At 36.4% G+C, this 534,761-nt stretch overlaps 2 protein-coding genes and 1 long non-coding RNA gene across 8 annotated transcripts; 2 read left to right on the top strand and 1 right to left on the bottom strand.

The window, feature by feature from the left end:
- Positions 1 to 26,353: 26,353 nt before the first annotated feature.
- LOC105475622 (sclerostin domain containing 1) lies at positions 26,354 to 31,902 on the top strand. Its single transcript, XM_011731046.3, has 2 exons — positions 26,354 to 26,991; positions 29,526 to 31,902. Exons 1-2 carry the CDS (start codon positions 26,787 to 26,789, stop codon positions 29,939 to 29,941), a joined length of 621 nt encoding a protein of 206 aa, XP_011729348.1. The 5' UTR covers positions 26,354 to 26,786; the 3' UTR covers positions 29,942 to 31,902.
- A 41,517-nt stretch (positions 31,903 to 73,419) lies between these two features.
- On the top strand, positions 73,420 to 407,272 carry CRPPA (CDP-L-ribitol pyrophosphorylase A). Of its 6 annotated transcripts, none has more exons than XM_071094909.1 (11): positions 73,420 to 73,676; positions 88,537 to 88,813; positions 112,328 to 112,477; positions 182,110 to 182,214; positions 188,849 to 188,894; positions 211,226 to 211,323; positions 229,379 to 229,471; positions 229,915 to 230,007; positions 276,271 to 276,402; positions 361,180 to 361,229; positions 405,126 to 407,272. In XM_071094909.1, exons 1-11 carry the CDS (start codon positions 73,420 to 73,422, stop codon positions 405,151 to 405,153), a joined length of 1,329 nt encoding a protein of 442 aa, XP_070951010.1. In that variant the 3' UTR covers positions 405,154 to 407,272. The 6 variants fall into 6 exon arrangements, with proteins under 6 accessions (XP_070951010.1, XP_024646640.2, XP_011729344.2 ...); XM_024790872.2 differs by lacking the exons at positions 361,180 to 361,229; positions 405,126 to 407,272 and adding exons at positions 354,387 to 354,455; positions 355,373 to 355,816; XM_011731042.3 differs by lacking the exon at positions 361,180 to 361,229.
- On the bottom strand, positions 178,992 to 224,530 carry LOC105475618 (uncharacterized). The gene is made up of 4 exons (XR_011622198.1): positions 224,455 to 224,530; positions 223,086 to 223,177; positions 196,039 to 196,095; positions 178,992 to 179,081 (listed from the first exon to the last, which is right to left on the bottom strand). It is a non-coding gene; the product is annotated as an uncharacterized lncRNA (long non-coding RNA).
- Positions 407,273 to 534,761: the final 127,489 nt, after the last annotated feature.

The following is a 534,761-nucleotide window of genomic DNA, read 5'->3' as shown; positions in this document are numbered from 1 at the left end:
TTTGCCTTTTCTATTTTTCTACAATAAATCAATTTTGTTTTGGGATTTAAATAATTTGGGCTATAAAAAAGACTACCAAGCAAAATGTCAGTGTGATCACATATGTTGTACCTCTATATTCTCCATTCCTAATGATTTAACCAATAGGATACATCATTGGGAATGCTCTGCAATTCCTCATGCCTAGAAATTCTGAGAATTTCCTACTAAATACAAAGTGTGTTTAAAGAGACAGAAACAAATTTGGCGAAAGCAAACTTACAGCCTCTTTTATTTGGTTCAGTATTTATTTTCGCCAACTCAGTGAGCAATATATTATTTTTATAATTAAAATACTGAAAGTAGGTTTTTTAGTTAAGAAAAGTTACAAAGTTTCACTATTGTTAAAGACTACATACAATCCAAATATCCATTAGGGTACTAATTAAATAAACGATAGCACAGATACATTGTGAGATACAATAAAGAACTTAAAGAGAATGAAGTTGACTTTCTTTATGGGTTCTATAAAAATTATTCATAGTTGCTGCCCCTGGAGAAGGAAAAGTATTTGGAAGGGAGTAAGGTGAAGGTGGAATTTATCTTTTGAGTCCATAAGCTTCTTTTTGTTTGAATGGTATACAAAGAATATGCAGTCAGAAATTACATGTGAGATCTGTGTGTGTGTGTGTGTCTGTGCGGGTGTGTCATATATGTGACAAAAGTGAAAGAGAACTTGGGAAAGGTCAGTTTGGTTATGTTGCCTGTGAAAAGTGTCTTTAGATTTTTTTCCCCTAGGTTTGACTCCTGGTTCAATAACTTGCTAGCTGTTGATAATGGGTAAGGTGCACACATTCTTTGAAAAGTGTCGTTTATAACGCAACCTTGCAGGATGGCTGCTAGGATTATAGATAATATTACCAGAGCATTTATGTGCTGTCGCCTGGTACATTAGAGGTACTCAATAAATTGTTGCTATTATTACTGAAATTGCTATCAGAATGTAGAAAGCCGGAATGAAATCTCTTTGATGTATGAGGTTTGTAATTTCATTATGTCAGGTAAAAGTTATAATAGAGAAAAAGAGAAAGTCTGATAAAAAAATATAAACAATATTTTAAATAAGTGTGTTTTGTAAGTGAATTCACTGAAGTTACTGTTAAAGTATGTTTTATTACATAACATTATGGATCACATAGATGACATGATGATAGAGTTCTATTTATAATGGAGAAACCAATAACAACCAATATAAGAAAACCAGGAAAACTCTTTTAAAAATCTGTAAACCAGCCAGGCATGGTGGCTCATGTCTCTAATCCCAGTACTTTTTCTTTTTTTTTTTTTTTTTTTTTTGAGACAGAGTCTCGCTCTGTCGCTCAGGCTGGAGTGCAGTGGCGCGATCTCGGTTCACTGCAAGAAGCTCCGCCTCCCGAGTTCACGCCATTCTCCTGCCTCAGCCTCCCGAGTAACTGGGACAGCAAGCGCCCGCCATCACGCCTGGCTGATTTTTTTGTTTTGTTTTGTTTTGTTTTTTGTACGTTTTAGTAGAGACGGGGTTTCACTGTGTTAGCCAGGATGGTCTCGATCTCCTGACCTTGTGATCCGCCCGCCTCAGCCTCCCAAAGTGCTGGGATTACAGGCGTGAGCCACTGCGCCCAGCCAATCCCAGCACTTTGGGAGGCCGAGGTGGGCGGATCACTTGAGGCTAGGAGTTCTAGACCAGCCTGGTCAACAGGGTGAAACCTCATCTCTAACCAAAGAAAAAAAAAAATTGGCCGGACCTGATGGCAGGCGCCTGTAATCTCAGCTACTCCGGAGGCTGAGGCACCAGAATCACTTGAACCTGGGAGGCAGAGAATGCAGAGAGCCAAGATTATGCCACTGCACTACAGCCTGGGTGACAGAGCAAGACTGTTTCAAAAACAAATAAACAAACAAATCTGTAAAACTTATATAAAGCAAAGTTTGCTAAGAAATGTGTAAGAAGATGAATAAATTTAGAGACATTGTATTTCTTTTTTTTTTTTTCCTTTTTTAATTATACTTTAAGTTCTAGGGTACATGTGTGTAATGTACAGTTTTGATACATAGGTATTCATGTGCCTTGTTGGTTTGCTGCACCCATTAACTCATCATTTGCATTAGATATTTCTCCTAATGCTATCCCTCACCCAGCCCCCCACCTCCCAACAGGCCCAGAAGTGTGTGATGTTCCCTGCTCTGTGTCCAAGTGATCTCACTGTTCAGTTCCCACCTATGACAATGTGCAGTGTTTGATTTTCTGTCCTTGTGATACTTTGCTGAGAATGATGGTTTCCAGCTTCATCCATGTCCCTGCAAAGGACATGAACTCATCCTTTTTATGGCTGCATAGTATTCCATGGTGTATATGTGCCACATTTTCTTTATCCAGTCTATCATTGATGGACATTTGGGTTGGTTCCAAGTCTTTGCTATTGTGAATAGTGCCGCAATAAACATACGTGTGCATGTGTCTTTATAGTAGCATGATTTATAATCCTTTGGGTATATACCCAGTAATGGGATTGCTGGGTCAAATGGTAATTCTAGTTCTAGGTCCTTGAGGAATTGCCACACTGTCTTCCACAATGGTTGAAGAAATTTACACTCCCACCAACAGTGTAAAAGCATTCCTATTTCTCCACATCCTGTCCAGCATTTGTTGTTTCCTGACTTTTTAATGACTGTCATTCTAACTGGCGGAGATGGTATCTCATTGTGGTTTTGATTTGCATTTCTCTGATGATCTGATGATCAGTGATGATGGGCATTTTTTCATGTGTCTGTTGGCTGCATAGATGTCTTCTTTTGAGAAGTCTCTGTTCATATCCTTTGCCCACTTTCTGATGGGGTTGTTTGTTTTTTTCTTGTAAATTTGTTTGAGTTCTTTGTAGGTTCTGGATATTAGCCCTTTGTCAGACGGATAGATTGCAAGACTTTTCTCCCATTCTGTAGGTTGCCTGTTCACTCTGATGGTAGTTTCTTTTGCCATGCGGAAGCTCTTTAGTTTAATTAGATTCCGTTTGTCTATTTTGGTTTTTGTTTCCATTGCTTTTGATGTTTTAGTCATGAGTCCTTGCCCATGTCTATGTCCTGAATGGTATTGCCTAGGTTTTCTTCTGGGTTTTTATGGTTCTAGGTCTAACATTAAAGTCTTTAATACATCTTGAATTAATTTTTGTGTAAGGTGTAAGAAAGGGATCCAGTTTCAGCTTTCTACATATGATTAGCCAGTTTTCCCAGCACCATTTGTTAAATAGGGAATGCTTTCCACATTTCTTGTTTTTGTCAGATTTGTCAAAGATCAGATGGTTGTAGATGTCTGGTATTATTTCTGAGGCCTCTGTTCTGTTCCATTGGACTATATATCTGTTTTGGTACCAGTACCATGCTGTTTTGGTTACTGTAGCCTTGTAGTATAGTTTGAAGTCAGGTAGTGTGATGCCTCCAGCTTTGTTCTTTTTGCTTAGGATTGTCTTGGCAATGCGGTCTCTTTTTTGGTTCCATATGAACTTTAAAGTAGTTTTTTACAATTCTGTGAAGGAAGTCATCAGTAGCTTGATAGGGATAGCATTGAATCTATAAATTACTTTGGGCAGTACAGCCATTTTCACAATATTGATTCTTCCTATCCATGAGCATTGAATATTATTGCATTTGTTTGTGTCCTCTTTTATTTCATTGAGCAGTGGTTTATCGTTCCCCTTGAAGAGTTCCTTCACATCCCCTGCAAGTTGGATTCCTAGGTATTTTATTCTCTTTGTAGCAATTGTGAATGGAAGTTCACTCACAATTTGGCTCTCTGTCTGTTAATGGTATATAGGAATGCTCATGATTTTTGCACATTGATAGTGTATCCTGAGACTTTGCTGAAGTTGCTTATCAGCTGAAGGAGATTTTGGGCTGAGATGATTGGGTTTTCTAAATATACAATCATGTCATCTGCAAACAGGGACAATTTGACTTCTTCTTTTCCTAACTGAATACCCTTTATTTCTTCCTCTTGCCTGATTGCCCTGGCCAGAACTGCCAACACTATGTTGAATAGGAGTGGTGAGAGAGGGCATCTTTGTCTTGTGCTGGTTTTCAAAGGGAGTGTTTCCAGTTTTTGCCCATTCAGTATGATATGGGCTGTGGGTTTGTCATAAATAGCTCTTATTATTTTGAGATACATTCCATCAATACCTAGTTTATTGAGAGTTTTTAGCATGAAGGGCTGTTGAATTTTGTCAAAGGCCTTTTCTGCATCTATTGAGATAATAATGTGGTTTTTGTCATTGGTTCTGTTTATGTGATGGATTACATTTATTGATTAGCGTATGTTGAACCAGCCTTGCATCCCAGGGATGAAGCCAACTTGATCATGGTGGATAAGCTTTTTGATGTGCTGCTGGATTCGGTTTGCCAGTATTTTACTGAGGATTTTTGCATTGATGTTCATGAGGGAGACTGGTCTAAAATTCTCCCTTTTTTTTGTTGTTGTTGTTGTTATTGTTGTTGTGTCTCTGCCAGGCTTTGGTATCAGGGTGATGTTGGCCTCGTAAAATGAATTAGGGAGGATTCCCTCTTTTTCTATTGATTGGAATAGTTTCAGAAGGAATGGTACCCGCTCCTCCTTGTACCTCTGGTAGAATTCAGCGTGAATCCGTCTGGTCCTGGACTTTTTTTGGTTGGCAGGCTATTAATTATTGCCTCAATGTCAGAGCCTGTTATTGGTCTATTCAGAGATTCAGCTTTTTCCTGGTTTAGTCATGGGAGGGTGTATGTGTCCAGGAATTTATCCATTTCTTCTAGATTTTCTAGTTTATTTGCATAGAGGTGTTTATAGTATTCTCTGATGGTAGTTTGTATTTCTGTCAGATCCGTGGTAATATCCCCTTTATCGTTTTTTATTGTGTCTATTTGATTCTTTTCTCTTTTCTTCTTTATTAGTCTTGCTTGTGATCTATCAATTTTGTTGATCTTTTCAAAAAACCAGCTCCTGGATTCATTGATTTTTTAAGCATTTTTTGTGTCTCTATCTCCTTCAGTCCTGCTCTGATCTTAGTTATTTCTTGCCTTCTGCTAGCTTTTGAATGTGTTTGCTCTTGCTTCTGTAGTTCTTTTAATTGTGATGCTAGGGTGTCAGTGTTAGATCTTTCCTGCTTTTTCTTGTGGGCATTTAATGCTATAAATTTCCCTCTACACACTGCTTTAAATGTGTCTCAGAGATTCTGGTACATTGTAGAGACACTATATTTCTAAATGGAATAACTAAGTATTAAAAGAAAGTAAATTTTTAAATAGGTAGGTTTGGCACTATTTTAATTAAATTTGTCACGGTTTGAATTCTTCAAAGAAAGAGGTTGAGATGGAATTTAGGATATAAGACATTGATTCGAGATTGACATCTGAGAAAAGAAGGGGAAAGTCATAGGATTGAGGGGAATGAGAAGTGAAGATGAGATGCAGACTCAACAAAGCCTTGGCCAAACCAGCAAGGAGCTCACGAGCGCGCGTTTCCCACCAGAGTTACCCCGGGTCTGCTGAAATGACTGATTCTCTTTATCACCACGTTGCCCAGTTACCTGAGGGAAGTGACATCGGAAGTGCATGACCTTGAAGGAGTCAACAGCTGGAAGTTGTCCATGTGCTCCCAGCAGCTGGGCAACAAGCCCTTCCTTGATGTGGCATCTGGGGGTGCATCTCTTTGTCTACCACCTTTTGGGGTAAACCTGACAATGTCATTTTAAAGTTCAACAAGAATGATCAGTAAACAAAAAGAGACAACACATTTTTGAAAAAGGAAAATACTGAGAAGGGATTTGTTCTGTCCAGTGTTTTTTGTTTGTTTTTCTTTTTTCCTTTTTTTTTTTTTTTTTTAAATTTTACTTTTTAAGTTCTGGGGTACATGTGCAGAACATGCAGGTTTGTTACATAGGTATACATGTGCCATGGTGGTTTGCTGCACCCATCAACCTGCCATCTAGGTTTTGTTTTGTTTTGTTTTATTTTTGTTTGAGGCAGAGTCTCGTCCTGTCTCTCAGTCTGGAGTGCAGTGGCACAATCTTGGCTCACTGCAACCTCTGCCTCCCGGATTCAAGCGATTATTCTGCCTCATCCTCCCCAATAGCTGCGATTATAGGTACGCACCCCCACGCCCAGCTAATTTTGTATTTTTCATAGAGATAGGTTTTTACCATGTTGGCCAGGCTGGTCTCGAACTCTTGACCTCAGGTGATCTGCCTTCCTTGGCCTCCCAAAGTCCTGGGATTACAGGCGTGAGCCACTGCGCCCAGCCCCATCATCTAGTTTTTAAGGCCCGCATGCACTAGTTGTTTGTCCTAATGCTCTCCTTCCCCTTGCCCCCCACCGCCTAACAGGCCCTGGTGGGTGATGTTCCCCTCACTGTGTCCATGTGTTCTCATTGTTCAACTCCCACTTACAAGTGAGAATATGCGCTGTTTGGTTTTCTGTTCTTGTGTTAGTTGGCTGAGAATAATGTTTTCCAGCTTCATCCATGTCCCTGTAAAGGACATGAACTCATTCTTTTCTATGGCTGCATAGTATTCCACGGTGTATATGTGCCACATTTTCTTTATCCAGTCTATCATTGATGGGTATTTGGGTTGGTTCCAAATCTCTGCTGTTGTAAATAATGCAGCAATAAACATACGTGTGCATGTGTCTTTATTGTAGAATGATTTAATATCCTTTGGGTATATTCCCAGTAATGGGATTGCTGGCTCAAAAGGTATTTCTGGTTCCAGATCTTTGAGGAATCACCACACTGTCTTCCAAATGATTGAACTAATTTACACTCTTACCAACAGTGTAAAAGCGTTCCTATTTCTCCACATCCTCTCCGGCATCTCTTGTTTCCTGACTTTTTAATGATCGCCATTCTAACTGGTGTGAGGTAGCATCGCATTGTGGTTTTGATTCGCATTTCTCTAATGTGTTCTGTTCAGTGTTAAAACATGTTTTAAAAGCCTCAGTAATCTCTGGTAGTACCATCACAGGAGTGGGTTGACAGTTCAGTGACACAGATGTGAAGGCCAGAAACAGCCATCTGTACACGTAAATATTTAGTGCAGGATTGTGGGGCAACAGGTTTATTTATTCATTTATTGAGATGTTGGGAAGATTAAGGCAGTGACACCAATCATGCACACTAGTGTACTGTCTGTTTTCTATACCCCATCCTCATGTGGCTGTCACCTTGCTGATAAGTAAGTTGGCTTAATTTTTTCTAAATTAAAAAAAAAAACTAGATCATTTTGTGTCCCCTAAAAATACCCATAATTAGAAGCAATTACATTGTTGATGCCAGTTATCCTGGAATTAGGATATAAGCCCAACTATTTAAGATTTATGGCAATGCCAGTGTTTGGCTATTACTCTGCTGTGACAGGCCTCTATATGGAGTGTCACCAGTCTCTGTTAAGTCCAGTTAGTAAACCAAGAAAAAGCATCTGCTCCTCTACTGTGGATCTTTACATTTATATATATTTGGCTAATTAAATCATAATCATAACACGTGTGAAGAAGAGCAGGAAAAAGATTAGTCTCTTGTAAATCTGTAATTCTCCTGAAACTGAAATGTTAACTGATAAAAATCAGTGAGAAAAGGCTAGATGTTCAGTAGGCTTTATTTTAAAGTTTGCTTAATCATTTGGGAAATATAACAAAACAGATCATGACCTTGTACTTTATACCAAAAGAATTAAAATGGACATACATATTTATCTGAACCTGGTGACAGAGAAAGCCTTATACCCATGAAACTATAGTCAGAAACCATAAAATGCATGATTTAGATATGTGATCATACATACCCATGCCCACACAGAGACATAGACAAACCTTATATGTAAAAAGCATACACAACTAAGCCTCAAAGCAAAGTCTAAGACAAAGGTTTATGTGTTAGTAGTTTATTTAGAAATATGATCCCAGACAGCAGGAATGGGTCATGGAAGGAGGGAGATAGGTTAGCAGAAAAAGTTAACAAAAGGATGCATTGTTCAGTTGGCCACCCTCTATGCGTCAGGTTACGCTAGCCCTAAGGATGTTCTGAGAAGACTCAGAAGGTCCACTTGAAGAAATAAAGAAGAAGCTCCATTGTTCCCAGGCCTTAATAGTCAATGATGGCAGCAACCAAAGGATAATGAGTCCTCCATATTTTCAGGTTGCACCAATGAGTACAAGTGAGTTTTGGGAGATATCCTACTGTGGGGTGAGAGAAACCCCAGAGCAGAAAGCAGGAGGCTTGGGATAAGGGGCTTAAGCAGATGCACTCAGACTGCACCCAACTGAAATTAGGCAAAGCCGGAAGGAAGCTGAATATTACAGCAGTGGCTGGAATAAGAGATGACACTGGACTGGAGGACTAGGGGTGGGCACCAGCATGCTCAATATAACAAACCAACAAAAAATTTTATAAGCATAATTAAGCAGCAAATCCAACTGAAAAATTATTTTCTATTTATGATAAAACCAACACTAAACATCCACAGAAAGAATAAAGTAAATATGATTTAAAGATAAAGAGGCAAATAAAGAAAGAAAAAAACTCATGATAAACATGAAAAATGATCCCATTCATTAACAATCTCTGAGACGAAAATTAAATATTTAACATATGTACTCTTCACCTATTCAACTGGCAAGTCAGTTAAAAAATATTATTCTCAGTTTTGGGGTGGTTGAAAGAAATGAGCACTTTCACATGTGGCTGAAGACTGTCTATTTTGATATTTCTGAAAACAGCTTGGCATAATTCGCAAACGTGCTAAAATGAGCTCATACAATAATCAAGAAGCAATTCTCTATTAAGCTTTTAGAACTCACAGAGAAATCAAACTGTGAAATTAAAAAAATAGTGAATTGGCAAAGGAAATGCAAATAGATAATCAGTAAGTGAAAAACTAACCAAATACAATAACGAGAAAATAAATGAAAATTTAAACATATGACATTTCTTATCTATTAATTAATTAATTATTTATTTTGAGACAATTCTCACTCTGTTACTCAGGCAGGAGTGCAGTGGAGTGATCATGGCTCACTGCAGCCTCAACCTCCCAGGCTCAATCGATCCTCCCATGTCAGCCTCCTGTTTAGCTGTGACTACAGGCATGCGCCACTATGTCCAGCTAATTTCTCTATGTTTTTGTAGAAATATGGTGTCACTATGTTGCCCAGGCTGGTTTTGAAGTCCAAGGCTCAAGCAATCCTCCCTCCTCCTCCTCCAAAAGTGCTGAGATTACAGGCCTGAGCCACCTCACCAAGCCCCCAAATTTTTATCAACTAAAATTCTGGGATGTTTTCACATTGGCAATGCTAAATGCTGATAAGAGTGGGACTCACACACTGCAGGTATATGTGTACAGCAAGCACTGAAAACAGTTTGGCACCATGTATCAAGCATCATTGCATCCATTTTAAAGAAAATAAGAAATACAAATATTTATACACAAAGATCTTTGCTTAGGTGTAATTTAAATTATCAAGGGAAGAGAGATAATTAAAAAGTGTCTATTTGAAACACAACTATGACATCAAAGTTTAAATGAAATACTAGAATCATTCCAAGTTAAGTCAGGAACAATGTAAGATAACCCATCATTACTGCCATGTTTTAACATTGGTGGAAAACTTTAACCAAAGGGATAAATAACAATATATGAGGGAAACAAAAATATAAATATTGAAAAGGAAGGAACAAAGTTATTATTATTGACACATAATGGGATTACCAAAAAACATTGAGAAAACTGAAAAAGTATTAAAAAGTATTATTACTGTGGTCAGTACAAAATCAATTATTGAATTCAAAAGCAGTTCAACAAACATTTGGAATATGTAATGTAAGAACATCTGATTTCAGCAGAAGGCTAAAACATAAAATAGCCATGATTAAACTTAAGATGTATAGACATAAAGGAAACTATGAAATTTGATTCAAGGGTAAAAATAAATGGAATAGGCTGGGTATGGTGGCTCACGCCTGTAATCCTAGCACTTCGGGAGGTCGAGGCAGGCAGATCACCTGAGATCATGAGTTCGAGACCAGCCTGACCAACATGGTGAAACCCCGTCTCCACAAAAATACAAAAATTAGCTGGGCATCATGGTGGTTGCCTGTAATCCCAGCTACTTGGGAGGCTGAGGCAGGGGAATCACTTGAACCCGGGAGGTGGAGATTGCAGTGAGCTGAGATCACACCATTGCACTCCAGCCTGGGCAACAGAGCAAGACTCTGTCTCAAAAAAAAAAAAACAAAAAACCACATATAAATAAATAAATAAATGGAATATATGAATAAAAATAATGGATAGAGTAAATATTGCGAAGATTTTATTTAAACACTCTTCCTAATGAATCTATCAATTCAATATTATGTCAACAAAATTATCAATGATGCACCTACATAGCAGTTGTTATCTCTCAGCATACAAGGATGATCTTTAAATTTACTTTGTCCTTAAGCATTTCTGAATTGTCCCATCTCAAAGATGTTATTTCCTTTGAAAAGTTACCATTTTCATGGGAATAGAACTTTGGCTCATTCCAGATGATTTGAAAATCCTAAAAACATTTTAAGTTCTGGTTCAGTTTACTAACCTTTAGCCTAAAACCACTGCTGAATAACTGCCATTTTCATTTCCATACTAAAGATGTTTACCCTCTAGGATTCAGGCAATGTTTGAATTTCTGTTTGCAAAGTGAAGGGATTGAGCTCTCTGTGATAACCTTTGTAAATAATAACGGTTACTTAGGAACATCAAGCAAAAAAGAAGTGCTGTTCAGGGGACAATTCCATTCATCCATTTGCTTATCAATTTAGTCAAAAAATATTGAGCACCAACTTTGTCCCAGATAAATTCTTTGTCATGTGGGAACCAACACTAAACAAACTAAAGTCCCTCCTTTAGGAGTTTACATCTGGTAGAGGGTGTGGAGTGAGAAGAGACAAAAACAAAGGGAACAAATAAAAATGTGAATGGTGAGGTGTGCTATTTTAATTTAAGATGGCTTCATGAAAACCGTCCAGATATAGTGACATTTGGACAACAGTTATCCAAGGGAGGGATGTTTTGAGCAGAGTGATGCTGCTAGCGCAGAAGCCCTGGAATAACTATTTTTTGTTTGTTTGTTTGTTTGTTTTTTGAGACGGTCTTGCTCTGTTGCCCAGGCTGGAGTGCAATGGTGCAATCTAGGCTCACTGCAACCTCCACCTCCTGGGTTCAAGTGATTCTCATGCCTCAGCCTCCTGAGCAGCTGGGATTACAGGTGCCTGCAATGACACCTGACTAATTGTTGTATTTTTAGTAGAGACGGGGTTTCACCATGTTGGTCAGGCTGGTCTCGAACTCCTGACTTCAAGTGATCTGCCCACCTTGGCCTCCCAAAGTGCTGGAATTACAGGCATGAGTCACTGCGCCCAGCCCCTGGGATAACTGTACATCTGAGACAAAAGGAAGCCCAGCGTAGCTGGATAAGAGTGAGAAGAGGGGACAGGAGGAGGAGATGGGGACAAATAGGTAGCAAGGGATAAGGTCACTCACAGTGTGTAGATTAAGATGATGGAAAGCCACTGGAGGATGATGAACAAAGGAGTGATGCCTACAGGGTGGAAGCAGGTAAGAGTCAGGAAGTTTTGAAATTGTCCAGGTAAAAGATGATGGTGTCTTGGACCAAGGTAGTAATGAAGATGGTGAGAAATGTTTGGACCCTGGATATAATTTGAGGGGAGAGCTGATAATAGTTGTTGGTAGATTTAAGATATGTGTGACAGAAAGAGAGCCATCAGGGGGTTTTTGATAAATCAATTTGATATGGTATTCAATCATAATCATGGAAGGTATGAAGACATTTCTCAAATATCATTGTATTATTTTGAGAACAGGCTAGATGAGAATGAATAACTGTTGCAACATTGTTGGGATATTAAGGTGAATAAAAGAATGATTTGTTTCTTTTTTGGAGAAATAGAATGTCATGTGAATATCTTATGTCCACCCTGACCCTCTTTCATCTCCGATTGGAGACCTATGATGTACACAAGCTTTACTTCTAATCACCTCCACAGTTTTTTTCCCTCTTTTTCTCTTCTCTCTCTGGCTCTCCATTCCCCCTATTTTTCTTTCTTTCCTTCCCTTTATCCTTCTCCTTAGTTTTTCTTTCTTTATGATAGTCCTGATCGACAGAAGTAATGGAACAACCTCTGAGCTTTTTGTCCAGCACTGTTTTCAGTGCCAGATAGCTTCTCAGTGCTCCATAATGTGAATTGAAATGTGGTCATTCTATGCTAAATATTTTGTCTTTAACTTTCTTCTAGAGTTTCTCAGAGTTATCTATTTAAGACCCCAAACTGGTCATGTCACATCTTTGCTCAAAATTCTTCTAAGGGACCGCACTGACTTTAGAATAAAATTCAAACTTCTTTGGAGGGCAAACACGGTGATTTAAAATCTTGGTGTACTTATCCATTCCTCCTCTTTTCTAGCTACTCCATGGAGGTCTTTCAAGACAAGCAAAGCATTTTTAATTTTCTCTAAAACTGGTCACGTTTCCTCTCACTGCCAGATCTGGGTGCACCTACTATTTCTTCTGTCTCTCGAACACCCAACTTACTTGCTTTTGTCATCTGCCTGCTGCTATTATCCTCAATGTTCTGCTCAGCATTCACCTCTACTTGGAATCTTTTTGGCCCTCACCAAAAGGCTTTGGGTCCTACCTCTGTTTTCCTTCGACCCTGCTCTTACTTAAAGCACTACAAAGCAATTATCTGCTTAACTGACTGTCTGTGCCTTATGCAGTTTAGGGGAGGTAGTTTAGCTCCATAACTGCAGGGCAGGTCACAGTCTCTAGTACATAAGAAGCACTCAATGTAAGTTAGTTCAAATGATGAGTAAATGAAGAGAAAAAAAGAAAGCATATTATGAATCCCACAGGGAAAAACTTTATTTCTTTGTCACTGATAAGGAAAACTCTGTTTTTAGATCGAACACGGGGGGGTTAGCGACGAAGATGAGGATTTAAGATGTAAATTCTTGAAAGGCTGTAGGCCTTGTTTTGAATCATACGATGATTTCACTGGATCAAAGGGTGTTTGGCAAGCAGGAACCCTGAAACTGTGCCAACATTTCTGAGCTGATCTGCTCAAGAGCGAATAAATTTTAAGGAACTGTAATTATCATGTGCATTAGCCACCTTTATAATTGGAAAGGCAAAATAGCACTGAAACGGTGCTGTAAATGACAATATTTATGTGCTTAAGGGTTGTCTTTAAAGACTCAATCTTACAAAGATTTCATCTGCCGGGATACAAGCCTTTCAAGTGCTTCAGCCATTGACGTGTATGATATTTGGAGACACGGGTGTGGCTGTGCGCAGTTGTATTTTGTTTTGCTTAACTTCTGAAGCCAGCCAGATTCCTGGGACTACCAAGTATGGCAACAAAACTAGCAGAACAGTTAGATGGTCACTAAACAGCTTGCATAGTCCTGGCAGGAGTGGACTTTCTACAGTCTGTTTCAAGTTCTTTGGCTGTTTGTCAGAGAAGCCTGGCTTCCCCAGCACTGGCGGACCGACAGCCCCCAAGTGCTATATAAACATGCTGGAGGTTCGAAAGACAATATGAAGTGTGAGTTGACATCATAAAGTTCTAGGCTATAAGACATTTTAAGGATCCTCTTTGTCTTTCCTTGTTGAAAACAATTTTAATCAATGCCACTAAATTAGAGAATAATGGTTAAATTGTTTCCATGAGATTTGTAATTGAGTTAATCTTTTGCCAACTTTAAACAAGGTTAAATCCCTCAATAAAGATTGTAAAAGTATCAATTAAAAGTAAAAGCAAGGACAAACAAAAAAGTAAGAGTCTTAATGCAGGCATTACTTCTTCATAAAGCATTTTTTACTCTTCATAATAAATTATTAAATCTTGTCTCTTCATATGTGTTTCAGACATTGCTTGATGTCAGTGTGAAAACAAAGTGATCAAAGTGATATAATAAATCTGACAAGCCTGGCGCAGTGGCTCACGCCTGTAATCCCCCCCGCACTCTGGGAGGCCAAGGTGGGAAGATCACTTGACTTCAGGACTTCGAAACCAGCCTGGCCAACATGGGAAATCCCGTCTCTACTAAAAATACAAAAATTAGCTGGGTGTGGTAGTGTAAGCCTGGAATCCCAACTACTAGGAGGCTGAGGCATGAGAATCGCTTGAATCTAGGAGGCAGAGGTTGCAGTGAACCAAGACTGTGCCACTGCATTCCAGTCTGGGTAACAGAATGAGACCCTGTCTCAAACAAACAAACAAACAACAACAACAAAAAAACTAACAACTTGAGAGTCTAGTAAAGGTATGGTTTATTTTTGTTGAAATTCTTTTTTAAATAAAAGAATGGATACCCAAAAATTCCACAGGTAACTGTGTCAAGATAAAAGAACGCCATTTCAAATGGGCATTTTCTCTTTCTCTCTGTCTTTCTTTCTTTTTTTGATGGAGTCTCACTCTGTCGCCCAGGCTGGAGTGCAGTGGCGTGATCTTGGCTCATTGCAGTCTCAGCCTCCTAGGTTCAAGTGATTCTCGTGTCTTAGCCTACCGAGTAGCTGGGTTCATAGGCACACGCCACCATGCCTTGCTAATTTTTGTATTTTTAGTAGAGATGGGGTTTCACTATGTTGGCCAGGCTAGTCTCAAACTCCTGACCTCAAGTAATCCACCCCCTCTTGGCCTCCCAAAGTGCTGGGATTACAGATGTGAGCCACTGCGCCCGGCCCACATTTTCTCTTTAATCAATGTAAAAGATTTAGGCTCTTATGGATAAAATGTCTCCAAAATTAAAGTTTGACTTTTAAGTATAAAGATATATTAACTATCTTGGTACCTTGAAAATTGCAAATGTTTATGAAGATGGTATGAATTCCAGTCAAGAAGCTTAGATGTGCAAAATGAATCAACAAAAAAAACCAAATACTTGAATTGCATTTCTTTATATTTTAAAATCAATTTCATTTAGGACCCTGACCCTTATTTTCCCCTTTCTCCTTTCCTAGCCACTCTCCAAGAACTTCACAAATTTTCGTGCAGTAGGACCAAGGCACTGGGGAGGTCCCTACAGACAGTGATCATGAGCAATCGTTCCCCATTGGTTACAGTCAAGGTGTCCATGCCCAGTCTGCACAATCCCTTCAGGTCCAGAGGCTCTGGAACTACATATCCTTCTGGGTCCTTGGAATCGTCAAGGAATGTATGTGCTTACCATGCCTTCTGAAGCCTAGTCTTCTGTCTGGACACTGTCAGTAAGTAGACTTGGCTTCTGGTCTTTCATGAAGTGCCCATGCTCACTCTACTCTTCCACTCCTGCTCTTTATCTCTCCCCACCTACTTGGATAAAGGAATGGAAAAAACAGGGGGATAAAAACCTAATAGTTCAAAACTATTAGATTTTGAAAATATCCCACCACATTTATAAAGAAAAAAATCTGAAAACACTCTAAATATTCATCAACAGAGAACTGGATAAATAGGCTATGGTACATCCACACGATCCGTTCAATGAAGGGGTTAAGAAGAATGGGGTAAATCTGTATATTCTGATATGGGAAAATATCCAATATAGATTATTAAGTGCAAAATGTAGTTTCAGAAGTTATATGTATAGCATGATTCAGTTTCTATAAAAATGTAAAATATATATGTATGTATACATTTATAAGCATGTATAAGTATGTGCACATTTATAAGTATGTTTAGGTATAAATGTATGTGTACCTAAACCTGCTTATAAATGCAGAAAATATTGGAAAACATCACAAGAAACTCTTAAATGTGATTATCTCTGAAGAATGGCATTGGAAGAAGGATGAGAAGAGGTGGATTTTATCCTTCTACTAAGTAAACTATTTACATTTTTTACAACATGTACATGTTATTTTCCAAAATTGTATAACCTCAGTTTTAAAAAAGGTAGAAATCTGTACAAGTCTTTTTCATAACATAATCATTTTTGCATGTATTCAATACATTTTAAAATAAGTTTAAGTATTATTAAGTAATCTTTTTAATTTTCTCGTTATTGCTGTGGGAGCATGAAGAAGACTATTTGTTCAGAAAATTTGAAAATTTAAAGCAGTATTCTCTTTCAAACCTCATAAATTAAATATTCTATGTTAAAAATCTGCATTTTCCCCATTATCTTAAAGTTTCATTTTATTATTTTTTAAATTATTTTACTAATCATAAATATGTTTTGCAGTATGTTAGGGTTGGAAAAGTAAATCACACAATTGAATTGAGACTAAAACAAATGTCCTCACATTATTTTAAATTACGGTACCTAATTCTCATAGATCCATACTCCACATGTTCAGAAAAGCTTCCTTTTGCTCCAGTTGCCCTTGTCTCTCTTTCTCATTGCTTGATTAATTAAGTCTATACATTTAAAAACACTTCAAGGAGCAGAATTTTGAATTATGGCAACAACATTTACAGGAAGGAATGGTGTTCTAGGCAGGAGGAACAATATATGCAGAGGCATGAAAGCATTAAATAGAGTCATGAGTATGAGAAACTACTACTGAAGCACAAAATATAAATAAGGGAGTGGCAAGAAATCAGAGTAGCTGGCTCATGAAGGTATTTGTTTATTATGCAAGTAAAGGCAACAAACAATTTTTGAATGAGATGTTCACATATGCATTTTTCAAAGATCATTCTGGATCTCATTGCAGAGAGTTCATTTTAGGGTGATGAGACTGGAAGGCAAGAGATGAGCTAAGAAATTAGGATGGCAGTTCAGGCAAATGTTGAAAATTTGAACTAAGCCAGTAGGTAAATGGGCAATATAAAAGGAGATCTGAGAAACGTGTATTATTTATGGTTTCATGTAAAACAGAGGGTATACATTTTATAAGCCTGTACGAATACGTCTACACAATATTTCATCCTACTTGAGAATTACTGAACATAGGGAGTGAAATTTTAAAATCTAGGAGCATGATTAGGTGACTGTAGATATATAAAGGAAAGTCTTAAACCAGTATAATAGGTTTCTAAACCAAGGTCTATCATAATAATGTTGTAGAAAAACATCCTCATGAAATTGCTTCAGTAGCTGGACAGATTCTTTTCTTTACATTCTGGGGTACCTGTGCAAGATGTGCAGGTTTGTTACATAGGTAAACGTGTGCCATGGTGGTCTGCTGCACCTACCGACCCAGCATCCGTTAGGTCTTTTCCCTAATGCTCTCCCCACCCTGGACAAATTCTTGAGCTCTGTTTTGACATGGTGCGACTGTGCCCCACCCACATCTCATCTTGAATTCCCACATGTTGTAGGAGGTACCCAGTGGGAGGTAATTGAATTACGGGGCAAGTCTTTCCTGTGCTGTTCTTGTGATAGTGAATAAATCTTGCGAGATCTGATGTTTTTAAAAAGAGGAATTCCCCTGCACAAGCTCTCTCTCTTTGCCTGCTGCCATCCAAGTAAGAGGTGGCTTGCTCTTCCTTGCTTTCCACCATGATTGTGAGGCTTCCCCAGCCACGTGTAAATCCAATTAAACCTCTTTCTTTTGTAAATTGCCCAGTCTCGGGTATATCTTTATCAGCAGCATGAAAACAGGCTAATACAATTTCTAGTTGTCTCTTAGACATCTTCCCTTAGATTCCCATCAGCAAACTAACCTCATCTTAACTCAGCCCACACTCATTATTGTCCCAGACACCTTTCTCCTGACACTAGTCTCCCATTCACTCAGGTTTAAAACATCATTTTCACTTAGGACTCCCTCTCCAATTATCTACCAACCTAAACTCCACAGTATCTCTAATCTCTGTCCTAGCCTTTCCTCTCTCCTTCAAGTTCAAGATTATATTCTTTTTCACCTGGGCTCTCACAATAATGTTTCCCCTCCCTGTGTTCTAATATAACCACACCTAAACCATCTTACACGTTGCAGCTGGATTCAGCATCCCAAAACATAGTGTTGATATTGTCCCTGTTTCAAATCTGTCAAGGCTAGAGGAAATTCCAATTATTAAAATAACTTTGGAAAACTCTTTGGCATTATCTCCTAAAGTTGAACACACACACACCCTATATTGCATCCATTTCACAGTTAGATATATATCAAACAAAAATGTATGACCATATACATAAAAGAAAGGTACAGGAGCGTTTATAGGAGCATTATTCATAATGGCCTCAATTGGCATCAATACAATCTAGTAGACTGGATGAATAAATTGTGGGGTATTCATGCAATGCAATACTACACAACAGTGAAAAAAAGTCAGCTTTTTTATATCAATTTCTAAAACAGTCAAAAGTAATAACTGGTGTCAGAAATCAGGAGAGTGGTTTATTTTAGGGAGAAGATAGGAAGTAGTTACTAGAATGGAACAGGAGAGGAACTTCTAGATATTGGAAATTTTCTTTTCTTTTTTTTTTTTCGAAATGGAGTCTCGCTCTGTCTCCCCAGGCTGGAGTGCAGTGATGTGATCTTGGCTCACTGCAACCTCCGCCTCCTGGGTTCAAGCAATTCTCCTGCCTTAGCCTCTTGAGTAGCTGTGATTACAGGCATGTACCACCAAGCCTGGCTAATTTTGTATTTTAGTAGAGACAGGATTTCATCACGTTGGCCAGGCTGGTCTCGAACTCCTAACCTCAGGTGATCCGCCTGCCACAGCCTCCCAAAGTGCTGGGATTACAGGTGTGAGCCACTGTGCTCAGCTGATATTGGAAATTTTCTATCACTTGACCTGGGTGGAGGCTACACTCTGCTTTCCCTTCGGGAGAAGAAAAATAAACACACACATCTACACATATACATCCTTCAATAGCTCTCCATTGTCTAAAAAAGAATGTCCAAACTTCTCAAATGCAAAGCAAATTGTAGTCAATAATCTGTTCCAACCTAACTTTCCAATCGATGGAGTCAAATTTCCTTCCTTCCCAATGCTGACCCCCTCACTCCAGCTATGCTGTTGCTGTGAAACCCCGTACGCCAGCAGTCCCCAACCTTTTTGGCACCATGGCCCTATTTTGGAAGATGATTTTTCCATGGATGGGGCCGGGGATGGGGATGGTTTCAAGATGAAACTCTTCCACCTCAGATCATCAAGCCTTCCTTAGAGTCTCATAAGGAACATGCAACCTAGATCTCCCGCACGTGCAGTTCACACTATATAGGGTTCGCGCTCCTATGAGAATCTAATGCGCCGCTGATGTGACACGAGGAGGTGCTCAGGTGGTCATGCTCACTCCCCGGCTGCTCACCTCCTGCTGTGTGGTGCAGTTCCTAACAGGCCATGGATCAATACTGGTCTGTAGCCCAAGGGTTGGTGACCCCTGCCCTACACCACAGATTCCACGTGTATATAACTTGGAAGCAAATTATTTTATTAAAAAAAAAATTGAAATTGGAAACTTCTGCAAGGACTGTTTTTTTTCCAGGAAAGACTTGGTATTGTTGGGCCAAATCCTACTAAATTCTTGGGTTCTCCAACATCCTGACACACCAGGGAACTTCACACTGTAAAGTCTCTAAGCCCAAGTCTCTACCGGTGATGTAAGAACATAACTGACTTAGGCCTTGCCATGAAGCCTGCTGGTACTTAAATAAGGGACCCCTCAGGGAAGAGTGAAGCAACACTGTATGTGGCCAGGGCTAGGAGCCCAGTTTGACTGTGGGATGTCATTAAGTCTGGTGGACAATAATCAAAATCACAATGATCCAAGTATTTTACCTAAATCTGGGTCAATGCTGATCTCTGAACAAATCAGAAGTGGCTTCCAGAATTTCTAATGAGTGACAGTACTACTGTAGGTAGTAATTTTTATGGTTCTCTGTGTCCGTTTCTGTGAAACAGCATTAATCAGCACTGAGGGACACTGAGAGTATCCAGTCCCTAGGGAGAAATAAATATAGCAGAAGCAAACAGGTTAGGGTTTGGGCCTTGAGGGCGGAGCTTCAGGGCAGGGCTTCCATTTGATTCTGCAAACTGGAAGTATTTGGAGCACAGGCCCAGTTAAATAGACTAGGCAATCCTCATGGAGATCATGAGTCTAGGCCACACTTATGAGGGCATGTGTATATCCTATAACAGTTTACTTCAAACTTTAGCATGCTTAAGAACCAATTGTAAGCTTGTTAAAATAGTTTCCTGGGCTCCAGCCCAAGGGATTCTGACTCATGTCTGAGGTCAGGCCCAGAATTTGCATATCTAACAGGCTCTCAGGAGAAACATTGTTTTAGACCAACTATTAGGCTGGTGGAACGAAACTAATTCCAATCTGCATTCACCACTGGGGGCAGGATATTTAATATGCTGCCAGCCTTTGTCAGATTTAGTTCAGGGACCGTTGGACTGAACACACAGAATGAGGGCATTGATTCCTATTGCGTAATGTAATAAATTGAAGTAAAAAGGACAACTTCCTACTGGCGCTAGTTTGTGCAATCGGATGGAAGCCCTGTCCCTCCTGTCCTCACCTACTCCCTAGAGCTTGCTTGTGAAGTTTCTGGGTTGGGGAGGTGCTGTTGGCATCTAGTGAGTACAGCCCAGGGATGCTGCTAAACATCCCCCACAACAGAACCTTCTAGCCCAGAGGTCAATAATGTGGAGACTGGAGGAACCCTATCTAGATCTCCATCTATTGGATTTGAGATTCACTTGGGTTTTATATCAGGTTACACAGGGCATTGTAAGCTGGGTTCTCTAAATTAATGTTATTCATGGTGAGGCGGTTTATAATAAAAGAAACATTATATTCAACAAATAAGACTAGCAAGCATTCAAACAAAATACAAATAAAGAGACAACTAATGAAGGTGATGAGGGAGAAAGAAAGAAAATTGTACAGGAAGAGTAGGTTAAGGGGAGTGCCTTTAGTAAAATTCTAACCAGGAACTTTCTGGAACAGGAAGAGAGGGTAGGCTTCATGTCTCATTCAGCTTTGCCTGGATGACACCATCTTTAAAAAGACTGGGCACAATATACACTAATATGAAATGAATGAAAGTGATTAGTCCATTCTCGTTTTAAGGATTTTTATGAATAAAGATTCTATGGTAGTTTTTGCGTTTTTTCTAAACTTATAATAGCTAATCACTTTTCCATTTAACAGGTGCTATTCTCTTAAGGGGAACTCTCAGAATAGTTTTAAGCCAGAGAGGAGCAGTAATAGTTTATTCTTGTATTCAGTAAATGCTTTTTGTTTATATATATGGAAATCCCCTTTATCGGTGATTTTGCTTTCCTTGGTTTCACTACAGGGAAAATTCCAGAAATAAACAATTGATAAGTTTGAAACTCCACACCATTCTGAGTAGTGCTATTAGTCACTTACTGACCATCTAGGTTATCAGATCGCCTGTTGTGCATCCAAGTGCTGTGTGCTCAATGAACTCTTATTTTACTTCATAGTTGCCCCAAAGCGCAAGAGTAGTGATGCTGGCAATTCGGGTTTGCCAAAGAGAAGTCGTAAAGTGTTTCCTGTAAGTGAAAAGGTGAAAGTTTTTGACTTAATAGAGAAAGAAAAAAAAATTGTATGCTGAGTTTGCTAAGATCTATGGTAAGAAAGAACCTTCAATCCATGAAAGAAGAAAAAAATTCCTGCTAGTTTTGCTGTGGCCCTTCAAACCACACAAGTGACAGCCACAGTACATGATAAACGCTTAGTTAAGATGGAAAAGGCATTAAATTTCTGGATGGGAGAGATGAACAGAAATGTGTTCCAAATGATGCCAGTCAGGTTCAGAACTGGTTTCAGGCTTTCACTGGAGGTGTTGGAACGCATGCCCTGGAGATAAAGGGTGCTGTTGTATTCTGATGCATCCCGTGTTAAAAATTAGAAACAATTAGACTAATTTTTTTAAGCCTAATGACATTTATCTATTATCTCTTACTTTTTGGCGTAAACAAATCTCCCTTCTCTCAGCTTTTTGTTCTTTACCTTAAATAAGGTAATCATATTTTTGTTCAGACTTCTCTAGTCTTTCCAAACTCATGTTTATAATTTGAAGGCTATAATGTAAAACCGTGCTCCTAGATTCATATTAAATGGCTATTTTTTCCACATTTCTTCTGTGCCAGGTTTTGTGTTAGACATTTTCATATATTTTTGTTCCTCTGTGAGGTAGGTAAGCATGGTCATGTTTTGTAGATGAAGAAACTGACAAAGAGAGTTTCAGAAAGTATAACCGACTTGAACAACACAGAAGTTAGGGAGCTGACCCCTGGACAGTTGAGAATTCACATATAACTTCTCACTCCCCCGAAACTTAACTACTAATAGTGTACTGTCAACTGGAAGCCTTACCAATAACATAAACAGTTGATTAACACATATTTTATAAGTTATATATATATAATATACTCTATTCTTAAAGTAAGCTAGAGAAAAGAAAACATTATTAAGAAAATTGTAAGAAAGAGAAAATACATTTATTCTTCATTAAGTGGAAATGGATCATCATAAGACATGTCTTCATCTCCACTGTCTTCACAGTGAGTAGGCTGAGAAGTAGGAATAAGAGGAAGGGTTGGTCTTGCTGTCTCAGGGTTGGCAGAAGTGGAAGAAAATCCAGGTATAAGTGGATCCTCACAGTTCAAACCTGTGTTGTTCAAGGATCAACTGTATATCCAAGTTCATACATATCGTAAATGGTAGAACTAAGATTCAATTTCAGATCCAAATTCAGATTTTCAAATTCAATTTCCAAGTCATATGATAAATGATACTATTTAGAAAATCATAATTGGTTTCCGGCTTTTACAAATCAAACTGCTAGTAGTAATTCTAATACCATTATTTGATTGTTAATAATGCCACCACAGTGATAGCTCAGCTGAGGTCTATAAAATAAATCTTTAACAAAATTTTCTATTTTTATTTTATTTTTCTTGCAATGATGCACAGCTGAGAACAGAAAATAAGTCTTAACACTCTCCCAAAGAGTGCAAGATGCCCAGTCACCGTGTCTAATGATTCCACATCTGATGCTCTCAAGGCCCTAGCATTATTCACAAAATGACGTAATTACAAATAACATTGTACTGATTATGTTATGTAACAAATTATCCCAAAACTTAGTTAAAACAACAAACATTTATTATCTCATAGTTCTTGTGGTTGCCTCTGGTTTGATGTCTCTCCTAAAGTTTGCATTCAGGTTGTAGACCAGGGCTGCAGCCTCACCTGCCTGTGAGAGGATTTGCTTCTAAGCTCACCCATGTCATTGTTGATGGAATTCTCAATTTTTTGGCTGAGGGCCTCATTCAGTCCCTTGTCGGTCACAGGCATCAGTTCCTTGTTACATGGACCTTCCTATGGGGAAGTACACATTATGGTAGCTGGCTTCCACCAAAGCAAGCAAGAGAGTGAGAGGAGCCAGAAAGACAGAAGTCACAGTTTTTTGAAAACCTAATCATAGAAGTCACATCTCATCACGTTAGTATGTTATACTAATTAGAAGTTAATCACTAAGTTCTTTCCACACTGAAGAAAAGGGGATTGCTACAAGGATGTGAATATCATGAGAAGGGGATTATTAGGAGCCATCTTAGCGACTGCCTACCACAAATACTAGCCAATCTCTTTTTAATGAAAGAATATTTTTTCTATCTTTCTTAAATACTTAATTTAACCACTTATTCCACAACACCCATAAGATAGAAATGGTTCTTCTTTCATAGGTCTTGCCAAGTCATCAGGTAACTAGCTGCTCTGACACATGTATGCTGGATTGAGACGAGCAGATAGAGGGAAGAGAGGCCAAGGCGAGTTTTCTCAGTGCTAGTGCCGTCTAAACTGAGACTGGAAGGAAAAGTAGGTGATTAGTCAAGGAAGAGGGTGAGGGAAGAGTGTTATAAGCAAAGGGAATAACAGGTGCATACTAATGCCTGAAGATGAGAAAGAATCAATTTCAATATTAAATATCTATGTTCATTCTTCTCGGGTTATTATAGTTTGTGGTTATCCTTCACTAGATCTTAGCCAAAAGGCCGAGAAGCAATAGTTTGTGGTTATTTTTAATGGAGCTCTTTTAAACTGATCAGAATAACTGTTAAGTATTAAACTTATGATTATTTCTGTTTTAGCAAAGTAGTTTTCTTTCTTTTTATTTATTGATTTATTTTGAGACAGGGTCTCACTCTTGCCCAGGCTAGAGTGTTGCAGTGCTATTACAGCTCACTGTAGCCTCAACACCCCAGGCTCAAGTGTTTCTCTTGCCTCAGCCTCCTGAGTAGCTGGGACTACAGGCATGAATCACCATGCTCAGCTAGTTTTTGTTTTATTTTTGCAGAGACAAGGTCTTACTATGTTGTCTAGGCTGGTCTCGAATTCCTGTGCTCAAGCGATCCTCCTGTCTTGGCTTCTTAGAGTGCGCAATTACAGGCAGAAGCCACTGCACCCAGCCTCAAAGTAGTTCTCTAGAGGTCTGTCAGGTAAATTGGGCCCAAGAACTCTGAGTTTGTCCTGTCCACATGCACAACGACATTGCCTTCTCTTCTAATTTTGCTTCTGCCTGAGGTGATATCCTAAGGTTCAGCCTACAAAATACTAGGTGCAGCAGATTTAATAACTGTGCATGAGTTTGGTCAACCTCATTAGCCCAACCTGATAATTAAATTCCAATTAAAATACCCCCTGCTCGTGACACACAAAAAAGAAAAAGCAGTGAGGAACAGATTAGATTATTTTGACCTTTTAATTTCCTTTAGGCATTGGGTCTGTAGGTCAATGATTAATATTAACATGCTTTGTGTAATTAACATCAAGTCCCTTGGTAAGTAGGACAGAAATTCTTCATAGTTAGTGTTTTAGAAGGATGCCTGTAATCTCCATTTGCACAAAATAAACTGACATATGATTTTCCAGGAAGGATGTTAGAATAAATGACTATTTATCCAATCTAGGATAGAGATATATTGTTAGTAGGGAGTATATGTCCATTAAATTGATTGTCTGAGTCTGGTTTTTAAACTTTTTATTATGTACAATTTGGAACATACACAAGAATAAACAGAATATAATACTTTACCATCCTGCTCTAACAACCATCAACTTGTAATTAATCTTTTGCCACTCACACCTCTAACCTCCTCATATTGTTTTTGAAGCTTATTCTAGCTTATTCCATATAATGTAAAAGAGTATATAAAATCATTTCATCTAAGGATATTCCAGTATATACCTCTGATAGAGAAGCAGTAATTGTTTTAAAACAAAACTACAGTACAATTTCTGTCCTAAAAAAGAACAATAATTTATTGGTATTATAATACTTTTCCTTTATTCTTATTTTTACTTTCTTTTGTAGTGAGATAGATGATAGATAATTAGTGGTTAAATTGGGGGTGATTTTACCCCATAGGGGTCATCTGGTAATGTTTGGAGATATTTTTGTTACCAACTAGGGGGTGCTACTGGCGTCTAGTTGGTAGAAGCCAGGGAAGATGATAAACACACAGGACAGTTCCCCAATAATAAAGAACTGTCTCTTGCAAAATGTCAGTCGTGCTTCTATGGAGAAATTCAGGTAGGCAGACAGATAGATAGACAGACAGATAGGTGAATAGCAGTTACAATGGACAAAAGCTTATACAGAAAAGAGATACAAAATTAGGTGACTTAGGTAGCCACACAAAGGACAAAAATGGATTTATAATTGAAAAGGTGATTCAGAATAGTTATTCCAATTGAGATGTCCCATCATGAAATAGAATTTTATGACTGTTTTAAAGGGATTATCAGTGGCCTATAATTAATTAATGGAACACGTGTTCTGGGTGTAGATAGAGTAATTCAGAAAAATAGGTTTCTTACTTGGGCAGCAGAGTCAAAGAAAGTAATGAGCAAAATATTTAGTAAATATGAGTCGATTCTGTGTTCTGAAAAAATCTAGAAAAAATTATTTTGGATTCACTAAGCAGTCTGTCACAAATGGCTTTGTTTTATGTAAAACAGCGCTATGGATATTAATGCTTGTGACACATTTTTAAGATGAAAATGAGTATTACTTACTTTAATGTAGACAGAACTATGCTCATTATTCTCCACACAGAACCCCTGGCAATAATTTACCTAGCAGCACAGTAGTTCATGCAGATCAAAGCTGCATTATTTAAGCATGTGCAGGGGGCAGGTTTTAGTTCTGTGGAAAAAAAAAAATATTGGTTTGCTTTAAGGAAAAAAAAATATTGGTTTGCTTCTTGAGAGAAAGCAATGTTTCGCTAACTAGGTGCTTCATGCAAGTCCTACAATATTTAAACTCACACGACTTCCTCCTGTTACCTGGGAAGAACTCCCTTCCTGACGCAAATACTCTAAAATCTGAGGGAAGTATAGAACTGTGGGAAAGCCAGTCTCTTCAAATGAACAGCGATGTATTTTCGTTTAAATTAAACCCGAATGTTAACTAGACTCAGGAAAGGAAATGGCAGAGGAGAGTCTGTCGTTGATATAGAATGTGCCTGCCTGCGTCGGCTCACAGACAAGTGATGAAGTCCAACTCTGAAATTTCAGGCAATTTGTATACCAAGCTCCTCCTTTTCTGCAGTCTTCTTTTCCATTGGTAAAATTCTTTTGCAGGGTCATGTAGGGATCCCACCCCTTCTCTGTGTTTTCACTCTGAAGCTCTACACAACTTTACACCTGAATGAACGCCAAACCTCTGTGGATATATAAAGGGAAGCTTGAGGAGGAATTTCACAGATACAGTGCAGAAGCAGAGGCAAAGGAATTAACCAGCTCTTCAGCCAAGCAAATCCTCTACTCACCATGCTTCCTCCTGCCATTCATTTCTATCTCCTTCCCCTTGCATGCATCCTAATGAAAAGCTGTTTGGCTTTTAAAAATGATGCCACAGAAATCCTTTATTCACATGTGGTTAAACCTGTTCCAGCACACCCCAGCAGCAACAGCACGATGAATCAAGCCAGAAATGGAGGCAGGCATTTCAGTAACACTGGACTGGATCGGAACAGTAAGTGTGTTTTACTTGTACAGGTTTGTTTGTTTTTTTTCTTTTCTGGTAGCATTAGCTCACATTGCTGTAGAATTGTTTTATTGGTAACTAACCTGAACCATATATATTTTGTGAAACAATTTGGGAGTAATCTGCCGCATGCGTAGGCTGGCATTCTTCCCTGTGTAGTGATTTTAAAGTTAACCTAACTAAAAGAGTGGTTTAATAATGCAAGCACAGACTGAAGTTTTATCAAACATCCACAAACAAAACATTTCCAGGAATTAAACTATGGTTCTGTCAAAATCATGCAAAATGAGAGTTTTAAAAAGTATTGTTTTAGATAGCTCAAGTTCTGGTTGTTTTGTCAATTTATTTCAGGGCGTATGCAATTTTGGTAAAGTGTATAAAGGTAGCTAACATGTATTATTAGTTACCATCCACAAATACATATAGGGAATCACAAAGGAAAAAAGGAAGCTTCCAGGAGAAAAAATTTGTTTACATTGGATTTCTAAAATATGCCTAGTGAGATAGTCAAAAGTTTTGATGAAGCTCAATATAAAAGAGGGATAAACTAAAAATTTTGGAGAATCATATTTTTCTAAACTAATTCCTTGTTGTCCCAGTCAAAATTTAGATAATTGTATATTTCTGTGACAGACTGGGGACTTTTTTGTAACTTAAGAGATTTAAAACAACAGCTTAGTTGACACACTAATTGACCACTGGTTAGGGGGATTCAAATTTCCCCTAACTTTTATTTCCATCTTTTCCTTTAGAAGAGGCCACATGCTAATAATCAGGTTTTAAGAGAGAGAGAGAGAGAGAGAGAGAGAGAGAGAGAGGGAGAAAGAGAAACAGTGAACAGGAAATCTTACACAAATCTTTTGCCTCTCCTTCTTCACTCCATTCAACTATGAAAAGTAGTTTTGACCTTTGAAAAGTCAAACCAAATATGACTGTTAATGTCTAAGAAAGCTAAGATGTTTTAACTTTCATGAAGATGGTTGCTTTTAAGTACACAGGACATATCTGATTATTATTAGATTACTGAGCAATGCGGTGGGTATTCGTTGTCAATGAACTGTCACTGCAAAAATGCCAAATCTGTATATACACAGGAACAGAAAGCTTGACAAGTCAAAATTATTTCTGGCTATTTCCAGGTGCATTCCTGAGGCAGCTGCAGGAAGGTGAGCTGGAGGCAAATCAGGCACGCTGAGCACACTGTCCAACCAAACAATTTACGCTTTACATTTTAATCCCACAATTCTAGATTTCTATGCATGCATGTGTATATAAGTAAGTTTTTACGCAAATGTCACGTTCCCCTTAAGCTATATCTCTTACCTCAGAAGTACTAGGATACATAGATGAAGTGAAACTCCTGATTCAGTTCTACTTTGACTTAGCTTTCAGTACTCTTTGTAGAACCACTTCAGTGTCCCTTATCATTTCTATTTGTAAAATGTCAGCAGCCTGCACTTTTAAACATCCTTTTTTTTTTCCTGGTTGGCAAGCCTTGATTTCTTTTCAAGCGTGTTATAAGCAATTCTCCTCAAGTTTAGATAACAAAGCAAGGGTAAGGAAAACTTAAAATATTTAAAGATTAATTTTTGCTTTAATTACATAAGGCATGTAACAAGACACAGCCAATTAGAGAACATACCTATCAAATCCAAATAACTAAAACAAAAAGTTTGCCATGACCAATATTCAGGAAATGAACACCGTGGTTCCTTTTGCAGTTGCAAATCAGACATGTTAGGCATTTTTCTGCCATAAAATTCATGGAAATGTAGCCAAGTTGTTATGGCAACCATACGTTCCTGATTTAGGGGCTTTTATATTCTTCGAATCTTGAGTTGTAGTGGCATTTTGCATTTCAAACATCTTACTGTTTGTATTTTTTAAAATATAGTTTGGGAATTTATGTTTAAAACATAGTTATTAAGTTTGATATGCAAAATGTCAGATGTTGTACACATATGCATGTATGAGTCTCTGCAGCGAAAGTCTAAAATTGAAATAAAATATTACTGAGAGCATATGCATTATACACAATATTTCAATGGCCCTACCACATTCTTTTCAACAGATTTTTTAAAAGCCTAATTGAAAGCACTTGCAGACATTAACCAATATGACCCTTGAGAAAGAGAATATTAAAGTATACTCTTTTAACTCATTGAATAACGAATATTTACACGCAAATGGAAGAGCTGCTAACCCCTTATTGGAGAGTGAGACTAAGAAAATTGGATTTTCAAACACTCTAATAAGCAATCAGCTAATGATATATATAAAAAAAATCGGGCCTACATTTTTTTTCCCAAAAAAGTTATAGCCATGTAAACTGATGATTTTCATGAAAGTGTCTCTATCCTATCCAGGCAGATTGTTTTCATTGTGAAAATAAAGTAGGTGCTCACTTTCTATTTGGCAATTTTCTATCATTTGGCTATTATTTTTGTCATTGCGGAGCACTTTTTAAAAGGTCTTCGTTTGCATTTTTGTCTCTGATGCATATTCTTTTTTGTTTCCTGCAGCTCGGGTTCAAGTGGGTTGCCGGGAACTGCGTTCCACCAAATACATCTCTGATGGCCAGTGCACCAGCATCAGCCCTCTGAAGGAGCTGGTGTGTGCTGGTGAGTGCTTGCCCCTGCCAGTGCTCCCTAACTGGATTGGAGGAGGCTATGGAACAAAGTACTGGAGCAGGAGGAGCTCCCAGGAGTGGCGGTGTGTCAATGACAAAACCCGTACCCAGAGAATCCAGCTGCAGTGCCAAGATGGCAGCACACGCACCTACAAAATCACAGTAGTCACTGCCTGCAAGTGCAAGAGGTACACCCGGCAGCACAACGAGTCCAGTCACAACTTTGAGAGCATGTCACCTGCCAAGCCCGTCCAGCATCACAGAGAGCGGAAAAGAGCCAGCAAATCCAGCAAGCACAGCATGAGTTAGAACTCAGACTCCCATAACCAGACTTACTAGTAACCATCTGCTTTACAGATTTGATTGCTTGGAAAACTCAAGCCTGCCATTGCTATTTTCTCACTTGAAAGTATATGCTTTCTGCTTTGATCAAACCCAGCAAGCTGTCTTAAGTATCAGGACCTTCTTTGGGAATAGTTTTTCCTTTTCAAGTTTTTCAAGATGTAGGTATATCCATGAATACAATTTGCATTTAAATTCCACGTATCCTGTAGTTTTAATTCCTCATTGTTCTTAAAAGACTGTTGATACTATATACATCAGTGAATCATTATATTTTAAAACAGAAAAGGGCTTCTCAGATACCCTCCATCTACTGGCCCATCCCATATCCTAAACAAAACCCCTTCAAAACAGAAAGGTTAAAAAAAAATTGTTGTCATGAATCTTCGCAGCAACATTTCAGAAAGGTGCTTTTTTGGTACTCTTCATGGGAACAGTTTAGCAGCCATGAGTGATCTTCCTTTGAAAGAGAATGAAAGACCTTGTGACATTTCACTTCAAAAATAAGCCCTGTAGCTCTTTACAGTTGCATAGTATGAAATTATACCCTGCATGCTGACCCTCGCTTGGAATGGAATGCCAGAAATGCATGGCAGTGGCTAATAAGTAAAGCTGATTAACTATTTATTTGTCAATGTTATTATTTAATGAGCTTTCACATGTGATTTTTTTTCAAAATGTTAATTTTTTAATGTTTTGGAACTTTTTCATGGACCTAAATATTTTCCTATATGACTTGTGGTTGACCTTGAAATATGAAAATACATGTTGTAGATATGTAAAATGATTATTTTACTCTCCTTATTACATATATGTTCATGGTGAACTTTATCAATAGTATGGATCTTTTTAAATCAATAAGATGCTTTGTAAAGTTGAAATACGTAATACTTTCTTGTTTAATCTGTGCAATCAGAAGGTGTTTTGACCTTCAATTCAACTGGTTTCTTTTAACAAAAATAAACACTGCTAAAAGTTATTGTCGTTGCCTTTAACATGTATAAAGGGTGCAAAAACTGTAGAATAAATGTGTAAGGGTAATTGCTTTTTTGTTTTCTAAGTCACATTCAAGCTTTGACAGAAGTATCTATTCTAAGAGAGGAGAGAGAGGGAGACATGGAGTCCACCTCTTCAGTAAATGGGAGGTTGCAAAACTTGGGTGTCAATCCAGCAATGAGTAGTCATGAGAATATCAAATTTACATACACCAGTGGATGCCAAGTCTGCTGCTCATTATAATCACCTGGGGGAGATATTATGAGACCCAGTGCCCAGGTTTTCATCCACATTACATCAGAATTTCTTGGGGTAGTGCTCAAATATCAGTAGGTTTTAAAGTTTTCCAGATGATCTCAATGTACAGCTAAATTTGAGAAAGGAAGGAATTGTGAAGAAATCAATATCTTATGTTGGAGAACATTGAATACTATTGCATGGCCCACAAACCAAAAACATGAAATAAAAAAAGGAAACAAAAGCTAATTTTTCAGTGTTTTCAATGTTGGCATGTTGTTATATTAAGCAACATAGTTTCTTGAAGCAGATTATACAGTTGAAGGACGGTTGTGTCAATTCAATCAAATGATTGACTTCATCACTCCAAATGAAGAAAACCAAAGAGGCTCATGATGTATTGGTAATATTTCCTGGGTTTTGCCTTTTGGGATGCTGAGCATGAAAGACTCCTTAGCACTTTTTTTGTAGTAGATTGTTCTTTTTGTAATTACAAGTCTGAAAATCACATGTAAATTACATATAGCATACTAAGCTAAACAAGAACATTAATATTGTTGCTTCCCTGTGAGAAGTAGAAGCATCTAAAAAGAACCTCTAGATTTTATAATAATGCTAACTGTTATACCACCAAATAAAGAAACAAATAATAGCCTACTACTGATTTCTCTTTCAGTCTTAATAAGCATCTTAAATTATTTCATATTATATCATCATATTACTACATGAAAAATTCATAATAAATATAGGTTGAATATACCAAATATGTCTTGTTTCATATGTCTAATTTACCTGTCCATCCTCTATGTGGGATATGTAATATAACACAGAAAACTTCAGATACAGACACTTTGGCCATTTCTTCCTTCTCAATAAGACAGCACCTTTTACAGAAGACCTTAGAGATGGTCTCAAGAATTAGTGTGCCTTAAGATCTGAGGCATAAAAACGACTTGATCTGACAACAGCTTTTCACAATCAAGAAGACTATGTTGTTGTGTTTTACTAAAACAAAGGTTTTGGTGATAATAAAATGCTAAAATCTTCAGTGATTTGATTCCTAATAGTGTATTAGCAAATGGACCATAAATATATGAAGAAAAAAGAAATGTAATAAAAGAAGCTTATAAATAAGACTTCTGTAGTCTCTGCTAAGTTTAAAATTGGATCTATTTCTAATGATCACATTCAATTACTGATCTGTTTCAGGCCATGTTACATTGATGATGCATTCATTGTATCATCTTTAACATCAAATGACAGGAAAAGGTCAGCAGTCAATAAGAAAGGCCTAGAATAAAATCAGTGTCTCAGTGAAGTAAAAATTAAAAGCCAAAAGAAAGAATAACTTTCTAGTTATTATTTTAAAATACTAAAAATCATATGTGTCTCAACTGCTAAATATCTTTTGTGTTTTACTTTCATGTGTTCCAATCTGATAAACTGCATAATTTTACTATCACCTTAGTAACTATCATCTCAAAATGGTAGATTATGATAATTTTAGCATATTCTTACCTCTAGTTTACATTCATAAAATCTATCCATGAAATGATAGAAATTTAGAGGTGTTCTTAATTAAATTTAATAAGCATATTAAATTTAATGAATTATTAATTTATTAAATTTACTTTGGCCACTATACATCAAAGATATCTTCAAATGGTTTCACAGACACATAGACAAATGAATAGACATAAATATATTGATGTTTATAGATAAGTGTACATTGACATATATATCAATAATAAGAATGAAAGAAAAATTAATAGCATATACACAAATGACTAATATATAGTATGCTAGACTGAAGCCAAACACGGACATATAACCTTTAAAAATATCTATTTGCAGGCTGAGCACTGTGGTGCACACCTGTAATCCCAGCACTTTGGAAGGCTGAGGCAGGCGGATCACTTGAGGCCAGGATTTCGAGACCAGCCTGACCAACATGGTGAAACCCCGTCTCTACAAAAATACAAAAATTAGTTGGGCATGGTGGCACATGCCTGTAATCCCAGCTACTCGGGAGGCTGAGGCACGAGAGTCGCTTGAACCCGGGAGGTGGAAGTTGCAGTGAGCCAAGATCACCACTGCACTCCAGCCTGGGCAACAGAGCGAGACTCATCTCAAAAAAAAAAAAAAAAAAAATATATATATATATATATATATATACACACACACACACACACACACACACACACACACATATACACACACACACATATATATATATTTGCAAAAAAGTTAATATTTTAACTACAGATCATTTATATTTATTAATTTGTGTTAGTTACAACCAACCAATAACTGGCAACACGCTGCTGGCCATGTTTATTTTACTATATATTTTTTGAAAAGCAACCAAAATTAGAATGTGTGTGTTAAATAAAAGACACTGAGCCTTAATTCATTTCTGCTCTATTATCAAATGAGTAAGGTTTTGCCAGGAGATCTTGCAGTATCATCCATCCTATAAATCACTATTGAATATCTACTATACTGTTAAAATGTGTTTTTTACTATGTAACATAATCTGTTTACTGAGCACGATGTTTTTAATAGATGCTCAGTGGAATAGTTATATTAAGAAGTCATGAGTAGAGAGAATAATATTTAGCAGCAGCCAAATCAGAAAACTTCCAAATTTCTGAATAAAATTAAAACTTTTCAAAGCTTAAATTTAGTATTTTGCAAATTTCTCAATTTGCAGTCACCATGAAATTTTAGATATCAAAATATAATTCATTATATTTGGAATTAAAACATGATTTAGATTTAACTCTGAAAAGTACTTTTTAATCTTAAAATGAAAATTCACTCCATTCCCTAAATTCAGCATTTATATGCTTTATATGATCATATCATACTAATAAAAACTGAAATGTATGGCAAGGTTTTGATGGAATCCTTGAATATACTGAGAAGTAGTTCAGCGGGGAGATGACTTAGGATGCTCAGTGTGAGAAAGCAGCATTCTCTTGTTAGAATGTTTCCTTCCCTCAAAGGCAGATGGAGATGACTCTCATCTTGGTTTCATTGGAACCTACTAAAATATAGCTCTGTGTTGAATGGAAATGAGTCTAGATTTCTGAACTAGGTAGACATTTGGTCACCAGAATCTCTGTTGCATCCGCAAAGAGACTCACTGAAATAGATATCCCAAAAGACACTGTGTTTGTCAGTGTCATTTTGAGTTCCACTGGTGCATCATTCTTAATGTAATAGCTAATTTCACATTTGGTGCATTTTCCTGCATATTTCGCAAATTGTCTTGAAGAGCTATAGGGTAACAACTACTGAGGAATTTTGAAATCTCAAAGGGAAAATGTTTTGGTTTTCAGGTTCAAGAATTGATTAAAATGAATTAATACCAAACTGAATGCATAATTATTTCCAGAGCAAACTAAACTGAGTTTATCATCTGCATTTGGGTCACTTGCTGAAGGATTTATTTTTTGTTAATTAGCAAAACAGTTTGGGAGATTTCCTGTGAAAAAACTTAAAATATTTACCTCTAACTTAAGTAACTGCAAACCAAGGGTCACTTTGTATTACTGATTTCATCTTTAGGAATGGGATTAGGTACTTACATCTGAGACAGATGTCTAAATTGAATGGCATTATCAGTGGCACAGACATATCAAACCAAAGTTTATTGTCATTAAAACTGATCAAGAGTTTGATATGCGTGTTACCTGACTTCAAACTATACTGCAAAGCTACAGTAACTGAAACAGCGTGGTACTGGTACAAAAACAGGCACATAGACCAATAGAACACAATAGAGAGCCCAGAAATAAGGTCACACATCCACGACCATCTGATCTTTGATAAAGCTGACAAAAACAAGCAATGGGGAAAAGACTCCCTATTCAGTAAATGGTGCTGGGATAACTGTTTAGCCATATGCAGAAGAGTGAAGAATGGGCCCCTTCCTCATACCATACACAAAAATCAACTTAAGATGGATTAAAGCCTTAAATGTAAAACCCAAAACTATAAAAACCCTGGCAGACAACCTAGACAATACCATCCTGGACACAGCAATGGGCAAATATTTCATGATAAACACACTAAAAGCAATCACAAAAAAGCAAAAATTGACAAGTGAGATCTAATTAAACTTAACAGCATCTGCACAGCAAAAGAAACTTTCAACAGAGTAACCAGACAAACTATAGAATGGGAGAAAATATTTGCAAACTACTCATCTGACAAAGGTCTAATATCCAGCATCTATAAGGAACATTAACAAATTTACAAGAGAAAAGCAAACAGCCCCATTGAAATAAATGAAGAGACATTTCTCATAGGAAGATATCCATGCAGCCAACAAGCATATAAAAAAAGCTCGATATCACTGATCATTAGAGAAATGCAAATGAAAACCACAATGAGATAACATCTCACACCAATCAGAATGGCTATTATTAAAAAGTTAAAAAATAACCGATTGCTATTTTTGAGGTTGTGGAGAAAAGGGAACACTTATACACTGTTGGTGGGAGTGTAAATTAGTTCAACCATTGTGGAAAGCACTATGATGATTCCACATAGAGCTAAAAGCTGAACTACCACTAGACCCAGCAATGCCATTACTGGGTATATACCCAGAGGAATATAAATCTTTCTACCATAAAGATACATGCACGCAAACATTCATTGCAGCACTATTCACAATAGCAAAAACATGGAATCAATCTAAATGCCCATCAATGACAGATTGGATAAAGAAAATGTGGTACATATATACCATGGAACACTATGCAGCCATAAAAAAGAACAAAATCATGTCTTTTGCAGGAACATGGATGGAGCTGTAGGATATTATCCTCAGCAAACTAATGCAGGAACAGAAACCCAAATACTGCGTATTCTCACCTATATGTGGGAGTTAAATGATAGGAACTTATGAACACAAAGAAAGAAACAACAGACACTGGGGTCTGCTTGAGTAGGGAGGGTGGGAGAAGGGAGAGGAGTAGAAAAGATAACTATTGGGTACTTGGCTTAATACCTGGGTGATGAAATAATCTGTACAACAAACCCCTATGACATATGTTTATCTATGTAACAAATCTTCACATATACTTCCAAACCTAAAATAAATGTCAAAAACCCCCCCCAAAACAAAAAACAAACGGGCAAAAAAAGACCTTGATATGGCTTAAACATAAGTTACTATAAAAATATAGGCATCATGATTTTCAGAAGAAATAAATTTCTTTTTAAAGATTTGTCTTTAAATTCATAGAAATTAAAAAAATTTTTTATCTTACAACATCGGCAAATTTGTCACAAAACAATCATTCAATTCCTTTTATTCATTGAGATGTTAACCCAAATTTGGCATTCAATGACAGGCTAAAACACTGAACCCAGGCATCCACTAACCAGCACTTTTAAACAATCCTTTACAATCTTTAATCAACGCTATATTTTATGTTAGTTTACCACTTTTACTGACCTGAACTTCCTGTATTATTGTTTGCTTTACTTCCTCCCTCACTTTTCAAATATGTTTTATAAGTTATAACATAATTTCTTTGCTTTTCTTGGTTTACTTTCTAAAGCTCAAGGGCTTTATAAAACTTTTTTGCTTCAAATTTATTTATTGTAAACCTAAGACAAAAAAATTGCAAAATGCATTTAATAATCTAGTGAAGGATTGCTACTTTGCCTGTTCATTGACACTATCTTTCCTAAGGTTGATTAATTTGCCTACTTTTGTTTTTTTTGAGATGGAGTTTTGCTCTTGTTGCCCAGGCTGGAGTGCAATGGCGCAATCTTGGCTCACCGCAACCTCCACCTCCCGAGTTCAAGTGATTCTCCTGCCTCAGCCTCCAGAGTAGCTGGGATTACAGGCATGCACCACCATGCCTGGCTAATTTTGTATTTTTAGTAGAGACAGGGTTTCTCCATGTTGGTCAAGCTGGTCTCGAACTCCTGACCTCAAATGATCCACCCACCTTAGCCTCCCAAAGTGCTGGGATTACAGGCGTGAGCCACTGAGCCCGCCCTTTGTCTACTTTTTATACTAATAACAGTTTACATTTAATCTTTGACTGAGTTTGACATTTAAAAAATAATAAAGTTTTCAGTTGGAATCATCTGCAATTTTGTAATGTAGTAACTTTATACAAGAGACTTTCAAGACATGTGAACTTGGAAACAGAAGATGTGGGATCTGGATTAGACTCTGCGGCTCCTAATTTGTTGGGTAAATTTACACTTGTTTATTCAGCTTCGTAAAGCTTCACTTACTTCATTTGTAAATTAAGAGAGTTGAACTAGATAATGTCTAAAGTATCTTCCCTCTGAAATATTCACATTCTATTGTCTTAAACAATATGGTCATATTTACAGTCACAGTGACATACACAAAGGCAGATGTGATTTATGCTACTCTCTACTTTTGATTCTGTCCCCAGCTCACTCAAATGTGAACTTTTGCAATAACATTTTGGTCAAACTTGTTATGGAAGTTGACATGGGCTATCATAACCAATAAGACAGGCAGTATAGAATGAAAGTGGAGACCCAGCTTCAGGAGGGCTAAGACTGTAGCTTGTTATCAGGCATTTCCTACTCTTAGTCCAAACTTGATCCAACACCAGGAAAATGTTAAGGATCTGGGAGAAGGTGAGGAAACTCTGTACAAAACAGATTAGGATTTTTCTCTGTTAAAAAACTCTATTACTACTCTATTACCTCTTCCCTTCTAGAGAAAATAACAAAAGGTGGCTGGAACATATAATGAGAATTGGGTTTTATTTTAAAATAATGATGTTATATTTTGTTGAAAGTTTTTATTTTAAAAATTATATTACATATTATAGGTGAGATAGTGATACTTCTAGTCCATATATTTTATAATATCTGAAATTCATTCATTAATCTACTTCTTTATTTAGTAATTGTTAAAAATCTAGTCTGTGTCTTTTAGATTCTAAGAACACATTGGTGTACAAAAGGCAATCCAATTAGGGAACAAATGTTCTGTTGCAAAATGTAAAGACAAATACATATAATCCCATTATTGAGCAAAATTCATATGTGTCATTGCTATGATCCATCACCTAAATTGTACTATCTGGACTTAAAACAAGAAGAGTATATTTCAGAAGGTATTGCTAATATCCCCACAAATATTTGAGATAAACCACAGGAAATAATAATAAGCAAAGTGGGAAAAAACTTTATTTTTAAAATTAATTTAATTTAATTTAATTTTAGATTCATGGGGTACACGTACATGTTTGTTACATGTATGTGTATATTGCATACTGCTGGGGATTGGGCTTCTAGGATACCCATTATCCAGATAGTGAACATTGTACTTGGTAGGTAGATATCTTACTTTATGATTGTAAAGCCTGTCAAATAGAGCTGCACCTTTATTTGTAAGCAGACAAAATCTTAGCACTAACTTCTTGAAAAGGACCTATCTTCTTGTTTCAAATTGTTAGAAATTTTATAGAGATCCTTCCCTTTGATTATTAATTATTCATGTGTTCATAAGTTGCTTTTTTGCAGTCCATCTTCTTCTAAATATTCATATTAAAGATAAAAATTCCTGTTTCATGTTAGTTTCCATGTATGAGGTGAAGCCATTTCATTGCTAAAGATAGCATAAGTTTAAAGGCAATAGTTGTAGAAAAATTAAACTATCAAAATATGTAAAGATGGGTCCATCTGGGCCACTAAATATTGCTTGTATCCATTATTTAAAAAGATATTTTAAATTAATTATACACTTCCCGAATAATGGTATTGTAATCAATTTGCTCTGCAGGGGGGCCTGTGATGATAGAATGATCTGCCTGGCTGCATATGGTAAGGTCCCAGGAAAGCAATCTCCAATAATATGGAAAATTTTATGGATTACATTGGATGATTGCAATGCTATCATGTAAGCCATGCTGTTATTTTACAAGTTACACTGGTTCTCAGCTATTAACATATGTTTGAGGGCCATAATTTTTTTAAAGACTTGAATTGCATTTGTGTAAATATATATTATATCCCCATTCCTCAATCCATATAATGGGGGGAAAATCCAAGAAAATGCCTCCAGCAGATGTTGGAGCTGGAATAAGGCTCTTTTTTGATCATTGTGTTCTTTTAGAGTTAAGACATTTATGATTCAGTAATATTATTAAACCAAGACAGGTGTGGTTACCGGACATTCCAGGTTAAGACTTTTTCTGTTGTGTTTTACTCTCTCTTTCATTATCAGTAGTAATGACAGGCATGTTCAATGGGAAGATGACCATGATACCAAGCAGCTATATGTTAAGCTGAAGTGAAGAGCTGGGAAATGCTGATAACAGGAAAAAAAGACTTTTAAGGATGCACAATCAACACGATAGAATAGCCCTGGAATGAGTGCTGAAAAGCCACAGTCCGTGAGGACTGCTGCCCAGAGTAGGAGCCTTCAAATCCTGTAATTTCAAGGTTATCCAAAGACCTGCTGCTCTCTTTTCCTGGCTAAGAAACAAAACAAAACACCCCTTTGCAGCTCTTCCATAACTACAGATACCTAATTTCTACCATTAAAATATTATTTTTATTATTTGAAATTTTTGATTCCTCTCACATACAAACATCTCTAGAAGAGAAAACACATTAAGACAAGGTTTGCAAACTCAGTACCTACTCAGACCAATAGGCTGGGAGTAAGGCAAGGCAAAATGGTGGAGACTGTAGAAAAGCTGTATAAACAGCTCCAAATCTACTCCTAGACACAGCCAAATACCCTCATAGATCCAAATCTTTTATATAAATTTTACCAATTTTTAAATGTTAGTCGCAAATTTTAAAAATATCCTATACCTGCCAAACTCTACATACCTTCCGATTTGCTGGGTTAGTTGAAGCTGTCCTATGGGCTGTATGGGGCTACTTAAATCATCTCTCAGAAGTTAGGAGAGCAGCATGCTAATCTCAAGTCTGCTCTCCTGAAGGGCCTTGGAAGATTCAGCTAAAATGTAAGCTTCCTGAAATCTGAGTTGACATCTCTATTTTAGTTAGTATTCCAAAATGAAACAGAAGGCACACTCAGAATAAGTTAGGGAGGGCTTATTTACAAGGAAACTAATCATAAAATTCTGGATGGGGAAAGCGCAGGGCAGAGCACAGAAGCCCAGGGCCAGCAACAGCAAAGCTGTCACCACTCCAAGCCCTACAAAAATGAGGGAGGAGTTGAGGTGATACCTGGAAGGTGAGAGCACACAGGGAGAGAAGCAGTGGGCTGTGGTCAGTCTTAGTCAGTCAGAGGAACCTACAAAGCGAGGGGGCCAGGGGAGTAATAACTTTGTCACTTTCCTTCCTTCTTCCAGTTGACCTCCTGCCAGAGCTCCCCCTTGGCTGGGAACTGGTGAATGTAACCCCTACAGATCAGCCTTGGGCTTACCTTTCTTTGCAACATCTGAAAGAGTGTATTGCATTTAGTTGGCATTGAATTATTATAGAATCTCTTGTTTTATTTTGTTTTTCATTTGAAAAGGTAGATATTAAAATGCCCTCCAAGGACCCTTTCAACATCAGTCTTCCCAATTCATTACTTTATACTTGAGATGAGGATCTGAAAGAAAGAAAATTTGGGAGAAATTCTGAGAGCTTTGAATGTCTTACTCTTGAGGTCAGTTATCATGTACTTCAAGAAACAAATAAACCTAAATTAAAGCCAAAAAAGACATGAAAACTGAGGACTTTTTTTTTTTTTTTTTTTTGCACAGTATCGTCAGGTAGCCTATGAAAAACAGGAGAATGTTAAGCATAGAGCCCTATATACTCTGAGGATTTTTCACATGTTTACATTCTGGAGTCAGGATAGGGTTTGGCTGTTTGGAGAGGGTATTTTTATTTCTGTTTTAGGGATAGGTGTCTTGCTATGTTGTCCAAGCTGGTCTCAAACTCCTAGGCTCAAGTGATCTTCCTGCTTTAGCCTCTCCAGTAGCTGAGACTACAGGTATGAGCCACCACATCTGGCGGCTGTTTGTTTTTCTTATTAATGTTGTTAGATGTTTTAATAACAACCATGTCATTAGAATATGCAGTGATTCATGAATGATTAAATGCACAATTTCTATTTGAGGGTTTATTTCAAAATGGTCACTTAAGCTTTGGAACAAGACATTAATTGAATAGAAACAATATACTTTATAAACCATGAAAAATTAACTGAGAACAATGACCCATCAACTATGTTAATGCTCACCAAAAGGCATTATCTAGAACACAAATAAATACTATGCTAGGCTTTTTCCTCATCCTTAGAAAAGAAAAAGAAAGCATTTGAATTTTGCAGCTTTGAAGTTTGGCTACCATTGTAGTCGATGGTGAGAGTAAAAAGCCAGAACTAAAACTTTAGGGTGGAAGGTTTATGACTTAGAGGTAGGGTAGCTGCTTGACTCCTACATGATTTCAAAACATGTAACTGTAACCCATTCACTTTGTAGCCCCCAGCAGTCATCAGCATGACCCATGTACCACACAAAGTTGTAGAAGGACATCACTAGGGTTCCACATGCAGCTGGTCTCCTCCTGTGGGACACTGATGATCATATCAGTTTCAGAGTGGGACAGATCCAGGGAATGATGACAGCAGTGTGCCAAGCCACTTTAGATACACATCAAAGCCAATCTTGAAACTTGGCATAGGTGTAGAATGATGGGAAATGAAGCACGCGGCTTTCAGCATTTCAAAGACTCACTCTAAGGGGAAAGTACTGCATAGATAAAAGACGATGAGACAGAATGAACAGCTGTGCCAGGCTTTGCTTCGTGGTTACACTGCCGAGCAGTCTTTAGATGTACAAAGGATAAAAAGCACTGCCAACTTTGCAATTTCTTCTTCACCTACATCTGATTGCGTAGAAATAACAACTTTGTAACTGGAATAGTTCCCTTTTCCTCTTATTCCACTCCCTTAACTTGAAAGGCCATATGTTAAGCTTAATCCATTTATGGTAATATTACTTGTTCCAAATAAAGGCTCTAGAATGCTGGAATGTTAGGAATGGGAACACACACACAAAGTTTAGATGAGAAATTCATGGAAACGTTACTTGTATTTTATTTGGCATATTACTAGATAGTAGTGCATAGTTGTGAAGAGTATAGGTACTGAAGCCAGATACCTGGATTTGAATCCTGACCTTGCCACTTAATAGTTGATTACTTTGAGCAATATATGCCTGAATTTCCTCATCCATAAAAGGGATAATTATGTCTACCTTAGAAGAGTTAACATTTGTAAGAGCTCATATCATTAGCTTTTACTGCTATTATTATTATGTGTCTTAAGTTGAGATTAGCTATTTGAGCGAGGGAAAATGTCCACTTGAATAGGGAGTTTATCTTCTCCAAGTCCTGGCTGCAGAAAGTAGGCTCAGAGCAGGATAGTGAGAAGCAGAGGAAAGAAGGAAGAGTTCAAAAGAGAGGAAGATTTGAGGTGAAATCCTGAAGTATCTTTTGGAGGACATTTTGGACTGATCTTTTTAATTTTAAATAAAGATAAAAAGCTTTGGCCTTGTGTTAGTTTTCAAAGAGGGAGTTTTTCTTTTACTGTAACCATACCTTTATTTATTCTTTTTTTGAATCATCTTAAGCTTGCTTTTCTTGGCTATGTTGTCATTTCCCATTTATTTCATGTATTTGTGTAACACAAACATTGATATAAGAAACATTTTTACACATTTATTCTTTTACTGTACTTGCTTACTTTACCAGTGTATCACTTCAGGGCTCACCCTCTTGTCTGTTTCTTCTACAAAAGAAACAAATGCAGCTTCATTCCTGTTTTTTTTATAATGCCAACAAAATATATTAATCCAATCCTAAATGTTCATATTATTGCTTTATTCTGTTTTTTCTTTTCCTTTTATTATTCATGTTAACTGATGGGTTGTTACTCCCTAAGGTCAGTGTTTAATTATTTTAAACAAGCTCTTCCCAAGAAAAAAGGAATTTTGAGCACCTCTCCCCATGTATCTTTTATTCATTTATTTATAATTACATAACCATATTAATTTATGTACATTATGAAATACACATTTAAAAACAGATATTGAATAAGACAAAATTGAATACAAATTTTCTCCCTACATTTCAATAATTTATTAAAGCTTAAAAAATAACAGTGATACTGATGTGGTCTAAATGTCTGTGTCCCCCCAAAATTCATACATTAAAATTGAATCCCCAATGTGACAGTAGTAGGAAATAGGGCCTATGGGAGGTGATTAGGTTAGGAGGGCTCTAACCTCATGAATGGGATTACTGAACTTATAAAACAGACTCCAGAGAGCTAGCTATTCCCTTCAGTCATGTGAGGACAACTAGAGGTTCCATCCGTGGGGAACAGGCCTTCACCAGACATCAAATTTGCTAGTGCAGATTTTATCTTAGACTTCCCAGCCTCCAGAACTGTGAGAAATAAATGTTTATTGTTTATAAGTCACCCAGTTTATGGCATTTTGTTATAGCAGCCTGAATAGATTAAGGCAAATATAAAGGAAGAAGAATATGAACAAGTAAACTTGGCTATATTATTTGAAAATAATAAACCACATATAATTTTGGAAAATGCATAAGATTTTATAGTGTCTATCTGAACTATAATTCTAAGCATTTCTGGCACATTTCTCAATTCACTGTTACTACTCCCCTTAAGTGATCTGTGCCGTCAGCACTTGAACAGTACAAATTATAGTTTCCTATAATCACAACCTGATTAATCCTTCCCTTATTTACTAGTTTCTTTGACATATATTTTTCTTCTACAGGCCAAGATGGTTTTATGGAGTAAAATCCAAAAGACAATATGAATGAAAACAAAATATTTAATATCATTCCAAAAGGCGATGGCAAAATTCCAGGGAAATGTTTCCTGCTATATGTGGAAATATATTTTATTCTTAGTGTCACAAGAGGATATTTGGAAGAAGTATAAATAGAGGCTTTGTTGCTAAAGATTCTTTCAGCACAGTTTCCTGGTATAAAGGTGATAAACCATTTTTATACCAGTATACTCTTTATATGCTTGGCAAATTTGCTTGATAGTCTTTAGAAACTTTGTATCCTCAATCAACGGCTACATTTAATATGAATATTAATCTTTCACTAGTGTCTTTTTTATATTAGAAAAGGAAGAAGGCACACTGGGAACATTAGAAGCTTTGTGTCTATAGATGAAAAAACTTTGTTTCTTTTTTCTTTTCTATACGAGAAATAAGTGTAATTCACAATTTTGAAATCGTATCTAGATTTTTCTTTCCTGTTTTGTGTTTGTTTTCCATAGGAAAACCCATTCTTATGTAAAGATTAAACCAGCTTTGATTAGTATAAACCTTAGAGTAGCAATCAGACTCTACTAGAATAGAAATGGAAATATTATTATTATTACTGGATGCCCATATCATCTATTGCCTACATAACATCAGTCACATAATTGAGCTCTTAATTGCACTAGGCTTTAGGTGCAACAATTTTTTCTTTAATTAGATTGGAATTTCTTGGAGGGGTAGACCATGTTTTGCATCATCTCTGCAGCTCTTTAATAATAGGTTGATACCCTCTTAACAAGGAAGAATTTTATTCTTGTTTTTCCAAAGCACAGAATCCTCAAGTAGGTGAGGAAGTTGGGGCTGTTGCTTTTGAGACCCTCAGATAGCAAGATGACCAGAAGTGTCATGTCTTATTCTTTCCACCATGGGAAATCTTCCACAAGCCATGGCAAGGAGGCCTGGCTGCAGCTCCACCTTCCTGTTGATGCTGGGCCATGCAGTTAACTCCCGAGTCCTGGTTGGCTGGGATCCCTTTGTAACAGGTGACTGCTAAATAGGCAGTTGTGAATTAATCAATAGGAGGGTTAGGTGTTGGTAAGGTTTGCTAGAAGAGGGAACACAGCATGTGTCAGGGATATCTGAAAAGTCTTTTTCATGTGGATGATATTTTCCCTTATTTTCTTAACATGCTTTCCCAACTTTTTTTCAGGATTATTATCTCAACTTAGTGTGGCATTCCCAATCCTCTACTGTACTTCTTGATTCTGTAATTCAGTCGTTTAGAGAGGTGAAATCAGCATTCCAGGCAGGGTTTTGAAACTCAGACAGACGACTAGTTACAGTGCATACACACTGTCTTTTACACAAAGAATCATTGTTTAATAAAACAGAAAAATCTCAACAATGTGGATAAAACAAAGTAGGTTTTTGTGAACGTCTCATTGATTCATCTTCTCTTTGATATGGTTCTCATACGTCAAAATAGGGTTTTAGGGCTAGTTGAGTCAGGCAGTTATATTACGATTGTTTTACTCCTTTTTTCTTGTTCCTAAGCTTCTTTCAATAATGCTCGTAAATTATTTTGCAAGCCACAGCCAAAAAAGGCATCAATATTGACATATTCTTTTAACTTAATGAACCTTGAGAGAGCTTAGACAAGGTCTTTACTTTAGCTTTGATATAATAATTTAATTTGTTTTTTCTTGAATAAATTGTCTTTTTCCACTCCAAATGGGACCTGAGATTTAATGACCCTTGGCAATGACCTATGGTGAGTAAATAGTTGACTCTTAAACAAAATCTAGCTTAATTCTAGAGAGACAGAACATGGCACATAAAATGTGTGAGCAATAAGATCAGAGAAGCAGAAACTGTTCTCAAATTCTATTCCTAACCCCATGTCTGAGCCACAAGTACTTGATAAAAGTCATTGTTCCACTTCCATTTCTTCATTTTGGTTAAACTGTGTTATTTGTGGAGAAGAATCATGCATATTATTTATTACAATAGGTGATATGACATAGCTGTTATGTGACAGGGACTGTCATATTGGCTGTGGTTAAATTGATTCTGTGTAGTATCAACTGAAATAAATAAAAACAAAGGTAAAATATATCAATTGAAATAGAAATATATTCTAAATTTTTCTATTTCAATTGAAAATAGAAATAGAATGAAATGGAAGAGAAACATACTCTATTTCAACTGCATTATATTTTGACTTTGGTTTTATTTATCAAGACTAAGAATCCTAAACCTAATACTGAAGGGGGAGGCATAATCTGCAAGAAGAAAAACTTGGTTAAAACCACAGAAAACGATATAGAGATAGCCTGCAATGTGCTTATATGAAGTCTGAGTTCTTAAAATCTTTTCTGAGGAAGGACATTGCCCATAGACAAGGGACCAGGATTGAAAAGAATGCATACCCTATTACTTAGGGCAGTGGTCCTCAAACTGTGCTTTCCAAACCAGAAGCCTCAGTCTCAAGTAAGAACTTGTTTAAAACTCAAATTCTGTGGTTCCTCTCCAGACATACTGAATCAGAAAGTGATTCTGAAAACAATGTGCTTTAACAGCACCTTCAAGTGATTCTGATGACACTTCAAGGTGAGGCCCACTGGCTTAGTGTAAGGCTGGCTAGATACCACGAGCAGGCACCAAATAAGCCATTCACTGGAGGTCCAATATGGCATTGCTCTATCATTAAGGAATGTAGACAACCTGCTTAGCCCTGGGTTTTTGTTTGTTTGCATTTAAAAAAATTAATGAACTTTATTTTTTTAAAGAGAAATTTTAGATTCACAGCAAAATCACGGGGAAAGTACACATAGTTCCCTTATACTCTCTTTCCCCTACACACATACAAAACAAAACAAAACAAAACAAAACACCCAAAAAACAAAAAAAAACTCCCCCAGGATCAACATCCTGCACCAAAGTGGTACATTTGTTACAATAAATGAAACTACTGAACCTATATTGACACACTACCCTAGGGTTCACTCTTGGTATTATACATTCTATCCCTTTTAGCAAATGTATAATGACATGTGTCCAAAATTTTAGTATCATATGGAATAGTTTCACTTACCTAAAAATCCTCTGTTCACTGCCTATTCAGCCCTCTGTCCCACCTAACTCCTAGCAACTAGTGATCTTTTTACTGTATTCATGCTTTTGTCTTTTCAGCATATAATTGGAAACATAAAGTATGTAGCATTTTTTTTAATTGGCTTCTTTCACTGAGTAATATACATTTGTCTCCTCTACATATTTTCATAGCTTCGTACTTCATTTCTTTTCAGCACTAAGTACTGAAGTACTTTTATTGTGCCAGCTTATTTATTCACTTGCCTACTGAGGACCCCTTGGTTGCTTCCAAGTTTTGGTAATTATGATTAAAGCTACTATAAATATCCATGTGCAGCTCTTTGCGTTAACAAAGTTTTCAGTTCATTTGGGTAAATACTAAGGAGTGAGATTAATGGATTTTATGGTAAAAGTATGTTTACTTTTGTAAGAAACTGCCAAACTCTTTTCCAAAGTGGTTGTACTATTTTTGCAATCCCACCAGCAATGAATGAGAGTCTCTGTGGTTCTACATCCTTGTCAGCATTTGGTGTTGTCAGTGTTCTGGATTTTGGCCATTCTAATAATGTGTAGTGGTATCTCAGTATTGTTTTAATTTGCAGTTCCCAAATGATATATGATGTGAAATATTTTTTCATATGCTAATTTGGCATTTGTATATCTTTTTTGGTGAGGTATCTATTCAGATATCTAATTTTCACATTTAAAAAATAGTCGTTGGCTGGGCATGGCGGCTTTTGACTCTAATCCCAGCACTTTGTGAGATGAAGGCAGGTGGATTGCTTGAGCTCATTAGTTTGAGACCAGCCTGGGCAACATGGCAAAACCTTGTCTCTACAAAAAATACAAAAATTAGCCAGGCATGATGGTGTGTGCCTGTAGTCCCAGCTACTTGGGAGGCTGAGGTGGGAGGCTGGCCTGAGTCCATGAGGTGGAGGTGGCAGTGAGCTGATATTGTGCCACTGCACTCCAGCCTGGGTGACAGAGCAAGACTCCGTCTCAAAAAAAAAAAAAAAAAAAGAAACTCTAGTTTATCAGTTATTTCTTTATGGATAGTACCCTTAATGTTGCATCTGAAAAGTCATTACCATATCCTGTGTCTCCTAGGTTTTCTCCTATGTTATTATTTTCCAGCAGTTTTACACTTTTTCGTTTTGTATTTAGGTTTGTGGTTCCTTTTTGAATTAATTTGTATGAAGGGTGTAAGGTTTGTGTCTAGATTCATTTTTGTCCATGTGCATGTCCAGTTGTTCCAGCATCATTTTTTGAAAACACTATCTTTGCTTCATTTTATTGCCTTTCTTCTTTTGTTAAGGATTAGTCAACTGTATTTATGTAGGTCTATTTCTGGGATCTCTATTTTGTTCCATTGATCTATTTGTCCATTTTTTTTCACCAAATATAGTCTTGATTACTGTAGCTTTATAATAAATCTGAAGTAAGCTAGTGTTACTCCTCCAATTTTGCTCTTTTCCTTCAATATCTTGTTGGTTATTCTAGGTCTTTTGCCTTTCCATATAAGCCTTAGAATGAGTCTGCCAATATTCACAAAATAACTTGTTGGGATTTTTCCTTTTTTTATGAGAGGGAGTTTCAGGTTTTGCCCTTGTTGCCCAGGCTGAAGTGCCATGGTGCTATCTTGGCTCACTGCAGCCTCCACCTCCCAGGTTCAAGTGATTCTCCTGCCTAAGCCTCCTGCTGCAGATTACAGCTGGGATTGTAGCTGGGATTACAGGTGCCTGCCACCATGGCTGGCTAATTTTTTGTATTTTTAGTAGAGACAAGTTTTCATCATGTTGGCCAGAGAAGTTTTCACCATGTTGGCCATGGAACTCCTGACCTCAGGTGATCCATGTACCTCGGCCTCCCAAAGTGTTGGGATTACAGGCATTAGCCACTGCACCTGGCCTCAGGCAAGTGTTTTTTTACATTTTTTCAGTTTTCCTACGTAGATGACAATGTTATCTGTGAATAAAGACAGTTTTATTTCTTCCACTCCAATCTGTATACTTTTTGTTTCTTTTTCTTGTCTTATTGCATTAGCTAGTATTTTCAGTATGATGCTGAAAGAAGTGGTGAGAAGGGGCATCCTTGTTTTGTTCCTGGTTTTGGTGGGAAGGCTGAGTTTCTCACCATTAAATATTATGCTAGCTGGAGGTGTTCTGTAGATATTCTTAATCAAGTTGGGGAAGCTCACCTCTCCTCCTAGTTTACTGAGAGTTTTATCATAAATAAATGTTGCATTTTGTCAAATGCTTTTTCTGCGTCTATTGATATGATCATGTGTTTTTTTCAGCTTGTTGATGTGATAAGTCATATTAATTGATTTTCAAATGTTAGTGAGCCTTGGATACATGTGATAAATCCCATTGGGTTGTGTTATATAATTTTTTATACATTGTTGAATTCAACTTGCTATTTTTTTGAGATTTTTTTGCATATATGTTCATGACAGTATTTGGTCTGTAGTTTTCTCATAATATGTTTGTCTGGTTTTGATATTATGTTCATGCTAGCCTCATAGAATGAGTTGGGAATTATTTTCTCTGCCTCTATATTCTTGAAGAGATTGTACAGAACTGTTAAAATATCTTCTTTAAATAGCAGCTTTTGGTTGTGTAGATTTTCTCTATCGATTTTCTGTTTTCAATTTCATTGATTTCTGTCCTCACTTTTAGGAGTTTCGGATCAAACTCCTAAAAATCAAATATAAAGAAAGGATCCTACAAGCAGCAAGACAGAAGAAACAACATACAATAGAGGTCCAATATATCTGACAGCAGACTTTTCAATGTTGTCTTGTAGCCCATTATTTTTAATTGGTGACAACTTAATACTGATTCCATATACAAACAAACATGGAAAAACAAAACTGATAAAAACTCTACACTTTAACGTCTTCCCTTTGCTTTTTCACTTTTTGTTGTTTCTCTTTATGTCTTATTATACTGTCTATGTCTTGTAAAACTATTTTAGTTTATTATTTTTGATTGGTTCATCATTTGGTCTTTCTACTGAAGTTTAGTAGTTTATACACCACAGCTACAGTGTTATAATATTCTGTATTTTTCTGTGGGCTGACTATTACCAGTGAGTTTTGCACCTTCAGGAGAGAGTGGCATGACATATTTAAAGTGCTGAAGGAAAAAAAATGGAAACTAGAATAGTGTATCCAGTGAAAACATTCTTTAAGCACTAAGGAGAAATAAAGACCTTCTCAGACAAACAAAACCTGAGATATTTCATCAATACCTGAACTATCCTACAAGAAATGCTGAAGAGAGTTCTTCAGTCTGAAAGAAAAATAAGTTAATAAGTAAGAAGATACAGAGGGAAAAATACATGAGGCAAAACTGATAAACTGCAACAAGATATAAACGAGATATGCTATTATCATTGGATATTTTAACACACTTTTATCAGAAAAAAATCCACTAGGTAGAAAATCAGTAAGGACATAGATGAACTTAATCAATTTATTGGACTCCTTTATCCAACAGCAACAGCTTATACATTTTTCTCAAGCTAACATGAAAGATTCACCAATATAGACCAGATGGGGGCCATAAAATACACATTAACACATTTAAAAAAAAATAGAAACCATAAAATTCTGCTCTCAGACCACAATGCAATTAAATTAGAAATGAATAACAGAAAGATAGCTGAAAAATCCCAAAATGTTGGAGATTAAACAATATACTTCTAACACGAGTTATAGAAGAAATCTCAAGAGAACTTTAAAAATATTTCAAATTAAATGAAAATAAAAATATAACTTATCAAAATATGTGGGATGGAGTGAAAGCAGTGCTTAGAAGGAAATTTATAGCACTGAATACATATTTTAGGGAAGACAAATTAACTAAAATGAATAATCTAACTTTCTATCTAGAAAACTAGAAAATGAAGAGGAAATTAAATCCAAAGTAAGCAGGAAAAAAGAAATATTAGAAGTGAAGGCAGAAATCAATGAAATTGAAAACAGAAAATCGATAGAGAAAATCTACACAACCAAAAGCTTCTATTTAAAGAAGATATTTTAACAGTTCTGTACAATCTCTTCAAGAATATAGAGGCAGAGAAAATAGTTCCCAACTCATTCTATGAGGCTAGCATGAACATAATATCAAAACCAGACAAACATATTATGAGAAAACTACAGACCAAATACTGTCATGAACATATATGCAAAAAAATCTCAAAAAAATAGCAAGTTGAATTCAACAATGTATAAAAAATTATATAACACAACCCAATGGGATTTATCACATGTATCCAAGGCTCACTAACATTTGAAAATCAATTAATATGACTTATCACATCAACAAGCTGAAAAAAACACGTGATCATATCAATAGATGCAGAAAAAGCATTTGACAAAATGCAACATTCATTTATGATAAAACTCTCAGTAAACTAGGAGGAGAGGTGAGCTTCCCCAACTTGATTAAGAATATCTACAGAACACCTCCAGCTAGCATAATATTTAATGGTGAGAACACAGAAAAATACGGAATAGTCAGCACACAGAAAAATACAGAATATTATAACACTGTAGCTGTGGTGTGTAAACTACTAAATTTCAGTAGAAAGACTAAATGATGAACCAATCAAAAATAATAAACTAAAATAGCTTTCCGAGACATAGACAGTATAATAAGACATAAAGAGAAACAACAAAAAGTGAAAAAGCAAAGGGAAGACGTTAAAGTGTAGAGTTTTTATCAGTTTTATTTTTCCATGTTTGTTTGTATATGGAATCAGTATTAAGTTGTCACCAATTAAAAATAATGGGCTACAAGACAGCATTGAAAAGTCTGCTGTCAGATATATTGGACCTCTATTGTATGTTGTTTCTTCTCTCTTGTTGCTTTCTTTATATTTGACTTTTAGGAGTTTGATCATTAGAGGCCTTGAGGTAGCCTTCTATGGGTTAAATCTGCCTGGTGTTAAATCTGCTGTTCTGACACTGCTATAAAGAACTACCTGAGACTTAGGCTTAACAGGAAGCATGACTGGGAGGCCTCAGGAAACTTACTATCATGGCAGAAGGCTAAGGGGAAGCAAGTACCTTCTTTACATGGCAGTAGGAGAGAGAGAGGGAGAGAGAGAGCGAGTGAGCCGGGGGGAAGTGCTACACACTTTTAAACCATCAGATCTTGTGAGAACTCACTCACTATCACGAGAACAGCATGAGGTTCAAGCAATTCTTCTGCCTCAGTCTCCTGGGTAGCTGGGACTACAGGTGCTCACCACCATGCCCAGCTAGTTTTTATATTTTTAGTAGAGACAGCGTTTCACCATGTTGGCCAGGCTGGTCGTGAACTCCTGACCTCAAATGGTCCACCCACCTCGGCCTCCCAAAGTGCTAGGATTACAGGCGTGAGCCACTGTGCCTTGCCCTCTGTATCCTCAGCTGTATAATGAGGAGGTAGGAGATTTGAGGTTAAAATGCCTTACTGTGCTAATATATCTATGTTCTATTATGTTATCAAATGAATACTGCTTATTCCTTTAAGAGTCAGCCATTTGAGTAGAAAAAAGCATTCAGTGAGGAGGTCTTTTCTCAAGGGACTAATTATCTAGGGAAAGATTCTGGCAAAATTGTAAAGTGGACTATAAAGTTGTTTTGGCTTCTTACAAGCTTGAAAAGATCAATGAAATGACAATAGTCATTTAGCCACTGTTGACATATCAATTGAGTCGATTCATCTAAGACTTCTTGAGTGCCTACCATGTACTAAGCACTATGACAAGTACAGAAGATACAATTGTGAAGAAAATAGATATAATCCTTCACATATACACTGACGGCAAGGTGGAAATTGGTTTTCCCACTTTGGAAAATGGTTTGGCATATCTACTGAAAGCGAACATATGCATACTCTATGACTCAACAATTCCACTGCTAATACACACCACAGAGATGTACATTATTATGTTCACCAAAAACATATACTTTTAATGAACATATATTTATAGCATTATGTGGAATAATTCTAACTGGAAATAACCCAATAGAATGGATAAGTAAATGGGGGTATATTTATACACAGTAATATCATAGAGCATAAGAATGAATGATTTATGACTACCCCAATAATGAGAGTCTCATAAACATTACATTGAACAAAAGAAGTCAGACACAAAATAGTACATACTGTATGGTTTCATTTATATTAATTCTAAGAACAGGTAAAAATAGTCTTAGCTGTTAAAAATCAGATAATGCTTATTTTTGGAATATAGCAACTTACGAGATAGTACCAGGAGACTTCTGGGGTGCTGTTTGTTTTCTATTCCTTAATGTAGACTGTACTTGTATAGATGTGTTCAATTTGTAAAAATTCACTGAGTTCTACACTAGTGATATGTATACTTTCCTGTAAGAACATTATAATTCCATAAAAACGTATCTCCCTCCCCAAGAAAAATGACAATCTTACTTAGAATAGGAGACAAATAAGTAAATAAGAACAGAAATAAATGGCAATAAGTGCAATGAAGGAAACAAAGAGAGTGTAGCAATATTAATCAAGTATTTACAATTGGGAAAATACAAATTAGGAAATAATTCCTTGTTTGACAATCAAAGTCAATACATGTAGAACCCTTGGTGATTCAAAACTGATATTTGTCTTCTGTTTACTGAGAGTATTTGTCCAAAAGCAGGTGCCCTATCTACAGTGGAGGATGTTGTAGACTGGTCAGTTGATCAGTATGATTTTCCAGTAATGGACAGTTATGCAGTGCTCCTTGTATATACTTGCTTTAAGAAGTGTAATTATTCGGTCTACCATGCCTATGGTTGCACCACCTGACTCTGCTAGCATCTGTTCTCCCTTTTCATCCGCTCTGTCCCAAAGGAGGTACTAATGGTATTTGAAGATTTATAATGGAGATAAGTGACATTAAGAACATCTGGAAATCTGGTACTTTGGCTTCATTCAATTTATTTTATTAATTAAGTTTTGGTAGCTGAGATTCAAATATTGCATGAATCTTTTTTTATTTTTATTTTTATTTTTTTAGAACATTGAAAGTGTTTTTTTGGTGTGTGTGTGTGACTATACTCTTAGGCCTCTGGGGAATATTATGCATATATTTAATGATGACAGTAGAATGTGCCACTTTAAAAAAAAAGATTCCCACTGCATTGTTGTAGTAAGTGAATATTTACAGAGTGAACTCTAAATTAAGTTCTATGTCAACCCAAGTTAGCTGTCCATCCGAAAAGAGGTTGAACTACATCAATCTGCCTGTGAAATATCCCGGAAGTCTTAAGAGATGTAATGAATCAATAGCTAAGCCTTAATCATTACTTTTTCCTGTAATTAATTCGTGACCAAAAAAATTTGTTTCTATAATTACAATTTTATAAAGCACAAAATGTGTTTAAAACATGCTGTTAATGTGCAACAGACTAAGAAACCTCTGAAAAATATCCCAATTGATTAGAAAAAGATTCATCTCTACTTAGTCTGTGCTTCCAAATGTCTTGGCTTGGTCATCAGACCCCTACATGTTGCTAGCTGTCAGGTTACATCAACTGCATGTGACTCAACAGATCTTGACCAATTGAACTCTCCAGTCTGGCAAGGAGACAATAATGTGAAGTTCTTTGTGAAAAGAGCTTTTCTTATATCAACTCTTGACTATTGGGGATCTAATTTCCTAGTTTTCTTTAGTTAGGTCTTTGTCTCTCCCCGTGTCTTACTCCTTGCCTTTTGGACAACTGACCCCTCATTAATTGAACCCCAGGAGATAGGCAGGGTGAGAAAAGCAAAAGGAACTTATTTGGTCAGTTGAGAACTGGATATAACTTTGGCATCTCAGTATTCTTACTCTATAAGGCTTGTGGAGATAATAATCCTCAATTGCTTCAGAAAAGTGCTATTTAGGAGAATGAGAAAAAAATGCATATAAAATTTGAGTCTTAGGGAAAGCAAATTTAAGTAGTGCATGAAATGTGATTATTTTCAAATCTTCAAATTCACAATTTCTGAAAGTAAATATAATGATATCTTGAAGTTAAATTTAAAAATTCATTCTATAACCTCTCTCGTTTGTTTGTAAAACACTTTCTTGGGTTATATATTTGGGAGAAAAAGCCTAATTAGTCCAAAGAAAGGCACATCTTTGAGAATGTATGTATTTATGCCCAAACACACATTATTTTTTATTTTCCTCAAACTAAAATTATAGTCCTCAGAAAAATAGGAACATAAATAGGACTGAGCTTTAATCAAAAGGATGTCTATTATTTATATATATTTAAAACAAATGTGCATACATGCAGACACAGGAGAGAAATTGCAATGTAATCTAAATAAGGAAGGAGCTGAAAACACTGGAAAATAATTCAACACAAACTCTAGTTTTTTTACTCTTTTTCCAGAAAAAGAAGGAAATTGGGGAAAACTTTTACTGAATTAAATTAAAAGAATGGTTGGGTAAATCTCTCAAGTTTTTGAATGAGTACACACATCCTTAATTTTCATGGGTTAATTCCTGCATTCACTAAGCATTTGGTGGGCACTCTTCTGTCACTGAAGATGCTGTAGAGTATGGACAAAGTTCCACAGAGCTTTTATTATGGGACAAAATGACTAAGGAGCACCATTATGGAACAAACAAAGGATCAACAGTAAAGAATAAAGCACAAAAATTGTCTTGCTGATTAACTGCCAAATTTCTAACACTTCTGTGGGTGGCAGGTTGATTGCCTAGACAGGTATAAATGAAGCATCCTCTCTAGTTCATGCTTCGCCTTTTTATTGATAAAAAGTGCTTGGGGCTACACAAGTTGATACTTGTTGGAACCCCTCAAACACTACCATCTTTTGCTGAAAAGGAAGGGCAGCTTTGAAAACAGAAGCCCACCATTCCTTAATACGCTTTTTTTTTTTTTTTTTTTTTTTTTTTTTAAGATCTCATTCTATATAAAACTCAATTAGACACTGAGGGGAACGTAATAAAAACTCAAGGTAGTGAGGGACCCTCCCTTCTAATCAAGTGCAATTCAGCAGGAGATGATATAACAATAAGAAATAATAACCAATGTCAGCATTAAGTTTTCTTTAGAGGTCATGACAGGTTTTCACATACATTTTATTCTGAAAGTAACCCTGTGGGGTAGGTAGGACATTAAAATGATATTATGATGCTCAATTTAAGAAACTGAGCTTGGCAAAAATGAATGACGTTTTTCAAAAATCACAGCCCAGGGATGAAACAAGACTTACGTTGTTCTACTTATTATCATTTATGTTTGTAACCACATCCTGCTCTTTCCCATAAGAATGTTAATGATAGACCCTCATTCATTCCTCTGTTCATATATTTATTAAACATCTATTTGGTAGCTACTGTGAAAGTGCTGGGGATGCAAAACTCAGTTATTTTCTGCTCTCAAGGTGTCCACATGTATTTGAGTAACACTTTATCTCTTACAAAACTCTTCTTAGAAGAATGATAAATCATCATTACATCTTATATAATGTATCTAATGAGGAAACAAAAGCTCAAAGGGATCTCTTCACTAACCTAATACCATAAAGATAGTCCAAGTTCAGGATGATTCAGTCATTACTTAAGAGCTAAAATGAGCACAAAACTTTAGGATATTAGCTATAAACTTTGTTGGACATGCATCTCTATTACTGAAAATTTTGACCCTGTACTAGCAGTATATATTTTAAAAAGTTTAAGTAGTGTACATGTGCTACTGTGTGTGCTACATGTATTTAACACTAATGGTAAATACATAACAAAACTCAAAAAATTTAAAAGTTTAAAATGGATGAAATGCAAAGCACATATAAATAGAAGCTTTACTCCTTACTTCCTGTAGCCTAATGGATTATCTTGCTTATACTTGAAAGCATACATATCTTTCTTTGGAGATCACTGTTATAATGAGCAATAAATTTTAAACAAGTATTTAAAGGAGGACCGTCGATATGAGTAGGTATACTTGCAATGAGTTCTGGGTGTCTGTTAAGCTTTGGGTGGATAATCAGCAATCTAGAAAAATCTGATCTTCAGATTCCAATTATGAATGTCTCTATTAAACACTAGTGAGGTGCAAGTTTTCACACTCACTCCTACCAGTCTGTTTCTGGGTTACACTTTTCAGCTTTTTGGACAACCCGACCATCGAAAACCTTTAATGCCAATGATAAAAATGAGAAAATTAATTTTCGTATAAGGAGTAAGGAAAGGATCCAGTTTCAGCTTTCTACTTATGGCTAGCCAATTTTCCCAGCACCATTTATTAAATAGGGAATCCTTTCCCCATTTCTTGTTTCTCTCAGGTTTGTCAAAGATCAGATGGCTGTAGATGTGTGGTATTATTTCTGAGGACTCTGTTCTGTTCCATTGGTCTATATCTCTGTTTTGGTACCAGTACCATGCTGTTTTGGTGACTGTAGCCTTGTAGTATAGTTTGAAGTCAGGTAGCGTGATGCCTCCAGCTTTGTTCTTTTGACTTAGGATTGTCTTGGAGATGCGGGCTCTTTTTATTAGAGACTTAAATGTTAGACCTAATACCATAAAAATCCTAGAGGAAAACCTAGGTAGTACCATTCAGGACATAGGCATGGGCAAAGACTTCATGTCTAAAACACCAAAAGCAACGGCAACAAAAGCCAAAATTGACAAATGGGATCTCATTAAACTAAAGAGCTTCTGCACAGCAAAAGAAACTACCATCAGAGTGAACAGGCAACCTACAGAATGGGAGAAAATGTTTGCAATCTACTCGTCTGACAAAGGGCTAATATCCAGAACCTACAAAGAACTCAAACAAATTTACAAGAAAAAAGCAAACAACCCCATCAAAAAGTGGGCAAAGGATATGAACAGACATTTCTCAAAAGAAGGCATTCATACAGCCAACAGACACATGAAAAAATGCTCATCATCACTGGCCATCAGAGAAATGCAAATCAAAACCACAATGAGATACCATCTCACACCAGTTAGAATGGCGATCATTAAAAAGTCAGGAAACAACACGTGCTGGAGAGGATGTGGAGAAATAGGAACACTTTTACACTGTTGGTGGGATTGTAAACTAGTTCAACCATTATGGAAAACAGTATGGCGATTCCTCAAGGATCTAGAACTAGATGTACCATATGACCCAGCCATCCCATTACTGGGTATATACCCAAAGGATTATAAATTATGCTGCTATAAAGACACATGCACACGTATGTTTATTGCAGCACTATTCACAATAGCAAAGACTTGGAATCAACCCAAATGTCCATCAGTGACAGATTCGATTAAGAAAATGTGGCACATATACACCTATGCAGCCATAAAAAAGGATGAGTTTGTGTCCTTTGTAGGGACATGGATGCAGCTGGAAACTATCATTCTTAGCAAACTATCACAAGAACAGAAAACCAAACACCGCATGTTCTCACTCATAGGTGGGAACTGAACAATGAGATCACTTGGACTCAGGAAGGGGAACATCACACACCGGGGCCTATCATGGGGAGGGGGGAGGGGGGAGGGATTGCATTGGGAGTTATACCTGATGTAAATGATGAGTTGATGGGTGCAGCACACCAACATGGCACAAGTATACATATGTAACAAACCTGCACGTTATGCACATGTACCCTACAACTTAAAGTATAATAATAATAAATAAATTAAAAAAAAAAAGAACCACCCTAAACAAAAAAAAAAAAAAAAAAAAAGAATAATCTACTCACCAGATTCATTATCTTATAATGACTCACTCTCATTTTAAACACAATTTGAGATGCTTTGTTAAAACACCTTTCTATATAGGAGAGCTGCGTATTTCATCCACAATTTTGTGTAAAGAATGTATTAAATAATTTGTAACCTAACAAAAGGGAGTTTCTTACTACCTTTAAAAAAACCGATTCCTAATACAATACACTGTAATCTTTTAAATACATTATAATAAATGAATTGATCAATTTCAAAAAAAATGAGAAAATTTTGAATAAATGAATGTCTGCTCCACCAGAAAAGATGAGAAACATTTAGATTTTATTTCATTCATGTGACAATCACACAAAACTCAATTAAATGGGGTGGGCCTTTATAACTTAGAAACATTTTACTTGAATTCTCTATTAGCTATTAATATAATTTGCACTGTCGCAATAATGGCACCACTCTATAAAAACATTTAATTTCCATTCAGGAAGAAGAGATCACGTTTCCCTCCACAACAAACTCTTTAGTTGAGCACAATTTTAATTACTTATTTGTACTTTGCCCAAACTCCTACTTCACAAGGAAACATTTTGCACTTCAAATTTATGATAATATTGAAATTCAATTTTTTAGCTGTTAGCTCAATGAGTAGTTTTTACCAGAGAGCAAGAACAAATTTTAATCCTTTCTTTGAAGGATCTAAAGCATGGACACCCCCACCTTCAGTCTTCTAAAATTAGTTAACAAGAAGCAACAAAATAATAAATCAAAGTTTCCATTTGTACCATTATATGACCCAACTTCTGGAACCATAATTTACAGTATATCTTCTGGACATGGTAACTACCGGAATTTTGCAACACAGGGTCCTTGACCCCCAAGTCTGCCAGGGCAAATTACTAGGAAAATAAAAATACAGTTTTTGTAAGAGTAACGATGTTTTTGTGCTATACTCGGGCTCTTTGAAAAACTAATTGAACTTTAAGACTTTTAAAAAGTTTTTCTAAAATTCAATAACAAATTTGATTAAAAATTGAGTTCCTATGCAATTTTGGGGAATATTTTTACAATGAAGAGAAAACTTGATTTCAATTTATTTATATTACACTTCAACTGAGGAAAATTTGTGGTGGTTTATGTTGGAAAATTTTTGAGACAATTTTTGAAATAAACATTTTGTAATAATGGAAAATGTTGAAGTAAGGTAATGAAATGAAGAAACAAGTATTTTCAGAAAAAAAGTATTTTAAACTTTAGGATGATGTAAGAGCCATTATTCAAGATGAGAAGAAATCTTAATTTCTAAGGAATATTATAGTTTTCAATGCCTTCTTCAGTTGCCTCATCTCATTTCATCCAAGAAAATCTGCTCAAGGAGACATTGGTCACTGTTCATTGGAGAAGAGTTTATTGTAATATTTTGCTAAAAGAGGCATTAAAGAGGCTGAATCTCACTATGGAGAGAACAGAAACACTGTCCTATCCTTTGCAGACAAGTATAGGTTAGACAGACCTGGGATCATAGCCATCATTTCCTTTGGCAAATCACTAATTTCAGGTTTCACATCTGTAAAAAAGGAGCAAGAATAATCTTTGTATCACAAAGCATTGTGAACTGAAAGAATTATTGATATACACACATAATACTGTGCCTGACATGTGATACATGTAATAAGCTAAAATTATTCAATAACTCTGTTCACAGAGTAAAATTAGACCTATTCTCTGATTCAGTACTCAGTTCATTATATCACACTCTGTTCACCTTCATCAATTACAAATTGTTAAATCAGACCAGGTTTTCCACCTTTGTAGATAATCTAGTATGGTGACTATCAACAAAGATCTTCATTGGAATAAGCACTTTCACTTCCCTGTCTTGGATTCTGATTTAGCATCTGTAGCTATAAAAACCCCACAGATTATTCTGATGTGTAGCCTAGCTGAGAACTACTAATTTAGTTTATGTGCCAGCCTTTTACTTTCAAAATGTCTAGCTTATCAGTGTAAAACTACTGTTGCCTTAGTTGCTGTTATTACTACATGAGCTTTCTTTGCTTCCATTTGCAGTGGAATCAGAAGCTGGAATATAGCAGGCAATGGCAAAAGTCAAAGTGACACCATGACTCTATCTGATTTCCCCCCATTTGTTGATGGTTTCTTCCATTATTTCTGGCCGGCACATTTACTTATGCTCTTCAGAGGATGTGTAAGTAGGGAGAAGTCTCCTAAAATACAGGACTCTTAATCCAGTTCCAGTCCCAAGATATAAAAAAGCAATTGACAATTCAAATACGGCACCCATGATTTCAAATGAGAGGTTTAACTCAGATAAACAAGTTCATTGAAGTGGGACCCCATGTCCACATGATAGAACATTAGGCCAAATACATTGTTTTTCTCCTATTGTTACTGCCAGTGGGTTATTTATCAAAAACTGATAAGTAGGTGGCTTCTGTTAAAGAAAGTTTGTACATCTCTAGTAGATATTGAGCTTTTTGGCTCCCTTTCCAACATAGTGTAGTTTTAATGTTCAGAAATTCCTGGTTTTCTGAGTATACAACTGTAGGTAGAGGAAAAAAAGCTCATATCATTTTGTAGACATTTCTCTCTCTTAAAGTAGATGGCCACAAAAAATTATAATACTCAGAGTTGTAACTTTCAGCTTTGAGGTAATAAAAGCCACCTTCTAAATTGTTCACTGGGGCTGGATGTGGTGGCTCACACATGTAATCCCAGCACTTTGGGAGGCTGAGGTGGGTGGATCATGAGGTCAAGAGATTGAGCCCATCCTGGCTAACACGGTGAAACCCCATCTCTACTAAAAATGCAAAAAATTAGCCAGACATAGTGCTGCGTGCCTGTAGTCCCAGCTACTTGGGAAGCTGAGGCAGGAGAATTGCTTGAACCTGGGAGGTGGAGGTTGCAGTGAGCCGAGATTGCGCCACTGCACTCCAGCCTGGGTAACAGAGTGAGAGTCCATCTCCAAAAAAGAAAAAAAAAATTGTTCATTGACTTTCAAATAAATTAATTGCTTTTAATCTCTGTTATTGCAAATATTCCTTCATATTTGTAGTTTTGTTGACTTGTAAATTAAGATCATCATGTGAAATGGTTTTAACTCTGATTAAAGTTACATTTAATATGCATGGTTGAAATTTTAAAAAATTACAAATATGAAGAAATTCTCACTGCTACCATTTCTCCTTCTAATAATAAAGTGTTAGTCCATACAGTATGGTCCTAAGGAGAGCTTCACTTATAAGTGAGACCTAAATGTTGTCACATCTTGAAAATCAGTTCTTTGTGTATCACTTGGGATATATAACAACAGGGTCATCAGTATCAGAAACAATTTCTTAAACATATACTCTCTTTGCTAATATTTCAACCCTAGTTTGGGATTTTATGATGGCAAAGAAGAGGGATTTTGACAGCTATTGATACCTTAAAAGCAAACAGCCTGTAGAAATAAATGATTCCAAAGATCAGATAGGGCCATACAGATCACTCTGAATTTCTTTGACACCTCCCTCCTGGGAGGAAGGCCAAAGAATACCTATTGACTCTTCTGCCCTCCTGTGGCCAGAAATCAATGGAGTCTGTATCTCTTGAGTAGATATTGCTGTGATCTGAAGACAAGTGGATTATTAAAATGGGTGTTTGGTGCCTATGCTAGTTAGGGTTCTCTAGAGAAACAGCACCAAGAAGAAGATACATATTTATTATAAAGTATTGGCTCAGGCGATGATGGAGGCTGAAAAGTTCCAGGGTAGGTTGATTGCAAACTGGAGACCCAGGAAAGCTGGTCATGTAGTCTGAAGGTTGGATAGCCCGAGAGCCAATGCTGTAGATTCCAGTCTGTGTCTGAAGGCCTAAGAATCAGGAGGTCCTATGTTAGAAGAAGATTAATGTAAAACTTAAGCTGTCAAACAGAGAGGCAATTCAACCTTCTTCCACTTTTTTGTTCTATCCAGGCCCTCCACACATTAGATGATGCCCATGACATTGGGAAGGAATATCTGCTTTACTCAGCTTATAAATTCAAATGCTAATCTCTTCTGGAAACACCCTCACAGACACACCCAGAAATAATGCTTACCCAGCTATTTGAGCATCCTGTGCTTAGTCAAGTTCACACACAAAATTAACCATCTCAGTGCCCGTCGAAGATTCTCTGCAAAGATGGCCATTAATAATTCCTTCATTTTCTGTAAAAATTCCTTTCATCATGATGTGCAGCTACTTTCTCTCTTTTTGATTTCTGTCTGGGCTTGTGAATTCCTTTGACCAAAAGAATGAGACAGATTTGACACTGTGCTAGTTTGGGGCATGACATTTAAGAGGGGTTGGCAGAATCTGTTTGTTTGTTTTTTAAAGAAATCATTCACTATAAAGAAAATCAGGCTATCCTGCTGGAGAAAAATACCATGTGGAAGAGAACTGAGATGCCCCAGGCAACATCCAACACCAAGGACCCCAACCTATAAAGGAGTCTATCTTGGATCCTCCTTTGCTTCAGTTGAACTACCTTAGCCAACCCCATGTGAAAGAGAGATGAGCTGTTTCCTTTAGTGCTGCTTAAAATCTGGATCCACAAAACTGTGAGCAATGAGATGGTGTTGTTTTAAGCTGCTAAGTTTTGGAATGGTTTTTTATACAGTAATAGACAATTGAAAAAAGTTGTAAATGTTATAGTTTTTATTCTCCACAACTTAATCTGATTTATCAGTTACAGAGCATATTTACCCTTGATCATCCCCTCAAATATAAAGAATGAATCATTTTTAAGATGAGTCTTTCACTGGCTCATGTGTAAGGTATATTTATTGACTTCTTGCCATTATTCCCAGGCCTTGGAAATTTCCAGGGTTAGAATACCAAGCCTTTAGATTATTGTCTTAGTGTATTTCTACTGTTAGAATAGAATAGTACAGGCTTGGTAATTTATAAAGAATAGAAGTTTATGTGGCTCACAGTTCTGGAGGCTGGGAAATCCAAGAACATGTTAATAGCATCTGGTTGATTGTTACTGCACAGCAGAAAGGCAAAAGGCAGAAGTAAGCATGTAAGACAGAAAAGGAATGGGGACCAAATTTCATTATTTTTTCAGGAGCCCACTCCCATGATGATGGCATTAATCCATTCATGAGGGCAAAGCCTTCATTACCTAATGAACTTTTAAAGGCCTAACCTCTTAATACCACTGCAATGGCAATTAAGTTTTCAACATATCAACTTTAAGGAACATATTCAAATCATAGCAATTACGGTTCTGATATTTACTAAAGTGGAGATGTCTCAAACAACTATAACTACTTATTCTTGAAGATAAATGAAAAGATTAGATTTTTCTTGAGAGCCAGATTAAGTAGGGACAGGAGGGCCTTAGTGTCACAACATGAGCAATCTCAGATGTTAGCAGCACTGGCTGGTGAGGATGGGAAGTAAGCCAAGGCCAGCCTGTAGAGTATCCCAGGGAGACCTAGGCATCAGAAGTCACAAGAATAACAATTAAAGCCAGTCAAGGGGTGATATCCTGTTTGTATGTGATTAATCCTTCCATAGCAGTTCTTCAGCCAATTAATCAGAAGTCAACCCTCTGATGACTCAAGCCTAGTCAGTCAAACTGGGGTTGTGTCTTACTTCATGCAAGAGACATGTGAAATTGCAAGAAGGAGCCAGTTATAAGACCTGGGTCAATGAGGTTAAGTTTGGGAAAAAGGTTGCAAATGGCGGGTACACCCCATGAATAGTAAGACATGTCTCTAGGCAATGAGACAAATGCAAGATTCGCCCTATTCACAAAGTGAAGCTGTCTGTCCTGGTCAGGACTAGCAGGATTAAGTTCATAGATGAAGACACAAGTGAATTCCGGTTCAGCAGAGCTGATAGTGACATACCCAATTCAGGAGGTAGTGAGGAAAAATAAAAAGACTATAGAAAGGCGAGAGGCCAGGAGAACCAAGACAAGCATAATGAAATTTGATAACTTTGCCCCCAAGACCAGTGTTGGTTACTTTCATGTATATTTTTGTTATTGTACTATAGCAGTTAATAATCATATATTTTTATGAAGTTAAGAGAGAATAATTACTAAGGAATATTTGACAAAGGGGGAAGTTTCTGGTTTGCATTTTAATCACTTGTCAAGATCTTGAATTCTTTCAAGGATAAGTGGTAGGAGAGGTGAAAAGACGTAAGAAGTTGGGGTGAGAAGAGTCTGTACAAACTTAAAAACAAAACAAACTTTTTATTTTGTGAATAGTTTCAAGCACTCTAATTTTTCTGAAGAGTACATATAAATTGTTCTTTATTGATTTATGTTTATATTCAATGGTAAGTTTAACATTCTTTCAATTATTCATCTATTCTTTCATTTATGTATTAAGCCAATTAGTGGTAGCAATGGTCACAAAAGAGAGTACTTAATTTCTATTTAATTTATTTCTATGCACGTACAGTAGAGACAACACAGTGACCTCATTTATTCCTCTTAGCAATCTGCTGCAAGTTACTTCCACATAAAATATTGTCCTTTTGTCACCACTAAGTCTTCATTGTCCAAAACGGTGTAGTTTATTGCTCTCCTAAGTAGATTATACAGCATCTTCCCAGACTCTGTATATTCTTTTTTTCTTCTTCTTTTCCTTGGGGAAGGAGAGAGGGTCTTTCCCAGTGAGTATTCCATGCTAGAGAGCAATGAAACATTCTTTTTTGTAAAAATCAAAACTTGTTTATATCTTTTGGACATCACTGAAGAGACTATATTATTATATGAAAAGACTGTCGCAGTCTTCTCTCTCTCCCTTCTCCATGTTACCCCTTGTGCTTCTACCCTACCATAGTCCCTTTCAATCTGCTTAAGATAAAGATGTGGTGCCCTTATGGGTAAGGCACTATAAAGCAATGATGTCTGAAATTCAGACTCTATTGGACAGCTCACTTCCTGTATTTACTCTGTGCTTGGCAAGTTGATGAGGGCGGTGGCTGTGGTCACAATGCACAACGTCTGCATTCTTTTTTTCTTATCGCTCAGATAAAAGATATGACTTTGAATTCCTTTGGACCATTTGCATCTTAAAGCCTATTTTTTTTTCTTCTTTAAATCTTATTTTAGCAATGAGTCAAGGTTAAAATGCATATAAACAGCTGTTGTCAATATACTTCTTGCAGAAATGAAAAATCTACCTTTTGTAGCTGTTGCTTTTCTTTAATGATTCCATATGTTCCTCCGTTCCACAGATTATTAAGGCTGGCCACCACCATTTCCAGATTAGTGATTTGTTTCCTAAACAAAACTTTCAAAGATATTATCTCTGTCACATTGTCCCTTGTGCAAGGGGTCATTACCCTCTTTTGGTTTCTGGAGTAATGTGGCATCCTCAGTTGAATTGCATGCATTAGTTCTGTGCTCAGAGCAGTTTCAGGCAACAATTTCTATTCTATTTAAGCTGTGGTCAAGGATACTGCCTTTGATGGTTCTCAGAGGATGCTGTGTTTTTAAATGACAGCTTTTACAAGGCAAAATGAATTCTAAGTGCGCGCACACACACACACAAAATGACATGTTTGTAGAAATACCAGGGGATGATCTGGTTTTCTGTTTCTCTTCCATCATTCTTTTCTGGTATTTAAATATTTTTCCCTTGTGTTTCCCTTCTTACAAATTAACAAGGAAATGAAACAGTTTAATGAATTACTTACACAATTTTAAAATAAATTTCTTATGCATTTTTTATATGGTATTTTAATATATTACATGCATTTTGCTTTGGGTACTGAAATTAAATGTATTGAATATAAAGTGAGTTGGGGTATAATTCTTTTAAATTCACTGTTTATTTCAGTCTGGCTCACAACTACATTGGAATCACCTATGGAGGTGTATCAAAAATCAGATTCCTGGGCCTACTCTGGAGGCATTTAATCGAAATTTCTGTCAGTAGATGCCAGGAATATATTTTCTAAGATTATTATATAATACATACTATGTAAATTATATTGTATAAAATACATAAAAAAACTACATAGAAACCATTGTTCCAGGTGCTTCTTATGAAAAGTTAAACTTTAGTATTATTAATTCAGTCCTAAGGCTAAATATTCACCATTGCTTCCTTTTTAGTTATACAGGAAAAGCACAGTGGATGGTAGAGACAATTGACAATAACTTTGCAAGAAATATTATGAAAATGAAAGGTAATAATGATGTTGTCATGTGGTATTGTTTAGTCTGCATTATCTGCAGAGAGACTTCAATTCTGAGTGTCACCGTTCTTATGTATAAAAATGAGTTAAAGGTCAGAGGTTAATAGACTGTACCATTTACATAAGATACACAATAGCAAATCAGAAATTAGAATTCATAGGCTGCCAGAAATGATGGGGATGCCCCATGGTAGAATGTTAATTTACTTCTTCTCGCTCTGATTTCAATAGAGTTAAAGGATGAACCACTAAGCTGTTCATTAGCACTGATGAGAAACACCCCAACTAATCTCTAGAAAGGGTACTAAAACAATAATGTAGCTGGGGAGGAGGGGTATGACTGGTAGTGCTAATTACATTTGCGTTAATACTAAAAAAAATTTACCCACTGGAAACTAAAATTTTCTAATAAAAGAAATCTCCAAGACAAGTACTCCAGAGAGGTATGCTAACATGTAAAGACACACAAACAAAAAAGTAAGTTTTAGGTATTTCAGATATAAAGATGAGAGCCACTTTCATTTAATGTACACTTCTGTGCATATTAAAAAGACAATGTCAGGAACTAATAAGTGATTATAGCAGTGCTGTAGGATCCAAGGTTAATACAAAAAAGTCAATCATTTTCTATATACCAGTCATGAACAAGTGGAATTTGAAATTAAAAACACAATATTATTTACATTAACCCCCCAATGAAATCCTTAGGTATAAATTTAAGACAATATGTACAAGATCCATAGAAGAAAAAATACAAACCTGATGAAAGACATCACAAAAGAACTAAGTAAAGATGTTCCATGTTTGTGAGTAGGAAGACTCAATATTGTCAAGATGTCAGTTCTTCCAAAATTCATCTATAAATTCAATGCAATCCCAATCAAAATACCAGCAAGTTATTTTGTGGATATTGATAAACTGATTTTAAAGTTTATATGGAAAGGCAAGAGACCCAGAATAGCCAACACGATACTGAAGAAGAACAAAGTTGGAAGACAGACACTACTGGACCTCAAGACATATAAAAAGCTACAGTAATCAGGACAGTGTGGTATTGACGAAAGGATGTACAAATGAATCAATGGAACATTATAAAGAAACCAGAATTAGACTCAAATAAATATAGTCAACTGATCTTTGACAAAGAAGCAAAGGCAGTAAAATGAAGCAAAGATAGTCTTTTCAACAAATGTTGCTGCAACAACTGCATATCTATGTGGAAAAACAACAAAGAATCTAGACAAACCTTATACCCTTTACAAAATTAACTCAAAACTCACAGACCTAAATGAATCACTGACCTAAAAAAACCACAAAACTATAAAACTCCTAAGAGATAGCATAGGAGAAAAATCTAGGTGATGATTTTTTTAAAAGCACCACCAAAGACATGACCTGTGAAAAACAATTGATAAGCTGGACTTCATTATCATTAAACATTTCTGCTCTGCAAAAGACACTGTTGAGAATAAAAAGACAAGCCACAGACTGGGAGAAAATATTTGCCAAAGAAATATCAGAGAAAAAACTGTTCTTCAAAATAAACAAAGAACTCTCAAAAATGAACAATAAAAACACAAATGACCCAACTAAAAAGTGGGCCAAAGACTCTGACACCTCACCAAATACGATACACATGGCAAATACACAAATGAACAATGCTCAACATCATATGTCATCAAATAAATAAAAATTATATCAACACTGAGATACCACTGCACACCTGTTAGAATGGCCAACAGCCAGAACACTGACACACCAAATGCTGGTGAGGATGTGAAGCAACAGAAACTCTGATTCATTGTTGGTGGGAATGCAAAATGGTATAGCTACTTTGCAGGACAGTTTGGCCGTTTCTTACAAAACTAACCATACTTTTGCCCATACAATTCAGCAATCTTTCTCCTTGGTATTTATCCAAAGAAATTGAAAATTTTAGTACACATAAAAATCTGCACAGAGGAACAGAAAACCAAACACTGCGTGTTCTTACTTACAAGTGGGAGCTGAATAATGAGAACACGGGAGCGGAACCACACCGGGACCTGTAGGGAGGTGGGGAGTGGGGAGGGAGAGCATTAGGAAAAATAGCTAATGCATGCTGGGTTTAATACCTAGGTGAAAGGTTGATAGGTACAGCAAACCACCATGGCACACGTTTACCTTTGCAACAAACCTGCACATCCTGCACATGTACCCCAGAACTTAAAATAAAACTTTAAAAAACCCTGCACGGAGATGTTTATTACAGCTTAGTTATAATTGCCAAACCTTGGAGCAACCAAGATGTCTTTCAGTAGGTGAATGAATAAATACATCATGGTACATCCAGCAAAAAAAATAAAATAAAATAAATCAGTGCTAAAGAGACAGAAGCTGTCAAGCCATGAAAAGATATGGAGAAAAGTTAAATGCATATTACTAAATGAAAGAAGCCAGTCTGAAAAGAATACTGTATGGTTCCAACTATATGATGTTCTGAGAAAGGCAAAAGCATGGAGGCAGTAAAAAGATAAGTGGATGCCAGGGATTGGGCAGGGATTAGGGGAGAGGAAGGCATGAATAGGCAGAGGATAGATGACTTTCGGGCAGTGAAATTACTCTGCATGATACTGTAATGGTGGATACACATCATTGTAAATTTATCAATCCTATAGAATGAATGTACAACACCAAGTGTGAACTCTAATGTAAACTAGGGACTGTGGGTTATAATGATGTGTCACTGTAGGTTCATCAGTTGTAACCAATGTACCACTCTGGTGGGAGATGTTAACAATGTGGGAAGCTATGCATGTGTGGGGCAGGGAGTTATGGGAAGTTTTTGTACCTTTCTCTCAATTTTGCTGTGAACCTAAAACTACTCTTAGAAAGAGACTACTTTAAAAAATTAAAGGCATGCCAAAGCCAGCTTATGAAATTGTGGTATACATTTAACAAAGTTATACTTTAAACATTTAGAATACATTTTTAAATTCATAAGACAAAGGATTTATTTTAAAAGTCAATACTGGGGGTCTAGTAATGGGACATAAAGTTGAATGAACAGTGCCTTATTTTTTCAATCATATTACTGCATTTCTAACTACGTATAACTTCATTTGGAGATTATAGTCCAAATGAGAATCTTCCTCAGTGTGAAGCCTGTTATTAGTTTCCTCTCGCTGCTATAACAAATTACCACAGATTCAGCAGCTTAAAACAACTCAAGTATATTATCTGACAGTTCTGTACATCAGAAATCTGAAAATGGGGTGGCAGGGCTATATTCTTCTGCAGGCTCTAAGAGAAAAACCTGTTTCTTTGCCTCTTCCAGCTTCTAGAAGTTGCCTACATTCCCACCTCTGTCTGCACTCTGATAGCTGCTTCCATCCTCATACTTCCTTCTCTAACTCTGACTTCTCTCTTATAAGGATGCCAGAGATTACATAGGGCCCACCTGGATAATCCAGGCTACTCCCCTCCATCTTGAGATCTTTCACTTAATCACATCTGCAATGTCTCTTTAGCAGTGTAAGGTAACTTATTCATATGTTCTGGAGATAAGAATATGGGCATCTTTGGAGAGTCATTATTTTGCCTACCTGGAAGCTCAAAACAGAAACGACTCCAAGAACTTCCAACTCTGCATGCTCTGCTTCATGATTCAGTTGGGGTTTATGTTTTCTAAACTCTTCAAGTGATATCTTAGAATGGTTATTACCAGTGGATCCCAGAGGATTTCACTTTTCAGGATACGTACTTTCACTTACCTGATGCAGAGAAGATATTCTCATAATGTGGCTGCTATAACTTGGTATTAAGTAACAAGGAAGCTACGTCTGTTACCCCAAAGTATGCATAACATGGAATTAATTATATTTATATAAAAAGGACACAGAGAAAAATGTTGCTTCATACTGTATATATGAATGAATACTATAATCTGCCCTTTTTTCCCTACAAGTTGGTCTGCTAGACATTGTTTATAGTATGTAAGATATAAGGATCTAAGGATTCATGTAAGATCTAAATTGATATATCTGCTCTAAGAACAAAACTAAATAAGATTCTAGTCAAAATTTGTCAATGTTTAATTATATAAAATTATTCTATAGCAATTAGTATAACAAGAGCTTTATTACTCTACTTTTCTTTGCTCAAGGTTAAGTAAAGGAAGAATACCTTTATAACAACTCCACCTTTAGATTAAAAAGGGAGGTTTAAAGATCAATATTAATAGAAATACTAACTTGATTTGCCTTCCTGCTCTCATAGACTCATTCATTCATCCACCCAGTTAGTCAACAAACATTTAAATGCTTGATACAGGTGTGGTAGTGGTGCTACGAAGTAATGTGCCAAACTTGTTTCATATAGTTGCTGCCTGGGCATTCATTTTTAGGTCTGATATAAGCTGTTTGAAACCCAGTTGTATCACGTCACCTGTGGCTTACTTAAAACGTCCCCTCCCTGTGATACAGAACACTTGTTCCTCATTCCATGACCAAAAACCCAACACATCCCGCAGCTGCTAACCATGATAAAACCCAATGGTGGACACCACAGTCAAGTTCCCCCTTTGCTGGTGTTTTCTTTAGTCAATCCACAACCCCCTCTGGAAAGCCTAAGGGATAAAGCCTTTTGGACCTTAACATAGCCCCACAGGTCCTCTCTCTTGCTCCCCACCTGCTGGTTGGGTGTCCTGTTATCTCCAGACTTCCCATCAGGCTTATTCTCTGGTGAATCTGTAAGTGATAAAATGCACCTGTTACTTTACATGTTTTGTGTGCTGCCTCCTCTGGCATCTGACCTGCACAACAGAAACTAGCTTTCTTCTCTGGGCCAGAGCTCTCCTGAAGAGTGACTGTTCTGGCTTATGGCCACTCTTAAGAGAGAGACCTCGAGATCAAGTTAGAAAGGAACAATAGCAATAAAAATTACAAGGAAGTATATTATGGCAACCACTTTTCAGTTAAGAGTTATTAGCCTAACAAACCTCAACTAGCACAGGACCTAAATGCTAATTATAATAAAAGTAACAAAAGTGAAAGAATGGCTTCAAAAGACTAAACAAAAAGCAAAAAACATCATTTTGTATGCTCTCAACTGAGAAAATAGGTAAAAATAAAAATTGTAATAAATACTGTAATTGGATAACATTTCCAGTGTTTAAAAAGATTATTTCTAATGAATCATAAACCACTGGATTAAGACTGAATTACTGATGATTATACACTTTAATGATCATTAATCTATTTAATCAGCAATTCATTCAATAAATATTAAGCTTCTGTTACATTCCAGGAGCTGGGAACACACACACAACCCAAGCCAAAAGAAAAATGTTGCTGCTTTCATGGAGTTTACATTCCAGGGACTAATGCAATAGTACTCTCCTCCAAATTCTTCACTATACTTTCATGGTAAACCTCACCAGCAACAAGAGTACTAAATAAGGTAAGATATGCTTTAGGCCTGGAATTCTTCAACTTTGGCCTACTTCTATACGAGGGCCTTAAGGCTGCTCTGCCATTAATTGTGCAATCTTACATAAATTAACCATTTTAACTTCTTTTCCCCTTTGTAAAAAGGGAAATGACAAAAGTTGAGTTCTCCTAGGGACTAAATGACATAAGGTGTATCAATTGTTCAGCAATTAGTATCGCTTTGGCCCTATGGTTCCAAAACGTGCCTGCGCATCAGAATCACCCGAGGATCTTTAAAAACATTCCAAAGCCCGGTGCACACTAGACCAATTAAATCCCAATCTCTGAGCGTGTCAGGACACGCTCCCCAGGTGGTTCCAACTTGCAGACAAGTTTGAGAGCCACCACAGTTTGAATTATTGATGTGCCACAATAACAGTTGCTAATCCATCTGTCTTTACCCCAGGTGGAACCAGGAAGCCTCCGGAGCTTAATGAAATTCAGATAATCGAGGTGCATACGCACCCTACGTCCCATCCCGTGATTTGAATCTCAATCTCTTCCAAAATTTTAAAGCAGGGAGGAATGGGACAGAGGCTTGACCTCTCCTGCATACTCATGGCACTTAAGTATCTGCGATCTTTAGATATGTAGGGCATGCTGACACTTCCACTTGGGGCGACAGCTGGGCCTGCCCGGGGGAAGCGCAGAGCGGGCAAGTCAGCCCTCCCAGAGGCGCTGGGCCCGGGTGCGGAGGCCGCAGCCGCGCCGCGAGGGCAGATCGGTAGCCTCAGCTGCTGCCGCGGCTGTCGGGATCGTCCCCTGCGGGGCAGCAACAGCGAGGCTCCGGCGGCTCACGGGGGCGCCTTCTGCTTGCGCGCTCCGCGTCCCTCTCCGTGGTCTGCCCTTCACCCCGCGACCCCGGCCGAGGGTGGGAGCAGCGCGGGGTCGCATCGGCCCGGGGCTAGCGTGGTTTGCCGCTCCGCCCGCAGCCATGGAGCCCGGGCCGCCTGGCAGTTCCGGGCCCGTGGAGCCGGGTCCTTGCCTGAGTGGTCAGCGCGGCGCGGACCACGCGGCTTCCGCCTCCCTGCAGAGCGCGGCCGGGACAGAGCCCGGGCGCCACTCGCTCGCCGTGGCAGCCGTGTTGCCTGCCGGGGGGTGCGGGGAGAGGATGGGTGTCCCCACCCCGAAGCAATTCTGCCCCATCCTGGAGAGACCGCTCATCAGCTACACCCTACAGGCCCTGGAAAGGTAATACGTAGCTGGGCTAGCCCCGCGGTTCCTTGGGGCCCGGCCTCCCGCTCCCCGCCCTGCCGCTGCTCTAGCGCTGGCACTTTCACCTCGGGAACTGCCGGGCCGGGCTCAGTTATTCAGGCTAGAGCTCTGTTCCCTCCCGCGTTCCAGAGATGGGAAGCTCTGGAGACAGATGGGCACAAAAGCTGCAGCTGCCCCACAGAACCCTTTACGTTCCCAAGCAGATGAGGTGGTGGGGAAGGCCCGGCGTGTGGCCCCGGATTAGAGAGTGCATGGGTTGAGACTAGGCAATTTGGAGTTCTGGCTGTGGGGCCTAAAGAGAAGCTGTGCGGATAGTCTCGCGGTCCTGGGGCTCTGCCTCCGCGCATGCGTGGATTGAGTTGTACGTGCACACCTGTTTCCAGGGTGTGTGTTGGGTTTTTTCATTCATTTACCAAGCACCCTCTGTGAGACAGACTGCGCTAATTACTAGGTGCTGCAGGAGGGGAGAGGAGCAGAATTTAATAACCTTTCAATGGTGGAAAGGGCTTTAATCCTGAATCCTAAGATAAAGGTCATACCCCCTTTATCTTAGAAAAGGCACTGAAGTTAACTAGCTGAGGAAATGAAGGAGACAGAGGGAATGGGATAGGGAGGACTAGGGGAACAGTAGTGAGGAGCTGAGGAAGTGAAATGGAGGGGTATGTTATAATATTAACTTACTTTGTTTTTAGCCCTGAGTAATGAGGTGGAGCTTGGAGCGGGGGAGCAGGGGTGGGAAGCAGCGGCATTACAAATATCCACATAGTTCTGAACTTTTCTGAAGCCAGTGGGGAGCTGTGGTAGTTTGTGAAGCCTTGAACTGATGCGAACCGTTTGCATTTCAAGATAGATGTCATCCTTTAGCATACACAGCCTTTGCAGGAGGTTTTGAAAACCGAGCTAGTGAGGTTCTAGTCCAAGGGAAGTGGCACGTTCTCCAGTAAGGAGCCCCACGCAAACCCTCACATATGCTTCAAAAGCCAAAAAGTTCAAGTTGTTTTGTAACCACCCCACGGGTTCGCCTTGCCCCTGCCTAAACAGACCCGATTTATCAAGACGGGAATTGCAATGAGAAAGAGTAATTCACGCAGTGTCGGCTGTGCGGGAGATTGGAGTTTTATTATTACTCAAATCAGTCTCAAATTATTACTCAAAAAATTATTACTCAAAATTATTATCAAATCGAACATTTCGGGATCGGAGTTTTTAAAGATAATTTGGTTGTTAGAGACTCGGGAAGTGGGGAGTGCTAATTGGTCAGCTTGGAGATGGGGGTCCAAGTGAGGTCTTCTTGGTGTCTTCTGTTCCTGGGTGGGATGGCAGAACTGGTTGAGACACATTACTGGTCTGGGTGGTGTCAGCTGATTCATGGAGAGAGAAGGGTCTGTAAAATATCTCAAGCACTGACCTTAGGTTTTACAATAGTGATGTTATCCCCAGGAGCAATTTGGAGAGTTTCAGACTCTTGTAGCCAGAGGCTGCATGACCCCTAAACTGTAATTTCTAATCTTGTAGCTAATTTGTTAGTCCAATGAAGGCAGACTGGTCCCCAGGCAAGAAGGGGGTCTTTTCGGGAAAGGGCTATTATCAATTTTGTTCGAGTCAAACCATAAACTAAATTCCTTCCCAAGGATAGTTCGGCCTACGCCAAGGTATGAACAAGGACAGCTTAATGGTTAGAAGCAAGATGGAGTCAGTTAGGACTGATCTTTCACTGTCCTTATTTCCTCAGTTATAATTTTCACAAAGTCGGTTTCAGGTTCTCATATGACTATTTTACTTTTTGAATATTGGAGTTTGAAAAATGGAAGTGTAAAGAGCCATAGTCACCGATTTATGTAATCTTCCCAAAGATTACATCTGAAACTCAAATTTTGAAATGATTCCAGTTGCAATATTCCATTTCTCTGGGTAATGGGGGGAGGGGTCCCTGAAACCATTTCATGAACCATTTACCTATAATATTCCAGTGGCCGTGAACATCGTGACAACATAGCTCATATATGCAGGCATTTCTATGGGACACAATGGTTCTTGGCCAGCAGGATCTTTATCTGCCTGGTAATTAGCTATAGGGGATTATAGTCACTTTTACACTAAACTTTTCTCCCATGGAGAAAACTTTTGCATTAACTTGAATTTTTTGTCGTCTTTTGAGGCAGCCTAAGATAGGTGGACACTAAAAATCTCACTGATATTGTTTGGCTGTGTCCCCACCCAAAAATCTCATCTTGAATTTTAATCCCCGTAATCCTGCGTGTTAAGGAAGAAATCAGGTGGAGGTAATTGAATCACGGGGCAGAGATCAGGTGGAGGTAATTGAATCATGGGACTGGTTTCCCCCATGCTGATCTCTTGATAGTGAGTTCTCATGAGATCTGGTAGTTTTATAAGTGTTTGGTAGTTCCTCCTGTGTTCATTCTCCTTCCTGCCGCCTTGTGAAGAAGACACCTTCTTTTCCCTTCACCTTCTACCATGCTTGTAAGTTTCCTACGGCTTCCCCAGCCATGCTGAACTGTGCATCGATTAAACCTCTTTCCTTTATAAATAACTCAATCTTGGGCAGTTCTTTGTAGCAGTGTGAAAACAGACTAATACTCACTTTTAAGGGAAAAGAACGTTTGGAAAGGCCTTGTTTATGGAAAATAAAATGCTTGTCTTCCACTTTTACTTAATTGATAACAGCAGTCACAAAATCCTAATAGCAATAGCAACTCATCAAAATTTTCATTCTGAAATATTTCATGGCTCGTTTTTATCACTATTATGTCTGAAGAACTTATAGAACATGATTATATTTTGGGTATATCCTAGGAAGTCCTTGGAAAGATTGCTTTATAGCAGTGTGTGGGTGCTGCTTGGCCGTTTGCCAAGTGAAAGCCCCTATCTCCTTCTGTAAAAGATCACCCCTACAGACTGTTGATAGTTTTCTTAGGGTATGGTGCCAAAAGTCTTCAGTCACTTCATTAAAAAAGATAATTTATACAAATTCAAATAAGGAAAAGGACATGGAAGTATAAAATGCCTTATAAGACTACTTTTTTGCTCTGTTGAGAAATTATGCATGCTTTTTACTTATTAAAGGGAAACTACAGTTCTCATTGTCCCAAATAAGAAAAACAATGGGTGTCACCACTGTCAGTCATCTAGGTTATTCTGAGAGAATGTCATTTCTTGTTTTTCAAGAGCTGTATGTGATGCCCCAAATTTGATTTTTTTTTTATAACTTCTATTTTAGATTCAGAGGGTGTGTGTGTTTATTTATTACCTGGATATATTGTGTGATGCTGAAATTTAGGGTATGGCTGATCCCATCACCCATGTAATGAGTGTAGTACTGAATAGTTTTTCACCTTTGCCCCCTCCCTCCTCCCTCGAATAACCCCCAGTGTCTATTGTTGACATCTTTTTTTTTTTTTCATACTTTAAGTTCTAGGGTACATGTGCCCAACGTGCAGTTTTGTTACATATGTATACATGTGCCATGTTGGTGTGCTGCACCCATCAACTCGTCAGCACCCATCAACTCGTCATTTACATCAGGTATAACTCCCAATGCCATCCCTCCCTGCTTCCCACTCCCCACCATAGGCCCTGGTGTGTGATGTTGACATCTTTATGTCCATGAGTACCCATTGTACCCTTGTGAGAACTTGTGGTATTTGGTTTTCTGTTCCTCTGTTAATTTGCTTAGAATAATGACCCCCAGCTGCAATCATGTTGCTGCAAAGAACTTGATTTTGTTCTTTTTATGGCTACATAGTATTCCATAGTGTATACATACCATATTGTCTTTATCCAATCCACCATTGATGGGCACCTAGGTTGATTCCCTGTGTTTGCTATTGTGAATAGCACTGTGATGACCATGGTGCATGCATCTTTTTGGTAGAAGTATTTGTTCTCTTTTGGATATATACCCACTAATGAGATTGCTGGGTTGAATGGTAGTTCTGTTTTCAGTTCTTTGAGAAATCTCCAAACTTCTTTCCACAGTGGCTGAACTAATTGACTTTCCCAGTAACACTGTATACATGTTCCCCTTTTCTCTGCATCCTTGCCAGCATCTGTTTTTTTGACTTTTTCTTAATAGTCATCCTGACTGGTGTGAGATGGTATCTCATTGTGGTTTTGATTTGCATTTCTGACTAGTGATGTGGAACATTGTTTTATTTGTTGGATACTTGTATGTTGTCTTCTGAGAAGTGTTTGTTCGTGTCATTTGTGCATTTTTAATGTGTGTATTTGTTTTTTGCTGGTTCAATTGTTTAAAGTTCCTTATAGATTCTGGATATTAGTTTTTGCACTCTCAAGCAAAGGCCTGTTGACTCTGATAGTTTCTTTTGCTATGCAGAAGCTCTTTTGTTTTTTTGGAGATAGGGTCTCACTGTGCTACCCAGGCTGGAGTGCAGTGGCAGGATTTCAGCTCACTGCAGCCTCAACCTCCTGGGCTCAAGCAGTCCTCCCACTTCAGGCCCTCAAGTAACTGGGACTACAGTCATGTGCCACCATGCCCAGATAATTTTTTTTGTATGTTTTGTAGTAATGAGGTTTCGCCATGTTGGCCAGGCTGGTCAGGCTGGTCTTGTGCTCCTGAGCTCAGGTGACCCACCTGCTTCGGCCTCCCAGAGTGCTGGGATTACAAGTGTGAGTCACCGCACCTGGCTGCTGTGCAGAAGCTGTTTAGTTTAATTTGCTTTCAGTTGTCAATTTTAGTTTTTGTTGCAGTTGCTTTTGAGGACTTAGAAATTCTTTCCCAAGGCTGATCCCCAGAATGGTGTTTCCAAGGTTTTCTTCTAGGATTCTTATAGTTTGAGGTCTTCCATTTAAATCTTTAATCTATCTCGAGTTAATTTTTGTGTATGGTGAGAGCTGTAGGGGTCCAGTTTTATTCCTCTGGATATGGTTAGCCAGCTATCCTACCAACATTTATGGAATAGGGAGGCCTTTTCCCCAAAATTACCTATTTTGTCAACTTTATTTCTGAGTTCTCTGTTCTGTTCCATTGGGCTGTGTCTATTGTGAACCAGTACTGTGCTGTTTGGGTTACTGTAGCCTTATAGTATAGTTTGAAATTGATGCCCTGAATTTGACTTCAAAATTCTTTTTATTTGCCCCTCATAAGTAAGGATTTTCTTTGCCCAAACTTTTGCTATCTCACTAATAGAGGGTTGAGAAATTGTGAGTACTTTTTTAATATCTCACCTAAGAAATTCAAACTACCGTCGAAAATAACTTATGGGTTGATTTGTCTTTTGGAATTTTGAACAAAATCTAATCGGGGACTACAAAAGAAAAGGGAGAAACTTCTGAACTTTGGCCCCAAATTCCTAAATTGGGATAGGGAATTGTGAAGAAGCATGACCAGTCTTGCCTCTAGTTAAAGACTGCCACTTACACATACATTTGTTTCCACTACTTCCTTGACCCACCTAAAGGAGCTAAAAATGTATACCTACAGAAGCGAGAAAGAATGAGAGGAAGTGCAGCAGATAAGAAGTACTAATAAACTCAGCACGGTGGTAACCTAATCAGATTTAATGAACCCAGGAAAGCTAAAACATAAGCCTTCAGGTAGAACTTCAGTTCAGGTAGAACTTCTCAGGAAGTAAGATGATTAAAGTTATACGACCTTGAAAAAGTATAGGCATCAGAGGCACAGGGTATCTCTGAAGGTGGAGTAGAACACTGAAAAGGGGACACCTGATTGAATCCTTGAAAAGGAAGAGTAAAACTCCCAGATCTTTAACAGATACTGAGGCTTATTCTCTGGCTGAGAATTAGCACAGCTAATGACGTGAGTTAGGTGCTCTATGGCAGTGGGGGAATTAAGAGAGACTACATTTTGATACAATGAGATCCTTAGTGCCTAAGGTAGATAAGGAAGTTTTCAACATTTCAGATATGCCATATATTAAAGTAGTTATTCTTCTAAAATCAAGGAGTTGGAGGAGTCATTGAAAGAAATCCATTTTGTGAATTGACTGGAACTTCAGATTGCTTGTCCATTTTCCTTTTGACAAAATCAGAAAAGTTTTTTTAGTTTAGTCAAGTTCTACTTTGTGCCATTGAAACTGCTTAGAAAACTACTTATCAGATTAAATGAGATTAAAAAGTACCTCTGAACCCACCAGTATCTGAGGCCTGTTGGCTAAAGGCTCTGAGAAAATGGAGATTTACAACTAAGTATTTAATATATCAAGATTATGTTGTTTGTGGATATATTTGTGTATTATGATTAACCATCATGTACATGTATAGACATACGAATTAGTATATATGAATGTGTGTATAGGTTAATATACTCCAATCTTAAAGAATGGTAGTCCAGAATTGTGCATATGGATATTACTAGGAAGGATCACATAACAACTCATTTCTACTTTATGCTGGGAACTAGACCCTTTCAGAAGTTGATTAAAAATGTTTCTAGGATTTCAAAAGTTGTTTTGGCTTTTTAACTGAACTGAAATATAATTATTGAACCTCAGGTTATAAACTAAAGGGAATCTTAGTTTTCACCTTTTACTAACAAGAAACTGAGATTAGGGGTACTAATCCCTTAGATAACTATTGCTTTGTGACCTGAGTTTCTATCAGGATATATTGCTCCAAGAAATCAGATGACAGTGGTGGTGTTGGCAGGGGCATAAACCCTCTGACAATTAAACCGTAACATTCACTCACAATTTATAAATTCATGTATCTAGATTTTGCTGTTTTAGAAAATGTATTCCCTGGATCTGTTGTAGGAGGCAAAAATTCCTGCCAGTAATCTAATTTCTGGTTTAAATATACAAGGAAAGCGTCATGGTGTGTGTGTGTGTGTGTGTGTGTGTGTGTTGGGGTTGGGGGTGGTCAACCTGAAATAGCTGAAAAATAGACTAAGATGACAACTACAACGAAAGGGAGTAAGAAAGGCAAACTTCGGCCATGCTTATTCAGACTTGGTGATGAGTTGGGTAGGGGGTGGGAATTCCTGACAGTGGATTTGAACAAGGTCTGGCAGGGCTTTCCTCATAGTTCATGAGGTTTTCGAACTCTTAGATAGAGGACAATGCTTAAGATAACTTTTTCGTTTAGATGGTTTCATGCTTTCAAAGTTTGTTATGACTTGGCCTCCCCTATAAATCTATAGGAAAATGTGCTGTTGCACTGATTAGAAAGTATTCTAGACCTTATGATAGTCGTGTGTATCATTGTGTGTTAATCTATCGGCACTGATTCATGTTTCAGAATCTTTTCAGTTTGGCTAGAGTGAATTAGTCTCCTCGAGTCAGACAACTCCAGGTAAATTTTGGGGAGAAAAATGTTTTGTAGATCTGTATGTGTTTATATTATGGAAACTAAATCTTCAGGTTGAGATTGGGTTTGTAAATCAATGAAAGTCTATGTTTCATTATTGTTTAAGATTCCATAGTGTGTGTTTCAGTATATTAGCTTAGTTTTTCAAAAAAACTTTTCTTCATTTATTCAATTTGTTTTCTTGTGTACTTTTGCATATTCTGTCCTAGATTTTGGAAAACCACAGCAAATTCTGTTGAACAAGATATACAAGTAAAGATATAAATGTTAGTCCAGATGAACAATGTTGATCACTTGAATTAGGCTGAGATAACAGGAATGGAGTAGAGAAGACAGAAATATTTAGGTGCTAGTGTTGATAGCTCTTAGTGATTAACTGTATTAGAGGTTCAGAATGAGAAAGGAATGCTTTTAGTTGCGTGGTTAGATGAATTTGACTTAAAATTTTGTCTCAAGGCTTCCTTAATAAAACGGTCAAGTCTGAGTCATGGGACTTGTGTTTTGTATAGATCAGATGATTAGAGGTCAATTTCACATTTCCAAAAGACCCCATGGAACACCTTAAAAATAAGTGATAAGACTAAGGCAGGTAGGCTGAGGCCTGACAACTGGCAGCCTTCATGGGCCATAGTAGGAAGGCTTGACATTGCAAAGGTAATCCAAGAGCCAGCCCCATCATGCCAATTCAATATTTTGCTGCTAAAACGTCAGGGTCGGTATGGAGACATAGAGATCTATGAATTATGTCCACAGTACAGTCCAGAGGCCAAGTTTCCGTGAAGGCTGCCATGGAAATGAGCAGCAGCTGCCACTGTCCCCTTGCAGCCAAACTCTGCAGACTGGATGAGAGGGCTTTCAGAGGTGTTAACAGGGACTGATCTTTCCCATCTGTTTCATAAAGCATTTGTTAAAATGTTCTGTTCCCAACTGATCTGTTAAAAACTGTCTGGGCCGAGTATTCCTGTAAGCAATATTTGTTATTCCAAGAGAAAATAACTTTTGAGTTATTATGTTTCTTCCTCAATGTCTGTAGGTGTAATAAAGCTTAAGGCTAGGTTCCTATTTGCCTATGGAATGTGCTAGAAAGGAAATATTCAGGAGAACTTGACAGAATTAGGCTGCTGAGGGTTTGGTGTGGACTTGTCCTCAGTTAAGAGGTAAACTAGATCTCTTTATTCAGCAAATATTTGATCGGTAGGCACTGTGTGAGGTACTTAAGGTCTTTTTCAGTCCCATGATTTTACATTATTAAATTTTAATACTGTAAAAGACTTTTAATTCTATAACTAGAAAAGAATGTGAATAAATCCTTAGAAATACAAACAGTACTTAAAAAGACTTGCAAGTACTAGGTGTATGCTTGGTTGCTGACCAAAATAGCTTTATAAGCCTGCTATCTCTGAAGAGTGTTCTAAAACAGTGTTTTCCAAACTTTTTTTGTGACCTGTTACAAGAATTACATTTTTGCCTCATGGCTCAGTGACAAACACATATTTACTTATACACTCACACATATTTGAAAGAAAATTCTTGAAAACAACCTATCTCTGTGCTATGCATTTTAATTTTTCTGTTCTATTTCCATTTCATTTACCCAACAATGTTGGTCTAAAACTTACTATAAACTGATTTTATGACACTCTAATGGGACCCGAAATCGGCAGTTTGAGAAATATTGGTTTAAAATGCCATTTTCTGTTTGGAGTCTCATACAATTGTTTGAAATAGTGTAAGGCCATAAGAGTCTGTTTGTAATTATTTACATCTACTTTGGCTGTTTTCTCTCTGATGGAACAGAGAATTTGAGTTTTAAGGCAATCTAGTAAAATTGGGAGTTAATTCATTGAATAGATATTTGAATGATTACTTTATGTCAAGTATTATCCTATCTTCCTCTTAATTCTTCATCATATTTTAACATTTTAAGTCAATGTAAATTTTCTTTAAAAAGCAGCAACCTGATTTCTTTAAAAGTTTAACCATTTTTTTTCTGGTAGAATATACTATGAAAAGTAACAGGCGAATAGAGGACAAGTTGTAATCTTTCCTTTAAAAATACTACTGATTTAGTTGAATACGTACTTATAATTCCTATATTAAAAAGGGAACATGTCACACAAATAAACAGCTGAAGTATGTATGAAATGCTTTTAGTAGCTTTCTGTAAATCTAAGAGCAGTTTTTATGCCTAATTATTCAAGCATTCTCCTATTTATTTAACAGATACTTACTGACACGTGGTTGAGAAGTTAGGAATTCTGTCAGTCTTTGTTCATTACTGATTCACCAGTATCTAGTATAGTGCCTGGCAAATGTTTGATAGTTAATTGATGTTTGTTGAATGACTAAATGAACACAAGAAAGAATGCCTACTTCTGCTTGAGTTACAAGAAATTTTAAGAAACTTGAACGCTTTTGATTATAAAAGCAGGAATGTTATGTGTTTCAACCTTAATATAAATGAAGTGCTGTAGACACAATGATCCAAAATGATTTTTTCTCTCCTGGATTTTCCACCTTCCTCTCAGAGACAGTGTTGATGCATTATTTACAGAGGCTAAAGTTATAGGCTCCAAAGTCAGACTGGAGGTCACAGCTTGGTCCCTTAGTCTCTGAGCTGTGTGATTATTGGGCAGGTTACTGCCTGTGTCCTCATGTGTAAAGCTGAGATGATGATAATGTGCTTTATAGAGCTGATATGGATATTGAGATATTGCAGGCGAAATAGTCTACATATTGATTGCCTGGTACCTAGCAAACATTCCATATGTTTTAGGTGTTATTTCTACTATGTTACTGAAAGTTGAGTATGTGGTAAGTTCTGGGACATAGTTTTTGCTTTCTATGAGTTGGCAGCCTAGTGAGGAAGATAAAGTTATAAACAGAGTGCAGTATAGTCCTTAAGACTCTATGTGTATAAGCAGTCTGCAAACTGAGAAGCGGGGATGTTGTATGCAGAATGGCAGTCAGGGAAAGCTTCCTGGAGGGAGCCATCCCTGAACTGAGAACTGATGAGTAAGTAGGACTCGGGCAGGGCCGGCAGGGAGGTGGGGCAGTTAGGGAAGAGAGAGGGATGGGGACAGTGTTGAGAGGCCAGGTAAGCAGTGCATGCAAATACCTGAGTGTGAGAGATTGCCTTCCCTTCAGGGAGCACTGGGTGTGACAGTAAGAGGGCAGGGAAGAGACCAAGTGATGTGCATGAAGTAGGCTGAGGTCAGGTCTTGAAGAGTCTTGCCCAAGAGCCAGCAGGGGATGACCTCAGATTTGTGCTTGAGAAAGATCATCTAGAAGTGGTGAGAATGGATTGTATTGGGATAAGAAGCGTAAGAGGGAACAACTAAGGGGCTAGTGCAGTAAATTATGGTAGAGATGACCGTCTGGGTCACAGCTGTAGCAGTGGAGCCAGAACCTTGGGAAATCTCACGTTGAAGAGGGATTGAAGAACTGTTGCTCACCACTTGCTAGTAACTTTAATTTGAAACTGTGAGTGCAGTGTAAGTTCTGCAATTGCTAAATTTGCAATGAAAGGCCTAGGAAATGGACTACAAAACAAAGAACAACCCATGTTTAGTCTTATTCCAGAATCACTTCCATTGCCTGTATAGATTACTACAGATTGTTCTTTGGAGTTCTGAATTGAATTATTTTTGATTGTGATTAAAATCCTCCCAAGGTGTGTGAAACATGAAAGTAATCTCAGCTCTCGAGGGGCCTTAGGACCTAGAAATAGGAGCAGAGAGTCAAATACCTAGAAACAAAACAATCAACAAAATCACAGTGCATAGGGAATGCTGTTTTCATTCTTAGATTTATTTATATATTTGTAGCTAGTCGGGGTAATGAGAGCCTCCTTTGTTTTCATAATCCTTGAGACTATGCTGTGTTGTAAGATGTTATACTGCCCCCGGTAGATGAGACAGACTAGAGTCATTTTCAACAAATAATGTACTGAGCACCCACTAGGAGCTAGGTGTAAGGCAATGGACAAATCAGACATTGTCTCTATGATGGAGCCTAATTCTAGAAGAGGAAATAAAATGAAATGATGTATTATTTTGAAAAATGGTAAAAATTTCTTACTGCTTCATTTTTTTTTAGAATAAGATGGTAGTATAGAAAAAAGTAATGCCTTTGTATATTCTGATCTTTTTGTCTCTTGTATGAGAGATTGTGTAGAGGTATTGTAAAGATTACAAGCGTTAAAATATAAAAAATGTTTAAGACATAGTGCTTAATTTATATTGCCTATTATTATGTGATACTTGTCTTATTTTGCTACTTTTTCTTCCTGACTCACGTAGATGGTTACCTCTAGAATAGACTATCTCTAAAACGCCATATACCAGCTCCACCTGGTACCCAAGTGACCATCATTGCATTGCCCAGATTACAGCAGCCACCTCCTAACTGGTCTCTCTGCATCCTTTCTCTCTTTGCTGAATCCTTTCTCCTCCCTGCAGTCAGAGTAAACTTTATGCTCTTGTGATTCCTATTGCTGCTATAAAAATTACCACAAACTGAACGGCTTAAAACCACATTCTCTTAAAATTTTGGAGGTCAGAAGTCTCAATTTAGTTTCACTGTGCTGTGTCAAGGTGTTGGCAAAACTGCATTCCTTCTGGAAGATTTGGGGTAGTATCCATTTCCTTGCCTTTCTCTAAATTCTAGAGGCTGGCCATGGATGGGGCTCACTCCTATAATCCCAGCACTTTGGGAGGTTGAGGTGGGTGGATCACCTGAGGTCAGGAGTTAGAGACCAACCTGGCCAGTATGGTGAAACCTCATCTCGACTGAAAATACAAAACTTAGCCAGGTGTGGTGGCAGGTGCCTGTAATCCCAGTTACTTGGGAGGCTGAGGCAGGAGAATTCGTTGAACCTGGGAGTCAGAGGTTGCAGTGAGCCAAGATTGTGCCACTGCACTCCAGCCTGGGTGACAGAGACTCTGTTTCAAAAAACAAAATTCTAGAAGCCACTCATGCTCTTTGGGTTGGGGCCCTGCAATAGTCTAACATCTGTTTCTGTCATCACATCTTCTCCAGTGACTCTCCTGTGACCTCCTTTCCTTTATAAGGACTCTTGTGATTACATTAGATCCACCTAGATAATTCAGGACCATCTCCCTGTTTCAAAATCCTTTATCACCTCTGCTAAGTCCTGTTTGCCATTTAAGGTAACGTAGTCACAGGTTTCATGAGTAAGGAAGTGCACATCTTTCTGGGTTCATTATTCTGTTTACCAAAAACTGCTATTAGAATGTGATGAGTGAGTATTGGTTTTCGGCCTGAGTGTACTCACCTGCTTAAAGCTTTTCTATGGCTGCCTATCCTCTTTTTAGGATTAAAGTTTTTAAAACCCCTAGGATTCTGCCCACCTCCTGCCTGGGTCTCCAGGCTCTGCATGGGGCCTTCTCCTTGTTCGGGGAACTCCAGCTCCGCTTCCTCTCAGCCCATGAGGACCTTGCCGTGGCCTTTACTTGGACCAGTCCTCTCTCCCTCTCTCCTAGCCCCTTTGCCTGCTTACCTGCCACCCATCCCTTGTGTCTCAATGCAAACTCCCTTTCCTTGTAGAACACCCCCAAAGCCTCCTCCAGACTGTTTAGCTACTCAGCCTACTTGTTGTCCTGAATGTGGACTTCTTCATTGTGATGATCATGGCTTGCAATTGTTGATTGGTGTTCTTGTTTCGTGTCTGTAAGTTCTGAGGGTTTATTTCTATTGTATCCTTGATAAGTTTTTTTTTTTTTTTTTTTTTTTTTTTTTTTTTTTTTTAAGACAGAGTCCTGCTCTGTTGCCCAGGCTAGAGTACAGTGGCACGATCTTGGCTCATTTCAACTTCCACCTCCTGGGTTCAAGTGATTCCCCTGTCTCAGCCTCTCGAGTAGCTGGGATCACAGTTGTGTGCCACCACACCCAGGTAATTTTTTGTTTTTTTGGTAGAGACGGGTTTCACCATGTTGGCCAGGCTGGTCTCAAACTCCTGATCTCAAGTGATCCACCTGCCTCAGCCTCCCAAAGTGCTGGGATTACAGGCATGAGCCACCGTGCCCAGCTGATGCTGATAATGTATTGGTGCTCAATAAAATTTATTAAAGAAATGGGCTTCAAATGAAAAGGCAGTGTCACCTCTAAAGTAGCTCTTGGTTTTGTTCAAGGTAGTCTTGTTTTAGCTACAGGCAGAATGGGGTTTTGGGTTGTGGAAAGGGTCTGTTCAATAACAAGAGGTAGGAGACGTTACTGAGTGAAGCAGCCAATGTTCACTTTCATTTCTCAGTAAAGGTCATCTTTCTGCAGTAATATTCAGGCCCTTCCATGTCTTTAAAAAGATTCTAAAGACTTAACTGTTTTAGCATGAAAGGTATAGGATCTCATAGGCTAAGAATTAAAAATTAATCCTTTATTCAGAATTGATATCATGGGTCAGAGATAGTTGTCTTGGTCTGGGCTTTTGGGCTGTGGTATGTTGAGTCTACAGTGACACTTGCCTCCATTTGCACTGGTGTTCCAGACAAGTCTACCAGACTCGAATGCAGCAGCAACTCAGTAATGTGGACTACTTGCAGTCTAGTATGTCAGTAGGTCCTTCTTTAAGAAAATGTTTTACAGACTGGGCCCAGTGACTCACACCTGTAATCCCAACACTTTGGGAGGCCAAGGTGGGTGGGTCACCTGAGGTCAGGAGTTCAAGGCTAGCCTGGGCAACATTGTGAAACCCTGTCTCTACTAAAAAAAAATACAAACATTAGCTGGGCATGGTGGCAGGTGCCTGTAATCCCAGCTACTTGGGAGGTGGGGCACGAGCATCGTTTGAACCCAGGAGGCGGAGGTTGCAGTGAACTGAGATGGTGCCGCTGTACTCCAGCATGGGGCACAGAGTGAGACTCTGTCTTGAGCATGTTTTAGAAGAGAAACATGGCTTTATGTTTTACATATGACTCAATAGAACAATCATATTTTATGAATTGTAAGCTTTTCCATTTTACTTAAACCTTATTGCTACAATATTAATTATGATGGTCCCATTTAAGGTACATATTTAGCAAGGCTTGTGTTAGCTAAGTTTTCCAGCTTTGTTGGTATTCAAGTGGTTGGCTGCCATCTCGGTGGAATTCTTGAAAGAGACAGTCAACTTTTGGATCTCAAAAGTGCTTTGAATTGTTTCATTGAAGGGAAAAGTATTTGGAAAAATTTAAAAGCATATTCCTACTATAGGCTATTTTTCATACAATCTGATATTCTAATTATTCAAATTAAAAAAATGACATCTGATAGTACTATATACTATATACATATACTGTGTCATATAGGATATTCTACATAATATGAAACACTGTCTAGAGCTATAGTGTTAAACACTCACTGATTCTTTTTCATCAACCTCTTTACTGGACCTAATAAAAATACATAAAACTGATTTATTCACTTGCAGCTTTTAATCTCCCTATGTAAATATACCAATATTAGTGATTCAATTTTCTGTTACGTTAGTTGTCTAAGAATTAACTTATGAATTATACACATACTTTCCTTTTAGAGTATGTTGGATAAAGGACATTGTTGTGGCAGTAACTGGAGAGAACATGGAAGTCATGAAAAGTATTATTCAGAAGTATCAGCATAAACGCATCTCACTGGTCGAAGCTGGAGTGACCCGCCACAGGTCAATTTTCAGTGGACTGAAAGCACTGGCAGAAGATCAGCTCAACTCTAAACTCTCTAAGCCAGAAGTAGTGATTATCCATGATGCAGTGAGACCATTTGTTGAGGAAGATGTCCTCCTTAAAGTTGTCACAGCTGCTAAGGAACACGGGGTAAGTCTTTTTACTTGAGACTAGATAGAAGGGACAAACACTGTAGTGTGGTTCATTTGCTGAATTTTGATTCAATTCTGTTTAAATGTCAAATTATTTAAAATGTGCATGATGACCTAAAGATGTTATGGTGATTGGTTGTAGGAACTTTATAGATTGAGACTGTTCTGGAACATATCTTTTGCTATAGTTATCTACCATAATGTGATATGAAGTATTTGGAGAAGAATGTATTAAAGTTATTACAGTTATAGATATGAATGAAACTTTAATGAAAATTAAAAGACAGTTATATTAAAAATACCTGAGAAATCTCTCAGAAGTATAGGATATGTATAATGTGGTCCATTGTACTCAATTTTGTGTTAAAGTTTCAGAAGTGGTTTGTTTTCTAGTATATACTATATAAGATTTTCATAGCCCTTAGAGTAAATCATCTTGAGATGACAATTGTTTCCATTTGTTTCACCAAAATAAACACAGGATAGCAAAAGACCTATTGTAACCTTTGGAGCATGTTTATTTTTTCCCTTCTATTACCAAGTAAAACTACGTAAATATGATAATAGATACCAAACTTGTTTGCAGTCTGAATTGGAGACTTAGTGAAATTTATTGCCAAACCATGGTATTGTATAATAGAAATAGGCTATGAAGTTGGACAGACCTAGGCCCAAATCTGTCTTTTTATTTACTAGTGATATCGTGTTTTTAACTTTCTGAGTCCATTTTCCCGACCTGTGAAAATATAGAAACTAATACTTGTAAGATTATTTTAGGATTGGAAATTATGTTAACTATTAGAATACTAAGTGCTTTTATTAATACTAAGTGCTTAAAGGGTATTATTTTAAGATGAATTATAACATCTATGTAATAGTTTCCTTTAAGATTATAGACCAACAGGAGGCAAGCCTTCCTAGTTATCTGGGTGCCCAGAAGTTTTTTTTTTTTTTTTTCTCCTCTTTAAAACCTATTTAGGAAACACAGTCTGTAACTTCAATAACACATGTGTATTTGAATTGCCATAGGAAATTTTCCCTAACTTCATCTCTTCCTTCTGCAACATGAATTTCACTTTAAATTTAAAACTGTATAAGAATTTCATAGACCAAATGAAATATTTTGATTTGCCTTTAAACAAAAGGATAAATGGTATTTAAGGTAGTGAAACTTGTGTTCCAGGAACCATTAATGACCACAAAACTTTCCCCTGGCTCTTGTGCCTTCCCCCTTGACTCCTTCCTCTTCTCCAGACAGCTCAATTATGGTAGAGGCAAGGTAATCAGTTGCAAGGGTGGTGAGAAGGCATAAAGAAGCAAAGCATTTTCAACTTAAGAATTTGAGTAAATTTTGCGCATTTGGAAAAGTTCTTAGGGATGACAATACAATTTGGTAGACCAACATTCATTCCAATGCATATTATACAATTTTTTTTTTTTTTTGCCTGGGTTACCTTCTGGAAAATTCACTTAAACTCACTATAATAATTGCACACATTTGTGATTTTTTTTTGTTGTTGTTGAATAATAAGCAGAAAGTTTTTCTGAGATATTGTCCATAAAGTGATTCTTCTGGTAGTATGTCTTAAAAGACAAAAGAAGCCTTTTATCTTGTTCCAATTAATATTCTAAGGATATCATTGTCTTACATGTGATTTAATAGAACATATTAAAATACATAGAAGTTACTTTTTGCAGATTCGAGGGAGTATCTATTAGATTGTTTCTTGGAATATAATTTGTAAGGTTTACTCACATAATGCATCTTAAATGAAACAAATTATATTTCAATGAAATCTGTAATTTTCTGGTTAGATTAAGAAGCTAGTTCAGAACAAAACGTTACAACTTGTTTAAGTAAACCTCATATACGGTTTCTTTTAGAAATATTGCCTTGTTTTTGTTGGTGTTAAAACATAAAGGGTAAAATCATGAGTTTTATATACATCCATGTTTAATAATTTTTTCAAGTTTATTAATGAGAGAACCAGACAGATGTTACAACTGGTTTGAAGTTGAATCCGGAAAAACACTTATACAAAGTAAAAAGGTATGTTGAAGTGAATTAAAATGGAAAACTGACTTTTTCATGGGAGAGTCAATTGAAACTCCAGTAGACATAATTTATTTGCATGTTTATAGGTAAGAATTGTTTTGCATTGCTATTGGTTATCTACAACTTTGAAAGTTGTAAAAGAGCCCAAGGCTAGATTCAGCTAATCTGGAAGAGTCTGCTATTAGTCATGTGGTTGTCCATTGCAGACATCCTGTAACCTCTTTGGTTTATTTTAAATTTTCTTAAAACAATTAGGATAGTGTCCCAGTATTCTCAGTTAACTACAGGCACTATGTCCTGCCAGTTCTCTCACACTGTACTGACTTACAATCATAACAACATAAACACAGTCACACAGTGTTCAGACTGTTTTCCACGCCTCCTTTTAACTCATTGCCTTTTGTTATCTTAGTTTTCTACAGACTCCTTAACTGATGATTTTTCTTCACAGGTATTAATTTTCAGGTTCTACCTAAAGGTCCCTTTCAGACACATTTTCTGAACAAGCTACACTGTGATTATCTTTAGGGAGGGGTGGGTTATGTATGCTAACAATAACTGTTTTAACTTATGTTCCATTTTGCTTAATTAAAGAAACTTAAACTGGTAAAGAGACTGCCTCAAGAGACTCAGATGTCCGCGATTAAGACTGGCAATTAAGGTTGTAGAGCTCAAAAGTGTCACAAGGACCCAGTTTTACTTTTTGCCTATATTACATTGTCAGGCCCTACCGGGAGGCAAGATGGCTTCCATAGGTCGGGACCAAATTCCATCAGGATTATATCTGTCTTACATTAATGATGATAGTTTTTCTGGGTATAAAATTCTAAGTCTACAATTCTTTCCCCCACCCTCACTATTTTGAAATTAGGTTGTGTCACTGACTCCTGGCTTTTATGCTGCTTTTGGGAAGTCTAACCAACCTAATTGTATTCCTTTGAAAGTAATTTGCCTTTTCTCTCTGAATGCTTTTGAGATAATTTATTTTTCCTATGTGTTTAGTCTCTCTGATGTGTCTATATAGACTTTTTCCCTTGCTTTGGATCTATTGTCCTTTATGAAAGTTAATTCATATTTTTACTCTAGAAAAATCTGAATAATTATCTAATTTGCATATTGATTCTGTCTCATTTCTGGTCCTGACAACTCTTTTCCCCTCACCTTATGTATACTGTACGTATGATACACTCTTATCCAGTCTTCATGTGTCCTAAGTTCTCTTTCATATTGCTGTTTTTGTATGCTGCATTCTAGGTAACTTGTTTCCAATTTCTCATTTTTTTTTAGCTCTGTCTAATATCCTGTTTAAGGACTTTTAAAACCAACATTTTGAAATTATTTGGAGTCCCATTTTTGTAACTTATAATGTATGATTAACCTCCTTTCTGTTTTTTATCTTCTTTTGCCTTTTAAGCTCTGAACATAATACTTTATACACTATAGCCAATAGTACTTCTTGGTAGCTTAATTCACTAACTCTTCATTTCTGTTTACTTTTGTTCATAATTTGTTTCCTCCTTTGTTTTATAATTTGGATTGTAAGCCCATGTTTGGCAAGAGTTTATCATCAGGAGTTCTGTGAACATGGGATAAGGGTGTGTTTCTGAGGCATGGATTTTTATTCCTTCTGCCAGGGATCCCAAGGGCTTTACTAACTTGGAACAACTTTACATTAATTCTTGGCTTGAAGTTTTATAGATTCTGTGGTAATGTTAAATGAAACTCTAAACTCACATGAAGCCAAGTTTTATTGTTATAACTTCTCAGGGAAAACTGTCCCTGCCCTTTGAGATCCCAAGCAAAGATAATTTTGCTTGCTGTTTTCCTTCACTTGTCTCTCCTCCCTTGCCCCAACTACCTAAATGAGGGACTTTCCCTTTTATGGGTCTTAGTGTGGAAATTACAGTTATAACCAAGTAGCACACCCTCAAGGTCTTAGTCCTCATTCTTCTCATCTGTTAAAACTAAAGCCTCTTTTTAACTGAAAGCATCTTTGCCATCTTATTTCTCTGATTTCTAGCTATCAGGTTGTTTTACTCTTAGGTGATTGGTTGAGTCCAGACATACTCTTAAAAGGCTGTTTGTAAAATTCTCTCCTATACTATTTTTTTTTTTTTAGTGAAAGAGGTGTTTCAAGATACCTGGTCTATCATATTACCAAAATTAGAGGTCCATAATCTTTTCTAAATCAGAATGACTTGTATATTTCTGCATAATTAAGTCAGATAAAGAGGTGGCAATGAAGACTTTGTTATAAGGGAAATGTTGGAAAGAGTAAAATAAATTGGAATGTGGGGAAATCAAAGGTAAGTGAGAATAATTTTAAGAAGGACCAACAGGTTAAATATTACATTGACTCTAAGAACACTAATGATAGGATAACTCAAATGAGACCATATCAGCAAAGGAACCTCCTAAGTATTGCTCCTGGTGGGAGAAGGCATTTTCTAAGTTACTTGTACATCCTTCTTACCTCAGCTTTGTACTCCAGCACCTCTAGTCATTTTATGCTCTTGTTGGTGATCGACTTCTTACACATTTCTCACCTTCCATACCCCTAATCTATGTTATAAATCGTAGCAGTCTGGCTACTTTTTCCTCTGACCATTCTTTCCAAAGTCACCTGTGACTACCTCATTCCCATATTAAATGTGCATTTCAGTCTGTTGAATAATAAAGAATTTGCCCTTTATTCCAGGTTCCTGGGAGGAAGACTCTAAATCTTTGGGATTCTTGAAGTAACAGGAGAGTCTGTTGTTTATGAGTTCCTTGGATTATACCTGAGCTTATGCTAATGAGAAGACATGATTTAGGAAGTGGGCTGGTCACTAGAAAGATGAAATAATGTGATTAGAGGCTTTGAACCAGTTCAGCCTCTGGGGACAGGAAGGGAGTTGAAGATTGAGTTCAACCAGGTGGCCAGTGATTGAATTAGTCATGCCTCTAGCATGAAACCTCAAACTCTGGACCCTGGTCCAGGAGAGTACCTGGTTATTGAACACAGGGCTGTGCTGGAAGGGTGGTGTACAGGGAGACAAGGCATAAAAGGTTTAGGATTCCCACAGACCTCACCCTGTGTGTCTTCATTTGGCAGTTGTATCCTTTGTAATTAAAACTGCAATTACAAATATATAACTTTTACAAATGTCACACATGTGTCAGGCATGGGTCAGAAATGTGTTGAGCATGTGTCCACGTCTTCCATCACACATATTGGACATGTGCTATGTCACACGTGTTGGTCACGTGTCACAAATGTGTAATGTGTCACGAGTTGGTTTTCTCACATGTCAGTCACGTGTCAATCATGACATGATCGTGTGATCCTGTCTGTCACATGCCAATCATGTCAGTCATGTGTCACAAATGTCACGTGTCAATTGTGTCAACATGTCAGTCACGTCAATCACGTCAGTCATGTGTTGGGTGTCATACATGTTGGTCATGTGTCAGGCATTGGTCACGTGTCATACATGTTGATCACATGACGATCACGAGTTGATCACGTGTCAGTAACCAGTTTGTCACATGCCAATCCTGTCCATCGGGTCAGTCACGTGACACAAACATGTTAGTCACATGCCAATTGTCAATTATGTGTCAGTCACGTGTTGGTTAAGTGTCAATCATGCTCCATGTCATGTCGATTCACATGTCACACAGGTGTTCATGTGACAGTCACGTGTTGATTGTGTGAATCTCGTGTCACGTGTTGGAGATGTATCATGTTCTAATCATGTCAGTGACATGTCACAAATATGTCAGTCACATCAATCATGTGCAATCATGTGGCAATCATGGGTCACGTGTCAGCCATGCTCCAGTCAAGTATCACACATGTGTTGATCACGTGATCATGTGTGCCATCTATTGGACACGTGCAATCACATGTCAATTACATCAGTCACATGTTGGACACATGCCAATAACATCAATCACGTGTCATGTATTCATTGCTTTCCAATTTTGTCATTTGTGAGTCAATCATGTGTCAAACACATCAGTCATGTGTCGATTGTCAATCACATCAACCATGTCACTCACATTACGTGTTGGCCACAACACTCCCATTATACACGTGTTGATCACATAGTGATCATGTGTCAACCATGTGTCAATCATGTCAGTCACATGTTTGTCACATGTCAATCAGGTGTCATGCATCACATGTTGATCACGTGATGATCACGTATCAGTCGTACAATCGTGTCAATTGCTTGTCAGTCACTTGTGACAAGCATGTCAGTTATATGTCATGTGTCAAGTGTCATGTTGGTCACATGTCAATTTCTGGTAACGCATTGGCCATGTATCATGATCACGTGTTGGGATCATGTGTTGATTCCATCTCGTGTTGGGCGTGTGCTAATCTTGTAAGTCGTTTCTTACATGTCACAAATGTGTTGGTCACATGCCAATCATTTCAGTCATGTCAGTTGTGTCACAAATATCAATCATGTGTCACTCTCATGTCATGTCAGTCAATGTCAACTATCAATGCTCTGGTCACGTGGTCATGTCACATGTTGATCACATGTCTATTATGTTGATCTCGTGTCAGTAGCATGTTGACCACATGCCAGTCTTGTCAATTGCATCAGTCTTGTGTCACATGTCAATCGTGTGAATCACATGTGATGTCATGTGTCAATCAGACATCGGTTACATGTTACATATCACAATCACATGATCACGTCAGTCACATTTTGGTCATGTGCCAATAGTGAATTGCCTGTCACCTGTAACAAACGTGTTGGTCCCATGTCAATCGTGTCAATCACGTGTCAGTCATGTGTTGGTCACATGTCAGTCATGTCCTTGTCATGGGTCAGTCACATGTCACATGTGCTGCTCACTTGATCACGTGTCAGTTATGACTCAATCATGTATCAGTCATGTGTTGGACGCATTTCAATCATATAAATTGTGACAGTCATGTCAAATATGTTGGTCACATGTCAGTCTTGTCAGGTCAATCATGTGTCAGTCTTGTCAGTCACGTGTCACACATGTTGGTCACATGTCAGTCATTGGTTAAGCATCGGTCACGTTTCACCCATGTGTTGATTACATGCCACTGGTGTCAATCGTGTCACTTCACCAAACTGTTGGTCATGTTTCAGTCATGTTTCAATCACATGTCAGTTGTGTTGGTGACATGTCAATCATGCTATTGCATCATGTTGGTCACGTCTGTGTCAATCACGTGATTGGGTGATCATATGTCGATCACGTGTGAGTCATGTTGGACACGTGCCAATCACGTGTGATGGTCACGTGCCAATCGTGTCAGTCGCGTGTCAATCATATGTCAATGAAGCACTGGTCTTGCCTCAGACACGTGTCAAACACGATCATGTGTTGATTGTGCCAATCATGTGAATCACCTGTCACATGTTGGTCGTGTCAATGTGTCAGTCATGTGTCATACTTGATCACGTGACGATCACTTGTAGATAGTCTTGATCACTCAAGTGTTGGTCATGTGTGGATCATGTGTCAGTTGCGTCATTCATGTGTCACAATGTGTCGTGCCAGTCAATCACGTGTCATATCAGTAGTGTGTCATTTGGTCACGTGTCAATCATGCCCTGGTCACACAGTCACGTGTCATACGTGTTGATTACATGATCGTGTCAATCACATGTCAGTCACGTGTTGGTCAGGTGGTAGTTTCAGTCACGTGTCACATGTCAAACGTGTCAGTCATGTGTGAATTACCTGCCAGTTGTATTGGTCACGTGTCAGGCACGCTTTAATCAAGCTTTGGTCATATGTCACGTGTTGATAATTTGTGATCAATGTGATCATGTGTTGATAGTTTGTGTATTACATATCAGTCTCATGTTAAGCACATGCCAATTATGTGCCGATCACATCAGTGATGTTAGTCACGTGCCAATCATGTCAATTGCATCAGTCACGTGTCTCAAACGTGTTGGCCATATGTTGATCATGTATCACGTGTCAGTTATGTTAGTCACTTGTTTCACTGTTGGTCATGTCTTACAGTAACATGTCAGGTACATGTAAGGTATTTTTACACACTTGTCACGTGTTACACACGTGTCATGTGTCAGACACTTCACCTGTCACATGTGTCTCACTTGTCAGTCACATTGGTCACGTGTTAGTCACATTTCGATTGTCAGTCATGTTGATTGTGTTCATGTCACATGTTCACGTGTTGTCAGTCATGTCTTTTACATGTCAGCCATGAGTCACATGTCACGTGTCTGTCGTGTCACACGTGCCATTCATGTCACTGTCACATGTGTTATGTGTTGGTCATGTCACACGTGTCTTTCACGTGTTAGTTACATGTCATGTGTCATGCTTGTCTCCATGTCTCCTGTTGGTCCTATTTCGTGCACATGTCAGTTACATGTTTTTATCACATGTCAGTTGTGTCACACGTCCATCACATTTTGATAACGTGTCAGTCATGTGTTGGTTATGTGTCGGTAATGTGTCTGACATGTTTCTGACATGTCAGTTACGTGTCTACGTATTTCACACATGTCTTCCACATCACGTGTTTTTTACATGTGTCCCATGTGTTGCACATTTCTTATAGCACTCGTTTTGCATGTGTTCCAGTTCAGTAATGTGTCACATGTGTCACCAGTGTCACACATGTCTTTCGTGTCATGTCATTTAATTACACATCACATTTGTCTTTTTTCACGTGTCATACACGTTTTTGTCACATCACACATGCTTTTAATCTCATCTCATGTCTTCTGTTACATTTGTCACATATAGCATGTATTCCCTCACATGTGCCACATGTCTTCAGTTACAGGCATGTTACACATGTCTTCCTTCATATGTATGTCACATGTTTTGTCACGTGTGTGTCATACATATGTATTCCATCATACATCACAGTTTTCTGTATGCACTCATTGACTGGTGGGTATCTGGGCTGGTTCCATATTTTTGCAGTTGTAAGTTGTGCTGCTACGTATGTGCATGTGCAAGTATCGTTTTCATATAATGACTTCTTTTTCTCAGACTAGATACCCAGTAGTGGGATAGCTGGATCGAATGTTAGTTTGACTTTGTTTTTTAAGGAATCTCCTCACCACACCGTTTTCCGTAGTGGTTATGCTACTTGACTTTCTCATTGGCAGTGTAGAAGCATTCTGTTTTTACCACATCCACACCAACATCTGTTTTTTTTGAGGTTTTGGGTTTGGTCATTCTTACAGGAGTAAGGTGTTATCACATTGTGGTTTTGATTTTCATTTCCCTGATCAGTTGGTAGATTTTTGAACTCTGTGTTTGGAAATGTGATATTAAGTAGGATTCACCATGGGTAACAATGACTTGTACTTGTCTATTGTGATCAATATACTTCTGGTCAGAGTTTATTCATGTGTGAGGGTAAGATAATGGTTTTTCCTGGTTTCTGCATGGGAATCACACAGTGTTTTTTTCCTGGCTTATTGGATACCGTAGCATTGTCTCCTAGAGAAACTTTGATACTGGTTTAAATTCTAGATCTAAAGAAGTTTTACTTGTGAGAAAGCAGTGAGTTCTGATTCGTGAAGAAATCCAGGTTTATTTCGACAAAGGGTAAATTGCCTGGAGCAAGGACTGACTTATTCTCTGGAGTGCTATGGGAATGAGGTGAAACTTGATCTATTTTTGATGCTAAAGAACTACTATGTGAAAAAGCTTTGCTTTGCTTTAATGATTTCAAATTACCCACTTCTGTGTTTATGCTCTACGAATTACCTTCAAAGGAAGTTGGGGAAAGGGTAGGTCAAAGACAGATGAGTGTATCTATGGTTTAACATTAAATAATGTTTAACATGCTAGTATATTCCCAATCATGTCATAATTAGGGTAAATGGTACTATTGAAATCTTAGGAATTTATAGGTAGCATGTAAAACAAAGGCCTCTCTATTCTTTTTTGCTGCATATCCACTTTTAGTGGTGTATTACAGTAATATGAATAGAGATTTTTCTAAGATACCTCTATTTCTATATTGGGCAAATTGTATCAGTTCAATTTGTTTGTCAGAAGGAGATTGGAAGTATTTTATGATTAAAAATGTTAAATATTCAATCTTATAATTCCCAACGATTAGCTTTGGAGATGCCGTTCTGCAAACACTGATTAAACCTTTCAATTAAGACAACTTGCCTAACTAAAATCAAAATTACATGGTTGGAGGATTTCTGTTGTACATTGTTGTAATTAGCTAGAATGTAGTTGCCTGAGGAGAAATGCATGTTAGTGCCTGCTGTATGGATGCATCATAGTATTATACAATAAAGCATACAGTAGAGGTGGGGTTTATTATTCCACATTTTATGATTTGTATCAATGATTTCCATGCAGTGACATGTGGAAATATGGTGATAGATTAGCTTGAGAGACAAGTAATCACTGAGGTTGGTGCTGAACTGTTAAGCTTCCATTCAGGGCCTATTACTAATATTTGAGGAGACATTTGTACTTGATAACTCGGGAATGATGCCTCCTACAACAAGCTTCCCAGGTAGCTGTGCCTTGCAGGCCACTAACCAGCTTGTTTATACTTGTCATAATTTTGATACTTTCAATTTCAGAAAACATCACAAAATTGAGGATTCATTGCATGTTCGTTTGTGAACAGAGGTCTCTTACATGAAGACAGCTGTGGAATATATGCCTTTTAACATTAGCATTTTCTGTATCTGTTTATAGCAGATGGCAAGGCAAGTGATGGAGTCAGCCAAGAAGTTATTTTCACTTGTGATCTGTTTTCATGGGCCTTTAGTTTAAGATGTCTGAAACTTTTTGTCACCTTGTGCTTTGATCTCTCTTCTTGTTGTATTACTTTCCCATCTGATATTCTGGCTTTCACAGACAAGAACCTAGTAATTTGTGGAATTTACCAATCCTGCCATAATTTTATCTGAAATATGGATGGTTTCTGCTCTTGAAGCTAGTTTTTGGTAATCAAGATGGGAACCCATGAATACACATGTTGAATTTTAAAAAACTACTGAAGAACTTTGGACACCTCTGTGTCTACTACTGGTATAATTAGATCATCACCAGTCACGTTGAAACTATCTGCTCCCAAGTCTTATCTAGTCCCCCCAATGAATAAACATTACCTAAACTTTGTTTTTCTCGTTTTCTTGCTTTTCTCTTTAGTTGTGTAACATCTTTTCCCAAAGAATGTTTTGGCGATGTTTATATGATTTTTAAACAGGCTTGGCATATATTTTGACAGCATAGTTACTTTGCACAGTATATTTGGGGAAATGTATTCATATAAGTCTATGCAGCTACAGTTTGTTCATAATCACTACTGTATATGCCATAATTCATTTTACAGATGATGGGCATTTGTTTTCTCATGTTTTTGCTGATGTAAACATTACTAGTATGGACATTATTATATATCTTGTGCCCATGTGCAGGATTTCTGTACAGTTCTGACATATGTTGGTTATCAGTTTTACTAGATGATGCCAAATTATTTTCCAAACTTGTCTTGAATTATACTCATCAGTAATGTATAACAAGTTCAAGTTGCCCTAGTCCTCACCACTACTTGATATAAGACTTTCCTCCAATCTATTTACTGGAAAATGCTTTCTCTTTGTGGTTTAAATTTAGCGTTTTGTTAATAGGTTGGGCATCTTGTTATATTTATGGGCTTTAAATATTATTGATATGCCCGTGTAAGAATTTACCCTATTTTTATTTTTAAGCTTTTGACTTCTAGGCGTTACATATTCTGGACGCTAATACTTTGGCCAGTGTATGCTGTATTTTATAACTATTTTCTTCCATCTGGAATAATTAAAGTCATAAGATGTTATAAATAAGCATTTTTTATCTTAATATACTTAAAATCACTAATGTCTTCATTAATGGTTTTTGTTTTTGCCTGGTTTAAGAATTTTTTTCTTCCACTGAAGTCATGAAGATATTCACCATTTAAAAAAAATGTGTTATAGTTTTGAATTTTACATTGCCGTCTCTTTCTGGAGTTTACAGATGGAGTAAGGATTGATTTCACTTTTGTCTTTTGCTACAAAGGTAACTCTTTGCCTAGCACCATTTGTTGAATAATTATCCCCTTCTCCACTGACCTGCACTGCCACTTCTGTCATATATTGAATTTCTATGTAAGCATGGGTCTGTTGGGACTCTCTTCCATGCTGTCGGTCTGTTTTTGTACCCTGTCTTAGTCACTATTGAGACAGCTCTCTAATAACTTTTCATACTGCTAGATCAAGTCCCTTTCCCTATTGTTCTTAAGTATGCTTCTTAAACCACTTCTGTTGTTTAATTTTCTTATATTAATATTGCTGTGTATATATGCATTCTAAACTATTAGGTAATTTTTAATGTTTCCTAGGAAGTAGTTTGTTCAATCACTTATCTATCCAGCAAGTATTTGAGAACCACTTCAGGAAGTCAGAGGCTCCCACCTTGATCTGGAACTCAGGACTCTCCACCCCCAATATTTTGCATTACTGTGTCTTATAGTTGTTGCTTTGCTAATCTGTCGTGTTCATGAGACTTTAAGATCCTTGACAAGAGCAATTCTATCTTATTTGTTGAAATCCTTAAAACAGGATTCTTTCTTTATACATAGTACAAAAAAAGTGGTCAAGAAATGTTTAAAAGAAGTACAAGAATACTTTTTAGAGAAAAGATGGAGTAATTAAGAGATTCTTACTTGGAGTATCCAGGTGGAAAGAGAATATTGTGAGCCTGTCTGCTTTTCACTGTTTTTTGGGTAGGGGAGGAGGCTGGGTATATGAGAGGGTGTTCAAGTTTTTATTTAAACTACATAATTCTTTAAAAGTTATAAAAATGAGTGAATATAGTATTGAGAAACTATTAGGAAGTTTTCATACTAGGAACTGAGATTAAAATATCAAAAACAATTTTTTTTTTTTTTTTTTTTGAGACGGAGTCTCGCTCTGTCACCCAGGCTGGAGTGCAGTGGCGCGATCTCGGCTCACTGCAAGCTCCGCCTCCCGGGTTCACGCCATTCTCCTGCCTCAGCCTCCCGAGTAGCTGGGACTACAGGCGCCCGCCACCACGCCCGGCTAATTTTTTGTATTTTTAGTAGAGACGGGGTTTCACCGTGGTCTCGATCTCCTGACCTTGTGATCCGCCCGCCTCGGCCTCCCAAAGTGCTGGGATTACAGGCGTGAGCCACCGCGCCCGGCCTAAAAACAATTTATTAATGGCTTATGTTCATCAAGTGACTGAAATGAGGGAAATGAGTTCATAGTGTATTTGTAGCACTTTAGCATCTAATAACTGGTCTCTGGAAGGACTGCATCTACCCTCTCCCTCTCACCGAAACTGAACCCTTTCAGAGCAAGGATTGCATTTTGCGCATTACTCATTATGCGGAGCATAGTGCTTAGAATATAGTTGTCAAGCTCTTTCAGATAATGTAAATCTATCATATGAACTAGATAACTGTGTGAAAGTAGGGCAAAAATATGAAGAATCTAAGGCTACTGTTTGCCCATGCGCTCTACTGAGATGGATGTTTTCTGCATGGGTGATGATATATTGTGGATTTTTCTGGATGATTTCACAATATTCTGCCATTTTGTCAGGCTGACATTTCTATTTTGGTTTTGGAAACCGCCACCACATAACTATTACTCTGTAGGGGTATGACTATTGAGACAACTTAGTGTGAATTGTTGGATTGGAAGTTTTGACATGTGGAGGCTTTCCTCATAAAATATTATAGTACTACAGCTGGAGGGGCCTGAAATAAAATACCTGGTCAAAATTTTTCATTTCATAGAAAAGAATATTAATTAAGCAGAGATGAACTTGTTCCAAATAACACAGCTATTAAGTGGCATGAATGAGACTTGCATTATTGTTCATACACTACAAATACAGGGTGCTTCTATCAAGCAAGATAGGTGTCTTAGTGAGGGAATGGAATTTGGTTTGACCTCATCTTGAAACTTCTTCAGATGCTGCTGCTGTGTAAAATATCGTGAAGACATATGTGTATTACCAAGTGACACTTTGACTTCTTTGTGTGACCTGATCAGTATCTCTAAGACCTACAACACTGATTCACTGTTTACTGAGTGCATGCTATGTATGAGGCACTTTTCTAGGTGCTGGAGAGACAGCAGCCATGGAGTACACATTCTAGGGCACTGCCGTCCAGTAAAACATTCTGCAATGATGGAAATAGTCTAACTCCACTATCTAGTACTTAAGCTACTAGTCACATGTGGCTATTGAGTACTTAAAATGCTCCTAGTGGAAATGAGGAACTGAATTTTTTAACATTATTTACGTTGAATTAAATAGAAGGAACTTGACTAGTTATTTGAGATGGAAAGCTCTTGGAAGATTTTGAACAGAAGAGAGACATGATATAACTCGTCATGAACAGGTTTGTTCTATTGCTTTGTGAAGAATAGGCTGTGGAAGGACAAGAGTGAAGGAGATACCAATTGGGAGGCTCTTGGAGTAATCTCAGAGGGAGGATGGGTGGCTTAGACACGGATAGTGGAGACAGTGAGAAGTGGCAGATCTGGAATACTTTTAAGCTGACAGGGACTGGATTACTGATGGACTGAATTATGAGAGTCGGGGAGAAATCAAGGACAGCATTCAAGATTTTGGGCAAGAATAACTAGAAGAATAGAGTTAATGTTTGCATAGATGACCGTCTATAGGAGCAGGTTTGGAGGCTGTGGAGTGGGTAAAACTAAAACTTTGAGTTCAATTTGTTGCAGTTGAGGTATGCATTTTGAACTAAGTGGAAATGTTAAACAGACATTTGGAAGTGCAAATCCAGAATTCAAAAGAACTCTGGGCTGGATTATAGGTTTGGAAGTTTTCATGTAGATGGTGTTTAAAGTCATGGGACTTCATGTGGTCATTAATAGAATGAGTGTAGATAGTGTTACATAAAATTTATAGGAGGCCATTGACTTGCACTAGGCTCCTGGACTAAGCCTAACAGACCAAACCAATAGAGAGTTTAACTACAATAGTTGAGCATTAGTTAATTGCAGGAGGACCTGCAACCAATTAAGCTGTAACCTATTAAGTCATCTTTACACAGCACTTCCATTTCCTGTAAATGCTGTCAGATTATGTTATTGGAGTTCTCCAAAACTGCTCCAGTTTGGAGGGCTGTGCGATTCACAAGTCATTTTTGTTTTGCTGGTTTTGTTTGCTCAAGCTCGATTGAGCAAACTTGTCTAAGTTTTTTTACCATTTAACAATAGAGAAGTGTGAGGATGCAGCTCTGGAATATTTTACCATTTACAGTCTGAGAAAGTAAGGACCTAGGAGTTAGTGTGGGCAGATGAGAGGGTGTGGTTGAGAATGATTTCTGAAAACTAAGTGAACAAACACTCAAGAAGACTAAGAACTATTAATTGGATTTGGCAATGTGGGGGTCATTGGTGACATTCGTTAAATGTATTTTTGTGGTGGTATGGCGATAACGACCTGATTGACATAGATTCTAGAAAGCACAGGAAGACAGAAATTGGAGATGTGCTCTTATACAGATAATTCAGAGTTGGGCTTTATACCTGTGTGAAGAAACTTGTTATTAGCTGGAAGAAGATATATATTAAAAGAATTGATTTAATGATGGCAGAAGTTATGGCATACTTGTATATTAATAAGCATAATTAAATGGAAGACTGGAAATTGAGGAGGCAGGACAGAAAGAATACTAAATGTGGAGAAGTATTTGAGAGGGAATGGGTAAAAATAGCTAAGTAGAGACATTGGCCATTAGAAGCCAATTTTTTTTTGGAGTTTTTGTAGTAACTTTTGAACGTCTTCATTAAATTTACTCTTAAGTGGTCTTCTCAATGCTTTTGTGAGTGAATTTTTTTAAATTTCATTTTTGGGTTGTTGTATTTCTGTATACTAGCAATAAACTGATTTTTTTTTTTTTTTTTGGTATACTAAGCTTGTTCTCTGTATCCTTGCTGACAACTTGCTTCTTCTAATAGTTAGAAGACACTTCATTGGTATCTTGTATATAAGGATCATGCTATCTGCAAATAGAGATAGCTTTACTTCTTTTGGATAACTTATTACATTTTCTTGCCTAATTATCCTAGCTAGGACTCCCATTACAATGTTTACTGGATATGGCAAAGGTGGATTTCCTTGCTTACTCTTGATCATAAAGGGAAAACACTCAATATTTTACCAGTAAGCATGATCTTAACTGTGGATTTTTCACAGACACTCTTTTTCAGGTTGAACAAGATCTCTTCTATTTATAATTTTTGTGCTTTTCTCACAAAGGGGTGCTAGATTTTGTCAGATGAGTACTATGCACCTGTTGACATATTCATGTGTTTGTCCTTTATTCTATTAACATGGTGTATTACATTGACTATATATTTTTTTGATACGTTGAACCAACCTGGTATCCTGGGATAAATCCCACTTGGTCATGGTGTATAATGCTTTTTTATATGTTGCTGAATTGGGTTTGTAAGTATCTTGTTGAGAATTTCTGCATCTGTTTTTGCATTGTTTACAAACCAATATCCCTAATTGGCTTTCTTTTCTTGTGCTGTCTTTGTTTTTGGTATTAGGATAACACTGGTCTTACAGAATGAGTTGGGAAGCATTCTCTATTTTTTTGGAAAAGTTTGAAGAATTAGTATTAACTGTTCTTTAAATTTTTGGCACAACCAGTGGAGCCTTCCGGATCTTGGCTTTTCTTTGTGAAAAGTTTCTAAATTACTAATTCAATTTCCTTTTTATAGGTCTATTCAGACTTTCTATTATCAAGTTAATTTTGGCTAATTGTCTTTCTAGGAATTTGTTAATTTTATCACTTTTCTAATTTGTTGGAATATAGTTTGTGGTTTGTATTCCTTTTTATTTCTCTGAGGTTGATAGAAATGTCACTACTTTCCGATTTTACTAATTTGCATTTTTTTCGTTCAAAGGTTGTGAACTGTTTTTGTTGGTTTGAGATGGAGTCTTGCTCTGTTGTCCAGGCTGGAGTGCAGTGGCGCCATCTCGGCTCACTGCATCCGCTGCCTCTTGGGTTCTAGTGCTTCCCTTGCCTCACCCTCCTGTGTAACTGGGATTACAACCATGCACCACCATGCCTGCCTAATTTTTTGTATTTTTTAATAGAGATAGGATTTTACCATATTGGCTAGGCTGGTCTCAAACTCCTGACCTCAAGTTACCCACCTTCCTTGGCCTTCCAAAGTGCTGGGATTACAGGCATGAGCCACCGTGCCCAGCCGCAACTGTTATTTTATAAAAGAACCATATTTGGCCTTTATTCTTTTTCTTTTCTCTAATTTATTTCTTTGTTTACTCTTTGTCTGTTCTAATTTTATTTCTTTTTCCCCCGTTGTCTTAAGGTGAAAAATTACACTTGTCTAGAATCTTTTTATATAGGCATTCACAGTTACACTTTTTCTCAAAGGGCTACTTTAACTGTATCCCATAAATTTTCATATTGTTTGTGTTTTCATTGAAAAGTATTTTCAAGTTTGCTACTGGTTTCTTTGATTAATTAATTTTTTTTTTTTTTTAGTATCGTTCATTTTCCACATACTTTAAATTCCCAACTTTGACTAGGCATGGTTGCTCATGCCAGCAGTTGGGTACCTCAAGGCAGGCAGATTGCTTGAACCCAGAAGTTTGAGACCAGCCTGAGCAACATGGTGAAACCCTGTCTCTATCAAATATTAGCTAGGTGGGGTGGCACATGCCTGTAATCCCCGCTACATGGGAGGCTGAGACTGGCAGGTTGCTTGAGCCCAGGAAGCTGAAGCAGTAGTGAGCGGTGATTGTGCCACTGTACTCCAGCCTAGGGGGACAGAGTAAGACCCTGCCTCCCCCACCGCCAAAGAAAGAAAAGAATAAATAAGTTTCCAACTTTGTGTCTAATTTTATTCTTTTCTAAGAGACTATACTTGGTATGATTTTGATCCTCTTAAAACTTGTTTTATGATGCAGCATATGGTCTGTTCTAGAGAATGCTCCATGTGCACTTGAAATAGGTATTCTGCTGTTGTTGGGTGGTATGTTCAATAGATGTCTGTTAGGCTTATTTGGTTTATAGTATTTTTCAAGTCTTTTGTTTCCATATTGATCTGCCTAGTTCCAGCCGCGATCGAAAGTAGAATATTGATGTTTGTAACTATTGTTGGATTGTTTATGTCTTCAGCTTTGTTCGCTTTTGCTTGTATTTTGGACATCTTTTAAATGCAACCTATTTGTGTCTTTGAATCATAGTTGTCTCTTGTAGACAGTTTGACAATTGTTGCCTTTTGATCCATTCATTTTAATATATAATTAGATTTGTCTGCTAGCTTTTTTCATATGTCTCTTATTGCTTTCTTTTGTAGTAAGTGAATATTTTTACTGTAATACTTTAATTCCTTTATATTCTCTAATTTTTTTAAGTTAGTGGTTGCTCTGGGGCCTACAGTATAAATGCAAACATTTATTTGCTTCAGAATGTACTACCTTAATTCCAGTGAGATATTTAAAAATTACATGGCTCTACTATTTTCCTTTTTTATACTGTTATTATGCATATTATATCTATGTAAGAAACCCAACAATCCATTTTATTTTTTGCCATTGAAAGTAATGGTAAAAACTCCAATTACTTTTGCACCAACCTAATAATTATTAGTTTATATTTTGCTGTCTATAGAAGATGAAAGGTGAGCAAGTATGTGTGTGTGTGTGTGTGTGTGTGTATATGTGTGTGTGTGTATGTACTTTTTAAAATTTTAAATTAAAACAAATTTTTTGAGACAGTCTGTATTGACCAGGCTGGAGTGCAGTGGCATGATCTCAGCTCACTGTAACCTCTGCTTCCTGGGTTCAAGTGATTCTCCTGCCTCACCCTTCCAAGTAGCTGGGACTACAGGCATTCACCACCACACCCTGCTAATTTTTGTATTTTTAGTAGAGTCAGGGATTCCCCACGTTGGCCAGACTAGTCTCAAACTCCTTACTTGAAGTGATTTGCCCGCCTCTCCCTCCCAGAGTGCTGGGATTACAGGTGTGAGCCACTGTACCCCGCTGCAAGTATGTATTTATAGAGTTTGTTGTATTAACTTCCTTGCCTGTCATTTTTAATTAATTTGTTACTGTGGGTACAAGTTGCCATTTGGTATCATTTCCTTAATCCAGTACACCTTTATTCCTATCCACCTCCTTTTTGCTGTTTTCATCAAATATACACCGTTCAATATGTTATAGATTAATCAGTTAACTATGTATCTATTGTTTAATATAATTTATACAGACAGGAGGCAAGGAAATATTGGGTAGAAGAAGGCTGTTCCCTGGCAAAGGCCCCATCCTCAAGCCTGGAAACTCATGGTCCTAAATGGGAATAGACTTTCCTGTTTTCACACCCAAATGTTGCCTTTTGCCCTGCCACACCCTCCCTATCCTGTACCCACATAAGCCCAAAACCCCAGGCTCCATGAGAAGAAGAGCAGACAGACAGAAGAGCAGCAGAATGGCAGAATGGTGCAGCAGAGAAGGAGAGAAGAGAAAGAGCATCTGAACTTTGAGAGGAGTTCAGCTGGGGATGGCGGGAGAGAAGATTGACTGCTGGATGGCCAAACTCCAGGGGAAGATCATCTTCCCACCCCATCCCCCTTTTAGCTTCCCATCCATCCTACTGAGAGCCACCTCCACCACTCAATAAAACCCCCACGCGCACCATCCTTCAAGTTCATGTTTGATCTAATTCTTCCTGGACGCTGGACAAGTACCTGGATACCAGGAGGGCACCGAGCTGGTTAACACTTAAGCTGTCTGTGGACAACAGAGCTAAAGGAGCATTGTAACATGAATGCCCACTGGGGCTTTGGGAGTCATGGGTACCCACCCCTAGATGCTACTGTGGGGCTGAAGCCCAAAAGCACTTGCTTTGGCTATTGCACCTGCCCATCTGGGTGCTCCACATCCCATAAGGGGTTTGAGTGTGTGGCAGCCAAACAGATGAGCCACACCCCTGTTTCAGGTCCTGTGAGGGGGTCAGGGAACTCTCACGTTCCATAATTGCTTTTAAAACCAGTATATAAAGAAAAATCTTTTATACTTTTATATAATGTCTTTTATACTTACATTATCTTTACTGGTACACTTTGTTTTTTAATGTGAATTAGAATTGCTGTCTCGGGTTGATTTCCTTCAGGCTGAATATTTGTTGCTATTTTTTTCTAAGATGAATCTGTTAGCAAAGAATTCTGTGTTTCTGTGGAAGTGTTTTCATTTTGCTTTCATGTGTGAAATACTGGTTTTGCTGGATATGAGATATTTTTACTTCTAGTGGCTATTACCCCACTGCCTTCTAACTTTATTGTTTCTGATAAGTCGCTTGTTAATATTGATGTTCTCTTACTAATCATTTTTCTCGAGTGACTTTCAAGATTTTTTCCTTGACTTTGGTTTTCAGCACTTTCACTATGATGTGTCTAGATGTAGATTTTTTTCTGATTTTTCTACTTTGGAGTTCATTGAGCTTCTTGACGAGGAATTTTTCCTTTATTTTGGGAGGTTACCAGTCACTTCCTTGCATTTTTTTTTTTTTCTGCTTCTTTCTCGTCTTTCCTTTTGGTACTCCCAATACAAAATTGTTGTGTACTTAATGGTGTCCTTTATTCTGAGGCTCTGTTCATTTATCTTCATCCTTTTTTCTCTGTTGTTTGGATTGTATTACCTCTATTGATCTAAGTGTAAGTTCATTGATTCCTCTCCAGTCCAAGCTTGTCACTGAGCTCCTTTATAAATGTTCATTATAGTTATACTTTTCAATTCCAGAATTTCTGTATTTTTAAACTGCTTAACATTAGTGATATTATCATACCTTGCCTTACTACTTTTGAGTGTAATTTCCTCTAGTTCTTTGAACATATTTATAGTAGCTGACTCTGATTTGAGGTCTTTATCTGCTAAGTTTGATATATGGGCAGGGCCTTCTCAGGCAGTTCCTCTTGCCTGCCCTTCCCCTCCCACCCTATCTTTGGAGGCTATCACTTTCCTATTTGGATGCATGACTTGTTTGCCTATTTGTTTATGACTTGGCTGGCCTATTTTAGTGATGTCTTTTACTTGCACAGGGAAAAGCTTCTGATGTTGCTTTTTCAGAGGGTGGACACTTGAGTATTATATAGTCATCCTGGAATGATAGTGGTTTCAGTGGGGGCTCTCTTTGACTGTCTCCTTCCCTGATCTCTATTATATTGTCTGCCTTTGATATCTCACCTAGCTGTTAAGCTTCACTCATTGTGTGCTAATGCTCACCCTTATTTTTGATAATGCCTTGGGCATATATCCCTTGTAGTTTCAGTTAAATTCTAGCCCCTTTGCAGGGGTAGTTTTTGAGGCCAGTATTGGAGGTTTGTTCCTAATCCCAGGAGAGCTTTTGTTAGCTGTGTTTTCCCCTGGCTTTCACTGGTAAACTGGCTGTCCGACAGTTTAGCTTTTTGCGTTCATGTATCTCCAGCATTCTTTTAATTGCTTACCATGATGATCTCTTTTGAGAGTACACTTAGGTTTGAATTTCCAAATAAAGCGAGTTCCCTTTGGGAGTGCTTCATAGCTCTCTACTCTCACATCCTTTGTCTTCTACTTGTGAAAAATCACCACATCACTGCTTTGAAACCGTGGCTGGGCACAGTGCACTCATTTTTTGGGAGTAAAATCGCTACTCTGACCTACACGGGGGCAGTACAAGACTCTAGTCTTTTATTTCCCCTGGTATGAAAATTACCATATGTGTGAACTGGAAGAAGACTGATCAGGGCCCCAATATTCTGGGGGCATGGGTGGGAACTATGTGAAAGAGGTGGGCCTCAACCTTGTGGGCCACACTTGCATAGATTTTAGCCTCTGTGCCATAGTGTTGAGGGGCATAGGAAATGCTGGCAGTCTGCCCTTCATACTGGGAACTTGGGGTGAGGAGGCCCTATCTTTTTAGCCATTACACTGAGCTGGCTGGGGGAAAGAAGAAGAAATTGGTCATGGCTCGAATACCACAGTCTGTTCTTACCAAAATTTAGTAGATTTTCTCGAATAAATGTTTCTTCATTTGCTGAATGTCCTTAGGACAATTTTCAGAGGCTTTTAATGGTTCTTAAAATAATTTTTGCTAGTTTCAACGATGAGAGAGTCTGCAGAGCCCCTTGCATTGGCATTTTGGATGTCTCATGTTCTCTTAAGCATTTTTTAACTTCATGCCCTGGTATAGAATTCCAAAAATATACAGTTTCAGCAGAATCTTTTCTCTTAAAGCAGCATACATGTTTGTGTGTACACGCATTTCCTTTTTGTCTTATCTTCTAGCCCTACTGATAGGTGTTGAGCTTGACCAGTTGACCTACCCTTCACCTACTTGGATACCGCTTTCTCTTTGTCACCCTGTGTCCTCATTTTTGCTTTTATGGTTAGGTTCCAAATTTCTACTTGAGGCACTGGAAGGGGTGACACATTTTATAAACTGTCTATTTGGCTCATACATTCACTTTGATTTTCAGCCAATTCCTTGGCTTTTGCAAACCAGTGTGTGGACTATCTATCTTATTCAGATGTTGGTCTCATCAAGAAGACACTTGTTTTATTTGTGCACTAATTTCATATGCTGCAATCCCCATGTAGCAATTGTGTGGAAGAAAGGATGTTTTGGAGATCATATAAGGTTTGGTTAACTGCCCACCATTGAACTGTGTTTTAAAGCAGTTTCACTAAGGCAGTTGTTTTGGTAATGGCCTTCAAAACTGTATTACAATGAGACTCCATTAAAGATAAAGGGAAAAATTGTCAGACATGAAATGTCTCTTCTAAAGTTCAGATGCAACTATTAATAAGACAGCTTTCATCATAGCAATTGAAGTCAGTGGGTATTGCCTGAGGAAGCATTGCATGGAGACTGTGTTTGAAAGGAACTGTTTTTCCTCATGAATTAAAGCAAGACACAAATTAGAGCAACCCACATTGTTTGGATTGTTGAGTCTCATCTAGGGGATCTTGAAGAACTTGTTTATTTCCTTACGTATCTAATATGTAAATCTCCTGAGGGTATATTAATATTCATTTGCAATCCATATCAATTATTTCATGATAGTCTTTCTCTGCCTCCTTCATCTTCAGAGAATACCCAGTTGGATCTTAGCATCTTTTTTTTAAGTGTTGACCTCAATGGCCTGTGATCAGAAGGATTTTGAACCTATAATGAAGAAAAATTTCACCTTAATGTATGCAACTGTAATACTATAAAATTGATTTTTTTTAATCTGAAATAACCATTTGTGAACCAATCACACTTATTCAGATGTTTTCTTAGGGTAACTTGTTGAAGGTATGAATAAGATCTATCAAAAGTGAGATACTGAATTCAGAACTTCACTTTAAAATAGCTTGTAGGTGAAATAATATATTCTTTGCCTGTTTGTTCTTTAGGCAGCAGGAGCCATTCGACCTCTTGTATCTACTGTCATCAGTCCATCTGCTGATGGTTGCTTAGACCACTCGCTAGAACGTGCCAGACACAGAGCAAGTGAAATGCCCCAAGCTTTTCTATTTGATGTGATTTATGAAGCATATCAGCAGGTAAGAATTCGGGCTTTTTGAATAAGCTGCTGTTATGTTGGGTTCCCCAAACAACCTCCATATTTGGAAAATTTCCAGAACTTATGGGACTGAGCGTATAGTTATACTCAAGGCTAAGACTTATTACAATGAAGTATTAAGGTTATACAGCTGGATCAGAAGAGAGACACACAGGCAGAATCTTTAGGAATCCATTTGCAGGCTTCTAGATGCTCTCTTCCCTCCCTCTCCTGAAGGATCATGCAAAGCACACTTTCTTTCCAGCAATGAAAATGCAGCAAATTGACATTTATGCTCTCCTGTTGGAGACACAGTGCCCAGGGTGTTGGATTGGTCATGTGGATATCCTCTGCTTGGCACATACAAAAATTCCAGATTTCGAGAAGGAAAGTTGGTGTTCAGCATAAATCATATTGTTGATACCTACAGTCTAGGCAGGCACAGTGGCTTGCCCTTATCAGTTAATTCTCAGATGCTGGCTGAGGGCCTGTCTTATAAGCCAGTCTTTTTAAGAACAGCAGTTTCAGATGTACTATGGTAAGTTATCTATACAGCTCCTTAGACATTTTGTTAATTAAAATTTTAGTTAAAAGTAAGTAACTTAAAAATCAAGTATTTTCATTAATATTACTGGATTGCTTCTGGTTTTCGTGTTTTGGAAATACTGCTGTACTTACATAATTTTACTGTCATTTGTTTGATTTGAGTAAATAGTTATTGAATATCAGATATTGAGCTTGTCAGAAACTTTGCAATGAGATAAGTTTGAGTAACTAATCTAGTGCTTTAGTCAACTTGCTATAGGAGGTGAGGAAGAATTAGGTAAGAGGATAGAAGAGTGGCCATAAGGATTAGAGGGTAGTATCCCAGAAACTTAATGAAGAGAGTACTTTCTGATTGTGCTGAATCAGATGCAAGCTGATCCATGGTCATCGCAGAATGTGGCAAAATAAAAGGAGGTGTGCAGTTTTAGGTTATAGCTAACTCTTCCTCTTCAAATGGTGCTGGAAGGTCACAGATGTCTATACTGTTAAATGTTGCCTAGGATTTCTAAAAAGTGAGACTGAGAACTGTACATAAACATTTGCAATGTGAGATTACCAGTGTTTGATGGGCGTGGTGGATATGAAAATCTTGTTGGAATTGATCTAAGAATAGAAGGGCTGATTTTTGGAGGAACTTTTATACATATTGAGTAGAGAAATGGGAGGAGGTAGCTGAATAGTTATAGATTAAGACTGACTTTTTTTTTCAGATGGATGATAAAATAGCACGTTGTTATGCTGATGAGGGTGATTCCGCAGTGAGAAGACAGTAGTAAAGTGAGAGTAGATGGGACCTACTACATTAGTGGTATTGAAGTTGACCTTGGCTGGGAATATGGGTAGTTTATCCATAGGGACAGGAGGAAAGAGTAGGTGAAGACAGATGCAGATAGACTGGTAGATGTGATGAGAGGACTTGGAATTTGTCCCTTTTGAGGAATGAATGCAGAAAATACGTAATAGTGTTGACCATTTGGGAACTGAGCAGTGCATTAGGGTTCTCCAGAGGAACAGAACTAACAGGATATACGTATATATGGAAAAGAATTTATTAGGGAGAATTGGCTCACATAGTTACAAGGTGAGGTCCCACAATAGGCCATCTGCAAGCTGGGGAAGAAAGAAGCTAGTAGTGGTTCAATTAGAGTCCAAAAGCTTCAAAAGTAGAGATGCTGAGAGTGCAGCCTTCAAAGGCTGAAAAGCCTGTTGTCTGATGTCCAAGGGCAGAAGGAACAGGAGTAAGCATCCAGCACAGGAGAAAGATGATGGCCAGAAGACTCAGCAGGCCAGCTTATCCCACCTTCTTTTGCCTGCTTTGTTCTAGCTGTGCTGGCAACCAATTGAATGGCCCCACCCACATTGAGGGTAGGTTTTCCTCTCCCAGTCCACTGACTCAAATGTAACTCCCTTCTGGTAACACCCTCACAAAGACACCCAAAAACAATACCAGCTATCCAGGCATCCTTTAATCAAGTTAATACCTAATATTAACCATCACAAACAGATATCTGGCAATTGTAACCAAGGTGTCATATGAAGTTGAGTCAGTTAGAAGATACCCATTTCAAGCTGGTCCGTGGTCACTGTAGAATGTGGTAAAATAAAAGGTGTGCAGTTTTAGGTTATAGATACTTCTTCCTCTTCAAATGGTGCTAGAAGGTCACGGGTGTCTAATTGCCATTCTATATGCTGACTGGCTGGATTGCTTCTTCTCCCTGTTTCTTCTGGCTTATCTCATTTGTCCCCTTATATATGCTCTAGCCATGTTCACTTTAGTTCTTCAAATACAAGATTCCCACTATCTGGAAGTTTACATCCCACCTTGCTACTTATTATTTAGTTATCCTATAATTATCATTTATTCAAGGAATTCTTTCCTGTCTGGCCACACCAGGTTGGGCTGACCCATTCTGTGTTCTTCTAGTGCCTGTTTTTCTTCTCTCCCCAGCATCAGACTGACAATTGAATAATTGCTTGAAGTCATTTGTGAAATGTCAGACTCCTCTGCTAGGCTGTGAGCCCTATGAAGGCAGGGATGGTACCTGTCTTGTTCTTAGCAATCTGCCTGGTATATTACTAATACCAAGTATATATATTCGTTCAAAGGAATGATCATAAAAGGCTGTGCATATATTTTTAAAATGGTCCACATACTTGCTCTTCCTCTGCCTAGACCACTCTTTACAGATCTAAAACTGCTTATTTCCATTCTGTTTTTTTTTTTTTTGAGATGGAGTTTCACTCTTGTTGCCCAGGCTAGACTGCAATGGCACAGTCTCGGCTCACTGCAACCTCTGCCTTCTGGGTTCAAGTAATTCTCCTGCCTCAGCCTCCCAGATAGCTGGGATTACAGGTGCCCGCCAACATGCCTAGCTAATTTTTTGTATTTTTAATAGAGATGAGTTTCACCATGATGGCCAGGCTGGTCTCAAACTCCTGACCTCAGGTGATCCACCTGCCTTGGCCTCCCAAAGTGTTGGGAGTACAGGCGTGAGTCACCACACTTGGCCTATTTCCACTCTTTATTGAGGTCTGTAGCAAACATCACCTTCTCAAAGAAGTCTTACCTGATAATCTTATAATCTTAAAGTAGCAGCATCTATCATGTATCCCTTTTTCTAGTATAAGAATCACTACTCCTGCCCACTTTTGTTTTCCATTTGGTTTGCATGCAATATGTTTTTCCACCTCTTCACCTTAAGTTTATTTCGGTAAGGCTCTTGAAGACAGCAGATACTTGGTTGGTTTTATCCATTCTGCCATTCTGTATCTTTTAATGGAGGATTTAGGCCATTTGTATTCAATGTTACTACTGAGATGTGAGGTACTGTTCTATTCATCATGTTAGCTCTTACCTAGGTACTTTTTTTCATTGTGTTGTTGTTTTATAGACCCTGTGAGGTTTATGTGGAGGAGGTTCCATTTTGATATATCAAGCTTTTGTTTCAAGATTTAGAACTCATTTAGCATTTCTTGTAGTGCTGGTTTGGTAGTAGCAAATTTTCTCAGCATTTGTTTGTCTGAAAAAGATTTTATCTTTCCTTCATTTATGAAGCTTAGTTTGGCTGAATAGAAAATTCTTGGCTGACAATTATTTTGTTTCAGGAGGCTAAAGATAGGACCCCAATCCCTCTGGCATGTAAGGTTTCTGCTGAGAAATCTGCTGTTACTCTGATAGGTTATTCTGCTGAGGTGCTGTAACGGCCTGTGTTGCTTGGCTACCAGCCAGGAGGTGGTGCTTCCAAGAGAGCAGCAGCTGTGGTATTAGCAGTGGGATTTGAGCTTGCCCTGAGTTGCCATGGGGAAGTATTCTGGCTTCTCAGGAGATGAGTGGGGCCATAAAGTTCCCAAAAGTTTGTTCTTTGTGTTAAGCTACCAAGGTGGGTGGAGAAATACCACCAGGTAGGGGCAGGGTTAGGTGGGTCTTAGCTCAGACTCTCCTTGGGTGGAGGCTGCCATGGCCACTGTAGGGAACAGGTGGTTCTCCAGCCACTGTGGTAGTGTTTCAGGGAGGAGTATAACTGCCTCTGTTGTGCAGAAGAGTTCACAAAGTGAGTAGGAAGTAGCAGGCAGCAGTAAGCCTTACCCAGCTCCCACATAATTGGTGAGGCCTGTGTTACTCCCATAGTGCCCTGCTAACAGCACCACATGTAGATCTGGGCAGCCTGCACACAGGACTCAAATCTGCCCCAGGCCATTAGATTCCCTGCAGAAATAGCAACCATGGCTTTCAGACCATGTCCCTCCCCATCTGCCCACAAGGCTGGGCACCCAGATCCTGCACTCCTATCTGTGGCACACTTCCAACTTACCCTTGGGTTCTGTTCAAGGGCGTTTATCCCCACTTGAGATTATATCACAGAATTCAGTTGGGAGCTTCTTTCACCCTGCAACCCCTCCCTGAGTTCATTGGCTAACTTCCCTGAGGGATGCTCTGAAATATAGTCAGAAATGGCTTCCCTTGGCTAGTGCTGGAGACTGGGAATGCCTGCAAGGGACTTCCTGCTATTGCTTCTACTTTTATATTTCACACCACTCCCTAAATCCAGTCCAGCTCCGGGTAGGGTTAAGGCCTTCTCCTGTGGTCTGGATTTTCACATTCCCCCATGGGGATGTATGATTGGAGGCAGGCTCTCCCCCTCTTACATCCTGGATGCTTAGAGTTTTTCACCTGTCTTCACAGAGTAGGCTGCAGCCTGCCACTTCTTTCAAAGGGTCTGTGGTTCTTTTGGTTTTTCCTGTTAAGTTCCTATTGTGGTTCTTGGGGAAAGAAAATCACAGTATAAATCTCTACTCCCTATTCTGTCCTTCCAGGTGGGCTAGTCACGCTAACACTGCCTGCTATCTGCCACCTTGGGGGCAAAAAAAAGATCATACTTTGTTCTGCTTTAGTTTGCTTCTTAGATATCACTACCTGATATATCTTTTTTGGTGTGTATCTTTCCTATTAAAACCTCAGTTCTGTGAGGACAGGGACTTTATCTTGTTTAGTCTCATCTCTAGCACCTAGAAGAGTTTATGGCATGGATTAGGTTCTTAAATATTGTTGGATGACTTTCATGTGTATACATATATGTAGACACATATTTTATATGTTAACACTAATGCCAGTTATATAAACAGATTTGGTGTGGATAATATATGTGCATATATTAAGTACATACACATTAATGAAGTCCCCTTAAAAAATCTTTAAGAAATTCATCTGAAAAATTTTTGGAAGTATGGGCAAAGATCTGTGTGTAAGGTTGGTGATTTGCAGCATTTTTATAAGTGTCATCATTTTTACTGAGTCTTTATTTCTAGAGATCAAGAAAATTGTGACATTTACTAATAGAAGCTTTAAAGGGTCATTAAACATTATTTTTGCAGAATTTGAGTATGACATTGTTCATGTTAGAATGTTACTGAGAAACTAATACATAAAGTTGTAATAACAACTATATAAAATGTGTATATTCCTGTTTGTAAGTGTAAGTGCACACACAAAATCAGAAAGGTTGATTGCACTTGTGAATACCAAAATGCTGCTAGTGCCAATGACTGATAATTTAAAAGTCAAAATCTATTGTATTTTACTTAAGATACATAAATTCGTATGTGTTTGTTTTTAAAGAATCTCGGACTTTTCCATGTAACTAGGTATTTGTCCAGTTTTCTTTTATTAATATTGGAGAAAACTATTTCATCCTTGAGAATTTTTAATAACACATTAGGAGTTTGCTAAAGGAGAATATTTCTAAAGAAAATAACAAAAGAATAATACAAATTCAATAGTGGAAACTATGCGATCTCCAGGAACATGAAGAAAAGCCCACGGATTGGTCCAGTGGATTCTTATTGAATCTTCAAATGTGAAATTCTTTTCTGTGCAGTTTGAGGAAAAATAATAAATTATTATACAAAGAAGCTTTTTAAAATCCATTTCCTGAGAAAATTGTTGTTGTGCGCACAGATGGTATTCTGAATTTTGTTGTTCAGAGACCTGGCCTTGATTCTAACACAAGTTTTTGGTACATAGAGAATTTTAGAAGGTAATTTGTTAATTAGGTTTGAATGAAAATTCATGAAAGATACAGCAGGATTCAGCCAGTGACAGAATGAGTCTCTGGGGTGTTAATTATGTACCTTTTGCTTTGATATCCTAGACTTGACTGTGGAGATATGTAATATGTAAGTGTTAATCTCATAAGGGAGATTGAGAAGCTGTATTTTTTAAATGCCTGTTTAACTTAATTGAAACAACCCCTCTCCCCATTTTTAAAGATTCCTGTTGCTTATCTGTGGGGAGCTGAATATAATAGCTGTAAAATTAAAGAAATATGACAGGAATTCCAATTCATAATTCATAGCCTGCCTGTACCCCACATGCGTTAGAATAAATAAGACTTGTACTGTCAACAAGTTTGGGCTTTAAGTACTGAGTTAACAGGGATAAGTGAAGAAGATGAAATTTTATGAAGTGTCTTTTCTTTATATCCACAAAGCATTACAACTCTCAGAAGTTTTATTTCCATTTTTACAGTGTAGTTCCCCATTTCTTCTCCTTTCCTGCCTTCCTCCCTGGCTGTTTTTGCTAGTTGTTTGGTTGCACCTGGATTGGATTTGCAGATAAGGAAGAACCTCAGGGGAAACCTCATGTCACACTGGGTTTTTGGATAAGGGGCACAGTGGGCACAGGGAGCAAGAGGTACAGTAGAAAGATAAGAGGGCATAAGTTTTTTTTTTGTTTTTTGTTTTTTTAAATGGAGATTTGAGGAAAGGGGCAAGGAATGAAAAGCTCTCAGGAGGGTGAGTGAAAGAACATACGAAGAAAAATGATTTATAAAGCGAGATGAATAGGGATTTAAAGATGAAGCTTTGAGTCAGAAAGAGCTGACTTGTTACTTTAGTGAAAGTATTTGCAAACCATCGTTTCTTATACAAGTCAGTTGCAAACCACAGTAGCAAAGTGGCACATCTCAGTTATTAATGAAAACAAGATCTATATATTTATGGTATTTCATCAGAGAAAGTAAATTGACAATCTTGATGATGGATTTGGAAAGCATTTAACTCTTCAAGGTCACGCGTCTTCCTACTTGTCATATTTCCCATGTTTTTTTTTTTTTTTCCTCCCTCTTGCCTTTTATTTTTACTTCTGTCAATTATTCTACTAGGTAGGTTCATATAGTCATGTCATTTTCTTTGGTTCCATTTTGGAAAAATTATGTAGAAAAAAATGATCCTGTGACTTGGCTGGGATCTTCTTTGAGTATATTTGTTACCCCCAGAAATTTCATTCTCAACCGTTAGCCTAAAAACATAAATTAGCCTAAAAGCATAAATTACTTTTATCTGTTGTTCAGTTCATATGTATGGCAGTTTATAAGTGTTTCTAGTTCTGTAAGTTTCTGTGAGTTTCTTTAAGACTAATGAGTATAGTTATACAAGGTTAGCAGTGGTTATAGTTTCAGCCACATTTTCTGTAGCTTTTAATGTTCTTTAGTTTTCTAGCTTTTGTCAATCTGATGGTTGTATATTTATTTGTGTTTTAATTAGAGCTACATTGCTAGTAAGGATGCAGCTTTGTATGTTTGTTTATGTTTGTGTTACTTATTGCTGTGGTCTGAACGTCTGTGTTTCCCCTAAAATTCCTGTTGAAACCTCACCACCAAGGTGATGGTATTGAGAGGTGGCACCTTTGGGAGGCGATTAGATCATGAGGGTTCTGCCTTTATGAATGGGATTAGTACCCTTAGAAAAGAGGCCTGAGGGAGCTTGTTTGCCCCTTCTACCATGTGATGATGCAACAAGAAGGTGCTATCTAGCAGGAATGGGTCCTCATCAAAAACCGGATCTGAAGCCTTGATCTTGGACTTCCCAGCCTCTCATATTGTGAGCAATAAATTCTTTTTATAAACTATGCAGTCTGAGGTATTTTGTTACAGCAGCCTAAGTGGAGTAAGGCACTTACTAACATTTTAATATGCTTTAATGTATTTTGTCCACTGTCTTCTGGGTGTCTTATCTTTTTCTTGTTGATGTGGTAGGGTTTTTTATACATCCTAGATACTATTTTTGTCTTGGTCTTACAGGTTACAAATATATTTGAATCTGTTTGTCAGTGTTGTCTTAAATACATTCATATATTACTTTGTTGCCAAATCTTGAGTCGAAGGTCTTGTTTAAGTTGTTGTCCGTATCATTGTATCATCGTTGTATTTTATTCTATTTTTCCATTTCACACTTAGGCCTTAAGTTTGTTTGGAGGTCATTTAAAAATATTCTGTGATACAGGGCACCTGCCTTTTTCATCTTTATAAAGAGAGATTTTTCAACATCATTTATAAAATCATCCATTTTTTTGACTAATTTGTGCCTCTATTATGTTGCCAACTTTTTATATATATGTAGATTTATTTCTGGGTTCATTATTCACTGTCTCCTGTGATACCACCATATTGTTTTATTTTCTGTTAATTACTGTCAAGATTATCTGTTTTAGCACAGGTTCCCTAGCAAATAGAGCCTTAGGCAAGGCTTAAATACTGATGTAAGATGATGATTACAAATCTGGCCATTATTTCACAAACACAGCTGGTCATTTCATCACATGGGGACATATTCAGACAGGCTTATCCAAAACTGTTGTATTGTTACCTCCAATGTACTGTTCTAAGACTCAGAGTTCATCTGGCATCTCCCCCTGTGTTAGCATTTCTCCCAGAGGCAGTGAACTCCTGGCTCCTTCAGTCACAGGGAGAAGCCAGATCCCATGACCTGTATCATGATTCTCTGTCTCCAGAGGAAGCTATGAGTAGAAACCAGAGACTCTGGCTGCTGTCCTCAGTTAAAGGACTATGAGGTCCCACATGCAATTAGTCACTCTGGTAAAGGGGTCCTCGGAGACAGATGAGACCAAGGGAAACTGAGGCAGGGAACAAGATGTGACTGATACACTTGGTATCGACCTTTATATCTTTTCTATACATTTGAAATCTTATGTTAAGTTCCCTCCAGTTGGAAGATTTTATTGGAATTCTTTAAGATTTTAAATTGATGTGTCTCTCACAGTCTGGGAGACACATCAACAACAGGTTGTTGTTCAACATTTGTTATGTGAGCTGGGTGATGGTTAATAAAAATCAAGCCATGACAAAAATTACTCCTTGATTTGCTTGAGGGGCAGATTTTAATTTACTAAAATTTTCAGGAAATAAGCAATCTCGAAACCCAAGAGAATTCATGCTTTAAATCCAGATGTTTTGTGGTGCTTAGGCCACACTGCACATTGATTATATGGCAGATAATGTTGAGCATTAGTTCATCATTGAACATTACCTGTGACATCTGCATCATGCCAATTTCACCGAGCAACCTGCAAGTCTCCTGCTTCTACACAACATTTTACACACTGAAAACATTAGTTGAAATAAAGAAAAGCATGCAACGCACTGCTGTGGGATTTCCTTACCAATCGAGACTCATAGAAAATAAAATTGAGTTCTTCAGATGCCTCCATTCCTTATCTATCTGGACAAAAGGTAACATACACACACCAACTGCCAGGGCAAACCTTGGGTTTGGACGCTACGATGTTTTGATGTTTAAGAATTCATTCATCAATTGATCAAACTTATTTTAGATTTGAAATTATTTTTTAAGATGTTTGTCTTTTGTGGCCAGTGCTTTTAGGATGGACACTATTATTATGACCTTTGGGGTATAAGTACCTGAGGCTCAGATGCTCACATTTTATGCCTTAATATAAAAAGACACAACTTTAACTTTCAGGCACATTCAGTGTAAAGGCTGTATTCCAATAATTATTTCCTGCCCTCAGTAAATTTTATAACTGAAAAAGATCTATGGATTAAGTTGATGTCTTTACATTTTCTTATTTATGAAGATAGTACAGTTCATTCAGATCTCTTACATTCTTTGAAGGATTTTTTACTTTATATTAGTAATTTCTTAGATTAGTTTTTATCTGTTCTAATATGTTATTTTCTATCACATTTTCTAACTGACATTTGCTCTTACAGCATTTTTCTGTCAGGTATATTGAACTTATAGCAGGCAAATTTATTGAACTCTGGTGTTGTTTCTATTTGAATTCTAAGTTTTCTACTCCCATGATTGTATTGTCTGCAATAATGACAAATTTGTACTTTTTTCCCACTGGTCCTTATTTATTTATCTTTGTTGCTTTGGCCAGGACCTCCAGTATCGTGTTGCAGTAATGGGGTATGTTTTTCTAGATTCCATCACTAAAGAGACTGTTTCATTTTTTAAGTATAATGCTTGATGCAGGGTTTTTTTGATAAAGACTTTATCAAATTTAATCTACCTTTAATTTTCACTTTTCTAAAAAGGCTTATTTCTCTAAAAAAAAATCAAATAGCTATTGTGCTTTTTGAAATCTCATCCTTTTTCTACATGTAGCTCTCATGTTACTTTTTTCTTTTTGTCTAATGTGAATTAGCATTATAGACTTACTGATTTCAAACTGCCTTTGTGATTCTGGGGTGAATACTGCTAGCTGCAGTGTTTCAGACTACTGGATTTAGCTACCTGATATTTTATTTGGGATATTTTCCCTCTGATATTATCCCTCTGTTGGGATATTTTCCCTCTTCTTTTCATAATTTGCTGTCCTTGACTTTCAGTGCAAGACTGTGCCAATCTTAGAAAATGAGTTGGGTCATTTTTTGTTTGCTGTTTTTGGGAAACACTTTTAAGATAGAGTCATACCTCATTATTGAAATTCCAATAGAGCTCCTCAGTAAGACTTTCTAAACTTGGAGCTTCTTTAGGGGTTGGTGGGGCAGGGCGGAGGAGCAGCCTTTTGATGGTGTTGATAATTAACATTTCAATTTCCATAATGGTTATTGAATATCTAGACTTTCTCTTTTTTTCTGCCGATTTTGACGCTTTGTATATTTTTCTAAAACTTCTGTTCTTTTATATTCTCAAGTTTATAGGCATGGTATTTTTTTTAATTAAGACGTATCTGTAGGGGACGGGGAAGGGGAGATGAAGCTGGTGTTGGAGGAAGAGAAATGATTATCAAAAGCAGAAAAACTGAGACAAACCTCTGACAAGCATTATCAAGCCAAAAAAAGGAAGAGTAAAACAAATACATCTTGAGTTAAATACATAGATCATTCTTTAAATCTTTCTTAGATTTTAGTAAATATATTCTAAGCCGCTAATTTCTTATACTTAATACAATCAGAATTTCTCTAACATGACAAATTGAGATACAGTGCTTTCATTATCTTGTAGCCTGTATTTAATAACTTTCTCTCATACCTCAGGTGTCCAGGCAAATAATTCTCTCCTTTGTTTTATAAAGTTAAATATACATATTTTCAAAGCGTAGATAATTTCTTATCTGACACACTGCTATGGTTTGTATGTGTCCCTCTAAAATTCACATGTTGAGCTTAAACTCCAAAGTGATGACATTACGAGTAGGACTCTTTTAGAGGTGATTAGGCCACAAGGGTTCTGTCTTCAATGAGATTAATGTCCCAGGCATCAGAGCTGCCCAGCCCTTCTACCTCTTCTGCCATGTGAAGGCACAGTGTGTGTTCCTTTTTGCCCCTCCACCTTTTCTGCCATGTGAAGACACCATGAGAAGATGCTTTCCCCAGACACCAAATCTGCTGGCACAGTAATCTTGGACTTTCCAGCCTCCATACTATGAGAATAAGTTTCTATTGTTGATAAACTACCCAGTCTGTGGTATTTTGTTGTAGTGGTCTGAATAGACTGAGACATGCACTCTTTTAAAAAGTTACTTTGTAAACTTGTGATGAAATATATAACTAAATCTACAGTTTTAATTATTAAGTGTGTGGTTCAGTGGCATTAAGTACATTCACACTTTTCTGCAACCATCATCTTCAGAATATATCTTTCAAAACTGAAACTTTGTGCTTATTAAATGGTAACTCCTCTTCCCCTCTCTCCCAGCTCCTGGCAATCCCCATTTTACTTTGACTCTGAGTTTGACTGTTCTAGGTGTACCTCATGTAATCATTGTATGTGACTGCTTATTTCACTTAGCATCATGTCTTTAAGGTTCATCTATGTTGGAACTTGTGTCAGAATTTCCATTTTTGGGCTGGCTGAGTAACATTCCATTGTGTATACATACCACATTTTGTTTATCCACTCATCTGTTAATGGACCCTTGGGTTACTTCCACCTCTTGGCTATGGGGGATAATGCTGCTAATGCATATGGGTATATAAATCTGTTGGAGTCTCAGCTTTCAATTCTTTTAAGTATATTCCTAGAAGTGGAAATACTGGAAAGTATGATAATTCTACTTTGAATTGTTTGAGGATTTGCCATACTTTTTTCATAGTGGCTGTACCATTTTTATTTCTATCAGTAGTTCACAAGGGTTTCCAATCAGTTTCTACACATCCTTGTCAACAGTTACTTAAAAAAAACAAAGTAATTGTCCTAATGGGGATGAAATGGTATCTGATCGTAGTTTTGATTTGCATTTCTCTAATGATTAGTGATGTTGAACATCTTTTAATCTACTAATTGGCCATTTTTATATATCTTCTTGGGAGAAATGTCTATTCAATTCCTCTGCCCATTTAAAATTGGGTGGTTATTTTTTTTTCTTTTTCTTTTATTTTATTATTATTATTTTTTTATTATACCTTAAGTTCTAGGGTACATATGCACAACGTGCAGGTTTGTTACATATGTATACATGTGCCATGTTAGTGTGCTGCACCCATTAACTCATCATTTACATTAAGTATATCTCCTAATGCTATCCCTCTCCCTTGCCCCCTCCCCACAATAGGACCCGTTGTGTGATGTTCCCCTTCCTGTGTCCAAGTGATCTCATTGTTCAGTTCCCTGGGTGGTTATTTTTTGTTGAGTTTAGGAGTTCTTTATGTATTCTAGGTATTAACCCTTTTCAGGTATGATTTATAAATATTTTCTTCTATTCCAGAGATTGCTTTTTTCACTGATATATCTTTTGGTGCACAGAATTCTTAAATTTAGATATGGTTCAATTTATTTTCTGTTGTTGCCTATGCTTTTGCTGTTGTATCCAAGAAATCACTGCCAAGGTTAGTCATGAAGATTTTGCCCCTATGTTGTCTTCTAAGATTTCTATAATTCTTGCTTTAACTTATATTTAGGTCTTTGGTCCAGTTCGAGTTAACTTTTATATACGTCATGATGTAAGAGTTCAAATTCATTCATGTGTATATGGATATTCAGTTTTCCCAGCACCATTTGTTGAAGAGTGTTTCTCGTCCATTAAATGGTCTTGGCACCCTTGTCAAAATTATTTGAACGTATATGTGGGGGTTTATTTCTGTACTCTATTAGTCTATAGGTCTCTCTGTACTACTACTACTTCAACTACTACTACTTCTCCTCCTCCTCCTCCTCCTCTTCTGTTGTGATTAGTGTGATTTTATGGTACCATGTGAAATGAGGAAGTATGAGACCTCCAACTTTGTTCTTTTTCAAGACTGCTTTGGTTATTTGGAGTGATAAAGTACTCCTTAATGTAATTGACTCTTACCATATTTTCTTTCTTCCTTTTGTCTTATTATCTAGTGTAGTGTCCCAAATCTAATGGATGTTTAATGAATGTTACTATGAGACTTGATGACTTTTTAATAGTATAAAATACCGCATGCTTTTAAAACAATTTATTTTCCTCACGTACTACAGAATAGAAAACTGAACTTATTGTAGAATCCTTAGGTATCAATACTACTTTCTAAAAAATACTTTTTATCCTAGTTCACACTTGTTCTGTAGGAATCGTGTCTTTTTTTTTTTTTTTTTTTGAGACGGAGTCTCGCTCTGTCGCCCAGGCTGGAGTGCAGTGGCCAGATCTCAGCTCACTGCAAGCTCCGCCTCCCAGGTTTATGCCATTCTCCTGCCTCAGCCTCCCGAGTAGTTGGGACTACAGGCGCCCGCCACCTCGCCCGGCTAGTTTTTTGTATTTTTTAGTAGAGACGGGGTTTCACCGTGCTAGCCAGGATGGTCTCGATCTCCTGACCTCGTGATCCGCCCGTCTCGGCCTCCCAAAGTGCTGGGATTACAGGCTTGAGCCACCGCGCCCGGCCAGGAATCGTGTCTTAACAAGACATGAACATCTGTCTTTAGGCTAGACAATTTCCAAAAATGCAGTGTGGATGAAGTCCAATTGTAAACATCTAAAGAACAACAGAAGACAAAAAATAAAATGGAGGACATAGAAGCAGAGGCTAGAGTGGGGACACCAACAATAATAGAGTTGTTACTTCCTTCCTATGGCTTGTCCTGAGTTCATGGTATTGTATTGGAAAAGTAGGATTCTGGGGTAAAAAGACTTTAGTCTGAGAGATTACTGGAAATCTCAAAGGCACAAGATTGCTGTTTATGCCTTTCTGGTAAGAAAGTTAAAATGGAGAATAAAAGAGAAGAGGCATATAACACTTACTCTCTCATAAGCAATAGGTAAAAGGTTCTCTTGGCACTGTCAAAGGATTTTTGTTTTATCTACTAAAATCCTGTTTTTTGTTACAGACTTTGGCAAGGGAGGCTCCTTCTCCTGAGTAAATAAAAATTAACTGAGATATATATCTTCTCTTGATTATTTACTGCAAGAATCTGCATCTTAAATTAGGTTCTCGCTTCTGGAGGATGGTTAGGAGGGGACAAAAGTTAGAAGGAAGTTGAGAAGGGACACAGATGGACACTAAAGAATTAGACATAACTGACAGTTAAAACTGCTGGCTTTGCACACCAGCATCCAAGCAATGCTCTGACATTCTTCCAATGATGACAATGTTGACTACCAAGCAATTCAATGACGACAGTACTTGTGATCACACTGTGAATTACTTGTGTACTAGTAACGATGCCATTATTTTGGGGGACAAATGAAGTTTAAAATGAAAAACTTGCATTAACTGGGTGTGGTGGTGCTCCCAGCTACTCAAGAAGGAGACTGAGGTGGAGGATCACTTTGAGCCCAGGAGTTCTAGGTTACAGTGAGCTCTGACTGCACCACTGCACTCCACCTTGGGTGACAGAGCGAGACTCTGTCTCAAAAAAACACAAACCAAAAACCCAACATAAAGATTATTAACTGCTAATATTAAAGCATTTTCATGAAGTACTTTTGTAGAAATTAATCAAGTCTGAAATAGTTTTGTAGGATTCATACCCTACAAAATTACATGCCCTTCAACAAGAACTTAGACATTATGGATTTAAAAAATAAAAAATCTATTTTTTTCTTTACATTATTTCAAAGTCATCGTTTTACTGACATTCTTTGTGGGCCTTAATATCTTGAAAAAACTTGTTGTTTCAGGCTGGGAGCTAAATATGTAGTTTTGCATTATATGGACAATTTAGAAGACTCATTTTGAATGCTTTTGACATTAATCAATTTCTTACTTTTTTAGAATTAGTAGAAAGCAATTTTTTCAGAATATTTTGGACAAGTGGAATTTATACTATTGAATGCCAAGATACCGGTACATTTGCCTCAAGTAGATACTCTGAACCATGAAATAGTGGGAGTTTTCTGCTTATAGTATTCTTCAGATTCTGTGTCAAGTCATTACCCAAGGTTTTTGATTCCTAGTAATGACAGAATAGCATGCCCAGCCCTTTGGATACAAATTATAAACTGTGATATATATTTTATGGATGGGTGAATGGGGGTGGCAGGATAGGTTTGACCTATTTGTATAAAGGCAGTGAAGAGTGAAAGTAGGCAAAAATCAGAAGGGATTTAGCTCGTGAAAGGTAATTTTACTGGGTGAGAGCTACCTTTATATGTTGTACCACTTAATCGCTTCCCAGCTCCAAATCCACCCATCATTGCCTGCTGGACATCTCTTTTGCTTAAGACGTCTTAAGCTTCATCACTGGAGGGTGCCAAAGGGACGCTGCGGGAGGAGGGGGCTTCTTTTCCTGATTCTGGCATGTTTCCATCCCTGCTGGCTCCACAGCTGCCATGGCCATGTGTGTGGCACTTGGTGGTGGTTACTTTCTAGCAGGTTTTCCCTGCCAATCTGGCCTGCTGTTCTCTGCCTGCCAGCTTCTGCCTGTGTACACCGTTGTGGAGATTTTCCTGCTTGCCAGTCCTGGCCTGTGGCTCTGTGCCTGCCAGCCTCATTTTGCTAGTACCCCAGCAGTAGACTTCCAGCTTGTCAGGCCAGTCTGTCATTCTGTGTTCGGCCTCAGGCTCCTTGGCCATCCAGTCGGGGGCTCCCAGGTTGCCAGGCATTTGCGGTTTCTGACACAGCCTTGGCCTGCCGTCCACGCACCAACTCTGGCCCACCTCAAGCCATGAAACTTCCCTGCCATCCGGTGGGCTGCAGCTCAGACATGGAGAGGGTATGCTCCTTCATCAGGTACTCCCCCTCAGACTTTGGATATCTCTGAGTCCTGTCTTATTCCTTCTCAGCAATAAAACTACCATAGTTAACACTTTATATGGAATCTTTCCTGTTGAGATTATTGTGGCATTTATGACTCTTGACTGAATGCTGAATGATAGCTTTTCTCCTGAGGTCATTTCACAGTTCCTGTAGTGACAAGGCAGACAGCTACTATCTTTTTGTCCTGTGAAGTAGGAGCTTGCAGCTGCCAAGGTAGCTGGAAATTGAGGGGGATATCCTAGAATAGTGGAGCTACAGAGGAGGGAGGCTGCACACGTCTATAAAATCCCCTAAAGGTGACCCAGGGTGGTGGCTCATGCCTGTAATACCAGCACTTTAGGAGACCAAGAAGGGCAGATCACTTGAGGTCAGGAGTTCGAGACCAGATTGGCCAACATGATAAAATCCTGTATCCACTAAAACTACAAAAATTAGCTGAGTATGGTGGTATGCACCTGTAATTCCAGCTACTTGGGAGGCTGAGGCATGAGAATCTCCTAAACCCGAGAGTTGGCGGTTGCAGTGAGCAGAGATTGTGCCACTGCACTCCAGCCTGGGTGGTAGAGCGAGACTCTGTCTCAAAAATAAATAAATATCCCCTAAAGGCTTTGCTGACTCCTGAACTGTGTACACAGGGGGCAATATTCTAAGGGACTCATGGGAAAGCATCCACCTTCCCATGGGAAGGTGGAAAGAGAAAAGCAGATACTTCAGCAGCTGCTGAGGCGGAGGAGAAACAGTTTGGAGTTCAAATCCTGCTATATTAATGGGAGTTTGATAAACATCTTTGGCTTTTCATTGATATCCCAGAGAACCACATTTTAGGAGTGAAGACCACTTCCCAGGACACACTCAACATCCTTCAGAGAAAGTTAACAGAATCTCTAAATGTAAAACATCATTTACAGTGCTCAGTGTGTAGTTAAAACTTATTAAATATTGTGACTCGTGCTAAGAAAATAGGTCAATAGAAAAGGACCCAAATGTTGGAAATGGCAGAGTAGTTTAAAACAACTACGATGAATCTACAGGAAAAGGTTGATATCGTGTATGAGAGATGAGGAAATTTAAGACAGATGTGGAAAGGGTAAAAAATGGCAATCCCAGAACTGAAAAATGTCCTGAATGTGAAATGTAGTGGATCTATTGGCTGTGATTAACAGCAGGTTGAAGAATGAATTGGGGAACTTTATGCAGGGTTCCAAGAGAACAAAGTAGAAGCTGCCTGTCTCCTTATAGCCTGAGCCAGACCTCAAGCAGCATCACTGCTGTTGTACCACATAGAGCAGAGCAGTCAGAGGCCAGCCTGTGTTTAAAAAGAGGAAAACCAGATACTCCCCCACCTCCAAAAGCATTTGCGGCTATCTTTAATCCACCACAATCATAAGAGCAGGAAATGTGGAATCAGACAGCTTTGAGTTTATTTATTGTTGTTGATGTGCTATATTTCTGAGTTGTGGTGTTTTACCCAAGAAAGAAGGTAGTACCTTCCTTGCTGGGTTGTTAAGGAAGTATGTAGAAAGAGAAAAATGAATACAACTTACATGTTAATAATTTTATTGTTTGGCTTAACTTGTTCAGTGCCTAGTAAAGTATTTATATGTAGATAGTTTTAGATAAGTTTATAAACATTAATTTTTTTCTTTCATGATTTTGGGATAAACTTGGAAGCAATCTAGAATTTTTCTCTGTAAAATTTTTTTTTCAGTTCCAATTACCCTTTGTTACTTAGCTTAGCTATGGCATGTAAGTTGTCAAACCAGTAAGAAGGTATTGCCACCACTATCACTGATCAAATCATCTGATCTTTTAGAATTACTTGGAGTAGTGAAGAGCTTGCAGTGATAGGAGGTAATCAGTGAACACAGATCTTTATACTGTAATAATGAATGAGAACCATCAGCAGATGCCTACTCAAGCCACTGTTCTGGTGGGTGGCCCCTTTGCTGGGTTAACTTGCCCTGCCACCCTGCTATCTCAACACCCAAACCTCTCTACTTCAAGCCTGTTCTACCAGTCAGTGGTGGTAGATGCCAGAAGAAATGAGGATGTTGGAAGTCCAAGATGGCTACCTTTTGTTTCTAGCTAAGTGGTCTTAAGCAATAATGGTCCCAGACTTTAATTTCTTTGGGACTACTTCCACATCTGTAACTGAGGAGTTTAGACTAAAACACTTTCTAACTCTGACTTTGACTGAGAAACAAGTAAAGTGCTGGGTAAAGTAATGATTATCCAAAAAGCATCGAGTAGAGACTAAAAAGACATACAATGGTCATTTGGTTACATGAGCACAATAGGCATGAGATATGAACAACCAGAACAGACTGTACTGATGGAATGATGCAGTTAAAGTACATGATGAGTTGTAGCGGTGAAGACATTGGCTGGGTCAATCACTGTAAGGATGTCTTAAATTATGATGGAGAAGAAACAGTTGCTTTTAAAGAGATATTCTTGATTTATGTGAAGGGAAAGGGAAACTAGTTCATTGACTACCCACTCAGTAGAAGCCATAGTGATTGGTAAGTGATATTCCCATTTTTAGTTAAGAAGTCAAGGTAGTACATGAGGTTAATATATATTAAATGGCAAAAACAAGATAAGTTAGTCTGATTACAATACCTGTTATGTTTCTTGAAGCTGATTCTTACAACATTGGCATGATTTATTTTGATACATTTTGATACTTGTCTATAAAAGGTACAATTACTCATGTAAATATCTTTTTGATTAGGTTTGGTAACCTAATATGAAAAGGCTAAGGAATATTTTCTTGCTGGTTAGTTGGGAGTATATTTGGCTGTACATTTTTATAACATATTGTCTACCTTTATTTGTGTGGTTTTCATCTTTCTGGTTTAACTTCGCTGTTTAGTTTTAATGTTGAATGTTTTCTTATATGCAAGCCTTAGGGAAATAAATGTATTTGAAATATATATTAAAAAAGATGACTAACTCCATTATTTTCTGATGGCTGCATTTCAGTGAGGAGGTTCAGGAAACCTCCCATTAAGTATATGTGTTTAATGACACTAAATTCCTTTCTTGGAAACACACCCTTTTCTTAGCCACAGTTGTCTTTGGGGTAATAATAATAATAAAAACTGCAAGGAAAAAATTTATATCCACCATTGCTCAGAAGAGCTAAAATGAACTCTTCTATTTTTCTCTTCTAAAATAATCTCAAGTTTCTTTGTAAGTTAAAATTTTTTTTTTTAATGTCCAAAGCCTCATTAGGCTGATAAAGATAGGTTACATCATTTTGTGCAGTCTGTGTGTTCCCTACCACAAAATATTAAATGGAATTAAGAGTTTTAGGAAGTCAGACTTTTCTTTTATTGGAAGTAGGCTAGTCTACTTACTGCATACCTGATTCTGTTTGTGGAATGCATAAATGCCCTTTGTTTTCAACCATATTACAAATCATGTTATATCATGTCCTAGTGCTAATACAAAGCAGAATAATGTGATAAAAGTAAGCTATATATTGAATGTTGCATTTTAAATAAACTTCAGTTTTTATTATGGCTTTATTAATACATATAAAATAATTAAATTATTTTTGATAAAAGGAACATTCTTGCCATCATTTGTTTCCAAGAGAATATTGTCACAATCAAATTGTGTACTTACAATGTGACCTGACAATATTATTTTCAGTAGGACATTTTAAAAACTGAACTCAATTTTTTTTCCGTCAGGTTTAAATGATAAATAGTAAAACAATTTTTTTATGGTATAGCTGCTTGATTCCTTTTATAAGTTTGGTTATATTTTTTTGATAATTGTATATATGTATGTGGTACAATGTAGTGTTCTGATGTGTGTATTCATTGTGGAATGATGAAATCAGGCTAATTAATATACCCACCACCTGAATTATTGGTAGCAAGGACAAATTAATTTTTTTGAGACAGAGTCTCGCTCTGTCACCCAGGCTGGAGTGCAGTGGTGTGATCTCGGCTCACTGCAACCTCTGCCTCCTGGGTTCAAGTGATTCTCCTGCCTCAGCCTCCTGAGTAGCTGGGATTACAGGCATGCTTCACCATGCCTGGTTAATTTTTGCATTTTTAGTAGAAACAGTGTTTTGCCGTATTGGCCAGGCTGGTCTCTAACTCCTGACTTCAGGTGATCCACCTGCCTTGGCCTCCCAAAGTGCTGGGATTACAGGTGTGAGCCACTGCACCCAGCTGACAAATTAAAATTTAAACTGTTTGTTAATATTCAATGTATTATTAACCATAGTCATCATGCTATGCAATAGGTCACCAGAAGTTCTTCCTCTTATCTAGCAAACTTTATACCCTTTGACTAACATCTCACCCTTCCAGCCTCTGGTAACCACCATTCTATTCTTTGCTTCCATGAATTTGACTTTTCTTTTTTTATCTTTACTTAATGTTTAGAGACAGGGCTTTGCTCTGCCACCCAGGCTGGAGTACGGTGGCTCAGTCATAGCTCGCTGCACCCTCTACTCCTTGGCTCAAGTGATTTTCTCACCTCAGCCTCCCGAGTCACTGGAACCACAGGCAGTGCCACCATGCCTGGCTTATTTTATTTTCTAGTTTAAACAGAGTCTCTCTATATTGTCCAGACTGGTCTTGAACTCCTGGGCTCAAGCAGTTCTCTCTGCTTGGACTTCCAAAGTGCCAGGATTACAGGTGTGAGCCACCGCGCCTGGCCAACTGTTTAAGATTACAAGTATAAGTGAGATCATACAGCATTTGTCTCTGTCCCTGGCTTATTTTACTTAGCATAATATCTTCTAGGTTCATCCGTATTCTTGCTAATGACAATTTCCTGCCTTTTGCAGGCTGAAATAGTACTCCATTGTGTGTGTGTGTGTGTGTGTGTGTGTGTGTATGTGTGACCTTACTTAAATCCTTGTGACCTTTGATTGCTTAAGTTGTTTCCATATCTTGGCTAATGTGACATCCTGCAGTGAATATGGGAGTGCAAACATCTCTGACATATTTATTGATTTCAATTTCTTTGGATTTATACCCAGAAGTGGGATTGCTGGATCATATAATAATTCTATTTTTTTAGGAACCTTCATACTGTTTTCCAAAGTGGCTGTACTGACTTACAATATTACCAGCAATGTACAAGGGTTCCCTTTTTGCCACATCTTCACCAATGCTTCTTAGATTTGCTATTATCAAAGATGAAATGTAACAGTTGTGAGATGATACCTCATTATGGTTTGAATTTGCATTTCTGTATTTAAAGATGTTGAGCATTTTTCTTTTCATATATATCTGGCCCTTTGTCCTTGAAAAATGTCTATTCAGGTCCTTTGCCCATTTATTTGTTTTTAATTATTTTTTGTTTTATTTATTTTTAAGTTCTGGGATCATATTCAGAATGTGCAGGTTTGTTACATAGGTATATACATGCCATGGTGGTTTGCTGCACCTATCAACCTGCCATCTAGGTTTTAAGCCCTGCATGCATTAGGTATTTGCCCTAATGCTCTCCCTTACCTTGCTCCCCACCCCCTGACAGGCCATGGTGTGTGATGTTCCCCTTCCTGTGTCCATGTGTTGTCATTGTTCAACTCCCACTTATGAGTGAGAACGTGCGATGTTTGCTTTTCTATTCCTGTGTTAGTTTGCTGAGAATGATGATTTCCAGTTTTATCCATGTCCCTGCAAAGGACATGAATTCATCCTTTTTTATGGCTTCGTAGTATTCCGTGGTGTATATGTGCCACATGTTCTTTATCCAGTCTATCATTGATGGGCATTTGGGTTGGTTCCAAGTCTCTGCTGTTATAAATAGTGCTGCAGTTAACATATGTGTACACATGTCTTTATTGTAGAATGATTTATAATCCTTTGAGTATATATCCAATAATGGGATTGTTGGGTCAAATGGTATTTCTGGTTCTAGATTCTTGAGGAATTGCCACACTGTCTTCCACAATGGTTGAACTAATTTACACTTCCTCCAATAGTGTAAAAGTGTTCCTGTTTCTCCACATTCTCTCCAGCATCTGTTGTTTCCCGACTTTTTAATGATCGCCATTCTAACTGGCATGAGATGGTATCTCGTTGTGGTTTTGATTTGTATTTCTCTAATGACCAGTGATGATGAGCTTTTTTTCATATGTTTGGCCACATAAATGTCGTCTTTGGAGAAGTGTCTGTTCATATCCTTTGCCTACTTTTTGATGTGGTTGTTTGTTTTTTTTCATGTAAATTTGCTTAAGTTCCTTGTAGATTCTGGATATTTGACCTTTGACAGATGGATAGATTGCAAATATTTTCTCCCATTCTGTAGGTTGCCTGTTCACTCTGATGATAGTTTCTTTTACTGTGCAGAAATTCTTTAGTTTAATTAGATCCCATTTGTCAATTTTGGCTTTTGTTGCCATTGCTTTTGGTGTTTTAGTCATGAAGTCTTTGCCCATGCCTATGTCCTGAATGGTATTACCTAGGTTTTCTTCTAGAGTTTTTATGGTTTTAGGTTTTACGCTTAAGTCTTTAATTCATCTTGAGTTAATTTTTGTGTAAGATTTAAGGAAGGAGTCCAGTTTCAGTTTTTCTGCGTATGACTAGCCAGTTTTCCCAGTACCATTTATTAAATACCAGATTTCTGGTATTGAAATCTGTTACTGTGTTGCAGTTCATTTCCTTTCGTATCTCTTAGTGTTTGCTTTATACATTTAGGCATTTAGGTGCTCTGATATTGGGTGCCTATATATTTAAAATTGTTATATTGTTTTTGATGAATTGTCCCCTTTATCACTATATAATGGTTGTCTTTGTCTCTTTTTACAGTTTTTGGCCTAATGTCTGTTTTCTGAAAATAGTGCTGCTCTTCTTGTTCTCTTTTGGTTTCCATTTGCATGGAATGTATTTTTTCATCCCTTCACTTTCAGAGTGTTCTTTAAGATGAAATGAGTCTCTCACAGAGATCATATAGTTGGACCTTTTATCCGTTAAGCCACACTCTATGCCTTGTCATTAGATAATTCAGTGCATTTAGCTTCAAAGTAATTACTGACAGGTAGGACTTACTAGTGACATTTTGTCAATTGGTTTTTGGTTGTTTTACAGGTCCTTGGTTCCTTTCTTGCTTGCTTCACTTGTGGTTTGATGGTTTTCTGTAGTAGTATGCTTTGGATCACCTTTAAAAAAATCATTTGTGTGTCTATGATAGGCTTTTGTTGTTACCTGAGGCTTACATAAAGCATTTTATAACAGGCTATTTTAAATTGATAACTTAATTTCAATTGCATATACAAACTACACTTTTAGTTCCCTTTTATGTTTTATGTTTTTGATGTCAAAATTTACATTTTTAAATAATTTGTACTCCTTAAGAAATTATTCCAGCTTTAGGTGATTTGAATAGTTTTGTTTTTTAACATTTACACTACAGATATAATTGACTTACTGCCATTACCGTATTAGTGTTTTGAATTTGACAATGTACTTCTACCAGTGAGTTTTATGTACTCATATGTTTCATGTTACCAATTAGTGTCATCTTCCCTAAGCTGAGGAAATCTCTTTAGCATTTTTTATAAGGTAGGTCTACTGGTGATCAACTCTCTCAGCTTTTATATGAGAATGTCTTTATTACCTCTTCATTTTTGAAAGATAGGATTCCTGTGTATACTATTCTTGGTTGACATTTTTTTTTCAAGTTCTTGAAAATATCATTTCACTCCCTCCTGCCCTGAAAAGTTTCTGCAGAAAAAAATCCACTGATCATTTTATGGGGGCTCACATGTCTCTAACAACTTGCTTTTCCCTTGCTGCTTTCAAGATTCTGTCTTTAACTTTTGGCCATTTGATTCTGATATTTCTTGATATGGTCTCTTTGGATTCATCTTATTTGGTATCTTTTGGATTTCCTAGATCTGGATTTCTCTCTCCTTTTTCAACCTTGGGAAGTTTGTTATTATTTTTCTTGAATCAGTTTTCTGTTTCTTCTGTTTTCTCTTCTGGCATGCGGATAATGTATGTGTTCTTCCACTTGATGGTGTCCCATAAATCTCACAAGTAATCTGTACTCTTTTTCATTCTCTTTTTCCTTTTGCTCCATAGGTTGGGTGATTTCTGGTGATCTTTGAGTTCACTTTGAGTTTCTTCTGCTCGATCTAGTCTGCTGCTGATTCCATCTATTGACGTTTTCAGTTATTTTCTTCAGCTTTAATTTCTGTTTGACCTGTTTTTGTACTTTGTCTTTTGTTACTGAAATTATCAGTTTTTGTATTGCTTTTCTCACCTTGGTGAGCATCTTTATCACCATTGTTTTAAATTCCCTGTCAGGTAAATCACATATCTTCACTTCACTCAGGTCATTTCTTAGACATTTATCTTGTTCTGTTGTTTGTAACATATCTTTCTGCTTTTTCATTTTCTTTGACGCTGTTGTTTTCTGCATATTAGGTAAAACATCTGCCTCTCTGTCTTGTCAGACTAATTTCATGTAGTGAGAGGATTTGTAATTCATCTGGCCAGGGATTTTAAGGTACCTCTTGATCTCATGTTTATCCAGACTGCCTTGTGTTTTTTTGTGGACCTCCGGGAGGTTAGGATGTGCCACATCCTGGCAGTACTCTGATACCTGTAAGGTAGAAGCCAAGACCTTCTAGATGTAGCTGAAAAGGTTTAGGTGTTGGATGGTGTTCTACTTTCTTCTGTTTTCATGATGAAGCTAAGCATGCGTATTTATCTCCCATTCTCTGCATCAAACCAGGGAGAGGATATGTTACAAATATTGTACTTACATTCAAGCTGCACCCTCTGATCCTAGGGAGATAGCGCTGGTCCTGTTGTATGTCCACCTCTTTGTCCTCTGTGGTCTAGGGCTGTTCAGGAACACAAAGCCCCATTGACTTCCAGAGGTAGGTTGTTAAGGAGACAGTCCCTTGGGTGGGAGCTAGCTCTAGAAGTGTGGCACTTGGTGCATGGATAAACTCTTAAGAAGAGTGGGTAGACCTGAAGTAATCACTGGGGTGAACCAGAGGAAAGGTTTTAGGAAATGTGCAGTGCCCTGGCTCAGGTTGCTGAGAGGTTACTGTTTGTCTGCTTTGTTAGCTCCCAGATGCAAGCTGACTAGAAGCCAGACCACTAATTAACCACTGAAAGAGTGTGCAACAACCACCTTCCAGAGAAAATGAGAGTTCTTTTCTGCAGTGTTCTCAAAGGGCATAGCCCTTGTATTTTCATGTCTAAGACTACCTCTTGGTTTGGTGCTCTTGGGGAGACGCTCATATATCTAGTCCCTTCTGCTTCCAGAGCTAGGAGATTTATAGGATGCGTTACCTCGGGGTGGCAGCTGTGAAAAATTAGGCACAGAATATGTACGTAAACCTCCTTCAGGGTGAAATAGGGAGCAGCAGTTTTTGAGCCCTTTCTCTACTCTCAGGGGATTAAGCCCCTGGACATGCTTGTTTGCGCATATAAAATTGCTGCTTTTTTCTGCAGTCTAGAGAGACTTACTTATTGTGCTCTCCTCTTGAAGAGTTAAGAAGTTTAGGATGTAGTTTCTGAAGTGGAAGCAGTAAAACTTGAGCATTCAGTGGATGGACAAATTCTTTTCAGGAGAAATTAATAGACCTGGAGTTAATAGCTGGAGTGAGCTGAGGAAAAAGGCTTAGGAAGTGCTGATCTGCTGCTCAGGCTGCCAGCAAGCTATTATCTAGCTGACCCTTTTTCTCCTTGATACAAGCTAGTTGGAAGCTGGGCTGTGCCAAGGAGCCACTGGAAGAATATGTTATAAAGCTCCTTCCAGGGAGAAACAGGGAGCTGTTTATAGTCCCTTCTCTGCACTGCTTTCAGAGACTGAGGCCCCCGGAAGTGCTTTTGTGCCTGTAGAAAACCACCTTTTTTTTTTTTTTTTTTTTTTTTTCCTGTGGTCTGGAGAGTCTTTAATCCTCTTCACTCCCTGCATTGGTGAATTAAGAGCCAAGCCATAAGGAAACTTAGGTTAGGGTGCTATATGTGGTTCCAACCCTCTTTTCCACAGGGAGAAGCTGGGTGCTGGGGATTCTTCCAATTTTGTGATACAGCACTTGTGGCAGAATCTGTGCCTGAGTGTGCCTCAGCTTTTTCTACCCATTCAATGTGGATGTTTTCTCAGTTGCCTTATTGGGTAGGAGACTCAACTAATGTCTGACTTTATATAAGGGAATTCATCTGTGAATAGATGTCCATTCACTGTGTCCCTGGGTGAAGGGGGAATCTGGAGCCTCCTGTTCTGCCATATTGCTAATTTTACTATCCCTGACTGCTTCTTCACTATGTTTTCTGAACTTTAAAATAGTGGCATTATTTAAAGTGGCATCAAAACATGGTAGAACTCTATTCAGTTTGCACCTAGGTAAAGTGGATCTTGACTGAGGCAAGAACAACTGATAACAGAAGTCCTTGGTTAATTTTTTGTTCACTCTGTAAGTGGTAGACTTGAAATAGGACAAAGATATACTTATTGATACTAATGTTTTGATAATGCAATAAGACTCTAGCCACTTAGGAAAAGGGTGAATATCACAGTAATAGAGTCATAGAATTTTGAAACTAGACTGGTTGGGCTTTTTGGTTTTCCTACTTGTTATATAACTGTTAGCAGGTTATTTTATGTGTCAATCTTACTTTCCTTGTCTGATAAATAGGGCTGAAAGTCATATCTCCTTCATGAGATTGGTGGAAAGTTTGGACGAGCTAACACGTTTAAAACATCTAGTATTATGCCTGATATTGGAAGTATTTATTAGTTATTATGGACAAATATTCTCAAAACTCCATGGCATAAAACAACCATTCTTAATCACTTGTCTGTGGATTGACTTGGTGTTTGTTGACCTAGAGTGGGCTTGACTGGGTGGTTGTTTTTTTTTTTTTTTGAGATGGAGTCTCCCTCTGTCACCCAGGCTGGAGTGCAGTGGCGCCATCTCAACTCACTGCAAGCTCCGCCTCCCGGGTTCCCGCCATTCTCCTGCCTCAGCCTCCTGAGTAGCTGGGACTACAGGCGCCCGCCACCGCGCCCGGCTAATATTTTGTATTTTTAGTAGAGACGGGGTTTCACTGTGGTCTCCATCTCCTGACCTCGTGATCGGCCCGCCTCGGCCTCCCAAAGTGCTGGGATTACAGGCGTGAGCCACCACGCCCGGCTGACTGGGTGGTTTTGCTTATAGCTGCCGATCTGCCTGTGCTTGGCTTTTTACTGAGGGTTGTACACAGGACTGTTTCTCCTGGAGCCCATGCTGAAAGGGGGAGGTAGCTACCTTGGTGAGGTTTTTATAGTAGTGGAGGTGCAAGAGATTAATTGGACAGATGTGGTTTTTCATGAGGACTAAGCATGGAATGTGCACACTGCCAGTTCCATTCACATTCCTTTGGACAAAGCAAGCCTTGTGACAAAGCCAACATCAGTACAGTAAGCTGGTGTACCTCACATCTATGAGACAGGGCAAGGGTATGAGTACATTATTCTACCACAGAGAAATAAAACCATTGTGAGAAATAATTCAGCCTACTGCAGTAGTCAACAAACACTAGCTATTGCCTCTACTGATTATCTTAATTTTTCTTTTCTTTTTTTTTTTTTCTCTTGCATGAACACAATGGGTGCTGAACCTGTAACATTCTTGTGGTTTTAACACATTACAAGCCTGACTGACCGCATCTTTTTCTCAACTGACTCAGCTCTTTTCCTTATCCTGCGGCTTAATTTCCACCCTTTAGATCACAGCTTAAATAGAAACTTCTTAGGAAGCCTTTGTTGTTATTCCTCTTATTTAGTTTTTAATATTCTTTTACTTCCTTCATAGTACTTATTTCCATTTGTAATTATCTAGTTTGTTTTTACTTGTCTGTTACCTTTATCCTTTTTAAATATGCAGTCCATGAAGGCAGGGACTTTATCTTGTTCACTGTGTCATCCTCAGGGCTGAGCAATGGTGCCTGGCACTGAATAGCCACTCAGTAATTATTTTGTTCCTATAAGAAGGAAACATTTGGAGAAATTATGAAAACAGCTTTATATTTGAGATAAAATTATCTTTTCCAGTGTGTCTCATTTTGGTGTATCAGTTTATTACAGGCATTTACTAAATAACACTTTAAAACACTTACATATACAATGAGACTTTGAGAAATGTTTTTATAAGTGAATTCGGCAATGGGTAAACAAAAGTTTTTATAACTTAATGAGGCAAAGAATTAAAGGAAATCGTTTGGACTCTGGAGGATAAAACCTGAATAAATGTTCTAGTTGTAGCTGCAGAGTTCTATACTTTTATAGAGTCAATTTCCATGTATAAAAAGATAATTCTACCTCTTCAAAACTCTAAAGGATTGAGAGTGACATTATAGCAGAGTTGCCAAACTAACAGCTTGAGGGTCAAGTATAGCCTCCAGTATGTCTGTATATCTACATATTTTTTAGCTGAAAATTTTTAGCATAGGAATTCATTTTTTCATTAAACAATGTAGATTCAGCAATACTGGATTCTCTTTCCTGTGTGCTGTATTGTCACATAAATTCCATATTTATATACTGTATACCTTTTAATATTTGTATGATTACTCTTTATAGTTGTCATATAAATCAGGACAATAAAAGGGCTCAACTGAAAGTACATTTATATAATCATTTATATTTACTTATTTGTTTATGTGCTTACTTTTGCTGGTCCTCTTTATGTAGGTTCAGGTTACTGTCTCATGTCCTTTCATTTTAGCCTCAAGTACTCCCTTTGGTATTTCTTGTAGCACAGGTTGACTAGCAACAGATTCTATCAACTTTTGCTTGCCTGGGAATGTCTTAATTTCTACTTCAATTTTGAAGGATTATTTTGCTGGAATAGAATACTTGGTTCACAGTCTTTTATCTTTTAGCTCTTTGAACATCATCCCCCATTGCCTTCTGACTGCCATGATTTCTGATGAGAAGTAAGCTGTTAATCTTACTGGTGAATGTTGTGCATGACGAGTAGCTCTTACTACTTTCAAGATTCCCTTTTTTATTCCTTTGGCTTTTGAGAGTTTGATTTTCATGCATTTATATGTGGACCTGACTGTATTTATCCTGCTTATAGTTTGAGCTTCTTGGGTATGTAGATTAATACTTTTTCATCAAAATTGGGCAGTTTTTAATTATTACTACCAAAAATTATTTCTGCCTCCTTCTGTGTCCTGTCCTTCTGGGTGGTTCTCCCATTATGGATATTTTGGCATGCTTGATGATTATCCACAGCTCTCTGAGATTGTTGTTGTCATTGTTGTTTTTTGGTCCTTCTATTCCTCAGTTTGTACAATCTCAGTTAGCGTATCTTCAAGTGTGCCAATTCTTTCTTTTGACTGCTCAAGTGTGCTGTTGTGCCCATCTAGTGGACTAGTCATTTGTATTGTACTTTGACTCCAGAACTTACACCTTGCTCTTCTTTTCCAAATAATTTATACCTTTTTATTAACATCTTCTAGTTGATAAGGCAACTTTCTTATGCTTTTAAGTCCTTAAATTGACTGAACATATTAGAAAAAGACTATAAATAGGCTCATTCTTTTTTTTTAAATAGACAAGGTCTCATTCTGTTGCTCAGGTTGGTATGATCATAATTCATTGTAGCCTTGAACTTCTGGGCTCAAGTGATCCACTCAAGTAGCCAGGACTAGGCACATGCCACCATACATAGCTAATTTTTTTTTTCTTTTGGTAGATATAGGTTCTTGCTATGTTGTCCAGGCTGGTCTGGAACTCCTGGCCTCAAGTGATCCCACCTGCCTTGGCCTCCCAAAGCCCTGGGATTACAGGTATGAGCCATCATACCTGGCCGAAGTTATTTTAAATAAGTCAAAATTCTAGGTTTCTGCTGGACAGTTTCTCTTGACTGCTTTTCCATCCTCTATATTGGCAATATGTTTCTGCTGCTTTACCTACCTCCTGGGTTTTTGTTAAAAACTGAACATTTTCATTAACATAATATGATAACTGTAAAAATCAGATCTTCTCTCCCTAGGATTTAGTGTTAATTTTTTATTGCTCTTTAACAAATTTCCTGAACTAATTCCATAAAGTCTGTTTTCTTTGTTACATATGGTTACTGAAATCTCTTCTAGATTAGCTTGATGGTCAGCCATGGTTAGACAGATTTCCTTTAGTAACTGGAACTAATAACTGTCCCATATTTTGCCTAGGGGCTCTATGCATGTGTAGGGTCACACCCTTAAATCTCAGAGAGGCTACTGACAACTCTTCTTTAGTCCTCACTTTGTATATGTGCAGAGACACGTGGTCATCCAGAGGGGAGAGCATATGGCTTTCTGAGGTCTTTCCTGGGCATGTGCACAGCCCAATGCATGTATGTGGCATTTTCTAGGAATTTTCTAGGAATAGGTTCGAGCTTTTCAAAGTCTCCAATGAACATCTCATTCCACAGAGTTTCCTTTTAAGTGTTTTGGTAAGCTTGTTGTGCGCCTCAACTGTGATCACCATCTAATGCAACTGTGATGTTAAACAATTACTGCTGACTGTTTTTGCAAATGCCTCCAAGAAAATGCTGCAATGGGAAACAGAGTCAGGTCAAGTAAAACATATCTTGGGAAATAGATTTTGCAGGGAACTTCCAGACAGGTCGAATATGGCACTTATCTGGGAACTGGGACATGGAGCAAATCCAACCTTATTTTGCTTTCTTCATTGGCTACTAGGCTTCTGGTTTTACTGTGATCGTACAATGTTAGTTTTCAAGGCTCCCTTCAGATTCAGAAGAGTTGGGAAGTGGAGAGGAAGTGGTTTTGTTGTAAGGTTAATTAAACTGCTACAACTTCAACTATTACCAGGATTCAGTGTTTTATACCTGAATAAACATCCCCTAGATATTGCATGCTTTTGGTTAATTTCAGATTTCTGGAAAAAAATGATTTTGATCATTTTTCCAAAGTTCTCATGACTTTTATGAATGAATTTTTGGAACTGCTTACTAAGCCATTTCTGCTGATTCAGTCCCCATAAAATGTAATTTATTATTTGATTTTCACATGTTTGGCTTTGTGCATGTTATTTATGTATCTATTTATTTATTTTTTAAGACAGGATTTCACTTTGTCATTCAGGCTGGAGTGAGTGGCACCATCTTGGCTTACTGCAGCTTCTACCTCCCAGGCTCAAGTAATTGTCATACCTCAGCCCCTTAAGTAGCCGGGACTACAGGCAGATACTACCACCTCCAGCTAATTTTGTATTTCTGTATTTTTTTTTTTTTTTTTTTTGAGACAGCGTTCATCCTGTTGCCCAGGCTGCTCTTGAACTCTTGGGCTCAAGTGATCTGTCCACCTCAGCCTCCCAAAATGCTGGGATTACTGGTGTGATCCACTGTGCCCAGCCTTGTGCATGTTTTTAAGTCTCACTTATTCCTGAGGTGAGGATTATTAACATGAAATAAGAGCCAAATACGCAAAGCTTTGTTATTGACTTTTACATGCCACATCCATTGTTGCTTATTTGAAATTATATTTCAGTACTAAATACAAATATTTTAAATATTTCTTTCCTTTAGTTGGGAATGTCTTTTCCTAAAATATAAATTTGTGCCTGTTTTGACCTTTTAATTACCATTAGAATAATGATTTACCTGATCTTTTAACTTAGCATATTTTCTCCCATGTCATTTTCTCAAATTAAATGTATTATTTTTACATTAGAGAGAATTAGTGGGTTTTTTTTTTTTATTTCTTAGGTGATGTTTAAGCTCTTATTCACAAGATTTCTGGAAACAGTAACATTAATGTTGAAATAAATTAAAGCATACACCTTCATTTATGGAACAGAAAATAAAATTTTAGGACACAGAATCAGAGGGTCACTTGTGAAGTATGGGTTGGTTATTAATACCTAGATGTTATGGTTCTCACGAAACCCATGATTAGAGTTTTATAAGGTGTGTGGGTGCCTGTGTGTGTGGAGGGGGTACAGAAATCAGTATGTGCAACAGAGACCAATACGCACAGAGTGAGAAACCAATAAATAGAAAGGTAGCCAGAAATAAATATTGTGACACACTCCACAGTGGGGAGCAAAGAGGGAAGGAGGGAAGAAATGACTAGAGAAAGAAATAGAAGACAGACAAGGAAAGGGAGGGAAGTCAGACAGCAGATTCTACAGAAATAGTGGAAAAGCTACTTTTCCTAGTTGCTCTTAGAAAGGAAGGTTAAACCATCGCTTCCCAGACTCTGTTACATGGAACATTATTCTCTAAGATATTCATTGTGGAGATAAATCTTATTGTAAAATATATTTGAGAAGTGGTAGACATAATATCCCACATTTGAGTATTCAGGATACATGTTATTAATTAAAGGCCCTAAAATAAACTTGAAACTTGTTTAAGCTAGCATTTCCCCACCTTATATGTATACACAGTCCTTTCTCTGGATGGCAGTTGGTAACACACTGAGAAAATAGGGCAGCTTTGCACAACAAACAGAAGGACTTGTAGGTAATTTTATTCACTTATTTTAATTTTTCATGTCAATTAAATATGAAAGGAAAATATGGATAGGCAAGAAGTAGTGGCAATTAAAAGTCAATATTGTTTATTTTTTAAAAGCTTTGTTTTAGAGCAATTTTACAGCAAGATGGAGGAGGTACAGAGAGATCTTTTATAGCCCCTTTCCCTCTAGGTGTGCATAGCCTTTCCCATGATCAATATCCCCTGCCAGAGTGGTACCTGTTTTGTTTTGTTTTTTTTTTAAAAGCATTGAACTTACATTGATACGTTATTATCATTATCACCTAGTGTTTATAGTTTAGGGTTCACTCTTGGTGTTCTATGTTTCAAGGCTTTGAACTAATGTATAATGACATGTATCTACCATTATACTATTACATAGAATATTTCACTGCCTTAAAAATTTTCTGTGCTGTATTTACCTTCCCTCTCCCCCAACATCTAACAACCTCTGATGATTTTACTCTCTCCATAGCTTGCCTTTACAGAATGTTATAGTTGGAATCACACAGTATATAACCTTTTCAGATTGGATGCTTTCACTCAGTAATATGCATTTAAGGTTTCTCCATGTTTTTGCATGGCTCCATAGTTTCTTTTTAGAAGTAAATGATATTCCATTGTCTGGATGTACCACTGTTTCTATATTCATTCACCTACTGAAGAACGTTTGGTTGCTTCCAAGCTTTAGAAATTATAAATAAAACTGCTGTAAATATCTGTGCAGGTTGTTGAGTTTTCAACTCTTGGGTAAACATTAAGGAGTAAGATTGCTGGATCGTATTGTAAGAGTTTATCAAGTTTCCCAAGGAATTGCAAAACTGTCTTCCAAAGTGAATGTACTATTCTGGATTCTTGCCAACGAGAGGTTTTTTTTTTTTTTTTTTTCCCCCCTCCACATTATTGCCAGCATTTGGTAGTTAACGTTGTGGATTTTGGCCATTTGTATTATGTAAACTATTATCTTACTGTTTTACTTGGATTTCCTGAATGACCTATGAGCATCATTTTTATATCCTTATTTAACATTTGTACTTCCTCTTTGGTGAGGTGTCTTTTAAGGTCTTGGGCTCATTATTTTATTTGGGCTGTTTTCTTATCGACGAGTTTTCAGAGTTCTTTGTGTTTTTGTGATAAGTATTTTACCACATATCTTTTGTGCTTAGGATCTCCCAGTCTGTGGCTTGTCTTTTCATATTTTCTGTGGTGTCTTCTACAGAGCAGAAACTTAATCTTTATTTAGTACAGTGTACCTATTGTTCCTTTGGGGTTTTACCTAAAGTTATAGCCATCCCTAAGGTCATCTTGGTTTTTCTCCTTTGTTACCTTCTATGAGTTTTATAGTTTTGTATTTTACATTTAGGTCTGTGATCAGTTTTGAGTTAATGTGGGTAAAAGATGTAAAGTCTTTCTGGACTTTTTTTTTTTTTTGCATCTGGATGTCCAGTCTTTCAGCACAATTTGCTGAAAAGATTTTCTTTGCTTTATTGTATTGTTTTTGTTCCTTTGCCAAAGTTGACTGTATTAATGTGGGTCTATTTCTGGGCTCTCTGTTCCTTTCCTTTGACCATTTTTTTTTTTTTTTTTTTTTTTTACCAATACCACACTATCTTGATTTCATTATTTTTGCAACTTTATAGTAACTGTTGAAGTCTGGTACTGTCAGTCCCTTGACGTAATAGCTTACTCCAGTTCTTTTTGTTGATGCGTTTACATTTTCTGCATAGACAATGATGTCACCTGTGAAAATGAGTGCAAATGAGTTTTATTTCTTTCCAATCAGAATACTTATTTCTTTTTCCTATCTTATTTCATTAGCTAAGAATTCCAGTATGATGTTGGAAAGGAATGGTGAAAGGGGAAATCCTTGCCCTGTTCCTGGTCTTAGCAGGACTGCTTTGAGTTCTCACCATTAAGAATGATGACAGCTGTAGATTTCTTCCAGATGTTCTTTACAAAATTGAAAAAGTTTCCTTTATTCCTACTTTGCGGACTTGTTATCCTAAGTGGGTGTTGGATTTTTATCAAATATGTTTTCTCTATCTAATGATATGATCGTGTGATTTTTTTTCCGCCTTCAGCCTATTGATACTATGGGTTACACTGATGGATTTTTGAATGCTGAATGAGCCTTAAACACCTGAGATAGATCCCCCTTGGTCATGGTGTATAGTTCTTCTTATACAGTAGGTTTAATTTACTATTATTCTGTTGAGGATTTTTGAATATATATTCATGAGCTATTGGTCTGTAGTTATTTTTTTTCTTATAATGTCTTTTTATGTTTTTGGAATTAGGGGAAAGCTGGCCTCATGGAATGAGTTAGGAAGTATTCTCTTTGCTTTGATATTCTGAAAAAGATTGTAGAGAATTGGTATAATTTCTTCCTTAAAAGTTTGCTAGAATTCATGAGTGAACCCATTGGGGGCTGGTGCTTTCTGCTTTGAAAGATAATTGATTTAATTTCCTTAATAGACATTATATCTATTCAGATTTTCTATTCTTGTGAATTTTAGATTATGCCTCTCCAGGAATTGGTACACTTCATATAGGATATAGGTTATCAAATTTGTGGGCCTAGAGTTGTTTATAATACTCCTTTATTATCTTAATGTCAATGAAATCTGCAGTTATGCCCTTTCTTCCATTTTGGTATTAGTAATTTTTACCCTCTTTTTTTTCTTAGCCAGGTTATTTTTTCTTAGCCAGGTTAATCTATGTTGAAAAAAAGCAATGAGAGTGGATATTCTTGTCTCATTCCTAGTCTTAGAGGAAACACTTTCAACTCTTTGTCATTGAGAATGATTGTTAGCCATTGGCTTGTAATATATAGCCTTTATTGTGTTGAGATATATTCCCTATATACCTAAACCATTGAGTTTTTAATCATGAAAGTGTATTTTGTTAAATATTTTTTCTTCATCTATCAATATCATATGACTTTTATCCTTCATTTTGTTAATGTAGTATATTACATTTATTGTTTTGCCTATGTTGAACTATCCTTGCATCCCAGGGATAAATCTCACTTGGTCATTGTGAATGCTTTTTAAAAAATGTGTTTTGAATTTGGTTTAGTAATATTTTTTTCTTTGGCACTCTTACTATCATTTCCAATTGGTTTGCTAATATTTTGATAATTTTTGCATCTATGTTCATTAGGAATATTAGCCTATAACTTTGTTTTCTTGTAGTGTCCTTGTCTGGCTTTGGTATCAGGGTAATCCTAGCTTTGTAAAATGATTTGGATGGGCGGAGTGAGTTTGAGAAGAATTGGTATTAGTTTTCCTCTAAATGTATGGTGAAGTTCAACAGTGAAGATATCTGGTTCTGGGCTTTTTTGGGGAAACTTATCACTGATTGCAGTGGCCTTAATTGTTATTGGTTTATTTAAATTCAGTTTGGTAGGTTGTCTGTGTTTGGGAATGTATGCTTTTTTCCTAGGTTATCTGATTTGTTGGAGTATAATTGTTTTTAGTAATCTTTTATGATCCTTTGTATTTTGGTCGTATCAGTTATAATGTCCCCTTGTTAATTTCTGATCTTATTTGAGTAGTCTTTGTTTTTCCTAGTCTAGCTAAGGAATTTTCTAATTTGCAAAAAAACAGTTGTCAATTTTTTTTCCTATAGTTTTTCTAGACTCTATTTCAGTTACTTGTGCCTGGATGTTCCTTACTTTTTCTAAATTTTGGTTATGATCTACCTTGATATAGATGTTTAATGCTATAAATTTGCGACTTAGGACTCTGCTGCATCCTATAAGTTTTGGTATGTTGTGTTCCCATTTTCATTAGTCTTAAGGTATTTCTTGATTTTGTTTTCTTGATTTTCTTCTGTTACCTGTTGGTTCAGAACATGTTTCTTAATTTCCACATGCATCTAGATTTTCCATGATTTCAACTGTTACTGACTTTTAGTTTTATGGTATTGTGATCTGAAAAAATACTTAAGAAGATTTCAAGCCTCTTAAACTTAAGATTTGTGGCCTAACATGTAATCTATGCTGGAGAATTGTTCTTGCGCACTTGAGAGAAATGTATTCTGCTGTTGGACTGAATGTTCTGTACATGTCTGTTATGTCCATTTGATCTGAAGTATAATTAAAGTCCAATGTTTCTTTTTTCTTTCTCAATGGTCTGTCCATATTTCAAAGTGGGATATAGAGCTCTCCTACTATTACAGTATTGCAGTCTCTCTCTTCATTCAGATTTTTACATAATTGCTGTATGTATTTAGGTGCTCCAAGGTTGAATGCATATATATAAATTTTTTGTGGTCTTGCTATTTTAACCTCTATATTAATATAGAATGACCTTCTTTGTCTCTTTGTAGGTCTTGACTTTATCTATTTTATAAGTATAGCTACCCCACTACCCCGCTTTTTTGGTTTTTATTCCTGTGGAATGTCTTTTTTCCATCCTTTTATTTTCAGTCTGTGTTCTTAACAGTAAAGTGAATCTCATTTAGGCAGCATATGGTTGGATCCTGTTTAGTTTTTACTCCAACCACTTTTGCCTTTTAGTTGGAGAACTTACTGTATTTATATTCAAGCTAATTATTGTCAGATAGGGATTTGCCACTGCCAGTTTGTAACTTGTTTTCTGATTGTTCTGTAGGTTCCTTCTTTCTTTTTTCTTGCTCTTTTCCTTTGTGGTTTCATGAGTTTTTTTTTGTGGTGGTATGCTTCGATACTTTCTTTTTATATTTTATACTGCTATAATATAGGTTTTACTTTGTAGTTATGAGGCTTACATAAAATATTTTTATATTAGGCCTACTTTAAGGTGACAACTTGCCTTTAATCACATACAAAAACTCCTTGTGTTCACTCTCCCTTTCTATTATTTTGATGTCAAAATTTACACTTAAAAATAATTCGTATCTCTTAACAACTTACTGCAGCTACAGTTGCGTTTAATAGTTTTGTCTTTTAACTCTTTTAAAGGGGATTAATTTGATTTATATATCACCCTTACAATATTAGAGAATTCTAAGGCAATTATGTATTATCTACACCATTGAGATTTTTAATTCATGATTTTTGTTATTAGTAGCCTTTTTCCAACTTAAACTTCCTTTATCAATTTCTGTGAAACAGGCCTTTTAGCAACAAACTCTCTGAGCTTTTATTTTTGTGGGTGAAGTTTTAATTATGTTTCAGTTCAGAAGGAGAACTTTGCCATGCAAAGTATTCTTGTTTGACAGTATTTTTTCTTCAGCACTTTGAATATATTATCCTACTGTATCCTGGCCTGAGGGGTTTCTGTTAAAAAATCTGCTGAAAGCCATCTTGGGGCTTCTTTGAATAACATTTCTTACCTGCGCACTGCTTTGAATATTGTTTCTTTTGGTTTTTGATAATTTGATGAAGATGTGTCTTGGTGAATCCCTCTTTGGGTTCGATTGGTAATCTCTGAGCTTCCTGTATATGGTTATTGTCTTTCCCCAGATTTGGGAATTTTCAACTATTGTTTCTTTAAATATGCTTTCCAGACCTTTTTCTTTCCTCTTTCAGGAACTCCTATTATGCAAAGATTGGTTTGCTTGATGCTGTCCTATAATTCTCCTAGCCTACCTTTATTCTTTTCTTTCTTTGTTGTTATTGTTTTGCTCAATTTCAAATGTCCTCTCTGTGAGTTCACTGTTCTTTTGCTTGATCATGTCTGCTGTTGAAGCTTTCTAACAAATTTTTCAGTTCAGTTATTGTAGTCTTTATCTCGGATTTTGTTTGTTTCTATTTCTTGGTCAGACTTCTCATTTTGTTCTGAATTGTTTCCCACACTTTAGTAAATTTTCTATCTGTATTTCTTGTAGTTCCCTGAACTCTGTCTGCAGAGGGTGGAGGAAGGAGTTTCACTTTGTCACTCAGGCTTGAATGCAGTGGCACAAATACAGCTCACTGCAGCCTCGACCTCCCAGGGTCAAGTGATCCTCCTGCCTCAGCCTCCTGAGTAGCTGGGACCATAATGCATACCACTACGCCTGACTCATTTTTTTTTCTTTTTCCCTATTTTTTTTTTTTTTTTGTAGAGATGGGTCTCGTTATGTTGCCAGACTGGTCTTGAACCCCTGCACTCAAGCAGTTCTCCTGCCTCAGCCTCCCAGATTGCTGGGGTTACATGTGTGAGCCACTTCACTTGGCTTGAACTTCTTTAAGAGGATTATTCTGAGTTCTTTTTGAGTCATTTCATACATCTCTATTTCTCTGGGGTCCATTACTGAAGCTTTATTAGTGTATTTTGATGGTGTGATATTTCCCTGATTTTTCATAATTCTCATGCCTTTACATTGATGCCTGTGTTTGAGGAGATAGCCATTTATTTCAAATGTCCTTTTGTAATAGACCTTTAGTATTTAGTCTAGGAATTTGGATGGGACCACTGATGACAACACCAGAGAGACTGAGCTTGGTGTCAGCTTCTCTAATTGGGCTTGGTTGCTTCCTGTGTTCTGATGTTGAGTAGTATTGCTGTGCTCTGGTAAAATCACTGGCTCAACTTTGTCATCAGTTGATGCTGTCAGCTGGGCTCTGCAATCATCTGTGATTTGGCAGAGTTGTGCATATTGTCGTCTTTTTCTGAGCAGTACTGTTCAGAATCCGTAGTTAGGCAGGGTTGTGTGAAGGACTTCAAGGCTGAGTGAGGTCTTACGAGATTGCCACATAGGATGGGCAGGACCAGAGACTATGCTTCATAGATATGTGTGAAGTTTGGCTTGCTTTCTAGGTTAAGATTAAGCAGAGCACTGAAGTTTGGAGTAACAGCTCTGCAGCTAGGGTTAGGTGGGAGCAGATGCTCCCTCCGTGGGTATTCCCTAACCTGCTGGTACCTCCTACCTTGGAAGATATAACAAGAACACCAGGGCTTAGTTTGATTACTTCTCTACTACTAGGATTAGGTGGGCCCAAGTGCTCCCTGTGCATGTGATCACTGACCTGTAGTTGCTTCTTGACCTGAATGAGGACACTTGGGCTATGCAGGAAACTGCCTAAGGATTCCAGATGGGAAGACCCATGGACTGCACTTCAGTTGGCTAGTTTATCTGGTGTGCTGCCACTGTCGGCCAGAATGTAGAGCAACCACCAAGATCCATGAGTTGGTGGCCCTCACCCTGATTTTTTTTGTTTCTAACTGACTTCAAGTGGTCTAGCCACATTGGTACTCCCAATGTTTCTTTTTAGACGAGACAGTAGTGAGCCCTGTGAAGAGTACTAGAATAATAAGGAAGGTGGATGTCCGCCTCTAACTCACTTTTCCAAACGTCATAGAAACCATTGTGCCCGGGGAATTCTGGCTTGGGGCAGTGGTAGTATAGTCAAAGACAGCAGTTTGATTGTGGCTTCTCATTTCTGTGGTCCAAGGGAATGTCTCAACCTTACTGCCAAGTTCTGGGATATTCAGGATGGTAATTTTTTGTCTGCAGATAATTGCTATGTGGATTTCTGTTTGTGAAATTGGGGGAGAAGCTAAAGAAATTCTAATCAGCCATCTTGCTGATGTCACAGATCCATTACATCCATTTTTTGCTCTAATTTTATTGATTTCTTCTACTTATATTTGAATTAATTGACCCTTTTTGGTTTCCCATGGTGGAAGCTTAGATAATTTATTCTTTTCTAATACATGCATTTAATTTTATAAACTTCCTACCAAGCACTGCTTTTGCTGCATTCAGAAACTTTGCTAAGTTCTGTTTTAATTTTCATGAATTTCAAAAATTCATTTCTTTTACACATGTATTATTTAGAGGTGTTTAATGTCCACGTGTTTTAGGAATGTTAAGCTATCTTTCTGTTATTGAGTTGTTCTTTTAAACTTGTTAACAGGTTTTTAATGGCCTCAGAAGTGGTTTTCCTTGGTGAATGCTTCATGTGAGTCTGAGAAGCACATGTGTGCTGATGTTATTGGATGAAGTAGTCAATAGGTATCAATTCTATTCTGTTGAATGGTGCTGTTGAGGTCAACTATGTCTTTATTGCTTTTGTTTTGTGTGTATTTGCACTGAGTATGTCCATTTCTGATAGAAAGGTTTTGAGGTCTCCAATTACAGTGTATTCATCTAGTTCTTTTTGCAGGTCTATCAGTTTTAGCCTGTTTTCACCCTCTCTTGTTAGGTCCAGACACATTCAAGATTATTAGCCTTCTTAAGAGTATTGACCCCTTTGTGATCTTATAATCTTTATCCCTGATAATTCTTATCGTGCTGAATTTGGCTATGTGTGAAATTAGCTACACCCACTGTCATTTGATTAGTGTTAGCGTGTTTTTTTTTTCCATTCATTTACTTTCATCTATGTGTCTTTATATTTAAAGTGAGTTTTTTGTAGATAAGAGGTTTTGTACTTTGGTCTGACAATTTTTCTCTTAATTGGTATATTTAGATCATTGAAATTTAATGTGATTATTGATATAGTTGGGTTAATATTGACTACATTTTTAAACTATTTTGTATATGTTGTCCTTGCTATTTTTGTTTTCCAGTGTTTTTCTGCCTTGTTTTTTAGTTTAATTGAACATTTTGTGACTTGTGTTTTCTTCTTTCTCTCTCAGTAATAGCTTTTTCCCCATTAAATTCTTTTCATTTTTGCCATAGTTTCTAGTACACATTTACAACTAATTCTGTTTTCAAATAACACTATAGTAATGTGAGTACTTTATAACAAAATAGTCTTTATCATTCCCTGCATCCCTTGTAACATTGCTGTCGTTAATTTCACTTATACATAAGCATAGATAAGCATGTATATGTACACATTTAAGAAGAAATACATTTTGCTGTTATTTTGAACAAACTTTCTTATACCAATTAAGAATAATAAAAATGAATTTTTACCTTTTTTTTCTCTGAAGCTCTTCTTTATGTAGATCTGAGTCTCTGACCTGTATCATTCCCCTCTAAATAGCTCCTTTTAACATTGCTAGCAAAGCAGGTTTATTGGCAACAATTTTCCACAATTTTTGTCTGAGAAGATGTTTATTCCTCCTTTCCTTTTGAAGTGTAGTTTCAGAGGATAGAATTCCTGGTGGGTCTTTGTCCCCTCCCACCAAAAAAATATTACTCAACAATCCTTCTTTTGCATGGTTTGTGAGAAGACAGATGTAATTATCTTTGCCCTTCTATAGCTAAGGTGTTCATTCCTCTGGCTTCTTTCTGAATTGTTTTCTTTATTTTTGATTTTCTGTAGTTTGAGTATAATATGCCTAGGTAGAGTTGTTTGGCACTTACCTTGCTTGTTGTTCACTGAGCTGGGATCTGTGGTTTGCTATCTTACATTAATTTGGAGAAATTATCAGTCATTGTTGTCTCAAATATTTCTTCTGTTAATTTTTTTCTTTTTCAGGTATTCCCATTATACTTGTATGTTACACCTTTTATAGCTCTTAATTATTATATTCTGTTTTTTTTAGTCTTCATTATCTTTACTTTTCACTTTCAGCAGTTTCTATTAAGATATCGTCAAGCTCAGAGATTCTTCCTCAGCCATTTTCAGTCTACTAATGAGCCTATCAAAGGCATTCTTCATTTCTCTTAGTGTTTTTGATCTCCAGCATTTCTTTTCAATTCCTTCTTAAGATTTCCACCTACCTACTTAAATTTCCCATCTCCTTGCATACATCTAACTACTGGAATCCTTGTATGTAGTTGTAGTTGATCATAGTTTTAAATGTTCTATTAATATTTGTATGTAGTTGATCATAGTTTTAAATGTTCTATTAATATTTGATAATTTCTACATTCTTGCTGTGTGATTCTGATCTTCTTCCTTCTATTTAAGCTGGTTTCTGTGTTTTTTGGCCTTTTACTATGCCTTGTAATTTTTTATTAACAGACAGATATAATGTATTGCATAGAAGGATCTGCGGTACATATACCCTTAGTAATGTGACAAGGTGTGGGGGTGGGAAAGCATTCCATAGTCCTGTGATTAGATCACAGTCTATTAGTGATCCTATACCTTGTAAAACACATGTTTCTTAATTTTTCCTTCAACCTTAAGTGGGACAGGGTAGCTAGAGTGTGCTGGAGTTGGGTATGTGAGTATGTCCCTTCTCCCACATGGAGGACTGGGTGGTTGGAGTTGGGTATTTTCTTTCCCAAAGGTTCATTATGCTCTGATAAAACCTTTGGCACTTTAGGCTGTGGCTCACTAGCGTCTCCTCAGGGTAGACCTTGCTAAGAAGAGCAGCCTCTGGAGTATTTAAAAAAAAAATTTGTTTTTCCTTCTCCCTGCTTGGAAGCAGGAGGAAATTTTTCTCCCATATTAGTAGTATGAGAATCTGATCAAGCTCCTGGAGGTAAAACTCACAGAAGCATGGGAGCCCTCCTCTGTGACTGGGTTTTCCTGGAGTTTTTAACTTTCAGACTTGTCCACAGTGGGTCTCTAGGAATTCATCAATTACATTTGAGCTTTCCCTATGCAGACACTTGTTCCTCCAGTGGTTTCTGCTTCCATATGTTGTGATTGTCTGAATCTGCCTGTTTTTGTCTATGATTCTGGGGACAGCAGCTTGACCTATGACCTCACTTCTCTTATGGATATAAAAGGGAGTGGTTCATATTTCAGCAGTTCAGCATGTTAGGATGAAGTTGCGAGACTTCCAACCTCCTTATGTATAGAAACAAAAACTGTATGTATTGACAATCTTATTTTAAATACTCCTCTGGAGAATGGAATCCACTCATTTCTGCTAAGCTGTGTCATACAGTTTGGATAATAATGAAGTATTCATAAGCTTATAAAATGTAAATTCTGTATGTGTCTTAGAACTTTAAGAATACAATGAATTGGTTCTAATTGTTTTGCACAGTCTCTAACACATGGTAGTTCTTAACGTGTGTGCTATGTAATGAATGAATAGATTTCATTGTGATCTTCAAAGTTAGTTCCAGAGAATTTATCACTTACAAGAAAGCAAGCTAGATGGAAATGATATACTATAATTTTCAGCTCCCGATTCTCAGTTACTTAGATTTATCTTTTGAGATAAATTCAGGAAAGATTATTGAAAATGTCTGTAACAATCAATATTATGTGGCCTAATTGGATCTGAAAATCACACAGGCTTCAGGTAGTATTCTTTTTAGTTGTAACCAACATCATGATTCCTCTATACTTTTCCTTTTTACGTCTTTTGTGATTGTAGCCAAAAGAGAACTACATTTTATTTGGGCCTTTTGTTATTAATCAAAGATTTCTTATATATAATTTAAGGCCTACTCTGACCACGGAATCCTCAGCTTTTTGTGTATGTGTGTGGAGGATTGTTTACATGTTTGTATTATAACTGCAATTTACTGATGAGAGGCAAAGATTAGGCGGGGTCTGATACAATACTTGTAAAGAGTCTATTTTTCATATGTGTAGTTTAAAACCATCAGATTGACTTAAATATGTCTCCTAATTGTGTTTTTTAGTCAAATATTTAGTGAGTATGCACACTCTTTGGATAACCAAAGGCCTGATTGTATTCTGAAAGCCAGTTTCAGATGAAAAATTCCTGCAGATAATACATTACCAGATAATCTAGAGGGGAATATATTTTGTAGCTTCCAGGGCCTGCCCAGGGCTTTACATGAAATTTTAGTAAGAATCTATTTTGATATTTCTGGAATGTAACTTGAATGTGCTGTTTCTTCAAGGGGCAACCTTTCATTTGTAACTTCCATTTGTCAGGCACAGGTAGAAATGCTAGCAATGAAGTCATCTGTAAAGGAAAAAACTCATTATCTTAGTAGCTCCTATTGCCACCACCAAATTAATTTAAGTGTGGGGTCTTGAACGAGCCCGACTTGCCTCTTAGATATAATCAGTAACTAAAATTGCCTATGGAAAAATCCCCAAGTTTTATTTCATTTTAATGCTGTACCTTAAGGACTTTTGTGAATAATAAGGTTTCTGGTAAGATTTCTAATTTTATGAATTTTGCCATTGTGGAGTTGTAGTGTTACTTGTCTTAATGATTTAAGTCCAGGTGTTATGTACAGTCAAGAAAGCAATTTTCAAAGGGTCCATGTTTCCTCCTGTGGCCCAACTGTGTGCTGTTATTTGATAGTTGGCAGGCTATCATGTTAAAAAAAAACCCAAATTGCCATATATTCTCTCTCACAGTGCAGTAGTAAGTATTCCATTATGAAAACTGGAGGCCGGGTGGGGTGGCTCACGCTTAATCCCAGCACTTTGGGAGGCTGAGGCGGGTGGATCACTTGAGGTCAGGAGTTCTAGACCGGCCTGGCCAACATGGTGAAACCCCGTCTCTACTAAAAATGCAAAAATTAACCGAACGTGGTGGCATGTGCCTGTAATCCCAGCTACTCGGGAGGCTGAGGCAGGAGAATCGCTTGCACCTGGGAGGTGGAGGTTGCAGTGAGCTGAGATCACACTACTGCACTCCAGCCTGGGTGACAGAGTGAGACTCTGTCTCAGAAAAACAAAACAAAACAAAACAAAACAAAATCCCCCCAAAACCTGGAGCTAGAGTGCTATTTATCTGTGGTTATTTTAAAGAAAGCAACCACTTATTTTTTTCTAACAATATTATGATTTAATATAATTTTAGTGCTTATATAGTGCTTTTCACATACAGAAAATTGAAAGCAAGACTGGTAGTTTTTGAATGTAGTTAACTACTTAGATTATGTGCTTAGTTATTAGCATTTTTGCATAATGAAACATCCAGGTATATAAATCATTTGGGCATGAAGGCAAGATTCTCGACTTTCTCAGAAGACTGAATAAAATAAAAAAATAAAACAACAAACTACAGGAGGAGAAACCATGAAAATAAAAAGACTTTAGTATCCTGGACAAATCAGAAGATGTTATCTCCCTAAAGATTACATAATAAATGGACATGTGGTTCATTAATGTCACCTAGTATAAAGTGAAATACATATGTAGATTTTAAAAACATTAAATATGATGAAAGGAGAAACAAAAACAGGAAATCTCAACTGCATTTCATGGAGAAGTGAGGAAGTAAAATTATGGAGGGTTTGTCTTAGCCTTGGGCAAAGACAATATGTGGTGGTGACTGTGATCTAGCTTTTTGTAGCAAGTTGGTGTTGAGGACACACCTAGATCAGATGTGCATTTCCACCATCATGCAAAGCAAGCAGAAGGAGTATGTGTTGCATGCTGCCCCTTTATTACTAAACCAAGGAGCTCCTTCCCCCTTCACTGCCTATATTGATAGGTTTTCTTAATAAGCATCAATTTTAAGATAAAAGCCACAGTTAACTTGAACATTTTAAATAAATTGAACGTATGAATGTAGGACTATCTTTCCCTGGGAAGAGCATGTGTATCTCCTTGACAGTTGTGGTCTTGGAGTTACTCTTTACCTGTCTGCACAGGATGCATCTTGAACAAAGGGTGAGGGCCAGCCATGTTCCTTAGCTTTTTTTAAGGTTGAATTCTACTTGAAGATAATCAGTTTTACCTGGAGTGAGTTGAAGATATCTCCATTCTTAAGAAAAGGGAAAGCAAAAGAACTGCTGTTTGTTTGAGGTAGGTGATGGTAAAGATCCTATGAAATATTTTTACTCTCCTGGGGAAAAATAGAACAAAAAATTAAATTGTGGCAAAAATGAGCTAGAACGTCTTACTCCAGGCATGAATTTTCACTGTTCTAACATGAAAGATGGTAAGACCCAATCTTCTACTTTTTTTCTTATACATTGCACCAGGATAGCCAGAAGAGGAGTACTGGCTAGTGAAAATATAAAGCAGCATTTTTGTGATTCGGTAGTAGTTAGGCTCTTGACAAAATTGCTCCCAAATTGGTCCAATTTGGAATTATATCAGAAAGGAGGTTTGTTATACCTTTTTGGTATACATTTGAATGATGAAGAGAGAACATTTAGTCTCTAGTGTAATCATCCTGAGATCTTTTTTTCACAAGCATTATACTTATTGGCAAAAAAGAGAATCACACAACTACTTAACAAATGCGATAGGATTTGGCAAGAACTAGTAGGTAGGTACTGAATCTCTTTAACTTCAGAATATAATATACACAGAATTTTAAAAAAGTTTTTAACATCTACTTAATCACTTTTTTCCATGAACATTGCTTCAGTTTTTGTTGTGGTCCCAGTGCCTAAAAATTAAGATAATTTTAGCTCGCAATGAACTTGATGGTTATTAAATCCTCTCCTCACAGGAGGATTCTGTAGAGGAACAGAACTCTTTGATTGACTTTGTAGGAAAGATGATCTATCTTATTCCATGACATTTACTTTAAGAGGGATTTCCTCCTTCAATATCTACATATGTTTCCTAACCTTGATATCATCACAGTGAAAGCTAATCAGCAAGCTGGGTTTTATTTTTTCCCATGTCTTTGTACTTGATCTAGGCTAGTGTCTGTTAGATGGTCTGTTTAATATCATGATAATCCTTTGGGAGAGACTATGCTTTTGCTTACATTAAATACCAAGGAATAAATGTCAACACTGAGGAAATATTTATTACCTAGGGAGGGTATACAGCTTTCAGAGGACTTGGAGTTGGAGGTAGATAGGAGTTCAATGTTTCAGCCTTAGTACTGTCACTGAGCTTTTTTTTTTTTTTTTTTTTTTTTTAGATTTTCTTACTTAAAGCATATTTTCTTATGTTAAAACATTCTAATCTTTTTTTATAAAGAGTATTACTAGACCATGATTTGTATGCATGATGGTTGTTTTTAACAGTAGTTCTTGGATAGATTATCTTTATTGTGTTGCCAATTTTACTACATGTAACCAAGATACTATTCTAAAATGAATGAATATCATTCTTGTTGATGTTAGCTGTATGGTAGTTGGATTCCATTGTATTGGTGCACTTTAATGTTAAAAATCAAATCCTTTGTTTCATAGGGTATCTTAAGACCATTATGCATATCAGAATATTCCATCACTGTTCAAACAGATGAGCTATTATGGTGATTTCAAATGTTCGGTGAATGGAATACCTAAATAGTATACTCACAAATTTCATTCTAATAATTCCTTGTTTTGCCTTGGAAAAGGTTTTTTGGTACTTTGGCACATTTACAAATGGTTGTCAGTGATGCTGTCAAAGTTATATAGTCATCACTCTTTCAGGAGTGTTTTGAGATGATTGCCTCTGATAGTTCTTATTGTCCCTGAAACAGTCCAATATCCATGGAATCCTCCTGACTAGCTCTTGTGTTTGCGAGGAAAAGAGACTCCATTTTCAAGAAAGACATGTTATTGGAAAAATATAATTGGCAACTGGCAAGTTGCTGAGACCTGAGTTATTTCTAGGCTTTTTCCTTCCTTGTGATAAATGTATTGTTAATTTTCCCATCTGCTTAATCTACCTAATCTACAATTTGTTTCCTTGTAATTTCTGCTTTAGTTTCCATCCTTCTCCAGCTCAAAGAAGGGGTACATAGCATTTAAGGTTTGACTTCCTTTCTCAACTTGTGAATTCTTCATGTTGTAGTTCAAATTTCTTGCAGATGGAACATGATTTACTCATCTTTGTCAACCAATTCTTCCAGATTATAAGTCACTGATTATCTGATGGGTCAGTGCTTGGTTTGAAATGTGTTTATGAATTCAGCAAAAGCAAAAAGTTTGCTGCTTTCAGAATAGGTCTACATTAGTAGATGAATTAGTAGAAGTGGAGGTGAGTGGGAGGCAGGGAATGACAAGAAATAAGGCTGCACCATCCTTAGCAGGAATTGTGGTCTAGACATTTCCTTAAAAAAGGATGAGGACAGGGCGAGTACTCAATATCTGTAGTATAGTCAACTGTAAAACATCACAAGTACATTATCTCATTTGATGTTCCAAGTATGGGAGCAAAAGTGGATAAATTTAGTCAAAGATGGCAAACTCCATGTTTTGGGTACTGTCACTATTGAGATAATTCTGATTTCATCTCATTATTATCAGTGCCTTTTATAGTTATGTTGTTTTGTCATGAGCAGATAATGAAGTTAGTGATGTAAAGAGTGTAGTTCTAGGCCTTGTTGATAGTAATGCACAATTTATTTCCCTCCATCTGTGCTAGAGGTGCCTTCAAGGTGGCAAGAGCCAAGGTAGTTATTTGAATGCAGTGTCTTGTTGCCGAGGTCTAACTGCATCAAAGACCAGTGCCCAAAGTCAGGTGTGAGGGACCAGAGGAGTTGGTGTTTGCCAATAGCCTTCTCAGCTGGCCTATGTTAGAATTAACAGAATGTTTAGAGAAACAGGAAACTGGTCTATTAGGCTATGTGTTTACCCATTTTTTGTAGCTGTTGAAAACAAATGATCTCAACTTCTTGATGCTGAGGAGGTTTGTTTTCTAGTGTCATCAGACAATCCCGACCTATAACCTTTAAATAATGGCTCACCAGTCTGCAGCTGTCTGTGATATGGAGTACATTTTGAATAGGGGACCACATCTTAGCTCTCTGCCAGTGAAGGAGGGACATGAAGGCCTTAGTCCATTCCCCCTCAGGAAGGCTTTTGTGTGTATGTGTGCGATAACACATTTTTTAGTATGTATCCTATCCGCTTGGTCAACTGATCTAAAGACAAATAAGAGGTGTTTCACTTTGTGGTCATGATCCAGCTCACAAGATAGAACATTGCCAGTGCATGGACATCTTCTCTGCTTCCTCCTATTTGCATCCATGTTACTGATTGTGTTCCCTTCCTTCCTATTTGCTGTCCTTAATTTTCTGTTAATTTCCTTGCTTTCCTCTACAGTTTTACCACATGTGTAGGTGTTTTCAAAGCTGCCTAGTTTTGAATGTATTTATGAATAGAATAATGCTGGTAATATATTTGTGTGATGTGCTTTTTTTTTGCACAATGTTTGATATTCATTTCTATTGTATTTATTCTGTAGCTTTTTACTTTTGTTGATTGCATTAATGTACTATGAATTGTTCATTTTATTTTCTCATTTTTGGCTAATCTGAAACAACTTCTTAAGCAACTATAGCAGTTTGCTCTTGTTACACAAATGGTATGTAATAAAATACACAAAAAGATAGGAGCTGACTGACAAATTATGTTCATGCCTCTGTGGATTAACTGAGGTTCTGCTGATTTGGAGTGAACTTGATGAATGGACTTGGCAGGATGCCTCTGCTATGGTTTGTTTTCATCCTTCTTTGACCAGCAGATTATCCAACCATGTTCTTCTCATGTAGATGGCAGAGGTACAAGAGTAGAAACATACAAGGCCTCTTAGAGCCTAGATTTGCAACTGGTATACTGTCACTTCTGCCTCATTCTATTGACTAAGGCCAATCATATGACCAAACTTAAAATCAAGGGGTGGGGAAATATATTTTACCCCTTAGTAGGGAAAAATGTAAAATTACATGGCAAAGGGCATAGATATGGGCAAGTGTTTAGAGTTAGGTCATATCCTTTTGACATTAAATATGCTGAATAATATCCCAGGACCTCTTAAATTCTCATCTAGTCCCACCATCATGCTCAGCGGCTCTTTATCTGGAGACTTGTGAATTAAAAATGAAGTTTTCTGTTTCATATGGTTTGGCTGTGTCCCCACCCAAAAAGCTCATCTTGAGTTGTAATCTCCGTAATCTCCATGTGTCAAGGTTGGTACCAGGTGGAAGTAATCAGATCACAGGGTCAGTTCCCCCGTGCTGTTCTCATGATAGTGAGTGAGTCTCATGAGATATGATGGTTTTATAAGCGTCTGGCATTTCCCCAGCTTGCTCTCATTTTCTCTCCTGCCACTCTGTGAAGAGGTGCCTTCTGCCATAATTGTAAGTTTCCTGAGGCCTCCCCAGCGATGTGGAACTGTGAGTCAATTAAATGTCTTTTCTTTGTAAATTACCAAGTCTCGGGTATTTCTTCATAGCAGCATGGGAACGGACTGATACATTGTTCACTGTATACCTAATATATAGTTGTGGAACTTATATGGAATAATCACATTAATTACTCCCCCTCACATTCACTAAATACTCCCTTACCTCCCTGGGATAAGAAGAGGAAGCAAATACCAATCACTAGTCTGTAGACATTTTGAAATCCTGCTCAACAAGTGCTGTCAGGTTTCCTTACCCTGAGAGTAGTGACTATTCCTTAGTTAAGTCGCAATTCTCTGCTTCCTAGAATTGGCCTCCAGGGCCCTGGATTTCATCTACACCCTCAGGATTTTCTTCTTTTGAGAATTGTTTTTGGGGGAGATGGGAGATTAGAGTTCTGTTTTTCTAGGCTGTCACGTTCTGGGCTCAAATTCCTTTTAAATTTGTTTACGAACTAGCCAGTTCTTAGGCCTTCTCATTTGTGTGGTACCTTAACATATTCACCTTAAAGATGCCAGTTGATGCTTTCAGCCTTCTTTCTGAAAGCTATCTTGCCCAAGTTAGTACATTGATTAAATTATCTTCTAAGTCACAGGCCACTACATAACAAGGGTTTCCCTCCCACTTTTGTTTCTTTGCCCCTGGTGCCAACTTCCAAAGCCAATATCTCATATACTAGGTTTTGGTATTTTGTGTTCATTTTTCAGGGGTAATATATTAGTTTCCTAGGGCTATTGTAAAAATATTTCATAATTGAGTGACTTAAAATCAGGAATGTATTATCTCACTTTTTGGAGGCTAAAAGTCCAAAATTGAGGTGTCATCGGGGCACTAGGCTCTTTCTGGCTCCAGAGCAGAATGTTTTTGTCTCTTTTAGTTTCTTCCATTGGCCAGCAATGCTTTGTTTTTTCTTTTACAGTGTCTTTTATTTCATTTGCTTGTATGGTTTTTCCTAAGCTTCACCATCTTTCTCAAGACTTAGTATATTGCCTGGCAAATTTTCCATAAATATTTGCTTTGGAAAAGGATAGATGTTCCTCAGTTTTCCAATTAGTCTTTTTCATGTTTCTCCAATACATACTAGGCATATATTTTTAACTGCCTATGAATACTTTTTGTGGTTATCCTATGGGTAACTTAAATCTGATTGATTCCTCCAACTCACCAACAGACTTACTCTTTCTGCTGCATCATCCAACTTCAGTAATGATGTAGCCAGTCCTGTTGCTAATAAAACAATTTCTGGATCTGGGCCCTCCCTTCCCTATATTTCTTGGACTTATTTCAGATTCTTATAACCTGTTAGTAAGATTATGGCCAACAGCGTTGTAACAGTTCTCCTTGCATGAATATAAACCACACCTTTCCTTTGGGGTTGAATCGTGATAATTTTAATTTTTTTTCCTAAGTTATTTACATTGGGGTTAGGTACATTACATGTGATATATCTATTCAATGTTGTCATATAAGGTTAATAATTTGTGTGTTAGGGAAGTATTTTAATTTCTCCTTTTATTGTCTAACTCTTGATGAGTTTATCAAAAGTTATAATTATAGACTAAAACATTTTAGGAGATTCTTAGTTTTTAATAGTTTGATATGAAGGTCAATAGAAATGTCTAAAAAGGCAGTTATAGAGTTACTGATAAAATTGTTTCCTGTGTTACTTATTTCCACCAATTATTTGTACTCTGAAAAAAAATTAGGCAGTATTTGATAGATATGGGTGGTGTTGCCTCTAAGTTTGTAATGGATTTTTGGTTAGGTGGGGCTAGAAAATTTTGAATAAACTGATAAGCTTATTGTTTTCCCCATTGATAGGCATTTGAAAACTTCTCATGAATATAATTCATTTAACTAATTTTACTCAAAGAAGAAATCTTATCCTTGGCCAGATCATTCATACTGGAACAGTAATGGTTGTAGTTATATTATGAGCCTCATATGGACTTAGTCTGAAGTTGTTTATTTACTCATAAAATGACTGATATAAGAACAAAGCTGCTTGGATAACTGTCTCTCATGAAATCCCAAAATACATTGCATAATTCAAACAATGTAAATATATGCAAAATGCTTAAGTTTGAGTTTTAGGTGATAAATTGAATGCAGGTGTTCATTGTTTACCTAATTGTAAGATTGTCTATTTTGTTTCTACTTGAAACATTGTGAGCATGGAGCTATAACTGCAGAGTGAGAAACCTGTGCATGCATGCCTTTGATTTAGTTTTACTCTAATGTATATATTGTTCTTGGTTGGGCAAACTTCCCGGGCTGCCTAGCAGAAATAATACTGTGAATGATGTTAAGGCTGGGAGGATATGTAATCAGATTATGCGTAGCCATGGACCATTATGTGGTTACCATAAAACAATGGTTTCTAACTTTTTTTTGTTATAAAACCTCTGAAAGTTGTAGAATCCCTTCTCAGAAAAATAATCACATTATATATACAATATTTTTTCAGAAGTTTTCCAGTTCCTCTGAGTCATATACATTTACCTCATGTTAATAACCCTGCCATATTCTCATACATTGTTTATGGAAATATAAATTGAAACCACTTTTATAGAAGACAATTTGGAATATTTATCTAATTAGAATGCATGTTATCTTGTTTCTCTCCTGTTCCTGGGTAAAGATAGCAAACTGAGCAGTTACCTAATTTGGCTCATGACTCAAACCTCATTAAAGCTATGAAGTTGAATCCCCGAATAGACCAATAGCAGGCTCTGAAATTGAGGCAATAATTAATAGCCTACCAACCAAAAAAAGTCCACGACCAGACAAATTCACAGCGAATTCTACCAGAGGTACAAGGAGGAGTTGGTACCTTTCCTTCTGATACTATTCCAATCAATAGAAAAAGAGGGAATCCTCCCTAACTCATTTTACGAGGCCAACATCATCCTGATACCAAAGCCTGACAGAGATACAACAAAAAATGAGAATTTTAGACCAATGTCCCTGATGAACATCGATGCAAAAATCTTCAATAAAATGCTGGCAAACCGAATCCAGCAGCACATCAAAAAGCTTATCCACCGTGATCAAGTGGGCTTCATCCCTGGGATGCAAGGCTAGTTCAACATACGCAAATCAATAAACGTAATCCAGCATATAAACAGAACCAAAGACAAAAACCACATGATTGTCTCAATAGATACAGAAAAGGCCTTTGACAAAATTCAACAGCCCTTCATGCTAAAAACTCAATAAATTTGGTATTGATGGAATGTATCTCAAAATAATAAGAGCTATTTATGACAAACCCACAGCCAATATCATACTGAATGGGCAAAAACTGGAAAAATTCCCTTTGAAAACTGGCACAAGATGGGGATGCCCTGTCTCACCACTCCTATTCAACATAGTGTTGGAAGTTCTGGCTATGGCAATCAGGCAAGAGAAAGAAATACAGGGTATTCAGTTAGGAAAAGAAGTCAAATTGTCCCTGTTTCCGGATGACATGATTGTATATTTAGAAAACCTCATCGTCTCAGCCCAAAATCTCCTTAAGCTGATAGGCGACTTCAGCAAAGTCTCAGGATACAAAATCAATGTGCAAAAATCACAAACATTCTTATACACCAGTAACAGACAAACAGAGAGCCAAATCATGAATGAACTCCCATTCACAATAGCTTCAAAGAGAATAAAATACCTAGGAATCCAACTTGCAAGGGATGTAAAGGACCTCTTTGAGGAGAACTACAAACCACTGCTCAGTGAAATCAAAGAGGACACAAACAAATGGAAGAACATACCATGCTCATGGATAGGAATAATCAATATCATGAAAATGGCCATACTGCCCAAGGTAATTTATAGATTCAATGCCATCCCGATTAAGCTACCAATGACTTTCTTCACAGAGTTGGAAAAAACTGCTTTAAAGTTCATATGGAACCAAAAAAGAGCCCGCATTGCCAAGACAATCCTAAGCCAAAAGAACAAAGCTAGAGGCATCACGAACCTTACTTCAAACTATACTGCAAGGCTACAGTAACCAAAACAGCATGGTACTGGTACCAAAACAGAGATATAGACCAATGGAACAGAACAGAGCCCTCAGAAATAATACCACACATCTACAGCCATCTGATCTTTGACAAACCTGACAAAAACAAGAAATGGGGAAAGGATTCCCTATTTAATAAATAGTGCTGGGAAAATTGGCTAGCCATAACTAGAAAGCTGAAACTAGATCCTTTCCTTACTCCTTATACAAAAATTAATTCAAGATGGATTAGAGACTTAAATGTTAGACCTAATACCATAAAAACCCTAGAAGAAAACCTAGGTAATACCATTTAGGACATAGGCATGGGCAAGGACTTCATGTCTAAAACACCAAAAGTAATGACAACAAAAGCCAAAATAGACAAATGGGATCCAATTAAACTAAAGAGCTTCTGCACAGCAAAATAAACTATCATCAGAGTGAACAGGCAACCTACAGAACGGGGGAAAGTTTTTGCAATCTACTCATCTGACAAAGGGCTAATATCCAGAACCTGTAAAGAACTCAATCAAATTTACAAGAAAAAAGCAAACAACCCCATCAAAAAGTGGGCAAAGGATATGAACAGACATTTCTCAAAAGAAGACATTCATACAGCCAACAGACACATGAAAAAATGCTCATCATCACTGGCCATCAGAGAAATGCAAATCAAAACCACAATGAGATACCGTCTCACACCAGTTGGAATGGCAATCATTAAAAAATCAGGAAACAACAAGTGCTGGAGAGGATGTGGAGAAATAGGAATACTTTTGCACCATTGGTGGGACTGTAAAGTGGTTCAACCATTGTGGAAAACAGTGTGGTGATTCGTCAAGTATCTAGAACTAGAGATACCATTTGACCCAGCCATCCCATTACTGGGGATATACCCAAAACATTATAAGTCATGCTGCTATAAAGACACAAGCACACATATGTTTATTGCAGCACTATTCACAATAGCAAAGACTTGGAATCAACCCAAATGTCCAGCAGTGACAGACTGGATTAAGAAAATGTGGCACATATATACCATGGAATACTATGCAGCCATAAAAAAGGATGAGTTTGTGTCCTTTGTAGGGACATGGATGCAGCTGGAAACCATCATTCTCAGCAAACTATCATAAAACACAAAACCAAATACCACATGTTCTCACTGACAGGTGGGAATTGAACCATGAGATCAGTTGGACACAGAAAGGGGAGCATCACACACTGGGGCCTATTGTGGGGAGGGGGTAGGGGGGAGGGATAGCATTAGGAGATATACCTAATGTAAATGATGAGTTAATGGGTGCAGCACACCAACATGGCACATCTATACATATGTAACAAACCTGTACGTTGTGCACATGTACCCTAGAACTTAAAGTATAATAATAATTTTAAAAAGCTACTAGAAAGCGATTAAAAATTACAAATTCTCAAAAGAATAGGAGAGGTGACAATGACACATGGAGAATAGCTGGAAAACAAGTGAATTAGTACTAACAGATTCAGCTTGGAGAAGGCCAAATTACAAGCAAATGGTTGGGGGAAGCTAGGAATTAAAACTGTCTGCTGTAGAATTCTCAAAGTCCAGGACCTAGCAGCACCAGGTACCTCTAGAATGGAATGAGGGGGACAAAATAAGGAGGGTTGGCTGAAAGCTGTTTAAGCAGTCTGATCTCTAAATCTCCTTTCCACCCTAGCAGAGACAGGTGGTGATGAAGTGCTCTGTCTATACTGGGAGAACATAGGATGCTGTAGAAGGACTGAGTGTGTTGCCAGAAACAGTGACTAACAACCATATGCTTACTGACTGCCAAATAGGAAAGTCCATGGCTGCTTCTCCCACTCAGCCAGCTGTTATCTTGGTGGCTTGGCTTTTTTTTTCCAGGCTGGAGACTGGAAGAATTTTCTTTGGGCAGTCTGTCCAGTGCAGGAAGAGAGACCTAAAAATACTAACCTCAGAGGTACCCATAAACACCTTAACCCAATCACTCTACAGAAAGGTATTGGAGGATTTCTTCCAACCCTCCAAAATGAGAGTTCCAAAATGAGTCAATCAAGGAAGCAGATTGCATGGGATACAGAAGCTGGGGGATCCATGATGGGAGAGAGATGAAGACTCTTTCCAAGACGACGATGTAGGGAGTTCTTAGGATGATGGCTGAATGACTGGCAGAGAAGACAAGAAGTCTGTTGGATAAGGTCAGAGGACGTTAGGGTGACCTTTTCAGGAATATAAAATTGGTGCAGTGCCTTGTGTCTGAGCATCTTGAGAGTAGATTTCAATGAATAGCTAAGTGTTTGGCATTGAATGAGTCATAAGCATACATAAAACCACATAAAACAAAAGATAAGCTATAATTCCAGGTAAACAGAGTTGTATAGGAAATGAATTTTAATAATATGTGACTCAGCTATGAGTAGTGTTTACATAGCCACTGATTTAAACACTCAATACTGATTTAACCAAAATTATGATATTTAAAGGAGGGGGAATGGGAAGTGTTAGTGTATATTGAGGTGAAGTTTGGAAGAAGGACAAAATTCTTCTGTAGATCATAGCCAAGACAGAAAAGTCGAGAGACATCATCATAAGAATGTAATTTAGAGATATGGAATGAAAGGTAAATTATAGTCTCAATTGTTCAGTCTTCAGCAATAGTATTCTACTTTTGTGTCCTTGCAATGGCCTCCTGGTGAATTAAGTTTGTTTTCCTTCTCCTTGATTTGGTTGCCTGACTTGCTTTCGAAATGAGATTTTTACCAGATGTGATTGATATAGGTGGAGGGCCAAAATTGTGATTGTGCTGTTGGACTTGCCCTGTTTTGCTACTTTTATTGCCTTAAGGAAGGCATACTGTGGTTGGTTGCTGCCCCTCCGGTCTGAGCTGCAGAGTAAACACAAGGAGCAGAGCTGTCACAGCCCTGCAGCTTGGAACAGTTACCTCAGCCATATCACAACTATGTGAGTGAGAAGTGAAAGTTTATTGCTGCATGCCACTGAGTTTTTTTTTTGTGCATATTTGTTACTCAGCAAAAATTGACTGTTACATATGGAGAAACATATTAGAATAGTTAAATGAACAATGATTGTCCCAGGACAAAATGGAGTGAAGGGAGTGGGGTGGACTTTTTTTCATAACTGACCTTGTAGAGATATTTGGGTCTTAAACCATGTGCCTGTGTGACTGATAAAAGCATAAGCCAAAGGTTAAGATAATAAAACAGATTACATGATATTGTGGTTAGGGTTTGTAAAGAAGATCTAACGGATGGACAAGGAAGTTGGGGTGCTACTAATAAAATTATTCATGCCATTAACCATAGTCTCCTTGTTGATAAGAGTAGTCTAAGAAAATAGGTTTTCTAACCAAGAGCAATTGAAGGTTTCATGGGGTTGGACACCTCAGTGAGGTAGAAGGCCTCAGTTAGGAGTAAGGAAGAGAGATGATGGATGGAACTTCCAGTTAGAGACTGTGTTGACAATGAAAATTCCAGAGGAGCCATGAGAGAAGTAAAGCCAATTTTCCAGGTTGATTACAGAAACCAGTTGGTCAAGTGAAGATAAGGGTGAAATCACAGTGTTAGAATGATTATTATCAAAAAGACTAGAGAAAGAACAAGTGTTGGTTAGGATGTGGACAAAAGAGGACTTTGAGTCTCTGTTGATGGGGATATAAATTAGTATAGCCATTAAAGCAAGCAATGAGGAGGTTCCTCAAACAATTGAAAATAGAACTAGCATATAATCTAGCAATTTCACTTATGGATATGTCCCAAGGAAATGAAATAAGCGCCTCACTCCCATATTCATTGAAACGTCACTGATGCATTGTTCACAGTAGTCGAGATATGGAAAAAAACCGTGTCCATTGATGAATAGATAGAATGTGATCACATGTGCACCCACTGGAATGGTACTTAGCCTCAAAAGAAGGAAATCCCACTATTTTTAACAACATGAATGAATCTGCCCTTTTCCTAAATGGACATTAGGTATAAGAAAAAGCAGAAGGAGAAGATGGTGCGTATTGTCAGAGCAACCCTCAATCTCCCTGCAGAGAAAGTAGAACGCCTCTACACAACCATTAGATGTTGTTGATTAGCATCTGGGAACTTTTAAACCTCAATTTTTAGGGTTAACCATTTACATCTATAACCAGTAATTATTTAGATTTTATGAAGAACTTGTCATAAACTAGATACTATGCCAGGTACATCAGATGTGCTGTTAGGTTTGTTTTTTATAATAACTTTTATCTTCCATTCCCCAATGTGGAAGAAGCTGAGAGACAGATTGAATAGCTTGTCCAGAGTCTGACAACTTGTTACATGGCAACACCATGGTTGGAACCCAAGTCTTATTTGACTTATGTGTCTATGCTCTTAATCAATTGGTAATGGTGCCTCATATTCATGAGAACGCATGTACACTTTTATTAAGCAAATCCTATTTAAGGACATGTTATGAGTTGTAATGTACAGTTTGTACATTCGTTTAAATTACTATTAGAAAAAACTAAGCTGATTGGCTTGTGAGAAAACGAATACCCTGTGTTTATCATGATGGTAGCCAGATCTAAAATTTTATAATATAGCAATAATACATAGGTATTATTTTTACAATGGGTGTTTAGATTTTTAAATAACTTAATATTTTTCTATTAGAGATGGTGTCTCACTCTGCATTGCCCAGGTTGGAGTGCAGAGGTGTGATTGTGGTTCACTGCAGCCTCGGACTCCTGGGCTCAAGCAGTTCACCTGGCTCAGCCTTCTGAGTAGCTTGGACTATAGGCACACACCCCAACACATGACTAATATTTTACCTTTTTTGTAGAAAGTCACTTTGTTTCCCAGGCTAGTCTTGAACTCCTGGCCTCAAGTGCTGATCCCACCTTAGCCTCTCAAAGTGCTGGGATTACAGACATGAAACACCACATCTGGCCAGTTGTGTAAATTTTAAATGATCTGTAACTTAAATATCACCAGAACATGAGACTGATTTGTTGGAAATATTAAATATATATGTTCAGAAACAAAACAACAACTCTTATTTATAAGCATGTTTTTCAGGAATATAACATGTTTTACTACACAGGACATATAACTTAAACATTACATAACAGGACAATAACTTTTGGGCAAGAACTAATAAAAGAATAGTATATACATGACAAAGGGTACAAAAATAAAGTCTTCATGCCAACCCTATCCTCTTCTGTCTCCCAGAGATAACCCATTTCTTCTGAGAGCTTTTGTTCATTCTTAACTTTTTCTACCTGGTTTCTCATTCTGCCGCCTGCACAGCAATCATCTTGAGGTTTTTCTTCACCACTGTCCTAGCAATTCCCTTTGTTGCTCTTCTATATAGGATATCTGTATCCCATATCATTTTCTCATTTTTTTCTCTCCCAGTTTTATAGAGGACTATATCCTACTATAGTTTCCTGAAAAAGAGTGCATGGGGAACTTCTGGTTTCTTGCCTGGTATGTAGGGAACTTAGGAGTTGTTATTCCATCTTACAAGTAAAATATTGAACAACCAAAAAATAAACTTTTCATATCTTTCAGAGGGGTGAGGTCACAGGGCAAATTGCTGTCCCCGAAACTGGAGAGACAGGTGACTACAGAGAATCACAATTTACCAGAACAGTAATCTCCTTGGGGAATAGTGACAAGGTAGGAAAACCTAAATTACAATTGAAGAATTGCTAGAGACTCAGTATAGACAAGTGTGAGTTAGCTTCAGGAGGACCCAGTCAAAGGGGAGCCCCCACAGTCTTATGAGTTTTACTTCCAGGAGCTTGACCAGGTTCTTAAAATGGGTACTGGAGAAGAATCTTATTGTGCTTCCTATGGAGGAAGGGAAACAACCATTGTGAAAAATGCTAGAGCATTCTGTTATTAACGAGGAGGCCCACCCTCAAAAATTGTTTTATAAGGGTCTAAACTATTACCTCTACCTAACTCCAGCCTTCCCACTCAACTCCATCCCACTCTAGTCATCCTCTGGGGAGAGGGGGAGAACTGAGAAAGTGAAAGCACAGGTCCGATTTACCTTAGTTTCTTTTACCCAGTAATCATGTCCAGCTATCAAGGAAAATTTATGAAGTGTAACAAATAGTGAGCATAAGAACCAGACCCAGATATGGCAACATTGAAATTACCAAACTGGGAATTTAAAACAACTATGATTAATACGCTAAGGGCTCTAATGATTAAAGTAGATAGCAACAAGAACAGATGTAGGCAGTGTAAGCAGAGAGATGGAAATGGAAAGAACCAAAAAGAAATGCTGGAGATCAGAAACACTATCATAAAAATGAAGAATGCCTTTGATGCCTTATCAGTAGACTAGACACGAATGAGGAAAGACTATCTAAACTTGAGTGTATATCTTCACAGAAATTTGCAAAACTGAAAAGCAAATAGAAAAAGATGGAAAAAAATAACAGAATATCCAAGAATCATGGGCAACTATAAAATACATAACACACATATAATGAGCACACCAGAAGAAGGAAGGAATGGAAGCAATATTTGAAGTAACAATGACTGGAAATTTCTCCAAATCAATGTTAGAAACCAAACCAAAGATCCAGAAACCTTCAGGAATACCACACTGTATAAATTCCAAGTAAACTACACTTAGGCATATTATAGTCAAACTACACAAAAGCAAAAAATAAGAAAAATATACTGAAAAGATAAACACCTTACCCATAGAATTACATCTGACTTCTCTTCAGTAGCCATGCAGGCAAGAAGAAAATAAAATATTTTTAAAATGTTTGCATGAGGAAACCTACCACCCTAGAATTCTGTTCCCTGCAAAATTATTTTTTCAAAAGTAAAGAAGGAATGGACTTTCACAGACAAACAAAAATGGAATTTTTTTGGCCAGTAGACCTGCCTTGTAAAACATGTTCAAAATCTTCAGAAATTTATGTAGGTCAGAAACATGGATATACATAAAGGAAAAACTTCAGTTGAGGAGGCAGTGAAGGTAAAATTTATTTTCCTGTGTCTAACAGGTAAGTTTGTTCAAAACAATAATAGCAACAATGTATCCGATTGTGTGCTTACATAGTGAAATGAATGACAATGACATAAGGGATGGGAGGAAGTAATTAGGATTATTTTGTAAGACACTTGCCCCATTCACCAAGTGGCACACCATTATTGGAAAGCGGTCACAGATTAGTTGTAAAAGTATATTGCAAAATCTAGGACATTTACTAAAGGGGCATTACATAATGATAGAAGGGTCACTCTTCCAACGACATAAAACAATGCTTAATGTGTACTCATCTAACAACAGACCATCCTTATATGTGAGGCAAAAACTAATAGAATTGCAAGAAGAGAAAGGTAAATGGACAGATCCACAGGTAGAATCTTGGTTAAAGACATACTTGACCCCAATGACACTATCAATCAACTAAGTAATATTACTTCATTCACAAACAGCAGATTACACATTATTCTCATGCTCATGTGGAACATTCAACAAGATAGACCACTTTTTGGGCCATAAAACACACCTTAACAAAGTTAAAAGAACAGGAATAACACAAGCCCTATTCTCAGACTTCAGTGAAATTAAACTAGAAATCAATAACAAAGGTACCTGGAAAATCCAAAAATACTCGGAGACTAAACAACACACTCTTAAATAACACATGTGAAAAAGAAATCTTAGAACAATATTTCAAACTAAATAAAATGGAATGCACCAAAATTTTGGAATGCAGCAAGAACAGTGCTTAAAGGAAAAATGATAGCATTGAATGCATATGTTAAAAAAGAAAGACCTAAAATCAATCATGTAGGCTTCTATTTTAGGAAACTAGAATGAAGAAGAGCAGATTAAGCAGAAGAAAGCAAATAAAAATTGGAGCAGAAATAGATGAAATTGATAATAGGAAGTCAGTAGAGAAAAATCTACCAGACCAAAATCTGGTTCTTTGACAAGATAAAATAGATCAGCCAAGCTAAGAAAGAATACACAAATTAACATCAGAAATGAAAGTATGGACATTACTACAGATCCCATGAACTTTAAAAGGATAATAAAGGAATATAATGAACAACTCTGTGCCTAAAAACTTAGTAACTTAGGTGAAATGGACCAGTTCATTGAAGGACACAGTAGCCCAAAATCATATAGGAAGAATTAGGAAATCTTAAGGCAGCATCTGTTAAATAAATAGAGTCAATAATTAACAACCTAATATATAAAGTACTAGACTTAGGTGGGTTCACTGGTAATTTCTACCAAACTTTTAAGAAAGAAATTATACCAACTCTCTACAGTTTCTCCAGAAGATAGAAGCAAAGGGAATACTTCCTTAACTCATTCTGTGATACCAGAGTTACCCTAATTCAATAAACCGTACAAAAAAGATGTTACAAGGAAACTATGGTCAATCTCTCTCATCAATGTAGAGATGTCATGGTCCTCATCAAAATATCACCAAGCTGAATTCAACAATGTACAAAAGCAAAACCCCACAACTGACTGGGATTCATCTTGGATACACACAAGACTGGTTCAAAATTCAAAATCTAATGTATTTCTTCACATCAACATGCAGAAAGAGAAAAATCACATGATCATATTAATGGATACAGAAAAAGCATTCGACATAATACAACACTCGTTTATGATACATTTCCGAAAATGAGAAATAGAGATCTTTCTTGATTTAAAAAAAATACCCACAGAACACCTGCAGCTAACATTATTAATGGTGAGAAAATCAAGAGCTTTCCTGGTAATATCAAGAACAAGGCAAGCATGTGCCTTCTCAGTGCTCTTTTTCAACACTGTCCTGGAATTTCTATTTAATAAAAGAAGGAAATGAACTAAGTATTGTGATTGGGAAGGAAGAAATCATTTTTCACAGATGACATGATTGTCTGTGTGGGAAATCTGAAAGCATTGACAGAAGTTATGGAATTAGTGGACAGTAATAGAAAAGTTGCAGGCTATGAGGCTAATAGAAGCCCAAAAGTTGCAGGCTATGAGGCTAATAAAAGCCCATTGCTTTTGTTTGTACCAACATGAACATGTGTAGTTTGAAAATAGACATAGATTACTCTTTACATTAGCAACCCCCAAAATGATACTTGGGCATAAATCTAACAAAATGTTCAAAACCTTTTTGAGGAAAACTGCAAAACTCTGAAAGACTTCAAAGAACTACTTAAATGGAGATGTGTCCCATGTTTGTGAATAGGAAGACTCAAAGTTATCAAGATATAAATTCTCCCCATTGTGATCTACAAATTTGATGCAATCCCAATCAAAATGTCAGCAAGTTATTTTGGAGTATTGACAAACTTATTCTAAAGTTTATCTGAAGAGGAACAAGACCTAACATAGCTAACACAATATTGAAAGCAAAGAATAAAGTTGGAGGACTTACATTACCTGACTTTAAGAGTTACTATAAAGCTGCAGAAACTGGCTGTGTGGTGTTGGCTTAAAGAATAGATAAATGATTCAATGGAATGAAATAAAGACACTAGAAATAGAATCACATAAATGTAATCAATTGGTCTTTGGCAGAAAAACAAAGGCAATACAATATAACAAAGATTTGCTGCCTTTTCAACCAAATGTTGTTGGAACAACTAGACAACCACATGCCAAAAATAAATCTAGGGACACACTTTCAACCTGCCGCAACCATTAATTCAAAATGGATCAGACCTAAATGTAAAACTTAAAATGCAAATGTGAAGTGACAGTCACTTTAAAAGACAGTTTGGCAGCATCTTACAAAACATACTCTTTACCATAAGACCCAAATGAGTTATGTCCACATTAAAACCCTGCACGTGAATGTTTATAGCAACTTTAGTCATAATTGCCAAAACTGGAACCAACATAAATAGCTTAGGTGAGGGGATAAACAAAGTATGGTACATCAAGATGATGAAATATTATTCACTCCTAAAAAGAAATTAGCTATAAAATCACCAAAAGGGAATTTAAATGCATATTTTGGTGTGAAAGAATCCAATGTAAAACAGCTAAATATTCTATGATTGCAACTATGTATTTCTGGAAAAGACAAACTATGGAGGCATTAAAAGGATGAGTGGTTGCACGGGGTTGGGGGCAGGAGTTATGTATAGATGGTACACAGAGAAATTTCACTATAGTGAAACTCCTCTATGATAACTACAGTGATGGATGTATATCATTGTACACTTGTGAAAACTCATAGAATTTATAATACCATGCATGGGTCATAATGTAAATTATGGGCTTTGAATGATAATGAGTGTCAATGTAGTTTTTATTGATGCTGATACACATACCACTGTGTTTACAAGGTTTCAATAGTGGGAGAGGTCATGTGTATGTGGGGGCTTGAGGGTATATGGAAATCTTTACCTTTTGCTCCATTTTGCTATGAATCTAATATTTAAAGTCTTAAAAAGTGTAGGAAAGAAAACGATGCATGGGTAATAAAATTCCTTTGATACTTTGAATGTGAGGAAAAGTTCATATTCTGCCCTCAAACTTGATAACTCTCCTGGGAGTAGAATTCTGTGTTTAAAATCATTACCCCAAGAATTGTGAATAATTTGCCTCTTTGTTCTAAGTTTTATTGTTTCTATGAAGTCCCAACACATCTGTATTACAGCTTGTTTGTAAGATAATTTTTCGTTAAGTGGGTTTGGCATACTTTCACCTCACCCGTTAGCTTCCACACTCTATAATTTCTCTTAATCTGGAAATTCAATGTTTTTAATCTTTGGAATATCTTGAATTATTTAGTTGTTTTTGTCTTTTTCTGTTTTTCCTGAAATTTTAATATTTTTATTTAGATATTTGACTTTGTCGATGAGTCATACGACTCTTTCCTTTTCCACCTTTTTAAATGTTACTCTGTCACTTGATTTCAAATTCTTTATCTTCCTAGATCTATTAATAGTTTTTTAAAAATTGCAGTTTTGAAATTCTCGGGTGCTTTATTTTTGCCATTTTGGTCTTTCATGTTACAGTCTTTCCTTGGATGACAGTTTAATACGGGTTTTCTGCTCATGTTTAACTGGGGACTGGTTAGACTTGGTGAGTTTTCTACTTGGGGTGTGTTGGCTGTGCATTTCTCTGTAACATAACTTGATTGGACTTGCTTTTTGGGGGATCTCTGATAAGTGTCCTTAGGGCTTTTGCCTTGGCAGAAGGCTGTTAGACACTATTTTGGGGGGGGCAAGTTTGGGGAGGCAGATGGTTTTCAGTGTATGTTTGCGTGTGTGTTTCTCATGTGATCAATGATATCATTATAACTATAATCCTCCCCATAGTGAATCACAAATGTCAAAACATTTTGTGCAATACCCTCTCTCATTCATTAACTTTCTTGTCTAAAATAATCTTGCTAGTTGCTTTGTATTTGTTCCACCTGTTCTTTTTCTCACTTTTCTGTTGGCCTTTGGATTAATTTACTGTGTTTTATGATTTCATTTTACCAACACTAATGATTTTTTTAAACTGAAATTTTATTTAGCAATTGACTTGAGATTAGAATATACATCTGATGACAGTCTCCTTCAAATAATAATAGTTATGGGCACCCAATAGGAGATCACAAGAGAGGAGCCTGCATGTGTTTGTGAACTCCTTTTGTGACTGTGGGTCCCAGAGGTTTTATATTCTTTCAGTAGCTTCCGTTTGCTCTTTACCAATTTTTGAAGTTTTTAGCTTTCTTCTTCTTACCTGACTGCATGGCACCCAATGTCTCTTCCTCTTGTGCTCTGACTTACGTGCGCTGGTAATCGCATCTTCTCTCCCTTCAGGGTGGGGAGACATGTCTTTCTTAGGTTTAAGGCTCCTAGGTTGTCCTGTGACTTCAGCTCTGAAGGGTTGAAGAAAAGATTATACTTTTATAGTTTATTTGCATTTTCTTTTGTTCAGATATGAGCACTACTTTTTGCAATTTTCTGTATCCTAGACAAAAGTAGAAACCCAGGCTGGGTGCAGTGGCTCACTCCTGTAATCCCAGCACTTTGGGAGGCCTAGGCAGGAGGAGTGTTTGAACCCAGGAATTTGAGACCAACCTGTGTAACATAATAAGATCTTCTATCTAGAAAAAATAAAAAATTATTAGCCAGGCATGGTAACATGAACTTGTGTACTCAGCTTCTTGGGAGGCTGAAGTAGGAGGATTGCTTGAGGCCAGGAGATAAAGGCTGCAGTGAGCTGTGTTCATACCACTCCACTCTAGCCTGGGTGACAGAGTGAGACCCTGTCTCAAAAAAAAAGTCATCAATATTCTTGATTAAAATGTTTAGACTTTAATTTTTTACTAAGTATACTTTTTTCTTTTTTTTGAGAAGGAATTTTGCTCTTGTCACCCAGGAGTGCAATGGTGCGATCTCTGCTCAGTGCAACCTCTGCCTCCTCTATTCAGGCAATTATTCTGCCTCAGCCTCCCGAGTAACTTGAATTGCCTGCATCTGCCGCCACACCCGGCTAATTTTTGTAGTTTTAGTAGAGACGGGGTTTCACCATGTTGGCCAGCCTGGTCTCGAACTCCTGACTTTAGGTGATCCACCTGCCTCGGTCTCCCAAAGTGCTGGGATTACAGGCGTGAGCCATCGTGCCCGGCCAAGCATACATTTTTTGAACTGACTGCTAAGAAAGGTTTTCTTGCAAAAAATATGAAAATCTCATTTGTAATATTAGCCTATTTAATAACAAATTCAGACTAGTCTAAGATTGTCCAGCCTCCATTTTCTGTATATATTTCAAATGTACTTAACCTATAATTGTCCATGTTTCCCTTTGACACTGGTGACTGGAATCCTAAAGGCTTCATGCAATTTGCAGGCTTTTACACTCTTGGCTAGGACAGTGCCTGGTGGCACTGTGGGTGGGAACACAGCATCAAGTATGTTTCATACCACTACCTGAGATAGGAAGTACCTGTTTCTATGGACTCCTCTCAATATGGCACGTGTGAGTAGTTTTGAGGCAATCCAGGGATGTGTTTGATATTTTGCCCCTCTGGAGTGACTCAGAAAGAGTCAAGGTTTTTTTTGTTTGTTTGTTTGTTTTTGTTTTTGTTTTTGTTTTTTTTTTTTTTTTGAGACGGAGTCTCGCTGTTGCCCAGGCTGGAGTGCAGTGGCCGGATCTCAGCTCACTGCAAGCTCCGCCTCCCGGGTTTACGCCATTCTCCTGCCTCAGCCTCCCAAGTAGCTGGGACTACAGGCGCCCGCCACCACACCCGGCTAGTTTTTTTTTGTATTTTTTTAAGTAGAGATGGGGTTTCACCGGGTTAGCCAGGATGGTCTCGATCTCCTGACCTCGTGATCCGCCTGTCTCGGCCTCCCAAAGTGCTGGGATTACAGGCTTGAGCCACCGCGCCCGGCCATGTCAAGGTTATTTTTAAGATTTAACCATATGTTAAAGAGGACTTCGTTTATTGTACATACATTTCAATCACAAACAACTACATGTGGTACCGACGTTGGAAGTACAAAACAAAGGTTTACCAACACTCATCACAACTTATTTGAATGTAACTACTGTTCATAGTAGTCTTTTAAGAATACCTACATATATGTTGTTTTATGTAGTATATAAAAATAGAAGGTATAAACTGGGACTCTTGTGGTCAAATTAACACTCTATGCATATCTGGTTATATTTTGTTCACTAATTTTACAAATCACTACAGTTGGAATTTTGTAACCTTCAGTGTAATAAAACAGCTTTGGCAAGGGGTGCTTGATGCCATATTCATATTTGTTGCCTTCCTGCAATCCTTACATGGATATGCTTTCTAAAATAAGTCTTGGCTGGGCATGGTGGATCCAGTCTGTGCGACAGAGCAAGACTCTGTCTCAAAAAAAAAAAAAAAAAAAAAAAAAAAAATTAGTCTACTAAATGTCTCAAACCTCCATAACGTTGCATGGCACCTTTTGATTTAAACATAATCCCCCTTGTTCAATTTTATTATACTGTTGGAGATCAAGCCATTTCCTCTGATAGGCCTTCCTGATGCCCTCACATAGAATTAAGTATTTTATCCACTGAGAATGGATAAAATATCTACCTCTAGACATTCTTCTAGTGCTGCATCTATCAGGTTCTGTTACAAACTGCTTGTTAGATGCCAGCCTCCCCTTCTAGACCTGAGTTCCTTGAGGGCATAATACATGTGTCATTTACCTTTATATATCTGGTACTTAAAATAGAACTTGGAGACAGGATAGGTACCCTGAGTATTGTTCAGCTGAATTGGATTATTACTTGGTTATTTTAATGGCTCTGCTTAAAATGCTAAAAATTGTTTTCTTTATTTTTACTAAATGTATATGTTTACACTTTTTCTCACAATGAAAGACTAAATGTTCCATGTTTATAAACGAAATGTAAATAATTAAAAGATATTTATATTTTAATTATTAAAACAAGAGAACTGTGACCTGCAAATGACCTGATATAAATACAAGATATGAGATTAAGATTAAGATAAATAAGATTAGATATATATTTATCAATAGTTATGATAATCCTCAGCTATACCTTCAGGCATTTTATAAACATGTTTGGAAAGGTAACTTATAAGCACAGGAAACCAAGTATTACATTTATTTTACACCTAGAACTACTGAGGAATCTCAAAACTCATATGATTGCACTATTCCTATTCACTATTTGTTTTGCTTCATATGATGATTGCAGTATTCCTATTCACTGTTTTGCTTTTAGCTAATGGGGATGTTATAGCTCAATCAGTAGCTGATTAAATAGTTTGAGCCCTCTAGGCTCTTCCTTTGTTTGCAATTGATTATGAAATAAAAGCCTTAGTTTTACTTAAAATAGTGTTTTAGCTTAATTTTTTGTTGTTGTTGTTGTTGTTGTTGTTTCTACACCAGTGTACTGACTATGACTTGGAATTTGGAACTGAGTGTTTGCAATTGGCCCTAAAATACTGTCGCACTAAAGCCAAACTTGTAGAAGGATCACCAGACCTCTGGAAGGTAAGAGGGATGATACCTTGCTTGGGTTCTTTTCTGTGTTTGTGTGGGTGTACATTGAAAACCAGTAGTGCATTGAGTGGGAGTTAAGGGAATCTCACGGGTTTACTGAATCATCAGTGTGTAGTATCCCTTCTATTGCTTGGCTTCAAGAAAATTCACTTGGAGATAATTTACTCAGACACATCTCATTTTAACCTGTGATTGGTTTATTCACTTTTTTCTTTTTCTTCCTCTCTGTAGATAGTTTTATTAGTCTGTTCTCACATTGATATAAAGAAATACCTGAGATTGAGTAATTTATAAAGGAAAGAGGTTTAATTGGCTCATGGTTCTGCAAGCAGTACAGGAAGCATAGCAGCTTCTGCTTCTGGGGAGGCCTCAGGAGGCTTCCCATCATGGCAGAAGGCAAAGGAGGAGTAAGACACTTTGAGGCCTCACTCACTTGCAGAACAGCTCCAAGGTGGAAATCTGCCCCCATGATCCAATCTCCCCCATCAGGTCTTACCTGCATTGTTAGAGATGAGATTTGGGCAGGGACACAGATGCAAACCATATCAATAGTCTCTTTTTTTTTTCTTCACTCAGTTGGATTAAAGCTACACCTTTGCCTGCAGTATCAACATTTCCTTTCAGGCCCTGGGTGGTTGTTCCTACTTAACTGGGTTAAAAGGATATCTGCAACAGTTCTGACCTAGTGGGGGTAGTGGCTGGATCCACTCTCTGTCCCACTGTGAGGAATTAGACTGTTTCCTGTGGCAGGGCCCAGCTCCTTTAATGGCTAAATTACCTTTTTTTTTTTTTTTTTTTTTTTTAACGGAGTTTCACTCTTCTTGCCCAGACTGGAGGGCAATGGTGCTATCTCACTTCACTGCAACCTCCACCTCCTGATTTCAAGCGATTCTCCTGTCTCAGCCTCCCAAGTAGGTGGGATTATAGGTGCCTACCACCACACCTGGCTAATTTTTGTATTTTTAGTAGAGATGGGGTTTCACCATGTTGGCCAGCCTAGTCTTGAACTCCTGACCTCAGGCTATCTGCCCACTTCGGCCTCCCAAAGTACTGTGATTACAAGTGTGAGCCACCACGCCTGGCCTAACCTCTTTTGGAGGGAATAGAGTACTTATTGCAAACAAGATAATGGCACTATCATATTGCAGCTTCTTATCAAGGCCAGGGATGGTTTAGAGTGTGATTCTTTGTTTCATTAGTTGAATTGAACAGGACATTTGGAAATAAGAGTCTGGAAATAAGAAATAAGTACATTTGGAAATAAGATTATTTCATAATCTTGAAATACATACTGCTGCTTTTGAAATATTGCTTGTAGTCTTTGGAAATCTTTATGAAACATCCATCAAAATCTGATTAGTAAAGATTCATTCTAATTGAGTCTATAAGCATATTTCCTTACTGATTTTTAAATCAGAAAGCCCTATAAGTTGATCAGTTATTTTGCACAACAACGTGATCAGCCTTACTGCATGCTAAGATTGTCTCAGGATAATCTTAAATATTTAAAATGTTGAATTCTAAGACTCCAAAATATTGACATGTTTGAATTATTGCCTGGTAGAGAAATTTTATGCAGTAGAGAAAATTCATGCAGTATTACTCTTCATTTAAGGACAACCTAAAATGCCTGCCTGCTGGGTTGTCATCAACCCAGCAGGCAAACGTTTTATTCATCCTTTTCTATATATGGCTCAGTGATATTAATTATGAGGATTTTTGGCAATTACCAATTAGATGCTTCATTAAAGATCCTGACCCACATTTCTTTGGAACTCCTTTGGCTGTCTGGCAGGCCCAATTTGAAGACGAAGAAAAAATGTGGAAACTCTAAGGCGTTTTATTGCTACTGACATGTCAATAATCCCTCGTCTCACTTTTGACATCTTTGGGGCTATGATTATTTACCTCTGTGCATGTTCAGAGCCTTCATCACGTTTGTAAAGCACTATTGAGATCTATGGATGAAAAGGAAGCAGCACATTGCTCTCTGACTGTTACATTCCGTCTTCAGTGTTTTCTTTTTGGTGAGGTGTTCATATTTCTCTGTTCTCTCCAGCAAGAGTGTTAGTCCTCAGGTATGTCTTGATGCTCTGCTCCCCTTTTATGTGCAACAAATATTAGTGCAGGCTAACCTGATTGGCCTTTCCACACAGTGCTTCTCTTGGTTCCACTGGTGAGTCCCTTTTTAGGGATGTTGTTATGGGTTCAACTCTCCCCTAAAAAGGTATGTTCAAGTCCTAATCTGTGGCACCTGTGAATGTGACCTTATTTTGAAATAGTGTCTTTGCAGATATAATCAAGTTAAGATGAGGTCCTGCTGGAGTAGTGTAGCTCCTAAAGCCAACATGACTAATATCTGTATAAGAATAGAAGAGACACAGATATAGGGAGAAGGCCATGTGATAATGGAGGTGGATATTGGAGTAATGCATCTGCAAGCCAGGGGTTGCCAGCCATCACTGGAAGCTAGGAAGAGGCTGGAAAGGATTCTTCCCAAAAGCCTTCAGGGGTCCTACTTGTATCTTGATTTGAGATGTCTAATCTCCAGACCGTGAGAGAATATAAATATTTCTGTTTTTTGTTTGTTTGTTTGTTTGTTTGTTTTTAGACTGAGTCTTGCTCTGTAACCAGGCTGGAGTGCAGTGGCACAATCTTGGCTCACTGCAACCTCCGACTCTTTGGTTCAAGTGATTCCCTTGCCTCAGCCTCCCAAGTAGCTGGGACTACAGGTGCGCACCACCATGCCTAGCTAATTTTTGTATTTTTAGTAGAGACGGGGTTTCACCATGTTGGCCAGGATGGTCTTGATCTCCTGACCTTGTGATCCACCCATCTCGGCCTCCCAAAGTGCTGGGGTTACAGGCATGAGCCACCGCGCCCAGCCAAATTTCTGTTGTTTGAAGCCTGCCAATTTGTAGTAATTCACTGTAGCAGGCCTGGGAAACACATGCCGAAAGGGCGAGGTCCCCTAGAAATCAGCATCATAGCATCACTTTCGACATGGAACGGAAGTAGAGAACTTTACTCTTATGAATGAGATTGGAATAATGCCGTGCTTCAAAGGGAACTTGGACCCTAAAAGGCCTGTCATGCTCTGGATTGGGGAAAATGTCTTACAGATAGACGTTATGAGGGTTTTTGGTTTGTTTGTTTTTTAGTATCACATTTTTTTTTCCTGTTAAGTGAGGTGATACTAGAATGCAAATATTGCAGGTTTTTTTCAGGGTCCCTATTTTCTCTTTCTGCCTCTTGTCTCATCTTTGATTTCTCTTTTTGGTATTTTCATAGCTAATTATTTAACCCCTTTTGATAACACTGTAAGATTTGTCATTAAGCTTTTACTTTAATTTTGTAATCTTATTTTGTATGACGAGAGTATTTGTTTTACACAACAGTGGAGTTTATGCTTTGAAATTAGTGTCCTAATTCTACACTATTTCCAAAGATGCTGGACTCAGATGGCATGGCCATGTACTTGAAACATGATTCAAAATCTGACAGTAAAATACACATTTGGACATGGTGGAGGCATTTTATTACCATGGAACAGCGTAAGGCAAAGGAGGATTCTGAAACACAGAGCAATATACCTTCCCTTTCCCCTCAAAAGTCAGGGAGTTCACTTTGTACTGGTTTAGAGAGTGACTTGAAATTTCTGAGGAATGCATGTGGTACTAGAATTTCAGTAGTAGAATTTCAGTTGCCACCAGAAGTCCCAGGAGGATTATTTTGTATTTTATTTTATTTAATTAATTTATGTTTTTGAGATGGAGTCTTGCTCTGTCACCCAGGCTGGAGTGCAGTGGCAAGATCTCGGCTCACTGCAACCTCTGCCTCCTGGGTTCAAGTGATTCTTCTGCCTCAGCCTCCCGAATAGCTAGGACTATAGGTGCATGCCACCATGCATGGCTGATTTTTGTGTTTTTAGTAGAGACGGGGTCTCACTGTGTTGGCCAAGCTGGTCTGTATTTTGTATTTTATAAATATGTTTTGGTAAAAGTAAAAAGTAAACATTCTGGCTTGATGTCACCTTCCTGTGCTAGCTCTTCTGGGGTCTGGAGATAATATCAGTATTCTTTTCTTTCAAATACCATGCAGGGTAGAAATGACCACAGTACCCCACTCCCCCGCAGGGTGACGGGCACTGAGGAGTACAGAACTGGTTCTGGGAGTAGGGATCAGCTGTCATGCTTCCCTGGAGTAATCTTGCTTCGACAGGCCCAAGTAAACACTCTTATTTTGATGAGATTTCATCTAGTCTACGTAACAACTTGAGTCCCTTTAATTTAGAGTTGTACCATATTTTTGACCCCGTATACTTTTAATTAGCTTGGTCTCTTACTACACTGTACAGGCTTAGTTGAACAGAAGTCTTGTTTCTAAATGTCAAAACTGTCTTTAAGCCATACAAGGTTGATAACCAGTTACTGAAGAAATTTAACCACTGTGTTCCATTGTCTGAATGTGTTTTTTTAGGAGTTTCTGAAGTTTTTGTATAATCACAATATTATTGGAATGAATGACTTTTGAGGATTCGTTTTGTTGGGGAATACACTTTTTTTTTTTTTTAGGTCCAAGTATTTCAGCATCTGTTTAAAAACAAAAGAAACAAAATAGTCTCTATTTGGTTTTTGTAACTTCAAAGACACAATATGGTGAAATTGTTTCTCTTCAGATATTTTTATATAGTTTTCTAGCATTTTATATAGGTGTCCAGAAAAGAATATTTTCTACACATATATGATTGGTAAGGAAATAAGTTCTGAAAAATCTATACCTAATAAACATTCTGTTATCTTTGAAATGTAGGTTTTGCCTATTTATTGTGAAGGGAGAGATGGGAGAACATTATGTGTCATCTTAAGTTATTGAAGATAGTGGCCAACTGGCTGTGTCTGAAAGATTTTTTTTTAAAACTATTTTATGTCTCAACACAGAAAGAACAACATGTAGATGTGATAGGAATGAGAAATTCCCACCATATTATTACCTTACCGTGTCTATGAGATTGGAGTGTTTATCCTCCAGATTAGCTAACTACTAGATTTGTACAGAAACTTTGTTTAGTGAAGTGGGCTACTGCACTTCTATCCAAAATAGATTCCTCTGCTATTCCTTTATCCTAGCAGGTAAATCCTGGACCAAAACTATACCTTACCATCCAGAAATAAAGTAGCAGCCCACTTGGTAACACAGATAAAAAGTTGTTCAAGCAATTCAACCAATCTATTAAAATGTGAAATGCTATATAGTATCTTTTAAACAACACATGCCAACCCAAACCAGTGACTTTTGATGTACTTTTAGCCTTATTTTTTTCTACATAACTAACATACTTCAAAAGCAGTATGACTGGAAAATGTAATTCTCAATTGATGGGTTATTCATTTTTTCCCTCTAACTTTTACAACAATATGGTTTGTCCTTATTTTAATTTAAAAAACCAACAGCCTGATAATGAGTATTGAAGTTCCTTTTATCCTGTTAGCATAATCAGTAGTCTTCCTTTGACCTTGCACAATACTCTATAATGAAAAATTACTTAAAAAAATCAGTCCTGTAGTGATGAGAAACAACTTCAATCCTCTAATTTGCTGGTTTTCAGACTGTGCTCACTAGAGCCTCAGGGGCCACCTGAAGAAGAGGAAAGGTTCTGTACCTTTCACCTGTACAGGTGAAATTCCAACCCAACACCTGGCACTCACCTAGTTCAGCTCAGTTTTTCTCTATTTTGTTTGATTCTGCTTCTGTGTGCTATTTCAGCTGAGTTTAGGCATGGTGAGGTAATAATATGGTGGGAATTTCTCAAAATGGGTTTTTAGAACACTTGCATCATAAATACCTAGGTACTTGAGTGCAGTTTCTAGGACCTTATAAAAGCTTATTAATACTGTGTCTTTATTTACTGTGTATTTCAGCTCTGTGATATAGAATTCTGCAACACAGTGCACTTACATGTTCTGTACCTGAGCTCACTGGATGGGGGTCTGTGAAGTATCTGCCATAGGACAGACACATACATTACAAGGAACAGATTACAATTAGGAGGAGGCTGCATATTTTTAAGGAAAGATCATCATTGTTCTTGGGCACATAGTGGTACCCTATAGGCTCTTTTTATTTTATTGACATTTAAATAAAAATCTTACTAGGTATATACAGATATATGTAATTCTGAAGAAAGTCCCTCTTAACATAAATTGACCTTTCAGAATTTTTTCAGCTAATAATGCAACTTGGTGACTTTTTTTGTTATATGGAGACTTCTGCCCTACCTTTTTTTTTTTCCTAGTATAAAGCCTAATTTTTATGCAGTCATGTTAACACTGTTGTTTAAATGCTGCCACATTTTCTTTAAGTATAATAGTCGAGTTACATTAAGATTTCAGTAACCACTGCCACATGATATCTTAATTTATTCAAAGATTTAAAAACAAATCAGCCATTTGTAGAAATAGAATATATTTTATGTGAATTTGCTGATGCTTTTCTAATCGAGAAAATGTCAGTATTACATGTTTATAGCTTCTGAAAAATCAAGAATTTCCCTGGGGGCATTATTTTATTGCCTGCACATTCCTTCCTGCTCTGTTAAGTCTAATGAAGTTTATCTGTCCTTTAGGTGACCTACAAACGAGATCTGTATGCGGCTGAATCGATTATTAAGGGTATGTTTGGCCTTATGACTGTCAGTTCCTGTGTTTCAAAAATGTAAGCCAGTTCGGAATTTCTCATGACAGTTTAAATCCAGCAATCTTGAAAGCAGAAAAGCCTGTAGGCCACTAAGGTCTCTGATATGTTTTTTGAAAATAATTACATTTTATGTTGTTTCATGCTAGTGAAATAGCAGTTATTATGATACCACATTGATTTTAATTTTTATAAAGGAAATACTTTATTAACTTGAGGGAAGTATGGGACATTGATACTATTAGAAGGAAAATAGCAAAACCTGATTTTAATAATTTTGTAAAGATCTCACTTCATTTTAACTACGAAGAGGGCTGCCCTCTCCCGTTAACAATGTCGTATCAGTACATTAGACAGCATCTTCTATGTGAGAAACATTATTTTTCCTAAATGGAGAAATTAGGCTGGACAGGATGATTTTTAAAGTTTCTTTTGGGTTCTGACAATGACTGCAATTTTGTAATTGTAGATATCTTAGGTGTGGTAACTCTTTTTTAGTTCTTTTTCATCTCTGACTCAAAGATCCCAGCTAAATAGAGGTAGTTGATTTAATAAGCAGCAAGTATTTGTTATTTTGCTTAACACTGTGCAAGGAATGTAGTTAAGATGCACTAGGGACAGTCTTTCTGTATTTTTGTAGCCTGTTATTTAAGTCAGCTTTCTCAGTCTTGGCACTATCTTGGCATTTTAGCCTGGAAAATTCTAAGCTGTGTGGACTATTCTGTGCATTACAAGTGGTTTAGCAGCATGCCTGGCCTCTGCTCACAAGCTGCCAGAGACCCATCCCTCACTCCCCTTCCCCTGGTTTTGACAGTCAAAGATGTTTCCTGGTATTGCCAAATGTTCCCTAGGGGGGGAAAAAATTTCCACTTGATAGAGAACCACTGTTTTAAAATATGGACTCCTAGCAAAATCAGAAATGTTCACCCCAATCCTGAAATACATGTGATGCTTTGCAGTGTGTTAGTAACTGATTTCTTTGAAAACAGATTATGGCTAGAACTACATGCTCAGATTTTCATTGAGAGGTGAACTTCTAAATTTAAACTTTTTTGAAATTAAAAAATGTACTGAATCTGCATTCTGAGTGCATCAATTTATTAAACAATTTTTGGAAACCCTATTTAACCATCTAAGGACTTCACATTCAGAAAATGAAAATCTTTTCTCTGATCATGACAATGTATTTGTGATTTGCCCTGAAGTTCTTTGTCCTTCAAGGATATTTTGTTTTAAACTATTAATGTACTATAACTTATGAATCTGTTTGTGTGTATGTAAACAGATCATTTATAGCTATAAATCAAAATGTTGACATATATTTACATATCAACCAAGCAGTGCGTAAACATTACTCTGGAAAAGTCAGCTGAACCATGATGTGGTTTTCATGTCCTCAGTACAAGGAAATATAAAACTCAGTTTGGTTTCTTCACAGAGCTTTGCATGTACTACATAGGAAAGATAGAAATGATTTTTTTTGTTGTTAACAATTAGTAGTTCAACTGAGAAATATAATTGTAATAATTGGCCTACATATTATCAGAGGCTTCTTAAAATGCAAAAACCTATACTGCAAGTGTTATTGCAGGAGCTATGACTTTGGAAATTGTTTGCAGAAATGGCTTTTATTTATGTAATAGGTTCTGGTCTGCTACTTTCATTTTTAAAGTATTTAAAGTATTTCATTTTTAAAGTATTTAAAGTATTTAAAACATGTTCTACTTTTATTCTTAGGGAAGGTATTTACACAACTCATTTAGGTCAACAAAATTTTAGTTTCTTTATATTTTAGGGTTTGTGTATCTAATAACTTCCCAGGAGATTCTGATGCTTCTGGTACACTTCTAGGATCACTGCTCTGGGGCCTTTCTACTCTGTGAATGCCCTAGACCAGTAGCATTGTGATTACCTGAGAACTAGAATCTCAGCCCCCACCTTATTCAATCAGAATCTACATTTTAACAGGAGCTCTGGTTGATTAGTTTGTACATTAAATTCCAGACATCTTCCTCTAGCTTGCTCCTCAGTCTTTTATAGGTTATTTATTTCTAAATAATATCTATATTGCAATAAGAGCTTTAAGTCTTACGATGCTCTCCCAGCTACAAATGCTTGTTTGCTCACCTGAGGTTACCCCTTCCATTTATGACTTGTACTTAAGACTATCTCTGATAGTAGAAATGCCTCTCTGGGCATAGGAAAGAGAAAACTCCAAAATTCCAAAATATAATGTAGCATATAGCATACTATGAGAGCTGTATATTTACCTGTAGGCATTTTCCTAATGTATTAATCAGGGTTATTTAGAGAAGCAGAACCAGTAGGATATAGAGCTATAGATAAGATGTATACGTAGATTTATTATGAGGGATTGGCTCATGTGATGATGGAGGCTAAGTCTCACGATCTGCCAGCTGTAAGCTGGAGGCCCAGGAAAGCCAGTGGTAGAGTTCCAGTACAAACCCAAAGGTGGGATTTTGGATTCCACCACAAGGTGAAACTTAAGATGCATAAATGTTTATGCTCAAAGCAGTAATAAAGGCTATAAAGCTTCTAAGCCAGTTCAAGTTCAGGACTGATTTTGCCACAAATTTATATAAAAACAATTGTTTATTATGGTTTTAAGAAAATTTTAGATTTCAGCATTGCCTGCAACGCTGTATGAACCTGTTTTAGATTGTGATTCAGTGAAGGTGGAAAGAATGTCTAATTTTTATGTTGCATCCCCTAACATTTAGTTGAGTTGAATTGCATAATAGGCTAACAGATGCAGCTGCAGTTTTTCCCTAGAATCTAAGGGAATTTATGGCCCTTCTTTCCTGCCTTACCACTCTGCCTGCTCCTGACACATGCTTATAGGGAACCAGAATATCTATCACTATATCATTTTTTTCCCTTTTAAACATAGAAATGGTATAGTATTTTTTTTTGATCATTCTTTGTCAAGATTTAAAACCAAGAGTTGGAGAACATTGAACTTATGCTAGGTGCCTTATGTTATCTCACTTATTGTTTACAATAATGCTGTAAGATATACACTATTGCTCTCATTTTGCAGGTGGGAAAACTGACCTAGGTTACTTTCTTCTGGGTCACACAGTTAGTAAGAGCAAGATCCATTATTTAAGCTCAGGTCTCCATTGTCCTTAAGTTTGACTCTACTCTAGGACATGTCCATTTTGTACCTCTGATTCACATAGCTACTCCTGCTGCCTGCTAAAGCAGATGCTGGATTCAAGAGCTCTCTCTTGGGTGAGTACATCAGTGGCTTATAAAGTTCAGCTTGCCTATTTCTGATTCCTCTGAGTTGAAAACTCTACCTTCAGCTGGTGATTAAGAATGATCCTATAAGTAAGACAGAAAATTTTCTATCCCAGTGTTTTCCTAAGCACATAGTACAGTCTTCTAGAAAGTGTTTGTTACTGGCATCAAAGATGTGTGAAAAGCATATAATGTTGTAATGACAGATTTCTAGACATGCTCAGAAAAAATAATAAAATTCCAAATCAAAATAATTGTTTTAAAATGATTTGAGGTACTGTTTATTTATTTATTTATTTATTTTTCTGTTGTTGTTAATTCAGGTAGTTGATGTTCATTATCTAGACAACAGATTTCCTTTCCAGGATGGAACTATTTTTGTTCTGTGATGAGTGCTTCATGTTTTTTTTTTTTTTTTTTTTTTTAGTGTCATTCCTGAGCTGTTTTTTTCTCTCAAATAACAATTATTGCTGGTCAACAAATTGTATTCTATTAAAGTAACTATTTCGTTGTTTACTTAGTTTGTTTTCAGGTGCTAGAAAACATTTCTAGGATAAATATCATGTCTCATGGTTTGCAAGAACATTTTGTACTCCAAAATTTACTTGTCACCAAAGTAGCTTGTGTGTTTTGGTCCATCTTAATTTATGTTCAAGTCAACATCTTTGGTTTAGTATGGGAATTCTGATGTTGGGAGAAAAATGAATCTTCTTTCATTGGTATTTGGTGTAGGTTTGCTAACTTCAAGGCATGTTTTGACTAAAATCTCCAAATTGTAGTAGATAGAAAGTCTCCAAATCTGATTTTTATCTTATGTTTTTGGATAATTTTAAAGCTTAATTTATGTTAGCATCAATATGTTTATATGGATTTCCATTTACAGTAAACTGTTTGAAAAAACATGTATAGAAAGTAATAGTTTCATTTGTCTTTCAGAGTCTATTAAAATATAATTAAAAATTTGTTAAAACTATGTAAAACAAAGGATTCATAATAATCCCTTTTCTTAGGTAGAGGGTTGGATTTGGTTGTTCTTTAATGTTTGACTCATTCAGGCTTCTACTGTGAGTGAAATTGAAAACAATTTTCTAGGGAGTAGTATGATTAATTGGTACAACAAGACACTGTACTGACTGAGAAGTTTGTAAATATCCACTTAACAAAGAGGTATTGTAGTTTTGTCGCCCAAGCTGGTTGAGCCCACCCAAGTCTGCTCTGCATGCTCAGATGAACCCAAATGATTAAAGTGGTAACAGATGCCAGTGGTAACATACTTTATATAGATTTACATAAGCCATACAAACAGTTCCAACCCACACTTGATTTAGTATGCTGACCATATCCTGGCACATGAAGGTCAATATTCTAAGAGTTTCTAAGAAAAGCCCCTGTGGAATTTCTAAATAAAATATTGCATTTATTTTCTACCTCCATTCTTCAGCTACTTAATATATTTAATTCTGTGGCTAAAGAGTACTTTTAAAGTTTTATTTTATTCTTTCTTGGTTATGTTTGTACAAACCCAAGTAAGCTTGTGCTACAAAATTGCCTCATGGTGCCTCTTTTCATATATGGTGGTGTGTATTGAAAAAGAGGAAAATTAGGTAAAATTGGAAATCCATTTCATCCCTTTTGGTTTTAACTGGCTTTAGTTAATCTTTTTTCCAGTCATTATGTAATGTTTTCCATTTGTTAGGTATTGTAAGGAAATTGATTTCTCTGAAATATAGCATCTTATTGGTTCAGAAACCTACATCCTATTCAGATAAGTGATACCGGTAGATTTCTTTCAATAAGTACTTAGCAACTGTCAATTTATCCTCATGCCATATTTTGTTTATTTGTTTTTGAAAAACTATACTGATAGAAGAGCAATTAAATTCTTTTATGTTTATACATTGAAAGTAGCTAAATATACTTTGGCATTGACTGCAAGGAATAAAATGACATGAGAATACCTTTGGTTCAGAATTGCTGAGAACTAGGAAGACTCTGTGGGAGTGTGTTTTATGCATATGCAGAAACTAGTCCCTTGATTTCTTAGTGATCCTTTAACTTTTTTACTTAAAATCATGACATTTGAAGTGTAAGATTGTTTGTTTTTGAATCCTTTGGATCAAGCTGGAAAGATGAGGAACTTTAAATCAGGTTTTCCACATCTGTGACCAGACAACATTCCGCATCTGCGATATGTTCTCATCAGGCTTTTTCTTGTTAAATACCCAGGGATAACACCATTTATGTGATTAGTCATGTGTTTTGGACAGTGCAGAGTGACAGCTAAGATTATTTATATAGTAACCCCAATATTTGATGTTTCTGGCTTTGAGTATGACACTTCATTTTCCAAATTTTCACAATACCACCATAACTTCTTTATACATAATATTTTTTTGTTCTTCACTCTCAAAGAATACTGTGACTGTATTTTTTTGTGAATCTGTAAGAACATTTGCATCAAGCTTTAATTAGTAAAAGCAGGAAGACTGCAACAGGATTTAAGAGCAGTTTGTTCCCCTTGAAATCTTACTGTAAAAAAAAAAAAAAAGTAAATTGGAAAGTTCAACATTTAGGTCAGGATTAGGAAAAGTAGAGTTCACTTGTTTTAGTTTTACCATTTCCTTAATTTGTTGTCAGCGAAATAGTAATTTAAGCAAACACAAGTAAATCTGTCACTTTTGAAGGTCACATTGAGGTATTAAGCAACTAGCTAAATAAGACTTGATAACAGACAAAAGCCAGCCACTGACACTTCACTCTGATGTAGGTAGTTAAAAAAAACCCCAAAAAACCCAAATGATGATATTTATGCTCAAAGCAAATAGTACATTTGGTAAATATCCTCATGAGTCACTAACCTTGGAACTTTGCTTTCCTTCTAACTTTTCTCTCACTTAAGTTAGAGAATATATACTTTGAAAAGAAAAAAAAAATATGGTATTGATATAGCCTCGGTGAGTGGAGAACACCAGGTTTTTCATTTTGAGTTGAATTAGAAAAAACATGGACACACGTGGAGTAGTTTTAAGGAGCAGGGAGTTTAATAGACAAGAAAGAAGGGGGAAGAAAGCTATCATTTAGTTAGAAATCAGTCATATGCTTGACTGTACTGCTTACATTTAAAAACACGTGCAGGAGACAAGATGTCACATGCCTGGTCCTTACTTTTAGTTCTAAGTTAGGAAACTTCATCTTATATTCAGTGACTCACTTAAAAATGTGGTTAAGATCTGATAATATTAAATGTCTTTAAAAAATCTGCCTATGTGCCATTTGTCCTCCAGTTGAAACATGCTCATTTAGCTTCTACACTAGCTTTTCAGAAGATCACTTTGACCTTTCAGTGTGGGCATGTATGGTTTATTTGCAAGTCTTTATTTGTTTTCTTTGTCCATTTGTAATGCAGTAATGCCTTGTTGGCTGTTCTTCCTTTCTTTACTGCCTGCCTGCCTTTTTCCTGTTCTAATATCTTCCTATTGCAAGGTGTTCAGATAAACCTTGAGTATCCTTTACTGATGAAACTTAGAGACATCAGGACTCAATAGTGATGATTCTCTTTAATATCACTTTAAAATTCTTTCATGTGAGGCAGAAAACAGACTCTAAGATTGGCTTTTGATTCAAGGAATGCAATAGGATAATGGAAACCACTGCTCTCACTTTGAATGGATTACAACTTGAAACATATTTTGGAAATGGCTACTTTTGGATTTGATATATTTGTTTCTTATTTCTTGAGGCACATCTAACTTTGACTCAAGAGGTCAGTACAGTGGACCATGAGGCTCGATGGAAGAATTGCATGGTGTTGAATGTTTCCAAGAAAATTGGAGACAGATTTCTGGATATTTTGCCCACCTGCTTAAGGATCTACCGCAGTGTTTGTTTGCCTTTCCTCCATTGTTACTGAGTTTCCTGTAAAATACAAACAGCATTTTTACTAGAGTGATTAATTGATACAGGCATATGCATATTCCTTGCTTCTTAATGTGTCATGGGTCTGTCATATGGTAAAGCAGAAGCTGTGTGTATAAGAAACTTTACATATTACTGTTTTGTAAAATTAAATGAAAAGACCCCCAATTACATCCATTTTCTGTCTATAGAGGACAATATACTTTCTGTATACCAAGAGAAACGATGTTCAAGGAAAGTAAGAAGAAGTTTTAAAAGATATGTGTGTTACTGATTAGGTTTTGCCCTCTTTTATAAACTTTGAGATTTATACATTATAAATCCTTTTGCTTATGAGAGATTTTAGTTAGAATAATACTGGAATAAATTAATGTTCAATTTATGAAACCACATTATATACAACTACATTTTGTTAAATCATGTACTTGAACGAAAAGTGGCTATATTTTAGATTGCAAATAACATTAAATCAGGGAGTTGACCCCTGAAGAAATTCTGTTGCACTTACAACTAGATTGAAATTTGAGAAAATTTAAAAGGAGTCTGGCAGATGGATGGATATAGTCAAAACTCTGACATTCATAATGTCAAGCTAGGCATTTCTTAACGTACCCTTCAGGGGAGATGGCTTGAATTCTAATTCTTTCTGCCTCTGTGCTACCATCAATTCCTTGAAAGAAGTACAGGAAGAGGAACATATTTTGTTTGGAAGAGCCTCCATGTCTTCTCTTACTTCCTCTACTTGGACCTAATAGTACACAGCTATAGCACTGAAGAGTCCTGCACAAAAGGACAATTGACCTCCTGAGAAGTTCTTGATTCATATTGTATGTGCTTCAATAAATACTAATTGTCTTTGGTATTTGAGGATATTGTCTTCTCTAGTACATTGTGGACCAGTGAAGCAGCCAAAACTTTTAAGTTCTATATCCATAACCATCAGATTTGGAGTACTATTGGAGAGTATTGTTAACTCATAATTGATTAATATAACTATGCAAATGAAGGACAGTATGACTTTGATTTTAGTACAAGATGGCTAATGTTCTGTTAGATAAGCAGCTGTCAATGAGAATTATATTGTGTGATTAGGGAGGCGTGTAACAAGTACATTTCCACCATGCTTCATCTACCATAAGGTGCATAATTGAATATTTTCTACTTCCAGATGGAAATAAGTAAATGTATGTGTATCTATATTCTCAAATGGAAGTAAGGAGAAAATAATGCATGTGCCTATTGCATTAAAGTTCAGGAAAATCTGATTTTTAAAAATTGGTATGTATTTATACATATTTATGGGTGCATTGATATTTTGATACAACGTATTATGATCAAATCAGGGTATTGAGAATATCTGTCATCTCAAACATTTATTTTTTTATTTTGAGGACATTTTACATCTTCTCTTTTAGCTATTGTAAATTATGCAATATATTGTTAACTACTGATAGTCACCGTATTGTGCTATCGAGCCTTAAAACTTATTTCTTCTATCTGACTGTATGTTCTACCCACCTACCTCCCTTTATTTCTTTCTCCACTACCCTTCCTAGCTTCTGGTAGTCATCATTCTCTTCTTTATCTTTAATAAATCAACTTTCTTTATCTTTCATTATGTGAGTGACAACATGCAATATTTGTCTTTCTGGGCCTGGCCTATATAGCTTAAAATAATGACTTCCAGTTCTATCCATGTTACTGCAAATGACAGAATTTCACTCATTTTGATGACTGAGTAGTATTCCATTGTGTGTAGTATGCCACATTTTCTTTGTTCATCCATTAGTAGATGCTGAGGTTGATTTTGTTTATTGGCTATCATGAAGAGTGCTGCAATAAACATTGGGGTACAGATATCCCTTTGATATACTGAGTAGCATAGTAGTTATATTTTTAGTTTTTTAAGAAATCTCCATACTGTTTTCCCTAGAGGCGTTATAGTAATTTAAATTTCCACCAGCGCTATATAGGAGTTCCCTTTCTTCTGCATCCTCTGCAGCATTTGTTATTTTTTGTCTTTTTGATAATAGCCCTGTAACTGGGTTGAGTTGGTAACTCATGTGGTTTTGATTTACATTTTCCTGAGGATTAGTGACGTTGAACAATTTTTTTATGTACCTGTTGGCCATTCGTGTGTCATCTTTTAAGAAATGCCTATTTGTGTCCTTTGCCTACTTATTAATGGGATTACTTATTTTTTTGCTATTGAGTTCCTTGTATATGCTAAATATTAGTCCCTTGTTGGATGAAAGTTTGCAAAGATCTTCTCCCATTGAATAGATTGTCTCCTTACTCTGTTGATTTTCTTTGCTGTGCAGAAACTTTTTCCTTTAGTAAGTACCATTTCTCTATTTTTGTTCTTGTTTGTGCTTTTGGAATCTTAGCCATAAAATCTTTTTTGACACCAATGTCCTGAGCATTTCCTCTTCTTTCTTCCAGTTATTTTTATAGTTTTGCATCTTACATTTATGTCTTTAACCTATTTTGAGTTTATTTTTGTATACGATGAGAGATAGGAGTCTAGTTTCTTTCTTCTGCATGTGGATGTCCAGTTTTCCCAGCACCATTTGTCAAAAGTATGTCCTTTTCCCCATGCATATCCATTAGTAGATGCTTAGGTTGATTTTGTGATTCCTGGCACCTTTGTTGAAAATCAGTTGACTGTAAATATGTGGATTTATTTCTACTTTCTCTATTTCATTGTATTGTCTTCTGTGTCTGTTTTTAAACTAATGCTGTATTGTTTTGGTGACTATAGCTTTGGTGTATTTTGAAGTCAGGTAGTATGATGCGTCTAACTTTGTTCTTTTTTTTCAGGATTGCTTTGGCTATTTGGTATCTATTGTGGTTCCATACACATTTCAGGATTGGTTTTTTTTCTATTTCTGTGAAGAATATCATTTGTATTTTCATAGGGATTGCGTTGAATCTGTAGATTGCTTTGGATATAGTATGGTCATTTTAGCAATATTATTTTGATTCATGAGCATGGATGTCCTTCCATTTTTTAATGTCCTCTTCAATTTCTTTCATTAGTGTTTTGTAGTTTTTGTTGTAGAGGTCTTTGTCTCCTGGGTATTTTATTTTACTTTTTGTAGCTATTGTAAAAGGGATTGGTTTCCTGATTTCTTTTTCAGCTGGTTATTTGTATATGAAAATATGACTGATTTTTGTATGTTGAATTTTGTTTCCTGCAACCTTACTAAATATCAGTTCTAAGAGTTTTTTGTTAGAGTCATAGGTTTTTCTAAATATAAGATCATGTCATCTATGATAGAACAACAATTTAATTTCTTTGACAATTTGGATGACTTTTATTTCTTTCTCTTGTCTGATTGTTCTGGCTAGGACTTTCAGTACTGTGGTGAATAGGAGTAGAGAAAGTGGGCATCCACTTCTTGTCCTCTGTTTCTTAGAGGAAAGACTTTCAGCTTTTCTCCATTCAGTATAACGTTAGCTGTGGGTTTATCGCATATAGCTTTTATTGTGTTGAAGTATGTCTCTCTACCTAATTTGTTGAGAGCTTTCGTGAAAAAGGAATGCTGAATTTTATCAAATGCTTTTTCTATGTCTATTAAGAGGATCATATGGTTTTTGGCCTTTATTCTGTTGATAGTGATATATCACATTTATGGATTTGTGTATGTTGAACCATCTTGCGTCCCTGGGATAAATCCCATTGACTGTGGTGTATTATGTTTTGATATGCTGCTAGATTTGGTTTGCTAATATTTTCTTCAGCGGTTTTCTGTGACTCAGCGTGGTGGCTCACACCCGTAATAACAGCACTTTGGGTGGCTGAGGCGGGCAGATCACGAGGTCAGGAGATGGAGACCATTCTGGCTAACAAGGTGAAACTCCATCTCTACTAAAATTACAAAAAATAGCCAGGAGTGGTGGTGGGTGCCTGTAGTCCCAGCTACTCGGGAGGCTGAGGCAGGAGAATGGTGTGAACCCAGGAGGCGGAGGTTGCAGTGAGCCAAGATTCTGCCATTGTACTCCCGCCTGGGCAACAGAGCGAGACTCTGTCTCAAAACAAACAAACAAACAAAACAAACAAACAAAAAAAAACTTATCAGGGATATTGGCCTGTAGTTTTATTTTTATGTTGTATTCTTGTCTGGTTTTGGTATCAGGGTGATGCTTGCCTCCAAGAATGAGGTAGGAAGAATTTCCTCCTCTTCAATTTCTTGGAATAGTTTGAGGAGGATTAGTATCAGTTCTTCTTGATATGTTTGGTAGAGCTCAGCAGTGAATCTATCTGGTCTTGCGTTTTTTGTTCTTGAGAGACTTTTCATTACGGATTCAATCTCATTAATAATTATTGGTCTGTTAAGTTTTCCTATTTCCTCCTCTTTCAATCTTGGTAGGTTGTATGTGTCCTGGAATTTATCAACTTCCTCTAAGTGTTCCAATTTATCAGCGTATTGTTGTTTATAATAATTTCTCATGATCCTCTGTATTTCTGTAGTGTCAGTTATAATGTCTCTTTGTTTATTTTATTTAGTGGTTCTTTTTTTGTGTAGTGGTTTATTGAAGATGATTATTATTTTTGGGTGGTTTACAATCAAACTTCTTTTGTTGATCTTTGTATTTTTTTTTGTTTTTGTTTTTCGTTTTGGGGGATTTTTTTTTTTTTTAAGGAAGAGTCTCACTCTGTTGTCCAGACTGGAGTGCAGTGGTGTGATATCAGCACACTGTAACCTCTGCCTCCCAGGTTGAAGCAATTTTCCTGTCTCAGCCTCCTGAGTAGCTGGGATTACAGGCATGTACCACCACACCTGGCTAATTTTTATAATTTTAGCAGCGATGGGGGTCTCACCATGTTGGCCAAGCTGGCCTCAAACTCCTGACTTCAGGTGATCCACCCACCTTGGCCTCCCAAAATGCTGGGATTACAGGCGTGAGCCACTGCGCCCAGCCTATAATGTGTTTTTAGTCTTTATTTTGTTTAGTTCTGATATTTCTTTCCTTCTACAAATTTTGAGTTTTTGTTTTTGTAGTTCCTTGGGGTGCATCATCAGCTTGTTATGTTACATCCTAATAAAGTTGGAATTACACTATGTTAAAGGTATTTTTTAAGGCTTATTTTATTTTATTTTTTTAGAATATATATATTTAAATATTTTAGCTTGACTTATTGATGGTTGTTAGTGGCTTGAAAGAAAAATGGTTGTATTTTTTATTTCTCTAAAATAAGAATCCACTGATAATTTCTTGATCTCTACCTCTCTCTTCCTTTTTAAACAGTCTTTAACATCAATTTTTATTCAAATTGATGTAAGGAAATGTGTATGTTAGTTTACGTGTGCTGCCGTAACAAAGTACCTAGTCTGGGTGGCTTAAACAACCAAAATTTATTTTTTCACAACTTTGTGTGCTAGAAGTCTGAGATCAAGGTTTTGGTAGTTTTCATCTCTTCTAAAGCCTCTCTCCTTGCCTTGCAGGTGGTTTCTTCATCATTTGTCTATACATAGTCTTCTCTCTGTAGATGTGTGTGTATGTATTTCTTTTCTTTTCTTCTTCTTTTTTTTTTTTGCCACCCAGGCTGGAGTACAGTGGTACAATCTTGGCTCACTGAAACCTCTGTTTTCCAGGTTCAAGAGATTCTCATGCCTCAGTCTCTCAAGTAGCTGGAATTAATGGTGCACACCCACACGCTCAGCTAATTTCTATATATTTAGTAGAGACAGGGTTTTGCCATGTTGACCAGGCTGGTCTTGAACTTCTGACCTCAAGCAATCCACTTGCTTTGGCCTTCCAAAGTGCTGGGATTACAGGTGTGAGCCACTACGTGCCACCGTGCCCAGCCAATATTTCTTTTTCCTATAAGGGCCCACCCTAATGACCTCATCTTAGTTTAATCATCTCCCTAAAGATCACATCTCCAAATAAAGTCACATTCTGAGGTATACTGGTGGGTAGGAATCCAACGTGCTAATTTTGGGAGAAACACAGTTCAACCCGTAGCAATGTGTGTTAGTCATGATCCTAGCACAGAGCCTGGAAAATAAGTCTTGAATATCTTCTTGTTGGAACTGTGTTCCAAAGCTTGGGATGATACTGAGAAATCATAAGCTGGAGTTCAGGAGTTTGTGATCTTGTGGAAGAGAAAGACAAAAAATGTACTGTAATGTAGAAACTATAATCAAAGTAAAATCAAAACATAAAACAGTGTTAGAGGAAGTAAATCTTTCAGGATACTAACTTCACATAGATTTCTGCTGGAAATCTTAAAGTTGACAATTTTATGCCTGTGAACTTGGGCAATTTTCTTGCTTTATAGACACCTTTTATTGATCTATAAAATGGGGAAAATAATTCATACTGCTTTATTGTAATCATTAGGTAAAATATATAAAAGTATCTACCACAATAAAAAGCAAAGGCAGTATTAAAAATATATAGTATGACATGAGCACTAAATAATCATAATGCGTCTGCTGACTATTGAAATGATTATTGGCTATAAGGAACTGGCATGGCTCTCTTGGTGCCTAATGTATGGGTATCAGCTCTGAATAAACTTATAAGGGTCGTATGACATATAGATTTCTTTCTTTCTTTTTTTTTCTGAAACCCTATACTGAAAAGCGTTTCCTCAGGAATACTCAGATTCAATAATGCACTGATTTCTACCTGAGTAGAAGGAGAATGCTGGGTGTGTGTTGATATATGTTTGAGAGAGATACTTTTATGTATTAGAAATAGGAATTTTTGTAGTTTTGAAAGTCTCCTTGGTGATTGTCACCTGTGCATTCCTTCTCCTAACCAACCAACACACAAACCAAAATACATCTAAAACACAGGCTATAGTTATTAAAACAGATGGTACTCGAGGTGGACCTTGTTGGAGAATTAGATCATACTACAGGCAGGGGAACATGTATTTTATTTTTTAGATACATTCGGGAAATTGGTAGGAAGTGTTGGTTGATTGATGAATCCTATGATGAGGACCTGGGAATTATGAGTTATCTGGTGAAGAATGCTTAGAATGCTAGTGTAAGTTCTATGGAGAAACACCAAAGAGGAGATATAGATATGGATACAGATAAACATTTGGCTCACCAGCTTATGGAGGCTGGTAAGTCCAAAATCTGAAGAGTGAATGTCTCAGGCTTTCATTTGATTGGATGAGGCTTACTTATACTGTGAAGGGCCATCTGCTTTATTCATTCTACCTAGATAAATATTAATCTCGTTCCAAAACACCTTCTCAGAAACACTTAATATTTGACCAAATATCTGGGCACCCTGTGGTCCAGTCAAGTTGATACACAAATTAACCATCAGAGCCAGGAAAATTAAGTTGTAGATTGTTTCTTTTTGGCGCATATATATATATATATATATAAATTTTTTTTTTTGAGATGAAGTTTCACCCTTATTGCCTAAGCTGGAGTGCAGTGGTGCAATCTTGGCTCACTGCAATCTGTGCCTCCCAGGTTCAAGCGATTCTCTTGCTTAGCCACCCAAGTAGATGGGATTATAGGCATGGGCCACCATGCCCAGCTAATTTTTTGTATTTTTAGTAGAAACAGGGTTTCACCTTAGCCAGGCTGGTCTTGAACTCCTGACCTCAGGTGATCCACCCACTTCAGCTTCCCAAAGTGCTGGGATTACAGTCATGAGCTACTGTGCCTAGTCAACATAATTTTAATTGGCAATTATATACATATCTTTACCATTTAGAGGTTCTCAGATATGGGCTGAGGTATTTACTGAAAAATTTGGGCTCCTTAGCTAATGCTTACGGTTTTCACTATAAGTCTAAAGACTTTATCATATTCTGGTGTGAATTTTCTCTCTCTCAAATCACACCAAGCTATGTGACCTTTAAATGCTATAGACCAAAAAAGAGTTATTCAGTGTAAATCAGAGTACATGTTGAAATTATTTTGGGGGAACCTTACTTGTTATGTCATCAATATTTTGCCATCTGCCACTGGCCTTTTAGGAATTTTTTAGAAACTACTTAAAAAATAGGATAATGTAAAAACTAAAACTCAGAGGCTCGTATCAGTCAAGTTGACAGGTCATGTATTATTTAATGTTAAATCTGAATATTTCATAATTTATTCCCAGTCTATTTTCAGGGAGAGAACAAAGACTGGATTTTTGTGTTAAAGTTTGTATAATTCTGGGATGTAAAATGATTTTGTGGTTCCCCTCAATATTTTTACTTCAACCTCTGAAATTTTCTAGGAAGTGCTTTATTAATATAACAGAAGATTAAGAATTCTAAAGACTTCTATTTTTGTTTTGATTTCATTAAACTCAAGGTAATCATTATGTACTTTGTTTTCTTTGAGAAAATTATCAGTATTAATCTTTGGAAAGAATTTTGTGCTTCATGAAAAAATGAATTATAAATATTTTGTGTGCCTTTTCTCTTCTCCTTTAGTTTGGGGATCCTATAATAACTCTGGGATTGAGGAGGTTCAATTAACTCATTGGAGCCCTGCTCCTATAGTTATATTTTTTTCTATTCTGAACTTCCAAACACATGGTACAAGTACAGTCATTACTGGGTTTTTTTTGAGACAATCTTAATTGCCATTCACAATTAAGACTGTCAGTGCAGCATGCTTTTGAAATTATCGGTAGCAATTGCATAAAATGCTTCAGCCTAGATCCTAGTGGACAAACTAAGATATAAATAATGAGAATGAGTTGGCATCTGTTTTAAAGCAAATCAGAGATGCAAACATAGATGTATTACTCAAAATGTATATTCCATTGTCACATATGATTATGGCATGTTTAGTGAAATTTGAAACAAAGGCTTAGTGGGATGCAGTTGATATGGATTGTTTGCCAAACCCTGAAATATTAAGACTATAAAGAAGAGATTAATTTGAAGTCAGAAATTGATCGTATTTTTAGTGGACAAAGTTATTTCAATTTATGTTCTTATTGAATGTATGTGTCCATAAGAGCAATAACTCTGTCATCTATTAGGTGTTTTCTTGTACCAGGCACTAGAAATAATTTTACACATTATCTAATCCTTATTAAAATCTCAAAGTGTAGTCTTTTACGGATATCTCCTGCTTTCATCTTACATAGGTCTATTTTTTAAATGGCAATATTTTATTATACTGAGGGATGAATCTTCAAATCATTGTAATAGTTGGAAAATTCACTAATAGCAGAGGTCACTTCTTACTCAATTTTGAGTGGACAATGCCTAACACACTGAAGGCATCAATAAATGAAAAGACTTTTCAAGTCCATCTCCTTGCACTTGATTTGTCCTTTTACAGATGTGTGCTTCCTAGTACTCTTTTAAAAAATAAAATAAAAGAAAATTTGACTCTGCATAGAAATCGTTCTTTTGTCTCTTTGCATTTCATACATGCAAAGTGCTGCCAAAGTATCAATATGCTACTTTCAGCATCTGTTCCAATACAGAATTGAAATTGTATAAAATTTTAAAAATTGTCTTTCCCTCAATTTAACAAATATTATTGAATGCCTATCAAGTCTCCTATATCTGTAGTTATTAAATATGTTACCTTATTTAATATCAACTTTATAAAGGTTAGAGATTTCTTAATTGTAAAACCCAGTGAGACATGCACATAAGAGTAGTGTTTGTGTGGGTTTGAGTTTTTTAAATAGTTTTATGTCAGAAATGTCAAAGTCTCTGTGCAATGGGCAACGAACACAGCTCTGTCTCACTAAACTCACCATCTTCCAATTGCCACACAGAAGATTAAAGAAAACTGAGAAATTACCCCCAAAGTTATTCCATATTAGGTAATAAGCTATAGTAGAATATGTATATTTCCTACTATATATAAACACACACACATATATAGTATATCTATATATATATACACACACACACAGATAGTATCATTTATATATATATAAATCTATCTATACCCATAGATACAGTATCATCTATGTAGTGTCATATATATATCATATATGATATATTAGTGAATCTGGGTAGATAAAGGGAAAGCTATTTGTGTTCTTGTATCTTTTAAGTTTGAAAGTTATTAAATAACTTTCATATAAAACTCATATATATGATACAATATAGATATGAATAGGTAGATCTCTATAGATAGTATCATTTATATATATATATATATATATATATATATGGTAGATCAGTAGATCCTGTCTATACATATATAAAATATAAATGTGGTATCATATATGAAACCATATTTATAAAGGTTCTATATGATAAACCCTTTCATAATTCCCACATCATAAAAAGTCAGTGCAATAGCTAAGCAGAGGTTTTTAATCTGGCTGTACATCAGAATCACTTTTGGACAAAAATATAGGCTAGTATCTTGTTTGTGCACTAGGCATATGTATTTGAAAATATGAAAGGAAAACAAGATATTTATGTTGATTCTGATGTGCAACCAGTTGATAACCATCACATTAGAAATTGATGATGATTTTGTATATGGTCTAATCTTTGAATGTAGACAGAGTGAGAATTTATCAATAGTAGTAAAGGACATATTGATTGGGTCCATAGACACTGTAAGAAATTGGCCTATCAGATGCAGACCCTGTGGAATGCAAATAGCTGAGATTAGCTGACAATATAGAAACCAATACAATAACAAATCCACCATGTTTCTTATGATGTTACTTTGCCTAGAATCTACATCCTTATGTTTTGCTCACTTATCTTAAGAGAAGTGAACTTTAAAGTCTCCTACTATTAATATAGCTTCATATATTTTTTCTTAATTTTTGTTTTCAGGAGAGGGTGCTTTTTTATTTTAATAACTTTCAAACCTAAAAGATACAGGAATAACACAAATAGCTTCCCTATCTTTTACCTACCTTGTTGTTTACATTTTGCCTCACTTACTTTATCATTTCTGTGCATGTACTCCCCTCTCACCTTTTCCATATCACCCTTTCTTCTCCTCCTCCTCCTCCATCTCTTGACCTGTAGCATTGTGAACTACTTAGTGGGATGGTGTTTAAACCACCAAATTTATAGTAATTTGTTACATACCATTCTAATAAAAACAATAAAATTCTACGTAATCCATAGGTGAAATAAGAAACCACAATAGAAATTAGATGCTTCTAATAATGTGATTCTAAATGAAAGATGTGAAAAGCAATGAAATATTTTAAACTAAATGTGAAGTCATTTAAATTGAGTGAATATATCACAATGTTTGAGGTACAGCTAAAATTGTTATTAGAGGAAAATTTAGAGCCTTAAATATAAGTAGTAGAAAAAAGGAAGAGAGTCAGCAACTTAAACATTTTTAAAAAGAGAAGCAGCAAACAAAACTCAAAGATAGTGGAAGGAAGAAAATACTGAAGAAAATGACAAGAACCCATAAACTAGAAAACAAACATACAAGACAGAATCAATCATGATTTCCTTGGATGACAGTAATAAAATTGTTAAGACCTTGGCAAGAGTGATCATGAAAAATATTGAAAGCTCAAGTAATCAGTATCAGAAATGAGAAAGAATCAATACAACTCTACAGACATTAAGACGTTATGAACAACATTATACTACTGTTAATGAGAATTTAGATGAAATGAACACATTCTTAGGGAAATACACCATACTATCCTGAGACAGAAAATAGAGAATGTGAATAGTCATTCATCCATTTAAGATACTGAATTTTTATTAAAAGCTCTCCCACAAAGAAGCAGTTGACTTTTACCAGTGAATTCTACAAAACCATTCAAAAGAAGACATGACACCAATCTTGCACACTTCTAGAGAGTAGAAAAAAACACAACTCATTATGTGAGGATAGTATAATTGTTTAATGACAATATGACAGGACCTTGTAAGTAAGTAGAATTTCAGGCTAATTTTTTTTCATGAGCATAGAGCCAATATTTAAAAATTTTCATTATGAGATAAAATTATAGATTGGAAAGAAATAAAACTTTATCATTCATCAGCATGTTTGTATATACCGAGAATTTAATATCTATAAAACATCAGTTTATAAGTAAATTTAGCAAGGTTACTGACTATACAAGGTCTGTATCAAAATGTATTTTTGTACATAACAACAAATAGGAAATTAAAAATCAATTTATAGCGTTATCAACAAACAAGAATAAATCTAACAAAAGATGAAAGGGATCTGCACTGGAAGCAGTATTGAAACTTAAAGATTTCTGGACATGGGGGACAAATCACGTTAATTGGAAGGCTTGTTATTTTAAAGATGTCATTTCTATACCAAACTCAACAGATGTTTTTGTGGAAATGATGGTAAAAATTTATGTGACAATGAAAGATTGCTAAACAACAAATGTTTTTTATTTAGGGTAACTGAAACATGGCATAGGATAAATGCCAAATAGATTTTTTTTCCCTTGAAACAGAGTCTCGCTCTGTTGCTCAGGCTGGAGTGTAGTGGCATGATCTTGGCTCACTGCAACCTCCGCCTCCCGAGTTCAAGCGATTCTCCTTCCTCAGCCTCCTGAGTAGCTGGGACTACAGGAGTGCACCATCCATGCCCAGCTAATTTTTATGTTTTTAGTAGAGATGGGGTTTCACCATGTTGCCCAGGTTGGTCTTGAGCTCCTGACCTCAAGTGATCTGCCACCTTGGCCTCCCAAAGTGCTGGGAATACAGATGTGAGCCACTGTGCCTGGCCAACAAATAGATTTTGAATTCATTTTTTAAAAATATTTCATTTTTGTAAGTTGGTAGTAATATACCAGTTTTATTACTGTACACTTGCTGGGTAGAGCTTAGAATTTTATAAAGAAGGATATATGATGAAACAAAGCAAGGAAAACCTACATATGCTGTTTTGTATTAAATTATCTAAATGTTATACATTATTTTACAAATTTATGTAAATGTTTGTGGCACCATCACATTAATTGTTGCATTTGCAGATTACTTTGTATTTGTACATTTTTTTTTTTTTTTTTTTAGTTTTCCTAATGTTTTCATGAGGAGCTTTCAGAAATAGAACTGTTGGGGCTTTAGCCTAAGACATTTCAAAGCCCAGATTTCTCTAAACATGTAATTTCATGATATATAAGTTTGGGTTAACTTTGTTTTCAAAAGCCACTGTTTTTATGAGTTAACTTCTAAATGAAAGCCCTAGGACACTCTAGTGTCCAAGACAGCAAAGGACCCCTTTGATTTGATCTCACTAACTATCCCACTTTAGAACTCACTACTAAATCATTTTATGGCTTTTGATATGGTTTGGCTGTGTCCCCACCCAAATCTCATCTGAATTCTCATGTGTTGTGGGAGGTAATTGAATCATTAGGGGCAGGTCTTTCCCATGCTGTTCTCATGACAGTGAATAAGTCTCATGAGATCTGATGGTTTTAAAAAGGGGAGTTTCCCTGCACAAGCTCTCTTCTCTTGTCTGCTGTGATGTGAGATGTGCCTTTTGCCTTCTGCCATGATTGTGAGGCCTCTCCAGCCACATGCAACTGTAAGTCCAATAAACTTCTTTCTTTTGTAAATTGCCCAGTCTCTGAGATATCTTTATCAGGAGTGTGAAAACAAATTAATATAGCTTTCAAGTAATTCTCTTGGTTGTTGGTCACATTATGTTTATGTGACTACCTACCTCAAACACATTAAAATCTTGTTTCTTTCTTATCATTTCTGATTATTTGTAAAGCTCCTTTCTCCCACTCCTAAGCAAAACCTATTCCCCTTTCAAGAGTGAGCTCCTAGCTCATTGTATTTTAGAGTTATCTGATCTTGTCTCCAGTTTCTCTCTCCACAATGATGTTCTATAGCATTTACTGTCTAAAACATTCATTTGTGTTTTTAATTATGTTGAATTTTATTAGCATCATGTAACTCAGAAATACAGATTTATTTATTTATTTTTGGATTTGAATCTTTTTTCTACTACTCATGTCCCTGTGGCCTTGGCCAAGTTACTTCTCTGAATTCAAGCTTCCTGAATCTGTTACATAGATTCAGAATGATACTGATCTTGTATGGTCATCATGAGGATTCGTATTCATATATAGCATATAGCTCCTGGAATACATAATATTCTTGTTAAGTAGGAGATAGTAATAGCAGTGCTATTAACTGGTGATATTATTTTCAGTAACCTGTTCTCCCTGGCTTTGCTTGAAAGAATTATTAGCTATTGCTACATCAGTGATTTATATGGATCGTATTTTAGAGTTGCTCAGGTAGGAAGCAGTTGGGTCAAAAGCTAAACATACTTTTGATTCAGGAATGCTTTCTTAAAATTAGACTTTGTTTTCTTAATCCATGATATAATACTGTGTAATGGCTCTTTAACTGGCAGCTATATAGGCAATTTCTCTATAGGATGCCTGAGACTTAGAAGAATTGGTGTTAATTATAAGACAGAAAGATGTGGATTAAGAAAAATTCTACTCAGACTTCAGCTCATGGTTGAACTTGGTATCATGATAACAAGAGGTCAAGTTACCTTGAATTAGGGTGCCTTCTGATTTGCCTGCTGTAGAGGAGGACTTCATATCTTTTGGAAGAATGCATGCAGGGTTTTCAGAGGTGACATGACTATCACTGTGTCACGTAGTTTATAAATGTTAAACCAGACCATCTCAAGTCTTTCAGATGTGAAGAAAATCCTTTCAGTTGCTTTTTCCAATAGTCAAAACAGGAAATTAATTGTATTGAATTGAAAATCTAGAGGAATGTCAAGGAACACGATGTACTTAACCAGCGCACTGGATGGCACAATGAATCTGTGCCCAGGAGATAACCTATGGCCTAAAGAATGAATCTGTTTGAGAAGTAGAAATCTGTTAGGTTCTGGGAGACTCCTTATAAACATGGAAGGATTGAATTGCTGAACTTCAAATGGTTGTCACCTCTAGTTACTCCCTTCTGAATGCATCCTAAAATATCTTATTTCTGTTAGTTGCACAATGGCTGGTTCTTCACCCACAGAGTGTTTAATGGATAGATTTATGGACTTGGGTAATAAACTGAATCAGGGCCATCTCATTGTGTACACAGATTACTCCACTTGGCCTGAAATCAAAACCTCCCTATTCTTAGTCAACAGCTAAGAACATCAGGTAAGTTTATGTTTCAGCATCCTAGGGCCTTGTTACATGTTTTGTTTGAAACTTAAAACTTTTTTTTTTTTCATTTCAGAGATAATTTCCCAAGAGATTTGTGTAGTTATGGATTCAAAAGAAGATAACAAACATGTAGGTCATCTTCTTGAAGAAGTGCTAAAAAGTGAATTAAATGTAAGTATTCAAAGACTGATTCTGATAAATTCTGATTGCCAAAAACTTTTATAGCATAAAGATATCTTTCTTGGAAAAAAACATAAAAATCCTTTAATCGTAATGTTCTTATTATTTTGCCTCGATGAGATCCTTTGGTCTGCCAGCAGTTAGGGTCTGAAACATACTCCGTCACCCTTTTCATTCCTTTTGCGGATTTTCTTCCAGTCTCCATGTGTGATGTCCTTTAGGAAGCCCTGCCTGATGCCTGCACTCCCCAGAATAAGGCTGAGACTTGTCTTAAGAGGCATGGTGGCCAGTACATGCTAGATGCTTAGTAAAGTTTGTAGACTCTATGAAGATTAGAGAGATTAAGAAGAGGGAGGGGGAAAATAAGAGGCATGATGACAAAAGGTGAAATAATCATGATTTTGGAAAAGCGAGTGAATGTGAAGTGACCAACTTCGTAGTTAAACTCATATCTAATATTAGGGCTAGGAAAATAGAAGATGCAATAAGTGTGAGGGTGTCTATAGGAACTTTTTATAATTTTACCACCAAGCACTGCCATTAATCATTTTTATGACAACTTTCAAGCATTTTGTTGCCAAACTTATTTTTGTATATTTTAATTAATTACCCTGTTTTCATTAAAATATATAACTTCTAATCAGAGTTTATGTTAAACATGGGATGACCTTTTAACATCGTACATAATTCTCATCAAAAGCAGAGGGTAAAAGTTCATTTTAGCTTTGTAATTTTTTTTTTTTTTTTTTTTTGAGATGGAGTCTCACTCTGTCACGAGGCTGGAGTGCAGTGGTGCGATCTCAGCTCACTGCAACCTCCATCTTCTGGGTTCATGTGATTCTCCTGCCTCAGCCTCCACCACACCCATTAGCTGTGTAATTTTATCATGATAGTGCAGTTGGAAAGAGAACAGGCTCTGATATCAGACTGCTTGTATTTTGGATGTCAGCTCTATTTCCTAATTTCCTTGTCTGTACATTGAAAATGTTAATCACATCTACGTTCTACAGTTGCTGGGTGAGTTGAATAAAATGAATATATTTAAAGTGCTTAGAGAAGCATCTGGCATGCAGTACGTTTTCAATGAATTTGAACTATAATTAAACTTTCAATGATAAGTTGACAGAGTGGTGTGACAGTATTAGATAGTACAGACTGTTAGTTCTCATACTTTAGTGCTATATAGATACATGAGTTGTTAAAATTAACAAATTAACCAGTGTCTTCTACCTCCTCCTTTCTGAAGAATCTAATTTGAATTAGTATGCTTTAACTTAAAGTTTATAGCTGAAAGATGACAGTGAACTTTCTACTGTATATATTCTTACATTCATGTCATTACCTACTATACTTTCTCCCTCAAACCATTATTCTTAGTCATATAAGTAAATATATATGTAATAGTCACTACAAATCCTTATGTTGATATCTTAAAAATCATTTCGGTTTTCTGGAACTAATCCTGCAATAGATGTTCTAGTGAGGGCTCATGGGCACAGTATTCCCAAGTTCTTCCATGTGAATAAAATTATTCTTTTGCTCAAAATCTTCAAGGTGGTTTTGGCTAGATTAAAAACAATCTTGATTCAGTAATTTTTTGTTGAGTATCTTCGATATGCCAATCTATTTTCTTTTGTCATAAAGTATTTTGGTCAAGTGTGATGAAAATCTGACTTTCTTTGTTTTATAAGTGATTTAGTCTGTTTGCCTGGATGCTCAAATAATTCTTTTCCTTTAAAGTCCATTTGTTTTACTACAGGTTTCTTAATTATGGTCATTTTGGCTGATATTGCTAGGTACATAGTAGATTCTTCTGTGTAGTTTCAAATATTTTTGTATGACATTATTTCTTCAGTATTTTCTGTTTGGTTACTTCAGTTTTCTTCAGAGATTCCTGTTGCCTGAAGCTTACATGTTCTTTGGCCATCTACAGCTATTACCTTCTCTTGAGTTTTTCTAATCTCTTAATTTCTTCTTAATTTTCTTACTTTCCATCTTTTATTTCTGTTCAGTCATTACCTTTTGTGTTTTTTTCTAATTTAGTCTTCATTTCTGAAATATTTTTTAAATTTTTTCTCTTCTCATCACCTTGTTTCTAAGTTATTCCAAGTCTGACTTTTATAGTTGTCATTTTCTTAATTTCTTTTAGCTTATTAAATATTGGGTTACAGTATTTATTTACTTTATGACTGGGTGTTTCTGATGTGCATGTGTTTCCTGTAGGGATATTATTTTGCTTTTTAGTCTTTTCTTTTTCTTTCTGTCATTAATATATCAAATAATATATATATTTTTGAGACAGGGTCTTGCTCTGTCACCCAGGGTGCAGTGCACTGCTACTATCATGGCTCACTGTAGCCTTGGCCTTGGCCTCCTGGGCTCAAGCGATCCTCCCACCTCATCTTCCAGAGTAGCTGGGACCACAGGCACACACTGCAATGCCCAGCTAATTTTTTTTTTTTTTCCTTTTTGTAGAGAGAGGAGTCTCCATATCTTGCCCAGGCTGGTCTGAAACTCCTGGCCTCAAGTGATCCTCTCACGTTGGCCTCCCAAAGGGCAGAAATACAGGCATGGCTGCTGCACCTAGCCCTATTGTTCCTTTTTAAGTAAAAGAGCTTTCTCTAGTTTTAGGAGGAAGGGATAAGTCAAAATAACACCTCTGTGTCCGTGCTTTGCCTGTACTTTGTCTTTCCTTTGTTCCTAGTGCACCTCTTTTGGTCCATCTAGACTTCTCAGGTTGGTGCTTTAACATACTAGGGTGCTTCTGTTTATTGGTTTTGAATGTGCTTTGGACCCATACCCCCAGATATCCCTAGCAGAGAACCTTCATGTGGCTTCTTTGTTTTCAACTTTGAATTAAAGCCTACAAAGGATTTATCCCTTGGGAAAGGGATTTATCTATCTACAAAGGATTTATCCCTTGGGAAAGGGAAAAATCCTCCCTTGGGAAAGGATTTATCTAGTTTTATATACTTTTTGTCTTCTCTTATAAAGGTAAATTTATCTCATGACATTTTTCAGCTAGTTTTTGTTGCTATTCCCAGAATGGAATGGCCTGCTAAGGTATCCAGAAAGTATCTGATGATGATTTTGTTGCTTTCTGTCTTTTTTGGTTTACTCCCATTTTTTCCTACAGTTTCTTAAACTGTGTGTGTCTTTATATGTGCTACCAATTTATCCCTACCCACTAATATTATTTTTTTTAGACACCGTTTCACTCGGTTGCCCAGGCTGGAGTGCAGTGGCATGATCTCAGCTCATCACAACGTACGCCTCCCAGGTTCAAATGATTCTCGTGCCTCAGCCTCCCAAATATTGGTTTTATAGTAGATAATGTCTGTAGGTTTTTGGTTTTGATATCCTCCTTGCCTTTTCTGTTTTTATGAAGGGTCTGCAGAGATTCAAAGACTAAAATGATATTTCTAGGGTTCCAGAATCTTTTTCCCCTTTATTCTTTGTGTGCTCTCCTGGCCATTTATAATTTTTAAAGAGCACTTACATTTCTCTTTTAATTTCAAGTATTGAATTCGTCTATAAATATAGATAGACATAGCAAATTTGGAATTTTTAAAAAATTAGGTTTGACTTGAAGTTAGGGATTTCCTTCATATAATAAAACTAAGAAGTATTCATATATTCAAAAGTGAGAAAATCACCGTTCCTCAAAAATTTCTTAATTGTAATATCTTCCTTTTTGGAGATAAATTAGACTTTTTATTTATTTTTAATGAATAGCTAATGTAGAACTTCTAAAACTGAACTTTGGATGTCCTGTTATTTTACTCAGAGAATCTTGGTTCACCTTGAAAGGAGATATCATTCCTGCTAAGCCTTCCCTGGCTTCTAATTTGGTTAAAAAGAATTAAAAGTTTAAAAACCTGTTATACCACACAGACTTAAGAGAATGCTTTCTCTTAGAAACAGCCACAACAGGCTGGGTGCGGTGGCTCATGCCTGTAATCCCAGCACTTTGGGAGGCCGAGGCGGGCAGATCACGAGGGGAGGAGATTGAGACCATCCTGGCTTAACACGGTGAAACCCCGTCTCTATTAAGAATATAAAAAATTAGCCGGGCGTGGTGGTGGGCGCCTGTAGTCCCAGCTACTTGGGAGGCTGAGGCAGGAGAACGGCATGAACCCTGGAGGCAGAGCTTGCAGTGAGCTGAGATCACACCACTGCACTCCAGCCTGGGTGACAGAGAGAGACTCCGTCTCAAAAAATTAAATTAAATTAAATTAAATTAAATTAAAATTTTTTTAAAAAGAAAAAGAAACAGTCACAACACTGATTATGCAGTGTCAGGAGTAGTACTGAAATGGGTAGTTTCCCTGACACCTTCATAGGACTGGCTAAGGGGTTGGCTCATTAACCTCTTAACCTCTCATGGGACGGGGGAAGCATGCAGGTGAGCGGGTAGAGGGGCCAGGACAAGTGCTTCTGGGCACGCTGGCAGGAATAGAACTTCATGTGGCTCCATGACAGCATCTAGTGGGGTATCCATGACCCCTGAAGCCCCAGAAGACATGTGTTACATTGTGCTCTTTTACCTTTGCTCTCTACAAACAGCTTAAATGTTTAACAGCTCAGTGGAGGGTCAGGATGACAGCCTTTTGCACCAGCCCTCTTGGTACCAGAGTTCTTGTTCGGCATCTGGGAGGAATCAGGCCGCATCAGTTAATCGAAGGGTGGTGAATGTGGAGGATTTTATTGAGGAGTGGAAGTGGCTTTCAGTGGGATGGGGTGCTGGAAAGGGGATGGAGTGGAAAGGTGGTCTTCCCCTGGAGTTTGGCTGTCCCCTGCTGAACTCTTCTCTGAGGTCCTACTGTCAAGCTGTCCTTCTGAAATCTCACCTTCAAGCTGTCCCTCTGAAGTCAAACTGCTTCTTTTTGACAGCTACTGCTTCTCTTCTAGCCTCTTCTGTTCCACTCTGCTGCCCCTCTGACACCACTCTGCTAGTGGAGCCTGGGGTTTTTTATGGGTACAGGATGGGAGGCAGGGCAGTCCAAAAAGCAGCATTTGTGTGGGAAAACAGGAATGCATGTTCTCACTTTGGGTCACAGTACCCAGGCTTAAGGGTGTGGCCCTCACCAGGGACTGCCCTCTTCTACTCAGTATTTCCCTGCCTCCTGTCTGTATCAGTACTATGCAGTTCTTTTCTCTTTAAAATAATCCTATGATTTCCCCCTTTTATTTTACAAATAGAAATACGGAAACTTGCAGTTTGATTTGCCTAATATCATGTAACTAGTGAATATAGATGCTAGTTGATTCAAAATGGTCTCTACTAATTAATATTCTTCTAAGGAAAGGTGAGATAAAAGACTGAGATTTTTAAGTTTGGCAAAGGGCTAATACCTAATGTCTGAAAGACATCCCCTTGGGAAAGGATTTATCTAGTTTTATATACTTTTTCTCTTCCTTTATGAAGGTAAATTTATCTCATGACATTTTTCAGCTTAATAACTTACAAACACAAAATGCAATGTATTCTAACATTTTCACCTCTCAAAGCTTTCATCCTACTTTGAAAGAATGTGTAAAAAGGATGATGTCACCACTATTGAAATCCTGGCATCTGTAGGGCAGATCAGTGTGGGTGTGGAGCTTCTCAACACATAATGGGAGGATTGTTTTGTTAACATGAAAAGAAAAAATGTTTTCCTTTGAAATTAAGGGAAAAGATTGGATATGTTTATTGTAATTATCTATACTAGAATTTTGCAACATACCTTACAGGTGAACCAAACATCTAACTTTAATGATGAACACCAAATACCTGGAAGAGGTTGTTAAAAAGTTAAGTAAAGAGCTAACTTGGGGAGAGGCACCTTTCCTTTTTCCCCCATTCACAGGCACTTTTCACTGATTCTTAAAGGACAGGGCTTTGCTGTCAGTCTTGCTATTTTCCTCTTCCATTTTCCTCAGCAGTTTGAAGTATTTCACAGACCTTACCAGCTTTGGAGATAGAGCTCTCCAGAGATAGATCAGGGTGGTAGTAGACAGTTGTAAAGGGACCTCTCTCACTTCTTCCCAATTTTCAGTAAATATCCAAAATAGTTTATACTACATACTGAACTGAAGGTAGTAAGGAATTTATAAGTAGGAAGATGTGATTAGTCTTTTATTCCTAAATTCTCTAGTTTATTTACCAAATAATAAATGCCTATCATGATATACTCACTAGATATGGGAAGTTGAACTGAACAAGTATGATTTCCTATTTCCAAGGAGCATATTGTCCAGTTGGGGATAAAAAAGTAAACGAATGCAAATTAAAATGTCAAATTGTGATGAATATTCTAAGGAAAACCTAACTGTGCTTATATAAAAGAGCCAGAGAAAGTGACTTAGATTGGGAGTGGAAGGCAGTAAGTGAAATCTCTTGGCAGACGTGGTATTTAACTTAAGCCTTTAAGGATAATAATTATCGATTTAAAGAACAAACCAGAAGTAACAGTATGTGAAAGGCACATAAAGAGCTTCGTTGGGGCACAGAAAGAAAGCGTCTGTGGTTGGAGATGGAAATGGAGTGGAAGTGGGAGTAGAAGGAGACAAGAAAAGAGCTGGGGACAGACCCAGAGACAGCCTTGTAGGCTTTTTATGTTGAGTTCACCACTTCTACTGTTACCATTGCTACTATTATCATTTATATATTGTTTTAAGGGGAAAATGAAGTGAGAGAAGACTTTATTTGAAAATGACATGATCCACTTTATCTTTACAAGAAGATTATTTTGGCTGCTCCCTCTTAAAAATACAGTTCTACAGAGGAAACCTCTGCAGTATTTGTTTTCATACATCATGTCACCTTAAATGCATATAAGTGGGTTCAACCCAATATTCACTCCTGTAATAAAAGAATGGAACTCCTAAAGAATGCTGATCTATACTTTTAACAAACAGGGACTGTAGGGGCTTTTCACATATTTTGGTTATCCACTCCTTCCTGTTTCCTGGAGCACATAATTTAATTATTGTTTTGAGTAATCACAAATGACAAGCAGGGTGTAACTGAAAATCATGTGTAAAGCATGCTTTGATTTTGTTGAGGCTGTTCTATGGTACTTAGTTTTTTTTTTTTTTTTTCTTTTGCCCTCAAGGTTGTGTCCAGTGTATGGATCTATGCCTTTTATTATAGACCTCAGTAAATTCACTGTATGACATATTAGTCAAACAAAACATCAAAAATAGCACATGCAATAAAGAAAAGCAGAGAGAAGATAAACAAAGCAAATTAAGCCACAGCAGTATCCTAAGACCTATCCAAAACAGTTATTTTATGCTTATTTTGATACATATTATATTTAGTCTGAATATACAGGCTTTTCATTTGTTTGCACCTGAATACTGTATAGTCAACAATGAAATAACACTGGAAAGCTCCTTTTTTTCTCTTGCACCTCTCACTCTGAATGGTACCACATTTATGTGGTGCATGCATGTGTATACAAGAATACAGAAACTAGCCAAAAACCATCTTATTGAATTCATTTGGTTTATTTGGTATGTTAGCCAGATTTCCTGAACAATTCTCCAGAGGTGGAAAGAAACTCCAAAATGATAGACCACCTAGTTGCAGAAGGTGGTATGAATTACATTCATGTTGTATTAAATAAAATTAAGTTTATATTAATGACTGATTGTCATGGTTTTAAAATATTAATTGAGGGAGCTAGGATGATTTGCTTTAAATGCTATTTTCTCTATTTTTTTCTTTGTATATTTCACGTATCTTCATCTTTTTAATTGTTTATATTCTTGAAATACAGGAACCTGTTGAAATATTACTCTTCCTAAAGGAACCAGATGGTTAATCTGTAAAAACGGTCTTTTGCATCTTGTCTGCTTAGAAATGAGGTCATTGCTTACAAGTTCTGGACAACCATTATACTAAGCTTATGAAATAAAAACAGAAACCAACCACCATCAATTTTTGGGCATGTATTGATAAAGTCAAGTCTTAGCCTTTAATTCAGGAATTTTTTTTTTGATTTTACACAGAAAGTAAATATGTTCAGAGGAAAATTGATATAAAAAGTTGCCAAAGTTGTTTTTGTATGTAGATTATAGTTAACCGTCAGCAATTGATTTTGAAGAATGTTATATACTAAATTGCTTATGCTATTTAAATTGAGATGTAGTTTCAGAACTCAGTGATTTCACTTCATTTCATTAATTTTTTTTTCTCCAGTTATAGGATACATGATGTCTGCAAAGCATCTTTTTATGCTTATGTTATCCCTAATAATTGAGTTTGGAAATGTGTTTTATGTCAAGTGTTTGTGTGTAGTATAATTTTACTTTATAATGCCACAAAATAGATTATTTTGTTGTTCTGGTAGCTTTAGCTTAACAATGGTTCCAAGGTTTTGGTGGTTCTGGGACAACTGAATCAAATATACCACTTTGAGCTTATAACCACAGTAAATTATTCGTTATCTTGTTACCAGAGACCTTCTTTCCAAGGCCTACAACTTGTGTTAAAAAAAAAATCTTTATCTTTCTCTCTTACGTTGGCATTATATACCTTAAATGACTATTCAGCATATGAGGGTTAAAAAAAAGTCTATACAGCTTGATCCGTCATTTAAGATCTTCTGCTCTCTACACTGAACTTTTTGTCACAATGCTATTGCTGTTGTGGCTCAACATGTTTTGAAGCGATTAGTCTTCTAACTCTTGCACTCTATTCTACTGGATTGCATGCCTTCTCTATTTGTCAATTTTATGTTTTAAGGCTTAGTTGATTACTCTTTCCATGAAGTTGTCCCGAATCATTTTTTTTTAGTTATTAGATCTCCTAAATTACTCATCAATAGTTGTGTCATTCTGCATATCCTGCTTATTATTTATCCGTTTGCACATCTCTTTCACCATCTCTTATCACTGATCCCTCACATAGTGCTGTGGAGATGGAAGGAGCCAGATAAATAGTTGTGATTAAAGATGAGAGCATGATGAACCGGCAAGCTCCTGGAGTACCTCTCTACCTGGCCAACAGCCAAATATGTTGCTGGAGATAAAGAGGTAGCCTCTGGCCATCATCCATCAATCATGGGACCGGTTGAGAAGAGTTTAAAACACAAAGCATACCCAAGAAGGTCGAACTGATTTTCTAACCAGAAGAAAAAACTATGTTCACAAAAGGAGGGAAGAGAAGGTGTTGGTAGCAGATGTTGCAGAGATTAGATGAGCTGGAGTTAGCAACAGTGATGAAATTGGTGGTGAGCAGCCTTCTGTCAGGAAAGAAAGACAGTGATGGAGAAATGAGCACTGCAGAGGGGACCTTCTTAGTGAAGTGAAGAAGATAAGCCATAAGTAATATTTTTAAAATGTATTCTGTAGAATTTGCAGTAAGATTCTATGTTGATATTTGAATCTATTTTTTATATTGTCTAGAAATATACTGTTTAAAAAATATTCTGTGGTATATACATAGTTCTGAAACAAGTCACAACAAATTCAAAATGTAATTTATCCTTAGTATTTTTTAAATATTTTTAACCTCTAAGCTAAACAATGTATATTCAACAGGCTACTAATAAGTCATAATGGGAAAGTTGTATGAGAGGGAAATTTTATGTATAAATATTGCAAGTATACTTCTCATACAAGAGGAATATACCTTAATGAAAAATAGTTTGCTTATTACATAGGGTTTGATGGCAGTTTTCAGGTTGAACAAATATTGGGATGATGTTTGAATATTACTTGAAAGACTCTTGCGTGATTTTCTTGGGAATTACATGTGAAAGGACTCTTTGGTAAGCTATTCATACATATTATAGCTGATTTTAATTTTCTTTATTTTCTATCATTTTGTAAAAATGAGGTGGAAAATGGAGGTTGTTGAGAACCTTTTTAATATTTCTTATCTAGACATTTTGAGAGCAATTGTAACATTTGCAGCACAGTGTCAATCAATCATGTCATTTAAGTGATTGTCATTTTATCATCACATCATTTTAATATGGAAACAGGCTGCAATTGTACTTCTATATACAGTTGTCCCTCAATTTAGAGGGGGGTTCCAGGACTTACCTTTCTGCTCTACAAATGCCACAATTTATGGGTGCTCTAATCCCTTACCTAAAATGAAATAGTATTTACATATAACCTATATACATCCTCCTGTATACGTTAAATCATCTTCAGATTACATACAGTCTCTAATACAATATAAATGCTGTATAGTTACACTGTATTTTTATAAATTTGTATTTTTATTATTTATTTTTGTTTTTCAAATGTTTTTGACCCATGCTCGAATCCTTAGCTGTGGAACCAACCGATTCTGAAGGCAGACTACATTTAGGCAGTGTCTTTATTAGGAAAAATGAAAACTTTATGCATTTAAATTAAATTATGTTGTAAACTTAGCAAGAATTTGAAGGAAAAAAGTTGAATTAATGAATTGTTTAATGTTAGTCATTTATGTTTGCCATACCAATAGATGTAATAAAGATAAAGGCAATGGCTTTAGTTCAGTAAGGTTGCAATTGTCTTTCATTTGCTAGAATAGGACACACTCCTCAGTAAATATCTACTCCAAATGAGAGAGGGCTTTTAGATTAATGTGGATTCAAATGATAGAACCTTGTTCTGGCTCAGAGTGTGATCCAGGCAACAGTTATATCAGTATCAACTGGAAGCTTCTTAGAAATGTTTATTCTTAGCTTTACCCCAAATCTAAAAGAATTAAAATCTGCATTTCTAACAGGATTCTCATGAATTCCCATGGACATTGAAATTCGAGAAACACACATCTAAAATTTATTTCTTTTTCCCATTAGGCTACAAACTTCTTGAGGGAAGAAACCTGTCTAGTCATTGACATGGTCTCAGTATACAATTTAGTGTCTGGCTTGTAGCTATCAATAAATATTGGTCAAATGAATGAAATTATATTAATCTATCAATGGCTAAGATACTCTGTTCTTTGTGATTTTGTTTTATTTTTAATTAAGACAGATAGGATTTGTTCATTTTAACTTGCCAATTCTCAGCTTGCAAATGTTTTATGCATTACTAATACATATAAAAGGATTATATTACTGTTTGTATCTTTTTCACATATCATTAGTGATTTCTGCTAATAGGACAGAACATGCCTGCCAAACATGATTTATGAGTTAATGCCAGTCATTTCCCATCTACTACACATTGTCTTTTAGTTATAGTATAATCTGTCATGAAAGCTCAACAGAAAAAGGAGCAGGGTGGTATTTTGCAGCTTTACACTTTGTGTTGATACTATATAACTTTGGATGTATAATAAAACGGGGCTGGGTGTGGTGGCTCCTGCCTGTAATCCCAGCACTTTGGGAGGTTGAGGCAGGTGGATCACCTGAGGTCAGAGATTCGAGACCAGCCTGGCCAACATGGTGAAAGCCCCATTTTACTAAAAATACAAAAATTAGCCAGGCATGGTGGTGGGCACCTGTAATCCCAGCTACTTGGGAGGCTGAGGCAGGAGAATCACTTGAACCCAAGAGGTGGAGGTTGCAGTGAGCCAAGATGACACCACTGCATTCCAGCATGGGTGACAGAGCAAAACCCTGTCTCAAAAAATAAAAAATAAAAAAAAAAATAAAACAGGAGCTTTAAATTATTTGTGTTAGGTGCTCAAGGTTTGTTAGCATTAGAGCTTGTCATTTTCCATTCCGTGGTCCTTGTAATGTTGCATCAGAACAATAGTTGGTTTTCAACATGAGTTTTAACAGTGAGAGAGGGATGCACAAAGGAAGACTTACCACAATAATGTCTTCTACCACCAACGGCTCAGCACACGTTTAATGCAGTGGGTGAGAAGCACTTGATATTACTTCGACATCAAATCTGAAGACTGAATTGGAGGACACTTCTTAAGTACTTTCTACCCTATCCAGGACCCAGAAACATCACTGTTAAGGGAATGTGTACACTGGCAATTAAGATTGTTAGTACTTAACTGACTTTCTCCAGAATACATGTTCCTCCCCCGCACCCCTTCCCCCTGGAGTTAACTTTGGGACATGTAGAATCACTCCTCTCTGGGTAAGGGTCTTGTGATGTCTGTGACAAGGTAATAGTACCTAGAGTAACACTGATGTCCAGTGTGCTTTGGAGGTTGTGTATGTGGACCTGGGAGTTTCAACAGGCCTGAGTCTGAGTGCTAGCCCCTTACTGGCTGTGTAATCTTTGATTAAACTTTTGTGCCTGTGCGGCTTTATAACATGAGGATGATAATACCTGCCTGTGCATAGGTGTACTATGCAGTTTTAACAAGATAATTGTTGAAAGTATTTAGCACAGATTCTGGAAAGTTATAAAGCCTCAATAAATACAATATATTAAATGTAAAGGGATAATGGAGATATGATTTAAAGGGTCCTCTAAAAGTGGAAGTTAAGAAGTGAGTAGAGTTATAACAGCAAGCATTTAATAAAGCACTGTGCATTAGGTGACCAAAACATGAATGTTATTGGGTCTTTACATATATTCAAAGATGAATGACTTGACAGCATACACGTTAGACTTTAGACTTTCTGGAACAGCAGTTGCTGGGAAAAGTCCTTGGACTCAGACAGAGGCAGTGTCCACTGCATTATGTAGCACTGCAAATGGATCTTCTGGGCTGAATGTTAGACTCCAGTCTTTGTGCTGGGACTTTTAAGTTGCATAGTGAGGGAAGCACCACTCTCTTGTGTGATAAGAGATTGGGATCCAATAGCAGTGCAATGTCTCAGAACCTTGGTTATAGTACTATTCTGCCTACCCAGTGTCTGGGATTAGGAGAGTATCAAACCTGCTTTAGTATGACCAGCTAGCTAGGGTTTAAGTCCTATGGTGGCAGGTCATGAAGTGGAGGGCCACTGGTATGATCCACCAGCTTATGATTCACGGTTAGCAGGCTATAGCTTCTACAACGTAGCTGACTGGTAACCCAATTTATTTATTAGCTCACAACTCTACCAGGATTGACTTCTTTAAAGCCTTCTACGAGGACAAGCTATAGAGAAGACATCTTGGAAAAGTTAACCCTTACCCTTCACATACTAACTTAGCCAATCCTCATATCAATTCTATGATGTACTCATTTTACTGAGGAGTAAACCAAGCCACAGGGCTTATGTAGCTTACCCAAAGTCACACAGCAACGATGTTCCAGAGATAGATTTAAACCCAGTGATCTTGGTACCAAAGTCCATGCTCTTTACTACACACATACACACACATACAAAAAGAAAAACTTAAAAGCTTATTCTAAGAAATAGTAAATGCTGAATGCTAGATAGACAAAAAGGGATGTTAATTGTTGTCATGTTCACAGAGTGGAAAGAAAATACATGTCTCTACAAGTCACTTGTTTATACCTATATTAGTGCCATTGTTTGAATGGTAGAAAGGCTAGAAGTTGGCAGATTCAGACTCAAGAGATGACCCAGCCAACTTTTTCTGTAAAAAGATGATTGACTTTTCAGAAACACATAGAGGTTGAACCTCTGACTCATGGGAATTGAACCAAAACCTTTCAGCCTTAGTTAGGCCTTAATGCTTTTTGAAATGAAAACTTTTTTGACAATCCATCTTTATTCCTAATATCAATGCTTTGTATAGTATTAATATTGTGAATACACAGATGTTTGCATTTAGTTTATGGTAAATCTTTCCTAAACTCTTATTTGTTATGATGTAAGGAAAGTTTGATTTTTTGTTGTTGTACTTTAATTTACTGAACACATTGGAAGGTTGTTTTAAATTTTGTTTAAATGTCCTTTGAACCAAAATATTTACAGAAGAAGTTCTAGCCAGCAGATTGTTCCATTTGTTGTATTTGAGTGTGGAAACATCAGGAATGACAGCATATCATGATGCCATAGGAATTTTTTTTTTTATATATAAACAACCTAATAGCATTGTCTAATGTGGTCTTTGTTGATTAAAAGTGTCACAGATACCTTTGCTATATTTAGGTAAAATCTAAGTTTCTTTACTGAAGCATGGAAAATGTTGATTGTTTTCTGGTTGGGAGGAAAGCAGTATGACTAAAAGAACTACACTGAACTGGGATCAATTATTAAGAGTCTCAATTTCAAGAAGGAAAAAATACAGTTTGGTTTTTCAAGAGTACAAAAATACTAATATTTGATAACTTTTATGTAAATATTGTGTATGCATTTCTGTCTTAGTCTATGGGCAATTAGCGAAGACTGACTTTAAGTGCAGTTTTAAATGTATCATGTAAGTGAACAAATATATTTTAATTACAATTACAAGAACACTATGTGGCTGGGCATTGTGCTTTCCATATATCTATATTGTACATTCTTTTTTTTTTTTTTTTTGAGATGGAGTTTCACTCTGTTGCCCAGGCTGGAGTGCAGTCCCGTGACTCAGCTCACTGCAACCTCTGCCTCCCAGGTTCAAGCAATTCTCTGCCTCAGCCTCCTGAGTAGCTGGGATTACAGGCATCCACCACCACACCCGGCTAATATTTGTATTTTTAGTAGAGATAGGGTTTCACCATCTTGGCCAGGCTGGTCTTGAACTCCTGACCTCAGGTGAGCCATCCACCTTGGCCTCCCAAAGTGCTGGGATGACAGGCATGAGCCACCGCGCTTGGCCTACATTATATATTCTAAGAGTGTACATCTTATTAACTGTTAGTTTAAGAAATACATAACAGCTTTGAAGAAGCAAGTAGATATTGAAGTCAATATGGGCTGAAGTTGTCGTAGGTATGAATGAGCCCAGTATTTGTGACAATAGAGAAAAATTTCTTCAGAGTTTAAGAATATTTGTGTTGAAGAGTGGAATGGGTGCCTAGGATTTGAAGAGGTAGAATATAAGTAGACTATGAAGGGCTTTAATGTCAAAGTCACTATTTTAGATTTAATCTAATGGGAATGACACACATATACATGTAATATATATATATATAATTGCATGTTCTTAATGAGAAAAATGAAGCTCTTCTAGGAATACTTAAAATACTCTTAATAGTTAGGGAATACTTTCCTTTTGTCTAAAGATGTACATATAAAAATGAAATAATTCCTTAAAGTGCTTAAAAATAATAGTGACAGCCAGGTGAATATGATAAAGATTATTCACAAAAATCTTCCTTCTCCATTGCTTTAAAAACAATAGAAAACAAGCAAAATTAACAGTAATCAAACAAACATGAGGGGCCCACTTAATGCAGACGTTTTTAAAAGTAACAGTCAAGAAAGTAAGTGCAGATGATAATCAGGCTGATGTCTTCTAAACCCTTCCCGTGGATCTCCCAGACCTTGTAATGGGGGCAAAAATTATTTCATTAAGATAACTCAAGGAACCTAAAACTTTTACCGTTTTTGTTAAAAAAAAAAATTGCTCCAAAACAACCCACTACTTGTACATATTCATCTAATGATGTGAATTAAATGAAAAATTTAGAATTGGGGGAAATTTTAAGTCACTTTCCTTGAAGCTAGATAATGTCTAATGTTAATTATGGCCACAAAATAGAATAAGAATCTAATAAACATTTTAGATTTAAAACAACATGATTGACCAGACCTAGGCTATGGGTAGAACTTAAAATGTGCTCTCTCCTTCTCTCACAGAAGGAAGTCAGTGAATACTGACTTATAAAAAGAAGTGAGTTATTAAGAGTATAGTGTCTTTATCCTGCCCATAGCATCTCTTCTTAACCTTTAGAAATTATACTTCTTGGAAATGAATTATCTGAAGTTTAGCAATACTTTTGGTTTTACTGCATTTGGTTTGCATTCACTAAAATTACATAATTTAAAATGACATGCATATTATTCCATTTTAATAAAACATTCATGCTTTTAGTCCTTCATTTGTCTTTCCTGGTGACTACATATATTATTCATAGAGAATTGTTGGAATGATACTTACCTTTCAGAGTAATTATTTCTATGTAGTATTTTTTGATGAGTTTTATTTTTAAAGAACTTTTCCACATTGTTCGTTCTAAAAACATATACTATTTTCTTGACACAAGATATTTTTCTTTAAAAAACTGGTGGCAAAGTTTTGTTTGTTGTTAACATTATTAAGCATTTGCTAGTGGTAAAAACATGAATGTTTCTGTCCTCAAAGATCCCAAACTCTGTCCTGAAGAAATTTATTTTAATACTTCAACAACAACAACAAAAAAAACTGAATCAGAATCTCCCTCATGTTCTCATTCTCTGCATGAAGAAGGAAACTTTAAGATTTTTTTTTTGTGTGTGTGAATTCTGAATTCACTTGTGCATCTTTGCTGAAGTTAAGATCTGGTGATATGGTTGCCTTATTTCATATCTGTGAAGTCAGAAACTTGGCAGGATGTGAAACTATATCTTACTTGCATGCAAATAAGTCAACCTGACACAGTATCATAGATACTGGTGGAAGATCTGAGACTACAGGGTCAGAGAAAAGACCATTTATTACAACCATAGCAGTAGCAAGAACAAAAATGTAGCACTTGGTTTTTTCTGAATTCCAATTTCCATGGAGAGATGCAATTAGGGTTAGTTGTTGCTAGGCAGTAGGGTTCTTTAAAAAGAACCTTGATAGTAGGAAACCCTGGCCTTATACAGGCAAATCAGCCCATCTGCTCCTCAAGAGATAACTCTGGAATGCCAAGTAAGCCTAATCCAGGGAGAGAGATGTCCCTATTTTACTGGAAAATAAATCTGCTCTAGGAAGAAATATCTCTGTTTCTGCAATTTGTACAAACATACTTGCAAAGAAAGTATGGAACAAGTTAGCTGTTAATGCCTTTGAAAATGTTTGAATACGTGAGAGACTTTTGAAAAATTGTCTCCCTGTAATATCTAGATGTTACCACTTTATCAAACTTACTATTGCAGAATGGATACTGGTTTCTTTTTTATTGTAGTGTTAATATATTGTTGATGACTATGGACTTTTTGGCTTTTTTCTTAATCTTTGAGCTTTAAGCTCAAAACAAATTTTAAACTGAACTGAAATTTTTAAAATTTAATAGCCTACTTATTTCTAGAGCAAAGCTAAGGCCTTGCAAACTTTCTTTTCTCATTCTCCAGTATTTTGTCAAAATTATAGCAAATTAAGCTATTAAACACATAATGTAGAGTTACAGAGTTTGATGTTTTACTAAGGAACAGCATTTTATTATTTTTAGAACTATGAAATGTAAAGCATTCTAAATGTAATACCAGTAAGAATCACTGAAATGTGATTTCCTGTGGAATTATTATAGCAAAGATATCACAGATCCCATGTCTAGTAATTCTTAAGTTTTTGTTCATATTGTTAGAAAAATCTTAAAAGAAGCTAATTAGAATATTATCTTAATTAGAATATTAAGCTTAATTAGAATATTAAGCTATATGGAATATATTAAGCTATATGGAATATTAAGCTATATGGAATATATTAAGCTATATGGAATATTAAGCTATATGGAATAAAAATATCTTACTAGGAAAGTTTGCATAATATGTGTGTTCTTTTCTAAATCTAATCTAATCTGGGACTACTTATAGCAGTAGAAGTAAGTTCCCCAACAGTTTTAGGAATAATCTGTATAGTTTAAGTCTTATTTCTCTCTCACTTATATTGTTGTGATGATTTCTTACTGCTTTTCCCATTTCTAGTTATTTCCAGTTTAGTGAAGTCTATTCCCTGTATTAAAACTGTGTTATTTAATGTGCTTCCAGATGCCTGCAATCATCTCTGCAACCTTTCTCTTTTAGTCCTTCAACATGCTCTTCAATATTTATTTGTATAAGATAAACCAGACTACTAGCCTGTTCCAGAATATATTCTGTGTATGTCTACATTTTTTTCCTATGTGAAACAATTTTCTATATCGTTGTTTGCTAAAATATGCATTATTCATAGCATAGTTCAAATGACGTTTTCTTGATAGCCTGATGAACTTCAGCATGTATTAATTTTTTAAAAAAATACATGGTTCTTGACTTTATGTGCCTCTCTTCTAGCAATTATGTGTTCCTTTGTAACAAAGATGTTTATGTTTGGTCTAATTTGTGAATTCATTTCTGTTTTTTCCTACTAGCATGTAAAAGTCACATCTGAGGCTCTCTGTCATGCTGGCAGACATCTTCAGCAAATCATCTTAGATCAATGCTACAATTTTGTTTGCGTGAATGTAAGTCAATTCAAATGATTGAAAGCACTTAAGGATATGAGCAAATGTAATGTGAAAGAGAACTAATTTGATTCTTAAATATTTATATATGAGATTATGATGAGTTCTTTTACATGTTTTTGGAGATTTTATCTTTGAAAGAGAAATAATACTTTTAACAAGCTGATTCTCATAATGAGAAGAGTGGTATTTTGGACAATATTTTCAATTTTCTATTTGTACCTGGTCCAAAGTAGATAATAAGAGACAGGTTTGACTCAATTAGTAGATCAAAATTTGACATGCATAACTTTATGGATATCCTTTAAAATTGTTTCTAAATTAAAAACTAAGCTTGATAAATATTTTGTATGTTATGCAGAATCTCTCCATTTATTTCTTGAATTAACTTTTAAGTCATTTAAAAAGTCTTCTCGTATCGTTTTATTTTTCTCGTCTTTTAGGTTATGACCTCTGATTTTCAAGAAACCCAGAAGTTACTGAGCATGCTTGAAGAGAGTAATCTTTCCATTTTATATCCTGTTGTTGTTGTTTCAGTAAGTGAAATTAATGCAGATTTTTCTCACTTATGCTTCCTTCTTTGTAACTCAATGTACATACTTTTAAAAACTCATCCAGTTGAGAGCACTGACCCAAACTCAAAAGAAACTCTTCTTTGTGGATTCTTCTGCTTACTGCCTAGCTATGACTTCTATGACTGAATGCCTTTATTATTGCAATCATTTGGTTGCACTCACAGGTTTGGAAATCTTTTTCAACCCAGCAACCAATTTCATTTTTTTTTTCCTTCACTAAAATGGCAAAGTATTCAGCTTAAGTCAACTGGTTGTTTTGATAATGTAAAACAGCTTTATTTAAAATATTATCAGAATAGGCTGGGCGGGGTGGCTCACGCTTGTAGTCCCAGCACTTTGGGAGGCTGAGGTGGGCGGATCACGAGGTCAGGAGATGGAGACCATCCTGGCTAACACGGCGAAACCCCGTCTCTACTAAAAATGCAAAAAATTAGCCAGGCATGGTGGCGGGCGCCTGTAGTCCCAGCTACTTGGGAGGCTGAGACAGGAGAATGGTGTGAACCCTGGAGGCGGAGCTGGGAGTGAGCCGAAATCGCGCTACTGCACTCCAGCCTGGGAGACAGCACGAGACTCCATCGCAAAAAAAAAAATAAATAAAAAATAAAAAATAAAAAATATATATATGTATATATATATATGTATATATACACACACACACACACACACACATATATTAGGGAAGCATTCCAGATGTTAATGTGAGGAAAAAACCTAGTGGAAGAAAAGTGATTCTTGGGTTGTTTCATTTTCTCTGTTCCACCGAAAGCGAAAGTAGAATGACCAACAAATTAAAGAGAATTCCTAGAAGAATGGCCTAGGAAAATTTTGGAGAGATTTTTCCATGAAAATCTAAAAGTATGCGTTTAGTTCAGAATTTATTTGATTAGCCCATTAAACTATATAGCAGAGGGGACTATCAGTAAAGTCAGGAAGGAACAAAATCAGAGCCCAAGCCCTCTAAATTGGCTGAGGAGCGGAATCTATAGTTGGTAGTATTTTGCTGTGTGAAGGAGTTCCAGACATTAAACTCTCAGAAGTGCCTAGCAACTTCCCAGTTCCTAAAGCTCAGGCCCATCCCATACTGTGGGAATTTAATTCTTGTCAGGTAAGATTAGCAATAAAGAATAAAGATAATTTGCAATATAAATAATTCTTGACTAAGTAATGCAGTAGTAACAAATGAGCAACTATGGGAGATTTAATTAATTCAGTGGCCTCTTTATTTCGTCATATACCATAAAGATAACTTTCATGGTTGCATCTGGTTTTGAAACCCAAGCTTCTTCTGTAACTGATCTTCATAGAACACAGAAGCTTTCACTGAGCTTTTTAGGAACAATATGGAATATATCCAATGTTGGAAGCCTCTGAGGCTCTGTAGGATAGAGGTAAGTTCAAAGCTCTATGTTTGGCCTTTTATTCCTCTCTCCACATTTCCTTGCGTAGAAATTTCATTTTCCCATGTTCCCAGATATGCTGATGAGACTGTCCAATGTAGTGAAAATAACAGAGGCTTTGAACTCAGAACACTTGTTTCTTGGTCTAGTTACTTAATTGTTCTGAGGTTTGGTTTCTTCGATGTAGAAACAAGGCTAGTAACTCCACTTCTTAAGTTGTTATAAGGATGAAAGTGAGTGGATGCAAAATGTAGTTTCTATCACAACGTTAGGCCCTGAGCAGGCATGTGAGGTTAGTTCTGTTTAATAGTCTGGTCCTTTTTTTTTGGCTCTGGATGAGATGACTCCAAATTAACTTCCACAGCTCTAATCTGATTCCTAAGTTTCAGCCAAGTATTTCCCAACATTTTTTTTTTTTAAATTATACCTTAAATTATAACTCTAAGTTCTGAGGTACATGTGCACAACGTGCAGATTTATTACATAGGTATACATGTGCCATGTTGGTTTGCTACACCCGTCAACCTCTCATTTACATTCAGTATTTCTCCTAATGCTATTCCTCCCCGAGTCCCCCACCCCCTGACAGGCCCCAGTGTGTGATGTTCCCCTCCCTATGTCCATGTGTTCTTATTGCTCAACTCCCATTTATGAGGGAGAACATGTGGTGTTTGGTTTTCTGTTTTTGTGTTAGTTTGCTGAGAATGATGGTTTCCAGTTTCATGTATGTCCCTGCAAGGGATATGAACGCATCCTTTTTTATGTCTGCATAGTATTCCATGGTGTATATGTGCCACATTTTCTTTATCCAGTCTATCATTGATGGGCATTTGGGTTGGTTCCAAGACTTTGCTATTGTGAACAGTGCTGCAATAAACATATGTGTACATGTATCTTTATTGTAGAATGATTTATAATCCTTTGGGTATATACTCAGTAATGGGATTGCTGAGTCTAATGCTATGTCTGGTTCTAGATTCTTGAGGAATCACCACACTGTCTTCCACAATGGTACCAGCAGTGTAAAAGCGTTCCAATTTCTCCACATCTTCTCCAGCATCTGTTGTTTCCTCACTTTTTAATGATTGCCATTCTAACTGGTGTGAGATGGTATCTCATTTTGCTTTTGATTTGTATTTCTCTAATGACCAGTGATGATGAGCATTTTTTCATATGTTTCTTGGCTGCATGAATGTCTTCTTTTGAGAATTGTCTGTTCATATCCTTTGCCCATTTTTTGATGGGGTTATTTGTTTTTTTCTTCTAAATTTGTTTATGTCCCTTGTAGATTCTGGATATTTGACCTTTGTCAGATGGATAAATTGCAAACATTTTCTCCCATACTGTAGGTTGCCTATTCACTCTGATGATAGTTTTTTTTTTTTTTTTTTTTTTTTTTTTTTTTTTTTTTTTTTTTTTGCTGTGCAGAAGCTCTTTCGTTTAATTAGATCCCATTTGTCAATTTTGGCTTTTGTTGCCATTGCTTTTGGTGTTTTAATCGTGAAGACTTTGGCTATCCCTATGTCCTGAATGGTATTGCCTAGGTTTTCTTCTAGGGTTTTTATGGTTTTAGGTTTAACATTTAAGTCTTTAATCCATTTTGAGTTAATTTTTGTATAAGGTGTAAGGAAGGGATCCAGTTTTAGCTTTCTGCATATGGTTAGCCAGTTTTCCCAGCACCATTTATTAAATAGGGAATCCTTTCCTCATTGCTTGTTTTTGTCAGGTTTGTCAAAGATGAGATGGTTGTAAATGTGGGGTGTTATTTCTGAGACCTCTGTTCTGTTCCACTGGTCTATATATCTCTGTTTTGGTACCAGTACCATACTGTTTTGGTTACTGTAGCCTTGTAGTATAGTTTGAAGTCAGGTAGTGTGATGCCTCCAGCTTTGTTCTTTTTGCTTAGGATTGTCTTGGCAATGCAGGCTCGTTTTTGGTTCCATATGAACTTTGAAGTAGTTTTTTCCAATTCTGTGAAGAAAGTCAGCGGTAGCTTGATGGGGATACCATTGAATCTATAAATTACTTTGGGCAGTATGACCATTTTCACGATAGTGATTCTTCCTATCCATGAGCGTGGAATGTTCTTCCAATTGTTTGTGTCCTCTTTTATTTCTTTGAGCAGTGGTTTGTAGTTCTTTTTGAAGAGGTCTTTCACATGCCTTGTAAGTTGGATTCCTAGGTATTTTATTCTCTGTAGCAATTGTGAATGGGAGTTAACTCATGATTTGGCTCTCCATTTGTCTGTTATTGGTTTATAGGAATGCTTTGTGATTTTTGCACATTGATTTTGTATCCTGAGACTTTGTTGAAGTTGCTTATCACTGAAGGAGATTTTGGGCTGAGACAATGGGATTTTCTAAATATACAATCATGTCATCTGCAAACAGGGACAATTTGACTTCCTCTTTTCCTAACTGAATACCCTTTATTTCTTTCTTTTGCCTGATTGCCCTGGCCAGAACTTCCAATACTATGTTGAATAGGAGTGATAAGAGGGGGCATCCTTGTCTTGTGCCAGTTTTTTTTTCCTTCCCTCCCTCCCTCCCTTCCTCTCTCCCTCCCTCCCTTCCTCTCTCCCTCCCTCCCTCCCTTCCTCTCTCCCTCCCTTCCTTCCTTCCTCTCTCCTTCCCTCCCTCTCTTCCTCCCTCTCTTCTTCCCTCTCTTCCTCCCTCTCTCCGTCCCTCTCTTCCTTTCTTCCTCTCTTCCTCTCTTTCTTATACTTTAAGTTCTAGGGTACATGTGCACAACATGCAGGTTTGTTACATATGTATACATGTGCCATATTGGTGTGCTGTACCCATTAACTCATCGTTTACATTAGGTATTTCTCCTAATGCTATCCCTCCCCCCTCCCCCCTTCCTTCTCCCCCCACTGCACTACAGGCCCCAGTGTATGATGTTCCCCACCCTTGTTCAAGTGTTCTCATTGTTCAATTCTCACCTATGAGTGAGAACATGCGGTGTTTGGTTTTCTGTCCTTGCAGTAGTTTGCTCAGAATAATGGTTTCCAGCTTCATCCATGTCCCTACAAAGGACAAGAACTCATCTTTTTTATGGCTGCATAGTATTCCACAGTGTGTATGTGCCACATTTTCTTTATCCAGTCTATCATTGATGGACATTTGGGTTGGTTCCAAGTCTTTGCTATTGTGAATAGTGCCACAATAAACATATGTGTGCATGTTCTTTATAGTAGCATGATTTATAAACCTTTGGGTATATACCCAGTAATGGGATCGCTGGGTTAAATGGTATTTCTAGTTCTAGATCCTTGAGGAATCTAGTTTACACTCCCACTAACAGTGTAAAAGTGTTCCTATTTCTCCACATCCTCTCCAGCACCTGTTGTTTCCTGACTTTTTAATGATCACCATTCTAACTGGTGTGAGATGGTATCTCATTGTGGTTTTGATTTGCATTTCTCTGATGGTGAGTGATGATGAGCATTTTTTCATTTGTCTGTTGGCTGTATCAATGTCTTCCTTTAAGAAGTGTCTGTTCATATCCTTTGCCCACTTTTCGATGGGGTTGTTTGATTTTTTCTTGTAAATTTGTTTAAGTTCTTGGTAGATTCCGGATATTAGCTCTTTGTCAGATGAGTAGATTGCAAAAATTTTCTCCCATTCAGTAGGTTGCCTGTTCACTCTGATGGTAGTTTCTTTTGCTGTGCAGAAGCTCTTTAGTTTAATTAGATCCCATTTGTCTATTTTGACTTTTGTTGCCATTGCTTTTGGTGTTTTAGTCATGAAGTCCTTGCCCATGCCTATGTCCTGAATGGTATCGCCTAACTGAAACACAGCTCTGCAACAAGTGGAACTAATAGACATCTACAGAACTTTCCACCCCAAATCAACAGAATATACTTCTCAGCACCACATTACACTTACTCCAAAACTGACCACATAGTTGCAAGTAAAGCACTCCTCAGCAAATGTAAAAGAACAGAAATCATAACAAACTGTCTCTCAGTACACAGTGTAATCAAATTAGAACTCAGGATTAAGAAACTCACTCAATACTGTACAACTACGTGGAAACTGTTCAACCTGCTTCTGAGTGATTACTGGGTAAATAACGAAATGAAGGCAGAAATTAAGATGTTCTTTGAAACCAATGAGAACAAAGATACTACATGCCAGAATCTCTGGTACATTTTTAAAGCAGCGTGTAGAGGGAAATTTATACTACTAAATGCCCCACAAGAGAAAGCAGGAAAGATCTAAAATCGACACCCCAACATCACAATTAAAAGAACTAGAGAAGCAAGAGCAAACACATTGAAAAACTAGCAGAAGGCAAGAAATAACTAAGATCAGAGCAGAACTGAAGAAGATAGTGATACAAAAAACCCTTCAAAAACTCAATGAATCCAGGAGCTGGTTTTTTGAAAAGGTCAACAAAATTGATAGACCACTAGCAAGACTAATAAAGAAGAAAAGAGAGAAGAATCAATAGACGCAATAAAAGATGATAAAGGGGATATCACCATCGATCCCACAGAAATACAGACTACCATCAGGGAATACTATAAACACCTCTACACAAATAAATTAGAAAATCTAGATGAAATGGATAAATTCCTGGACACATACACCCTCCCAAGACTAAACCAGGAAGAAGTTGAATCCCTGAATAGACCAATAACAGGCTCTGAAATAGAGGCAATAATTAATAGCCTACTACCCAAAAGAAGTCCAGGACCAGACAAATTAACAGTTGAATTCTACCAGAGGCACAAAGGGGACCTGGTACTGTTCCTTCTGAAACTATTCCAATCAATAGAAAATGAGGAAATCCTCCCTAACTCATTTTTTGAGGCCAGCATCATCCTGATACCAAAGCCCGGCAGAGACAAAACAAAAAAAGATAAATTTAGACCAATATCCCTGATCAACATCGATGCAAAAATCCTCAATAAAATAAAACTGAGTCTTGTGCCAGTTTTCAAAGGGAATGCTTCCAGTTTTTGCCCATTTAGTATGATATTGGCAGTGGGTTTGTCATAAATAGCTCTTATTATTTTGAGATATATTCCATCAATTACTTTGTTTGTTGAGAGTTTTTAGCATGAAGCACTGTTGAATATTGTCAAAGGCCTTTTCTACATCTATTGAGATAATCATGTGGTTTTTGTTGTTGATTCTGTTTATGGGATGGGTTACATTTATTGATTTGCATATGTTCAACCAGCCTTGCATCCCAGGGGTGAAGCAGACTTGATTGTGGTGGATAGACTTTTTGATGTGCTGCTGGATTTGGTTTGCCAGTATTTTATTGAGGATTTTCGCATCGTTGTTCAAAAGGGACATTGGATCAAAATTTTCTTTTTTTGTTGAGTCTCTGTCAGGTTTTGGTATCAGGATGATGCTGGCCTCATAAAATGAGTTAAGGAGGATTCCCTCTTTTTCTATTGATTGGAATAGTTTCAGAAGGAATAGTACCAGCTCTTCTTTGTACCTCTGGTAAAATACAGCTGTGAATCCATCTGGTCCTGGACTTTTTTTGGTTGGTAGGCTATTAATTACTTCTTCAATTTCAGAACCCGTTACTGGTCTATTTAGAGATTTGACTTCTTCTTGGTTTAATATTCGGAGGGTGTATGTGTCCAGGAATTTATCCATTTCTTGTAGGTATTCTAGTTTATTTGCATAGAGGTGTTTATAGTATTCTCTGACGGTAGTTTGTATTTCTGTGGGATCAGTGATGATATGCCCTTTATCATTTTTATTGCATCTATTTGATTCTTCTCTCTTTTTTTTCTTTATTAGTCTTGCTAGTGGTCTATCTATTTTGTCAATCTTCTCAAAAAACCATCTCCTGGACTCATGGATTTTTTTGAAGGGTTTCTTTGTCTCTATCTCCTTCAGTTCTGCTCTGATCTTAGTTATTTCTTGCCTTTTGGTAACTTTTGAATTTGTTTACTCTTGCTTCTCTAGTTCTTTTAATTGTGATGTTAGAGTATCAGTTTTAGATCTTTCCTGCTTTCTCTTGTAGGCATTTAGTGCTATAAATTTCCCTCTACACACTGCTTTAAATATGTCCCAGAGATTCTGGTACATTGTGTCTTTGTTCTCATTGGTTTCAAAGAATATCTTTATTTCTGTCTTCATTTCGTTACTTACCCAGTAGTCATTCAGGAGCATGTTGTTCAGTTTCCCTGTAGTTGTACAGTATTGAGTGAGTTTCTTAATCCTGAGTTCTAATTTGATTGCTTTGTTGTCTGAGAGACAGTTTGTTATGATCTCCATTCTTTTACATTTGCTAAGGAATGTTTTACCTCCAATTATGTGGTCAATTTTAGAATAAGTGTAATGTGGTACTGAGAAGAAGGTATATTCTGTTGATTGGGATGGAGAGTTCCGTAGATTTCTATTAGGTCCATTTGGTCCAGAGCTGAATTCAAGTCCTGATTATCCTTGTTAATTTTCTGTCTCGTTGAACTGTCTAATACTTACAGTGGGGTGTTAAAGTCTTCCACTATTATTGTATGGGAGTCTAATTCTCTTTGTAGGTCTCTAAGAACTTGGTTTATTAATCTGGGTGCTCCTTTATTGGGTGCATATATATTTAGGATAGTTAGCTCTTCTCATTGCATTGATCCCTTTACCATAGGTGATGCCCTTCTTTGTCTTTTTTGATCTTTGTTGGTTTAAAGTCTGTTTTATCAGAGACTAGGACTGCAACCCCTGCTTTTTTTTTTTGCTTTCCATTTGCTTGGTAAATCTTCATCTTCCTTTTATTTTGAGCCTGTGTGTGTCTTTGCATGTGAGCTGGGTCTCCTGAATATAGCACACCGATGGATCTTGACTCTTTATCCAGTTTGCCAGTCTGTGTCTTTTAATGAGGGTATTTATTCCATTTACATTTAAGGCTAATATTGTTATATGTGAATTTGATCCTATCATTATGATTCTAGCTGGTTATTTTGCCTGTTAGTTGATGCAGTTTCTTTATATCATCAGTGGTCTTTACAGTTTGGCATGTTTTTGCAATGGCTGGTACTGGTTGTTCCTTTCCATGTTTAGTGCTTCCTTCAGAAGCTCTTGTAAGGCAGGCCTGGTGTTGATAAACTGTGTCAGCATTTGCTTGTCTGTAAAGGATTTTATTTCTCCTTCACTTATGAAGCTTAGTGTGACTGGATATGAAATTCTGGGTTGAAAATTCTTTTTTTTAAGAATGTTGAATATTGGCCCCCACTCTCTTCTGGCTTGTAGAGTGTCTGCTGAGAGATATGCTGTTAGTCTGATGGGCTTCCCTTTGTGGGTAACCCGACCTTTCTCTCTACCTGTCCTTAACATTTTTTCCTTCATTTCAACCTTCATCAATCTGAGGATTCTGTGTCTTGGGGTTGTTCTTTTTGAGGAATATGTTTGTGGTGGTCTCTGTGTTTCCTGAATTTGAATGTTGGCCTGCCTTGCTAGGTTGTGAAAGTTCTCCTGGATAATATCCTGAAGAGTGTTTTCCAACTTCGTTCCATTCTTCCCGTCACTTTCATGTACACCAATCAAACATAGATTTGGTTTTTTCACATAGTCCCGTATTTCTTGGAGGCTTTGTTTGTTCCTTTTCACTGTTTTCTCTAATGTTGTCTTCTCACTTTATTTCATTAATCACTGATATCCTTTCTTCTGCTTGATCGATTCAGCTATTGAAACTTGTGTATGCTTCATGAAGTTCTTGTGCTGCGTTTTCCAGCTCTACCAGGTCTTTTGTATTCTGCTCTACACTGGTTATTTAGTTAGCTATTCCTTTTTTTTTTTTTTTTTTTTTGAGATGGAGTCTCGCTGTGTCGCCCAGACTGGCGTGCAGTGGTGTGATATCAGCTCACTGCAAGCTCAGCCTCCCGGGTTCTCGCCATTCTCCTGCCTCTGCCTCCCAAGTTGCTGGGACTACAGGCACCCGCCACCACACCCGGCTAATTTTTTTGTATTTTTAGTAGAGATGTTTCACTGTGTTAACCAGGATGGGCTTGATCTCCTGACCTCGTGATCCTCCTGCCTTGGCCTCCCAAAGTGCTGGAATTACAGGCATGAGCCACTGCGCCCGTCCCGTCTCATCCTACCTTTTTTAAAGGTTCTTAGTATCCTTGTGTTGGGTTAGAACATACTTCCTTAGCTTGGAGGAGTTTGTTATTACCCACCTTCTGAAGCCTACTTCTGTCAGTTTGTCAAACTCATTCTCCGTCCAGTTTTGTTCCCTTGCTTGCGAGGAGCTGTGATCCTTTGGAGGAGAAGAGGCATTCTGGTTTTTGGACTTTTCAGTCTTTCTGTGCTGGTTTCTCTCCATCTTTGTGGTTTTATCTACCTCTGGTCTTGATGTTGGTGACCTCCGGATGGGATTTTTGTGTGGATATCCTTTTTGTTAATGTTGATGCTATCTTTTCTGTTGGTTAGTTTTCCTTCTGACAGGCCCCTCAGCTTCAGGTCTGTTGGAGTTTGCTGGAGGTCCACTCCCGACCCTGTTTGCCTGGGTATGATCAGCAGAGGCTGCAGGACAGCAACTATTGCTGTTTGATCCATCCTCTGGAAGCTTTGTACCAGAGGGGCACCCATCAGATGCCAGCCAGAGCTCTCCTGTATGAGGTGTCTCCCAGTCAGGCTAAACAGGGGTCAAGGACCCAATTGAGGAGGCAGTCTGTCCATTATCAGAGCTTGAATGCTGTGCTGGGAGAACCACTGCTCTCTTCAGAGCCATCAGGCAGGGACGTTTAAGTCTGCTGAAGCTGTGCCCACAGCTGCCCCTTCCCCTAGGTGCTGTGTCCCAGGGAGATGGGGGTTTTATTTATAAGTTCCTGACTGGGGCTGCTGCCTTTGTTCAGAGATGCCCTGCCCACAGAGGTGGAATCTAGAGAGGCAGTCCGCCTTGCTGAGCTCTGGTGGGTTCCACCCAGTTCGAACTGCCTGGTAGCTTTGTTTATACTGTAAGCATAAAACTGCCTGCTTAAGCCTCAGCAATGGCGGACACCCCTCCCCACACCAAGGTCGAACATCCCAAGTGGATCTCAGACTGCTGCACTGGCAGCAAGAATTTCAAGCCAATAGATCTTAGCTTGCTGGAATCTGTGGGTGTGGGTCCTACTGAGCCAGTCATTGGAGGGAATCTCTGGGTCTGCCAGATGCAAAGACCTTGGGAAAAGCACAGTATCTGGGCAGGAGGGTTCTGTTCCTCCCAGTACAGTCTGTCATGGCTTCCCTTGGCTAGGAAAGGGAAATCTCCCGACCCCTTGCGCTTCCCGAGTGAGGCAACGCCCCACCCTGCTTTGGATCGCCCTCTGTGGGCTGCCCCCACTGTCTAACCAGTCCCAGTGAGATGAACCAGGTACCTCAGTTGGAAATGCAGAAATCACCTGCCTTCTCCGTGGATCTCGCTGGGAGCTGGAGACGGGAGCTGTTCCTATTCAGCCATCTTGAGTTGTCTCACTATTTCCCAACATTTTATTAGATATTTCCATTGGAGTTCTCCCCTCTCAAGTTTAGCCTATCAGATCTATCACAGAAGCACATTCTCTGTAAGTTGACTTCTTTTCTTAATGGTAGTACAGCTGTGGCTATACAGGCACCCAAATTGGAATCTGCCACCTATGAGTTTTCCTTTTATGTTTCTCTCTTTGTCTCCCTCCACCAAATGCACACAGACAGGCCCCTAGGCTCTCTTATAATTATTTTTTGAGTTAGAGCCTCACTGTTTTGCCCAGGCTGGATTGCAGTGGCATGATTATGGCTCACTGCAGACTCAACCTTTTGTGCTCAAGTGATCCCTCCAGCTCATCCTGTTGAGTAGCTGAGGCTACAGGTGTATGCCGCCACATTTGGCTAATTTTTTTTTTCTGTTTATTGTAGAGATGGGTCTCACTTTGTTGCTCAGGCTAGTCATGAACTCCTGGCCTCAAGCAATGCTCCTGCCCCCCAAAGTGCTGGGATTATGGTCACGAGCCACTGTGCTTAGCCCTAAGTTTTTAACTGTTAGTTCTTCTGTTCATTGCTATTGTATCTCAATCTGAGGCCTTTCTATTGCCTCTGTAAATATTTGAATTTAGTTTTCTCTTGACTTCTATTGAGTTCCATGTCATGTGTCCCAGTGAATGCCAGAATTGTCTGGCTATCTGTTGTTCGTGTACCAAGCTAAGAGAAAAGATAAACAACCCTTTAGTTAGGGTGTACATGTCTCTCACAACTAGTTTGAAAATAGAATTAAAAGCCTATGTGCTAAAATATTGTAAAATGTTTACTAAGATGGCCAGCTTAACTGATAAATGCTGTGTGTGTTCTGATTGCTCTTTTGACTGTTTCCTCATCTCTCTCTTTCTCTTTGAGACTCCCTATTCCCTGAAACAAAACAATATTGAAATCAGGCCAATTAATAACCCTACAATGACCCCTATGTGTTCAAGTGAAAGGAAGAGTCCTGTGTCTGTCAGTTTCAATCAAAAGCTACCAAACCTAATTTAGAGCAAGGCCCTAATTCCCTTCAATTCTGTGAAGGCTGCAGAAAGTGAAGAAGTTACAGAAGAAGAGTGTGAAGCTAGTAGAAGTTTATTCATGTGGTTTAAAAAGAAAGCATTGTCTTCCTAACAGAGAAGTGCAAAGTGAAGCAGCACGTGCTGATGTTGAGGCCGCACTGAGTTATCCAGAAGATCTAGCTGAGGTAATTGATGAGCATAGCAATGCTAAATGACAGATTTTTCAGTGTAGATGAGACAGCCTTCTACTGGAAGAACATGCCAGTTAGGGCTTTTATGGACAGAGAGGAGAAGTCAATGCCTGGCTTTAAATGATAAACTGACACTTGTTAGGAGCTAATGCAGCTAGTGACTTTCAGTTGGAGGCAGTGCTCACTTACCATTCCTAAAATCCTAGGACCCTTAGGAATTACACTAAATCTACTCTCTCTCTGTGCTCTGTAAATGGAAGAACAAAACCTGAATGACAGCACGTCTGTTTACAGCATGGTTTACTGAATATTTTAAGCCCACTTTTGAAAGAAAGAAAACGAAAGATTCCTTTCAAAATGTTACTGCTTATTGACAATATAACTGGTTACCCAAGATCTTTGATGGAGTATAAGAAAATTAATGTTACTTTATATCTGCTAATACAACATTTATTCATCATCTTATAAATCAAGGAGTCATATAGATTTTCATGTCTTATGTTTGAAGAAATACCTTGTGTAAGGCTATCACTGTCCTAGATAGATTCCTCTGATGGATCTGAGCAAAGTAAATTGAAAACCTTCTGGAAAGGATTCACCCTGTTAGTTGCCATTAGGAGCATTCATGATTCATGAGGGGTCATAATCCAACCCTCATGGAAGACTTGGAGGGATGTGACTTCAACGGGGGAAGTAACTGCTGATGTGGTGGCAATAGCAAGAGAATAGAAGTAGAGTCTGAACATATGACTGAATTGCTGCAATTTCATAAAACTTCGATGGATGAGGAGTTGCTTCTTATGGATTAGCAAAGAGAAAGTAGTTTCTTGAGATGGAATCTACTTCTGGTGAAGATACTGTGAACTTTGTTGATATGACAATAAAGGATTTACAATATTATATAAACGTAGTTGATAAAGCAGTGGCAGGGTTTGAAAAGATTAAGTCCAACTTTGAAAGAAATTCTGCTGTGGGTCAAATGCTATCAAACAGCATCCCATGCTACAGAGAATTTTTTTTTTTGTGAAAAGAAGGATCACTCTAGGCAGCAAACTATGTTGTTGTCTTATTTTAAGAAATTGCCACATCCACCCAACCTTCAGTAACCACCACTGTGAACAGTCAGCAGCCATTACACCAGCAAAAAGATTAGGACTCACTGAAGGCTCAGATGGTCATTAGGATTTTTAGTAATACACAGTTTTAATTTAAGATATGTACATTATTTTTTAGTCATAATGCTATTGTGCACTTAATGGATGATAGTATATAAATATGACTTTTACATGCCATGGGAAATAAAAAATTTCATGTGACTAATTTTATTATGATATTTGCTTTATTGGCTCCAGGAGTCTGGAGTGAAACTCCTGATATTTTTGAGGCAGGCCTGTTACTTTCCCATTGCATAGGCAGACTTAGTGTGGTGATATTATGAGCATTATTAACTTAATAGAAAAATGTGTCACTAGATTATATCTAGTATCTGTAGGATGGAACCAATCACTAGAAAGGGTACAGTAAGTAATGCTGGCTTCTTGGATGGAGAGGCAAGTGAACAGTAAGTAATGCTGGCTTCTTGGATGGAGAGGCAAGTGAATAGTGTTTGGACGTTTGAGTTGTCCTGTCAGTGACTGTGAATATGACTGATTAGGCTTCATCCTTTTTCCTTCACCAAAAATGGCCAGAAAGTAATTTCAGTTTTCCTATTAATGAAAATTTGGCAGAACATTTCAAATGTGCACCAAATTAATAGATATATGGAAAATATGACAATTATAAAATACAGTAAAATGAAAGTCTTAAATCTAGATATATCACAGTTTGCTCATTAGTAAGAGGAAAAACTATTAATGCACATACATACATAGAGTGTTGCATGTGCAAATTCATATGCAAACATGGATACATATGTTTGTAATTGGAAAATTGCAGACTAGGCACTTCAGAGGCTATAGTGTTCTCTTTCATTCTGTCTCAATTAACTTTTCTGGAAGATTAAACCAAGAAAGAGGCCCTACCACAAGCTTTTTTTTATTTTTATTTTTTTAAATATAAGACTTTTGTTAAACAACTTTAAAATTTGAAAAGAATATTCAAAAGAAGTATGATCACTTTCCTCTCTAAACAAGTAGGTTTTATTCATCAGAAAATATATTACAAAGTGATATCAAAGTTATAGAAAAATATGTCCATTTTTATTTTTGAGTTATGTGATTCCATAGATATTGAATGAATTTATTGTAAATATTTAAAGGCCTATTTTGTCTTGGCTGAGATTTACAATAGTTTATGATTGTTCTTTTTCTTATGCAAGGGTCGTCAAGTTCCAATTTCAGTCCATCTGAAGAGTGGAAGGCTTAGCAGGAACGAGTCACATGCTAAGTAATATTGTGGCTATTAGGCATTTATGAGGTTTTTCAATAGAGATACTAGTTAAGGTTGTCATTTGCCATGTCATCACTTTTTACTCTACAAGAACAGATATTTAAAGAAAAATGAAGCTGAATGTCAACTTAGGTGGGCATTTGGCAAAAACAACATTGGGTTAGGTTTAAGCGGTAGCCATTTGTTTCAGTCTACAATACTGATGAAACCTCCATTGTCTCTTACATTCTCAAGTATATACAAATACTTTGAAATTCCCTGGTATCTGTTATTCAATAGGGACATGTAACTTTGAACCTCATCTATATTATTTCTCCTGGAAGAAGTTAAGCAGTGAGTGGATAGTTAATGGTGCTTGTTGGTACATTGGTATCTAGCATAACTGGATTTTATTTAAGTTCTGCAGAGGTCTTGACTACATGAAGATCAACTTTTTGTCTCTAATGAAAGGTGAAATGGGCTAGAAATTGTTTAACGTGGGAAATTTTTGTTAGCTAAGGTAAACTGGCACAAGTAAGAGGCTACTATTCTAAGATCCACTTACAGAAGGGAGCAAATTTTCACCATGAAGAGCAGAAAAAAAAAATTCGAGACTTTTTTTTAAAAGAATGAAGATACTTATTAAAATAGTTTTATCTTCTTAAAAATCCTTTAGGTTATGTTTGCAAAATTAAACTTTTTGTATAATCTTGTGGACATTATATAATAGTATGTTATGATATGCTTCATTTCAAGTGGTTATTGATTGATTGATTGACTGACACAGGATCTCACTCTGTTGCCTAGGCTGGAGTATAGTGTGATCATAGCTCAATGAAGCCTCCATCTCCCAAGTGATCATCTTGTCTCAGCCTCCTGAGTAGCTGCAAGTACAGGTGCACGCCACCATGCCTGGCTAGCTTTTTAAATTTTTGGTAGAGATGAGGTGTTGCTGTGCTGCCCAGGCTGGTCTTGAACTGCTGAGCTCGAGCAATCTTTCCACCTTGGCCTCCCAAAGTGTTGGGATTACAGATGTAGCCACTGCACCCAGCCTTCAGGTGGTTATTTTTGCAAAAATATTTTTAGGGTACTTCTAGATCTCTAAAAATGTTCATGATTAATCCTTTGATATTAGAAATATTTTTGGGCCATCTCTTTGGTCATCATTCTCCTTTATTTTTATATGTTTTATGTAGTCTTCTTTTGGGAAGTTCTCATTCCTATAGTATTTAGCATGATTTAAGGCATCTGCTAATATTACTTTGACCAACTTAATAAAATACTTATGTTTTGCTAGATGTAACTTTATTTTATTGTAATTATATTGAATTCTCAGAATTCTACAGATTTTTACCATCATCTACTCTATTAGTCTGTTTTCACACTGCTATAAAGATACTACCCTAGATAGGGCAACCTGTAAACAAAGGAGGTTTAATTCTCACAGTTCTGCATGGCTGGAGAGGCTTCAAGAAACTTACAATCACGGTGGAAGGAGAAGCGGGCACCTTCTTCAAAAGGTGACAAGTGAGAGAAGAATGAAGGAGGAACTCCCAAACACTTACGAAACCATCAGATCTCATGAGAACTCACTATCACGAGAACAGCATGGGAGAAACCACCCCCATGATTCAATCACCTCCCTCCCTTGACACATGAGAATTATAGGTCCCGCCTTTGACATGTGGGAATTTACAATTTGAGATGAGATTTGGGTGGGGACACAGAGCCAAACCATATTATTTAGAGACTGGTAATATTGTTTACTTGAAGTAAAATAGATTTCAGCGTCAAGTGGCCTGAAATTGTTGGGTGGGTCGTATTATAAATGTTCTGTTTTTTTTTTTTTTTTTTGAGACAGAGTCTCGCTCTGTCGTCCAGGCTGGAGTGCAGTGGCTGCATCTTAGCTCACTGCAAGCTCCGCCTCCCGGGTCTACGCCATTGCCATTCTCCTGCCTCAGCCTCCCGAGTAGCTGGGACTACAGGCGCCCGCCACCTCACCCGGCTAGTTTTTTTGTATTTTTTAGTAGAGACGGGGTTTCACCGTATTAGCCAGGCTGGTCTCGATCTCTTGACCTTGTGATCCGCCCGTCTCGGCCTCCCAAAGTGCTGGGATTACAGGCTTGAGCCACCGCGCCCGGCCCTAAATGTTCTGTTCTTAATGAATCTGTGTATGTTAGCATGATATTATGATTCTATGCAGTCTTTTAACTGTGAGCTTTTAGAAACAATTGCCTGATAAGAAGCACACCTTATACTAAGAGAATATCCCTACTTAAGTGAAAATATATATTTTTTTTTATTAGAGACTGGTCAGCATAATGGAATTTTATAAGTTTAGATCCCTTATGTCTTAACAAGAAAAATCTAATGCTATAAACCAGCACTTTCTTTTGTAAAAATAAAATTGTGTCAGAATTATATTTGAAACTGTTTTTTTCATATATGATTTCTCTAAGTGCTTAGTCTGCACTTTGTTATTGAGGTGCTCAATTTTTGCCCTGATTTGACTGAAGTTGTTGTTAGCCTTCTGTTCATTGCATTTACAGGGGTGTGTAGTATTGCTATCACCTCTGTCAGATTGCATCTTTCAAAAACGATTTTCTAAAAGTTTTTTGGGTGGTGACCTGTCACAAAAAATATGGTATGAACATGGGACATACCCAGTTCTCTGTTTTCTACTTTTATGTGTTTTTGTTCATTAAGTAATGATGAAAAAATTCTTAGAAAAATGAAGTAATATAGTAAATGTGTTGCAGTACTACTAAAAGGTAAATTCATAAAATTTCTCATGTAAAAATCACTTTAAACAGATTAGATTTCGCTGGGCACAGTGGCTCAAGCCTGTAATTTCAACACTTTGGGAGGCCGAGGTGGGCAAATCACGATGTCAGGAGATTGAGATAATCTTAGCTAACATGGTAAAACCCTGTCTCTACTAAAAATACAAAAAATTAGCGGGGTGTGGTGGCATGTGCCTGTAGTACCAGTTACTACGGAGGCAGAGGCAGGAGAATTGCTTGAATCCGGGAGGCAGAGGTTGCAGTGAACTGAGATCGCACCACTGTACTCCAGCCTGGGCGACAGAGCCAGACTCTGTCTCACAAACAACAACAAAAAAAATTTACCTACATTAAAGAAGATTTATTAGGTGGTAAGAATCTGAACTGTAGGCTGAGTTCCTTGCTTACAACTTAGTGATCAGAGAGCTATTTTTTACCCAGTGATGGAGAAAGGAGATTTCAGGAGAAAAAGCTAACTGTGTGTGTTTTTTAGCAGTATTATGTAAAACCGATTGTAAAACCACAAAAAATACCTTCCCACATCCAAAAAGTAAAATAGAGCTCCTTATGTATTTGGTTCTGGCAATGTTTTCACAAAATATCCTTTGCTACTATCAGGTAAAATAGTGGACTATATTTTGTTATTTAAAGCTTTTTTTAAAGAAACACAGCAAGTTCACATAATAGGTACCAAATAAGTGTTTAATTGTTAAAAGTGGGAAGAAATTGGCAACAAATCTAAGTTCAAAATATAAAGCAAACTCTTAAATTTTGCTTGATGAAATAGTTAATCACATTTTCCATAGCAAAAGTTTTACTGTAATTATCTAATTATATGAGAGCTTTGCTTTACTCTGCTTGTATATGCAATGATTTTATTGGTGTTTTATGAGAGTTAAAAATCTCATGAATTTACTTTAGCTGAAAGCATAATTTACCAAGGGGAATTTTAATACTGTGAGGAACATAACCTTCAAAAGTATTGAATTGAGTTCTAGTTATTAGGAAGTAGTTTATTGACATTACAATAAATTATCTCTAAAATACTTGAAAATATTTAGCATTTGAACATGTCAGCAAATTAAAAAAAGAAAAGAAAGTCACCATCCATTTACACTCGATATTTTCACATCTGGAGAAACTGTCACAGATGTAAATTGTTTCCAGAATGTTCCAAAGCTCACCAGTGGCAGAGCCAGGAGCTGAATCAATCTAGTGTATTTCTATGTATCATATATACTTGTTACTTTTATGTTCTTATGAATGTGCTAAGTAATAACATGGGAAAAGTAAAAATATATACACATATATGTGTTTAATATTCCTTCTTAATAAAAAATGACAATTTAAAAAACAGTGATTCCTTCTATGTGCTAATGGCTTCTTTAGTTTCATAGAGAGTATTGAGCCTTACTGAATTTGTTATAAAAATCGATGATGCTGTTAAATTTAATACCAGATCCCAGACATATCTTTGTCATCTTTTATTTAACTACTTGTTCTTTTGTTAACTCTGTTATTACTAGACTAAGAAAATGTGTTTTCAAGGCACAAGTTCATATCAAACAAAAGAGCTGGCTATTTTCATTCTCACTGCATCCATATTGGGTTTACTTTTTATAATCTGTTTCAGGTCCCTGATAGTTTGCATTTTTTTTTTTTCTTTTTTTTTCTTTTTGAGACGGAGTCTCGCTCTGTCGCCCAGGCTGGAGTGCAGTGGCCGGATCTCAGCTCACTGCAAGCTCTGCCTCCTGGGTTCATGCCATTCTCCTGCCTCAGCCTCCCAAGTAGCTGGGACTACAGGCGCCTGCCACCTCGCCCGGCTAATTTTTTGTATTTTTTAGTAGAGACGGGGTTTCACCGTGTTAGCCAGCATGGTCTCGATCTCCTGACCTCGTGATCCGCCCATCTCAGCCTCCCAAAGTGCTGGGATTACAGGCTTGAGCCACCGCGCCCGGCCGATAGTTTGCATTTTTAAATGAATAGTGTGTGTGTGAATATATATATATATATATATATGTGTGTGTGTGTGTGTAATAACCAATGATTGACTTTAAGAGCAAACCAGTCCAAATCCCTCTTCCATTCCTCTCTCAGCCTTATTGCTACTGTAGCCTTATGGATTCTTTTATTTTTTTTAGTCAGAAAAACTATAGCTTTATTATATACTGAATTTTTATGTTGGCACTTAAGAGATGTTAAAATTTTCTCTTTCATAGTTGTACACTGCTCCAGTGGCACAAATACAATTACTTGTATAAATTCTATAAATTTTTTCATTTGTTTTCTGCTAATGTAGTATGTCTCAGGTATTTCCTACCTAAATCAATAAGAAAACCTAAATAAATACTGGTTAAAATACCTTTGCATATTTTATCTAGTTGCGGTTATGAATGGATTCATTTCTTACACAAAGATGAGGAATGATGAAATCATTCTAGTACGAGATGTTGAATAGAAAGAATTGAGGGTGTTGTTATAAGTTTTAGGGATCTTTGCTTATGACTAAATGGTTAATGGAAAGTTTGTGTTACGGGATATAGAATACTCCCAGAGATTAGTTGTGATGGATATGTAACTGATGTGTAAAGAAATGATTCTCACAGGGCACACCTCCCTAGTAGTCATTCTTTTAATGGTAAGTTATTTTCAGATAGAATGGTATTCTGAAGCAATATGTGAATAAAATGAATTCCAGAGAACTTTGTCTAAGTTTTTTGAGTAAATTTTTCTTGATTAAGCACAGAGTTTGGTATTGCTATTTATTTCCCTATTGGAAGTAGTTTTCTCAAGTTGGTCAGATGACTGAGATTGGCAAGATTGTGAATTTATTTTCCAGTGCTATTCTAGTAAATCAGTTTATAACATTTAAGCTGAAATGCACAGGCGGCAAAATAAATGAAACTAGACTTTATTAGGCATTTCACATTGATTGTAGCCCTAGGTAAGAAATGTGAACAATTTATGTGGTCATTCAGTTTTTTAAAAAGATGCCTGGCAACTTCTCTCACTACCTTTTCTTTTTTTTTGCTACTGACTTCTATTTAAATAATGGAAAGAGACTTTAGCTTTAATTCTTGTATGCTATTTATTTACAAAGATGGAACCAACTATTATATTTTCAATATCATTAAAGTTAATGGTTATATTTTGTAATAAATACAATTTAAATATGCCTTTTAATATGGCTTTGTTATAATATTTAAAAGAGCATTACTTCATGTATAAATGTAACTTGTAAAATGAGCATGGGAAGGATACTGAATCTAGAGTTAAGATTTAAGTCACAAGTACTAGGTCTTCATATAACAAGGGTCTCTTTACCTGTCCAAGTTACTTAATGTTTTTGAACTTTAGTTCAAAATCCTTATCTATAAACAGAGTAGGATGCCTTTGATGGCATCTAAATGACCTCTTTTTTTTTTTGAATTGATAAATTTTTTTTTATTATTTTTTTTATTATACTTTAAGTTCTAGGGTACATGTGCATAACATGCAGGTTTGTTACATATGTATACTTGTGCCATGTTGCTGTGCTGCACCCATCAACTCGTCACCACCCATCCACTCGTCATTTACATCAGGTATAACTCCCAGTGCAATCCCTCCCCACTCCCCCATCCCCATGATAGGCCCCGGTGTGTGATGTTCCCCTTCCTGAGTCCAAGTGATCTCATTGTTCAGTTCCCACCTATGAGTGAGAACATGCGGTGTTTGGTTTTCTGTTCTTGTGATAGTTTGCTAAGAATGATGGTTTCCAGCTGCATCCATATCCCTACAAAGGACACAAACTCATCCTTTTTGATGGCTGCATAGTATTCCATGGTGTATATGTGCCACATTTTCTTAATCCAGTCTGTCACTGATGGACATTTGGGTTGATTCCAAGTCTTTGCTATTGTGAATAGTGCCGCAATAAACATACATGTGCATGTGTCTTTATAGCAGCATGATTTATAATCCTTTGGGTATATACCCAGTAATGGGATGGCTGGATCATATGGTACATCTAGTTCTAGATCCTTGAGGAATCGCCATACTGTTTTCCATAATGGTTGAACTAGTTTACAATCCCACCAACAGTGTAAACGTGTTCCTATTTCTCCACATCCTCTCCAGCACCTGTTGTTTCCTGACTTTTTAATGATCGCCATTCTAACTGGTGTGAGATGGTATCTCATTGTGGTTTTGATTTGCATTTCTCTGATGGCCAGTGATGATGAGCATTTTTTCATGTGTCTGTTGGCTGTATGAATGTCTTCTTTTGAGAAATGTCTGTTCATATCCTTTGCCCACTTTTTGATGGGGTTGTTTGCTTTTTTCTTGTAAATTTGTTTGAGTTCTTTGTAGGTTCTGGATATTAGCCCTTTGTCAGATGAGTAGATTGCAAAAATTTTCTCCCATTCTGTAGGTTGCCTGTTCACTCTGATGGTAGTTTCTTTTGCTGTGCAGAAGCTCTTTAGTTTAATTAGTTCCCATTTGTCAATTTTGGCTTTTGTTGCCGTTGCTTTTGGTGTTTTAGACATGAAGTCTTTGCCCATGCCTATGTCCTGAATGGTACTACCTAGGTTTTCTTCTAGGATTTTTATGGTATTAGGTCTAACATTTAAGTCTCTAATCCATCTTGAATTAATTTTCGTATAAGGAGTAAGGAAAGGATCCAGTTTCAGCTTTCTACTTATAGCTAGCCAATTTTCCCAGCACCATTTATTAAATAGGGAATCCTTTCCCCATTTCTTGTTTCTCTCAGGTTTGTCAAAGATCAGATGGCTGTAGATGTGTGGTATTATTTCTGAGGACTCTGTTCTGTTCCATTGGTCTATATCTCTGTTTTGGTACCAGTACCATGCTGTTTTGGTTACTGTAGCCTTGTAGTATAGTTTGAAGTCAGGTAGCGTGATGCCTCCAGCTTTGTTCTTTTGACTTAGGATTGTCTTGGAGATGCGGGCTCTTTTTTTGTTCCATATGAACTTTAAAGCAGTTTTTTCCAATTCTGTGAAGAAACTCATTGGTAGCTTGATGGGGATGGCATTGAATCTATAAATTACCTTGGGCAGTATGGCCATTTTCACAATATTGATTCTGCCTATCCATGAGCATGGTATGTTCTTCCATTTGTTTGTGTCCTCTTTTATTTCACTGAGCAGTGGTTTGTAGTTGTCCTTGAAGAGGTCCTTTATATCCCTTGTAAGTTGGATTCCTAGGTATTTTATTCTCTTTGAAGCAATTGTGAATGGAAATTCATTCATGATTTGGCTCTCTGTTTGTCTGTTACTGGTGTATAGGAATGCTTGTGATTTTTGCACATTAATTTTGTATCCTGAGACTTTGCTGAAGTTTCTTATCAGCTTAAGGAGATTTTGGGCTGAGACAATGGGGTTTTCTAAATATACAATCATGTCATCTGCAAACAGGGACAATTTGACTTCTTCTTTTCCTAACTGAATACCCTTGATTTCTTTCTCCTGCCTGATTGCCCTAGCCAGAACTTCCAACACTATGTTGAATAGGAGTGGTGAGAGAGGGCATCCCTGTCTTGTGCCAGTTTTCAAAGGGAATTTTTCCAGTTTTTGCCCATTCAGTATGATATTGGCTGTGGGTTTGTCATAAGTAGCTCTTATTATTTTGAGGTACGTTCCATCAATACCGAATTTATTGAGCGTTTTTAGCATGAAGGGCTGTTGAATTTTGTCAAAAGCCTTTTCTGCATCTATTGAGATAATCATGTGGTTCTTGTCTTTGGTTCTGTTTATATGCTGGATTTTGTTTATTGATTTGTGAATGTTGAACCAGCCTTGCATCCCAGGGATGAAGCCCACTTGATCATGGTGGATAAGCTGTTTGATGTGCTGCTGAATCCGGTTTGCCAGTATTTTATTGAGGATTTTTGCATCGATGTTCATCAGGGATATTGGTCTAAAATTCTCTTTTTTTGTTGTGTCTCTGCCAGGCTTTGGTATCAGGATGATGTTGGCCTCATAAAATGAGTTAGGGAGGATTCCCTCTTTTTCTATTGATTGGAATAGTTTCAGAAGGAATGGTACCAGCTCCTCATTGTACCTCTGGTAGAATTCAGCTGTGAATCCATCTGGTCCTGGACTTTTTTTTGGTTGGTAGGCTATTAATTATTGCCTCAATTTCAGAGCCTGCTATTGGTCTATTCAGGGATTCAACTTCTTCCTGGTTTAGTCTTGGAAGAGTGTAAGTGTCCAGGAAATTATCCATTTCTTCTAGATTTTCCAGTTTATTTGCGTAGAGGTGTTTATAGTATTCTCTGATGGTAGTTTGTATTTCTGTGGGGTCGGTGGTGATATCCCCTTTATCATTTTTTATTGCGTTGATTTGATTCTTCTCTCTTTTCTTCTTTATTAGTCTTGCTAGCGGTCTGTCAATTTTGTTGATCTTTTCAAAAAACCAACTCCTGGATTCATTGATTTTTTGGAGGGTTTTTTGTGTCTCTATCTCCTTCAGCTCTGCTCTGACCTTAGTTATTTCTTGCCTTCTGCTAGCTTTTGAATGTGTTTGCTCTTGCCTCTTTAGTTCTTTTAATTGTGATGTTAGAGTGTCAATTTTAGATCTTTCCTGCTTTCTCTTGTGGGCATTTAGTGCTATAAATTTCCCTCTACACACTGCTTTAAATGTGTCCCAGAGATTCTGGTATGTTTCTTGCTCTGTGGCTCAGGCTGGAGTACAGTGGCATGATCTCAGCTCACTGCAACCTCTGCCTCCTGGTTCAAGCAATTCTCCTGCCTCTACCTCCTGAGTAGCTGGAATTACAGGTGCCCGCCACCACACCTGGCTAAGTTTTTGTATTTTTAGTAGAGATGGGGTTTCACCCTGTTAACCAGGCTGGTGTCAAACTCCTGACTTCAAGTGATCCACCCACCTTGGCCTCCCAGAGTGCTGAGATTACAGGCATGAGCCACTGTGCCTGGCCCTAAATGGCTCTTTTTTCTAAAATTATTTTCTATACTAGAACATGCTGTGAAGTCTTTTTGCTTTCATATGCTCTTATGCATGATCTTAATGTGTAGATTTGGTAGAATAATTCAGGTTTTAACAGTTATATTAAATATGAATCAGGTGATATGATATTCCTATTTCAAGCCATTTTTGAGACCTTCTGTGTTAATTCTTATCACAAGACTCATAGGTTATTTTGATGTTTTCTCTTGTATTTGTCCATTTCTTATCCTCTTTTTTATGTCTAATGTTTACAGATTAAGTCTAAATTTTCCCTTTTTGTGTTTCATTATTTTTTCTCTCTGCTTAATAACTGTTACAAAATTTTTTTCATCAGTGAATCTATCCTTTCATGTCTATCCAAGCCCTTCCATCTGAGAATGACTCCATAGTGAGTAATGTTCACACTGTTTCTTCTTACCATTTCGTTTTAAACTTATTTTGTGTATACTATCCAGTTAGCACTTGGCAGGGAATGATCTTATTCTCTCCCTTACCTAATAGATTACTTAATATGGACTCACACAGTATTGATTTAATGTCTGTGCGATAGATATTTTGGCCTACATGGAACTTATTTAATAATATAATCTTTTTTTTAAAAAAACAGCATCTTACTTTAGATTACTGAAATATTCTATGTAAGCTAATTTTCCAGGTTATTATATATTAAGGAAAAAATTGTATTGGTCTGGTTTTTCTAAAATAAGGATTTGTAATAAGAGTTTACTTAAAATAACCAGAGTTAGCCAGGGAAGTGCTTTAGTGACTGATAGTTAACGAAATCCCTGGTCCCTTTCCCTTCTATCTACCATGGAAGGTTTGAGAACTTTAGTCAGGTGTGCTTGAGAAAGAGGTAATTCAGCCTGGAGAAGTCATCTTAAGGATGTGAGAGGAAGCCAGTATTTGGAAGACGGAGCAGGGTCCAACTCTGTGAGGAGTGAGAGGACTGGCATTTCTATATGGACAAAGAAACACATAGAGTGGTTGGAATTAGAAAGAGCCACTGAGTGCGTCGGAAACTGAAGGAATGGCAGATTGTGAAGTGTTGAGTGTGGGGTCTTGACTGGTTTGAGTTTGAGCTAGGCTTTCTAAGTTTGAAGTCTATAAAGCAGCACTGCCTAGTAGTAATTGATGTGATCAGATTTCCATCTTATACATCCTCGATGCAGGATGGAAAGTAGATTAAAATAAGCAGAGAAATTCCTGGTTTAGTTAGGGGGCTATTGCAGTATAATAGTACAAGAAATAATAGTGGTAGTGAGGACTAGGTTACTGTATTGGACTGAATATTTGTGTCCCCTCAAAATTTATATGGTAAAATCTTAACCCCCATAATGATGGCATTAGGAGATGGGTGCTTGGGGAGGTGATTAGATCTTGAGAGTAGCACCCTCATGAATGAGATTAATGCCATTTTAAGAAGAGTCAGAGTTTGTTCTCACTACCTAAGGACACAATGAGAAGTTGGCAGTCTGCAAGCTGGAAGATGGCCCTCATGAGTACCTGATGATGCTGGCAATCTGATCTTGTACTTCCAACTTCCAGAACCGTGAGAAAAAAATTTCTGGTGTTAATAAGCCATCTGGTCGATGGTATGTGTTACAGCAGGCGAAACAAAGGCAGGTAGTTTTAGTGGGAGTGAACCAAATGAAATCAAGATATATTTAAGAGATCAAAGCATTAAGAATTGAAGCTTAAATAAATGAGAGAAAAGAAGTATAGCCTCTAATTTTATGTCTTATAAAACTTGGCGAATGATAGTAAGCTAGGGAAGATTAAAGCAAGAACTTTGTGGTTTGTTTTTTAAGGTTGAATAGGCATATGAAGATCCCAGATTTTTTGGCAAAGTATAATTTAAAAGATTTTATTCATATTCAAAAGTTTTCTGTTCATTTGTGTGTGTATGTGTGTGTGTGTGTACAAAAGCTCTCAAAGCTTACTTTGAAAGGCAAGTTAGACTCCTTTATGACTTTCTTAATATTGAATTTTAATAGAGTTCTAGGGATAGACAAAATTTAAAATATATCTTTTATATTACAATGTCTTTTCCAAGCCTTCTATAGTGTCTGTATGGCAGATGACTTTTTTAGTGAAATCCTTTTTATTGTAATACTTCATATTCTGAAAAACAAAAACAGAAAAAAACCTTTTCTATTGGTTGAATTGTTGGCAGACAGGAAGATGGTAAGAATATTACCAGGCTTATATGCTGTTGCCTTAGGATTAAGATCTGTAGCCACCTAAAAATAGATTACTTTTGCAGGTTTTGGAAAGCCTGAACTGTTCTCATATGGAAAGTATAGAAAGATAATGGAATCAGTGCCAGAAACTTCTAGATTCAGATTTTTTGGCTTGAATCCTGTTAGCAATAAGTTTATGTGTGATAATTTTGAAAAGTGTAATATGATTCAATTTTCTGGGCACCAGAGATTTTGTTTTATGGAATTATGGAACTTAATTTTAGCTAAATGCTCAATATTTAAGCTTAATTCTACTGGTACTTGCTGAGGTGGGATGTAGCAAGTGTCGTCAAGGTAGTCCCAGAGTCAATACTGAAAAACTTATTTGGGAACAGTAGGAATGGTTAAAGTCACCATCATGACTCCTCTGAGTACTGAGTATTACTTCCACTTCTAGAATATAGTGAGAGGCCTCTAGATTTAAACTTTCTTAGTTAACGTGTTTATAGTAATGACTGAGTTCTGAGTTTTTCCTCAACTATCAAAATTCCAACTATGACCTTGTATTTCTTGCTCTTCCCATTGGTATGAGATGGAACTTCAAATACGTTTATAATTTCCAGAACCCTCCCAGCAAATGTGGCCTGCTAATGTATGTTATTAGTATAATTAGGTTAATGTTAGTAATAACAGACACTTACTGAAAAGCTGGAAATAATGAGTCACCGTTCTTTTCCTTTAAAATGAATGATCCCAGGGCTTTAGTCTTCAGAGCAACCCTGAGAGTTGATTATCATAGATAGCATTATCCCCAGTTCAAAATTAAGCCTAGTGATCATTTCACTGTATCACGTAATTTTCGTGAGTAATGCCAATACTTGTCCTTTTCGAATAGTAGAAACCTATTTTGTTACAAGAGAAAAGGATCTTGAAAATCATTTAGTGGAATGCTTTCATTTTAAAGAGGTAACTCAAGCACTTTCTTTGCCTGGCTCTAAGATACCTTGTTTTATTTTGAGAATTGGCAGTTTTTTTCCTGTGAAGAACCAGATAGTAAATATTTTAGGCTTTGTGGCCTGTCTGCACAGTCTTTTTCACAACTATCAACTCTGCTGTTTTCATGTCAAAGCAGTCATAGACAATATGCAAAAGAATGGGTATAGCTGTGTTGTAGTAAAACTGTATTTACAAAATAGGCTTGACCCACAGTTTGCTGATTTTTGATTTAGATTTTCAATCTGAAATGACCTAGTTTGCCACAGTTATTAGTACCTTTATCCTATATGTGTTAGGCATTTATTTAACAGACATGCACTCTCTGGGTCATGAAGCCTCATGATTTAAAGTATTACTCATGCACTGACTTATGTTTTTATCCCTAAATTTCATCCTTTCTCAAAGTTTTGATAGAAATGTTCAAATGCAGGCAGTTTAAATGTTTAAAAGTCTTTTTCCTTCTCTGAACTATTCATCTCAACTTCTATCTTTTGTTTCCAGTTGAGCTTACCATAGCCACTGTGAGAGATTTTGCTTGTATAAATTTACCAAGTTACTCTCCTTATTGAAAACTTTCAGATGCTTCTCATCTCCTAATGGACAAAACTCAGATCATAAAGCCTTGGCCTGGTCTGGCTCTTGTCTAATTCTACTGTTCTGCCTTTCTCATTTCCTTATTGAGTAGTTTGCCCTCTGGAAATCACTAAGTTATTTGTAGTTCTCCACATGTACCCTGTAACTTGATTTAGATGTGTTTCCTGCATGAGTTTTTCTTTCTACCTGAAACACTTTTTTTTTTTTTTAATTGTTTACTTGCCAAACTCTCCTTAAAAATTTGAGTGACATTTCCTCTTGGAATCCTTCCCTAATACCTTTGTGCTCATATCCCTTCTCCTTTGACAAGTCAGCATGTGTAGACATTCAGAAATATTTGTTCATTTGAACATGCCTTAATGTTCCAAGTTATGTTGTCTGCTATCCTACCCTGCTTCAGTGCTGTCTTCTACAACGAGGTGCTTTGTGGTGACTTGCAGAAAAGAAGGAGGTTGATATGAGGAAATAATAAAAATTGCAACTCAAGTAATTGCTACATGCTATTAAGGAGAATAATAATACTAGTTCTGCATTTTTATGACATTTACAGTACATAAATTTCAACTTCATGTATTTTACTATCTTGATCTTTTGAGTAGAATTCAATTTTAAATTTTTTTATTTTGCCTTTTAGAAAAACATTTTTTTATTTCAAAATTGTCGAAGTCTCCCATTATTATTGTATGGGAGTCTAAGTCTCTTTGTAAGTCTCTAAGGACTTGCTTTATGAATCTGGGTGCTCCTGTATTGGGTGCATATATATTTAGGATAGTTAGCTCTTCCTGTTGAATTGATCCCTTTACCATTATGTAATGGCCTTCTTTGTCTCTTTTGATCTTTGATGGTTTAAAGTCTGTTTTATCAGAGACTAGTATTGCAACCCCCGCTTTTTTTTGTTCTCCATTTGCTTGGTAAATCTTCCTCCATCCCTTTATTTTGAGCCTATGTATGTCTCTGCGTGTGAGATGGGTCTCCTGAATACAGCAGACTGATGGGTCTTGACTCTTTATCCAGTTTGCCAGTCTGTGTCTTTTAATTGGAGCATTTAGTCCATTTACATTTAAGATTAAGATTGTTATGTGTGAACTTGATCCTGCCATTATGATATTAACTGGTTAATTTGCTCGTTAGTTGATGCAGTTTCTTCCTAGCCTCGATGGTCTTTACATTTTGGCATGTTTTTGCAGTGGCTGGTACCGGTTGTTCCTTTCCATGTTTAGTGCTTCCTTCAGGGTCTCTTGTAAGGCAGATCTAGTGGTGACAAAATCTCTAAGCATTTGCTTATCCTAAAGGATTTTATTTCTCCTTCACTTATGAAACTTAGTTTGGCTGGATATGAAATTCTGGGTTTAAAATTCTTTTCTTTAAGAATGTTGAATATTGGCCCCCACTCTCTTCTGGCTTGGAGAGTTTCTGCCGAGAGATCTGCTGTTAGTCTGATGGGCTTCCCTTTGTGGGTAACCCGACCTTTCTCTCTGGCTGCCCTTAAGATTTTTTCCTTCATTTCAACTTTGGTGAATCTGGCAATTATGTGTCTTGGAGTTGCTCTTCTCGAGGAGTATCTTTGTGGCGTTCTCTGTATTTCCTGGATTTGAATGTTGGCCTGCCCTAATAGGTTGGGGAAGTTCTCCTGGATGATATCCTGAAGAGTGTGTTCCAACTTGGTTCCATTTTCCCCCTCACTTTCAGGCACCCCAATCAGACGTAGATTTGGTCTTTTTACATAATCCCATACTTCTTGCAGGCTTTGTTCATTTCTTTTTCTTCTTTTTTCTTTTGGTTTCTCTTCTCGCTTCATTTCATTCATTTGATCCTCAATCGCAGATACTCTTTCTTCCAGTTGATCGAGTCGGTTACTGAAGCTTGTGCATTTGTCACGTATTTCTCGTGTCATGGTTTTCATCTCTTTCATTTCGTTTATGACCTTCTCTGCATTAATTACTCTAGCCATCAATTCTTCCACTTTTTTTTCAAGATTTTTAGTTTCTTTGCGCTGGGTATGTAATTCCTCCTTTAGCTCTGAGAAATTTGATGGACTGAAGCCTTCTTCTCTCATCTCGTCAAAGTCATTCTCCGTCCAGCTTTGATCCGTTGCTGGCGATGAGCTGCGCTCCTTTGCCGGGGGAGATGCGCTCTTATTTTTGGAATTTCCAGCTTTTCTGCCCTGCTTTTTCCCCATCTTTGTGGTTTTATCTGCCTCTGGTCTTTGATGATGGTGATGTACTGATGGGGTTTTGGTGTAGGTGTCCTTCCTGTTTGATAGTTTTCCTTCTAACAGTCAGGACCCTCAGCTGTAGGTCTGTTGGAGATTGCTTGAGGTCCACTCCAGATCCTGTTTGCCTGGGTATCAGCAGCAGAGGCTGCAGAAGATAGAATATTTCTGAACAGCGAGTGTACCTGTCTGATTCTTGCTTTGGAAGCTTCCTCTCAGGGGTGTACTCTACACTGTGAGGTGTGGGGTGTCAGACTGCCCCTAATGGGGGATGTCTCCCAGTTAGGCTACTAAGGGGTCAGGGACCCACTTGAGCAGGGAGTCTGTCCCTTCTCAGATCTCAACCTCCGTGTTGGGAGATCCACTGCTCTCTTCAAAGCTGTCTGACAGAGTCGTTTGCATCTGCAGAGGTTTCGGCTGTGTTTGTTATTGCCCTGTCCCCACACTCCACTGTCAACATTAGACAGATCAACGAGACAGAAAGTTAACAAGGATATCCAGGAATTGAACTCATCTCTGCAGCAAGCAGACCTAATAGACATCTATAGAACTCTCCACCCCAAATCAACAGAATATACATTCTTCTCAGCACCACATCGTACTTACTACAAAATCGACCACGTAATTGGAAGTAAAGCACTCCTCAGCAAATGTACAAGAACAGAAATTATAACAAACTGTCTCTCAGACCACAGTGCAATCAAACTAGATCTCAGGACTAAGAAACTCAATCAAAACCGCTCAACTACATGGAAACTGAACAACCTGCTCCTGAATGACTACTGGGTACATAACGAAATGAAGGCAGAAATAAAGATGTTCTTTGAAACCAATGAGAACAAAGATACAACATATCAGAATCTCTGGGACACATTTAAAGCAGTGTGTAGAGGGAAATTTATAGCACTAAATGCCCACAAGAGAAAGCAGGAAAGATCTAAAATTGACACTCTAACATCGCAATTAAAAGAACTAGAGAAGCAAGAGCAAACACATTCGAAAGCTAGCAGAAGGCTAGAAATAACTAAGATCAGAGCAGAGCTGAAGGAGATAGAGACACAAAAAACTCTCCAAAAAATCAATGAATCCAGGAGTTGGTTTTTTGAAAAGATCAACAAAATTGACAGACCGCTAGCAAGACTAATAAAGAAGAAAAGAGAGAAGAATCAAATCGATGCAATTAAAAATGATAAAGGGAATATCACCACCGACCCCACAGAAATACAAACTACCATCAGAGAATACTATAAACACCTCTACGCAAATAAACTGGAAAATCTAGAAGAAATGGATAATTTCCTGGACACTTACACTCTTCCAAGACTAAACCAGGAAGAAGTTGAATCCCTGAATAGACCAATAGCAGGCTCTGAAATTGAGGCAATAATTAATAGCCTACCAACCAAAAAAAGTCCAGGACCAGATGGATTCACAGCTGAATTCTACCAGAGGTACAAGGAGGAGTTGGTACCATTCCTTCTGAAACTATTCCAATCAATAGAAAAAGAGGGAATCCTCCCTAACTCATTTTATGAGGCCAACATCATCCTGATACCAAAGCCTGGCAGAGACACAACAAAAAAAGAGAATTTTAGACCAATATCCCTGATGAACATCGATGCAAAAATCCTCAATAAAATACTGGCAAACCGGATTCAGCAACACATCAAAAAGCTTATCCACCATGATCAAGTGGGCTTCATCCCTGGGATGCAAGGCTGGTTCAACATTCGCAAATCAATAAACAAAATCCAGCATATAAACAGAACCAAAGACAAGAACCACATGATTATCTCAATAGATGCAGAAAAGGCTTTTGACAAAATTCAACAGCCCATCATGCTAAAAACGCTCAATAAATTCGGTATTGATGGAACGTACCTCAAAATAATAAGAGCTACTTATGACAAACCCACAGCCAATATCATACTGAATGGGCAAAAACTGGAAAAATTCCCTTTGAAAACTGGCACAAGACAGGGATGCCCTCTCTCACCACTCCTATTCAACATAGTGTTGGAAGTTCTGGCTAGGGCAATTAGGCAAGAGAAAGAAATCAAGGGTATTCAGTTAGGAAAAGAAGAAGTCAAACTGTCCCTGTTTGCAGATGACATGATTGTATATTTAGAAAACCCCATTGTCTCAGCCCAAAATCTCCTTAAGCTGATAAGAAACTTCAGCAAAGTCTCAGGACACAAAATTAATGTGCAAAAATCACAAGCATTCTTATACACCAGTAACAGATAAACAGAGAGCCAAATCAGGAATGAACTTCCATTCACAATTGCTTCAAAGAGAATAAAATACCTAGGAATCCAACTTACAAGGGATGTAAAGGACCTCTTCAAGGACAACTACAAACCACTGCTCAGTGAAATAAAAGAGGACACAAACAAATGGAAGAACATACCATGCTCATGGATAGGCAGAATCAATATCGTGAAAATGGCCATACTGCCCAAGGTAATTTATAGATTCAATGCCATCCCCATCAAGCTACCAATGAGTTTCTTCACAGAATTGGAAAAAACTGCCTTAAAGTTCATTTGGAACCAAAAAAGAGCCCGCATCTCCAAGACAATCCTAAGCCAAAAGAACAAAGCTGGAGGCATCACGCTACCTGACTTCAAACTATACTACAAGGCTACAGTAACCAAAACAGCATGGTACTGGTACCAAAACAGAGATATAGACCAATGGAACAGAACAGAGTCCTCAGAAATAATACCACACATCTACAGCCATCTGATCTTTGACAAACCTGAGAGAAACAAGAAATGGGGAAAGGATTCCCTATTTAATAAATGGTGCTGGGAAAATTGGCTAGCTATAAGTAGAAAGCTGAAACTGGATCCTTTCCTTACTCCTTATATGAAAATTAATTCAAGATGGATTAGAGACTTAAATGTTAGACCTAATACCATAAAAATCCTAGAAGAAAACCTAGGTAGTACCATTCAGGACATAGGCATGGGCAAAGACTTCATGTCTAAAACACCAAAAGCAACGGCAACAAAAGCCAAAATTGACAAATGGGATCTCATTAAACTAAAGAGCTTCTGCACAGCAAAAGAAACTACCATCAGAGTGAACAGGCAACCTACAGAATGGGAGAAAATTTTTGCAATCTACTTATCTGACAAAGGGCTAATATCCAGAACCTACAAAGAACTCAAACAAATTTACAAGAAAAAAGCAAACAACCCCATCAAAAAGTGGGCAAAGGATATGAACAGACATTTCTCAAAAGAAGACATTCATACAGCCAACAGACACATGAAAAAATGCTCATCATCACTGGCCATCAGAGAAATGCAAATCAAAACCACAATGAGATACCATCTCACACCAGTTAGAATGGCGATCATTAAAAAGTCAGGAAACAACAGGTGCTGGAGAGGATGTGGAGAAATAGGAACACTTTTACACTGTTGGTGGGATTGTAAACTAGTTCAACCATTATGGAAAACAGTATGGCGATTCCTCAAGGATCTAGAACTAGATGTACCATATGACCCAGCCATCCCATTACTGGGTATATACCCAAAGGATTATAAATTATGCTGCTATAAAGACACATGCACACGTATGTTTATTGCAGCACTATTCACAATAGCAAAGACTTGGAATCAACCCAAATGTCCATCAGTGACAGATTGGATTAAGAAAATGTGGCACATATACACCATGGAATACTATGCAGCCATCAAAAAGGATGAGTTTGTGTCCTTTGTAGGGACATGGATGCAGCTGGAAACCATCATTCTTAGCAAACTATCACAAGAACAGAAAACCAAACACCGCATGTTCTCACTCATAGGTGGGAACTGAACAATGAGATCACTTGGACTCAGGAAGGGGAACATCACACACCGGGGCCTATCATGGGGAGGGGGGAGGGGGGAGGGATTGCATTGGGAGTTATACCTGATGTAAATGACGAGTTGATGGGTGCAGCACAGCAACATGGCACAAGTATACATATGTAACAAACCTGCACGTTATGCACATGTACCCTACAACTTAAAGTATAATAATAAATAAATTTAAAAAAACAAAAAAAAACAAAAAAAAAACCAAAATTGTCTAACTTACAAGTGCCTCCTTTTAGTTTTTATGAAGCATCTTATTGTGTCAATAAATGACTGCTTATTTCTTATTTTAAATTATTTTCTGTATGTGTCCTGAACAGTAGTATTAACCTTTAAAGTATTTCTCATTTCAAAATGGGACTTCATTTTCCTCTTAAAAATTAAATTTGGGGAGTGATATTCACACTTTTTTTTGGAAGTAGCATCCTTTATTTATCCCAGAATAAATTTTAAATATATCACTACTATATTAAGTAAAACAAAAATTACATTATGAACGAGAATTTGCTGTTTTAGTTTATATGTGCAACACTTAGAAATGTTAGGTTGAAAACAAAAGTTTGAAATAAAAAATTATGGATGATAATTGTTCTTTTTTTCCTGTCTTCTTTTATTTAGATTATGTTGTAAACTGACTGCCCTATTAAATACTGGTAATATTAACAGGTACAGAAGCATTTTTTTCTTGCAATTTATCATTTTCAATTAAATGGACCTGGCAGCCTGAAAGTGAATAGCCTCTACCCTTGTCATCAATATAAAGTAGAGCAAAAGTTACCTTCAACCTTAAACGCTAGTATTATAATATGTCAACAGAATTGATATTTCACTCATTCATTTATTGTTGCACAACTTATATAATTATGAAAGTATGTGCCAAACAGATGTTCCTTTGCTCTGGCTGGCCATTTAATTGAGCTCAGCATCCATGTGCTGAGATGATATACATCATTGTACTGTCTTATGTGTGCAGACATGCATTGAATTTTAAACAACAGTATTTTTTGTATTAGGCACTGTAGCTTTCACCTCTAGAAGTTTGATTTAGGTCCTTTTTAATATATTCTCTAACTTTTGAATATATGTAATTTAATTACAACAACCATTATAGTATCTTTGAAGATTCTAATGCCTATCAGTTCTGGGTTAGATTGAAAGGAAGTTTGTATCTCCTCATTATGGTCACAGTGTCTTCCTCCTTTCCTTGCCTAAGGTTTTTCTTTTTTGCATGCATACTCAAGATGTGTTGATATGTGGTTTTAAAATTTTCATTCAATTAGGAATGTTTTCAGCATTAACTTTTCAAATGTCTTTCTGTTGTTTTCCCAACTTATTGGCAACTCTGGTTACCTGTGTATTAGGCTGACTAAATATGATCCATATCTCACTGGTGGTCTGTTTAATTTCCTCTTTTTGTCTTTTTTTTTTGTTGTTGTTCCATTTAAAATCATTTCTATGGCTGTGTCTTCAAGTTCACTAATCTTTAATATCAAATCTTCTGTTAATTATTTCTAGTGGGAGTTTTAAAAATATCACATCCTATAGTTTTCATCTCTTGAAGTTAGGTTTAGGTCTATTTTACATCTGTGCTAAATATGTTCAGTCTTTCCTGTAGTTTTTGAACAAATGGAATACAGTTTTAATAACTGTTTCAATGTTTTTAGTTCTAATATTGGTGTCAGTTGGGTTGGTTTTCGTTGATTTTTCTCATAATTGGCCATATTTTCTGCTTTTTAAAATGTTCGGTATTTAAGGTATTAGACATTGTGAATTTTATCTTAGGAGATGGGTATTTTTATATTCTTGTAAATATGAACTTTGTTCCAGATTCAAGTAATTAAAAACAGTTTGATCCATTTGGGTCTTGTTTTTTTTTTTTATCTTTTAGCAGGACTAGTTAGCATATTTAGTGTAGAGATAATTGTTTCCCACAACTGAGGGAAGACCCTTGTTTATACTCTACCTAATGCCCTATAAATTATTGTCTTACTCTGTTTTCTGGTGTTATAACAGAATAACATGAACTGGGTAATTTATAAATAAATGTGATTTATTTGACTCATGATTTTGGAGACTGGCAAGTCCAAGAGCATGCTGCTGACAATTGGTGAAGATCATCCCCTAGTGGAAGAGCAGAAGGTGGGAACAAGTGCACATGGCAGATAGAAGTGGGCTGAACTCATTTCTTTTGTCGAGAACACATTTCTGCAGTAACTAATCCATTCCCATGATAAAGACATTAGTCCCTTCATGAGCCCTCATGACCTTATCACTTCTTAAAGGCCCTACCTCTTAATACTGTTACAGTGGCAATTAAGTTTTAATGTGAGTTTTGGTAGGGAAATTTAAACCATATTAATTATGAAGTTTTCTAGTATGGCTCATGGCTATTGCCAATCTTCCCAACCCTGTGTGTGCATGGAGTACTGTTCCTTCTAGTCCTTTGACTAATTTTTTCACATAGGTGCACTGATCAATACAACTCTGCTGTCTTTATGAGGAAGATATTCTGATGTTCTATAGAGCGCTCTCTCTGTGAAGCTCTCTCCTCTCTGGTACTCTACTTGTGACTCTATTCTGTCTGCCTTGGTCTCCCCAGATTCTGAACTTCATCTCTCAATTAAAAGAAATGAAATCTGGATTCCTTCATGTACCATGTCCTGAAACTCTGTTGTGGGCAGTAGGATGGGGTACATGTACAGCTCACTTTGTTTTGTGTCTCTTAGGGATTATTTCTTCACTGTAACATGTATAATGTCTTTAGAAAACATTGTTTCATATAGTTTGCTTTTTTAAAGTTGGTTGAGGAAGAAAAACAATTTCATCCCTAGTACTCCTCCTTAGTTAGAAACAGAAACTGGGTGCATTGAAATTTTGAGTGTTTAATTTTTACACATTTAATACTCATCCACATTTTCAGAAATATTTTTATGTAAAGAAGAACAAGCTCAGTCTGTTTTAGCTTAGATTATGTGTAATTTTGCCTGTTCCAGATCTAATTTTTCACAGTGAGATTTTAAGTAGTAACACTAGGTAGGAATAAAAATTCCTTTGCAGTATGGATGTGTAAATTAATGATAAAAAATATTTAATGGGATATATGGCCACCAATCATAATATATAAGCACTACTTTTGTTTAGACAAACCCTTTCCGTTAACACTTTTTACAATGATAACATGTTGTGGATGGGTGGAACAGGATGACAAAGCAGGATTATCCAGTGATTGTCACCCCACCCCCAGAAATATCAATTTGAACAACTATCCACATGTCAAAATACCTTCAAAAGAGCTAAAGAAACCAAATGAGAGATTCCAGTACCTGGTTGTAGCATGGTAGTAAGAAAATACGCATTGAAGAGAGTAGGAAGGACAGTTTGTTACCTGTGTTACTCCTCCCCAACTACGGCAGTATGGAATGGAGAAGAGAGATTGTTCACTTAAGGAAAAAGAAGAAAGTGAGTATGAGATTTTGCCTTGAACCCCAACACTTGGCCCATCACAGTAATACTCAACACCAGGGTGATTCCCACAACTTTGTATTTCAAGCCAGTAACTGCAGACTGAACCTCTAGACCAGATGTAGCACCAGGTGGGACCCCAGAGCCCCATGCTTCGGTCTTTTTTTGAAGACTCAATCTCCAATTTATACCACTGCCAGGCTTGTGTCAGTCCTCTGAACAGCACTCAGCAGCAGCAGGTGGCCCCTGGCTTCTGGCCAGATCTGGTGCCACACCTGATGTAGTGAACCTCAGGCTTCAGGCAGTGTCACACTTGCTACAGAGCTATCCCAAGCAAAGTCAAATCCCTACCTGTGAAGACTGGAATAAGTATCTACATCTTTAAATGTGCAGACATTGAGAAATGATCACAAGAATCAAGAACAATCAGGAAAACATTACATGACCATATGGAAAAAATGTACAAGTGACTGACCCTAAAGAAATGGAGACATGTGAGCTTTCTGACAGAGAATTCAAAACTTTAAGGAAGCTCAGCAAACTTGAAGAAAATACAGAGAAACAATTCAACAAAATGAAGAAAACACTAAGTGACCAGAATGTGAAATATAATGAGATTGAAATAATATTTTTTAGCTTCTACTAGATAATGCATGAAACAATTTTCAAAAAATCAAATCCTGGAGGTGAAAATACAATGTAGGGAATGAAAAATGCAATAGAGTTCATCAACAGCAGAATTCGCCAAGCACAAGAAATAACCTGAACTTGAAGACAGGTTATTTTGAAATAAATAGAAGAAAAAAGAAGTAAAGGAATGAAGAAAGGTTATAGGGTTTATGGTACAGCATCCAAAGAGCCAATCTTTGAGTCACAGGCATTCATGAAGGAGGAAAAGATAAAGGGATAGAAAGCTTAAATAGAATTTTTTTATTTTAATTTTGAGATCAATGTAAATATCCAGGGACAGAAATGTCAAAGATCTCCAATCAAATTTAAACCAAATAAGGTGACTCCAAGACATATTATAATACTATCAAAAACTAAATGCTAGGAAGATCCTGAAAGCATCAAGAGAAAGGAAGCAGATAACATAAAGAAATTCAAATATAGCTAGCAGCAGACTTTTTGGCAGAAATCTTATAGGCGAAGAAAAAGCAAAAGGATATACTTAAAATGCTGAAAAGGGGGGAAAAAAACTGTCAGCCAAGAATAGTGTACCCAGCAAAGGTGTCCTTCAGAAATGTAGAAAAGATGAATACTTTCCTGGGCAAACAAAAACTGAGGCAGTATATCACCACCAGACCTGATATACAAGAAATGCTAATAGGAATCCTTCAAGCCAAAAAAAGCACTAGTGAATAATATGAAAACATTTGAAAATATAAAACTCTATGGTAAAAGTATACAGTGAAATCCACAATACTCATATTGTAATGGTTGTGTGTAAATCATTTTTATCACTAGTGTGAAGGTGAAAAGGCAAACCTATTAAAAATAGTAATGAATTTAAGGATATGCAATATGAAAATTGTGACATGATAATTACTGAATATGGAGGAGTGAGTGGAGTAAATGTGTAGAGCTTTTGTTGTTAAAATCAAAGTGTTCACCACCTTAAAACAATTTATTGTGGTTTTTGTAAGCATCATGGTAACCACAAAGCAAAAACTTACATTAGATACACAAAAAAATAAAAAGCAAGAAATTAAAAATGTAATACTAAAAAAATTACTTGACCATAAAGGAAGATAGAGGAAGAAAGGAACAAAACTTGGCAAAACAACTAGAAAACAATGGACAAAAATGGCAGTTGTAAGTCTGTACCTATCAATAATTATCTTGAATGTAAGTATATTTTTCCAATCACAAGACATAAAGTAGTTTAACAGATTTAAAAAAATGCAACAATATGCTGCCAAAAAGAGACTCATTTCACCTGTAAGGACACACACAGACTGAAAGTGAAGGCGTGGAAAAAGATATCCCATACAAATTGAAACAACAAAAAAAGCAGGAATAGCTGTATTCATGAGGTAAAATATGCTTTTAGTAAAGAAATATAAAAAAGGTCATTATATAATGTCAAAAGGATCAAGTAAGAAGATAGGACAGTTGTGATATATGCAACCAATGTTGGAATACCTACATATATAATATGAAGCAAATATTAATAGATCTGAAGGGAGAGAAAGACTGCAATGCAATAATTGTGGGGTACTTTAACATCTGCCACCAGCAATGAGCAAGTTAGCCAGAAAACCAATAAGGAAATATTGGACTTTAACTATGCTTTTGATCAAATAGACTTAACAGACATACACGGGATATTCAATCCAAGAGTTGAACAGCTGAAAAGTGTGACTTTTTTCAACTGCACATGGAACATTCTCCAGGGTAAATCATGTTAGGCTATGAAACATGTTAAAAAACTTAAGATACCAAATAATATTTTCTGACTACAAAATATGAAACTATAAATCAGGAACTGGAGGACTTCGGAGAATTCACAAATACTTGGAAATTAAACATCCTTCTGACTAGACAGTGAGTCAATGAAGAATTTAAAGTTATACTTAAAAAATTCCTTGAGACAAACAAATGGAAGCCTAACATACCAAAATCTATGAGAAACAGTAAAAGCAGTTCTAACAGGGAAGTTGATAACAATATACACTTACATCAAAAATGAAGAAACATTTCCTTTCACCTACTTTTCACTTTAAGGAACTAGAAAAAACAACGAACTAAGCCTGAAGTTAGGAGAAGGAAGGAAACAATATAGATTAGAGCAGAAATGATGAAATAGTAGGAAAATGGTAGAGTAGATTTACAAAACTAAGAGTTTTTTTGAAGAGCTAAAAAAATTGGAAAAGCTTTTGCTAGGGCCTGAATAGCCAAAACCATACTGAGGGAAAAGAACAAAGCTTTAGGAAATCACATTACCTGACTTCAAAATATACTACAAAGATACAGTAACCAAAACAACATAGTACTGGTATAAAAACACACATGGACAAATGGAATGTTATGGACAATGCCCAGAAATCCCATGTTTATAGCCAACTGATTTAGACAAAATTTCCTAGAACACACAATAGAGAATGGGCAGTCTCTTCAATAAATATTGTTGGGATAACTGGATATCCACACACAGAAGAATGGAATTAGGCCCTTGTCTCACACCATATACAAAAACAACTCAAAATAGATTAGGGATTAAATGTAAGATTAGAATCTATGAAACTACTAGAAGATACATAGGAGAAAAGCCTTATGACATTGATCTGGGCGATGACTTTTTGATATGACCCCAAGAGTAATGGCTACAAAAGCAAAAATAGGCAAATTGGGGTCACATCAAACTTAAAAGCTTCTGCACAGCTGAGGAAAAATGAAGAGACAACTTACAGAAGGAGAGGACCCATACCTCTCATATGCGAACTATACATCTCATAAAGACTTAATGTCAGAATTCTGTAAAAAAACTTGGCTCCATATCAAGAAAACAAGATATTAACAAAAGGGTAGAAGACCTGAATAGACATATCTGAAAAGGAAATAGATGGCCAATAGGTATATGAAAAAATACTCAATATCACTAATCATCAGGGAAGTGTAAATCACAACCACAGTGAGATATCACCTCACGCCTATTAGAATGGCTGTTATGAAAAGGACAAAGACAAGTGTTGACAAGAATATGGAGAAAAGGGACCCCTTACATTCCCAAAATTACCACAGCCATGATAGAAAGCAGTATGGAGGCTCCAAAAAAATTAAAAATAGAACTACCGTATTGTCTACTAACCCCACTACTAGCTACATATCCAAAGGAAATGAAATCATTATTTCAAAGAGATATCAGTACTCCTGTGTCCATTGCAGCATTTTTCACTGTAGCTAGGATATAGAATCAACCTAAGTATCCACAAATGAATGGATAAAGAAAATGTGAAATTTACACAATTAAATACTCTTCGGCCATGAAAAAGAAGGAAATCCTGGCATTTGCAATAACGTGGATGAATTTGGAGGACACGATATTAAGTGAAGTAAGCTAGGCACAGAAAGACAAATACTGAATGATGTTGCTCATGTGGAATCCGAAAGAGTTGATATTATGGCAGTAGATAGTAGAGGGTTAGGGAAATGTCAAAGAATATAAACTTTCAACTATGAGGCTGTACATGTGTACATTGTATAGATTTAGTCATTCTGCAACTAATGAATACTTCAGAACATCATGTTGTAGAAACTATAAATCTTATCTGCCTATATGAAAATTAACAAAAAGTTGTCTTTCTCTTATATGTGGTAGCCACTATCTAACTGAGGATGTGAGCTCTTGAAATATAGCTAAACTGATGACCTGAGTTTTTATTTTTAATACTAATACATTTGAATTTAAATGTAGCAGTATATGGCTAATGGCTACTCAAGTGTACAGTGCAGTTGTAGACTGTTTTATTTTGCCAACCGTTGATTTGGGTCTGCTTTATCATATGATGTAGCTTCATGGAAAAAAAAATCTATTCAAAATCAAATGTTAAGTTGGCATTTTATTTTAATCCAGAATAGCCCAACAAAGTAAAACAACAGTGACCTTCCCGTTTTTTATTGGAAGCACTGTAACTGTAACTTCTTGTTATTATCTTTTTGTCTATGGTCATTCTTTTTATATTTCTTAGCACAGTTTTTCATAGATTTTCACATTTTTAATGACAAATTCAGAATAAATATGTATAAGATGTTAATCATGTATCTACATTGATTGTGATTATTAGATTATCTATTTCCTGGGCTCAAATAAACCTAAGATTATTTTGCCAAAACATTGTTCCTGAAGTTATTAAATAATTACTCATTACCAAGACTTTTAATGATTTGGGTCACACCTAAGAGAAGGCACCAGGTGATTTGGTGGAGGCTGTTCTAATATGACTTGGATACAGTGTATAACTGCCTTACAGGCATCTTGGTCACGTCTTTGAATATTTTTTTTCCTGTGTATTCTGAATACCTCATCTTCTTAAAAAAACTTTTCTAAAAAGTTTTTTTTAAAGATTATTTTGCCTTTGGAACACATTAAATATATTTATTTTTTTAAAAACTTGCAAAAGTAGGTACATACAACATAATTGATTCTTATAGATTAAAAGTAGCATGATGACTTGTAGTAGTTGGCCCTCCTCTTTATTTGTGAAGTAAACTCTAAAACTGTTTAGTATTTTTTTTTTAAATGACAAGTAATGCATGCCTACATGGCCTGCAGAGAACCTTAATAATAAATTACAGATTGATGCTTAAGCAGTAATAGTTTTTATGATGTAAAATGAAATTTTGACAATTCACTAAAACATGACATTGTAAACTCAGATAAATTTTGAAGAAGCGTATACCTGTTTGTTTGTTTTTTTTTTGTAACTTCTTTGCTGATTTATATTCTGACAATTTTCTTGGAGAAAGTAAATGAACGTAGAATTACGTTTTTAGTTAGCTAAACAAATCAATGCTTTATATTAATCAGTGGGATTGTTCTTTTGATTCTAAAATTTGTTACAGATGTTAATTAAGGTAATTGTAGATGTATGTAATGTTGAGATAATTGTTCTATAATACAAGTGTTAAAGTGACGTTCTTGTAAGAGAGACCACCTTGTAAAGTAAAATAATTTGAACAAATATTTATTTTATAACTTAAAATACTTTTGAAGTTAGGTTTTCTTATTAACTGTTTAAAATGTGAATTGCTGGTTTCATTACTTTGATCTTTTGAATAAGGATTTGAAACAGTGTATACTCATGTAGCATTTGTACTGATGTTATGAAACTCATTTACTTTTTAATTTTTTGACTCAAAAGAAACATTTAAATCTTTTGTATGGTTAATATTTTAATGCAATGTGTTTTGTTTACTACCTTTTATTAGATGCCATTATTTCTGCATTTAGTGTTGCTGGTATTTTATTTTGTGAAGATTTACGAATGAGTTGCTAAACATTTGCTTTGAGTTTCAATGATAGTTTATAATTTAGTTTCTATTCATCAGAATTATGAGTTGACTTTGATGATGACTCTGATTTAATTTTGTTCTACAATGAAGTGGTTCACTATTAGAAGCTTATTTTTAAGCATAATATACTAAATTAATTAATAGAATCTAATTCTTAAATAGTTGATAAGATAGTTTTTCTAAAATCTTTTCTAACCCTTCATATCAAATATTACTTTGACCTGTTTAGTATTGGCTGGTTTCATCAGTTTTTAGATTCATTATATTTCTTTTGAAAAGTGATGTTTTGAAGATTCTGGGTCTCATTAACGTAATTTACTTTTTTATGCACATGTTGGTAATTTTGCAGCTATTATGTAGATTCAAAGACTCTCTCTAGCTTATCTACCAATTCTTTCTAACTCATAATAAGAATTTTCATTTTGACCATCCTTCTTTCCACTTTGTTGGGCATTAAGCAATGCAATATTTAGGTATATACTTAAGCTTCAGAAATTGACTTTCTTTTTAGTGAAATAAACAGAGACTATTTCCCCTCATACCACCAATCCTGACTCCCTTTGCATGCCTTTTATTGTGAACATAGACTCTGCAATGAGAGGAAAGTGTGAAATGTGAGGTTTTAAAGTACCTCGTGCTGGATACTTTCTTATAGTCCTTTAATTAATATGTCTGTTCTCGGAAGTAAAAAATCCCATTTTAACATATAAAAAGTTAACTGGAATTCATCTGGGACCAGGAATATATGAAATGATTGCTAGACAAACATAAAGCTTGCGTAGAGCTGAGTGTAAAGACACACAAGACGCAGAGGAGCCTTTTCCAAACACCGAGAGCCAGAAACCTCGCCCACCCACTAAGCCATGAGGCTAACCACATGTTAAATGTTTAAGCAGTTTACCAGTTTATATGAGTAAATGTGCTACCTTTCATTAAAATGAAATTAGATATTCTTTTTTGGAGGGCAGAAGGATAGCCTTATCTTTTTTATGTATATGCAAGAAAGAACTGTTGGAAATGTCACGCTGCATGGGAAATACTGTTTTACTGTAATTTCTATGTAGTGAATTAGTGAACGGTACAAAAAGACATCAAAAAATATCTACTGGATGTGTAGCTATAAGCAAATCTGCAGAACTCAACCTATATGAAATGCTTGGCTGTATTTCAATAGATGCAAGCCTGTCCTGGCTGTAAGTTTATTAAGGCAAAAACATTTACATTTCTCTTGAGTTATCATTTCGCAACTGTCTGCTGTGGTTATGTAAAACTGCTCTGTTTTTTTAAAATTGTGATTTTGTACCAACTGAATTTTTTTCCTAGAACATATAAGTAGTTGGTATATTTTAGAAGTTCAAACTTAGTAGCACTATTTAAAGTATACACTTAAGTTTCATGGTATTAGGAAGAACATCTGCAGGAGATTGTCTTCTGTTTTCATGTCATCATCAGGCCTTTGCATCTGGTAAAAGAGAATTTTGAGATGCATCCTACTTCTTCATGCTTGAATTTTGTTAACCTAATTATGCATTTCATAAGGTTGAGTTCTGTATCTGTGTTTAAGTTAATTCATGAAAGAGCCTGTAAATACTTTTCCTATGTCTCCTTAAAGTCTTGAAGTTTTCCTGTAATTTAAGTAGTTGGTTTGATGGGTAACATAGAAATAAGTCAGTTCGTAGATGGCATCTAAGTAACAAAGGTAATTCCGTAGTTCAAAAAGTTAAATAGAATGTTGAGACTTTTAACATTAAGCAGCAGTGTTGTTCCTTAGTCCAGCTGGCATGGGGGTATGTAGTGAGTTACAGGCATATGCCACCATGCCTGGCTAACTTTTGTATTTTTTGTAGAGACAGCATTTCGCCTTGTTGCCTAGGCTGGTCTCAAACTTCTAGGCTCAAGTGATCTGCCTGCCTCAGCCTCTCAAACTGCTGGGATTACAGGAGTGAGCCACCATGCCTGGCCAAGAGTGACAAGAGTTAATATATTATGTATTTAAAAATAGAAAAGAGGACTTTAAATGTTCCTAAAATATAGAAATGATAAATGTTCAATATTCAATATCAGTGGTCAGCTTAGATATACTGACTTGATCAATACACATTCTATGCATGTAAGAAAATATCACAGTACCCCATAAATATGTAGAAGTATTATGTATCAATAAAAAATTTAAAAGTTTTAAAAATGATCACTAGAATATTTTCAAGAAAAACATAACTGCTTAAAAGTAGTCTCTATAAAAACCCTCTTAGTCTAAGAAATAATTACATGTTAGAGATGACGATTATTGATTACATTGAAAGAGATTCTTTTTAAAAACTTAATTTACTTAAATGGATGATCACTCTTCTTGAATTTTATTTATATTGTTAATTTCTTAGTATATGTAATACTGTATTTCTATCTCGCTTAGTTAAAAATTATGAATTAAGTTGAATGATTTGATGAAATCACATATACTTTATGCATTTGACTCTAAGCGAAAGAGAATACTAGCATTTGGTTTTTCAACCTCATGTTCTCTGTAAGTGTTTACTACATCTGTATTTATAAAGGAGGATTCATTGACCTTAAGTATGTCTTGAAGCACAACTAGAAATTAACACAAGTTAATGAAGATTATTGCAATATTGTAATCATATGGGTTTTGAGCTTCTTTAATGTTTTTTCCTTCCAGAGAAAGTTGAAGGGAATGATATTCTAAAGATTGTCTTTTGTATTTTGCAGGTTCATTTTCTTGATTTTAAATTAGTACCTCCCAGTCAGAAAATGGAAAACCTAATGCAGATTAAAGAATTTTCAAAGAAAGTAAAAGAAAGAAATATTTTGTTATATGGCCTTCTCATATCTTACCCACAGGTAGGTAAAATGTTTATCTTCCGAATGTCTGTTCTGTAGACTAGTTTTAATGGTAGGTATCTGATTTGTTAAAAGCAGAGGATATTAATGTCAAGTGAAATTATGGCTGGAAAGTTACTCATCTATGTGTGTGCTATCATAGTAGAACCTCTTGCCTCTAGAAAAAAATAGAAACCAATAAAACTCACTAGTATTTGGGAAATGCTAATGAGCAAACATCTCATATTAGGTATCTCAAATAGAACTGTCAAGTTTATCAAATAGAAGCATGATTTGCCCAGTTAAAATTGAATTTCAAATATATAATACTTTTTGTAAGTTTGTTCCAAATATGAAATTTGCATTTCAAATCTAATAAAATTCTTATATTTATCTGGAAACCCTACAAAGCCGTAATCCTTGTCTACTGGTATAATTTAAGATTGTTTACTTTCATGTTATGTTAAAGATATTGGTAGTCAATTGTTTCTCTCCCTAAACAGGTTATTTAATCATTTGAAAGCACTGCCTAGCATTCAGATTATACGAGGGCATGGTACTTAACTAGAGAAATGCATTCATTGTCACTGTCTTCAACAGCTGCATGCTAGGTACACTGAAGACATAATGAGCTAGCATTACAGATTCTTTGTGCAGAGAAATGCTATTTAAAACAAAGAATTTGGAAAATCTATTAGGAAATAGATTTAGGGGAAAAACTTTGGAGAATCTGTGGATTTGTCCTTTGTGCACAGATAGCTTTCATTGAATTTGTGACTACTTTAGAGTTTCTTGGAGGTACCATACAAGAGTCTAGCAAGTTAAATAGTCCACTGCTTTTTTTGGTGGTCTCAAAAATAATTTGGTATTGAATGTCCAGCGAATGACAGATATTTAAAGTTATTTATGGGTAACAACAGCTATTGTTTATGAAATTATTTCAGCTGCATTTTTAACCTGTGGGTAACATTTCTTCTGAAACTATGCATTTTAATTAAATATAAGGACCATCTTTTAGCTAGTCCCTTGGTTTTCTTTTAACTTAGAGGTGGTTGTTTCTTCTGCTTCCAAAATATGCAAGCATGACCTCAGTTATCAACAACTAGGCAAATTTTAGTTCACGTCGGATAATGGAATTGCAAAATGTTAATGCTGTAGGAGGCTACTGAAGTCAGGACAACCAAGGCCCAAGGAGTTACATATATTTATTTGCCCAAAGACAGATAACTGGTAGAGTAACAGAACTCAGATCTGTATCCATGGTCAGTAATATTTTCTCTTTAAGAGATTCTTTTTGGGCTGGGTGTGGTGGCTCATGCCTGTAATCCTAACACTTTGGGAGGCTGAGTTGGGTGGATCACTTGAGGTCAGGAGTTCAAGAGGAGCCTGGCCAACATGGTGAAACCCCTGTCTCTACAAAAAAATTAAAAAGTTAGCCAGACATGGTTGTGGGCACCTGTAGTCCCAGCTACCTGGGAGGCTGAGGTGGGAGAATTGCTTGAATCTGGGAGGTGGAGGCGGAGGTTGCAGTGAGCAGAGATCCCCGCCCCTGCACTCCAGCCTGAGAAACAGAGTGAGGCCCTGTCTCAAAAAAGAAAAAAAAAGAAAAAGAAAAAAAAAGCTTTTTTGGTTGTACTCAGATTATTACAGTGGGGAAGATCTGTTCTTTTTCTCTTGTTGTCTAAAGGAGTCATTGACAAATGCTACTATTGTCACATAGTGCAGTTAGAAAATAGACTTTATTGAGGCAAATCTCAATCAGAAATTGGAGAGTATAAATAATCCCTGGAACTCTCATTTGGTCAGGCAAAAAGAGTCTGTATGCACTGCACTGTAGTTGACTTTCCAGTAGAGAGTAATGTTGCCAGGTTATATATATGATGTCCAGTTAATTTGAATTTCACATAAACAATAATTTTTAGTGCATTTTCCAAATGTTACATAGAACATACTTGAATTGAAAAGTCCTTCATGTTTACTTGAAATTCAGATTTAACATTAACTCAAAAAGAAAATTTATTACTTAAAACAACCTCTTTGTAGATAGCTTAAATATAGACTTACGGATTATGTTATTGGCTTGGCCATTTACACATAGTATAAAGTTTTCTGACTTTATCCAATGCTCAGTAACTCATGTAAAGTAATTTGGGATGATTTGAAATTCTTGCTCTAGATTAGAAGTGTAACATAAAGCTTGCTTTCACAATTTGTTGAATGAATTGAAACCAGGCTTTACCTCTCTCTCTCAAATAATCCTATAGACATGACTGTGGCTAATTAAAATGAGCTTTCATAGTTTAATACTTAAAAGAGACTAAGGGACAAATAAGAAAGTTACTAAAGCAGTTCTGTTAATTTTTTTTTTTTTTTTTTTTTTTGAGACAAAGTTTTGCTCTTAATTGCCCAGGCTGGCGCGCAATGGCACAATCTCGGCTCATTGCAACCTCCACCTCCTGGGTTCAAGCGATTCTCCTGCCATAGTTTCCCTAGTAGCTGGGATTACAGGCACCCACCACCATGCCCAGCTAATTTTTGTATATTTAGTAGAGTCGGGGGTTTCACCATGTTGACCCAGTTGGTCTTGAACTTCTGACCTCAGGTGATCCACCCGCCTCGGCCACCCAAAGTGCTGAGATTACAAGTGTGAGCTACTGTGCCTGGCTGTAAAAGATTGTTGAAAATTATTATAAAAATCCCCAAAACAGGATATGGAACAATAAAATGAAATTTTTTGGTAGCAAAATTAAATTAGACTAAGTCCCTTTTAAGTATAATTTTAAATAATTCTATGTGTAAAATATTATTCACTTGTAATTATTAATCTAACTTTTCTATGCAAGTCATCATTAAGGTCCATGATACAAAATTATATTTGAGGAACCTGTACTAATCACCTAAAAATCTGTATTTGATCTAGCAGTGAACTTACAGAGACAGAATATTTTTGGCATGAATAGCCTAAGCCAATAGCTTAGAGTGTGTAGTCTTAATTTTGTTGAAATCTGAAAATACCTCTATAATGACTTTTTAATGCAAATATTTGCAACTATATATTTTTTAATTTTGCATGTGAACTTCTGTGACAGTAAAAATTTTAAAGCCTATAAAATATCTAAAGTACTGTAAGCAGTTTTGTCTTTAACCTGTGCATTTTACATGCTTAGGGATTTAGCAATAGAAGCACGTAAGTTCAAAGTTAAAAAGTTTCCCATAAGCTATTATAACTGATTGTTTCTTTCACTGAACTAGTGTCTGTTGCCCTCCACATTGGAAAAACTAGTTATATCACCTCAGACTAGCAATGTAAGTTTTATAGGCCCCAGGTTCTTCATTTGTAAAATGCAGATGTCAGAACTTCCACATTAAAGCCTATGTTGGATGAGAAAGTGGAGACAGAGGATGGTGTTGCTGGCTGTGTCCAGAGATGCGTTATACATACATATCTCACTCTGACACACAGACATTCTGGAACTGAGCCTGGTTTTTCTTTCCTTTCCATATGTAACCACAAACTTCACCTGCACTATTATTTCCTTTCTTTTACTGGAGAAATTATTCATTACTGTGTATATATTTCAGTAGAGTTCAGAGAGGGAGCTGTTCTTTTGTCAGATGTCTTGATCAAAGTACAGTGGAAGAGAGTTGGGGAGTTAGGATCCATCAGAGGAAGGCTGAGGAGCATATTAAATGTGGCAGCATGGTGAGGAGTGTATATCATTTTAGCCTATCTGTTTTCTCTTATTTCTTCCCCACTAAACTGTCATTTCACTAACGTATAGTGGGAAATAGAACTTTGAAAGCCATGTTAGCTTACTCGGTATTTTAATTGGATGGGGACATTGGAAAGGATGGCACTAATGGGCAGACCTGCAAAAACCAAGCCGTGGAGAGGCCACGGGATAAAGCAGAAGCACTCTCTTATCCTCTCCCTTAACCTGAATTCTATGTTTTCTTTTGTTCCTACAACTGCAGATCTGAGAGACATACAAATAAGAAAGTTACCAAAGCAGTTCTGTACATTTTTGTTTTTTTAAAAAAAATTGTAAACGATTTATGAGAATTATTATTAAAAAAATCTCCAAAACAGGATATGGAACAATAAAATAAATATTTTTGGTAATGAAATTAAATTATATAAACCTGTATGTATTGGTCTTGTGTTACAAAGTATAAACCATATTGTTCTACTCGATGACGTAAGTAATATTGTTCTTCTCTATTGTCTGGGCTTTGAAAGTTTTCTGTTTACTGTAAAGGACATCCAAGAAACATTCTTGATTGTCAAACTCCGTGTGATTACCTTAAATCAACTGATAATGATACAGGAACAGTTTTCACTGCTCTATTACAGCTTTGGTCCTAAAGATCTGAATGTATAGGGTACCACCGACATCCATTTTTTCATCTCAAAGGTCAGCATTTGCTCTGTGTCCACTAGATAGAGAAATCATCTTTAAGTATGCATGATCCTTTGGAGAACAAATGGGTGTATGCTGTCAGTTAGCAGAACACTGATTTTTTTATGGTAATTATGGGTGAGGTTAGATTTAGAAGTTCAACTTTCTACAATGAACGATTACTTGGAATTTAACTGGGAATTATTTACTAAACACACAAAACTTTCCATGGCACCGAATCATATGGCAGATGTACCAAACATGCAACACCAAATCTGTTTACAGAAACCCATAATACCCTCTTCAAAGTAATCAGGCTTTTTTGATGTGGGAATGTTTCTGAGACTAAATATTTTTCACTTTCAATATTGTTTTGGCTTTTATTGTTTAGACTTAGTCATTCTTTGGGAAAATGCAAAGGTCATAAAATATGTTTTCAAAAATTTGTAATTTTGAAAAAAACTGTTTTTAGAGAGTTTGGTTAGCTTACTTGGCAGACTCATTAGAGAATGGCGTTAAGCTTGTTTTACTTAGAAATATGTAAATGAAATGCAATATTAAACACACACCTTCTGCTACAGATTATTTTGTCAATACATAATGCATGTATTTTCAGGGTACATTTGGTAATTTGATCCATTCACATCATGTGTAAAAATAAAATCAGGGTAATCAGGATATTCATCACCTTGAATATTATTTATCTTTTCTTTATGCTAGGAACATTTTAGTTATGCTCTTCCAGATATTTTGAATGTATTTTGATTGTTAACTATTGTCACCCTACTGACGTATTGAACAGTAGGTTTTATTTCTATTTAACAGTATGTTTGTATCCAGATCTTTTCTTTCTTTTTTTTTTTTTTTTTTTTTTTCTGGATCAGAAAAGCTACTTTCTCTATGAGAATGAAGAGAAGCATCCTCTAACTTAAGGAGGGTGCTGCCATGGAAATTTTTAATGAGCAAATTTTTCTGAACAGTGCATTTGTTAGCTATTACTACATAACCCAGTATTTATTGTCTCACGGTTTCTGTGGGTCCTCAGGCTCTCGGTCTCCATCAAGGATGCAACCATCTCAAAGCTCTCCCGGAAATTTTCCCAAGTAGCTCACTCACCTGGCTGTTGACATAATTCAGTTCCTCGTGTGCTATTGCACTGAGGCCTCAGTTCACGATTTCATGAGCTCCTTACTGCAGGCCTGCTTCTGTTTTTTGCCACAAGGGCCTTTGCACAGAGTGTCTGGAAACATCATAGAAAGCAAGAGAGAACCAGAAGATGGAAGTCACAGTCCTCTGTAACATCAGCAACTGACATCCCATCCCCTTTGCTGTACCCACACTCAGGGGAGGTAACTACACGAGGGTTATCATTAGGAACCATATCAAATGCTGCCTACCACAGTAATACTGAAGTGCTGATATTGTAGGCTAAGTATTTCTTGCTACTCACCCCCATGAAGATTAAGGAGTTTATAGGGTAAATAGGGCTAGACATGTTTAAATACAAAAAAAAAAAAATACAAATTATATACATGTATCTATCCATACACATGTGTATATGTATATACTTTTTTATTGCACTGAGAGTGATAACAGCTGGAAGAGGACATAGGGTAGTAGAAAGGCAAAAGTTATTTTTACGTTATCTGTACAATTGTTTTTAAAGAGCTTGATTTGGATCAGATACCTATCAAACACATTAGTGCAATTGTATCATTTTCTAATTTTTATTAAAGAGAGGGAAATTGCATATAAGTGAAAAAAATGTGGATGTAATATTGAAATGGGCATCTTCAGCCATAGCTTTAAGTTCTGGTTCTTCAGTAACCTTGTGGTCATTCTCACATTACTAAAATTTGTCTTTCTTGATTTAATTATAAAGTGGCTATATTATTTTAGATACCAAGCTTAAATTTTTTAAAAAACCAAAATGAATATTTTGTTTAATAGCTTGTTCTTATATACATTCCTAAAGGATCTCATTCCGTAGTGGTTGTATTTCAGATGGTACAACCTAAAACTCTGCGTTTTAGATTTGCTTTCAAATCTTTCTTTTTTTGTGTGAATGTAAACTCAAGATTTTATTTTATTCGTAATAAAACAAAAGATGACACTTAGGGCTGGGCGCCGTGGCTCATGCCTGTAATCCCAGCACTTTGGGAGGCTGAGGCTTTCAGATCACCTGAGATCAGGAGTTCGAGACCAACCTGGCCAACAGTGTGAAACCCCGTCTCTACTAGAAATACAAAAACTAGCCGATTGTGGTGGGGAGCACCTATAATCCCAGCTACTGGAGAGGCTGAAGCAGGACAATCACTTGAATCCCTGGGAAGCAGAGGCTTCAGTGAGCCGAGATTGTTCCACTGCCCTCCAGCCTGGACAACAGAGCGAGACTCATCTCAAAAAAAAAAAAGACCCTTAGAACTATCACTTGGCCCTCTCTCTACTTATCTTCTTCCAGTTCAAAATGCTTGCATCTTTTGATAGCTAGCATTCTCTTAGATCTGCAGTTGGGCTGGGTTTAATGCACTCAAGCCTTAGCACAATCATCTTTGTAGTTTTAGCTTTTTTCTGGATAACTGGCTTAGTCTACCCACCAGAGCCACCCTGCCATCTGTCATAACACTACTTTCCCTGGGCAGACAGAGAATCCTTGCTCTTCTTGTCCTCTGTCACTTTGTGGCATTGGTGCTTGCCACGCTTCTCACAGAAAATCTGATGGGTTTTAGGAATGTTCACGTTTGTGAGAGTGCTGTTGGCACGGAAAGACTCAAATCTTTCTATTCATTCTAAGTCCAAACATCCAGCTTATTTTCTGAGTGCCCAATGTCTATTCTGTACAATGTAATGTGCTGGCCACCAAGGGGTAGTACGAACTTCCAACAAGGTTTCAGTTCTCAAGGAATTCATACACCTGGAGATGATATCCTTCAAAATTACATGGGCATACATATGAAGAATGGGTGTTATACACTTATTCTCTACCTTGTTCTACCACATTTTTAAGATGAATTAGCCAAAGAAAGCCTTCTTTGATAAGGGTGGGACACACAATAGTATAAGAGGAAGGCTAATGTTCACCTTGCCTGCCGTGCTGTCTCACCTGGTGCAGGGCAGCTTCTGTGTGTCATAAAAGGAGACTCCATAGAGTCACCATAATTTAGAAGATCATTATGAAGTGAGAAAATTAAATGCATTATCTTGAAATTATGAAATTACAGACTGCATTTTTTTACCTAATGTATTGCTTTTTCAACTTATGTATTTGAAAAGAGATTCAGTATAGAACACTGCAAAATCAATAAAAGTAGTGTTAAGAATATAAATAGAGGAGATCGGAACTTTACTTAAGACAAATATTAAACTGGCAAAAATAGAGGTATAAGTTATTTTTAAAAAATTGTCCCATATCCCTTGTTTTTGTGAGACTTCCTCACTATCCCAACTCATGTCATAATAAAAGGAATTATTTTTGACACTATGAGTTTTATGTTTTAATTAGAGCATTGTATTAATGGCAGTGCATAGGTAGGCTATATTATTTTGATTCAGGTTAGTGAAGTCGGTGTTACAAAATAATTCTAGAAAATGGTGGTATTACAATTGAGAAAGTTGAGATGCATACAGTAAAAGCATGTAATACAAAAGGTGTTGTGTTGCAGAGGTTCTAGAAAGGTATTTCCAGGGGATAGTTATATAGTAAGTTAAGAGGAATAGAAACAAAAAGAAGGCAATTTGACAAGTGGAATCCTACTGGTAGTCTTCAGGGAAAACATGTTGTGGACTTACAGAAAATATTGATATACTTCATTGGGATTCATCTGATTTCCTATAACTATTTACTCAGTAAAACTCCAGCTCTATTACTTATATCAATGAAAAATTGAAAATGGGATTTGATTTTAGTCTTTGTCTAGTTTCTGATATTTTGAGTAATGAAATATAGAAAACATAGTGGCATGACAAATAGTCTAAAAGAACAAACTGAATAATTAGGCTTTGCAAAATTGAATGTTTTCTAATGTACAGGGCATTATTTTAGTGCATTGAAATAAAATGTGTGTATCCTGCTTGCAGCAGTTTTATGTAGAATTTCCTTGAATAATATGTGAGTGAGGGAGATATCTTTGTTTGTTTTCACTTTATGCAACACTAATTATCCAAACTGCATAAGCAGCTGTACAAGGAACTGTAAAATTGCAGTGTTTAATGGAGTCAAGTGAAGAGCATCACGTTCATGCTGGAGGATTTGAAAGCATCAAAAAGGGTAGGAAATGAAACTAGATAGGAGAAATGTGAAGTCAACCTAATTTTAAAGATTTGACATTCTAAGTCAATGGCAATAAGTCTGAATGCTTTGAAACATTTGCAGCGTATTGCCTAATAGATGCTGTATATCATTTTAGAGCAAAGGTAAGTGATTTCCAGAATCAGGAGCTATCTGTCCAAGAACCATTTTCCAGGAATGAGAGTGGAAGAGTGGTAGAATTGGGTCATATGCAAAATTCCTTACTTTCTTTCCCACTCAGTAAAGAGACTTGTTTGTAAAATTAGGGCATGTGTTTATAGTCTCTGAGAATCCTATCAATGTTTCTGATTTTGATCACAATGGAAATATAAAAGGACTTTCTCCATGGAGAATCAGGAAGGTGTGTCATGTTTGGCATTTAGTTTTGTTTATAGAAAATAGCAAGATTTATTAGTTTTTCTTCCATCTCATTATTCACCTTTGACAACTGGTAAGGAAGTATACTTTAATTAAGATTCAAACTTCCTCTTACTGAATGGAAAGTGACAATGTACTAATGCTGTTTAGAAATGAGTTGGTTTAATAATAAACACATCTACAGTAATTCCTTTTAGATTCTGGATTTTAATGGACAGGAAAAACACAGATGTTTTACACAGACACTATTCATGACTATTATGCTTTTGTCGTTGTTTATATGTATGTTTGTAATCACTGTATCATTCTAAAACACTTTGTAAGGAGGAATATAAAGAAATAGTGTTCAAAAAGAGTACCACAGATAATTTGCCACTTTTTCCAGCTAAAAATGTACCTTGTAATCTTTTCATTTTTACTATTTTCTTTTTTTAAAAAAAAGGTTCAGAATTTGTACTTATGGCTCAAAAGTTTCTAAGTCACAATTGAAATAATTAGACCAAAAAAAAAAAAAAAAGAAAAAAGAAAAAAGAAATAATTAGACCACAGATCTTATGTACAGACACATCTTTCAAAAGAGGAGTTCAGAAACACAAGGAACTAAAAGTTCACTATTAAACATACTACTTTTTTTTGTTTACCAAAAATACTTTTGTATTAGAAGTATTGAAGTTAAGACGCAAGGAAAGAGAGTTTAATTTTGTTCATAGGCTTGCAAGCTGAAACCAGCACAATATAAAATGTATTAAAATACGGACCACTAAACAATATATTACCTACTGGTATGTATTTACATCATTGGTTTGAGTCAACCTTATGCTTCATTCTTACTATAAAGTAAGGTAACAAAAAATAGTTTGATCCTCCAGTGGGGATATGCTTTTGTGAAAATATACCAATCACTAAATCTTAAGCCACATATAGTTTTTTAATGTATGAAAATACGCATTTGTGGTTTTATAATACACCTATCTGCATTATACTATTCATTTCTAGTTGCCTTTCAGTGAAGAGTCAGGTCATTTCTTGCTTATCTACTGGTTAGGTATCTTAAATTCTGACTTGATCTGTTTGTTTTTAAGTAGGAATAATATGTTTTCTAAAATATTACTAGGATTTAAATTTAATTGCGCCATGTTCACCACCTTAATTCTCTTATCCCTTTATTAAATTTCTGGCTTCTTATTTAAGATGTTTTGATGATATTAAAGGATATTGGCTCTTCAGGGAGGGTAGTCTATTTTTCTTTTTTTTTTTTTTTACTTTTATAGTTTAAGAAAGTCCAGCATTAAGACAGACTTGCTTGTAATTTTCTCACTGTAATAAGAGGAAATAAGCCAAAGCCCCTAGATAAGAAGTTGCTCAAATCTAGTTACTCACTTCTCAGTTCTAGCCCATGAAGAAATAAATAAGCATGATCCCTGAGTCTGACTTTTTACATGAAAATGTTTACATAAGCTTTCTAAAACATGCTGATTATAGAGCAAACATTAAAACATGCAATGGCAAATCTTTCTGAACTTTGGTAGCAATTTCAATAATGAAGGCATTGTATTTAGCCTAAAAATTACCAGTTTAAGCAACTATATAAACACAATTGGTGATGGGGGGGTAATTTTTAACAAGTGACCTGGCCAATATAATTTCAGAGTCTCATTCATATTTTCTACAGTTTTACCTTCTATATCATAATTTCAGTTTTTCTAATAAACAGAACACCAGGCTTTGCCAGCAACATCATGAGAACATGGATTTTCTTCACCAGTAACTTTCTCAAGTCATGTAAACCAGGGTTACATCAGGTTAATTGGGTGTTAAAAAATGCATGCCTTTTGTTATTTAGAATTTAATTATCTCCTCAGGCATGTGAGGTTAGCTGAGCAATAGCAAATGTGGCCCTTGTTGTAAATTCAAGAACATAAGTGTGATGGTGAATAGCTGTTTTGCCTTCTGCTGCCTGTGGGACAGTTGTTTGCAAGCCTCTGTCTTGCGAAGTGCTGTGTATATTGTGTTGAGATTAAGGATCTTTTCAGCTGGTCTATATTTGGGACTTAATAAGAAAGCATGTGTGCTAAGAATCGTGGAGAGATCTCTCTTCTAGGTCTTTGAATTATGAATTCTCTGATGTAAAATATACAGTAAAGAAAAATAACCAGTACAAATCCAAAAGGTTACCAAGTTATAATTTTTAAAAAATCTTAGGAAAAGTCACAGAAATTGCTACATTTGATTCTACTGTTACAGATGCCTTGCTTTAACAAAGCTTGTGAAGACAGGGGACTATCTCTCTATGACTTTTCAGTTTTACTTGGTGCTAAACTTGAATGAATTATCTCAAAATTCTGTAGTTTGGCTCAAAATTTCAAAATTTGACTTAGGTATGGTGGCTAAATGATTGCTAACTCTGTGCCTTCTCAGTTTTTTTTTTTTTTAATTTTGTATAAATTTAAGGGAGAACAAGTGCAATTTTGTTACATGCATATGTTATGTAGTAGTGAAGTCTTGGCGTTTAGTGTATCTACCATCTGAATAGTGTACATTGTACCCATTATGTAATTTCTCATTCATTTCCCCCTTACCCCCTCCCCCACTTCCAAGTCTCCAATATCTGTCATTCCCCTCTTTGTTCACGTGTACACATTATTTAGCTACCACTAATAACTGAAAACTTAGTATCTGAGTGTCTGTTTGAGTTGCTTACTTAAGATAATGGCCTCTGGTTCCACTCATGTTGCTGCAAAATCTCAGAATTTTAATTGGTTTATATTATTTGGATATTAATTGGATTCAGATTAACCTTTCCTCAATTCAATTGTCATACATTTTTCTGATGCTTATGACATTTTAGATGGAAGTGTGTAAAAATGTTTTGTCCAACATGTCAAATTTATTTAAAAATTTAAAAAGTAAAATGTAGACTAATGTGTGTAAATTGCAAAATTATAACTTAGGTGACTAGATTGATAATTTTTAATGAGCTAGGAAATACATGCTCACCACAGTTGCAAATTTCAATTTCATCTCTAAATTTTTAACCAATATCCTTAAAATTTTGAATATAGTGATCTTTGTTTTTATAACATGAATTAATACATATGTCAAATCTTTATGTAGATTTGTTGCCATATGGATTCCAGTATTTTGCTTCCTGAATAAAATTTTGTGATAATTTAAAATGCAGCCGTGCATGTCAATTTCAGCTAAATTTACTGGTGGAGTATCAAGGAAGAGTAGTTTTTAATCCAATTGAATTAATTGATGAACTAATTGGTTTATCAGTTGGTGCTTTTTAATGGCAAATGTCAGAAACACAACACAGAGTGATTTAAAAATATAACTGAAAAAATTCTAAGATAATGGCTTCAGGCTTTGTCAAACCCAGATGGTAAAAGGGCAGTTTCCTCTCTCATCAGTCTCTTCCTCATCCCTATCTATACCCAATAATTTGATTCTTTATTCTCAGGAGGTTTTCTAAGTACTATCAAGCATATACTATGTAATATACTGCTCCCACTTTATATTTTATGTTTTGTAAACTCAGTGGAAAGAGAATGCCTCTATCCCAATATTTTCACTAAAAACTATAGTTCTAATTCTCATTAAGCCTGTTGTAAAATATATCTTCATTTTCAGATTCAACCACTGTGGCCTATGTGAATGTTCTTTCTGTCAATCAGGCCTAGTTAACTTGTCCACACCTGGAACCAGGTCAGCCCCACCCAAACTCCATGAATGAGAATAAGGGTGAGGTGCGTTCCCCACAGGATGGGGAACAGATGCTGGATACACCCAAACAATAGGTCATTATGTTTATTATTTTTGGCAGTTTTCCTCTTTAGCAAATGAGTAAGATGAAGACACTAAAGATTTGTGTCCAAATTATATAACATTTGAATATTTGTTTATTAATTAGCTGTGGAATTATAAAGATTCAGATTTTCAGGGGACCTTAAGGTACAGCTAGATAAAAACCTTAAAATATTGCCAACCTAGTGATTTTTAACCACTTGTGAAATATACGTAAGTTACGTACACTAAAAATAATTCTAAAATTTGGGATTTATTTTAATAAAAATAACTAATAGTGATACCCATGTGTCTCATCTTTGTTCCAGTACATTCTCTAGGCAAGGAAGGAAAGGGTAGGTCACATCATAGACATCATTTCTTATTTTTGTTGCATTAGGATGAATTGAGCTGAGAAATACTACTCTACCATATCTGCCAGTCTTGCCAAAATTGTCTTTTCCACAAAAAAATAGTTTGTTTATACAGTTTTCATCATAATGCTTAGCTTTGGCTTCCTTATCATATTGGTATCTTTCCAGATGTGCTTCAGTTTGTATTGAGCGTGAAATGACCTTCCCATCTTTCACTCAAGTATTCCCTGTCATTCTTCGTGCTTTTTCTCTATAACAATTTAACATGATCTGGCACAAAATGCTTTAATTATTCATGCTAATTGTCTGACTTCCTTATCTAGAATATGAAGCCAAAGAAGACAAGATGTTTTTGTCTGGTTTACCACTTTATTTCTAGAACTGGAATGATGCCTGGTCTAGTGTAGGACCTCAGTGACTATTGAGTGACCAATATGCAAAATGAACAAACACTTAGAAGCTGTGTAAGGACATCATAGATTTGAGTAGTAGCACTTTTTTAATGTACTACCCTAATGGTTTCTGTTTATGCTATAGATATTATATTCCTGAAAGTGTGTAAAGCATGAACAGAATAGTGGTTAAATTATTTATATATTTATAGGTTCAAGTTATAGAGGTAAAAGTTAATAAGTTACAAATTTCAGGCTATTATCATTCATAAACATGAGTATAAACTGATTTACCCTAGGGATTCAGAGATAGTTTATTAAAAATTCAATTGTAGTAATTTATCATATATTCAAGTTAAAAGTTAGTGACATCGTCTCTATAGTTGGAAAGGAGATATGATTAAATTCTGCACCAATCATGATAAACTCTTAGCAAATTAAAATGTCTTGGTAAAGTTATACAACAAAAATCTAAATTGAACATCAAACTTAATGTGTTAGGAACATTATATTTAAATTGAAGAGCAAGAAAAGAATGACCATAATCACCATTTCTATGCCTGGTACTGGATGCTATAACTAGCACAGTCAGATGAAAGAGAAGTAAAAGAATAAAGGATGGGGAAGTAAGAAACAAATCAGTCATTATTTGCAAATAATACAATTATTTAAGAACTCAACAGTTTTGCACATGCAAGCAACATATAGTTGTGGCTTTTTTACTCCTGTAGTTCAGTGGACAAAAGTGTTACAGACCTTTAATTCCCACTGCCCTGCAGCTCGGCATGTAGGAGCTTACAACTCTTTCACTCCCACAGTTCAGCAAGTTCCAGGTTCTTTTCCCACAACCAAGAGGAATAAGATACAGGGACACTGGAGACAAAGTAAGGGAGAGTAGAATTTGTTGAGTGAAAGAAAAGCTCTCAACAGCAAGAGGGGATCCAAAAGTGGGTAGCCACCTGTGAGGCTGAGTCCAGGGTTTTTATGGGCTTAGAATGGGGGAATGTGTGCCATTTGGTTTATGGTTGGCCTTGGAAAAGCCACCATTTGATTGGCTAAAAGGCATCATTCAGAAAGAACCAATTGAGAGAAAGACGTGATGGAGGTTCTCACTCTGGTTCATGGATTCAGTCTGTAACTGGTAGCTTGGTTTTCCAGGCTTTAGACTTGGTTTGAAGGTAGAGTTTCACTGGAGACCCGACCCTGTCTGCCTGGGAATTTGTCTGTCTCCTGTTGCAAGCAATACTTACATGTTTTTATTTCAACATAAATGCAACACATTTTTGAAACTTCAAATGCTATATTTTATGAAATGGAATCAAACTAAATGGTGTGTGTGTGTACCCTTGATCTCTCCTTTCATCTTATGAGATATGTGACTATTATTTTAATTTATTTTCCTTGCAGTAAATTTAATATTTTTATGTATTCACATGTGTGTTTTAATTTTCTTCATTATTAGACATAGCTCAAAAATATTGAGGAAAAATGCTTATATAAAAAACATAGATGAACAAGAATAGGACTCCTTTTGGATTGGAAGAATTCAGTGTATGTGGTAGACTGTTAAGCAAGAACAATTTTTGATGTCTATGTATTAGATATTTGTTTCAGGTTTCTGCATGTTTTCTCACCGCATTACCGTGTGAAAATTTATTGTCTGTTAGGTTTGCATTGTTGCTTAAGGGAATTGATGATATGCCAATTTATTACTCTTTCACAATACTAAGCATTTAAATGTACATAATGTTTACACTTTATAAAAAACCTTGTGAGAAGTTTTGTGACTTTAAATTTCTTGTAAACAGATTTCCATTGACTTGTAAAAAATCTTAAGACATTATAAGATAGCTGCAGCTTGATTAATTATATAATGTCTAAAAATCAAATTAGGCAGCAACATTTATTTTTAATTGAACTTTTATGTGTCAAGTAATTCCAATGTTTCAAATTTGTAGGATGTGAATGCCTTGCAGAGAATGTTTAGTTTAGATCATGCATGTAGTACTCCCACATGATCATTGTCAATGTTACTATTACTGTAAATTAATACTACTCTTTGTGTAATACAACTTTTTGAAATACTGTATAGATTTGAGGTTTGTAGTCTTAACATTTCTAATTTCTGGTGTGAGAGAATGTTTTCCAATTGAGTCACTTTGTTGAAGACTAAGTCACTTAGTATGTAAGCATAATCATTTTGCTTCTTGCACAAGAACTCCTGAGAGGTGATTGAAGTTTATATTTTTGGAGAAAAGCAGTAATGCCTATAGAAGCAAAGTCACTTTTAGAAGTCTACAGATCTAGCTGGGCACAGTGGCTTATGCCTTTAATCCCAGCACTTTGGGAGGCTGAGGCGGTGGATCACCTGAGGTTAGGAGTTTGAGACCAGCCTGGCCAACATGGTAAAACCCCGTCTCTACTAAAAACACAAAAATTAACTGGACATGGTGGTGCCTGTCTCTAATCTCAGCTACTCAGGAGGCTGAGGCAGAAGAATTGCTGGAAACCAGGAGGGAGAGGATGCAGTGAGCTGAGATCGTACTATTGCACTCCAGCCTGGGTGACAACAGCAAAACTCCATCTCAAAAAAAAAAAGCAAAACAAAACAAACAAAAAAATCTGACAACAGCAAAACTCCATCTCAAAAAAAAAGCAGAACAAAACAAACAAAAAAATCTTACAGATCTGAAGGCAATGGTTTTGGAATAAATTAGAGTGTAAATTTCTGATTTTCTTGAATCCATGTTAATCACAAAATCTGGAAACCAGAAACACCATTAAGTAATTTACTGTAGTGAATTATCTAGCCAGTGCAAAGATACTTCAAGTGAGAGAAAAATCTTTACTGAATTTTTTTAAGTGAACTTATGGTTTGAGCATATGCACAGGAAACATGCAAATTCTACATAGAAATGAGATTCAGGAGAATTTTATTTTAATGGTAATAAGAAATGACTATGGGATTAATTTTTTTGAGGAGGGCTCATCCTGCAGAGTTTGCACTTAGAGTCATTCTAAATGGTGTGTGAAAGGCAGTTAAGTATTTTAGTTCTTTTATTATCCGTTTTATTGGGAAAATTTTATTCTTTGATACAGATTTTTTTTTAAGTTAAGGTTTTTGGACATATCCTTTACACATAGGAAAGGCATTAACTACTATTAAAGATAAACAAAGGCAGACATTGATTACAGTGGTGAGAACAAATTTTATTTAGTAACTACTGATAGGGTGAAGAGTGAGGCTTCCTTCCGATTTGTGCAGAAGTGACTGGTCATTTTTAAGGGAGCATGAAGGGATGGGGAGAGGATAATTTAAAATCTCCAGGTGATTGTAATGTACAACCAGAATTGAGAACCACTGGTCCAGTTAGACCCCTCAACTAGCCATCGGGGTCCAGGTCAATGCTTCTCAATGTATTGGGAGTCTGGGAGAGGGCAGCACTCCAGTAAAAAATTACAAACGGTTGGTCAGTGTGTATGTGTTTAGACTAGTTGTGTATGTTAGCTGGTAATCAAAGAAGTTAAGATTCTGTTTACCCAGAGAGACTGGAAACAGAGGTTCCTATTCTGCTGATGGAGTTTGGTTGCCTCTAGTGCAGAGATTTGGATGGAGTCATTATGTGTTGGAAGTTTCACAGTTCTTACTACTTTATATTATATAAAATTCAGATGAAAGAATTTACCAACTTTTGCCTAGCATTTTCAGAGGCAGAGGCAGGAGGGATTGCGTGAGCCCAGGAGTTTAAGATTAGCTAGGGCAACATGGTGAAACTGTTTCTTTAAAAACAAAAAACAAAAAACAAAACATTGCGCAAGTGTGGTGGTACATACCTGACATCCCAGCTACCCTGGAGACTGAGGCCAGAGGATCGCTTGAGCCCAGGAATCTGAGGCTGCAGTAAGCCATGATTGATTACACCACCACACTCTAGGCTGAACAACAGAGGAGACCCTGACTCAAAAAAGAAAAAAAATAATTTACTGATTCTTTTTAAGGTTTCAAGTATGTATGTCTTTTTTAGCTGATTTTTTGAGAAAGTGTATTCACATGGTTTTTAACTTAAATCACATATACTTGTACACAGTGGAAAGCCACTGTGTCCCTATCAACGTAGTCCTCATTCTCCACCCTGATTCCCAGGTGTGTGGCTTGGTTTCATAACTTGGTTTTCCTTCTTGCCCTCCAGCATTCTTCAGGTTCACAATGGTGCATTCATGATGTAGGTGTGCCATGTTTATCATGTTTACCCTATTCTGTTTGACCTGGGTTTGGGTAGATTGCTTTTTTTTTTTTTTTTTCCCAAGGGTTTTTCCCAACATGTTGTCAGATGAACAAAGCACCTGTTGTGTTTCACTAAAACATAAGCGTCAGCATTTGAGTAATCAACAGGGTTTGCTTATTTTGTGTGTAAAAAATAATATACATCATTAGGTTATGAAAACACATTAGTATGGAAACAGCAGCAAAACTCTAAGAGTGATCTAGGTGGCTTCACTGTCTTGGTTATTTAGGGAAAAATGAAACTGAGAGTGATTATTGCTTTCATGGGACCAGAAATTTGATGTGATAGAAATAGGCCTTCTCACCTAATTAGGGAAGATGGCTCTTTTGTTTTAGACTATGAGTGAGTCCTGTAATTCTGAAGTCTCAAACCTGAGTGTCTTTCTCTGGATACTATAATGTGTTGTAGAAAGTCTAAAAGTTCACTGACATTGTTTGTCTGAATTTGCCAGCTACATTACTCAGAAACACTACATTTCTCTTGAATGCGCTTTTGTTAGTATCTACCGTGTGTCTTCTGTCATCCTAGCTGAATATAACCTCACTATTTCTGATTGTATATATTTTTTTCACATAAGTAGCCTAGTAAAGCTGCTAAATGAAGGGTATTCATGAAAATTAGCCATTCATAACGTATGGAAAGAAGACATATTTTTTAGAGCATGGTGTGCACCAAGAACTATCATATAAACTCTTACAGAAACTTTAGGATAGCTGCATGAAGTGGGAATTGCTAGCTCTGCAATATGCTAGTGAGGAACCCAGGCCCAGAAACTCAAGTCACTTCACATGCATAAGCTAATAAGGGACTGAACTAGATTTGGACCTCAGATACACCACTATGCTCAAATGCTCAGTGAGGCTTTAGCAGAAGAGCTTCTTAAAGTAACAAATACAATGTATATACTTTCTATATCTCTATACACATATGTTTGCATATATACATATACTACATATATACACATATATATGTACAAAATAAAATGAAAGCCATGTTCCACTGTCAATATTTAGTGAGCTTTCACTTTATTCTAAGAAGCAAACTCGTTTGTATTAATCTCCAGATTATTTTATGGTCTCATCTTCTCTCTTTGCCTTTTTGGGGATGGGATGCTGTGGGGAATGGGGGTTGGCAGGGCCTTTCCTCAGCTTTGGATGCGGGGGAACCAAGGAATCTGGCCTGGTTGTGCTTGGAAAACACGACAGTATTATCAGTTCTTCTGGAGGAGTGCAGAGCAAGAAATGGACCTGAGCAGATGGTCTATAATCATCATGGCAAGAATGGATGTGCAGGTGTGGGAGGGGACTTGGAGATCAGAGTCTTCTAACGAGATTCCTTGAGAAGAAGACATATGAAAGGAAAGAAGCTTTTTATAATGGAGCAGCCACAGCCTGGCCCCAGAGATGGGGAGGAAGATATTAAAGTTGCTTGATTAGTTCAGGTATTGCTGTACTTTCTTAGACTCTGTCTTCTGGCCAGAGGAAAGCTGAGGATTCCCAGGACTTCTAAATGGGGGAAGCTGAGGCCCTTCCCAGCTCTTCTGGGAAATGCCTATCTCAGTTAGATCTAATATTGGCTACAGTATCATCAAGATACAGATAGACTGTTACCTGGGCTACCTCAATCAGCTACAGTGGTATGAGGAAGAGATGGGCAAATCTTTCAGTGAAGTATTAAGAGTGAGTCAACTTAAATATCAACCCTTTTTTAAAACAGCAAAATCTCAGTGGAAATACTTGGTTTTAGGAGGAATAGTTCTCTGACACTTGCTTTGTTTCACTGCCAGAATTGGCTTGGTGGGATACATTCCAGAGGGAACTAGAAAGCTGTAACACTGCTTTTCTGATAATGCCCACCTTAATTATCTGCACATCTTAATTACTTTTGCTTCAAGGCATCATTGTGTGGTTTACTTTGATTTGGGTTGGGCTCTGAATTGTAGATTATATAAAGAACCTTGTAAACAGAGTTTTTCATGCTTTTTAAAAAATTTACCACTCTGATTCTTGGTGGGATGAGGCAATAATGGTGGTATTGCAGGAACCTATCGGAATGATCTGGGGAATTGTTTCAAGCTGCAAAAGTCTCTACTCCAATCTCTTATGCTAGTGATTCCAAGAAGACACCTCCCAACAATATCCATCCAAATGTCACATTCTTCATATTAAGAGAAGAAGAAAAAAAAAAAAAAAGACCAAAAACAAGGTTTTAAACTCACTAGAGCATAATTTCCAAAGTTCGCACAAGTTTCCAGAATATTAATATAGATCCTACTACTCTATCATTCAGTTTGGTCTTTGTCTTCATTACCTTCTGTCTTGACCCTTAATTGAGAGTATAGTTTATATGCTGCAATTCAGTTGGTTTGTGCAAGAAACATCTTACCATTAAAGCAATACAGCAAAATAAAACATAATACAAGGTGTAAATCCAAAGTTAGCTTTCTTTGGCACTCAGATTGTTCTGGGTATAGGGAAATACTTTCCGTAGGTTTTCTCTTTTCTAATACATGTTTAGAAAATTTGTGTTGACAGATTGTAGTTTCTTGCCATGCTACTTTGTTAGAAGCTTTATAGTCAAATTTAGGGGACAGTTAAGAGACAAACGTATATGGATATTAGGTAAGGGAGTATGAATCTTGGAACATAAGTAGTAACAAAAGTATCTGTGCGTGTAAAAGCTCTGAGGAAGTAGAGATTTCAGGTCATAAGGGAGCCAAAGACAGCACCATGTTTCATCTACTTGTATAAGGCTACCTTATCTTTCAGTGTTCTAGGGCAATAGTGTTATGTCTAATGAATTAAAATCTAAGTTCACATTCTCCTCTGCCTACAACATGGACTAAAAGGCCTAGATTAGGCTTCCTCCAGGACTAGCAGAGGAATCTTCATGTGATTTAAAAGCCTCTTTTTCTCATCTGTCTCTCCAGTTTTTCATCTGTTTTACAAATAAATTTTTTTGTCTTAGGTAAGTTTGTTTAATTCTACATTAAGTATTAAATGGTCTGATCTTGGTAAAATTTTACCGTTAGTGTTTTCAATTTTCATGATATCAGCCAAAATATATAAAAGATGAGATTCACAGCTATTTGGTTGAAGGAGGTTGCTGATGAAATGGTCTAGAGAGTTCTGAATTCCTTAAAAGTTGGGGAAATAATCCTGCCTAAGTAAAGGAAACAAGACCCAATGAATTGGCCCTGTTTACACTCCAGGGGATAAGCACACAGAGGAGTTGTGCCTTGAGGTATCTTTGTCCCGCTTCAGCAAAAGCAGTGCTGTTTCTTTGATTTGTAAAGACTTTTATATATATGCCTGAGTGTGTGTATACATACCTATAGGTATACACACAGACATATATATAAAATTGACATTTAATCCCTTTTATATTTATGGTATTTATACTTAAGTATTTGGTTTCTTCCCAAGCTTATATGAGCAGAAACTTAAAATATGGTGAAATTATTATCTTAATGTTTATATTTTTTAAACTACAGGAGACCGAGAACATGAGTGTATCACTAATGTAAATGAAGACTTGTTTATTGAAACAAATTTGCCTTAGAAGTAATTTATGTAAAATGTTAATTTCACAAGTGAGAAAAAACTTGTTTAGTAAGAATTTTATGAAAAAGTCCCATAGTTAACTAATTTTAGAGAAATCGTTTTCTTAAATATAAGGTTAACATAAAAAATTTATATACTACAAATATTGGAAATTAGAGGTAAACAATATCAATTATAGTAGTATAGTAAAATATAAAAGAGGAATATAAGTATAGAGCAATGTTCAAGATCTCTATGCTTAAAAGTACAAAATACTGCTGAGAGGAATTAAATAACACCTAAATAAATGGATATGTATATAAATGGATTGACAGTATGGCAGTTCTCCACTGAGTGAGTGGTAATTCAATGCAATTGTAATTAAAATGCCAACCGGAATTTATTTTTGAAAATGACAAGCTGATTTTCAAATTTGCATGGAAATGCAAAGAGTCTAGGTTAGCTGTAATTTTTAAAGGAATGACAAAGTTAGATGACTCATACCAATTGATTTAAAGACTTGCAAGGCTACAGACTCAAGACTGTAGAATTGGTGTGAGAAAACTAAGTAGAGGAATTAAAATAGTCTAGAAATAGACCCACACATATATAGACAACTGATTTTTGACAAACGTGTCAAGGTGATTCAATAGGAAAAGGAAAGTCATTTCAGCAAATTGTTATAGAATTGGAAACATTTGTTAGAGGATATTGAGCTTCAATCTCTACCTATCACCTAATGCAAAAGTAAACTCAAGATGATCAGAAATATAAATATGGAGGTTAAACAAACCTACAGACATACAACAACAAAGTCGAATCTCAGACATGTTCAGCGATGGAAACCATTTATGAAAGATTTGTATTGTATTATTCCTTTTCTTTGATGTTCTGGAACAGGCAAAACTAAGGTAATAGAAATCAGAATACTGGAAAAGGGCAAGAGAGATGATGGAAATGTTCTACATGTTAATGAGCATGGAGGATATACAGTTTTATGTATTTGTTAAAACTCATTAAGCTTTACACTTGAAATGTGCAGTTTGTAGTTCTCTGTAGCAACTAGCTTCCTTAAGAAATCACATCAGATTGTACATGTTATCTGTGCATCTCTAAGCAGGCATGTCACTAACATTGTGTTTTACAACTTAGCCTGCCTCAGAACCTTATGTAGCACTCAGGGTTCTCCAGAGACACAGAACCAACAGAATATATATATTCTGAAGGGGTGAACTATCACGTCCACCCAAACAGTAAGCATCTAGCAGAGAGAGGATGCCTCTATTCTCTTACCTTATCACCCGCACCATCCTATGTGGAAAAATTACAAGTATAATTACATAAGTTTAAGAACTATCATTGGATTTCATTTACTAATGAGAAATCCACTTGTTTTTTGAACCACTCTGAGCTGAGCAGGGGAGACTTCATCCCTTTTTTATAGAGAAGGATCAGAAACACTAAGATGGAATGATTTGTCAAAGATTAAACATTAAAAAATTCACTATGCCAGGCTTTGTTTTAGAAGCACAGTGAAAAAATCATACAATCTCTCTGCCCTTGTACATCTTGCATTCTGTAAGTGGGAGACAGAGTAAAAATAGTACAAAAGAAAATTATATGGTAAGAGAATTACCGTGATAACTTCTAGGGGGAAAAATAAAGTGGAATAAGGTAAGGGAGGAGCCATTGAGGATCCCAGATCTGGATTTGCCTCATTGGGAAGATGTCATTTAGCCAAATTCTTGAAGGAGCTGAGGGAAATCGCCTTGAGATACCTTGGGGTAGCACATTTCACTAAAGGAAGCAACCAGTGCAAAGTCCCAAAGCCCAATATAACTAAGACTAGTACTCTTATATTCACTAGTTCATTCTTTTAGCAAATAAATATTGAGTGAACTGTGTGCAAGCATAGTGCTGACCTTTGGAGCTACAACAGTAAAAACATAGTGCCAAGGCAATTCTTAATTCCTTCCTCTTTCACCTTAGGAGTGGTTCCTACACCATGAGCCACACCACCATTATCAAAGTCTGCAAATGTATTTTACTCTCAGAATTCTCTGTAAGGGATAAATAATTATCTTCAAATATATGGGTGTTATAACTGATTAAGATAATTTAAAAGTATTTCTAAATTCATAATTATGCATTTTCAACTGATAAATACTGAAAATTCAGCATTTGTATTGAATTCAGTAGTTGTATAGTCTGTGAGCATTTCAGACATTGAAAGGGTCTTCATTCTGGAACATACTGGGCAAACCTTTGCTTTACACTATGAAAGTAAGATTGCTGGTTCTTCTAAAAGTCAATCTGCCATTTAATCCAGAAATCCCATTCCTGGGTATCTACCCAGAGCAAAATAAGTCATTATATGAAAAAATACTTGCACACGCATGTTTATAGCAACACAATTAGCAATTCGAAAATTGCTAATTTTCCAATTATAGAACCAGCCGAAATGCCTATCATTCAATGAGTGGATAAAGAAAATGTGGTGTGTATATATACACACACGCAAACGTACATACATACATACCATGGAATACTGCTCAGCCATAAAAAGGAACAAAATAATGGCATTCACAGCAACCTGGGTGGAACTGGAGACCATTATTCCATGTGAAATAACTGAGGAGTGGAAAACCAAACATATGCTTTCACTCCTAAATGGGAGCTAAGTTACAAGGATGCAAAGGCATAAGAATCATACAATGGATTTTGGGGACTTGGGGGAAAGGGTGGAGAGGAGTGAGGGATGAAAGACTACACATTGGATGCAGTGTACACTGCTTGGGTGATGGGTGCACTAAAATCTCAGGAATCACCACTAAAGAACTTCCTCATGTAACGAAACACCACCTGTTCAAAACCTATTGAAAAAAAAAATACTAGTTCTAAAAGCCACAGCAAAATGTACTCTTTCTAAAGACAAGGGAGATCTTTGAAAATTTAACGGGAGGAATAGCATAATCAGATCTGTGTTGTTTGGAAGATTACTTTTTATTTTCAGTATGCAGTGAAGCCAAATGGAATAAATCTACTGAGGAATGCTTATTGTTTCATTATAGTTATTATTTTCATTTTGTAACATGGTAACCTAATCTACCATACCTAATTTGTTTGTTCCTATTATCCTAAAACAGCTTCAAATCCCAATTTTTGTGCATTGAACATTAAATAAAGCAATGTTTTTAAGTTAACTGTCTTCTATTAAAAGTTAGCAATTGAAAATGGCTTTCTAGTTTAGCTCTGCCTGGACAACTTCAAGTGAAACCTTAGGAACAATTAAGGCAGACACTTGTGCAGGTATATGTACGTGCTAGTAGGTATCTGTTTTATGTGTCTGCAGGCTGGCTTGACACTTGTAAGTCTGGATGTATTTTCATTGTAGCCTCATGTTTGAAAGTGTAGTCTTTTGTGTTTGAAGTTTTCAATTTGATCTTGATAAGACTATGGTGAACCAAAGAGTTATTGCATGAGAGATTTCAAAATGTTTACTATCAGTAAAGGTTCCTCTACTGTTATCTAATATTGGATTTTTTAGAGCTGAGATAAATACTTGTTAAGAGAATTGAGAAAAAGAAAGATGGGTGTCAACATATTCAGATTTAAAAGACTAAAGCATGACATATTTGTAGAGGATTTCTCAAACCTCCTATTTACCTTGAATATTTTCACTTGGGATTCTCCATGTGGTCTGTATTCTATTTCTGTACAATATTCTTTCCCACTCAGAAGAAACATTCCTCTGTGATTACTGCTAGTCTCTAATTCATTTCTTAATACTAAGTAAATACACATTCACAATGAATTATCTTATATCATGTTCTATTTTGATCTTTGATGTTGCTGTCAGGCAGAATAACAATATGAAATTATAAGAGTTGTGTTTAATGTAACCTGTGTGGTACTTGGCAACATCAAGAATATTCATTCTTCGGTAAGACTTAGCCTTTGGCTTTGTTCCTGATTCAGATTTTACACACATGTGGCTATGTGGTAGCTCTTGCTCAAACATCTAGATGCTTATTGGCTAATACTTTTCACTTGTTAGATGGTAAATATGCAGCCATAACTTTGCAGATAATATTGCCACCTGGGTAGAAATCAATGTACATTCTGAATTTTTCTTGTGTACTTTTTACCTCTGTGAATATCAAATGAGATTGGACTACAGCAAAATAGCTCTGCTGTGCCCAACCCAGTTCTGTGATGTCTCAGATTTCTAGAGTTGCAGTGATTTTATTCACGCTTAAGGGACTACTTCCCTTGTTAATATACCAGTTGCTAATGAAGGTTGTGAGATAGTCTGAGTCACACTCTTGCTGAGATTTATTCTTGTCCTGATGATCTGTAGCAATAAGAGAGAGGAAATTGGAAACTTTGAAATGTGCATTCAAAGGTTTTTTAAAATGTGTGTTTATATCTACCAGAGTCTTGAGAGACATCGAATGATGTTGCAACATACTAAATGTTTGCGTGAGTGTGGATCATCCAATCTGCATTTAAGTTACTTTTTTCTTTTATTTTTATTTATATTTTTGTTATTTTCAGTTATTCTCACTAGAAGAGCTGAAAATATGGCTGTTTATATTTTGGAACTTGTTAAGCCACTTCTCAAGGAGCTGGAGACCTGCTGTATACTAGTCAATTATTTATATTAATAAAATACATTTGAATTGGAATGATGACAGAGTTCCCATCCTACTCTTCAGATTATCATTGTATATGTACATTTCTTTTGAAAGCCACATAAAAGTAAATACATTTAATATGGATTATACTGCTTTTGAAAAGTTGGGTTGTTGATGAATATTATTTACTGAGGGCCTACTGTGTTCCTGCAATGAACTGACTTCTCTAGGTTAACCTGATATTATGCTTACAGTAGATCTATTGGGGAATTATTATTTTATAGATGAAAAACAAGGCTCTGACAGTTTCTGTAATATGTCCAATCTCCCACTGCTGGCAGAGGCAGACACTGAATAGAATCCCAAGCCAGTATGATTTCTAAGTCTTTAATAACTATAATACTATATGTTGCATTGCTTAAAAATACTCTCCAAATAGTTTTGCACCTGTTTCAATCAGTAATTATGGTTTGAAACTATAGTGTTATCTCTATCATTGAACTATGTATTTAATACTCATCTATTTAATGTGCTCCCTCACCTCCTGTCTTTGCTCACCCCATACATTTGTTCTCATTGTCCTGACTGTAGAATAGGACAAAATTATTTAGGGATTGAAATAAAGAATTCACTCTTTGGGAGGCCAAGGTGGGCGGATCACGAGGTCAGGCAATCGAGACCTTCCTGGCTAACACGGTGAAACCCTGTCTCTACTAAAAATACAAAAAAATTAGTGAACCTGGGAGGCAGAGCTTGCAGTGAACCAAGATCCTGCCACTGCACTGCAGCCTGGGCGACAGAGCAAGACTCCGTCTCAAAAAAAAAAAAAAAAAAGAATTCACCCAAATTCATACAGACTGTCCTGGCATTGGTTCAGTTCTTCATTTATCTAAGACCACAAACTAGATTACCTTGCAGCCTGAAACACTCTTCCTGGGTATTAGCACTTCCTAATCTTTAAGGATGTTTTATTCATTGTCAATGTAATTCTCTGTTTCAACCACACAAATCTCTAGACTCTTCATTACATTATTCCTGCTTCTGCTTCAGTAAAGGAGATTTTCCTTCCTATCATCTCAAATCCATGTCTCCTCCTCATCAACTCCCTTTTTCTCAAGGAATTATTTAATTCTTACCAATCCCATATTCTCTCAAAATTACCAAATTTGAGTTTGGATCTACAAAGTCACAGTCATTTTTCTTCACATGAAGCCTTCCATGTTTTTGTTTGACTACATTTTTATTTCCTTCAGGACATTTATAATTGTGCTATACACATTGTCGACACATGCTCTTTGTTGAGCAACTTTTGAGTTGCCTTGAATCTCTTAAGGTTAACAGAAAAATGAAGTAGCAAGAATATTTTATTATATTACAAGCAGAAGTTAGAATTGAAAGGGATTCAGAAAAATGTCCCAGTTCCTTTGTTTTCTCTGTTACAATATTTGTGCTTGTGCTAGCATGGATTATTGAAATGCTAATAAAATGTCTTTTTGTCTAAACAGCAAACTGTAAATATACATATTGGTCCATAATTCAGAAATATTCAAGTTTTAGGAACGGAAAATCCCCTAGAAATCTGTCAAGAAACTGAGTGTATGTTTTTAGTGTACCATGACTAATTAAATGCATATGAGTAGAACAGACAGGAATAATATAGTACATATGCTTAATGGGCCTAAGCATTTTGATAGGCAATGATTTAGGTATCATGGGGGTAATACTTGTGGAAAGAAAACCTTATCTTTGTTGTTTCAGTTTTTGAATAATATTGGATACTAAAAATATTTTCTTTTTCACGAAGCATACATGAAACTTAATAAAAATAAAATTATTAAAGTGGAGACTATGAATCTGAAAGAGGAACTTTCACTTAAATAATTAATTTTCATCTTTGCACCTGAGCAAAGATTAAAATTGTATGCCTAAAATGTGAATCTTAATCTTAGATCTTGTCTGATTCTTTCAGCAAACTTTCCGTGTAGGTTAACGAACATTGTTGAATGCATTGAATCCATTGATGGTGGGACAAAATTCTCTCCTTGGTATTTTTCCTTCCTGGGTTTTCTAGGTTTTGCTCTGTTATATCTGCTATATCCTCTGTGTATATTTGGGAACCCTGGGAGCAAATTCTGTTTTCGAGCTTACAAAAAATCAGGACTCAAACTATTTAATACATATAAATTGTGTAGTACCATATACTGAGGCTAAGACTTCTTTTTTATAGTCTATTATTTTTATTTGACTAAGTAGCCTATCATTTGTAAGATTTATTTTTCTTGAAAAATAAAAAAATAAATGTATCAACCAGTAAATTCCTTTCAATTCTGTTCCCCCTCTGTCTTACTCATTTTAGGCTGCTATAACAAATTCCCATAGATTAGGTGGCTTATAAACAGCAGAAATTTATCTTTCACAGTTGTGGAGGGTGGATGTCCAAGATAGGGTGACAGCATGGTTGGTTTCTGGTGAGCACCTTCTTCCAGGTTGCTAAGACTGACTTCTTGTACACGCGCATGGCAGAAAAGAGCTAGCTAGCTCTCTAGCCTCTTACAAGGATACTATTCTCCCTTATAGGAAGGTCATGAGGACTTCTCCCTTCTGACCTAATTACCTTCCAAAAGACCCATTTCCAAATACCACAGGATTAGCTGAAATCTAATGCATTGATATTAGGGTTTCAATATTTAAACTGGGTATGGGGAGCACATACATTCAGTCCATAAAATCCTCCAAAGAAAATAACAGCTAACATTTTGGTAGATATCTACCTAGATAAATTTACTTGCATTATCAAATCTGTCTATATATGTATGTATACATATGGATTTGTATGTCCTGGAGGACTTTCAATGCCAGTTTATCTAAATGTATCATTTATTTTAACTGCTATAAGCTATTTTATGGTCTATTGGTGCTGCTCTGCACATTAACATGTGTGAATATGTACAGTCATGTATGTTTATTTCTGCAAAAGAGAAATCTAAGAAATGGAATTCTTAGGTAAACATTCTTTTATAGTTGCCTCCTTATTCATTTCTATCATAGGTAAGTCATTATTTTGACTGCCACTTCTTTCCCTTGTTCACTTTTCCAATCAATGCCTCCTGACCATGATGCTAAATTATATAGTGGTGTATCTGTTAGAACTTGATACCTAGAAAATTTATTTTTGCCTGACTTTCAACCCCTCATGGAATATAAAATACGTATTTCAAGTGGTTCTCGTATTGCAATTACTATTATTCTCTTAATCATCAATTGACTTGAGACAAAACTAAAGAAATGGTAGTCCAAAGTATAAACTTGCTTATCCAGATGAGGTGAAGCGAGGCAGGAGCCACATACAAAAATATTGGAGTTTTCTTTCTATTCCTATTGCCACCACCACTGTTATGCCTTGTTATAATAACACTACTATAAATATGAAGGTGTGGATTAGTAAAATGAGCCATGGTGATACGGTTTGACTGTGTCCCCACCCAAATCTCACCTTGAATTGTAGCTCCCATAATTCCCAGGTGTTGTGGGAGGGTCCTGGTGGGAGATAATTGAATCATGGGGCCAGTTTCCCCCATACTGTTCTCAAGTAGTGAATAAGTCTCATGAGATCTGAAATCTGAATCGTTTTATAAATGGGAGTTTCCCTGCACAAGCTCTCTTCTCTTGTCTGCTGCCATGTGAGACATGCCTTTCACTTTCTGCCATGATTGTGAGTCCTCCCTAGCCATGTGGAAATATAAGTCCAATTAAACCTCTTTCTTTTGTAAATTTCCCAGTCTTGGGTATGTCTTTATCAACAGAATGAAAATGGACTAATACACATGGAGAGATATGTCTGTCTGAAAATAGTCTATGGTACCTAGAACCAGTTAGTTTACTTTTGACAGTTCATCCCATTTAAGTTTTCATAAGTGTAGAAAATCACATGCACAAAAATGTCCAAAACAACATTGTAAATCACTTAAAAGACTCTATAGGGATGGTTAAATAAACTGATGTATACCCTCAATGGTAGAGTATGAATTTATTAAAAATCACTAATGACAATTATGAGAAACATTGGAAATATTTGTTAAATAAACAATCAAAATTATACCAAAACTGTAAAAACCCAATCTGCCTAAACATTTGGAGGAAACAAAAGACAACATAAGTAAAATTACCAAGAGTGACTATAGGTAGTATGATGAGGCACTGTGGGACTTTGTCTTTGTGTGCCTTTCAAGGAAACTGTATTCGTTTTATAACAAAATGTTCAATAATAAATAGAATGTGCCTTTGAATTATATTGCCCTAGAGTGTCTCTGCCATTGAGAAGCAGCAAAAAATGTACTTCCCAAACAGTATCTTCTGAGTTTTTATTAAGAATAATATGACTTTCTATTCATGTTAAATATTTAGTTCATAGTGAAGTTATTTACTTTATTTACTAAATGTGATACTTGTCAGATAGGTGGGATAGCAATAAAATATGAAAAGCAGATTTGTTCTACAAAATATGAAATATGAGATGAAGCAATATGAGTATTTTATATTTTCTTTGCTAATTAGAATCTCGTATGTTTCTATGAAACGCATTTATAAAAATTTACCGAAAAAAATGGATTATGTTTGGTGTATTAGTTCATTTTCATACTGCTATAAAGAAATACCTGGCTGGGCGTGGTGGCTCATGCCTGTAATCCCAGCACTTTGGGAGGCCAAGGTGGGCAGATCACAAGGTCAGGAGATTTGAGACCATCCTGTCTAACATGGTGAAACCCCGTCTCTACTAGAAATACAAAAAATTAGCTGGACTTGGTGGTGTGCGCCTGTAGTCCCAGCTACTCGGGAGCCTGAGGCAGGAGAATCGCTTGAACCCAGGAGCAGAGGTTGAAGTGAGTCGAGTTCACGCCACTGCAGTCCAGCCTGGATGACAGAGCGAGACTCTATCTCAAAAACAAACAAACAAAAAAACTACCAAAGACTGGGTAATTTATAAAGAAAAACAGTTTAATTTTGTACCTTAAACTAAAATTAATGCTGGCAACGGTCATCAGGTTGGGTATATTTCAGGAAATAAGGTTGGGAAAAGACCAAACCTAACCTTATTGGCTTCTCTTACGCACCTTCCTTTGAGCATTCTCTATTCTATCAAAGGGGCAGAATTGTATGTAATAAATTCAGTTTGCGTTCATCTTTTCAATTGCCTATGCCACAGGCCATTACACTGAGGACGGTAGAATAGACAAGGTTAGAGCCCTATGCCTGTGAAACACTAGAGTGTCCAGAGTCCTAGAAGGACTCTAAAGCAACTCACTAGTTATAGTTACAAGGCCATAGATTTGACTAGATTCAGACACACTAGAAGCTTCACGAATTTTTATGAGAAACCTGTATCCAAAGAAATGCTAGTTCTGGTAACAGCCTGAGACTGTTCAATCAATCAGGCAAGTTCTCAGGCTTACCATCTCTGACAAAATGAGCTGATAACTATGGCTCCCAGAAATGGCTTTCTCCACAATACTTTTCTCAGTATGGCCATCGGGGAAAATGAACAAGAGACAGCCCTTCAGAAAGCAGAAACTTGGGCTATCCAGGAACATGTTATCTTCCCAAACCTGGAAACCTGTACTTTCCTGCGCTAGGAATATCGACTATGAGGGTGTTATGGATGACGTTGGATTGCTTTTCATTTACTCCTTTGCTGTCATTCTCTTTGTCATTGTTGCTATTCTGTTTTTTCTCTACCACTGATTGATGTGTGAATGTGAAGAGGTAGTTACCTTATCATTTAGTTACAGTTCCCTGGGGTCTTTAGTTACAGACCCCAGATCTTTGAGATGAGAAACTGATGCTCTGACTGTAAAGAACTTGAACTTTGAAATACAAGTAGTCATTTTTAGACTTGAGTCAGCCCTTGTGATTTAATATTTTCTGTCACTCAAAACACAAAGATTTTTACAGATAGATGTTTCTTGGGCCTTTGCAGAAAGTAGCTTAACTGCATTTTTGTTACTTCCCCAACTCAATGTCATTGGCACATTCTATGAGGGTAAACTCAAAGTGGAGGGGCACAGGTTAGGTAAAAGAAATAAAGAAAGATAAGATGATGACAAACTCGACACAAGTCACAATTCAACTTTGGGTGGATTCTAACTGATTGATTAAAATTGCTTTGAGTGAGCAGTGCCTCAAAGTGAGAATTGGGGAACCAGGGCTGAGAACTTGGTTATGAAGAAAACAAATATAGTTCTTTGGACTCCAGTTTCTCTTATTATAATAAGATTGTGTAGATGCTCTGTACAGACCTATCTAGGTTCCTGGTTGTTAATTTATTTTGTTGAGGTTAACACTGGAGTTTTGCTTTGGATAATTTATGAAATACTTCACTTATTTAACACTTTGGATACAAAGCCCCTTTGTAACAATGGACCAAGATGTTATTATAGGATGCTCTTGAAATGATGTTTACAAACTATGGTGACAGTCTATATTTTTGTAATTTTAAATGTTCATTTTCTGTTAAGGAATTTTGCTGTGGCTTATTTACCAACACCCCCAGCCCTCCCCAAATTCCTAATAAACCTTTTTATATTTCATAAACTTTACTAATTAAAAGTATTAGTAAAATTATTACTATTAAAATTATATAATAGTTGATATAGTTTCTCTAGGACAAAATATTTTTCTTATCCCTATTAATGCTGCCTAGCAGCAATTAGTTGGGTAGTTGTAGAACAATGTTAAACAGTGTATTTCAGCCAGATGCAAAGAGATATTTTATAAAGCAGATGTAGAGTATGTATTACATATGTTTTTATTTATTGCTCACTGATGTTTACCAATCTTTATAGCAATTATATATTAGGTTTATAAATTTAGAAATAAATATTGATGATATAGTTATAATGGTTCTGTTGCTCATTATAGATTAATTACATTGCTTATATGTATATATATGAACTGTATATTAAACAACTTAAAAATCTGTAACCTATTTATGGTTAAAACATTGTATTTAAGAAACAATTTTGGCAATGCGGGCTCTTTTTTGGTTCCATATGAACTTTAAAAAGAGCCCGCATTGCCAAAATTGTTTCTTAAATACAATGTTTTAACAGTAAATAGGTTACCGGTTTTTAAGCTGTTTAATATACCTTTCATACACATATACATATAAACAATGTAATTAATCTGTAATACCCAAAGGATTATAAATCATGCTGCTATAAATACACATGCACACGTATGTTTATTGCAGCAGTATTCACAATAACAAACACTTGGAATCAACCCAAATGTCCATCAGTGGCAGACTGGATTAAGAAAATGTGGCACATATACACCATGGAATACTATACAGCCATAAAAAAGGATGAGTTCATATCCTTTGTAGGGACATGGATGCAGCTGGAAACCATCATTCTCAGCAAAATATTTCAAGAACAGAAAACCAAACACCACATGTTCTCACTCATAGGTGGGAATTGAACAATGAGATCACTTGGACACAGGAAGGGGAACATCACACACTGGGGCCTATTGGGGGGAGGGGGAGGGGGAGGGGGTGAGATAGCATTAGGAGATATACCTAATGTAAATGACGAGTTAATGGGTGCAGCACACCAACATGGCACATATATACATATGTAACAAACCTGCACGTTGTGCACATTTACCCTAGAAGTTAAAGTATAATAATAAAAAAAACAATTTATAATTGTTGAAGAATATAGTACTTTTTTGTTTCCTTATTTTCAGTATTTATAATATCACCAAATATTTCTATTTTAAAGCATAAAAGGATCTTAGAGGCTGTTATATATGTAGAGAAAAATAATTACACATATGTTGTGAAATATCCTTGAATTAATTTAATAGTTTATGCTGTTTTTGTTTTTGTTTTTGTTTTGATATGGAGTTTCGCTCTGTCGCCCAGGCTGGAGTGCAGTGGCGCGATTTTGGCTCACTGCAAGCTCCGCCTCCCGGGTTCACGTCATTCTCCTGCCTCAGCCTCCCGAGTAGTAGAGATGGGGTTTCACCGTGTTAGCCAGGATGGTCTCGATCTCCTGACCTCGTGATCCGCCTGTCTCGGCCTCCCAAAGTGCTGGGATTACAGGCGTGAGCCACCACGCCTAGCCTATGCTGTTTTTTAAGTAGAGAAAAGCGCTCTGTTATTTTCAAAGAGAATGTGATTTTGAAAAAAAAAAATGTACTCTGACAGGATGATTTGGATTATAGCAGTGAAAATAATCAATTTCATGTCATTAGGTTTGTGTTTTTGTTTTGGTGTACTTGATACTACATATGTGTTTTGTTTATGCCTTGAAGCTAGAGATTTGATAAATGAGTCACATAAAGAATAACAAAATTAAATAATTTGACCTGTTTAACATCATGAATATATTCTTTGACCTGTTCAATTTGATTATGGTGATAGCTAATGAATGATAAAAGAGATTCTAATCTTATTAGAACATTTTAATGAACACTGATTATGGATATGGATGTATTTTAAATTCATTTGGAAAGGAAGTATGTTTTCAAGGGTTTATAATTAGTATTTTTTTTTTCCTAAGGAAAAGTCCTAAATACATTTTCTTAAAACAATTGCATTGTATCACATTTCAGTGGTACATATAAAATAAAAATTGTTTAATCATATAGTTGGTTTTTTAAATTTTCAATAAAATTAAAAATTAGAATTTTAAAAATTTTGACTGTAGTAAAGATCAAAACCTGAGGAAAAAATATTACAAATTTAAAGTCTTCATCTTTATATAATGGCTTTTCTACAAACATTGTACCTAAAATTACAGTGAAGCTTTTCTAATCATGTCTATCGCATCTATTTGCCATTCTGTGAAACACACAATCATAAAAGATTTTCCTTTTTATATAAAAGCACAAGAATAAGGCACCATAGCAGCTTGGAGATACAAGTTTAGCCATCTTAGTCACATACATCTTTGATATTTTTTAATAAAATGTTAGTTTTATGAATGTTTTGATTTTGACTTTCATTAGATAGCACATGTAGACATAATTCCAATAAGCTATATTTATATTTTACGAAGGACTTCTTTCCTTAAATATTTACCGTAGAATTTATGGCTTTCTGTTTTTATTGACAAAAAGCTGACTATAACAATTGGAGAATTGGCATTTCACAGTGAAACTTCAGTGAATTCCAGAATAAGATTGTAGAAAATATTGTTAGATGAATATATTCCATTGTATGATTTTGAAATTAATGAACAACATAATGCTTGCCACAAATGCATGTAATGAGATTAGAGAAATTAGCAACCACTTAGGCCTAGATCAATAAAACTACCATTACATTATCTATGAAGGATAGCATCTTATTTAAAAAGTGTAACAAATACACTCATGTATTTGTTGCTTATGTTGTTATATATTATAACTTAACATTTTGACTCTCTCAAGTAAGTTTTCTTACTAATTAAGAGTCATAGAAAATATAGTGTTATATATTTTTTAAATTGTATCTATATTTCTGGTTCCTGGCCCTAGCTGTATATTAGAATTACCAAAAGAGCTTTTAACAAATACTGATGCCTGGGTCCCACCACAAACCAATTAAATCAGAATCTCTCAGAGTAGGATTGGGCAATAGAATTTGTTTCTAGAATTATCCTGGTAATTCTAACATGCAGTTTGGGTTGAGGACCTCTTGTCTGTGTGGTACAAGAATATATACAAAACTATCATAGCACACCACTGAAATAAAATTTTATTTATCTCCATGACTTATAGAGTTCTAACAAACCTAGCAAATTAGGAAAAAACCTTTTCTTGACTTACAACCTTATGATGTTATTGCTGATGCTCAGAAAACATAGATTTCTTCATTCAATACATGTTAAAATGAATGTAATGTAACAAAATGTAATGGATGCTCCTGCTATTGCTGGTCATTCTTTGGAAAATCATCTGCTGACATAAATAAACATCATGATTTGTTGACTATAACTAAGAAAAGACTTCTGCAAACACCCTTGGGTGTTTTTTACTCAACAAATGTATGCCACAGTGTATCAGTTTCCTGTTGCTGCTGTAACCAATTGCCACAAACCTAGTGACTTCAAACCACAGATTTATTATTTATAGTTCTGGGAGGTCACAAGTACTAAAATCCAGGGTGTCAGCCAGGTTGCATTCCTTCTGGGGTCTCTAGTGGAGGATTCCATACTTTATTTTCCTGGATTCTCAAGGCTGCCTGCATTACTTTGCTTGTGACCCTGTCCTCTGTCTGCAAAGCGCAAGACTCCAGCCTCTGCCTCTGTTGTTACACCTCTCTCTCTCTTAGCCATCTACCTTCCTTTTTTAAAGGAATCTTGTGATTATGTTGACCCCACTCAGATAAAGATAATCCAGGATAACCTTCTCATTCCAAGATTTTTAACTTAATCACACCTGTAAAACTTCTTTTGCTATGCATGACAACATTTTCACAGGTTCTAGAATTTGTGAATGGACATCTTTAGAAAGGCTTTATTTTGTCTATCATTTATAAAGTTGAGCTACTTTTTAAAAATACAGCATTTTAAATTTTTCATAGCATAGGATGCCTGTGAAGAATAGAACAAAAAGAAATTTCAGTGCTAGAGTTTCAGAAAACAGGACAGTGCAAACAATACTTAACAAGTGCTTGATACTTGTTAAGAAAACTATAAAATATATTGACACGTTTGAATTATGTAAAAATATTTCAGCTCATTATTCTGTATTACTTTTCTGATTGCTTTACCATGCAATTAGAATTTGATTTTACAACATAGTGTCTAAATTGAGATAAGACTTGTGTGTGCCTGAAACACTCCCAAGGCATACACTGTTTGCTCTATTTCTTTATCTCTCCATGTCTTCGTACTTCTTGTCAGTAAATAGAGACTCAACCCAATTTATGGGGGTTTGATACTGAAGCAATGAAGTGCACTCAATGTTTTTCACACAGGGGTAGGAACATAATAAAGACATAAATTAATACTTGCTGTCAGTATAGTAGATTTATCTCTTAAAAATGCTCATGTTGACACTATTAACATTTAATTATTGTCTGACTTGGTAGATTTATGTATCTTCTATATATTCATTTAATGTTTTTGTGTATCCATACTCTTGAGATCCTGAGGTAGCCATAGTGATATAAAAATAAGTCACTGATGCTCTGCCCTCAGCTGAATAGATAATATCCTATTTAGCAAGGAAACTTAAAAGCAGCCTAAGAGAGATACAGAGAAATGATTTTAGTTTGATTATAATGTATAAATACTACATTTCTTTCTTGAAACTGAACCAACGTGGTTTATCCCACAATTTCTCAGTAATTCATGTAAAAATTTGTGCAGGCATAAATGTTTTCTTTCATCTTAATCTTTTACTAATTCTTTATTTTAAATTCTGAAGCATTACAGACATAAATTTTCAGAAGTTCTGCTTAACAACTGTACTTCATATGGTATTGGAATCACTAATAACCCACTTTTACCAATCTCCAGATGCCAGCAGATGAATCACAGTAATTACTGTACGGTCCTTTGTGTATGTCACTTCCATCTGTCACTGTCCTGCAATACATCTGACTGAGTTAGGACCAAAGTCTTACAAGTAAGCACTCCCCCTGTAAATTCAGCATACAGAACTCTCTATCAATCAGGAAAAGATCACATAGATGCCTTTAAAAGTATTCCAGAGTCTTAAATTCTAGTCAAACTTGATATTTTTCCCCCTTTTTTTTCCCTTCTTTTAGACAACAACCAAGAAATCTTCATTAATCTCTCTGCTGTTTATTGAAGCTATCTTCTTCCTCTTGATATTCTGGAAAAAGTTAGTACAGAGGGTGTACAGAAAGATAAAAATAGAATTTGCTTAAGAATTCTCAAGCTTGGAAGAACCACAGTGGTCACAGTAGGCTCACAGAAATTCCAGAGGGAAAATAGCCATCCATTTGGTGGCCTATGTAAGAAGATAGTTGGTTTTATAAAGTGATAATGTATATAATTGTTGCTGTTTGCTCCTGTGTACTTCTATTTAAAAAGAACACTGGAACTGTGAAGAAAAATATTAATTAGAATATTTTATTTCTAGAGAATTTTTTCCCCACAATTAATTGCTCTTAGTACTCTAACAAGATGTCTTAGAAATAGTAAAAATAAAAATAATTCCTCTTGGTATTTTTATCATTTTCCTTCAAACATTTTAGTTTTGTATAGTGTTTGGTAGAAACATATACGTACGTCCTTTTGTACTCTGGGTTATTACATTTATTGTCTTCATCTACATGGAGATGACCCCCCAGGTGAATATCTCTAATCCTACCTGATTATCTGATCTCCACAACCTTGACTGTAACTGTTTCACAAAATTACGGTTCTGTATGTTGCATTGTTTTGTAAAAAGTTGAATTAATGAATTTATATCAAATACGACATATTATATAATTCATTCCTTTTCATTTATTTTATATGTAATACTTTTTTTTTTTTTTTTTTTTTTTTTGAGACGGAGTCTGGCTCTGTTGCCCAGGCTGGATGGAGTGCAGTGGCCGGATCTCAGCTCACTGCAAGCTCCGCCTCCCGGGTTCACGCCATTCTCCTGCCTCAGCCTCCGGAGTAGCTGGGACTACAGGCGCCTGCCACCTCGCCCAGCTAGTTTTTTGTATTTTTTTAGTAGAGACGGGGTTTCACCGTGTTAACCAGGATGGTCTCGATCTCCTGACCTCGTGATCCGCCCGTCTCGGCCTCCCAAAGTGCTAGGATTACAGGCTTGAGCCACCGCGCCCGGCCCTTTTTTTTTTTTTTTTTTTTTTTTTTTTTTAGTTTTAAAACTTACATATAATAATCCACCTATCTAGAGTACTATTCCATTAGTTTCAACAAATGTATTGAGTAACCATCAGCACAACCAGGGTACGAAACAGTTCCCTCACTACAAAAATTCTGTCATCATGTTTCCTTTTGGTCATACTTTCTCCCTACTCCTAAAACCTGCCCACTATTGATTTCTCTTCTGTCCTTATAGTTTTGGCTCTTCAACAATGTCATATAAATGCAATGAAACCATATGTAACTTACTGAGTTGAGTCTCACTTCCTTCACTTAGCATGTGCATTTGAGCTTAATTTGTGTTGCTGCATATATCAATAGATTTTTCTTAATGCTGAATAGTATTCTTATGGATGTACCATATAATGATTTACTCAACCCATAGAAGGATATTTTGTTTCAAGATTTTGTGACTATAAATAATGCTTGTATAGCATTCATGTTCAGTTATTAAATATTTTATATGATCATATGTTTCTATTTTTCTAGAGTAAGCACTTGGGAGGGTCAGTGGAGAATAATATGAAAAGTGCACATTTAACTTTGGGAAAACATTTTTGCCAGGTATGGTGGTGCATGCCTATGTTCCCAGCTACTGCAGAGGCTGAGGTGAGAGGACTACTTGACCCCAGGAGTTAGAGTACAGTGTGAACAACATAGTGAGAATCCATCTATTAAGAAAAGCTCCTAAACTGTTATACTTTTTCTGAATAATTTTACTATTTTGCATTACGTTGGAAATGTATAATTGATAGTTGCTTCATGCCTACAAGAGCACTTACTATTCTTGTTTTTATATTAGTCATTCTCATAGGTGTGTAATGGTACCTCATGTGGTTTCAATTTGTATTTCCATAAAATAACTACAATTACTAATGAGATTGAATATCTCTTTATGGGCCGGGCGCGGTGGCTCAAGCCTGTAATCCCAGCACTTTGGGAGGCCGAGACGGGCGGATCACGAGGTCAGGAGATCGAGACCATCCTGGCTAATATGGTGAAACCCCGTCTCTACTAAAAATACAAAAAAAAAAACTAGCCGGGCGAGGTGGTGGGCGCCTGTAGTCCCAGCTACTCGGGAGGCTGAGGCAGGAGAATGGCGTAAACCCGGGAGGCGGAGCTTGTAGTGAGCTGAGATCCGGCCACTGCACTCCAGCCTGGGCGACAAAGCGAGACTCTGTCTCAAAAAAAAAAAAAAAAAAAAAAAAGAATATCTCTTTATGTCCTTATTTGCTATCTATATAGCTACTTTGGTGAATTGCTTTGGTTGGTGTCAAGAGTTCAGAGGCATTGGGACTGATAAGAAAACATTCAACAAATTTTGAGTGTAGAATGACTCATAGTGTTTAGGAAAAACAATTTCCTCTAGGATATTAAACTGACATTTGGTCTTCTCTCTTTAAATATTTTGTTATTTTAATGGCATTTTTATTACTGAAGAAGATGGTTGGAATCATATTCTCTTAATACAATGTAGCTTTGAAGGGCAGTTGGACTTAAGGTTGTTTACAGAGAACATGGAATATAGTGCTTCCTATCTTCAGGATGTATATCATCTGTAACTTCTTCTAACCATAATTCTTCATAAGAGAAAAAGATTGGCAACTTAGGGGCCTACTATTCCCCCAATAAATGAGGAGCTTTGCACCAGTGTCTTTTAAGGCTGTATTTAGATATTCATGACTCCTAAATATTTCCACCATTTTCTGAAATTCTTAGTAATGTCATCAATAGGAGAGACATATATACAGTTTAATTTCAGATAAAAGCTCAGAGATCCAATAGAAATGCCAAAATATTTGGTCCTCTGCATTCCATAATAATCTTTTTCAAGCACAATTTATCTTTCCTTTTCCCCGCTTCATTTGTAAACTTAAATTTCAAAACTTTATATAATTTATACATAATTTGCATAATTATTAAAACATTGTTTTCTCATTGTTGCCACTTTGTAGACTAGCATAGAAACATACTTAAAAGGATAATCTAATGGGGAAAGACTGGAGAGCTTACAAAGCAAACAAAGGTAGGTGTGCAGATTCTGTGCAGAAACAAATTGTTCTCAGAGTTCTCTGGTCTTTCAGTGGTTATAGTCACAGAATCACAAGATGGAGAAGAGTTTGAATCTTTGCATCTGGTATTTTTAACTTTTTCATTAGAGTTAAAGAGTGAGCTAGAATAATGCATGCACTTAGAATGGATATTCACTGCCTTTAAAGATGATTTATTTTAAAAACAAGTAATGTATATAAAAATGTAGTTAAAAGTGGAATCACTTTAACAGAAACAAACAGTATACTGAGAGATTGTGACTTTTAATCTACTATATTAATAGTAGTTAATATTAATATTTTGCTTATTTTAAGGTAGAATACTTTAGAGAGTACGGTGATTTGGGTTTATATCATGTTTAAAGCTGATCAGTTTAAGTCTTCTAAGCAGCATGCTTTCAAATTTGTCCAGTTTTAAAACTTCTCTTTATGTATATGCATAAATTTGTTTAACTTTAATATTAAGACTTTGCCTCTAAGAACCATTTTCATTGGTTTCCATGGACCGCCTAAAGTACAGTAGATTTCCACCAAGCCATATGAGTGTATAACTATGAAGAATTTCCAGATGTTCCTCAAAACCAAACAAAATATCACTCTTCTCTCAGTTGGAGACCTGAGATATATCTTCTAGTTATTGAAAATAATGTGTGGAAATATTTCCAGGTTACTTGTTTATCCCTTTCTCTCTAACAAAGAGTAGGATGCAAATTATAGATTATTTCGATCTTAAATTGAGCTGTTTGCTGAATAATGTAAGGGTTCCTTTGAAGTCCTGCTTGGAATATATTACTGAAATATTTAATTATTCTAAATAATTCAGAATCCATTCACTTATCTTTACAGAATTCCATGTAAATATCCATGTGCTACTTTTAAAAAATGGAAATTATGACATCTAAGTATTTTGTGGTTGATTTGGCACTTTCTGCCAAAAAAAAAAAAAAAAAATTAGAACTGGGTATTTCCTCTAATTCTGTAACTCAGCTTCCCTGTCTTCATCATTTAATGCTTTTTCATTATGAATATGCTTAAAAGACCAGTGACTATTAATTTGTCATTATTCTTTATTTGGAAGTGGATTTTTTGCAAGGGTCAGCGAACTACACCCATGGGCCAAGTCTTCCATTTGCTTATTTCTCTAACTAATTTTATTAGAATACAGCCAATCTCATATGTGTTGTCTATGGGGTGGCTTTTATGCCACAACAGCAGAATTGAGTAGTTGTGACACAAACCATATGGTCCACAAATACTATCTGCCTCTTTACAGAAACGATTTGTTGACCCTGACTTCATAAGATGAAGATTGCCACTCCTCAACCTTGCATTTTTCCCCTATCCTTGAGGTTTTTCTAGAACCCAGTTCTAAGTTACATCAGGGTGATGCTATTGGGCCACCACCTGTTTGCATTGAAAGCATGTTTGCAATGTGTCTTGTAAATGGAATCATACAGTTTGTGGCCTTTTTGGTCTGGCTTCTTGTAGTAATTTTTTTTGAAGTGTTTAAAGAAGTCCTTCCTCACAGATCACAAAGGCAATGTATTCTCCTACATTATCGTATATGTTATCATTTATTTACCTTCGACATTTGGAAATTTTAACCCATCAGGAGTCGAATTTTTATGTTGTTTTAGGTAGGAATTGAGTTTTTTCTCAATACAATGAGCTACTTGTTTCAATGTCATCTATTAATCAGTGTTTTTAAACAAATACGGGTTACATTTTTATTCAGATTGTATTAAATATACAAGCATAGTTTAACTTGTAGATCATGGCTGTTAATATTCTATTCGGTGGCATAGAATATCTCAATCTATTCTCTGTTCCTTATGCCTTTTAAAAGGCTTGTAACCTTTTTTTCTGTAGGGATCAGTGAATACTTTGTTAACTACTTCCTACATAGCTTTTTACTTTTGTGAGTGGTCTCTCATTTTATCATATTCTGTAGATGTTTATTGCTAAACTGGAGTACCATTGATTCTTATAAATTGGTCTTTTATTGGGCATCTTGTTATACTCTCTGATTAGTTTTAACAGTTTATTAGTTTTTCTAAGTGACCCATGTAGTAGGTTGCAAAGAGTAAAAATCTTATTCATCCTTCCATAACATGTTCCATATGTTATTTCATTTTCCTTTCTTATAGCATTGACTAAGACTTGTTCAACTACCTTAAATGTAGTGGTGAGAGTAGAAATACTTGTCATATTCTCTCTCATTAAAAGAATGATTGGTACATTATTATGTATAGTGATTCTTCTAGGTTTAGGTCTCAAACATATAACAATGGAATACTTTTTTCCAGAATACCAATTAGCATATTCCCCAGAAGAGGTAGATATGGCACTTGACTAATGAATTTATTCCTAGCCTGCATTAGAATCACCTGGATGAACTTAGTGAAATCTGGGCTTTACCCCTAAATTTTTTATTGAATTGGTCTGGGTTAGGACCCAGGCATCAGCAAGATTCTCAGATAATGCTTATATGCAACTACCTTGATAATCACTGGAGCAGGTCACTAATTAATTGTGAAAGAATACATGTCTAAATTAGTTTAAAATGTTAAATATTGACTACACATTTAAAATTATAGTGATAAAACTGTAGAGAACTGTGGATTTCTCCAGTTAAAAACAAAGTATGTTTAATGGAATGCTTCACGGGTATCATGGATTTTAATATTTAAGAAGACAGTTTTAGTTTCTTAGGGAGAAAGGCATTCCTATAATATTTTGTTTGTGTTGATGGCTTCTTGATACTTAAACTGATTTTTCTTAAAAGATCTGTCCCACCCCAGGATCCCTCATGTTCTATTCAAATGTTCCTAAAATGAGTTAGGATTGAAATTACCATGTTAAGTATCTTGTCCATTACCTACACGCCTATTCTAGAACTATTTAAGAATCACACAGGAGAGAGAGGAGTTTCACAGTTCAAATATTTATGATCATACATGAGTAATTTATGAAAAACACACCCACTAAGAGGTCTTCATTCACGTATATTATCAGCATGCATTTATTCAATACTCCAATATTGGCAACCCTCTGTTTAACCTGACAGACATGATATATAACCAAATGTTATCTCTTCAACACTCATATTCTTGGGTGATTGGACTGTAACTACAGCAAGAAATTTCCTTCTAGACTCCCTGTATTGTAGGACACACCGGTCCTCTGCTCTTTACCATTTTTTCCTTTGCCGCCCAATCCTCATGCCACTTTGCTTTTGACTGTTCCTGCTGTGAGGATGGAGCCCACCCCAGTAGCTGACTGATAGCTGCACTTTCCCTTCTAGATGCAGACCCAACTTCAGAACAATTAGTATCAAGCTCCTTAGTTTCTACTTTTTACAGTCTTCTTGTATGATTGCAGAGGGGAAATTCCACAGTGTCTCTACCGCCTTACCTATGGTGGGCAAGTAATCGGGAAATAATTTCTTGTAATTGCCAAGTAAAGAATGTGTAGGAGGTGGAACAGCAGTCACATTGCTTGTTTGAGGGAGGAAGCAAAGAAAGCATGCTTTGGTAAGTGGAGGTGAACCATAGGGAACTGAAATGACATTTTCAATAGAAAATGAGGAAAAATATAGCTACTTGTAGGATAGTTGGCCTTTATTATGTGTCTAAACCACTGGAAAACATTTATACCACAATTATCCAAAGGATTGGTTGAAGAGGGGTATCAGTGAGCAAGTGTACCTGTTAAAATGTATAGTATACTGGAAGTGTCAATGTGCAGAACCTCTGAGAGAAAGCACTTATTTTTAAGAGAAAATGCATTCTTCGTTCCAAACAACTTTTCTTGGAAAATACTTTTAGATCTATTTAGTGAGTTGGAAAAACTTTGAGTTTAAAAATCAACAAGATACATTCAAAATCGAACAACAGATAGGTAAAAAGTAAGAAAGAGAAACAAGTAGTATAAAAAGATATGTAACGTTTATATTTTATTGTGTAACTTTTAATATGAATTAGCTTTTTAATCATAAAGGGATGAGCAGTCAATGTTGAGTTACATAAAAGGTTGGAGAAACATTTTAAATGTTTGCTATACAGATGCTTCTACTAAGAGATTTAAAAATAATGTCTTTCTGCCAAAAATCTATCATGTAGTAATTTTCAGAAGATACTGAGTTCTAATATTTCTCCTCTGGCAGCTCATTTCTAAATTTGTTGATTAATTATGTATAATTTAATCGTTTACTTTCTGTTCTTGGAAAAGAAACAGAAGAAAATTGGCAAATAACCCTGTTAAGGAGCTATGACAGTCAATTCTATAAATTAAAAAAAAAATCAGATCCTACTTTTAGATTATGATTTAGACTTCTGTATTTTATTTGTTTATAATCGTCTATTTTATTTAGGGCCTAAAAGTTCACTTTAATATGTGTTAAAACCACAATTGCTTTTGCACCAACCTAATGATTAATTAGAAATGCTAGCTGCTGGTCACAGAAAAATGTAGAGCTTCCTAAACTCAGTGTATTATATCTACCAGTAATATCTAAATTATTTATAGCTTAATATTAGCTTTTGTGTTCCTCTTCCTTTTCCTTCAGTACAGTGCTTCTTGTTTTCTGGATCTAAGGAGAATTGTTTTCCATTGTCTAAGTAGTCAAAACAACTGTTGTTGGAAATAACCTCATTTTAGCCAGTTGTCCAGAAGAAGTGTATGACTTTCTTTCCTGATATAGTCTATGAGAGAGGCACTAGTGAAATGGTGATACAGCGTAGCACAAAAAGAACTTCATTTCAGGTACGGTTATGTCTGGGCAACAGAGTCACACTGTTAGTTGGACAATGTCTCATTAAATGCATATTTTTTTCTTGAATTGAAAGCCTTACAATTTCATGGGTAAGCTACCTACATTCTAGTCTAAAAGCATTCTCCTATGAATACTTAATACTTTGTAAAACGATAAAGCAAGATAATCACTTTACCAGTCTGAGAAATATTCCATTTTGGTACTCACCTTTCTGGCACACAGTTTTAGATTATGATTAGCAATGTTTAATTGTGAGACTTTATTAGACAGAATGTAAAGGTAAACAAATATATAGCTGCAGCTTTTTTAAATCTATTTTTATTTCTTCAGATGGAATAATTTTTTGACCTCATTATTTCCTGTTCTTAATTTCCATTTAATTAATGTAGTACATATACTTTTTAAACTTCCCCTGTCATATTTTTCTCCATTTTAATTATATCTTACCTTGTATAAGTTAAGGAAGATATAAGCTACGTATTGGAGTGGAAATAACATGTAATTTCTGTGATCTTTTTTATTCATGTAAGACAGGTGTGATGTTTCAATTCTGCCAGCTAAGGAGAATAGAAGTTCTTGTTTCTGACAGTTGGATTTCAGTTTCCTAAAAATCTTACATTCATAAACTTTCCTAACACAATTTCCCATATAGTTTGACATTGACTGCAATTCCTTAATAGTATAGGGTTGTGATTTTGAGAACCCCTTCAGGGACCACTGGTTTTCCAGGTACACTCAGCCAAATCTAATTGCAATTGCTTGAGTAGTTATCATCACCTCATTTGTTGAGAAACTTTCCTTTTATTAACTGTTATGTAAATAAAGCCATGTAGTATACATTTCTTTCTCTTTTAGCATGTGTATTTGTTAACCGAACCGTCAGTCTGGCTAACATTGAACAAGATAATTTATTTGTACAGTCTCTGAGTTTCCCTTTTTTAGAATTCTAGATAGATATCCTAATATTTCTTGTTGAATGGAGTTAGAATTCTTGTTTTGGCCATAAGTGTATTGTTTCCATAAGAATATCAATGTCCATTCTCTCTTCAATTGTATGTTAATGGTGTGTGTGTGTGTGTGTGTGTGTGTGTGTGTGTGTTTTACTTCACTCAGTGTCTTGTGTCATTTTAGGTCCTAATTTATTCAGACTTAATTAGACTGAAAACACGGATACTAGGTATGAAAATGGGGACTATAAATTTAATAGTTTTATGTTATCTATCATATAAATCTATTTCAATGTAGTACCATTAATACTGGTTGTATATAAAGTATTCCAGATATGTCATATTCCTTATATGTCCCTATTCACTTAATTTTACAATTTTACATTAACTATTTAAAGAGCACATTTATAGGAAACCAAGTTGTATTAAAGTGAGCAACTAACTTGGCAATGAACGTGAATTATCTATTTAGCCAGTTCTCACGAAGGAAATATTGACCCCTGTTTGTATTTTTTGGCTGATTTTGTCACTTTTCTTATGTAACTTAAAAAACATTTTATATATCAAGTTATTACATAGTGATTGGTGACCATAATCAATTGCCAAGAAACACATCAAAGAATAAGAAAAGTCACTTACAGAATTTAGGCTAAAAGTAAATCATACATAACAAGAAGACAGGGGAAGGGAAAAATAGTAACAAATATTTGCATATTTACACAGCACAGGATAATACAATGCAGAATAAGACAGTGTGATCCATTCTTGCTAGCATGTTACAGTCTCTACTAGGAAAGATGGTCATTAGATAAATAGGGTGGGATGAGAGAGGAGTCAGGAAAGCTCTGTTAATACATTGATAGAGATTAACTAGGTAAATAGATGGGAAAGAAATATTTAGGCAGAGGGAAGAGCCCTGAGGCAGAGTATGCATAATACATTCAAAGAAATCAAAGAAGTCCGTGAAATGTAAATATTCTTATCCTTGATTTTTTTTCCAAGGTGTCAATGGCTCAGAGATTGACTCGTGTGCCTAAATAAGACAGCCGATAAGCAGAAAGTTGAAATATTCACAAGCCCATTTCTTTTTTTTTTTAAGTTATTTATTATTATTATACTTTAAGTTGTAGGGTACATGTGCATAACGTGCAGGTTTGTTACATATGTATACTTGTGCCATGTTGGTGTGCTGCACCCATCAACTCGTCATTTACATCAGGTATAACTCCCAATGCAATCCCTCCCCCATCCCCCCTCCCCATGATAGGCCCCGGTGTGTGATGTTCCCCTTCCTGAGTCCAAGTGATCTCATTGTTCAGTTCCCACCTATGAGTGAGAACATGCGGTGTTTGATTTTCTGTTCTTGTGATAGTTTGCTAAGAATGATGGTTTCCAGCTGCATCCATATCCCTACAAAGGACACAAACTCATCCTTTTTGATGGCTGCATAGTATTCCATGGTGTATATGTGCCACATTTTCTTAATCCAGTCTGTCACTGATGGACATTTGGGTTGATTCCAAGTCTTTGCTATTGTGAATAGTGCTGCAATAAACATGCATGTGCATGTGACTTTATAGCAGCATGATTTATAATCCTTTGGGTATATACCCAGTAATGGGATGGCTGGGTCATATGGTACATCTAGTTCTAGATCCTTGAGGAATCGCCATACTGTTTTCCATAATGGTTGAACTAGTTTACAATCCCACCAACAGTGTAAAAGTGTTCCTATTTCTCCACATCCTCTCCAGCACCTGTTGTTTCCTGACTTTTTAATGATCGCCATTCTAACTGGTGTGAGATGGTATCTCATTGTGGTTTTGATTTGCATTTCTCTGATGGCCAGTGATGATGAGCATTTTTTCATGTGTCTGTTGGCTGTATGAATGTCTTCTTTTGAGAAATGTCTGTTCATTTCCTTTGCCCACTTTTTGATGGGGTTGTTTGTTTTTTTCTTGTAAATTTGTTTGAGTTCTAATTAAACTAAAGAGCTTCTGCACAGCAAAAGAAACTACCATCAGAGTGAACAGGCAACCTACAGAATGGGAGAAAATTTTTGCAATCTACTCATCTGACAAAGGGCTAATATCCAGAACCTACAAAGCCCATTTCTTTTATACTGTACTACACTGACCAGGGTAATAGAGACACATTTATAAGTAATGGACCCGGCAATTTGGACCCAATGCCTTTATTCCAGACTGGATAGTCCATCTTGGAAAACTTGGGGCAGATAAAATTTTAATTTCTTAATACATTTGAATATACTGATCACCTTCTTATATATGGGCACCTGCTGACAGCAAATATGCAAAGAACGTATGAGATTTTTCCTGAGCTTTGCAAAGTTTATGAGTTAGATGACAAGATTTGATCAGCTCAACCCAAACGGGTAGGAGATAGCGTATAAATGAGTGCCACTTTGTGTTATGACCTTACAAATTTGGAGAAATTGGTGATTAAAGCAGGTTGGAAAAGAAGGGGAAAGCTTTCTTGAAGAGGTTGCACTCAAGCTTAGGATGGTATTGTTAGGTAGGAAGAAAGCAAGAAGAAGGGCATTGGCATGGGTGAAGGGGTAGGCAGAAGTAGGATGTTTTTACAGAGTAGTGCTGGGCTCATATTGAGAGGAGTGGAAACCTGGCAAGATCATGATGTAAGAGTCCTGAAAAGTCATCAGGAGAATTTACACTTGGCACAGTAGCTAGTAAGGAGGCTCTGGAGACTCTCGAGTAGGACAATGTATTTTTAACCAATTGATAACAAATGAGAATTATAGAATGCACTTCCCTTATAGCCTGTTAAAAATAGTTTAGGCTGGCCAGGTGTGGTGACTCACACTTGTAATCCTAGCTCTTTGAGAGACTGAGGTGGGTGGATCAACTGAGGTCAGGAGTTCGAGACTAGCCTGGCCAACAAGGTGAAACCTTGTCTCTACTAAAAATACAAATATTAGCTGGGCCTGGTGGTATGAGCCTGTAATCCCAGCTACCTTGGAGGCTGAGTCAGGAGAATCGCTAGAACCTGGGAGGCAGAGGTTGCAGTGAGTTGAGATTGTGCCAGTGCACTCCAGCCTGGGTGACAGAGCAAGACTCTATCTCAAAAAAAAAAAAAAAAAAAATGTTTAGGCTGCAGCGATAGTGTTAGGAATCTTCATGCAACTATCTACTCCTAATGCTGTGAAAAAGAACCATTGAAATAAATATTTATCAGCCACATCACCTTTAGTCTGACTGTACAAATGAAAACAGGTTAAACTGGTGTAATTAACAAAGTCTGATGAAAAAAAAAGACCCACAGGTTTGACTTTGTGTACCAATAATGGTGTTACTTAAGAGGTAAGGAATAAAGGGGTAGCTATAAAATGTTCATGTTTAGACAGAATGTGATCAGAGGAATTCTGTCCTTTCTTTCAAATAAGAAAAATTTAATACAGGCTTTTGGAGCTGTTCAAGTGAAGGAAAAGCAAAGAAAAAGTAGCTAGAACTCCATGGTCTTTTCAACCTGAAGATTTTACAGGTTGAAAAGGGTTATGAAGGGTTATAGTTCACTGAGCCATGACCTCTGTAGAAGTCCATCTGACCAGTTCTACCAACATGAGCTATGCCATCTTTTTATGTTTAGGTGCAGATAATTTTTATAACAGTCTAACTGGGAGTGGGTGGGGGAGGAAAGAGAAAGCAATGTGGAAGAAAGGAATTATGATGTTTTTAGAACCTTGTTCTAAGTATTTTATAAGGAAAAGGCTGTTTTTGAATTTGCATTTGCATGTGGATTCCATCTGACAATGAATATATAAGAGTTAGTTAATTGTTGACTTCTCGTCATGTGTGGTGTTTCCATACAGACATTGCTGCTGAAGCATATGTGGTCTTATATTATTTTCCATTGACAAGAACATGTGTATGGTATTGACCTAGTTCCTGGAACTGATGATAACTGAACATATTTTATAAATGTGGCTGCTTTCTCCCAGGTGCCAAAATTTAAGTATCTGGGTTTAGTTTGTGAGACAAATGTAAATATATTAAGCTTCTAGTATTGTTGCTAGTTTGCTTGTTTTATAATCTAAACAGATCATTTCATCTCTTAGTATTTCTCCTTTATCATATATAATCATAAATATTTACAGGTGATATTAATTTAAAATGTCCAAAATGGTTGTTTTTTCTTGGAGAAGGTTGGGAGAGATGCATAGAGAAAAATTATAAATATTAAATTTAGGTATGGAAGAGAATGTGTAAGAAAATAGACTTATAAAATTAAAGAGAAGTGACTTTTAGGGGGAAGCGGTGGCTGTGGGCGCACCTTCAGCAGACTTAAACGTTCCTACCTGCTGGCTCTGAAGATAGCAGTGGATCTCCTAGCACAGTGCTTGAGTTCTGCTAAGAGACAGACTGCCTCCTCAAGTGGGTCCCTGACACCCATGCCCCTGACAGCGAGACACCTCCCAGCAGGGGTTGACATATACCTCATACAGGAGAGCTCTGGCTGGGATCTGGCAGCTGCCCCTCTGGGAAGAAGCTTCCAGAGGAAGGAGCAGGCAGCAATCTTTGCTGTTCTGCAGCCTCTGCTGGTGATAACTAGGCAAATAGTGTCTGTAGTGGACCCCCAGCAAGCTCCAGCAGACCTGCAGAAGAGAGGCCTGACTGTTAGAAGGAAAACTAACAAACAGAAAACAACAGCATCAAATCAACAAAAAGGATGACCGCACAAAAACCCCATCCAAAGGTCACCAACATCAAAGACCAAGGGTACATATATCCATGAAGATGAGGAAAAACCAGTGCAGAAAGGCTGAAAAGTCCAGAAACCAGATTGCCTCTTCTTCTCCAAAGGATCACAGCTCCTCGTCAGCAAGGGAACAAAACTGGATGGAGAATGAGTTTGACGAATTGACAGAAGTAGGCTTCAGAACATGGGTAATAACAAACTCCTCTGAGCTAAAGGAGCATGTTCTAACTCAATTCAAGGAAGCTTAGAGCCTTGAAAAAAGGTTAGAGGAATTGCTAGCTAGAATAACCAGTTTAGAGAAGAACATAAATGACCTGATGGGGCTGAAAAAGACAGCACAAGAACTTCATGAAGCATACACAAGTATCATTAGACAAATGGATCAAGTGGAAGAAAGGATATCAGAGATTCAATGTCAACTTAATGAAATAAAGCATGAAGACAAGATTAGAGAGAAAAGAATGAAAAGGAAGGAACAAAGCCTCCAAGAAATACGGAGCTATGTGAAAGCATCAAACCTACATTTGATTGGTGTACCTGAAAGTGACAGGGAGAATGGAACCAAGCTGGAAAACACACTTCAGGATATTATCCAGGAGACCTTCCCCAGCCTAACAAGACAGGCCAACATTCAAAATCAGGAAATACAGAGAACACCATAAAGATACTCGAAGTTACTAGAAGAGCAACCCCAAGACGCATAATTTTCAGATTCACCAAGGTTGAAATGAAGGAAAAAATGTTAAGCCAGAGAGAAAGGTCAGGTTACCCAAAAAGGGAAGCCCATCAGACTAACAGCATATCTCTCAGCAGAAACTCTACAAGCTAGAAGAGTGTGGGGGTCAATATTCAACATTATTAAAGAACGCTGGTCGCGGTGGCTCACGCCTGTAATCCCAGCACTTTGGGAGGCCGAGGTGGGCGGATTACGAGGTCAGGAGATCAAGACCATGGTGAAACCCCGTCTCTACTAAAAAAATACAAAAAATTAGCCAGGCATGGTGGCAGGCGCCTGTAGTACCAGCTACCCAGGAGGCTGAGGCAGGAGAATGGCATGAACCTGGGAGGTGGAGCTTGCGGTGAGCCGAGATCACGCCACTGCACTCCAGCCTGGGTGACAGAGCGAGACTCCGTCTCAAAAAAAAAAAATTACTAAAGAAAAGATTTTTCAACCCAGAATTTCATAAGCAGCCAAACTAAGCTTCATAAGTGAAGGAGAAATAAAATCCTTGACAGACAAGCAAATGCTGAGGGATGTTGTCACTACCAGGCCTGCCTTACAAGAGCTCCTGAAGTAAGCATTAAATATGGAAAGGAAAAACTGGTACCAGCCACTGCACAAACAAACCAAAATGTAAAGACCATTGACACTATAAAGAAACTGCATCAACTAATGGGCAAAACAATCAGCTAGCATCATGACGACAGGATCAAATTCGTACATAACAATATTAACCTTAAATGTAAATGGGAAAAATGCCTGAATTAAAAGACACAGACTGGCAAATTGGATAGAGTCAAGACCCACCAGTGTGCTGTATTCAGAAGACCCATCTCATGTGCAAAGACATACATAGGCTCAAAATAAAGGGATGGAGAATATTTACCAAGCAAATGGAAAGAAAAAAGCAGGGGTTGCAATCCTAGTCTCTGATAAAATAGACTTTAAACCAACAAAGATCAAAAAAAGACAAAGAAGGGGTTGGGCGCAGTGACTCACGCCTGTGATCCCAGTACTTTGGTAGGCTGAGGCAGGTGGATCACGAGATCAGGAGATCGAGACCATCCTGGCTAACACATGAAACCCTGTCTCTACTAAAAAATACAAAAAATTAGCCAGGCATGGTGGCGGGCACCTGTAGTCCCAGCTACTTGGGAGGCTGAGGCAGGAGAATGGCATGAACCCCGGGAGGTGGAGCTTGCAGTGAGCCAAAATCGCGCTGCTGCACTCCAGCCTGGGCAACAGAGTGAGACTCCATCTCAAAAAAAAAAAAAAAAAAAGAGAAAATGAAAAAAGACAAAGAAGAAGGGCATTACCTAATGGTAAAGGGATCAATGCAACAAGAAGACCTAACTATCCTAAATATATATGCACCCAATACAGGAGCACCCAGATTCATAAAGCAAGTTTTTAGAGAGCTACAAAGAGATTTAGACTCCCACACAATAATAGTGGGAGACTTTAACACCCCACTATCAATATTAGATCAATGAGACAGAGAATTAACAAGGATATTCAGGAATTGAACTCAGCTCTGGACAAAGCAGACCTGATAGACATTTACAGAACTCTCCACCCCAAATCAACAGAATAAACATTCTTCTCAGCACCACATTGCATGTATTTTACAATTGACCACATAATTGGAAGTAAAACACTCCTTAGCAAATGCAAAAGAATGGAAATCGTAGCAAACAATCTCTCAGACCACAATGCAATCAAATTAGAACTCAGGATTAAGAAACTCACTCAAAACCACACAACTACATGGAAACTGAACAACCTGCTCCTGAATGACTCCTGGGTAGACAACAAAATTAAGGCAGAAATCAGTAAGTTCTTTGAAACCAATGAGAGCAAAGATATAACATAACGGAATCTCTAGGACACAGCTAAAGCAGTGTTTAGAGGGAAATTTATAGCACTGAATGCCCGCAGGAGAAAGTAGGAAAGATCTAAAATTGACACCCTAACATCACAATTTAAAAAACTAGAGAAGCAAGAGCAAACAAATGCAAAAGCTAGCAGAAGAAAAGAAATGACTAAGATCAGAGCAGAACTGAAGGAGAGACACAAAAAACCCTTCAAAAAATCGGTGAATCCAGGAGCTGGTTTTTTGAAAAGATTAATAGACCAGTAGCCAGACCAATAAAGAAGAAAAGAAAGAAGAATCAAATTGACACAACAAAAAATGATAAAGGGGAGATTACCACTCATCCTACAGAAATACAAACTAACATAAGAGAATACTATAAACATCTCTATGCAAATAAACTAGAAAGTTTAGGAGAAATGGATACATTCCTGGACACATACACCCTCCCAAGACTAAACCAGAAAGAAGCTGAATCCATGAATACACCAATAAAAATTTCTGAAATTGAGGCAGGAATTAATAGCCTACCAACCAACAAAAGTCCAGGACCAGACGGATTCACAACTAATTTCTACCAGAGGTACAAATAGGAGCTGGTACCATTCTGTCTGAAAATATTCCAAACAACAGAAAAAGAGGGACTCCTTCCTACTGATTTTGTGAGTCCAGCATCATCGTGATACCAAAAGCTGGCAGCGACACAACAAAAAAACAAAATTTCAGGCCAATATCCCTGATGAACATTGATGCAAAAATGCTCAATAAAATACTGGCAAATAGAATCCAGCAGCACGTTAAAAAATTTATCCACCATATCAAGTCGGCTTCATTCCTGGGATGCAAGGCTGGTTCAATATACGCAAATCAATAAATGTAATCCATCACATAAATAGAACCAATGACAAAAACCACATGATTTTCTCAATAGATGCAGAAAAGGCCATCGACAAAATTCAACACCCCTTCATGCTAGAAACACTCAATAAACTAGATATTGGTGGAACATATCTCAAAACAATAAGAGCTATTTATGACAGACCCATAACCAATATCACACTGGGCAAAAACTGGAAGCATTCCTTTTGAAAACCGGCAGAAGACAAGGATGCCCTCTCTCACCACTCCTATTCAACATAGTATTGGAAGTTCTAGCCAGGGCAAACAGGCAAGAGAAAGAAATAAAGCGTATTCAAATAGGAAGAGAGGAAGTCAAATTGTCTCTGTTTGTGGATGACATGATTGTAAATGTATATTGTATATGAGAAAATGGAGAAAACCCCATTGTCTCAGCCCAAAATCTCAAGCTGATAAGCAACTTCAGCAAAGTCTCAGGATACAAAATCAATATGCAAAAATCACAAGCTTTCCTGTACATCAACAATAGACGAACAGAGAGCCAAATCATGAGCAAACTCCCATTCAAAATTGCTACAAAGAGAATAAAATACCTAGGAATACAACTCACAAGGGATGTGAAGGACCTCTTCAAGGAGAACTACAAACCACTGCTTAAAGAAATAACAGAGGTTACAAACAACTGGAAAAACATTTCGTGCTCATGGATAGGAAGAATCAATATCGTGAAAATGGCCATATTGCCCAAAGTAATTTATAGATTCAATTCTATTCCCATCAAGCTACCGTTGACTTTCTTCACAGAATTGATAAAACTGATTAAAATTTCATATTGAACCAGAAAGCCCATGTAGCCAAGAAAATCCTAAGCAAAAAGAACAAAGCTGGAGGCATCATGATACCTGACTTCAATCTATACTATAAGGCTACAGTAACAAAGGCAGCATGGTACTGCTACCAAAACATATAGACCAATGGAACAGAATAGAGGCCTCAGAGATAACACCACCGCTCTACAACCATCTGATCTTTGACAAACCTAATAAAAACAAGCAATGGGGAAAGGATTCCCTATTTAATAAATGGTATTGGGAAAACTGGCTAGCCATATGCAGAAAACTGAAATTGGACCCCTTCCTTATACCTTATTCAAAAATTAACTGAAGATGGATTAAAGATTTAAACATTAATACCTAAAGCCAGAAAAACCCTAGAAGAAAGCCTAGGCAATACTATTCAGGACATAGGCATGGGCAAAGACTTCATGACTAAAACACCAAAAGCAATGGCAAGAAAAGCCAATATTGACAAATGGGATCTAATTAAACGAAAGAGCTTCTGCACAGCAAAAGAAACTATCATCAGAGTGAACAGGCAACCTACAGAATGGGAGAAAATTTTTGCAATCTATCCATCTGACAAAGTGCTAATATCCAGAATCTACAAAGAACTTAAATTTACAAGAGAAAAAAAAACATCAAAAGTGGGCAAAGGATATGAACAGATACTTTTCAAAATAAGACATTTATGTGGCCAATAAACATAAGAAAAAAAAGCTTATCATCACTGGTCATTAGAGAAATGCAAATCAAAACCACAATGAGAATGGCGAGCATTAAAACGTCAGGAAACAACAGATGCTGGAGAAGATGTGGAGAAACAGGAATGCTTTTACACTGTTTGTGGGAGTGTAAGTTAGTTCAACCATTGTGGAAAACAGTGTGGCGATTCCTCAAGGATCTAAAACTAGAAATAGCATTTGACCCAGCAATCCCATTACTGTGTATATATCCAAAGGATTATAAATTATTCTGCTATGAAGACACATGCACACATATATTTGTTGCAGCACCTTTCACAATAGCAAAGACTTGGAACCAACCCAAATGCCCATCAATGATAGACTGGATAAAGAATATGTGGTGCATATACACCATGGAATACTGTGCAGCCATAAGAAAGAATGAGTTCATGTCCTTTGCAGGGACATAAATGAAGCTGGAAACCATCATTCTCAGCAAACTAATACAGGGACAGAAAACCAAATACCACATGTTCTCATAAGTGGGAGTTGAACAATGAGAACATATGGGAACAGGGAGGGGAACATCACACACCACCAGGGCCTGTTGGGGGGTTGGGGTGAAGGGGAGGGATAGCTTTAGGAGAAATACCTAATGTAACTGATGGGTTGATGGGTGCAGCAAACCACCGTGGCACATATATACCTATGTAACGAACTTGCACATTCTGCACATGTATCCCAGAACTTGTAATAAAAATAAAAAGTATTACAGGAGTGTGTAAAGTAATTTTTTAGATTTTGTGATGTTAGTGATAATTGTCAGCTTTTTAAATAAAAGGACTTTCATCATCTGTTGTATGCTTGGTTTTTTAATGTGTTCTGCTGTATTTTCTATAAATAAAATTTAGCAATGTTATTAAAAAAGTAGTTTTTTATTAATAACCTCAAAAGGCATTATATGTTTCTCAATCACTAAAACACCAGCTAGGTTTAGTAGACTCTGCAAAAGCAGAGTGTAGACAAATGTATTTTGTATCATTTTGAAGAAAAAGATCTAAAGTAAAATAGTGTTTTCTATAGCACTTTCAGCCCCAAAATTAAAGAGAATGTCCTATCACTGGAATGACTCTTCAGTTGAGTGATTACCTACGGAGAAGAGTGTGGATAAGACTTAATGGTGTGCACTTGGAGCTAGGCAATTGTGTAGTAATATTGTAAGCATGCAGGAAGAAACTTGGAGGCCAATTATCTGGTTTAGATCTTCGTTCTGTGACCAATTAGCACTGTGACTGTGGGCAAGTTTCCTAAAACTTTTCGGGCTTTACTTTCCACATCTTTGAAATTGGAATAAAAACAGCACTTTCCATAGGGTTTGTTGTATTAAATGTTAAACTTGTAAAGTGTCTAGCAAAATATAAGGGCTACAGAAATACTATCTATGATCATTATTATTAGGATGTGAACATAGATCTTATCAGAGTATACGAAGGTGAAGCCATAAGATTTGAGAGGGTATCCTAGGCCAACTTGTGAAGAGTGGAGAAAATAACCGAGGACAGAGTCCTAACGAATCCAGCATTTAAGGGAAAAGTAGAGGAATGAGGACATGCTAAGTAGCCATACACATAGGAAGAAAATCAGGCAAATATGATATTGTAGAAACAAAGGAAAAGAAGAGATCAAGAAAAAACAATTGGTTAACATTACCAAATACCAAAAAAAAAAAAAAAAAAAAAAAAAACCAGTTTGCAGCATTTCATAATGCCACATGCCACCATTAGGTTATAATCTATATAGATAGACTTCTCTGTCTAATGTTCATATCTTATAAGGTGAGTGGTGTTCTTAAAGTTGGCTGGTGCAAAGAGGATTCTCTAATTTCCAAAAGGTGCCAGGTAAGGTTAGTGAAAGATAAAGCATTTGCTTAAGTAGGAAAGTTGTAGCTAAGTAGAAAAGTGGTAACCTGTGACCAGAACTGTTACAGTGTAGTTGTTAGGGAGAAACCAAATAGCAGGAAGTAATAGGCTAAGAGCTGGAAAACTGTAGAACAATGATGGTATTTGTGGAGGAGGGGAGGAAGGCATGCAGCTGACAAGTGTGGATCTGTGTTGTTTTAAGATGGGAAAACATGCTAATGGTAAAGAGACACTAAGAAGGTGGCAATGTGGGGATAGAGAGGGGCTTGTGTAAGGATAGCTCGCAGGTTAGGATACAGTCCCTGGTGAGCCTGAAAGAGGCAGACTGCTGGGTTATAACAGAATGCAAGGAGAAAAGACTAAGTTCTTATGCAGCTACTTTGTAACTTTGGTACAAAACTTTGGTGGCTAACACTGTCTTGAAATAAAGATGTACATTTTAAGGAGAACTATATAAACCCAGTCTCCAAGTAAGAAGTATTATACGTACTTTGGAGTAAAATTTGATAGCTATGGAGGCAATCAATCTTTTTTTTTTTTTTGAGACGGAGTTTCTCTCTTATTGCCCAGGCTGAAGTGCAATGGTGGGATCTCGGCTCACCACAACCTCTATCTCCTGGTTTAAGCAATTCTCCTGCCTCAGCCTCCTGAGTAGCTAGGATTACTGGTGTGTGCCCAGCTAATTTTGTGTTTTTAGTAAGGATGGGGTTTCTCCATGTTGGTCAGGCTGGTCTCGAACTCCCGACCTCAGGTGAACCGCCTACCTCGGCCTCCCAAAGTGCTGAGATTACAGGTGCGAGCCACTGCGCCCAGCCGAGGCAATCAATCTTGGACCCATTCAATAGGAATTACTTATTTAAAAAATAGGATCCCATGGTTTAGCATTCCAATGGAACCCTGTAAGTACCCAGGACCAACGATGATGAAGCTTTGGTCTGGTGGCATTGATGAGTGTCCCAAGGAGGCAAAAGTCTGTTTTACTAAACAAGTCTTGATTAGAGTCTTGAAAATAATGCCAAAAGTGATACTGTAGAGCTGTCAACTCTTTTTTTCCTTGAATAAAAATGATCTTCAAATGTTAGGAAAAATATTCAGAAAGTACTTACCTCTTCATCTGTATATCTGTAGTACCAAAAACTCCTTTAAATACCTTCCTACAAAAAAAATCAGTTTTTCTTAATAGACCTATTTTTATGTGTTTTTCCTCTGTTTGATGATAAACAGAGAAGATAAACTTTATTACCATGTTTATTTCCATTATGAATTATGAAATATGTGATACAGACAAACCAGAACTTTTTATACTAAATGAAGTCAACTTGAAAACTAACAGAAACTAGATATCAAATATAATTCTACCTTGTATTTATACTGTTATGTATATTCCAAGGAGCTAGGATCTCTTCAGTAATTAAATATCCCACATATAACAAAAGAAACTGGTACTCTTTTTAGTTATGTTTAATGATTCAGAAGTTACTCTAACTTCAAAACAACTTAATGTAACCCAGTGATTTATAGAAAACACCAACATGGTGGAGTTTTACTGGATGGTTATTTTTTAGTATCTTTGCATTTATGCATTCTTTTCTATAGGGCCTCATAACAAGAAATTTTATCATGTCTATTCTGCATAAAAGTTGGTTTTTCTTTGCCAGCAAATCACTTATAAACATAAAACAGAAAGCTAACTTTTTACGATCAGTTTAATTAAGTTTGGTATCCAAAGGTTTTTTTTTTTTTTTTTTTTTTTTTAGTTCAGAAGATATTTGTCATTATAAAAATTAATATTTGCTAGTTTTAAAAGGTCTGCCTTGAGGATCTATTGAAATAGGATAAAAATATAGTATTTCTAGGAATACACAAAGCTTTGTACTTTTCTCATGCCTCATACTGTACTAGTTAGGGAAAGAGCTAATCATACTGTACTAGTTAGGGGAAAGAGCTAATCTCTAACAAGGAGATTACAACATGCAGTGGTTCAGACAAGATAGATGTTTATTTCTGTCTTTGGTGACAGTCAAGGTAGACTGTCCAGGGCAATTAGGAGTTCTTCTTCATGCAGCAGTGGCTCTCTCAATTTTTTTTTTTTTTTTTTTTGGAGACAGTCTTGCTCTCTCGCCCAGGCTGGAGTGCAGTGGCACGATCTCAGCTCACTACAACCTCCACCTCCTGGGTTCAAGCAGTTCTCATACCTCGGCCTCCCAAGTAGCTGGAATTACAGGCGCCTGCCACCACACCTGGCTAATTTGTGTATTTTTAGTAGAGACAAGATTTCACCATCTTGGCCAGGCTGGTCCCAAACTCCTGACCTTTGGTGATCAGCCCACCTTGGCCTCCCAAAGTGCTGGGATTACAGCTGTGAGCCACTGCACCCGGCCACTCTCCCAATTTTTAATGCATAACTTGCAAAGTCATTGGTTGTAACCACTCTAAGTGGTGGTGAAAAGAACAGAAGCCGTGGCCATGGATATCTTCTTAGGCAAGTTAAATAGAAATTGTTACGTATTTTATGGAAATCAGTTCAGTTTATAGATTGCAAAATAAGTATTGCTAAAAAACAAATAAAAACAAAACACAAAATTAAAAAAAAGAAGTTAGTCACATAATTCTTGCTTGGATTCTATGAGCAATGAGGGATTAATTACATGACCACACTTGTGCCAAAGGCGACTGGGAAACCCAATTCCTAGCCAGCAGTCATGTCTCAACCACGCTTTACTGTTACGGAGAAGGGTGAAGAAAAGTCTTTAGCTGATAGCTAACAAATGTCAGCATGGATACTAATGGATATATAAGGAAAGCTATACTGTTTTAAGAGTATTTTTATACCCATTAAGATATTTTTGAAAAGTAAAATTTTGGGTTGTCACATTAATATTTTACTAGTTTACTCTGTGCGATTGTAGATTCAATTACAATACATGAAGTTCATGTAACATCTTTTAGATATAAAAAACATCTCTTAAAGGAGAGAATGCTAGTATAAAATTGTGTAAAAGACCAGTGGGTAGAAAATTTCCACCTGTCCCTGTTCTATTAATATTTCCTAATATCTTGAGTTATTTTCCTAAAGTAACTTTATTCCATTTAGAAATTTCATTAGAAATTTATTCATAAGTATTTGCTGCTCCATACTGTGTTTGGATTTGGGGTTCCTACTCCCTAGAAACAGAATTCAGAAGGGGAAATGTATGTAATGACAATAATGTATAATATATGAAATAAAAGGGTGGTACAAAGGAAAAATATTTTAGAGAAGGCCTCATAAAATAGGTGATTCCTACTCTGGGATGTAAAGAATGAATAGAATTATCTACATTTGGCCAGGCGTGGTGGCTCCCCCCTGTAATCTCAGCACTTTGGGAGCCCGAAGTGGGCAGATCACGAGGTCAGGAGATAGAGATGAGCCTGGCCAACATGGTCAAACCCCATCTCTACTAAAATATTAAAAAAAAATAAAAGAAGCCAGGCGTGGTGGCACGCGCCTGTAATCCCAGCTACTCAGGAGACTGAGGCAGGGGAATGGCTTGAACCCGAGGTGGAGGATTCAGCGAGCCAAGATCGCGCTACTCTACTCCAGCAAGGCGACAGGGCGGGACTTGGTCTCAAAAACAAAACAAAAACAAAACCAAAAAAAGGAAAGAAATATCTACATTTACAAAAAGGGAAATCAGAAAGACACAACAGGAAGCAAGTATGGTATGTTCAAGGGCATGGGGAACTGCAAATTAGTTGATTTAAGTCGAGTGAGGGACAGAGATAGGGCAAAATGTTAAGGTAGACCTTGGTGCTTTGCTGGCAAGTCAGCAGGACCTATTTGGCTGTTTAAAACCCCCGGAGTAGGTGAAGGTATTTCTGGGATGTATGTCGCTATGGAAAAGTCCTTGCAAATGGAATTATACAATAGTCCCTTTTTTGGTAGCTTTTAAACATAAGGCATATCATTATTAAAAAAATACTAGCTGATTTATTAACCTCAAAATATGAAATTCAAATTTCAGGGTACAATAATTTTTATGCAATTGTAGTAGCTCAAAATTGTGAAACAATAGTATACTTTTCCTTATAATCGCATAAAATTTCGGTCGTTTTAATATGCATTATGTCTTACATCTGTTTTTCTTAAATAATAAACACAAAACAATACAAATAGCATCCATCCCTTTTCTATTTTATTTTTTGAGACAGGGTTTTGTTCTGTCACCCAGGCTGGAGTACAGCGGTATGAACATGGCTGACTGTAGCCTTGACCTCCTATGCTTAAGTGATCCTCCTGCTTCAGTTCCTGTGTAACTTTTTTTTTTAGAGACTGGGTCTCACTTTCTTGCATAGGCTAGTTTTGAACTACTCAACTTAAGAGATTTTCCTGCCTCAGCCTCCCAAAGTGCTGAGATTACAGGCATAAGCCACCACACCGAGCCTTCTTTATTTTATTTTTTGCATCCTCTTTCAGTTAGTCAATAAAATGAGTTTAAAGACTACATTGTATAACTTGGTACAATATTTGCTAATACAATGATCTAAAATATTCTGCTTTATTCTAAGCCATGTAAAACCATAAAGTGGTTTTCACATAACATTTTAGAAATGTTTTAGAAATCCAATAAACTTTTTGGAGTGAAGTTGTAGGTAATAGGGTAGACAGTGAAGTAGGAGGATCAAACCTGAGAATAATGAGATCAGATTCGCTTTGTAGAAAGATCCCTTTCAGAGCAGCTTGGTGGATGAATTGGACAAATATGGGAGTAGAAATGCAAGCAAAAAGGAAGCAAGGTGAGAGACGACTTGAGCTTGAGACTTGGCTGGGATGATGAGTAGGGAAGCACAAGGTGGATTTCAAACATAGTGATAGAATTGACAGGTCTTAGAGAGTGAGGCCAAAGGAGGGTAGGAACCTGGAATTACTCTGGTTTCAAGCTTGCAGTCTGCATAAGTGGTGGTGATGTCAAGTAGAGTGGGGACTGGGAGAGAGGGAGCAGCTTTAGAAGAGGGAGCTGGAACATGTGTTTTGGTTTAGAAATTTAATATTTCACTAATATAATTGCAATAACGTTTGGGATGACTTGGATTTATCCTAATAAATACGGACTTGTTGCAGAATCATATTGTTTCCATATGAGAACCTTCTCCCAGCTCTCAGATGTCTTTCCAGGTACTTTCTTTAACTCCAGTTGCTTATCTTCCTCACTTTTGTTTCTCCAAATCAGGATAGCAATAAGCTTATGAATTTCATTTTTCAGCTCTTCAGGGCAAAAAAAAAAAAAAGTGCAGCATTTGTGTTCTGAAAGATTTCCCAATGCCTCAAAAACACAATAAATATTTCTTCTCCTTCTGTAAAACTTCCTGCAATTTACTTTGAAGTCTTTGTTACCAAAGGAATTAAGTTAAGTACTTTCTTCAGGCCATTAGATTGGGAGTAAAACAGCAACAACCACCACCAAAAAAAACTTGTATGTTATTGCTGGTAACATGCTTTGCTGTGTTAGGCAAAAGATGTCACCTCTTTGTAGCTGTATTTTGCTATTTTATTGAATCAAAATTTTCCTGGGGTTGTTGGCTTGATTTCAGTTAATCTATGAGCCCCCTAAAATATTATGAAAAATAGTCTCTACTAATGCAAGTACTCTTCCACAAGTACTCTTGACAGCTTTCAGCAGATTCTTAGGGTTATGGTACTCCCAAAAGATTTTTTAAGAAACGTTATTATGATCATTTTAACAAGAAGACTGGATTTCTTGCCATGAATTTTGATGGAGGTGAAAATATTCAGCATAACATAGAATGGAATTTTCTTAGATGTAGACGTATTATTTTACAAATTCGTTCATAGGTTGTGCCTTGTCTTTTAGTTTTTCTCTGATCTTCCAAGATGCCATTGATAAAATTCCAGCATCTGGTCCCTGTGGGAGAGGCAGGCATAGGAGCAAAGTTACAGAGATGTCACCAGAGGGAAATTCTGAGTGTGGTCAAAATTTCTGCCACCTGACCCTTAAGACTAGAAGCCTATATCGATTTTCTTCCCTTTACTCATGAACACCATCAGAAAGGACGTTAACCCCTTGGCATAGCCCTTTGAAAAAGCTGCCAATATCTGTACAGACACAAAAATTGACTGCAAAGTACAAGTGTGGCCAAAACTTGGGAAAGTCTTGGCTAAAATAGAACAGTGACAGTTATTAGCTAAAGCAAGTGAAATAAAATGAGTGTTGCCCCTAGAACTATTTTTAGGTCTGAACCTTGACCAGTTACCCAAACACACTTCTTAAGATTCTAGATAGTGTAATTAAATAGCATTTTTTTTTTTTTTTTGCTTTTGAATAACTCAGTAAGTCTATACAGGGTTTAGCTGCATTTGTATTGGCTTAATATAAAAAAAAATGATGTAGTCCTCATGAAATGTATCCAGTATCCATATTGGCCTTAATCATGTTTGTTTATGCTACCCCCTCCTGTTCACTTCCCCTTATATCCCTGCCATATCCTGGATAGCAGTGCTTCCCAAACTGAGATTAAGGAACCCTTGTTTGTTGTATTTGAAAGTTTCCCTCTATTATTGTGTTTCTTTTGTTCATACCTAGTAAGCAGCTTGTACAGTTGACCCTTGAATAATGTGGGAATTGATGTGCCGACACACTGCACAGTTAAAACGCCACATAAAACTTTGGACTCCCCCAAAACTTGACTACTAATAGCATAATGTTGAATGGAAGCCTTATTGGTAACACAAACAGTCCATTAATGGATATTTTGTATGTTATGTGTGTCATATACTATATTTTTATAATAATGTAAGTTAAAGAAAATGTTATTAAGAAAATCACAAGGAAGAGAAAATATATGTAGTATTTCTCAAGTGGAAGCAGAGCATGATAAAGATCTTCATCCTCATCGTCTTCATGCTGAGCAGGCAGAAGAGGAGAGTTGATCTTTCTGTGTCAGGTGGCAGGGGTGGAAAGGGAGGCAAGAGAGGCAAGTTCACTCAGTGTAACTTGTATTGAAAAAACATCCTTGGATAAGTGGACCTGCATAGACTTATGTTGTCCATGAGTTAACTGTAAATAAGACCCGCCAGAGTTAATGTCTGAACCAGTGTGTAGCCTGTTCAGTGATGTCATTTCCCCTTGAATATGGGGGGAATATGATATGCAGAAATTTTTGCACCTCTAAAGCAAGACAATTTATGTTTGTAGACTATTTATGGCACTGACAGCTGGCCCACAGCTATAGAAAAAGAAATAGAACAATAGACACTACACAAAGTGGCAGTACTGATGTATTCAAATGTAATAAAGACTAATCTTGAGGACTGGGGTGGCGGCTCACTCCTGTAATCCTAGCACTTTGGGAGGCCAAGGCAGGTGGATCATTTGAGGTCAGGAGTTCAAGACCAGCCTGACCAACATGGTGAAACCCCGTCTCTACTAAAAATACAAAAAAAAAAAAAAAAAAGCCGGGTGTTGTGGCGCATGTCCCAGCTACTCAGGAGGCTAAGGGTGGAGAATTGCTTGAACCCGGGGGATGGAGGTTGCGGTGAGCTGAGATTGCACCACTGCACTCCAGCCTGGGCAGCAGAGTGAGACTCCGTCAAAAAAAAAAAAAAAAAAAAAAAAGACTTATCTTGAATATTGATTATATTTTTGTCAAACTCTGAAGATTGAATCACCTGTAAAATAAAATTAATAGTATTTAAAAGCATTAATCAAGGGTAACTATTAGAAAGACTCATGTTTTGTTGTACAGTCAAGAACAAGAAAAGATCAAATATAGACATTAGTTTAACAGTGATTACTTTTATAACTAATACTTGGGCACACATTTTTTATCTTACAATTGTGTAACAGAAGTTTAGTTTTATTACTCTGAGTATATATGATATACTCTTCTCCATAAGCATTTCCTCACATTTAACATATAATTCATGAGGGAAATCAAGTCCTTAAAATGTACCCGGTGTTCCTCATAAGTGGGAGTTGAACAATGAGAGCACATGGACACAGAGAGGGGAACACACACACCAGGGTCTGTTGGGGGGTTGGAGGTGAGGTAGGGAACTTAGAGGACAGGGCAACAGGTGTAGCAAACCACCACGGCACACATCTACCTTCGTAACAAACCTGCATGCCCTGCACATGTATCCTGTTTTTTTTTTTTTTTTTTTTTTAATGAAGAAATAACAAAAAATGAAAACTTACCCAGTGTTCAATAAATGTGTTTATGTCTGAATTTCTTGAAAGAAAAACTGAGTTTTTATTTACCACATTACAAGGAGTGGGAGGCAGGCCACAACCCCTGCTAACATCAAGTTATTTACTTAATACTGCTGCCTATTAGTAGTTTACTTGACCATATGAAATGACCTGAGAGCCACAAGTCACTACAAACAATTTATTCAATGAAAGGCTTTCCTGATACAGTTGTTTCTAATGAAAATCTATAATTGTAGTTTTGGATTAAGTAGTTAAATGTCTAATGGTCTGCTACATAAAACACAAAACAATTTATTTTCATTAAAAAATTAAAATACAACACTTGATTCTACCTTTCCTAAAGTTTATCTCAAGAGGAGAGGTAGAAAGATAATGCTACTTATGATTAAAAAAAAGTGAACAGTTTAGTTTTCTAAAGAAAAATTACTCTCACAGGAGTTTAGATTCCTTCTTTGTAAAATGGACCTCGTGATACCAGTGACACAAGATTATTTGAGATATTAAGTTAATGTGAAACATTTTGTGTAATATCTGCCTGATTCATGTGATATATTGAAAAAAAATTAGGTCACTTCATGTGAGAAAACTATAGGAAATAGGACTTGGTAAATGTTTATGTTTATATGTTTACCTGCAGTTTGCTTTGCTTTGTTCAGTAAATATCTTCTGAGAGTTAGCTCAAGCTTTTCAATTAAAAATATTTAATAAATTATTTATACCAGGGAAGCAAGCCTTTTTTCTACAAGGTAATATTGTAAATAATTTAGAGTTCATAGGCTACTGATAGTCTCTCACGTATTCTTATTTCCCTTTTTAAAAAACCTTTTAGAAATGTGAAAACTGTTGTTAGCTCATGAGCTGAATAAAAATAGGCCACAGGGAAAGCTTGGCTCACAGATTGTGGTTTGTTGACCCTTGATTTATGTTGATGTCATAATAGTTTAAATACCTCATAGGTAATTTATACATAAATTTTGAAAAGAAATTGGCAGTGAGTCTTTCTGATAGGGTAATAATCTTTAATTTTTTCCCAATTTGATAAGGCAAAATTGACATTGTTAGTTTTATGTAAATCTAAGCATAAATGAAAGACAAGCTGTGAGCAACATGCTCCTTTGCCCTAAAAGTTGGAATTCCAAATATAGAAAATCCCAAATATTCATTTTTTATTAAGAATATCACAATTAGACTAATCATAATATATGCAGAGTAAAATTTATGCTGAACAACATACAACATTGGCTTTCTTTCTGGAAAATACATTGAGCCCCCTAAGAAGTGCACGTTAGAAACTAAAAACTCATATAAGAGAAAAATAGAACAAATTCACATTTCTGAAGATATTTTGAGAACTTTATATATTACAAGATCTTTGAGTTTGTTGTATTGGTGCTACAGAAAAAAAGTCCTGTTTTACATTGTGAACCACTTAAAGGCTTTGGAAATAATTTTAAAATCATATTCATAACTTTAAACCAAGACCATGCCTTTCATGTTGAAATACTAAGGGCAGAATCAGTGTATAATTGTTTTATTAGACGAACTGTAAAAAGAAAAGCAGTGGTAAAGTATTTTCTGTTGTTTTAACTTCAGTTTCACAACATTTCAGTCCTAGTACTAATTCATTTAATCAATATTTATGGAAAATAATAATTAGCAGAAAATCTTTTAAACAATGGGAATGCCACTTTTAATTCACAGTAAGGCAAAAGAAGTATTCGTCCAATAGAAGTCCCAGTGTAACATTTTTCTACCCTCACTGGGAGGTAGTTATCATTTTTTTTGAGTGTATTATAATTCAAATGGAAAATTACTGTTTTTTTCTATTAAAATAAAGTCAAGTTTATCTTATATAACTTTTAAATTTATATAAAGTATATTTTATAATACTTTGTACACATTTAATGTACATCAAATTAACATCTCAGGTATTTGTTACTTTGATTTTATTCCCAGTTGTATCTTGATTATGAAACACCTACCTACTTATACATACAATACTAGAATTACATGGTATCACATTTCCATCATATTTTCTTACACTTTTAAAATGCAGAGCTTCTTTTCTATTACCACATTCACATTGATTATATATAATCATTCTTTATTTGTGATGATTTAAAAATTATTTATGGAGGAATGGAACATAGATTATTTGCCATTTTGAATTTCTTGAGAACCTCAAATGTTTGAAGAATATTTCATGAAATTTTGGAGTGAATTTTTTTATTTGCTCACAATGTTTTCAGTCAGGGATAACTTTATTGTGTATAATTTGCACATAGTTTTAACCTAAGACATAGTATATTGTAATTTCCCACAATATTTAGTAGTATTTTTCTAGGAAAATTACTTTGAAAATGTTTTATTTTATGCTTTTCTTAAAATGGAGTCTTTAAAATAATCTAATATATGGTAAACTAGAAGATCAGACAATATGTACAATATTTTTTCAATTTGTAAAGAATGTACATGAATGTAAATATGTAAATAGAAAGCATATGGCAGAAATACACTTCAAAATGTCTAGGAAGAAGATAATCAATTTTTAAAAAATATATATTTTAGAATGTTTTTCTACCCATCTACAATGAATGTTTTGGAATTAGGAATATATATAACCATTGAGATGGGCATAATAACTCTAGTGTTATCTTCTGACTGTAGCAAGGAACAAGGCAAGATAGTATTTCTGCTCCTCTGTGAGCAGAGTGCCTTTGTTTACTATTGCTTGAAAAAACAAATCATCACAACCTACATTTCCTTTATATGATTATCTCAAGTTTGAGCCTGAGGCCAGTTTTGATTAAGTACTTTTTCTATTCAATAGATTTTGCTAAATTGATGATTTCAGGTGATGGTTTCTAGTTTGAAGCTCCTTTGTCTTATGTTTGTTATTAACTGAAATATTACCTGCCTTAGAAGAGGCAACACACTAATGAATAATGATTTATTATCTTTGACTCATTTAGTCATTGAGGTACACAGTTCCCACCTCATCTACATTGTCTCATTTTATCAGTCTACCAGTGAACCCTACTGGTTTGTTAACAAAATTCTGACAAAGAATTTGATTTTTTGATTAGTGACAACAAAACAGGCATGCTATGGTTTGAGATTAGTCCATGAAGGCCCTACCCTTGTGAATGGGTTAATGCCATTTGCCAGAGTGGGTTTATTATCTGGAGAGTGGGTTTCTTATAAAAAGGACTCGTTTGGTATCCCACTCTGTTACTTGTCCTCCTGCCATAGGATGACACAGCAAAAAGACCCTTGCCAGTTGCTGGCACCTCGATATTGGACTTTCCAGCCCCTAGGACTGAAATAATTTTTTATTTGTAAATTACCCAGTCTCTGGTATTCTGTTAAGCAGCACAGAATGGACTAAGACAAGGAACCTTTCAAATTTTCTTATAGCAGATGGTGCTCAGTAGATGTTGCTGACTTACAGGCTTAAGTCTTACTCATTTTTTTCTTGTATGGTGGTAGTGTTTTTAAATTCTAAAAATAGCAAAATAGCATAGTTTCCTATTTTATATCATGTTTTTGATGTGAGATGAAAACAATCATTAAAAAGCCATGTTTCATATTTTCAAAGTGTCATGGGTTTCTTTCAAATTCAGTCCTATCATTTAGCATCCTCAAAATGATGATTTATCCCCAGAATCCCTTTAACATTCTCCAATGCACAGCTGTTTGGTTAATGTTGAGGATATCTATCCTTCTTAATAAGACAAGGAACTTTATATTTTAATAGTTAAAATAAGTTTTAAAAACTAGATATCAGAAAGTTGCTGATTATTCCTACATTGAGGAAAAATAAAACGAATAAACCCTGTTCCACTAAGTATTCAGTTACAGTTTTTGATAAATCTAACATTATTACAAAGGCATTTTGCTCATTTAAAATCTTTGTTTAATTATAAGAATAAAAGGGTTAAGTAATGATTTTACAAAAATACTATGACTATATAAAATGAGGAATACCGGTTTCATTGTACACACAGTGTCTCAATGAGGTTAAAAAATAAGCTGAATCTATACGGAGGTAAATGATAGTTTCTTTTCTTTTCTTTTTTTTTAGTGAGTCTCGCTCTGTCGGTCAGGCTGGAGTGCAGTGGCACGATCTCAGCTCACTGCAACCTCCGCCTCCCAAGCTCAATCAATTCTCCTGCCTCAGCCTCCCGAGTAGCTGGGATTACAGGTGCCCGCCACCATGCCCAGCTAATTTTTTGTATTGTAGTAGAGATGGGGTTTCACTGTATTGCCCAGGCTGGTTGCGAACTCCTGAGCTCAGGCAATCTTCCTGCCTCAGACTCCCAAATTGCTGGGATTACAGGCGTAAACCACCACTCCTGGCCAATAGTTTCTATCAATTATATAGATGTAATCAGAACTTAACTGTAATTTTTATGAATCAACTTGCTAGTTACCTTCTGAATTTAGAGGCATGCTATATAGTATCTCTTTAAATATAAGTGATAGTATGCTTGAATGCTAAATTTTGTAGAAATAGTACAAGATAATGGCCTTAATTTCCTCGTTTCCAATGTGTATTGTTAGAATTTCTCAGACCCTAATGAGAAATTAATGGTCATGGCAGGAAAAGGATATATATACATGTTTCCTGCCCTTTCCTTCTAGAATGCTTTTCTAGATAGTGCATTCTGTAACATTATCATGGACTTGGTCTGTCTTTCCATGCTGTGGCAGGATAGAGTAAAAATGTTTCAATGTCCTCACTATTCAAATCTGTTACATGTGAACTTGACCAAGAGGAGCCAAAACTGGCTACACATAGCTCCTCTGAAAAGTGTTTTAAAATATAGATTCCTGGCATTCATAGAATCTGAGTCAACCCAGTTCCTTCCAAAGCACTAATAACTTGGCTCATGGTGACTTGGTGAAACAAACCATATGTATATTCATACCCTACTTTTGCTTTGTAATCATACATTTATTGACTAGGATTCATGAATATTTTATTGTTGATAAAGACAAAATAAATTCAATGAAAATATAAATTACATTTCAGAGTAGAAAGCATTTTTTGTAAGTTTTTGTTGAGGTTTTATACAGTTTCTTCATTTTTAGTTGATACATAATGTACATATTTATGAGATAGAGTGATATTTTGGTACCCATATAGAATGTGTAAAGATAAAATCAGGGTAATTAGCATATCCATCAGCTCAGTCTTTTATCTATTCTTTGTGTTGGGAACATTTAAAATCTACCTAACTTTATAAATACATGCAAAAATTATAATAATGCATTCCATAATATTATCACAGATTTGTTCTGTCTTGTTGGCTGTATTTACCCTACTATAGAACTCATTCTCCCATCTAGTTGTAATTTTCTATACATTAACCATTTCCCTGTTTTCTCCTTGCCATTACCTTTCTTAGCCTCTAATAACCAAAGTTCTACTCTCTACTACTTATATGAGTTCATTTTTTTAGCTCCCACTTATGACTGAGAGCATGTAGTATTTCTTTTTTTGTGCCTGACTTATTTCACTTAATATCCTCGAGGTTCATCCATGCTTCTGCAAATGGCAGGATTTCCTTTTTTTTTTTTTTTTTTTGAGACGGAATCTCACTCTGTCGCCCAGGCTGGAGTGTGGTGGCGTGATCTCCGCTCACTGCAAGCTCCGCCTCCCAGGTTCACGCCATTCTCCTGGCTCAGCCTCCCGAGTAGCTGGGACTACAGGCGCCCGCCACCTCGCCCGGCTAATTTGTGTATTTTTAGTAGAGACAGGATTTCATCGTGTTAGCCAGGATGGTCTCGATCTCCTGACCTTATGATCCACCTGCCTCGGCCTCTCAAAGTGCTGGGATTACAGGCATGAGCCACCGCGCCGGGCCCTGATTTCAATGTTTTTCAAAGGCTGAATAGTATTCCATTGTATATACATACCACATTTTTTATCCATTCATCTGTTGATGGACATTAAGTTATTTCTACATGTTAGCTGTTGTGAATAGTGCTGCATTAAACATGGGGGTGCAGATATCTAACAATACTGATTTCCTTTCCTTTGGATAAAGAGTAGTGTGATTGCTAGTTGATATCACAGTTGTATTTTTGATTTTTTTGAGAAATTGGAGGTTGTTCTTTTAAGAGGAAAAAGTTATGTCTAATTATGCTGAAATTATTTTATGTATATGTGTAGTGTATATACATGTTTGTTTATATGTAAAACGGTTTTTAACATGCTATATAAGTTTGCATTGGGAGAAATAAGGTATGTATATAAATAACAGCTGTATGAAGCAGTTTAGGGATAGACAATAAAGGGCTGGAAGAGACTGATTATTTTAGTTTGAGGTGATTGAGAAATACTTCATGGAATAAATTTCAACATCAAATTTGTTAAGGCTGAAAAACCCGAAATACCACAAGTTATAAGAATGAGGGTGGGATCAAATCATCATTGTATTAATAAACAGGATGAAAAGCCTGACACATAGTTTGCACTAAAATATGTGTAAAATATGGATGAATGTCAAATTTTATAGGAGGTTAGGCAAGTCAGAATAAAAATGGTAGAATGCTTGGGATACCTGTTAATCTGCCTTTATTTATTGTTTGAACAAATATTTTTTGAATCCGTAGTATGCACCAAGACCTTGTGATAGGCACTGAAAATGTCAGAAATGTTTTATTTCCTGAAAGAGCTTAGAGTACAACTTACTCTAAGTAGCAAAACATCCTTTTCAGATTTTTCTTAAAAGGGAGGAAGTTCATTTACTTGAACTTATTGATTTTCTTCAATAAGTTATTCTACATATTCAACAAGGATGAGTAAGTGCATAAATGACATCAGTTATAAGAAGACTGTGCTTGGTACAGACATTCAACAAAGGATGTTTAGTGATTGATAAGTTAAACTGAAGGTATTATAACCACACATAATTATATCAGGCTACTGATGGGAGGTTTGATTTTGGGGGTTAATCCCTGGAAGTGTATAGAAGGGATAGAGGTAAAACATGTGGCCTGCATCAGGGAAATGCTTTCCTTGAAGCCAGAGATTTTGTCTCTTTGAAAGGTAAGGTGAGTGTATTAGTCCATTCTCATGCTACTAATAAAGACATACCCAAGACTGAGTTATTTATAAAAGAAAGAGGTTTAATGGACTCACAGCTCTGCAGGGCTGGGGAGACCTCACAATCATGGCGGAAGGCAAAGGAAGAACAAAGGCACAACTTACATGGCAGCAGGCAGGCAAGAGAGTTTCTGCAGAGGAACTCCCATTTTTAAAACTACCAGATCTTTTCACTTTCACCCTGAAAATGAGTTCCTAAATGAGTTTCTTGCAGGCAGCATAGAGTTTGATCTTATTTTTAAAATCTGTGTAGCCCCTATGTCTTTTGATTAGATAATTTAATCTCTTTACATTTAAAGTTGTTACAGACTGGTAGGAACTTATTACTGTGATTCATCTCTTGTTTTCTGACTTGCTTTTTAATTCCTTTGTTCCTCTCTCCCTAACTTGTTTTCCTTTGTGGTCTGATAAGTTTTTATAGTGGTTTGCTTGCCTGCCTTTCTCTGTATCTTTTGTGTGCTTATTATACATTTTATCTTTGTGATTACCATGAGGCTTACATAAAATATCTTATAGGTATAACAGTCTCTTTTAAGATAACATTTCGCTTTGGATTAATACAAAAGTTCTACACTTTTACATCCCTTCTCATGCATTTTAGTTTATTGATGTCACAGTTTATATCTTTTATATATTGCATCCATTAACAAATTATAGCTATAGTTAATTTTAATATTTTTGTTTTTAACTGTATACTATAGTTGAAAGTGATTTGTGTTACCACCATTACAATATTAGTATTCTGAGTTTGATTATATACTTATCTGTACCAGTTAGTTTTATACTGTCATTTGTTTTTATCTTGCTAACTAGTGTCTTTTGTTTCAACTTGGAGAACTCCCTTTAGCATTTCTTGTCAGGCAGGTGTCAGGCAGGTCTAGTAGTGGTGAACTTCCTCAGCTTTTATTTGTCTGGAAAGGACAAATAAAAAGATAAAGGAAAGTCTTTATCTCTCCACTCCTGAATGACAGCTTTGCTGGATATAATATTTTTGGTTGGTAGCGTTTTTTGTTGTTGTTGTTTGTTTGAGGTTTTAAAATTTGTTTTCTCAGTACTTTGATTACATTTTCCCATTTTCTCTTGGCTTGAAAGGTTTCTGCTGAGAAATCCAGTCATAGTCATTTGGATGTTTGTATTTAACAACTCACTTTTCTCTTGCTGCTTTCAAAATTCTCTCATTGTCTTTGACTTCTGACAATTTGATGGTAATGTGACTGGGTGAAAACCTCTTAATTCCTCTTACTTGAGGTTCTTTGTACATTGAAGAGCTGGATGTTCAATTCCCTTCCCAGACATTGGGAGTTTTCTGTCATTATTTCTTTGAAAAAGCTTATTGCCGTTTCTCATTCTCTGCTTCTTTTGGTGCTCCCATAATGAATATGTTGCTTAATTTGATGCTGTTTCATTAATTAAATTGGATTTTTTCCATCTTTTTCTTTTCTTTTTTTCCTGTGAGTAATTTCAAATGACTTGTCTTTGAGCTCACTGATTATTTCTTCTGCTTGAGTCTGCTGTTAAAGATCTCTATTTGTTTATTTCAGGGATTATATTCTTCAGCTACAGGGTTTCTGGTTTTTTTTAATGATTGTTTTTATTTATAAGTTAAACTTCTAATTTTTCTCATATATTGTTTTCCTGGTTTTATTAAGTTGTTTATCCACATTCTCTTGTAGCTTATTGAGCTTTTTAAAGATTTTGAATTCTTTGTCAAGCCATTCATGATTGTTCATCTCCTTATTATTGGTTACTGAAGGTTTATTAGTTTCTTTTGATAGTGTCATATTTGCCTCATTCTTCATGTTTTGTATAACCTTGCATTGGTGTTTGTGCTTGTGAAACAGAAGACTCCTCTTTCATTTTTTTATAGACTGTTTTCAGTGGGTACAGACCTTCTTTAACCTGATAGGACTGTTTCTGGAATTGTACTTGGGTGAGATGGAGTGGGGTCCTATGGTTGTGCCAAGATCCTCACTCATATCCGCAGTGTCAGGCCTATTACTAGGGGCACAGATTAGTGTAGCTTCCTTCAGGTTTCTGAGCATGTGTCTGCCAGGGCATGTCCCCAAACAGGTAGAACTGCTTCCAGATTATGGTAGCACAGGGATGGAGCGTAAGTCACTATGCTGCTTCAGGGACAGCAGTCAGGTCTGAGGTTCATAGGCCAAATCCTGGGGCACTTATGGTTTTGACTTCTGCTGGATAACTGGGTGAGCACAACAGCCTCCTGGCCAAGATAAGCCTGGAGCCTTGTGCTGCTTCAGAGGTTAAAGTTGGATCTGAGATTGGTACATCTGTGACCTGGAATGCCTATAGGTATGACTGCCGAGTCTGTCCCACAGAGTCTGGCCTAGCAACAGATGAAAGAAGTACACTGACACAGGTATTTTACCTGACAATGCAGGTAGGGGACCATACTGCTCAGGTCTACACTGCCGACGGGAGAATCCAGCAGCCACTGAGAGAGTGCAGCTGCTGAGAATGCAGCAACCAAGAGTGCAGCCCCCATAAGCCTGCCCCGCTCACATTTATTTAGTACAGATTTAATGACAAAGGCTTGGAGCAAACACAATTTGTGGGAAATAAAACATTGTTGACCACTCCCCCACCACGTCACTGCCCTCCGCCCCTCCCTGCCCCCTGCACAGTAGAGAAGTCCTGTGTGTGAGTGATCAAAGGCCAGTTTTAGGACAACTTGAGTAAACAAGCTATTTAGATAAACTCCTCTGCATTCCATTGTACCTATACCCTAAGCCCCAGGGTAAGAACAGCGGCCTTCAGCTCATCCTTCCTCAAAGCTTTGCAAAACCTTCTGGCCTTCCAAGAAGGCTGGCATCTTTCCCTGAAACTTTTTCTTACAACTTTTCCCACCACTCTGACTGAACTCCTGCATATGACTTCTCCCAGCCCCCTTGGGCATGTCTCTAGACAGGTAGGACTGCCTTCGGCTGAAGTAGAATGGAGTTAGAAGTCAGGTCACAGTACTGCTTCAGGAACTTCAGTTGGGCCTAAGGTTGGCAGGCTCTGTTACTGTGGGCATGAATGGGCATGGCTTATCCCTGGATTTTTGTTGAAAGGGGCTCTTGGCAGGACTGGGGAGGAGTGGGACTGGAGCCTGCTCCACACAGGAACAAGATTGTTTCTATTCTGAAGCTGGTGTCAAGGTCTATGGGCTTGTCATCAATGTATAAGCCTGTCTTCTTAAAGCAGTCCTCCTGGGTCTTTGGCTTCACTAGAATTTTCTGCCCTCTACCTAAATTCCAAAGCTACACATAGGCACTTTGGTCTGTGGATAGCTGTCAGATATTTGTTTTTGTAGAGGGATTCAGTGTGAGGACCTCCTGTTCCCCCATCTTGTTAATATGCCCTCCAAATGTTCTGGATTCTAGTTCTGTTTCTTCGACATTACCCGCCTTTCTTTTATTTTGTTGTTGTTTTTATTGTGACCAATGTAGTTCAGGTGTTGGTTACCACTTGGCAGGACAACTGCCATACTTTTCCAGATGTTACCCCTCTAGAGTTGTCTTTTCTGAAAATTGCCCTGCATTTTACAGTTTAAACATGTAACCATATCTTCTTATTCCATTGCTCTTTCCATTGCTAATGTGTTGTGCTACCATTAAGAGAGAGTGATGCTTGGTACGCTAGTGCTTTATACATAACTACAGAAACTAATAGCTCCATCATTCCCCTGTCAGAGAGCAATAGACTTTATTAATATTTCTTCAGTCAGAATTGGGTGTCCAGCATTTTAGGATTCCTTTGAGGAATGAGTAGCAGTTGTACATGCAGTGACCTTGTTGATACCTCATTTCAGGTGATCATAAACTGGTCTCTATGGATACTTATTATCCTCCTTACCCCTGGCTTAAATACATTTCTTACCTCATAGATTTCACTGCTTCCCTTTCTTTGCCCTGTATTTCCACTGACTTTAATATTGACATTGTTGTGCCAAAGAAGTTTTTTATTCCTTGAATGTCTTGTGATAAACCTTTCCTGAATGGTGGAAATGTTCACCTTGTAAATACCCAGAAACATACAGTTTCATCTCTTGTACTCTCAAGTGCTTCACTCCTAGAGAGGAAAATTGTCTGCAGATGAGGTTTTCTGTTTTTGTTTTATTTCTAAGATGTGATAATAATGGTGATGGTGGTAATGATTGTGATGCAGACTTTGGGTACTGCCTACTCTGTGCCAGGAACTGTTCTCAGTACCTTGTTTGCAATAACTCAGCCAAATACAAGGAAAGTAATTTTTCTTTTTCCAACATTGTCAACTGTGAGCTTTGAATACAGTATAAAACTGCCAACCCTACCTAGTTACAAGTCTTTACTATAATTATTTTGTTCTTGATATATTTCAGGCATTTATTATTCACCTTTAAATCATCTTGGTGAATTGTTATCACAAACTTTATTTGGACATGAAAAAAGTAAGTTATAGGTGAATTAGCATTGAGATTCATTACTCTTTGTGCTAGTTATTTTATAATGCATTAATGTTCTAAAAATGCAAAATTGCTTAATACCTCATTAGAATTTAACACAGGATAGAATTTTGAATTATATATTATTCTCATGGGAAGAATTATTACAGATCTATACTACAGTTTAGATGTTGCATTTTAAGTAGGCTATGAAAGTGTCCAAGTGAATTTAAAATGATAGTGGGTAAATACAAACCTAGGAAAACCCTTATCACAGATTTTACTTAAATAAGTGGGAACTACTTTGGAAGATCTATTTGACCAAGAATAACTCAACATCTAAAAGTTTTACTAGCATGTATATTCAAATTACCAAGCAACTCAAATTGTAAATAGAGTTTTTCTCTTCCTGCACAATCTTTTTAATACAACAATGTAGAATTTCATTCTTCAAAGAAGAATCCTTCAAAGAGGAAACTGTTTCACATTAAGTGTTGTCCATTATTTAAATTAATATACAAGTTAGGTGGGAGGAGAGAGGGGAGAAGAAAAAAATAACTATTGAGTACTAGGCTTAGTACCTAGGTGATGAAATAATGTACAACAAACCTCTGTGACACAAGTTTACCTATGTAACAAACCTGCACATGTACCCCTGAACCTAAAATAGGAGCTAAAGAAAAGAAGAAAATTCTTTTGCCTTAGTTCAAATGTAGAAGCCAGTTTTTGGCTGTGGCAGAGTTCCTAGATGCCCCTTAATATTCATTCTCGTTTGTGTCTCTTAGTAACAGAACTTGTGGAGCTAGCTATGCCATTTAATTTAAATTCTGTTCACGTGTACATATGACGTGTATAATTTCTTGGTGGTTTTCTTAAAGAGAAAGGTGATTCTCCTTCCCCTTCCCCTATTTTCTCTCTTACAGGCTGAAATTCAACCATGAGGGTGGGCCATCTATGACAGTGTGTGTGAGGACAATGATCTAGGATGGCAGGGTGACAGGATAGAGGACAGTCTGACCCAAGGAGCCCCACACGAGCACTTGACACCCAACCTCTGAAAATAGATTTCTGTTTTCTTCAAGCCAGAAAAAGAGTAATGTGCAAGTTGAATGTTTGACATTGGTAGATGAGTACATGCATATATTATACTGAGTGGAAAATCAAGGCTTATAAAATCACTTATACAGATGCTTGGCTTGAGTTTTTCTTATGCAGTTTCAAATGTAGTGATTAAACAATCCTTCTAACACACTGATGCTTACTAGCTTGAGAAGGATTAAGAATTACAGCAAATAATAGAATAATATTATGCCTTTTTGATATGCCCTGTAAAATGAAATGTTTTATTATTCATATTAGCTCACTTAAATTATGTTGTGTTTAATATTTCAGATTTTTTAGTTTTGTTGAACACTAAATAAAAATTTCTGAATAGCTGTTAATTAGGATCTATTTTTTAGTTTATTTGCATAAATTACAGAAGAATAGATGGAAAAAATGGTTCTTGATAATTTTTACAAATCAGATGCTGTTGATTAAATATTTCAGAATGCATATATTAAAACCTAGGTTTCAAAATAATTTATTTATAAATTGGTGTTTTCTTTTTCTTATAAAGGGTTTAGGAAGATACAGGAGTTTTGGAGTACTCAAATGCAATTGGAGTGAAAAAGCAGCCATAGACAAATCATAAATGAATGGACAGCTGTGTCCCAATGGCACTTGAATTATAAAAACTTGGTCGGGGCCGGGCGCGGTGGCTCAAGCCTGTAATCCCAGCACTTTGGGAGGCTGAGACGGGCGGATCACAAGGTCAGGAGATCGAGACCATCCTGGCTAACATGGTGAAACCCCGTCTCTACTAAAAATACAAAAAACTAGCCGGGCGAGGTGGCGGGTGCCTGTAGTCCCAGCTACTCAGGAGGCTGAGGCAGGAGAATGGCGTGAACCCGGGAGGCGGAGCTTGCAGTGAGCTGAGACCCGGCCACTGCACTCCAGCCTGGGCGACAGAGCGAGACTCCGTCTCAAAAAAAAAAAAAACAAAAAAACAAAAAAAACAAAAAAAACAAAAAACTTGGTCGGAGGGCAACAGTTTCTTGACCTCTGGTCTAAGATGCCAATCGACATAGAAAGAAGACACGGGAAACGAGATCTTAGACAAGTGGGGATGTTTACTCTAGGCAAGGTTCTTAATATCAGGTCCATTAGTCAGTTTTAGGCATTCACAAGCAAATGTTGTATACTGGTTCCTTTTTCATGTGAAATGTTCCATGCTTATCCTTAGTGCTTGGGGCATACTGGGTGCTCAAAAAACAGTTTGATAAACAATAAATGAATGAATAGTTCTTAGTATTTCATGACCTGTTAAAGGTATTCTATCGGTAAGAAATGGCAGAAATTTATAAATAAACATTCTGGACTACTGGAAAAGATATACAGGAGATGCTGGGGAATTTTTGATACCCGTTGAAACTGCTGTCTGCAAAAATTTCAAACCTGATGAAAGTCTCCTGTGAGTCAGAAAGGGCGTCCTATACAAGATTGAAATAAAAAGCATTATATAAGATCATAGTTTGCAAACTGCTCTGCAGAAGTACTTGACAGATTGCCTCTGGGACTTCTGTTGATTCAACTTCATGTGTTATATCCTTATGTCCTGTGTAATAATTTGTATGACTAAAGCATATACGGCCATACTTCTTAAAAATCAGTAGTGTAGGACTGGACGCGGTGGGTCATGCCTGTAATCCTAGCACTCTGGGAGGCCAAGGCCAGTGGATTGCCTGAGCTTAGGAGTTTGAGACCAGCCTGGGCAACATGGTGAAATTCCATCTCTACTAAAATACAAAACAAAACAAAAAAATTAGCCTGGCATTGCCTGGCATGGTGGTACACGCCTGTAGTACCAGCTACTCAGGAGCCCGGGAGGCGGACATTGTAGTGAACTGAGATCACACCACTGCACTCCAGCCTGGGCAACAGAGTGAGACTCTGTCTCTAAATGAATAGTTGATTAATTAAAAAGTAAAAACAAGTAGTATTTATAATAACATAAATATGGTATTTTTCATTTTTACTCTATCTTGTGTAGTATTCCTTTGAGTATATTTAATCAAAAATAATAATTTTACTTGACTTTTTTTTTTAACAGAAATCTTAATGGTGTCAAGATACTAGTAATCTTAAATTTAATTATGTCTGTGAGAAGTATGGCTAACCAGACAGAGTATGTCAAACAAGATACTTTTCTGCATCTTGTAGCAGATTATCTGCTCTGCAAAAGTAATGAAATTCTGGGTCGCTAATCTTTAAATACCAAAATAGAACATTATACTAAGTATCTATGTTGGGAATATTTAAATTGTGTTAATTCTTAAATCATGTGGCAGAGTTGAGCCTGGGTAATTCAAGGGACACATTTCTTTTCCTTTCTTCCTTTGATCGATTTTTCCTGTGTTTACTATGTTCCAGGCAAAAGGGATCCAAAGGCAAGTATAATCAAGTTGGAAGAGAAAGATAGAAGCTTCTCGTTTCTAGACAGCATTTCTATTTTAAATTATTATATTGGTGCAAAAGTAATTGCAGTTTTTAACATTAAAATTTATCACAAAAACTACAGTAACTTTTGTACCAGCCTAATATTTTAGTGTTAATATTATTTAAATATGAAAAACACATTATATAAGGTTTTAAATTTACCTTTACCCCCAGTAATATCAAATGAATCAGTCATAAAGTGTGTATGAGAATTAACTTCATAACATGTTATATTTGATTAGGACTTTCTTAGACTTTTCATTTAAACCTTAGACAAATTCTGGCATGAACAGGTAGGTTCAGGGATGTACAGGTCAAGTTTTGTTGTCTCTGATTTGCAAAAGGAAAAAAATTAAAAAGCTTAATGATTTACTCAAGGTCACAATGTTCTTAAGTCTCAGATCTTTGACTAGACTACTCTTTCCACCCCCTTGTATTCCTCCAAATACTCCACGTTGCCTCTTCCTCAATTATTAGTTTTAATGGCTTTCTTGTTTGAAGTGAGCTCATAAAGGGGGTAAATTGGCCAGGCGTGGTGGCTCACATCTGTAATCCCAGCACTTTGGGAGGCCAAGGCGGGTGCATCACTTAGGAGTTAGAGACCAGCCTGACCAGCATAGTGAAAACCTGTATCTACTAAAAATACAAAAATTAGCTGGATGTGGTGGTGGGCACCTGCAATCCCAGCTACTCGGGAGGCTGAGGCAGGAGAATCACTTGAAACTGGGAGGCAGAGGTTGCAGTGAGACGAGATCATGCCATTGTACTCTCGCCTAGGTGACAGGAGCGAAACTATATCTCAAAACAAAACAAAAAAACAATGTGTGTGTGGGGTAAATGGGCCTTTTACAATATTTAATAGATATTTTAACTCATTCTTACTCTCTACCATTGGTCAAAGTATAAGATAATTTTAAAGAAAATTATACTATTCTTTAATTTCGTAAGATGTAGACTTTTTTTTTTTTTTTTTTTTTTTTTTTTTTGAGACGGAGTCTCGCTCTGTTGCCCGGGCTGGAGTGCAGTGGCGCGATCTTGGCTCACTGCAAGCTCTGCCTCCTGGGTTCATGCCATTCTCCTGCCTCAGCCTCCAGAGTATCTGAGACTACAGGCGCCCGCCACCGTGCCCAGCTAATTCTTTGTATTTTTAATAGAGACGGGGTTTCACTGTGTTAGCCAGGATAATCTCGATCTCCTGACTTCATGATCCACCCGCTTTGGCCTCACTAACTGCTGGGATTACAGGCCTGAACCACCGTGCCCGGCCAGATGTAAACATTTTTATTTATATAATGAGAAAAGTATATCAAAGCCATCAAATTACATTTTTTCCCCTGTTTTTATGCTTTGGAGCTTGTGTAGGATTGCAGTTACAACAAGCTCACTTCTAATTGATGGTAGCTAAAACATGAAACTGATGGTAGCTAAAACAGGTTAATATAGGTAAATGTAGACTTGCAGTATAATTTAGATATCCTCTCATGTTCACATAAAAGCTTTTAAATGATTCTAAAATATTCTTGGTATACAGTTTTAGCTTTTCCCCTTTTCTGTGAGATGTAGTACCTTTACCAGTGCTATCCTTACACAGACAAATTCTCTTCTTGAGGTATTGTAGATATTTCAGCTGTAAACCAATTGTTCTACCTGAAAGTTTATTATTGTAGGTGGTAACTAAACAGCATACATTCTTTAGAAGTGATTATCTTGTTTTCACATAAATATCTTTAGCTATAAAGGTTTTGGATGGAGAAGTAAGTCAAATATATATACATATAAATGGTTGACATAGTTTATGATCTTTTAACTTTGCTGACTTTCACAGCATGCTGGTTTTATTGTTGTCTTAATATTTATGTTGTCTATTTCTTGTCACTTCAAAAAAGAATAAAGCTTATGCTGTAAAATATTTTCCTATAGGATATTTTCTTAGGTTTTAATGAAGCATTACTAGTTTAATGAACACTCAGGGCTCATATTTTGTATAAAATTATAATTACAAGCATTTATTATACAATTCATCATGGTTTGTGTACTGCATACATTGTGGTAATAAAAAAGCAAAGGTTATAGTTATCTTTAAGTCTGGTGCAGAATTGTTTATTTTATTTTATTTTTTTTATTTTATTTTTTATTATACTTTAAGTTCTAGGGTACATATGCATAACGTGCAGGTTTGTTACATATGTATACTTGTGCCATGTTGGTGTGCTGCACCCATCAACTCGTCAGCACCCATCAACTCGTCATTTACATCAGGTATAACTCCCAAAACAACCCCTCCCCCCTCCCCCCTCCCCATGATAGGCCCCGGTGTGTGATGTTCCCCTTCCTGAGTCCAAGTGATCTCATTGTTCAGTTCCCACCTATGAGTGAGAACATGCGGTGTTTGGTTTTCTGTTCTTGCGATAGTTTGCTGAGAATGATGGTTTCCAGCTGCATCTATGTCCCTACAAAGGACACAAACTCATCCTTTTTTATGGCTGCATAGTATTCCATGGTGTATATGTGCCACATTTTCTTAATCCAGTCTGTCACTGATGGACATTTGGGTTGATTCCAAGTCTTTGCTATTGTGAATAGTGCCGCAATAAACATACGTGCGCATGTGTCTTTATAGCAGCATGATTTATAATCCTTTGGGTATATACCCAGTAATGGGATGACTGGGTCATATGGTACTTCTAGTTCTGGATCCTTGAGGAATCGCCCAGAATTGTTTATTAAGTTTATTCCCAAGATAGTTTTCTGTAGGAAATGCTTACAAAAAAATAAAACCATCAAAATATTGGATATTCTAATAAAAACTGAAGTATAGGATCAGTCTAATTGAAAGAAAAGTTAAATGTCTTGTTGGAATCAGAAAATTGAAAATCAGTTTAAATATTATATAGTATTCTTAATCATATGCTAATAAAAGGATATTTGGTGTAGCTGTCTCTGAAATTCAGCCCTCCTTTGAATGTTTAATTTTGAATGCTATCTTTGTTGCTATTGTCATTTTTTAAAAAGTTAATACGTGAGCCCTTTTTTTAGAGAACAAGTTTTAAAATACAGCAATATATCAAATAAAGATAAAATGTTTTCCTTCATCCATTTGTTCTACTTCTTTCCTGAGGTGTCTTAGTCTGTTTGGGCTGTTGTAAGCTATACACTAGGTAGCTTATAAACAATAGAAATTTATTTCTTGTAGTTTCGGAAGCTGAGAATTTCAAGGTCAAGCCCTGGCATATTCAGTGTTTGGTGAGGACCTGATGCCTGGTTCATAGACAGTGAGTGCCTCCTGCGTGTTTCCTCACATGGAAGATGAGCGAGACAGCTTTCTGGAGCTTCTTTAAGCAGCATACTAATCCCATTCATGAAGTCTCTTAGATATCATAATCTAGACATAAATTTTAAAAGATATATATCCTATTTTTAAGAGATCTATGTGTACAAAATGTTTGTGTATGTGTGTATATGTGTATAAACTTCCTACTACTCTCACTCCAATAAACAATGGACACCTTCTTTCTCTCAGGAAATCATCTTAGTGAAGGTCTTATATCCACATATTTAACGTAATGGAGACAGCTGGAAATAAAGATGTTTGTGCCCAACAGTAATTATGAGTTCCTTAAGAATGTGTGATATTTAGCAACTGTTGGCAATAATTTGTATTGTAACTCTGTTTCAGGATCTACGTATTTGAAGTCAGTCTAGTTTGTAATTGGGTCCTTCTTGAACTTCAAAACGGATACAACATTGTCACAAAAAGAATAGTTTTCTGAATTCAGATGGAACTGATTTTAATACCCAGGACCATTATTTGTTTTTAAACTTGGATGAGATACTTAATCTTTGTGAAGTTTATTTTCCTCATTTGCAAAACTGAAATAATGTTCTTATCTCATGGTTATTAAGTGTATTGAATGAGTTAATTTACAAACTTGATAAAAAGCATGCAAGAAATCTTAGTTCAGATCTACATTTAAATACCTCAAATGGATTTTTATACTTTTAAAATATCAATTTCTAATTTGTAGTAAAAGATGTAATACTTAATTTTACATGGTCAAAGTGAATTATGAACTTCATTTTGCATTTCATCTACTCTTCCACATTAGTTGGTTTCAAGTATTACATAAGTGTACTTTTTATCTAAGAAGGGAACATTGAAGAGCTGTTAAAAAGTAGTCCCAATAACGCGAGAATTTGGGAGACAGAATAGATGCCAATTGTAAAGAAAACAACGTGCCTGTCTACTTTTGTTCCTGGGAGGAAGATGTGAATCTTCCGTCTGCCGAGGCCACGTGAGGGAAAATGATACATAAATACATAATAAAGGGCACCATAAGAATTTTCATGCTCCAGAGATAAACAGAAAATCACTAACACATACAAGTTAAAAATAGTTATGGAAATAGTTTTTCATGGGAGATTAACAACTGAAGCCCCAAATGTTTGTGGTTGCTCATATGGAAATTGCTTTGTTAGATGAATGTACTGACTGGGCAAGAAGTAGTCAATAATTTGTGTGAGTTGTTACTTTCAAAGTACAAGTTTCTATGGAAGGTGGCTCTGATTTCAGATAAAGTTGCATACCTTGGTAGAATTATTTATTTATTTATTTATTTTTGGCTTTTGAATCATTTATGAGCAGAATTTTCCTTTTCTAAGGGAAAAGAATAACCTTCCCTCTGGCGTTGTTTTTTTTAATCAGAATGTAATGTTTCTGTATGCTTCTTTAAGTGTTCATAACAAGTTCATAGATCCCAAAAGGGATTGAGGAATTATTTCTGGTGGTCTTTGGGTCTAATTGCTGCCAGCTGAGGAAGCAGAATTCCAAATAATTTGAAGAAACTTTCACAAAAAAAACCACTTAACATAATTATAAGGCATAAAGGCTCAATATAGAGTTTATATAATAAAATCTTACCTAACCACAAAACATTCAAGGACCAGTCAAGCAGAGGTCTTCACAAAGGTATATGTTAACACTTTGCTTGACACTGTCCTTGTTTAGATTTATTAAAACCTTCTGGCTATGCATTTTAGATTAATCCTGTTTTAAAAACCTTTGCAAAGTTTTTCTGTTTTGTTGTGAGCAATTCAAAGAGCATGTAACAATTGATGTAAACATGATCTTCAAAAGTTAGAAAATCATTCATCCATCCCCATTGCTTCCTCCAGGAATACTGGAATAATATGGCTTTGAGATATTGGCCAAGGGTTCCTAGTGTTAGTTATTTATGAATTTAATATAGTGTGTTCCACTTAAAGAAAACATAATACAAAAATCCAGACAACAAAACAGGTATATGAGTAAGTGATCATAATATAAAATTTTTTCTGTATTTTTCAGAAAAATTTTACATAGTATTCACTTAAATCTTTTCACATTACCTTTGCTTTATGATTAGATTTAGTTGTGTGTACTTTTCAAGAGCATTTCTAATATTTTGACAATTAAGGAATTTGCACATGATCTGGCTGTGATTCAATTGTAATTTACAAAAGCAAGTCTTAGAAATATCAGGGTTGCCCATATTTTTAGGTCATTTCTGTTATTTACTCTTATTTTTGTTTTTACTTACCTGTTGAAACTTCAGAAAGTGTTCTTGATTATTGATTATTATACCCTTGAACAACATTGGGTTAGGAGCATTGACCCTCATGCAGTCAAATGTATGTAAAACTTTTGACTCCCCAAAAACTTGACTACTAACCTACTGTTGACCAGATGCCTTACCGATAACATAATTGATTAATACATATCTTATATGTCAGCAATCCCCAATCTTTTTGGCACCACGGACCAGTTTCATGGAAGACCATTTTTCTACAGACGGGTCGGTGGGAGGATGGTTTCAGGGTGATTCAAGTGTATTACATTTATCATTAGATTCTAACAGGCTATGGACTGGTAGTGGTCTGTGGCCTGGGGGTTGCAGACCCCTGTTGTATGCTGTATGTATTATATACTGTATTCTTACAATAAAGTAAGCTAGGGAAAATATGTTAAGAAAATCATAAGGAGGATGTTAAGAAGATGTTAAGAAAATCATAAGGACATGTGCAACACCGTATTTGTTGATATGGTAAGTTTACCTCATCTCTTACTTTACAAGATGAATCCTCTGAAATGGAAGGCATCCTCAGCTGCAGACCTAAATCTATGATACATATCAAGCATTTCAGCTATTTTGTTTGGTAATGCCATGACTTTTCTTAACTTTTTGAGAGCACTTCCAGCATCATCAGTGGTATTTTGTATAGCTCCCCTGGTGTTATGCAAGGTTTACAGTATTACACTAAACGTGATGAAAAATACCTAAGAACCATGGGAGATCACTTTTTACTATAATAACACATTTTACTGGAGAGATGAACTGCTCATGTGGAGATGATTAACATCACACAGCATTTTAGCAGATACTTACAACACTCAAGCCCACTGAAATAGCAACAGGAGGTGTCTGTGAAATTATTACAGTAGTATAGTATGTATTACACTTAATTTTATGCAGTTGTAGCTTAATACTATAAATTTGTTTCTCTTGACTGCAAGTGGTGCTGTGTACTGTCTTACTGTCTGTAAATGGTTGTATGCATTGAGTTTGATAAATTTTAACTTTCTTTTTTTTTTGAGACAGACACTTTGTCACCTAGGCTGGAGTGCGGTGGTGTGATCTTAACTCACTGCAACCTCCACCTCCTGGGATCAAGCAATTCTCATGCCTCAGTCTCCCAAGTAGCTGGGACTATAGTAATGCACTATCATACCCAACTAACTTTTTTTATTTTTAGTACAGATGAGATTTCACCATGTTGACCAGGCTAGTCTTGAACTCCTGACCTCAAGTGCTTTGACCTTCCAGGCTCAAGTGATACCCCCGCCTCAGTATCCCAAGTAGCTGGAACTACAGACACCAGCCACTATGCTTGACTAACTTTTGAATTTTTTGCAGACACATGGTCTTGCTATGTTTCCCAGACTGGTCTCAAACTCCTAAGCTCAGGCAGTCCTCCCACATCAGCCACTCAGAGTGCTGGGACTTCAGGCCTGAACCACCATGCCCAGCCAAATATTAACTTTTTACAATAGATTTGGGCATATTTTGTTGTAGTAAATGATAAAACAGACTAGCATCTACATATATTTTGTGCATTCATGACATACCTAACTTTTTATTTTTTTGGTATTTCTAGGCTACAGTGTTTTCCAATTTTTACAAATTATTGCAAATCTCCAAAGAATTTTTCAGTAAATTTCCTTTTAAAAAATTTGCATATAAGTAAACCCATGCAGTTCAAGCTTATGTGGTTCAAGAGTCAACGGTATTATAAAACCTATTATAGACTTTAGTTTCATATGAAGAAATAATTTAATCTCTTTTTCACTTTCTACCTCTTTCTCACCTCATTAAAACATATACTTCTCTAACTTTACATTTTTGAGTACTGTTTTCCCTTTACAAAGTCCTGAGTCATTCTGAATCCTTTCTATTCTCTTTCAATGAGAATTCTATATATACTTTCTTCATTATATGTGTAAGACTCATTTGTTTAGATCCTGTCTTCATCACCGTAGTCAAGGTCTCCTGAGGCAAATTGTTCTCTAGCTGGGAACCTGTGAAACAAACATGTTATATGTTTCCAAAATACAGTGATGTTACAGACATACGGTGGACATTGCCACTCTGAAAGAGAATAATAGAAAAGAAGAAAGGAGTAACCAGTCCTAAGTAAGTCCAAAACCTAAGGCAAATGCCATTAGATCATAAGGCTCAAGATCGCTCTTTGGTTCCATACTCTTTTCTCTAGGCCAGTGGAGCTGGCAGTCTTACCCCTACAGCTTTGCCAGGCAGGAGGTGGTTCCCCAAGGCTGTAGGTATTCCCACCCACTGCAGCTCCGCTAGGCATTGCCCTCATGGAAGCTATTTGCAGTACCCCTTCCCCTATAGTGGTTCACTGCCTAGGGTTTGCCCTACTGGCTTGGGTCCTATACTGTAACTCTCCATGGGTGGGATTCCAAGCCTGAAGCTCTGCCTGATGTCCTTTGAAACTTAAGTGGTGGCTGGGTGCAGTGGCTCGCTCACACCTGCGCTTTTGGGAGGCCAAACTGGGCGAATCACTTGAGCTCGGGACCTTGGGAGCTTGAGACCAGCCTGGGTAACATGGTGAGACTCCGTCTACAAAAACTACAAAAATGTGCTGGGCATGGTGGTGCAGCCTGTAGTTCCATTTACCTGAGGGACTGAGGCAGGGGAATCACTTGAACCCCGGAGGTTAAGGCTGCAGTGAGCCAATATTGTACCACTGCACTGCAACCTAGGGCATAAAGTGAGACCCTGTCTCAAAAAAGAAAAATCTACGTAGAGAAAGCTTTGACACCCGGGCACTCTGCACATGGCTGCCAAAATGTGCTGACTTTGTACTCCAAAGTGGGCTTCCACCATATCCCAGGTCACATTTCAGCCCGCTGGAGCTGTACCTGGGGCAACCACTTTATAACAAGAATCACCTTTCCTCCAGTTTCCAATAACATGTTTCTAATTTCTATCTCAGACTTCATTAGAATGACTTTTCCCTTCCTTGTTATTATCAACACTGTATTCAAGAACACTTATTCTGTAAAAAAATTAAAGCTTTCTCTATAGCTTTCCCCTTTTCCTCCTAAAATTGCCTCTAATGGTCTGTTCATGGCAATGTATGTTCTTTCTTGTATACACCTCAAAACTCAGTCTCTATCCAGTATCCAGTTCCAAAGTATCTTCCACTTTTTTCGGTTTTGTTACAGCAGCCCCACTTTGTGGTGCCAATTTTCTTTTAGTGTGTTTAGGCTGCTGTAACAATACAATAGACTTGGTGGTTTTAGACACAACATAAATTTGTTTTTCACAGTTGTAGAGGCTGGCAAGTTCAAGGTAAAGGTGGTCCTGGCAGATCCTGTGTCTCGTGAGTGCCTGCCTCCTGGTTCATACATGGTCATCTTCTCACTGTGTCCTCACATGGTGGAAGGGCGTGGGAACTTGTTGGGGTCACTTGTACAAGGGTACAAGTCCCAGTAATGATGTCTCTGTCCTTATGGCCTAATCACCTCCCAAAGACCCTACCTCCAAAAATCATCTCATTGAGCATGAAGCTTCAACATAGGAATTGTGGGGGACACAGATATTCAGTCTATGGAAGGAAACTTTGTCATCTTTAAAGCCCAAACTTCTGGGAATACCTTCCAGGTGATATTCATCTGGACCTAATTTTAAAAATAGGATATAGACACTAATTACTCATTACTTCCCATAAATAAATGTACTACTTAGTATACAAAAGGAAAAGAAAACATTCCAAGAAGACTTCTAATTACTGCAATTTGGCAGAAGGTGGGGGTGAGGTCAGTGTTACAAAGTTAGCTCTTGCCCTTTGGAAATCCATTCCTTAGTTTAGGAATGGATAGTATAGAACAGAGAAATGGAACTTTTCCTTTTATTGTTTAATTCTGTTTTAAGAATTAAATAAAACTCAAGACACAGTCTGCTGGGTTCTTTTTTTTCTTCACTATAGAAACTCAATTTTTATTTGGGATAGCATTTCCCAGCCAGCCTTGTAGCTTGATGTGGCTTCTGTGATATAACTAAAGATTTTCTGGAAACTTTATTTAGAGATACCCTTTGTTTTCACTTTTGCTTACTTCCTCCTGCCTGGAAAATATCCAATATTGTACCATTAAAGAAACAAATTATGTCCCAGCAGTTTGGGAGGCTGAGGCGGGCGGATCACGAGGTCAGGAGATCGAGACCACTGTGAAACCCCATCTCTACTAAAAATACAAAAAGTTAGCTGGGCATGGTGGCGGGTGCCTGTAATCCCAGCTACTCAGGTGGCTGAGACAGGAGAATAGCTTGAATCCAGGAGGTGGAGGTTGCAGTGAGCTGAGATTGCACCATTGCACTCCAGCCTGGGTGACAGAGCGAGACTCGGTCTCAAAAAAAAAAAAAAAAAAAAAGAAATCTTGCTTTAAAAAGCAGAACATCATCATTTCCCATTAACAACAACAACAAAAAATGTGTACTATTTTTTAACATCATAGTGTTATTATTTACAGATAACTCCTATCAAGAGTTTGGTCAGAACAATGGGTTTTCTTGAGGGGTATGATAGGCATGCTATGGATGGAATCTTTGATGATCTAAGGTAGAATGGGAACAAGTTTTTAAAAATTCAATAGTTATTTATTTGTGTGCTTCCTCAGTCGTGTGAAGCTAGGGCACCAACCAGGAAAGAATGGGTCCTGTGAGTTGGAATGGTTATATATCAGATGGGTTGGAACCCACAAATAGAAATGTCTTTTCTGGTCATTGTTATTGGATACCAATGAGGAAAGGAACAGGTGAGAGGAAGGGAGATGAATTGTAAATATTATGGGAAAAGACAAAAAGTTGCATCCTGAAACAGCTGCAGAAACTCAGCAACAAATAGTTCCAGAAACCAAAGTTCTATTCCTTATACTTTTACTTATTCAGAATCTGTACAAAGCTTGCTTAGCTCCCCTCCCCTTGACGATAAAATATGTACTGAGCAGCTCCTCAGGTTTCGGTAACGTGGCACATATTCAGGATGGAATTCTGAACAAAAACAGATGATGTAACATGATATCTGGTATTGTGGCATTAAGCTTCAGGCAAGAAGAGAATAACTAACACACAAAATTGGGACAAAGATGTGCTAAAAAGGAGAGAGACAATGAGAGCCTGAGAGGGATGGATTTGACCAACGCAAGAGATCAAAGACTTTCTTGAGGAGGAGGAATGGAATGAATAGCAAATTTTCCATTCAAACACAAAAAAAATTGGGACAGAGATGTGCTAAAAATGAGAGAGATAATGAGAGCCTAAGACAGATGGATTTGACCTAGGCAGGATCTCAAAGACTTTGTTGAGGCAGAGGAATAGAATGAATAGCAACTTTTGCATCCAAGCAGAGATCTGAAGGTAGAAGAGAGCATTCTAGAGGGGAGGCAACATACATGAGGGTCTTGTGACAGAGGAAATGTTAAAATCATAGGACTGAAAATGAACTAATTAGGTTAGATGAGAGAAAGGGAGAGCATGATGTATGATGTGGCAAGAGAAATCAATGTCATTTCCCCCTGAAAATAGTGGGTATGGTAATACTAATTAAAATTGGATGGATTACTGAAATTTTTAATCTTTCGCTCATATGCTTTTACTCTTATGATTTAGCTACAATACTTGAAGCAATATATACCAACATTTCCTGTTTGTAACAGAACTGTAAGACTGAAATAATTTACATATTATGCATTTAATCATGAAGTAAAAATCATCCCTCTTTATCCTTTATTTAGTTTTTGTTTGTTTTCATAGAGATGGTTGTTGAATAATGCAAAATGCTTTTTGGCATCCAAAGTTTATATTGTTTGGTTTTTAATTTCATAATGTATTAAATCACATTGATTGATTTTTATATGTGAACCAAACTTGAAACCCTAGTATACATACTTCTTTCTCACAATGTAATGCAGTGAGAGAACATTGTCTGCATATTATTACAACTTTTAGTTAGCACAGTATTCACTGTTCACATTATTTTCATTGTATAAATAGCATTTACTTCTGAGTCTTGTAGCATACTATTTTTTCTTTGTACAAATTTGGGAATCAATCATTAGTTCAATTTTCTTTGCCTTTTATTTCTCATTTTTCTATGACAAAACTAATATTCCTTTCATTCATTAGCACATCATGTAAGTTATCAGTCATTTTTTGAACTCTTGTGTCTGTCATCTGTATTTCTGTCTTTCTTTTTCTCTGTATTCTGGAAGAACTCCTAGAGTCAGTTGTCCAGCTCGCTAATTTTATCTTCACCTGTACTCATTCTGCTATGTAGTGTTCTATTGAGTTTTTCAGTGATTATATTTTTGTTTTTCAGTATCTCCAAATGCAATTCTAGATATTTTAGACATGGAAGATTTTTAATTCTCATTTGGATATGGACCTTATATTAGGAACATTCTTTATTTTTTTGAACTACCAACAGTTTCTTTGAATATTTTGTTAAATTCACTGACTTCCTTTCATGGTATTGGCCTTTATACACATTTGAGTATTGTTAATCTTTGAAATTAGCCAAAGTAGAACTCATTGGTTCTGGGGTGAGAGAACAAACAACATGTGAGACATTTGGGCCTTGCATCCTGATAGTTTGTTTCCTTTATAGAGGAATCCCTTTTCCTTCTAGGATTTCCCGGAATCCTAAGACACTGTTATTTCTCTGGATGAAGTGCCCACATGATCTTATTAGACAGTAGATAAACATACTTATTGCCAGTTCTTTAATTCATGTAGGGAATGGGGGAAGAGCCTATTGACTGCTAAGAATATAGCTTTAGGGGTGCTTACTTCAAAGACTGGCACAGGATCTTTTCCTGCTTCTTGATTCCTGCCCCCATCCCCGAAGCTTAAATAAATCCAGTGTTGGCTTTTATAGAGCCCTACCTTGTGCATGTTTTTGTCTGTGATTTTTGTTTCCAGTCTAATTTTGTTTTTTTCTATTTCTCAGAAATCCTCCAATTCCTCGTCACATCATAGAATTCACCTTTCTTTTCTAGTATTATTATGTATGTATTTGTGTGTGTGTGTGTATGTGTGTGGGGGCATGCCTCTATTGTGCGTCTAACACCGCTACCACCAATATATATTTGTAGGGATTTAAAATGACAAAGGCATGTGTCCTGAGGCTACCATCTTGATCAAGCTTCTTGAAAATTTTTTGAAATAAATTCTTACAATGATAAAATATTGGCCTTCTGATAAATTTTGAACTCATCACCCATTAGACAACCTGTTTCATACGATTAAAAAATAATGATTTCTTTTTCAAAGATATGCTTAGGATTTGTAACACTTGCTTATTTACAAAGGGGGTCCATTACTGTAACTTTACTTATGATCTAGTCAATTGAGAGTATACCATGTCTTGGCTATTAGCTTTCTTACATTATCTTCAAATTTGTGGTGTTTACTCTCTAGTTGACTCATTGAATTAATTTTTAATCAGCTTCTGAACTATTCTATTGGGTTGTATTAGAGAAGCTATTTTTAGATAAATTGTACATTATATAAATGGCCCCATAGTAAGCGACAGACTATGCTTGGTACTGTTTATAATTAGGGGGCAGGCGAGAAATTGAGAAGTTATTATATTTAAAGGAACAAAAACTCTGCTTTGCGTTTTTTTGCAGTTGTTTTTTTCTTTTTTTTTTCTTTTTTTTTTCTTTTTTTTGACAGTCTCCCTCTGTCACCCGGGCTGGAGTGCAGTGGGGCGATCTTGGCTCACTGCAGCCTCTGCCTCCCAAGTTTCAGCAATTCTTCTGCCTCAACCTCCCAGGTAGCTGGGATTACAGGTACCCACCACCATGGCTGGCTAATTTTTGTATTTTTTAGTAGAGATGGGATTTCACTATGTTGACCAAGCTGGTCTCCAACTCCTGACCTCAGGTGATCTGCCCACCTCGGCCTCCCAAAGTGCTGGGATTACAGGCATGAGCCACCACACCCGGCCAATTCACAGTTTTAAAGTAGCATGATTTGGTTTCAAAAAAGCTATTCTTTCTTTTTATCTTCCTCTTTCCACTCTTCAATGAAAATAGGGGATTATATATATATTTTTATTTTTAAATTATTTTAATTGACATTTGATTGTACATATTTATGGGTACAATGTGACATTTTGATACATGTATACAATGTGTTATAATTAAATCAAGGTAATTAGCATATCCAGCATTTCAAACATGTATCATTTTTTTGTGTGTTGGAATATTCAAAATTCTCTTTTATAGCTATTTGAAAATATACAATAGTTTTCTTACATTATCTTCAAATTTATTTTTGCGTGACTTACTCTACTTAGTATTTTCCAGGATCATCCATGTTATCACAAGTGACAGAATTTCATTCTTTTTTATGGCTAAATAGTATTCCATTGCATATATATATAGTACAGTTTAATCTGAAAGTCATTTCTCAAAATAATACAAATGGCCAAAAAATTCCATGGAAAAAATGTGCAACATTATTAATCATTAGCAAATCTAAACCACAATGAGATATTTCATCCCAGTTAGAAGGGCTATTTATCAAAAAGGCAATAACAAGGATGCAGAGAAAATGGAACTCTTACACACCATTTGGGGGAATGTAAATTAGTAGAGCCATTATGGAAAACAGTATGGAGGTTCCTAAAAAAAAAAAAAAAAAAAAATGAGCCTGTATGATCCAGCAATCCAACTACTGGTTATTTATCCAAAGGAAGGGAAAGGAGTATGTGATAGGGATATCTGCACTTCCATGTTTATTGAAGATCTATTCACAATAGCCAAGATATGAAATCAACCTAAGGCATTTTATTTTAAATGTCGGTATGGATGTCTACGTGGGTTTTGTAAAGCAATGAGTAGAAATTAAGAAATAGGGTGAATGTTTGTTATTTAAGTTAAATTTAATTCACGTTTTTAAATAAAGTTTTATTTTGTAAAATGACTGGTGTTGGAGAAGACCTTTCCATATTTTTGTTTGTTTAGGTGTTTTTCTAAAATGTGAAAAATTGTAAGTAAAACAGTTAAACAATCACAAATTAGAATCTCCTTTAAATCCTCGACTCGTGGATTTCCAGAGTTTAATGTGCTGCAGTGACTTCTTCCCATGCCTCTTAGGCACCATACAATTTGGCATACAATCCATATATTTGAGTTTATCATCACCATTACATGATATTTACTGGGTGGCCTAACATGTTAGGTTGTCCCTGCTAAGAGCTATAAAACTCTTTTTTTGAAACTATCCTTGGCTTCTTGTGATTAATGTGAAAATGAGTATTGCTGGACAGAGCTTAAGTCACTGGAGTTTTTGCATTTTGTTTCCTGACGTACAAATTCTCATGAGTCTGACATAGTTTGCCTTTGGACTTATTTTAAATTTGAGTTTCTTATGGCTTATCTATATTTGATATTCTTCTTCTCCAATTTAAATGGCTTTCCTACTGTTTTATGCACCCTAGAAATTAGCAACACATTAGACCTAAGAAAATGAAAACTAATTATTTTGTTTTGAAGGGAAGAAAAATAAGCACTTACAAGCTTAAAGTCATGTCTTAGGGTGTTTAAATTTCAAGCATATTAAACTATAGCATATATCAGTTATATTTATAATTTCTCGTAACTTTTTTGATTAATAAGCATAAATAACCAAACTATAAGATATTAAAATATCTTTGCATCGCCTTATGTGCCCCATAACCTCATACCTAAATATGTGCCTTGCTAAAACCAATAAAATTTGTTATTTTTGAAACAAATCTGTTTTGCCTCCTTCTGAAAACACCTACTTGATTCCTTCTATATGCTATATAACTCATGAATGGCAGAAAGGTTAATATGCTATAAAGGGGTGTACAAAGAAGTTGTCACCTCATATTGAAAATATTGTAAATCAGTATATTCTTCCTGCATTGACTATTGAAAACATGGAGAGCAGGCCCACCAGTTTCTCCCATACCAATTAGACAAAACTCTCCCACCCTTTCTTCCTAAACTCTTACCATTGTTTTAAAAAGGAGTACGATAGCGTCAAGAATGTCAGTGTAAGCTACAGTTTTCATAGATAATCTAGATGAATTTATGTTTTTGCTTCGTTTTTATGCCTGCCATGATGACTTATTTCCAAGTAAGACAGTAAAACAAAACAAATCTGAGTGGGATGGGATTCTCAGTTCAAGTTTTCCTTTCATTTTTCATGTTATGGAAATAAATATTTTATTCTGTAAGAGGAGTATGTTTTTATAAGAATGATGTGTGTAATTATAAGAACTTCTTATTGAACATGTTGACTTTTAATTGTCTTACAACATGCTCCTATAAAGATTATCAATTGTTTTTTATTTTCTAAGTTTAGTATTCAGTGGTGTCTCTCATTCTTTTCATTGGAAATGTGTATAATCAAGATGGACTCTTTCTTTTTTGTAATTATTATTGCTCTTTCCCAGTATTTTAATTATTTATAGCTGCCAGACATTTGTCTTTTAAAGGCCTTCCAATCCCAATCAGAATGAATAAACAATTAAAAGGAAGAAAGATTTTGTAGCCCTAGCCCTTCTTTTCCTTTTGATTGTGTGTGTTCTATATAACAGTTAAATTATTCTTTATGAAATTAGTATATCCAGGAAACGGGAGAATTATGCCCTAGGCTGAGTGAATGGAAAACATGTTAACATTTCCTTTGTAGGGTTTCCAGGGTGCCACAGGAGATTTGTAATGTGCTGCTTTTTTGTATTTTCCCCAGATCTCTTTCAGTTTATTATAATGCTGGAGCAATAATTAAATGTTCCTTAGCGTTTCCTATGTCCTACACCTCACTGAAAACATGTCGGCAGAGAAAGCAAATGTTCATCATTTCTCAATATAAAACAGATCCTGCCAGGGATCATGCCAAACCCGACCAACCATGACAGTCAAATCAATGTATGTTTTGGTTTAAATTTTTATTTTTGCCTTTGCTTTAGCAACCTGATTCTGGTATTTGTTTTTCCCTATGGCTTATCATTTTATGGCACAACAGTTCCTGAGGTTGACAAGGCTTCCTGCCTACCTTTGTAATGCATATGTGTGACAATATAAACTATAAGAGAAAATGACATTTTGACTCAATAAATATTTGCTTTATGTCCATTACATCTGTTTTACAGAAGTCTTTTTTATTCCTCCATCAGTATTCACTGAAAAAAATGCTTATTTCTGCGTTTTGTCTGGATATTGCAAATTTGGGAATCATTAGTATCCCAATTTTCAAGTTAAGGTTTTTATTATTATTGACCCAAGAGTTTTGATTCTCTCATTAGTCTGTATTCACATTGTAAACATAAATTAACTAGGTAATTTTTTTTTCTTTTTTGGGAGGTGGAGGGGGTATTCCTGGAGGCAAGTTATACATACTATGGAGGTATGAATGTGTATTAGACCACACAGCCAATTTTCTGCTGCCAAATCATTTAAAATCTCAAGACAGGGATTCTATTTTGAAATTTGATATAAAATTACATAAAATAACAAATGAATCTAAATTTCAAATAGTCATTTAAAAGCATGTTTTCTCAGATAATATTTCTAATGTAGCTATGAAGTGGTTGGACTCTCTAGATTTCAATTCTGGTTTGAAATCTGGGTTTTTCGGTCACTACCTATGTGAGTTTGGACAAGTTATTCAAGTTTTATTACCTTCTATCCCTAGTCATTTTGTAAGACATAAGCTTGTTTTATACTATTGCTGATTGTTTTCTTTCTCTATGTATATTTTTTTCTTATTAAGATCAGTGATAATTTAATATATATTAGCTTGTCGTTATGTAAAATGAGAAATTCACTACCACTTTCAACCCTATCATTATCTCTTTACATTCCCAGGTTCTATGATACACTTTAAATAATGTCTTTTCAAAATCCTTATCTTTGCAGAATTATTAGTCGTGTTGCTTTGCTTCATAATCTATTAAGAACAATTGTCTGTCTCTTTATAACCAATTCTTTTTTTCTATAATGTTGAATGTTATTTTAATACTTGTTAAAGATAGTAAAGAAGACTTTATTCAAGGGATGACTTCAATGAGGTTTTGCGGTAGGGGAGAGAGATTGGCCTCAACTTTGAATACAGCAAGGAAGAGTCGGGATTTATAGCCAAGGAACAAGATGAGGAGCCAGTGGGTGGAAATACAGATTTGGAGAACAATGATGTTATAGCCTTTTCTACCATTCTTTGAGACATTACAGAATCCTCATAAATTTGATTCTAAAAGATACCATAAATTTGTATGCCCCTCTTTAAGTGCTGACATCTATATAGTACAATGATTGGATTTAATGTTTTATAATCACTAAGAGAAACATGAGGGGTAAGGGGTGATTCTGGTTAAACTCACTTGATGGGATTCTTATTGAAGGCAGACCAGGGTGATGAGATAGCCCCTGAAGGATGGTGGGGGATGAGAAATTTGATCAGCTATTAAGGTAGATAAGATATTGAGGGTGGAGAATTTTTGCTAAATTAATTTAGCAAGATTCCTGATAAAACTGGATGATACAGACCTGACCAAGGTCAAAACCTAAAGGGCTTAAAGGAGCCTGATTATAGTTTGATCAAGGAGAAAGGCTTTGTTAGTAATACTCTGTAAATACTAATGGTTAACAAGGTATCATTTTCTTCTTTATGACTTTTTAATCTCAGGTTGCATTACACAACAGTGTTCTGGCTTCTTTCTGTAAAACGTGTCTGCTCCTTGTTGGACTCTTTGCCAGCTTGACTTCCACTAGATTCCTAAATACTAAAGATTCTTAAGTCACTCCTGTGTGATCCCTAGGAATTCTTGCACACCTCTAAGGATTTAAACACCCTTGATTTGCAAATGACTCCTTTCCGTATTCCAGACTCAACATATACAACTGTCTACTTGATACTTTCTCTTAGATGTCTTCCTGGCATTTCAGATTTATCCAAAGCATACTTCATTGCTCCTAACATCCAAAACCAGCCTCTGGTGAATTAAACTTTTTATAACTTTTGTAGTGACACTCTATAATACTGCTTTTTGTTTTAAAGTCTATATTTTATGGTGAATATAGTGAACCAAAGTTTCTTTTGGTGCATACCTGGTCTGGCATATCTTTTTAAATTACGTTCAGACTTTTGGGTCCCTGTGTTTTAGGTATGACTGTTATAAAGGTCATATGGTTACATTTAGTTTTTAATCCATCTTGACAATCTCTGTGTTTTCACCTCAAGTTTTGTCTATTTACATTTATTGAAATTGGAAAATTATTTGGACTTGTATATCTCACCTTATTTTTTGCTTTCTTTGTTTTTTATTTCTTAGCTCTTTAAGGATTTTGATGTTTTTCTCTTTTTAATATTTTTTCAGATTTTTAGATTTAATGGAAACACTGAAAATGAACATAGTCTACCAATGATATGTATAATTCAATTCAGCACCCACTTTCTATGATCCTACTGTGTGCCTGCTCAGAGCTGGGCAAAGGAGCCACATGATGTAGATGGCACAGTCCTTGTCTTACCATCTGTGCACATAGTAGCCTTCCCTGTAATTAGAAATTGTTTTGAGTCTTATCAAGCAGTTAAGTGATGAATCTAGGACAGTCCAGGGTTGGAAAATGTGGGTTTTAATCAAGACTGGAAGTTGGGGACAGGAATGGGCATGGAGCTAGCTGTGGGGCTGGGGCATCAAGAAAGACTCCTTCGGAGACCAGGCAAAACAAGTGAGTGAATGGGGCAGAGGTTGTCTGAGGATGAGGGCACAGGCCCAGGTGAGCCCATGGCCCTCCTTGTACCTTCTCCTATCTCTGATCTGTTTTCAAAGGTTCCCTCCATCCTCAGCTGAGCAAGGGCCACTGAGGACACAACTACTGCCCAGGCTTCGTATCTCTAAACCAAGGAGGTCTTTAGGTCAGAAATAATCAATGTCTTAAAAACAAAAGCTTATCCATTTGAGCTCCATGATGCTAGGATTTATACTTCAAGTTTAGTTTTCCTTAGCCAACTTCTTCAGAGCTGACATGGTAGAAAGCAATGCCTTGGGGAACCTTGTTTCCAGTCATCCTCAGACACTGCAGACATCACAGTTAACAGTCATGAATTCATCTTAACTATCAATGAAAAGGAATCCCAGGCAGCCCTAGTTCTTTCCTTTGTCCAGCATTTTATTGATTCACACATTATCTCACTTGTGCTGACTCTCAGGAAGCAGGCCACACACTGGGATTGGTATTTGTGCCTCTGTACTTTCTTTTAAAGACAAGAAGTCAAAGAAGAGATGCTAGGTGACTATTCAAGAACACAGTTTGTAAGTAGCAGGGCTTGGATGCATGTTTTCTGGCTCCTTGTCTAGGATTCAGATCAGTCTAACCCAATGCCAGCAGTCACATGTAGGAGCAGTGCAGGCACAGTATGTCCCATAGGCCGAGTGAGATGTGTTCTTGGTTGGCTGGCTTTCTACTCTATGAGAAAAGGCTACACAAGGCGGCCCCATGTTGGTAAGACCTTCCACAGTCTGGGCTTCAGAGGGACAGAAGTGAAACTTCTTGGCTGGTACGCCCAAAATTGGCTGGATTTGGCGACCAGTTCATGAGGAGTTGATATAGAACAGTGGTTGGGATGGAGCCGAGACCTTGTAAGTACTTAATGAATGGATACATTCTAAGAGCCAATTCAAAAACCTCATGAAGATTTATTGAGGAAAGGGAGTTAGTTGGATGATCTTAATGGCATGATTTTGGAATATGTAATTATATTAGAACACAGAAGCTTCTTACCACCTTGACACTGACCTGTTATGTTCTAAAGCTTACTCATGTCTTGGCACATTTAGGAGACAGTCACTCCAGGACTCAAAGGTGGGGAAGTAAGTTACAATAACACAAGGGAAATGTTGCATATTTGGAGGAGCAAGACTGAGGACTCTGGAACTGACCTATATGGGCAATAGTGACCTTTCCCTTTCCTTTTCCTTTTCCCTTTCCCTTTCCCTTTCCTTTTCTTTCTTTTTTTTTTTTTTTTTTTTTTTTTTTCTTTTTTGACAGAGTCTCACTCTGTTGCCCAGGCTGGAGTGCAGTGGTGCAATCTTGGCTCACTGCAACCTCCACCTCCTGGGTTCAAGCAATTCTTCTGCCTCAGCTTCTTGAGTAGCTGGGATTATAGGCAAGTGCCACCAGGCCTGGCTAATGTTTGTACTTTTAGTAGAGATGGGGTTTTGCCATGTTGGTCAGGCTGGTCTTAAACTCCTAACCTCTGGTGATCCACCTGCCTAGGCCTCCTAAATTGCTGGGATTACAGATGTGAGCCACTGCACCTGGCCACTCATTCTTTCTTTGTCTTTCATGACTTTGTACTTTTGGCAAATACTGACTTGTTTTGTATAATGTCTCTTATTTAGATTTCTCTGCTGTTTTCTCATGAATAAATGTATTTAGGCAAGAATGCCACTGAATTAGTGTTATATCCTTCTCAGTGTGTCATATCAGGAATCATATGATGTCTGTCTCACTACTGCTGATATTAACCTAGATCACTTGGTTAAAGTGGCATCTGCTGGGTTTCGCCACTGAAAATATATTACTACCTTTATAATTAATAATTATGGTAAAATATTTGTAAAGCATGTAAATATCCCAATTTTTAATCATACCATTGCATGATAATTTTAGCATGCATCGATGATTCTTGTTGGAAGCCTTTATATAGTATTGCTTGTCACATAGTGGTTTTTTGTTCCCATCATTCTTTCCAAATATGTATTAATTGGAATTTTCCAATAAAGAATATCTTTCCCTTTGGTGCCATCTATCTCTTTCTGCTCTTTTCCCCTTTCTATCTCTCTATTCTGTCTGAATGAACTCATTAGTCTTAGTCTTATTTTATGGATTCTGTTTCATAGTCTTAGGATTTTGTTACTCCAGTTTTCCCACATGTGATTGGGAGCTCCTTCGTGTTGCCTTATGTTGTCTTTAACACTGTTCTCATCAGGTTTTGAGGATGTCCCTATATTCTGGCACCAAAAGATATTTCAGACTCATTTTATTCTTCATCCAGGTTTGAAATGAGCAATTTCTGCAAGAAACCTAATTTTTTTTTTTTAAAGATTGGTATTTAGAAACCAAGATCCTGAGCACTAAGGGTGCTCATTGCAACTTGCATGTCACAATTTGTAAGCCCTTTCAAAGCGAACAGGACTAGGAATATATCTGTTTTTATATGTAGAAACACTCATCTATAACTGTTTCTACATTTGTAACTGAGTGTATTTATATGTAATTTATAATCTAGCTAAAAGAAACCATTTGTTGATATCTCTATTTTTCAGTCCAACATCATAGAATTTTCTAGCTCTCCTTTTTCTGATATGTAATCCCTCTCTCCAACAGTATCTTACTCAACACAGCATACACATAGTATACTTTCAGAATTGCTAACCCATATCTCTTAGAAAACAATAGTACTAACTACTATGATAGTTTTATATATGGCTCTTTGTCTTAGAATATTGAATCAAAATACTAATTTCCAAATTTAGTTAGGGCCACCTTCTTCAGTTTGGTTCTTTATTTATAGTATATTTTGGTTCATTTCATATTGTTAATCGATTTTGGAGTATTCCCACTCCATCCTGCTTGATTCTAATTATTTTTTTGGAGTGTACTAAACATTAACATAGTTTTGAAAGTCAGATAGTCAAAGGCTATTCAGTTTGGAGTGTTACCTTAGTCTTTTGCCTCATTGTTTTTTGAAGAGCAGGCGAGTCATTAATTGAGATAATTGAATTTTATTTTATGTAATAACTATACATTTATTAAGTTCTCTCTGATTAATTTCTTGTGGATTTGACTAGGGTTTACAAGATACCTAATTCCATGCTGCCCTCTTCTGTCACTGTAGCAGAATCTGGCTTCTTTAGTTAATTAGTCTTATTTAATGGTGGAGAAAGGAGTTATGTGTCCTCCAGTTGTTTGGTTGTCTTTTGTATTTCAGGACCCTAATTTTTTTCCTTTTCCTCTTCATTACTCTATTGCCAAAGATTTCTTCTCCCTTGTTCTTGTTGTGTGTGTGTGTGTGTGTTTTCTCCAGGAGAAGTCTGCCAAATCAAGCATAAGTCCCTTCTTTAAAGTCTTGCTGGTTATACCTTCACACATTTTAGTATTTTCACATTTAAGTCAGGATTACTGTTTTTGGTGGTGGTTTTAAATAAACTTTATACTCATCAGTAGCTCCCTTCTTTCTTTTCATATTTTTTTAGCTTGCCCTTAGTTGCCACACAAAGATTTATGGCAGAACAGGAGAAGGAGAAATTGCTCATTGAGATTTGCTGGTTTTTTCTTATTTTCTTTAACTTGCAGTTACTTTGAAGTTTGGATTTTTTTTTTTTTTTTTTGTCTTAAATGATATCAAAGGTGTGTGTGTGTGTGTGTGTGTGTGTGTGTGTCTACTTTGATCTTGTTCAGTACTATTTTTGGAGAAAGTATTGAGAGTCTCTATTGGCTTTAGCCACCTGAGATCCCCACTGTTTTTACTCTAATTTCTCTCTACTTGTTAGAAGTTTCACATCCTATTTTTATGCATTGAGCAGTCTCTTAAAATTTTTCTTTGCATATTTATTTGAAAATCTGAAGTCAGTATTTTACTCTCCCAACACTTTTATCAGTCTTAGAGCATTTCAAGTTTGATCATTTACCTCCTAACTTTTATGCTACTGTTCTTATCCAGTATTTTGATTTTGTTATTTTAAATATCTTTTATATTTAGATGTTACTTATTTGTAATTTTCTGGACAGTGCTGTGTTTAGATTTATGTACTTATTTTAAAATCATTTTTAAATTTTTCAAGGCTTCCTGCTCTTTAGACCTTGATTCAGAGATTATTTTCCTTCCATATGAGTTGCAGACTTTAGTGTAAGAAGAGATTTTAAGGATACACTTTCATATTTTATTTCAAGGAAGCAGTATTTTATTTCTAACCTTGAAAAATAATGTTGCTGTGTGGAGGGGGGAGTGTTGTAAACATTCTAGTTTGATAGCTTTGTTGAGGGGTGGGATAGTTTTTATTTTGATTTTAGCACTTTGAAAATACTGTCACTGTGTTCTTGCTACCATTATTTTTGGGAGAGACACTGCCAGGCTAATTGTTGGTCTGTTTTGATGTATTCCTTCTTGTTGCTTTAAGATGGCCTCTACTTAGTATTTCAGTTTCCTTACAGTTAATCTACTTGTTGTGATTTTTTTTTTAATCCACCTTGAAATTCATTAGGTTTCCTTGATGAATTTTTGTTCTATAATTGGTGGAAAATTTACAACCATAAATTATTATTATTTTTTGCCTGTTGTTTTTATTCTCCCTTTGTGGGATTCTGATTAAATATATATTATTGTATCTGCCAAATCTTTTAACTTCCTACTATGTTTTCCATTTCATTGTCTGTTTAATATATATTTTGAGTAATTTCCTTATTTCTCCAGTTTCAGTAATTCTCTCTTCAACTGCATCTAATCTATTGCTTTTGAGATTCTTTTTTCTTTATGTTCAACAATGCTTTTCATTTGCAAAAAAATCTGTCTTTTGTGTTTCAAGTCTCATTTCTGTTTGTTATTTTGTTTCAAGGCTCTCATTGTGACAGCCTTGTCTTGCTTTCTTATTTTCATGATTTTATATGTATTTATTTAAATATTTTACATAGTTTGAAAGATATTTTGTGCCTGAAAATTTTAATGCTGAATTTATTTTGATGCTAATGGGTCTGTTTTTCATAGATTTTTATTTTACAAATGCATTTCTGTATTTATGTATGTGGCTGTCTTGCCTAACTACATATTCCATCAGGGGAAAAATATCTATATATTCATATCTTTATATATAGCTTAGAGTCTGGCATAAGGTAAGTTCCTGAAATATAGTCCTTGAATGAATAAAGGAGTTCCCATTCTTCTCCCTTCTCCCACAACATTACTTATTTAATCACTGGACAAATTAAGTTTCTAGTTTGTAAACAGTTTTTTCCCCCAAGAAAGTTTCCATTAATTGCACTACTTTCAAAGTCCTTGCACATAGTACAATGTCTCCTTTTTTGTTTCTCTGACAGCCTGGAGTCTTAGGTAACTACTTATATTCCATTGTTTTTTGTTACTTAGTATTCTAGAGAAGTTACACATCAATCATTCTTCTCTTAAAAGCAATCTGTATTGTCTGCTGGAGGTTATTGATTTTTTTTTCTTTAAATTTGAAGCTATCTTCTAGATATAACTTCTTTTTTACTGTTCTTTTACTAATTTTGTAAGGCACCCAATGATAGCTGTCTATCTACAGATCCTGATCTTAGTTCAACTAATGGTATTTTCTTTCTTGAAAAATGTTTTAGTAAATTGACTTTTTTTTTTTTTTTTTTTTTTTTTGAGACACCGTTTCACTCTGTTGCCCAGGATGTAGTGCAGTGGCACAATCTCAGCTTACTGCAACCTCTGCCTCCCAGGTTCAAGAAATTCTTCTGCCTCAGCCTCCTGATTAGCTGGGATTACAGGCGCATGCTACCAGGCCTGGCTAATTTTTATATTTTTAGTACAGACAGGGTTTCACCATGTTGGCCAGGCTGGTCTCAAACCCCTGAGTTCAGACAATCTTCCCGCCTCGGCCTCCCAAAGTGCTGGGATTACAGGCATCAGCATGGCAATTTTTAATTATATAAGTTTATGGGGGTACAAAGTGATGTTATAACTTATGAATACAATATGAAATATTTAAATCAATCTAGTTAACATATACATCTCTTCAAGTACTTAATTTTTTTATGGTGAGAACATTTGGAGTTTACTCAGCAGTTTTGAAATGTACAATATTCCCATTATTAACTATATTCACCACATTCCCATAGAACTAAAAAATAAAAATGAAAACATATTTATCCTGTCTGAGATTTCTATGTCTTGTGATCATTATTTCCCCATTCCCCCAACCCCGTCTTTTGTAACCACAATTCTACTCTGCTTCTAATTCAATTGTTTAGATTCCATATGTAAGTGAGGACCTGTGGTATTTGTCTTTCTGTGCCAGGCTTATTTCATTTAGCATAATGTTCTCTACTTCCATCCATGTGGTTGCAAATGACAGTTTCTTTTTTAAAGGTTGATAGTATTCTGTTCTGTATATGTACTGCATCTTCTTAAACAATAAATCTGCTGGTGGACACTTACGTTAATCCCATAACTTAGCTATTGTGAATAGTGCTGCAATTACCATGGGACTGAGTGCAGACATCTCTTTGAAAAACTGGTTTTAAATCTTTTGGGTAAATATCCAGAAGTGGGCCAGGTGCGGTGGCTCAAGCCTGTAATCCCAGCACTTTGGGAGGCCGAGACGGGCAGATCGCGAGGTCAGGAGATCGAGACCATCCTGGCTAACACGGTGAAACCCTGTCTCTACTAAAAAATACAAAAAACTAGCCAGGCGAGGTGGCGGACGCCTATAGTCCCAGCTCCTCGAGAGGCTGAGGCAGGAGAATGGTGTGAACCCAGGAGGCGGAGCTTGCAGTGAGCTGAGAGCCGGCCACTGCACTCCAGCCTGGGCGACAGAGCGAGACTCCGTCTCAAAAAAAAAAAAAAAAAAAAAAAAAATACAAAAAACTAGCCGGGCGAGGTGGCGGGCACCTGTTGTCCCAGCTAGTTGGGAGGCTGAGGCAGGAGAATGGCATAAACCCGGGAGGCGGAGCTTGCAGTGAGCCAAGATCCGGCCACTGCACTCCAGCCTGGGTGACAGAGCGAGACTCCGTCTTAAAAAAAAAAAAAAAAATCCACAAGTGGGATTTCTGAATTACATGGTATTTCTAGTTTTAGATTTTGAGAAACAACCATACAGTTTCCCACAGTGTACTAATTCATATTCCTACCAACAGTGCACAAGAGTTTTTTTCTCCACATCCTGCCAACATTTCTTGTCTTTTACCTTCTTAGTAGTAGCCATTCTGACAGGCGTGAGATGATATCTTATTGTAGGTTAAATTTGCATTTCTCTGATGATTACAGATATTACGCATTTTTTCATGCACTTGTTGGCCATTTGTATTTTTTCTTTTGAGAAATGTGTATTCACGTCCCTTGCCATTTTTAATTTTATTTTGTTTGTTTTGTTTTCTTGCCGTTGGAATGTTTGAGCTACTTAAATATTTTAAAAATTAACCTCTTATCGGGTATATGGCATGCACATATTTTCTCCCAATCTGTAGACTGTCTCTTCCTACTGTTGTTTCCTTTTGGGTTTGGTCTAATCACACTTGTCTACTTTAGCTTTTGTTCCCTGTACTAATGTAGTTAGATCTGAGAAATCATTGCCCATGTTGTGCAGTTTTTCTTCAGCCTTCTTCTAGTAGTTTTATAGCTTTTGGTCTTATGTTTAAGTTTTTAGTCCACTTCAAGTTGATTTTTATATATGGTGTGAGATTAGAGCCCAATTTCATTCTTCTGAATGTGGATATCCAGGTTTCCCAGCACCATTTATTGAAAAAACTATCCATTTCACATTGTGTGTTCTTGGCACCTTTGTCAAAAATCAATAGACTGTATATGCATGTGTTCATTTCTGAGCTTTCTACTCTGTTTTGTTGGTCTTTGGGTATGTTTGTGTATGTCTCTCTCTCTCTCTCTCTCTCTAATCAGTACCATGCTGTTTTCATTACTATAGCTTTATAGTATAGTTTGAAATCAGGTATTGTGATGCCACCAGCTTTGTTCTTTTTGCTCATGGCTGCCTTGGCTATTCAAGGTTTTTTACAGTTCCATATGAATTTAACAATATTTTTTATTGTTATGAAAAATGACTTTAGAATATTGATGGGAATTGCATTAAATTTATAGATTGCTTTGAGTAGAAGGGGCATTTTAACAATACTAATTCTTCCAATATGTGAACATGAGATATCTTTCTATATATTTGTGTTGTCTTCAATTTTTTTTTATCAGTGTTTTACAGTTTTCACAATATAGGTTTTTACCTTCTTGATTAAATTTATTCCCAAATATTTTTACTGCTATCATGAATGTAATTGTCCTCTTGAGTTCCTTTTCACAGGTATGTTGCTAGTATATAGCAATGCTACTGAGTTTTGTGTATTGATTCTGTATTTTGCAACCTTATTTTATTTGTGTATTTTTTTTCAAGTATTAACAGCTTTCTATATACATGAGATCATGTCATCTGCAAACAGTCAGAGTTTCACTTCTTTCTTTTCTATTTGGATGTCTTTTATTTATTTCTCTTGGCTAATTGCTCTGGGAGGGACTTCCAATATTGTATTAAATAGAAGTGGTAAGTGTGGGCATCTTTATCTTGTTTTGGAACTTATAGAAAGGCTTTCAGTTTTTCAGCATTAACTATACTGTTAGCTGTGGCATAATGTTTCTCATATATGACCTTTATTGTATCAAAGTAAGTTTACTGTACCTAATGTGAGAGTTTTAACATGAAAGGATGCTGAATTTTGTCAAGTGCTTTTCTTTTGCATCTGAATGAGATTATATGGTTTTGTCTTTCATTCTGTTAGTAATGATGTACAGCACTTGTTGATTTGTATATGTTGAATCATCCTTGCATCTGTCATAGTAGATTATCCTTTTGTTTTTCGGTTTGCTAGTATTTTGTTGATGACTTTTGCATCTATGTTTCTGAAAGATATTGGTCTGTAATTTTCTTTTCTTGTAGTGTGATGTTCTTGTAATACAGTTTATTTTCTTGTATTTTTTTAAATATTTGGTAGAATTCAGCCTCGAAACTCTCAGATCCTAGACTTTTCTTTGGTGGGAGAGTTTTTATTTCTGATTCACTCTCCTAACTTGTTATTGGTCTGGTCTTATTTTCCATTTCTTCATTTCTTCATGGTTCAATTTTGGTAGTTTGTATTTATCTAGGAATTTATACATTTATTCTGGGTTACCCAATTAATTTACTTATAATTGTTTGAGATAGTCTCTTACTCTTTGTATTTTTGTGTTATCAGTTGTAATGTGTCCTTTTTCATTTATATTTTATTTGAGTCTTCTCTTTTCTCTTACTGTGCCTAAATATTTGTTAATTATCTTTCCCAAAAACCAGCTCTTAGTTTTATTTGTGTTTTGTGTTGTCCTCTAATCTCTTTTATTTATTTTTGCTCTTATCTTTATTATTACCACTTTTTTCCTGCTAACTTAAGGCTGAGTTTTTTCTTTTTCTAGTTCCTTGAGATGTAACACTAGGTGTTTCCCTTGAAATGTTTTTTTCTTTTTTTGGTGTAGGCATTTATCATTACAAACTTTCTCCTAAGGCCTGATGTTGTGTTCCCATTTTTATTTGTCACAAAATATTTAACAAATTTTCCTTTTCTTTATTGATTTATTGGTCTTTTAGTAGCATATTGTTTAATTTTCATGTATTTATATTTTTTCCACCATTTCTCCTGTTATTGATGTCTAATTATATATTACACTATGTGGCAGAAAAGATACTTAATATAATTTTAATATCATAAATTTGCTGAGGCTTATTTTGTGCTCTAACATGTGAGATCTGTCCTGCAGAACATTTCATCTGCTTGAGAAGAATAAGTATTCTATTGCTGTTGGACAGAATGTTCTGTATGAGTCTGTGAGGTCCATATGGCCTAAAGTATTGTTCAAGTACAACATATCCTTATTAATTTTCTGTCTGGATGATCTTTTCATTGTTGAAAGTGGGATATTGTTGTCCCCTACAATTATTATATTCTAATATTTATCTCCTTTCAGATCTTTAATATTTGTTTTATATATTTAAGTGCTCTGTTGTTGGGTACATATATATTTATAATTGTTATATTCTGTGGACCTTTTTATTATTCAGAATATCCTTTGTCTCTTTATGCTGTATTTGGTGTAAAGTCTATTTTGTCTGATATAAGTATAGCTACCCTTGCTATCTTTTGGTTTCCCTTTGCATGAAATATCCTTTCCATCCCTTAATTTACAGTCTATGTGTGTCATTAAAAGTGAAGTAAGTCTCTAGTAGGCCTATAATTGGGCCTACTTGTTTTGTTACACATTTAGTGACTCTGTGTCTCAGATAATTCAATTCATTTACATTCTTGGTAATTATTGATAGGTAAGGATTTACTATTGCCATTTTTGTTGTTTTCTGTTATTTTGTAGATACTGTATTTTTTTCTTCTCTTGTGATTTAATGGTTTCCTGTGCTAGTATGCTTTGAATCTTTTTATTTTTGTTTTGTATTTCCACTAAATATTTTTTTCTTTGTGGTTACCATGAGGCTTATGTAGAACATCTTCTAACTGTATATTTCACATTATTTCAAAGTGAAAAACTAACTTTGATTGCATTTAACTCTACTTTGTACTTACCCTGTCCTCTACATTTCATATTTTTGATGTCGGAATTTTCATATTGTATAATATATATCCCTAACAATTTTAGCTATATTTATTAATAGTGTTTTTTTAAACTCTCATACTAGTATAAAACCCTCATACTAGTCTTACCATCATTACAATTTTAGAGTATTATGAATATGACTGTTTTACTTACACAATGTATTTTTTTGCTTTTTTATGATTCATATTATTAATTAACAACTTTTTGTTTCAGTTTAAAAACTTGCTTTATCAGTTCTTATAAGGTGAGTATACCAGCGATGAACTCCCTTTGCTTTTATTTTATGAGAAACTTTTTGTTTCTCCTTCATTTCTGAAAGATAGCTTTGCTGAATAAAGTATTCTTTGTTGTTTGTCTTTTTTTTTTTTTATTTAACACTTTGAATATATCATCCCACTTTCTCCTGGCATACAAGGTTTCTGCTGAGAAATCTGCTTATAGTCACATTGTCATTCCTTTGTATGTGATATGTTTCTTATGTCTTGCTGCTTTCAGAATTTTATTTATTTTTTGATTTTGATAGTTCATTATATGCCTTGATGAACTTCTTTCTGGGTTGCATTGATTAGAGACCTCTGTGCTTTCTGTCCTTGGCTGTTGGCATGCATCCCCATAAAGACATTTCTCAGCCATTATTTCTTTGAATATGTTTCTTTTCTGGCCCTTCTGCTTTCTATTCCTTCTGCAGTTCCCCATTATGGAATGTTCGGTCCTTTGCTGCTGTCCCTTAATTCCTATAGGCCTTCATTCTTCTTTTGTGTTTTTTCCTCACTAACTGTATAATTTTAAATGTCTGTCTTCCAACTAATTGATTCTTCTGCTTAATTGAATCTGTTGTTGAAGGATTCTTTTGAGTTTTTCAGATCAGTAATTGTATTTTTTATTTCTAGGGTTTTTATCTGATTTCTAAAAATTATTTTTATTGCTTTGTCAAGCTTATTTTTTGTTTTCCAAATTCCATGAAATTTCCTGTCTGTATATTCTTATAGTTCACTGAACTTTTTTGAGTATTATTCTGAATTCTCTTCATCAGTCATTTCATAAATGTACATTCCTTTGAGGTAGAAAATTGGAGCTTTATTACTTTCTTTAGAGGTGTCATGATTCCCTTATTCTTCGTAATTATTATGTCTTTGCATTATCGTCTGTACATTTGAGACAGCAGCCCCCTCTTCTAGCCTAACAGGTGTTCTTTGGCAGGGATAGATCTTCACTATTTAGCCTAGCCTGTGGTTCTGGAAGGGACAGCTGGTAACAACCCCAGACAGGTAGAACTTGTTCTGAGTTCTCTAGTTGACTGAGTCACTGCCTTTTGCTCAAATGTCAGGTGGGGCTACTGGTTGGGCTCTGCTGTCCAGTGGCTGGGGTCTGCTGTTAGGCATAGTTTCTGGCTGGATACTGTAGTAGCTTCTGGTCAGACTAGTCACAAGATATATTCCCTGGATGGCCAATTCAACTCTTTGGGATCTATAGTTGGGCAAGGCTTCAGGCTGGACTCCAAGTTTAGGCAGAATTGCTGCTCAGGACAGGTCAGAAGAGAGGCTATACTCTTTAGAAATGCATGATTGATAATTGACTACCTGTCAAGGTGGAGCCACAGGATGGGTCTTTTTGCAGAATTGAGTGGCTGTTTGCTCCGTGGTCAAGCAGGTCTAGCTCTTATGCTTCTCCAAATTTGTGGAAATGGGAAAGTTATTGGGTGGGCTTTTAGGCTGGTTGGAACCCCTAAGATTTACGTTCCACTGAGTGGAACAACTGAGATTTAGGCTGAGTAGAACCACTGCTTGACTTCCTGGGTCAAGCTGGCTACAGTTCTCTGAGATGTACAGAGGTGGAAGTCTTCCTGCCTGTACAAAGTTGTTAGGAGGGCTTATTGGCTTACTGGAGCCACTGTTTGACTTTCTTGGTCAAACTGGTGTCATCCATTCATTTCTCTAAAATCTAAAGAAGTAGGATTCTTCTTTCCTGAATGGGGTCATTGGGTAGACTTTTTAGCTTCATAGAGCTGCTGCTTGGCTTCCTGGGTTAAGCGAATTTAGGCTCTTCATGTCTCTGAAATGGAAGGAAGTGGGCACCTTTCTGCCTGTACACGATCTTTGGAGTGGTCTCTGAGATTGGGCAGGACAACTTATGATGTCTAGGACTTAAGTTTTGTTGAACATCCCATCAGGTTTCTGAAGGCAACCAGCTCAGCTTTGTGGGCGTTGACTGGTATCTGTAATTGGATACCACAACTGGTAGGAACACAGAGGTACCACCAAGATCCGTGACCTGATCACTAGGACCTCTGCCTCCTTTCTTTGTTTCTACCTGATCCCAAGTAGTCTAGCCATGACATTTTCACTACTGTTTTCTATGAAATAATAAAACGAAAGTGGGCTGTCTAGGAAGCATCCCAGAATGGTAGGGATGGGTATGACTGCCTCTATTTCACACCCCTGCCCTCAACTCATAGAAACTATGGGGGCCCAAGGAAATTCTTTTCATTTGGCATTGTGCCAACTTAAAGGAGCATGAGGGATGTCATAGTTGGAGTGAGACCATTCTTTTTACCTTTCTCATTGTAATTTCATTCATTTCTATGGACCACATTGGTGTCTTAGTCTTGTTTCCAAGTGTTGGAGTTTTAAAAAAGATATTCTTCTAGTCTGTGGATAGTTGCTAGTTGAACTTTCTCTGGAGGGCAGTGGAGGAGAAGACTTCCCATTTTGCCATCTTGCTGACCTCACCCATTCTACACCTGTATGGTGACTTCCACAATATCTGTTGTGTTTTATCTCCAGAATTCCCTTAGATTTTAAATTAATGCCTTGATTTTACTGTCACTGTTTTCACTGTTTTCTTCTGAGTTCTAGACATTTCAAGTATGTCTTCTATGTATATAATACAGCTTTGGTGATAAAGTAAGTTGTACACTACCTCTAATGAGATTTTTTTCTTTTTTTCTTTTTTCTTTTTTTTTTTTTAGATAGAATCTCGCTGTGTTGCCCAGGCTGGAGTGCAGTGGTGTGATCTTGGCTCACTGCAGCCTCCGTCTCCTGGGTTCAAGCAATTCTTCTGCCTCAGCCTCCTGAGTAGCTGGGACTACTGGCTAATTGTTTTGTGTTTTTAGTAGACACGGGATTTCGTCACACTGGCCAGGATGGTCTTGATCTACCGACCTCGTGATCTGCCCACCTCGGCCTCCCAGAGTGCTGGGATTACAGGTGTGAGCCACCGTGCCTAGCCTCTAATGAGACTTTTAATTCAAAATACATTAAATATTCACATGAACTCTTCTGACACAGATTATTCTTACTTTGTGCCCACCTCTGTAGTTGAAACCTCTTCTTTAGTCTTCCTGAGACAGAAAATCAGAAAATATGTAACATGCTTTCCAATTTTACTCAAAAGCATCTTTTCAGAGAGACATTTAATTATAATGATTCTTAGAAGTTCTTTCCACCTGGAGAATTACTTCATCTATATGCTGATTTTTTTCTACCTCCCTATTGGGAAGAATCTCTATAGGCAATAATTCTACCATCTGTGACCTCAAGAAAGGATTGCTTCTGCTCTTCATTCTAGGAGGGAGCTTTGCCAGGCTAGGATTTTGCTAACTAAGGCTGATAAAAATTGGCACTACTCTGTTCAGAACAGAAGTATTTTTGCAGGTTGTAATTCATGGCCACCTTCTTGGAAGGAAATAATTTCTAATACAATGGTAAACAACTGTGAAATTTTGAGATTAACACTTTGGATACTAACTATCCACCTACTAACCAATATTCAAAAGCCTAATAGTTATTAACCAGGGGTCTTTTTCACTAGTCAAAAATATCCTTTAAATGATCCTTTTCTTTGCCCCATGTCTCTGCCAAGAAGATATGTTTGAATTGGTCCATTTTATTCTTTTTTCCTTTGATGTTAAGTTTATAATTTAAAATTTTGAAACTAAATTTTATGCGGACAAATCTAACCAGTCTTTCTGCTTCATAAGAAATTATCAATATTATTCTACTGACATCTGGACCATTAACTAGAGAAGTTAAGCTTTCTATCCCTCCTGTAAGTTAACATATGTTCTGGAAATTGTATCAGTTGCCTAACAACAGATTGTGTATAGCTTTCTATTTATGCATCCACTCCATTTAAGAGAATGCCTGCCTCATTGTCTGCCCTTATCCCCCAGACTTGGATGTGTTAGTGTAGATTTGTCAGTGTCCCTTATACTTCTTAGACAGGGTGTTTTTTCATAGGAGGAAGAATCCTGGAGTACAAATTCCTAATTTTTGACACCATTTCCAGTTCCCAAGTACAAATATAAGGTTTTTATTTTTATGGTGTTATTTTCATGACAACGTAGCCTTCATCTAAAACGTTTGATATTTCTTTTCTTAAAATTATACTTTAAGTTCTGGGATACATGTACAGAATGTTCAGATTTGTTACGTAGGTATAAACGTGTCATGATGGTTTGCTGCACCCATCAACCCATCATATCATCTACATTAGGTATTTCTCCTAATGCTATCCCTCCCCTAGCCACCCACCCCCTGGCAGGCCCTGATGTGAGATGTTCCCCTTCCTGTGTCCATGTATCCTCATTGTTCAACTCCCATTTATGAGTGAGAACATGCAGTGTTTGGTTTTCTCTTCCTGTATTAGCTTGTTGAGAATGATGGTTTCTGGCTTCATCCATATCCCTGCAAAGGACATAATATCATTCTTTTTATGGCTGCATAGTATTCCATGGTGTATGTATGCCACATTTTCTTTATCCAGTCTATCATTGATGGGCATTTGAGTTGGTTACAAGTCTTTGCTATTGTGAACAGTGCTGCAGTAAATATATGTGTGCATCTGTCTTTATGGTAGAGTGATTTATAATCCTTTGGGTATATACCCAGTAATGGAATTGCTGGATCAAATGGTATTTCTGGTTCTAGATCCTTGAGGAATCGCCACTGTCTTCCACAATGGCAGAACTAATTTACACACCTGTCAACAGTGTAAAAGCGTTCGTATTTCTCCATACCCTCTCCAGCATCTGTTGTTTCCTGACTTTTTAGTGGTCGCCTTTCTAACTGGCGTGAGATGTCATCTCATTGTGGTTTTGATTTGCATTTCTCTAATGACCAGTGATGAGCTTTTTTTTCATGTTTGTTGGTCTCATAAATGTCTTCTGTTGAGAAGTATCTGTTCATATCCTTTGCCCACTTTTTGATGTGGTTGTTTGTTTTTGTCTTGTAAATTTGTTCCTTGTAGATTCTGGATATTAGCCCTTTGTCAGATGGATAGATGGCAAAAATTTTCTTCCATTCTGTAGGTTGCCTGTATATTTTGATGATCATTTCTGTTGCTGTGCAGAAGTGCTTTAATTAGATCCCATTTGTCAATTTTGTCTTTTGTTGCCATTGCTTTTGGTGTTTTAGTCATGAAGACTTTGCCCATGCCTGTGTCCTGAATGGTATTGCCTCGGTTTTCTTCTAGGATTTTTATGGTTTTAGGTCTTACATTGAAGTCTTTAATCCATCTTGAGTTAATTTTTGTATATGGTATAAGGAAGGGATCCAGTTTCAGTTTTCTGTGTATGGATAGCCAGTTTTCCTAACACCATTTATTAAATAGGGAATTTATTAAATAGGGAATCCTTTCCCCATTGCTTGTTTTTGTCAGGTTGGTCAAAGATCAGATGGCTATAGATGTGTGGTGTTATTTCTGAGGTTTCTATTCTGTTCCATTGGTCTATATATCTGTTTTGGTACCAGTACCATGTTGTTTTGGTTGCTGTAGCCTTGTAGTATAGTTTGAAGTCAGGTAGCATGATGCTCCAGCTTTGTTCTTTTTGCTTAGGATTGTTTTGGCTCTATGGGCTCTTTATTGGTTCCATATGAAATTTAAGGTAGTTTTTTTCTAATTGTGTGAGGATATTCAATGGTAGCTTTAGGGGAATAGCATTGAATCTATAAATTACTTTGGACAGTAGGGCCATTTTCACGATATTGATTCTTCCTACCTATGAGCATGGAATGTTTTTTCATTTGTTTGTGTCCTCTCTTGTTTCCTTGAGCAGTGGATTGTAGTTCTCCTTGAAGAGGTCCTTCACGTCCCTTGTGAGTTGTATTCCTAGGTATTTTATTCTCTTTGTAGCAATTGTGAATGGGAGTTAACTCATGATTTGGCTCTCTGTTTGCCTGTTATTGGTGTGTAGGAATGCTAGTAATTATTGGTTTTGTATCCTGAGACTTTGCTCAATCCAGGAGCTGTTTTATTGAAAAGATTAACAAAATAGATAGACCACTAGCCAGACTAATAAAGAAGAAAAGTGAGAAGAATCATGCAGATACAATAAAAATGATAAAGGGGATATCACCCCTGATCCCACAGAAATATAAACTACTATCAGAGAATACTATAAACATACCTACACAAACTAGAAAATCTGGAAGAAATGGAAAAATTCCTGGACACATACATTCTCCCAAGACTAAACCAGGAAGAAGTTGAATCACTGAATAGCAAGTTCTGAAATTGAGACAATAATTATTAGCCTACCAACCAAAAAAACCCTGGGACCAGACTGATTCACAGCCGAATTCTACCAGAGGTACAAAGAGGAGCTGGTACCATTAATCTGAAACTCTTCTAAACAATAGAAAAAGAGGAATTCCTCCCTAACTGATTTTATGAGGCCAGCATCATCCTGATACCAACACCTGGCAGAGACAACAAAAAAAGTTGTGTCTCAGGCCAATATCCCTGATGAACATCGATGCAAAAATCCTCAATAAAATACTGGCAAGCTGATTCCAGGAGCACAGGAAAAAGCTTTTCCACCATGATCAAACTGTCTGCATCCCTGGGATACAAGGCTGTTTCAACATACACAAATCAATAAACGTAATCCATCACATAAATAGAACCAATGACAAAAACGACATGATTATCTCAATAGATGCCAAAAAGGCCTTTGATAATATTCAACACCCCTTCCTGCTAAAAACACTCAATAAATTAGATGTTTATGGAACATATCTCAATAGATTCTGAAAAGGCCTTCGATAATATTCAACACCGCTTCATGCTAAAAACACTCAATAAACTAGTTGTTTATGGAATATATCTCAAAATAATAAGAGCTATGTATGACAGTCCCACAGCCAATATCATATTGAATGGGCAAAAGCTGCAAGCATTCCCCTTGAAAACTGGCACAAGACAAGGATGCCCCTCTCTCACCACTCCTATTCAACACAGTGTTGAAAGTCTGGCCAGGGCAATCAGGCAAGAGAAAGAAATAAAGCATATTCAAATAGGAAGAGAGAAAGTCAAATTGTCTCTGTTTGCAGATTACATGATTGTATATTTAGAGAACCCCATTGTCTCAGCCTAAACCATTTGATATTTCAAAGATATCTTAAGGTCAGCTAAAAACTCACTACTTTATAAAGTTAATTAGCCAATTATTCTAACTAAAAAATATTTACCAAGTGCCTACTATGGACATAGTACTATGATTGAGCTTAGAATTTGGAAGAGTTCTCTTTTAGTATCTTACGACTTAGCTGAGAAATTAAGTTCTGTAGATTGCAAACCAGATGAAAACATTAGGGATTTTGAGAAAAACTATGATAACATAAATTACTGATATGCAATAAAAAACAGATGACATCTTAAGAGGTAGTCATTACAGCTGGGTCTTTAAAAAATATGTGAATTAACCAGACAGTTACTGGGAAACCATTTTTCTGGGGGCTGAAATAATGATTATACTGGGATGGCAACAAAAGTGGATTCTGAACAGTAAAGAATGAGAATTGCAGTTAGAAGGGTTGATTAGGTTGATTGTGGATGGCCTTGAAAGATAAGAGGAGTAGCTGAAAATTTGGGTTTGATAGAGTGAAGGTAACTATTTTAGGGAGGTTGGAGCAGTAGCCAAAAACAGAGAGAAGTGCCAGTTAGAGCATCCTGGAGGAGTCCAGGCTTAGGATGGTGCTAATGTAGCTTACAGTGGTTGAAGCATGACAGTAGAAAACTAGCAGGTGTTGGTAACTGCTGGGTGAGTTGTGTAGGATCAAAACATTTTTTGCTGATTAAAAAAGACATTGTATATGACACTGCTTTTTCAACTTTATTAAGCTGTGGAATTTACATTATGATTGATTTCAGAAAATAAAGTGTAACAGTGTCACAAGTCCCAGATCTAGAAATATTGGATGCAGTAATGAACTCTTTGTTCTTCAGGCCAGAAGTCTGATGCCTTTTGGCTGTCTACATTTTTCCTCACTGCCGTCTGGCTCTGAGCACTTGTAGTTTGGGTCTTTCCAACTCTCTGTTCCTGCTCAGTAAAGTTTGGGTCTTTCCAACTCTTTGTTCCTACTCAGTAAAGTATCGGTGCTGCCTTACAGGGTTTTACTGAATTTTATTGACCAACCTTTCCCTCCCTTCTCTTTCCCTTTTTCCTTTCCTTTTCCCTTCCCTTCCCTCTTCCCTTCTCCTTCTGTTTTTCCTGCCCTTTTCCATGCCTCCTTTTTCCTGTCCTTTTCCATCCCTCCTTTTTCCCTTCCCTTCCCTCTCCCTTCTCCTATTCTTCCTTTCCCTCCCCTTCCTGTCCCTTCATTTTTTCCTTTCTTTTCCTTTTTTTCTTTCCTTTTTTTCTGTCCCTCTCCCTTTCCCTCCTCTCCCTCTTGTCTTTTTTAAGAGATAGGGTCTTGCTCTGTCACCTAAGCTGGAGTGCAGTGGCACAATCATTGCTCACTGCAGCCTTGAACTCCTGGGTTCAAGGGATCCTCCCCACTCAGCCACCTGAGTAGCTGGAACTACAGGGCTTAAGCCATGGCACCTGGCTTCCTGATCCTTTTTTCTTAATTTTCTCTTTCCGAAACGGTTATTGAATTCCTACTGTATTGTAAGGCCCTGTTTCTAGACACAGAAAATAAAAAAGACTAAAACTGTTGTGTGATGATTATGTTAATCAGTAAACCCAAGTGCCTTTTCATTAGTATTATCTAAGTTTTTGAGAGACATTTGTTTTCACTCACAGGAGCAAGAGGAAAATGTTTCTCATTCAGAGAGGGCTGTTTTGTTTTTCTCACACCCTATCAATAGGTGATCGCTTTTTCCTGCAGTTTTGGCAATTGACATACACTGAAAAGTTACTTTCATCTCCACTAGGGGACAGTGTATCACCGTTAAGTTTTTTCTTCCATATTGGCAAAATGTATACAAAAAGAAAATTTAGCTTCAAATTACTTTGATTTGATATTAATGGTCTTATAACAAGCTTGTTGAAGGTTTAGTAAGTCTAACACTTGTGGTTTTTGTATATTGTATATGGTACAGAGATAGGGATGTGTATATTTATGACTAGATGTAAATATAGCTAGTACACTTGTTTAGTGTTTGAAATTTTGTGACATTTAAATAATACCTTTTGCATAAGTTCACCAAAACAAGGATGGAAGATGGGTATTAATATCAAACTATAAGCAACCTGATTTTCAGGAGATTTTGTAACTCATGGAAATTGTAATTCAATTTTTAGGTATGGAATTTGCTGAGACAATGTAATGTTTACCCTTAAAGAAACATTGTGTAATCTCTTGAGACATCTAAAGCTTAAATACATATGCATACATTTTAACTTTATAGTTTTCCTTTTAGCAGAGTACATTGTGTTCTTTAGAAGCAATGTGTATAGAAGATAGATATCGCTAAGAGATTTCCTTTCAGCTTGTCCATAAAGATTTAGAGGACAATTACGTCATAGCTTTTCCTGCTATTCTTTGAGATGGTATTCCACCAAATCCACATAAATTTGATTCTAACAGCCTACTATAAATTTGTTTACACTTTTTAAATTCAAATGCTGATATTTGTGTAGTTCAATTATGGGATTTAATGTTTTAAAATATACTTTTAAAAAAGGTTTGTCCATTTTAAGTACTCTGGGAATAGTTTCTCCCAAAATTATCCTTTGAGAAAATTGAAAATTGAAAGGGACTGTTAGTAAGTAAGGATTTGTGAGGATATGGGCATCATATAAAACTGACCACTTACACACTTGCAAGATGCTACGTATTAGTAATTTACTTCACTGCAGGCTTTCCTTGCTCAAATTTTGAGGTGGGAAGGGGAGAAGGATGTAAAAGAAGAGCCACTATGAGTTAGGGGAGGTCCCACTGTCATTGCCAATCTTCTGTGAAAATAAATCTCCTAATTTCCCACAAATTTGCCAAAGGCTTAGGAGTCCCTTCAAAGTTTCATCAAGACTTCACTACTCTGCTAAAGATGCTGGATATAGTCATCATAAAAGAACCAACTCAACAACAAAAAGAGGCAAACACAGACAAAGATTGGCATGTGGGATTTTATTGACAAGACTTCATTACTATGGACTAAATTTAGAATTACCTTATATGTTTAAAAGATAATGATAATTAGATCTCTTCTTTTGTGCATCTTTCACCCAAACATCGTGTATTTCATCCTAAACTTGAAATTATAGGTGACAGAGAAGTAGCTAAATATAAGTTTCTAGGTAAAACTCATGGTGAATTTTAATCCTAAATAATTCAGTTTGATGATTTAGAAAATTAAAAATACCTATTTTGTATTGCTATTTTTTTTGTCTTCTAATAGTCTTAAAATACAGCTATTATGAAACTATTTAAGATCTGTGTGAACAATTGTTACGTGCTGGGTAAAATTAAGTACACTTTTTTTTTGTTACTACTTTTAGCTGGAATTTTAGATAATTTTCTTTATATCTAAGAAGAAAGCTAAGACTTTGTGAATTATTAATATGATTCCTTTAGGGGCCTTTTACTGAAGCCTTGAATTTTCAAGCAAAAAAGATTTTCTTTGTATAGATTTTGAAAAGATTTATGGAGAGAAATGTTCTCCCGGAATTTGGACAATGTTCAGTACTATTGATTTTCTATGACAACAAATCAAATTTAGCTCCGTGAATTTAACAGTCTTAAAACTAAATTTTAAAATAATTTGTTTTTCCTCTGTGAATAAAATGTGTTCATTGTGGAGGTTTTGAAAATATAGCAAAGCAGAAAGAAGAAAAAATATTGTCATAAAGCCATCATCCAAAAATAACTTCTGTCAACATGTTTATATTTTCCCTCCCAGTATTTTAAGAAAGCTGACTACTGAAGAGTATACTATTTTTCTCCTTTTTAGCTGGTCTCTATTTTTGCTATAATATAGTTGTAACCAAGAAAAAGAGTGAAGCTGGATGTAATAGCTCACACCTATAAGCCTGGTACTTTGGGAGGATGAGGTAGAAGGATTGCTTGAGAGTAGGAGTTTGAGATCAACCTGGGCAATGTAGCGAGACCTTGTCTCTTCAAAAAATTAAATATTAGACATGGTGGCACATGCCTGTAGTACCAGCTACTCAGGAGCCTGAGGCAGGAGGCTCACTTGAGCCCAGGAATTCGAGGCTGTGGTAAGCTGTGATTGTGCCACTGCACTCTACCCTGGACAACAAAATTTTCTTAAAAAAATTGACACTGTTATGAAGTGAACAAGATGATAAAACAAGCACACCGGCTATGACAATAATTTAGATTTAATAGAAAATGCAGACTTCAACACATTATATAGGATTCAATAGTTCTGTTTTTAAGTTGCACAAGTGTATGCTTTTTATTTTTATGTGTGGATATGTAAACATTGTTATGCAGTTTTATATCTTATGCTCTTTATGGCTGTTGAGCTGGAATCAAAGTAAACCAGTTCCAGATTTTTTTTTTTTTTTTTTTTTTTGCTAGTTATAGATAGTAAATTAACTGCTGCTGAATGTAATCTCAGTGGTTTTCCTTCTTTACTTTTTAATCTGGAGATCGGGGTACCTACTTTTCTTGCAACACCTTTGTAAGACCTATCTTATCACATTGATATGCCACAAAAAAATAAGTCATATCTTTTGTTCCCAAAGTATTTCTTGTCCAATCTGGACTCATCTGTTTTTGCCACCTCTTTCTCTCATCCTTTGATTCCACTTCTTTTATGAATCATCTCAGCATTATTTAATGTTATCATGCTCTGAATTCCCTCATCTTTTTATGCCCAGAAATGGTGATACTGTCTACCTTCTCACTTTATACTTATTTGTGTTTATTACATCACATTACTTTTCTAGGAATGGGGTTGATGTTTCCTTTATCTTGTTTGTTTCATGAAAGCAAATATTCCCAAATGACTTGGCTGCTAGGATAGCCCACATGTGGTTTTCTAAATGTTCCAAATAGGTTTCCTAATGTTAAGGGGATTACCAATAGATAAGGTAGGAATAGAAAAATAGAATAGTAATATGATCATGAAGTATTAAAACGACTATAATACTAATTTGTCATTTTCTTCTCTCTGTGCTACAGGTCAAATGTTTTTTTACTGTCTTCAAGATCACTTATACTGTGTTCTGCACTCCCTATTCATTATAAAACCAGTCCAATTCTTAATTTCAAGGATTTTATAACTAAAATTCTCTTTATTATAGATTCTTTGTTGAAAATTTCCATTTTTCATCAACATTTTTATCTTTAGTTCTATTTTTTAATGTGTTAAGCATGGTTATTTTGAAATCCTTGCATACTGATTCCAATGTATGTCTCATTTCTGGGTCTGCTTAAATTATTTTTTCTCTTGATAATAGGTTTTTTTTTTTTTTTTTCTGAATCTTTGCTTTCTACGTCTTTGCTTATCTAGTAATCTTTGATGCCACGCTTTGAGTACAAACATTATAAAAGCTCTAGATTATTTTAATGTCCTCTAAGGAATATGAAATTTATTCTAGCAAGCGGTTGTATTGCTGAATCAATTTGATCCTGTGGACGTTGTTGACGCTTTTTTAGGGCAGGTTGGGTTCAGTCTTGCCTTATACCCAGGCTGTAGTCATGGCTTTTCAGACATCCCAGTGAAAGCCATGGATGTTCACCAAGGCCTCTTCATTCTAGCTGGACTCAAATGTAACCTCCTGTTCCTTGGCACAGTGGGGCCTCAAAAATCTCTCCTGGCTCTCCAACTTTCCAGCAGTTATTCTCTGCTAGGCCTCATTGAGTTCTTCCTTGGGCATGCACAGTTAGGAGCTGGCCAAGGACTGAAGGCATTTTTAGCAGATTTTTAGGAGTTCTCAGCAATTCCTTCCTGTCAGGGACGCTGCCTGCAGAAATACAAGCCACTCTGACAGCTTTAAATTGTTATCTATGTCTTTTCTACCCAGAGAGATTGCTATGCTCTCCTTGGGTTCTGTTTTTCTTCTGTGTAGATTGCAAAAATGCTCTCAGCATGACAGCTGGGGAGAATGTTAGGAGGCTCTTCTTTCAAGGATTATAGACATGCATATGTTACTGTCCAAGACCTGCAAAAAATATTCTCACATAACTTTTCCAGACTTAATGGCTATATATGGTGTGAGGGAGATATGTACTACTCTGTCATAGCTGAAATTAGTTTACTTCATAAAGGTAATAATTCCAACTGCGATTGTTATTGAATATTTACTAGGTACCAGTGTTTTACATGTCTTATCTAAATTCCCACAAAAAATGTTATCCCATTTTTAGATGAAAAAATGGAGAGCTATACAACTTCAGCAGTTTGCTCAAAGATCACTTAAGTTGTCAAAGCTGTATATAAATAGCAGCAGTCTGACTTCCCAGCTGCATAGTTTATTAAAGGAATACTGTACATTTTTCAAGGAATATACAAATGGGCCAATGTGCAAAAATAAATTACCTTTGTAACTCAGGTTTTGTAATCCAGCACATAATATTTGTAAATGGTCATCAATTTAAAAATGCCTTTTTGAAGGGAATATGCTTCAGTTTATAGACATACAGAAAAATTCAGAGGATGCTGCAGAAAGTTCCCATACACTCACATCCAGCTTCTCCCATTATTAATATGATATGTTTGTTACAGTTTATGTACCAACATTGATGTATTGTTATTAACAAAGTCCACAGTTTAGTCAGATTTCCATAGTTCTACCTAATTTGTTTTTCTGTTCCAGTACCCCATGTTACTTTTAGTTCTCTTCAGGCATCTCTTGGCTGTGACAGTTTCTCACACTTCCCTTGTTTTTTGATGACCTGTACAGTTTTGAGGAGCACTTGTCAGGTATATCATAGAATGTCCCTCCAATAGGAACTTTTCTGATGTCTTTCTCATGATTAGCCTGGAGGTACAGGTTTTTGGGAGGAAGCCCACAGACATGAATGTCATTTTCACGTAATTTAAAGAGTGTATACTATCAGCATGATTTTTCACTGTTCATATTGACCCTGCTTACCTGAGTTTAATAAACATTTTAAATGTTTATAATATTTGGAACTCACAAAGTAATATGTGTGTGTGTATATATACACACACACATTTATGTATGTGAATAATAAAATGATCTCCTGTATTGCACCTCTGCTTCCCCAAGCATTCCTCTGCACTCTCCCCAAGCATTTTTTTTGTATATTTGCTGGAGGCAAGAAGTGCTTTTATAAGATATATTGGGTTTGCAGTTTTTTCCTGTGTTAATACTGTTCTAGAGATATCAAATTTTGAGATTAGTTTGAAATCCATGAATTGTGTGACTACCTAATCTTTCCACAAACTAGAGTTTCCTGAATATATATGTGTCTAACCATCTTAATCAGTTTTTAAATTTCCATGTTTCTTAAGGGTAGAATGATCAAATGAGTTCAGGCAGAGAGGGAAAACAAATGTTCAGTAGAATGACATAGTTTCTTGTCCTTCAATTCTAATCTTTCAAAATGAAGCCTGTAAAAAATTGAAGAAGTAAATTAATCTTTAAAAGGACATCTTAAATTCTTTACTAAAAATATGTACATTATGGAGATATCAAAATGAACATAGATGATTTATTGTAAGATATAGAAATGTGATTTTTCTAGCCCTGGGATCTTAAACAGTTTTTCCTTAATTTCTTCATTTGTTACTGTGCTGCCTTCATTATAACAAGTATAAACTGGTTTCAACAGGGCGATAGAGACAGACTTGTTCTATTTATTTTTGAAAGAGGAACCTTAATTATCATCTGTGTTATGTCTCAATTTAATAAATGAGACTTAGGAATAGATGTGTATTATAGACCCTGCAGCACTGTAATTAATTGATCATTAAGAATGACAAATACATATCAATAGTTGGTTTGTATTTGCTCATTTTAGAATATTTATATGTTTATGAATGATGTGACACAGATGAAATCTACTCTTATATAAATCAATCGTATTTTAAGCCCAAACATACATAGTTTTATGATTTGTTTAGATGTGGTTTAGGTATTGTGATATTCTGGAAACCAAAATGGCATTTGAATCCAATTTTAAAATGTCATATAAAACTCGCTTTCAAGAAGCAAAGCAGCTGACATTCAGCATCTTGCAGATCTTTTCCAGCTCTACCCCTTAGAACACAATCGGAGAAATTGATAGAAAAGAGCACTTTAAGCAGAGATGGCCTCTCACCATCATCCTCATAGCTGAGGAACCCAGACACAGGGTGGTGGGAGCATGTAGTAGTTGTGGTGAGGCTTCAATAACATATTAATTTTGTACTATTGCCAGGCTTTAGGCTAAATATGCATATAGGAGAAAACAAAGTAAGCAATTGTAGTTAGTGTTAACAACTGAGCTCAACTAAAAGGGTGATATGTCTATCATAGTCAGAACCTCTTTTGCTTTGAATTTGTTACAATTTATGGAGTGCTACCATGTGTTAGGCATTGAGAAAAGTGTTCCATATTCAAAGATAAAATGAAAAATTCTTTACATCAAAAAACGCATCATCTGGTAAAATAGATGGTCAACTAAAAAAGACTATTAAAATTTAGTGTGCTAGAGGAATTCACAGCTGTGGAAACATATAGTCACTTCACCCAAATTGGACTGGAGGATAGGAGTCAGGGTAGATTTCAAGAATCTCTGATACCTAGGTTGAACCGTGAAGAGTAATTAGGGTCAGATAAGCTAGAAAGGGTGTGGGAAAGCTTTTCTGGCAAAGGAATTAGCTGGCCCAAAAAGATTCAAGCTCAGAAAAATAGCTTGTTTGCACAATCTTAAGCAGTTCTATGTGGCTTGGAGAATTGAGCAATTTTAGGGGAATATCAAGAAGAGGCCAAGAGGATAAGAGACATTTTATTATCAGGTAAAGAGATCAGACTTTATCCTGAGGTTTAAAAGTGATCTTCAAAGGATTTTAGTCAGGATACTGATGTGATCAGATCTATATTTTAAAGTAAGTATTTTGACTTCCCTGTGGGAAATGGAGTATAAGAGGGTAAGACTTTAGAGGGACTATCTGTGTGAATATTCCAGTTATTGAGGACAGAAGGTGCTATGCTGGCAGTGGCAGTTTGAGCAGCCTTATCCTTAATGCCTTATCCCAATGTATATGGATGCAAGAAACAAGAGGAAGGAGCTACAGTAGATCCTAGTGATATACTGGATATTGGGTTAAGGCATTAAGGATGATTCTGGAGTTCAGAGACTGGTTACCACATCTGGTTTAACAGATAGCACAATTCACAACACAGAGACCTGAAAGATATTAGCTCTGTTTCTATTTTCCCTTCACATTATAATCTCCTCATTATAAATAATTAGAATAAATGGATTCTTACAGGCAATATGGTTTCAAAGGCAAAACCACTTTTTAGCAACTTGTGAAGTAACTCATTTCTTGAATTTTCTCTATTCTTACTTTACAAACAGCAAGCAGGGTTTTTCCCCCCATACCAGTACTCACAAACAGTTCCTAACAAAGTTGGAGAACACTCAGAAACAAGATGAAGAAAAGGATTGCATCATTGATGAAATATTCACACTTCAGTGAAGAGCCAAAGGTTGTCAGAAATTGGATTAAGGGAAAATAATCTTTTCTTTCTGTTAGCATTTGAAATTGTGTCATGTTTTTCCTTGTATCTTAAGCAAATATTTTTTGGTCTCTAATGAAAAGTGTTTGTGAAAGTATTTCCTCTTTATTTGGGAACTGTGTCCATGACAGTGGCTAGAGTCTGAGTTTCTAAAATGCCAAATCCGGACAGCAGCAGATTTTGAAAAGTGACTTGTTTTCAAATTTAACACATGGCATTTTTTTTTTTTAATATTATTGTTTTATCCTTTCTTTTCAGGATGAACAGAAGCTACAGGAGAGTTTAAGGCAAGGTGCTATCATTATTGCTTCATTAGTCAAGGAAAGAAATTCTGGACTCATTGGTCAGCTTCTGATAGCATGAAGAACACAGAAAATTACCTACTTTCTAAAACATCTACTTGAGTATCTTTATTGTGCTTTATGCCCCCACTACTGTGTGTGGTAGAATGTTTCAATTGTCTTTTATATCTTCTCTATGTAGGATGTGATGCTTAGATTATAAAGCAGATTAACGTTTATATTTATGAAATAAAGAATACTTTTGTGTATGACAAATATTAATTGCCTGAACCAGAAAAAAATAGTAGATAAGTGGAAAATAATAGCCTTCAAATGAATCTTTTCACAGAGACATGAAAGGTCAAATAGAAATAATGATGGGTGAGCTATTCTTTCAAGGAATGAGAATTTAGAAAACTTCAGCTATTATCCTAACTGATAATTAATCATTCACACTATTATGAAGCTAATGGATAAACTTCAGAATTGTTCTCACTTGTGTAATTGTCCTGTCACCAGGTGATATTTTGTCTTTTTGTCTTGTGTTAAAAATTTCTACACCTTAGTAAAAAAGGGTGAGGGGGAGGGCCAGGGAACGGAACTGTTTGTTTCTAGTATTTTCCCCATTTGCCACATATTACTCAAGATCTCTAAAAGAGATGTCATCTCCTTCTTTTCTGTTTTTAAATTGTATGTTATTCTTGGTTTGTGAACTATAATTATGACTTACATTATTTTAAAGGGTCTCTAGTTTTCTGAATGAACTTAAAAGTGTCTGGAAAGTTTCGTAAGTGATTTTGGTCAGTTCCTGGTTAGTTTTCTTCCAGGTAGAGCATCTATTGTACATCATAGAGTTAAATTAGTTATTTTGATTCAGATGCTGCTACCTTTTAAAATCAAGTTCTTATTTCCATTTTCCATTGGTATATCCATCTTAAATATTAATATTTTCCCTTGTATTTTATAATTATGGATGTCGTTTAATTCATTAGAGGTGCCTTTTAATCTGTACATACATTTTATTTACTTCATTTTTTATTTTTTTGAGATGAAGTCTCCCTCTGTCACTCAGATTGGAGTGCAGTGGCACAATCTCAGCTCACTACAACCTCTGCCTCCTGGGTTTAAGCAATTCCCTTCCCTCAGCCTCCCAAGTAGCTGGGATTACAGGAACCTGCCACCACACCTGGCTAATTTTTTTTTTTTTTTTTGTATTTTTAGTAGAGAAGGGTTTTCGCCACGTAGGCCAGGCTGGTCTTGAACTCCTGATCGCAAGTGATCTGCCTGCCTCGGCCTCCCAAAATGCTGGGATTGTAGGTGTGAGCCACCATACCCAGCCAACATACATTTATTTTATTGAAACAGATTAGGGCTTAGGCTGCACATGGAAACTATAAAAGTTGCATGAAATGTTTTCAATTAAAGATACACTATACAATATCTACCTTGTGGAATTTTTATTTAACATGTTGGGTGATTTTTCCCTCTAGTGTTCAAGTATCTATATAGTAGGAGAGTTTCTATTTTACATTCTCCTAATTGAAATGTGTTATTTGAATGTAGGCTTGTATCTAAATTCCTGGGCCTGCCACTTTCTTTCTCTCTAGGAATATTAAGAAATTTAAAACCCATTAATTTAAGTTTTTGAGGGTGGAAATAGGTAAGCAACATGTGGATTGTGGTTAGAATGTCTGTGCCCTTGTTCAGGTGTTGGCTGTGTGTGTGGCGAAAACCACAGCTGCCGAGTCCACAACATGCACCTGTTGAAGTCATCAGGTGAAAATGTTTAAGACTTTGAACATGCTCATGAAGGAAGAAGGGGAAATGTTATCAAGGCTTTAAAGACAGGGTAAGTGCCTTTAAGAAGAAAGAAGGAAACTGGGCATATCTGTGGCACAGCAAAATCACCCTGATCTCTGGAGCGCTGGCTGAGTTAACATGGAGTTCAGCTTAAGGAATCCTACAGCAGACAAGAATTTATCCCAGAGCACTTACTATAACATTACCCTGGGCAACTGGTAACATTTAGTATAATTTAGTTAATAAAATATTAAATTGTGCTTGAAAAAAATAGCATTTGGTCCTTCGTAGCAGACAAAGCAATTCACAACATTGAAATATATACATGCATATATATATATTTCTATATATTTATATTTATATATTTCTATATATTTATATTTTTATATATTTCTATATATTTATATTTTTATATATTTATATATATATTTATATTTATATATATTTTTATATATATTTATATTTATATATATTTATATTTATATATTTTTTGTGTGTGTGTGTGTCCCTCACTATTTTCTTGAGGAAATTAGAGCTCAGGGATCTTAGGTACCTTGCCGAAATCATGTGACTGAATAGTAACGAAAGGTTGGACTTAAACTCAGGAAGACTGATATTGAGTGTTAAGCTTATATTCCTGTCTAACGATGACCCCTGGGAAAGATACCTGAAAGATGTGATATATAGGCCAGAGGCACTAAATGAACATTGGCGAAATGGACAAGAAGGGTGGGACACATATGTCCAAGGACTAGATGAAAGTCCTGGAGCTTTCGGCTTTCCAGTCACCTTCCCAACATAAAGAAATTGTAGCTAAAGTTAAGGAAATGAAGAGAAGTATTGGCCAAAAGAGAAATTATTTTGCTGTTTAAGAGATCTGGCCGGGCACGGTGGCTCACGCCTGTAATCCCAGCACTTTAGGAGGCTGAGGCAGGTGGATCACAAGGTCAGCAGATCGAGACCATCGTGGCTAACACGGTGAAACCCCGTCTTTACTAAAAATACAAAAAATTAGCCGGGCAAGGTGGCGGGCGCCGTGAGTTGGAGGCAGGAGAATGGCGTGAACCCGGGAGGCGGAGCTTGCGGTGAGCCAAAATTGCACCACTGCACTCCAGCCTGAGGGAAAGAGCGAGAATCTGTCTCAAAAAAAGAAAAAGAGATCCAGAGGCAACTTTACAGTTACATTTTTATCACTGCTTCTGTAAATTTACTTTAGTAAAAGCTGTCTACTCTCACTTTATTTTCCAAAATCTCGTAAAAAATAATAGTGATTATGCTTCAAGGTTTCTGAAAATGCTGCTTCTTGTGAGAAGTTGTGTTGAAAAATGATTATTTTCTTTCTAAACTTATGCTAGTTAGTTAAATGCAAATTAAAGTTAGTCGTCTTAGGAATTCATCACAGCGTAAGCAGTGGGTTGATTAATGACATTTTGGTAGAGGTCCTATTTTTTTTCATAGAAGTGCTCAATTTGAGATGACTTGTTGCAAGTATACTCATTTACAGGTAAGCGTCAGCTCCCCATATTCTCTCAGAGTCTTTGTTATGGTTATTATTTTAAGCATTTTGCATTAATTTAACAGAAATTTTTTTCTTCACTAACTTAAAAGTATCAACTTTATGTAAATACAGAGATCATCTTATAAAAATCAAATTGAAAAAAGTCTTAAAATCTGTACATTTCACTTTGTTTTAATGTTGAAACTACAAATTCACAGAGGCATAAATCATAACATCTTAATTAGAATGTCAACCATATGCAAGAAGAAAGATAGAAGTTATTTAGAAAGTTTAATTTGAAAATAGAATAATGGAGCATTTTAATTGATATACTATTTGTTAATATGGCTTAAAATCAGTGGACTAGAAGTAGCTGTGTAGATGGTGGTTGGCATTATAGTTGCATTTACATATGTTCTTATTAATTTCAGTTTCACAATTATAAAAAGCATATGCATATTTTTAAGGTGACATTGAAAAAGTACTATAAAGATTCTAAATATGTTGTTTTTACAAAACAAAATATACGTAAATAAATTGATTTAAAATCTAATGGCATTTTTTTTTAGTTTATACATGTTTTTTCAAACTCAGTCACAATTGAATAACTAAATGTAATATTCTCAAAATATAACATTGTGATGGTTTATATTATAGAAAGATAGAATTTGAAGTCCAGATCTATATTCTCTAAATATATATATTTAAATATATATCTATGTATGTAAATATATATATTTTATAGTACTCACATATATATAATTACATGTATAAACATATATATGATTATAAAAGCAGAAGTCTTAATTAGATTTCCTCTTCTTCTCCTAGTTTTTAGCAATTATAGTGGCTGCTAAGGATATAAAACCTATACTTGGGCACAGTGGAGAAATGTATGATGATTTAATCTCTGTAATCAGGTGAATTATTGCTCAGAAATAATCTTTTCTTCCCATTGCCTTCTGGAGAAATATTTGTTCAGGACTTTGGTATTCATCATATGACCTGCCTTGGCCAGTACAGTGGGTCAGAAATGTCAGTGTGCCACTACGACTAGACCTGCAGAGACCTTTCGTGTTTCTACTCTCTCTCCTGCTTCCACTACCACCATGAGAAGAACATACCCAGCCTAGCCTGCTGCCTCCAGAAGGAAGTCGAGAGCCCATATCAGCTGACCTCCAGCTAACCCATAAACAGACGAAGGGCCTAGCTAAGATCAGCAGAACCACCTAGCCCCGTTAGGTTGGCCTCCAGCAGATATGTGAGCCAAATGAATGCTCATAGATTTTGCTAGTACTGAGTTTTGAGTAGTTTTATTGCACACCAATTGGTAACAAACGAAAATCTTTGGCAATATGAGGTATACTTGCCTTAACAAATCTAGGACATACGTAGAGACACACATTTTGCTAAAGCAGAATGCTTATAGGAGAGTGTTAGAGCAATGATCCCAGAGTACTAGAAAGTTCTGAGGATAACTCATTTCCTACTCAATAGTTTTTAAAGGAGAAAGATAGACCTGAGTGTTTGTGAAAAGTTTTTGAAAGAGGTGAAACTTTCTTAGACATGAAATTATATTGAATTAAATATATGGACATTTAAAAGAATAAATAATAAAAATAGCAAACTTGCTGGATGATCACTATGTTCCCAAAACTGTTCTTAGTATTTTACTTGTGCATAACTTCTGTATTCTTCATAATTACTTTATGTGCTAGGTAGTACACCTATAACCATTTAAAAGATGTCAAAACCGGCTGGACGCAGTGGCTCATGCCTGTAAACCCAGCACTTTGGGAGGCCGAGGCAGGCAGATCATGAAGTCAGGAGTTTGAGACCAGCCTGACCAACACGGTGAAACCCCATCTCTACTAAAAATACAAAAATTAGCTGGGTATAGTGGTGCGTGCCTGTAGTACCATCTACTTAGGAGGCTGAGGCAGGAGAATTGCTTGAACCTGGGAGGCGGAGGTTGCAGTGAGCCAAGATTGCACAACCGCACTCCAACCTGGGCAACAGAGCAAGACTGTCTCAAAAAAAAAAAAAAAAAAAAAGTTGTGGAAACCAAGACGCATACATTTTGAATAACTTATTCAGATATTCAGAGTCAACCAAGCAGCAAGTGGGAGGAATGAGATTCAAATTTGGTTATTGAGCCCCAGAACCTATATTTGTGAGCAGTATGCTATGCAATATTTAAAAACATACTATTTTAAGATCCCTTAAACAAATGACTCTCAAAAATGAGACCTTTTTTAAATTTAATAACAAGAGAAATAAAATGGGTAAAGCCCATTACTTTTCAGTGTTTCAGTACTCTTCCTTTCCCCATCTCCATGCCCAAAAGACATATTTTAGAACATCCTTGGATCTGTATGTGCCGGTGAAACCAATGAAGACTGTTGATGTACATAAGATTATTATCAGTGTTATCTCTTTGAGCTCTAAAGTTGTTGGGATTTCCTCAGGCAATGAATGATGAGATACACTTGGATATTGAAAGTGGAAGATGAAAGCGGAAGCAAGCACTTTCTTGATGGACAAGAGATGCAGGTAGCCATTTGTGCCTCAGCAACACAGCAAGACATGAAAGAGAGTTGAAATCTATTTATCCTTACTAGAGAAAGAAAGGTTCAGAGAAGTGCCCAGGAATGAGAAAGTATAAAGTCTTTCTTTGTCTTGGGATTCTCCTAATCACATATGTTCACCAATGTTTGGTCAGCAGGAAAATTTTGGGGTGAATGGTGCCTGGTTTGATGAGAGGCTAGAGTGGAGCCAGGTGGGTTTTCCCTTATCTGAAACATTGGACGCTTGTAACAAAGTCTTCACAGCTGAGATGTATTATGCAAATTAATTCTCTACTTAGGATGCTACCAAATGATCTGAACAGTTGTTAAAACATCTGAATCTGTTTAGCTGCACTGATGAAGCCTAGCTTGTCAAATGCATTTTTTTCTTTCAATTTAACCTTAATTAGTCCTTGCAGGATCTCTACGAGGTAGGTCTGTATCAACCTCTTGATATGACAGTTGCAAAAAGGCAGATGCAGAGATTAAGAACTTGTGATCGCTGGGCACACTGGAAGCCAAACTGGAATTCCAGCATTTCTAATGTAGGACAATTTTGGACCAATAATAGCCCATCTACTCTGGATAATTTTTTAGGAAATTGTATAACATATAGGAAGGACTGTTCTTAAGGATTAAAAAACTCGATTTAAATCTATATCCAGAATTTTACCTGGATGCATTCACTTATTTTCCATTTTGCAAAATTGCAGTTAAGCCCAGAGGCAAAAGCTTCAACAAGACAATCGTAGAGATGGTTTTGACTCGAGTTGGAGACATGATTTGAGATTCTAGGTAGAGGCCAATTTTGTAAGAATTTCCACTAGTCTGCAGACTGTAATAATTGTGTTATTTGGATAAGGTTTGGCAAAGCATCTAGTAAGATTAACTGAATGAGTTTTCTGGAGCTTTGCCATTTGGCGCTATCCATTATGTTCTTTGTTCTACCTCATTATAAAGTGGGCTATTGAAATTGGTTGGTTTATTGGTATGTCAGGTTTTTATTTCTTTTTTTTTTTTTCCTTTTCTATTCTTAACATCTGAGCTCTTAATTTGGTTGAAAGCAAGCTCTTCAGCCTAAGTGGATAACAAAACATCCCTTTGAGGATGAGGAAATAGATGATAAAATCTGTGTTACTAATTTTCTTCAATAGTTTGGAGGATTCTTTTCCATCCTGTGTGTGTTTTTAAGACCTTGTTAAGTTCATAGTTCTTTTTTCTTTCCTTGTTTGAATAGAAGATCATTCTCTTTAATCCCACCTGAGTTTCAAAAATGTATTATTGAACTGCCCAGTTCAGGAATTCAGTTGCCTGTTTTACTGAATGGAGGTATGTATGACCCAATGGTAAAAGAATGTTATTCAAAGACATTTCCGCCTGTTTGTTTCTTGGATCAGTTACTATTCACATAAATCTGGAAAGAAGCCAAAATATGTAAACAAATTAAGAGTTTGATTATCCCAGTGGGAATATCTATAAGTTCTGCTATAATACAGGAATTTAAGATAAATGAAGATAAACGCAGTATGTTATAATAAGATAGCCAGGAGAAGCAGCTATAGACCAACTATTCTTGGCTCTGGTTTGGGAATGTTAATGAATATTAAAATACTTGGGTTAATCATGACATTGTGTATAATGTCACTCCTTCCCAAGCCTATATATGTTGCCTAAAGAGAATTTTTTTTTTCATTTTACTAGCTTTTAATTGTTGCTTAATATCAAACAACTATTCAACTTAGAAGCTACTTATATTCTCAAACCCTATTACATATTTAAAATATGCAAATTACTTATTTTTATTATTAATCTATGTATTTACATAAATCAATGAACACAGTAAGGTATAGTTTGAAAGACTGGAGATTTTCCTCCAAGAGCTTTTTTGATATACTCTCTTCTTGAAACTGTCAGTCTCAGCCTGTGAACTAAAAACTGTGTTCGAAGAGATACAAAGTAATGTGGTGTTCTCTGGTCGTTTTATTACCTTTGACCCAGGGCTACAACTTAAATCTAAAACTCCCTCTTAAGAAAGATAACACAAAAGTTTTATTTTACCAGTATGACATGTCCATTAATTTTCGTGTGAGTGTAGAGAAGGAAAAGTGTATTTTTTGTGAACATTTTCTAGAAAGAGTTGGAAAACAATTTCATTGTGAGTTTGTGCTTTGCATGCATATACAATAACTTCTAGAGACTGGGTGTCACTGATTTGGCAAAGCGGGAAAACAGAGTAAATGAATATATCTGGTGCATATGTATACATAAAAAATACATGTTTATACCTAATAATGATACATGCACAATTAACAATGCGCATTGGCAATGCAGGTTAAATACATTTTTAAAGCAATGGCATATCTTTTATGTTGGCAGCCTGACGACATAAAAAGCCTGTGACATAAAAATGAGATTACACTTTCATTTTTTTAACCCAAATTATTGTAACATCAGCCCACATTATTACTGCTAGAAATTAACCTGACTCAAGTTATTCTTAGCAATTTTATGCATGCTCTAGAATAGGCCCCTCGATTTCTTATACCTTTAATTTTTCATCTTGTCACCATGCTGTTACCTCTGATGCTGATGATCCTCATGAGAAAGCCACTCTGCCTGGCACTGCTGCCTCCAGTCTTAACTATCCTTTCCTTGCATCGAAGGTATCAGTTTGGGATGCTCTTCCAGCTTGATCTCAGATGCATGCAATCGAAGGAGGTAGAGGCTAGACTTTCCCTGAAACTTCAGTAATCTTTCTGGACAACAGAAACATGTACTACAATCAGAAGCAAAGGTGGCTTTGCCACTCATATCAGGCCTGTCTCCACCTGCCTATCAGAAACACTTCAGATCACTGGATGTTTGACCCCAACTACTCCTAAACCAGAGGGCAAGCAATAGCTACTCCCATCCAAAGGATGTGCCTTATTGGTTATATGAAGATTAGATACTCCTAGAATGGGTGATACCACTATCATCCATTCTCTTCAAGAAAAATGCTCATGTGTCCAGCAAGTTAAACACAAAACAGTGTGGGTATTGATACATTTCCCTAAGTCTGGAGTAGCCACAGTCAACTGTAACATTGTAATTTTAAAAAATGATTTTTTTCAAAAGTATATTTAACTGGGGGAAATATTTTGTGACTTGAATAAATTCATATGATTTCACCAAGGAACACAAGCATGGGCAATGTATATAAAAGACAGACTCTGCCTTTTTCTTTATAAAACCTCTGTGATCTTTATTATGGTAAAAAAGTATCTTGGAAACAAATGAGTTATTTAACAATAATTACCAGTAAGTTGTGTCTTACTTTTTACCAAATAATTTTCTCATTATCTGATGTAACTTTCTTGAGAACTTACAGTTACCCGTATATTACAGAAGAGCCTGAGCCTCACGGAAGCCAAGTGAAGATCCTGAAATTACACCGCTAGTAAGTTGCATGGCCAGTACCCAAAGCCCCTATTTTTTGTATTCTCCCTACACTGCTTCATATCAATTAGGATATAAAAGTGATCCTAAAAAATAAGAAAATAATCTGGTGACAAAATATATATTTAGAGTCTACATATTCAATTGTGTTCCAGTTTTTTAAATTTTGATTCTCATGCTTCTATGGGCTTCAGGCCAGTTGGCAGTGTCATTAGCAACAGATGTGTGCCTCTTGGTCATTAAGATAAGAACTGTGTAGCAGACCAAATCCTGGTTCCTAATAATTTATTGAGCATCTCTTATGATCAAGACCTCTAGGTTACATGGAAATTCTAAGAAGAAATAAGTCAGGATTCCTATTCTCCTTGATATGTTTTCTGGAAAAGTAAGAAAGACACAATTTATGACAATGGAAAGTGGTATATGATAAGAGTGAAGTAAATGGTATTGTTACATAGTCATAGAAGCTCAGAGGAGAGAACTTTCCAGGATCTGATGTGCAGAGAATACTCTATCTCTTTATGGCCTTAGTATTCAAGGTGTGGTTTAGGCTCCTACGAAATTCCTTCCCTAAACTTTCCTAGAGGGCAACATATCCTCTTGATAGTCACATAGCACCAGTGGACACCTTCGCTTTGCTGATTATATTCCAGATTGCTCTCTTTATGTATCTCTGTTTACTTTTAAGATGTAATCCCCTTCAGGCTAATCATTAAGTTGTACCTATGTGGTTAATGCCAGCTTTCATTAAAATTAATTTGCCTCATTTCCCTTACCCAAGGATCATTTGTATAATCTAATGGATTTTGTCTTTTACACCACAACCAGTGGCACCTATAAATTTAGGCTCTTCCTTCTCTCCTTCTGTATTAGTCAGTTCTCACAATGCTAATAAAGACATCCCCAAGACAGGGATTTATAAAAAAAATAAAAAGAAAAAGAAAAGAAAAGGAAAAAAAGAGGTGTAATGGACTGGCAGTTCCACATGGCTGGGGGGGCCTCACAATCATGGTAGAAGGCTAAGGAGGAGCATCACGGTAGGTAAGAGAGCTTGTTCTGGAACTTCCCCTTTATAAAACCATCAGATCTGTGAGACTTATTCACAATCATGAGAATGGCAGGGGAAAGACCTTCCCCATGATTTAATTACTTCCCACTGGGTCCCTCCCATGACACGAGGGAATTCTGGGAGCTACAATTCAAGATGAGATTTGCGTGGGGACACAGCCAAACCATATCACCTTCCTTCTGAAATCTCTGAAGCAAAGAACTGTAAAACCAGGCTACAAGCTTTTTAGTAGAATGGGGAGGAAAAAGAACAGGACAAAATAAATGAATAATCAAAGTAGTCCTGCCTTCTGTATACTGAGTAGTAAATGAGAGGTACAGATTATGAATGCCTCTCTTTTCAGTGCAGTTTTCTCTTCCCTCCCGGACCTATGCTGCCTCCCAATGACTATTGCATGACCTGCAATCCTGTATCTTTGTCTACTGAAAAACATGTTTATATCTGTCCATCTTTTCAGTTAGAAACAGACTATGTTTTCTCCCCCAAGCTTGACTTGTTCTCCACATTCTTGTCTTTGTTGATGTTACTGGTGCTCACTCTTGCTCTCCTGCTTTTGGAGTTTCGGATCCTTTTCTATTTTCCTTCTTCCCTATCCAACCACCTAGTTCTCTTTGAGCTATCCCTCAAATCTAAGTTGGCTTCTTCACTTCTCCTTCCATCACTTCCATCTACACACTCATCACAAGCCACTCACGCCCTACGTGCTTCACACTCCAGCAAACCACTCGCCATTTCCTGATCAGCACTGTCTTTTTTGCCTTGTGTCCTTGAATATGCTGTTGCTGTCTGATGTGGCCTGCTGTTATCTTTTTATACACATTTGGTTCTTTAGACTTATGTCATATTTTATTATAGAACTTAGAGTATTTTAACACTAGACAACTTAAGAAGGCATATCGATGGCATACAGATGTTCTTTATTTTCTTTGAATCTAGAAGAATAAATGTTGGTGACAGGTATAAAAGAAGTTAGAAATGCAGAATCAATACTAAATGAGCCTCCCCAATTATTTTCCCTTCCTAAGCTCCACAAATAATGCTCTTCTCACTCTACATTCCTATTCCACGATCTTCAGTAACTCTCTACTTATTTCTCTAGCAAGTAAATCCATCATTTTTCCTTTACTGTGTATTTCATCATTGTAGTCCACCTCTCTATTTGCATTCTAGTCCTACCTATTAGGCCAACATTAGTCCTGCACCTTCAGTGGAATCAGACCAGTTGCCTTCCTGACCACATACCCATACATCCCCTTCTTGCTGTTGCACTTTGATGGCCTTGCTCTTACTGGGAACACATCACCTGTCCTCTTTTTATTCAATTCCCATGCTTCCTACAGTATTTATTCCTGTTGCTGCTCAACTAGCATACCTTCTTGGACCTTTCCATTATTTTGATATTTAAAGGCTGTAAACTCACAAATCCATACTGTATACATGCTGACTTGGGATATACTAATTAAATGTAGCATCATTTCTCCTCAATTTAAGAACAAACAACATGTTTTGGTTTACAACAGGCTCTTCTGCAAGGCCCTGCCATATTTGAACACACAATGACATTCGTATATATGCAAACGTCGATTTGGTAGGACTGAATCATTATGGTTATCTTCTTTGAGAATATGGTGGAAGACACTTTTGCTACCACCTGACTCTTATTTCAGGCGCTGCACCTAGATGCTTTCTGTACTGTATTTCATTTCATCTAACAGCAAATGCATGTTCTGCTGTGTGAATTAGAGTCAATGTTTACATAATATAGGTGATTTGTTTTGGTAATTTTACTTCTTAGGCTCTGTTATTGTGATAATCTGTAATTTTTATTTAAAGTCAGGCACTTAAATGTATAGGAATTTAACATTCTCATACAAAGAAAGGGAAAAGAACAGAAAGGAAGGAAGTCAGTTGTCAAGTCATTCATGAGTGGTCCCCTAGCACCTGATCAAATGAGTACTGATGAAAAATACTTAAAGGCCTGTGGTAACTGGCACTTGTGACAGGCTTTTAAAACACACACTCTCCTTTGAAGTTCACCTTTTTTCTTCAGGTCTTTCCTGAGGGACACAAAGAAATCAAACAAGCACTGGAAATCCTCTTTATATATCTGCTGCTTTAATGGAAACTAAGCTCCACCTGGTGGTAGAATGGGTTTTTGTCTTTGGACTTCAGCATGTCCACTGAGATGTACTCAGCAGGGAAACAAAATCTGTGTACATCTAAACATATGCATACATTGATGTGTTATATGTGTGTGTGTTTTCAGATGTTCTGTCACAAAAGTTGTGAATTATGCTTACTCTTGTGCTTTATTGGCATTTAAAGCAACACATTCAGCATTTGCTTATTAATGTCTCATGATGTTCAGGCTCCCAGCAGTGACCAGAATGATCTTATTGTGATAAAATCTTTCCTCTGTTTCATATAAAGATTGTTTTTGAAAGAATTTGACTTATGCTTTGATAGTAATAGTAGTTTGTGACTAATATAAAATAAAAAAATGGAGAAATACTTGAAAATATTAACTCAAGTAATAGTGCTCGTTCGTCCAACTCTTAATACATGACTATGTCTTTTCTCTCATGTAAGAGCATTATTATGTTGAGTGACAGAAGTTTGTAACATTTAGCTTTATAAGAACTAGAAGCCCTCCAGCTGGATTTAGCCCACAGATCTGTTGTTAGATCTGTATTAAAAATACAAAATAGGTGCTTACATTTGCAAATTGGGGCATTTCATTATAAAAATGCAGCCATCTAGCAATGAAGGGCTTTTTTCTTTTATTGAAACACGGTCTGCTCTGTCACCCAGGCTAGAGTGCAGTGGTGTGATCTCAGCTCACTGAAGCCTCAACCTCCTGGAGCTCAAATGATCCTTCCACCTCAGGCTCCCAAGTGTCTGGGACTACAGGAGCCTGTCATTACACCTGGCTAATTTTTGTATTTTTTATAGAGACGAGGTTTTGCCATGTCGCCAGGCTGGTCTCAGACTCCAGATTTCCAGCAATCCTTCCACCTTTGCCTCTCAAAGTGCTGGGATTACAGGTGTGAGCCACTGCGCCCAGCCAAGGGATCTTTTTCCTTCAAGGCAAGTGACCTCAACCTGAAGAGTAGTTAGCCTTTTAAGAAGGGGCACTGATATGGTCAGGTTTTTTGTCCCCATCCAAATCTCATCTTGAATTGTAATCCCCATAATCCCCACAGGTCAAGGGAGAGACCAGGTGGAGGTAATTGAATCACAGACCAGGTGGAGGCAATTGAGTCACAGGTGTGGTTCCCCCCAGTCTGTTCTCATGACAGTGAGTTCTCACGAGACTGACGGTTTTATAAGGGGTTCTTCCCCGCTTTACTCAGCACGTCTCCTTCTTGCTGCCTTGTGAAGAAGGTGCCCAGCTTTGCTCTCCGCTGTGATTGTAACTTTCCTGAGACCTTCCCAGCCATGCTGACTGTGAGTCAATTAAACCTCTTTCCTTTATAAATTACCCAGTCTCAGGCAGTTCTTATAGCCGTGTGAGAATGGACTAATACAGGCACATTTATTTTTCTCAGGCCCCTTTACCCCTTGAGGTAACACGCTGCCTTCTTCACTCATTATTGCCTGATTTCTGTAGTCATTCACATTTATGACCACTGTATTTTATTTGTAATGCCTCTCTGAGAAATTTTTAGTTTAGCAGAAGGAGAAAATGAAACGAGTTAACAACCATCAAAAATATGAAAGAAAACCACCCAAATGGTATTCAATTGCTTTCTCTATAGTTTTTCACAATGGCTCAGTGGTGCAGTAGGTATGCTTCAAATAGTATGATAGATATTTAATTGAATTTGTGTTGTTTTAAGCCACCAGGTTTGTGGTAATTTGTTAGGGCAATAATAAAAAAAACTAATACACCAGCAAGGAAGTTTTGAAGTTTGCTTTCTGAAGTTCTTATGAGAATATTTTTTCAATATATTAAATTATAGTACTAAGCATGCAAACTGCCTACCATTCCCTTCCTTGTGCTCCTTATTCCCTTGAGAATTACTTTTCTAATCCCTCCCTACCCCTGTACAGCAGGGAGAGAAGGTCATGGTTAAAGAACTGTACTTCTGTAGCATGGCAAGGAGGGCAGGCCATGGCAAATAGAACTGTGGTAAGAGTTAATAATAGGGAGGAGGTTTCAAAAGATAAACTTTCTTTTTCCTGAAGATTGCCATACTCTCTGGGTAGATTATATAGATGTTTAAAATGACATATGGATATGTTCTCAAAGTAGTAGAGGTGATTTTGCTCATAGTTTTTCTAGTGAGATAGAAAGGCCATAGCCACTGGTGTTACAGACGTAAAGACATCCAGGTTCAGACTCATAGTATGTAGATTTTTGAGGATAAAGTAGGTTGAAGGATTGAGTAGGAAGCATAGTTAATTGATCTGTAGTGGGGAAGTGGGAGAGAGTTTAGATGTCAAGATACTGAGAATTTCTAAATAGAACTGGATTTAAATGTACATCACATATTTATATGTAAATATATTGCAGAACGTTCTCTCCAATTTGGAAATGCTCCTTTTATAGCCAAAAAAAGTGAGTCAATACTCTTCCAGCTTTATTATGAATATAATATTTAGAAAATAAAAGCATAAGTTTGTGTAGCCTTTTCAGGCACTTGCAGATGACCACCTTAAGAATAGAGAGTACATTTTATTTATCACGTTGTTCACATTATTGCTGTTTATTCTCTGAGGTGCATAATATTTGTTAGGAAGAACTTTCTGTTGCTTTTGAATGACAGAAAACTAGTGAGCCACCTTGCAACCTGCTAGGAGAATGATACTTTAAAATGTTTCCATGAGATTATGGCACTGTAAGACCCGCTTTGCAGTCTGTGTAGTATCACTGATAAGCATACTGACTGTCAGGTATGTGGTGGTGTAAGGGGGATGATGTAGTTAACACATATTCACAGTCAAGCCCACAGATGCAGAAATTCATGGAAATAGATCTCACAGTTGGCTACTCCTGAGAATATGCTGGATTTGCACAGAGAAGTCCAGGGATACTAACTACGACTGCATTGAAATACCATCAGCTGAATAGGTCAATAAACTGATACTCTAAAATGAACATTTAAATACATCTTTTCTACAGAAAAAAAAAAGTTTATTTTTGAATAGAGACAGGGTTTTATTCTGTCTCCTAGGCTGGAGTGCAGAGGTGCTGTCTTAGCTTACTGTAACTACGAACTCCTAGGCACAAGTGATCCTGCCACCTCAGCCTCCTGAGTAGCTCCTAGCTACAGGCACATGCCATCATGCTCGAATAATTTTTAAATTTTTTGTAGAGGCTGGGTCATGCTATGGTCTCCAGGCTGGTCTCTAACTGCTGGCCTCAAGTGATCCTCTTGCCTTGGCCTCCCAAAGCGCTGGGATTACAAGTGTGAGCCACTATTTTTTTGGCTGTTTTCTTTCTGTTAACCTATGAATAATTGAAACCTATCTCTAAACTTCTAACTGGTTGTCCTTATGGATTTTTTTTTCCACTTAACTAGAATACTTAATGTGTTTTAATATATCAACCTGACAGTAAAATCTAGGGTAGAAAGTTCTCACATTACGTTTTAAATTTTCCACCATGTTATTTTTTTGGAAGCACAACAAATGCTAATGTCACCATTTATCTTGGTATTCATGTCATTAAACATACTAGTTGCTCAATATATGGGTGGATGAAGTAATAAATGGATACATCCATCTTTTCCATTTATTGGCACATATTCTCACTTAACCAAAAGGATCTAAAGCTGCTGCCACTTTAGCTGGTCTCAGTTTTGCCCTGGGCTTCTCAGAGTGTAATTTCCCTAAGCTCAAGATGGTTCTAGAATTCAAAGATAAATATTTTTTCAATGTGGCCTCTAAATGTTAGCCGACTTATGTAACGTAGTGCTCAAAGAAGAAAAATTCTTTTTCCACACAGAAGGAAAATAAAATTGAGGGATGGTATATTAGTCTTCAGATGTCAATTTTTAAGAGATTTGTAAAGATTTATACGTGATTTCCCTCATGATGGCTGATATTTTAAAGCCTGAAGTTTCCCATACCACCATTCCCTCCCACCACATGGAAAATGTTTACATTCTTGGTGCTATAATTCATATGTTGATACTTTTCTATATAGAAAGTCAGCTGGTAAGTTTGTTAAATATGTTGCTTATCAGGTAGCCCCCGTAGGAATACAGATTGAGTAGCCTTTGGGCTGCAAGTATTTATAAAAATTGCGGGTCAATGTTAAAGTTTTGATAGAAGGCCACGCTGTGATAAATGTTGCTTAGATTGCTTGGTGCACTTACGTTGTTGTTTAGTTGTACAATCTTCAATAGTTGCCTAAGCAACCCCATCTACAAGTAAATTTGCTGCCATAGTGGTCCCTGTCCTGATACCTCTCCCCTGCCTCATGACTCCACCCCATGATTTTACAAAGTCATGCTTCTGAGGAGACCTAGGGCAGATAGAATTACTGCCTAAAAGTCCTGTAATTCTCTGGCATAGGTAGCACTAAGCTTTCAAAAAAGGTTAAGCTTTCTTTTCTGTGGCATAGCAGATCTGACCTGGCCCATGATAGGTTTGTATCTTTGGTATCTCTACCACTCTTTCTCAAATACCATCTCATCCTATGTTGATAATGTTCTGCCTGCCAAGATTTCCCCACTGTCACACACCACAAGGCTTGTCCAGGATCACATGGATCTCCATACCTTTCCTGACTCCCTCTTCCCACGAAAACACTTCTTTCAGTGCAGATAATCCAAAAGGCAATAATTGTCATATGGTGCAAATGGGAATTAATAAATGTTGGCAAGCCCAAGCATTCAATCTGGGGCTTCATCTTCATCAACAATAAGCATGGCTTAAGTATCAACTTAGTTGTAGGTTCTGTGCCAACTCAGAGACAGGAAGATTTTTCTGCTCAAAGGGTATATAATAGTAGGAATTTGAGAAAAGAAAGCCTTTATCCTATTTTTCAGCTTTTTTGAGGTATAAATGACAAAAGTTGTATATATTGAAAGTGTACAATGTGATATTTTGAGATACATTGTGAAATGATTACTGCAATCAAGTTAATTAACATCTGTATCACTTCAGAAATTTACCTTTTGTGTGTATGGAAAGAAGACTTAAGATCTACTCACTTAGCAAATATTAAGTATATATTAGGTTGGTGCAAAAGTAAGTAATATTAGTAACAATATTATTAACTACAGTCAGCACAGTGTATATTAGGCCTCCAGAAATACTCATAATGGCAAGTTTGTGACTTTTGACTAATGTATCCTTGTCCCCCACCCCTGCCTGACCACTGGTAACCACTCATCTACTCTGTTTTTATGAGTTAAACCTTTTTTTTTTTTTTAATTCCATATATAAGTAAGATCATGCAGTATTTTTCTTTCCATTTCTGGCTTATTTTCACTTAGTATAATGTCCTTCAGGTCCATCCACATTGTCACAAATGGCAGGATTTCCTTCTTTTTGAATGATGAGTAATATTCCATTGTATACACATGCCATATTGTCTTCATTCATTCATTGATGGACACCGGTTATTTACGTATCTTGGCTATTGTGAATAACACTGTAATGAACATGGGAGTACATATGATACTTCAAGGTGGAGATTTTATTGCCTTTGGATATATACCCAGAGTGGGATTGCTAGATTATATGATAGTTCTATTTTTAATTATTTGAGGAACCTCCAGTATGAACCCTTTTATTTATTTATTTATTTTTGAGACACAGTCTTGCTCTATTGTGTGACCTGAGTGCAGTAGTGCAATCTGGGCTCACTGCAACCTCAGCCTCCGAGGTTCAAGCAGTTCTCATGCCTTAGTACCCCCACCAAGTAGCTGGGAATACAGGCGTGCGCCACCACACCTGGCTAATTTTTGTATTTTTGGTGGAGATGAGGTTTCTCTGTGTTAGCCAGGCTGGTCTGGAACTCCTGGCCTCAAGATGATCCACCCATCTTGGCCTCCCAAAGTGCTAGGATTACAGGCATGAGCCACTATGCCTGGTAGTATGAACCCCTTTAAACTGGGAAGATGAATTCAACCATCTGGTAAGATAGACATACCTTGAGTCACTTTGACGAAATCCTGCTATTTTTTACACATATTTTTGCTTCACCCTTTGGGCGGTGAGTCTTCTGAGGCCTTTTAGGCTTCACACGGGGCTCTTCTGCTGTGGGCTAGCAAAAATAATGAGTTGCTCTAGATTTTCCATGAAATAGAAATTAATTATGTAGTTTCATACAAAGAGAAAAACATTTTAAAATTTGAATTAAACATTGTTGGGGCATATTTTCTATGCTCAAACGATTGTCTATTGGATTCAACCCTTAGTTTTGATTGTGATGGGCAATGGCATATATAATGGCAAAGAATATAACCATTTGATGTTTCTAATTTCATGGATTATTAATGCATTCTTATTTTGTTACCTCTGCCTGAAACAATCTAGTTTAAAATGGCTTCTTATTGTTATTGATTTTCACATTTTTAGTATTTTCTCTCATTCTGAGATATTTTAGAAATATACCATGAGGATTGGCAGAATGGGAAAGAGAGTATACTCTTCCCAGTTTCTTCATGAGGCCCAAGAATTACATGGTACAAAGAGTGGAATTCAGATTTGTTATAAACGTAATTTCCTAACAATAGTTATACTAATATAGAAACAGTACGTTTCCTGAGGGAACGACACTTAGGTAAATCATAAGCTGACTTATCTGGAATTGCTCCAACACAAGACAAACTGCAAATACCCTTCCCATTCAGAATGGTGAGAATCCTGAAACTCAAAATGCTCTGGCGCCTGCAGGGAGGTTGCTGAACTTTCCGTTTAAAAAGTGCCCACTAGAGGGAGTATAACATCATAAATATTTCCTTTTGCTTGCTGCCTTGCTTCTGGTAAAAGCTGGCAGGAAAGCAAGATTGAGTGCAAATATCTAGAATCTCTTTTATATTCTAATTTTTTCTTATTCACATTTTATGAAATATTCTGATAAGCAAAGAAAAACAAGAAAAATTAGTATATAATATGTAACATTAATATTTTTATATGTGAAAAGTTCAGAATTTAAAATCATTGTCTCAAAATGAAATATGGATTGTTTGCATCTAACAATGTAAAGCATCTTGGAGTAGGAGAACACATCATCAAATTTTGGGGAGAGGGTTGTTGTTATTGTCGTTTTTGTTTGCCATGGATATGATCAATATATTTACCTGTTAGTCTGTCATTTTCTGTTACAGTGTTCGCAGATATTTAAGACAAATTTTGTTACTGGGCAACTGTTTTGGTTACACAGTAGCAAAATCAAATGTTTAATTCTCAAGTTCAAAGCAACAATCTGCTACCTGCGTTAGGAAAAATAACAATTAGTATTTCTCAAGAGTAAAAGCACTTCTGGTAAAATGAATGGCCTGTATTTTAACTTTTTTGTATTTTCATTAAAAATTTTATATGTTTTTTCTGGTTTCCATAAATTGAAATATGGTCAAATTCTAACATAAGACTCCAAGTTCGATTTTTGGATTGCACTTTTTAGGTTTGATCATTTGGAAATAAACTAAAAATAATTTCTATAACTCATTTTGAAACATTGAGCAATGAAACAGCATTTTCAAAGTTCAAAAGGAAAATCTTTATGAAAAATCGAGATGCTATTAGCTCCTTATATATTAAAGTACATTTTAAATTTGAATTTACATAATTTTCGGCAAGGAAAAAAAGCACATGTATGGTTATTTCAAATTTATTTTTAATGAAAAAACTTAATTTCTTATGATCTTAGCTATTTGAAAACCATTTCTAACTGATTTCTTTCTTTAGTTACCTATTGTTAATATCAGTGGCCACAACTCCTCCAGTTACTGAATATTCCTGCTTCTTTTTAAATGAAAACATTTTTGTTCTCTTTTCCATTGCAATAAAACACACACACACACACCTTTGCAAGTGATGTGTCAACAGGGAAACAATGAAGTTATTTTGATTGTACGTTGCCGTTTTATAAGCAACTTGGGATAGGGCTGATTCCTTGACCTGCTCTTCACATCCTTTTTTTTTTTTTTTTCACATCTGCCTCTCCTCTCCTGAATGACTCTAGGACTAGGTCGGCTCCTTCGTTACTCTTATTTGTAAGTAAAACCATACCTCCAACCTACCTCAAAAGCCAGGCTTACCCGTCACATTTTATTTTTCTTGTGTTTAGAAAAGTTCAGTATGAAATTAGCACTTATTGGTTGTAGATAAATAAAAATATGTAAATTGTACTGAAGGATAACGATTAAAAGGTAAACAAATATTTTTTCTCCTTCCCTTAGACCTTGCTATTCCTCTGCAGTTTGAAATCTCTTCAGATATTTTCTAGCACATGCAATCTTGTATATAGACACGTTATTATATATGCATATTTCCTTAATTTTTTTTTTACAAAAATTGGGTCATATGAAAAATATTCTTCAGTGGCTTGACTTTTTTGCTAGTAATGTATTTTTAAGATGTTTCTGTGTCAGTACTTACAGACGTACTTCATTTTTTATGGTTGCATAAAATCCTATATTTTAGACTCCAGACTTCTATTAATATATATTTAAATTGTTTCCAGTATTTCGTTATACCAAATAGTGCTGCAGTGGAGAAACTTGAATAAACACCTTTGGATCGTGTGCATTTTCTACATTTTTCTAAATAAAATCCGACAGATATTGAAAACACAGCTGGCTTGTTATTATTTAGATTTCATTCATGGCCTGACTACCTCCACAAAGCTTTTAAGACGTCTGTGTTTTATGTTGTTCAGTGTCTCTGAAAGATATTTACTTTTATCAAGAAAACATGTTGGTTGCCAACAATCAGATTTCAAAACAAAAAAAATGCTGATTTCTCTAGGTGCATCTTTACCAGAAAGTGAAAGAATTATGTGTCTCGATAATTCAGGTGGAAAACTCTTACATAAAAGATTGGAGGGAAAAGGTTCCCTTGCTGAATTAACCAGAATCGCTGTGACTTTAGATGAGGCTAATGGAATATGAGGTTAACTATTGGATGTTAATATTTTTGTATATGGCAAGCATTGAGTGGTTAGGTAAAAATGCAGTAGGCACATACTCTGGAGTATTCTGGAGTAATTAAAAGCAACAAATGACAGGTAGACAAAATAACACGCATATATTATAAGAACACTGTTGAGAGCTTAAAAGTGACAATAACAATCTGTGTGACTCAATAAACTTCATTGATTATTAGGTTATAAATCAGGGCACTTTACACTAAAATACAAAATGCTACATATTCTATAAGAATTCATAGAAATTCAATGATACCAGATACGTTAGTATGGTTCTAGATGGGAAAGCGAATGGGGATTGGGGAATAGGCATTAAAGATCTTTTACAAAAAATAAAGCACAAAGATAGTGTTCTTGTGTTTTCAGGGACACTGAAGTGTTGTTTTCTAGAAATAAATGGTTCATTTGCAATGAACACTTTCTAAATTGTCTTGTGATGAGAATTTTTTTCTCTGTCAAGTTGACATTTGTTGGAATAGGGCAGAAAAGATGCAATGCAAATGTTCCTCCAATGCAGAGATGGGAAGTAGTATCCAGCAACACTCTTGTGGCAGTAAATGATGGTGTATTTTGGAGACAATTACGGTTGAGAGTTACTTGTGTTCTGCATCTATCTGGGGCATTGTTCAAGGTGGTTAAACTTTTGGAAATATGAGAGGTACATAATTGTATTACAGCTTTCTTACAACGTGACCTCCAAGTAAGGGCACAAGGATAGCCCAGGTAGCTAGCTGTCTGAACCCTCATCCAGACTATCTGAAGAGATGTTCCAGGAGCTGGGAGCTGGGCCTGAGACTGGGTAAACCTGTCCAACAGGCAAGGCTTAGAGCCAGGGGGAACTAAAGCCTGCATCCTGAGTGAGTGATAAAGACCAACAGCTAAAACTTTCATGCACTTATTATGTACCTGTCACAGTTGTAAGCACTTTACACATAATCATTCAGTTTTCACAACAAAGGTATGGGGTTATGAATGAGGAAAATGAGCAATGGAAAACTTATTTGCTGAAGATCATCCTATTACTTAATAGTAAATGGTTGAACTGGGATCAAAACTCAGAGATTGCTAGTGTCTATGTTCTTATCCAATATTGCCTCTGAAGAAGATTGGGGAGGGGCTGAAATACAACCTGCTTAATGTCTTAGGTTCTAATGGACTTGCAGAGACATTGTGGAATTAAATCCAAGGGATCTGCAGGAAAGGCTGTTAGTCTGTGGGTAGTATGGTCAAAAAAAAGGGGGTGGGGAGAAATTCCCCCCACTCTGTGGAGGGAGGAGCTCTGAGAGCCCTCCAGTCAATTTATATATTACCACGGTTTCAATCCAGGGCATTACTAGAGCCATAGAGTGGATTTCGGAATAATAAGGTCACCAGTGTGAAGGCAGCCAAATCAGGATTCTCGAAACGTGATACTCTTTGTTTTGGTGAGGTTGGCAGCCCTCTCTGCTTCTCCTTTCTGGATGAATAAAAACCCCAAACATCATGAGCCGGATGTTTGAATGTTTTTAAACCTTGTAATTTTGTAAATTGTCTGTTCCTGGCCCCTTCCCCACCCTCCCACCCCAGCTGAATGTCACGATGTTCTTCCTTTCCGTTGACTTTCGAATGAAGAAAGTGTGGTTTGGTTTGAGTTTGTTTTCTCAGCAAGGTGATGGCAAAAGGATATTTATGGTGTTGAAGAATTTTAATTTTCTCTCAGACAACTAGGATGTATAGTATATTTTAAATCTTACTCTCCAGGATATCTGCCTTCTGCCCAAATAATAAAATTGATCAGATGTTTTGAGGTTAAATAAACTGTTGTAATAATCTGGCAGCTGCCTGCTGGTTGTGGTTTTCAAAAGCAATTACTCACTCTAGAGTCAACTTTGAACTCTACATTTTAATTGAAAAAGCTAATTGTAGGCTATTGCTCCTGATTTAGCATTTGATTTGGCAGATTAGGAAGTAAAAAGACATGTGGAGGGGAGGGGAGAGGAAGAGAAAGTAAGCAGGAGTATTGCTGAGCTCAGATTCCTGTTTACTTGTGAGTGTTTGCACACAGGGTACATTGTATGCTAACCGGAGAGAATGCATCTGGGCTAAAAAGTCTCTGAGGCATTCATCTGAGGCTTGTCTGCAAAATCCTTATTTTTGGCTTATTTGCTCACTCTCTCTCACCCACACATAGCAGAGAGAGAGATGCTACATATGTTAGTGTCTTAACTGTAATTCAAATCTGAAAAGAATTTTTAAGAATATTATCAGACCATCTCTGATGAGAAGCTTATTTCTTAAAATGTTGGAAATGCGAATGGACAGAGATGGCTACTCACTTTCACTAAAACACATCTAACAATTTTAGTAAAATTCAGCACAGTATCGGAATTGTTCTTATGGGCGCCCAAAAGAACATATCAAGTCTCTATTGGAATCAAGATTTGAATAATTAGGAAAAAAGAGACAGCTACACTCATATTTTCCATCCAGGTCGATTAGTAGCATCCTTAAAATGGCCAGAAAATGCCTGTTAGTGCCAAGCTGAGAAGAGTGAGAATTTGCATTTCTGCAGTTTTTTTTTCCCTCATCGAAAAGCAAGCTCAGTACTGTTAGGTTGACCTAGTACAGCTGATATTGTGCATTTTAGAGATAGACGTTCTTTAAATTTAAAAAAGGCATATGTGTATGTATGCGACTTCTTCAGACTTTATGCTCTGAGATCGACTGACAAACTCCTGGGAATTTCCTGCGAATATGATAAAATGTTGACAGTCCAAATTAGAGCTGAAGTGAAAAGCACAGATACAGGAATACATTAATTTTATGAGATGTTTTCAAATACTAGTTACATGTCATTTGGAAACTCAATTTAATTTTAGACTTTATGGAATGCAGATTTGGCTCATCACAGTTCTGTTAATATTTTGTTGACTTCATAAATATAATTTAATCCCTATACATCAGCTTTCTGATCTGTAAGAAGAAAAGTATTCTTCCCACACATTTTGCACTCAGAGCTCCTCTGTTGAAACAATAAGCAGTGTTGTAACACATGAATTTGAGCATGGCTTCAGAATCCAATGTTCTCTTTATCAACAAAGAGTGACTGAAATTTATTTGGTGTTTCAGTATCACCAAATTTGAAGATATTACCGTTAATAAAAAAAAGAAACATCTTTGTTGATATAAGAATTATTCTGAAATATGAATATCCCTGGAAATGTCAGCTGCCTACTACATAATTTCCAAGAGTCATTTTTGTGATCTTAATATTCAGAGGTCCTCAACTAAAAATGACTCATAAAAAGAAAGAGACCCTACAGATAGGAAGACTCTGATTGAAAACATATTTACTTCATTCCAAATATATTTTTCACGTATTTACTTACACATTATTTACTCATAGATCTCTACTTTTGGCAAAGTTCATCGGTTTAGAATGCAGGGGAATAATGACTTCTGTGGTGAGATTTTAAAACTTTTTTTCTGTGGGAGGAAAAAAGGTTGAGGAAGAAGTTAAGCTTTTTAGATAATATTATTAGTGGCAGAAATCAGAGACAATGGATTAATGCTTTAGTCATGGGAAATCAGATCCGAAGAAAGGAAAAATAGTTACATAATGGTTTTTAAAAGTGCTATGAAATTGTTCAGGTAAATAGAATTTTCCCTTTTGATTGTCTTAAAATATAAAGAAGACGTGTTTAAAATGACAGTTCTCGAGTCTGAATTTCAAGAACCAAACCAAACCAAACCCAAAACCCTTTATCACGATGGTATGATAGACATTTCAGAATGCTGCCTCTGGAAAAGCAAGGTGGGGTTGCATCTCCGGTGTGTTGCTTACTTTTGACCTTGGACAAATTACAAAATCCTGATAAATCTCAGTTTCTTCATCTGTAAAATACCAGGATAATAACACCTATCTTTTTTGGTTATGGTTAAGATTAAATGAGTTACTATTAACTGATACAAGATGAAACTACCAATGTATACTAACTGCTACTTTATTACACAGTATCTTTGTTTTTATAAGTAATGATAACCAAGTTTCCTCCAAATTGTCACAAAGGAATTGTAGAAATCAAAATGCAAAGTCACATTTGACATAAAAAAAATGAAGCTAATTTTCAGGAAAGTTAAGAACCACAATTAAATAAATTTAAAATTGGTATTTAGGTTTATGGATAGAATTTTCTTTAGTTGTCTACACTTCTAGAGAAAGAAAAGTGAAGGCTGAGAAGAAGCCAGAGTTTTAGGAATTCTTGCACCTCATTAACATACACCATTATGATCAAATTATGAGAAATGAAAAAATACAAGCAAGGATAATCTCTTGTCTTGAGGTAACTTCCCATGTTATTTCTATACAATGTATCAGGATTTTAGACTTAGTGGGGAATTTACTCCTTTTCAAGGAAGACAAAAGATCAAAATTGTGCTATTGATATAAATGAAAATTTTGTAACTAATAATGATTATTGGGGTTTTGTTGTAAAGCGCATACTGTAAGTTTCTATAGCTGTACTTATCCTTTTCTCTTGTCTGGCATACAGACATTTCAGATATCTCACTGCCAATTCTCCAATGTCACCTGAATTATTTCTCCTCACTAAAAAACTCTGTGTGTGTGTGTGTGTGTGTGTGTGTGTGTGTGTGTGTGTGTGTGTGTGTGTGTGTGTGTAGTATGGTGTGTGGATGTGTGGTGTGTCTCCCTTGAGAGACTTCATAGAATGACGTGCAGGTCACTAGCTGCTACTACCTGCAGTAAGATCAGGTTCACCGAGAGTGCTAGCCAAAGCAGAGGCATGACTCTTAGCGTCTCCGGTTACTTGGTCCATCTGCGCTCTGCTCTGGTGGAGGTCTGACTATGAAGACTGCATTTTGCCTTACAGACATACACTTGAGTCTTATTGAGATAATTTGCTGCAAAGAAACTCTGGCTACTGCTCAGGTGAAACAGCTTTCTTTCCATAAGGTTTCACTTTACCGGAGGTGAGATTCAAGAATGCTTTTTAATGGGAAAAGAAGGATTTCACCAAGACGACTTGCTAGGATTTCTTTGTTCAATCTATTTTCTTTCATTTCGAGTTGATTGAGGGACATCAGATAGGATTCTTGTTTCACCCTGCATGCTTCTTGTCAACTATCTTGCCTTTCACAGTCTGACTACACAGGGACGTTTACAGCCTTCCAATGGTGTCTGCCAGACCTAGGTGTTATGCACCATACCTCCAGGGATCATTACCATATGGTATTTTAGGAGACGACACAGTTCATTTCAATGCAATTCAAATGAGCAGATTTCTTTTCTTTATTACACCATTGCATTTGGCGGCAATCCACCAGAGGCAGAGCCTAACTCTCAAAGGAATACTCTGCCCACTCTGTCCATTTAACTTGAAAATCTAGTCGGTTGATCACACATGTGCAACAGATGTGTGAGCATGCGTAGCGAAAATAAAAAATAAAAAATCCCAGCAGTGTACTGTGGGAAATGTAGCAGAACTACTGGAAAACAGAGACACAAAAAAGTCTGGTACTAAAACTTTGATTTTTGTCGTTGGAAGGGCAATGTTTTTTATTAATCTTTCCCTCCTTTCTTAGGTGGAAAAGGTATAGGTTTCCATTATGATTTTGCAGTGATTACTCATGTAACACTGGTAAGGAAAGTTTGTTCATTTTCACAGACTTCATGTTATATTGAAATAATTCTAAATATTTTGACCAGATTTTCTTGGGCCCCTGCCTCTCAGGAACTGGCTGTTGGCACAGTAAATGGGTGAAAAAACCACCCATTTACAAGAGAGGATATCAGAAATATACATCCTTTCATCCGTGCCCCACAGGCTTACATGGAAGGAGAGAGCACCAGCTGTTTTTCTCATGGTGAATAAGGGTTACTTGGGGAAATCTCTCTTCCTGTTTTTATATGGACAACTAAATTGTTGCATAGCCAGTTAATTTTGGTTAGGTCAATAGCACAAGGTTAATTATTGGAACCTTCCTCTTTTTGCCTCTGTGAGAGTACAATATTAACATGAAATAGAAGAAAATGTAATATAGTGACTTATTCTGGAAGTGCTGTTTATTTGGGAAGTATTTGTTTTTATTATACTTTCAAAGATTTTACACATACTCAACTTTGTCTTCTAGGAAATAGTGGAAGAAGATTTTGATGTGAAATTAGATTCAGAAAAAGTTTGAGTATGTTAACACATTTAGAAAAAATATATCACTTTTACTTTAAATGGGAACACGTTTTTAAAGCTAGAACAATTGGCTAACCTATGAGAGAACTTTGAAGTTATGTTTTCCTGCTCTCTGTTACACCTCAATTTGGCTTGTATGATTTTATGCCTTTTTCTAAAGGTATGTTACGATGTCACATTATCTTTCTAACCTTGGATTTAATTAATGCATCAAAGGGCACATAGATTGATTTATTTTAATGTATTATACAGTATTTTTATCCAGCTGTATAGTAGTATAGAATTGCTTTAGAATAAAGCAATAATATAACTGTTGATATATTCCACTTCTGACTTTGGATTTGGTCGGCATTACATATGGAAGGAGAAACCCACCCTGTATTGTTACAAGGATGGTTTTTCATTCATATCCTTATTGCTCTTAATAAATGTCCCAAAGAAAAATATTCTGCAGCAGCCACTCATAAAGAAGCAGAAAATGGCAAAACCACAGCATAGGAGGAAACCTATGTGAAAACAGTGGTTGTGTCTTCCTGGATACAGAAAACAAATAGAGCTTTTGAAAAAGCTTGCCAAAAGATGCCTGCCAAATAAAATATTGTTTTATGAAGTCAGGAAAAAACTAATTTTAAAGGTTATTGTAGGTTATTTGTGGTCACTTCTGGTGTGCATACAGCATGATGTCATCCTGAACTCTTCTCTATTTATATTTCAGTCTTAGAGGTCTTTTGTCTAAGACTTGATCTCAGCTACTAGAGACATCTAAAATGCTCTTATTATTTGATACTCATAAAAATCGAGACTGAAAAAATTAGACTACATGGAAGGGAGACCTGGCCAAGTCCAGACAAGAAATCATTCAGGCAGATCCACCTTCTGAAATCATACACTGTAGACATCTTCACGGGACTCATTTGCTGGAGAACTTCTCAAGTGATTGGAAAGTAGTCATGTGTCCAAATGGCTCCACTAGTGAATTATTGCCTTTGAACGGGAGTAGATGGAACCTATGCCAGAGACATCTCATCTGAGGAAGGAGAAGGAGACCAGGGGATCCCATGGGCAGTCCAGCTTCTTTCTCCTCCTGAGTGGATGTAGCCTATATCTCTGGTATCTTTCAATTTGCTTATGTGATCTCTTGCAGCAAGTTCTCTTCACCCTTGTAATGGGGCCAATTATTTTTTCTCTGTGGGATCCTTTTTTTTTTTTTTTTTGTCTTGGAAAACCCCTCTTTGTTGAGGTAGTTCTCAGTAAACTAGGAAATGTCAAACACTGGTTGAGGACAGACTAGATAGCCAGTGAGATGTTAGCAACTGGAAATGGAAGAAGCTGAGGAGTCTCTTGAGGGAAAAAAATCCCACAGCATTTGGGTATTAGAAAAAACATAAAATGTAAAAGAAAATGCATGTTTATAGTGGAAGGATGACACATTAATAGCCATGTCTAGATAGACAGCTGACATCATTTGCATAATCTTTAAATGTATTAATTCATTCAAAAAATGTTTTTTCATGTATCTAGATGTACCAGGTGTATTGGTGTTAGAGAACAGAGAAAAAGTTATATTTAATATAAATATATAAAATAAAAACTAAGTCATACAGTAGAAGACATTAAGTGCTATGGAAAAAAATGTAACAGAAGAAGGGTATGGAGTGCTGGGATGGTGGGGTTGTAATTTAAAATTTGGTGGTCCAGTGACACCTCACTAAGAAGGTGACAGTTGAGCAATGCATAAAGCTGTGAAAGGAACAAACCATATAGTGACCTTCAGGAGACCATTGCAGGCAGTGAAAAGTAAACAAAAGAGGCCTGAGCCCAGGGGACATGTGGTGTGTTGGAGAAACAGTACAGCATATGTACTATGCTGGCCAGCATATGTATACCACAGTACTGTGCCGGCCAGCATAAGTACACATCACATACACACGTGTGTGTGCAGACACACCTCTCTCCTTCATACATGTAGGTGCTTCAAAATGCCAGAGAGATTTAGAGCAAATACTTCTTCAATAACACAGTTTTTCTCACTGAATGCGAAGGGATACTATTCATAATTTAGGCTTTGCTGAACTTTGGAAAATCTGCTCTTTGCATGAGAATGGAAAGTTCAGCAAACCCAGGGAGCTGAAAGATGATTCTCAAGTCACCACCCTAAGTCAGCAACTGTCAGGTTAGAGAACATACTGGTGTGTTTGTAGTTATTTGATCATTACAGTGATTATATTGTGTTAATGTTTAACTGTATATTAAGCACTCCAAACCTATAAACAGATTTTATCATAAGATTGGCAGTGATTCCTTACTAATCCTTTCTTTTTGGGAAGCCTAGCCTGAAAAGTTATTTCCTCGTCTCTCTTTGCATAGCTTTGTAAATGATACAAACGCAAGATTCATTCAGTTCTGATGAAGTAAAACTGCAGAGAATAAATAGGACAGGACGTAGGAATACATGGTGAGTCAGCAAACAAGATCTAGGAAACTCAAAAGTGGGATATTAATTATCCATTTCATGCAATGAACACTTGTCCACCAACATGGGATAATTTTAGGAAGATGTGATTTGGGGTTTCTATGTTCCTGGGTTGCAATGTGCTGGGGAGTAATCTCTTGAAAAGAAAGAAGAAAGAATGAATTAAAACTGGCAATAAGGCCAGACGCAGTGGCTCACGCCTGTAATCCCAGCACTTTGGGAGGCCGAGGTGGGTGGATCACCTGAGATCAGGAGTTCGAGACCAGCCTGACCAACGTGGTGAAACCCCATCTCTACTAAATACAAAAAAATTAGCCAGTCATGGTGGTGCATGCCTGTAATCCCAGCTACTTGGGAGGCTGAGGCAGGAGAATCACTTGAACCTGGGAGGCGGAGGTTGCAATGAGCCAAGATTGCGCCATTGCACTCCAGCCTGGGTAACAAGAGTGAAACTCTGTCCCCCTGCACTAGCCTCCGCCCCCAGCCCCGCCAAAATAAGAAAAAAAAGGAAAAATAAAACTAGCAATAAGACAAAGATTGGAACTCTCCCTCTTTCCTCTTTTAATTGCAAGAGGAAGAAAATACATTTTGGCCCCTTGATAAGATCCTTCATTCTCTTTGACAGCGTCTAGGGAGCTGCGTTGATAGCATAGGTAGCTAACAGCAAACAACCCAATGAACTGAGCGAACGTCAGCTACCTACCACACTAGGGGACGAATTTTCAATTTGTAATTCCTGCTTCTATGGGAAGAAAGCAAAAAGAATATTTTGACTCCAATATTTTCTTCAGTTTTAATGCTTGAAAAAAAAAGGCAAACCAAGTACACTTTGTACAGGGGTAACTAGAGACAGAATGGGACCGACTCGTCAGAGGAGCCACATCTCTGCTGGCTGATCCTATGTCACTGTAAGGTTAATTGAGTGATCCTCAGACCGAGAGCATCGTTGCATCTGTTTAGGTGTGTTTGGATTAAGGGGCAGTCCTGTTCAGAGGGCTGAGCAACCATCTGAGCAACCCTGTGGGATCTCTAAATTCCAGTTGTGCTCTGGCTATAGGTTACCTTGAATGATTTCAGGAACTCTTTGATTGCTTCTTTCTGTTCCTCTCCCATGACTGACACTGACAATTCAGCTCACTTATCAGGATGATGATAAAATATTTTACAAGCTATTGACAAAACTTCCTGCAATTCATCTCTAGGATTTATTTAGGTTCTCTTCATGCAAAGGAAGATAGGTATCATGATATGGGCTAGTGCATGGACACAGGAGTAAAAATAGTCTTGCGTGGAGGATGTCAGATAAGGCTGTGTCATCTAGTTAACAGTAGTTCAATGATAAAAGTTCTGCACAAGTCATTTTATTTTGGTGTTGTGTTATTTATCACTTATTATTTACTCATTTATTTAGATGAAAGTGATTTATTCAAATAGGAGAAAGATTACCTAGTAGAGGAGGTCTCTCCTATTAATATCATTATAACAATGTTTTGGTTTTTTGAAATATTAACTATGGATTTTCCAATCTGACAAATGGTGGTATAGTTTATCCACAGTAGCAGGAACAAAATGTCCCTGTTTTCAAATTTCAACAATTACAATACTATTTCTTTATTTTATTGGTTTTATTGAGTTAAAGCACTTAGACAATTCTTTCTAATTTCATCAAATACCAGTTTCTTGTAATTCCCAATTATAAATGAGAATATTCATGCTACTAACTTCTGTCCCTCTTTCCTCCATCTCCTAACTTTGTTCATTTGTACCTTTACTTTTGCATTTTCAAAATTGGTAAGATTTACATGCTGTCCTAGAATCTTAAGCACAGAATGCTTTAAATTTTGTCTCCTATATTACTCAATAGTATAGTCTTAAATTTTTTAAAATTATTATTATAAATAATAATTATACAAAACCAAAAATTGTGCTGGAAATATACTCTCTCACTTAATTCTAAAAGGGTCAAATGTCATAACCTATGTGGTACTTGTAAGAAAAAAGAATTTTAGAACAGTCTCAAATGGATTTTCTTTCTCAATGCTATCTAACTCAATGCTTCATTTTTTTAGTTCATTATGTTTTTGTAATTTTTTTCATTTCTTTCTGAAACATTTCCAGTTTGTTTCCTCTTTACATTTCTATCTCCTGTTGAGAGACAAAAGATATATTTTTGCTCTATTATTTTCTTTCATCTGTTTATTCATTTTCTTTCTAGTTGCATATTTATATGTTTACTTTAAAATAACTTCTAGGAATACAGAATTAAAATAATTATAATTATTTATGACATTGCCATCACTGATCCATACATTAATATATTATTAATATAATGAACTCTCACAACAATAACCAAGGATTAGAAAACTAATATCAGTTTTGTTTGAGTTTTATAAAAAGGGTATCACACAGTTTGTAATCTTTTGAGACTATTTTTCTTATGTTTCTAACATTCATTCAGTGTTGTCACATGTGGCTTTGATTAACTGATTTTTACTATAGTATAATTCTCCCTTGAGAGAATATACTATAACTTGTCATCCTGGTGATATACATTTAATAGTTTCATTATTTAATATTACAAAGAATGCTAAAATGAATACTGTTAAACATGTTTTATGATTCATATATGTAAGAGTTAACTTGAATATGCTCATATGGTAAAATTATTGGCTATGGAGTATATGGTTATCCGATTTCAAAAGTTAATACAAAAATGTTTTATAATGTGATGCAACTGGAAGATACTTCCATTAGTAATGCACAAAATATTGCATTTAGCCACGTATTCTCCAATGCTTGGTATTCAATGATTTCTTCATTTATTTTCCTTTAAATTGGCTCAAAATGCAATCACATTAAGGGGTTGACTTGCTTTCACCTTATTTTTTTTTGCCACTGGTTTAAAAATACTGGTTTTGTTGAAGTATAAGTGCATGGAGTATAGTCATCAAGGTTAAAAAGCATAAATTAATGAGTTTGAAAATGTGTATAGTCATATAATCACCACTGCATCAAGATATAGATAATTTCCATCTCCAACAATTCCATTGTCTCATGCTGCTTTGTCATCAACCCTTTCTCCAATCCAACCCCAGGGAAAATGCTGATCTTCTTCTGTCACTATACTTTTATCTTTTTTAAAATTTCATGTAAATGGTATCGTGAAGTATGTAGCCTTCTATGCCTGCTTGTTTCACTTATAATGCTTTTGAGATTCAACCACATTGCTGTTCATATTAGTAGTTCATTCCATCTTGTTGCTATATAGCATTCCACTGTATAGATAAAACATAATTTATTACACATTAAATGAAGAGTGGACATTTGGGTTGTTTCCCATTTTTGGCTCCTGTAAGTAAAGCTTCTATAAACATTGGCTTACGAATCTTTGGTGGGGATGTATGTTTTCATTTTTCTTGGGTAAATATGAAGTGAGATTTCTGGGTGATTTGTTTAACTTTATCAGAAAGTACCAGAATGTTTTCCAAAGTGGTTGTACCATTTCACATTTCCATTAGAAATGTATGAGAGTCCCAGCTGCTTTACATCCTCATTAATTTTTTGTATGATCAATCTTTATAATTTTAGCTATTCTGGAAGGTGATAGTGATATCTCATTTTGTGTGTGTGTGTGTGTGTGTGTGTGTGTGTGTGTGTGTAACATGTCCAGATAGTTTTTCTTATTTTCTATCATGTTGCTTATATTCTGTATATATTCTGCATACAAGTATTTTACTAATTATATGTTTTACAAAATTTTTTTTCCAAGTATATGGCTTGCCTTTTATTTTTTTTGACAATGTCTAGTGACAAATATATATTTTAAAATTCAATTATCAATTAATTTTTCTTTTACTGTTTCTACTTTTTCTGCCCTAAGGAATCTTTCCCTGCCCACAGCTTGTGGAGGTCTTTCCCTATATTTTCTTTAGAAGTTTTATATTTAACTTTTATTTTGAAAATGTTTTTCAAAATAAATTTTGTATATGGCATAGGATAAGGGTTACGGTGAATTTTTCCCTTATATTCAATTGTTCAGCATACTTTGTTAGAGAGACTACTGATATGGTTAAGCTTTGTGTTCCCCCTCAAATCTCATCTTGAATTGTAATCCCCATAATCACCATGTGTCAAGGGAGAGATCAGGTGGAGGGAATTGAATCATGGCTGCAGTTTCCCCCACGATGTTCTTGTGATAGTGAGTGAGTGCTCACAACATCTGATGGTTTTATAAGGGGCTGTTTCCCCTTTGCACAGCACTTCTGCCACCTTATGAAGAAGGTGCCTTGCTTCCCCTTCGCCTTCCACCATCACTGTAAGTTTCCTGAGGCCTCCCTAGCCATGCTGAACTATGAGTTAATTAAACCTTTTTCCTTTACAAATTACCCTTTATAAATTACTCAGGCAGTTCTTTATCGCAGCATGAAAATGTACTAATACAACTATTGTTAAACTAAATTTGACCTGAGAAAGGCTTCTTAACTTGCATAGTTCAGTTTTCATGAATTGCAACCTAACTTAGCACATAAATAAATTGAAAACCCAACTTAGGAGTATGTGTCTGTAAAAATAGGTGAGGCTCAGTCAACCACAGCAGCTGTGCTTCAGCCACTCACAGACAACCAACTGTTCAAACTGTTCAAATAAAGCAACTGCTGAGCTGTAACCAAATCAGCAGTTTCTGTATCTCACTTCTATTTTCTGTATATCGCTTTCCTTTTTCTGCTCAGAAATATTATCCAACCATGCAGCAGCCCCAGTTTCTCTAAGCATCTTCTGGTTCTGAGAGTTGCCTGGTTTGCAAATCATTTTTTTTTTTCTCAGTTAGACTCTGTTAAATTTAATTTGTCAAAAGTTTTTGTTTTAATACTACCCTTTTCCTATTGCATTCTCTTGGATTCTCTGGTTTCTCTTCAGCGCATATAAACCTTTCACCTTTTAGTTTTGCATTATCTTGGTATATTTGTTAAAAATTAACCACATGTGTAGGGGTCCATTTCTAGACTCTTCTCTTCCATTGATCTTATACCAATAGTGTGTTGTCTTGGTTATTGTAGCATTAAAACAAGTCTAGAAATCATGTAGTATAAGTCATTCAAACTTGTTCTTCATTTTCAAAGGTTTATTACTGTATTTGCGTATAAATCTCAAAATCAACTTATTAATTTTTACTTTAAAAAGCCCATCAAAATTCAAGTTGAGTTGAATTTAAAAATCAAACTGACAGAACTGACATTTTAACAATACTGAGTGTTCTGACTCATGCAATAGTATATCTTTTCATGTATTTAGTGCTTTATTTCTTATGCATTCTGTAATTTTCAATGTAGAGGTCTTAAACATAATTTTAAAAATTTATCTCTAAGTATTCCATTTTATTGGTCATGTAGTAAATGGTATTATTTTTAAAACTTTTAATCTAATTATTTGTCATTCACATATAGAAACACCATAGATTTGTGTATATTGACCTTATGTGGTGTAGTCTTCCTATTTTACTTAGTAGTTCTGGTAGTTGTTTTTTTGAGGTGGGGGAGTAGATTCCATAGGATTTTCTATGTAGATGCCCAGATGATGGGCAAATACAGACAGATTTACTTTCTCCTTTTCAATGTGTATACATTTTTAATGCATATATGTCTATATACGTTTATGTGTTATTGTACTGGCTGGAGCTTCCAGTACAATGTTAAATAAAATTTGTTTGAGGGAATATCTTTGCCTTTTTTTCAGTTATAATGGGTAGGTATTAGTCTTTCATTAAGTATGATTTTGGTTGAATTAAGTACGATTTTTGATTGATTTTTGCATGTAGGTTAGACATATATGCTTTTTATCAGGACAATGAGGTTTCCCTCTAAGTTAGTTGAGAGTTTTCTTTTTTTTTTTTTTGGCCATGAATTGTTGTTACATTCATCAGATACTTTGCATCATCAATTAGTGATGAAATTATCAATTAACATAATCTTTTTGGTTTTATATAATGTAAAAAATACATATATATATATAAAACCTTTATATATAAATCTTGGAAAGTTGTTCTCTATACCCCATGTATTAGGATTTTTTTTTGAACTATATAAAACACTAATCTCATATTTGTGTGAACGCCAGAGATTGTTTAGCCTAAAGGTTTCCTGATTTTTATTTCTACTATCTCAGGCAATTTTCTCTCACATATGTGCAGATCAATATTCCAACAAATACTTGCTCTCTGGAGCCTTTTCTATATGCAGCTCCCTCCTATTTAGCAGTCGTACAACAAATGCTAGCTGTTTTAACCTCTCCATATTTCAGTCTCTCTGTATTCAACTCGTTCACACCACTGGGCTCTGCGTGGTTCCCCTGCCTGGGTTGACAATCAGAACTCTCCTCATTACTTCTGCTTTTCTGTAGGATCAAAATTCTGGTGTATAATATCTGAAAACTATAATTTCATATATTTTGTCAATTTTCTGTTTCTTTAAGGCAGAAAGATAAAGCTGGTTCCTGATATTTTAATTTGACCAGAAGCAAAAGTTAGCCACTGAGTTATTCATTTTTTTATTACTAAAAAAGTTAATTAATTAATTAATTTATTTTTTTTTGAGTTGGAGTCTCGCTCTGTCACCCAGGCTGGAGTGCGATCTCGGCTCACTGCAAGCTCCGCCTTCCGGGTTCACGCCATTCTCCTGCCTCAGCCTCTGGAGTAGATGGGACTACAGGCGCCCGCCACCACGCCCGGCTAATTTTTTTTTTTTTTTTTTTTTTTGATTTTTTGTAGAAACGGGGTTTCACTGTGTTAGCCAGGATGGTCTCAATCTCCTGACCTCGTGATTTGCCCACCTCTGCCTCCCAAAGTGCTGGGATTACAGGCGTGAGCCACCACGCCTGGCCAAAAAAGTTAAATTTGATTATTTTCCAATCTGAGTTATTTTAGAGCTTTTTGCTCTGTACTCACATATCTAATTCTTTCTTTGAATTTTGATTTATCCAGGCCAATATAAATATATTGGCTAGAAAAAATATATTAATTTTTAACGAGTTACTTGACACACAGAGAATCCGGCTCTACTGTGTTTATTTTTTTGTACACCTTCATGGTGCTTGACTTCCTACATGTTTTGTAATTTTGTTGATGAGTTCATATTTCTTGGAAACGTGTCTGTTATTTCCTTAAGGTATTGGTTTACCACTGGTGTCCCCAACAAGGATATTAAGTTTTTTTCTGTCAGAGCCTAGAGTTACTACTAATCTGGGACCACTTCAAAATAAATTTATGGCTTAACATTTTCAGACATTCCAGGTAGTATAGCATTGGTTTGCAAAACTCATTGAGAACCTACATGTATTTACAAATGCTTAGGAGAGTTACTTTTCCCCCCCACTACCAGCACTAAGTTTGGAGATGAGCAATTTATTCTTTTTATCATTAGCAGCAGAGGTGTGCGTAGGGCGGGATGAGAATGGGGAATTATAGGGAGATTATAGGGAACAGAGTTTACATGTATTCCAACCAAGACTATGTTAACCACATCCTCTTCAGTTTATGCAGAAAAATTATCGGTAGGGTTGGATTAGTTATAGGGCTTATCTCATACTTCTTGTGACCTGTGTATCCTTGACAGGCAGTCAAGGTTACCTAGGTTTGGAAAATATCCTGAAGGTGAAAACAGTTTTATTGCTTAGTTCTTGTCATTTACTTTTTGCCTTCAGATAACTCTTACCTTTTTATAGCATATTCACAAATTTAAACTGATGCTATGCATGTTGTATCCAGCAATTTTAGTTATTTTCAGGGCAGATTATGTTAGGCTGCCACACTGCCAGAAAAAGAATTCTCCTCATCTATTTTTTGTTGTTGTTGTTGTTCTTAAGTTCTCTAGTATGCTACTCATTCTTCTGTTTCTTCTACGATAATGAGTGCATTCTTTAATTTTATTGTTACTGTCATTTTACGTGAACTGCCATAGGAAAGGAAGACAAATATAGTCAAATTCAAGTTATAAATTATGAGAAGTCTTCTAAATTACTTCCTTTGAAATGCTAATTTTCAAAATAGAAGACAGCAGGAAGTTAAAAAAATAAATATCTGATATTCTTTATTTTTTATTTTGAAAGACTGGTAGTAGATTAGTGAAAAAAGATTTTATACTGAACTGGATATATCAAAGTTTAGACAATCACAATTAACATGCTAATATGATAAGATATTATATACAATTATATGTCTAATTTGCTCTTGCAATAAATTCAATCTTTTTGAGCATGTACTGTATGCTATATGCCCAGTAAAAATATTCACAGAAACAATTAGGATATTTTCCTTAGAGTTGTGCTAAAGAAATGAGAATATTCTTCTATTTTTGAATATTGTGCATATTTTAAATATTATTTGAGGCTGGTTATATAAATGTAGATTTTACAAACGTGTTAAGTCAAAATATCTGGATATAATATAAAACCTTTTTTTTTTTTTTCTATTCTTTTAAAAGCTAGTATGGCAGAGATTTCCGGCCTCTGATCAGAACACATATATTAACATTTCATAAAGAAAGGGAAATTTGGATCAAATTTATAATATGCCAAATAGTAAAATAAATATACACTAGATAAGAATATTTCTGTGGTTTGGCCCACACAGACTCATTCCCTGGCCAGCTGACAACTACTCTCTTGGGGATTGTGAACATCAAAAAAATTTTTCTTTGGCGCTGTCTGCTCTAGAATGGGCTTAGCTAGGGCTGTTTAGTGTAGCAGCTGCCAGGGTTGGTAACCTTCAGTAGATAAGACTAGATGGAGAAATTAGAAGGTATTTCTTTTGGATTGTTGTAAATCTGAGTTTGGCAAACTTTTTCTCAGATTCTAAGATTGAGGGAGCCTGAGTTGTGTCAGTTCCACAGAAAACTGATCCGTGTCAGTTCCATGGATCTTTGTATTTAAATCTGCATCACTGTTAAGAGGACATGTATTGTGTTAGAAAGACAAGGAAGAAATGTCTTCAATAAGATATTCCTTTGTTAAATTAATACCACAACAACTCTGATATAACTCAAAACTAAATTTCAGTAGATTTGATTCTTACTGTTGAAATTAAAAGGCATTTCAAATTATGAAAGACCTTGAAAATCAAACTGGCTAATCTCTGGATATGTATTATTATCTATCCCAGTTGTGGGTTATCTTAATTACTGGAATAAAGTTCCTTTGGAAAGTTTTTATAGACCAGTGGATAGTAGTACAAACCCATAAACAGAAATAAATGTTCATGTCTCTTCTATTTGAGTGCTGTTTTCAAATTATCAACACAAAGCTGAGATTTTTGTAGTTGAGGTTTGAGGATTCTACCGCAACCAAAAGTTATTGTGCTGGCATTGTTCAATCAATATGGAGTCTTGTCAAAAGTTTATTGGTTATGTCTCATAGAAATACTTTGTATATTTAGTAGGACATAGAAGACAAATTTGTACTTTGCTCCATTTCCTTATTATTTTTTGACTATTAGAATCAGTACCAGGCTACAACTCAGTTTAACAGTGATTTAGGTAAACAATATGAAAATGTTATGTTTGTGGTATTACTATGCTAAAGCACAGACTACATTATGGAATGATATATTTCCTCATCACTTTGAATGCAGATACACATTAGCTGCCTTTTTTTTTTTTTTTTTTTTTTTTTTTTTTTACCTTTTTAATGGACTGAAGTTGGTTTTATTTCCTCATGGAATTACACCCTTAAGCGCATCCAATTTAAGACATGAACCAAGGAAGGTAGAGTTCCACTGTTAAAAAAAATTTTATTAGCATAAAAGAGTAGATCCTTTTATTTTACTCCAAACCCATGTTCAAAATAATCACAATTATAGTGTTGCAATATACCACATTGCAATTAACATACTCCAAAAACTTAATGAATTCAAGTTTAAGAATGGTCTTAATTTTTCTCTGCATTATAGCAGGCTCAAGAATATCCTTGGAGTACTGTCACTCTTATTTTTACTCCTAAAAGCTTTCTGACAAGAGAAAGTTCACGTTGATTTAAACAAAATATTCAGTGAATTGTGTTTGATCTTAGTATGCCCATGGAAATGTTTTTTTCTAAATTATTTTACAGAATCCTATATTCTCAATATTGTAGCACTGATTATGTTTGACTTAAATTTTAATTTTTGTCTCTCAAGAGATTATAAGTTTCATGAAGGTACATACCATATATCATATTCCACTGTTTATTACAGTGGCTTTCTTGGAACAAACTCTCAAAATACATATTTATTGAATGGATAACTGAATGAGCAAATTACTTCTTGGTTTGAGAGAAAGTTTAACTTTTTTGCTCTAATGTATAAAAACTCAGAATACTCCTCTCCCACAAAGATGTCCAAGAAAAACAAACAGAAAAAAAAATGAAGGAAAAATACAGGGATACATGATTTTTAAGCCTATCTACTTACACCCTCACCTGCAATTTTGTTTTTATTTATTTAGGCTGTGAGTGTGCTTATTCAACCTTAATTTGTAGTTGTGCTAAGCTGATTATCATAGCTACAGATAGAGCTAAAATTGAGTAGGAAATGGAAGAACAGAACAGAGAAACCAAATTTTTTTGCCACCAATTTTCAGCCTTTGCTAACCTTATGGACTATTTCCCAATACTGTGCTAATATAAGTTTCCTTAAAAATAGCTTATGAGATAGGGGAACAAAGAATACAAGCCAATTGTCCTCTGAATTTCGGAGCAACAATCTTCTGATCCAAGCAGAGGTTGTTATGACATCCTGTACCTGGCTTTGTAACATTTCCTAAGGTAAACACATAATTCAGGCACAGGATACCTCTGGAAATATTTGTCAGTTGTTCAGCTTTTAAAAATGTCTTTGTATTAAATTTGCAATGAATGGCATTGAATATTATAGTTTTGGTAAATGGCCTAATTGTTGACAGTAACGTAATGTAATTTGCTTATTTCAAAAGGACATTTTTCTATACCCTAGTACCTTCTTCAGCTTTCACCAATAATAATTCAATTTGGTGACATTTATTGAATGTCTCCATTCAGTGGGAGAGAACTCTTTTTTATGGGTCACTTCATTCCTAGTTGATGGGGCAAAAGTACCCATTTCCCGAGTTACAATAGAAGGAAAGTATAGGAGAGTGGGTGAAGAACTGGACTAGGAAGCTGAATCCTGGATTCCAGGCTTGGCTCCTTCCCTTACTGTAAATGAACCTAAGTTATATAAATAGCTGAACTTATCCTCAGTCTCCAAATTTATATTTGTAACACTCCCTACCTGACCTACCTCATCAAAAACAAGATAAGAAACATGAAATCTCATTATACTCTAAGATGCCATACACATTTAAGATATTACACTTATAGATCCATATTAGTGTCAAAAAACTGAAGAATGCTGTCATCTTGAAATGAGATTTGAAAGGTTAATAGATATGAAAATAAAAAGGAAAACAGAAGGGTGGTTGCAAGGTGGAGCTCTACCTTAAGATAGCAGATTTAGAAGTCCTAACCTGAAAATCTGCCTCTGGGAAGATAAAAAGATGAGAATGCAAGAAACACCTAAGACTTTTGTTCCTATGGCCAAGAACTATGGCATATTTCTTAAACTGTTGTTGTTTAAGATTGCCAGTGAGTGACATGTAGCATCAGGAAGATCTATCCTAAAATGTTTTGTTGGCTGAATTTTCTGGGATGGTGATTAATCAAAAATATTTTTCCTTGTGCCTTTGAATGACATGCTTTTTCTGAGCCAAGGAGTGGTTTAGATGGAAAACCAAATCATATGAAACATCTCAGGTTTTTGCTCATCATGGCAACTTGTTTTCTCACATGGGAGGTAACTCCCTCAAAGAAATAATGCCTGACAGTTCAGCAATTGAATTGAACTAAGACTTCTGAAATGAAATAATGCAATTGGCAGGGAGAAATTGCTGAAAAAAGTATAGGTTTTTAATAAGTTCTGTTAACTAAGAAAACATAGGGAAAATCTCTTAAAAATTCACTCTTTGTTTTAAAGAGGCATTTTGACAATATGCTTTTAACTTTATGATGTTAAAGATTATGTATACCTTATCTTAAGTAATGATATAGCCTCATTTTAGAATAAATCAGATGATAGCCTCCTTTTCTATTTCCTTCCCTTTTTCTTTGCATGGAGAAAGGAAATAAGAATTACTAAAAGCAAAGGGTAGCTTTCATTTATTCTCTTATATATAAGGCTATGGTTTAAAAGTAGAAACAAAACCAAAAACTCCATACTGATAGGTCCTCAGGTTCAGTGGTATAACTTTTGAAGTGATTTTTGTATTGACAACTGCCTATCCTTTTCTTAGAACTATGCCCTAGACATTTCCTTGAGTTTCAAAAAAGTGGCTAATATACCCAAAGAATAAAGAATCCTCAAGTCTTCCTTTTTAAAATTCCTACTTTTCTACTCCTCTGCTAGTGAAGCTGTTTGGAGAGGTCTCAGTGAATAGTGAATAAGTGTTGACTACCTTCGTATGTTTTTAGTAGCCCACAAAATTTAAAACTTTCTCAAACCCATATCGAACAATTAGACTTTGCCCATTCTGTGGCCATTGAAAGATGATCACTTGCTCTGATGAATTAAAAATTTTTAAGTAGGTCAAAGATCTTGTTTTTTTTTTGTTGTTGTTTTCTGTATTTCTGAGGTAGCTGCCTAATGTAATGAGAATAAACCTCAGAAGAATAATATTTATTTTGATTAGCATTGTGCTATTTGAGTTGTGAAATAACATTCTCTTGGTCAAACAATAACAAAACTGTTTTTTAAAGAGAAAAATGAAGAATGTTAATATATGAGTCTGGGTTGTAAAGTATGACAAGCTTAGATGATTTCTGCATGGATAGGTTTTTATATGTGAAAAGTTGTAATTGGCTAATGATGTCAATTGTGTTATTTTTATATTGCTATTATTTCTGTCAATCAATAAAAAGTATAGAGATGGCAGTTGTTGGTATCTGTTGAATAGCACAAGAGTGTCAGGAACTCAGGGATGGATCTCTTAGCCTTTTACTTATGATCTTTGAAAGGCTGTTGGACCTCAATATATTACCACCATGTTTTGCAAAAGAAAAAAATGAGAAGGGTAAAGAGGGATCCGTTAGCTGAATAAACTTTTCCAAAAGTGTCACCTAACATCTTGTTTATAAGATATATCTTATAGGCCGGACGTGGTGGCTCAGACCTGTAATCCCAGCACTTTGGGAGGCCGAGGCGGGCGGATCATGAGGTCAGGAAATCGAGACCATCCTGGCTAACACGGTGAAACCCCATTTCTACAAAAAATACAAAAAAAATTAGCCAGGCATGGTGGCAGGCGCCTGTAGTCTCAGCTACTTGAGAGGCTGAGGCAGGAGAATGGCGTGAACCTGGGAGGTGGAGCTTGCGGTGAGCCAAGATCGCACAGTAAGCAAGACTCTGTCTCAAAAATAAAATAAAATAAAATAAATAAATATATATATGTATACTTATAAACCATTCTTTGAGCAAGTGAGGCTGAGAAATGCGTTTATAGCTGCGTACATGGCCTTCCCCTATTCTCTCTTACAAAGGAAGAAGTAAAGAATGTAGATAGTACTGGGTGTGAAGAGTTACTGTTACATACATGTAGCATTTCAGTGCCATCTCAGACTTCTGTTTGGAGTTAAGCAACCAAAGTGAAAGAGAAGAAACAGAACTTCATCCACAACGACCCTTGGAATGGGAAGCTAAGTTTCATCTCTCATTGTTAATGGAGCAGCAACGAGAACAGACTCGGAAAGGTGTGGATGAGATTGTCTAGGAAAGCTACAGCATAGGACAGACTTCTGACATTCAACATTTGAGGTTTTCATTGATCAAGGCCAACCTTTAAAGTCCATGGCATACAATAACTTTAACTTTTTCTGTCAAGTCACTTTTACAACCAAGGCTGGTGTATTAGTTTGCTAGGACTGCCATAGCAAAGTCTCACCAAGTGGAACAACAGAACCTTACTGTCTGACAGCTCTGAAGACTAGAGGTCTGAGATCAAGGTGATGGCAGGATTGGTTTCTTCTGTGGGGTATGAAAGGGAATCTGATCCATGGCTCTCTCCTAGCTTCTGGTGGGTTGTTGGCAACCTTTTGTGTTCTTTGGCTTGTGGATGTATCACTTCAATCTCAGCTTTCATCTCTACATGTCATTCTGCCTTTATCTCCACATAGTGTCTGTCTCTGTTTGAATTTCCCCTTTTTATGAGGATACCAGTCCTATTGGATTAGGGCCCACTCTAATGACCTCATCCTGACTACATCTACAAAGACCCTATTTCTAAATGAGATCACATTCTAAGATACTGAGAGTTAAGACTTAAACATATCTTTTTTAGGGGGACATAATTCAATCTCATAATACTTGGTATGCAAATTCATTTGTTAAAAAATGAACCTGGAGGATCCCTTACCTGACCCTGAAGCCTCCACATTGCAACAATCATTTCCTTTTCATTGGAGGAAATTTTAGACTATAGAGGTATTTGAGAATTTTTAAGGGTCTATTTAATGGCATACATTGAAAATATTGCTTTCAGTCCTTATGAAATTATCTGGATCACAGCGGGATTGTTTGTGAATCTGAAGATGTATATTTATTTCATGTTATGACTATTCAGTTAAACAGTTTTACCACGCAGTTCACTTTTCTCAATGTAACATTTTTTTGGGGGTGGAAATAACAGTTTTTTAAATCCCAAAACACCTTGAATACAATATACTAAATTAATAATATTTTAGAAAAGACCCATTTATCCACTTCACATAATAATCTCTAATCAAAGAGTATCACATGGAAAAAATTAAAAGTGAGCATCATGTTTGGATTAAAATTCACTTTTGTTTTGTTGGTATGCCAGGTGGGAAGAATGAAGAGGAAGCATCTTCTGAATCTTCAGTTTATTTTACACATGTGTTTTCTATGTTTTGAACTGCTCTCAGGTTGAGCCTTTAATTTCTTGTAGTCCAAGACAAAGACATTTTTTATCCAGTGGGCTGAATTGTGTTCAATAAAAAGTTAAGTTCAAATCCTAACCTCTGGTACCTCAATATGACCCTAGTTGAAAATAATATTTGCAGATGTAATCAAGTTATGATGGGGTCACAATGGAGGGTGGATCCTCCAATGACTGGTGTCCATATAAGGAAAGGAAAATCTGGCCACGGAGACACAGGTAAGAATGCTGTGTGAAGACAGAGACAGAGGCTGAGTGATCTGTCTCTAAGCCAAGGAACTACAAAGATTGCCAGCAATCACTAGATGCTAAGAGGCATGGGACAGCTTCTCCCTTACCACCTCCAGACAGTTTGCTGAAACCTTGATTTTGGATTCAGCCTTCATAACTATGAGAGAATAAATTTCTACCTTTTAAAGCTACCAAACTTGTGATAATTTGTTGTCAACCCAAAGAAATCAATACATCCAGCATATCCAACTTTGATATCAAATGCCTGCCTGATGATGTGCACCAACTGCCACACCAATTCAACCACTGCCTTCCTTGGTGAGCATAAGAAACTTCATTACATTACTTCTTATATTTGAACTAGATCTTTCTCATACTTATTATTTATACAAACTTGTTTTCACTGTTCAATTGATGTATGTTCAAATCTATAAAAATTGGGAATTTTGGATTGGGATAATATGAATGTTAATTTCCTTCTGAAATTAGTGGAGGTGGTTTTTTTGTTTTGGTTTTTCAATCTGTGGCTTTTCATTTTAGGACAAGGGTTTCAGGAACACACTTAAAATAATTAAATGAGACATAGACTTTACCTTGATTCCTATGATCACCTCAGTAAAGAAAAGCGGTCACAGCAAGGATAAGGTAAGTGGGCATGTTGGTTTCCTGAGAAGATAGTAATACTGGAAACACTTCTAGTTATTCACTTAATTTTAAAAGTGCTTATATAGAAACAGAGAAATCACATGAATTTGGCAGGAAAAATAGAAGAGTAAAGCAAGAAACGAGAACAAAGAAAGAGGTATGGAAAAGAAGCCTTTGGGAGAAGCAATCCAAGTGAGATGAAAGTATTTTTACCATTTGTGCTCTCTAAAATTTAATGATTAGTCTTCAGTTCTATTTATCAGATCGGTGTGTAATTCTATGGATTTGAGAATTACACACCGATCTGATAAACAGAACTGAAATATAGCAAGTATATTTAAAATACAGCAAGTATAATATAGCAAGTATATTTAAAAATACTTGCTAATGCCCTCACTTCAAGTGTTGGTTCAAATGTCACCTTATCAAAGAACATATAGATAATTCAGATTCTCTGACCTGTCCTCCTTTTCCAATCCCTGCACTTGGAACCTCCCTTCCCCTACTCCACCTGTTCATCTTTTCATTGTACTTACCATCTTCCCATAAGCTTTATAATTTACTTGTTATTTTCTTTGTTTCTGTCTGCTCCCTGCCACCCTTCCTGCCCCCCAACTCTTTTTGGACAGAAACTCCTTGAAATCAAGCCCCTTAGATTTTGATGAATTCCACAGATCTAGAGCAGTGTCTGGCATACCATAGGTGCCCGTTTTTAACAAACGTATTTTCTTTACAATTAATAATCTGTTGTGATATTTTCAAGATTTAAAAAATCATTCATGTTATATTTTATATACATGTGTAATCCTTGCATGATGAGCTAAAATTTTTGTGGCTTGTGCATTCTCATTTTATCTCTTGACATGAAATTATGTATGGTTAGAGAGGATTTGTTGTTGCTTGACCTGATGTTTGCCTCCTGAAAAATGTCTATAACATAGTTTAGCAAGATGCTAACAAGTCCCAATGAAACACATCTGCTCTACTGTTGTCTCCAAGTCCTGGTCTCTTCAAACTTTTAAAACTGTCATAGATTACTGGAAACACAACTGCATCTGAAATTAGTTCAATAAAAACAGTAGTTGCAGATGCTTCATGAAGGGTTTGAAAACAAAATTGTCAGCCAAAGAAAATGGCTTGTAAATGTCTAGCCATTACTCCAGTGTTGCAGAAGTAAGTTTTCTGGCAATGAAGGAAGTGGGGCTCCCTGCTTGCTGACACATAAATGACTAAACTGGAGAGATTTCTTAGTCTGTCTGCTTAGCAGTAGTGTGGATGTGTAACTGGATGCTGGTATTGCGGTGCAGTTGTAGGTGAAAATCCTGGACGTGATGAAAGACAATCTTTGGTAATAGAATTGCAGGAAAGCAGGGGTTTGAATCAACCAGGTACAATCTTGCTGCTTTCTCTTTCTCATTTGTATACGATTTTTTCTATAATCTAGAAAGCATAAGGGCAATGCTTTCCAATTTAATTGATGGCTCAGTCTGACATAATTGATTTCACATGGTAGGTGACAAATGACTCTTGGGTTAACCCCTCTTCCTATTCAAGAAATAGATAAATCTACCAGGATTTTCTCTTTTCTCACTAAACTATCACTTGGGCATCAATTTATCTATCTTTGATGAAATTTTAAATATTTCATAAACTGGTGAAACCTCTAATTCTTGTTTTTTGGGGGAAGGTGGAAAATAATAGAATTTTCTTACATTTTGTCATTGAGTTGACAGATGGCTGAAGGAAAAGCAGCATCCTAGGTTTTTCAGAGACATGTCTATGCTGAAGTCAGATTATATGGTGACTTGCAGTGTAACTATACTAGTATCTCTTTACATCTGTACACAAGAAAAAATTTTTGTTAAATAATATCAGTTTGGAATTGCTCAAGGGATTTAATAGAACGACTTGGAATATGGCCATGGTAATATACATTCAGAAGGTCAAAATTTCTCAGCTAGAGAATGGTTCAGTATGCTCATTCATCACTTTCTACTTTTGCTTATATTAAACAAAGACATACAACTACATGCAAGTTGAACTGTAGCACCTGCACAATCAGACTTACAAAGTACTAAATCCCAACCTACTGTCAATTCACAGGATTCATCCTGATATAATCTTTATGATATAGATGTTTATTTTCAAAACTCATGCAAAGAAATTAGCTAAATGACAAATAATGCTGATATCTTTTATGTATATAACAAATTTCATCCAAAAATTGCAGTGTACTATATGATCAATTAATAATGTATGTAAAATCCAGAGTAAAATATTCTCAACTTCTGAAGAATCAGATGACTGAGAGGAGACAAAGTTCATTTTTTCCCTCAATCTATTGGATAGGGTAGCTGAGAAAGATGGCTTTTGCAGCATTCTTGGAAAGTTCACAGTTTAGGATTCACAGCCTGTGATTCTTAGATGAGGACAGCTGATGCTATACCTATTACTGAAGCCAAGTGGTGGGATGATATATTCCATCCAAGCTGTTTTCATGAGTGAGTAGACTCTGGCCTTTCTAGCCAGGTTTCTCAATGCTGGAGAAGACAACACACATTCTTTGGAAGTTGAGTCCAAACCAAAACTCCACTTGATCTGCAGTTCTGCCTCTGGGTGGTCCTGGGTGACCCAGTTTAGCTTGGGGAAGCCCTGGGAAATTTGATATGGCCACATCCAGTTTAAAGGCTACTCTTGGGTGGTCTTCAGCAGTTAATAGAGTTTGGTTATGGGGCCATTATAAGAGCTTCAGAGAAGTCCAGGAATCTGGGCCTGGACAAGGTCCAGACTTCTGAGTGATGATTACTCCTGAGCATATCAGTATAATAAAGTGGAAGGACTAGAGTAGTTCTGGGAGGACTACGTAGTTCATGCCAAACACACCTCAGCAATTCTATGCTGCCGACATCGTTGGCATCTTCCAAGGCCCAAACTCAAGGCACCATGTTGTCAGATTGAACAAGAACTGGGCTGCCTCAAGGCAAGGGATCAGAACTTTCCAGGCATTGCTTTATGGCAGGGAAGACAGAGAAATTTTCTTTGATAAATTCAAGTCCTGGGCCGGACGTGGTGGCTCACGCCTGTAATCCCAGCACTTTGGGAGGCCGAGGCAGGCGCATCATGAGGTCAGGAGATCGAGACAATCCTGGCTAATATGGTGAAACCCCGTCGCTACTAAAAATGCAAAAAATTAACCGGGCATGGTGGTGGGCGCCTGTAATCCCAGCTACTAGGGAGGCTGAGGCAGGAGAATGGCGTGAACCCAGCAGGCGGAGCTTGCAGTGAGCCGAGATCCTGCCACTGCACTCCAACCTGGGCGACAGAGTGAGACTTTGTCTCAAAAAAAAAAAAAAAAAAAAATTAAGTCCTGTAAATTTGTTAAATAATACCAACCCTTAATTAGATAGCTATGATAGATAGATATGAATATATAGATAGATAAAGGGGAACTGAGTTGAGTTGATAATAATATCAACCCTTTATATATATATATATAGGGTATGTGTGTGTATATATATATATAGTGTGTGTATATATAGAGAGAGAGATAAAGGGGAATTTTATCAATCCAAAATCATTTGTATTTCGCTACAGAAAATGGTACATTATAGTGAAAACAACATATGCTTTGGAGATAGCCACTCGTGGGTTCCAAGGTCCCTCCACCATTTATTGTCAGAGAAACTGGCTGAGAGATGTGGAAGATTATCCCAAAAGATAGTTCATGCAGGCTGGGCATGGTGGCTCATGTCTGTAATCCCAGCACTTTGGGAGGCTGAGGCAGGTGGATCACCTGAGGTCAGGAGTTTGAGACCAGCCTGGCCAACATGGCAAAAACCCGTCCCTACTGAAACAAAACAAAACAAAATTAGCTGGGTGTGGTGGCAAGCGCCAGTAATCCCAGCTACTTGGGAGGCTGAGAATTGAGGCAGTAGAATTGTTTGAACCTGAGAGGTGGAGGTTGCAGTGAACCAAGATCATGCCACTGCACTCTGGCCTGGGCAACAGAGCAAGATTCTGTTTAAAAAAAAAAAAAAAAAAAAAAAAAAAAGATAGTACATGCAGAAAATATTAAAAACTCTAATAAAAGCATGTTCATTCATACTTATATATGTCAGTTTGTTGAGATAAGTAATGATATTTCAAGGGTAAAAAGAGTTAAATGGCAAAACCATGGGGCTTGGGTTCAGACAGACTTGCATTGACACTGATCCTGATAAATTTCTTATCTTCTTTCTGAATCAGGGTTTTTCATATATACATGAAATTAATATGATCTACCTTGTGGAATAGTTACAAGGATTAGATAAGATGGAAGTTCCTAGCCTGATGCATGACACATTCTAGGTGCTAAATCAATGCTAGCTTACATTTCTTCCTTTTCTCACTTTAAGATATCCCATGGAGGTTTGGAACCTCTGTTTCCCTCTCCCCCAAAAAGGAACAAAATTTTGAGCAGATAAAGTGTGGGTCTGGACCATTCTGAGAGGTTTTTTTTTTTTTTTTTTTTTTGTGAGATGGAGTCTCGCTCTGTTGCCCACGCTGGAGTGCAGTGGCATGATCTCGGCTCACTGCAAGCTCTGCCTCCCAAGCTCATGCCATTCTCCTGCCTCAGCCTCCCGAGTAGCTGGGACTATGGGTGCCCACCACCACGCCTGCCTAATTTTTTGTATTTTTAGTAGAGATGGGATTTCACCTTGTTAGCCAGGATGGTCTCGATCTCCTGACTTCATGATCCACTCGCCTCAGCCTCCCAAAGTGCTGGGATTACAGGTGTGAATTTTTTATTTTAAATACAAGAAAGAGCAAACGCATGCTTTCAGTCCTCAGTATGGATGCCATGGTAGAAGTCCAGGGTAACAAATGAGACAATGGAAGATTTTCTCTCTCTCTCCTTTTTTGTCTGAGCCACAGGTTTTGCTATGTTGCTCGGGCTGGTCTTGAATTGCTGGCCTCAGGAGATTCTCCCACCTCAGGATCAGCTGGTGATCCTGCATATCATGTCCCTGAAGGACAGTTCTCTGGGCGGTCTTGCACTGACCCAGTGCTCCCCCTACTTCCTGCATGCAGCTTTCAGAATAACCATAGAATGTGCTGGGAATACAATATATTGAGATAGGAAGGAATTGCCTGAAATGGCTTGGGCCTTGTTTCTGTCCCTCCTAGGGAATGTAATATCTTGAGTTAGGGAGGAGCTGCTCAGGGCTTTGTTCCTTTCTCCCCTGGAAACAAAATGTCCTTCAAAGCTTTTCCCAGTGGGTCATGTAGCCCAGAGGTCTCCAACCCCTAGGCGGCAGACTGGTACTGATCTGTGACCTGTTGAGAGCCAGACCACACAGCAGGAGGTGAGCAGCAGGTAAGCGAGCATGACCACCTGAGTTCTGCCTCCTATCAGATCAGCTGCTGCATTAGACTCCATAGAAGCACAAACCCTATTGTGAACTGAGCATGTGAGGGATCTAGGTTGTGCATTCCTTGTGAGAATCTAATGCCTGATGCTCTGAGGTGGAACAGTTGCAGTTTCATCCTGAAACCATCCCTTCCCCACACCCCACTGGTTCATGGAAAAATTGTCTTCCATGAAACTGGTCCCTGGTGCCAAAAAGTTTGGGGACCACTAATGTAGCTTCTGAGGTATATAACCCGGGCAGGCTGTCTTTAAGGTCCCTCAGCTATGATACTAGCAAAGCAAGTCCACTAGAGACTCTGTCCATCCCAGGCAGCTTTCTCGAGGCTTGAGTGACTGGCTCACAATGGATCTGAAACTTCTTTCCCTTTACTGCCTGTCTGTAAGTAACAAACCTGCTTCACGTAACTTGTTGCATGTGAGTGAGATCTGTCCCACTGGACTCAGGCATTTAGTAAAACTGTAGCCCAAAATGCAGTGGGCAGAGGTGTTTGGATTCCTATTCCTGGTGGTTCCGTAGTGATGATCTTCGCCATCCTACACTGAGTGGGTGTCTTCCCTTAGAATTGGTAATTGGTGAACCTGCTTTGCAGACCCAATAAGGGTTCTTGGTTTTTATGACCCCCTACTTTCATCACCTTGTGACCACACTTTATTGTGACTTAAGTCTTTGCTCACTCTGCTTTAACCCCATTGGTCTCCTTATCTCTTTAACATGCCAGGTATTCTTCCTCCTCCTGGGACTTTCTTCCCCTCTCTATTAACATATCTTGCTTCCTTCCCTCCTTTAATCTATTTGATATTGCAAACCTCCTTTGCATTGTGTCTTGATAGCAATCATCAGCCTCAAACATAATACATATTTTACATATTTGCCTTTCTCTCTCCCTGACTCTCATCTCCACTCTACTCCTAAAAGTAAAGTATTGTTACTGCAGAAACTTGTTTATTTTGTTCACTATTGCATCCTCAGGAACTCTACAGTAGAACCTGGTATATAGTTTTGGTTGTTTCCTAATTGTAGCACAAGTGGCCAGTTTCTGATGGGTCATTTTTCCAGTTGTCTGGGAGTCAATCCTCAGGTCAACTCAGCGGCTGTTTCACCATGTATTAGTTCTTTCTCACATTGCTATAAAGAACGACCCAAGACTGGGTAATTTATAAAGAAAAGAGATTTAATTGGCTCATGGTTCCACAGGTTGTACAGGAAAATGTCTGGGAGGCCTAGGAAACTTAAAATCATGGTGGAGGATGAAGTGGAAGCAGACAGATCTTACATGACTGGAGCGGGAGAAAGAGGGTGAAGGGGGAGGTGCTACACGCTTTTAAAAACCAGATCTCCTGAGAACTCACTCACTATAACGAGAACAGCAAGAGGGAAATCTGCTGCCATGATCCAATCACCTACCACCAGGCCCCTCCTCCAACACTGAGGATTACAAGTCAACATGAGATTTGAGCAGGGACATAAATCCAAACTATATCATACCACCTTGACAAAATTTGGTAAGCAGTAATTAAATAGATTGATCCTTTTTCTACTTAAAATTGCTAGAGTCATTTCAGTTTTCTGAGACTGAACTACGATTATAATTTAAAGAGTGAAATTATTTGGAAATAGCTGTGCTGTGAGTACAAGATATAAAAGCAGAGGGTGAGAATGTGCTTTATTCTTTAGATCTAAAGGAAGAGCTTTAGAGAGAACACTGAGAGCTTGATGGGAATCCATGGCAGATTAGGGGAGACACAATAGACTAGCTTCTGGATACAATCTGTTAAATTTGAGGGTCACAATTAAGTGACTAGCTGCAGCTGATAGATGAATCAGGGAGAGGGAGCCTGGGATTGGCTCTCGTCTTCAGAGGTTCTCAAAGCAAAGGGCACACTGCTTGAGTCCACACACAGGATAAGTGCCATGCATGAGGTAAAGGCTGCATGGAATCATCTCAGCTCCTGTCAGTCTCAGGACTCCCCAAAGGGGAAATGTAATCTCAAGGGATATGCAATTTGAGAAGCATGAAAAATAAGTCTGATTAAAAGAACTTACAAGAGAGGGAATGAGATGTGAGTTATTGTGCCCAGAATTGGTTCCTTCCAGTGGGTTCTTGGTCTCGCTGACTTCAAGAATGAAGCTGCGGACTCTTGCGGTGAGTGTTACAGTTCTTAAAAATGGTGTGTCCGGAGTCTGTTCCTTCAGATGTTCAGATGTGTCTGGAGTTTCTTCCTTCTGGTGGGTTCATGGTCTTGCTGACTTCAGGAGTGAAGCTGCAGACCTCTGCAGTGAGTGTTACAGCTCTTACAGGTGGCATGTCCAAAGTTGTTTGTTCCTCCTGGTGGGTTTGTGGTCTTGCTGATTTCAGGAGTGAAGCTGTAGACCCTTGTGGTGAGTATTACAGCTCATAAAGGTAGTGCGGACCCAAAGAGTGAGCAGCAGCAAGATTTATTGTGAAGAGCTAAAGAACAAAGCTTCCAGAGCATGGAAGGGGACCCGAGCGGGTTGCTGCTGCTGGCTCGGGTGGCCAGCTTTTATTCCCTTATTTGGCCCCAGCAACATCCTGCTGATTGGTCCATTTTACAGAATGCTGATTGGTCCATTTTACAGAGTGCTGATTGGTGAGTTTACAATCCTTTAGCTAGACACAGAGTGCTGATTGGTGCATTTTTACAGAGTGCTGATTGGTGCGTTTACAATCCTTTAGACACAGTGCTGATTGGTGCATTTACAATCCTTTAGCTAGACACAGAGTGCTTATTGGTGCATTTACAATCCTCTAGCTAGAAGAAAAGTTCTCCAAGACCCCACTCAACCCAGGAAGTCCAGCTGGCTTCACCTCTCAGTATAACTAGAGAAATGCAATTAAAGAAGATTCTATGGCAACAAATTTGAAAACCTAGATAAAATGTTTTTCTAATATAATGTACATTTCCAAAATGATCCCAAAGAAAGTAAAAAAAAAAAACAAACCAAAAAAACCCAATAATCATAAAACTGATTGAGAAATTTAAAAATCTGTCACTAACAAAAGTAACTAGGACTATAGATTTTCACAGCTGAGTTCTATCAAAACTTTAAAAACTAGATAATTTTGATGTTACTTATGCTATTACAGACTATTCAGAAAAAGTTTAATATAAAGCCTTATAAAGTTAGAAAACACTCACAAGTATAGCTTAACTTCACATATAAGTACAAATGCAAAAATAGTTGTAAAATAAGAGAGATTTCCATATAGTCAGAAATTATCAGTAAAATTGTTTGTATCGATCTGTAAAAATCAAAACCATATGATATCAACTAATCCTGAAAAGATTATATAATAAGCATTTTAAATAAAAACTCTAGGAATAAAAATATACTACAGAATCCAACAAAATAATTTACCTCAAATCAAATCTAGTTATGGTTCTAAATTACAGAACTCTCATTTTAATTAATATGAAAAATAGGTTAGAATTTCTACTACCACCATTACTTTGATATAGTGAACTAAGAAAATTAAAGTCAGTGTAAACATTGGAAAATTAGATTTTTTTCTTGTAATAACACTGTATGTCTAAACTCCCAAGATTCTTGTTAAAATCAATACCAATGAATAAAACCTTGAATAAGTGAATTTGTTAGAATAGAAACATGATAAATAAGTACAGATAAACTGTTTTTGTCTATATTATCTGTAAACAAATGGCAATGAAAATTGAAAAACACTATTTACAATAAACAACATAATATCCTTATAGATAATTTAAAAAAGGAAACACAGGATCTAAGCAAAAGTGTCTGAGAAATCTTATTGAAGAACATAATATAACATCTGAACTATGGAAAGGCATACTGTGATCTTGGATAAGAAGAATTAATACAGTAAAAATGCCAATTCTTAAACAAATTGTTCTATAAATTCAAGACACTTCCAAATAGAACTTCAAGTGTTGATTTTAGAATTGGATACAATGATATTAAAGTTCACTTGGAAAAATATATGTCTGAGAACAGCCAAGAAAAGTTTGATATAGGAGAATGAGAAGCTGGGAAACTTGCTTTACACATTATTTGTCAGACTATAAAGTCAACTATAATCAAATCAATATGGTTTTTAGCCATATGGATCCATGAAAAAACAAACAATCTGGAAAATAGATGTCTGTATATGAAAACTTTATATACAGCAACATTCATATTTCTATTCAGTGGGAAAAGAATGACTTACTTAATACTCAAGACTGACAATTGGCTATTTATCCAGAGAGAAACAAAGCTGAACCCACTCTCACTATGTCTGTGCTGTCCAATATAGTAGCCACTAGCAAGAAGCACTATTTACATTTAAATGTAAATTGATTAAAATTGAATAAGATTTAAAAAGTGTGCTCCTCAGTGACATTAGCCATATTTTAAAGTGCTCAAAAGCTACATGTGACTAGTATATAATTTATCAGGCAATGAAGATTATAAAACTTTTCCATCATTGCAAAAGATTCAATTGGATAGAATGCTCTCTGTCTCATTCTCTCTATATATAATCTTTAGCTATATTTATGTATAATTTATATATGTATATGTCAATATGAACATAAATGTATATACATAAATATAAAATATATTTTATATAGTACATTATATCTTATATATAGTTCTCAATTAATTACAAATATAAAACGCTTAGAACAAAGTCATCAAAGTGACATAAACAATATAAGCGTTGAGGGAAACCTCTTAACTAGATACCTACAAAAAACAAAGATTTGTTTGACATAAAAAAGTTGAAGTGTATACAGGGTGGGCATGGTGGCTCAAACCTGTAATCCCAACACTTTGGGAGGCCAAGGAAGGAGGATTGCTTGAGCTCAGGAGTTAGAGACCAACTTGGAAAACATAGGGAGACCCCCATCTCTAAAAAGAAAATAATTATAATAAAAGTTGTATATTAAAACATAAAAATGACATACAAAAAGTATGTGTATCAAAATATCACTTCGTACACCTTAAATACACAATTTTTATGTATCAATTATACCTCAATAAACCTGGACAAATATAGATGTTAATATCCTGGAATATGTTATAAAGGGAATAAGCTGTATGATGAGTCAGAAAATAATTGAATTCAGCTAATTTAGAAAGGGTGGTTTGGGATTGCCCCTCTCAAGAGGGTATTTGAGCTGAGACCTGAAAGATAACAAACTTTATTGTGGAGAGCTGGGCAAAAAACACTCTAAGCTGAGTCCATGGACCTGATAGCTCTTTTGAATGACAAAGAAGCCAGGGTGCCCTCTGTGTTCAGGGGCAAAAGAATGGGTTGTATAAATGAAGATCAGAGTAAAATTGTGGACCACTTCTGGTCATGAAAGTTAAATACCTTTACTGTAACCTTTCACATTGCTGAGAATCCAACACTTGATCACTGGACTCATTTCAGGACATAGAACAGTTCAGGTGTTTCAAACTTACATGGTATATCTCATTGCTAACTGCTCCTAACCATGTACAAATAGAGCCACAGTGTAATGGAAAAACAAAAGTAAAACAAACTCATCTCTTTACAGATAGGTAGAGAAACACTGTTGTTAAGTCCTGGAGAGATATTTGGTTGCTTTTCATAGAGCAAAGAAACCCACCAAAATATTTTATAAAGAAGTGAATTTTTACATATGTTTTCCAAAAGAACTCTAGTTTAAAGCCAGAGTTACCCTAGATTATATTGTGCAGAATGGATTACAAAGGTACAGGAGTTAAATTAAGGAAGGTATTACGAGGCTATTGTTGTGGTCCAGGGAGGAGCTGCTGGTGGCTTGGGCAGGGTAGCAGCTGCTGCGGAGGGGTGAGAAAAAGGGAAGAGTAACAGGGAGCCATAAAAGATTTCTAGTTTTCTGCTTTTTTATTTTGCCAAAATCACTGATGACATCTGGAGAAACGAGTTTGAAGGCAAAAATCAAGTTCTGTCTTGAAAAAATTTAAGTCTGAAATGAATATTACAAATCCAAGCAGATCTAAAACTCATCAGAGATGTCTGGATTGGGAACATAATCTTGGGAGTTAGCAGCATGTAGACCTAGGGTGATCAAACTTCCTGGTTTGCTCAGGACACCCCCGCTTTAGCACTGAAAGTCCCAAGTCCCGGGAAACTTCTCAGTCCTTGGCAAACCAGGAGAGTTGGATACTCAAGATAAATGGTATGTATAAGAGAGCAACCAAGAAGATCACACAGAAGTATTGAGTCAGGGAACTATTTAGAAGAAAGAGAAACCTAGAAATTATAGCCAGTGATGTAGGTAGAAGATACGAAAGTGTCAGATTTTTCAGAAACCAAAGGAAAAGATGGTTTCGAGAAAGAGAGAATGCCAACCATAGGATGCCAGGGAATGTCAAGGAAGAGGAGAATCAAACAGCAGATTTGACAAGATGGTGGTCACAAATTACCTAAAGAAGATAAGATTTTGAGGAGTGATGAAGAAAGAAGCTACAGTGTAGTATGTTGAAGAGTGAAGAGTAGGAGAAAAGATCAGTGAGTGTGAAAAAATCATCACAGTATCATTGCATTGAAGGGGAGCAGAGTGATGGGTAGTAGTTGAAGAGAAGAGAAAATACAAAACGGTTTTATTGTGTGTGTGATTCTGTTGCAGGACTTTTCCTTAGTTCAGTTAAAAGCAGGGTTCATTGTCCGACGGCCACAAAAATTCAGGCTCGCAGACAATTTGGTGAGTAAGGCAGGATTTTTTTTTTTTTTTTTTTTGAGACGGAATCTCACTCTGTCTCCAGGCTTGAGTGCAGTGGCGCAATCTCTGCTCACTGCACTCTCCACCTCCCAGGTTCAAGCGATTCTCCTGCCTCAGCCTCCCAACAGAGGGACTGCAGGTGTGCGCCACCATGCCCAGCTAATTTTTTTATTTTTAGTGAAGATGGGATTTCACCGTGTTAGCCAGGATGGTCTTGATGTCTTGATCTCGTGATCAGCCCACCTCAGACTCCCAAAGTGCTGGGATTACAGGTGTGAGCCACCGTGCCCTGCCAATACAGGCTGTTATTGGGTGAAAAGGAAAAGGAGGAGGAAACAGGGACTCCAGCTAGTCCACAGTCCCTGCTAGAGTGCTTACAGCCCGGCCATTGGAATCCCAGTTTCCACACAGGAAGAGGAGGGGCCAGGCTCCTTCCCTCTGCAAACAGTGAACTTCCTGAGGCTCCACCCCAGTGGACAGGCTGTTTGGAGTTTCTCCAGGGACCCTCTCCCACCTGGCTGTCTCAATTCTACTGGGGAGAATAGGCTTGTCAGGCAGTGTTAAGTATGTATATGGATGTTTTAGCATAAATTTAATGTGATTTTATTCTTCCTAGTGTGTGACTTTCTACAATTGTATTCAGCTTCTCAGGCATTGGCATGAAAAAGAGTTTTTGAATGGTTTTTAATCAGTGTTTGGGTTTCCAAGGGAGGATACTAGGGAAGACAAGCAAGTTAAAATAATGAAAAGATAATTACTTCAATTAGTGAAACGTGGATTAAAAGCCAGGTAAAGGGGGAAGAGGAAACAGAAGCACATAGGAAGATAATGAAAAGCAAAGTCAATGTTTTAGAGGTTTCATTTAAGTTTGAAGAATTATTGCAAAATGAGTACTTGAGAATGCAAACAAAGCACCAAGTGGCAGCCAGAGGAGACCGGGGTTGATTTTAAGCTTTTGAGGTACGGTGAGTTAGTGCTGATGCAATGTCAAGGGTGTGACCACTGGCTGGGGATTGATGGAGGAAAAGGTGATTGGCAGTGAGGAAGGAAAGTCTTTGTCAGGCAGGGTTTGAATGGTTCATCCCTATGAATTCTGAAGTTATCAAGAATGATGATGCAGGAAAGCTTTCCTCTTGGCCTTCCGAAGGTTCGCTGAAAAATCAGCTTGCAAAGGCATATTAATAATACTAAAGGCATACAAATGTATTTAACATGTGTACATAGGAGCCTTCAGAATGAATACCTAACTGCCAATAAGATACAGAAGCTTATATGCTGTCTTGAGGTTATAAAAAGAATAAGGGCTCAGAGCATGGCCAAAAAAAAGTTATGGTGGTAGACCAGGTTTTAGCGGCAAGACAGGTTATGGGAGGGAGAAAGGAAGAGGACTGGCTAGCAAAGTTTCCTTGTTATGTAGTTGAATCCTCATAGGTAACAGTCTTCAGAGAGAATAGATGGCAAATGTTACTTTTCAGACCTTTAAAGGTGTCAATTCTCAATCTCTTCTAGATTTAGGAAAGGCCTGGATTAATGGAGATTCTCTGGATGCAAATTTCCCCCACAAAAGACAGTTTTTCAGGGTTATTTTAGTCGGCTGGTGTCAGCCAACTGGAAGAGTCTTCAGGGATTACAGGAATTTAATAAATTTGAGTAATCAGCCTGTTTTAAGGCCTCCTGCCCTGTAGCCTGTTTCTTCCTAAACTGTGTGGATTGCAGTCACCTAGTTGGTTAGAACCAGCTCCTGACAGACCCCAACAATTTGTAGATGAACCCTAGTGAATTTTCCTCATTACCCTGGAAAGAGCTGTATCTTCTTTACCATAACATGCAAACTATGAGCTGGCATAATGACTCACTACGTCTGCACAACTGGGACTCCTCCTCTACATGAGATGATGCACCCTCTCCCCTCTCCATCACCCCATAAAACCCTCCTGTCACCTTCCGTCCGGGGAACACTGCTTTGGAGAATACACCCTGTGTTCTCCTTACTTGTGCCAAGTAATAAAACTCCTATTTGATCAAAACCAGCATTCTCTTGGAGAGTCATTTGTTATTCACCAGGAGAGCAAACCCTGGGTTTTTTTTTTTTTTTCCTTTGAGGTAACCCCTGCTGCAGCCATTTCAAAATATGTCAAAGAAATAAGAGATGAAGATAAAGAAGAAGGAAATGAATCCAGCAAATTTGAGAATGAATGGGTCAGTATATGAGAGTAGGAAGGAGGCACAATGTGTAGTTTAGTAGTTCAAGCTTCAAATGGGTGGGGTTGATAAAGAAAATTGGAAGCAGAAAGTATCTCAACTTCCTGGCTTGTGATACTATGATATATAGGGTATAAAGAAAAATATATCCTCCATTTTATACTGTTTGTTGTAGGGAGAATAATGTCAGCAGGACTCAAATTAAGAAGCTAATGAGAATATCCAGAGAAGAGTGAACTTGAAGTTATAAGGATATCTCTTGATGACATGCTGTTTAGGATCTGCTACATAATTTCTGAGGCCCAGTAAAAAATGAAAATGCAGGATATCATATTTAAGATTAAGAATTCCAACCATTATACCAAGTGTGGACCCTTCTAAGTGTGAGATCCTGTGTGTGACTGTACAGATCACATACCCGTGAAGCTGGCCTTACCTATTCTGGAATTTCATAGACCTAGGACAAAGATTTGAGAGCGAGGGCAGACTTGAGTCACATTAGGGGATATACTCTATTTAGTTAACAAATATTTACATGGAAAAACTTTGTGTCAGCCATTGTTCTAAATGATTAACAAATGTTATAATTTAATCCTCCTAACATCCTTATGATATTTTCCCATTTTATAGAGAAAAAACCTGAAATGCTGGAAATTTAAGCAACTGATCCAGGGTCGTAGTAGCAATTGAGTTCTAGAATCTGTGTCCAGGCTACGTGGCCTCTCAGCAGTTCTAGAGATAATAATAATTTGGGAGATTTAAAATTAGGGTTGACCAAAATAAACAGGAATTTGAGTCCTGATAGGATTAGTCCTGATTAGGTCTCTAGAGGGAAAAGAATAATCAGTTCCAGGGATAGTTTTGAATCCATAACATACAGTCTCAGCCTTCTCTGATTTCTGCCTTCGAGAGAGGAAAGATACTTTAGGAAGTTTCTGGGTGTGGATTTTTTTTTTTTTCTTCCTGGCTGATATGCAAAGTGATAAAGTAGAGGCCTCAGGGTACCTGTCCTCTGTAGCAGCTCAAAGCTTGAAGCTGTCTGCTGTGAGCTCCTTGTGAGCAACACAATTCAGTTTTATTCTTGGTGCTCAAGATGGCAGGTGTGCTTGGGAAGGAACTACAGAGAGGCAGCCCTCCTCTACTTCCCCCTTCACCTTCATAGAACTCTTCAGAATTAACAAAGTTTGTTCACAATCATTATCCCAATTTCATAGAGTACAATGAGATGTTATCTACAACCTATATATTCTTATTTCTCACAAAGGGTTATAATCAGAAATAATTGGATTAAATTGATGAGTTTAAGAAACATAATTGAGTAAATAAAACAATTATTTATGGAAATGCCACAAAAGGAATAAAATCCATATATGTATATAAATTTTCATACATTCAAAAATGTTTATATTCTTTGGGAAAATTTGCATTCTAATTTCTTAATACTCTGTAGACATATTAACTCAATGATTCTATGATTCTATTATGTATTACTTGTTATGCATGCTGAATAATTTTGTGATACTATATTATTTATGACAATCTTATATTTATTTTTTGTGTGCAGATGCTTTCACACTGCTGAGTGTAGGGGTGTGTAGAACGGATGCAATTAATTTCAGTCCAACTGATTATTTACCAATGCTTTAAAAAAAAAGAAACAGCTGCTTGCATGATTTATTGGCCTATGTAATCTGTGTACTTATTGAAATTGAACTGATTAATGTTCTCTTTCTAAACGTTGCTTTTGCTTTAATGAATTATAAATATAAGTTTTTGTAAGGTTGATATAATCCAAAATTGAAAACAAAAACCAACTAATGACATAGCCTCCTAATTTCTTTAAGGCATTCTCTGGAGTATGTCATTTCCTTTCCAGTTATGTGGTCTTGATGAATGTAACTGTTAGTACATTCAGTTAGTACTGTATATGCTACACCTTTGAAAGGCAGAACTTGATTAAAAAGGAAGGAAACACATTCAGCTTCTTTCCATTATTCAGCATTACTGAAAACAAAAATTTTTAATTAATTATACTTCCTGGTTAAAAAAGTTATATAGTCACTTTTAAAATAATTATAATAAAACAATAGTGCTCAAGAGATACATAAAATGTATATTTTTCATTATTTTGATATCTAGCTTATGAAATTTAGTAATATAAAAGCTTTTTTACTTAAAGTATATTTTAATATACTTATATATTATATAATAAAGTATATTTTAATACTTTATTTATATAATTATATATTATAATTTATAAGTAAATTATATATTTATAAATATAATTTATAAATTATAAAAATTATAAATATAATTATATATTAAAAACTTATATATTATATAAGTATATTTTAATATATATTATATAATATAATAAAGTATATTGTTTCTGATGAGAAATCAGTGGAAATTTAATCATCGTTCCAAGTTGAAGACAGTTGAAAGCCTGAAAGCCATGTTGCGAGTTAAATCTTCGGACTGGATTGAGAACTTGTCTTCCTCTTGGGAGCACTTTCCTCTGATTGATCCCTACCCTTCACCTATTTGACATATACCTACTCTTTCTTAATTGGGATAGAGCAACACAATGTGAGATAATGAGAATCTAATAAAGATTTGCTGGGCAGTTCTCTCCTATCTATAAAACGAACATTTCTCATTTTTAAAATCAGTTATTACACATACACACACAAAAGTGCAATGCAATCAATTCTATCTTTAAAATATTTGTTAAAATTTTGTTTTCTCCAACTTAACTGTAAATTCCTTGAAGAAAAAACTTGTGTCTTGTATTATTTTTAGACACCACACACATAAAAATACACTAGTTATGCTCCAGATATTTACCTGATAATTAATATTTTTCTCCTCAGTGAACATTACTGAGAAATGAGTTAATAAGTCATTAATGCATAGTTAATACACATACCTTAGCAATTGTCTTTTACCTTACCAAGTTGGGTAAACAGCTACAAGGAGCTAATGGCACTTTTCCCTCTCATTCGCATCATTTTTAGCACTATATAAGGAGGACAAATGGAAGGGGAAAAATATCTTCATTCTTTTACACTTGGGAGATTACATGCCTCTGAACCTTAGGTTCCTTGCATTCAGGGACTGTGACTCAATATTTTATCTCTAGTATCTGGCACATAGTAGGTGCTTAATGCATGTTTAAATTAATTAAAAAGAAAACTCTAGGTCACTGACTTTTAAGAATCATTCTTAATGATTAAATGGAAAGAACAGAATCTGGGGTGGGGACTCCAATCAATAAGCACCAGCAAATAAAAACTAAATTTTACATTAGAACCAGAAACAACTTCCCCTTGGTGGGTTGAAATTTAGTTAGAGCTAAGAAAGTTTCAGATCACCTCTGTCACTTGATTTGGGGTCTTGAAAAAGTGATAAAGGAATGGCATTCAATGATAAAATAGAGAAAATGGATTTCTCCATCCTTTTTGGTATAGGTCATTTAATTGTTTGTGTGCTTCCCATTCTTAAATGTTTTCAAATTATGAGAAGCAAAATCTCCCAATATCGTAACCAGACATGGGGTGGCCATTCTAACTCCAACCATAATTACCTATAGGGCTTCTAGGGCGGTCTGGTAGGTGCGTCAGACGTGGCAGCTTTGGCGCCTTTAAATAATTATGGTGTGATACATTCGTATGTATAGAAGCACAGAGCTAAGCCTCTTGGCTGGAGAAACTGAGACAAGCATTTGGGGTTTAAGTTGAGACATACAGTTGAATAAATACTAATGTTGACTTTAGAGTTGTGCCAAAATGAGGAATTTGTTTGAATTATCTAGTATGACATTCATCTTCTTATTGCCGAGTGAAGAAGTTAGAAAAGAGTATTTTTGCTGAATTGTCCCTATCACTTTGAAATTTAGCCCTCATCATCCAATGCATAAAACAGGGAACACTGGAATTTCATGATGGGTATTCCTAAAAATAAAGGAAATGTAGTTAGTACTGTTCAGAAGCCAGGGAATCCAACTAGTCCCCTCATTTGCTTTTCAAGTTTTGCTTAAATTGGCTTACAGATTTATCTACAATGCATTGCACATGGATATTTTTGTCACCACATATTTTACAACAGCTGTGATCCTGATGGGGATTTAGTTAACCAAAGGCCCCTCTGCATGCAAGCGGTCACCAGGCAGCTAATGGGTTGAGGGCTGAAACGACAATAAAGTGAGTACAACCCTGCAGCTGTGGACCAAATGTAGAATAATAACTAGCAGTTGGCCATTACGGGGTTAACTACTGGTGTTCTGGTAAGTGTAAAAAAATGTTGAGGTCCGGCTCAAAAACACAGCCAAAATGTGAACATTTCCATTGGGTCAAAGTGAAAAATGCCTCGCTTCCTTTTAAACTGGTGATTAGTTTTAGGATGCCAATCTTGTTGGAGGGCCTAACACATACATTATTATAATTATAATTTTTTTGATAATGATGTTGTACTTTTCCAACATGCTTTTAATCTAAATAAGGGATCCTTGCAGAATATCAGCCTCTTAGTCTCTGGGGTTTCAGCCACCAGTGCCTGTGACTTTATAATTTCCAGACTTGTTATACTTACCCTGGGAAGAATTTTTACCTACATTTGTTGAGTTAAAGAGCCAGTCCCTCTGTTGTTTTAAACAAATGAAATAGTATCACTACAATGTCAGTCCAAACATGTGTAATTAACATGGAAAATATGTCTGAGTCAGATTGGTCAAGATAGATGACTTCCTTGCATGACTTGTAAACAGTCAGAGGCATAAAGCCAGGATGTCAAAACCAAGTTGTATACCACAAAGGTTTATCTGGGAGGACTTTCAAATTACAAAGGAAAAAGAAAGACAAAAGCAGGCTGCCATACTTTCTTAACAAGTAGAGAAGTTTTCTGCTATCTGAAGAAAAATAAGCCTCCTGTCCTGCTTTTTCGACATGTGTTACTCACACTGCAAAGTCAAAACAGACATCTCATTCTTCTGGAAATGTTCATCAAACAATCTAATGGTACATGTCAGGCCTTTCAAATTATTCTGGATGGAAATAGGTCTCTAATCTCCTTTTAAATTTTAGTGGTGTCTGTGCACAGAACTCTCTTTGGAATTCTCTGATTAGTGGCCTAGGCCCTAATGGAAAGAGGTCCAATTCTGTCTCCTTTGTATTTTTCTGAGTACGCTGAAGACCAGCAGCCCTCTTCTTGTGTTGTTTTCCTAGATAATTATCCAATCATGCTACCAGCTAGGTAATAGACTTGCAGCCCATGGGAACAAAGAGGACTTACATGCAGATGCTCTGTTTCTTCGCTGGGTAAAATGAGCTTAGTATACCAGAAAATGCTTTGTGTTTTCCAGTTTATCTCTGTCCTTGTTTTATGTCATCAGTGGCATCAGTTAGAAATTAGGTATGACAAAGAGCTTTGAGAAAATCCTACTTGTGACTGAACCATATCCTTATCCAAGGAGGTTTTGTTACCGAGGCACCATAAGTAACCCAGGATGAGGAAAATCCAGCTTGACTGTGGCTCTGCAGAAAGAGCACTCATTCCAGGAACTGCAATGAATTTGTCCACGTAGAGCTGAGCCAGGTTACTTCTGAAAAATAATGTCATTGGAGAGTCTTCCTCTGAGAAAAGTCCCTGATCTCATCCTGGTGCTATACTATGAAGGTTCTTATTTTTCTTTCTTTCTTTTCTTTTCTTTTTTCTTTTTCTTTTTTCTTTTTTTTTTGAGACAGACTCTCACTCTGTCACCCAGGCTGGAGTGCATGGGATTATAGGCGTGTGCCACCACACCAGGCTAATTTTTGTATTTTTAGTAGAGACAGAGTTTCACCATGTTGGCCAGGCAGGTCTTGAACTCCTGACCTCAAGTGATCTGCCCGCCTGGACTTCCCAAACTGTTGGGATTACAGGCGTGAGCCACCATGCCCAGCCTAGGTTCTTGAGCATTAGATTCATAAAAGCTTGCCGTTAACAGACTAAAGTCATGTGTATCCTAATAGGAAAAGCCTTAAGATTTGTAATTCAGTCTTTAATTATGAAGCAGTTTGGGCTCTGAGTGGTGTGTGTGTACACATGAACAAAAGGGAGCAGCAGAGGGAAAGACCTAGGAATATTTTGCTATGCTGTTCCAGAAGGGAAAACTGTCCTTGGTTCTGAGATTGCTTCAGGCAGGGTGCTCTTGAAATAGGGCTGCTGCCAAGATCCATTTCACTGTGAGTTCCAAGAACAAGATAGGTGCATTTTTTCTATATCTGTGAAGAAAGGGAGGTTCACATGCTGCCAATGACACATACTCATGTGGGCAGGGAAGGAAGGTATACTGAAGCATGTGAACTGCCCAGGAACTGAGCAAAACTGAGGTCTTCACCTGTCCTTGGGAATGTGGTAAAGCAACAGTGCATCTCCGTTCTTGTCTTTCTTAGTATTAGCCATATGCCAGGATTCTACAAACCCTTCTCTACCCTTCTTTCTCTGCATTCCACTTCAGTGATAAGATCTAAAAATATTGGCAGGATAAACTTGAATAAATCATGGAAAAGAGATGGCTTCCCTTCCCATCTTTACCATAGTGGGTACTTTACATAGGATTCAAGAATGAACAACTCTTTCTTAGGTCCTGTTCCTCATCTATGTCTAAGGAAAAGCCTAACTGGAGGATGTTGGCTGCTGTCTTTTACATAATGGACTAGTGTTCCCAGGGTCAACTGGCCAGGTCCCAGCAGTTAAATAGTTTCACCCTGTCTATTTATCTAAGCTGAGCTCACTTCTGAATAATGTAGCTTAGAAGAACTCCTATCTGGATGGAAGACCTTTAAAAAGAGTGGTAAAGGTATTAGGCATCTTTAGAAATGAAAACTAAAGAACTTATCAAAACAGGAAGAAAAGTTCAAACTTGTAGCCATAAACCTAATTTTTATTTTTTTTTTAGTACATGGTTTAATGCCATCATTAATGTGAGCAACTACCAACAAATCTATAATTATAGTCCAAGAGCTTTATTCTTGATTTGAAAAAGTTGAAGGTGTAAGGTAGTAAATTTCTGTAAGATATATTTTTAGCCAAAGGAAATCTGGGGATGTGTTATATAAATAAAATGGTATATACCCATGGGTATATCTTCACATGTGTATACATCAAGAGGTTAATCTGTCACCATAAATATATTCAATCCCTCAAGAAATACTGGACACTGGAAGCTGGTAGCTGCAGCAACCACAGCATATGCTATAAGCATTTCAACTATTAAAGTCTGACACTTGGCAGGTGCATTCAAGAATGACAACTCTTGGCAAGTTCATCCTATCCTTACACATGAATAATAAAGAGAAAGGAATATTTTCAGCCTGGCAGAAATAAGCAACAGGTGCTGAAGGCATTGTGATGTAGTTTAACAGGAGGGAGTATATTAAACAGTGTGAAATAAGCAAACATAATTATAACAGGCTTATAATGAACATGATGACTCCTAGTTAATTCTGATCTAGACTGGTTCAAAGACCCTAAGGCCAACACACCTTAGGAGGGATTACACCCTTTAAAAATAACAGAATGCATAAAATATTTAACAGTGTACCCTTCAATAGTAAAAGTCCTTTAGGGATTCTAAAGTTTAAGAGCTATTTTTTTTTTTTTTTTTTTTTTTTCTGATGTGAAGCTTTAAGGGCTATCCCATATGTTCAAGTCTGCGGAGCCTCTAGTATATCCTTATCTACAGTCTATATGTGATTTCTTTAGTCTAAGTAGGTGAATCCAGCAAGTGCTTTATCCACATCTTGTATTCATTATGGTTCTTGCAATTGATTGTTTACTGCACTGAGGTTCTTATTCATCATGCATTTACAATTTCTAATGTTAAAGGCAGTTATTCCCGGGGGACTCCCATTTTAGAAGCTAGCAATGATAGTGGTGTCCTCTTTACATAACTATATCCCTTATCGTACCTTTTGTATCCAATTCTTTGTTTGCAACCAAGCAAAGAACTCATTCAAGAATGCCTTGATAATTGTTGTCACATTGACTAACACATTTAGGTTCTGGGGTCAGATGGTCTGATTCAGAATTCTGCTTCTAAATCCTGTATATGTGGCCTTGACACCATTAACTAAATTTTCTAAGCTGAAGTTCCTCTTTCTGTCAAGTGGGGATAATAAAAGTATTTACTTTACAGGCTGTTTGAGAGTTAGATTAAATAATTTGTTCACCTTAGTAAAATGTCATACTGTGATTGTTTTAAAATGTTAGCTACTTTTATGTGTTCTAGAGTGAGTTGCTTTGAAAGGAAAAGAATGGGAGAGGCAGAAGGAGTTTTTTAGAGTTTTTTTAATGTTTATTAGAGTGAGTTCCATTGAAAGGAAAATAATTGGTGAGAAAGATCATTTGCTATTCAGACTTCCCTAGATGTAACTTCTAGGATAAATCTTGTCTCCTTTGTCATTACCTGGGGCTTTGCTTCTTAAAATGTGGTCTGCAGGCCAGCAGCATCAGCATTGCTTGGGGAGTTAGAAGTGTAGAATCTGGGGTGCTATCCCACACCTGCTGACTGGGAATGTGTATTTTAATGAGATCTTAGGTGATTTGTGTGCATTTTAAAGTTTGAAAACCCTGGTCTATACAGCTGAGGTCCTTAGGTATCCTTTCAGGTTTTTCTGACCTTCCCCCTAACGTAATAATGTCTATCATTTTTCCTGTATATTTTCTTTAACCCAATAATGGCTATACAGGTCTTAAAGTATAAGCAATACTTATTAACATTATTTTAATGTTTTCTAATACATACTAGGCTCCAAATAGGCAATATTGATAACAGTTACTCTTCCCTGTCTCACTCTGAAACAGCTTACTCCTTTCATCATCTGAATCATAGATTTTGACTTTAAGTTGCCTGTTTCTAGAGAAACTACTAAGATAGATTTTTTTCACTTTCCTCTCCTGATCTGGAAGCTGAAATAATATCTATGTTGGGTTTTATAAGAGGAAAGGAAAAAGAGAGCTATGGATAGTTTCACAAGTCTATAAATTATTTTTCTTTTGTCTTTATTAAATTCTTGATAAATTTAATTCTGTCTTGAACTTTAGAAAAAAAAGAAAAATGTAATTATTCCCAATAGAAGACAAATGCATTAAAATGAATTGAAATTAATTAATTCATTCAAATGAGTCTTTAAAAAGAACAGCAGGTAAATATTTTGGGGAAAATATGATTGTAAGTTTCTGCTAAATTGACTTACTTTTCCACTTCAAATAGCACTTCAGAGCTCCATTTTGTCTTTCTGATGCTTAAGACTGTCATGATTTTGATTAACAGAGGTGTTTTCTATACTGATTATTTTTTCACTTACAATATGAGCTCTATCTCATAACAATGACAGCTTGATAATGTGTGTTAACAAATTCAAACACTACAGATGAATTTTACAGTCCTCTGCACGGCTCATTCTCAGCTCATGAATACAGAAGTGTCTATGAATTTGAAAGATTGCTGTTGGTAGATGATCTCATCTTCTATACTTACATCATCTCTGGTTACATTTTTTCCCCTGTAAATGGTTCCCTATACTTGGGGATGCAGTGCCAAACTTTCTAGACAGGTGTAAATTACTACTACGTCTTCCTTTCCTTTTTTCTTCATTTATGTTTTATACTATATGACAAATTAAAACAATGGTGCCAATGGCCAGTGACTTTTTATTGCATTTTCTTCATATTTGGGGCATTTTATGTGTTTCAAATACTGAATTGTATGACACTGAGTTATATCAATATGAGATCAAACAAGAGGACTTTACAATTTTCATTTGTGGGAGGGTTTTATAAAGGCATCTGCAAATTAGATTTTAATTGCTAACTGAAAGGAATGGTTGTAATACATAGCCAGTCAAAATATGAAAAATATAGAAAGGTCAAAGTTGTAAAGTATACATTTCCTCTTACAAAGAGCACAGAATCATTCACTGAACTGACATTCCTGCCATAAACTCATTCGGTCTCATAGAAAAATATATATTTTTTTACATTTTGGGAGAGAGAAAGATGACTGTCATTCTGTGCATAATACCTAACCTATCTTACCAGGAGGGCAACACAGCAAATACCTTCTCCTACTTTGTTCCTTTTAAATTTACAGACCTTTTAACTGTTTAGCTAATTTCCTTCCTCCCATCCTTCCTTTTTTTTCTCCCAAATAATCTTAAACTTTTACTCAAGGGAAATACCAGTTTTCTCCTCACTGCTCATAAGGTAAAAACACTCTTCCAGTTTTTATTTTTACCCTAAAGAAGATACAGGTTGTCTTATGCTCTAAAACAGACTTGATCCCAATTAAAAAGAAAAAAACAAGTTACAAAACGGCCAATAATGGTAAAACTGGATAATTTCTTTCCTAAGTGTTTTTTACCCAAATTAAGGAGCCAAAGGCTTGATGTGATATTGGAACTGAAATACCCAAGTTAAAAGAAGGAAGGAAATTAACATTTATTGAGGGTCTACTATGTGCCAGAAATTTTCCATAAATGTTTTCTTTCAATCCTCATAACACCACTGTGGGAGAGCTGTTATTCTCTCTAATTTGCAGTTTAACAACTGAAATTCACAGGGATTCAGTAGCTTGCCCAATGTCACATAATTACTAAGTCTGTATGACTCTAAAATGTTGAATCTTTTCCACTGTGTTCCATGCCTCTATCTTCCTAATTTTGCATATGAGAGCCATGCAGTATAAAGAAGTTAAATTGATGTCTGTGTTTGGACTGGAAACAGGTCTTGTGACTCAGTTTACTTCACTATGCCATTGGAAACCCAACGATGGGGGAAATAACCAATAAAATTGGCCCTAAAATTAAGTCACATTTAAAAATCTGTAAGAAAATTTACCATGTTCATATTTTGAGGAATGGAATCTATTAAAATATTTCCTATTACTAGGGAAAAAACCCACAAACTCTTGGGATTCCTTGCTTCTCTTTTTATCACCTTCCTCTCTTCAATGCCGTGAGTTGATCAGACTTCAGAGATGATAACTGTTATTCCTAAGGAATTGTGTGTGTATGTTTATAGGAAGACAGCTTTCCCTGTCTCCATGGGGCTGGAGCATAGGTCAGATTATGCTGTGCCAAATTCCAAACTTTAGCACGGAGTTTCTGTTTTCTAATTGTTAAGGCAGACTGTCCTAACTAATAAATTTGAACAGCCGTCCAAAGAGTGAGCCTTATCTTATTAATATTTCCACTGTCTCTGCCTCCTTCCCCAACCTCCAGAATAGGAACACAATAGGGACTTGCACCATAGTAAATGTTTTTGCATATTTATGTAAGTCCTTTTTTCTTCCTACCAGAATTTACACAGAACAAGAACTCAATAGATAGAGATAGATGTTCTGTATAGTTCTTGCTACACTTGCAGATGAAAATACAAGCTTTGGTAAGTAAGAGTTCAATTAGGGGAAAAAGGATTGAAAAAAGCATTTCAATATTGTGTTAATTCTTATACCCATTGCTGCTAAAGATTTGGTTTCAGAAAATACTACAAGAGTAACAAAGTCTGAACACCTTCTGGCCCTAGGACTCCTGCGTTAGAGGTGTGCAGAAAGTAGGCTTAGGCTCTAACTCCTGTATACTCAGGCTAGCTTGAGCTCCTCACTGTTTGCAGAATATATCTTACGTTTTCCCTGCTCTATTCTTATAAAATGTTACCTCTTAATTAACTGTCCTTCTTTCCTTTCTTCTGCCTTTCACTTTTCCATCCATCTCTCAACATTGGGCTTAAATACTGCCTACTTCAAGCAGCCCTCTCCTGAACTGAGTGGCATGAAGTTCCTTGTACAACTGGAGCACTTCTAAGGGTTTTTGTTGCACTTACCACTCACTATACCACATTTTAAATATTGTTTTATATCATCTTATTTTCTTTACTTGTTTCGACATAACTACGAAGTATAGTCCTCATTTTATATCACCATTTTATATCACCATTTCTCTTGGCTCCCAGGACATGATACTTTCCTGACTTCTACCCCCCATCTGTCTCCCCTAGGCCCCCACATGGTAATTAGTTCTTGGTCTCTTATCTCTATTCCTCTGCCTCTGTTTTTTGTCTTTTTTTTTTTTTTTTTTTTACCCCCGCTTTGGTTTTGGCTCCTTAATCTGGACTCTTAACCATGTGGTAAGGCTCAGTTTTTGGACTTGATCAATATTCACTCCCTCCCTAAGTGATCTCAATGAATTTTATGACTTTAGATACCATCTATATACTGATGACTACCAAATAAATATATATCTCTATCCTGAACCTCACCGCTGAACTCCAGATGGTTATGTCTATCTGCATGCCACATCATCTTTGCTTGTATCTTTACGTGGCACCTCAATTGAAATGTGTCCAAAATGGAAATCCCGATTCCAACCCCCCACCCCCACTATAAAATTTATTTTACTTCCTTAGTCAATGGAGGTACCTTTTTATTTACCTTTAGTAAATGGCAATCTGTATATTAGAATCATCATTGATTCATTTTTCTCTCATATGGTACATCCAATCTTCCAACGAATTCTGCTCGTTCTACCTTCAAAGTATACCCAGAAGCAGACTACTTTTCTCTGTTTCACATCATCACCTGGTTCCAGCAGTCATAATAATCTCTTACCTGGGGTACTCAATGGCTTGCTAAGTGGTTTCTCTGTTTGTATACTAACACTCTACTGTATATATGCAACAAAGCAACCATATTGTTTTTGGCACTATTATGTTATTAATACAACAGAAATTAGATACTGTCTCCCCTTAGTCAACCTCTCCAAAAGCTCCCATTTCACCACAGTAAAAAAAAAAAAAACAACAACAAAATTTTTCTAATGGCTTATGGACCATGTATAATTTGCCCTGTTACTTCTGCAAACTTGTCTCTTACCACTTCCCATGCCAGGCATTCACATACAGCATCACTAGCCTTCTGTATTTTCGAAAGTGTCCAGGACTTCCCACCTGAAGGCCTTGACGGCTTCCTCTGTGGGGGGCAGTCTTCTCCAAAAGACCTGCATTGCTCACACCCTTACTTCCTTCAATCTTTCTTAGAATTTCCCTGCTATCATTTTATTTTCCCAAATAGCATGTTCCTGATCATCCTATTTAAAAGTCAACCTACCTCCAGCACTCTGTCTTCCTTCCCTGTTTGTTCCTCTTTTTGTTTTTATAGCTCACCTTTTATAGCCTGCAAGAGGGCCTGACCCAAAGGGGCTGTTCAATAAACATCTTCAGATTTTTTTGGACTCCATAGAGGCTGCGTTGCATGGAGTAGGTGTCCCCTATTTTTTCTTTTAATTGACAATGTGAAGTTCCAAATTATATTTAACTCTAGAATGGGAAATGCAGATTTTTTTTTACATTTCATGAATTTTTCACAGTTAACAAGAATTGAAAGTGGTTGTATATCAGAAACAGGTGTGTTTCATCTGTGGCAAAGCATGAGGTTTCAAAGAATGGAAAATTTTGGTCGTCCATAGCAGAAGGAACTATTGAATCAATAACAAGGACATTGAGCCAATGGCTATATTCTTATACAGACTTTGCCACATAACTCGGAAAATGCTCATTCAAATGCTCTGAGGGCACCTTTGATCATATTTAATTAGATAAAATATAAAATGCACTTTTCACTTGAAGTTTTCTTGCCCAACCACAATTAGGCAAAATCTTTCAAGCACAGGAGCCCGACAAAGATAAGGCATGGTGGTCTTCTACTCCCAAGCACCATAAATAATTTTATTCCCCCCAAATAAAGCAATAAAAAAAGCATTTAAAAAATTGAAAGCACAGTTTTAAAAATGTGTTTCTCTGAGTTAAAGGAAAATAACAGCCACTCATATTGTGAAAGTTGTTTTGCTTCAGCTTTACTCTTCATTTTTTTCCCCTTTAACTTTTCCTCTCATTGCGAACTGTATGGCTTGAAATTTTATTCCAAAGATTTAAAATAGAACATAGAACTTCAGGCAGAGTTAAGATCCATTGTTAGAGCAATCTCTTGTGGGTTTTGTGGCTCTTACCATACATATATTTCCCGGGGACCATAACATGTACAGCATCCATAATTTCCCTGGGATCAGGATATTTTTATTCCTACCCTGGTCCAGTGCCCCTGCACATGATCATCCTCCTTGCCCAGGAATAATGGCATAATTGAAATAGATAGCACTCAAATTGAAAGAGTCTGTGAATTCTAGTCCAGTGAAAACCACTAGGAATTCTTAGAGGTCATTGACCTTAGAAGTAAGAGAAAGACATTCCCATCTTCACTGATCACTTCACTTTCTGCTGAAAGTTCTAGAAATGATTTCTGAGCTACCTGAACAATTTTCATCACCGCCAATTTAAGCAAAGAGAGGATTTATTGACTTAAGTATGCTGTTCATGTATTTTTTTTAAAGCAGTAGATTGGCAAAAAATACCCTGAATATTTGACCATAATCTCCTTTGTCTCTTATCCTTAGCCCAGCCAGATCTAAGATACATGCCAGAGGCCGGGCTCGGTGGCTGATGCCTGTAATCCCAGCACTTTGGGAGGCCAAGGTAGGCGAATAATGAGGTCAGGAGTTCAAGACCAGCCTGGCCAACATGGTGAAACCCCATCTCTACGAAAAATACAAAAATTAGCTGGGCATGGTGGCATGCGCCTGTAATGCCAGCTGCTCGGGAGGCTGAGGCAGGAGAATTGCTTGAATTCAGGAGGCAGGGGTTACAGTGAGCTGAGATCACGCCACTGCACTCCAGCCTGGGTGACAGAGCAAGACTCTGTCTCAGGGGGTTGTGGGGAGGGGAAAATATATGCCAGAAAGAAGCTCCCATCTGCCTTTATCCATGATGAATGATTTGGGAAAAGTCCAAGTAGTAAGAGAGGGATTTAGCCTAGTTTCCTTGATTCTAGCTCCATTTATTTATGACAAGGTTGAGAGAAGATTTACAGGGAAAGTGAAAAAAAATTCCATAATGTGGCTTTTCATTCAAACTTGTGCTTAAGAGTAATCATTGCTGTTACCTCTAAGGGGGGTAAGGGGGCAGGGTATGGCGGGGGAGGGACTTCTGCAACCCAAGTAGTGCAAAAAAGGGAAAAGATGCAACAGAGTAATTGCAGTTTATTAGAAGTTCTGTAGTTTGATACTTTCTTTCCAGCTCCTTAGTTTATCATTACAAATCTGGCTCAAATTTACTTTTCATTAAATCCCATCAAATTAATTTTCTTTTCTGTTTTCTTCTTCAGTTTGTGTGTGTGTGTGTGTGTGTGTGTGTGTAGGTGTGTGTGTGTTTGCGTGATAATAGTTGTTAATACCCACATTACTTTGTTATTCCTCAGAAGGACTCTTAAGGGTACATGCCAATAATTTGCTCATTTGGTAAATGATGAAACCAAGACTCAGAAAGTTTCAATAATGTTTACAGGGAAACAAAGCTAATGAGGGGGTGAGCCCAATTCAAACTTAGACGCTCCTGACTTCAAGACCTCGAGATTAAAACTCCATGACTTTTGCCCCCTATGTATAGAGGAAGAGCTTGTGCCATTTGCTCATTGTCACGATGTAGGTCTGTGAGCAGGCAGCCATGCACCAGGCTTGTTCATTCCCTGGCCAACACACTTCTACATTGGTTTCCATGCCCTTCATTTTGAGAATGGTGTCCTTTTAGGGAAGAAAATCGTTTCTTTGTATGTTAAATACAAAATTCCTTTGTTAAATCACACGATGTTGATTTAAACAGAATAGCAAGCAGAACATGAAAGACTTGTATTTAGACAGCTATATGCAGTATTTCTCTTGCTGTTTTCGTTTCAACTTTTAGTTTTCAGGAGCAATCCTAAAAAAGTTCATCTGCATGATCTGTTTCCTACTATTTTATCATGACAATTTCCAAACACATAGAAAATTGGAAAGGCTTACAGAATGAACATTCATATACTCAGCTCCCAGCATCTATAATTTTGCTGGCTTTACATTTCACTTATCCATTCATCAATCTGTCTCTCATAAAGTGGACCTGTAGGACAGATAGAATTCTACACTGAGCCGGCTGGGCGCAGTGGCTCACGCCTGTAATCCCAGCACTTTGGGAGGCCGAGGCGGGTAGATCATGAGGTCAGGAGATCGAGACCATCCTGGCTAACACGGTGAAAACACGTCTCTACTAAAAATACCAAAAGAAAATTAGCCGGGCATGGTGGCGGGTGCCTGTAGTCCCAGCTACTCGGGAGGCTGAGGTAGGAGAATGGCGTGAACCCAGGAGGCGGAGCTTGCAGTGAGCCGAGATTGGGCCACTGCACTACAGCCTGGGTGACAGTGCGAGACTCCATCTCAAAAAAAAAAAAAAAAAAAAAAAAAAATCGACATTGAGCCATGGGATTTATTATGCAATTAAATCAATTGATCTTATGTTTCCAATGCAATTCAAGTTAACTGCAGATATCAGTACTCATTACCCCTAAACACTTAGTATGCATGTCATCAACTAGAGTTTAATATTTATTAACGTTTCTGTTTGGGTAAATTTTATATAAGGCAAAAATCAAATGTCTTGTGTATCATATGATGGTTTTTTGGTGAATATGTATAAGTATATATGTACATATATATGTATATGTATATATAAGTATACGTATATAACATGTACATATATATGTATACTTATATATACATATGCATATATACATATACATGTATAAGTACATATATACTTATGTATATGTATATTAAAGTATGTAAGTACATACTTAAGTATATAAGAACATAAGTATATAAATACATAAGTATATATATCTATATAAAAGTATATGTGTATATATACTTGTATAACTAAAACTACTTTCAAGGTGCAGAATGTTACTATTCCAAATTCACAACTTAATCCTCACCTCCTAGGCCTCTGCTAACCAAAACCGAGACACTTAGTTTCAGTTTTTAGGTCATACGTTAGTTTTACCCATTTTAGATTTCATGGTCATTCAAAGGAATCAGATAATCTCCAACTCATTTGTTGTAAGACTTCTTCTACTCAGCATAATGTTTTTGAGATATATCCAAGTTGTTGTGTGATTTGTTGCTTTTTATTTCTGAGTAATATTCCAGTGTATGAACATATCACAGTTTGTTTATCCATTCTTCTGCTGATGAAAACTTCAGCTAGTTTTCAGCTTAGGGTTTTACCAATAAGGTTGCTATGGTTATTTTTGCACAAAGCTTTTTAATTTACACATGTTTTCATTTCTCTTAGGTAAATAGCTAAGAGTAGAATTGATGGATCATGAGGTAGGCATTTGCCTAGTTTCAGAAAGAAACTGGTAGACCTTTACCCAAAGGGTTTGCATAATTTTACATTCTCATCAACACTGTATGAACATTCTGATGACTCCACAAGCTTGCCAACATTTGATATTTTCTGTCTTTTAAAGTTTAGATTTTCTGGAGTATACCTAGTGGTGTCCCATTTTGGTTTTAATTTTAATTTCCCTGATGATTAATGACACGGAATAATTTTTCACGTGCAAATTGGCCATTTCAATAGCTTTTAACCGAACAGTTGTAAACTGTTCAATATTTTTGCCCAATTTAAAAAATTTGATTGCTTGTTTATTCTTGCCTGATAGTGAAAACTGAGCAATATTGAATTCAGGTGAAATCACTGATATTTAATTAGTTGCCTGAAAAACTCAGTCTTATAAAACCATCCAAATGTACTAGTGTTTGTAGATAAAGCAGGTTAAGTGCTATCAGGTGTGGTCTACAATCGAAGAGAAAAAAATATGATTTTAATTGCAGTTACTCCAGGGCTAATGTAGAGCTGTCCTATCTGGAGCAGAGCATGACAGGACAAATTAGTCTGGCATCTGTCAGCCTATTTTTGAGTTTTATTTTAACTCTTGGAAATCTTAAGATGACCATCTGATTTGGTTAATGCTTCTCTGAAACTGTCCTTCAAATCTGCCACTCTTTCTGCCTCATTCATTATTTCCTTGTAAAACTCAACTGGCCTTCTCATTCATTACCCTGAACATTATTTAACAATTCTATAATATCAATGGCTAACTGCTGAACTTAACAGTAGAGGATCAACTTGAGAAGGAGCAGAGGAATGATAAATGCATTCCCCTTATTATCATAAAGTAGGAAAATTATGACCATATGCATGGACTGAGCCAGAAGGGCAGAGATTTCCCTTTGTCTCCTTATTATTCACCCATTGTGCTGTACTAAGTTCCTTTAGTGGTCAAAGGGTGACAGAAGCAATACATTAAGCCTTTGCTGTAAAATGTTATCTAAAGGCAAAAAGTGGACCTGTAGGACAGATAGAATTCTACACTGAGCCATGGGATTTATGATACAATTCTATAACCAAATAAAAAATATCTGTGACTACATTTATGTGAAGCAATGGTGCCATTCTTTGGCTGGTTTAGGTAATCACAGGTGCACATTCTTTGTCATACTAGAGATATATCCCAGTAGACATTTGGGATCTGTTTTAAATTTAAAGTGGAAGTTCCAAGACAGATTTGGCAATTATTTTCAAATTTTATTTTTCAGAGGAAAATATACATTGTGGAAAAATACTAAAAAAAATTGTCACTCAAAAATAGTGCACTACATGTATAAATACAAAAACGCTTTTGGTTTTTATATGTTACTTTTTTTAATGCTCTGTGTATGCATTGGGCCCATATAAAAAGAAACATATAAATAAAATGCAAAATATGGAAAAGGAAGTTTAGCAATGTGCACATGTGGCAGACAAAGCTTAAGTACAGAAGATCAGAGGGTTTGAAGTTGAAATTCAGTGCTGGATAAGGTACACCATGATAAAATGGTTGCAGTATTATTATTAAACATGCAAATGGATTATCTGGAGATACCAGCTATTCCTGTTTCAAAGAAAAACACTTTGGGTATTTTGACCATAATTGAGAAATAATTTTTCTTCCTTTACCATTTTAATTAATGTGCCTGCCTCTCCATCAATGTAACTTTTCTACCATTACCTAATGCAGGCAATTATACTGTGCTGTCTGAATTTGTTTTTTCATTTTCATGAGGTAGGAAAAAGAATTTGGAGTATTTCTGTATTACCAAGAAAGAGGCCAGCCCGTGAAATATTGTAAAGATTAGCCAGCTATATAGCCTAATGAAGAAAAAATGCAGCATTCCTTAAGCAGAACCAGTCACTTAACTTTTCTCCTCACTTCTTTTCCCTCTCCCTCTGGCCTGCTAGGCATGAGTGTATCAGGGAACTATCTTCAACAGGAAGCCAGTAGTGGAGGTGGACTTTTGCTTGTGTTATTCCTGAGAGCTGTGCCATCCAATACAGTGGCCAGTAGCCACAAGTGGCTACTGAAAATTGAAGGGTGCTAAAAGAAATCATAGATGACACAAACAATGGAAACACATCCCATGGTCATGGATGGGAAGAATCAATATTGTGAAAATGACCATACTGCCCAAAGCAATCTACAGTTTCAATGTAATTCCCATCAAAAATACCATCATCATTCTTCACAGAACTAAAAAAAAAAAATCCTGAAATTCATATGAAACAAAGAAAGAGCCCGAATAGCCAAAGCAATTCTAAGCAAAAAGAAAAAACCTGGAGGCATCATATTACCTGATTTCAAATTATACTACAAGGCTATAGTTATCAAAACAGCATGGTACCTGGTATAAAAATAGGCATGTAGACCAATGGGACAGAATAGAGAAGACAGAAATAAAGCAAAATACTTACAGCCAACTGATTTTCAACAAAGCACACAAAAATATAAACTGGGAAAAGGACACCCTATTCAATAAATGGTGCTGGCAAACTGGCAAGCCACATGTAGAAGAATGAAACTTCATCCCTATCTCTCATATGATACAAAAATCAAACCAAGATAGATCAAAGACTTAAATTTAAGACTCAAAACCATAAAAATTCTGGAGGATAACATTGGAAAAACTCTTCTGGACATTGGCTTAGGGAAAGAATTCATGACTAAGACCCCAAAGAAAATACAACAAAAAAATAAATAAATCTCAATTAAACTAAAAAGCTTCTGCACAGCAAAAGAAATAATCAGCAGGGTAAACAGACATGCCACAGAGTGAGAGAAAACATTGACAAATTATGCAACCAAGAAAAAACTAGTATCTAGAATTTACAAGGAATTCAAACCGTCAGCAATAAAAAAACAGAGTTCCATCAAAAAGTGGGCAAAGGACCTGAATAGACATTTCTCAAAAGCAGGTAGACAAACAGCCAACAAATGTGAAAAAATGCTCAACATCACTAGTCATCAGGGAAATGCAAATTAAAACCACAATGAGATACCACCTTAGTCCTGTAAGAATGACCATAATTAAGTAAAAAAGCGATAGAGGTTGGCATGGATGTGGTGAAGAAGGAATGCTTTTACATTGCTGGTGGTAATGTAAACGAGTGCAGTCTCTATGGAAAACAGCATGGAGATTCCTTAAATAAAATAGGCTGTAGTCCCAGCTGCTCGGGAGGTGAAGGCAGGAGAATCACTTGATCCCAGGAGGCAGAGGTTGCAGTGAGACAAGATTGTGCTACTGCACTCCAGCCTGGGCAACAGAGTGAGATTCTCTTTAGAAAGAAAAGAAAAAGAAAAATAGAACTATCATTTGATCCAGTAGTCCCATTACTTGGTGTCTACCCAAAGGAAAAGAAGTCATTATTTGAAAAAGACACATGCACATACATGTTGAGCAGCACAATTCACAATCACAAATATATGGAATCAACCTAAGTGACCATTGACCAAAGAGTGGATAAATAAAATGTTTTTTATATATATATATATATATATATATATATATATATATCACCATAGAATACTACTCAGCCATAAAAAGAAACAAAATAATATATTTTCCAGCAACTTGGATGGAGCTGGGGGCCATTATTCTAAGTAAAGTAATTCAGAAATGGAAAACCAAATATTATATGTTCTCACTTACAAGTAGGAGCTAAGCTATGAAGATACAAAGGCATGATGATATAATGGACTTTGGGGACCTGTGGAGGAGGGTTAGGAGGAGGGTGAGGGATAAAAGGCTACATATTGGGTCGTGTGTACACTGCTTGAGTGACAGGTGCACTAAAATCTTAGAAATCACTACTAAACTTATCCATGTAACAGAAACAACCTGTATCCTCAAAACTATTGAAATAAAAAAATTCAAGGATGGCTAGTTTCATTTGAGATGTGCTATAGATGATTGGGCTTCTGAGGACTCTGAAAGAATGGATATAAAATATTTCTTTAATAATTTAAAAAAATATTGAATATATTTTGAAATGTTAACATTTTAGATATATTGGGTTAAAAATAAAGTATATTATGAAATTTATTTCACCTTTTTCAGTTTTTAAAATGTGGGTACTAAAAATTTTTTAAATTTTAAATTATATATGTGGCTAATATTATACTGCTGTCAGACAGTATTGCCTTAGAATACAATGTAGTAATTTCTCTTTTTACCTCATTAGTAAGAATGGTAGTCCTCTCCTGCCCCAATTTTTATTCTTGTATTGGACAAATCTTTAAAACTCACACTCAACATTCGGGGCTTGGATTCATTCCTTTATACTGTGCACACAGGAAACAGAATGCTCTACTTACCTCCTTTGGTCTATCTAACTCTCCAAGTCTTCCTTTAAGAGCAATTAGTTGCTAAAGTAGAAATCTGCTCTTACATTTTATTACAACTTATATTTATAAACCCGTGATCAAATGTTTTGTGCATATAAATTATGCATTCTGAAGAAGGCATATGCCCTGGTTCCATAGTGTCCTGTAAAGCAGAACTTTCCAACAAGTGACCTCAGCAATGAGTTGCAAATTTGCAGCCCCCAGGAGTCCAGGAAGGGCCTAGGGTGGCTGTCATCCTGGTTCAGTAACCTCTAGTTATAAGCAATATTCAGATGATCCATGTATGGATGGCCTGAAAGCACCCAAATATGAGGGAAGGCCTAATAATGCCGGCAGCCATCAGACAATCTGAATAGTCTTTCTTCCTGGGTAAGAAAGTGTTCTACACATGGTCATCTATTCAGGACTTAGGTTCAGATTGTGCTAGTTGTACTAGAAAAGCAGATCAGGTCTCCAACACCCAAAATCATGGCACACAGCCTTTAGTGGGAGGATATTTTTGCAAGAACTCTTAGTAGACCTAGCTGTGACTAGCAGCCTCAATCTCTGTCTTCACACATATGGATACTTATACCTATTTTTGATATGTATATTCTTCTAATGTTTAAGCTTCATCTTTGTCCATTATGTGCTACAGTAACAGAATAGCAGGGCTGGGTAATTTATAAAGAAAATAAATTTATTTGGCTCATGATTCTGGAGGCTGGGAAGTCCAAGGTTGAGGTGACGAATCTGGTGAGAGCCTTTTTGCTGCATCATAACATGGTGAAAGGCATCACATGGTGAGAGAGAGCAAGAGAGGCATCATTTGTTTTTATAACAAACACAATCTTCAAATAACTAATGCATCCCCTCAGTAATGACATTAATCCTTCTGCCCTTACGACCTAATCAACTCTCAAAGTTCCCACCTCTCAACACTGTTGCATTGGGGATTAAGTTTCCAACATATGAACTTCGAGGACACTTTCAAACCATAGCGAGATTCTTGTATGTTGACTGCTTTAGTAATGCATACTCATTCTGAGTCCTAGTTTGAAATATTTTATATAAGAAAGCTCAATTGGATTAAAAATGTTTTACCTTTAGAAATGCCAACAATACATTTATCAGTGAAAGACAAGAATGAGTTCTTCAAGCTGAAAAGCTAGTGTAAAGTTTAACTCAAGTGTCTCACTGGAAATTTGAAAATAATTCATTTGGAAGTATGATACAAATTTAACATTAAATATTTTCCCTTATGCTTTGTATTATTATAACTATATAATGTTAAGAGAATGTTATGCTTTTTTTTTTTCCAAAAGGAGTTTTATAGACACACTTAAATCCCTCTGGTTTCTAGTGAGCCATGCAGATATTGTCATTTTCTCTGTATGCTATGACTAGAAAAGCACGGGGAAGCCCTGAAGTAAGGCGTGTTTGTTACTTGCCTTACATTTATAGTATCAGCTACTTATAACTGACAGAGCAATATTGCTCATCTCACTGCATTTACTAATGAATTAAAACTGCTTTCTCCCATGAGAAATTATAAAATAACAAAGGAGCCAGTAAGTACCAAAAGCAATTATAAGTAAGATATAGGAATAAGTATCTAGTATTATCTATCAACTGCTTCTCCCAGAACCCTGGCCCCAGGAATGCTGGGATACTAGACTTTAGCATTTCCGTTTGATAGACAGTCACTCCTTTGCCTACCTCTCGTTTCACTTGTCTGCTCTTCTGCCACATGCTTATGTCTTCTCTTTTCAGTCTGGTATTTATTGCAGAGAGTCTCCAGAGTCTCTCTTTCAAATGCTTGAAAGAACTTTAATATAGAGAAACTTGCTTAGTTTATACAGAGTCCAGGAATGCATGCTATTTGTGAAAATCATAGTAAGCAAGAGTATGTACAAGGGAACTTACAGTTCTTTCTAAAACTCTCCCCAGTGTCATACCCATTGCCCAGGTAATTTTCCCCAACCTTTATTTCTGATGACAATAAAACTTTATCTTAGCTGCTCAGATTTCATCAACTGCAATTTATTCAACAATGGATATATAACCCCACAGGTGCAAAAAATATTTGAAACAACTTTAAAATAAACTTCTCATGAAGAATTCATGTTTTTTTTTTTTTTTTTTTTTTTTTTTTTTTTTTTTTTTTTTTTTTACTAGTTCTGTACCTAGCTCAATTAAACAGTTTTTTTTAAACTATACTTCACCAATTTAAGGAGTGTAATGTTAAGAGAAACAAATTTTCTGATTGGAGAGTTGAGGCTAGAGTTTCATTTACTGGAACACTTCAACCAGAAGGTTGGGCCACTGTATCAACAAGGACTGGAGGACTAAGAGAGCCTTTCAAAATGTCTTTGGGAGCTTGATGCATGCAGACAGATTACTTTCATTTCTGCCATCACTCTAGTCCAAACCACATCATGTAGGACAACTGCAATATTGACCTAGCCTGTCTTCTTGCTTTTGTTCTTTTCGATGTATCGCCTATTTTTCACAGAATAGCCAGTTACAACATGCTGTTCTTCTCCTTAATGTGATACACAGTCTTATGTCATCAGTCCTGATCATCTTCTATTCTTGTCCCTGCTCACTATGGTTCAGCCACATTGTGCTTCTTTCTGTTTCTCAACCACTCTTAGTTCTGTGCAGACTTAGGACCTTTGCACTGGCTATTCTTATCATCTGTCAGATCTTTTCCATCTACCTTGATCTATACAAGGCTAGCTTTTTCATATTGACCATATGCCAGCTCAAATGTCACCTGACCATCCTACCTGCAATAGCACCCCTATGCAAAAACCCTCTCAGCCTCCTGTTTCTATTTTTTATTGCACTATAATATTCTATATTTATTTATATAAATGTGTGCATTTATATACATGTGTGCATTTATGTGCATTTTCCCATAAAGACGGGAATGCTCTCTCTTATTTCGTTGTTACATTTGCAGCATTACAGCAATGAGTAGCACTAATTGATGAATAATTCTTACAAAAAACAAATAATGGTTGTAATATAGATCTAAAAACCAATGAGAAAATGATTTTCCATTGTAAGCATATGAGTTGTTATCAAGTAAAGTAGCAAGATAACTGAAAATCTTCTTTGGCAACTATTTACCTCATCTAATTCTTCCTCTTCTCTACCTCCCAGGCACTGGAGCTATTTTTGTATTGGTGAAAATCTAGCTTGGTAACACTTCAACCAAATCTTTGCTATGAAATATCTCATGGCCCAATAGTTTTTCTTCTTCTCCACTTAGAATAAAAATACCCATTTAATCAGTACCCATACTTTCCAGCAAAGGGGAAGGACAAAAGCAATCTGACTAAACCTCACCCTTCATAGGCATGTCACATTTAAAAGAGAAACTTATTGATACAGATATTTTCCCTAATAGGAAAAATATTTGGATGGGTATTTTTGAGTACTCCTGATTCCCACATGTCTTAGTCTTGAGTTGAAAGTAAAGGATTTAGGAATTTGGCATCTTGCATCTGAAAGATTGCCAAGATCTTGCTTAAAGCATACCAACCTACATTAATCCCTAATGAAAGTATCACGCAATATTTCACTCTTCCTTTTAAATTAGTCATGCATGCCTTACCTATCTTCCCTTCCTATAATGATTCTATTGGCAAGTTTGATTGTAAAACACATACACTATATTAAACAGTTGATCAAAAGCAACATTGGTTGTATATTAACATTTTGTTCACAGGCATTATGCCTATGCAACCTTGGCATGGTTGTATCAGAATTCCACTAGCAGAGTTTTGCTTTTGATCTGTGAGCTATTAGAAGCACTGTTACTACAGATGAAAGGAGTTAGAAAGTTCTATATCATAACACAGTGCGATCAGTAATTCACAGAGCAGGTAATTTGCAATGACTTGCCAAGCCTTTGATTGCACAGGGTTTATGGCTATTAGCAGTTTCCCCTTTCAAATTTGTATGGTTCCATACTTCCTTTTTGACCTCTTTTTCATCATTTATGGTCCAATTTGGTAGTGAAAAAACATAACTGCTTGCTTAGCGCATGGCTGTCATTCAAACCCCGGTGACTTACTGAGCACTTTGACATTTGTGATGATGAAAAAAACATTAAGCAGGTGTACAGAACACTAACCAGGTTCCTGAAACAATGCTTTATGGGATTCACAATGTACCTCTTGGCTATAAAATGATTCAGACTTGATTTTCTCTATCAATTTAATCTCAATGTTCACATTCTCATTCAAAGAAGGAGGCATAGTTTTCACTAAAATTGAACTTAAATAAAATTCCCAATAATAATATTAATATAGGATCTCATAGGAACAATTGGAAGGGCAATGATTGCTTGCCACTAAAATAATATGAAAGTGGGGCTCATATGTCTACTTTGAAGTCATGCAATTAGGGGTACTACTTGATACCGGACTATATAAAATTTAAGCCCTATAAAATGTCTTCAGCAATGAAAACTTACAGCTAAATGGCATGATTCAGCCCCTTAGCTGTCTGAGTTGTATGTACACCATGTGAAGTAACATCATATTATTTTGTGGAGTTTTTTCTTTGCACATTAAAATTGGTCATCTGTTGTACAGGTGTGCAGCACATCTTGGCGTGGGTTAGTCTGCCCTCATGTGCAGTTTGTCTGGAAGATGTGGAAACCTGCAAAATTCAACATAATCCAGGTCCCCAATTAGTGTTTGAGGAAGCATTCAAAGTTGGTACCACTGAGCACAGGGAACAAGCTTTCAGTGATTTCCTTGTTACCAGAATCCAAACCTGGTTACTGTTAGATGCTGCAGAATCCATCATTCAGGCTCAGAATCCTTTTCAATTTAAAGTGGCAAAAATGTTGCAGACTCACACATACTTAACAAAATCAAGACTGTTTTCAGGATCATCCATTTCCCGTCATCATTACAGTATTACAAAAAAAAAATACCTTTGTCAATAATACAGGACAGACAAACATTGTACTTTTACCTTCTGAATATTTGACAATCAGGAAATCATTTGAAAAATTTTAAACCTAGAATAGACAATTTTGAATCATTTTATGTTTGAAAGTGATGACTTCTAACAGAGAGCATAAAAGTTGCACACATTTACATATAATGCAGAAATACTTTCTTGACATAGAAGTTCTGGAAGGGTAGCTGGAAATATAAGCTAAGTCGGAAGATATGATAATGGCAGCTTCATTTGTCCTTACCATCTTGTTATTTTATTGTTACATTTTTATCTCCTTTCTATACATACCCATTTCATATTCAATACCATGAACACTTACCGTCTTCTTTCTCTGTGCCAAATGTGTGAGGCAAAGAGCAATGACATGAATGAGACTAAGACAGGAAGTTCAGTTTAAAAACAAGGCAATGGTGATGCTTTATGAGTTTTACAGTGATGGCAAGAAATTTTATATCTGCCGTGTCCCTCAGGCTGGTTGTAATTTCAGTGTAGAGTGGAGCTGTTCCTGAGAAATTATTGATCTTGACTTTTACTAGGCCTGCAGTAAAGCAAAGGTAACAAATAATGTCATGCTTGAAGTTAGTGAAAAAATATTTGCAGTCATGATTGTAAGTTGGGACGAAACTTGGAAGCACTGAACCTAAACCCAAAAGCACCCTGACTTTTTTCAGTTTCACATCATATTTTTATTTGTTTAGTTTTACTGATGAGATTTTTAGGTTAGTTAACTAGTACTTCCTTCTAGCCTATCTTGATATTTTACCAAGTCCTACCTAAAAACCCAGCCTTGTTTTGTGTACATGTGCTAACAACTACTTAGATGCAGCACTCCTTATTTATTGCAACCTTTGCCTGTGCTTTCATCTTTCAAAGACTTTGTGTGATCCTTTGGTATAGGTTATTTAGAAAAATGAATGAATTGATGAGGTATAACTTTGTAGGAAAAAGCATGAGTGTCTCATAAAAGAAGTGCAAATGTAAACCAAACCAAAGAGAAGAGACACGGAGTTTCTTTCTTTTTTTTTTTTTTTTTCGTGTACAAAACTGTTGTATTACATTTCTTTTCTTTACAAGTTCATGCATCTTTGGCTACAATTATATATTTGTATTATAATGTGGGGTCTGAATGAATTCTTTCCAAAAGTGGAAATACCAAGGAAAATCATTTCAGTTTATGAAATTACACTTAGCAGGTTTATTTGTTCTCTCTCAACTTGAAACCCACAAGTTTTTATTAAGGCTATGGTTCATATTTCAAATAGCAAGAAATCTTCAGGTCTCTCCCTTTTCTTCCCCCTCAAAATAAATCTACAAAGCACCTGGATTTAGAAGAACAACATGGATATATTGCCCATTAACTCTGAAAACTAGCAAACACTTCCATAATAAAAATAAATAGCGTGTACTGTAATCGATGAGGAGGCAACATCCCACATTGTTTATTGATTCATAAGGTTAAGATTAAAGTGGGATTCTTGCCTGTGTTTATCAACATTTTTTTTTTTTTTTTTAAGCAGTAAGTGAACCTGGAATCTCACAAACCAATCAATAAAGTTTAAAAGCTTCAGTGAATCTAACCCATAACAGGTCCTTGTTTGGAGAACACGCTCAAGAAACACATGTGCCTTTAAGAGGTCTTGAAAGACTTTACACTCATGGACCATTACCATTTCCAAACACCCTGCAGCATTACCAGCCCAACATATGCTGACTGTATATCACCGTGACCCTCTCACTAAAGCTCTTTTGACTGGAGTGCTTTTAATACCCACTTTCTCAGCTGAGCTCAGGAGTGATTTGTTTTACATGCCACATTAATCCTTTCCACATTTTCTGGATGAGGCAACCACAATTCCACTTGTGAGGTGTTTCTAAAACACAGTTATAGGAATAAAGCAGCAGGGTCCCAGACTTGACAACTTCCCTCTAGGCAGCTGACAAAGTGGGCTATCGTGCCTCGGTTTAACTCTTCAAACAAGCAATTGTGCCCAGCCACTAGGGTGGGCCAGCCTTCTAGGCTGGTAGGAGGCCCCTTTTATTGTAGGCAATTTACTCTCAATTAAAACGCTGTAGGAATCTTCGTAGACCTAATGCTTTATTGATACTAATGCATATTAGTAAAATTAACATCAAGAATAAACTAGAAAGAGCAGTAGAACTAAAAATACATAAAACACAGCTCAGTAAAACCAAAGAAAGTTCTTCCATCAAACCTTCACAATAGTAGGAAGAGAGCTTTTTCTTACTTAATGCATGGGCAATTAGTGTTCAAAGCACAGGTTTTTATTATGTGGTAATTTTACAGTTTTAACTTTAAAGGTAACTTCCCCCCTCCCCCACCAAATATATTCCAAGACCAATGAATTTCTGATGCACGCATTTATGAACTTTTCTACATTTTTAATTTCATTGAATATAAGTAATGTAGGTTTTTAAAATTTCAAGTTGTCAACAAGGCTAACTGATTGAACCCACCAATTGTTTAAAGAAACGTTTTTACATGTCAGCACTCAGCTAATTTTATTAACTTGTTAGTATTATGCTCCCAATTTTATGTGTTAAAATCTAACTGTACAAGCAACTTGAGGCCTAAAATTATGCCTTTATCCAATCCTAATTTATTGTTCTTCCCTCATAAATTTTATTTGCAGCTTCTATGGTCTGAAAAAAGCGATAAATCAGAGGTGAGTTTTACATAGTTTAGATTGAGTTCCTTATTTTTGTTTGAAATTAATCCAATCCATTCCTCCTGGTGTCATCGTCAGATGGCTAATAGTATGTCTCAAAGCAAGAGATCACTTGAGTCAAAGAGATCTTTTTCTTCTAAAGCAGAGGATGGCAGTTCCACATGCTCAGGTGATAAATCATCTACATAAATTATGTGGGGATTGATGTAATGTTTATAAAATATGTAGAGATCTGTAAGTGAAAAATACTCTTCCATTTATCTCTTGTTTCAGATTGTCTTCCTAAGATAACCAGGAATATGATTCTAGCTGTTTCTGAAGAAGCATTTTGGAGGACCAATGTACCGTGTTTACATTACCATGGTTAAAATCCTAGTTGCTAGATTGCCTGGCATACCATAGTGCTCATTAAATATTTGTAAAATGGATGGTGGATTCAAACACACACCTTCACATTCTAAATAACAGTGTAATTATAAAACAACCACCAACAACATTTATTTTAGCACTGGAATGCTTACTAGAAATTTTGCTAATTTCACTCAATTGTTTAAATTTCTGGTATCCTTTAAAATTAAAAAAAAAATAAGTGAAGGAAAAAAGACACTGATAATAATCTTTCTCTCCATACACACACACACACACACACACACACACACACACACACATACACTCCACACTTACAAAAGACCCTGCTTTAAGAAAATAATGTATTCTCAAATGTAGAAAACAGAACTGATACTTAACAGACCATTTGCAGAAGTGAGGCCATGTTATACACATATTTAAGAGAAATTGTTTTAATTTTAAGATTGCATAAATGTTTAGGACTCCAAAAAGTTGAGTTTAAATAAATTTGTCAACAATGGATAGAGAACTATGAATCCATTTAATCTATATTTGTGTTAAATGGTTTTATAAAAGTGAATTTTAGTTTTGGGAGCTCTTGTCTCACTACCTAGAATCATCTCAAATGAGAGAATGCTTTTAAGAAAAAAAGTGCCTGAGTGTAAAGTTGACTTCTGCCTTAAACTTTATTTTAAATATGCTGTTTTCAGTATCTTTAAAGAAAACTTTCTAGATTACTTTCTTTCTCTAAATTTATGTTTCTTTAACGGGATCTAGAAGTCCTTGGCCGGTTTAGAGAATTGTAAAAACACTGTTTTATACTCTGCTTGGGCATTTGCTCAGCTGAGTTTGGGTTCAAATTTAGTTTTATCCACTAAAATTGCCCATTCCTCTCTTGCCATTGGGCATTTTTTCAATCTTAACAAAACCAAGTCCATATTATAGGCCTGCTGGCCAACATTCCAGGTAAATGAATGGTTTTAAAGAAAAATGGTGCTATTTTTCAAAAGCCTGACATTTAAAAAATACAAGTCCAAAATTGAAACCTTCAATAATTTTTCCATGCCTATATGCTGCAAGAAGCAAATAGTTACACAAATGAATACATCTGGGATTATTTTCAAGCTGTTATTCCCCACCAGGGAAAATATTTAGAAATAAGGCTCAGTCTTTGTGCTGGAACTACAAAGAGGCCAGCCATCTTGATGCTTTTCCAGATCGTTTAATGATTTTCCTCATATTGTGTGGTGGCTTTACTGCCCTGTTTCCTATGCCTTCCCATTTGCTGTTGGTAACCATTTATGTTGGGTGTGTTCCAATTTCCAAATCTGTTTTGTGGCATTTATAGCTTGCAGCTAATAAGGCCATTCAGTATTTTAAAAATATAAATATTAAAAAATATATTTTGCCATGGAAATCTAGAGGAAATTATTCAAAATTTAAAAACAGCCTTATTAAAGAATGGCATATGCTACTCTTTAAACTGTTAAGTGAGTGTGATTGTACTTGAGAGATGGCAATTTGATTCTAGAGTCCAGGAGGTGCATGATTAGGCATGTATGTGTATATGCGTGCATGCTATATATATGTAGACATACATGTTATATATATGTAAACATATATAAAATGCAGTATGTGTGTATGTTTGTATACGTGCACATGTAAAATTATGTATATGATTAATTTGTACAAAAGGAATGGTAATCCATACATCTTATTTTGCAACCTTTGACTTCTGTAACATAAAACCTCCAAAAAGTTTTCCTCTTGTTGCCCAGGAAAATAATTTGAGGCATCCCTCCTTATGAACATCACCTGAGTTATTGCTGTGATGTGTGTAATATACATTACCACCTACTTTTTTTTTTTTTTTTTTCTTTTGAGACAGAGTTTCCCTCTTGTTGCTCAGGCTGGAGTGCAATGGCGCGGTCTCGGCTCACTTGCAACTTCCACCTCCCGGGTTCAGGCGATTCCCCCGCCTCAGCCTCCCAAGTCGCTGCATTACAGGCATGCGCCACCACACCCAGCTAATTTTTGTATGTTTAGTAGAGACGGATTTTTACCATGTTGGTCAAGTTGTTCTTGAAATCCTGATCTCAGGTGATCCAACCACCTTGGCCTCCCAAAGTGCTGGGATTAGCTACTGCGCCCAGATTCCTGGTGTTATTTATATTATCAGCTTGGATTTTAGAATTTTTGAATTTTTAGAGTTTTTGCCTTCCTGTGTGACTTTGTGTAAAATAAAAATTAATTGGGTTTTTAAGGTGCATAATTACTATATGTCTAGGAAACCTAAAATCTCTAGAACTAACTCCAAATTAAACAATAAAAAATAAATATTATTAAGGTAGTCTTTTCACTAAACATGTATTCAAGGAGATCATGTTAAATATGCATTTATAGCCCATTTTAAATTAAATATAAATTAAATATTTAACATTAGCTATTTAACACTTTGATTTAAATGATGTATTTCTCAACCTCAATTATGTTAGATTTAGTTCATAGTTTTATTTTAATTTCTTATATTTAAAATGTACCTTACCAATCTAAAAATTTTTATATTATTTTTTTCTTTAACTCAAAAATGATTAGATATTTTCATTATGGCCAAAGTTTGAGATAAATATAAAATTTTCTTTTTTAATATTATGCTCAAGAATTTCAGATTAAATGTCAAAATCATATGAGAACAAGGTTTCTTTTTTAACATTTTTAATTAGTACATAACTGTACATATTTGTGGGTTACATGTGATATTTTGATATGTGCATACAATGTGTAAAAATCAAATCAGGATAATTAAGATGTTCATCACCTCAAATATGTACTATTTCTTTGTTTTGGAAACATTTCAGATAACTAGCAGAGAAGATTTGATATTCAGAACGTTTCTTCCAAGAAAATCTGAGCAATTAATTTTTAAGAGTGTGCCAATAATGCATACGGTGAGAAATATGGGTTGGTTAACACTATTGTAGCTCATTAATTTTCACATATGAAGTTCTGTGAAAAGAAAAATTCTCAACCATAGCCAAGGGAGGTGAGGATAAAAAACCTTGTTATTCTATTTTTATGTTACTGAATGAGAAAACAATACCAACTTTAGGATCTGGGCATCAGTGAAATTGTTTACAGTGATAACAGAGAAATTAATTGCTCTGAAAATAATTTCAGGCATATCTACTTATGAATGTCACCTGAGTTATTGCTGTGATATGTGTAAATAGACAATATTTAAGCTCGTGGATATTGAACAGAAATTACGTCGTATTGATAGGTATTCACACATATTAGATTAACTTTGATTTACTTTATGGCAAAGACACAATGCTTAATTTCACTAGTCAAGTTACCATTCATGTTAATGATGTATTTGTATAGACATCCAAACTAAAAAGAGGTGTTTTTAAATTATCATTTGTAATACAGTTTAATTTTTGTGATTTTAAGAGTAATAAATGCTTATTAGAATTCATCAATATGACAGCAGAAATTCAGGGAACCCCTTTAATGCTACCCTTGAAATATAACAAAGGTTTATATATACGTAAATAGATTAGTGTATACTATTGCTGATTTTTTATTATACACTAACAAGGTAGAGACTAATGGTTCTCGTTGTTACATAAATAATGTTACTATTATCAATGTACAGAAATTATCAAATTTTAAGTCAGGTCCTCCAATTTCTTACTTTTGCTTAATAATTCATGGGCCACTTCTGCTAATACACAGAAATCTGCTTCAATACTTTAAATATTGCTGTGTATCCTTGTAATAAATAAACTTACTATAATTTGTTTAACCAATTCTTTACTGGTCAAATATTTAGATTATTTCTAAATTTTGAATATTAGAAACAATTATTTAATGAACATTCTCTCAAACAGTTTTGTTCACTTGGGCCTATATAGCTATTGTGTAATTTTTGAATATATCATGATTGGCTCAATGTGTATGAACATTACTCAATTCATGGATGCTACCAAATGCTTTCCAAAAAATTGTAACAACTTACATTGTCATAAAATTGTCAGAGGATACGTGTCTTTTTACTGTTATACAAACATAGTTATTAAAGCAACCCCTCTCATTTTTCTTCTTTTCATTTTAAAATAATGCAAATAGTACATATTCATACAAAAAACTTCTAGTAACCCAGAACTATATAAAATAAGATTACAAGGCCATTTTCACCATCCTTCTCTTTGCTCCCCCATGCGCCACACTCACACACTGATCTCATTCTCCTCTCCACTATGCATGCTGTGGATTTCCAAGCATTTCTGTTTGAGCATGTTTCCTTAATATAAATACTACTAATCAGTCATGAATACAATCTTATTCTATATTTTATTCTTCAACATTGTTTTCTTCACTTGAAAATGTATCATGTATATCTTCATGTTACTTTTAATGTCTGTGTATTATGTAGTACATATGTTAATTTATTTAGTTCTTTCCTTATTGAACAATGTTTAGGTTATTTTTAGGTTTTATAACTATTTTCTTCTTCTCTACCAACAGTATAAAATCACTACCTATTATAAAATCGGTACATATGAAGTACATATAGAAATCTTTGCCACCTGTGTATTTGCAAAGAATATTTAGAATTGGAAATAGGTGGTCAAAATATACACAATTGAAGTTTTGATAAATTCTGCCAAGTTTTCTAATTATTTGAATACATTTTCCAGCCACAGTGCCCCAATATTTTATCGTTTGTACTCATAATATTGTTATATTGTTGAAATCAATAAATAAATGTTTTTAGGTCATCAAAAGCTTTTGACTCTAAAATGCCACATCAGGAAATTTGCTAAAGTTTTTTTGTGGTGTTCTTCGCTTACTTTATGACTCACGTAACATTTTTTCCCTATTGTAATTGTTGACCATTTGGCTATCATATTTTTTCTTTCAAATTTTTTAAGTCTTTAAAATTTTGTTTTGCTTGTATAATTTATATTTTAAAATTGTTTTTTTCTTTGTGGTTTTTGGATTTTTGTAACGTGCTTAAAAAAGCTTCCCTACCTCAAAGATGAAAGATATTTACAAATGATTTTTTATAGTATGTTTGTTGTTTTTTACATGCGTGACACTTTGAAGTCAATTTGAGATTTATTCTGGTGCAAGTAGGTGTTCAGATTTATTTTCCAAGTTTATTTTTTTTTTTTCCCAATTGCAAGCCAGTTGGCCTACTATCATTTGATGAATGATCTAGACTACTTAGAAATGTTAACTTTCATGTATATGAATTTCCCATGTGTGCTTGCATCTATTTTTAGATTCTCTATTGTATGCCATTGATATGTTTGTTTCTGCATCATACCAAATGTTTCCGATCACTTTAACTTTGTAGTAAAATTTAATGTTATATAAGATTTGTCACACTCATTGCTTTTATTTCAAATATTTTCTTAGCTTTACTCATGTTTAAGACCAGAGACAAATGTCTGCTTTCATTAGGAATGCATTGAGTTTTTACATTAACTTAGGAATCACTGATGTTTTGAAATCTTGTAAAAAATGTAATATTACTATTTGAGATACAATATGTATCTCCATTCATGATCTCTGAATTGTTCTTCAGTAGAGTTTTTATAATCATATTTGTATGGGTATTAGCTATTTTATAAAAAGTTTACTTATAAGTATATTGTATTTTTACCAATTTTATAGACGAAAAAATATAGAAAAATAAATATTTTATATTTAGTTACTGTTGGTAGAGAAGAATATTTTGCTACTGGCAAAATATTGAAGTGAGCTATAATTCTTAATAATCTGTATAGTAATTATACTTTGCTATAGATATGATTATACAATCTATAAATAATTAAGGTTCTGTTTCATCCTTTCTTTGCTGGTTTTTTAATGCATTTACTGATTTGTTGACTTCTTATGGAAAAATAAAATAATAGTGATAACTGATACCCTTATGCTAATTCTAACTTTAGTACTCTTTAAAATTAAACTTTTACCCTAAAGTATATTCTTATTGGTTTGTGATAGGAGAGTTATTTTGACTTGTTAAAGACCTCTGACATATTTCTGATTTAGTAATTGGTATTGAATCTTACCAGATGATTATCCATTTATATTAAGGTGCATGTGCCATTTTTATTATTTAACATATTAATGTAGTGAATCTTATAAGTTTCCCAATACCAAATATCCTTACTCTTTATGAAAGAAATCCTTAAGTTATGTAAATATATTGTTGGATTTTATATGCATTTTAATATATCACAAATTAGATTATAATATTTTTTAGTATATGTTATTTTATTAGCTTGGATAAACCAAGTCATACTGGAATTTAATTTCCTTTTTGTATGATATAGGCTTCCTTTATGCTTTGAGATAGTCACATGACAGGTGATTTTTGCTGTTGTTCCTAAGGGTTTCTACAATTTGTACTTAGGCTCGTTGTAAGCTAGTTTTTTTTTTTTTTTTTTTTTTTTTTTTAAACTTTAAGTTCTGGGATACATGTGCAAAATGTGCAGATCTGTTACATAGTTACATAAGTGCCAAGGTGGTTTGCTGCACCTGTCTACTCGCCATCTAGGTTTGAAGTCCTGCATGAATTAGCTATTTGTCCTGATGTGACCTTGTTCTTGAATAAACTTTTTAACTTCTTTCATAGATATTGTCTCATTCAATTCTTTATATCTTTAATCAATTTGGTAAGTTACACGTTTCATAAAGTAATCAATTGATCCATGGTTTAAAATCATTTTTATTTTACACTGAATTTTCTGTTAGAATTTTAAAAATTTCTTCTATTTATAAATATTTTTATTCCTTCTCAATATATGTTCTTATTTTTCTTGATATTTCTAGTTAATATTTAATCCATTTTATTATGCCCCCACAAAAGAACCAGAGTTTTTTGTGTGTTCTATTGTTTTCCTTATTTCTGAATAATTAACTCGGCTTTTGTTTTATTAAATTGTCACTTCATTTTTCCTTAGGTTTTATTTCAAAGGTCCATTCAAATTTATTCTCATATCCTGCAAACAAAGCCAAATTTAGGTGGATATTGTTGCTCAGCTAAAAGACTGTTTCTCCTCTGAAACAGAAATATAGAGGCATTAGTTCTATTGCCTGCAAGAGAAAATTTCAATAGATTTGTTCTTGGAAAACAATTTTCTATTGCCATGCAAATAGAAAATTCTTAGAAAGGGTAACATTTAATAACCTAATAATCTTTATTTAAATAACATTTATTTGCAGCAATTGTTGCTAAACAGAAAATATTTTATAGAACAAATTTTCTATAATGAATATAAAGTGACTAGATATATAAAAGCACATATATTTTTTATCCTATACAACTTTTCTGAATTTATCAATTCTAATAGTTTAAGTGGAATCTTTAGGTTTTTCTAGATCTAAGACCATATAGTCAGCAAATGAGGATAATTTGACTTCTTTCATTCCAATTGGGTGTTCTATTTCTTCCTCTTGTTGAAGTGCTTTAGCTAGGAATTCTAGTACTGTGTTAATTACAGTAGTGAAAGTCATCATCTTCCAGATTTTAGGGAAAAGTCTTTCAGTTTTTTCTCACCCAGTATATTAGGTGTGGGTCTGTCATATATATGGCTTTTATCATGTTGAGTATGTTCCTTGTATGCCCAGTTTTTTGAGAGTTTTTAATGAAGAGGTGCTAAATTTTATTGAATGCTTTTCCACCATCAATTGAAATGGTCATACATAAATTACTGGCATTTCTATATGCCAGCAGTGAACGATCTGAAAAAGAAATCAAGAAAGTAATCTCATTTACTATAGTTATAGATAAAATAAAGCACTTAGAATAAATTTAATCAAAAAAGTGAAAGATCTCTACAATGAAATTGATAAAACACTGATGAAGGAAATTGAAGGGGACACAAAAAATGGAAAGCTGTTCCATGTTTATGGATGGGAAGAATCAATATTGTTAAAATGCCCACACTACCCAAAGCAATCTACAGATTCAATGCAATCCCTATTAAAATACCAACGACATTCTTCATACACCAGTGGCACCTGGAACACCAGCAAGACAGGAGAACTGCCTCACACAGGAGAGCTCCGGCTGGCATCAGGCCAGTGCCCCTCTGAGATGAAGCTTACAGAGGAAGGAGCAGGCAGCAATCTTTGCTGGTCTGCAGCCTCCACTGGTGATACCCAGGTGAACAGGGTCTGCAGTGGACCTCCAACGAACTGCAGCAGATCTGCAGAAGAGGGACCTGACTGTTAGAAGAAAAACAAACAGAAAGCAACAACAACATCAACAAAAAAGACCCCCCCACTCAACAAAAACTCCATCCAAAGGTCATCAGCCTCAAAGATCAAAGGTAGATAAATCCATGAAGATGAGGAAAAACCAGCACAAAAATGCTGAAAATTCCAAAAGCCAGAATGCCTATTCTCCACCACATGATTGCAACTCCTCTTCAGCAAGGGAACAAAACTGTACAGAATGAGGCTGACAAATCGACAGAAGTAGGCTTCAGAAGGTGGGTAATAACAAACTCCTCTGGGCTAAAGAAGTATGTTCTAAGCCAATGCAAGGAAGCTAAGAACCTTGATAAAATGTTACATAAACTGCAGACTAGAATAACCAGTTTAGAGAGTAACATAAATGACCTGATGGAGATGAAAAACACAGCACAAGAACTTCATGAAGCATACACAAGTATCAGTAGCCAAATAGATCAAGAGGAAGAAAGAATATCACAGATTGAAAACCACCTTGCTGAAAAAAGGCATGCAGACAAGATTAAAGAATGAAAAGGAATGAACAAAGCCTCCAAGAAATATGGGACTATGTGAAAAGAACAAACCTATGATTGATTGGTGTAAGTGAAAATGACGGGGAGAATGGAACCAAGTTGGAAAACACACTTCAGGATATTATCCAGGAGAACTTCGCCAACCTAGCAAGACAGGCCAACATTCAAATTCAGGAAATATGGAGAACACTAAGATACTCCAGTAGAAGATCAACCCGAAGACACTTAATCTTCAGATTCTCCAAGGTTGAAATGAAGGAAAAAATGTTAAGCACTGTCAGAAGAATCAAGTCACCTACAAGGGGAAGCCAATCAGACTAACAGCAGATCACTCCATAGAAACCCTACAAGCCACAAGAGAGTGGGGGCCAGTATTCAACATTCTTAAAGAATTTTCAACCCAGGATTTCAAATCCAGCCAAACTAAGCTTCATAAGCAAAGGAGGAGTAAAATCCTTTCCAGACAAGCAAATGCTGAGGGATTTTATTGCCACCAGGCCTGTCTTGCAAGAGCTCCTAAAGGAAGCACTAAATATGGAAAGGAAAAACTGTTACTGCAAAACACACCAAAATATAAAGACCAATGAGATTATGAAGAAACTGCATCAACTAATGTGCAGAATAGCCAGCTAGCATCATGATGACAGGATCAAATCCATACATAACAATATTAAAATGTAAATGGGCTATGTGTCCCAATTAAAAGACAGACTGGTAAACTGTATAAAAAGTCAAGATCCACCAGTGTGCTGTATTCGGGAGACCCATGTCACATGCAAAGACATACATAAATTCAAAATAAAGGGATTGAAGAATATTTACCAAACAAATGGAAAGCAAAAAATAGCATGGGTTGCAATCCTAGTCTCTGATAAAAAAGACTTTAAACCAACAAAGATCAAAGAAGACAAAGAAGGGCATTACATAATGATAAAGGGATCAATGAAACAAGAAGAGCTAACTGTCCTAAATATAGGTGCACTCAATACAGGAGCACCCAGATTTATAAAGCAAGTTTTTAGAGACCTACAAAGACACACTCCCACATAATAATAGCGGGAGACTTTAACACCCCACTGTCAATATTAGACCGATCAATGAGACAGAAAATTAACAAGGATATTCAGTACTTGAACTCAGCTATGGATAAAGTGGACCTAATAGACATTTATAGAACTCTCCACCCCAAATCAACAGTATATACATTCTTCTCAGTGCCACATGGCTCTTATTCTAAAACAGACCACATAATTGTAAATAAAATACTCCTCAGCACATGCAAAAGTATGGAAATCATAACAGTCTCTTAGACCACAGTGCAATCAAATTAGAACTCAAGATTAAGAAATTCACTCAAAACCACACAACTACATGGAAACTGAACAACCTGCTCCTGAATAACTCCTGAGTGAATAATGCAATTAGAGCAGAAATTGAGAATTTCTTTGAAGTCAATGAGAACAAAGAGACAATGTACCAGAATCTCTGGGACACAGCTAAAGCAGTGTTAAGAGGGAAATTTATAGCACTAAATGCCCACATCAGAAAGTGGGGAACACCTAAAATTGACTCCCTAACATCACAATTGAAAGAACTAGAGAAGCAAGCACAAACAAATTCAAAAGCTAGCAGAATACAAGAAATAACTGAGAGCAGAGCAGAACTGAAGGAGATAGAGACACAACAAACCCTTCAAAAAATCAATTAATCCAGGAGCTGGTTATTGAAAAAATTATAACAAAATAGATAGACTGCTAGCTAGACTAATAAGAAAAGAGAGAAGAATCAAATAGACACAACAACAATGATAAAAGGGATGTCACCACTGATCCCACAGAAATACAAACTACCATCAGAGAATGCTGTAAACACCTCTATGCAAATAAACTAGAAAATGCAGAAGAAATGGATAAGTTCCTGGACACATGCACCCTCCCAAGACTAAACCAGGAAGAATTCGAACCCCTGAATAGACCAATAACAAGTTCTGAAATTGAGGCAGTGATTAATAACCTACCAACCAAAAAAAAGCCAAGGACCAGATAGATTCACAGCAGAATTCTACCTTCTGAAACTTTTCTAAATAATTGGAAAAGAAAGACTCCTCCCTAACTCATTTTATGAGGCGAGCATCATGCTGATATCACAAACCTGGAAGAGACACAACAAAAAAAAGAAAACATCAGGTCAATATCCCTGATGACATCTTGATGCGAAAATCCTCAATAAAATACTGGTGAACTGAATCCAGCAGCATATCAAAAAGCTTATCCACCACAGTCAAGTTGGCTTCTTCCCTGGGATGCAAGGCTTGTTTGACATATACAAATCAATAAACGTAATCCATCACATAAACAGAATCAATGGCAAAAACCACAGGATCATCTCAATAGATGAAGAAAAGGTCTTTGATAAAATTCAACATCTCTTCATGCTAAAAACTCTCAATAAACTAGGCATTGATGGCACATATCTGAAAATAATGAGAATTATTTATAACAAAACATAGCCAGTGTCATACTGAATGGGCAAAAGCTGGAAGCATTCCCTTTGAAAACCAGCAGAAGACAAGGATGCCCTCTCTCACTACTCCTGTTTTAACATAGTATTGGAAGTTCTGGCCAGGGCAATCAGACAAGAGAAAGAAATAAAGGGTATTCAAATAGGAAGAGAGAAAGTCAAATAGTCTCTGTTTGAAGATTACATGATTCTATATTTAGAAAACCCTATTGTCTCAGCCCAAATACTCCTTAAGCTGATAAGCAACTTCAGCAAAGTCTCATGTTACAAAAATCAATGTGCAAAAATCACAAGCATTCCTATACATCAACAATAGACAAGCAGAGACCCCAATCATGAATGAACTCCCATTCACAATTGCTACAAAAAGAATAAAATACCTAGGAATACAACTTACAAGGGATGTGAAGGACGTCTTCAAAAAGAACTACAAACCACTGCTCAAAGAAGTAAGACACAAATGGAAAAACATCCCATGCTCATGAATAGGAAGAATCAACATTATGAAAATGGCCATATTGCCCAAAATAATTTATAGATTCAGTGCTATCTCCATCAAGCTACCATTGACTTTCTCTTCAGAATTAGAAAAAAACCACTTAAAATTTCATATGGAATGAAAAGAGAGCCTGTATAACCAAGACAATCCTAAGCAAAAAGAACAAAGTTGGAGATACCATGCTACCTGACTTCAAACTGTACTACAAGGCTACAGTAACCAAAACAGCATGGTACTGGCACCAAAACGGACATATAGACCAATGGAACAGAACAGGGAACTCAGAAATCACACCACACATCTACAACCATCTGATCTTTGACAAACCTGACAAAAACAAGCAATGAAGAAAGGATTCCCGATTTAATTAAAGGTGCTGGGAAAACTGGCTAGCCATATGCAGAAAACTGAAACTGGACCCCTTCCTTACACTTTATACAAAAATTAACTCAAGATGAATTAAAGACTTAAATGTAAAACCCCAAACCATAAAAACCCTAGAAGAAAACCTAGGCAATACCATTCAGGACATAGGCGTGGACAAAGACTTCATAGTAAAACACCAAAAGCAATGGCAACAAAAGCCAGTACTGACAAATGGGATTTAATTAAACTAAAGAGCTTCTGCTCAGAAAACAAATATCATCATCATCAGAGTGAACAGGCAACCTACAGAATGGGAAAAAATTTTTGCAATCTACCCATCTGACAAAAGTTTAACATCTAGAATCTACAAGGAACTTAAAAATTCCAAGAAAAAACAAAACCTAATCAAAAAGTGGGCATATGAAAAAAACTCAACATCACTGAGTATTAGAGAAATGCAAATCAAAACCACAATCGGATACAATCTCGTGTCAGAATGGTCATTATTAAAATGTCAGCAAACAATAGATGCTGGCGAGGCTGTTGAGAAATGGGAACGCTTATACACTGTTGGTGAAAGCATAAGTTAGTTCAACCATTGTGGAAGACCATTTGGTGATTTCTCAAGGATCTAGAACCAGAAATACCATTTGACCTAGCAATCCCATTACTGAGTATATACCCAAAGGATTATAAATCATTCTATTATAAAGACACATGCACATGTATGTTTATTGCAGCACTATTTATAATAGCAAAGACTTGTGACCAACCCAAATGCCCATCAGTGATAGACTGGATAAAGAAAATGTGGCACATACACACCATGGAATACTATGCAGCCATAAAAAGAATGATATTACGTCCTTTGCAGGGACATGGATGAAACTGGAAGCCATGATTCTCAGCAAACTAATACACAAACAGAAAACCAAACACCACATGTTCTCCCTCATAAGTGGGAGTTGAACAATGAGAACACATGGACACAGGGAAGGGAACCTCACATACCAGGGCCTGTTGTGGGGTGGGGGGCAATGGGAGGGAGAGCATTAGAAGAAATACTGAATGCATGTGGGGTTTAAAACCCAGATGACAGATTGATAGGTTCAGCAAACCATCATGGCACATGTATACCTATGTAACAAACCTGCACATTCTGCATGTGTATCCCGAAACTTTAAAAAAAAAAAAAAGATGTTATATGCATTTCAGACCCATGTCATAAAGTGCTCCCCCCAGCCCATGTCAGAAGTAAACATTAGTATTTTGTATGTTGATTTCTGTGCCCTATATCAACGTCTCTGCTTAGATACATTACAATAAGCAGTGTCTAGTCACTTGTGATACTTGTGATTACTATTTTTTTTTGGGGGGGGATGACTCTCTCTCTCTTAATTATATCAACTTGAGCACATCCTTACCACCAGAGAAATTTAATAGGCCAGTCTACACATCCTTTTGGTATCTAATCCCAGGAATGTGCTCCAGGCTTTGAGGTTTTCGCTTCCTATTCTTAAATGCATTGGCACTCAAGGCACTTAAACACGCATCAACAAAGGTGCCTGTCTTCTTTGAAGTTATTTTCTGCGGAAATCACAGCCACTGACCAAATGATTTGAAAAGATTAAATTGTGCTTATTTTATGACATTCTAAAACAGCAGGGTTAAATGCTGGGCTGGCTGCCAGCACCACAGCACCCACACTTTCATGTTTGGCTGCCAGATACATCCACCAGAATTGCTCTGGAGTAGAAATGTGCAATGGTGCCATTCTGGAGAGAAGAAATGAGTTTTTTGAGTTTTATGCTTTGACAAATGGATAATTCAAATATATTTTACATGTGTATGAACTATTTTTAAAAATTAAATTTAATTTCAGTGGTTGGAGGGATTGTTTTTCCCTTCTCTTGGAGGACAGACGTTGACTCTACCAGTTAAATTACTACTTTCTTTGTTTCAGGGAAATGTGGGATCCCTTTCTCTAACTCTGAAAAATTAGGATGTGTGCTTAGCCATTGTACTTATAATAGGCACTTTAATAGGTATATGTATAAAAACACCTAGGTACATATTAATAGAACACATTTAAAAATAGTATTATGTGAAAATTATAAAAGAATCAAATGGCTGTATTTAGACATAACAGTGCAACTTCTTTTATGTTAACACTGGAGACATTTTCATCTCTAAACTCTCTGCTGTAGTCAACAGACTATGGTATAATGTGTGGCTGTTCATTCATTTCAGATCTCTTAATGGGAGGAAAAGAGAGTTTCACAGGCTGTGCCAAGCTCTGAGTGGGGGCAGATAGAGAATCATAGCCTCACACTCAAAGTCTACAGCCTAGTTGGAGAGGCTATAGACACAGAGGTAAAACTTGTGAATGATTTAAAAATGTCAGACAATACCAAGAAGTCTAAATCAAGTATATATTTCAAAGAAACAATGAATGGTTACAGTAAAGCAAAGCTGGAAGTTTTTGGACAAGAGAAGCCACTGCCTCTAAAAAGAAAGTTGTAAAGCACATTTTGGAGAAGGCAGGCCCTGATCTAAACTTAGAGAATATTAGGAATTTCCCCAGATTTAGAAAGAGAATCTATATCCTAGAGAAATAATTTTTATAAAAATAGGGGATGGGGAGATCTATAGGTCGCATGGAGGGCAACTTGAGTGTTTGGCTAGATTCATTGGGGTTTTGTTTTTTGTTTTAAAAGAGATAGAAAAGCAATGTTGGATTTAGATGCTAGAAGATTGGAAATTACCAAGCTGAACTGCATGAACTTAATCTTATTGACAACAGAGAGAGTTAATACTTTTGGGCGGGACCACAGCAAGCAAAACCAGCATTGTCGAGAGACTCGTGATGTGCAGATGGAATGTGTGGAAATCTGCATGTAGGCAGGCAGATTTTTCAAGACAAGGTTCTGGATAAAGTGCTATGAGACAACCAAAACACCATAAATGCCACTTCAAAGAAATTAGTGGACAACAGTAGAATCAAGAGGACCTGGTAACTGAGTTTCTAGTGGGCAAAATATCACTGGTTGACTTGTGAAGGAATGCATCTATGACAGAACCCAGCTTACATCAATAAATGTTCCTGAAACATTGAGAGTCAGTAAGTACGAGATGTACCACTTCTGAGGAATTACCTTGGCAGTGCAATTGCCAATTCACAGAAGAAGAGAGAGGAGAAATGATTGGATGGAAGGAGGTTGGAGAGGGAAATCTAGTGAATAATGAAGTCAATTCTAATTTGAGTTCAAAGGAAAATGAACAAAAGTGACAGGGAAAAAAATCATATCATGTGTTTGAAGATTTCTTAGAATGGTTGCGTTGATGGGACAAGACAAAGTATCTTGTAGATTTAGGCTCAGATTATATTAAAATTAAAGTCTGGTGACAAACTTTTCACTATTCTTTATTCACTCTTGTGGCAGCATTTTATTTTCACATTAAATAGCTTTTGTGCTCCCTACATATTTCCCTATCCTTTTATTCTAAGCTGGTAGTTAATCTTTGTCATTTCTTTCCTTAGGGTTACTTTGCAGCAGAAAATAGAAGCTGTATAACACCTCCTAAAATCAGTGAAGGCATTGTGTTAGAGTCTGGCGAGGGCAGGACAAAGAGATGTGCTTTGGAGAAGCAGAAAATTTGGAGGTTTTTTCTGTGACCCAAGGGAGAGAAATCCGTAAGTCACACAAGCCTCTGGAAATTCGTGGAGAAGGCGGCTCCAGAATCCCAGCTTTTTCAGAGATGCCTAAAAGGGAGCAGCACCAGAGTTTCTGAGAGTAATGAAATATCAGGCCTCCCTCAGCAGCCAGCATCAACTGTAGATATTCAACCAAAGAGAATTCCCTTTTCTTAACACTAGCAGCTTCATACCACTGTGTCAGGGGAGCCCCAAGAATAAGGCTGAATCTTCCATCAGTCTTATAGGATGGGAACTCAGATTTAAAATGAGTGTGATTAAATAAAAAAATGAATGCAGTATTTTTTTGTATTAGGATTTATTATCATTTATCAATGAAAATTGGCAAGCTGAATTAACGATCCAAAATTGTAGCATTTTTATTTTTTAGTTCTTTTTTTCTACCTCTCCATAGTCAGATATAGTAGGCATCTCCCAATTTCTTTCAGTCTTGGAATTTGTGTTACAATACTCTGCTACATCAAGGGCCAAGTAGGGACATAGCTCACAAGTATTTACTGATCAGTGGTTCCAACACTTTGGATGTTCTGTCAGGCTCCATCATTCTCCCACACTATGAACGAGGTGGTTAAATTACGCAGAACAATTGCCCACAGGCATTTCTTGCTCAGGTTCTGTGTAGCACAGTCTTAGGGAAGAATAGTTGAATATTTTGGTATTAGATCTGATATCACATGAGGTTTCAGGCAATGGCAGTTCTCTTTTTGAGCAAAAAACAGTTGATGAAATATCACTTTTATACTAAGGTCAAAGTACTCGAGATTCTCCTCTTCCAAATGAGTCTTGATTATTTACATTAAAAATTAACGTGTTTTGCATTGTGCTTAGGCTAGCCATCTCAAATCCTTTGTAATGACAATTGAAATATAAGCTATAAATTCAATAACAAAAACAGTATATTTTTCCTTTATATAAAAAATGTTAATTTTCTCTCTTCTTGAAATCAAGAAGGCCTCATGGAATCAATCTCTGTTTTATAAATCATTCACTGACTTTTCCAATTATATACAGTATTACCAAGTGACTAATAAAATTTGTATGGCATTATAATTGAAACTGCACTGGAAAAATTTGCATATGTCAAGTTGTGTGAAGTGATGTTGAAATCTTGCCGTAAGTGGTCCTGGTCAAGTTTGAAAAACTATTATTATTTCTTTTCATTAATGGCTAAGTAATCTGCATTTTTGATAACTTCAGTAAGCCTCATGACTGTCAGCATTTGCCATCTACTTTTATTTTCCTCCAAATTGTTTTTGACATTTTGCTTTCCATTTAACAAGTAAGTGGTTTTTATTCTTTGAGATGTTACTTAATAGATACCACATGTACAATACCATAAATAAACAACATTTACTATAAAACAGGTTAATAATACAGTGGACATATTGTTGCTACAGCCCTATATTATGGAAATAAGAAAAAAAAATATTTTGTAGCAATTATCTGAACTTGCCAAAAACCAACAGAGGCCATCATGCCTCAGGTGGAAATTAACACAAATTTGTGTTAGTCTTCCTTTGAGGAAGGAAGCATTAGCAAATGCTTAGAGGTAGCTGCTCATTTGACTATACAGCCAAATGCTACCAACAGGAGGGAATACTTAGGAGACCAATTTGAATTAACATTTGAAAAGTTAGTGAAAGTATAAACACATATGATGTTAAAAAAAATGGAGAGGACCATACGTAAAATTCTTTCTTGGAGCCACACATTTCAGATTTTTCCTGATAGCTCCATCTCTAGAACTTCTACCCAGGCCCATAATCTGGATGCAGTTCCCTACAATGACAGTTTATCAGTGTATCAATTTAAAACATCTTCTGAGCCTTATGTGATGAAGGATTACAAACAAAATATGATCACTTTTTTTTGACAAAGTTGAAGTACACTTCTTGAGACTGATCCAAAGTAATACTGACTCCAGATTATTAGCTCAAAAGGAGGCAAAGAAGGAAGCTATTATATGTCCCAGTTTAGTCTGCAAGGATCCAAGATTTGGACTACAAAAGGATGACTAGGGAAGGCAGATTGTAAAGAGAATAAGGGAAAGGGCTTCATCACAGTTTTTGAGGCCAGAATTAGAAAGTTGTGTAAAGAGGATACTAGGAAACTGGCTTTATCAGACTAAGAAGTCTGTAGTACTTAAACTAATATTAAAAGTTGAAAAGCTTGTTTCTAGATATTACATGTTTGAAAACAAGTATTTTGTTGTTGTAGCTTTGTTTCTTTACTGGGGATTTCAGAAAAACTTTGATTTGTGGAGTTTATTTCCAAGGTAGCATTATAATTTTTGTTTAACCTGCGTATGCTTCACTTGCAACAAACATTAAGCACCGGTGTGTAGCAGGATACTTTTGCAGTTCTAGCTTACAAAGATTTTACAGTACATTGATTTGTTTGAAGAATACCTTTGTTTACTTTTAATTGTAATAATATTCTGTTTCTTTGTATAATCTTAGGCCAATATAACCTAGGTATTTATGGTTATACATTTTTGAAAAGTATGAGTGATTTTTCAAATATAAGGAATTAAGAATAATATAATGATGACTGCCTTAGTCAGCTTGGGCTGCCATAACAAAATATCATAGGCTAGGTGCCTTCAACAACAGAGTTCTAGATGCTGGGAGTCTGAGACCAGGGTGCCAGCCAGGTCAGATTCTGGCGAGGGCTCCCTTCTTGGTTTGCAGATGGAGACAGTCACCTTCTCCCTTGTCCTCAAATGGTAGAGAGACAGCTAAAGAGACAGCAACCTTGGGTTGTGAGAACCCCACGCTACTGGATTTCATGGTAACATAATTACCTTCCAAAGGTCCAGCTCCAATTACTATCATATTGGGGGTTAGAGCTTCAACATATGAATTTTGGCGGGGGAGGGGGGGCACAATTCAGTTCATAGCTTTGACTCAGGTGCTTCATTAGACAAGTATAGTATTTTGCCATATTTGCTTCAGATTTATTTTTTATTTTTTTAAAATAAAAAGTTAAAAATTGAAGGCTCTTTTATATTTCGATTACCTTGCCTATCTAAAAATAACCCTTTCCTTGCATTTTTGTGTAGCCTTTCAGTGTTGCTTAATATCTTACTATTTATGTATCTATAAACAATATTTAATATTGTGATGTGTGCTTTTATATGTTACATAAAATGGTACAATAAATGTATAGTTCATTCTTTAATTTGTGTCTTACTACTATACTCAAGATACCCTGAGATAAATATGTGTGTATAGATATATATTTGTAGTGGTTTGTTTTATATATTTGTAGTATTTGTTTTATATATTTGTAGTGCATTTGATATATTTGTAGTAGTTTGTTTTCTAAAATATTGTGAAAAATGTTCCTGTTTTCTACCCATTTGCCTGTTTGGTGTCCTTTTTCATTGAATTGCAGGTATTCTTTATGTATTCTATGTAGTTCTTTGTCACACTTAGGAGTGGAATATGTTCTTAAATTATTTGCCATTTTACTTCTCTGAATAGTATTTTGATGAACAAAGTTCTCTATATCTCTCTGATACATAAATAGAGAATCTAAAAAATAGTAAGAGTAAAGTACAAGTTAAAGAATGAGCTATGACTGTGTGAATAATATACATGTATTTTAAAGTTCTTAATAATCTGTTGTAAGAACATACCATTATCTATTCTTTCTCCTATCTGAAAGACATTTAGGTTGTTTCCACCTCTTTATGCACATAGATAAGAATTTTCCTACAGTATTCTTCCCTAAGTTAGATATAGAAATCTTGGTCCAAAGGGTTTTATGCATCATCAACTTTACTAAATGTTTAAAGTATCAAATTATCCTTCTAATTTTTATTTCCTCCCATCTTTGCCAACACATAGTGTAAAAAAATGAAAAACTTTGCTATTCTAAGAGGTAGGCATAACATGGTATTTCATTTTAAAATTTACTACATGTCTACCTAATTAGACATGTAGTAAGCACATTTTCATATGATTTTTAGTTATTAACATTTTGAAAGAATTTATTGTTTATATTCTTTGTTCATTTTCTATTGGATTATTTTTCATGTGTGAAAAATTTAATTTTAGAAGTTATCTCTATATTCTAAGTAATAATACTTTGCCAACTATGTGAACTGCAAATATTTTCTCCCAAAAGTCCATTTCACATCCCTTCCCCAAAATATCCTTATGTTAGTATTAAATAATCATTTTGCCTATTATTGATATGTTTACTAACTGAATAAAGATGTTGCAGTTAATATTGTTTTGTGCAGTTGACCTATGTTGTTCTTTGTAGCCATAGTTTGTTTTGCTGCTGTTTGATTCCACTATATTCATATACTACATTTTATGTATTCATTCTACTGTGATGGGCATTTGATATATTTCTAGTAGTTTGTTTTCTAAAATATTGTGAAAAATCTTGTTCCTGTTTTCTATCCATTTGCCTCTTTGGTGTGGTGGCCTGTCTTTTTCATTGAATTGCAGGTATTCTTTATATATTTGATGTAGCTCTTTGTCACATTTAGGAGTGGCATATGTTCTTAAATTATTTGCCATTTTACTTCTCTGAGTAGTATTTTGATGAACAAAGTTCTTAATTTTAATGCAGTCCACATTTTCAATATTTTACTCTTGACATTAATGGTGTGTGTGTGTGTGTGTGTGTGTGTGTGTGTGTGTGTGTTTTCTCTTGAAAGCTCCTAAACTAAGGTCGTTACAGTATTTCCCTATATAGTTCTTAAAAACTGTAATGTTGTATCTTTTACGTTTAGACTGAAAATCTACATGGAATTTAATTAATTTTTGAGTATGGTAAAAAAGAGAAACTCCTTTCTTGTTTTCTTGTTGTTTTTAATATTAATATATAACTGACTGAATGAAATTTATTGAAAAGATTATGATTTCTGTCATTGTCCAATGGGTCCTGAACATAGTAGCCTGTAGTGGCAGGGATGGAGGTCATACATGGGCTCAGAAACATGGACTTCCACTCATGAAAGCTGACCTGCCTACAGACCCTGCTGAGTGCCCAGTCTGTCATCAGCAGAGGTCAACAGTGAGCACCTGCCATGCCATCATTTCCCCGGGGTGACCAGCTAGTTACCTGGTGGCAGATTGAGTAGATTGGACCACTTCCATTACTAAAGGGGCAGTGTTTTGGTTTTTACTGGAATAGACACTCTAGATAGGGATTTGCCTTCCCTGCACAAGATGCTTTTGCCCAAACTATCATCAAGGACTTATAGAATGCCTTTTCCACCATCAGGGTATTCCAGGCAACATTACTTCTGATAAAAGAACTCACTTAACAGCAAACGAAGTATGGCAATGGGCCCATGCTCTTGAAATTAACTGGTCTTATGTTCTCTACCACCCTAAAGAAACAGGCTTGACAGAATGGGGGAATGGCCTTTTGAAGATTCAATTACATTGCCAGATAGGTAGTGAAACTTTGCAGGGCTGAAACAAAGTTTTCCAGCAGGCTATATATGTCCTATATGAGTGCTCAGCATATGGTACTCTTTCTCTCATAGCCAGGATTCATGGATTTAAAGAATCAAGGGATAGAAATGAAGTGGCACTACTCGCTATTAACCATAGTGATTCACTAGCAACATTTTTACTTTCTGTTGTCATGACTTTATCTATGCTGACATAGAGATTATAGTTCCAAAGAAAAGGATGTTTTCACCAAGAGACATCCACGATTCCATGGAAATGGAAGTTAAAACTGCCATCCAGGCCACTTTGGGATTGTCATATCTCTGAATCAATTGGGAAGGAAAGGAGTTACTATACTGGTTGGGGTGATTAATCCTGACTACCCAGAAGAAATTGAGTGCCTATTATATAATGGAGATAAGGAAGAGTGCAGGAGATCCCATAGGGCATCTGTTAGTACTACCATGCTTGTGATTTAAGCCACTGGAAAACTACAACAACTCAATCTAGGCAAAACTACTAATGACCCAGATCCTTAAGGAATGAATGAAGGTTTGGGTCACTCCACCAACTGAGATGCTGACTGACCTCAACACCACCAACTGACCAGTGGGGTGCTTTCAGAGGTCACAGAACAAAGAGAAAAGGTAGTTATAAATATCAGCTATGACCATGTGACTAGTTGCAGAAATTAGAACTGTAATTGCTATGAGGGTTTATTCCTTATTTTGTCATGAATATATTTATGTGTGTGTATAATATTTTGATTTCTTTCTTCTCTACTCCTTATCATGAAACATAAGATGTATTAACTTCACATCGTAGTATTTTTGTTAACTTTACATCATTGTATTTAAGTTACAGACTATCAAGAACATGAGTGTTTATCACCCAAGGAATTTGCATCCTCTTCTGATAAAAAGGTTAGTGTATTTTTAGTTGTACACAGGATACATTGTATCATGTTAGGCAGAAGTATGACTCTGTGATTGTCTTTAGATTTAATTACTGTTTAAGGAGATGCCTATGGGTTTCAAGTTGACATGGGGTGAACTGTGATGGTTAATTTTATGTTTCAAGTTGGCTAAGCTATAGTGCCCAGTTGTTTGGCCAAACACTAGTCAAGATGTTGTTGTGAAGGTATTTTAAAAGGTGATTAATAGTTGAATTATTAGACTTTGAGTAAAGCAGATTACCTTACACAGTGTGAGCTGCATTCAATCACAAATGCCTTAAGATTGCAGTATAGAAACCCTGCCTGTTGGCTTCCCCTGTATATTTCAAACTCAGAAATGCGATATCAACTCTAACCTGAATTTCCAGCCTACTGGTCGACCTTACGTATTTCAGACTTGCCAGCCCCCAAAACTGTGTGAGCCATTTTATTTAAATCAATCCCTCTTGACTCTCTTACTCTGAAGAAACCTTACTAATACAATCTTGTATCCAGCAAGCATCTTGTACCCACTTATTAATTATCATAATTCATATGTAGCTTATTTTGGGTTATCTGACTATGAAGAATAAGCATTTTATTTATTTATTTCCATTCCTTACATATTTTATTTCCTTTCTTGTCTTTTTTTAATGGCTAGGGAAAACCTGCACAAATAAAACTATATTAGAAAACAGAGAGAGAGAAAAAAGCATGCTTACATTTTATAGCTGCATATGTAAACTCATAATACAAATTAGAAAGATATATGTTCTAACAACATATTTTCAATGTTTGCTTACAAAGATATTTTCTGTCAAACTCTTCCATTCACTGAAAGACAGCAGTTTATGATGCATATTAAATAAACTCGGTTAAAAAATAATGCCTTGGGGCCGGGTGCTGTGGCTCACGCCTGTAATCCCAGCACATTGGGAGGCCAAGGCAGGCGGATCATGAGGTTGGAGTCTGAGACCATCCTGGCCAGTATGGTGAAACCACATCTCTACTAAAAATACAAAAATTAGCTGAGCGTGGTGGTGCTCACCTGTAGTCCCAGCTAGGCGGAGGTTGCAGTGAGCTCAGATTGTGCCACTGCACTCTGACCTGAGCGACAGAGCAAGACTCTGTCTCAAAAAAGAAAAAAAAAAAATGGCTTGGGAATCCCATAGAATGTTGAATAGCAGAATTGATAATAAGATATTCAGGTGGAAAGCTTTTAATATTTTATAATTCTGTATTCTGCCATGGATTTTTGTAGATATATTTTATTACAGAAGGAAGATTTTTAAAATTCAGTTTTATTAAAGTGTTTATAAGTAATACATGTTGATGTTTGGCTAATTCTTTTTCTGTACATAAAAACAAAATCTCTTGAATTTTAAAATTCTATTAAGGTAATTAAACACACTGAACAGACCTACCATTACTGGAATGATCTCATCCTTACTGGAACACTTTACTGTTATATTTTGTTAGATTCTGTTTGTACATCTTTTCTTTAGAATTTTCACATTGTGCTTTTTATGATTTTTTAATTCTTGCTTTCTAGCCCAGGTTGTGGTCAAAATTTATAAAATATTCCATATTTATTTTTCTATTTTCTTTCTTTTTCTGTTAATTTTGTATCATAAAGTTAAAGCCATGTAATTAAGCATTTAGAAGTGTCAAGTTTTTCTGGTCAATCACACCCCTTATCACTATAAAATGTTCCTTTTTATCTAGACTCATATCTCTCCACTTTATAAAACTCTTTGATATCAACATCATTATGGTAGCTGCTTTTTTTTTAGTTTGGTTTCAGCTATTTATATTTTCCTATTTGTTACTTTTAACTATTTTCTTAGCTTTATTTTTAGATGTTCTCTTGTAATAAGCATAAATTTATTGCTGTTGTTGATAAATTCAGTCTGAAAATCTTTGACTTTAATAGGGTATTTAATTCATTAAATATTATTGGATTGAATTTTACTGAAATTACTGACGTGCTTGTGTTTAACCCTACATTTTACTATGTGCTTACACTATTTTTCACATTTTACATCCATATCTTTGCTCTACTTTATCCCTTCTTTTAGTTGGAATTTTTTTTATTTAATATGACCCATTAACTTGAAAAATCTGATTATATTGAAGCCAGAGCTTACTCTTTGCATGTGTAACTTTTTACCACCATTCAAGACTTAAACATCAAACTCTCTCTGGCTTAAAACTCAGTTATTATTGAGTCAAATGACACACACCAATGAGCAAAGAACCCTAGGCCGTGAGAGTAGAATTGACAGAAGTCATTATAACAATAAAATTTTCTAGAAACTTCATGTCTTACTTTAAAAATTCACACATTTTTTCCTCACAGTGTGCTTTAATACACTATTTGCTTTGATATTTAAAACTATATGTAAAGTGCCCACTAATAACAAATAAACAAGCCCTCTTATTAGTTATTTTGTGTAATGCTGTATCATTGGCTCAATCAATTCCTAAAAGCTGGGGTGAATGGAAAGAGACTTGATCCTGCGTATTGAGATCACCTGCATGATTTTTCTTTTCTGTCTCAGTATTGCAGTTTTTAAAAGAGCTAGATGTTTACAAAAGAGCCAGAAGCAGATGTTTACAAATGTGTGTGTGGTGTGTGTGTGTGTTTAATTTACTGCTTTTTAAGTTGTCAGAATACTGAAAAAATATTACTAGAAATGTGCTGGGTTTGGCAGAGATAAAAGTATAATTTTCAGAATGCCTCTGTCTTAGTCACTTCCTATCTGAGTAACCAACCACATTGCTTGATAGAATCTAGGTACTCAGGAAATGTATGTTGTAGTGGTGGTGGCTGTTATGAGGATGTCTAGGTTTGAACTGTTCTCATCTTAATGATTCCCAATATCTCAGAGTCAGAAGGAATAGGATGCAACTTTGAGGACAGTTCCTTTCCTTGATTAAGAAAACTAATATCTAATCTAAGATTAAATTGCCTTTTTAAAAAAAGTACTTTACACTTCTTTTTTTTTTGGGGTCAAAGTCTGGCTCTGTCACCCAGGCTGGAGTGCAGTGGTGCGATCTCGGCTCACTGCAACCTCCACCTTCCCGGGTTCACACCATTCTCCTGCCTCAGCCTCCCGAGTAGCTGGGACTACAGGCGCCGCCATCATGCCCAGCTAATTTTTTTTGCATTTTTAGTAGAGACGGGGTTTTGCCGTGTTCGCCAGGATGGTCTCGATATCCTGACCCTGTGATCCGCCCACCTCGGCCTCCCAAAGTGCTGGGATTACAGGCGTGAGCCACCATGCCCGGCCTACTTTACACTTCTAAAACCACCGTTAGGATATGAAAAGGCAAGTCATAACCTAGTGAACACTTCACAGTGTATTTATTAGATAAAAGATTTGTATCAATAGTATATAGAGTTCTTACAAGTCTCTTACAAAAGAGACAAATCAATCAAAGAATAAACAAAGTATCTGAACAGTCACCTCACAAAAGATTACAAATGGTGAATAAGCATATGAAAATATGCTCAATATTACAGAAGCTAAAATTAAATCCACAATGTGATACCACTACACACCTATTAGAATGGCTAAAATTAAAGAGACTGTATTATGTTTGTGAAAATATGGAGCAACTGGAACTCATATGATGCTCAAAGGAATGTAAAATGGTAGAACTACTTTGGAAAATAGCTTAGCAATTACTTTGGAAAACAGCTTAGCAATTTCTTAAAAAGTAAAAAAATACACTTTCCTATGGCCTAATCATTCCACTTCTAGGTATATATCCAAGAGAAATGAAAACATGTCCATACAAACACTTGCACCTATATGTTCAAAGCATCTCTATTTATAGTAGCCCCAAACTGTAAACAACCTAAATGTCCATCAACAGAGGAATTGCAGTATATTCATACAATATGATGTCATGCAGAAATAAAAAGGTAACTTAACACTTAGAGAGATTGACTACAAATAAAAGTGCGATTAATTATAATGCCACTGACATCTCAGAATGAAATAGACAAACTGAACTGTAGCTGCTGGCATAGAGTCCTCAAAGTAAAATTGATTATCTGGCAAGTAGCTATCCATATTAGTGAATCCAGAGAATACTTATAATACACTTACCTAAACATGCATAGAAACTTGTATACATAAACCTTAGTGTATGTACATTTCAAATTTCAATGATTTTTAATTCAGGTTAATCTGGTTTTGTTCATTGTAGTACCCCACAAATGTAAATGTATGCAATATTTTTGGTGAAAATCTTCTCATGAACAATCTTGATTATTTTATGTAATTTTAAAGTATATCTGCATTAAAATAAGGGACTCTAATTAAAACAATGTAATTTTAAGCAAAATGGATATGAACAAAGTTGCATAGTAAATTGGTCTCCCTCTTTCATTTTTGCATTGCTAACACCTGTTTTTGCTTCCAAATAAACAAGGTCCTCTCCTTCTGACTTCCATCCCATGAAGCCTCTCAATTCAATGGTGCTTGTTCTACTTTCCCTCTATTCACTCAGCACTTACTTTACAATTTGCAGGTTAAAAGGAAAATGCTCTTTTCAAAATCAGAAGTCCTTCTTTGAAGTAACTGTTGGTAGTCATGAGGGCTCTTGGCAAATGCTTTTATATTCCCCAAATTCAGACACATTATATGCAGTTCGTGGCCCATTTGCAGTTGTAGGGCACGATGTGATTAGGACTGGCCAATGAGTTGTAGGAAGAAGTGATAGGTGTCACTCTGGAGGGTTGAACACCCAGTTGTTACTGCAAGACTGAGGAATCCTTTTTTCCTTTAGAGTGATGATAAGGAAAGTCCCTGGGTGACTGTGCTCAACAGAAGCCCTCTGTTGCACTAATAGTGATGTAATCTGAACCAGAAAAAAAGAACAACCTTTGTTGTATTGTTATTGTGATTTGAAGGTTGTTTGTTAGAATAGTATAAGCTAGCCTATGCTGACTGTTATGGTAGCATGCATTAGATAGTCACAGTGGCATTCTAAGGGCATTGATTTAATCTTTAGTATGGAATCTATAAGAGTGACTGATGGTAAAATTTCTGCCATGATAAAGGGAGCAAGAATTGCTATGCTGAAGAATAATTGGGGCAAATAGAATTGTTATGTGCTCCTTAAAGCATGTAATATAAGAAGCTACACTTCAGTCTACTTACAGGTTAATTGCTGATGGTAGTTTAACTGATCAATACTTTTGTGTTTTGAGTTTCTGGTTAAAAATGAAAATATGGGTACCTACTTAAGGTCATATCTGTCTCCAGTCTCCTCCTCTCACACAGTTTCTTAGCATTTTGATTCTCAGATATTACCTAAAATATATGAGTAGCTGATGGGAGACATTGACTACAGAATTCACTTGCTTTAAAGTACAACATTATCAGAAGGCTTCTTTCCTCTCACTATAACAACTGTGATTTATGTAAAATTAAGAAATCAGAGAAACCTACTTTGCAATTACCAAAAAGCTTAGGGGGAAAAAAAACCCCAGCACTTGTATTGATAACATTGCCTAAGGCTCCCTGAAAAAAATTTCTGAAGCTTAAGTAGGAAAAATGCATTGTAAGAGTGATGACAGCAGCTCACCAATAATTCTGTAAAATATGACTAATAGTATTGGAACAAGAATAAAGATTTAAGATTTTTTGGGAGGGAACACACACAAACAAAGACTGGTCTTTTGTTATAGACAGATCAGATATAACTCCTTAATGAAAGTCAGCTACCTGCCAGAAACTCAAAAACGTTTTTTGTGAACAATTTTTCAAAGACACTGTGAAGTCTTACCCAAAATAAAGCAAAACGTCAAATCAGTGTATAATTAAATTATATTTATTTTTTTAAATGCAGGCAAAAGGGCATCTGATGTTTTACAGACATTCCAACACCTTCAGGAAATTTGAACTCACACCAAAGGGTCTGATAGTCATTTGAGTCTCCATCTGTACTGGAACACATGTGCACACACCAGGCACATTGAATCACTCCAGTGGAAAAAAAAAACCCCTCTGGTCTTAAATTATAGAAGCCTTCTACCATTCTTCTTACCATGGAGTCTTTGGCAGCTTGAAACATCAGAGTGACTTAGGGTGATCTGGTCACAAAGCTGCTTTTGGTACCATAAGCCACAATGCTGACTATAAGTAACTGCTGCTCCAGGGACACATTAACTATACACTAGAAGGTCTAGAAGAAACCTAAGAGTGAGGGACATATTGGGGTGCAAACTCTTAGTTTCCTCCTTAAGGAGGCATTATTTGTTCTGATGTGTCTAAGACAGCCACTTCTTAGTGTCTTCTAAATTTAATTATTTCTTCATTCATATGGTCAGCTTGTCAAAAATTTGGATGTACTAAAAATAATGTTCATATCCCTTAAAACCAAGAAAACCCTTACCATTCTCGAATTCTTGGTGGTCTACAGAAAATAATCTTTTAATATATATTTTGAGAGTAAAATAAATGGAAAATTTAGATTTTATCGTGGTGAGTTCACTAATAGGTTGCTTGGGGGCAACGTATATAAAAGACATTAAAGTAATTGCTGAAATTTACTATAATGTTATTATGTTACTTGTATGTTACCTAATATGTATCATCTCATTTAACTTTACAGTAATGCTATTGCTCCTATACTACAGGTGGGAAAACTGAGTCTTAAAGAGGTTTCTACTTGTCCAAGTCTGCTTGGAAACAGGCAGAAGGCAGAACTCAAATTCGGTTTCAATTCTTAACCACTGTTTTATGTTGCCTTCTTATATACTCCTTCCTTTTCTACTTTACTAAAATGTTAGTTCCTCTTGTGCATCTATACATGTTGGAAAATTATCACTAGTGTTCATATCAGAGATTTTATTGGAAAAGTGAAGCAGATGGTTTATTACTTGTGAGCACCAACTCTGGAACCATCATCAATTCCCAGGACTACAATTTCCTAGCTGTGGGACCATGGATGAATTACTTGCATTTCCTGTGTTTCAGTTTTCATACCATATAGCCATGCTGTTGAGGTTAAATGAGTTAATATTTATAAAACCCAAACAGTGCCCAGTAAATCGTATGTAAATACACGTGTTTTATTATTATTACATATGTCTGTCAATGTCATATTTATATATTTAAATAAATCATAGTCCATTGATAAGCTAGTCCAGCTCAGCCACCCAAATGGTGCAGAAAGTCCTTTTCAGAAGGTTAAGTACTAAAAAGGCTCCCTGCAGCTGTGACTCAGAGAAGTCTCAGTCCAGAGCAGGACACAACAAAAAAGTGATGGTGTGTCCCATTGACTCATAAACTTTTAATTCAAATTTGACCCCCTTCTCTCTCCTCCAAAAAGAAATTCAAATTTGTATTCTTGACATAGTAGTCCCATTCTGAACTTCACCTTACATTTCAACAGCTCTTTGGGCCATCTCAGTTGATACAGTTCAAATTTCCTGCTGGCCAGGTAGCACTAATATCTGCGTTTCCCGTTTATTCCCTCCACATCATCTTAGGGCTTTCTTCGCTGAGGAGGCATTTCCAGATTTGGAGTGAAAATTGAAACTATAGAGCAGTAGTTGGGGGTAGAGAGGCCAAGAGCATGGAAGGGCTCATTAATCAGGATCCAGAACTGCCACTGATTAGAACTCGGGGAAGTGGGGCACATTCTTCCTCCAGTGTGAATGTGGAAGTGCTTGGCCTCTCTCATCTTTCTCTTTTCCTGTGGTGGCTCAAAAAATGTGCAAGCTTTGGCTCCTTGCCAGTGGGGTGGTTTTTTTTTTTTTTTTTTTTTTTAAGGAAAAGTGTAAAGTATTTTTACATTAAATGAAGAACTTCAGACATCTCCAGGAATCTGTGCATTGAGGGCTTGTTAAAATTCAACAAAGACCCATTTATACTTTAAGAGAGCCTCTTCTTCCTTTGCTAGGTTGCCTTGGGGATTTTCATTTCTTTCTGCAACACTACTCTATTTTGTCTTAGCTGCTCCTAAGAGGAATCATGGCCAAATGCATTTTTTTAAACCCTCGGTCTCTCTTGCTTTTATTTAATCTTATCTATGTTTTTAGTATTCATACTTTTTTTTTTTTTTAAAGAAGATATATGAGTTGATTTTAATCACCTAGTCCCCACGTCAGGGGTGACAGAAACATTTATTTCTAACTTTCAAAGTCACAGGAGATTTACCTAGAAGCTGGTTTTCTCTGAATTTTTGATTTGATTCTTCATTCCAAGTTTTGTAAGACCTTCTACATATATTCAGTTTTCACAAGAGTTTTAAGGAAATACATAGGAGAACATATTCAAATGAAAATTATTCTCACCCCCATATATTTGTGTGGGTGCATATATATCTTGCCTTTTTGGCGGTGAATAACTCTTACTTTTCATAAGAGCAAGAAAATTGTAAACTCTCACAAGTTAAGGTTCCATTCGCCACTCCACTGGCCAGCAAAGTGCCTTGCATATATGAGGCACTCGAAACATGTTGTTTGAGAGAATAAATGAAAAACTAACAGATGATACAATAACCTCAAAAAATAGTTTTGAATTGGGTCTTTAATCTTTTATAATTAAGCACTTGATTTTTTATCTGGCCCTGTTTGTACAATTAACTATATACCACACACCTTACAGAAAAGAAACAAATGTAATATTTCTTATTAATGTGGTAGACTAACACCAGTTTCTAGATCACCTTAGGTAGAGTGCCTGAAAGACTGAGATCATGGCTGCAGCATGGGTGTTTAGTACCACATGGCAGGCTGGCTTGTCTATAATTGTGCCAGCAGTCATCTCCCACTGGTGCCACACTCGACTTCCAGGCTTCAAAGCAACACATAAAGGAAGATTTATCTTTTTTTTTTTTTTTTTTTTTTGAGATGGAGTCTCGCTCTTTCGCCCAGGCTGGAGTGCAGTGTCGCGATCTCGGCTCACTGCAACTTCTGCCTCCCAGGTTCAAGCTATTCTCCTGCCTCAGCCTCCTGAGTAGCTGGGACTGCAGGCGTGCACCACCATACCTGGCTAATTTTTTGTATTTTTAGTAGAGATGGGGTTTCACTGTTTAGCCAAGATGGTCTCAATCTCCTGACCTCGTGATTTGCCCACCTCGACCTCCCAAAGTGGTAGGATTACAGGCGTGAGCCACTGCGCCCAGTCCCAGGAGGATTTACCTTTATTATTGTTTGAGAGTTCCAACTTAAAAACCAAAAGAATATTTAAGTGAGTTTGTTTTCTGTCCATTCACATTTGATTAATGGAATAATGTAAACTTTATGTGCATGACTTTCGACAGTTTTCTAGCCATATAATAGAGGATGTAAATAATAGCAATCATACAAATGCTTTTTAAAAGTATTTTTAAAAACTCGCCTGGAGATGGGGCAGATGCACTTGTTGCTCATTGCCACTTCTAGGTAATCTGTTCTCTTTCACTTGCACATCTTTGCAGCTTTAAAGCTCATGCTGGGAGACTATACATTACCCTTCCATCCTTGTTGCACTCATTTACTGACCTCGAGGTCACTCTCTCTTTTTCCTTCAGCAGTTTAGTTTTTAGGTAAAAGTTGCTCTTCTCCAAACTATTCCTGATTTAATTCTTTGTGATTTCAAAACCTATTTTCAATCAGTTTCTCAGTTCTTTGATATCCTTTCCTCTTAAATTATCACCTTCCATCTATGTAAGACTGTTGGTACTATGGCTACACAGTATAGTTTCTTGTTTTTACCAACAATTGTTAACTTTTAAAGACGTCAATTTCAGGCATTTCTCTCTACGATCACCACTTGTCTTTCCAGTTCACTCCCACTATATCCCACTGGGGCTGAAATCAACTGTTTATACCACTTTTTTCTTGTCCATTAGCACAACTTTTGGTCCTTTTATTTAATCACCTTACATTCCATGATCTATCATTATAATAATCTTCTCTCCTTACAGTGTATCTGTGTTGACATTTTCATCCCTAGCTAACCTGTGATTAAATCCATCTCTCTATTTTCTCCACATCTGCTTTTATACTGCTAGACATAGTTGTAGAAAAACATAACCCTAATGATTGTCTTCTTTCAACTTTATAACATCTAATCTCAAGTGGGTCCTTAATGCCACCTGACAATCATATTTCTTCACATCATTCATTCTACCACTCTCCCTGAAAAATACGTCATACTTTTTATTCTCTCCTCTAACTTCCAATACTTTCTCCTAAACCCTAACTCCTAGCTGATGACCTTGTTTCCAGAGAAAATAAAAACACTTAAAAGAGAGTTTCCGTAAGCTCCTGCCATCATAACAAACCACATACTTGCATGTGTTTCTTGGACAGTGGATGACTTAAGGGTGTTCCCATCCAATGACAATCTCTCCATGTGGCAGGAGACTGCTTGCTTTCTCTCCTGCTTCAGGATATTCTTCTCCTTCCTGTATCATTTCCCCCTACTTTCTACTGAATTGTTTATGTCAACCTATAAACATGCTCTTATTCCTCCCCTCTGAAAAGAGGATATTATTGCCTTCATCCTCCCATGCGGCTACCATTGATTTTCCTCATTTCCTTTTACAGAAAAACCTTTCAAAACATTGTCTAAATGCACTCCCCAATTCTTTTACTACCTTCTTTCTTAAATCTTCTCCAAATAAGCTTTTGAACCCACTACTCTAATAAAATTTTCTTATCAAAAGTACCAGCGACCTCCATATCACCAAATCCAATGGTAGGTTCTTATTTATTCACCATCTTACTTAAACTTTTACCAGATTTTGATACAGTTGATCACTCCTTACTCCCTAGAAGTTGCCTTATGTGGCTTCCAGGACACTATACTCTCCAGTTTTTTTCTATTTCACTGACTGCTACTTCTTGGTCTCCTTTGAGGATTTCTCTTAACCTCTCAGAACACAAATTGCCAAAGTACCACAAGGCTCAGTCCTTAGACTCTGCTCTTTTCTCCCTATTCTCACTATTTTGACAACCTCATCTTTTTCGTTATTTTAAAAATTATTTGAATGAATGCGTCCAGCTTAGGTCTCTCTCCTCGACTTCAGCCCTCTTTTCTTATATATTCAACAAGCATCTGAAATTTAGCAAGTCCAAAGTTACACTCCATCTTTCTCTCCAAACTTGCTCTCAAAGAGTCTTCCCATTTCCATAAATGGCAACTCCACATTTTCATTTTCTCAAACCTAAATTCTGGGAGTCATATGTGACCTTTCTCCTTTCATAACCTGTGTCCAATCTGTCACCAAGTGCTGCTCACTGTACCTTTAAAATACATCATTTATCCAACCAATCTCTACTCTCTTCACGGCTCTTAGTTCATTCCAGATCATTATGAATTTTTGTCTAAGTAATTGCAATAACCTTCTAACTAGTATCTTTATTTCTGACTTTGTTATCCCAACAGTTTATCATCAATATAAGAAATTTATAAAGCGTAAATTCATACATGTCACTCTTCTACACAAACTGTCCAATGTCTTCTCATCTTAAACACAGCAGGAATGAGCTTACATTGTTCTTCATAATATGGTCTGTTCAGGGCTCTGTGATAATCATCTACTTATTAATCTATTTCGGCCACATTCACCACCTTGCTCTTCCTTGCATACTTCTCTCATAATCTATCTTCAAAACTGTTGTACTTGTTTCCTTTACAGAACAACTTTCTATCATAAATCCATCTAACTGTATTTCTGTCTTTACAGATGCACTTAACTGTCCTTCTCAGTGAAACATTTCTTGGTCACAATATTTGATATTCCATTCTGTTTGTTTATATATTCATTTATTTTTTCTCCGTTATTTTTTCTCCTTTACAGAACAACTTTCTATCATAAATCCATCTAACTGTATTTCTGTCTTTACAGATGCACTTAACTGTCCTTCTCAGTGAAACATTTCTTGGTCACAATATTTGATATTCCATTCTGTTTGTTTATATATTCATTTATTTTTCTCCTAGATATATGAATTTTTTCTCTATTCATATATCTAGCTTATTATACACTTTACTTGTTTATTTTACCTATTATCTACCTCTGTTGGGTAGAGTTTTTGCTCCATTCTGTTTTATGAACTACTGTACTTCCTAGAATAACGCCTGGAACGTAGTTGGTATTCAGTAAATATTTGCTGAATGAAAAACTGAGTGAGTTGATGAGTAGGTATAGCAATGCTTCTGATTACCTAATGGCAAAAGCTATTATTGAGATTCTGAGGGAAAAAATGACTGCAACAGACAAAAAAGAAGAAAAATTCTCTTTGATTGTTTAAAAAGGTGACACTGAAATAGAAGAGCATACCTGGTAATTGTGTTAGAATATTAAATAGCTAAAACATTTGTATAAATTATGTAGAATTCTTTCCTGTATTTACAGCTATATAGTTTACATGATAAATTATTATTAAGAACATTTGTTCTCATAAGAGTTTGACAGAATATTAAGGTGAAGTTCATTAGTTAAACATCAATTTTACGGGACAGAAAATTTGTAAGGCTCTACTGGCAATAAAAGAAATAAAATAAGATGACTTAGAACATCATATTTAGAGATTTTCATTAATTTTTTGGTGTTATTCCTGAAAGGATTACAATGAACTAACTTCACATATAGAGCCAAAATGAAGTACCATATGAGCTGGGAGACTTGTGCCCTATAATACAGATTTTGCATTTGGATTTTATGTAGACTCCAAGATAATTTAGTTAGTTCTTAAAAGTTATTTTACTATAATCGGCTATTAGCACTTTATATACTTACAGAGTTTTGTACCACATTATTAATCAGTCTATGCTTCCTTTCCTGCCAGTAATTCTTGAGTTCCTTTAGAAGGTTGAATCTTCTTTCTTTCAGGGAGTGAAAAGGAACCAGAGACAGACTGAAGAATTCCGAATGCTGTCCAAAAAAAGAAATTTTTCATAGTGAATTAGCAGAGGGAGGAGGAGGGAAGTGGAAAAGAGCAGCCGCATGAGTTCATGAGCCTGGCTTTTTATCATGCCTACTCTTGGGGCCACATCAGTGGCCTTGCTTTCATGCCAGAAGCAGTGCAAATCATAATTAGAATATGGAATATTGCAAAGAAAGGGGAACAGTCCCCATCTGTGCAGCCACTTTAACTACAAACCCAGAATCTGTTTTACAGCTGAGGCACAAAGACGGTATTAATACATGTGGTTAGTTCCTTCTCTATACATACTGTAGATTCATTGTGTCTGCTTTTCCTAGGTGGAGCAAACACAGACATACAATATTTCGTTCTCTTTTTGCTGTTACACTTCCTTTCTTGCCAGATGCGGCAAACCCCTTCCTAAGCCATTCTGTCTGTACTGCTCTGCACGTTGACACCCATCAGCTTGCAAGTGAGCAGGGCTGTCAGCACTGGATATTTTCTCCTCCATTGTCACTGGTCTAATGACATCCTCTGGTTTATGCACTTTTCTCTCCAACACCACCATAAGCTAGAATAACTCACTCAGTCTGGGTGTTAGGCACTTCTCCTATAATTCATGCCAAGTAAAGGAAATCCCTAGACTTAAGGACAAATAGTGTAGCATATGTACAAAGTACCGGGCAGTCTCCGTGTGTAAACTTTGTATTATATGTAATGAAACAAAGCATCTCAATGTACATGGTGTTTTTTTGCAGATAAGTCATTAGAGATGAGAGACCTTCAAACAATAGGGCCATTATTCCCAACATCACCATGGGAATGAGTGAAAGTTTCATATATTTAGGTCGATTTCAGAGTCTAGAGTGCTATGGGAGCTTAACAAATGATTGTTAATTATTATTTAAGCACCAGTTTTGACTGAATCATAATGCTAATGGATCTCTTTGGGAATATTCTTTAGATAGCCATCATTTATCTAGACTTGGTATCAGGCTTTGATTAAATGTGTGTACTCCAGTATCAGCATGAAAACATCTTACACATTTTTGTACTTACAAAAGCCAGTAGGGCTCAGCACATAGTAGGGGGTTCGAAAATATGTTTTAAACAGTTGAACTAAATTTGTGGGAGTTTTACAACTCTTTGGGTTTTATTTTGGCATTTTGGCAGCTAACACCAACGAAGAGCTGTGTTCTTGCTGCTCTAAGGATAATTGCATAAGAAAAATGTTTTAGGATTTTTTTTTTTTTAGCAGGACTTTGGACAGTCCTGCTATCTGTGTATCAGTACTTGCTCTTTTGGGAATTTTTCTTTGTTTGGATGGATCAAGTCATTAGAATCAGTGAGGAACAATCTTCAGGACATAGTGTTATGGATGAAACGTTTTCAATGTGTTTGCTCAGTTTTTGTATTTTTTTATTTTTTTGGCAGTCAAGATTTTTTTTTTTTTTTTTTAATATACTTTAAGTTCTGGGACACGTGTGCAGAATGTGAAGGTTTGTTACATAGGTATACACGTGCCATGGAGGTTTGCCACACCCATCAACCCATCATCTACATTAGGTATTTCTCCTAATGCTATCCCTCCCCTAGACCCCCACCCCCTGACAGGTCCTGGTGTGTGATGTTCCCCTCCCTGTGTCCATGTGTTCTCATTGTTCAACTCTCACTTATAAGTGAGAACTTACGGTATTTGCTTTTCTGTTCCTGTGTTAGTTTGCTGAGAATGATGGTTTCCAGCTTCATCCATGTCCCTGCAAAGGACATGAACTCATCTTTTCTTATGGCTGCATAGCATTAGTGCAGTATTTTGGTTTTACCTTCAATAATGATAATGCTGTAACTGAGATGATTGTTTAAACCCAGGTATGGTATATTTTAAGGTTGATACCATTCTTGTGTTTCTGGTTAGTGACAGTGCAATGGAAAAATTGGGCCATGAACCATCTTTATTATAATCACATAGCATAGTAGTTCTGTATGCATTAATGTGAAAATCACCATATGAGTAGCATAATTACATGAAAATGGAACAAATTAACAAAAAAGAGGAAAACATGGAATAAAACATCATCAAGATTGAAAGAAAATCTGTTAAGAAATTTCTACAAAGTTGTAAGTATGACAATCTCTGAAAAGGATCACTTATTACATCTGTAATGATGTTGAATTTTAAAAAATGCTTTGTATTCTTCACTTGAATTAGAAATGTGGTCGATTTGGGCTTGAAGGCTGAGTTTAGGTTTCTCTTACATGTCTGGATCACAATCAGATCATTTATCTCTTAAGGTTCTTTCAAAACAAATTTTGTTATTATAAAGAAATTCTTAAGAGCTTAACATTGTCATACATGAACATTATTTTGTGCTTGCTAAGGAGTCACTTTCTTATTTTGGTTTTAGGTAATGTCAAAATAAATATCTATTAAGAACTTGTTTTGTGCAGGCATTGTGCTAAGTAACTTCCTTCATTTACATTAATAAATGTATAATTTTAAATAAGTGGCCAACATTTTTCTCTAAGGCTAATACATCAAAAGCCTTTTCTACTAAAAGAAGAAAATAGCCCTCTTTACATTGATTTCCTATGCTTTTTGAAACTACTATTGAAATCTGAATTTTAGTCCATATTCTTTTATTAGACATAATAGTATAATGCTTATCTGATATATAAAACACACACTCCTTTGATCAATAAAGAATTGATATTTTTCATTGTTCTGTTCATCTTTCAAATCACCGGAAGGATGAACAGAGCTGTCAAACTTCAGTCTTATAACCAAGCTATTGCAGTGTTCGTCTCTACTTACATGACATAGCCTTGAACATGGCAGACTCAACACCACATGTTTACTACAAAATTTCCTCTTCATGAGGACAGTTCTTACTTTTCAGCTTCTCTTGAATTTTTGTTACAACTTGGAGCAGACACTATTGCTGCCCCACCCAGACCCTCAGATCCCCTGTAACCAGTCTGTGTGCCCATCAGCCAGCTTGTTGCTAATGATTGGTATATTCACCTTTAGATGTTTCCTCCAGGTACTGATGCTGCCTCATCTTTAAGATGTGGAAACGCCTGAGTTTTATATCTGTGTTCATTTCACCAAATCCAATGGCATATCCACAGATAATGACTGAAATTGCCTCCTTGCTTAGGTTTCATATCTTGTGTTTCTCATTCATTATTGATTTCTCCTAGGATTAATTGTGAAATAAACCACTTGGATGTAAATCGTTGGCTGAGTCTGTTTCACAGAGTAACCAACCAAAGGCTGATATTACTGAGTTCTGACAAATAGTAAACGAAATGACACATCATTTTTGCTCTGAGATAATTAAGAGCCAGTGTGCCTCCTCCATCTCTTTTCTCCTTTGACAGCAACTTTGGAGGCCATGTTTTAGAAGCATCCTGTGTTCTTGGGTCGTCATGTGATGGAACATCGCTCTGGAGAACCAATTTACCTCCTTAAGACTTTGGTGAATGATAAATAAACTTTTATTATGGGAAGCCACTGACGTACCAAGTTGTTTTTGTTATTTACTATAGTGTAGCCTAGCCTATTCTTGAAAGTAAGAGCCTTTTATTTATATTTATGTATTAATATTTTATTCCCCCCCACTAGATTTTAAAAAGTATGCATGTGACTTGTATAACTTTATATACTTCTTAATGCCTAGGGCATAGTAAATGTCCTGTATTTAGAGAACATTTGTTGAATGGTTGAATGTGTAAATGGATTAAAGGAAAAAAAAAAGAATTGAAGCTATTAAATCTACATATACATACTTATAAGTATATGAGTATGTGTATGTGTGTGTGTTTATATTTAAAGTAGAATAAACCTTTTCATAATCCAGGTAGATTAGCTCTTGCTTCCAATATGTCAGAAATAACTCATATAGTTTATCAAAGTAAATATACCATGTAAACATAACTTCATAATTGTTATGGTTTTAGGATAGAATTAATACCCAGTCTTCTTTCATAAGTGGCCCTTAGAACTAAACAGTACAATTCCAAAGAGGTGAGTTAGAAAGTCCTGCGAGAATCTAACCAAATTTATTTTTCAGATATTATGCTATTTTCTTGGCCTCTGATCTTGGGGAAGTGTTGGCACATGGCTCCAGTTCCTGCTCTTTAGATTTGTTTCCTGAATGGAGAAACCCTGGGCACTGTTTTCTTTTGTTCTTCTGGTTAATTATATTTCAGGGTGGTACTTACAGGGCAGAACACTTTTATAGCTATTTGCCTCGATCTGGCCTGCTCTGCCAATCCTTGTTTCGCTTGTGGTCAGTGAACCCAAACTCTGGAGAGGTTAGTTTCCCACCCAAACTGCCCACCCAGGCCGGGAGCTTGAAATTACCCTTTGCTTTTCCTGTCAATTTCATCTTTTTCCATTTGCTTTTACCCTCCTCTGGTTCTCATTGAGTCAAACCCAGCATGGTTTTCCCTTAGTTAACTGCTGTGTTGTTC

The sequence above is a fragment of the Macaca nemestrina genome, chromosome 4 (assembly GCF_043159975.1).
Source record: "Macaca nemestrina isolate mMacNem1 chromosome 4, mMacNem.hap1, whole genome shotgun sequence".
Classification (NCBI taxonomy): Eukaryota; Metazoa; Chordata; class Mammalia; order Primates; family Cercopithecidae; genus Macaca; species Macaca nemestrina.
Note: the sequence above shows the minus strand (reverse complement) of the source record. Positions and strands in the feature narration are given on the sequence as shown.

Bases quoted from the DNA above. Each gene is read 5' to 3' on its own strand.
- LOC105475622 (XM_011731046.3), top strand. From the start codon at position 26,787: ATGCTTCCTCCTGCCATTCATTTCTATCTCCTTCCCCTTGCATGCATC. The intron at 26,992-29,525 runs GTAAGTGTGTTT...TGTTTCCTGCAG, and splicing joins CACTGGACTGGATCGGAACA to CTCGGGTTCAAGTGGGTTGC.
- CRPPA (XM_011731042.3), top strand. From the start codon at position 73,420: ATGGAGCCCGGGCCGCCTGGCAGTTCCGGGCCCGTGGAGCCGGGTCCT. The intron at 88,814-112,327 runs GTAAGTCTTTTT...TTTGTTCTTTAG, and splicing joins CAGCTGCTAAGGAACACGGG to GCAGCAGGAGCCATTCGACC. The intron at 211,324-229,378 runs GTAAGTATTCAA...TTTTCCTACTAG, and splicing joins TGCTAAAAAGTGAATTAAAT to CATGTAAAAGTCACATCTGA.